The 424,581-nt window shown below is 40.0% G+C and overlaps 11 protein-coding genes and 1 pseudogene across 23 annotated transcripts; 7 read left to right on the forward strand and 5 right to left on the reverse strand.

Annotated features, from left to right (window-relative positions):
- Positions 1-10,129: 10,129 nt before the first annotated feature.
- On the forward strand, positions 10,130-51,756 carry SLC26A8 (solute carrier family 26 member 8). The gene is made up of 19 exons (XM_087720791.1): positions 10,130-10,305; positions 12,103-12,242; positions 14,457-14,573; positions 19,005-19,180; positions 21,501-21,665; positions 22,543-22,692; positions 23,510-23,592; positions 25,018-25,165; positions 27,825-27,938; positions 30,495-30,572; positions 31,243-31,338; positions 33,065-33,171; positions 36,628-36,697; positions 38,016-38,108; positions 38,192-38,326; positions 40,410-40,736; positions 42,911-42,965; positions 43,344-43,537; positions 51,496-51,756. The coding sequence occupies exons 1-19, from the start codon at positions 10,133-10,135 to the stop codon at positions 51,754-51,756; spliced, it is 2,682 nt and encodes an 893-aa protein (XP_087576917.1). The 5' UTR covers positions 10,130-10,132.
- A 2,472-nt stretch (positions 51,757-54,228) lies between these two features.
- Positions 54,229-63,881, reverse strand: GPX7 (glutathione peroxidase 7). The gene is made up of 3 exons (XM_087719651.1): positions 63,637-63,881; positions 57,256-57,517; positions 54,229-56,186 (listed from the first exon to the last, which is right to left on the reverse strand). The coding sequence occupies exons 1-3, from the start codon at positions 63,841-63,843 to the stop codon at positions 56,023-56,025; spliced, it is 633 nt and encodes a 210-aa protein (XP_087575777.1). The 5' UTR covers positions 63,844-63,881; the 3' UTR covers positions 54,229-56,022.
- Positions 63,882-69,155: 5,274 nt separating this feature from the next.
- On the forward strand, positions 69,156-115,585 carry TUT4 (terminal uridylyl transferase 4). 6 transcript variants are annotated; one of them, XM_087719652.1, is made up of 31 exons: positions 69,156-69,296; positions 70,222-70,297; positions 74,314-74,963; positions 76,785-76,948; positions 79,283-79,399; positions 81,929-82,106; positions 84,967-85,055; positions 85,827-85,878; positions 86,047-86,116; positions 86,547-86,673; positions 87,623-87,742; positions 87,943-88,158; positions 88,296-88,470; positions 89,291-90,009; positions 90,196-90,346; positions 91,005-91,091; positions 92,798-92,901; positions 92,995-93,052; positions 93,154-93,257; positions 95,236-95,325; positions 96,367-96,480; positions 97,187-97,264; positions 98,095-98,272; positions 98,456-98,503; positions 98,593-98,675; positions 99,630-99,745; positions 100,401-100,561; positions 108,305-108,405; positions 110,077-110,590; positions 114,224-114,400; positions 115,088-115,585. In XM_087719652.1, exons 3-31 carry the CDS (start codon positions 74,423-74,425, stop codon positions 115,174-115,176), a joined length of 4,821 nt encoding a protein of 1,606 aa, XP_087575778.1. In that variant the 5' UTR covers positions 69,156-69,296; positions 70,222-70,297; positions 74,314-74,422; the 3' UTR covers positions 115,177-115,585. The 6 variants fall into 6 exon arrangements, with proteins under 6 accessions (XP_087575778.1, XP_087575779.1, XP_087575781.1 ...); XM_087719653.1 differs by having other exon boundaries at positions 74,385-74,963; XM_087719655.1 differs by lacking the exon at positions 79,283-79,399.
- A 973-nt stretch (positions 115,586-116,558) lies between these two features.
- PRPF38A (pre-mRNA processing factor 38A) lies at positions 116,559-123,246 on the reverse strand. Its single transcript, XM_014059338.2, has 10 exons — positions 122,969-123,246; positions 121,000-121,159; positions 119,957-120,078; positions 119,513-119,598; positions 119,256-119,366; positions 118,424-118,536; positions 118,302-118,328; positions 118,129-118,226; positions 117,503-117,551; positions 116,559-117,257 (listed from the first exon to the last, which is right to left on the reverse strand). Exons 1-10 carry the CDS (start codon positions 123,096-123,098, stop codon positions 117,215-117,217), a joined length of 939 nt encoding a protein of 312 aa, XP_013914813.1. The 5' UTR covers positions 123,099-123,246; the 3' UTR covers positions 116,559-117,214.
- Positions 123,247-123,373: 127 nt separating this feature from the next.
- On the forward strand, positions 123,374-147,218 carry ORC1 (origin recognition complex subunit 1). Of its 2 annotated transcripts, none has more exons than XM_014059344.2 (17): positions 123,374-123,561; positions 123,827-123,920; positions 124,534-124,658; positions 124,998-125,164; positions 127,156-127,510; positions 128,531-128,828; positions 129,162-129,266; positions 134,332-134,524; positions 135,204-135,310; positions 139,031-139,132; positions 140,785-140,956; positions 141,849-141,956; positions 142,511-142,660; positions 143,576-143,695; positions 144,013-144,179; positions 145,254-145,341; positions 146,902-147,218. In XM_014059344.2, exons 1-17 carry the CDS (start codon positions 123,519-123,521, stop codon positions 147,118-147,120), a joined length of 2,613 nt encoding a protein of 870 aa, XP_013914819.2. In that variant the 5' UTR covers positions 123,374-123,518; the 3' UTR covers positions 147,121-147,218. The 2 variants fall into 2 exon arrangements, with proteins under 2 accessions (XP_013914819.2, XP_013914820.2); XM_014059345.2 differs by having other exon boundaries at positions 123,374-123,555.
- Positions 147,219-150,553: 3,335 nt separating this feature from the next.
- CC2D1B (coiled-coil and C2 domain containing 1B) lies at positions 150,554-181,996 on the forward strand. 5 transcript variants are annotated; one of them, XM_087719661.1, is made up of 25 exons: positions 150,554-150,685; positions 152,039-152,162; positions 155,254-155,386; positions 155,546-155,646; positions 157,936-158,052; positions 159,051-159,182; positions 159,924-160,230; positions 160,400-160,524; positions 161,911-161,986; positions 163,132-163,242; positions 163,497-163,627; positions 165,219-165,291; positions 166,115-166,248; positions 166,883-167,078; positions 169,425-169,597; positions 170,919-171,044; positions 172,980-173,038; positions 174,410-174,526; positions 174,944-175,017; positions 175,775-175,833; positions 177,717-177,768; positions 178,629-178,728; positions 179,276-179,366; positions 180,485-180,615; positions 181,022-181,996. In XM_087719661.1, the coding sequence occupies exons 2-24, from the start codon at positions 152,097-152,099 to the stop codon at positions 180,602-180,604; spliced, it is 2,673 nt and encodes an 890-aa protein (XP_087575787.1). In that variant the 5' UTR covers positions 150,554-150,685; positions 152,039-152,096; the 3' UTR covers positions 180,605-180,615; positions 181,022-181,996. The 5 variants fall into 5 exon arrangements, with proteins under 5 accessions (XP_087575787.1, XP_087575788.1, XP_087575786.1 ...); XM_087719662.1 differs by having other exon boundaries at positions 150,572-150,986; positions 166,148-166,248; XM_087719660.1 differs by having other exon boundaries at positions 150,573-150,986.
- ZFYVE9 (zinc finger FYVE-type containing 9) lies at positions 181,930-258,647 on the reverse strand. 3 transcript variants are annotated; one of them, XM_087719657.1, is made up of 19 exons: positions 258,423-258,647; positions 240,469-240,572; positions 229,561-229,664; positions 226,736-228,783; positions 225,469-225,568; positions 217,655-217,831; positions 217,069-217,238; positions 215,001-215,124; positions 207,744-207,866; positions 206,887-207,042; positions 203,295-203,519; positions 202,204-202,286; positions 201,286-201,390; positions 193,537-193,687; positions 192,777-192,857; positions 191,917-192,079; positions 190,840-190,945; positions 189,519-189,695; positions 181,930-184,176 (listed from the first exon to the last, which is right to left on the reverse strand). In XM_087719657.1, exons 3-19 carry the CDS (start codon positions 229,628-229,630, stop codon positions 184,015-184,017), a joined length of 4,221 nt encoding a protein of 1,406 aa, XP_087575783.1. In that variant the 5' UTR covers positions 229,631-229,664; positions 240,469-240,572; positions 258,423-258,647; the 3' UTR covers positions 181,930-184,014. The 3 variants fall into 3 exon arrangements, with proteins under 3 accessions (XP_087575783.1, XP_087575784.1, XP_087575785.1); XM_087719658.1 differs by having other exon boundaries at positions 240,459-240,572; XM_087719659.1 differs by lacking the exon at positions 240,469-240,572.
- Positions 258,648-263,450: 4,803 nt separating this feature from the next.
- BTF3L4 (basic transcription factor 3 like 4) lies at positions 263,451-272,445 on the reverse strand. Its single transcript, XM_014070238.2, has 6 exons — positions 272,288-272,445; positions 269,093-269,156; positions 268,285-268,398; positions 267,173-267,374; positions 266,635-266,694; positions 263,451-265,182 (listed from the first exon to the last, which is right to left on the reverse strand). The coding sequence occupies exons 2-6, from the start codon at positions 269,144-269,146 to the stop codon at positions 265,136-265,138; spliced, it is 477 nt and encodes a 158-aa protein (XP_013925713.1). The 5' UTR covers positions 269,147-269,156; positions 272,288-272,445; the 3' UTR covers positions 263,451-265,135.
- Positions 272,446-272,993: 548 nt separating this feature from the next.
- TXNDC12 (thioredoxin domain containing 12) lies at positions 272,994-281,457 on the forward strand. The gene is made up of 7 exons (XM_014070237.2): positions 272,994-273,317; positions 275,183-275,243; positions 276,232-276,284; positions 278,143-278,216; positions 279,075-279,144; positions 279,244-279,327; positions 280,380-281,457. Exons 1-7 carry the CDS (start codon positions 273,224-273,226, stop codon positions 280,457-280,459), a joined length of 516 nt encoding a protein of 171 aa, XP_013925712.1. The 5' UTR covers positions 272,994-273,223; the 3' UTR covers positions 280,460-281,457.
- A 5,869-nt stretch (positions 281,458-287,326) lies between these two features.
- LOC148044589 (uncharacterized) lies at positions 287,327-289,134 on the reverse strand (annotated as a pseudogene).
- Positions 289,135-302,659: 13,525 nt separating this feature from the next.
- RAB3B (RAB3B, member RAS oncogene family) lies at positions 302,660-390,175 on the forward strand. The gene is made up of 5 exons (XM_014056427.2): positions 302,660-302,747; positions 314,365-314,592; positions 377,893-378,011; positions 385,390-385,514; positions 389,067-390,175. The coding sequence occupies exons 2-5, from the start codon at positions 314,365-314,367 to the stop codon at positions 389,252-389,254; spliced, it is 660 nt and encodes a 219-aa protein (XP_013911902.1). The 5' UTR covers positions 302,660-302,747; the 3' UTR covers positions 389,255-390,175.
- Positions 390,176-392,771: 2,596 nt separating this feature from the next.
- Positions 392,772-423,821, forward strand: NRDC (nardilysin convertase). Its single transcript, XM_014056421.2, has 31 exons — positions 392,772-393,209; positions 394,623-394,902; positions 396,222-396,303; positions 397,361-397,514; positions 398,386-398,459; positions 399,221-399,316; positions 401,087-401,209; positions 401,957-402,014; positions 403,373-403,446; positions 403,618-403,687; positions 404,724-404,801; positions 406,038-406,158; positions 406,264-406,322; positions 408,230-408,284; positions 408,805-408,909; positions 409,118-409,241; positions 410,149-410,235; positions 410,533-410,652; positions 412,125-412,176; positions 412,833-412,983; positions 413,077-413,204; positions 414,244-414,406; positions 415,319-415,350; positions 415,857-415,995; positions 417,096-417,143; positions 417,999-418,051; positions 418,591-418,674; positions 420,658-420,748; positions 421,384-421,500; positions 422,320-422,409; positions 423,088-423,821. The coding sequence occupies exons 1-31, from the start codon at positions 392,830-392,832 to the stop codon at positions 423,280-423,282; spliced, it is 3,483 nt and encodes a 1,160-aa protein (XP_013911896.2). The 5' UTR covers positions 392,772-392,829; the 3' UTR covers positions 423,283-423,821.
- The last annotated feature ends 760 nt before the right edge of the window (positions 423,822-424,581 follow it).

Below are 424,581 nucleotides of genomic sequence, written 5' to 3' on the forward strand. Positions count from 1 at the left end.
GGGGCACTGAGGGGCAACTCCACCATCACCCCGCCGTGCCTCATAGCTGCAGCACTGCGAGCAACCAGACAGAATGGGGCACCAGCTGGCTGTGCAGGCTCTTAAGTAGGGCTTATTTTGGAGGTAGGGCTTATATTAGGCACACTAGTTAAAACATGCTAGGGTTTATTTTTATGATAGGTCTTATTTTGGGGGAAACTGGTATTTATCTTCCAGGGGGGCTTATATAGTGCCTCACCCTAGTAAGTATAAGAGAGAAGTCCTGCAACATTCTTGCAAATAAAAAGATAATAGTGAAATATCTGTTATGGTGCCATTTTCTGGCATTATACTGTCAAAGCGTGTGACTAAAGGGATTAGCCCTTCCCCCTACACTATTTGGAATTATACCAATCTCACAAACAATAAAGAAAAATGAAACTTTATTTAAAGTAAAAATAAAAAAGAGAAATATATAAACTTGTAACTATGTACTGTTGTAGCAACAAGACTATACAACTGCTTAATTAACAATATAGACCAACAAATTGGTTAGCCTAAAAAATACAAAAATCAAAAGATGGCATCAATTTGTTATAATTATCCTAGGCTCTGAGTTTTATAGAGCTCAAAGAATTTCTCAGAGACAAATTATCATCTTAAGAGATTTGGAAGAAAGGAAGCATCTACATGCAGAATCTGATATATGCATAAAAGACCGAAGTAGATACAATATAGCTCAATTCATACCCTGTCAGCCTACCCATGTAGACCAAATCAAGAAATCTAATTCATACAAAGACTAACATTGCTTTTATTAATATTGGCTAATTTGACTGTGCTCCCCTCCCCCATCCTATAATATGTGAATTAGGGGGCGTGTGTGCCTGAATATTTTGTGCATACTTTCTCTTATTTTGGACTTAAGTGATGTTTTTCTTGTGTGTCTTTGGTAATGAATTTGGCCTATCTCTCTCAAGATCATATTTGTTACTTTCTATATAGAAAGGTATTCAGAGGTGGTATTCAGCTGGTTCGGACTGGTTCAGGTGAACTGGTAGCAGAAATTTTGAATAGTTTGAAGAACCGACAAATACCACCTGTGGTTGGCCCTGCCCTCTTGCCGCCATCATTCTCTGTCCTATATTCCCTTGTTTTTTAGCTCAGCTGATTCGCAGATTGCCACATCCCAGCTCAGCAGAGCAGATTGCCATGCCCCACCTGAGCTAAAAAAAAACAGCTCAGCTCACCAGTGCAGGCACCAAGGGTTGCCTTTGAGTGCTGTATGCGCGCTCAAAGCGCTGTCTCATAGAACCGGTAGGGAAAGATTTGGAATCCCACCACTGGAGGTACTGTATAAAGAATACATGATTTAAGAATACACACATACAATAAACTAAGCTATAAATCAGCTTCTGCCTAACTATTATCTGATTTCTTAGATGTAATCTAAATCCAGAAGCAAAGTTCTCTACTTCTTTTTTCCTGGACCACTGGGCTTAATTCCAGCCATTTATTAGAATGCCAGCTCAGAGCCAGCAATATTTTCCCTCCATTTCTCTGGAGTTCTGCCTCTCATTTTAAAAGAACAGAACTTTTCTCTATAAGAGGGAGGGCTGAGCATCTCCCTTTGGTTTTATATGATAAAAGTTATGTCTTCCCCAGTGCTGAATGCAGTGGTGGGTTGCAAGCAGTACGCCCCGGTACAGGTGTACCGGAGCCTGCCCTGAGCACCTGCCCGCCCGTGCTCCTTACCTGTCTCCGCTGAGCAGCTGGAGCGTCGTGGAGACTGGCGGAGGTGTCACTGAACGGTAAGATGCATGCATGTGCTGCGCGCGCATTACACACATTCATGTGAAGGACACTGGGCCCCATTGCAATGGAATCTGGAACCCACCACTGGCTGAATGTCATATGGTGTCCTACTTGAGCAGGGTTTGGACTAGACCTCCAATGTCCTTTCCAACAGTTTTTTTGTATCCTGATTATGAGACAGGGGAATGTGTACTCCCAGTTGGAGGAACAGGCTGGCATCCTTGTGAATTCAGGATGGCATCACAATAGAACCTTAAATAAAGTATTTATTTAATGAGAAGCCTAGCCACCACATTTTATTTTGCAGTAGCAAATTATCCAAGGAATTAAAGCTTTAGCATTTTCCAGAAAAGCAAATAACTTGTCTTGACAGTGGGAAAAAGACAGAAGGCCTATCATCAGCCACTGTTGAAATAAGATTCAGTTGATATTCAATAAGTAGAATTTTTAGTGAAAGGCATCTTGTGCTTTACTGCAAATACCAGTAACAAAATATCTTAGATTGGCTCTATTATATTACCGTATTTTATTTTTTATTGTTTCCTATGTTTAGTGGGTTTCTTTTTTCAATTACATAGATGTTAGTGCCATAAACATTTTTTTACATTGGATAGAAATTGTGAGTGGTTAGTGGAAGGCATTTAATCCATTTTCTGGGAACAAGAGCATCTGAAAATTAATGGATGACATTTTGGTTATTTTTAAATGGTTCTTATAAAAGTACAGTCATCGTGAATTACCAATAGATCAGCAGAGCCAAATGTTAACAGTTCATCAATCTAAGGTCATCCTGAAATTGCAATTGTGAATTTTAAAAATTATTTCCTTGCATTTCTATTTCATTGATCAACCATGCTTTCAAATATAATTTATATGCTCTCTACATCACATTTTCTTTTCTTTTTTGCAACCCAATTCTGGGAGAAGAAAACTGCAGAAATAGTTTTTAAGGATAAGTACTTGGAAGTGGAAGTATATTGCCGATAATTGCATTGGATCATATAAATGAATTAATTGCAATAATTCTTTATCATAGCCAATGGCTAATAATTTTTAAAAAATCTGTAAGAACTAAAAAAATGCAGAAAGGACAAGAAAATTGAAATCCCTAGTAAATAATACAATGCATACATATTAAAATAGGAAATTAAGAGGAATTCAGTATGAGATTATAAACTAAAACTGGAGCTGAATTACCATTTTGATGGTCTCACCTTGTTATCTGTTGCTATATTCCACATGTCATATTATAAAATTAGTTATATTATAAGTAGCAGCAACTACTTGTCAGAAAAAAAGTGTCAAGAACCAAGCAGTCATTCACAACCAAGAATCTTAGATTCTTACAGTGTTTCACTAGTCAGATTTATTGAAAGGAAAAGTAGTTAAGTTACATAATCTTGGAAAGCGAATATGTGTATTTTAGCAGCCTATACATCAGTATATACCAGGGATGGTGAATCTTTCTGGCACGGAGTGTCCAAACCGGAAGGTGTGTGCATGCACGTGCATGCGCGTGCGCGTGCATGTGCTGGAGTGCCGGAAATCCGAAGACCAGCTGGCTGGCATGCACCTGCCTGGTTTGGGGGCATTGGGGGGCTGTTTTCAGGTTGGTTTTGGCCCAAAAATGGCCTGGAAAACAGCCCGAAAAATGGCCTGAAAACAGCCCAAGAAACAGCCCAAAGACAGAAAAACAGCCTGAAAACAGCCTGAAAATGGGCTCAAAAATGGTCTTTTTTGCCATTTTCCGGGCCATTTTCCGGCACTCTGTTGCCCATGAAGACCAGCTGGCTGGCGCACATGTGCGCAGTGGAAACCAGAAGAGCAGCTGGTGATGGTGCAGATGCCCATAGAGAGGGCTCTGTGTGCCAGCACTGGCACACGTGCCATAGGTTCACCATCATGGGTATATATCTTTTTACACACGGGACACCTATTGCCAGATAAGGTAGAGGTATCCCATCTCTGCAATATTTTATTCTTTAAATCCTTATAGAATTCCCATTATAGCAAAACAAGAATAGGTAATCCTCTCCGGGAGTCCTAGTAAATATACTTTTCAGCAGTGCTGATTATGATGAGCAATCATTAGGCAGTTCAGACCAATAAAATATTTAGCTGGCTGCAGATTCATATTCTACTTCTAGGAGGTAACATTAGAAACTAGGGTTGGTTCATGTTGTTATTCCATACCTTGCATTTGCTGCTTGAGAAGGGTCTTAGTTTGATTGAAGCCTATGAACAGTCAAAGCCCTGAGAAGCCCTAAGTCAATACAGTTAGTATATCCATTAACATTGTCTTCTAGGCCAAATTGAATTTATAATAATTTTTAAAGGAACAGACCCACAGGACTGGTGAACCCTTTTTGGCTCACCTGCCATAAGCGGGGGGAGCGCACGGGTGTGTGCATGGGCATGCCACACCCATAATGCAATATGTGGGGAAAAAACCCAGCACGCATGCGTGCACGACAGGCACACCCTCCCATTTTTTGCATTCTTTTTTTCGCCCTCTCCAGGCTCCAGAGGCTTTATAGGAGCCTGGGGAGAGCGAAAACAGCCTCCTCCACTCACCCCGGAGGCCCTCCAGAGGCTTCAGGAGCTTCCTGAAGGGGGGGAGGGCCGGGGGGGAGACTGTTTTTGCCCTCCCCATGCTCCTATAAAGCCTGGGGAGCCTGGTGAGGGCAAAAAATGGCTTTAAAAAGGCTGAACTCAGCTGGCCAGTGTGCGCATGCACGCTAGCCAGCTGACGAGAATGCCTTGCATGCCCTGAGAAATAGCTCCGCATACCACCTGTGGCACGTGTGCCGTAGGTTCGCTATATATACCCGACCATATACCCTTCTGGGAGAATTAAGATGAAGGAGGAATAGAAAATATGAAAAAGCGAAACAATATAAGACAGTTGTTGTGGCCTGTTTGTTTGTTTGTTTGTTTATTGGATTTATATGCCGCCCTTCTCCCAAAGGACTCAGGGCAGCGTACAACATTTAAAAAAAACATATTACAAAAGTTTAAAAAAATTAGATAGAGTATCAAAAAAAACAAACCCAATTAAGATTAACAATAACATTTAAAAAATTAGATTAAAATTAACAATAATCAATTGTTTATTTTATTTTGTTCAGGCCAGGCTGGCTTGCTGGAAAAGCCAACTTTTTAGGGTGAATCGGAAGGACCGGAGGTCGGGGATTATATGAAGCTCCAGGGGCAGCTCATTCCAGAGGGAAGGTGCTCCCACGCAGAAGGCTCTCCCCCTGGGGGTCGGTAGCCAACACTGTCTGGCCGACGGCACCCTGAGGAGGCCAACTCTGTGGGATTGCACTGGACAGTGGGAGGCTACCGGTGGCAGTAGGTGGTCTCACAGGTATCCTGGGCCTAAGCCATGGAGCACTTTAAAGGTCATAATTAGTACCTTGAATCGCACCTGGAAGACAACCGGCAACCAGTATAGGCCGCCTAAAAGGGGCAGAACATGGGAGCACCTAGGTACCTCCATGATAACTCGTGCAGCTGCATTCTGGACCAATTGAAGCCTCTAGGTGCTCTTCAAGGGCAGCCCCATGTAGAGAGCATTACAGTAGTCCAGGCAAGAGCATCCCGATCCAGGAAGGGGCACAACTGATGTACCAGGCGAACCTGGTAAAAGGCCCCCCTGGTCACAGCCATCAGTTGTTCTTCTAAACTAAGCCGCATATCCAGGAGGACTCCCAGATTGCGGGCCCTCTTTGAGGGGGCTAAAATTTCTCCCCCTATCATCAAAGATGGAACAAGATGCACAAATCGGGATGATGGAAACCACAGCCACTCAGTCTTGGAGGGATTGAGCTTGAGCCTGTTCTCCACATCCAGATCCGCACAGCCTCCAGGCATCAGGACTTCACGTTGAGGGCATCGTTTGGGTGGTTTGGGATAGAGATGAAAAATTGGGTATCATCAGCATATTGATGATACCATACCCCCAAACCACGGATGATTTCACCCAGCGGTTTCATATATATGTTGAACAGGAGGGGTGAGAGAACCAACCCCTGGGGCACCCCACAAGTGACGCGCCTCAAGGTCGATCCCTGCCCTCCCGTCAACACAAACTGTGACCGATCTGACAGGTAGGAGGAGAACCACCGTAAAACGGTGCCCCCCACTCCCAACCCCCCGAGTCGTCGCAGTAGGATACCAGGGTCGATGGTATCGAAAGCCGTTGAGAGGTCTAATAGGACCAGGACAGAGGAGCAGCCCCTGTCCCAGGCCCGCCAGAGATCATCGACCAACGCGACCAATGCCATCTCCGTGCTGTATCCGGGCCTGAAACCTGACTGAAACGGATCCAGGTACTGGGGAAGCTGACGTGCTACCATACTTTCGACAACCTTTGCTACAAAGCGAAAGTTGGAGACCGGACAATAGTTGGCTAAAGAAGCTGGGTCCAGGGAAGGCTTCTTAAGGAGGGGCCTCACCACCGCCTCCTTCAAGACAGTGGGAAAGAACCCCTCTCTCAACGAAGCATTGGTAATCGCCTGGAGCCAGCCTCATGTCACCTCCCGGGAAGCTGAGACTAACCAGGAGGGACATGGGTCCAGCACACAAGTGGCAGCACTGAGTCTCCCCATAATCCTGTCCATGCCCTCGAGGGTCACAGGATCAAACTGATCCCAGATGGTCTCCACAAGATTCATCCCCATCGACTCGCCCAAATCTACCCAGTCAGAGTCCAAGCCTATCCGGATCTGAGCGATTTTATCCTGCAGATACTGAACAAATTCTTCAGCCCTACCCTGCAAGGGGTCTTTCCCAGTTCCTTGGTTAAGTAAGGAGCGGGTCACTCTAAACAGGGTGGCTGGGCAGTTATCTGTGGATGTGATAAGAGCGGAAAAATGTTGCCACTTTTATCACCACTAAGTAGGATTTAATATGAATTCTTACTAGTATTCGATCAGATTCGGACTGGCTGGCCCTCCAACCACTCTCTAGGCGTCTTTTCTGGCATTTCATCTCACGGAGCTCCTCGGTAAACCAGGGAGCTCCCTGGGATCGACACTGGGTCAGAGGCCGCAAAGGCACCACACGATCCAAGGCCCCAGTGGCCGCCCTATCCCAGGCTTCCACTAGGGCTTCGGTCGAGTTGTGAGCAAGGGATTCAGAAACAGTCCCAAGCTCCATCAGGAACCTTTCAGGGTCCATCAGGCACCTGGGGCGGAACCATCTAGTCGGTTCCGCCTCCCTGCAGCGAGGGGTAACAGTATGGAAGTCAAGCCTGATGAGGAAATGATCCGACCATGACAAGGGTTGGATAGGAATATTCCCTAAATCTAGATCATTCATCCACTGCCCAGAGACAAAAATCAGGTTGAGCGTGTGTCCCCCATTGTGGGTGGGGACTTGAATTAACTGAGTTAGGTCCATAGCTGTCATGGAAGCCATGAACTCCCGAGCTGACTCAGATGTCTCGCCAATGGAAGGCAGATTGAAATCCCCCAGGATCATAAGCCTGGGGAAATCAACCCCTCCAGCAGCCAAATCAAATGAGGAGGAGGCGTGCGAGTCAGGGTCAGCATCAGAGGTGGGTTGCTCCCAGTTTGGCCTGGTTCGGCGGAACTGATAGTGATGATTTGGCCTGGGTCACAGAACCGGCAATGACCCAGGCTGGCCATCCCCCCATACCAGTTGTCCAGTCTCTTCTGCCATTTCCAACATGTTTCTGTGCATGTGCAGAACAATTTATGGTCAACTGTGCATGCGCGAGCAATGTGCAGAGCATTCACGAGTGAAGCAAGCAGCACGCATGCAAAGCGAATCGGTACCAACCAGTACAGGAGCCCACCCCTAGTCAGCATCAAGGCAACTTGAGAGCTCTGAGGAAAGAGGGAATGGAGCTATCAGAGAGAGACAGACAGACAGACAGAAGTGGAGCCTGGGTCGTCCATCAGCCCTCACATGGAGAGTCAACAGCCCCCAGGTCTGAAGGTGGCTGATGAGGAAGAGGAGGAACAGCTGAGTCCAGTGCCTGCCGCATGGATGTGCAAAAGGCAGGGGAGAGGAGAGCAGTGGAAATCTGTGCCAATCCTTGGGACAGAAGAACCACCGCTGCTAGCGAAGCCCCACCCTAGCTCTGGGGATAAAAGGCAGGGGGCGGAGATGAATAGATGTGGCAGACAACTATTCATCTCCCTGCCGGACAGACTTATTAACCTGTATTGAGAGATAAAGTTTTTGCCAGGGCTGCTGGCACTCCTAATAAAGAAATCATTGATTTAAATACAGAGGGTTTATTGTGTTTGGGGAGCTAAGTTAGAACAAAAGTGTGTGGTTGTATAGTAATTTATGTGTTGGATTGGGACTGAGAAGATCCAAGTTCGAGTCCATCCTTGGCCAGGGAAGCTCACAGAGTAACTGTAGGCCAGTGGCTTTCTTTCAACAGGTTTGTTATTCCTGGAAAAACAGAATGCTAAGTATATCCCCTTGAGCTCTTCGTGGAAAGGTAGGAGATAGATCTCACAAATAAATCAACATTACAAAAATTACTTTTTCCAATATGTCCAGCATGTTCATGTTGATTTTGTATTTCTTATGCTGGAGATATCTACAATATACATATACATATACATATACATATACATATACATATACATATACATATACATATACATATACATATACATATACATATACATATACATATACATATACATATACATATACATATACATATACATATACATATACATATACATATACATATACATATACATATACATATACATATACATATACATATACATATACATATACATATACATATACAGTGTTTTTATTTATTTATTTTTATTTGTGCTGATAAATAAATAAAGGGAGACTAGTATAGATCTTGTGACGAGCCGATTGACAGATGATGGAAGCAGTTAGCTCCCTCCCATAATTGGGGCTTACCAGGGGTTGTGACACTATATATATATATGTGTGTGTGTGTGTGTGTGTGTGTGTGTGTGTGTGTGTGTGTGTGTGTGTGTATATATATATATATATATATGTATGTATGTATGTATGTATGTATGTATGTATGTATGTATATATATATATATATATATATATATATATATATATATATATATATATATATATATATATATCAGCAAATAAAAAAATCTTGCTCTAATAATAAAAATTCAGTAAGATCAAGTAGTAGCTTGATTCAAGCCTAACTTGATGCATGTAAAAAGGGGGGTGGGGCATGGCTTTGATTCCTTAGTTATGGTTGTCTCCTAATGAGTCACCTTGTTTTCTTATGTTGAGTAGGAAATTCGAATGTAATCTTTTAACATTACCTTTCAAATGTAATCACTTATTAGTGATTTTAATCACTAGTAAACTGGGAAGCAGATAAAATAATATCATGAGGATATGGCAGATAAGCATAAGTATAATCTTTATTGTCATTGTACTTAAATACAACGAAATTGGTTAAATTGTTGTTTTGATGAGTCAAAGTGGAGAAAGACTCAAAGTCAGTTAACCCTTTTTTTGTAATATCACATAACAGCTAGCAAGAGACATTTTTAGCAGTATTAAAACTATCCTTACATTGCACAGTTTTCACAGTGGTTCCTCGCCAGGACTGCTTCTCCCTCTCAAATTAGTCTCAAATTAACTAAGAATGATTATTAGTTCTGAGGAAAAGGGGATAAAGAGTGGGATGGAGCCCATTAAATGGCTCTTGTGATGTGTTGTTGCTGGGGCAGAGGGCAGGGAGTTATTATTTTGTTATATTAATTTATTATATGATTCTCTCTTTTATTAGTTTTATTGTTTTTTATATGAGGTTTTTATATTCTTGTAAGCTGCCTTGAGTCGCCATATGTGAATAGTTGGCAATATAAATTTCATAAACAAACAAACAATAGTTTTTGGGAGGTTCTTTCTCACATAACCTGCATATGTTGGCTCAGAGAGGACCCATTTCTGAATTTCCTTCAGATTAAGAAGTGTGTGTGTGTGTGTGTGAACATTGCATTAAAAGTTCACGCTGCATTAAATAAATAAGAAAAGTAAGAAAAAGCATGAGAGATAGGAGAGTTCCAGTGGTGAATCCTTTGTTTTAAATTGTGTCTGAGACTTCACAAGTGATTTTTTTTCTTTACTGAATGTTTTCCTATTCTGAGAACAGATATTACATAGTGACCATGAGGCTAATCGACAGAAACCAGCCTCATTCTGTTTGAACATGAGCGTGAATTTCCGAAGTATTGTGAACCATGAAACAATAGCACAAAAGAGACACAAAATAAAATGTTCTTTTGATTTAATAGATTTATTTTTTAAATGTCAGGATCAATATAATGAAATGGAGCCAGATATAAATACTATCAATGACAGAGTGCCACTAAGGGTGATATATAACATCAACAGAAAGGTGTACAACGAAGAAGAATTTGAACACGAGCATGACCAAAACATGTATTCCCAGTTCAACAAGGAAACTGAAAGCCCTAAACTTGGACGAAAGATCCAATGCAGGTAAGATTAGTCAGGAAGTTTGTTCCTCTCGATACCTGACTGCTTTGTTATGTTCCTAGATCGAACAATAAACCCCAATTTTCTTATGATATTATAAATGTTTATCATTGTTTACAGACTTTACTGTGCACAGTTTCTTCTCTTTCATGTAGAGCTAAATTAGCCCCAGTGGTCCAATCAATCAGGTGTAATAAAAATGCAATTATGAAGAAAAGAATGGCAACAGTGATAAATATGTAGAAGAACCAAGTTCCAATTTAAGATGGGTTAGATAGTGATACAGCTTCACATCAGGGTCCCATTGGTGACATATTACAATGTCACAGTTCTTCCCTTCCATTGGCAACATTGAGTAAGGCAGAATTTGCAGTTGCTTACTGCAAAATCTGTTGTTAATCCCTAAAGTGACAATTGCTGGCATGCTTCCAAAATGTACCTGGGTATGATGCTTGGGAACATGTGGTTTTCCAGCTCCAATTGTTCTGATTAATGTGGATTATTAGACCCCACCAAACTCAGGCCCAGTTTGGGAACATCAAGTGCCTTGAAGGAGCATCTACACCAGGGATCTAGAACTCGATCCTTATAAATGCCACATTAGTCCAGGTTCATTCACCTGGAGGCCACAGCATTGGTAGTCTTTCCATACACTGAAATAAAAATCTCTAGTCCCTACAATACAGGGGTGGGTTTCAACTGGTTCGCGGCAGTCCCTGCGAACCGGTTGGTCGGCAAACCCGGAAGTAAGTAACTTCCGGGAACGGTGAAGGGCCCATCCGCCCGCCCACGCTCCTTACACGGTTTTGACGAGTTCTGCGCTTCCACGCATGCGCAGGACGCATACAGCACCTGCGCGATCCTCCAGGAGCAGCTGGAGCATCGCACAGACGCTAGTACGCATGCGTGCACCGCGCACGTGCACGAGGACGCCGCCGGCCCCGTTCCAACCGAACCGTTTGGAACAGGGCGAGAAACCCACCCCTGCTACAATACTACTGGGGAGCTACCACTAGTAGCAAAGAGGAGGTGCAGCAGTGGCAGGGAGTATATGGGGAAGTGCAACCTCCAATCTTGCCCCAGCTACAGTGGCACCTGTAGGACAGGTATAGCTGTTCCTTGGGCTGTCCTGCCCAATTGCAAAGTTGCATTTTAATCTCTGAGTAATTGGATTAGTCTGAGTAATTGGCCTGTGTCTGCAATGATCTTGATCAATGTAAATACCCAATGTGTACAGGTAGTCCTTGAATTACAATCACAATTGAGCCCAAAATTACTGTTGTCAAGTGAAACGTTTGTTAAGTAAGTTTTGCCCCATTTTATGACTCTTCTTGCTACAGTTGATAAGTGAATCACTTCAGTGGTTAAGTTAGTAACACAGTGGTTAAGTGAACTTGGCTCCCACATTGAGTTTGCTTGTCAGAAGGTTGCAACTGTCATAAATAGGAACCAGGTACTAAGCATCTGAATTTTGATCACATAGCCATGGGGATGCTACAATAGTTGTAAGTGTGAAAAATGGTCATAAATCACTTTTTAGTGCTGTTGTAACTTTGAATGGTCACTAAATGAACTTGAAGACTACCTGTACTCAGCTCTGCCCGTGGAGAGGATTCAAAGTGCCAGGCTAAGATTTTAAACCAAATTTTACATTTGGTCTATTATTTAACAAAAACATACAGGGCTGATGATTGGCAGAGTATTTTGTTGGTTTCAAGATTACCTTAGTATGTATCATAGAAACAACTGAGCCTCTTTTATCAAGATAAAAGATTGGCTTTCTATACAATCTTATTTCAGATTCTCATGTGCGCGGTTCAGGAAATTCATACTCAAGATGTTTCCTATTTTAAACTGGCTTTATACTTATCGCATTACTGAATGGATTCTAGGAGACTTACATGCTGGCATAAATGTAGGGATGGTGCAGGTTTTCCAAGGTAAGTTAGTCCATTTCTCATTTTCTATTTAAAAGCTTTCAAGGCGGATAATTTTCCAGTCTTTTCCACATATGGCAGTATATCCTAGGCCAGCGTTGGCGAACCTTTTCAGCACTGAGTGCTGAAACCAAAATGTATGCGGGAGCACTAAAAACCGGAAGAGCAGCTGCCCGATATGTATGCATGCGCCCCCAGCTGGTCTTCTGGTTTCAGGAGCGCATGCACACGCAAAGACCAGCTGGTCGGCACACTGGGCAGCTCTGTCCAGTTTCTGGCACTCCTATGCGCCCAACGACCATCTGGCATGGCCGCACCGGACCCCAGAAGAGCAGCTGCTGATGGCGTGCATGCCCAGAGAGAGGGCTCTGTGTGCCACCTCTGGCACAGGTGCCATAAGTTTGCCATCACGATCCTAGGCTGAAGCTCTCTTTGCTACTCTATGGTGAATAGAAACATATGGGGTTTGGACTCAGATAACAAACACAGCCTCTGGTACAGATAATCCTCGACTTATGACCACCACCAAGCCCAACATTTCTGTTGCTAAGCGAGACAGTTGTTAAATGAATCTTGTCCCATTTTACGAACTTTCTAAAAACAGTTATTAAATGATTCGCTGCAGTTGTTAATTAGTAACATGGTTGTTAAAATGAAACTGGCTTCCCCATTGACTTTGCTTGTCAAAGGGTCGCAAAAGGAAAGCACATGACCCCCTATTGAAGTAGCAACATAAACAAACTCATTTCTGATTTGAAAATTAATGTTCTTTATAAATTGCCCATAAAAGTGGACTCTCTCTACATGCTTCAATATTTGTTCATGCATTATTAAAGAACATCTGTATGTAACCTGTGATGCACTAGAATCTGTACCACAGAGAAAATAATTCTTCTTTGTCTGCTCTATTCCAGATATAGCAGCCTGAAAGAATATAGTTTGGACCCAATAACTGTACTTTGCATCTTACAATCATCAATGTTTCTGGCAAAGTCACCAGAAATATGATTGGTTCTTAATTCTAGTTCTAATGGAAATAAAAATTGCTGCCTTCCAATTAACTTGAGTCAGAAGTAGGCATGGAACCACCATTGCCTTGTCCCTTTTATCTCCAACTGTTTACATATAAAATGTGATTTCAGGACCATACTTCATACATTTGTCTAGTAGTAGTAATAGTAGCAGTAGTAGTGATAGCACTAACATACTACATGTTACATTTAACATGTTTATATTCTACCTTTTTTCCAGTCAAGTGTTTGCCTATTTTATTCTCCTAGAGTCCTAGACATTGATATATCCAAGACCACTAATGGATTTTCATGATTAAGTGAATATCTGAATCTAAATCTTATCTGTGTCCAAAGTGCTCCTTCAACTAGCCAATCATTCTGAGCTATTCCAGGCTTGCAAATAATCAAGAAAAGGTTGATTAAAAACTGGCTCCAATCCAGCCCCACCTCTGCTATTCATCAATCATCTGCCACAGTTTTGCGCCTTGCCCACCGCTGGAAGAATTTAACTTTAAACTGTCAACCATGTACCTCACCCCATTCCTAAGAGGTCTGTAAGGGGGCGTGCATAAGCGCACCAGTGTGCCTACCGTCCCTGTTCTACTGTCCCCATTTATTCATACCCATTTCCTGTGTTCATGTCCATGTTTATAATTATACCTGTTATCTCGTACATGTTTGACAAACTAAATAAATAAATAAAATACAATACAATAATTGGGTTGCTTAGATTCCCCTTTATGTGTCATTCACAAGATAGTTAGAAGGAAAGATATAGGCAACACTCAGAGATATTGAGAAGAGGAAAAAAGTAGGCTTTTTACTTAGATACATCATAGCAGCGATAGATGCTTTTTGTTTTTCCCAGAAAATGGTGCCATATGAAGATTGATTGACTCATCATGAGCCATCAAGTTGGAGTGGATTCTTAATGACCATAATTTGTCCTCAGCCTGGTCTTTCAGGTGTTCCAGTAATGCAGTCATTGTCACAGGTTGTCCTCTTCTGTTTCCTCCCGTCCTTCTGTCTTTCTCAGAGTTATAGATTTTTACAGCAAGGTCAGATCAATAACAGATTATTTATTAGAATAAGAAGTTATAATAAGATAGGGCAGGTTGGCTTTTCCTTCACTACAAATGGGCAATGAACTGTTTGCTTTGTATCAGTTTTGAGAGTATATTTTAAAAATATGCATTCCTTATAGGATTATCAGGAATAGTATTAACCGGATTACCAATTCCAGTTATAAATAATTTTTATTCTGCATTTTGCTGCTCTTTAGTATATGTTATATTTGGAACCTCGCGACATGTCTCTATTGGTAAGTACTATGCTATCTGTTCATTCCATTTGTATGGGGTTATTTGTCATTAGAAGTGATATACTGACTCATTAAAAAACTTGTTTTTGTTCATTTATACTTTCAAACATATTGACTTTTATTTAGTATTTATCTCTAAATCTTCTGTTAATACCATAGTTTTATTATCTGTCATCAAATAATTCACAAAGCTAAAGACAACTCTGTAAATATTTTAAAAAGTGACTATATCAAGTTTGATTTATCTGTTCAATCAATTAGTTTTATGACAAAATCATGACCCTTCTAAGTTCTCCATAGTTCTTCTCTTAGCAGTATTTTATACTTGTTTCAATTTAGATAGATGAGTTTATTTGTAAAAATTTGGAAGTTAAATAAATTATTTTTCTCTTCGTAATTTCTCTTTGTAATCACTCTGTGCGAGGAGAATAAATTGCAAAGGTTCTTCTCTGAAATCCAGACATACTTGCTGGTAAAAGTGGGTCTCTTACCATTTTCATGCTCTAAAAACACCTCTATTTCAGGCTTGACAGCAGAGTGCAACAGCAAATCACAGCTCTTCAAATACTTAACTCTTTACTCATCTCTTGATTTGGCAAAAGATTCTCAGAGATGACTTGGCTAGATGAACAAACATGAATGAATGAATGAATGAATGAATTAATTAATTAATTAATTAATTAATTAATGAAACAAAAATGAAGTTTTAAACACAACAGTTGATTGATTATTGCAGTACAATTAAGTCAGAACCTTTGTCTATAATTTTGCTGCAAATTCTAGGCTTTTCCCTATGTTCTTTCTAAGGTAATGAATACTTGATTTATTGGCCCTGGGTAACTGAGAAATGTTTATATAATGATTCTCTAGCCTAGAAAATGACTGACTCTTGTTTTGCCAACGTCAACCCTTATACTTTGGAAGAGAAAATAAAGCTATATACACACTTCTACTCTCATTTCCACTCTGCTGCGCCTTAGTTAATAGGCCTGTCAGTCTTTTTGGCAGCTGTCTGAGAATCAAAAGTGATTGTTCATCAAGTACATTTCCAATAGAGTTTTTTAAGCAAGATTTATTGAGACTAATGGGATGAGCTTACAATATTTCTAGAAAATGAACTATTTTCAGTTTAGAACCAATTCAGCTCCATATTTATGCCCTCTACATTCCACAAGATGGGATGTAAAATAATAAATGTAAGTTATAGAAGGCTTCTTTATGCCCTTTCCTATTCTGGTATTTTATAATTCAAAATTTCTTGAGCCCTTGAAAGCTAAATACTGCTAATTTATTAAACATTGGTGACTGTTAATAATGAATCAAATGGTAAATGATTAGTTCTTTCTGATAGATGAATGGCAGTTCATGGGCCAGTAAATAAATATTGAAAACGATAGGGAATATCCTATTAAAGTACTCTCTATACCTGTGATGGCGAACCTATGACACACGTGTCTAAAGTGGCATGTGGAGCCATATCACCTGGCACGTATAGCGTTGCCCATTCCTCTTCCGGGTTTCTGGTGCGCATGCACATGCAATGATCAGTTGGTCTTTGTGCGTGTCGCAGTGCCAGAAACTGGAAGAGCTCATCTTCCATTTTCCGGTGTGAGCAGGTGCGCTTGCCAGGTGATCGTCAGGCATGCATGTATACCAGTAACTGGAAGACTAGCTGGATGGTGTGCATGCACATACCGGAAACTAGAAGTTCATTTTCTGGCATGCGCATGCCCCCTGGGCAGCTCCTCTTCCAGGTTTGTGGACCCGAAGAGCATGCATGCTCCCTTTTTGGCACTCAATGCCGAAAAGATTTGCCACCACTGCTCTATACATTTTCCCCGTCAAGATAATGGAAATTCAGGTTTTTCAGCAAATACAATGATTATTATAATTTCTTTGTGTGTATCTTCTCAATCTCTTCATGTTAAAAAAAAATATATTGAATTTTTTAGTCTAAAATGCAATTCCAAATTAAATATGATCATTTGAATTATTTTATGTACCTTATGTCATATAAATAACAGTTTTCAGTTTTAGGACATCATTTGACAAGTTACATGCCCTAAGGGGAAGTGCATATCCAGCCAATGAAATCCTATTTTTAAATATTCATCTGTTTATTTCCTATTTATAGTTTCCATATTGCTTATGTGATATCACAGTTCCACTTAGCATATCTTATCTAGATACACAGTCATTTTTAAAGTTCTGTTCTCTGTTACCAGTTTTCAAAATTTCAATGCTTATATTGCTAATTGTATTATCATTTTGGTGTTTCCATGAACCAGTTTTATGTCATTTTGGCAAAAAAAAGCAATAACCCAGAATGGTAACACCCACCCAAAGTACTCTCAAAAACATTATAAAAATTGTGAAAACAAATGTGGTTTAAACTACAACTATTTTAACAATTTATAGAAACCAGACAGGCTGGGATTGAGAATATATCACAGTCTCATCTCATCTCATTTGGAAACCAGGACCCAGAGTATGGAGGAAGAATGGAGAGGCCAATCAAGCACAGTAATCCCACGGTCATTGAACCAGTTTTTGGTGCTTTTGGCAAAAGTTGCTCTCATCAGAAAAGAGGACTTTGGACCACTGAGCAACAGGACTTTGGACCACTGTGCTTCATTGAGACCAGGGTCAACGCAGCCGTCTATCAGGAAATTTTGGAGCACTTCTTGCTTCCTTCTGCAGATGAGCTTCATTTTCCAGCTGCCCACACTGCCAAAAGCACCAAAAACTGGTTCAAGGACCATGGGATTACTGTGCTTGATTGGCAAGCAAACTCGCCTGACCTGAACCCCATAGAGAAAGATGAGAGACATGAGACTGAACAATGCAGAAGAGCTGAAGGCCACTATTGAAGCATCCTGGTCTTCCATAACACCTCAGCAGTGCCACAGGCTGATAGCTTCCATGCCACGCCACATTGAGGCAGTAATTGCTGCAAAAGGGGCCCAAACCAAGAACTGAGTATATATGCATGCTTATACTTTTCAGAGGTCCGATATTGTCCTATGTACATTCCTTGTTTTATTGATTGCATGTAATATTCTAATTTTCTGAGATGGTGGATTTGGGGTTTTCATGAGCTGTACGCCATAATCATCACAATTATGACAAATCATGGCTTGAACTATCTTGCTTTGCATGTAATGAGTCTTATCTCATATATTAGTTTCACCTTTTAAGTTGCATTACTGAAATAAATGAACTTTTGCACAATATTCTAATTTTTCGAGTTTCACCTGTAAGCCACCGGAACTATGGTTGCCCAGGATTGTCTCTTGAGTCTAGATAGTAAAAAATCAAATTACCTAATTGAGTGCCACTCATCTGTAAACCCCATAAATCTCTTGATTTAAATTTCCTGTTTGAAATAAAAGTTATATGATGCCAGTTTAGAGGAACTATATAGCATCAATGGTTGACTAATGGTGAACATGAGTTGGACTTGGGTATGTTTAGGTTAAGATCAGGCTCTATCCAGCTGACAAAGAGTTAATACAGAGTCCTGTAAATCTGGTGAATCTCTCCGGTGATGATTTATGGACAATGGATTGAGCATCACTGTTGTTGAGTGGCCAGTGATGTAACTTCTGACATCAGAATACTAGAAGAAATAATATGCAGAGAAATAATTTATCTGTAGGTTTGTTGATTTATTTATATCCTGTCTTTATTATTTTTTACTAAGTGATAACCCGGCGTTGCCCAGGGATTAATTTATAGGGGGGAAATGTCTGGACCAAACGTAATTTCTAATGTTGGATTTTCCCCCCTTACCAAAGGGAGCCCCCTTGTGGAATACTGTGAAGCTGTTACCATGGGAACTCTGCTGCACTATACAGTAGAAGCCATTTTACAGCAGTACAGTAAAGTCCATTTCAAGGTGCAACAGGCTGTATCATAATAGAACACACACCCCAAGAGGTGTTAGGGGTATCTTACCCCCACAGTATTTGTTTCCAGAGAGTAAGTTGTCTGTGTACCAAGTTTGGTTGAAATTGCTCAAGGTGTTCCAGAGTTATGCTGGAACACACACACACACACACACACACACACACACACACACACACAGCCATTTATATATACATAGATAAATTATTTAAGGCAATGAACATAATCAATAGTACTTTCCTCTTCTATTTTGCCCCAACAACCCTGTGAGATGAGTTGAGCTGAGAGAAAGTGACTGCATCAAAGTTACTCAGCCAGCTTTCATGCATAAGGTGGCTCTAGAAATCACAGTCTTCTGGTTTCTACCTTGGTGCCTTAACCACCAGACCAAACTGGTATTCTGAAAGCATTTTATACTTTAAGCTCTTTAGAGAAATGGTAAGAATTACCTTGTTACAATTAATATGGTACTGGAATTTATATTGGCTTTGGCTTTTATCTTGAATTTCTGCTTTTTGGCAACAGGTTCTTTCAGCATTCTGAATGCAATGGCAGCAAATTTTCAGAATAGTCTTAATTTTAGTATACAGTTACCAATTAATGGCACCTTGGCCAATGTTTCTGATGAAAATTTTATGCGGAATTATATGGAAGCAGTAACTCACACTGCATCTACTACATTTTTAGTTGGGATTATTCAGGTAGGAAACACATTTGAATTATCATTTCTTTTTCTTACCCATGTTTTTATTTATTTATTGTAAGTGCTTTAATGTCACTTCAGTTAAGTTAACACTACTGTGTGTGTATGTGTGTCAATAATAGCAATAAATAGCATTGCATCTTATTTCTGAGAGTAACTGATTCTATATGGATAGGAGCTCTGGTAGAGAATGCCGACTTTTTAAGTTCCCTCCGTCTCACCTCATAGAGAGTGGAAACTCTTGGTATTTTCAAAGACAGAATAAAAATTCAGTAACATGTAATATGACATATATTTAAACACAAAAGTTAAATGAAAGTTAAATCTTAGCTGAGTAGACTTTCCTTCTGAGTGTATGGCGTCCACAACTGACTTGCTAAAATCTCAATATTTTTAGACTCCATTATTCTTTTTCTGATGCATAAAAATTCTATATACTAATTCTACACCAATATTTTTAAGTTAATGTCAGGCATGCCTCATACAGTATCCAAGAAAGAAAAGCCCCAACTCTATTTGAGTAGAGATAAAGGTACTTTTACTAGACATGAAATGAAAGCAGCTAAAGAAAAACAAAATCTGAGGCAAAAAGGCGTGAACATGTACATATCAAAGGTTTACCCAGGACCCTCTGCCCAGGTACCCCAACCCAATGTTCAATCTGCAACTCCCAAAGGTGTCATGTGGGGTGCATCTTCAAGTGGCCTCATTCAGCTGGATATTCAGAGACGGTTAACCTTGACCAAGCCTAAACACGAGCCATCAGCATGCGCAGAAGATGGTGAGAACAAAACTCCCTTCATGATAACTCCTCCAGCACCAGCAATTCCCCCCCAAATACCACCAGCCCCCACCCTCCCTGTTTCTATGGCAGCCGATAGGAAGCAAGCAAAGTAGAGGCTGACAATTATATTTTTGGCTCTGATGTACTGAAAAAAATAAACAAATTATTTGCCTTTATACAATCTTTCTATTGCCTTTAAAATATAATTTATTTTTTATTCTTTGTCCACTGTATTTTATAGTAGGGTTAAGAATAACATGGAAAGAAAATTAGATCTTAAGGAATGTAAAGAGGAGAGAACAAACTTAGGAATTACTGTCTGATAACCAGAAACATTTCACCTTGCATAATAGCTGAAATTCAGAAGATTCCTAAAATCTGCTGATATTTGCCTGAGGACATTGAAAACATTCAAGAGTTCACCAGAATTATGCAAGGTTTCAATTATTTCAAATGAAAACTCATAAGATTTCACCCAAGATAATTGTTCTCTGATGAAATTTCACCAATTTTGTTTCTATGTTTTTGGTATTGAGGGCCAAGAAGAGCTACTGGCCCCTGACATCAGTTTATCTCAGAACATTGACTAATTTGGAGTTATAAAGTAGATGATGTAACAGATTAGCAGAGTTGGAAGGGACCTTGTAGGTCATCTAGTCCACCTCTGCCCCATCCATTTGTTGCTTGTCTAAAAGGCCCCTTCCAATCTGGAAACTCCAGGGGAAGGAAAGAAGGCTGAATTATTATTAGCCAAGGATATTTTTCTACATTTGTTTTAGAAAAAAAGATGATTTTCTAATGAAGGAAAATAGATTCAGAGTCAAGTAAGGTAAAGTAAAATGACTTAAACTTTGACTTAGACTAACTTTATTGTCACTTCGAATGTAAATGTAAATGTCCTAATCAGCATACATTAAACTGAGGTTTTGTTGCATACAGCTCTCAAAGGGTCACCACCTCCAGTATACACTACATAAACATGACAGAATGAATGAATGAATGAATGAATGAATGAATGAATGAATGAATGAATGAATAAAATTATGCATATATACCCACATATATTATATGACACAGAGAAAGAACATAGTCTAGTTTAGAAGTTCGTTCCCAAACTTCCGGTTGGCCCATTGGGGCCGTTGTTTGCACTCCCCAGACTTCAGGAAAGCCTCCGAGGCTGGGAAGGGTAAAAAATGGCCCGAAAGGGCCAACCAGAACTTTCCAATTTTGGCATGCTGTAAGATTCGCCATCACTGTCATAGGGAATGTCACAGATATCATCAGGAACAAAGCTGTTACAAAATCTGGTAGTCCTGCTAGAAATACCTTCAAGGACAGAGATATTTGACAATACTTCTGTCCTTGCAAAATATTCACTTGGGTTTTTAAAAAAATAGTATAGTTTTTTTAAAAATTTCAGGTGTATAATAGCAAACTGTGGAGAAATAAGCCAGCTATTGCAGCAAATTGAGGTTTATGTTTTCCTTAAAATCCCATTTTCTTCTATTTTAACCATCTCTTTTGTTCTTTCCAGATACTTTTGGCCATATTTGGCTTGGGATTTGTTACAACATATGTCTCAGAGAGTCTCATGAATGCTTACCTTACAGCAGCAGCATTACATGTGATTATATCGCAGTTCTCTTTCATCTTTGGAATTGTAATTGATTTTCATTCAGGCCCATTGTCATTTTTTTATGTGAGTAACTTTCCTATTTCTCGACAAGAATGGGGAAAGGAAAAGTCAATATTAATGTAGTTCCCACGAAGAGTAAAAGATACTAGTTAAAAGTTTTATCAAATTCCTTCATTTGTAAAGATATAACGAGTGGTTACAAGTTACTACGCACATACGAGGAATCGTAATTCTCACCAGGGGCTTAAGTCTTAAGTTCCCTGTTTTTAGGCATTATTATTTTCTTTATGATATGCCGTTGTCTTTCTTAAAACAGTGAGGATAAACCAACCCCCTTTAAACAAGGTGGGACTTAACTTCTGAATAATATCAAAGAAGTATAGCACAAAGGTCTTCATTACCAGGATCAGGTTATCTGAGGGACCACCCCTTCCGAGTGGCATTTACTTGCCCCATCAGGCTCAGCAGAAGAAAACAGTTGTGGATAGTGTGTATCCATAGGGTAGTGTCATCTGGTAGGACCCAGGATGAGGGCCTTCTCTGCTGCACTATGGAAAATACTATAATTATCCCCAAGACAGGCTGGCCTCTAGAGGAACCTTATAGAAGGGTTTGAATCCCTAGTTTTGCTATCTGGCCCAGAGTTTAAAGAGTGGCGTGGAAACCCATGAAAGGGTTTTTGGTTCTTAATTGTTTTTAATACATTTATCTTGTTTGTATTATCATCATTATTGTTGTTGTTATTTATTTATTTGTACTGTGTATGCTTTAGTTATAAGCCTCCTAGAGTCATGTGTGTGAGATAGGCAGCTATATTTATTTTTGAAGAAAAAAACGATGTCCTTTAAAAGACTGTTGATTTTTACAATGATATTATTAGCAGCAAATTAACGTGCAAGAATTAGTTCTGAACATTTTGCTGACATTTTCTTTTTTTCAGAATTTGGTATACTACTGCATGGGCCTCCCTAAAGCAAATTCTACTAGTATCCTGCTGTTTTTGCTTTCTTTACTATTGCTGAGGGTCAGCAAGTGCATTAAAATAACTTATAAACACTATCCTATTGAGTTTCCAATGGAGCTTGTTTTGGTAAATATCTGACATTTTTTCAACAAAATTACATTTATGTTCCCAAAGTCACAGTTATGCAAAGGACTTGAATTGGGTCATAGATTGATGCATGAAACAGTTTCCTTCAAACAATGTGTTTCTTTAGTACAGAACTGAATTTTAAGGATTTTGCTACTCTTTTATTTTGGTTATATTATATTGGCCTTAAGTTCTCCACCAAGAAAAATAAGGAAATATTGCATCTGAAAGAAGCATTGTCCCTTATTATAATTTATTTCAGGTCCTCTGATAAAACAGTTTTACTGCATACTTCAGATTCAGGGGATAGTACACCATCCCTTCTTTGCCTTCACTGCAGAGACAGTAAAAACATTTTGTCTATTATTCTGATAAAACCCAATTTTATCTAATAGTGTTATGGTCTATTATTGTCCTTGGGAATGCATTCTTGGGAAATGGAGATTTAAACATTAAACATTCTGCCTTAAGTTTCAGTATCAGTGAAACTTGCTGTTGGGGAAAATACTTTTCTGACTATGAAACTTCCCCCTCCCCTAATACTAATCTTTGCACTGGTGATTGTATCCTACTGTTTGTGGTAACTAATCAAAAGTCTGCCTTGTTTGGCATTATACCACTGAATATTATTACAGTCTATTTCAATGTCTGGCTAATATGGGACAGTTATTAGTCCATAATGCTAAGATAGATATTGACATTGTAACTGCCATTAATCAAGGCTGAATTTGAAGGTGTACAAATTTAATATTGAAATAAATTTAAATAAGTAATATTCATCTCAAATAATATAGAGTGCATTGTTTTTCTTTTACAGATTATTGTTTTTACAATGCTTTCTACCCAAACCCATCTACATTCCGAATCTAGTCAGGGAGTTTTTACAATGACTCCCCACAAGTATGTAATCTAAATCTAATACTATGTATTTTTCATACATGTATAAATATGTACTTTTCATGCTATTCTCTTTCAGGGTAAGATATGCATGGGGGAGAAAAGGAAGAACAAATAATAAATTTAAAAAAAATAAATAATGAAATAAGAAAAAGGAAATGAAATAATAATGAAATTGAAGAATTGGGTAAAGAACTTAGTAAATAATACCCCAGCTTGAAATTCCCGTGAAACATTTGCCAACGCATGAACTGAAAGCTTATTCTCATAAATATTTCAACATTGCTAACTTTGTCAGTCAAATATATGCTACCATCTCTATTTGTGTCCATGTGCATACCAACACCATTTAGTCAAGCCAACAGCGTTGAAATATTCTATATACTGGAATTTTGCTTTGGAGGTACTGTACCTGATAGGGCCAGGATTTAACATTTACTGAACAGTGTAAAGTGTCATCAGAACAGTGTTCTAGTCATCAGTATCATATGAGGACCATCAGTATTCTTAAAGAGCTATCATTACTGTAAACCTTAAAATGAGCTAAAAATAATAATGTGTTATTTTATTTTACTTATCAGATTTATTTGCCATTCATATCACAGTTCCAGCAACTCTAAATTGACTCTTTAGTACTGTGCAGAATGTCAAATTTTCTTTTTAATTATTATTTTATTTCATATGTAAAATACAAAGAAAAGTAGAAATAAGAAATCAGGGGAAGGAATGTCCAAAGTGATCTTTGAATGTTGCTTTGGAGGACATGGAGCAGAGGTGGGTTGCTACTAGTTCGCACTGGTTCGGGTGAACCGGTAGTGGAAATTGGCACTTGCTTGCCGAACTGGCAGGGACGGCAGGCTTGACACGCCCCCAAACCTGTTCCCCGGTTGTCACGGCTGTTGATGGCCTTGTTTTTAATCATTTTTTAATGTTCTGCGCATGCGCAGAATAATTTACCCTCAACCACGCACATGTGTGCTACGAACCGGCAGCAATGCTGACAGCAACCCACCCCTGACATGGGGATGTCTGTGTAACTCCTTAAAATGCCTCTCTCCTTCACATGGTAGCTGTGAATGGCAGTTGTGTGACCTCTGGAAAAGAGTCAACTGCTTTATTGAGAACAGAGTGTTGTCTTCAATATCTAAAGCACACTTTGGGGATCAAATTTAGTGTTGCCCAAGCCTTCTATAGTCTGCTGGGAAAACATTATTTGTCCTAATTTTAAGTTTTTAACAATAAGTACATGAAATTCAATGTTTGAAATCCAAGCAACAAGCACATATTTATTTAGCACCACTTGCTTGGTGTACAAAATTGTGGGTTGAAAGAGATGGTGGTAAATAAATAGAGCTATAGCTTATATATTCTAATCAAAGTATTCAAGGATGTTCTTTACACAGGACTGAAGCATCTCTTTTGTTTCAGGTTTCTGCATCCTACACTACCTGTCTTCTCAAAACTGGACAAAATTATATTACATGCTTTATCTCTGGCAATAGTAAGCTACTTCCTTCTCATTTTTGTGGGAAAGAAGTATGCAAGTATTCACAACTATCACATCCGACACACTCAGGTAATAGTTATATATCACAAAGCAGAAATTGATGGAGCTCTGGGAGAATAAAAAATATATAATTAAATATACTTTCCCATAGATTTCCAGGGTCTGTGGAAGGCATGCAACTCTCTGGTCACTATTTGTCTCCAAGGACATTAGAGATATATTGGGACATTTGAGATAAATATGAAACACAAGCAATTCTTCACCAATTTAACTGATCAGTCAAAAGCCTTTGCATAGCTTCCTCCGGTGCACCAGTTGCATACTTTTCTGGATCAGGAGATACTCCAGACCATCAGTCATACTCTAGTCACTTCATAACTTGTTTGTCGCAATGCGCTTTATGTAGAGCTATCCTCCGAAGTACAGAACATGGGCAGTGACCAGCCTACATCATTAGCTATGTTTCTGGTTGCAATTCAAGATGGTGGCTTTGATCTATAAAGCACTGTGTGGCACAGGACCTGTAATTTGAAGGGATGTCTATCATCTCCTGTGATGTGTATCCAGCAGGGATGTGCAGTCAGGGGAGGCAGGGGAGGCAGAGCCTCACCACTGTCGTCATGAAAAGAAAAAAAATGTAAAAGGAAAAAGGCAAGAGCTGAGCAGGCTGAGCTAGTTGCTGCCAGAGTCACCATGGATGATTCTGCTTAACTGTTTAAAAAAGCCTCTAAAAAAGTGCCCTCTACAGGAGGAGGCAGGAGAACGACGTGCCTCATCTAGTCTGACTTTCGGCGTTTTATGATCATTCGAGCAGAGTTAAGTAAGGGTTAAAAGCCTAAAAATTCCTGACGTAGGTGAGGCACATGTAGTTTGATTGCAGGCAGAGACACGTTGCCTTTTCAAACACACACACACACACACACACACACACAAACACACACACACACACACACAGCTGGATAAAACTATATAAGCCCAGCTTCACTGATTACAAGTTTGAAAATGCAATGTGGCTCCGCCTGCAATCAAAGGTTCGATCGGCTCCTCTCTGGCTTCTCTGCCTCTTCTCTCACCCCAGCCTACAAGCAGGAGGTGAGTTGGTGGGTGGGCTTTATTGCGTTTCAGGCATTTCCCACCCAGACCGCAGGCTGCATTTGCAATGGTGGAGGTGTTTGGGGAAGGCAGCAGGGGAATGGGGGCGGGGTATGGCAGAGAAGCTGCTTTCAAGCCATTGGAAAATATATCCAATCCAACTTCTGTGTTTGTGTTTGTTTGAGAGAGAGTGAGTGAGAGAGGGAAGGGGGTAAGAGAGATAGACCAATCCAACTTCTCTGTGTGTGTGTGTCTGTTTGAGAGAGGGGGGAGGGAGGGAGAGGGAGGAAGGAGGGGGAGAGAGAATAAAAAGAATGAAGGAAATTTTTTCACAAAAACAAATGCTGTAGCTTTAAATCGGAACTGAGCATGCCTGGCTGTGGAATTCTGGGAGTTGAAGTCTACAAGTCTAAAAAAATTTGAAACCCACCACTGTGTCAGTGCCTCACCAGCCATAAACCTCACCGCACTTCACTGCTATCCAGCCAATACAAACTCACAGGGTTGTCACACTTTGGATCCCTTCAATTAAAATGGGTCATCTTTTGGGACCCAGGAGGTATGCCTCCTCTATTGTGGGGCCTGTCCCCAGAATGAAGCTCCCCCTGATATCCATACTATTAGTTTCTCAGAGCATTTTGAAGACCTGGCTCTTTCCATATCAGGGCCAGATTTGCCATCTTGTGCTTTATCTGCTTTCCTATCTATTTTTTGTTGATTTGTTTTTGAATTGTATTGCATGTTAATCTATTTACTACATTACAAGCCACCTCGAGTTGTTTGGAGTCAGGCAGACCTAAATTAAATAAACTAAATTAAGTCCCTGTGGGTGCTCCTGATTAAAAGTGTGACAGCATCAGTAATGCAATTAAACTGTTCTGAAAGACTTTAAGCCTATCACAACACATAAAATCAAAGTTACAAGTCCAAAAAGAAACAACAACAGAAGTAATTGCCCATTGAAATTATAATTGAAATTATGGCTTTATCTATTAGGTATTTATAGAATGGTTTTCTATAAATACCTAATAGATAAAGCCATAATTTTAATGGGCAATTACTTTTGTTGTTGTTGGTCATGCTGGCTGGGGAAATCTGGGAGTTGAAATCCACACATCTTAAACTTGCCAAGGTTGAAAAACACTGGACTATACTTTACACCTTTTGAACATGATTAGGCAGAAGTCCCTCCAGGGGCACCCGCAGTGGTGTGTCAACAGCATCACAATTGCAGATAAAACTTGGCAATCAAAGCCCACCTCCTTCTGAACATGCATTACACGTATTACACGCATGTAAAAAGAAGTGGGACTTTGGGTGCTGAAATCATGGTCACCATTGTGATGCTGCTGATCCTTCCTGTGGATTCCTCTGAGTTCTGCAGGCATTGTGCAAACCTAAAAATATTCAAGAAAGCAGTAGGGTCCATTTTTCCAAAAAAGCACTGTTTATTTAAGAGATACATTAACTGTAATGACTAAATGTCTCCCTAAAACAGAAACATCTTTTGATATGGATATATTGATATTCTGAAGTTCCTCATCCTTATTTTTTCTAATGGAAAATATTTGTAGTCCTTATTTCTCAGCACAGTAATCTGAATACCAAGAGGTTTATCTTTATTTATCATGTACAGGATTTAATAGCAATTGGCCTATGCAATGTCTTCAGTTCATTTTTTAAGAGTTTTTCTGTCAGCTGTGCAATTTCTACAACTGTTATTCAGGAGAAGACTGGTGGAAAAACACAGGTGAGTTAGCTCCAGTGATGTTTCAAGTCTAGATTTGGGTGTATTTGTTAGAACATGGTTTTCTCTGCTCTTTGGACCATGCAAAATGGACCATGCTTTACAGAGTTTGTTAGCACGAGCAAAATGTTAAATAACTACAGCATTTGAAAAATTGTATTATCACTTCAATGGCTGCCCTTGGAGCATTATTATCAATCTCAATAGAGATGCTGTCTGCAAGAAGTCATGGGCAGAAATCTTGTTTACCCTATTAGGGTTTTTGGGTTAGACACATACATGTTTGCATAAATTTTGATTAGCATTATTATAAAATATAATTATATTTAAGTCAGAAGAACAGGGGAACTCTCCTTCAGATCAAGCTCAGTTCTTGGTGACTTTGTTGACATGGGATTTTTTTTTGGCAACTGTCAGAAATGTTTTATAGTTGTCATCTTTCAGGATATCTTTTTGACTCCTCAGTCTAACTCATTAGTGTAATGTACCTTAATCTCTCATCCAAGAAATAAACAAGTCTGGTAACATTTGTGTCCTTGAATTAAGAAATGTTGACCAAGTACACTATTGCCATCTAGATAAATGTTAAAAATGTAACAAGCATTACATGTTACAGTTTAAAAAGCAAATTAATAGATTAAGATAGTCAGTACAGAGCCATGATGGCGAACCTATGGCACGTGTGCCACAGGTGGCACACGGAGCCATTTGTGAGGGCACGCGAGGCGTTGTCCTGTCAGGTCCAGTGTTCATGCCTCCTGAAGCTTCCAGAGGGAGAAAAATGGCCCAACAGGCAACCCGGAAGTCTGTTCCCAAACTTCTGGTTTGTGCATTGGGCCGTTCCCCCCCACTCCAGACTCCAAGAAAGCCGTGCACGCATGCACGGGGCAGTGAGGGGGTCACATGAGCATGCACAGGAGCCACTTAATGGGGACCATTAAATTATGGAGGTTTGCACACGAGCATGTGCAATAGCGCATGCGTACTTTTGGCACCCGAGGTGAAAAAGATTCGCCATCACTGACATAGAGCAATGGTTCTCAACCTGTGGTCCGCAGATCCCTGGGGGGCCATGATGTCATCACAGAGAGTCTGTGAAGACTTGAAGAAATGTTATGATTTAAACTTGAGTTAAGTCTTGGGTGTTCATGGCCATGGTCATGCATTATCAAGAATTTGCTATTAAGTAGGGTAGTATGTAAGAGGCGAGGCAACTGGTCCAATGTTGAACCAAGAAATACAATATCTAGGCTGTAAACTCTGGAAAATCACTAGACTGTAGTAAAAAGCTATAGAAAATACCAACCAAAGGTAACACCATCAAATTGGCTGAACTGATGTGGCAAGAATGGTGTACTCCATGTTCCTTTAGTTTCACAATCGCATCTATTGGAACACATGCCTTCTTTGTAGCAGCACCTGCCCTCTAAAATGATGTTCCCTTCCACCCCAGATTCAAATGGCCTCTATTCAATTGACTGGTAATGATTTTGTCAATGCCAATGGTGTACAAGCGGTGCTCCAAATGTTTTGGAATTGCACCCAAGACACCCCATCTTTGCTTTCTTTTGCCAAATTATTTGAATGCTTTCACCAGGTCCTTGTATATTGTTGTTGTTGTTGTTGTTGTTGTGATGATGATGATGATGATGATGATGTTTGGTTGCCCAATAACCCAGATGTTTAGACTGGATTTTGCAGTTTTATCCCCCTATTGAGTCCTTCCTAAAGAGCTGGGATAGGCAGAGTTCATTGTTTCATGGTGTTAAAGATATCATTGCCATATTATCTGCCATCTAGTTGTCTCCTGGATTTTGCAGTCTGGATATTGTTTCCTGGTTCCATCAAATTCTCAAAGTAGTGGTACTGTTGCTTCTACAATGGTAAATGAATTTGTGTGACACCCTTCTCCAATGAATAAGCTTAAAAAATAAACCACTATGTATGTAATAACAAATTTTGATCTAACCACAATTGCCTTCTGTAGGCTTGGGCAGGAAAAATGAGAAGTTAAGGGAAGGTTGAGTTTTTGACAGTGCTTCTGCTTTGCCTGTACAGACAAATCATGGGTACTGCAAAAACTTTCTTTGGGAAAAACAGGGAGCAAAGCTTGGAATGGGTTTTGCCTGAATATGCCTCATCAGATTTTTAAAAATCTGCCAATCATCCCACTCTCCTCCAAATTGGTTGTATGATATCCTACCTCCAAGTTTGAGAATCCCTGGCATAGTGAAAAAGCTTGAGTCCAAATCAAGATCATCTAACTTAAAAACAGTAAACTTTATTGAAGGCAAGTCATGAATAGTTTTAGGAATCCAATGTCAAATTAAGAAATTGGCAGGCACTTTAGCAATAGTTAACCTTTTAATCAAATTAATAGAATCTTTTTTTTATGTGATGGTAGTTGAAATTTCATCATGTTAATTAACATGGTACATATCATTCTGATTATGTTCTGAAAATAGACTGAATTAGGTGGACACTTTTGACTTACAAAATATGGGAAAGAATTATCAGCATCAGGCTAACATTCTAATGCCATTTTTTTTTACAAATTAGCTTGCAGCTCTGATTGGAATTGCCTTAATGCTGGTGACAGGATTAAAATTGGGGTATTACTTCCAGTCCCTTCCAAATGTAAGTTAAAGTGAAAATCTGAATAATTTGGATATATAAATGTTGTGCTGGAATAGAAGATTGCTCTCTTTAAAAACCCAGGTCATCAGAATATTTATACTTGATCGTGTTATAAGTATCATTGCAGGATGTAAGCTGTTCCAAGTAAAACTGTATTTTGCAATTATTACCAATGATGACAGGCAACCTTGGAAGGATACCTAAAGGACTTCCTCAATATCTGAAAATATTGAATGTATCAAACCTGCGCACCTAATTTTACACACACACAACATCCTGCTTGGAACTGCTTATATTCTTAGACACTACCTGAATAAGTCTTAAGTTTTATTTAAGATTTGAATTATTAAGTTTCCACAAGTTTTAGACTGTGAATCTAACTGTACATATCATCATCATCATCATCATCATCATCATCATCATCATCATCAATGAAGGACGTTTTTAATAATTTGGTACCTGGAGCTCACCTAATTCTGGAAAATTAGAATATGTAAATATAATAATAAGATCTAAATCTTTGCAAAAGTATATAGCCCCATGATTTTGCTAATCAAACTGTTAAAGTCTATGGAAATATTTTTAGTTGCTACTACACAGTTTAGAATTTTGTGTATATTTTGTATAATATTTAGAATTGGCAGCAGTATCATTTTTTTAATTTACCTAGGCTGTTTTGGCTGCCATCGTACTCGTCAACATGTTCCCATTTCTTGAAAAATTTATGGATGTCCCTTACCTGTGGAAACAAGATAAATATGATTTTGTAAGTTTTGCATGATCTGTGCAATAATGCTAGAGAGTCAGATTAAACCAGGTAGCAGATTAATTAGCATACCATTGAACAGAGCCAGTATGCCAAATATCCTGTAACTTGGAGTCAGAAGAATGAATTTGTGGCAAAATTAGGTAAGATGATAGAGGCTAAATGTACATAAAGTAGCAAGAAGAAAAGAAAAATCTTTCAGGGTACCCCAGGTTAGATTGTGGCACCAAAGGAGAATAGGTTAGTTGGTTTTTCCAATGATAAATATTTTAACTATATTTCTAGAGGATACTACAATATGTGTATTAATACTTTAAAATGTCTGAAATCTATGTGAAGATTCCAGTTTAATGGGACAGGTCTAAGCTCAATAGCTATTGGAAGACAGATCCTTGATTTTTAGGTTAGTTGTTGACATTTCAGATTAGACCCATTGCATATTGCGACTTGAACACACTGTAGTTTAGTTACACTACTGCAATATTATTACAACAGTATTTTAACCAGATTTTTCAACTTTTTGGGTCTCCAGCCTTAATTGTGTTAGCCTTGCTTAACAAGATATCATCTCCAATGAGGAAATTGATGGATCTCATAACTTGCTTCATGAAATCTACTTCCTAGTCCTATTCATCATAGCCTTGACCAAAATATTTCAGTGATACCAAGGAGCACTTTCCGACTGTCTCCATATCAGTTCTTCCTGGTCTCCTAGAAAGTGGTATCTCCAAATAAATGAATTAGAACATTAGCTATGAGCCAAATGCTTGGTGCTTTTTACCACTAAGCTTTAACCTCAATGCAGAGGTGGTATTCAAAGTCCTCTCCAGTTCGGGCGAACCAGTAGTGGCAGCTGTGGGAGGCTCTGTCCACCCACCCCGATGTAATGCGTGATCTTCTATGCATGCGCAGAAGGTGCGTGTGAGTGCTCACATTTGTAAAACAGTAGGGAAGGTAAGTATATCCTACCACTGCTCAAAGGTGACCATTGCTTATACTGAAGCTGCTAGAAATAAAATCTCAGAACCTCTTTTAACCAACACAGAAATTTTGGCAGTATTTATTGTACAGATAACACTATTCATCTAGCAGGATGGGTTCTGACTAATTAGAAGGACCCTGTGCCTCTAGTTTCTGACATATACTTTAGTGGAGAAGAATTGCGGTGGAAAGAGCTCCTTAAGAAGATGTTCCCAATGGTATCCATGAAACATATTTCTTGAAAGTCACAAGGCTCCCTGCCGTATCTTAATTTTTTATATTGCTTTAACTATTAAGAATCAATTAATGAACATTTAGTGTGCTATATTTTCATTAATATTTCTACATCTCACACCGACCCCATAAAACATTTGGACAGTAGCACAATTCTCTGTTTAGAAATATGTTCACCTTCTGAGAAAAAAAATACAAACTTAAGTTCCAAAGCTATAATGCTTCCATGGAGTGGTAGAGAGGTCAGGGTGAATAACGAGAGTATTTTCCTTGGGCTATGTTTTGTAATATGTATATCAGTTGACTTTTCTTAATGTGATACATACTGTGTATTGTTTGGATATGTCTATGTGTATTGTGGTATCAGCTATTATTGTTCTTAGAACAACTGTTACAGTTAAACTGCAAGGGCTTTATCATACCAACAAAGTATTTTGCTTTAGGGTTATGGGTATTTAATTTATGATTATTAAATTATTAATCATAATGTTCCTGTTTTCATCTTTTAAAGGGAATTTGGATTGTGACCTTTCTAGTTGTCCTCTGCCTTGGTCTGGATATTGGCTTAGGAATTTCTTTGGGATTTGCCTTTTTTATAATAAGTGTCAGATCGCACAGGTATTGCTCCTACCATATTGTTGTCTTACTCCACATGACAAGTTCTAATGTTAATGTTTTCTGATCCTTCTACTGTAAGATGGCTTTAACTTTAAGAAAAATATTTGATAATAACAATAACTTTGTAATAAAACTAAATGCTCAATGAAATTTTTCTTCCATCATCAAGCAGATAATAATCTGCTATCTGTTGGAAATGTTCTGATTCTTGATCTCTTTCATCATATGGGAAAATATTAGTTGTCCAGTGCCATTCCTGTTCCATTTTTTTATCCAAATGATTTTAAGAGAAACCTCTTATATTGGTTTATATTTTAACATACACATCCTTGAAAATATTTTGTGTTCAAAAACATATTTGAAAAATTGATACTGATAATTCAATAATATGGCTTGAGAATAATTTATATTAATACATGATTTAGCTTTCTAACATTAGGAAGTTGAAGATAGTACCCTTGTTTTTTCCCCTGAATCCTTTCTCACATTCCATGCCCTACTTCTAAAACCTGCTTTTCTTTTCTCTCTCTGCTTTGAGGCTATATAAAAAATAGATGGAATTTATACTATATTTGCTCTAAGCTACTTTATTTTATGTTAAAAGATCCCCATACCTTCCAAAAAGTGTCTCATATATAATCCCATTTATATAAAACTAGAGCTGTAGATTTTATATAAAGGTACGCGGTGGCTCAGTGGCTAAGACACTGAACTTGTTGATCAGAATGGTCGGCAGTTTGGCGGTTTGAATCCCCAGTGCCGTGAATCGGGGTACGCTCCCGTTACTTGCCCCAGTTTCGGTCAACCTAGCAGTTCAAAAGCATGTAAAAATACAAGTAGAAAAATAGGGACCACCTTTGGTGGGAAGGTAACAGTGTTCCCTGTGTCTTCGGTGTTTAGTCATGCCGGCCACATTACCATGGAGACATCTTCGGACAGCGCTGGCTCTTCATCTTTGAAATAAAGATGAGCACTGCTCCCCAGAGTCGGGAACGACTAGCACATATGTGTGAGGGGTACCTTTACAAGTACCTTTTAGAGCTATAAAAGCTGAACTGTGCTTGTATCTTTCCACCAAAGTTGTTAGGAGGGTTGCTTTAACTGCTACCCTTTCTGATTTGCTCACTATCGTCAGGACATTACAAATGGAGCATTTTGTTTGATTAGATACTGCAAAAGACATCTGCCCCAAAACGCTGGCTTTCCCTTATCCTTTATATTCTATCAAATGGACAAATCAGAGAACAAAGAAAAAGGACAAAGAAAAAAAGGAACAAAGAAGACTTAGATGAAATGGGATGCTCAGAAGCTCTTTCTTCAGCTGCCCTCTCTATAATGAACTCTGAACATATAATTGTTGGAAGAAATGTCCATCTGGGTTCAGTTCCAAGAGGGGAAAAAGACACTGGATGCAATGATGTTTGGAAAGATGGTTTTAATGGTGGACAGGATCACAGGGCTTGAGGTCCTGGTGGAAAAAGGGGATCACATGCATTGAAGATCTTGAAGAATAAAAAAGGCAGAGATGCTAAGAGCCCCTGGGTTTTACACCCTCTCTTGGGCCCCACCTTAGAGTTTTCTATTCCTGTCTAAGAAATGTATCCCATTGGCTGTCAGACTCCCAAGGGGCAGGGGTCTTAGCTAACTTTGTAGGCTGACTGTGTCCCAGGCCTGGCTGAATCTTGCTGGGTAATGTAATCTCCCCAGGTGCCATGTGGTGAGTTCTGTTACTAGATGGGTAGAGGGCTAATCCTATCATGTCCTGAGGGTCATATCTTAATCCCATCATCCTGGAGCTGAAGTGGGGGGCAGGGAGTTGCTTTGTCTTTAAAACATGTTTCTGCATTTCTCATCCAGGGAAATATAATATTCTGCCTTTTTAATATTTCCTAGGATATTTCATTTTTCTAGTAGAGAGAGGTGGGTGCTAACTTCCTTCATAATGAAACCTATAACCTTATTTGAGATGGTAATAAGTGACTCCTTTAACTGATGATTGCTGCCTTCCTGTACTTTCCCTATATTTTCTTTTTCCAGTATGTTGCTTTTTACACCTAGGAATCTGGCTCTGTTGGGTAAATAAGTAGATTTCTCATTAAAATATAGTCCTAATGCACATCTGTGTGTTCCAAAACAGATGCAGGTAGTCCTTGACTTACAATCATATCCAGAAAGCTGGTCGTAAGTCGTAAATTAGGCACATGACCAAAAGTAATTTTCCAGCCTTTTTTGTGGTGGTTGTTAAGCAAACAGAGTGGTTGTTAAACACACCTGTTCATATGAATGGGCTTTTTTTTTTTTTGCTGGAAACCATCAGAAAGAATTGTGAATAGCAGTCACATCACTATGGAAGACCGCAGTCACATGATTGGGAGGGCAGCGCAACCATTTATGAGGGCTGGAGATTGTTTACAGGCTATAATGCAGCCATTCCATCACTGTCACAACTTCAAAGAGTTATAAATGACCAGTTGTAAATTGAGGACTACTTACACAATGTTTTGTTATGTTTTGTTTTTCTGGTCTTTGGACAAGGAGTCCCAATGAACTTTTAGTTCTGTTTTTCTAGAAGAAACTCTTGGTTGGAAGAACAAAAAGTTCCTGTTTGGAAAACTAGATGGTGTTGGGGCTGATTGATGGCAGCCTATAACAAGAACCATTTATTTTGGTTTTGGCTTTGGAAGGTGTTTTAGTAGACCATCACTTAAGTATGAGCCAGCATATCCTGCAGATGCCAAAAAAAACACTAATGCAATCTTAGCTTCCATCAACAGAGGGATAGTTTCAAGATCATGTGAAGTGATATTGCACCGGTGAGTCCACAGAACTTGCCAGGACAGTCCTACATGTACACAGTAACTAACCCAGTTCCCGATCTCTACTCCACTCTCATTTGTTAGAATAATTAGCTACCGGATTATTCTACTTTGTGGCAAATTACTATATTTGGAACAAGTATCAATACAGCATGCAGCACCAGAGGTACTAAGCAGTCCCATACATCATTGTTTATCTAGTTTTCTTGTATGATATGCAGATATTTAAAAGAAATAGTCAACACCAGCAAATGCGACTAACCTAATGCAGAAGAAATGATTAGCTTTCAGTTCAGACCAACAACATAATATATTTTTTTTCCGCAATAGCAAGGCTTCTCTATATTTCATCAAATCAGCTCTTTCTATTGGGTACAAAAAATAATAGCATATTTCCTGCACCTTCTCCATGTAGATATAAAAGTGGGAAATATGATACAAAGGAGTCTGCACTTCATCTAGACGAGTGTAACATTATGTATAAACACAATTTGTATTCACCATTATTTGTCCCTTTTCTCTAAGAAAAACAAATATTTCAGACATATTTCTAGGGTGAGATAGGTTGGAAAATTTTGATCCATTGGTTTTATTATGTTTCATAAAGAGAAAGTAGATCCAATGTATACCCTTGTTTCAGAATGAAGATGATGATATTGGGTCAGATTCCAAACACCAATATTTATCGCCGTTTCTCTGACTACAGTGAGGTAAGAGGGAGATAGAATATATACTTTATTTGCTATAATCATTTTCCATTACCAGCAAATCAACAGCTGACAGGTCCAGATAAATTAATTTCATAAATGATTGTGTCAGGCTCTTCCCGAGACAGTGATGAACATGATTAGAAACTATTTTAACTGCATTTCATGAAATGATACACATAACAGTTGACAGCCTCTGACTGAGCAGGAAAAATAGCTTAGAATTTACCCCCATACCCAGGTGCATTGTAAACCTTTTGCACGGTTTGAAGTCAAGACTTGGAATTTCTCTTAACTCCAAAGCTCTTAATGTTCACTTATGGCAAATGTTTGTAATATTCTCCAGCTCTACCATTCTAATAGATCCATCAAGTTCAGTTGGGGTTTTTAAGCCACTAACTGACTCCTGATTCCTATTCTGTTAGGAAATTATATATAATTATCAGGATTATGATTGGTAATGTCACCTTTCATCAAGCAAAATTCTTGCCATCCTGACTACCATACTGAAAAACATATCCTAACACACTATAATTAATAGTTGTCATGTGCACAATTTCCCCTCAATTTCTTAACCTATTATCAGCCATGAAAATATATTTTATTAATGGCAATTGTATTAATTACATTTGATTGATGCATTATTTTAATGCTATTTTATGTGCCTAAATGTACCGGGTATTAGTTTATGTTAAAAGTGAAAATTGATTTTCTATTCAAACTGCCATTTCAAGGCTGAAGATTGACACAGCCTTCCACCCTTTTGAGGTCGGTAAAATGAGGACCCAGATTGTTGGCTGCAGTAGGTTGACTCTGTAAGCCACTTAGAGAGTACTGTAAAGCACTGTGAAGTGACATATAAATCTAAGTACTATTGCTATTTCATTAGCAAATAATTTCAATAAAACTGCTAAAAACTTGCTTAAAACTTAAAATACCTGTTTTGACATTTGTTAAAACATTATCTTTCTATAATAAAATCCTACTAGAGGATTTCTAGAGTCAGTAGTTCATAGTTTGGTTGTTGTTTTTTCCCTAGGGACAAGAGAGTTCGTGTTTCTGTGCATTTCTGTGTGTTTGTGTATGGGTCTGTGTGTGTGTGTTGAGTTTCTAAGCACCGATCTTTAGTCACGTTGCCCTCTTGTACCTACAAGAAGGAGATAATAGCATGATACCTAGGGGCCATCCATTATGTTCAATGATCAAATATAACAGCTTGAGAACACACACTATTGATTGGAATTGCAAAAAATTCCTTGCCATGTGGTAACATTTTGAAAAGGCTCTGCATCTAAAGAGGTTTGTTTTGTTTGCTTTTTAGGCCATAGAAATTCAGGGTGTGAAAATATTCCAGTGCTGTGCTTCTATCTCATTTGCAAACATGAAACATTTCAAAAAGTACATTTTGAAAAAGGTAAATTATCCTCTCCCAATAAAGTAGTTCAAAAGCTATGCACATCTAAAAACAGAAGTCTAACTTCCCTCTTTCTATTTCAGATGGATATGAAGGCAGTGCCTCTGGATGAAAATGAGATGCGAGCCTTGATCTCAGTCAGCATGTCCAGTGTTAAAGGACAGAGCAAAGACTTAAACTGTGCCTGTGTTTGTGACCCACCTGAGCTGATACCCAGGGTCAGATGTATTTCTTATCTGTGCACACATGTTTACACAGTTGCACATGTTGACTCAAAACCTTTCTTAATTCTGAGACAAACAGCACTGAGGAAAATGCTTTCCACTTTCTTACACTTACAGCCTACAGCAATAAGCCCTAAAATATTTGTTTCCTTTATTTATTAATCAAAGCGAATGTAACTCAGATAGCCATGAAGGGCTTTAAAGTTTAAAACCAGTAACTTTATTTGAATCGGGAAGCAAACTGGCAACCAATGCAGCTCATGAGACAGAGGTATAAGATGTGCTATTTTAGGAGTGCAATAATTGTCCCTGGAGTTACATTCTCTACCAGTTGAAGCTTTTGAATACTCTTCAAAGGCAGCCCCATATAGAGTACAATGCAATAGGCCAGTGATGGCGAACCTTTTCGGCCCTGAGTGCCAAAAAGGGAGTGCACATGCACACTTGGGGCACTGAGTGCAGAAAAGGGAGCACTTCACAGGCATCTGAGCCACAACCAGGAAGAGGAGCTGCCCAGGGGGCGTGTGCATGCTGGAAAATGAACTTCTGGTCAGCAAGTCTTCTGGTTACTGCCACGCATGCGCACGCACCAATCAGCTGGCCAGCTGGCCAGCGTACATGCTCACAATGGAAAATGGAAGACCAGCTCTTCCAGTTTCTGACACTGTGGGATGCAAAAAGGCCAGCTGATTGGTGTGCATGCAAGCCAGAAACCTGGAAGAGGAACAGGAGATGCCATGCGTGCCAGGCAGCATGGTTCTGTGTGCCACTTTGGGCATGCGTGCCATAGGTTCGCCATCACGGCAATAGGCCAATCTGGAGGTGTCTAGGTCATGAATAACTAAGCACTTGAAGGAGCAGATTTAATCTGGAATCTGTAAGCAGGGCCTGCCAATCCAGGAACAAGCACAACTGTGCACAAGATGATATAATACATGCCAGGTTGGCTCTTTTATCAACAATCAAATTCTGGATGAGGGACGCCTTATTACAGTCTAACCTGGTACCAGTAGTCGGAGACCAGGACCACTGACAGTCCACTAATAGGGTATTAGGATTAAAATCAAAGACCTGAACTGCAGAATGTAGCCTACCATTTCCTCCATAGAATAATTCATAAATTGCCTAAAGTGTGATTTTGCTAATGATCTCCAAAGCAAACGTACCCATTTTTTCATGGTATGTGGAATGTGAAAGAAGATAATGGTCTGATGAATCCAGATACCTGGCAGGGAAGTACTAGCAGGCAGAATGCTTTCCCTGCCCCTTCTAAGAATTATTTCTCAGTAGAATGGAATTAGTATGGATCACTCAATGGCTCCTGTAAACTTTTTCCCCAATCAGGAACATGGCAGAGGACTGGAAAGACTTGATATAAATCCTTACCATTTTACCCCTTACCATTCCACATTTTTCTTGTTCATAAGGAAGCAGGAGGGAATTCTGATGTTAGACATCCTCTCAAAAATTAAGACCCTTCCTCCAATATCTAAGGGAGAACTTGGAGAAAACAAGTGAAATGATAAATATGACATTAAATTGAGAGTGGCCCAAAGTTTAAGCATATGAAAATGAAGAGTCTAAGAGAGATATAAACGAGACTGGAAAAAATGGATTGACTATATACAAAATAAATACGGGACTAAGAAATTCCAGTTAGCCTATGCTTAAGATCAGAAATGACTTAAACTGTTAAAAGTCAGTTCAGTAAGAAGAAGCTAAGGTCAATCTAGAATGTCATTAATTTCCTTATTTCTTTTTTCTCAATAGATTTTAGACTGTGTTAGTTAAAAATCCATACCGGGTACGGGTTCTGGGAAGTCGGGGGGGGGGGGGGGGGAAGGAGGAAGGGGGTGGGGGGGTGGAGGGAGGGACGGGTACACACACACACAAAAAATTGTACTTCAATGTCTTAATGATTGACAAATGATGACATATTTGTGTTTGTTTTTTTTAAAGAAAAATAAAAAAGTTCTGTTTGAAAATGAAGAGTCTGTAAAGAGCAATCGGAAATACAGTATAATTTTCAGTGTCACCCCATTCTCTTCTAGAATCTATTATCTCTCTTGAATTCTAGGTACCCTATAGAGAGAAACTTCAAAAGCGAGTTCCTATTGCTAATGAATCATTCTCTGCTTCTTCTTTGGCCTTGGTACGTTGGACAAGAAGCCCTTCTGATATACAATACGTCCAATCTCCAGCAAGAGAAAGTCCGTATAGCTATGCAAAGAGGAAAGAGGATCTGAATAACATGTGGTTTTCATCAGACCCTCGTTTAACAAGGTCTACAACACAGTTGTATACACTTGACTCAGAGTATGCAAGGCATAGGATTCACACTATTGTTTTAGACTTTAGCATGGTGCACTTTGTTGATTTACAAGCTTCTTGTTTATTACGGGAGGTAAGTCTCTTGTATTGTTTTAGAATTTTATTAATCTAAAACTTTGATTTAGTATATGTGTGTGTGATAGACTGTTTGGAATTTATAAATGGATATTTAATAAGCAAGATCAACTACAAGCAAGGACCTCAAGGCTTCATAAGGGACTCAAGACCTATCTCTGCCAGCTGGCTTGGGGCCTCAATGGGAGAACAGCACAGTGTAGGTGGTGATTGATCGAATAATAACAGATCCCACCTCCCTCCACTCCGTTTCCACCCATCCCATGTGTCATCTGATTTTAATATTTGGCTTTAATTTAATTTATATACTGTACAAATACTTTTTTATGACTGTAAGCCACCCAGAGTTACTCTGTGATAAGATAAGCGGCCAATAAATTTTATAATAAAATAAATAAATGCAAGCAAAACAATCAAATATAATCACTATATTTATTTTTACAGTTCCTTCATCTATATATTATTTTTCTTGCAGCAGTAAAAAAAATGTTCCACACACTTATGCTTAGCCTTCTAGTTTTGAAGGTTTCCTTTTAAAAGTATGTGGTCTAGTTAACTAAATATGGAATAGGTGTTTTGAAATAATGTATTATGAATCTCATTTAACACTGAAATTACAAAGGGATGAAGAAACTGGATGAATAATGTGGCTTGCCAGATATATACAAAATCGACACTTCCCCGAAACCTTATAACATCTAATTTATAGCATAACATTTTAAAGAACACAAATTTTGAAACACTACAGGTAGTCTGGTGATACAGATCATGTAATTTGATCAGAAAATAAATAACGAGAAACACGAAAGGATTGGTTTATTTTTCTCTACAAAACCGAAGTCCCACAGTGGAGTGAATTTTCATGTTTAGATATCACAGAATATAAAATTCTGGCTGTGATACCCATGTCAGCATAAAGCAAAAAATGTGATACATTTTATGCATGAAGCACACAGTACAGTTTGTCCAAATATGAGTAGAGATGTGTACCTAATGCATAATTTGAGTAGCTAATCCAGGATGGCCCTACATTGATTCCTTTTTTATTAGAAAAATATATGACCTTGATTCAGTCTTATCTACCTCAATGAACAAGACACTAGAATCGGGGCACTGGGCTTTGATTAATCCACCAGCAGTATCAGTAACCCAATGCACAGCAGAAACCAAACACGGGAACATCCAATTCCTCATCTTATCTAGACTGATCATGAAGCCAATCACCTAGAACAGCAGTCACCAACTGATGGTCCATGGGCCACTGGTGGTTCACGAGAAAATTTTTGTGGTTCACAGAAAAATTATTTGCATTTTTTTATATTGCACTAAATGCTATTTATCTTTTTTTTTAATTCATATTAATAGCCCGCAGGATTTAAACTTATGAATTTAGTAGTCCCTCAGATCCGAAAGGTTGGCGATTCCTGCCCTAGACTACATAGATCTGCCCCAAGTTTTCATGAAAAATAGATTTTGTTTTTAAAAATATACTGTTAAACAAACATATGCAGCACTTCACCCACACATGGCTTCAATTTGAACTGTCAGTAGATTTGCATCAGTGGTGGGTTGCTAACCAGTTTGCTCATGCTTGCGCGCATGCGCAGAAGTGTCTAGGCGGGGGGGGCGGAGTCTCCCACTGCCGCCACTACCAGTTTGGCCGAGCCAGGCCAAACCAGCAGCAACCCACCTCTGATTTGCATGATATTTAGTAATCAACTGTTTTATCTTACTATCAATAAAAATGATTTGATATGAGAAGTTGGGCTTTATTATGAGATAAGCTGTTCTGAGATGTATTTGCCAAGTAAACCAAATTATAGCAAAAACATATTTGCCTTAGACATGTAAGATAGATGCATTATTTCTGGACATCCCGTACATGACATTGTTTACCAAAGAGGTATAAGAATTTATATGACTCCCCCAAGTATAAAGGGCATTACTTAAACTCCACCAAATTTATGGGCTGATAATCTGCAAAAGAAAAATAGATTCACCACAATGGAAATATACTTAGCTATCCAAATCCCAGCCATAGGGCTATGCTGGTTGGGAATTGTAACAGACTTAGTCCCTATGTATCAGCTTAAAGAAGCTCTTTTATCAAATTGTCTCAATCTCTGAAAATGATATCATAACTAATTATCATATAATGGCTTCCTTTTATAGCTCTGTCATGTCTTTCAGAACATTGGAATCACAATCCTGATAGCTGCCTGTCATCGTGAGTATAGGCACAGTGGTGGGATTCAATTTTTTTTAGTATCGGTTCTGAGGGCGTGGCAGGGGAAGGATACTGTAAAATCTCCATTCCCTCCCGATCAGCTGGGACTCGTGAGGAAGAGAATAGATGGGGGTGGGTGCCAGTCAGAGGTGGTATTTACTGGTTCTCCAAACTACTCAAAATTTCCAGAACTGGTCAGAACCTGCTGAATACCACCTCTGGTAAAGGTATAGTAATTATCTATATGCAAGATAGACAATAGATAATGTAACCCAATTGTAGGCTATAGCATGAACTGATAAACAAACAAACAAATGTCTCTTTTAAAAAAAATAATTCTACAACCGCATGTAATATTTCTGCCTTTTTATCTCACAGCCACTGTGATAAAAACTTTTGAAAATAATGATTTCTTTGACCAATGTGTTACTAAAGCCCGGTTCTTTCCTACTCTGCATGATGCAATACTCTTCGCTGTGGAGCCAAACCTCTTGGAAGAGATGGTTCCAATGGAAACCCAAAATGAAGCTCCTGAGGATGTGATGGCAGGAATGAATTTAGATGATGAAAAGGTATGATACTTAAGTGAAGGTTCATGATAAATGTACCAACGTGATTAACACTGGAAAGCCTTCATTTCAGTCTATGCATTATAGTTACAAGGGACATCTCAGAATACTCCCTGTGAAGATGATTTGCAATTATTTTTAATTCATTCCTAGGATTTTGCTGAACACTTATATTGTTCTGCTACATGGTTCATGATTCAGATTTCTTCCTGTCATTGACATAATCTTTTTCAAGATTCTCTCTATCCCTAGATTAAATATGTCAACAATGATTATTACAGTGCTTATCCTCTTATAGTGCTTATCCTGCTGCCAGTCCAGTATGACACTCAGTTGTGTTTCTAGGAAAAACACACTGCACCTAGGAAAAGCCAATAAAAATCATCCAACCAGAATCTTCCATGGATTTCAACACAGCTGAGATGCTCCCTATTAAGCTAAATGTACAGAGCAGGATTATGTCTCATTTTGCCAATCTGCTGATTTTGCCAGCCTCTCTCTGAGGGTTGCACATTCAGGGAAACACCTAAACAATAAAGGGACACCCATGTATAGTATAAGGTAAAGGTTGCCCTTGCACATATATGCTAGATGTTCCTGACTCTAGGGGGTGGAGCTCATCTCTATTTCAAAGAGCCAGTGCTGCCCAAAGATGTCTCCATGGTCATGTGGCTGGCATGACTAAACACCGAAGGGGCACGGAACGCTGTTACCTTCCCACTAAAGGTGGTTCCTATTTTTCTACTTGAATTTTTATGTGCTTTCGAACTGCTAGGTTGGCAGAAGCTGGGACCAGTAATGGGAGCTCATTCTGTTACATGGCACTAGGGATTCGAACTGCTGACCATTCTGATCGACAAGCTCAATGTCTTAGCCACTGAGCCACCGTGTCCTGATTATTTAATACCTCTAGATCAGAGGTCTACAAGCTGTGGGCCATGTTGGTGGCCTGTTAGAATCTGGGCCACACAACTGGAGATGAGTGGTGGGCAAGCGAGAGAAACCGAAACCATTCCCCTCTCCCAGTCCATGGAAAAATTGTTTTCCATGAAACGGATTCCTGGTGCCATAAAGGTTGGAGACTATTGTTCTAGAGCATCTACATCAGGAATGTCAAATTCAATTTCATTGAGGACCACATCAGGGTTGTGTTTTATCTGTGGGGGCAGCCAGTGTATGTGTGTGTGTGGCCGGGGGTGTGGTCAGGGTGGGCATGCCTAGCTCTACATCACTCATCAAAGCTCCATTTTTGGCCATGATGGTCTCCTGCAGCCCTTTGCCAGCAAAAATAGAGCTCAGGGAGGTCTCATGCAGCCCACCTGGGCTCCATTTTCACTGCAGAGGGCTGCAAGAGACTCTCGTGGCTGAGAGCCTGGACCGGCCATTTATGGCCTTTCCAAGCTTCGTTTTCACTGGCAGATCTGTCTCCTGGGCCTTGAGTTTGACACCCCTAATCTACATGAATGCAGCTACAAATGTATCTTTTTATAGCTGCCATACTGATGTGAAGACATCAAGGGTGAGGGCAGGAAGGAACATTACTGTGTTGTGATACATACATTGCAAAATATTACCTTTCCCACTTTTCAGATTTAATCTATGTGCAGAACAAACATATGCAGGTGTCAGCCCTTCATTCAAAAATCAGGAAAGAAAACCACAGGACTCCATTGGTAGAAATCAAGTGTACTTTTACTAATTATAAATGAATAGAAGTGAAGCTAAGCGAAGACTGGTTATTTAGGCGCAAAAGTGAATAATATATTGTATAATTCATTCCCCTCCCCTTGGCATCCTGTGCACAGTCCAATCATAATTCTCCCAATTGTCAGGTGTGAGATAACTTCGAAAGGCATCACCAGGAGGGGATGCTAGTCCGTTGGCCTTGGCGGGAAACACTCCTCCTCCACATGCGCAGTAAGGTGGATAGTTCAAAATCTAGAATCTTCCTCCAGCACAACAAAGAGTCCCCTCCCAAATACCATGCCTCCACTCCCCGTTTCAATGGCAGCCGAAGCAGCAGCAAAGTGGAGGCTGACATCCGGCCCTCCTCCAGAAAAAGGCGGTCAGACCTGGAAAACAACAAAGCACAAACAAACAGACGAACAACAAGAAACGGAAAGTGAAAAAAAAGGGGAGGGAGAGAGAGAAAAAGTCAGGAAATATGAGAAACTAGGGCTTGTCAGGATAAGCAGAATAGAATCGGTGGAGCAATTTAGGGACCCGGACATGGGATTTGTCCACCCATTCGGCATGAGAAGGGGGAAAATGCTTCCAAGCCACCAGATACTGAACACGATTCCGCCATCTGCAGGAGTCCAAAATTTCGCAGACCTCGAAATGTTGTTCACTATCAATCAACAGCGGGGCAGGCAGTGGATCAACAGGCGGACGCAAAGACGAAAAGCGAACAGGCTTTATGAAGTTAACATGAAAAACAGGATAGACTCAGTTGAGGTGTTTAGGCAGCTGCAGCCGAACGGAAACAGGATTGATGACCTTGATAATAGGAAATGGGCCAACATACTTAGGCCCCAACTTCTTGGATTTCTGGGGAGTTTGAAGAAACTTGGTAGACAGATAAACCTGATCACCCACTTTGTAATCAGACGGCTGAGTCCATTTTTTATCCGCCTGTTTCTTATGTGCGCGATGCGCAGCGTCCAAAGTTTGGAGTGCTAAAGGCCAAACATGCCGAAGGCGATCACTCCACTCAGAGGGAGACAAGACTTGCGGCTGCTCATGAGGAACTTTAGGAATAGGCACAAAAACCTGTCCAGACACCACCCGGAAAGGGGTGAACCCAGTGCTACTATGCACAGAATTATTATAAGCCACCTCCGTATGCGGCAACAAGTCCACCCAATCATCTTGCTGGTAGTTGATGAAACAAAGTAAATACTGCTCCAGAACAGAATTAGTCCTCTCACAAGCCCCATTAGTCTGAGGGTGGTGGGCGGAGCTTAAGCCCTGGGCGGAGCCAATCCGTTTAAGAAATTCCCTCCAGAACACGGAGGTGAACTGCACACCCCTATCCGAAATGATGTAGTCAGGCACCCCATGTAAGTGGTAAACATGAGAGATGAACATTTTTGCGAGAGTCTTAGCAGATGGAATCTTGGGGCAAGGGATGAAGTGGACTTGTTTGGAGAACAAGTTGGTGACCACCCAGATGACGGTGTGCCCCTGGCTCTCAGGGAGCTCGACAATGAAGTCCATAGAAATCTCCTTCCATGGGGCGACAGGGCGAGCCACAATCTGGAGCAAACCCTGCGGTTTCCCTGGCGGGCGTTTAGCAGCAGCACAAATGGGACAACTGGCGACATAAAGTTCAAAGAAGGCCACCAAAACTGCCATTTCACGAGATGCAGCGTCTTCACGAAACCAAAATGCTCCGCCATCCAGGAATCATGAGCCCATTGGAGAACCACCAGACGAAGAGATGCAGGGACATAAAGTTTCACCCCAATCCATGGCAAGTCATCCCTGGGAAAATCCTGGGATATATCTACTTTAGAACATGCCTGATGTCTAGTAACCACAGGAGCAGCGAGACTTGTCGCGGGAATGACCGGCTGGACCACGCTGAGCTTTGAACAGTTGTACTGAGGAAGTCTGGACAAAGCATCAGCCATGAAGTTCTTACCACCCGGAATATATTTCAGGATGAAATTAAAACAATTGAAATGCTGAGTCCAGCGCATCTGCTTAGGAGAAAGTTTCCGGGGAGTTCTCAAAGCTTCTAAATTCTTATGGTCAGTCCACACCTCGAACGGGTGCTTAGCACCTTCCAGAAAATGGCGCCATGTGGCCAAAGCCCAACGAACAGCAAACACCTCCTTCTCCCAGATGGCCCAACTTCTTTCTATGTCAGTGAGTTTGCTAGAGGTGTATGCGCAGGGTTGCAAGTTACCTTGATCATTGGCCTGAAGCAACACGGCCCCCACCGCCACGTCGCCTGAACCACAAATGGTGCATCCATGTCCGGGTGCTTCAGGACTGGTTCCTCAGCAAAAAGTCATTTTAATTTCTCAAAGGCAGCTTGACATTCCATGGTCCAATCCAATGGCTTGCTAGGTCTGGGTTTCGGCCCACCTTTAGACTTCAATAGGTTAGTAATGGGAAGAGCTATCTTAGCAAAAGAAGGGATGAACTGGCGATAGAAATTGGCAAATCCCCAAAATTTCTGCAATTGCCTGCATGTACGAGGGGCCTCCCACTCAGTGACTGCTTTGACCTTAGCGGGGTCCATCTCCACACTCGCGTGGGAGATATGATAGCCTAGGTAGTCCACCTTCTCTTGATGGAATTCACATTTGGACAATTTGGCATAAAGCTCCGCGGCTCGAAGCTTCTTCAGCACCGCACGAACCAGCTTTATGTGTTCCGCACGTGTTTGCGTGTAAATAAGGATATCGTCTAAATATATGATAACGCCTTTGTAAAGATGGTCATGCAACACCTCATTAATCAATTGCATGAAAACCGCAGGCACCCCCTGCAGCCCAAATGGCATCACACGGAACTGGAAACAGCCAAGGGGACAGTTGAAAGCTGTTTTCCACTCGTCACCCTCCTTAATACGGACTCTATAGTATGCTTCCCGCAAGTCCAGTTTAGTAAAAATGCAGCCCTTGCCCAGTTGGGCCAGCATGTCCTTCATCAGTGGTAATGGATAGAGGTTCTGGGCAGAGATAGCGTTTAAATTTTTGAAATTAACACATAATCTGAGAGAGCCATCTTTCTTTTCTCTGAATAGCACAAGAGCTGCCACCTTGGGTCTAGCCAGTTCAGTGAAACCCCTCTCCAAGTTCTTGTCAATGAATCTCCTCATTTCCTCCATCTCCCTAGGAGACATAGAATATATCTGGGGCTTGGGAAGCATCATTCCAGGCAAAATATAGATGGTGCAATCAGTGGGTCTGTGGGGGTGGAGCTTATCAGAAGATTTCTCACTAAATACTCCTCTCAGATCCCAATATTCCTTCGGAATTTTCTCTTCCCCTTCGATCCTCTCCTGTCCCCTGGCTGCCAAAGTGGGGTTGGAATCAGCAGGGTCTGGGGTCTCAACCTCCCTTTCAGGGATCGCGCTAGTGTGAATGCGTAACCACCCCTTCCTCCAGTTAATGCGAGGGTTCCATTTACGAAGCCAGGGGAGTCCTAAAATAAGGGGCCGGTCCATGCCAGGTGCCACAATAAAAGTGATTAATTCCTGATGGGTTCCCATCTTCATCTCTAAAGGCTCAGTAGAAAAATGAGCAGGGCCCCCTCCCTCAATAGAACCATCAATTTGGCAAAAAACAATAGGGGTTTTTAAAGTCCTCAACTTCAAACCCAGTTTTTCCACCATTGCCGGACTAATCATACAGCGAGAACAGCCGGAATCCAGCAGAGCTAAAAGCTTTTCAGTCTCGCCAGCAGGTGGCACTCTTAGTTCAATAGGGATCAGCATGGGGCCTTTGTTTGAACTCACCCAACGATGCGAGCGGTCGTCATCTGATTCATCAGACGAGCTGGAGCTAACGTCACCCTCCTCCACCTCCGGCAGGAAATGCTGGGGGACACTTTCAGCAATGCACGCAGCCTCTCTCTTCTTGCCCGGGGCCTTACTTGCCCTCCCCTCTCTTCTGGGAGGGGGTGGAGCGGTCTGAGCCATTTTAACGCAGCAATTCACTGCACAATGGCCTTCCTTTCCGCAGCGGAAGCACGTGAAAGGCTTGGCCTTGCCGGCGAAGCTTCCCTTCACTTCTGGTGCGGGGGGGGGGGCTTTTTGGGCTGATGGGGGGGGCGACTTCTCCACTTCTCCCTCTTTCATGCATTGAAGCCTGGCCAAATCTAATTCAACATCTGCTGCGTGTTCATACCAAGTAGTCACTCGGCGGGGAAGGTGTCTGTTAATGCACTGTTGGTAAATTTTTTCATTCAATCCCCCAGCGAATTGATCTAACAAAGCGTCTTCTGACCATCCCCTCATATAGGCTGACAGCTGTTGAAACTCTTGAATGTACTCAGCCACCGGTCTATTTCCCTGCTTCAGGGCCATAAATTTCACCTTCCCGCGTTTCTCAATCACCGGGTCATCAAACCTCTTCATTGCAGCCATAAAGTCATTAAAATTCCTCAGGAGAGGGGAATTGCATTGGTGTAAGCCCACCATCCATTCGGCCGCTTTTTCCTCCAATGAGAGTAAAACCATCCTTGCTCTCATATCATCAGTTTTTAAATCCGGGCCATAAATCTCCATATAGTTCCAGACCTGTATGATAAACAACCCTAAATTTTTTGGATTGCCATTATATTTCACTGTTAAGGGAGGGACTTTTGCCATTCGGCGTCACCTGCCCCCCCCCTACTCTTTGAGCGGCCCTAGCTGGGGGGGGGAGGCTGGTTCTGGGTTTCCTTGCTCCCAACCCCTCTCGGCCTCTTCACCCTCCCTTAACCTGTGCATGGAGTACCTTTGCTCAAACTCTTCAGCTTGCTCCCTTTCCACTGCTCTTCCACGGGTCTTGCGTTCGGACATAGCTTCCTCGAGGAGTCGCATGGCGTGGGACAATTTGTAATCCTCTTCCCCAGCGTCACCCCATTCTGCTGATTTTTTTCCCGGTTTCCTTCTCGTGACTCCCGCATCCAACTCCTCTGACTCCTCTTTTTGTCCGACACCCAAAGTCCATCGGGGATGAACAGTAGGCTCTTCCACCCTTAGACTAGACCAGCCTTTCAGTTAAAGATGGTTCTGCTGCCACCCCTTCAGTTTCCTCTTGATCACTCACATGCAAAGACATTATTTTTCTTTTTGTGAGAACACCCCCCTCGGTAGGTTGTAGCTCCTGGTGGGGTAGAGGTGAGTCTTCGCTAAATTGTCAGCCCTTCTTCATTCAAAAATCAGGAAAGAAAACCACAGGACTCCATTGGTAGAAATCAAGTGTACTTTTACTAATTATAAATGAATAGAAGCGAAGCTAAGCTAAGTCTAAATATTTAGGCGCGAAAGCGAATAATATATTGTATAATTCATTCCCCTCCCCTTGGCATCCCGTGCACAGTCCAATCATAATTCTCCCAATTGTCAGGTGTGAGATAACTTCGAAAGGCATCACCAGGATGGAATGCTAGTCCGTTGGCCTTGGCAGGAAACACTCCTCCTCCACATGCGCAGTAAGGTGGACAGTTCAAAATCTAGAATCTTCTTCCAGCACAACAAAGAGTCCCCTCCCAAATACCATGCCCCCCCTCCCCGTTTCAATGGCAGCCGAAGCAGCAGCAAAGCGGAGGCTGACAGCAGGATTCATATTATATGGGAGTAGCATAGGAGAATCTTTTCATGTAAATGTCTATGGAGATTCTCAGTCATCCAAGTCATGGTTGTCCCAAAGGTGTTTTTTCAAGAGGCAACTGGACTTTCTGTTTTTTCTTTGAAGATGTTTTGCTTCTCATCCAAGAAGCTTCTTCAGCTCTGACTGGATTCTTCACTACCCATTCAGAGCTGAATAAGCTTCTTGGATGAGAAGCAAAACGTCTTCAAAGAAAAAACAGAAAGTCCAGTTGCCTCTTGAAAAAGCATCTTTGGAACTTTTCATGTAATCTTTCTCAAGCATAATCTAACCACTGACTTTATACTTTTTCTCATAGTAATGGGCTTCTAGCTCAGCTGAAGACTTTAATGTTATTTATTTTTAAGTAACTGAGAACAGGATTGCCACTTTGGGATAAAGCTAAACGAATAATGTTATTCCCTTTAAAGGTTGATTTCTCCCTAAACTAGATCCAGTGAACTAATTAGTTTAACTTTGCTAAATGATTCCTTTATTTTTCTGGAATCATGGCAAAGACTCTTCTGTATTTTGCATATGTAAGATCCTTGTAATATTCAGTTTGGTGGATAAGAAAGATGGATGTACAGTATGGATGCATAAATGTGAATTTCTGTATATGTAGGCATTATATATTTGTGTACATTTCAGGATATAAGAAGTTACCACTCTGTGAGAAGTAAGCAATCAGAGAGGACTCAACAGTCCAATGGGATCAGAGATGCCTCCACACCCAAAACTGTTCAAAGTGAAACCTACATAGAGGAGCCCATATCTGATCTTTTCCGCACATTTTCTCTCCAGAGTGACTTAGAAGGTACTTCTCATCACCCTATTGAAACAACTCCCCTTGAGGACAATGAAGATGATCAAGAATGGGAAGGAAAGTGGAATTATTCCAGAGAAATGTAAATTATGAGATCGATTCAAATTAACTAAATAAACAAAGCAAAAATACAATGCAATTAATCTGGACTACGTCTTCTTCCTCCCAGTCCCCTGGGAGTAATATCCTAGGTTAAATGGTTACCCCTTTTTTATTGACATTATTGAAAAATGATGCAACATTTATATAACCAATAATTCATTGAGAGAAAAAAAATATATTTTCTTTAAAAAGTACATTTTGAGTAGGCAATGAAATGTACTATAAAGCTATTAATATGCAAAGCATTTATTAATTAATTTATTCTTTTTACTGTGTAGGTTTTCTAGCTTCCCAAAAGAAATTTCTTACTTAACTGCAAATGGTTTGCTGTTTTAATACTTCAAATAATAAATTTTGGATGTATAAATGTTGCCATATTTTAGACTCCAAGTTTAGATACCTGATGTCTGATAAGCAAATGTTTATTCTCCAAAGCAGTACATTTAGGTTAGTTTAAAGGAATATTAAGTTTTACTTCAGATTCAGATAAGAAACATCATTCAAGTTGTCGTATATTTGTAGGTCACCGTGTTAAAACGTTAACATTCTTGACCATTTTAACAGTTTTATTGTTTATGTACATTCATGCTTTTACATATTGCATTTTTATACTGAACTACTGAAGCTTGCTTCAAATCCAGTAGGCAAAAGTTACCTGTAAATGTTTTTTAAAGTACCATTTCGCTTTTTCTCCCAACACAATTTTCACTATGGATATAATCTAGTGTACTTCATTAATGATGTGGTTGCTGCTGCAGTCAAGGACGGGAAGTGTCCAGCTCTGACTGACTGTTTTGGCTGCTGCAGACAGATCCCCTTCCCTTCTTCAGTGCTAGAAGCTGCACACTGTGTCATTTTGACTTGAGATGCAAAAGAGATTAGATATATATCTCCCAGTGCAATACCTATTTCACTTTCCAAAACTGTTGTCAAATTTTATGTGACCACCTTATGAGCACAAGTTTAGCATTCTTTAGAAGCTGACTAGTATTGTGTTATATAGAAGGTTGATTTAACCATGAAAGAGAACTGTGTTCTTCCATGTGTGTATTGCGCTTAAGAATATAAACACTACCCTGCTGGATTGGACCATTGATCCACTTACTGTTTTTACATTGGCCAATCAACTGTACAAGGAAGCCAACGGAGTCACTGAGTACATTATAGATTTTCTGCTGCTTCAGCAAACAAGGGGCTTCACACAGCTATAATTTTACTGTTTTTTATTACTTTGGTGAAAGAGGGCGGTGTAACTTGGCTACTCCAGTCCAACTCTACAGTTATACACAAAACATCCTTCCAGGTGCTGTCAGCTACAAAAACAAAAATGGGTTTACTGTTGGCACTTCCATTGCAGCTCTGGACAAGGCTGAAGTTCACATGTTATCAATCATTCCCTCCTGCTTCACTCCAGGTTTCTGTTGGACATGGTTTAGTGCTGTTCCAAAATAATGCTATATTCAGAAATAATGGAATCAACACAAGCACAAGCGCGAATAACAAATCAGATGGTAAGACAACTGGACTGATCATTGAATACATTCCATGCACCAACATACAATCACCCAATACCTACATATTTTAAGGCAATCAATTATTGTTTTCTACTAGTAGATGACACTTGAAGGGAGAGAAAGCAAAGCCAGGACAAGCCGCCAATCAATTTCCTTTGGTTTCACATTAAAATGGTCAACATCAATCACTGGCATTGTGACAGTGTTAGGACAAGGTGTGGCAACTGATACCAAATTTAATCCCAACATACTCTTCTGTTGGCTTATGGTTTGGGAAATAGCACTGCAATAAGAATCTTGAGATTTGTGAAAACCAATTATATAAAATATGACTTTTTATTTATGTGTGATTCTAGATAATTGCTTATTTGATCATCCAAGTAAGCTATGGTTTAGGGTAGTATATGAACTAGGTTCTGCTGGATATAAAGGTGACGATTCTTTTATTGCACATATCACATCCCATTTTCTGCACATCAATTAAAATGAAAAATATATGAAACAATATGAAAACTACCAGTATTTAAGAACAATTCCTGTAGGTCATTGTTTACCATTTAGTATTATACTTTTGGAGAACCATACAAGGATTATTGGGCTTCTAGTAATTCCTTGTTGAGAGTTTATTGAACATCACAGCTGTATTTCAAAGCTTTGTGAAAGTACATTGAACAAAATAAAGTAAATGATTTATCTGTCTCATGCACAAAATCCCTTTGTTTTATTATGTTGTGACTGTTGTATGCATTACTTGACAATTTTGTCTGTAGGGCTATTCCAGGAGTATATTCCTTCTTTCAGTTTAATATGAGAAACACTACCAAGATTTTTAAACACATTTCTTAAAAAGATTATTTAATGGACCATTGTCCCTTATTTACTTTTTAATGGTAGATTTTTTTTCTGTCCATGAAACATAAAGGAAGCTCACAAACACAGCTCTCAATTTTATAAGAACCCCTTTTTATTAGTGTTCAATCATTGAAAATTTCTAAGACTTTTCAGAGTTAGAAACAGAGTTGGTCCCTTTCCAAATAAAGTTACTTAATTTTAGTAACATTGCTATGGAAGAAAAGTGTGGATTATTTTATACAATTAAAGTTATATAAATCAATGCTTCTCTAAGGCATTTTTTCAGTGTTATTTGGGAGTAAAAACAACTATTAAATGGTATGGATTCAACATTCATTTCTTCATTCATAAAAAATAACATTTGATTCAGATAATGGGCATAGATTATTTTTATCAATTCATCCTTGTTAGAAACTTCCCTCCACATACACATAATGTATGATATTATGGATACCTCACAATGTGCCACAGCAAATAACAATTTCAAAAGGGACAGGAATTCGAAAACTACAATATTAATATATTTCTGGAGCACCTAAAGTTGAATGAAACTCGATACATAGATACTTGAGAAGTTCTTATTTTCCAGGATAGATGGGGTGACTGAAACTTTCCATAAGCTTATGTGGATGTGTACAGGTAGTTCCTGACTTATTTGAGCCTAAAATTTCTATTGCTAAGTGAGACAGTTAAGTGAGTTTTGCCCTATTTTATGACCTTTATTGCCACAGTTGTTAAGTGAATCACTGCAGTTAAGTTAGTAACTCAACTGTTAAGTAACTCTGGCTTACCTATTGATTGAGCTTGTCAGAAAGTCATAAAAGGTGATTTCTTGACCCCAGGATACTGCAACCATCATAAATAAGAGTCAGTTGCCAAACATCTGAATATTAATTACGTGACAATGGGGATGCTACAATGGTCATAAGGGTGCAAACTGGTCATAAATTGCTTTTTTCACTACCATTGTAACTTTGAACAGTCAGTAAGTGGACTCTTGTAAATCAAGGCCTAGCTATATTTTCATAGCATAATCATTGCTTCTTATGCCTATGTCAGGTAAGATAAAGTTTTTCTGTTCCAGTTTCTGTTTTATAAATAATTCTCAAGGTAATGTTGATTATCATTATGAACATTACCATTGTTCATGATCATGATATGTTCATGATAAATCTTACTATCAGTAAGGTTTACAGATAGTCCTTGACTCACAACCATTCATTTAGTGACTGTTCAAAATTACAATAGTACTAAAAAAATGACTTATGATCGGTTTTCACACGACTGTTTCAACATCCCCATGGTCAATGAGCACGACTACTGACATCTATTTATGACAGTTGCAATGTCCAAGTGTCATGTGATCACCATCTGTAATCTTTCCAGCTGGCTTCCCACAAGTACGTCAATGGAGGAAACCAGATTCACCTAATAAACCATGATTCATTTAATAACTGCAATGATTCATTTAACAATTATGGCAAAAAGTTCATAAAATGGAGTACAACTCACTTAACAACTGTCTTGCTTAGCAACAGATATTTTGGGTTTCATTACAGTCATAAGTCGAGAACTAACTATATTTAGGGAATTCTGTCTGAACTGAATGTTGCTGCCTAGAAATCCTACATAGCACTTCATCTCTCTAAGATCAATAAGTGACATGTAAGAAAAATAAATAAAACTTGGCCATTCACTTTTCTTCTTAGGTATTAGTTTTTGTATGATTTACTTAGAAAAGGTACTATGCGAGAAACAAATACTCATATTTATGGAATGGAAGCTAGCTCAGGTAATCCAAATGTATATATCTGTTGGCAATATGAAGACCTACAACAATGATCCGAAAACAAAAATATAAAAATGTGTGTTTTTAAAAAATAATCAGAGTTCCATTTTTTTCTTCAGAATGAGTTGCCTCACAAGTTCGATCACGTAAGATTTTATTTCCTCCACCGTGACTGTAGAGTCCCAAGCATTTACCACTTTCCCATCTGGATCTATCAGATATTTCCAGAAGTTCCAAGTTGGCTCTTTTCCAGTGGATTCTACATAAAAAAAGTATAAATGTCAGAGATATGAATCATCTATAATGCTCTAATTTGCATATTTGCAATCTTAAAAGACATATAAGATTAAATAAGAAATGTGATTATCCAAAGGAAAACCAATATATTAAATAATATAGAAATAAATATTAACCCAGTTCTTAGAAGAGTTCGTTTTGGTTTGGAAGAAAAAAGTACTTAATGCTCAAATGCTTCAAAAAATGGAACATTTCAGCAAAAAGAACCTTACAACTGCATTAATCTCTCATTTATGTATTTTTTAAAATTAAAATCATTCCCCCCCCCAAATTGGTAACCTTGAAATGTATTGGATTACAATTTCCATCACTAGCAAACGTGACCAATAGGCATGTTTTTTGCTGCCTTATCCCTTTCATCCCTTATCCCTTTTCCTTTTCTCTATTTCTCTGCCCTGCACCTCATTTTTTAATTTTCTTTTTCCCCTTCTCACACTCTCTCTCTCATATTAAAGCAATAACAAATGCTTTTAAAAATATTTGTGCCTGCTATATTTTTTTCAAGACACATTATGTTGAGTTACATGCGATTCAGGAATATGGTGCTCTAAGGTAAAGTATAAGGCGGTGGATCTCAACCTTCCTAATGCCGCAAGTCTTTAATACAGTTCCTCATGTTGTGGTGACCCCCAACCATAAAATTATTTTATGTTTTCCATATTTTTTGGAAAATATGTGTTTTCCAATGGTCTTAGGCGACCTCTGTAAAAGGGTTGTTCAACCCCCAAAGGGGTCCCGACCCACAGGTTGAGAACCACTGGTATAAGGCAACTAAATTTTGCTGAAACCCTATTGATTCTATTGATTTCTTGGGAAGTAGGAGAAAAAATAAAAATAGTAACCAAAACACCAATTTATTTTACTATATAAACTTAAAAGAAGCAAAGAAATTATTGTTGAATACATGATAATCTTCCGCGAATCTCTCAAAAGTAAGCTATCCCTGGTAGCGATCATAAGCCATCTACAGTTTATAGGGTATAACAATAAAGTTAGTATTTGCAGCTCATTCAATCTATTTTAATACTCACCAATTAAAAATTTAAATGCTGGATTTGCCCCGATGCCCTTCACTGCTATCTTGCTGAACATAGGAAATGTAACGCTGTATGTTTGCCGGACAAACCTCTCAATTTCATTATTACTGTTGGGTTCTTGCTGTCCAAACTGATTGCAGGGAAATGCTAGCACATTAAAATGGTAGGAACCAATCTCTCTCTGCAACTGTTGTAAGGCTTTGTAATGACTGTCTGTATACCCACACTCACTTGCAACATTGACAACTAATGATACCTGGAAGAAATAACAAAAATACAAGTTATAACACATCCTGCATTCTACTTTCAGAAGGTATAGCATGCTTTACTTCCTATATAGCGCATTTTCAGAAATGGAGCATTTTGACAAGAAGAATATTTTGCTTTTAGATTTCAGTTATTGCTTTCATAATTACTATAATACATACATGGATGGTCAGTTGGTGCAGTGGTCAAGACATCAGCTGGAAACCAGAGACCATGACTTTTAGTGGCACCTTAGACACAAAGCCATCTGGGGCTTAACCTTGGGCCAGTTACTTTCTCTCAGCCCTAAGGAGGAGGCAACTGCAAACCACTTCTGAAAAATCTTGCCAAGAAAACTGCAGGAATTTGTCCAGGCAGTCTCAGATACAACTGAACAGGATAAAAAATAATAATACATAATACACTGATGAAGTAAATAACTAAATCCTTTTAAGATCCATCTCAGTTTGAAATTAGGTGTGTTTGCAGCTATTGTTTCTCCTTTCTTCAGTAATAGAACATATTAGCCATTGCTCTGTGGACAAATGTCATATAATAAATGCAGTTGTCTAATAAATCTATTACTGTACAATCCAGTTTTATTCTTGAAGTTAAGCTGTGGATACCAGTATGGAAATCAGAGGAATTGGTGGAGGAGAGATAAAAAAATTACTGCCTTGCCTCCTTGAAGGTACATGTGATAGAAATAGATACACATGTGCATAAGAGGGGCAGGATTTTACATGTTTGTGATTGCCATCTTAATATTTTTGTCCTTTCATAGATGACCATGATTTGTATGTATTGTGATCATATTTTGATGAGTTGGTCATAAATCTTTAAATAATTTGATATTTTGAATAGGGCAACAATTAAAAATGGTTACTAATTGTTCAAAATTCCGTAATAAGTAGGTAATGAAGAATCATATCTTAGTAGATAATAAAAGAATAACAGTTAGAAGGAACTTTGGAAGACTTCTAGTCCAACCTTCCTTGCTCAAGCAGGAAACCCTATGATTTCAAACAAGTGGTTGCCAAACTGTTCTTAAAAAATCTCCAGTGTTACAGCACCCACAATCTAGTGTGGAAGCAACTCATACCATTAATTAATTGTTCTAACTGCCAGGAAATTTCTCCTTATCCTAGGTTGGTTCTCTCCTTGATTAGTTTCCATCTATTGCTTCTTGTCCTGCCTATTCTTTTGAGAATAGATTGGTCCCCGTCTTCCTTGTGTAAGCCCCTCAAATATTGGAACATTGAAAATGATAGAAAGACTGACTCCAGAAAATTTCTTTTGCACCAAAGGAGGTACTACAAGTACTATCAACTATAACTGCCATATGTACTATTTTTTCTCTGCTTTTAAATGTCAATTGTATTAACAACTGCACTTAAATTCAAATTATGTAATCAAATTTGCAGGTAGGTAAATATTTAACTTTATGTAATGTAAAGGTGGTGTCAATTTCTATTCACTTTAAGGTTCATTGAAACATATAATTTAATCAGAGGATGACTACATTTTACATACAACTGCATCATGCAATTAATTACCTGTGATGAATTACATATGCCCGTGATGGCAAACCTATGGCAAGTGTGCAGGAAGTGGCATGCAGAGCCATCTCTCCGGGCACGCCAGCAATCGCCCGTTGCTCTTCTGGGTTCCAGTGCACACATGCACGCCGGCCAGCTGGTCTCTGAGCGTGTGGGAATGCTGGAAACTGGAAGAGCAGCCCCCTGCCGCATATGCGCATGCCGGGAAGCTGAGCTTCCGGTTTCCAGTGTGCCAGTCCTAGGGCAGATAGACTGTGCTAATCCATGCTTGGACTCTCCCACAGCGCCCAGAGAACAACCGTTCAGGTAAGCCAGAAATCAGACATTTCGCTAAAAAACAACAACAACTGAATGTGAATCACGTTTGCCATCTAGTGGACCTGCATTTTACTTCCAGCTTCATAGAAGTGTGCATTAAATGTGTGCATCAAAACAAGTTGAAAATGAAACAAAATACTATAAGACTAGCTTTTGGAGAGATGGGGAACATGTAAGATAAATAGATAGAGAACATTTAATTAATATATAGACATAGCAACGAATTCGCTATATTTAGTGTGTGGTCAGAATTTATTTATTTTCCACCTTTATTAATTTATTTTCCACCTTTATTAATTTATTTTCCACCTTTATTAATTTTACAAATAACTCAAAGTGACAAAGATATCCAACACACATCTTCCTCCTCCTATTTTCCCCACAATCACCCTGTGAGTCGGGCTGAGAGAGACTGACTAGTCCAAGGTCACTAACCTGGCTTTCATGGCCAAGGCACGATTTGAATTCTCAGTTTCTTGCTTTCTAGCTTGATGTCTAAGGTGACCAGATTTTCAGATTGGTAAAGAGGGACACCATTGACCGGGGGGAGGGGGGCTTGATTAAAATTTTTATATTTTGTCAAAAGGTCACAAAAGGCCATTACATGACCCCAGGACACTGAAACCATCATAAATACGAATTGGTTGCCAAACATCAAAATTTTGATCACGTGACCATGAGGATGCTGCAATGGTCACTAAGTGTGAAAATGGTCGCTAAGTGTGAAAAATGGTCATCAGTCACTTTTTTCAATGCCATTGTAACTTTGGTCACTAAATGAACTGTTTGAAAGTTAAGGCTAGCTTGCATTATAATGCCTTATTCTAACTTACATTTTCAAGAGAGAGAAGCTAAACTCCTTGTTAGAATTGAAATAGAAATGAGTAGAGTAAAGTAGAATAGAATAGTTTATTAGCCAAGTGTGATTGGACACACAAGGAATTTGTCTTTGGTGAATATGCTCTCAATGTACATAAAGAAAAATAATATAGTAGGATAGTGGGATCCTTGCTGCACCAAGCTCAGAAAGCAGCGATCCCACCATCTCCCCCACCCCACACTTCCTCTTTCTGAAAGAGGAGGTGTGAGGTGGGGGATCCTAGCTGCACCAAGCTCTTTCTGAAAGAGGAGGTGTGAGGTGGGGGATCCAAACTGCAGCAGGCTCAGAAAGCAGCGATCCCACCATCTCCCACACACCTCCTCTTTCTCCCTCTCATTCTCTTTTTGGGGGGAAAGGAGGAGAAAGGACAAAAAGGAGAAAGAGGGAGAAACGGCGCCTGAGAGAAGCGGGCAAAAAAAAGAAAAAAACCTTCCAACGGCTGAGCTGCTTGGCCCGGGACCGAGCCTCCTCCTTGCCGCGCCAGAAAGCCGTCGCTCTCCCTGCAGAAAAACGGCGTGCGTTGGTGCACGCACGCACAGGAGGGGAGGGAGCTTCGCTCATCGGGCGCTGCGAGCGAGCCCAGCGGAGAGAGGGAAACCACTGCCCTCTAAAGGCCACATCGGGAACGACACTTCAGAGAAATAAAAACTTTTTTTTAATGGCGTCCTTTTTAAAATTGTTTTCTTTCTTTTGGAAAATCGGGACTTTTTGAACACGTTGTGGGACATGGAACAAATTATTAAAAATTGTGACTGTCCCGCTGAAAGCGGGATGTCTGGTCACCTTATTGATGTCTTAACCACTAGCCCAAACTGGCTATATTAACAAGCATTCGGATCACTGGAACTATCTGTGTAGATCAGTGGTGGGTTTCAAAAAATTTTAGAACTCTTCTGTAGGTGTGGCCTGCTTTGTGGGGGTGAGCGGATGGGAATGGCCTGCCAGCCATGTGACTGGGTGGGAGTGGCTTGCCGGCCATGTGACTGGGTGAGGGTGGCCAACTTGTAAAATGTGGTGAAACTCACTTAACAATGCTCTTGTTTAGTAACCAAAATGTTGGCTCAGAAACTGGCATTTGAAGCACACAAGTCTTAAAGCTGTCAAGTTACAAGACCCTTCCCACCCCTAACCCTTTAGAGAAAAAAACCCCAAGGGTGTTCAAACTTGATAGCTTTAAGACTTGTGGACTTCAACTCCCAGAATTCCTCCTCTTGCTCTTCATCTTGATGATATGTGGACGGGCGGATTGGAGGGAGCTGGAACCGGTTCTAAATGGTACTGTAGATTTGTGGAACCTCTTCTATAGAATTGGTTAGAACTGGCAGGAACCCACCCCTGGTGTAAATCTATGATAAAACTGGAAGGAATTATCAGAGCATATAATATTGGAAAAAATATTAGCCGATATCATAAAAAGGACAAGATATGGAATTCTATATGGGAAGTAGCTGTGAAATACAAACACTTTTAAGCATACTTTCAAATATTTATTTTTATTTTTCACATTTTTTGAACCACTGATTTTTAGAGATGGATGCTGGGTGTTGCTACTTTCATTATGCAATTGCTGATTTTACAAGTGACTTTATGAGAAGTTACAAGTGACTTTATGACAATTTTGGCAGAAGTTTTGTTTTCTTTCTTTCTTTCCTTCTTTCTTTCTACAAAATCTATTATGGAAGAAAAGCTGGAATAACTATATTAATGCTGGGAAGCCTCTTTCTGGGAGGGTTAGTCAAACACTTCGTAGTTCAGTGGGTAACTTGTGGTTCTTGTGAGGATAAAAGGATTGACTGTGTTAATGCTACATTGCACTCTTTAAAGGAAATATGTGATAAAACCAATTCATTAAAGGTGTTTATAAATGTTATCTTCCTGGATGGTGATAAATGTAAAGAATATACTGGTATAAACTAAGTATTCTAAAGAAATCTATTAAAGTACATGAAACCTTTGTTCACAATGAAAATACTGAAGTGGTAGGGAGCTTCTGCCTTTTAGGATCAACCATCAAGAGTAAACAAAGCAGCAGTCAAGAAATACATTACAGACTGATGCTAAGTAGAGGAGCTTCATACGAACTTCTTAATGTGTGCACACATGCAAGACATACACACACACATGTGTGTGTGTGAGTGAGAGAGAGAGGGGAGGAAGGAAGGAAGGGAATATCCTCATTTGATTTACTCTTACAGTAAATTTACTTTTAATGAGTTACAGTAAGATTTGCATTTGAAGGGTGTCCTAATTAATTAAGTTCTCAATTTAAAATTAAGGCATTGGAATACCTATTTACCTAATTAGTTTCAGATTTTAAATAAAGATCTTATCATCACCAATTTATATCAGTAATTAAGAGCCTCAGCAAGTAATAATGAATATATTTCAGTATAGATCAGTATACATTATGGTAAACTAACCTATACAGGATTATTTTACTTATCTGCCTGCATTTGGAACTATGCTTCTCTGTGCAATTCATTATAAGTGATGATGAGGCCACTTCAAATGAAATGTATTTGTGTTTTCCATGTTACTCCTAAATCTCTCACTAGAAGTTCGGTATGTTTCTTTGGAATATAGAAAGAAAAATAGTTTTCAGGCAGAAGGTTTTATCCCATGTACTTTTTAATAATAACATATGTTTCTTACCGGCTATAAAACCTCTGAACCTTTAGTTAAATTCACATCTGTAGAAAGAGAGCATTAAGTTCAATTTCTGAGTTCTAAAACATTAATTCTAAATGATTTACTTTTACCTGGATTTTCTTAAGACTAACTTTCTACACGACAAAATCATCCGGTGTTAAAACTCAAGTGAATTTCAATATTTAAAATTATCTCTCTTTTTTTTAAGCAATCCTACTCCGATGTTGGAGCTGTCTTTGTAGGATGATACCTATTCCGTCTTCCTCCAACCCGGTTAATAAATCATTTGTTTTGTATTAAAGAAAGCAGGGTCGTTCGGTAAACCATTAAAAAAAAACCCATTACGAGTAGATCCCAACCCCACGCCTTTATCTCGTCTATTTCGAAACATGCTCAGATTTAAGCAGGGAGTTCAGCCCGCCTGCCACGTAGACGCGGGATCGGCTGTTCACAAAAAGCAGAGGGAGACAACTCCGCGCGCACAGGCAGAAGGAAAGGGGAAAGATGAGACTGTAAACTTATTTGTTTTTAATAGAGCGTTACAGAACCGTAGGCGCAAAGTCGCGGATAACCGGGAGCCCCGTCAGGACATCTATCCCGCAACCCCCCCAGCCAGATCAGTGCGCCTTCTTCCTTTTCCCCGTCCGTCATGCAGGCATGCCGAGATGACTTGCTGGTTAGTTGGTGGCAGCAGATAGGTGGCTCTCTCCTCCGCAGACTTACCGAGCCTCTGTATTTGTCCAGAGAGACTAGTTTGCCCCTAATGTTGACCACTTTAAACGAGTAAAAATTGTCCTCTTTCTGTTCCGAGGCGGAAAAGGCCAAGAACAGCAGGGCTCCTACGACGATCAGCATGGCTAAAGGGAGAAGAAAAAATTTAGGGAAGGAAGAACCAATTTTGTGCTCCACGCTATCCTCGGGATCTAACATACTGCACAGCTTTCTACTGACGTCGTCCCGACCGCAAAGCATTGTGGGAAGGAAGCTACGTCTGGAATGATGGAATAAATAAAGCTGGATATTATAAAGGAGAAAAAATTCAAAATTCATAGCAAAGCATTTTTTTCACAATATCAACCGAAAATGTAAGAAGGGCTGTACAAGCAATTGAGTTTTTCCCCGCTCTTGATTGAGCAAGAGTATTGAACAAAGATGGGAGAGTTCCTTAGAAACTTCGCTTTATGATCTTCAGCTAAATTGATACAGGCCATGATCAGCAAAACCATGGTTTATCATCCTGTGACAGGAGTGGTCCTATACTTTCAAATACTAGGTGCCTGTCTTGAGGTGAACTGTTTAAACATTATATCCAGTTCACTTTAACCATTAAGAATTAATATTAATTAATAAGAAATAAAAGAAACCATATCTCTGCTACTTGATTGGTCATAAATTTGCATCATAAATTCACTATTCTGCAGGTTCAGAATAGGGTTAACAAAAGCAAAAACATTTAGCTATATTTAGAAAAGATCCATTGCAATGTATTGGACATTAATTAATACATGCCTATTGAGTGTATGTCTAACTTTAAATCCAGCCAAGCAAAACTATAGTATTGCAAAATGCAATATTACTATTTTTGTCATTTTTTGTTTCTTCCTGCGTTTCTATGGAAATTTATGTGTCTGGTTTTTGTTCTGCTTTTGCTATGTGCTTTTGTCAAAAGGATTAGAGAAATGCTACCAGACTTTCTGTCACTAATTTAAATGCAATATAAAGTTCCTAAAGTCATACCATATTATGCAATATATTCCTTTCATCAATATAAAGAATTAATTCAAATTTCAGTGAGGTTGTCAGCTCAGAGATTATCTAAACCAATTCTCGGCCAACATGATGAGTTGCATATTTACATGATGTTCAGAGTCAACTCGTTTCTTAATGGTTACCAGCAGTTCTCTAGATTCTGCCTGAGGTTTACATAGCAGATGCTTTTATATATATTTTTTCAGCAGAAGATATCCATAAAATATACTAAGCCTATATAAATATAATATTTTAGATACAAAATCATTTTCCAAATGTATTGCAAGTTTAGTTCTTTGGTCAATTAATAAAAATAATGAACTCAATACTTTCACACTTGACCATGGAATAAAAGCTAAAATGTATGTATGCCTTATAATGTTTACATGCAAATTTCTGTTTTCTAAAGGAAATGTTGCTCTTTATCTTTTGCAATAAACAGAATCCATCAGTTCTTCACAGTGGGAATGAGAAGAAGTCCTTAAAGTATACTCTTCAAATGTAGGCCCATAAATTGCCTGTGACACTAATCAATCTAGATAGAACTAAGACTGTGTAATGATAAGGAGGCAGAAATCTGCATTAAATGTCTTTTGGATATACCATTGATTGCATTATCATCATATCTATTCAATATGAGATTATCATACTAATTTTTAAAAAAATTATTTGAAAGACAAGCTATCATTTATCTTTAGGATGAATATCTAATAGGAGCCAGTGGGATGCATGTGTGCCGTGGAACTGCTCTTCCAGTTTCTAGTGCTTCCCCACCCGCGTCAGCATTCTCCCATGACAGTAATTAATACATGCCTATTGAGTGTATGTCTACCTTTAAATCCAGTCAAGCAAAATTGTACAGTATTGCAAAATGCAATATTACTATTTTTTGTCATTCTTTGTTTCTTCCTGCATTTCTATGGAAATTTACATTTCTGTTTTTTGTTCTGCTTTTGCTATGTGATTTTGTCAAAGGGATTAGATAAATCATCATATCATCTATTCAATATGATATTATCACGCTAACTTAAAAAAATCCTTCCAAAGACAAGCTAACATTTATCTTTAGGGTGAATATCTAATAATAGCCAGTGGGATGCAGCAGTTGTAAAGTTTTTCAGACTCAGTTACTGTGACAACCTTCCTTAAAGTAAATAGTGAATGGGCAGATACTTATCTGTTTTCCTTCCCTTTTTCTGCTGCATATTTTCTTCCTGTTTTTCTGTTTCTTCCACATCATATTTGTATTTTAAACAACAAAAAAGAAAGACAAGTTCTTAAAATCCAGCAACCTACTCTAAAGATCAGTAGTATTATGTTAAATGATCTCCAATTTATTTAATATGGTTTTAACTATATTTCTTTCAAGAAATGGATGGAAGTATAAATACTCCTCTTTCCATCCTTTTCTATATGACAATACTGCAGAGTAGATGAGGCTGGAAGTGTAATTGATTACAATACCCAGTGATGATTTCAATATGGATTTTTAATTATTTAATTTATATAGCTGCCCAATTAATGTGCAGCTCAGAACCCTGTATAGGATTAATGTGCAGCTCAGGACCCTGTATAGGATTAAAAATAGCAAACAGTCATAAAAAGACATTAAAATATAATAAAACAGATTGCACCAAGAGGCAAACCATCAAATAATTAAAACATAATCAAAATAAATGAAAAGACTGGCAAATCAAAGTTCAGACAAATCAGCCATCAACAGGCATATGGAGATAAACAAGATCTACATATTCAAAAGAGATAATAAAAAACCCCAAAAGGAAACAAAAAGTCCACAACACCTCCTCATCAGCAATCAATGCCTAGATGAGCAGAGACTAACACCATGATTAATACTGAACCAATAATCAAGAAGTAAATACATCCCACCCCCAAATCAAGGAAGTATCAACTTAGCCAAGCAAGCTAGCTAGCTAACAATAAACAGCCAACAAAGAACCACCACGAACATTTCATCAATATTGGCAGGGCAAGACAGTAGTGTATAAAAATAGAGCAAACCCCAATCCCTTATAACACTGGTGACATCACCTAATTTGCAGATGTTTCTTCTGCAAGAAAACAACCAAACTCAAGAGGCCCCAAGAACTCTGCAATCAAAATTGCCATAAAACCTCCTGATGGGCAGGGGGGCTGGGGGATCAGATCTTCAGAGCCATCCAAAAGGTAGGCAGAGTTGGAGCCATCCAAATCTTGGAAAAATACTTTTCCATGAGGACACCGGTTGCAAAACAAAACTGGCTGCAGGGTTCCAACAGATTACACTGCTTAAGTGATAGGACACAACATACTCTCCCTGTCAGTTCATATCAGTTTGTTAGAAATAATCGGATAGAAAATCTCAAATGTAATCAGACCCTATACCACGAAAGGCTTTCAAGGTGACAACCAATATCTTGAATTACACTTGGAAGCTTATTGGTAAGGAGTACAGTTTACGAAGCTGCAGGCTACATGGGCATCCATAACTATTCACATTGCTGCCCTTTGGACCAGTGGAACTTTCTAGTGGTCTTTAAGGGCAGCCCCATACAAAATACATTGCAGTACAGTAATCCAGATAAGAGGTAATATCTTTAGGATATTCTTTCTGTTCCTTTTCATATTTGGTATTTCCCTAGTTAAAATGTGGCATTTAAAGTGGGTGATCATGACTGTGCAATTAGCTAAAATTAAAATTACCTGCTGGTAAACTATCTCCCTTACTTCAGAGGAAAGTGGGATTATAATTGAAAATGGTAAATCCAAGGAATCTGGCAAATACAAACACTATTCCTCTTCTTTCATAAAGAGCCATGGTGGTTAGAATGCAATATTGCAAGCTAACTCTGCCCACAGACACGACTTCAATCCTTAGCAGCTCAAGGTTCACTCACCCTTCATTCTTCCAAGCTTGGTAAAATGGGGACCCAGATAATTGGTGGCAATAAACCGACATTTATAAATAAGTCCAAGTGTTATTACTAGGGCTGTAAATGAAAAGAGAAAGACAGCTGTCTTCTCATCTATCTTGTGGAAACCCAAAAAGATGGTAAAGAGAATATAATAAAAAGAACAGTGGAAGTAAAGTGCTAATGATGGTGGCAGATGCTAATGAATAGATTGAACAGATTTATTTTTTCCTCCTGGCGATCCTAAAGCACATTTCTGATCACAATGACCGCTTTAAGTCATTAGGAGACAGTAAAATTCTGCATGCAGCAGTGTTGGTGGATAATGAGTACAAATACAATATTAAGGCAATAATGTCACTCTAGACAGCCTCTAAAGTCAAGTAGTGCTGAATTTTAAGTAATAAATCGTATGTTGAAGGTTATACTGAAGGTCTCTACCTTAGCTTTAATGATCACATTGATTGCTGATGCATATAATCAAGTCAACATCAACACTTCTGTGTTGTTGCTTATCAGTTGAATTATCTGGAATGTAGTATAATCAAAATACATAGGGTCAATCCATTTCAAATACTTGAAACATACTGACATTTGGATATACTATAGCTACACTATCATCCACATTGATGGTTAAAGTATCTAATGGTTCTCACATTATGACCTGACAGAATCATCACATGTGGCCTCTTTCCATGGGTGGCATTCTAACATCACACTAAGACCAGCCTTCCACTGATCTTTCTTCTCCATTTCTAGTGCAGCTGGCAATGTCATTATTCTGACATGCACTCTACACAAATGATTGCGTATTTCACACCTGCCTATTTTAAAAAAGGTTTCTCTTCATCCAGCCTTACATGTATGAACGTTGGAAAAATAACTCTTTCCTTTAATGAATCTGTTTTTATGACTGTTTTGTACTGTTGTTTTGAATTATTTCAGGAATTTTATTATGTACTTTATGGGTGTATTTTTATTTTAAACTCCTTTAAGTAAGAGTGAGAGAGAGAGAGAGAGAGAGAGAGAGTGAGTGAGTGAGTGAGTGAGTGAGTGAGTGAGTGAGTGAGAGAGAGGGAGAGATTATGGGAAATGTACTCCTGAAGTTTCTTGGTTACATGTTTCTAAAACAGTAGATAACGGTGCTTTCCTTTTACAAAGAAAAAAACAACATATAAGGCGTTGAATCCAGCTTTTATTATATTGCCTATTTTCCTTCGCACTTTCCGTGTGGCTGGAAGTGGCCACGAAGGCAAATGAACCAGGAGAGGAAATTAAACTCTGAGCCGACGAGAGAGCCGCGGACACCCTTGCGCAGAGGGGCGAAATAGAAGCGGTCGCTCCGCTCCGGCAAGAGTAGGCGCTCCAGGCTCGGCGCGGGGTTGAGGGGTGGTTCTCGTTTTGGAGGTCTCCCGGGTTGGAAAGACAATTTCACTCCACGAGGGAGGAAGAGGCTCCCCTTTTGTAGTCAGGGGAGCCGCCTGACAGTCTCGGCCCCGAGGTAGCACGGCAAAAGGCAGCCGCCGCCGCTTCCTCTTCTCTCCCCCCCTCTCTCTCTCCCTCAGTCCGGTGTTCCCGTCCTTTCCCCTCCCCCACAATGCAGTGCGCGCCGCGGCTGACATGGCGGCCGGCCCAGATTGAGGCGCTCGCATCTGGGCCTCCAACTGCCGGAGCAAGACATGGAGTGGGAGGCGGCCGGGACATCCCTGGGGTGACAGCCAGGTATTTGCGTCCCAAGGGGGGGGGGAGAAAGGGAGTCCAGACGATCAGCCCGCTTTGGCCAAACGCTCCTGCATGGGTTGGCCCCGGCTGGGCTCCTTCCCTTCTTTCGGAGCTGAAGTAATTTTCGGAGGGGGGGGTGGAGAGAGGAAAGTACGCCAACGCTTTTTCGCTCCCCCCATCTCCTTCAAAGTTACCTCGGAGGGTCTCTGTTTAGGGGGCCATATCCAGAGCCCCGCTCCCCTATTTCCTCACAGGTCCTCCCAACTAAGGTCTTCGGGACCTGACTTTCGTTTCCTTGCTTTTGTTTCTAGGGGCGGGGAAAGGAAGGTTTCGAAGCAAAGGCCTGAGCGAAGCTGTCCGTGCGTGCCTAGCGGAGAGTTGTTTTGGGAAGCTTGGGGGAGGGGACGTTTGTTAATCGGAAGACTTGAAAATAGCGGCTGTTGTGTTTTGAGGGTTCACAGGGGGAACATTTATACCATGGAAGGCACCCTACAGATTGGAGGGGGGGGGGTTATCTGGTGTGGCGTCCTACGAAGAGTTGCGACGTTGCGACTGAAGACTAATTTGAGAATGGTACTTGTGGGTTTTGCTCGGAGAAGAGCTCTTGGGACACATTCAACGGCTTTTTCTTGTCAACTCTTAAGGTTTTTTTTACGTGTTGATTTCAAAATTTCAGACCTTTAGCAGAGCAGAATAGAAACTAATGGGGTCTATAAAGGCTTCCATGAACAAAAATCAGCCTCCCTCCCCCAAGGAGCCTATTGTGTGGAATATGAGGTGTACATTATATTTAGAGTTGTCGATATGTTAAGGTTTTGGCTTTCTGCCATAGCCTTATTTTGTTTTCTCTTTGAATAATCTGGTAATAAAAAGTTTTCCTGTCTTCAACCAGTTAAAAGGCTAATTATCTGCATTTTGCAAACAGGAAAACTGAGGCATCCCACTTCACCAAATGTTTCAAATTTACCTCCTGCCTGCTTTGTACACCACAAAAACACTAGGTAAGGAGTCATGACTCTGTATATAGTAGAGTTTGTGCATGTACTTGTTTTCACTGCATTAGGTGAAATGGCAATGGCCAATTTCACAGTCAAGCTGTTGTTTTTTTAAAAAAACAAAATGTTATGTGGACATGCTTTTACTTAGTGCTCCTGCTTAATGCTAATTCACTGTAATATTCTCTTAACCATATGAAGATGCGCAAAATATTTTTAAAATTGCAGTGTTTGTATCAACACTTTCTCAATGTTTTCATGAGTTAGGTTTTTTTTCTTTCTTAAGTGATAGCCCAACATAGAACTAGGGGAAAAAATACCTAGGCTGAATGGATCTGATATTTTTCTGGCAGTATCGCTCTAATGTATACAGTTTATAGGAGCATACATAAGCACTTCAGTGATAGAAAAAGAAACAGTCATAATTTAAGGGTTGGTCATTTGCTAAAATAAGGATATTACTGTAATGGAAGAAAGCTTTTTGAAATTTATAACTGCATTTTGACAGCAAATAAATTGGTATCTTGCAACAAGTGTATGGTAGATCTGATTTTAAAAACAAAATTAACCTAGTGCATCAACATCATTCATAACTTATCTTTCTGTGATAGGTCTGAACTGAGGATTGATTTATGGAATTCTTTTCCTATGTCTTTCTTTCTAAATAGTCTTCCCCAGTTCTTTCTTTATGAAGGAAAAATCTAGTATGATTATTTTCATTTCTAGTTTGGCCTCTCCTCTTTGTTATCTTTCACTCTTTGAATTTCTTTATGAAATCTGAATCATTTTGCATCTTGTTTTGAACAATTATCAATTGAACAATCATTTACAACTTATCCCAGTAGCAATGATAAATAACTCAATTCATTTAGCCTTAACCCAATTATATTTATGTATAGTATTCATAAACTATTTGTTATTCATGTATTGAGGTATTGTTAGGATTTTACACATTATTATTTATAGCAATAGCTTTGGGGGATGGTTCTTTGCATTGCTTGGTGTGGTTAGCCATTGGCGAACTGCTTTGTTAAGCAGAAATGACCCCAATTTGGGCAGACCATCTGTCTCCTGCTCAGGAATGCCTGACCATAAAGGTGATGAGCAAGACCTGATACCAAGTTACTTACTATGGAGGAATGTTATTGATAAGATAAAGGTCTTAGTCTATCTTGTAACCTTTTACTTGTAACATTTAGCTGATCTGTATTACTAAGACCTCTTGAAGATCTATCTATGCAGGATGTTTCTCTTAATGATTGGTTTACAATGTGTGCATCCATGATTGGTTCATGGCAATATATGCTTTTCAAAATTGTATAAAAGGGGTCCAATCTAAGCAGAGGTGTGCCCATTTGGAACTTGCTTTTGGATAATCTCTTTACTTGCAAATAAACCTTTTCCTTTCTACCTGTCTGGTGTGGTTCATTGGGCCTGTGTGCAGGTAAAATGATCCAAGCTTTCTGGGACCACAACAAGATCTTGGATTTTTTTGCTTGTTTGTTGTAATTTTGAGGATTTAAGAGTGATATGAAACCCCGGGGGTAGTAGATGGCTTGAGGGCATCTCCCACCTTTCTTAAGTTTTTAACTTCTTTATTTTAACTTTGCTTCAATTTAAGTACGTTTTATACTACTGTATTTTTTAATTGTAAACTGCCCAAACTCCTTTAGGTGAGATGGTTGATGTAGAAATTTGTTAAATAAATAAACTGTATTTAGGAATTTAGTATTTAGGTAATCAGATAATTGCTACTGATTTGTACAAAGATATATTCTTAATTTTAAAACCAAAGGAATATAGATTAGTATTTATGTTAAATCTAAAACTATATCGTTACTGTTTATTTATTTGTACTGGCTTATTTGTTTATCCAATTATATGGTTTCTTGCAAAATGTTGAATTAGAAAAATTTAAATTAAGGAGCTTCTGAGTTAAGAGTTTTCATTACCCAATTTAACAAATAAATTATAAAAGTTATGTTAATTTTACATACTTTAATTTTGGTATGTAAATACCAGATGTTTTTCTAACCAAATGATCCAAAGTAAAACAATTGATAGAAATAAATTAATAACTCATACTTACTATATTTGAACATGTGGTATAACACTTGAAAATTATTTATATTGAATGTCTTTATTTCAGATATTACAAATCAGTAGCATGCCCTTATTTAATTCATGTCTTAACAAAAACTGTATTTATTAATTTAACATCCTTGAAAAGTTGTGAACATAAGCCCATGCATATTGACGATAGTCACCTAAAAATTAATATTTAGTGTTTTCTCTAGATTGACAACATTATGCTTGTGCAATTTGATTATAATAGTATTTATTTATTATAATTATTTTGGGGGGAAATAGTGGTTTTGTAAACGGATCTGAATACAGTAATAGAAAGATTTATATTTCACTGTCCTCCTTTAGTCTTTTTATTGCCCAAGGAACATTATCCTGTGTTTGAAGTTAGTAGCATATCTAATTGTGAACGAAATAATTTTCTCTTTACATTAGAATTCATTTAAGAAGTTTAAAAGGGAATCACTAGTTTTTTGAAAAATATTATAATCCTTCTCCAGGCAAAGTGGGAGTTGTCACTTTTGTTACAATTACACTTTTCCTACACCAATACTTATTTGCTTTATCACAGATCTACCATAGATGGTAAAAAAATCCTCCTTTATATTTCCATTTTCATATACATTTGAAGTACCTTTATACATTTTTGACAATTTATCCAGTGTTAGATATCAACAGTACATAATTTCATAAAATGCTTTTTTTAAATTATAACTTAATGTAAAATTTAAACGATTCATCCATTTCCCCCCACACATGTTGTTCAAGCATTATAACCAATTTTTTCTGTCCATTGAATCATACAATATACTCATTCTCCAAATTCAATTTTAATATCAATTTATAAAACTTAGCAATAATGTGTTCATCATTACCACACAATAGTTTCTAGTTTATTTTTTCCAAAGTCAAATCCATAAGTTTTTGTATCTAATTTAAACCTTTTTTTCAATTGTAAATATGTAAACCAGTGACAGACATATTCCTTCAAATTACAATTCATCTTTGGATTTGCGTCTAGGTTCACCATAATTAAAAAATATTATTTGACCATAAGTTCACCAGTTTGGCCTCACCACCATTTCTTTCTTAAATAAAGCTTCCAGTGGTGACACCTAAAGCAAGAATCCTCAAGCTCCAGTTCGTGGACCGGAACTGGTCCGCAACATGCCAGCAACTGGGCCCCGCAAACAAGTGAAGCCCCATCTGCAGGATACAAACAGCATGCTAAACTACGCCCCCTCCAGTGTCACAGAAAAACCTCTTTCCAAGGAACCAGTCCCTGGTGCTCAAAAGGTTGGGGGGAGGGCACTGATCTAAGGAGTCATCTTTGTGGAGAACTTTAGATTTATTTCAAACCATTAGGATGACACATCTAATAAAGTAATTGTTGAAATCAACATTTATGTTAACCTTATCATAAGTAGTGTGTGCCGTTCAAATCTAATTCATGGTCCTCCAGATCACGTAGCTTCCTGTTTTGGAGAGTCACCTACCCTTTAAGCCAGATAAAACAATCATCAAGATGCCATTTTAAATGTGGCAAACCCAAACCTCTTTCTTTAGCATCTTGCACTAATTTAGATCTAATCTTGGTTATACATCTGATGTTTTATAGTAATAAAAACTAACCATCTTGCACTAATTTAGATCTAATCTTGGTTATACATCTGATGTTTTATAGTAATAAAAACTAATTTTGACTGAATGAAATATAACCTACACAAATCTTTCAATTACACATGCTTTGATGCCATAGGAGGGCTTATGAAGCATTTCATAAAATTGATAAAGCAACCTCATTTTTTCTAGGCTTGCATGGTTGCTTTAAAAGCTACTCCCATCTGTTTCATATGTCTGTACTAGTTCAGGACACCAGATTGAGGACTATTGCTTTATGTTTTGTAGTAATATTTTTACATGTTTGTTTTTTCCAGACAATCATCCAGATACTTTGCTTGAACAGAGGATTTTTCTCCATCCAAATTGTTGCAAAATTTCATTTCAGATCTTCTCAAGTGATAGAAAAAGCAAGTCGTCTTAATAATGGAAGAAGGCAAGATTCCAAAAAGTGGAAATCATGACATAAGAAAATCCACCCGTATTGTGTGTGAAGAAAGCAAGACTGCCAGAGCTGTAACCATTCAAAATTGTAAAACTAACAGAAATGACAAGTCTATAAAAGAAGTTGGGAAAAGTTCTACAAATGGTAACAGCTTCAAAAAGATTAAGCAAAATGATGTTTGTCCTGAAAAATCAGGAGAAAATAAATCACGTAAGACAAATAGTTGCATTCCTGGATATAAAGACATGGGATCAGGTCTTCAGGATCAGAATCATAGCAAAGGAAAAAGATTACTGAATGTATCAACAGCAGTAGAAAATCAGAAAGTGTTAAAAGTTCAGCATGCACATGAAAACTTTCCAACTTCTCATATTTTAGAAAATGGTGCCAGTACAGAAGGGACTCCTGAATTGGAAAATCTATTAAGAGAGGATACTTCCAAAATTAATGTTAATTGGTGTAATGACTCTGAGAAAAGTGATTTGGATTTAAGATCAGTAGAACAAACATCTGAAGATTACTGTAAGTGTGCATTCAAGTATTTTTTTAAAAAATCCTATCAGAAATTAAAGCTTTCCCTTGTGTTACTTATGTATATGTTATTAAGTGGAACAGGTTGATTTCTTTTTATGTAATTTAAAAAATATTATTTTCTGTGGAACTTAATAGAAATCTTTGTAATTCTAATTGAAATATTCTGGCATTTTGCTACATAAAACGTGCTATAATAATTTCTTAATTTAAGCATGACTAAGTTTTTGAGTTTTTTCTCCATGCTATGTTGCTTTTTTGCTTGAAAGGGATTTTCAAAAAGCTATAGAGTCATAACTTAAATGCAGTTATCTTCTATAAGCTAAATGAAGAATGATCCTTTTAGAATGGGATCAAATATTATATGACTGAAAGTTCATTCATATAATAAAATCTCCTTCTTCATGAAAGATCTGCATAGTGCTACATAAGTTTCCTGCATACTATCATGTAGAAATAGGTAGAACTTCCTCATTTTGCTGTCTTAATAAAATCTGTATAGCACTGCAGAAGCTTCTGAATGCTGCAAGATTGTGCAGATATCCTTAAGGCAGCAAAACGAAGCATTTGATTTCTGAGGCACATGGCAGTAGTTAGGACAAAATGGTGGTCGCTTCTGGAACTCTGCCATTTGGCCGCACAAAAAAGCAATCGATTCCAGTGCTCTGGAAAGTCTTACAACACTTTAAAGGGAGGGAGGAGGTTGTTTGGTGTGGTGGGATGGAAATCAGACCTATGATCTGGGGAGACCTGGTGGGAGTAGGTAAAGGCCTGTGGACATGAGACATGAAGTGGAGCACAGGGCATCTCGGGAGTGGAGGAAGGCCTTGGAAGGGCCCAAACAGGTGAGCCTCAGTCTGTGCTATGCTTCCAAGGGCCTCTCCCACCCCTGGGATACCCCGTTCTCCATTTAGTAACCTGGGCATTGCTTTAACAATTCACAGGGGAGAACAAGGATTGAGTCATTAAGTGAGACACTTCACCTAACCACCATTGTGACATGTGATTGTAGTTGGCAGGCTCCATTCCAGTTGTATCTCGAGGACTATCTGTGTCATATTATTCTAAATGAGAGAAAGATAACTGCCTCTGCACCATAGCAGCCATAGATTTGGTATATACCAAAGGAGCTCTAGTGATGCAGTGGTTAGAATGCATTATCACAGGTTAACTCTGCCCACAGCCAAGAGTTCAATTCTGATCGGCCTTCCATCCTTCTGGGATTTGTAAAATGAAGACCAGATTGTTGAGGACATTGTGCTGACATTTGTAAACCGCTCGGAGTGCTGTAAATCACTATGCAGTGGAATAAATAAGTATTGCTATTACTACCAATATATACAAATCCACTTGTTTAGTGATCCCAATTGGGACCAGCAACTTTGTCATTTTGAGAAGTGGTTGCTAAATAAAATTGCTACTGTGGTTATGATCTTATTTCAGTTTTCCTTTATAGAACATGCAAGGATTAGTTGTAGGGTTACTTTTCATAAGCATTGTAATAGCGAACCGTTGTTAAATAAAACAGTTTCTAAGAGGTGTGTGTGTGTGTGCTTCGCCTAATTTCTCAAGACATTCATAAAGAGATTCTCAATAATCTTTACAACTGTCATATTTGATCCATGTGAATAATACTGAGAATTATCCAATAAAGCTTGTTATCTAAATCTAATTTTTTATTATGAGCATTTCCAAACTTAGTTTCCACAATTTTCAAAAAAAGGATATATCTACATTCTATGGTTTCTTAATTTAGATTTATGGCAGTTATAAAAAATGTATTAAACATTCTCTTCATCCTATTCCTACAAGGTAAAATAAAAAATTCTGACTCGGCTAAAGAAAGTAAGTCAGAAACTGATGATTTAGAAAACGTTACTGTCATGGATGAATCAACACTGATGGAAGAAGAACAGTTGGGCTTGAAACAAGCTGAAGAGCGACTGGAAAGAGATTACATTATCCGCTTGGAAAAAGTAAGTACAAAATTTAATTTGTGTATATGTGTGCATGCTAGACTGTATATCTAACTTAAAAGAAGAGTTTAATTTAAGGATTTGTCTTTAAATTTTATAATATGAAGAAGTTTACCTAAATTAAAATAATCTTGTAATTTTGGATTAGAAGGATTCTGGATTCCTTTTTAGCATGGCAGGAAACTTCTTAATTGCCTTTCATATTACTATAATAGATGAGAACAGATAATTTTTCAGTTAATTAGAAGGAATTATATACATTTCTTGGTTTGTAGTAAACACTGAAGAAGCCTATTCATAGTTGATGATAAGCCATTAATGTATCTGCTTAATTACACTTTGTGTATAGTTTTGTTTTAGTATTATAGTATTTATTATAGTATTTATAGTATTTAGGATGATTTTTGCAACTAAGCTTGAAATGTGTTGAAAATCAACATGCACTTATTTTTTTTAGTGTTTTCCCATGACTATCATGTTCTCTAGGAACAAATCCCGATTAGCGATGCTTATTGTAGAAAAAAGGTTTATTTATTCAACAATGGTTCAGAATTATTGTGGCACTGAACCAATGAATATTTCAATCCATCCTCGGAGTTTCAGCTTTTCCAGCACTTCTGCAGTCAAATGATTGCAATCTGGGTGCTTGGCAACCAATTCACATTTATGTTCAGGTGCACTGCTCAGCTATTATGTGATAGCCATTTGCAGCCTTCTCTACCAGCTTTCCCAGAAAGTCAAGGGAGAAGCTAGCAGGAAGGTCCCAAATTGCTGAGGTAAGTGTCCCCTACCAACATAGCCTTCCCCAGTTCCTTGTGCTGCACTGGTCACATGCACTTGATACATGCTGTACCTCTTGCACAACCCTTTGTACCCACATGCATTCTCCTTAACTCATATCACATATCTCACATACCTACTCATGGCCTTGTACACCCAATCCACGCTGTGCTGCTTGCACATGCCCTTAATATACCCTCTCACTCTCTCCCTCACCAGTACTAGCCACTTGTCTGCCTACCAGCCTGCATTTTGCTTCCCCAACCAAAGTAAATGGGAAAACCAGGTTTCCTCCTTTTTTCCCCACTGACTTTGGTTGAGGAACCCGCAAGAAGTTGACTTTCATAACAACCATGAGATTCAGTTAACAGCAGCAAGGAATGCAGGAATTGCCATCACTAGGCAGTGCAGTTGTATTTTACAATTGCATCACTTAGCCATGGAAATTTCCATCTCTATTGCCATAGTAAACTGAGGACTATTTGTATTGTACAGTAGAATTAAACAATTCCTTATTGGAGTGCTCTTTATGAAAGCAATTAAAAGTAAAACTTAAGGTTTTTGAAATGCTTTTAGTCAGGTTAATTGTATGACCATATTTGGAATATTGCATACAATTCTAATCACAAAACCTTTCAAAAGTATTATAAATGTAGAAAAGGAACATTAAAGGGCAGTACTTATGAGATAGGGGTAAGGCAGTTTTCAAGAGGAAAATTTTCAGCTTTGGTGGTTTACTGCTATGAAGAAAAAATGTGTAGAAAGAAGCCGCTTTGGTAATTGTAGAAGCCAGGATAACCAATATATCTGATATTTGGTATTGTATAAAGAGAGAAAAAATACTTTTCATATATTAACTTAATTAAAAGTTGGAATCTTTTCTAGATACTGTTATATGCATTTTAAAATTATTTTAATATTGTATGCTAGAGTTGAGTAGACTTATATATTTAATAAATGAATAAAATAATACCAAAAAGGAAGTGAGAGTTAAAACTTGGATGACTTTAAAAAACAGATAAACATGGATAGGTTTATCAATTGTGAGTATATAGTTTAGTATATATTTCCATCCGCATTAGGGGCAGTATATTTCTCAAATGTAGTGGATGGAAATCATAAGTACTCATACTCTGGTGAAGGTTGGGGGGCAAATAAATCTTTGATTTAATTCAGCACAGTTCTTAATTTTGCAGTAACTATTTGGTTTATGTTTTAATGATGCTAAACTTTTCAATTTATTTTTCATAAACAGTTCTGGTATATTTATGAACAGGATAGATAGAGTCAATAGAAGTTTTTAATGTTTTATACTTTCTCAGTATTTTTGAAGCTAATCCTTTGAATAGTTTTACTGAAAATTGAAAGATGTATGTCTAAAATATTTTAAAGTTTATTTACATAAATGGGCATCCCTGTATGGTGAGTTGGGACAGTCTTTGTGTACTGTACTCTTCTATGGTAAATGTACTTAGAAGCATTTTATTGTTATGATGGGGAAAAAATAGCATAATTAAGTGGCTGCTGAATCTTAAATATGTGGTTTTTCCACAGCGCTCTCCAGAGTACTCTAATTGCCAGTACCTATGTAAGCTGTGTTTAGTTCATATTGAAAATATCCAGGGAGCTCATAAACATATTAAAGAAAAACGGCATAAAAAGAATATCATGGTAAGTGCTAGACTAAGTTTTGAAATTTCGCTCTGAAGTTCAGTCTTGGTTTCAAATGCATGGTACAGTTTTTAAACATTGGTTAATAGCAACCAAGATGAATAGACACGGGGTTATACTCAGGGGAGGGATTCTACCGGTTTGGGAGAACCTCTAGCTCTGAAGATGAGCTGGGAGCGAACTGTGCACTCAGCAAACAGTTGTTAAACCAGTAGGAACCCAGCCTTGGTTATACTCGTAAGAATTTTGTTGATGGTGAAAAAAAGATCCAACCATTACTGAGCTACTTTGCGTGGAACAAAAATGCCAGAGAAAGTCATGTGGGCTAGTATGGGCCCTGTTTTTCAGTCCATGCATTTTGTGCTTATAAGCCAAAGAATAGAGGTGCAGGTATGGTCCCTAAGGTTAACTTGGTACTTGTGAAAGAACTGGTTCATAGATATGTGAACAGGAATAAGTTAGGGATTTTGTTATTATACGTAATCTGCTGCCTAATGGAATCTCTGCTTAAGCTGTGCCAGTCTTAGAATTGATGTTGTAGATACCTAGAGTTATGGTATGGGAGGATTTCAATGTCTCCTTGGGTTGTTTTGTCTAGAGTGGTTTCATAGCAGCCCTGACAACCATGAGCCTATTCTTGTTGGTCACAGGGCACAAACTCAGTTTGGTATTTTATGGTGATTAGAAGTTTGTTCTGTGGGTGAGAATAAGTCAGATTTATTCAACCTTAATCATGCCGTTAAAGTTGAATATGTAGCTTTATCCCATTTATACAAGTAGTGTACCTATTATCATGGTGTATCCCAAAAAATATTTTTTATTCAAATAAATAAATTTAGTTGAATTCCAAAAGGCTTTGGAGCTTCATTTACCTGGGCTTCTATTAATGCCCCTGTTGGTTCTTGGGATAGGAACCTATTGGAGTAGTTGACACAGTTTTCCTAGTTTGTTACCTCCTTTGACCTTGTAGTAAACTCAGATGAACTGTGGGGTTTGAAACAACAAGGTAGATGAGCACAGGCTGAGGAGAGGACCTTACTTAAATCTCATAAGATATAGCATAAAGTCCATTTTAAAGTTTATTTTTAGGTGATTCATGCACAAAGAAATAATTTTTCTGTATATACTGCATTGAGAAGCTTACTACCTCCGAGTTGTTTTAGATTTTGAAGTGACTGACAGCCTTGCCTCCTCTCCTAGTTCTAATCAGAACTCTCTAAGCTTGTGGCAACACTTTTAGTTATTATTATTATTATTATTATACAATTGTATCACAGCGGCCAGTTGTTTTGCTGGATTTGGCATTGGTTACTAGTCGGGCCCCACCCAGGGGCCTAGGACATTGTAACATATTTTCGTAATATGCGTGCAGATCCAAGCAGTGCGGTTTTTTGCATTTGACTGATGGTGATTTTGTCAATTTTTAACTGTTTTAAATGTAATTCCAGTGCTTTGGGAATAGCACCCAGTGTGCCAATTACCACTGGAATTACCACTGCTGGTTTGTGCCATAGTTGTTGAATTTCAATTTTTAAGGCCTGGTATTTTGCGATTTTTTCATGTTCCTTCTCAGCGACCCTGCTATCACCTGGTATTGCGATGTCTATGATTGTGACCTTATTTTTCTCAACCAGTGTGATGTCTGGTGTATTATGCGCCAGTATTTTGTCTGTTTGTATGCGAAAATCCCACAAGATCTTGACCATCTGATTTTCGGTGACTTTTTCAGGCTGATGTTCCCACCAATTTGTTGCTGCTTTAATATTATAATTTTTGCACAAATTCCAATGGATCATTTGTGCTACTGAATTGTGCCGCAATTTATAATCAGTTGTTGTTGTTGTTGTTGTTGTTATCATTATTATTATTATTATTTTGCAGATAAAATCTCTTGTACAGTATGATCAGGGTGCAATGCTGAGATTACCTTTTACAGTTGTATCATAAGAGTGGATCATTCTGATAATACCTGAAGAAATGGACAGGCTGCTTTGAACAATATATGTCATCACATATTCTCTTGGATCCTTGCCCAATTTTATTTACAATTTCTGGTCCAGAGCTTTTGAGAGACACCTGAGTTATCTTCATAAATGTCCCTCAGAGGGAAGGGAAGCAAAAATGTTTCCTTGATTAAAGATAACAGTGGTTAGGTATTGTCTTAAGAACTGGGATCTTAAGAAGGGCAGCATAATGCAATCTTTTAACTTTCCATGATTATGAGGTAGCGATTGAGTAAGTGGTGTTTTCTCAACTGCAGGCTGCGTAGACCATTTCAAACTGGCTTCAGGACTGGCTACAGGCTTGAGACTTCTGTGGTTGGCTTATGTTTTTTCCCTGTCTCGCTCATGTTTCATTCAGTGGCCATAAGGACATGAATACCAACCTGTCCCCCTTGCTTTTCTTACTCTGTTTAATAAATTACTCTAACTCTTGCTCTAATAGGTTTTTGAATAATTAAACTGGTAGTTGGAGGATTTTCCTGTCAAAGTTCAAAACATTACTTTTTATCTTTATGTTTTTCATTAGGAAAAGCAAGAAGAAAATGAGCTCCGTGCGCTCCCTTCCCCGTCCCCTGTACAAGTTGCTGCTTTGAATTTTATGCTGATGGAGGCAGCAAAAGAAAAAGGAATATCTGATGATGATTTCAGAGTCCGCCAAGAAATTGTATATGATATGGAAAAGATTATTCAGCAATCCTTACCAGGTAACTCCTGGTATCTCTCATCTAAATGCAAACTAGGTCCAGTTGAGGTTGTATTTTTTGAGATTAACATGATCATCTGTGCTGCCACCTAGCAAAGTATTTTAAAATTAGAATAGCAAAATTAAGATAATTGCTTATACAGGTAGTCCTTGACTTATTACCACAATTGACCCAAAATTTCTGTTGCTAAGTGAGACTTCTTAATTGTAGTAAGAAAGGTCGTAAAAGGGGGCAAAGCTAGTTTTGCCCCTTTTATGACCTTCCTTGCCACAATTGTTCAGTGAATCACTTCAGTTATTAAGTTAGTAACATGGTTGTCAGTGAATCTGGCTTTCCCATTGACTTTGCGTCTCAGAAGGTTCAAAAGATGATCACAGAACACTTGGACATTGCAACTGTCATAAATATGAGTCAGTTGCCAAGCATCTGAATATTGATCACATGACCATGGAGATGCTGCAATGATCATAAAGGTGAAAACTGGTCATAAATAACTTCTTAAGTACCATTGCCAGCCACGGTGGCACAGTAGTTAGAGTGCAGTACTGCAGGCTACTTCTGCTGACTGCCAGCTGCCTGCAATGTGGCAGTTGAGCCGAGGTGGCGCAGTGGTTAAAATGCAGCACTGCAGTTCAGCAGTTTGGCTGTTCAAATCCCACCAGGCTCAAGGTTGACTCAGCCTTCCATCCTTCCGAGGTGGGTAAAATGAGGACCCAGATTGTTGTTGGGGGCAATATGCTGACTCTGTAAACTGCTTAGAGAGGGCTGAAAGCCCTATGAAGCGGTATATAAGCCTAACTATTGCTAACTATTGCAGTTCAAATCTCACCAGGCTCAAGGTTGACTCAGCCTTCCATCCTTCTGAGGTAGGTAAAATGAGGACCCAAATTGTTGGGGGCAATATGCTAACTCTGTAAACCCACTTAGAGAGGGCTATGAAGTGATATATAAGTCTATTGCAATTATAACTTTGAACAGTCACTAAATGAACTGTTGTAAGTTGAGGACTACTTGTAACAGAAAACAATATCAACAAGGCATTGATTATTACAAGGCCACTAAAAAAATAAAAAAGTTGGAAATTCTGCTGTTTGTGCTTAATAACAGTCATAAAATAACAGTTTCTTTATTATGTGCAGTGAGTTTCTGCTTCTTAATATTGAAGCACAGTCTCCTAAAGAAGCAAAAGACAAATCTTTTTCATTCTAATTTTACTCTATTTATATGAAAAGAAAACAGTACATGGGAGATATCTTTGTTCATTTGCTAAAAATATAGTAATAGAATATGTTGAAGTGGTGCAAATATGAAGGTAAGTGGGTGAAACACAAGGAGAAACTATTGTTGCTTCCAGATCAGAATCTCTGGTTACGAATGACAACTTTTGCATAATTTTGTGTTATGTGCCAAGTGTGCCCATTCTTGTACTGAGAAGTTCTGTTCATAGTCACTCATGCCTTAGTCACTTCCACTCAAGTGGAGTACAGCAGTGCTCTTGAATATAAACTGCATTGATTGCCAGTGTGTTTCTGGGTTCAATTCAAGATGTTGGCAGTTAGCTATAAAAGCCATTTATAGCATGGGACTAATATATCTTAGGAAATGCATTTCCCCAATTGTGTCTACCCATCACATCAGATTTGGGGGAAGAGACATGCTATGAGTCCTTTATAAAGAATGTTATGTGGCAGCACTGAGGAGGAGAGCCTTTTCAGTTGTGTTTGGAACATCATCCCTCAAAGATTAGATTAGCCCTGATCCCTTTAAATTTTCATAAAGCATTCAAGATTAATTCTGTCTTTGGGCCTAGGGGCTGAAGGTATGGTGGAACCCATGGAATGGTTGTACTAATGGTTGTGATTTAAAATAAAAATCTTGGCTACCAGTTACATGTTATATCTATAGTGAGATTATTGTTATACTGTAGCTGCACAAAATCAAAATGTTGACATGGCTGGCCATATAAATTTAAATAAATAATTTTACAAATGGGGTGTCTTATTTTTCATGCCATTAATTTTAGTCTATATTCATTTTTTTTTATGTTCTGACCCCATTCTTTTTATGTCTTGATGCTAGTACAGATTTATACATACATACATACATGGATACATATATACTGTATTTTTTGGAGTATCAGACAGATCTTTTTCCCTCAAAAAAGAGGCTGAAAATCTGGGTGCAACTTATACCCTGAATACAGCATTTTTTTGCCTCCCGAAACCCCCGCCCCCTTCACAATGGTTGTGCAGAGCCTTTAGGAGGCTTATAGAGTGCTCCTGGGGGCCGGGAAGGGCAAAAATGAGCGAAAAACAGGCCGTTTTTTGCTCAATTTTACCCCCCAGCCCTCAAGAGCACTCTATAAGCCTCCTAAAGGCTATGCATGATCTTTATTTGAAAAAAAAAACATTTTTACAAAAAACGGGCCATTTTTGGGAGGTCTGCAGAGTGCAAATTAAGATTAATTTGCTTCTTCAAAATCTTGGTGCAGCTTATACTCCGAAAAATACGGTAATACATATATAAGAGTAATACATATATAGAGTATAAGAATTACATTTTCTAGTGGAAAAATCTCCAGATTTTATGCCAAACCACAATTATCAGTTTGCATAGAAGAATAAAAAACTGGAATCTGATAAACCAAAATTGAATTATAATTCATTCATCAATCCTGTCTATTTAAAACAAACAATGGGAGTATCTGAGTCTTTGTCTTCCATAAGTACTGTGTTATTTGTGCATTTAACAGGGAATAGAAACTTAACATAATTAGGGGACAGCTGTAATAACATAAAAGTTTGGGGGAACAGTGATCACAACTACATGATCACTTACAAAACTGATTCTTTATTTCTAGAGTGTTCGTTGAGGATGTATGGATCCTGTCTAACTAGATTTGCTTTTAAAACCAGTGATGTTAATATTGATATAAAATTTCCTTCAACGGTAAGTTAAATATTTGTCACATTATTTAAAAAACTGAAGTTTAATATATTGAAATTGCAGTTCAAATGTTTTTCTATAACAAGATTAGACCTTTCAAAGAAACTGTTTTGTTTCAGCAAGGAGTTTTATGCCTCAGAGGCAGTTTTGATTCTTGAGCTAGTTTCATTCTTGTTGGACAAATTAAGTACTTTATGTCAATTTGAAGCTTATGACCAATGTTTCTAGTAGGTAGTGGGCGGGAAGAGATTCTATGTATGTGAGAAGCCTTGTTCATCTCCTCTACGTTTTGAATGAAGCCTGGAAGTAAGGCAAAACAAACCAATATGCTTATTTTGCTTAAATTGGAAAAAGTGGAAACAAGTTACAGTACTTCATGAAGTAACTTCAGAAGAATGTTTTATACATTCCAGTCTTGGATCTCTTTAAAACTTTACTGAGCCCAATAGGAAAATTATTTTGGATTTGGATTTGGATTTCAGTTCAAATTATTTACTTCCCAATAACATCTACTGCAAAAATTTAGATCAGCATTAGATACAGAAAACTCTAGGTGTTCACTGTTGTTTGTTTATCAGGAGTTTTGCAGCTTAGATGTAGTTTCATGTGTTTGTATATACAAAAATATACTATATTCTTTCTGTGCCAGGAAACAGAGGATTGGGGAACAAATGTCTGTATTATTATGATTACAATATTAATATTGTATTCAATAGAATCAATTCAAGAATAAATAGAATCACTGTGAATAAATAACTTCATTCATTATTTTAGATGACTCATCCAGATGTTCTGATACAAGTGCTTGATACTTTAAAAAATACTGGTAAGTTTGTGCCATCATTATTTCTTTCTTAATTTCTTCATAATCTGTTGTGGAGAAAATATGGATTTTACAGATATATATATGTATGTATTAACCAGTTGACTTTCAATCAGCATGGAGGTACTATGAAAATGATTTTTATTTGATATGCTCTATTTTCTCCTTCAGGATCTTACTCTGATGTGGAATCAGATTTCCATGCCAAAGTTCCTGTTGTTTTTTGTAAAGATGTTAAAAGGTTTGTGTGTTTTTTGTATATGTTCATCTTCAGAAGATAATGGATAAGATATCACCTTAAGTTTGAATGTTGTAGGACATTTTGTACTGCAAAGAGCTTAATTTAAAATTATTTTCTCAATTTGTTAAGGACAATATTTATAACTGCCTCAGAATCAATAATGATAGTTCAGACAAAATATTAAGCATATGACAAACTGACTTTAAAATATGAGATCTGAATACATTCATAACCTTTCCATTAAAGTTACCTTAAAATAATTAAATAAATTTCAATATCTTTTGAGGGAAACTATATTGTGAAAAGAACTTAATGCAAATTGCATATGTAAAACCAAAATATTGTATGTTTTGGGTGGTTTTTTTTCCAAATTTCATTCACAGGAAGTGGTAGCACTTACACTTTCTCTCAAAATTTGTTTCAATCTCAGTGGTTTAACTTGTAAAGTAAGTGCTGGAAATGATGTGGCCTGCCTTACAACTGACCTGCTTGCTGCACTTGGCAAACTAGAGCCAGTCCTTGTTCCTTTGGTGTTGGCTTTTCGCTACTGGGCTAGAGTAAGTTTTAAATATATATATATATATTTGTTCCTTGTGTGTACTTAATATATAATTACTGGTAGTAGTGATAATATTCTAATGTAAGTAATATAACAAAAAGTCATTTTATTTCTGTTAAAAGAAAATTATCTTTCTGAGTCCAAGTGTTGATAAAATAGGTTCTATGGTTCACACCCCACAATTCTGAAAATTTTACTTAGGCATTACTTTTATTAGGGCTAATCCAATGTGTACAAAACTGGTCGTGAAGGGTTTTACTGAGGCATGCCCATTCTTGTGTCTTTGCATTTTGGACCAATTGTAGCTTTCAAATGATTTCCAAGGACAGTTTCATGTAGAGTGTATTGCAGTAATCCAGCTGAAGGTGATGAGGACATGAAAATCCCCATCTGAAAGGCCTTGTAATCCATAATCAGTGCCAATGTTCTAAGTCCCTCATGGCCACAATTGCCACCTGCTCTTTGAACAGGAGATGTTGAGTCTAAGACAGCCCCCAGATTGCACACAAGCTGTGAATTTGGTAGTGTACCCTCAGCCACAACTATAGATAGACGGTCAATAGAGTTAACATTCCTGTAAAGCAGACAGGAAATATATAGGTAATCCTCAAGTTATGAATGTAATGGAGCCTGCCAATTACATTTGTAACCCAAAGATTCTTAGGAGTGAATCACATAACTTGAACGTGATCTTTCCCTGCCTCTTTGCTAGCCTCTCTTGCTGAGGCTTGCAGGGACGAGAGATTGCGTCCCTATAGGCTCCGGTCGTCTTTGCAAAAAGGGTTTGCAAAGCTGAAAAGGTTGGGGAATTCTGCTCTGTATTGCTATATTGGTTCTTAGTCTACTTTTGCTATATATAGTGTAAAAATGAAAAGTGCTTGAAAAATTCAAAGTGTGCAAATTAAAGAAAAAACTAACATAAGTACATAATTTTCTCTTTTTTATAGCTGTGTCATATTGACTGCCAGGCAGAAGGTGGAATCCCTTCATATTCCTTTGCCTTAATGGTAATATTTTTCCTTCAACAAAGAGAACCACGTATCCTACCATCATATTTAGGCAACTGGGTAAGCTTTTAACTCAACCATATGATTTATTCAACGGTACAGAGGAATTACTCAAAAATTGTTGGGAAAGTTCCTAAAGAAGCTTTTGAATTTATAATACTAGATATAGCCATCTCTTTATAGTATAATATAACTGTTTATAATATGTGTTCATCTTATAACATTTATAAGATTACATATAAAAACACTTTGTTTTTCAGATTGAAGGCTTTGATTCTAAGAAGGCTGATGATTACCAACTGAAGGGAATAAAAGATAAGTTTGTAGTGTGGGAATACAAACTATCAAATAATGGAGGGAAAAATGTGAATACTGTAGAAGGCAAATCTAAAGGAGAACAGCACAGAAATGGTAACAAGAATACAGCAACTTCAGAGCCAGACGCTCAGAATAATCCAAAGGAGAAAAAAGGCCATGTAAGTGATTACTTTTAATTGCAAAGTACTTTTTAAATTAGTACTCTTTTTATTTAATGACCTGAGAATAAAACATTTTAAGATATGAGAATAAAACAGGTTAAGCTTTTTATTTTTATTTTTCCTACTTCTTTCAGTCTCCATTATCATTGGAAATACCACACCAGATATCTCTGGGACAACTCTGGTTAGAATTGTTGAAGTTTTATACACTGGAATTTGCTTTGGAAGAATATGTTATCAGCATACGGGTACAAGAACTTTTAACCAGAGAAAATAAAAACTGGCCCAAAAGGCGAATAGCCATTGAAGGTATGGCATTTTGTAAACGTTCTTATAAATGATTTACCAGTTGCTTTACATGCTGATTTTGCATATATACTGATGTATGCTATAAAAACTACAGTTTTTAAATGTATCTACAGTATTTTCATTCTTGACACAACTGGCCTAAAAGGTTTAATTTAAAGGCTTGCAGTGAATTGTATTTAATTGTATTTCTAACTAAACAGATAGTATTTGTAGATAATTAATGATGTTAGGATGCTATAAGTAATTAATTGTTGGCAAGACCTATTCCATTCCCTTTTCCTCACACTTTGATGATGCCGCAGATAGAAATAACACAGAAAAAGAAAATTGCTGAGTATCCATGCTAAGGAGAATGGTAGCCTTTCTTTATTGTTTTGCTCTTTGTTTTTCATATATTAACATTGTAACAAAGGAGATTCAAGCAGAAAACTTTTTTGCATATTATCTATAGATACAATATGTTTTGTATTATGTTATCACTTAATTTTTAAAAATTGTGGGTATTTACAGAGTTTATTAGTTAAACTGATAAATAGATATGAAAACAATTCTGAAAATGATGAGAATATTTGCTTTATTTATAAATAATTTTTAAAAAGCATTTCTTTACTTTTTCCTATTTTTAGATCACAGTCGACATCTGATGATTTTATAAATGTTTATTTGAAAATAATTTTCTTTTTGTAAAAATAAATTGGATTACTTGAAGGCAATTTTACAATAAGTTAAATGTTTTCAGGATTCAAACAGTTAAAATGCACTATATTGACCTCATCTTTTGAAAAACAGTATCTAATTTATTTTGTTTCCTTTTTCTTAGATCCCTTTGCACTAAAAAGAAATGTTGCACGGAGTCTGAACAGCCAGATGGTGTTTGAATACATCCTGGAGAGGTTCAGGACAGCATATAAATACTTTGCATGTCCCCAGAGTAAAGATGAGGCTAAGCCCAAAACAGATACCAAGAAAAAGGAAAAGGGAAAAATAGGTAGCAAAAGAACTGGAGAACCTGTAATCAACTGTTGCCTTCCACAGCAGGCCAGTGTTATAGGAAAACATAAACCACGTCATGGATGTAATTTACAGGAGTGTAAATTTAATGAATGTAATGAAATGGAATCTATGAGGAGGTGTACTGAGAAACTTAAAAGCTTTTTAGTAAACTCAGAAATTATAAACACAGACTCTGGAGATAGAGAAGAAACTATGTCATTTATTACTAATGAATGCTGTGAATTAGAACACAAATCACTTAAAAGAAAAGATGATCAAGAGCTTTCAGCTGAAGAAGAACTAAGCCACTGTTGTGTTTTTAATGAACATAAATCCCTTGATACAGATTCTATTAGTGGATTATCTGACACTGAAAGACTGGATTCAGTAATGGAATATCCAACAGATAGCATGTGCTCAGGCACTAGCATATCAGCTACCTCACACAATTGCAAAGCAGTAGAGGAAACTCAAGATATTAGAGATGAAGTCACCACAGAAGACATGCATTATGTGTTCGATAAATTTATTTTGACTTCTGGAAAGGTAAAATCAAATCAAAAGTCCTTTTATATTTTTTTGAATTATTTCATTTTTTTTAATTTTAATTTTCTTACTGAACTATGCAACAATGTATTTCTACTATCAAATATACATAAGTTGACGCATACCATTTAGAGAAATAACCAAGTTTAAATAGTAAAATACTATTATTTTGTTTTTTTTTCATAGCCTCCAACTATAGTATGCAGTATCTGCAAAAGGGATGGCCATTCCAAAAATGATTGCCCAGAAGATTTTAAGAAAATTGATTTAAACCCACTACCACCAATGACAAATAGATTTAGAGAAATACTTGATCTTGTATGTAAAAGGTGTTTTGGTAAGTAACTTTTTTTTAATAGGTTCAAATTTTTGTAGAGGCTCACATTACTATAGCAGTTCGATTTATATACCGCTTCATAGGGCTTTCAGCCCTCTCTAAGTGGTTTACAGAGTCAGCATATTGCCCCCAACAACAATCCGGGTCCTCATTTTACCCACCTCGGAAGGATGGAAGGCTGAGTCAACCCTGAGCCGGTGAGATTTGAACAGCCGAACTGCAGAACTGTAGTCAGCTGAAGTAGCCTGCAGTGCTGCATTTAACCACTGTGCCACCTCGGCCCTATGAGATTTTAACTTAACTCAGTGGAAACATATTGATATACTGCCATCAATAATAGGCGCCTGTGTTTCAATTCACATTCAGATAAACATGACAGTTTGGACTTTGACAATACGGTTTATAAAAACATCAAGGATATGTTTGAAATAACCAGATTTTGTAATTCCAAAATGGATTTTTTTTTTCAAGAGAGAAAAAAGATTTAAGAAAACAATGAGAAAAATGAGATGTTGCAAATGGTTGTTGTATGAAACCCTTGTAAAATACTGTAAATAATGCAGAATTGTTGTACAAGTTTATAAAACAATTAATTAAAAATAACTTATGCTTGGCATTAGATATTGCCAAATGCCTCAATTGTTTTTTATTTGTTTAGATGAATTGTCACCTCCTTTCTCAGAACAACAAAACCGAGAACAGATTCTGGCAAGTTTGGAAAGATTCATTCGGAAAGAATATAATGGTATATAATAAGAAATCTTTATGTCAACCCAAGCATATATTATAGCCATCTAAGCAGCGCTTTGAAAATTGAAATATTTCATACAATATTTCCACCTTAGCAGAGATCGTACCACAAATATTAAATAAATAAAATTGTATTTAGATTGAGTCATATTAATAATGTACTACAATTTTTACTGATTTCAGTGGACTTTTGAAAAATTTAGTGAAGCCTGGGTCTAATAAATTAATATTAAACTAATTATATCCAATTTGTTCATCTTCTAGTGAAATGGACTTTCTTTTAAGGACTGGAAGATGTTTCAGTGTAGATTTAAAGTGGATTATGGAGGGCTTAAGTGGAAGAAAGGAAAGGATATTTCTTTGGCATGTGAAGAAAATATATTTGCACCACGTTGGATGCAGTCCAACATTACCTTAGAATTATATGTTGCCTTGACAACACAGTATCAAAATTACATAATTCTAAAGCATTAAGCTATCAATATCTACCTGTATAATAGCACCTTAATGTCCTATATTTTAACATTTCTCTTTAACATTAGTGAAGTAATATTTTAGATAAGCGGTATCAAGAACATGGTAAGGTCATTCCACATCCTTTAAAATTTTTCTAAAGGTTCTGTGCTTTCAAACTAAAGAAGTTGATAACAAGCAGCAGCAATTAATTAGATTTTAAAAATTGATATAACATTCTGATTAGCACTACAGCGGTTGATGCTGAACTTATCAGCTGGATAGCTGACAGCATCAGTTCGAGACCCGAATCCCTCACAACAGGGTGAGCTCCCATTATTTGCCCCACCAGGTGCCCACCTAACAGTTAGAAAGCATGCAAATATGAATAGATAAATGGCTACCACTTTGATGGGAAGGTAATAGCGTTCTGTGCACCTCAATATATAGTCACATGACTACAGAAATGTCTTTGGACAATGCTGTCTCCTTCAGCTAAGAAGCAGAGATGAGCACTACCCCCTAAACCTGACATAACTGGATAGGGGAAACCTTTGCCTTTAGATTGCTGCATGTGTGCATTAGTATAACTTGAAAAATAACTAGGTAAAAAGGTTAGGACCCAAATGTGTGTGTATGTTTCTCAATTGTGTATGTATTTTGCATTTTAAATACATTTATTTGATCCCTAAATATAGTAGACCAGGAGTGTCAAACCCGCAGCCCGTGGGCCAGATGCATTACCCCCGGTTTAGCAAAGGGGAAAAAGTCTCAATACATCACGTGACGACAACATGATGTCGCAAGTTTGACATCTGTGTTGTAGACTATAATTATTCTGAGATAGTTCCCAGTACTATTTTATAAGCATGATTAATTAAGGAAACATATTTCAGTTCATAATCAAATATTCATAGATGTTAGATCAGGGATCCCAAATCGCCTGGTGCCGGTCCAAGCCTTTGGGAAATGGGCCATAGAAGCAGTGGGCAAGCACATGTGCATATGCAAAGCTGCATTGTGCAAGCACCGTATGCTGCACAAAACCATCCCCTCTCTATCACTGCTGCCGTCAGTCCACAAAACCAGAAAGTTGGGGATTGCTGTGTTAGAGGATGCATTGGATCATAGGACTGCTTATAAACAACCATTGAAAGTTACATTGGAATTCATAAGAGTATGAATTCTTTTGACTATGGAAATGTTTTCTCCATTATGGGGATCTCTGTCTCTCTTTATTTTGCTCAGACAAAGCCAGGCTGTGCCTATTTGGCTCTTCAAAGAATGGATTTGGATTCCGTGATAGTGACCTGGATATCTGCATGACTCTGGAAGGCTATGAGAATGCAGAGGTAGTTTTTTTGAAATAGGTTTGCATATTTTTGTTCTTGGAAGTATTTGTAGCATTTTGTAAATAATACAGTGTTTTTATTCATTTTCTCCAGAAATTAAATTGTAAGGAAATTATTGAAAGCTTGGCAAAAGTTCTTAAGAAACATCCAGGTAAGATTAGGATATTGTATATTGAATATTTTTTACATTTTGTTTAGTTCTACCTAGTATTTAACATTCTTAATTTTAAGAAGTATTACTTACCTTTGCAGGTTTAAGAAACATTCTGCCTATAACAACAGCCAAAGTGCCTATAGTAAAATTTGAACACAGACAAAGTGGCTTAGAAGGTGATATCAGCTTATATAACACATTGGCAAGTATCTTTCAGTTAAGTTTTGGCTGACTATTCTAATTCTATTCTAATTCTAAGATAAAAATTACAAGTAGTATTTAATATCTTGATTGAAAATTGAAGTGAAAAAGAATATTACGGATTATTTGCAATAGTGGAGAATATCTGTAGCTCGGGTGGAGGATGAGAAACTCATTTGGGAATATTAGTATTGATAATTTTACTTAACATTTCAGAATGTTCTTGGAAGTTACTTTAAAAAAAATGGGGGGGGGGGAAGGATTATAGATAGGCTATTTTTCTGGATTTTCATATAGATGCAATTCAAATTTTGCATATAATATTCATTTGAATCTATACAATATAAGTATCATTGATTTCCCAAATGCTAAGTATAATAATACCTCTTCAAAACGTATGTACCACTGATGTTTAGCATATCAGTACTGTTCTTTATGCAAAAATGTGCAGCCTAGGAACAGGACAACTTATCAAATTCTTTTTTAGGATTCCAGAGCTCCACCACCTAACAAGTTTGATCAAAATTTTTGATCAAATGTTTTTGGCAGCCTTTTCACTCCTTAATCTAATATTCATGAATAATCATGAAGTCATAAATCAAACAATGCAGGTCAATGAGTCAACTCAGTACAAAAATCTAAAGCATCCCTGCTAGATATGTGTCTGTTTTCTGCTTAAACATATCTAACAAAGGAGAGTTGAGATCCATTCTATAATTTATTGTGCTGTTGAATTTTTCTTAGGATTTTTTTTCTGCAATTGAATTGGTATCTGCCTTCTTCTAATTTAAATCCTTTATTCCATAACCTTCACTCTGGAATGAAAAAAAACTAGTTTCATTGTGACATCTTAGGATACATTCCTAAGACTCCCTCCTTTTTAAAAAAAGGGGTTTGTTATGCCATTCAAAATGGCATGATCCCTAAGCTAGCAAAGTTGCCCCCTCTTCCATGCACCATGATGTATATTCCCAGGGCAAGTCTAAAAATTGCAATCATTATCTACAAAAAATAAGCAATACTTGAATTTTATTGAATTATAAAGTTAATTAAAACAGCAGTTTACTCAGTTGCAGAGTCCCAATTGCAGTTCTGTGCTCCTTTAGTTACATTTTACTCATAAGGTGCTATTTCTGTGTAAGCATATAAATGATTTCATTTATTACATAAAATTCATTGATTGCACTTTTAATTTGTTTAGGATTCCTGTGATAAATTTAAACTCTTGTAACAATCAGAGGCTCGGCATCTCATTCTTTGATGATTTGTTAAGTTTTACAGCAGATCTTAGCAATAAATCACAGCTTTCCAGACATTTGACCCCCATTCAGCATTTAGCTTCACTTAACATATAAGACTCCTCAGTCTTGAGTCAGCTAAGCTAGACTCATGGTATCTTCAGGAGAGAATTGGGAGCAAGCAAGGTAGTGTGTTACAATGTCATGCAAATTCTTCTGCTTATGAGACTAGGATTCAAGTTTGAAAGGGCAGAGCTTGTATATATTATGATTGCTGCTCAGAGTCACTGAAACAATAAGATGGGCATTTCATAAATTTGAAAAATAATGAAATTGTTTCATAATGCATATTCCATCATTTTGGTATCTGTATAGTCAAACATAGATGTCAATGATTAAAATCTTTCTTACAGACAAGAATGAAACCTTAAACATAAAACTGATTGTCTGCTATAGTGCAAAAAGTCAGAGTCACATCTTGCCCCTCTATTTCTCTATCTCTATCTTTGATCCTAAGTTCTGAAAATTTTCCTCCTCCCACTTCGAGTTCATAGATATTTGCCTAGCCTCTTGATGGCTCTGAGAGTCAGTAAAGATACATTTACATTACAGTACAGTTCTCTATCCTATATCCTAGAAACTACTAGTTCCTACCTCTCTGGTCTCGGCTCTTACATGATCCGTATGGATTACTCCTTAATCTTACTCTATTGAATATAGTCTGATATACTTGTTTTCTAGGCACAGCATAACACAAGAATGCTTGCAACATATGCAGCCATTGATCCAAGAGTGCAGTATTTGGGATACACAATGAAAGTTTTTGCAAAGGTACATGCAATATTGATGTGATTTTAAAACCCAAGCTGTGTTCAGTATTCCTCCACTAAATAACTTAGGCTAATTTAAACACTGGTTATTTTTTAATTGCACTCAAATATATGGTGACTGCTGTGCTGAATTGTTGAAAGTTAGTACAGTTGTGTCTCAACTGGATTTAAATTCACTAATGAGTGCTATATTACTAACTCCATTATCCCTAAGTAAAGAAAAAAAATCACATCATACACAAAGGTCACTATATAGTTTTGTCCAAAGAGTTCAGAAGACTCAGCAGAATTCTGTGATAAAAAAAGAAACATTTATGGTCCGACATCTGCACATTCATGGAAATGAACCTGGTAGCATGGTTGACATTATCTTGAAGAACAGAATAAAAGCATTTTTCTTTTGTTTTCAAAAAACAAAACAAGTTTCCAACTTGTTTGTAAACTGTAAACATGTTTTTTGACATTATCTGGGAAGATTATAAAATTATTATGCTTGGAAACAATATGGTATATACCAGGATCCAACATGGATTTATTAGGAACAAGCCCTGTAAAAGTTACTTTATTGTTTTTAGTAGATTGTGGGGAAGTGGTATGTATGTATCTCTCTATCTCTGTGTGTGTATGTATGTTTGACAAAATTTCAATTTGGAGGGTGTTTTTTAGGTACCTTGAATACATTATTTAGAATATACTTGTCAGCAGTTCCTGATCAAATTGAAGTGAGTGATCAAATGGAGTTCTGCTCATTTAAAGTGAATGACTGAACTTCTTATCAATGGATAAAATACATAAACAAAATAGCTGGTGCTCTGCTACACTCTCTTGAGACATTCAAATTGCCAGTTTAGCTGTTTCTAGAACAAAATTCCTAAATTGAAGTATCAAATTTCAGTAACAGTGCATTTGACGCTGATTATGTTTTACTGAAGACATATTTTGAGTTGGCATAAAATGTTTTTTCTTAGTTTCTATTGTGATGGAATATTTGTTACCCAAAATAACTTGCTATATGTTTATTGCATTGAAAATATTTGAACAGCGTTGTGACATTGGAGATGCATCCAGAGGAAGTCTCTCTTCATATGCTTATATTCTCATGGTATTATACTTCTTACAACAGAGAGAACCACCAGTAATCCCAGTACTGCAAGAGGTAAATTTTCAAGGAAAAAAGAACCATGATGGAAAACAGTTTTGAGATTTCTGTCTCTTGTTATAATTTTCTTATGAGGTTAGTGTTGGTTAGGGTTCTTTTAGAAGAATTACTGAATCAAATTTGGATCATTTCCTATTTCACATGGGTTGTATATACAGTAGTTTTCCTCATAAAATGTAGAGTTTGCTTCCCAACAAAAATCTGAACAATGTCTATAATAGAAGATATTTTGAACTAGTTTGCATAATCCCTAGTCAACATAGCTAACAATTAGATATTGTGGAATTATAATTTAAAATGCCTGTATGTGACTTGGTTATCTACAAGTAAAGGCAAATGAGTTATGTTTCTATTAATAAAGTGGTTAGCATTTGATTTTAACTTGATTTCTGAAATCAAATCAAGTCTGCTCGATAACCCTTTTTTACTCCAAGTCTCACTATTAGCAAAAGTTTGCTCTGTTACCCTTACCTCTGAATAACACAATCAAATCACCTTGCACCCACCATTCTGGTGCATATGTCTAATATTCTGGGTCTGAGGCTTATGATTTCCTTGAATGTTTGAGAAGTGGTTCTTTTATTATTCATGGTTTTAGAAAGAATTAGATAAGTTACACATAGTTTTTTTTAAAAAACATTTTTGTATTTGGAATGCTTTTAGTTTTTGTAATTTTCTGGTCTTACTTTTTATGGTGATATAGATATTTGATGGGCAGCAGGTCCCTCAAAGGATGGTTGATGGTTGGAATGCTTTCTTCTTTGAAGATACCGATGAACTGGTAAAGTCCTCATTTTGGAATAATCAAATAATTATTAGGTCTGCTTTAATTATACTATGTATAGCCAGCAATACGTTTGCCATTCAGGAAATGAAAAAAGGAACTTTCCCCCCAGGCTTTTATTGTTGGACAAAGTAGCTGAGATAATATGTTGAAGTATTAGAATTGGACCAATAAATAGTGCAGATGAGTATGATGTACACTGTACATGTTTTTGTGTTTCTGGGTTCCTTTTTTTTTTTTTTTGAAGGGAAAAAAAAGCTGTGTTTTGTTTTTTGAATCTAGATACAGCAACCTCGGGCTACCACCGAAGAGATATTCTAATCAGCATCTTTATCATATTTTAGGCAGAGATTTCCTTTTCAAAACAAATGCATATTTCATCTAATAAATATTTTGCCTCTACCATAATAAGATCATTAGGAAAGGAATTGGTTACTGTGAACTTGCATAAGTAGAGAATTTTGTAGAGAAAATACTTTTATTTATTTGTATCCCCTCTTTTTTATTTTACAAATAACTCAAAGTGTTGAACATATCCAAAACACTACCTCCTCTTATTTTCCCTACAACAACCCTGTGAAGTAGGTTGGGCTGAGAGAGACTGACAGGCCCAAGGTAACAGCTGGCTTTCACGGCTAAGGTGGGATTAGAACTCACAGGTTTCAGCTTTCTGTCCTGATGCCTTAACCACTTTTCTTCAGTTAATAATCATAAAAGACAGCAATAGATATTTTGCACTGTGCTACTTTAGAGGTTTTCTGGTTAAAATTGTTGTATTTTTGAAAAGGTTGTTCTCTTAACATGTTTATGTTATAACTTTTGTACAGAAAAAACGTTTTCCTTCTCTTGGGAAAAACACAGAGTCATTGGGAGAACTCTGGTTAGGGTTACTGAGATTTTACACTGAAGAATTTGACTTCAAAGAATATGTCATCAGCATTCGGCAGAAAAAGCTGTTAACCACATTTGAGAAACAGTGGACATCCAAATGCATTGCTATTGAAGGTAGTTATTGAATGTTTCTTGTTTAATAAATCAATGTGTTCTTTTGAAGAGTCTTCCTCATTTATGTTACATTATACTTATTTCAAAACAATTTATCCTGCATTTGTAGTTTTTGTAAAGAAATATGTGCATTACTGATTTTTTTAAAAAAATCCTCTTTTAATGTTTGTTCTTATTGCTCAGATCCCTTTGACCTGAATCATAACCTTGGTGCAGGAGTTTCTAGGAAAAGTAAGTACATAAAAAGTACTATTCAACTGAATAAACTTCAAAATTAATATAGCTTTTTTTAAAAAAAAATGTCTTTTTTTAATCCAAAGTGACCAATTTCATAATGAAAGCATTAATCAACGGGAGAAAGTTATTTGGTACCCCTTACTATCCAATCTCAGGAAGAGAAGCTGTAAGTTCTCCTTTCTTTTGCCTTATTAACAAATGAGCAAATATTTTTTATTGTAGTGCTGTAGGATATTTCAAATACATAAAATGTTATTTTGCATTATATTCCATGATTTGAAGATATATGTGTTATGCTGTGGTAGAGCAGGTTGAACTTACAGTAATAGAATCAAGCTTTTCTCAGCACTGTTTTCCTGTATTTTCTTTCCTCATTCATGAAATTGTTAAAATAATTGTTCTGCAAATCCTATGTTCTATCTATCTATCTATCTATCTATCTATCTATCTATCTATCTATCTATCTATCTATCCATCCATCCATCCATCCATCCATCCATCCATCCATCCATCCATCCATCCATCTAATTAACTAACTAACTAACTAACTACTATGTAGAAGTGTATGCTGTCTTAGAAATATAAGCCTATAAAAGTTTGATGTAGTTATATCAAACTATATAGAAGAACCGAGATGGCGCAGTGGTTAGGGTGCAGTACTGCAGGCCACTTTAGCTGACTGTGATCTGCAGTTCAGCGGTTCAAATCTCACCGGCTCAAGGTCGACTCAGCCTTCCATCCTTCCGAGGTGGGTGAAATGAGGACCCGGACTGTGGGGGCAAGTTGCTGACTCAATTTGCTAAAAAATTTGTAAACCGCTTAGAGAGGGCTGAAAGCCCCATGAAGCGGTATATAAGTCTAATAAATAAATAAATAAATAAATAAATAAATAAATAAATAAATAAATAAATAAATAAATAAATATAGATACACACAGACACACACATGTGGGGGGGGGAGAGACCAATAATATGTACACATTCACTGCTGAAGTTTTGCATATCTGGTTGAAACACCTTTCACCTTAATAAATAACTTCATTAGTAAGACATAAATGTGTTATTACCTATGCTCTCTTTCTGGAAATTGAATATACAATATATGTTTCCAACTTTTTCAGGAATATTTTTTCAACTCCAAAGTATTAACTGATGGAGAACTGGCCCCAAATGACAGGTGTTGTCGTGTCTGTGGCAAAATTGGTCACTATATGAAGGATTGCCCTAAAAGAAGAAGGTTTGTAAAAACATATGCCTCTCTCTCTCATAAACTGAGGCGGAAATAACAGAATAACAGAGTTGGAAGGGACTTGGATCTCTTCTAGTCCAACCCCCTGCTCAGGCAGCAAACTGTATACCATTTCAGACAAATGGTTGTCCAATCTCTTCTTAAAAATTTCCAGAGTTGGAATATCTACAACTTCTAGAGACAAGTCATTCCACTGATTAATTGTTCTTACTGTCAGAATATTTCTCCTTATCTCTAGGTTGCTTCTCCTTGATTAGTTTCCACCCATTGCTACTTGTCCTGCCTTCAAGTGCTTTGGAGAATAGGTTTACTCCCTCTTCTTTGTGGCAATCCCTGAGATATTGGAACACCGCTATCATATCACCCTTAGTCCTTCTTTTCATTAAATTCCAGTAGCCGTTCTTTAAGTATTTTAGCCTCCAGTTCCCGAATCATCTTTGTTGCTCTTCTCTGTTTTCTTTTTAGAGTTGTGATATTTTTTTTACATCGTGGCGACCAAAACTGGATGAAGTATTCCAAGTGTGGTCTTCAAAATCTTCTTTCCCTCTTTCGCTTTGCACCTACATCCTCTTGTCTTTTTTTACATTTTTAAAATATTTTTTAGGGATACTATAATGCATCTTTTATGTTTTTTCTTCTTAAGGGTAAAGAAAAAAGAGAATGAAAGAGATGATGAAAAGGAAGTAAAGGAGGAAGAAAGAGATACCAGAGAAAAGAGATGTTTTATGTGTGGTGACATGGGACATGTTAGAAGAGATTGTCCTGAATTCAAACAAACAAGACAAAGAAGCAATGGTGTAGCAGGTAAAATAGATTCTCCAATTTTCTGTCTGGTATCCTGTCTTTCCAGTTCTATTTTTACGGCTTTTGTCCTGATTGATTCCAATATATGATTTTTGCTAAGTTAGTTGTTCATCAAGGATTGTGCATAATTTTACTTGGCTTTAAGGAATTTCAAGGGAGTTTGCTATCCAAGAAATGATTGGTAAGATGGGTGCAATATTACCAAGTATGATGCCAGATTGTCCTGTAATGGTGGCAAAAGCAGTTGTGCATCTATAGTAACTAACTTCTTTGGAATAGATAATTATTTTTTAATTAATCTGTAGTTATTTAAATCTAAGATTGAGTTTCAGGAAGCATAATACCAAAGCAATGTATTTTATTCATTTTCAGTAAATAATTTTAATGCAATTAGTTAATACAATGTTAATTATGCAATTGTATTTGGAATAAATAGAAAAACTATTATCTCCCTTGTTTTAAATTATTTTTTCCACCATATTTGATGGTGACGTCACTGTGCCTAGAGCAGGGTAAGGGAGCTCCTCTAACCCCTAACTCTAATTTCTGCGTGTGGGCTCACTTTTGGAGCACTGCTGATCCCAAAGAGACCAGCAGATCAAAGGGGATATTCTGCAGATGCTGGGGTGGTAAGACAAATCCCCCGGCAGATAGGAGAAACCCCCCTAAACGGACGAAGAAATATCCTACCATCTGGTTAGGACTGAGCAATGGCGGCTGCATAGAAGGAAGAAACAGAAATAGAAGCAGACGAATTCGGGTGCTTGTTATTATTGTCGACAATCCAGAGAGGAAAGCAACGTGAAACTGGCAAAGTGGGTGAGCTGAGAGAAGAAGGAGCCGGGAGAGAGGCTATTTTTTACAGTTTAATTTTGCTGAAAAGAAGCAGTGCAAAGAGGCTGAGTTAGAACGGACAGGAACAGCCACAATAAGAACAAAATCCCGACATGGACTTCAGGGGATAAAATTTGCCGGAAGGATTTGGCAGGTTTAAAGAAGTGACTGCATAATAGTCGGGTTGGCAAACGGAGTTCCCTTTTTTTCTGCTTACCAGTTCTTCTGCCCCTGGGTTGAATTTTTTAAGTATTTGATATTGAGCTGACTAGGAGCTTGGAGCAGTGCCAGAGACAAGAAATAGAGGTCTGTCTTTTGCTTCGTGGACATTAACACTGACACCAAGGAGAGAGTGACTTAGAGAGACTAATTATTAGAACTGAATATTGAACAACCGACAAAACTGAGAGACATTTATTGATATAAGAATAGGGTGTGATATATAAATTTATGATATTTACTAATCAAATTAATCAAATAGAATATTACTAGTATTATTACATAGGACTGTTTAAGTATTGAAAGGTGATACCAAGGAAGGATAATTGTGGAATTGTTGTTGAATATTGGTTTATACAATTATAATAATTATAATATATTATTGATATTACTGACAATGTATAAATAAGATAAAAGTTATAAGCAATCGTGGGCAAGGTCAAAAAAGTGGGTTAAAAATGGCAACCTCATCAAAATTAGGGAAAAAGACCATACCCAATGTGAGTTCAGCAATGCCCCCCTCCTCAAATCAAAAAACAATGGAGAGTGCGTGGGGGTTGGAGAAAGGGGAAAAGATGGCAGAATCAGCGGGACCAGCACCTACGATGCAAAACATTCAATCGATGCTCCAGATCAGTGTTTTTCAACCTTTTTTGTGCAAAGGCACACTTTTTTCATGAAAAAAATCACGAGGCACACCACCATTAGAAAATGTTAAAAAAATTAACTCTGTGCCTATATTGACTATATATAAAGTGTTTTTCCCACGGCACACCTTACACTATGTCACGGCACACTAGTGTGCCGCGGCACAGTGGTTGAAAAACACTGCTCCAGATGATACAGGAGACCTTGGCTATAAGCCAAGCAGAGACAAGGAAAAATCACGAAGAATTAAAAAATGAAATGAGATTGAAAGGAATTGAAAGGAACAATCAAAAATGTAGACGATAAAGTTGAAAAGATACAGAATGCCTTAACAATCAACGAACAGAAAATCCAATGTATGGAAGAAAAAATACAACACTCAGATCAGAAGATGGGAAAAATGGAAATAGAATATAGGCAACTTAATAAAGAATTGGAATTGTCAATAATCCGACTCGAAAACAAAAAAGGCATTCTACCTAAGATTTCAAAACATACCGGAAGAGAAGGAGGAAGATCTGAAAGAAAAAATGATTAATATCCTTACTGAATTTCTGCAAAAAACAGAACAGGAAGTGAGAGGAATTATTGATGAGGCTTACAGGGTGAATACTAATTATGCAAGGAGACATAGGCTCCCGAGAGAAGTACATGTAAGATTCGCTAAGAAAACTGCCAGAGATGAAGTGTACAAAAAAACCAGAGAAGAGATGATTATACTACAGGAAAACACACGAGTTGAATAAAAACAGAATAATGTACAGGTGGCTGGTACCAGAAGGGGTTCTGGTATCTTGGCGAGGAAAAAGATAAAAGATAGAGAATTTAGAAGAAGCACACAAATTCTATGAAGAACACTGTAATAGGGAAGGAAAACAAGGAAGCAAAGAGGAACTAGAATACAGAAGTCAAGTGGAAGAAACATCAGAAGACAGCGAAAGAAGCAGGAGAGAAGAACAGAGGCAAGAAAGAGAGCAGAAAAGGAAGGCGCGAGAGAGAAAAGTCAGATACAAACTAGAAGTAAAAGAAACAATTTCAGCTAAAGATGGATCAAGAAATAACAATTGTGTCGATAAACCTGAATGGACTGAATGCACCAAAAAAGGAGCCCAGATGTTTAATAAACTTAAGAAATTGAAAGTAGATATAGTCTGTATACAGGAAGTGCATATTAAAAGAGAACATAGGAATCTACTGGAAAACAAAAAACTTGGGAAATTATATACAGCATTACCCAAATCCTTTTTTGAGATGGTAAAGGAATATAAATTACAGGATATTTGGAAAGAAAGACACAAAGCAAGAAAGCAATATATTTTTTATTCAAGCCCCCATCAATCTCTATCAAGAATCGACATGGTTTGGATCTCATTCGGGCTGTGTAATCAAGTAGATGAAATCGAAATAGAACCAAATGAGTGGGCAGATCATAACCCAATAAAAATAAGATGGAAAAGTCAAAAAAGAAGAAAAAGATGGATGATGAATTCAAGTACTGTAAAAGAGACAGAATACACTGAAATGCTAGAGAAAGAATTAAAAATGTTCTTTAAAATAAATAAAAAAGAAGACACCTCAATTCAAAATCTATGGGACACCATGAAAGCATACACAAGAGGCCTTACGATAGCCTATATGACGAGAAAAAGGAGAAAGCAAAAAGAGCAACAAGAAGGCATGCAAAAAGAACTTAGAGAAGCGGAAGAAGAACTACAGAAAGATCCAAAGAATAAAACTAAAAAAGAAAAAATAGAGGTGATAAAACATAAGATCAATTTAATAACTCAAAAGGAATTAGCACAGAAAATCTAAACAGTCAGACAGAACTACTTCGAACATGCCAACAAACCAGGACGATGGCTGGCATATAGACTGAAGAACGAAAGAGAAAAAAGGATGATATATCAATTAAAGGATGACGAGGGAAGAACTCGCTTCAAAGCGGAAGAAAAGAAGAATATTATTCACAAATATTTCACAAAACTATTCGCACAAGAATATATGGAGGAAGCTAAAGTAAAACAATATTTAAATCTAGAAAAGATAACCCCAATTTCAAAAGAACAAAGGGAGGCAATAAATAGACCCATAACGTTAACCGAAGTGGAATCAGTCCTGAAGAATCAAAAAAATAATAAAACACCAGGACCAGATGGAATACCGGTGGAACTGTACAAATATAACAAAATAATATTGGAGGAGCTAGGAGTGGAAATGTTTAATGAGGTTTTAGGAAAAGCCAAGATACCCGATTCATGGACTGAAGCAATAATATCCTTAATCCCAAAAGAGGAAACCGATCTACAAGAAATTCAAAATTACAGACCAATCTCATTATTAAACTCCGATTACAAAATATTTGCAGCAATTATGGCAGAAAGAATTAAACAGGTCTTAAATGAACGAATACATCCAGACCAAAATGGTTTTTTACCCCATAGACACATGAAAAATAACACGAGAGTTATTCTAGACATAATAGAGTACTATGAGGCCCAACCAGAAAAGCAAATGGTACTGGTTTTCCTTGATGCACAAAAAGCATTCGATAACGTAATTTGGAAATTTATAACAATACTATTGGATGAGATGAAATTCGGAGAAAAATTTACAAAAATGATAGAAAGATTTTATAGTACCCAGACAGCCAAAGTTCTGATGAACGGAGATCTAACAAAAAAGATTGAAATAAAAAAAGGAGTCAGACAGGGATGCCCCCTCTCTCCTCTGCTATTTATACTGACCTTGGAAACTTTATTAAATGAAATTCGGAATGACCAGGGAATAAAAGGCTTAAGACTTAAAAATGAAGAATATAAAGTCCAAGCCTCTGCCGATGACTTAGTATTTGCCTTAGAGGACCCATTAGAATCTAGTTTGGAACTAATTCAAAAATTAGTAGAATATGGTGAAGTGGCAGGACTAAAGATTAATAAGGACAAAACAAAAATTATAACTAAAAATATGACAAAAAAGCAAGAAGAGGAACTGGGAGCAGCAACCGGATTGCAGTTAACTAAGAAAGTAAAATATTTGGGGATCTGGTTGTCAGCAAAATGTTCCACAATCAAAGAGGATAATTACAATAAATTAGTGATACAAATAAAGAAAGATTTAGAAAATTGGAAGAATATTCAATTATCACTTATGGGACATATATCAACAATTAAAATGAATATCTTACCAAGAATACTTTTCCTGTTGCAAACCGCTCCTATTAGTCCAGGTAAAAAATTCCTTCAAGATTTAAAGAAATTAACTACCAGATTTATTTTGCAGGGACGCAACCAAGGATCAAATTAAAGTCAATGCAAGACAGCAAGGAGAGGGGAGGCTTAGCACTACCAAATTGGGATCTATATGCAACTGCAGTAACAATGACAATGATGAAGGATTGGATTGAGTTAAAGAAATAAAAGAATTCTGATCTTAGAAGGCCATGACCTCCAGGCAGGCTGGCATAATTTCTTATGGGATGACAAACATAAAATGCACAAATACTTTCAAAATCATTTAATTAGAAGAACTTTACTGCAACAATGGCTCAAAATCAAAAAATCCACTATGTGAAAACCCCAAATTGGCTATCACCAACAGAAAGAACGACACACCCAAATTCTACAGATTGGAACAAAATCCTAAAATACAGAGATCTAATTGACAGACAGGGAAATTTAAAAACAATTGAAGAATTGGCAGATCAGAATATGAAAGTTGATTGGCTAACTTACCTCCAAATTAAAACTAAATACAATAAAGAGACTAAAATATATGGTACTGAAACAGAACCACATGAATTGGATAAAATTATTCAAAGTCCGGACAGAAAGATGATAGGGAAAATATACAAATTCCTCTTGAAGTATCAAATAGAAGAGGAAATTGTAAAAGAACCAATGATAAAATGGGCACAGAACTTTGGCTATAACATTGAACTAGACAAATGGGAAAAATTGGGGGGAATAAATTTAAGAATGACACTATCAATTCCATACAAGGAAAACCAGTACAAAATGCTTTATAGATGGCATCTGGCACCATCAAGGTTGGCCAAAATTTCAACAAATACCTCTCCAAATTGCTGGAAATGTGATTCGGTACATGGCACATATTATCATTTATGGTGGACTTGTGAAAAGGCAAAAAAATTCTGGAAAAGGATCAAAAATTGGTTGGAAGAAATAATAAAGGTTAAGTTAGATTGGAAACCTGAACTCTTTCTATTAGGAATTATACCGATGAAATACAAAAAAGAAATACAATATCTAATATTACATATACTTACAGCAGCAAGGATCGCTTTCGCCCAGACGTGGAAAAATAAACTAACCCCAAATGAAGATGAAATAATAAGAAAAATTATGGACTGTGTGGAAATGGATAAATTAACGAAAGAAATACAGGGAAAAGAAGAATCAGAATTTTATTGGATATGGGATAATTGGTATAGTTGGATGGAGCAAAGGAATAAAATGAAAAAATAGAATAACACTCAAAAATAATTATGAGTAAAAACAAGGGGGCCAAGATTTGTGAATTCAAATCAGGATGATAGCTGGAAAATAGACTGTAGAATCCTAAAGAAAAAAGGAAAGGATATGAAACAAAGTTGGGTGTGTAGAAATACCATCCCCAAGAAAACATGAACTGGGATCTGAAAGAGACAACCTATAACAATAGAAAAAGAAAGGAAGGAAAGGAGGGGAAGAAGGAAGTAGAGAATGGAGGGATGAAGGAAAGGAAAGGCGTGGAGGGTAGAAGAGAGAGGAAGAGAAGGAGAGAATGTAGGAGAGGAAGAAGTGTGGAGGAGAGGTAAGGGAAGAAGAAAGAGGTAAGGGAAGGTGGGCAGAAGGGAGAGAAAAAGAAGAAGAGGAGGGAGGAAGAGAAAGAAAGAGAAGGAGAGAAGGTAGGAAGGAGAAGAAAAAGGGTAGGAGTAGGGAAGAGGTAAGGGAAGGAAGAAGGGGACGGAGACGAGGAAGGAGGGAAGTAGAGAAGGAAGGGAGGGAGAAAAGAAAAGAAAGAGAAAACGAGGTGGTGTCTTAGTAGGTGCGAAGGATGGTAAACAAAGCATTTTAAACTATACCTTATAACCTTCCAGATGGAATAATAATAATACAAGAATGGCAAAGAAAAAGAATAATTATGTGAATGTATATCTATAATCTGTATGTAAGAGAATATATGACAGTAAAAATATAAAGCATAATATAGGTAAATAATATTTGGTCATAAGTAGCTAAGTTTAAATAAATAAAGAAATGTACATAAAAATGGATAACGAATAAGGAGATTATGAATGAAAGATAGAAATGTATAGTAGGAAAAACACTAACGGCAAAGAAACCTATTCGGAACTGCGGTATGATATACGATGGAACTTATTGTTCCTATGTTGTTTTTAAGTTATGTGTTTGTTTTTGTTGATGTGCTTATGGTTTAAAATAAAAAATAAAAATTATCACTGATAAGAATTATTGTAGACAGGTTTTTCCCTCTAAACATCTTTTACAAACTAAATGCATGATTATTAGTCATTGCTGTATATTTAGCCTGTTTCTCATGCTGCATTTTTTCATGACCTGCAATAATAATTTCTAGCCCTACTCTGGTTTTAATCTTCACAATGTCTTGAAGTGTTTGTCATTCTTCAAAGCCCCTCATAATGCTGATTTAGCAGCTCTTCTTCCCTATATTTTTTCAAAAATAATTTCAAAAAGAAAATTTTGTTAACTTAAGCAAACATGAATTTAAAATCTTGCTGTAAACAAATTAATAAATGAATGTTTATAACTGGTAATTTAAGAATGAAGGGTCCAAACAAGTAGTAATTATGAATATTGTGAGTTTTGCAATAGTAATTTCCCCTAAAGGTAGGAAAAAAATATTCATTGTGATTTATCCCTAGCATAAAGCATTGCTGCTAAAGAGCCATGAATATAATTCTGGTTGTAAATGTGCCTTTCTTTGCACTTATATTGTTTATTTGAAGTTTGGTCACTTAATTTAAATTACACTATACATTCTTTGTATTTTATCATTTAGCTTCTCAATTAGTCAGAACTTTGGTAAATTCACCGCAAGTCACTGGATCAATTCAACCGCAGGTGGAAAGACCCTTGCGCACCAGACAACCATCAGAATGTGTAAGTTGTATTTTCAGTGTTTTTATGAATGTGTTTTCTATAAGTAGTAAGCATTGACAGTAAAAAAGAAACCTATAGCAACTGTAGTTATCAGTACTTATGATTCTTACAATGAAACACCTGATGGACAGGTCAGTAGTTTGTTTTCCAATTTATAGATCTCTTACTTAAGCTATTATACACACACATACAAACATATTCAAAAATCACAGATTAAGACTTTTTGGTAATTGAAAGAATTGAATTAATGAATATGCTACTGCAGTATGAAAATTTAAGGTAATATTTGTAGTTACATGTTTTACTTTAGTGGTAGCTGGCTGTTTATTTAAAAGAGAACTTAATCAGAAGAGTATGTAAGATAAATCTTCTATTAGTAGAAACCTTAAGTGCAAAACCTGAACCACTGAAACAATTTAGAGATAGTCCTTGACTTACAACCAGTTGATTAGCGACTATTTAGAAGTTATGATGGCCTAAGAAGAAGCATAACATTCTTCTGATCATCACAAATTGTCGCACTCCCTGCTACCTTCATGTTATTGCAATATGGGTAGTTGGCAATCTGTTCACATTTAGGACTGATTACCAGCCACCTGATACTCCTGTGATCTCCATCTGTAATCTTCCCTGTGTTTTTCTCAAAAACAATGCTTTCCACTTCGATTTTAACAAGAAAGATTTTCAGTGCCCGAGCACAGAGATACTTGAGTATGACCTGTGGTAGGCCTCCCAGAGCTTCCCTTAATCTGCTTGAGGCAGCCCATGCTCTTTATATTACTGCTGCATCTCCTTTCTGATACCTGCCAAAATCTAAGCACACTAAAGCTCCATGCACAGAACTGCTTAGGAGCTGTGGAAATTTGTTGAAATAAATTTGTTATCCTTCCGGAATAACGTATGTGCCTGTAGCCTGGATGGCAGGAAAGGCATGGCAGAACAGGAGGGAGATGGAGAGGAAAAGTTTGATAAAACACACTTCTTCTCCCTTTTCTTTCCTCTTCGCCTTGCAGGCAATCTCCTTCTTCCCCTCCTGCACACCATCAAGCAGATTCCTACAGAAGACGTTAGATCCTTGTAACGTTGTTTTGCTTGGAGATGCTCCTTTACAAACTTACTTCACTGAAGGCCTGTCTCTCCTAAGGAATTGCATGCTTGGATTTCATTCAGCAGGTGCCAAAGTGAAGAGGCAGTAGTAATATAAGGACTGCAGGCTACCTCAAGTAGTAAGGAGAGACCTTGTGAAGGCAATCTACAAATGTATCTCTGCTCTTGCACTGAAAATCCTGCTAATCCTAGTCAAATTATGGATTTTCAGAGCCATACAGAATCTCTTGGGGTTTTCCCCACCCTTGAGGCACCGTGAACTCCTTAGCTGGGACTTTGTCCATTAAAACACCATGAGATTGCTTAATGATCCCAATCTGGAGCACCAGGATTGTGGTTATTGAATGAAACAGTCACATGGCATCTTGCTTAATGATATGTTTGGTCAATCTAAATTCTGATCCCAATTGTAAGTAAAGGACTATCTTTTGTTCATTTTCTTGAGCTGAAACAGTAAAAATGGGGTTATAAAAGTTCCTTTTGGTAACTATCTGTTGGGAGCACAGTGAATCACTTCACTGGTAAACTAATCCAAATCCAATTCTTTTTTCCCCACTTCTCCAGTCTGATTCGCATCAGCCATCTTACTCTCCACAGCCTCAGCAATTTACCCAGAATTCTTCTCCACCAGCCTCCATTAACCAGCCTCAGCCTCAATCAATATCCCAGTCTAAGCATACACTGCCGCCCCAACAAGGGGCACAGTCACCTCACCAGGTCCAGCTGCCTTTATTTAATTTTGCCCAATCTCCCCCAGGTCAGTATTCCACCTTGCCTAATTTGGGGATATTTCAAATGCCCCACCATCACCAAATTCCATTTCCTAACACATCCTGGCCTGTTATTCACTCTGCACCGGGTAATCCTCCTCACGCAACAAATGTTCCATTTTCGGTGAGAGCTGGCAGCAGCAACCCACCCAATAATCCGAGCACCATAAGCTTGAATGATCCTAGTATCATCTTTGCACAACCTGCTGCCAGGCCTGTGGGAATCCCCAGCACTTCTCATGAGGGACCCTGGCACAACCCCGTGACTCTAAGCTCACTGGTGAACAATGGCACAGTGGGGAATTCAGGTAATTTTCCTCTATTGGCACTTGCTTTGTACAAATACTTATGTTTTGTTTGCTAACCATTTCTGAATTCATTCATTTGATTGTGCTCATCAGCTGCTTATAAGAAAATGCTTTAAGGAAAATTAATTTCTTTAATATTTAGGCCAAGACATTAACATAGCTGAAAAGTATATATAGACATGATGTTGAAAGAGAAGCCTGATGATCTAGTGAAAAACTGCTAGCAAAAGTGAACTGGATTAGAGAATCAACACCTCAGATCTAGGCATAAGCTGAATGCAACTTGTCCCATTTTGTTTTTCATTTGTATTTTCTCATGTTGCATTTAATGCTACTCTTAAAAATAGTATCAAAAGTAGCTTAAGATGGGACCGGAGTGATATATATGATAGATGAAGGGTGGCTTGGTATGAGCACATCTTTATGTCTAGCTCTTTTGACTCCACCCAATTTATTTAAAGATCCTACAGATTGGTGTACTTAGATCGAAACTTTGATAAATTAGTTTATGAACCAGCATGAATTTTATACCTTTTTATACAATGTGGCTGGTCAGAAATGTGTTCTGATACATTTTGGCTCACCATTGGCTCACCAGTGTTTACTGCTGGTGTGTTTTATAGTTCTGTTTTCATCTGACAATGACTCTGATCCATACTTCCTAGAACATACTTCCTTGAGAGACCGCCTGCTGCCAATTACCTCCCAAAGACCCATTAGATCGCACAGGGTCGGCCTCCTCCGGGTTCCGTCTACCAGCCAATGCCATCTGGCTACGACCCAGGGGAGGGCCTTCTCTGTTGCAGCTCCGGCCCTTTGGAACGAACTCCCCGCGGAGATTCGGACCCTCACCTCTCTCCTGGCCTTCCGAAAAGCCGTTAAAACCTGGCTGTGTCGGCAGGCCTGGGGTTGATGAGCTCCCTTCCCCTCTCGACAGGTGTGGTTGTTGGCTATCTTAAATGCTTGTCTTGTATTTGTGTGTTCCCTTTCTCGCTTGAGTTGTTCGCCGCCCTGAGTCCTTTTTGGGAATAGGGCAGCATATAAATAAAACAAACCTCAACCTCAACAAGTTTAGAAGGATTCATGTTTTGACCTCATAGAAGCCTTCGATACCATCGACTATGGTATCCTTCTGTGACAGTTACGGGAGGTGGGAGTGAGAGGCACCATCCTACGGTGGTTCTCCTCCTACCTCTCGGACAGGTCGCAGTCGGTGTTGGAGGGCAGAGATTGACCCCTAGGTCCCTCAAATATGGGGTGCCGCAGGGCTCGGTCCTGTCCCCCCTCCTATTTAATATCTACATGAAGCCGCTGGGTGAGATCATATGCCAGCACGGGATTAAATATCACCAATATACGGACGATATGCAACTGTATCTGTCTGCCCTGTGCCAACTCGGCGAAGCAGTGGAAGTGATGTGCCAGTGCCTGGAGGCTGTCAGGGTCTGGATGGGAGCGAACAAGCTTGCACTCAATCCCGACAAGACCGAGTGGCTATTGATGCACCCTCCCAAGGATGGTCCAGACATTCCACCTCTTAGCTGGGGTGTGTGTGAAATTATAAACCCCTCAGAGCGGGTCCGCAATGGATCCGCAGCTGATGTTAGAACATCACCTGTCGGCTGTGACCAGGGGGGCCTTTGCCCAGGTTCACCTGGTGCACCAGTTGCGGGCCTATCTGGACCGGGAGGCCCTTCGGATGGTCACTCACGCCCTCGTCACCTCAAGACTGGATTACTGTAACGCGCTCTACATGGGGCTGCCCCTGAAGAGTGTTCGAAGACTGCAGCTGGTCCAGAATGCAGCCACGCGAGCGATATTGGGTGTACCTAGATACACCCATGTTACACCTATCCTCCGCGAGCTGCACTGGCTCCCCATTGGTCTCCGGACGCGCTTCAAGGTGCTAGTCGTTATTTTTAAAGCCCTACATGGTTTAGGACCTGGCTACCTGAGAGACCGCCTCCTGCCATTTACCTCCCAGCGACCAATAAGATCACACAGATTGGGCCTTCTCCGGGTGCCGTCGGCCGGTCAATGTCGGTTGGCGGCTCCCTGGGGGAGGGCCTTCTCTGTAGCTGCTCCGGCCCTATGGAACGATCTTCCCGTAGAGATCCGGACCCTTACTACTCTTTCGGCCTTCTGTAAAGCTGCTAAGACCTGGCTATTCTGGCAGGCCTGGGGCTGTTGATTAGTATCCAGCCCCATCCTAACAGTATGCATGGTGTGAAATTTTAACCATTGTATTCTCATTTTTAATTTTTATATATGTTTTTGTCTTGCCTGTAAGCCGCCCAGAGTCCCAAGGGAGTGGGCGGCATACAAATGTCAATAAATTGAAATTGAAATTGGTTTACTTTAGGTTTGTTTTTCTTCTTAGAAGTAGAAGTTATCAAACCAAATCAATAAAATATTACAAAAAACTCTGATAGTTCAAAGATTCCCAAAATTATGTGTTCATACTCTCTTTACCGGTAGTCTTTGACTTAAGACTGCTTACAACATTCAAAATTTTGATGGATCCAGAATGGATGCTATACGGCACATATAAATCCAATAAACCTCCACTTCAGAAACATAAAGCACTTTTGGCCATTGTAAAATGTGCCAACCACACCACAGTCATGTGACTGCATGCTAGGCATTTGGCAACTGGATCACCTTTATAACTGGTTGCAGCATCCTATCATCACGATTTGCTGTATTTTCTGCTAGAATCTGGTTTAGACTTAAAATTGCAGCTTTTAATAAACACAGGTTCTAAATGATTTGCTTAGTGACCACTGCAAAAAACTGTGGATGTACAACCTACCATAAATCCCTTCCTGATTGTGGTCATAAATCAAGTACTATCTATCAAGTATTCTGTATTTTCAGAATATGTCTTTATTTCTATTTTTGAAAAAAAAAACGAGATTGCATCAAATTGTTTAATAATTGCTTCTGGTTTGATTTTTTTTCCATTCATTTTTGAATAAAACGGTTAGTTTGACTCCAGCATAATGCTGTTCGACATACAAAGGAATTTAAATTTGCAGGATTGCTCTGTAGTTTGCCTAGGGTGTTGTTAAAGAAAAGAAATGTGTAAAAATTGTTGTAGAACCTACTTCTTGTCTGCATATATGAAATATATGAGATACTTGTAAATCAGAAACAATTGTTTAATTTTTTTATTCAGAAATTTTGCATCAAGCCCATCATTCCTCAAAACAGATCCACAGTTAAATGTTATGTGCAATGTTCTTGATGTAAAATTTCTGATTTTTAAAACAGTAAAATGGTTTTTTATGTAAACAAATAGCTATTTTCAATATTCTTTTACTATAGCAATTATGCATAACTATATTAACTATAAGCTTTAACATTTGAAAACTGAAAATTCCCATTCCTTTTATCAGTCTTCCTCAATTTGGGATTTTGCAAATGTCTTAGCTGGGGTGATGGTTTTAATTTAAAACAATTAATTTAAAACCATTATTGATAGGTACAGAATATATCCAATCTTATTTACATCAATGCTTACACTAAATATTAGTTTTCAAAGAGTAAATGCTATTGTTTACTGGTGTATTGCAAAGCTATCAATTTCATCTACAGTGTTTCCTCTCTTTTCCTTTTGTAAATGAAAATTAGATCAGGGCTTCCAAGGGCAGTTTGGTAAAGGAAATGCACCTCCACCTATTCCTTGGGACCACGGAGCTACTACCCATTTTCCTCTCCTTCGAGGGACGTGGCCTTACAGTATATCTCCAAACTACATGCAGCAGGGAAATGCCAGTTACCCATTGAACAAACCTTTCTATCCTCAAGGTAGGATAAGGAGAGTTTAATTATACAGCTTTGATAACTTCAATTTCTTTGTGGCTGCAGTCCTTCTTAATAATACATTCTGAAATAGACTGAAATAAAAGCATGGTTTTTTGAGTCCATATTCAAACATATGAAATGTGTTATATACAGAACTTTTCATACAGTAAATTTTTGAATATTTATATGAATTAATATGGCACACCTCTTTATTAACTTGCTACATTAATTTTTACTGATACTTAAATAAAATCTGTGTTTTTATATGGAGTTAACATATTTTAGGTTAACAAGCAGCAAGTATTCCATACACCAGAAACACCTACACAGCTTCTGGTGTATGTATTTGCTTGGAGACATTTCATTACTGAACTAGGTGTTGACATTTGAAACAAACAATCAAGCTCAGAGGCACCAAGGACTTCACAGTTCAACCCAAAACTACATATATATTTTTATTAATTTACGTATATATTAAGGCATTTATCGTTCAAAGTAAACATTTAACAAATGAGATTGAAGCTAATTTTTATAAATCTAATCTACAAATATATTGGTGTTTTAGTCTTTTTCCCTTTGAACTATTGCCTTTCTGCAGCAGCACTTCTAAACATTTTTAGACTCAATTTTCAATGTACATGAAATATAAAATGAATTTATTTCATATATACTGCAATAATTTTCTTTTAGCTGGCTTATTGATGCAGAACCAGCGGTTTTCACTTCTGTCTCAAGGACATCCACACTTGAACATGAATTTTATTCAGCAGAAGAAATGAAGTTTAATTAAGGGGATGGGAAGAAATCAGGTTGGAATAAAATGTTATTGCAACATGTTTAGATAAAAAGATTATTTAAAACTTTTTAAGTGTATAATTTGTACATAGATATAAAATATAGTTTTTACTAGTATCACAAGAATTAGTGATACAAATGCCATCTATTTTATTACCCTATTTTTAAGGGAACTGTGTTTTATTTTATCTTGATAAACTGTAAAGAGAGTTTTTAAAATTAAGTTGTTTATTTTCTATTAGCTTTATTCATACTTTGGTTCAGACTTTATATCTATTCTAAAAAGTAATTAGAAGGAATTAATGTGTTAAAGCCTGTCATTTCTTTACTGAACAATGTAGTGCCAAAAAAAACTTTTTTAAAAAGAAAGAAATAAAATTGGAAAATCCTAAATCATAGCCATATTTTCTTTCATGTTAGGGATTGAATGCTAAATGGCAGTACTTTTTAAGAAACAATATGAAAAAGGTTGGGCACTATCAACTTTAGCATTTTGGATATGGAAATGTTTGGGATTTGGAGGTCTACCTAAGGCTATTTGCTGCAGAAGCATTAAAAAGAAGCTTCACATATTCCTTTAAAGTGTTGCCATTTAGCTCACTGAACTTTCTTTGTGACAGTATACACATTCAGACTTATCCTTCCTTCGTGTAACTTCTGGTACATAGTTCTACATGCCTGATGTGTCCGTTAAGGGAAGCAAGTGAAGAACAAAACAGGGCCGTTTTCATTAAGTGAAAGTGTTTCTGGAATGGTAATACCACCTTGAGTCTAGGATTGATACATAAAAAGTGCTTTCTGACTTGTGGAAGTATATCTAAATTTACCAATCTGAAAATCTTGGTGCTCCAATTAATTAAATATACATGGTGTCTAAAGCAAACTCGAGGCATTGAATTTATGTTTAAATCCTCCTAATAACTTAGTGAAAAATATAACACTAAATTTGCCCGTATTTTTAAGTCTGCAATCTTACTCCCATTCATTGCAAAATAATCCCAACTGAATGGTATTCCCATCTTAATAAATATGTGTAGCTGTGCCGTAAATATTACTATTCTAGGACTAGACATATTAAGCACAATTCAAATTGGATTGAATCAGATTTGCAATTCAGATTAGAAATAAATCCAAAATGAACTTGGAAAAAATTGTACATACACAAAAGTTGAAACTTTCACACATTTGTAATTTGATTTCAGTAACTCAATTCGATTGCTTTTGAACTGAATCAGATATTTGCACTCTCCTGTTTATTATGTATTAATAGTAAATTTGTTCAGAACAATTAGCTTTTACAAGTATTTGTAATTTAAATCGGTTCTGAATAAGTCCAAGAAAAAAGATTTTTTTAAAAGAGACATACTTCTGTACCAACTTTTTTTTAATAAAGAAATTACAAGACAAACTTTTTCCTGCTTCACATTTACAATAGTTGTTAAAAACAGAGATGATCAGAAAATATATTGAAAGGATGTCCATTTTTAGGGCAACAAATAAAAATGCAGCCTGGTTCAGTCATCTAAATGTACAAGGATTCAAAATGGGGAAAGATGGAGACCAGGGGTGTTCAAACTTGGCAACTTGGACATACTGGATGGGGAATTCTGGTGATTGAAGTCCATGAGTCTTAAAATTTGTCAAAGTTATACCTCTGGGGTAGATTACCCTCAGTGACTACATAACACAATCTTAATGTTGACTATAAAATTTGAGGAGAAGAGCTATAAATCTTGAGTGCGAGAAGAATTGTCTTTATTATGAGCCATAAATATAGATGAGTGTTTTTTTAAAATCTGTAATTAAACCAAATCAGTTCAGAAATATAAGGAAACTAAGGCTGGTGCACACAGAGCTATAGGGATAAATCCACTATGCATATCTTGTCCCCTCTTTGAACTTTAGCAGAGCTTACATTACCCAAGAAACAATGCAAAAAACATTGAGCTACCAGAGGAGCATCTATATCAAATGAACTCCTCTACAAAAAAAAAAGTTTCCAATTCATGAAACAGGTTAAAGTTATTCATTTCCTCGACGGCTTTTCTTATGGCTCTTTTTAGATCTGAAAGAAGAATAAAAACTTTTCAGTATTTAGTTAATTTCAGTTCAGTGAAAATCACACAAGAAGTTAAAATTCAAGTTTGCACAATAAGATCGTATCTAATCATTGGTCCAAATACATCTGTCTACCTGCATGAACATATAGCTCAATTATAAAGACTGTTATTCTTCTGGGACAAATCTAATACAAAACTTCTAGGAACTCCTGTGTTACCATTTTGAAATAGCAAAATATGAAATACATACCTTTCTGGAGACTTGGAATGACTACGATGTCTGTGGCTACGATGGTGACCTGTTGACATAAGATACAAAATTTTGACTTCGATTCTATTCATACAGGTAGTCTTTGACTTATAACAGTTCATTTAGTGACCATTTAAAATTACAGCAGCACAGAAAAAGTGACATGACTGTTTTTCACACTTAGGACTGTTGCAGCATTTCTATGTTCATGTGATTAAAACTCAAATACTTGGCTACTGACTCATGACGGTGTCTCAGGGTCTTGTGATCACCCTTTGCACAAGCAAAGTCAATGGAGAAGCCAAATTCACTTAACAACCGCGTTATTAATTTAACTGCAGTGACTTGCTTAACAACTGTGGCAAGAAAGGTAGTAAATTGGAACAAAACTCATTTAACCAATGTTTTCACTTAGCAAGTGAAAGTTGAGCTCAATTGTGGTCCTGTACTTAACATAGTCCTTTTGATGCTCCATACCATAATAATACAGCATGGTGAAGAGGAGATTAAGCTTTTAATTATTGATAGTCACATAAAAACATTTATGTATTATCAAAAATACAAAAAAAAAAGTTTTTAAAAGCCAAAGGAACCATCCACAATTGCCATTCTTAAAATGTAAGTACCTGGAGATTTAGATCTTGATCTGTGGCGTCTTTCTCTAGATCTACTTCGGTGCCTCCTTGGGCTCTTACTGCGATGTCTCTCCCGCCGTGGTGAAGGACTGTTAAGAAGTAATCTGTTAATGATAAACTTACAATGTTTTTTAAAAGATCAATTCAAATATCTTGCATGTTACCTTCTCCTCTTTGGAGATCGGCTTCGCCTAAACAGGAAGAAGTGGGGATAAACAGTTATTTACTACAATACTTTTAGCACATTATGCTGGTTAGCAATAGTTGAAAGATCCCAAAATGCTACCTTCTAGGAGATCTACTTCGACTTCTTCTATAGCGCAGTGTTGGAGATCTACGAGGTTTGTCTAAATCCCTATATCCTCTTCTTCTGTGATCAGGGGAAGGGGCTCTGTCCAGCTGAAAACATGTAAACAAAACCTATAGTAATGTGACATTTCAAAAGCTATCAAACATTTGTTCAAATTGTATGCGCACACAGGCTCAGTGGATCTAATGTTATTTATTTTATTAAACATGTTGCTAAAGGTGATTCTAGGTGATTTACAATCAAAAATGGCAATATAAAACATTAAAAGAATAAATAGTAACATTAAATTTGAATTAAAATTGACAAAGATCGAGAGGAAGGGGGAGCAAGATGCACACAAAGAGGAGGTGGGGTCTTAATCCCATTTCCAGAATGACACCTGGCCCCAGGCCGGTTGGTAGAATCATGTTTTTAGGCCCTTTCAAAAGGCCCAATGGATAGGTATGAATCTCATCTTGGAGGGGGGCGCATTAAATACATTTCCAATAACCCATGTATGAAAAGAGAAGGAAGACAGGCAGAAATACTGGGAATAATCCAATGACATATTTCCATAAGGAGAACTGGCTTTAGCGCTTTGAATAGGAAATGAGCCATTTCTTCAACCTAAATATCTGATGAGGATGCAACAGGAAGAAAAATGACATCCTCCTGTAACCTCATACTCTAGTTCTTAAGCTAGGTAGCTAATAAGCACCTATCACAATATTCCCTCAAAAATAAGGATGTGACATTTTTGTATTATAAAATCAGCATATGCCATATAAGAGGATTTCCATGCCAAAATAAAAACTTGACAGATTCAAACCTTTTCATCATCCTCTTCCTCATCTTCACTAGACTCCACATCATCCATATCCTCTTCCAAAGCACTGATCCGTGTTTCCAGTTGTTCTGCTTCTTCTAGAACATATCTTTTCTACAAAGAATGAACAAGTTTCTAAATTCAGACAATATTTCAAAAGTGAAAGATTCAATCATGCACTTTATATATTAACTGTACATAATCTTTTCACTACTGGAAGTTTGATTTATAATTTCTTTATAATATAATTGATTATATACCTGTAGTCTGGGTAAAATGATATCACAGACACGCTCATCATGAAGCAATTGATCAATAAACTCATCGACATGCATGAGCTCAAACTCTGGTGGGGGGAAAAGATTGTATTTAAAAAGAGTAACATTCTTCATAAACTAAGATAAAATTGCAGAAAAGAAAAGGTATGTTTTATAATTTTTTCTACATAGAAAGCAAGATGTACAGCATGTTTGCTTGTGTTTGGCAGTTTTGAGTTATTGGATGATACACATTTCTTGCCTCTTCCTGTCTAGTAAGATTAATACTATCCAAAGTGGTCCAGAGGAAAACATTTAATATGAAACAATAACAGCACCATTTAAGACAACCAGATAAATATATAATTTAGTCTGTATGTGCTACTTACACATTCATCTGTTAGGTAATGAGCTTTATAAATGATTAAATAAAGTTACACCACTTACCCCCATTTCTATTTTGGCTTTTTATTTTTCGATAATCATTGTATAAAGGTTCAAGGTATTTGTAGCAGTCTATGGCAGTCCCAGTCAGTCTCATATATAATGCACCTAGTAATCTCACATATCTAAAAGTTGGCAAAAGCAAAACATTAATTTAGAGTTTCTTTTTCCTATACAATTAGCTGAGGACACAAATATCCTACAATAGAATTTAAATTCACTACTGAGTTATTTCATTAAAGATGTTAATTCAAAAATGTCTATGTTGTACCAAATCGCTTGTTTTATGCTTGTAGGTAGTCCATGGCCTCTTCCTGTATTATTTCTTCCTTTCCACTTCTCTCTCTATTTCTCTCTCTGTGTAAAAATACTGTACAAGTATTTTAAGCTTACAGAAATACAATACTTTGCTTTTGTGGAAAATGACTGATTTTCAATTTCAGTGATAATTTTGAGAACTATTACAAAATGTGCAACAGAGCTGAAGATTGAGAGTTGTGATTGCAAAGATGTACACCCTCTTAATAATGTAACCAAGCATAAAAAATATATGTAGAAATAACAAGAGTCCTTAATGTGAATCAGTAGCCCTTGTTATTTATGGGGGTTCTGTTCTAGCCTTTAGCTGTGTGTAATGAAACCTTGAATTTATGAAATTTGTGGGTGGGGAAGGGTTAGATTTTGGAGCTTGAAAAATTAATCTGTGAAGTTTGGGGCCAAGTGAGCTGATGGAAAAGGAGAACTGCAAAACTGGAAAGCTACAGGAGGGGAAGATTTAAGGACATGCTATCTGATGGGATTAGCAATAGTCGCTAAACAAATAGTTGGGCAATGGCCTAATATGTACATTCACACTTGCAAAAAGTGATGGGTGGATAAGAAGTCGGAAATAAATATGACTGATACTCAAAACTTTATACCATGGAGAATAAATCTGATTTATATTTACCAAACAAAGCTAAGAGAAACCATGAACAAGACTAACCACGTGTACTAATAAGTCTAATTGTTTCAAATCACACTTCCATATCATTATTTTTTCTTACTTGAAGTCTTCATTCTTTATAAATTCAACAATGATGTCTTTTTCGGGCTGAATCTGCAGCATCTTCAGAGTCAAGCACAAGAATGGTGTAGGCTTTATGTTCCCACCATAAACTCCACCAGTGTATCTCAGTTCCATAGCTTTATCTACAACCAATTCAGCTGCAAAAAAAAAAAATCATGACAATTCCATCAGATTTTAATATTAAAATTGTGTGTCTGGTTGTTTCATTTTAATGAGATAGTGACAGTAACCATCTAGGTAATAATTATCAGAAGACAAGAATTATTGAACATATTACAGGTAGAATTAGTAAAAGCTTGAATAATGTGATATTCAATTTAGGATGAATTGTATATTAATACCAGGCTGCTTTAAATGCAGCCCAAAATTCAGTTAATGCAAGGCTAGTATGTGTGCAATTGAGGCTAGTGCATGGCCAGTTGTGGCTGGGGTTTAAAAATTTTAATGGCTTATTTCCATTGAGTTGGAACGAATTACCATATTTTCCATAGCAAAATCACTTTAAATAATGCAAATTCAAATACTGCAACCAGTTCATGGGATTTATTAACTGCACTATTCAAGACTGACCTGTATATAATCATACTGCAGCTTCCATGTAATTTTTAAAAAATCAGATGTTATTTTTCATTTGTAACCTTCCTGGGCCTTACAAAAAAAGATGTAAGGAGGAGGAAAAATAGGTGTATAGCTTCTTATAAGCCGAAAAGGACATTCCCCTATAAAACAGACCTTCCAGTTACAATTAATCGTAACTGTTTGTTACATCCCACTGTTTGTTGGGATGCTCCATTAATATAGTAACTTTTTTTCCTTCAAAAGATGAAGAAAGATAAAACAGGATCAGCTATCCTTGACTTAGTATTAGAGAACAGGAAACATCTCAGAGAAATAAAAGTCATAGGACCACGGGAGTAAAATGACTACGTAATATGATGTTCTTATTGTCAAAGAATCAGAAACAGAATATATTGCATATGTATCTTAGACTTCACCCAAAAGTAATTTTACTAAACTTTGTAAAAATTACAAATGGTATTAATGGTAAGAAAAACTAATAAGAAAATAAGCTGAATATGGCTAGTAATTCCTAAAAAATGATATTAAAAATACAATTGCAAACAATTAAAAATATAGGAAACACAATGACTCAAAATCAAAATGAGTTGAAGTTGTTAAGAATGAAGGAAAAACCTATTTTTCAGATTTTTTCAAAATCAGAAAATACACTAGCTAGTCAATAATTATTCAAATTCAGTTTCAGATAGCTCAGAAGTTATGTGTTCCATTAGGGAAATTTAAGATTAACACATGGATAAGGCCTTTGAGTTAAATTCTTCAGGACCCCAAGATGAATTACATCTTGGGGTCCTGAAGAAAGATACTAAGACAGGCTTAACAGAGTCTCCTTATATGAGAGATGGGTGGCATAAAAATTCAATAAACAAACACCATTTTGAGCATTCAAGATTTTCTCCCTGAAATGGTCATGCAGTCTTGTGCATCACTAGAGATGGATTTCCTTGCAACCAATGTGCTCAGTGAAATCAGATAACCTGTTAAAATAAGTTTTAATTTGGATTCCTGCACTAAGCAGGGAAGTTGGACTCAAGAAATCTATATAGCTCCTTCCAGCTCTATCTGTTCATTTCCCATCGCTTAGTGACCTTAGATCTGAATGTAGTTTAAATTCCTAGTCATTTGATGTTAGCACGTTAAAATAAGATTACACAATCCTGAAAAGAGGAGACCTCTGCCCTCGATTAAAACAGGGGCAGAGTATTACCGAGGTGCCCTTTCGTTTCACCAACCGTTCCGTTTGGTTTCCAACTCCCAAAATCTCCTCTCGCCACTCATCTCCCGAAAGCCCAACGGTTCCCGCGTCCGCTGATTCCCGACCCGCTCCCGTTGCTTCGGATCCAACTGCCCACATCGCTAAACCGCACCTGTGAGACCGAAGCATTCTTCCTTCCAGTACTTGGACTCGTAGATGCGAGTACGAATGATCTTCTCCACCAGATACTGTGGGTTAGTGCCGTGGATGCTGTGCGCGTCTTTCACCGTCCGGTTTGCCATGCCACTGTGCGTTAGTTACAAAGCCCTACAAAATGGGACCGTTTCCAGAAGGGAGAGAAAAGGAAAGGGGGAGTGAGGCCTACAGAAGTCTACCGCTTGCCCTATCCCTCCATTTTTCACTTCCGCTCCGGGTTCACTTCCAGACAGAGGAAAGGGCAGGCGGTCGACACTTCCGCCAGCCTCTCTCTCCCCCACTCCCCCAGCGGAAATTAGAATTGAGGTGTTTTTTTCCCCCTTCCCGACTGACAGAAACAAACATGGCGTCTCTAGGGTCGCGCGAATTTCACTTCCGGGGCGGAGCGACAGGACTTTGGCGCGAAGTTTCATCTCGCAGGAGGAAGAGGGAAGCCTCGCCGCGCCGAGTCTCAGATTGACGGATTCTTGTTTTTTTCCCTGCCGAGTTTCGTCGGGCTTGAAAGAATGAATTGCAGCCCCTCGTGGAGGAAATCTTATCCGCGTAAAGGTTTTTGTTGTTGTTGTTGTTGAAAGACAGGATTACTAGATTTCTAAGGACAGCGGGGTCGTGTTGAAGCTTGAATGGCAGATTCATCTTCACCCCAGGGGTCTCTTAAATACTTCTCTATTATGTTTAGGAAAGTGGGGGCTGTAAGAGAATAATACACAAGCTGAGGATTGCTCTAACAACGGATTGTTCCAGTACTTTTCCTCTTTTGCTCAGATGGCGTGTTTATTATACGATCTGATCTTTCATGTGTTTTTTTTAACAGATACCCTAAACACAAGAAGTCGGGGAAAACGCATCTATTCGTGGATTGGCAAGGCTATATCTACAGACAAAACATTGCAGATCTCTCATTATAGGTGTGTTTTAGTGACTTGTTAGAGAGCAAAATGTTAACCGTGGTTCTGGGGAAATACATAATAATGCAATAGTGCTGATAATTGAGCAGTACATGTAGTAATTGTCTTACGTTCGTTTAGTGACCATTCAAAGTTACGACAACACTGAAAAAAGTGACATGATCATTTTTCACACAACCGTTGCAGCATCCCTATGGTCACATGATCAAAATTAGGGTGTTTGGCAAGTGGTTCATATTTATGACAGTTGCAGTTTCCTGAGGACATGTGATCAGCTTTTGTGACCATCTGACAAGTCAATGGGAAGCCAGATTCATTGTGTTATTAACGGTTCAATGATTCACTTAACAACTCTGGCAAGAAATGTAGTAAAATGAGGGGGGGAAATTGCTTAACAATTGTCTCGGTAACAAAAATTTGTGGCTCAATCATGGTCACAACTCGAGGACCACCTATAGTAGATATAAAAACTACATGGTGCATTATGGAAGAAGAATGAAAACAAAAACAAGCCCAGTCAGTGTCTAAAATTTTGACAAAGTTGTGGTAATGAATAGAAAGAAAATGCGGAATGGTATCCAATGCCTCTAAAGAAATTATTTATCATTTTTAGGGGAATATCTATTAATAAAAAAGATATCAGTGACATCTGTATTTTCCCTGGAGAGTTTATTTTTATAGAAGAAGAAAAATATGATGATTTTTTTGTGGCAAGACTCTTACAACTATATGAAGATGGTAAGTTTTTCTGTCTCTTCCCTATATAGCAGTTTTACAATACTAAGATAATTTTTTGTTGAATATTTGTAAAAAAGATAGTTAAACGTAATATATGATACTAAGAAGCTAAAGCATTTTTGAAAAATGGCAGAAATTCTTGTCCCAATTGTGGCTGTAAATTGAGGACTACCTGTATCAGTCTACAACTATTGGCTTGAATTAAATATACCGTTTTGGCAGTAGTTGATAGCAAAAGGTTGACACTCTTACTTAAGCTGACATTTAATGAAGCCAAAGAAATTTATGTTTCAAAAATATTGAAGGGATCTTGGTAAGTAATATTTTTTTCTACCCTAGGTGCTCAGAAAAAGCATGCAATTATTGAGTGGTTTTCTCGTTTTGAAGAAATACCATTTGGTCTCCGAAATAGTTTGGGACAAAAAAATTCACAGGAGATATTCTTGAATGAGAAGACTAACTGGGATACTGATATATTTGTTTCATCTATTATTGGTAAAATTATGGTGAGTAGTAGTGTATTCAAATGTGTCAAGGCAAGAAAAGGAAAATGTCTTCAGAACTTCTTTGATGTAGTTTGCAGTAATTGTAATCCTGAGATAGCTCATTCCTGGCAGCACCAGGGCTGACATTTTCTCTTGGATATGTAAGACTAAATATGAAAGCACTTTAAAAACAATATAAAGTAGTTTTTTTATTATATTTTATTATACATTATATTCTGTGATAAATAGCCTATCATAAGGTTAGTCATGGTAGTACTACTTCATCCGTTTTGACACTTCACTTATTTATACATTAATTAATTAATGCAGTATTATTGCAGGCTAATTCTGCTTACAACCAGGAGTTTGATTTTGACTGGCTCGAGGTTCACTCAATCTTTCATCCTTCCGAGATTGGTAAAATGAGGACTCAGATTGTTGGGGGAATTATGCTAACTCTGTAAACCACTTAGAGAGGGCTGTAAAGTACTATGAAGCAGTATATAAGTCTAAGTGCTATTGCTGTTTCCGTTGATGGACAATTTGAGCACTGTATTGACAACATTGCTACATAAATATGCTTCAATAGCATCAGCCAATCTGATTTATTTTATTTAAAAGATGTGCATGGCCACGCATCTTGGAGCACACCTGGGCAGCTCATGACAATAATAAAATTAAGAACCATAAAAAAGAAAATCTTAAAAAAAAATATGGTGCCCCAGTTATCTCCTAAGATGCCCCAACAAACTATCCTTACGTTCCATTCAATCTGTTCCAGTTCATGAGTAAGGTCTTAATAGCCTTCTGGAAAGCTAAAAAGGTGGAGTCTGCTAGATCGCCTCACAAGATAGAGACACCTATGAAAAGGATACATTTCCTAAATCCCATTAAATGGCAATATTTCAGGGAAGGAACCCGGAGCATGCCTATCCTGTTAGGCAGAAACTCTCGGGAAGAGACAAATAACCTGATCCTATGCTGGGTAGGAATTTAAAGTTTAACAGCACTTTGAATGGCACCCAGAAGAAAACTGAGAACCAGTGCAGCTTTTGCAGCACGAATGTACGTTGGGTGAATCTAGGGGTGCCTATTGCAGCTTCTGCATTCTAGATCAGTTGTGGCTTCTGGGTGGTCTTCAAGGGCATGTATAGGTCATTGCATTTCCTAAACAATGTTTTATATTGTTGATTATTAGTGTAGAATTGATTACTTAGCTTAGCTTACCCTGTCTAATAAAATTATAGTCCTGGTAATCCACAATCACCATGTTACCATTGTAGTAACAAAACCTCTGAGAAACACTATATTAGATTAATTGGGTAGGGGCTTTTGGTAATTTGAATTATTAATGTTTACATAGGTTGTATGTTACAAATACTATCTTAAGCATCATATATTTTTGATTCTAATACCAATCAGTATACTTCTATCCACATACAATTTAGAGATAATGAAAAGTATTATTCATAAGCTAATATTATATATGGTTCACTAGTACCGTAACTTATGAATAGTAACAGCCCTAGATATATATGATGACTTCAATAGATAGCAGTAGTTGGCATTAAGGTGGCTTGCCTCTGGTTACTATTTAGATTAGGCACCATCAGTTATTCCAGTATTTTTAGCTAAGCCAGGCATTTATTTAAAACAATCACAAAGCAGCAAACCATTCCCATTCTGCGAAGGAAACTACACACATGCAGCCATTAGTAATTGAACTCAACTGTATCTTTGCAAGTCAGAAACTTAATTCTAAAAATATGAGTTATAGTTCATTGTTTTGTTAACTATTCTTCTCAAAGGAAAAAGCCAATTTTCATTACATTTTGACGAAATACATTCCTTAACAGACATTTTGTTATGCTTAGAACTAATTGACATTTAAACTCTGAATTATACTAATTATACGTATTTGAATTTGATACATTGATCACATTATTTCACTGTTCTTTGGACTTAAATCTGCTGTGTAAATGAACACCTTTGTGCGGTTTTGCGGTTTTTAGGTTATTCCCTTGTCACCATGTGAACCATTGCCTATTGAAGTAAAAGATAAGCAAGTTATGTTTGTAAGGAAATCGTGGGATGGAAAAAAGTTAAAGCCATTGAGACCCAATTTACTGGCAGAATTGAAAAATTCTGTTAAACTAAAGAATGATATACATTTTGCAACTGAGTGCACTCGGACTCCCTCTCGCTCACTGGAAGAAGCAACTGAAAATGTCACTTGGAGTAATAAAAGCAGTGCAGAAGTAAAATTGAGACATTCAGCTGCTAAGTCTTCCTTGTTTAAGCAGAGATATTCCCCCAAACTGGTCAATGGAGACATCGCTGGAGCAAAGAAAAGATTGCAGCTAAACAGTACGTTTACAAATAATTGGGTATTGCTCTCTTTACTCTTAGAAGATATAGCTCTGTAAACTGCCACATGGTTTATGTACTGAATAGCACATTAATTTTAGGGTATATAGCTAGTCCTTGATTTATGACCACAATTAAGCCCAAAATTTCCATTGCTAAGCAAAACAATTGTTAAATGAGTTGCCCCATTTTGCAACCTTTCTTGCCACAGTTGTTAAGTGAATCACTGCAGTTGTTAAATTAGTAGCATAGTTGTTATGTGAATCTTTCTTCCCCATTGACTTTGCATGTCAGAAGGTCTCAAAAAGTGACCTTGGGACACTAACCGTCATAAATACGAGCCCAGTTGCCAAGCATTGGGAGTTTGGTCACATGACTATGGGAATGCTGCAATGGTCATAAGTGAAAAATGATCATGTCATTTTTTTTCAGTGCCATTGTAACGTTGAACAATCACTAAAATGGTTGTAAGTCAAGGACTTCAGATTATTTTCAGATGAAAGGCACAATTAACAATGGATAGCTTCTAATCTGGCACTCGTACAACTGAGGGGTTTCTTGAGCTGGGTTTGTTCATTTCTGCTGCTGTATTTGATTCATAAATACCTGTAACAAAGAAAATTCTGCCCCTATTAGTATAACTCACATGATTACTCACATACAGTAATTGTGCAGGTTTATAGATACATCATGATCAGAACTTTTTATCATTTCCTTGAAAATTGGGGAAACCTGTGTAAAAAATGGGGGAACAAAAGATATTGTCCTTCCACGTTATTACTTGGATGTAAACCTAAAGGACTCAATCACTCTAGCTCAAGATCTTGGAGACCAACTATATTTTTGACAATTCATGGAAAATCAGTAAGGTCTAAATTGGTTTCTTGGAAGAAACTTTAGAAATTAGGTTGCAGGCCAGAAGAAATTTGACCTCAGAGATACAGAGGGGCTTATGTATTCAGAAATTATCATTCTTTAATGACTTCTGTTAAATATATGTTCTGATTTTTCTCTTTTTAGCACCTACAAAATCTACAAATATGCTTGCAGTGCAACAAGATGTGCTTGAACTTCTAGACACTGGTTTGACTGAAACTCCTCAACGATCACCCCTTAAAAGAAAAGTAACATTTACCGGCATTAAAGGTTCTCCTAAAAAAATATCTTGTGTTTCTGATGAGGAAGATTTGCTTTCAGATATAAAACCACTGGATGAGCATCCTGAAAGAACTACAACAAATTTACTAACTTTGTGCCAGAGGATTCAAGATTCCAGCCTGAAAATTAGCAGTTGTGCTGTGACACAAAGTGGCAAAGGGTAGGGACCAGCATTATGTCCTAAATTTGGAAGTATGGTCTTCGGAACAGCCTAATGTTCTTGTTTCTATATTAACATACTATTTTTCTTCAAGCAAGACACAGGTATCCTTTTCTGTGTGTTTAATATTAATTTTCATCTTCTCTGTAATATTTTGCTGACAGGCAGAAATTTTAGCTTTTTAATAGTGGGGTTTAACAGATTAATAACTACACTTGAATGCAATTCCATGGGTTAAATTTTGTCTGCCTAGATTGTATCTGTTTCTCAGAATAGTGAAGTTGATGAAGGTGTGTATTTTTCATAAAATATATTACTCACATTTCTCTATAGTTTAGATGAAGAGTGTGAGTTGGAAACAAGGAATCCAGTGATGACTCCACGTTCACGCAGAAAATGTGCACAAGTGACTGCTGCTCGAATTGCAAAGCAACTTCGGTGAGACTGTTATCCATTCAACATTTTAATTTTTAGGCTGTTTAGGGTTAGTAACACTTAACAAATTATTGGTGGAAATAATTGCTTTATATATATGCATGTATACAAATATATTGTTGGATATATAAATTCTGCTGTCAGGCCTGCTTTTATATTCCTTTTAGAATTTTGGCCTGCCACACTTTCTCTTATTTCATTATGCTGTTTCTTTAAGAATAGTCAATGGGAGGGGGGATTAGAAGGAGTAGGATTTTGGAATGTATTGTTTTTCATTCTTTGCTAGAAGTCAAGGTCATCCTTTGTCTCTGCACTGTCACACCTGACCAGAAGAAGCTGGGCATGGACGCCAGCATGGAAGGAGAAGATTGGACCATGTGATGGACTGTGGGTGTGGGGACAAGATCATGAACTTTTAACTGTGTGGGATTCTGATGTAACTTCCAGAGTTGGGATCCCACAGCTATGTGCCAACATGCCTGCTTTATTAAATTGGAACTTTAAGCATAGTTTTGCCTTCGATTCTGATTTGATTCTACATGGTATTTGGAATGCTGACATCATCCCAACTCTCTCTTCAAAATAAATCACCAGCACCCCTTCCTCGCAGGGGGGCTGGTGAGGTTTGCTGTTTTTCCAATGCTGAACCACACCGGTCAGCGTAAAACATCAGCCAACAATTAGGAGAAAGCCTTTTGAGATAAGAAGCTGAGATGAGACGTTCCTCTGCAAATCTGCAAAGGCAAAAGCAGTTTTGCTTTTAAAAATCATTGCCGCTGGCAAGCCCAGCCTGTGGGGGATGGAAAAAAGAGAAATGAATGCAGTCAGCTCCGATGGAGATCCCGGATCATTCCGGACAATTAAATGTGAGTGCATTCTACCCCTCCTTCCCCCCAGCCAAGGCTTGGGAAAAACCCTGAGTGGAGATTTTGACTCCTTCCAAATGAGCCAATGCCCTGCAACTGGGTTGAAGACAGAATCCCTAGCAAGATGGGATTTTCAACCCAGCCAGCAAGAAGGGATTTGGCAAACATCTTCCACTTACCAGCCACCACTAAATTGGATTTTCTTCCCAGAGTGTGGAAGGTTAAGATGCCAGTGGGCACCTCCAGGACCATCATCATGGGAAAGTGCCCCAAGCCAGCAGAGGGGCCCTTGGGCCAGAGATCCTCCAAGCCAGCAGAGGGGCCCTTGGGCCAGAAATCCTCCAAGCCAGCAGAGAGGCCCTTGGCAAATAAAACCCCCTAACCAGCCATCATTGGGTGAACTGCAACCTGTGAATCAGGCACCCTCGGGATAGGTCTTAATCCCAGGTCATGGATGGAAGGGATTCCAATTGGTACCTGCCCTTCCTCAGCAGATGGCACCATGGCAGACAATTGGGCAGTGGCCAACCAAGGGATTGACCTCCCCACCGGTTCCAGTCTCCCCTGCAACGCCCCAAAAGGTTCTTGCCCAACCTTCCTACAGAGAAAGGTTCTCAACAACGGAAGAAGGGATTACCAAGGGGTTAGCTACAGAATGGATGGTGGAGAAATGTGATGAGGCGGTTCCTAAGTTTAGAGATGTAACTAGGTCCCTTTCCTCGTGGGGCCCAACAAAATGCCACCTTTGCTGTCAACTTGGCCACAAAGCGTCAGAGTGCTTGGCTCCAGCCCCATTGCCACAAATGTGTGCACCAACTGCCACAGCGGAAAAGGGAAGGCCCCAGATGCCACCACAAAAGAGTCATCTGGCCCAACAACCTTTAGAAGAGGATCCCCAACTTAAGGTGATGAAGAGTCCTACCAAGGGGCAGGCCTCAGAGGAGGAAAAAGGGAACCAACCTCTGGAAGAGGATCCCCAACTTAAGGTGACGAAGAGTCCTACCAAGGGGGAGGCCTCGGAGGAGGAAAAGGGTCAACAACCTCTAGAAGAGGATCCCCAACTTAAGGTGATGAAGAGTCCTACCAAGGGGGAGGCCTTGGAGGAGGGAAAAAGCAAACACGCTCTGGAAGAGGATCCCCAACTTAAAGTGACAGAGTCCTTCCAAGGGGGAGGCCTCAGAGGAGGAAATTGCTGAAGATGACCCAATGGTGAATGCACCCATCCGCCCCTTTGCCTTCCAAGTCAACCTCCAAGTGCCTAAGACGGAGTTGGAGGGGGAAGTTGAAGCAGTTGTGAGCACCAGTTGCTCTTGATGCTTAATCAGCATGTCGATTGTCAAGCAACTAGGCATAAGCACAAGACCTCTAGCCTGTCCCATTCGGGGTGAACAGGCAGATGGAACGCTAATGGGAGGGGCCTAACCCATGCTAGTAACTGAACTGGTGAAGTTACAAGTGGGCCGCCACTGCGAGCTTCTCAGATTCATTGTTGCTCCAGAGATGCCGGGGAAAATAATCTTGGAGCTTGCATGGCTTGACAAGTGGAAACCTATGATAAGGTGGGAAGACGGTGGTAGGAAATTGATGATTCTGGATGAGCTAATACCACCGATGGAGGAAAAGGGCCAGCCAGGGATGATTGAATCCAAGAGCCCAGAACCTGCAGCAGAGACAAAAACCCCAGCTGTCCAACAAGTACCCAAAAACTTGTTGGGGGATGTTTTGTCGAGAAAACCGCAGCATGACAGTAATGGAAGCCAGGATAAGCTGATGACAGCTATGAAATTGGCGCTCCCAACAGACCAGTCTGGACTGCTATAACGAGTGGCCAGCCCTAACAGACCATGGGAAGAGGTCGCAATGGACTTCATCGTGCAACTCCCAGACAGCAGTGGAAACAGAGTAATCTGGACAGTTATGGACTTGGTTTCTAAGCAGGCACACTTCATTGCTTGCTCAGAGTTGCCATCCGCAAAGAAATTAGTGAAAATGTTGGTGAAACACATTTATCGCCTGCATGGATGGCCCAAGAGGATCATTTCAGACCGCGGAGTCCAGTTCACAGCCAAGTTCTGGAGCCAGGTCCTGAGATCCATGGGGTCCACACAAGAACTGAGTTCAGAGGTTCATCCCAGCATGAACTGTGCAGCAGAGAGAGCCAATGCTTTGGTGGAACAATACATCCAGTGTTTTGTGGACTATCAGCAAGACAACTGGTCAGACTTGCTACCCTTCGCCGAAGTGGCGTAGAACAATGCAAGTCACAGCAGCGCTGGATTTACTCCTTCCCAGATTACCAGTGGCATGGAATTTGCTCCCATGCCTGAGCTGCCTAAAGAACCTCCCTCCTCCATGTCCTTGAATGAATGGATGGACATACTAAAGAAAGGTTGGGAGAATATGAAGAAGGCTCTAGCAGATGCAGCAGAAGCCTACCAGAAGCAAGCTGAGAACCATCGCTCGCTCCAGTACCCCTTTCATGTGGGGGACAAAGTTTTTGTGTCTACCAAATACTTAAGATTAGGAATGCCTAGCAAGGAATTTGGTCCAAAATTTCTAGGTCCATTCCTGATAGTGAAGATAGTTAGCCCATTTACAGTTCAGCTCAGTCTACCCAGAAGTCTAGGGAAATTTGGCCCGGAATTTCATTGTAGCTTGTTGAAACCAGTAAATGGGTCTAGCATAAGAGCGGATGCTCCCAAACTTTCTCTCCTCCTTTAGAGATAGAAGGGAAAACACCATCTATAGTGATAGGAGGGGAACCACAATCTGAGGTGGAAAAGATTGTAGACTCTAGGTTGAATAGGGGTCACTTGCAGTATTTAGTGCAATGGAAGGGCTACACTTTGTCTGAAGCCACTTGGGTGAAAAGCTGGAACTTAAAAGTGGAAAAGTTATTAGAACAATTCCACGAGGTTTCCCAATAAGCCAAAGGGTCCCCTAGGGGTGGAAGTAGGTGGTTAAATTTTTATATGTTAACTTTTATGTTATTCTCTTTTCAGGAAACGTTTTTCTTCTGAGGAGAGGCCGCCTGTCAGGCCTGCATTTATATTTCTTTTAGAATTTTGGCCTGCCACACTTTCTCTTATTTCATTATGCTGTTTCTTTAAGTATAGTCAATGGGAGGGGGGATTAGAAGGAGTAGGATTTTGGAATGTATTGTTTTTCATTCTTTGCTAGAAGTCAAGGTCATCCTTTATCTCCGCACTGTCACACCTGACCAGAAGAAGCTGGGCATGGACGCCAGCGTGGAAGGAGAAGATTGGACCATGTGATGGACTGTGGGTGTGGGGACAAGATCATGAACTTTTAACTGGATGGGATTCTGATGTAACTTCCAGAGTTGGGATCCCACAGCTATGTGCCAACATGCCTGCTTTATTAAATTGGAACTTTAAGCATAGTTTTGCCTTCGATTCTGATTTGATTCTACATGGTATTTGGAACGCTGACATCTGCCATTGCAGAATTTATTGGAGATACGGCCAAATATCTGGTGGAGACATCAAGACTCTTAAGTTTTAGTTTGTTGTCCAACCTCCCTTACAAACCAAATGTTAGGTGCTTGACAGGTTTTCAAGATTGCCTTCCAGTATCTTATTAGCAAAAAAAAAAAAAAAAAGATAGTTACAGAATTCCATGTTGTTTTGTTTCCCAAATTTTTCAAGGTATCTAGCTTGAAAATACCTAATGTGAATAAGGCAAAATAATTGAAGGTGTTTCTCACGCTTTCTCTTTCCTTGATTGAAATGTCTTTTGCAACAGCCCTGTTTTCTTCTCTGCTTTCCCAGAATCTGTTAGACGTTCCTTCACAGAATGGTAGCTTGGAATGATAGTTCTCTGGATAGCCAGGCCTTGCATGCCTTTTTGAAGAGTAAGCACACCTTTCAAAATCTGTGGCATTATTTAATCCACTAAAATCCCAAAGGCCAGGGATCTAATTTAAAGGTGGCTGAACTCAATGTAATTTAATCTAATTTAAAGGTGACTGAGCTCAATTCAGAGGTCCCCTGTGATTCCTTACACATCACAGGCTCAAAAGATAAAGCAGAATTTTACGTCACTATGTCTTGCCTGAACCTGGGGCTCATCATATATAGCTGATCATAATATTGTCTTCAGCCAGTTTTGTTCCAGTGTTGTCTCTTTTTCTGCTTATTGTCCAAAATTCAAAAGTTGATGTGTCTAATTTCTTTCTTTAGTATTTTGAATCCAGCTAGAGATGAAGGCAAGGGTAAGAAGTGTCTTAGTCCCTTGGAAACTTCTGATTCAGATAGCAGTGATGAAGAAGACAACAAGAAGCTTCATACACCTAAAAGGCAAACAAAATTCACTCCTCCCAAGTTCTCAAAGAACCAATCCATGGGGACACCTGCCAAGGATCCAAGGAATAGTGTAAGAGCTATAGGCATTTCTAAAAACAAAAAAAGTATTTTCAACAATCATATAAACATAAAATAATCTCTTGATTTTACAATTTAAGGAATTTATGAAATTCAATTTGGAATTTATAAATGGAGAGGAACAGTGGTTATATTTGTAGACTAATAATATCATCTTCATTTTACCTGATCAAGCTAGCTGTGTCTTTGTGTGTTAGGGTAATTTAAATCAATTTCAACTTCTGGCAACGTGAGCAGATCAATACAGTTTTCTTGGCAATATTTTTGGAACTGGTTTACCAATCTTTTAGAATTTGTTTTTTTAATTTCCCGGGCTTGTTGTGGTGTTGATTGGCTCTAAGTCACTCAGCTGGCTTTTATTCCCAAGGGAGAATGAAAATACAGGTCTCCTTGCTCCTAGTCCAGTACCTTTAACTACAACACAAAACTGACTACAAGGTGAACTACAAAATTCCAAAAAGGAAATAATGTAAAACTGTTTTTGCCTTTCCTTCTTTCAGTCCAATTTTGTGTTGAATATTCATTTAAATTCTATGCCAAATAAATAATGTATTAAGCATTACAAATGTTTGTCTTAATTTTTTCAATTATTATTTTCAGCAGTTTCAAACAAAATGAAATGCAAACAATTACGTTTGTAAATGAGAAACTAACAATGATTTTTCTTGCAGTCTAAACCAAGTACTCCAAAAACTCCACGCAATGCTACCCCAAGAATACGCAGCCGAAATCAGACTGCACAGAAGCCAGTCAATGTGCTAGAAGAAGCAAGAATGAGGTAAACTAAAATATTCCTGGTATTTCCTAAGGAAGGAAATTAATAATAATGTAGTTAAAGGAAGAGAACCTAGAAGTTAGCCTCTGAGGGTGAGGTAAATTATATTCTTTACTACAATAGGATATAATATAATTATCTTATTTGTTTAAATAAACATCCATTCTGTTATGAATGTCTTATTCTTCCTGTTCTATGTTTGCATATAAAATATTTTTTATTATAAAAAAGTTTTTAGTTTTAGACAAACATAAAACATACAGACATAAACACACATAAAATAAAAATCCTACTCCAATTATTTACAGTGTTTTGATTGGCTACAAAACTTTTGCGCTTTCTCACAATAGTCTTCACTTGCAATTTACATAAAGACTCATATCATCATTCTAATATATATGTATACAATTGTTATGGTTATTAAACATTCTTTTGACTATAGCTATTATTACATCCTTTTTATGTAAAGTATTCTGAATTTAAGATAAATTTATATTATGACATTTATATCATCCTGAAATCATCCAATACTATTACATCTTTATATTCTATTCTATGTAGAATTATTTATCTTTTATAACAAAGCTTTTAAACATCCTCTCCATAGTCCTCACTTACAATTTATATAAAATTTCATATTATCAATTTAGTGTATATATATATGTATTATTATCATTATTAATTATTTATTTAGCTATAACTATTATTACTTTATTTTATACATAATACTCTAAATTTAACTAAGTTTAACTTAATTTTTATTCTAACATTTCATTTCTTTATCCTGTATCCTTCCAGTAATACTACAATCCTATATCTCTTGCCATTTGTGGTATTTGTATTCTAATTATTTTCTTGATAAGTCTTATGTGGACTTCTCTTGGCACCTTGTTGTTCCTTGCATATCTTGTAAAAACTCGAAACCCTCCATCTGTTCCTTCCATCCGCTTGCCTTTAGTTATCACTGGTGCTTCTGCCAAAATTTCTCCCTTTTCTTCTTCCATGTTTTGAGGTTTGAGATAGGGTTCCAGTACGTTAATCTCTCCTTTCAACATTCCACTCCTGTCGTTTCCAACCACACTCGATTTGCTGTCAATATCAACAATTTTCTTATCACTTTGTTCATATTTTTCTTCAATTTTTTGAACTATTCTCAAATTTCATCATCGTTTTATAAATATTCTCAACTCTTCTATTTTTTATGTTTTTTGTTCTATGTTCTCCATCCTCTTTTCAATGTTTTTTTGTACTTATTTGTACTTTTTGAATTTCAAACATAATCATTTGCAATGTTAATTCTTTTTCTTCTTCACGTTGCACCATTCTTCCAGGTTATAAACACTGCCACTAAAACATCCAAAGCTTTTTGTTAAGTTTCAAACAAGTTCACTATAATCTTTCAAGTCAAGGTTTTCTCTTCACTCCAGTCCAGCTATTGATAGTACTCCAGAAGAGCACCTACACAAACAATCCGTACTCTTCCCACTATCCCTTTCAATAAACAAAATCAGGAGCTTTGAAGTATTTGATATGTCAGGTGTTCAAAGAAATAAAAAAAGACAATGTTTCCAAGCCTCCAGCCTTTAGATAGCAGTGTTGCTTCTTTTTCCTCTGCCTGTACCCCTTTCTTTAAATTCCAGACTTAAGGGAAAAAAAGTGCTTAAAAGCAAACAATCCAGGCGAGCATTGTAAAAAGAAAAGAAAGAAAATCATAATCCACAAATATGAAAAAGGGGAAAAACAGAAGAAGAGGGAAAAAAGAAACCAGTCTAATTTAAAAAGTAAGAGGCATTTGTAAAAGTTCCATCCATTTAAAAAAAGCAAAATTAAAAAAAGATAATACACTAAGTTTAATTCAAGTTTAATTCGCTGCTTGCTCTCTTCTGTCTTCAATTTTAATCTTACTCTAAGTCTTTTTGGGTACCGTATTTTCACGACCATAAGCCGCACCGGATTATAAGCCGCAGTATCAGTTAATGTTAATTTTTCAAACTTTTTTCACATATAAAGCGCACCGGGTTATAAGCCGCGCTCAGAGACCCGGCTCCCCTTGGTTCCTCATCGAATCACGTGCGCAGGTTGCAACTGGAACTCCGTCTGCCCGAGTTGGGGCATTTTCTGGCTTGGGACGCTCCGGTGGCTTCTTCGGGAGGCAGCCCGCCGGCTTCGGCGAAGGCTGGGACGGAGAGCGCGGCGACTGTGGAGCATGTGCAAAGTACTTTCGCCCCCACGCTGGCCCCCCTCACCGCGCGCCGGCCTTCGGGGATGAAGGGGCAGGGCTTCCCGGGCGGAAGGCATGCCTGGCTCTGCGGCTCCAGCCCCGGCACCTTTCGGCCGAGCCTCTCCCGCCAGGCGGCCGCCTTCCTCCGCTGAGCGGCCCCACGCAGCCTCGCCACCCCGGGAGATCGCCAGCGCAGGGGCCTGGGGCGCCGCGGCCAGGGAAGCCGAACCAGGCGGCGGCGGCGCTCCGGTCGCTCTGTCCTCTCCGCCTCCCGCGCCTTGCCCGCCGCCCGCCCAGGATGCTGACCTACTGCCATGCCCCGCGCCCGCCGCTGGCCCTCTCCTGCGCCTCCGCTGCCGCCACCGCTGCCCTGCTCGGAGTCCTCTGGCTGCACGCCTGCTGCGGCATGCCCCATGTCATCCGCCCGGGTTGCGGTCCCCGAGGCGGGCGGGTGGGCGCACGTGGCAGGCGTCGGCTAGCGGGACGTTTCTGACGCGGGAGGCTTCGGGCTCCGCTGCTCTCCCAGCTCTTGCCCGGCTGGCGTGGTGTGCTGGGAAGACCGGCGCCGCACCGGCCACCCACGCGCCCTTGACCGGCAGCGCAGAGCCGGCTGGGGCGCGGAGCGGAGTTAGGCAGGGCGACTGCCGGGGCGGATTGGGTGCTCGGCGCCGGCAAATCCTGAAGGGCTGCGCCGGTCTGCCGTCCCTTCTTGCGGCGGCGGGGGTGACGAAACAGCCCAGTCTATAGGGGCTGGGAGCTGGGTGGCTCTCTGCTCGCCCCCCGGTCTCCGACTCAGAAAGTAGCGAGGTTGAAGGGAGAGACCCGAGGGACGTGTGCATGCTTGCGAGCTTCAAGTTTGAGCGTCGGGAGGGAGAGATTTTCGATCTTTTTTCACATATAAAGCGCACCGGGTTATAAGCTGCACTGCCGGGTTTTGATCAAATTTTAGGATTTTCAGTGCGGCTTATAGTCGTGAAAATACGGTATTCTCTTCTCTAATAGTAAAATTTATCTCACCATTTCGACACACTCTCACTCCTGCTTTTCTTCCATTCAGGGGCTGTCCCAACCTTCTGCAGCTTCTCTTTTGCTGGAAAAAAGAGCTTCTACCTGGATCAATCAGGGTCTTTGCGATGTCCCTGAGATCAGCCCTTCTCTATCACCGTCTCTATGGGACGGTTTAGGTCCAAAAGGACCTTCCAGCAGCAGAGATATCGACAGCAATCCTGGAGCTCCAAGATTGCATGTTGTGTCGTAGTGACAGTCCCGCCCTCTCCTGCATATAAAATATTTTTTACTTTGGATTAACGTTGAAGTTATAAAGTCACCTTTAAAAAACCCACTCCTTTTTCAACCCAGCATTATTTGAAATGAATTCTTAGAACATTTGCATAACAACTCTTAATGAATTCTATTCTGCGCCTAGCACCTTGCTTAGAAATCATATAACCGGGATCTTTAGAGTTAACATCTCTTTGCTCCTCTTTTGCTTTAATTGACAGACTGCATGTGTCTGCTGTCCCAGATGCTTTGCCCTGCCGTGAAAAGGAATTCCAGGATATCTGTAACTTTATAAAAAGCAAGCTCCTTGATGGTACAGGAGGGTGAGTGTTTCTTGGCATGCTATTCATCCATTTTCTGTTTCATTAAAGAGGAAGGAAAAAGAGAAATCAAGGTCATGTTGATGTGCCAAAACAATAATAGCAAGTTTTTGCTTTAAAGTTCTTTTTCTAAAAGATTACAACGCCTTTTACAATTTCTTGGAAGTCATGCATTCTTATTACACAGATTAAAAGAAGTACCTTGTTTATTAATAAATACTTATTAACATGTTTTGGCAGCAATTTGCTAAGTACATTCCATTCCTGAAATCTTCACTTCTATTACCCAGTCCATTGGGTGTGGAATTGTCCATGTAGAAGCTTCTCAGATCTATCTACCGTATTTTCACGACCAAAAGCCGCACCGGATTATAAGCCGCAGTATCAATTAACGTTAATTTTTCAAACTTTTTCCACATATAAAGCGCACCGGGTTATAAGCCGCACATTTCCCGACGCTTCTGGACATCTGTTGCAGTCGCGAGGAGCGGCACGAGGGTTCTTGGCGCTCCGGGGGGCGCCGAGGGCGGCTGGGAGGGGCGCGCGGCTTGGTTTCTCCTCCCTGGACGTCGCAGCGGCGGCCCCGGGCGCACCGATCTCTGTGTTTTTCGCATCGGGGCATGCTCTTGCAGCGCGCCCCGATGCGAAAGGCACTGGGATCGGTGAGTTTGGGGCTGCTGCTGCGGCGTCCAGGGAGGGGAGGCCGGGCCGCGCGCCTCTCCCAGCTGCTTTCGGTGTTTCCTGGAGCGCCGGGAGCCTTCGTGCCGCTCCTCGCGACTGCAACAGATGTCCAGAAGCGGCTTTTGGGGCTGGTGGGGATTGGATTTCCGGCTCGGTGGCCCCTGTCGCTTCTGGACGTCTGTTGCGGTTGTGGGGAGCCGAGGAGAGTGTGGAGGGGAGCGCGCGACGGTTCTTGGCGCTCCGGGAGGCGGGAGAGGCGCGCGGTTTGATTTCTCCTCCCTGGACGTCGCGGCGGCCCCGGGCGCACCGATCTCTGTGTTTTTCGCATCGGGGCGTGCTGCAAGAGCATGCCCCGATGCGAAGGGCGCGGGGATCGGTGCGCTTGGGGCTGCTGCTGCGGCGTCCAGGGAGGAGAGGCTGGGCCGCGCGCCTCTCCCGCTTCCCGGAGCGCCGGGGGCCGTCGCGCGCTCTTCTCCGCGCTCTCCTCGGCTCCTCACAGCTGCGGTGGACGTCCAGAGGCGACAGGGGCTGTCGAGCTGGGGGTCCGGTCCCCATTGGCCCCAGGGGCCGCTCCTGGACATCTATTGCAGTCGCGAGGAGCAAAGCAGCTGGGAGATCTTTTTCCACATATAAAGCGCACCGGGTTATAAGCCGCACTGCCGATTTGGGATCAAATTTTAGGATTTTCAGTGCGGCTTATGGTCGTGAAAATACGGTACTTGCCTGTGTTTATTTTTATTTTAAGAAGAATTAAGTAACTTTTGGGGGGCTTCAAGTACGAGTTAAAGAAATGACACATTTTCAGAATTTCCTTATAAAAGTTCCAGGAACAATCAACATAGCTCAAGCTGCAGCTGAATCATTAATCATATTTAACCTAACTAAAGGGACAATTGTTCTAAGGTAGTATAAGGCAGCTTTTTATTAGAAAAATAGAAATCTTCATGATTAGTATTGGCTCTCTTGTGTTTCAGATGTATGTACATTTCTGGAGTTCCTGGAACAGGCAAAACCGCAACAGTCCATGAAGCTATTCATTATCTTCAGCAGGCAGCAGAAAATGACGAGATACCAGTTTTCCAGTTTATAGAGATTAATGGAATGAAACTGACTGATCCCCACCAAGCCTATGTGCTCATTTTAAAGGTGAATATGCTTGAGAAAAATGGAATTGGGCAAGAAGCTTTTTTAGTAGCTTCTTAAATTCAGAGGGTGAGCTTGCCTGTCACTAGCCATAAGTTGTATGTGTGTGTGTGTGTGATTATTTTTCTTGATATGTGACAGTGTTTTCAGCTCCTATCTTCCAGATGAATAATTTGGTTATGGAATATAATCTAGCACATTGTTTCCATGGAAGTTGGTAGATAGATGTTCTTAGTCTTGGCTGAGAAAAATGAATGGCCCAGATGCATCCAGATGTCTTACATTCCTATGGAGGATTAAAACCTGTCTTCCTGCTCCTAGTTCAACATCTTAAACAATACACTACATTGGCTCTCCACTTCAGGTGTACACATCCAACATTTGTTTCTTTGTGTGTCTACACTACTGACACAACTTATGGCTTGTGGATAATGGCTGTCTTTTAAAATTTGGAAGATTGCAAACACTTTAGTAGTTTGATCTCAACTGCCTTTGCTTTTAAAAAACTTGTGTCCTTCCACCTCTCCTTTCACTCTTCCTGTTTTATATTCATAATAAGACAGACAAATTGTGTCTGTTTTGCTATGAATATTTCCAGCTCCAAGTGGGTTTATGACTTCACAGTTTGATGGTGTTCAACATAAATAATGAATGTAAGTCTGGCAGAAAGTTTATATTAGGTTCCATTATGACAAATTGGAGGTAATGTAATTCTGCAAAATTATAGTTTTTAGGTGAGTTCTTTCATCTGTCCTTCCAAAGCTGACAACATGCCACACTGAATGTAGTAGGATTTACCTCTAGATAAACATACATAGAATTATACTACCACTGTAGCAGAATTCATTACTGCTGCACAAGATCATAACACCAGTCTCCATTTAATTTGATCTAGCTGCTGACAGGCCAGAAGACAACTGCCAATCATGCAGCTGAACTTCTGAAAAAGATGTTTTGCACACCTGGATCTAAAAGGAAAACTTTAGTACTTATTGTGGATGAGGTAATGTGGGAGTGGTTATATTAGCATATTTTTTTTAGTTTGTTTGTATGTATGTATTTTGGAATCATGGGGCTGTTGTAAGATTGAAATGGTCTGAAGTGGTCATCCTTGTCAATAAAAACAATGTAAACTATTTCAAAACACTTTAATTCCCTTTACCTGAATAAGAGGAGCCTACAAATATTAATTAAAAATAAAAACCATCTCTGCTTAGTTTAAAGTCTTTAAAAAAGAATGCAAAGGGAAAAAGCTATTTTCTATGTTCATTCCTAAACTGATTTCTGTGGATTTCAGTTCCAGGTTTCAGTTCCAGCTACGTAACAAGTACTTGTTCTTCAAATAGAAATGTACTGATACAGAGAAAGAAATATAGAGTATTTTTCTTTAGATACTCATATATGCAGTGTTATCCATAGGTGAAGAAAACTGTATTTGAATAACCCAAAATCATATTTTTCTGCAGAACTAAAAAAAAAAAGAACCAGAACTTTTACATCTTTGTAGCATATATTTTCTTCATCTGTAACTTTGTATCAATTTCTTCCTTAATCTAGCTTGATCTTCTATGGACTCGAAAACAAAATGTAATGTACAATCTCTTTGACTGGCCCACCCAGAAAGATGCCAAGCTAATTGTCTTGGCCATTGCTAACACTATGGATTTGCCAGAAAGAATGATGATGAAAAGAGTAGCCAGCAGGCTGGTATGTCTATTCAACTCTTATTACTGTGGTTATGTTGCATTCATGATGTTTTCAGAAAATAATGAAAAAGAAGAGAATGAGATATTACTGTACTGTGCTTTGGAATCAGATCAGTGGTGGGTTGCAAGCGGAACGCCCAGTAGGGGCATACCAGAGCGTGCCCAGAGCACCGCTATGGTGCTCCGGAGGGCCCATCTGTGCTCCTTACCTATCTTTAAAGCCTTCAGCGCTTCCGCACATGAGCATGGCCCGTACAGCGCTTGTGCGATGCTCCGCCGAGCAGCTGGAGGTTGCGGGGGCTTGCAGAGGCGTAGCTGGAAGATAAGACACATGCGTGCGTTCATGTGGAGGACGCCGGGCCCTGTTGCAACCATACCAGTTGCAACAGGATCCGGAACCCACCACTGAATCAGATGTTACCGGTATGAGAAAAAATCCAGATAAATTCTCAACCTAATTGTTTGAGATGCCATTTTAGTATGGTCTGGATAAAGAAAAGTTTGGTAGATACCATTTACTAGGAGTTTAAATAATGATGTTATGCATTTGATTACTGAACTAGATATCAAACATAGGAGTCTTTGTAGTGCTAGAAGAAAGAAGGATTCTGATGTGGGAGTGTTCAGCCCATGATAATAGGCTGGAATGCATAGCATTCTGGAAAAATTACTTGCAATAATAATATCACAAGTTCTGAATAAAACAATTCAGTAGTTTACACCTAAAATCGCATGACTATTTGGTGCAAAAATTTTCAGTTTCCATATAAGATAATTAAAAAGCATTTGAATAGAAAAGCCATCATAATTGCATATCGTATAATTTATTTTATATCTACGTTTCATAGAGTTTGTCAGATTTATTGAATATCCATTTCAAGAACTTTCAAGAAGTTTGATGTTTTCCATTTTGCAGGGCCTTACCCGAATGTCTTTCCAGCCATACACCTACAAGCAGTTACAACAAATCGTTTCATCCAGGATCAATCAGTTAAAAGCATTTGAAGAGGATGCAATTCAGTTCATTTCTAGAAAGGTAAATTGTCCATAGCAGCAGCTGGGTGCATTTTTTTTAAAAAAATTAACACTGTTCTTAGTAGTTAATGATTGAGCGCTAACTGTAAAGTACAAACTATGTACCAACTGATGGATCTGGGTGTGTATCATAAATTAGAAAAAAATTAAAGAAGTGCTTCAAAGATTCTTCATTATTGTGTCTCAGTTTTTCAGGATTCTGAAGAAAAAGAAGATGACAGTAATCAAATCCACAAAACGTATCCCCTTTATTTATTTATTTGGGTATTGCAATGTTGAGAAAATGATCAACTTTCATTTTTAATTAATACATTTTAGGTTGCAGCTTTGTCTGGTGATGCAAGACGGTGCCTTGATATCTGCAGAAGGTCCACTGAAATCTGTGAACTTAATTGCAAAAGAGGCGTTTCTGGATTAGTCAACATGGCACATGTTATGCAAGCCATGGATGAAATGTTCTCATCTCCATATATAAATGCAATTAGGTAATAAAATAGTTTACCTGTGAGAATTCTCTTTTTCGGTGCCATCAAGGAAAATCTGGTCTGAGCAGTGTGGTGGCCTAGAGTTGGAGCTCTTGCCTCATAATCACATGACTGTGCATTTGATTCCAAGTAGCAGCAGATATTTCTTTCTGGGAGCAATGAGTAATTGTTTGCTGAGAACTCCACATAGGCGTCAGGAAGGGCATCTGGCCAGTAAACACTCAAGTTCCGCTCAATGGACTCCTCCCCGATACAAGGGTTTATAGGATTATTAAAAGAAAAAAATAAGAAAAATCTGGTCTATGCAGTCCAAAAGTTACAACCATTTGTTCAACAACCATTAAAAGGTAATGGTGCTGAACAAATGGTGGTAAGGACCGGTCCTTGGAATTCCAGGCATTCCCACAGTCACATGGTTGTGATCTGAGCATTCAGTGCCTAGCTCACAATTACGACAGCAAACTGCAGTCACATGATCTCAATTTCCAACATTCTTTGCCAGCTTCCCACAAGCAAAGGCAATGAGAAAGCTGCCAGGAACTTGGAAATCATGGTCACATGGAGTCCTTACTCAATAACAGTAACCAGGATGGAATTGCTGTTGCAAAGCAATACAGCTAATGTGACATCACACTTTAAGGCATCATTTAGAGACAAAAATTATGTTCCCAGTTGCCATCATAACAAAATCTTAATTGTATTTGAAATAGACCTTTTCTTATCAATAGTCACTATTCTCACTCATTCTGGGTTCCTTTTTTTGGACTTGTTTAGCTCGGTCCCACTCATTTATTCATGTTAAATATTGCACAGGGTTACACATTTATCCCCCAAACTCATCCTTGTTGCTTCCAATTATCACCATTTTATGGACCAACTTATGAAGTTTTACTTTTAGGAACACCCACAATTGAGATAACATCAATTGTACACTGAATGGAATACATGTCTGCCTTGTAAGTCAACATATTGTTTCTTGCAACCCACCAAGTAGAAGCTATATGTAGTGTACCAACCCACTGAGAGGTACTTTTTTATGTTGATTAATCTTGTTGGGGTTCCATTCTCTTTTAGGAATGCTTCACTGCAGGAACAAATATTCTTGAAAGCCACAATTGCAGAATTTCATAGGTTAGGACTGGAAGAAGCTACAATTCAGCAGGTAAAAATAAATGCTAATTTTTCAAGACTTCGATTATATTCTGTGGATGTATCTTTTCATTGGAAATGACTAATACATTTTATACAGTGTAGCTCTTTATTCCAATTTACAAATATGCACTAATTCCGTATGTTTATATTTTGAATATAGTTACAGTAGCTGTGTCAGACCATACTATACATTCTTCCAAATTGCATATATTCAATCTAGACAATCTATTTGACAATCATTTAATAATTTTCAGAATACAGTGGTACCCTATTAACTTATTGTTAATTGGTTCCAGGAAGCATGATGAGTACCAAAAACGACAAGTGCCAAATGAATTTTTCCCATAAGGAATAATGAAGTGAGTCACAAGGCAGTTGACACTGACAAGATGTAGCTTGTGCATTGAGTACCAAATAAATAATGAGGGCCAGGACAAAATGTTCATGTCAAAATGTGTTGAATACTAAATTAAAACTCAATTAAATGAGTTTCAAAGCAGTTGAGTACCAAGATACCACTGTCTATACCCATGATGGCGAACCTATAGCACGCGTGCCACAGGTGGCACACGGAGCCATTTGTCTGGGCACGCGAGGTGCTGGCCAGCTGACTTTGGCCTTCTTTTGAGGCCATTTTTCACCCTCCGGAGGCTTTAGGGGATTCCCTGAAGGCTCCGGATTGTGAAAAAACAGTCCTACGGGCAAACCAGAAGTTCAGGAACGTACTTCCGGTTTGCTCGTAGGGCTGATATTAGCCCTCTGGAGCCTACAGGAGGCTTCCCTGAAGGCTCTGGAGGGCAAAAAAAATGACCCTACGAGCAAACCGGAAGGCACTTCCGGGTTGCTCATAGGGTTGTTTTTTGCCCTCCAGAGCCTTCAGGGAAGCTGCCTGAAGGCTCCGGAGGGCTAAAACCAGCCCTACGAGCAAACTGGAAGTCCATTCTCGAACTTCTGATTTGCCCATAGGGACGGTTTTTCGCAAGCTCCTGAAGCCTCCGGGGGGGGGGGGGGCAGTAAAGGCTGTTTTCGCTTTCCCCAGGTTCCTAAAAAAACCCTGAAGCCTGGGGAAGGCGAAAAAAGCACACCAAAAATGGGGGGGGGAGCGCTGGTCAGGCACGCATGCGCACTGGGGTCATGCGCATAGCATGGATGTGGCACACCCGCGCACGACCCCCCTGCGCTCCCCCCGCTTTTTGCATGCGAGCCACAAAAGGTTCGCCATCACTGGTCTATACAGTTCTGAAAAATGGTGTATCTCAGTAGTTCTCAACCTTTTCTTTACCACAGACCCCCTTTAAATAACTTTTGTGGCCACAGACCATGGCCACAAACTCCCAGGACTTAACTCAGGACTTAACTCAGGATTTAAATCATAACATTTCTTCAAGCCTTCATGGACCCCCTTGTGATCACATCACAGCCCCATCCCCAGAGGTCTGTGAACCACAAGTTGAGAACCACAGATGTATCTTGTTAGTTATTTTCCCATAGAAAGAGGAGGAAAGTAATTAGAAATTACTCCCTTAACCTGCTTGTTTTTAACCTTCAGTTTTCTTTTTTCCTCTTCTAGATATTTCATCAGCACATTGGTCTATGTAGACTTGAAGGCCTGCCAACACCTACTGTATCAGATATAATGGCAATTTCCTCCCGACTTGGTGCTTGTAAACTTTTGCTGGCAGAATCTCATGCCAAGTACCTCAGCATGCGAATTCGACTCAATGTTAGCCAGAATGATGTCATGTATGCACTCAAGCAAGATCAGAATGCCAAAAATACTAAATTTTAATAAGTCTTATTTTAAATAATGATGCTGGTGAAATTTGTTTTTAAACTTGTTTTAGTTATTTTTATAGAGTTTATAATTATAACTTCTTTAAAAAATAATCCAGTTGTTCATACTCTCATTATAACTCTACACTATAATATACCTCTACTATAAATCTATTATCAGTTGTTGCAGCTTAGTTAAAAATTGGTTTTATCCCAATTCATGTTCATGCAAATTCACCTTATCCCATGTTTAGTTAGTTTCCAAAATACTGTATTCAAAATATTAGGCTTATACAAACCACTGGAAAGAGATTCATTGCAAAGCATATTAGTTGTCTTCTAAACTACTATTCTAATACTGCCCAGAGAGGTGGTGATCGTCTTTGAGCAACATTGCAAATAATCCATCAGTTTTAATATTTTGAAAAATGTTTTGTTCATGATAACTATACTTTGTAAAGTACTTCTTCCAATTGTTTTTCCAAAGTTTACTAACTATTCTTAACTAGTTTTGATTATTGCAAACCTATTTATACCTTTAGCTGGAAATGAAATGCTAGTGGTAATTTAAAGTTTAGTGCCAGTTTGGTGTAGTGGTTAACACTTCAGGCTAAAATTAGTAAACCACAAATTCTAGTCCCGCCTTAGCCACAAAGCCAATTGGGTGAACTTGGGCCAATCACTTTCACTCAGCCCTAGGAAAGAAGTATGGCAAACTACTTTTGAAAAATCTTGCCAAGAAAACTGGGACTTGTCCAGGCAGTCTTCAAGAATTGGACATAATTGAATATAAGTAAAAAAGAGTTTATCAACTGAAATATGGAAAACTTTAATAAATCAAAGGTAGAAAGTGTAGAAAAGCATATAATTCAAAAGTATTCATCCAATCATGATTTGCATTGTATTTTAATTAAACCTGAAATGTTTTTTCTATGTAATATGGTCAATAGAGGGCAGTGCAACCTGTAATTCATTGATTTTCTTTTGGCCAGAAACCAGAACATCCCAAATATTCAGGTTTTATTTAGGTCCAGTTGTGGCTGATCCAGAATTGTTTGGTAGAACTTCCAGCACATAATTATTTCTTTTTTTGGGGGGGGAGAGGATGCTTTTAATTTTATACACATTTCTATAGAAAAAAATATAAAAATCTAAATTAAAACTAATCATAATTTTTGTAATTGATTATTTAAAAAGGCTGATAGGGTGATGGAAAATTTTTAATGCATTTAAAAATCAGCTAGGAAAATAAAAGTTACCGAGCATGGAAAGATCCAATAACTCAAAAACATACAACAAAATGCTTCCTCGTCAGAACATTTTAAGTACGTGCAACTAACTACTCTGGAAATAATAACATCTTTGATAACCAGCTATTTACAATGTTTAAATGTAATATCAAGACTTTGATTAGTCTGATAGCTAGTGCAAATAACAAAACAATATTGTATCTAGTAATTTCAGGGAACAAACCTGCTGGTCTAGTTTGGAAGTGGCTTAAGCTCCAAGGCAATTCTGTTTATAAAGCACTGAAGTAATTCAAGAGACAATGAAATCACTTTTCATTCATTTAAAAAAATGAGGCAGCTTGTTCTTGGATCAAGAACAGATCTTTAGAGAAAAGTATAGTCTATTTCAACCTAGGTTTCACTCCATTCAAATGGAGTTTTAATAGCAGTTCTCAGGTTATTAGTCATCATCCAGTACATTATTGTCTCAATCACTGATTCACTATTGACTGGATTAACCAGTTACATTGGTTATTCATTAACTATGAATTGTCAAGAAACCTTAATTTCTTGGTTTACACCAAGTATTATGTGCAAACTAATCATGCCAACCTAAAATTACAGAAACCACATTAGGAACATGAATTTTGCACTCTTACCTATATTTAGGAGTGAGGGAGAGAGAGAGAGATTATGGGCCTATTAGTGATTCATATGCAGGGATGGGCTGCTAGGAGTTTGCAGGGGTTAGGGAGAACCTCTAAGATTCTGTGCAGTTGGGAGAACCCCCAAATCCCACTCCTGACTGGCCCCGTCTACCCCGCCCCTCTCAGGAGTCCCCACACCGCCCATTTTGGATGCAGGTAAGTGCAGGGCGTGCACCGGAACTTGAGGGCAAAAACCGGGCCTACCGGAAGTCCAGGGCCTGGGGAGACTGTTTTCTCCCAGAAGCTCGAGGAAAACCTTGAGCTCAGAGAAGGCAAAAACGCTCCACACACTCCCGCTGTGGTGCAAGAGGCTGACTAGATCATGGTCACACCCACCCAGCAACCGGGCAGAGAACCCCTTGCTAAAATTTTTGAAACCCACCCCTGCATCCATCCCATTGGATGGTTTCACACACATTGAATAAAATAATATGAAATAAAGGAGAATTTTATGGCCCTCCAGCAATTATCTCCATTTGTAGTGAGTCATTGCATTATCTGGAAACAATCATCTTAAATAAAATTATTAAAAATTGAATGCTTCATAAATCTTGCTCTGCCACCATTGCGGATGGCGTCATACTGTATATACTTAAGTTACATGATGACTTAGCACAACCCAATGAAGATCGCAATAAAACCAGTGTATCATGGAGAAAATACGAAGAGGATCAAAAGCATCAGTTGTCACTGTAAAGATAAACTCAAGTGAGCAAAGCCAGTTTCCATTACAAGATAGATCTAGGGCTGCTTTTATTTCAGACAGCCTGAAAGAACCAACCATCATCTTCTGGCCTTACCAATTCTGGGCCTACAGTACCTACTTTTGAGTAGTTACTTTTATTAGAGGTCTGAAGTCTCAGAAGTGGCTGTTCAGACTTGATTTCCCGCTCTGCGGCAGAAACATCATTAAAAAAAATCAACCGGAGTTGCTAAATAATTGTAGAATTTATAATTATAGAAACATAAAAAGCCCTTAGAACGATCTTCCCCAACCTGGCGTCCTCTGGGTCTAGGCTTTGCTGGCTGAGGAACTCTGGGAGTTGAAGTCCACAAGTCTTAAAGTTGCCAAGGTTGGAGTCCCCTGCTCTAGATGTTTTCGATCAACTCCCATAACTAGTTTCGGCTGAAGGATGATGGGAGTTGAAGTCCAAGCATCTGGTTATTTGGAAGAGTGAGCTACACGTTTACCTCACCGAAAGGCAAACAGTACTTCAGCCACGCCTCTTCCCCCCCCCTCTGTCTTCCCCTCTTGCTTCGGCCTCGGAGTCAATTATTACAGTCCCCTGTTTTGCCTCGCGCGCCCAGGCTCCGCCCACTTCGGCGCCTCCATCTCGCTCGCTCTCTAAAATGAATAAACCTCCGCGCCTGCGCGTTGCGGGGCCCCTTGGTGCAGCCCCAAGCTGAGTCCGAAGTAGGAGGGGAGGCGCTCGTCTCGCCGGGGCCTTTTTTTTTTTTTTGCCTGTTCCGCTGGGCAGCCCGTCGGCTGCGGCAGGAGGTGGAGCAGTGTCCCACCCCACCTCCCGCCCTCCCCGGGCCGCTTGCCTTGGTGGAAGGGAGATAATAGGACGCCTTCCCATCTCCCTGGAGCCCGAGAGAAAGCAGTTGCTATCTGCTCCTCCTCCTCCTGCTGCTCAGTGGGAAGGTTTGTTATGAATTGAAAGCAGCGGCTCGCTGTTCTTGGGTTTAAGCCCCCTAGCAGGCTGCTGAGTCCCTTTGTCGGCTGGGTGTGTGGATTCACACGTGTGCGCGCTTGCTTGGGCGTATCTGACCGTGGGGAAAAGGTCCTCCTGAAACGGGTTGGACTAGATGTCATCCAAGGTCCCTTCCAACTCTGTTACTGTTTACTGTTTAAATCGGCCTGTCTTTTGAGGTCAGCTGATAGGAACAGGGGCTCTGCCTCTTGAGAAGACACGGCTGGGTGTTGCAGAGGTGCAAGTCATCTGGTAGGTTGGTGATGCAGGTGGGAGTGGGCCAGGGCAGGTCAGGCTGCTTGAACTCAAGTTTTGTCTTCCCTGTAGAAGCGGCAGTGGCCCCCTTCTTTCTCCATGCAGAAGGTCTAGGGCAATGGTGGCCAACGTGGGGGCGATTTGATTTTTAAATGGGGGGTATTTAAACCTTGTTTAAACCAAGTTAATGGCCTTTTAGGCTTCCTCCGCGCATGTAGAGTTCACTTTTTGAGTAAAGTAAGAATTATATGTCACGGGCATCAGGATTTTTGAGATGCTTAAGTGGGGCATGGCCAAAAAAAGGTTGGGAACCACTGGTCTAGGGGTTAAGTGGGGCCCGAATGAATTTGGAATGGATTTTGGAGGCAATAAGCAGTTCCTTAGAACTTGGTGCCTTTGATGGCTGTAATCTCCAAGATGACATAGAATTATGCAAGTTGAAGGCCAACCTATCTGAAAAATAACTTGATGATGCTTTTGTGGAAGTAACTGAGGGTTTGCTTCCTGCTGCATAAACGGAAAACCAAGACCATGGTATATACATGATCATTGGGGTTCTAGCTTTTTTAAAAATAAGGTATTCTGACATTGACCTGAGTTCTTAACCTAAACAAATATGTTCTGCTGTAAGTATAGTCTTGCTTCTGATTGTCCACTCCCCAATCCTCAAAGGCTGAAAATATTCTATTCCATATTACTCATTAGATTTGTAAACAGTTTGGAGTATGGGAGTTTTTTGTTTTAGGGTTTGTTATGCAATCATGATCTTTAAAAAAATAATTCTGGCTTTCTATCCTTATTAGAAGAAGAAAATTCAAGCCATATGTATATTCTAGAAGCAATGATGCACATCTCTGTTTTTGTACTAAGAAAACAGAGTTAACCATATGTACATTTTAGAATTAAGATCTAAAAGTGGGAATGGCAGCACTCTAGTATCTTGATGACTTTTTTCAGTCAGGATGCTCTTGGTTTGGTTTTAAATTGAGAATGTCTATATGGTGTTCTTGCAAATATATATTGCTACATTTGAATCTCATTGTCTCCAGGTAATTTTTAACTTTCTGGATTCTGCAATCTGGCTTTGTTGACTGTTGATAAACCAGCATGCTTGGTAGAAGACCCAGGAAAAGCCCCCAGGCCAAGGGTCAGGCAGGAGCTGCCGCAAAACAGGTATATTTCTTCTATTAGTCCTTTTTGCTGTGTATCAGTTAAAGATGATTTCCTTTACATAGAGTGTGGTTTTGTAACTATAATTCGGAGATGCCTTGAAGGGCCTCATGTTTTAAGAAGTAAGAGATTTCTTCAATAACCCACCATTTAAATTTTTAGAAATTTATGTACTGGTAAGAGACACAAATTGACTGAGATTCATGCATCCAGCCTTTTGCAATTTCAGGTTTTTGTTAGATTTACATCAAATCTGACCCAAAGCCCAGCAAGTGGTTCATAACATTTTCTCTTGTTAAAGTTGTGGAGTGGTCTGAGTTATTTTCTTATAAGGTATCCTAGATTCTTAACAAAAAAAAGTTAAACCACAAATATTGGGTATGGTTGTTAATTCAGAGGACAGTTTGTTCTTTAAAATATGAAAAAAAAAACTGAAATTTTGATGATTACTGATTTGAATCTATTCTTTGTTTTCATAAATTTTGTGATTGACAATAGTTGCTACTAGTGCACTAAGGTGGTGGTTGCCTTTGTTATCTAAATAATGCCAGCTATTTTATAGAAATTTGACTATAACTTCCTGACTTAGCAAAGTAGTGGAATTAAATTGATCATTTCTTTATAAAAACAAAGTCCTTCAGTAATCAGAAGGGAAAGGATTTTTTAAAAAATGCCTGAAACAATGTATCTGTGAAATCAAATCCATCAGGCTTTTTTTTTTACATTTGTCATACAGTACAGTATACAATGTAGCTAGTCCTCCACTTATCACAGTTCATTTAGTGACTGTTCAAAGTTACAACGGCACTGAAAAAAAGTGACTTATCTTTTTTCACACTTACAATTATTGCAGCCCCCTTGTGGTCATGTGATCAAAATTCAGATACTTGGCAACTGATTCATATTTATGATTGTTGTAGTGTCCCAAGGTCACGTGATCTCCTTTTGTGATCTTCTGCCAAGCGAAGTCAATAGGGAAGCCAGATCTGATTTGATTTGATCCACTTAACAATCGACTTACTAACTTATCAGCTGCAGTGATTCACTTTATAACTGTGGCAAGAAGAGTCGTATGATGGGGGGAAAAGTCACTTAACGAATGTCTCACTTAACAACAAATGTTGGGTTCAATTGTGGTCGTAAATTGAGGACTACCTGTACAGTTGTTCATAATATGCAGCTAAAGGGGGAAAATACCTCTCTTTGACTCATTAAAGCAGCCACATTTTTTGCAAGAAACTTGTGGCTGCTTAGAAAACAATTCCACTATACATGTAGACAAAGTTCAGAGTAGCTTTCTAAACTGCCTTGTAAGAAATTGAATAGCCTGTTTTGAGTGGTACAAGCAGAACAAATAGCCATATTAATGGGTATTATTATAGGGAGGAGTAAAAATGCTCAAGTGTTATTGGATCTGATCTTATGAAAGAGGAAAAGAAGAGAATAGTTAAATTTCATCCTTTTAATAGGCATGATTTGCAAAAATACCGGGCACCCAAGTTGAGGGTAAAGTAGCACAGGGGAGATAGATCTTCTATTCTTCTAGAGGGTATTTAAATAAGGTAATAGGGAGACATAGTCTTATTGCAAACTTAAAACAAGGAAATAAACAATTTGTAAATCTTAAGAGAAAAATTAGGCACTCATTTAAGGACATTGAATTAATAAACATAAGTGTGTTTAACTCAGCATTTGGATTTCGATCAGCATTAGTAGTTCAGATTGAAGCTATAGTATTGGCTATTGCTAAGAATTTATTTCAGCTGTTTTTTAAATAAGGCCTCTATCATTTAGGAGTAGAGTTTCCTAAACTTGATATTTTTATTTTTACTTAAAATACAAATGTTAAAAATGAATGGAAGCTAGACTGTTTATATTATAAAGAATTTCATAGAATATGAATAACCAATTCCTACTAACTCTCTGGAAATTGTAGTCCCAGCATTTAGCTTATACCTGTCCTTTGCCATAATGAATGAAGTCTGCATCCAGCTGGAATATGTAGTTCAATTGCCTTATTTTTGAGTTCCAAAGGCAGATCTTTTTGTGTGTTTCTAGAACACATAGGAGTGTTGGGTTGATTTGTAAAATGTTAACCATATAATGTATTTCTTGAACTTCCTTTTCCTTTGTGGTCCTGAGATGGATAAAGATAATTATCTTACTCTCTTTGCTTTGTATAATATAGCAGACTCAAGTAAAAAAACATTTAATGGTACAATATGGACTGGGTGCCAGATCATAGCATGGGTGATAATCCAGGGTAAACCTCACGTTCACATTTCTTCCATTCTCTCTTTTTTGAGGGGTCCTTGGTGCTCTCTGTGTTGGTAATTATATTCATTATATAAGTGGGGAATGGAAGTGATGGAATTTTAAAATAAATATTAATATTTATTTAAGCTCTTTGCAAAAAGAAGGAAATTACACAGATTTTCCACTTGAACAGACATCTCTCACTCCAGAATTTGAGAACAAAAAGACCTTAGAAATAGTTGTTAAGTTTGAGACTCACAGACATAAGAGTACAAACTCTTACTGAAAGTCAAATTGTTTTTGCTTCTTGATTCTGAATAGTTGAAACTAGAAATAATTGAAGCAAAACATCTCACATATGTGTGTGTGTGAACACACACACGCACACACATACTGATGGGCAAGAATGAATTGGTAGTGGAGAGAAACCAAATTCCAGAACCTGTTCCATTTTAAGGAACATTAGATTAGAGAATCTAAGAATTTTAATCCCAAATTGCCACTTGCCGTAAATGGATAATTTGGGGTCAAATATCTCTTAGTTTAAGGTGTACTCACAGAATATAATGGGAGAAGAAAGTATATGTCACTTTTGGTTCCTAGAAGGAAGGTTGTTATTCAAATATTATATCTTTCAAATCTCAATTTAGAGTTCATGTTACTATAAAATGTCATTGAACTCTGTAAGTGGATAGTATTTGTTATAGAGTCCCTATTCGTGAAATGTATACCGGTATTGGATGAAACAGGTTAGAAGCAGTGCTACCAATTTAATGTATTCTGCATAGACATTTGTGCAATATGGATACTAACCCTGTTATTATTTTCCGATCAACAGCTGGGTCTTTTTATAGAGTTCAATCCTGAAGAGATGATACTAGATCTAGAAGATGATGGGGATCTAGAAGCTGAGCTAGCGGCTATTACTGGAGAGAATTTGCCTACTGGAAAAACCAAACCAAAAGGAAAATGTAAGGACAAACAGGAAAAGCTTAAGAATATTTGCTTGTGTACCACATTTTAACTGCTGTTTTGTCGATCTTTCCCTTCTTTTTTTATGGGAATTACCTTTTGTAACTATAAATGTTGAGTTCCTTTCCTTAAGATTTTTTTATTTTAATTTTCTGCAGCCCCTTTGCCCATGGGTCATATAGAAAAGATGGCTGCTGAGTGCATGAAGGACATGGATGATGATGATGATGAAGGTCTGGAGGAAGATACCGAACTTTTGGTATATATGGGAGTCTGCTGGAAGACTGCTTATCCCCCCTCTAGTTCTAAAGAGGAACCATCATTTCATACCATTTTTCTCAGGCAAAATTAAACTTCAAATCCTATAATCTGCAGCCAGAAGAGAAAGCAGTCATGTTGGTTGGAAAAATTATGAGAATTGAAGCGAAATTCATTGAGAATGTACCAAGATGCTTATAAGAAATATTGGATATGATAGCAATAGCAGTTAGACTTATATACCACTTCATAGGGCTTTCAGCCCTCTCTAAGCGGTTTACAGAGTCAGCATATTGCCCCCAACAATCCGGGTCCTCATTTTACCCACCTCCGAAGGATGGAAGGCTGAGTCAACCCTGAGCCGGTGAGATTTGAACAGCAGAACTGCAGAACTGCAGTCAGCTGAAGTAGCATGCAGTGCTGCATTTAACCACTGCGCCACTTCGGCTCTTTTTATGGGAATTACCTTTTGTAACTATAAATGTTGAGTTCCTTTCCTTAAGATTTTTTTATTTTAATTTTCTGCAGCCCCTTTGCCCCTTGATAATATGTACTGTATTGCCTCAAATATTGCATTTGAGGAGTATTAAGAGGGAAATGCAAGAAATTCTGGTTTGTTTTAAGCTATGGTATTAAAACATTCTACTGTATCACATCAAATTAGTCTTCTGAAATGGTATTTTTGGGAGTCAGAGGACAGAAATGATACACATGGATGTGTACAATAGAAATATATAATATCTTGTGTGCTTTAGGAATAGTAAATTGATTTCTTGGTTTTTTTAAGGAAAAATATTTCTGTTTGGTTTCATAACAAGCAAACCCATCTTATGATATGAAACAAACTTTGCTATCCTTTCATATCTCTGCAGAAGATAATAAGGATGCAAAAGTATAGGAAATTGAAAATATGAAAGTAGTGTTGTGCTTAAGCTTTTTTCCATACTTAATATGTCTACAACAAATTAAAATATTTGTCAAGATACAATTCTGAAGAAAAGATGTAGCCAAAGATGTTGACATAAATTTATCATGATTGAGAGCCTAGGCTAGAATTTGCAAGAAAAAAACTATTCTTAGCTGCAGCTTTAAGAAGTGGCACATCTACAGTTCAATTTTGCAGCCAGGTTTCTGTTTAAGATTATATACAATTAATGCAGGGGTAGTTCTCTTTGTGTGCTGAATTGTGGTACTTTGTTTTGTTGGTTGTGATTAGCATTCATAAAGGAATGTGCTGCACCGATTCATAATTTAGTGAAAAATCTATTAGATGCCTTTAAATAACACATTTCACTGAATTTAGAAAAAAAATCATTCCAGAATGCTTCCCCCTTGCCTCCCATGACAAATACCAGGTTTTAACTAACATAATTTTTAACTAGTTAAATTAACTAGTTGCATATTACAGGTAGTTCTCAACTTATAACCGGTACAAGAGTTTTCCATTGCTGAGCAAAGCAATTAATTGAGTCATGCCTGATTTTATGACCTTTCTGCCATAGCTGTTAAGCGAATGACTGCCATTGTTAAACAAGCTATTCAGTCATTAAGTGAATCTGGCTTTCCCCATTGACTTTGCGTGTCAGCTGAGAAGGTTGCAAATGGAGATCACGTGACCTCTGCCTTCTGCAACCATTGTACAGATACGCCACTTGTCAAGTACCCAAATTTTGATCACGTGACTCTGGGGTTCCTGTACCGATTGTAAGAGTGAAGACAGATTGCAAGTCAATTTTATCAGTGCCATTGTGGTTTTGAATGGTCACTAAATGGTTGGTCATAAGTCGATTGCCTGTATATGATACGTATATCATTTTATATCATAAAAGAGCTGAGATGGTGCAGTGGTTAGGGTGCAGTAATGCAGGCCACTTCAGCTGACTGCTAGCTGCAGTTCGGCGGTTCAAATCTCACCGGCTCAAGGTTGACTCAGCCTTCCATCCTTCCGAGGTGGGTGAAATGAGGACCCAGACTGTGGGGGCAATATGCTGACTCTGTAAACCGCTTAGAGAGGGCTGAAAACCCTATGAAGCGGTATATAAGTCTAACTGCTATTGCTATTGCTATTATTGGATTTTATAATTATGAAATAAAGTATTTTTTACTTCAGAAATTCATCCATTAGTGGCACTTAAGACAGTCTTTATTTCCGTGTATTCTTATTGCTCCTGCTATTTAGGAATTATAGGGCACTAGGTGTGGGAAGATACATTAAATTTTCTGTAGTTCATTTTAACATGGAACAGCAATAGCTATTTTGTAGCAATAACTGCCATGGTTCTTATTCTAGGCAGAGTTACAGGAAGTCCTGGGAGAGGAACATGGAGAAGAAACCAGAGAGAGAGAGACAGAAACAACGGGAACATCTCCTATAACCACAGAGCATCACACTGATATGCCAACACAGGTAACTCTGGCCGAAAGGAACAATATAATCACCTGCTTTACCCCAAATTGTTCAGTGTATTCATATCATAAATACATTCCCAATCCTTGGATACAGTTTTCATTGTTCTCAGTTACTGGCCATATTTGCTTTGGCTAATTGAGTTACAGTCCAAAACATCTGAAGGGCGTGAGATGTTCTGTTCCTTTTTAAAAGATTTCTGCCTCGTGTGCTGGAAGATAGCCTTGTTGTAGCCTTTGGCATTTGTTCTAAGGCAGTTTAAAAAATCATTAACATTTTCAAAGGAGAGAATAATAAAAAGCAATATTGTCTGAATAGTTTAGAGCACATCTTTTGGAGGGTTGCAAATAAGTATGACTAAGGGCCCCTTAGTCAGCCTACAAGCAGTCTGTAGGCAATATAAATGAAGATTATCATCTCAGGACAGTCTCTTCTGTTCATGTGTTTCCTCTGGTGTGATAGTGGTGGTTTTCCCTTTGAACTACCCTGTGAGATGTGTTTGCTATCAATTTTGATGATAAGCAGTGATGCTGACATTTACTTACACTATCAGTCTCTTGGCAGAATGTTTGTAATTGCTACTGGTTCTTCTTGGATGACTAGTGCTTGAGTAGAAGAAAATAATTTTATAAGTAGACATAATGTTAAGAACTGCTTTGCACCCTCATTTCTACAGGGAAGAATAGTCCTTTTATACTCTAAATAACTGTCTGTCCAGCCTTTCCCTGAAATGGCTGAGACTTCCAATTCCTTAAATTCTCCCTACAGTTATCCTGTGTCTGCATAATTTCCAGAGGTACCCGCCCACCATCTGCAGCTTCTCTGGGCAAAGGGCCCGGAGGTGCTGGGACACAAATGCTCTTCTGTTCAAGATCTTTGGTTTTAAGTCTGATGTCCAAGCTGTCCATGTTCAAAGTAACAGTTTCGTATGGATGCTTGAGTGGCCTGTTTGATTTTATTTTTGCCTCCTTTATTTTCTCTTTATTTTCTTCTTCGAGATGATTCCTGTTGTTTCCAGTGGATTGCAGAAGACGGTAGAAGACAGGATAGCTATTTACAAGACAGCAATACTGAACTCAAAGGAGGCTGGTGAAAATGCCAAAGTGCGACGATACGAGCGAGGTCTCAAGGTATGTCGGATTATATTGACCGACATGCTGAATTTTTCCTGGGAGGAATTGTTCAAACAAGCCAGGAGGACCACAGAATGTGCTGAGAAGAGAGCATCATGTAGATGCTAATCATATTCTGTTAAAATTTGGTACAGATTAAAGTTGGGGGAATAAATTACATATAGTTCTTAATGTTTGTTGCATAAAGTAAAAACTATCTTAGACAATGATTTCCTTTAGCAAGCTAAATTTAATAAATAAATTCTGGATATTTAGCTAACCTTTAAAAATCATTGTAAAAGGCACAATATAGTCATTTTTAAAAGAATCAGTGTGTCTATTTGGGGGAAAATATAATCTAAAATTAGCTGAGGGTAAATGTTAAACATTTGTCTTGAATTCAAATAGTTTATAGGTATTTTTAGCCAAGTGTCACAAACTAAAGAATAAAAGTATAAAAAGAACACTTCTGTTTTAATTGATTTGTTACAATTTATATTTTTTGATCATTTAGAAACTCCCAAATATGTTGATGGGGATATATTAAGAAAATTGATACACATGTAACTGAGAAGAGAAAGTTTCCTTAATTTTGTAACTACACATTTCTACAGTTATTTTGAGGTGCTTTAAAATATGTTTCTTTTATTAGCTCTGTGGAATATGTTGCCAGTATGTCTATAATGAATGAGCTTGATTAGGATATCTGTAAAAAAGAGTTGTTAAACTTATCATTTGGTGTTGCCTTGCAATTGCTAGACACTGGAATCCATGCTGACTGCGTTGAAGAATGGCAAAAAAGTGAATGAAGAAGAAATGCCACCTCCTGTGGCATCTGGGAAGAGCTCTTCATCTGTGCCACAGGCCACGCCTCAGAGTGACTTGCCTAAAAGCTCAACTGATCAAGATGAAGTGCCATTACCTGAGGAGGAAGGCGTGGAAGGCCTCTCAGCAGCCCAGAAATTGACAGATCCCAGTGATCAGCAGTTGTCTGTAAACAGAACTGCTGTCGAGGATCAGGATGTAAACACACATGACCTAGGAACAAAAGCTACTTTGGAAAATGGTAAGTAGTTTTATAGTTGATGCTTTTTCATCAGGAACCCATTCTGTGTACAGGATGTTCAAAAATAAGCGTGTTCCTGCTTTTCTGTTCCAGATGTGGGGGCGAGGGCCAAAAATGGTTATTCTTCTATAGGAGATGTTTTATTGGCTCACTTTATTATGTTGTTCAGATTCCAAACATCTTGACACACGGGCACTGCTTGTGACAAGAGAGAAGGAGTACAAATTAGCAGCATTGAAAGCTAAACAGAAAGGGGACCTTGAGAAGGCAAAAGAATACATGAGGACTGGGAAGGTGAGGCTTCATTAATCAACAAATCAAGGTGGCTTTATCAGACCAGAATTTGTGTTGGTCTTTTGAGTCTTGCATTCTTCCCTGACTTCCACAGTTAGATGCCCTCTGGATATTAAAATAATCTAGGCTACAGAACCCCTCACGCCCAGTTGAGAATGATTTGTTTGTTTGATTGATTGGCTGTGCTACCTGTTTTGGGTGGTAATTCAACAACTCTGGACAGCAGTGACTTGGAGACCACTGCAATAAAATACTTATTCTTCTCTGAGCAACTTTATGTTACCTGGATATTGAAATCCCAAGGATCTCCTTATACAGTAGAACCTCTGGCCATTAATGCTTCTGACCACGACCAAATCGGGTTCCAACCAAAAAATTCACAATTTTTGTTTCGCAGCCAATTTCCCCTTCCGCACTATTTTTTGTAAGTGCCAAATTTCCAAATTAGGTTGTGACCAAAGTTGTGGAACGAATTATAGTTGTGACCAGAGGTTCTACTGTTTACAGTACGTGAAATAGAGCTGGCTGAAGGATTTGAATCCATTGTATCTAAATATTCCATATTTTCTAAAAGCCACTATGGCTACGTATAATTGTGATCCAAGAACTGAGCTCAGAGATGCACTAAGCTATTATTTGCTTAACCTTTGCTTATCTATGATTAATTGAATAAGCCTAGTTTATTTCAAATGGATTTAATCAGAACTATATTAAATTAAAACCAGGCAAACTATATTACGGCTTAGCACAATGTATAAACCCAGCTTTAAAATGATTTCTTCTTTATGTATTAGTACCACTACCGCCCAGAATCACCTGTTGAGATGGGTGGCTATAGAAATCAAATAAAATAAACCCACAATGAAATAAAATGTTAGAATCATGAAAATGAAAGTTAGAAAATCTATATGGTGTTCAGATACAGTAATACGTTATGGAATCGGAATAATTTATCCAAATTAGAAGTATGTGTTTCACTTGGCTTTCAGCTTTTCAGCTGCCCACTTTATCTAGACTTGATATAATTAAGAATTTTTTGCAATTACAATGATAGTCTAGGAAATAAGATAGATGTACCTGTGGTAGGCATAAATTATAGGGTCTAACTTCAGTATCGCAGAGAGAGGAAAAATAAGACTTCAGGCTAATTGTGAAATTTATTGATTTTTAAAAGCCCATATTGTTTCTGTTCTGATTTTTTTAAGCATTATATCTTTGTCACTCAGAAGAGTAGAAGCTCAAGAATGTTTTACTTTAAATGGAAGTAGTTTTTTAGGATTCTGAAAATATTTTGGGGTCCTATATGAAATTACTGCCTTGTGAATTGTTTGGTAAAAGAGTATATTACATCTTTTAACTTTCCGAGACGTTATTTTTATATTTCAGAAATTTAGCCTGGTTATAGAAGCCTTGGATAATGGGCAGCCTGTAGTCCTCAGGGATATGCCTCCTGCCCTGGAAAGTAAGAAATAATTTCTTTCTTCTTGGATAAAGTATGAAGAATGGCAGTAGGCCTCTTTGCAGCCCAAAACCTTCTGATACCCTGGTATGCAAACCCCAAGAGTACGGAGGCTTTGACTTTTCAGGTTTAAAATTTTCCAATACCTTAAAGTTTGTTTTCCAATACCTAAAAATTGACTCTGGAAGCAAATATGGGTTTTTTCTCATCTATTTTATTAGGTTACTCTGTACACATTGCACATGTGTCCTTAAAAGACTTGCAAAAAGTTCTACATGATTCTCAATCCTCTTTCTTTTGGAACCCGATTAATGTTGCTTCCGTAACAGCTAGTCCTCGACTTACAATAATTCATTTAGTGAGCATTCCAAGTTACAATGGCACTGAAAAAAAGTGTCTTATTGCCATTTTTCACACCTACAACTGTTGCAGCAAGTGATCAAAATTCAGGCTCTAGGCAACGGGCCTGTGTTTATGACAGTTGCACTGTCCTGAATCTCAATTGATCACCTCTTGTGACCTTTGCAATTGGCTTCCAACAAGCAAAGTCAATGGGGGAAACCAAATTCATATAACAACTGCATGATTCACTTAGCAACTGTGGTGAAAAAAGTCATAAAATGGGGCCCAACTCAACTGCTTGGCTTAGCAACAGACATTTGGGGCTCTATTGTAGTCATAAACCGAGGACTACCTATATGCCGTTTTTCTTGTGGACCATTTGTATTATTATTATTTGTGGATCTGCTTAAGCCTAAATCTGGATGCCTTGAATTGCTCAAGCCGTGTAATCTCATAACTCAGGTGTGCTCGTTTCTTGCCTCTATTTTTGTTTTGTTTTGAATAAATATACCTTTTTGGTTTTCCTAGTAAACAGATATAATCCATTGCCTCTTTTTTGCATCCATCCAGTTGTCACTTTTTGGACAGCCAACAAATTATTAAAATTATTTTCAGTTAAAAGGATTTTTTGGATATTTGATAGATAGCTCTTAGGTTGGCTGTTTTAATCTGTGGCATTCTTAGTACTCATTTGTTTGCTTGGGGTCTAATTAAATTGTGCTCCAATTAAACTAAATTTATCATGCCCTGGCTTATTATGAAATGTAGCCAGATATTTTCTTGGTCTTTATAAATGCTCTTTTCAGAACTTGAAAGTACAGAAGACGTGCAGTCTCCCTCAATACAAACTCTATCTGTACCTGTGGAAAATTGTCAGCTTGTAACTAAACCGGATTTTCAAGGTTACGAAGAGCCAGGTGAGATGTGTCTTACAGATATAATTAGCTATAGTATTAAAATTGCAAACACAGTTGCTTTGCTGTTGTTGTTGTGGGTGTGGTTGTTGTGGCTGTCTTTAAGGGCAACCTTAAAATAAACGTATTGCAAAAAAGTAAAGCTTCTTTTAGCTTTTTTCTATCAATAAGTAATACTGGTTGGATTACAGAAAAATAAAGAGCTACACATTCCATGACTGTGCTCTTATGGTATGTTTTTTGCATGCATTTCATAGGTTCCCAACAGCAGCCAAAAACGGTGCTAGAAGCTCTGAATGAGAGGCTGGAAAAGTACAAGTCAGCAGCAACTCAAGCCAAAGCAAATGGTGATGGCCGGAAAAGTAGGATGCACGACAGAATAGCCAAGGTTAAAAATAAAAATAAGGGTGGGGTTCAATTGATGCTAGCAATAGTTCCCCGTTTCTAATGTCTTTCCTGTGAGGCATAGATTTAGCACCTTTTCACCAAAATATAATTGAGAGGTTGTTTTCTGATTTTATTTTATTTTTAACTTCAAATCGACCTTGAATTATCCAAAGTCTTAAACTGTAACTGGAGGCAGTTCTCAATTTATGGCAAATGATTGGGACCAGAATTTCTGTCGCTAAACAATATGGTTATAAAGCACAACCGTATCGCTCAGAAATCACAATTTCTGCAGTCCAGGTGGCTTTTGTTAACTGAATTTCATGGTTGTTAAGCAAAGCAACTTCCTGTCAGCCTTCCAAAACAAAGTCAGTGGGAAAACCCACAGGAAATTGAAAGTTCCAAGTGGCTAATAAGCAAAGCATGCAGGCAGTTAAATGGCTGCTGCCAGGTACGGGAGGGCAAGAGAGTGGGAGGGAGGCGTGGCAAGCCTCATGGACAATTTGTGGGGGTGTGTAAGGTTGCAGGAAAAGCACAATGAGTGTTGGGGAGGGCTCAGAAGGATGTGAAATAGCACAGCAAGGGTGTGTAAGAGGGGCACAGTGAGAGAGTGCAAGGGATTGAACAAGGCTCAATAAGGGTGTGAGGAGGGCACTGTGAGGCTCAGGGAGGGTGTATGGGGATATATAAGGGCCATTAAGGTTTAAGCAGCATCCAAAACAGTGCTAGAAAAGCCTCGCAGTAGCGGTTGGAAAAGTACAAATCAGCAACAGTTGAAACCAAAAAGGGCTGGACGAGGGTATGGTGGTGGGAGAGACTTACCCCAGGGACTTGCAAATTTTTCTGCTGGCTTCCCCTTTGACTTTCCAGGGAAACCATTTGTTCAGCATCATCATAACTTTGAAAGTTTACTGAGTGAATGAGCATAAATTGAGCACTGCCTGTGTACAGCAGGTCTGGCATCTTCCTAGGACTGAGCTGTTGACTTGTTTAAGATTGTTCAGCTGGCTTTCTTGCCTAGGGAAGTGGGATTCAGGTTTCCCATCTCCCTCCATTCTAGCATCTTAACCACTAGACAAACCTGGCTCCTTTGTTTTCTGTACAACACTACACAACATGGTATGAAAATGTGCTTTCATACTGAACTAGAATAGTTTGCCCCTTTATGGAAGAGTAAGCTCCATTGCACTTAGTGGGACTTAATTCTGAATAATAAGCAGGTATAAGGACACATCAAATTAAATCACAAAGACATGGGTTAATATTCTTTGCCAAAAAAGCCATTGACAATTGTGTACTGTGTAACATAAGTGTTTTTTTAAATAGAGTTCATGCAAAAGTTACATGGTCAAATTGTGTGTTTCAATGAATCCCTGAATGAACCAGAACTTCATGATACAAAGTTAAATACAGCATTTTTCTACCAATCTGAACACACAATTCATATTTATGTACCTAATATGTGCATGCATCTCTATAAGACATACTCTTCTCTTTTGTTCCAAGAGAATTTTCAAAGACATATTGATTTCTGGCAGCAAATGAGGAATAAATAAGTATTTTCTCTCTCTAAACAACATATCTGATTGCAGCAATATCAAGATGCCATAAAAGCACATAAATCAGGAAGAAAAGTGAACTTTGCTGAACTACCGGTCCCCCCTGGTAAGTGGGTAACTATCAGGGTTGTGCCTAGTGAGAAATATCCTAGCATAAACATTTTCTATGTGCCAAATATATTTCAGCAGATTGTTGTGAGACTGAGACAGCATTACGAAATGTGCAGAAAAATATGGCCTGTTGTCACCTCTAAATCATGCGAATGGTTTTAACAACAAACAAATGCTTGAAAGTTTTACTTCCCTAAGAATCTTTATCCTTACTGTATTGGCAGAAATTGTAAAAATTGCTATTATTCCAAATCCGCCCCTCTGTTCTACCATTGTGAACACTCTGGATTTTATGGAAATGAGAACTGTGAATAACCCTTCACACATGTGGCGTTCTGGAGAATGCACTTTTGCTGATATATTTCATTTATGTTGCAAAGTTTGAGGATGAAGTTGCAATATTTTTACCTGGGATGATCACAAGTATTATAGTATAAATGGATAAAATTATGCGACAGAACAACATTCTGTCCATATCTAAAACCATATAGTTAATATGGGAAAGTTGTCCTATGTATAAACATAATGGATGTGGAATGTCATTCTGATTTTTGATATTCATACATTTCCATTTAGAGTAAATTAAAATTCAGCTTCAACTTAATTGCTGGGATTTTTGTGTTAGAGTTTTTTCAGAGATACTATTAATTGTTGGTATTTGTTTTGTGGGCTATCATTGTAATCCACAAATTTTAAGATCTTGAAATGTTTGAATGTAAAGGGAACTCTTTCCCTTTTAAAATCATGACTTCCTTAAATGTTTGTGGTTTATATTTCTTCCCTCTGTTATTTTGAGACTTGTTGTTGAATTTTGTTAGGATTTCCTCCAATTCCTGGAATGTCTCCTATAGATGATCATAGCACAGTTTCTGGAATGCTGGAAAATGCTAACACGTTGATTAAGATGGAAGAGGAGAAAGAAACAACCTATGACAAAGATGATGATGATGAGGTATATTACTAAAATAAATATGAGCTTAACAGAACCAGTTTAGTCCAGAGCACGGATGTCAGACTCGCGGCATCAGGTTGCCGTCACGTGACTTCCTGTCACAACCACAAACACTTGGTTGGTTCAAAAAAAGCCGACCTTGAACTTGCAGGAAAAATGTTAGGAAGAAAAATAAATTAGTTTAATCCTACAGTTCTTTAAGCAATGTATTGATGCACATTTTGTTTTGATTTAGGACAGAGAGGATCATGAAAATGTGGTTGTTTAAGGCTGAATATTACTCTTGCCTTGTTAATGTCAGTTAAGATTTAAATTTTGAGTTCCTATTACTAGTTCATAATCTCATCGATCCCATGTTGAATAATGGAGTACTCCAAATCTGGCCTTCTCCACTCTGACACCTTCCAAAACATGCTGAGCTGAAATTTACGAAATTCCCTGCCAGTATACATTATGGGAATTTTGGAAAATTATAACTTAAAACTAAACTGGAGAAGGATGCGTTCAATCATTTTGTGACAAGGCCACATTTTAAGGATGAGGCTTCTCTATTTTGGACAATCTATGTGTTCACTATTGGTCATTTTCTTATATTTAGTGTTCATGCACATGGCTTTTAATTTCATTTCTGTAGGGTGAATCTTCCACACAGGCTCCAGCTGCCCCCAAACCCACCCCACTACCTACAAAACCTGTGCAAATTGTTCAGCCGCTAGTGGTGCAATCTACTGTAACCCAGGAAGACTCCACTTCAGAGAAAGATCATTCCCTGCCTATCTCTGCAATAGCATCAGAGAGATCACCATCTACTGAGCATCTCCCTTCAGCTGGTAAGGTTTGCAGAGACCTGACTCCAGCAGTCATATTATTTTTTGTTCTAGTTTACACCATATTGTGAGAATAAAAACAGCTCCGATGTATTAGAACAAATGGGCAGTTTGAATCCCGATGCCACATATGACTTCAGTCCGGCTTCAGACCTGGTTACAGCACAGAAACCGCTTTGGTCGCATTGACCGATGATCTCTGGAGGGCCAGAGATGGAGGCCATGCGTCCATCCTGGTTCTCCTTGACCTCTCAGCGGCTTTCGATACCATCGACCATGGTATCCTTCTGCGACGACTGCGGGAGGTGGGGGTGGGAGGCACTGTTTTGCAGTGGTTCTCCTCTTACCTCTTGGACAGGTCGCAGTCGGTGTTGGTCGGGGGGCAGAGATCATCCCTGAGGCCCCTAACATGTGGGGTGCCGCAGGGTTCGGTCTTATCCCCCCTACTTTTCAACATATACATGAAACCGCTGGGCGAGATCATTCGGAGGCACGGGATAAAATACCACCAATATGCGGACGATACACAATTGTATCTGTCCGCCCCGTGCCAACTCAATGAAGCGGTGGACGTGATGAGCCAGGGTCTTGAGGCCGTTAAGAACTGGATGAGCGCTAACAAACTGGTACTCAACCCGGACAAGACCGAGTGGCTGTTGTGCTTCCCTCCCAATAATTTGGCTGACATTCCAACACTCAGGCTGGGGGGTCAAATTTTATACCCCTCAGACAGGGTCCGTAACTTAGGAGTCCTCCTGGATTCACAGCTGACTTTCGACCATCAGCTGTCGGCTGTGACCAGGGGGGCATTTGCCCAGGTTCGCCTGGTCCGCCAGTTACGGCCCTACCTGAACCGGGAGGCTCTCGCAACAGTCACTCGAGCCCTTGTGATCTCTAGGCTGGAATACTGCAATGGGCTCTACATGGGGTTGCCCTTGAAGAGCATCCGGCGACTGCAGTTAGTCCAGAATGCAGCCGCGCGAGTGATAGTGGGCGCACCGCGATTCGCCCACATTACACCCATCCTCCGCGAGCTGCACTGGCTACCTGTCGGTCTCCGGGTGCGCTTCAGGGTATTGATGACCACCTTTAAAGCACTCCATGGTAGTGGATCTGGATATTTGAGAGACCGCCTTCTGCCGATCACCTCCCTCCGACCGATTAGATCGCACAGGCTGGGCCTCCTCCGAATTCCATCCGCCAGTCAGTGCCGACTGGTGACTACGCGGAGGAGAGCCTTTTCTGTTGCAGCTCCGACCCTGTGGAACGAGCTCCCCGTTGAGATTCGTACCCTCACCACCATCCAGACCTTCCGCACAGCCCTCAAGACCTGGCTCTCCCAGCAGGCCTGGGGATAGGTTTCCAATTTACCCGCCCGAGTGCTGACTGTTGAATGCATGTTGTGGTTTACCATTTTATTTTGTTCACTATTGTTTGTCTCTTGGTTGCACCCCCTCCCCTTGTGATTGTAAGCCGCCCTGAGTCCCCTCAGGGAGAAGGGCGGCCTATAAATCTCAATAAAATGTGAAATGTGAAATGTGACTCTCCCTGATCCCTTTTCTTTGTAGCCCTGGAGTGATTTTAATTACAACTGACATGTTTTCTCCCAATTTTTAAGTTGAGAAGTATGCAAAAATTGTAGTGGATGCCCTAAAACAGTATAAAACAGTAAAGTTCTGAAAAGGGAAAGGGTGGGGAACCAGAGGTGGTATTCAGCCAGTTCTTTCCGGTTCGAGTGAGCCGGTAGCAGTGGCTGCGGGAGCCTCTCCCCACCCGCCCCGACGTAATGCATGAGCACTGCACATGTGCAGAGGCCGATGCACAGATGCGGCACGTGCACTCATATTTGTGAACCAGTAGGGAAGGTAGGGAACCCCACTGCTGGGGGGAACCCACAAAAAATTGTACTACACCCTAATCTGCACTATGGTTAGACCTGCTGCAGATTCTCAGAAACAAAAGGTGGTTTATACCTCTGCTGTCTTCCAAGCGGATGCTTCAGGGAAGTTCAGAGATGAAGGCCAAACATAGCTACCCTATCTTCTGTCTTTGAAACTGGAGGTTCTTCCTATAAGAATTATTTTTTTTAAAAACCAGAATGAGTAAAAGACCCCTTAGTGAAAAATGTACTTGGTTGCTTTGACATATTTGTCATCTTTCATAAAGTTAAAATTATTCTCACCCTTGCGCAGTGTAACCTCAGCGTCCTTTTGTACAATGATATTTGATCAATGGTTTTCTGTGTATTTGCCTGTGTGATTAAATGAAAAGCACGAAAGTTTGTTGTTTGGGTCAGATCCGCATCTGAAACATTTTTTTAAACAGAGGACCGTTTTTGTTTCCTTTCAGCCAAGGAGCATCTTGAATTTTTAGAGAACAGAAAAAAACAATACCTCAAAGCTGCAATTCAGGCAAAGAAGAAAAATGATCTTGAACAAGCCAAGGCCTACCTGAGAACAGCCAAGAGCTTAGATCCAAAAATTGAGATGGCCAAAAATGGCAAATTGGTAGATATTTCAAAGGTTAGCAAGACTGGCCTATTTCGAATGTCTTTATGTGTTGTTGTTTAAAATAATGTATTGTTCCTATGTTTGGAACAGTTCAACTGGGTGGTGAAGAAAGAGGTAATTTAATGGTTGCATCCTCATATAATTCAGGATTTTTGAAGCCATGGTTTCTTGAAATAGCAGTTATTTGCAAGTTCTCACAAATGTACAGTGTTATAGATACAGAGTTAGTTCGAAACATTTTGGGCTGAGAAGGTAAAGAATAATAGAAACATCCCTTACCCTTTCCACACTCAGGTACTCAGGTACAGGTAAAGGTTCCCCTTGCACATATGTGCTAGTCATTCCCTACTCTAGGAGGCGGTATTCATCTCTGTTTCAAAGCTGAAGAGCCAGCATTGTCCGAAGACATCTCTGTGGTCATCTGGCCGTCATGACTAAACGTCAAGGGCGCACGGAACGCTGTTACCTTCCCACCAAAGGTGGTCCCTATTTTTCTACTTGCATTTTTACATGCTTTAAAACTGCTAGGTTGGCAGAAGCAGGGACAAGTAACGGGAGCTCACTCCATTATGCGGCGCTAGGGATTCAAGCCACTGAACTGCTGACCTTTCTGATCAACAATTCAGGAGTCAATCTAAATATTGTTTCACAATTGCTAATGGAAAATGCTATCCCCAAAACCTTAGGAAAGATGGGGCAGGCAAAGTTCCTCACTGCCTCAATTACTGGGAGTCACTCAGCATTCCCCTAGATGGATCATTGGCCTTTGAAAGCCATTCAGTGTCATGTAGCACTGCTTTTTAGTGTTGCCTGCTAGTCCATGAAAACAGATACAGGTCATCCTCAACTTATAATTAAATAGGGACAGGGACTTCCATCATTAAGTGAGGCTATTGTTAAGTGAGTGGCACCCAATTGTACAACCATCCGTTTCCCTCGTTAACTTTACATGTCAGAAGCCAGCTGTGAAACAGAGATCACATGATCCTGGGACACTGCATCCTTCCTAAATATATGCCAGTTGCTAAGAGCCCCAATTTTGATCCTGTGTCCATGGGAACACTGATAGTTGTTAAGGGCAAGGACCCTTTTTAAGTCACTCTCTTTGGTGCTATTGTAACTCTTGAACCATCGCTAAATGAAGGGTTGTAGTCAAAGACTACCTGTACATTGTATCACATGAGCCCTTGAGATCAAAGTTGATATTCTAAGAGAAGTGTTCGGTTGACCTTTTCTCCCCAGTCTTTTCCTTTCTCCTCTGAATGGCCTCTCTTTATCTCAGCAACACTTTTTCCAGGGAATCTCTTGACATGTTCTGTGTTCTTCTGTACAGCTGCCTTCACCTCCTACGGATGACGAGGGTGATTTTATTTTCATACATCATGAAGACTTTAGACTTTCTCAGAAAGTAGAAGAAGTTTACATTCAACTCATCAGTCTCCTGAAAGACCAGCATGAGGTGAGTGGAGGTGGTCTGAACTGTAGTTCCCTAGAAAGTCTCGGGTGTCAGAATCACATCCTTTCTCGCCTCAAACTTCTCCAGTCCAGTGAAGCAAAAAGGCGGCAGAGGAGAACCGGTCTTCGCCTTTGCATACAGCTTTGCTTTGGAATGCTAAAAGAGACTATTTTTAGCTGTAGTTGAAATGAGGGATCTTGGGTGCTGTTCTGACTTAAGCTTCCCCAAAAAGCATGAAGCAGATTCCTGGTCCCGACAAAACCTCTTTTATTAAACAAATGTGAATTCCTCTCATTCACATTCAGCAAGGCCTGGTAAACTGTCTTTCAAACGTGGATTTATGATCACAGACCTTATCTAGCTTGGAAAGCTGCCATGTAAATATTTTCCAAACGCAGTGCTGTGCAAGGAAAGATTTGGCACAGAGTCTCTGAGATTCACAGACAGATCTTCACACTCCTGAAACAAACAAATTGTTTTCTGCAGAAGCCCACCCCCCTTTCACTCCTCTTTTATTACTTATGGGAGAGGCCATTCATTGTCCACCTGTGGCTTTACTCTCAAGTCGACCATGATTTCTTGGCTGTTCCTCTGGCAGCTCTGCGCATGTGCACACTGTTCCAGCTCCAGCTTTTCCTCTTCCTCACTGTTGTCTAGCTCTGAAGGCAGCTGAGAACTGCCAGACGGCCTTGGCTCCATCTCTGCCTCTGATGCAAAGCCCTTGTCCAAGTTTTCCCCAGCCTCCAGGACTGGCCCATGTCCCTCCCCAACCTCCTCACTGTCTGACTCTGCTGCCAGCTGCGCTGACCGATGATGAGCCACAAGAATTGCTCTCTCTCAGCACTGATGATGTTACCTAGTTTGGGTAATGAAACGTCCACCAGAAAACAGCCAAGCTCAGAGAGCACCAAGGACCTCTCAATGCTTTTGGTTTAATTCAGGAATGCCCTAATTGTTTCAGCTGGAAGGATTCATCAGACTAACCAACTTCAGGGCTGCATTCCAAAAGTAGATTGGGTTAGGTTCCATTTCTGTGAGTCTGTTTACCCTTAATATTTTTTAAAGCTTCAAAAATGCAAATAAAAAAGGGTGACTCATTCATAATCCCCCTCCCCACAAAGGGCCTGAGTTCCTGATGCTGCAAAAGGATGCTTTGAGTCTACATTTTTGCATTCCTGATTTAAATTTTGGCTTGTTTGAACCAGGCAAAATTACCATGAACTTTGCGCCTGGCTTTTTAGAAACTATAGTTCCAAAGAGTCAAAATTCACTTGTGTGTTGGCAATTTTTTAAAGAAACATTTCTGTTTCCTTATCTATAGCCACGTCTGAAAATGAAAGAGTATAAACCACATGATTATGACGTTCTGCTACTTGTGCATGGTAGCAAACTAGGTTTTATCGTTATGTCTGAAATGAGCCATCCTGTTCTCTGTTTAGGATTGGAATTCTGTCATCCCATGAGAAACTACAGCCCATTTCAGTGATATTTTCCCATCACTTCCCTTCACTTTTTCTATAATCATTTCTTCTCATTTAATTGTAGAGAAAATGGAGCTAGGCCTGCTGTGGGGAAAGGCGGAGTTTACAAACTTTTAGAAAAAGAAGCCTAATCAGATGCTTCATTCTCCCTTATCAAGTTATAAGTAGATTAAATACTACCCAGCGATACAGTGTCATCCTTTCTCCATATTTCATTCATATACCCTTAATTGCCTCATAAATTCAGAGTAATTTGAGGGAGCAAAAAAGATTGGGGTTGGAGGGATATGTGTGTGTTTAGCTTTTCTTGCAAGCAGGTAGAAATCATTAAATGTGTAATCCTAAATTATGTAGCAGTATGATTGCTTGGTTGTAATAAACCAAAATTCTGCACATCGGACTGGATAAATTTCCTTTCAAATCAATTTCAAACATTTGTTCTACTTTCCATTAATAGAAATGTATGCAGTATTCCAAACAATTTATGCATTTGGGAAATGTAACTGAAACATCAAGGTAGGTTTGCAGTTCAAGATATTTTGTTATGTGGTAACATTAAAAATTGGGGGCAGAATATGCATGTAACTTGGGAGATTTTCTTTTCTTGTTTCAAGTTTTTGTTTCTGTTGTTTGGAAGAAAACTGTTTCTTCTGCCTTCTATATGAAGCTTAGGGAAATTTTCTTGATATGCTTTGTATGGTACTGGACATAGCATTTGGCATATTAACCTGGATTGTAGATACATTTATGCAGGCCTTCTTTGCTTCCCTATAGAAGCTGCTACATTTTTTAAAAAGAAGCATTTCTTTCTGTTGAGAAAAAGAGAAAATGCTGTAAGATGATGCTTTTTCTCAGTAGGGACTATTTTTTAGTATGTCTATTAAAATAGTATCTTTAAGATAAACTGTCCAATTGATTGCAACTCTGTTTAGTCAATCTACCAGGTAAATGTTACAGACTGTAAAATGTATTTAATTGCCATATGCTTTTCCATAAATCTATACATAATTTTAGTGTCTTATTAAACTAATGTCTAATAGGAAATTTGATTTGAAGCAAATTGCAGAATTTTGTAGAGAACTCTCATATCGTTTGCTTGTTGAAAAATGGCCCCATCAATAATGCCCGATTTTGCAGAATATTCCAAGTGAAATGTTGTAACCTATATAAAAATATTTAATGGCTGTATGTTATTCCAAAAATATTGAAGTAATTTTAATAGGTTTCATATGTATATAACTTTTCTACAAGATTGACAGAATGTACATTCTGTGTAAATCAGTATTTTTCAAACTTGGCAACTTTAAGATGTGTGGAGTTCAACTACCAGAATTCTCCAGCCAGCATGAATTCTGGGCATTGAAGTCCACTCATCTTAAAATTGCCAAGTTTGAAAAACAATTGGTATAAACTTCCTCTCTTAATCTGTAGCTGAGCACCAGTTCTAACCAATTTAGGACTGTCAGTGCCAACTCAAGGTAGCTACAATTTTCTTCAGGAGGTTTTTTTCAAGGATATCCAGTTCTTTGCTTTATATATTTTCCTTTATCAACCAAGCTTTTTACATACCCAGTACAGTATTAAATATATATCTATTGTGAAATGGTCTTAAATGTTTGGTTTCCAAATCCATCCATTTTTAAAACCTGAGTCACTTTGATTGTTATTCAACAGCATTAGTAACATTACTTTTAGTTTCTGTCAATAGCCAAGATATTATCTGAAGTGCTATCCAGGAATTTGAGAGTTGGGAACTCTATGCTTATCAGCATATAAATCCAATAAACAAACAAACAAGTACAGGATAAGAAATAAAAACTATTCCAAAATGTACTTTTCCATTGGTCACCTCCACTCTACATCCCATTTTCTTTCTCTGTGTTTCAGGTTTGAAAAGCTAACTCAGCATTGTAAAAAGGATCTAGAGATCCTACAGCTCGCCCAGAAGCAGGGGTTAGATCCTCCAAGCCATCACTTTGAAGAACGAACCTTTAAAATTGTAAGGTAGGGATAACCAAGGGCTGATCTTCTGTGAGCAGTAATAAGATTGCAAAACTCTTGTTCCTGTACCTTGATGACTTGTATGAATCCCTTCTGAAAAATGTGGGAGTAAACAATCTAGCATTCTATGGCCTTCTGTATTGATATTTCTAAACCTTAAAGCTGCAATTTTTTAAAAAATATGCATTTCAGAGCAGAATGAAGCATAACAAGAAATTATGTAGCTGTCAGCTAAATCCATGTTGTGTCCAGATCTCCTCCTTTTGACAGTCTCCCTGCAATTCTGTTTAATGTGCCCATAGCATGTTATGATTCCCCCCATAATTTGGATTTTGACACTTCTGTTAACTTTTGATTTGGAAAACTTAAGGTAAAGAAGAAAATTGAGTTATTTATATATTCTTTTAACTTGCTTTGTAGAATATTTTCAGAACTCAGTAGCACAGAAATGCATCTAATCATTGTTAGAGGAATCAATCTACCAGCTCCAGCAGGTAATTCACAGCCAACATGTAATTTGGGGGAACCTTTTTCCTTTTTAAGTTTGTCCCACTTGTTTTTAAATCTCTGAATTTCATGTTCAAGAATAGCTAACTCTGCAGAATGCTTCTTGCCAACTTTATATTCTTACATAAAAGCCAGCTTTAGGGAACTGAAGGGCTTTCAGATAATATGGTGGGTCAGGAAGAAAAAGCAATAAAAAAGTGGGATTTTCCTGTACTGACTTCATTTCATGATAACAAGCTTAAAGAAAGTTGAATATTAAGATGATGAATATTAAACTATTCCTGCTTGGGTGAGTTCTAAATTCTCTTGTGGGATTGAAGAACTATTGTAATACCTAAATTCTGAAATGCCTGTTCAAACTCCCCCCACCTTCAAAAATGATCTTCCAGGGGTTGGGTTTGATCTAATTATTGCAATAGGATTACTTTGACAAGAAAATATTAAAAGTACACAGATAAGTGCAATGTCTTAAATTGGGCTGCATTGGATACAACATCTGAAATTTATTAAAGTGGCTCAGAGCCAGCAAGTGCAAATGTAGCTCAGAGTTATTGCTTCTAGCAGTAACTTTATAGATGTTAATTCCATGTCATCTGTAAAGGTTGAGCGTCTTAAAATTTGCAAAGAAATTGGATCTAACAAGCAAACATCCTGATAATCCACTAATTATTATTTTCTGTGGGATGGCTGTTGCCATGAAGAAGCTTATACTTTATACTCAACTGGTTTATTCTTTTTACCCAGGAGTAGCGCCTAATGATTTGGATGCTGTTGTGAAATTTGAATTTCATTACCCTAATACAGTAAGTATACAATCAAGCTTATAATCAAGGCCTCTGTTAGCCTCTTGAGTATTTATTTCATACCAAATTTAGCAATTGTTTTTAAATTTTTTTTTTTTCCGGGTATTCAAATATCAGCACTTTGGATAGTGAATATAAATAGTAAGTACAAATTCATACTTTTCTCCTCCACAACCTGATTGACAGGTGGTAAGGCTGATGAGCATAGCAATAGCACTTAGACTTATATACAACTTCATAGTGTTTTGTAGTCCTCTCTAAGCAGTTTACAGAGTCAGCCTAATGCCCTCAACAATCTGGGTCCTCATTTTACTCACCTTGGAAGGATGGAAGCAGGGGTGAAATTCAGCTGGTTCTGATAGGTTCTGGAGAACCAGTAGTGGAAATTTTGAGTAGTTTGGAGAACTAGCAAATACCACCTCTGGCTGGCCCCCAAGTGGGGTGGGAATGGAGATTTTGCAGTATCATTCCCCTGCCACGCCCATCAAGTCACACCCACAGAACCGTTTGTAAAAAAACAATTGAATTTCACCACTGGATGGAAGGCTGAATTAACCTTGAGCCTGGTGAGATTTGAACTGCCAACTGCTAGCAGTTGACAGTTAGCAGAATCAGCCTGCAACTGGACTTTCTTGGTTTTTCTTTGAAAATGTTTTGCGTCTCATCAAAAAAGCTTCTTCTGAAGATGCTTCTTGTATGAGGAGAGAAACATTTTCAAGGGGAAAAAAACCAAGGAAGTCCAGTTGCCTTTTTAAAAACACCTTTGGGACATATCCAGATTACATAAGAAAATGGAGAGACTACTGAGTAAGATTTGGGAAAACAGAAGCAATTTTCTTCATCAGTGAGGAAATTGAGAAAAGAAACAAAGCTGGAAATAAGAGAGATTACTCGTGGTGAAAAGAAAGCAAGAAACAAGGTTATAGGATGCAGCCAGAAAAAGACAAAGAAAAAAAGACAATAGGGTAAGCTAATAAGCCAAGTGATGCTGTTAGGAAACTTTTTCAGTAGTCAGAGATTGTGAGGGCCTGGAGAGGGAAGGAAGAAAGTTTTCTAGGACCTCTCAGAAGGCAGAACTTGCATTTTTGCCCCTGAGTGAGAAGCACTTCTTCAGTCAGAGAAGGTGTACATTTGGCAGGAAATTCATTCATTCATTCATTCATTCATTCATTCATTCATTCATTCATTCATTCATCTGGTTTACTGCCCATCTATCCCTCAGTTGATGTGGGCTTTCATGTGCTGGGTTATTTAACAGAACGTCTGTCTGAAATTATTCCTATACATTCTAAAGGATCTAGAAGGGTGTGCATATTCCAGATTCTTTCTATCTACAAATACAACCGAACAACCATATATTTCATGGCACAATCCCTTCACCCAGCCAGAATATTTTCTTTCTTTTGATTTGAAATGTAAGAAAAAAAATAAGTTGCACTCTAGTCAATGTTCAGTAGCTTCCCTCCCTTTATTGGTTTTTGGAAGCACTTAGTCAGCCCTGGAGAGAGGTGAGTTTCTGACGGTTTGCCAGGGATCGGGTGAACCAGTAGTGGTGACGGGGGCGGGGGGGAGGAGACTCCACCCACCCAGATGCTTCTGCGCATGCGCAGAAGTGTGTCCAAGCGCGCGCACATGCATGCACGAGCAAACCAGTAGTAAAATAAATTGAAACCCACCACTGGCCCTGGATTATGAGAAACTCTTCTCATTTCACAGGTCACTATTTTTAGCCTCTCCAGTGAATTATAGACATTTTACTTATGCCGCTGTATTTCCAAAATAAAAACATACAAAATCTTACAAATCTATCATGCTGAGGTAAGGGTTAGTTTAGTTGCTTCTTAAATATTTTTACTTGTATTTCTTTTTTCCCCCCAAACTAGGAACAAGCTCAGAAAAGCAAAACATCAGTGGTTAAAAATACCAACTGCCCAGGTGTGTGCATTTGGGTTTTCTTTTACATTTGAGCCTTCTAATGAATGGTTATTTCAGAACCAGATGAAAGGGATAATTCTGTTTTACATTCAGCTCTGTTAATCGAATATTGTTGACCACATCCTTTCCTAACCTGGCACCCCCTTCGAGAGGTTTTCATTTTAAAAATTTAAGCCAAGACCTGTTGATGTCAGAAGCAAAGTTTAAATGAAATTCTTTTAACTGGAGATCATTCAGTTTTAGGCTTGAGATCTTGTACTGGTTATAGGACTCTAGCAGGTGTTCTATGATTCTTACAGCTATTTAGCATAGTTCTTGTAGCCTAGAATTGCCTTAATAAGATGGGTGGCATAGAAAGCTAATAATAAATAAATCCTATAGCATGTTTTTTAAAAATTGCTTAGATTTATAAAGATCAAAATGAAGTCACTCCGCTTGTATTCCAGATGTTTATATATTTATGGAATAACATTAAGCTAAAAAAATAAGGTAAAATTAAGGTACACTCCAGAAGCTCAGAGGATCCCAGGTTATACAATTCGTGATAACTTTGATCCCTTAAGCAATCATTATTCTGCATAGCCAACATGGCACTTTCATTGGGTCATACATGAAAATTCAAACATGAAAATACCAGCTTTTGCAAGGATTCCTGAAATGGATTCCTTGTTTAACCTGGGAAATGCCTGTGGAAATAGGATATTGTTTAAGTTACAGAACTAAAGTCATCGTCATGCCACGCAAAGGCAAGATATCTGTTTCTTTTGGACCACTGGCAACATGTTCTGCTAGATATCTGAATGACTCCAGAACCTTTTAACTGTTTCAGGTATTTTATGCAACTTTCTTTAAACTTGTAGAATATAATCAGCTATTCAAGTTGAACATTAATCGCAATCATAGAGGTTTTCGAAGAGCAATTCAAACCAAAGGAATCAAGTTTGAGATTTTTCACAAAGGGTAAGCGTTCAATGTCCAGGGGAGGGCAATTCAGTTACTTGTATGAAACAGAACCCAAATGTTCTCTTTGAAAAAGAGGGGGACACATACTGTGACTCTGTTGACTTTTGGAAGTTCTGCTGTGCTTCAAGGAAAACAGGCAGAGAATAATCTTTATGGTATATTAGTTAATCAAGAGTGGATAGTTAGATGGGTGGAATATACATTTAATTAAATAAAAAAAACTAAGGTGCTTGTTTCCACCAAGTCCCAGCCCCTAGCTGTATGTGTGTGAGAGAGGGGGGGGGGGGGACGATAGCTCATATCTATTTCTCCTAATCCATTTGGCAGAAAGCTGTGACCATTATTAGCATAAAACATGCATTTGGTCAGCTTTCTTCTAGTTATTTTTAACTAGAAGAAAGTTAAATCCATAATTGAGTCCAAAGAAATTAATTAACCAAAGGTTGTCAATTCATGTCCCGAATGAGTATAGAAAGTTGTTGCTGCTTCCCAACCCAGTTGTTAAGGGAGCTTAATTCTGGTTTTGATTATTTCTTTTCCTCAGGTCCTTTTTCAGGAGTGACAAGCAAGTGGGAGCAGCACATTTGAAACTTGACAAATTGGAATCTGAATGTGAAATTAGAGAGATCGTTGAGGTACAATGCCAAGCTTTTTGAAAAGCACTGTATTAAAATGGTATTTTCTTTATATCATTTTGTATTCTGAAGATATTTTATAAAATGGGATTTCTATCCTTGGCAGTTCATTGATAACATGTTTTCCTCATTCTCTTACATTATCCTTGCCTATATCCATGGTAGTGAACCTATGGCACGCGTGTCAGAGGTGGCACGTAGAGCCCTCTCTTTGGGCAAGCGCGCCCTTACCAGCTGCTCTTTGTGCGTGTCGGAGTGCTGGAAATCCAAAGACCAGCTAGCCAGTGTGCATGCGCACCTGCCAGCTGGTCTTCAGATTTCTGGTGCTCCAGTACGCGCTTGCACATTCCGGTTTGGGCACTCTGTGCCGAAAAGGCTCGCCATTGTTGGCCTATATGCTGGTTCCAAAATAGTTGGAGGATTTATCCATGTCTTCATGTGGATAAGAAAATCTATTGAAATTTTCAGACCATGTTTGTGTTGGTACAAGAATGAAAGAATTATGTGCTGAGCAACATTTCTTAATCACATCTGTGTCTGCATATTTCTGTGCAATCTAAATGCAGAAGTTGACTTGAAAATCAAATCACAAATCATACTGTGTATAGAATTGGACACCTTAATGTGATGCTTTAGTAGATATTTTGCTGTTTCCAAATAGGTTTTCTGATATATTTGTTCATAAATCTGCAAAGAAGGGAAAGCTTGAATACAAAATTTATTTTTGTTTTAATAACACCTTTTAAACTATGATGTAATTTGTCCATGTAACTTTGCACTATTGTTCCTTCTCTTTGTATTGTTTACCTTATGTATTGATAACTATACATAGCCAAAATTGTATCATATACATACAAATAAGTATTTTCGGCATACTTTAAAAAGGTCAAGAAGTTTGAACATATTTAGTGGCTAGAAACAACTTGACTGTTGAGATGGAAAAATAGAAAACGGTGGAGAGAGAAATTGAATGATTTATTTCAATAAAAGAAGGAAACAACTTACAGTATAGCACATTGTCATTGGTCATAACTAAAAATGCTTTAGTGTGTTCAAAGCCACTTCAATTATCTTGGAATTTTATTGTTTTGTTTCAATTATGTCTTTTCTGTCTTAAGGTTTTGGACAGTAGGAAACCTACTGGAGGCAAACTAGAAATAAAAGTAAGACTTAGGGAGCCACTTACTGGGCAAGATCTTCAGACAATTACAGAAAACTGGCTAGTTCTTGAATACTAATTCTGCTGAAGGTAGAAGTGTTTATCTTTTCTCTGTAACCCTATAAGTTGAAAAATGATTTCAGTCCAATCTTTAACTTGTAATAAGTGTTTTTCATATGCAGATCTGTAACTTCCCTTCTTTATTTAAAAATACTTTTAGCTTGTATGTTTTTATCATTTCATTACTACTAAACTCTAAAAAAAATACCCAAGTAAATTATACAAGTGGATCACTGCTATCCACCATTAAGCAGTGATAACACAGATACATTGTTAGAGATACACGTAAGGAAGTAATTTTTATGGAATTGCTTTTGAATTGTATGGTGGAAAGTCAGTGTATTTCAGTAATGGATACTATTTTTATTTAAGTCATAGGATCTTGCTTTATTATTCTCTGATTTATAAAAATATACTTTTTCTTCCCTGCACCTAGATCCAGGAATGCTAAAAGCTGCAGAATGGACTTTACATGGAGTTTCTGCAAGCACCAAAGATGTTCAGTGAATGCACTACTAAACATAACATCTTTATTTTCATAACTATCATATAGTATGAGTTGGTAAGCTTTGTAAGTCTACTACTAGGAATGAAGGTACTGATACACAAAGAGACTGACCTATTTTAACCTTTCTTGAGGCTAAAATTGTTGGTAATACATAAATGATACTTGTTAATGTGATTGCTGACTTGAGCAAAAAAAGGACATGTTGGTAAGTGTGGAGAAAAGAGTTTAATAAATAGCAGTATAATTAAGATATGGTGCAGCAGCTCATGTTATATAACCTGCAATTAAGATGTGTTTCTGACCCATGGAATAAATGGATAGTCTTGTTTACTGAAGTGTAGGTTAAGCAGCTGTGATTGTATCTCTCTTTAAATTGCCCGCAATGAAGATTTTAAGTTACTGTACATCTTTTCATATATGCATCCATGTTGCTCAAGTGTGACTAGAGCACAACTTCTCCAAGGGGGAGCCTGTATCAAATGTGAGATAGTTAATAGTTCTTTTTTAAATTCTCATTTGTATTCCTTCAGCTCTTCTGTCAACCAAGGCAGGAATAAAACTGTTTACTGTTAAATATCAAGATTTTTATCTTGCTTCAGCAAATACAGTAGATACACAACAATTGGACTGAAAGTACAAGACAGTTGTCGCCTGCCTCCTAAATAGAACAAGCAACTAGAGATCAAAATTATCTTTCTTTTTCTCCAAGTTTCATGGCTTCCAGCAAGGGAGTTGCAGAAGATTTCCACAATATGTGTGTGATTTCATACATACACTTAAGTCTGCCATGCAGCCAGCATTCATTTCTGTCTTAAGTCAGTGGAGACAATGCAGCATTGTTGTAATTTTAATAAATTTAATATACAAAACTACATGTTGAAAATAAAAATATAATATGCAGTCTTTGCAGTGTTAACTGAATTTTAAAAGTACATTTTTTTTCTTTAAACAAGTACTCGGTTCTTAACAATATGGTAATCTTAAAGTCATTTAAAGGCTGTGGTTGAAGCAAACCAGTCAATAGAATTTTGCACAAACATAGCCCAAACAAATGATTTTCTGCAGAGGGATGAAAAGTTCAGCCTTTCTCCATTTGTCAATAACTTTAATGCAAAGCTAAGTTACTGAAAAGCTTGCTTCTATGGTGAAACTTGAGATGCAGCTAATAAAGTAAGAATCTACAGCAGTTGTAAAGAGCAATTGTATTAACTTTGGCAATTCAGCCTGTAAAACAATGCTATTGCAGAAGGAGAGAAAGCTTATAAGGAACTTGAATTTGTGTGCAAGGAAAAGAAATAAGAAACTTAAAATTGCTTTGCAAGACCCTTGTTTTGCACATGGTTTCACAGGTGCTCATTAATATCTATCCATTCCCTCTTGCGTGGCTATATATTGAACATATATAAGTTTAGCATTACATGACCTATTTATGGGGCTAACATTTAATTGTCAGAAGATTTATTTTCTGTCCTTCAGTTCGTGGCTTTGATCTAATTCCCTTGTCATCTTTTCTTCTAGTTGCAGTTTAGCATCAGCTGTGGTTTTTTTTTTTACAAATTTAAGGATGCAGAGGCAATTCATTCAAAAATAAAATCTACACGTTCATGTATATGATTATCTACAGAGAAAAATTTGTTATAGCTGCCACTGTTGTCCATCCTTGAATTGCAATACAAATTTGCTAACCATTGTCTAATCTTCATTCAGTAAAGCTCAGTCTTTTATCTCCTTGCACATGGATGATAGCTACTCATTTGGATAGCACTGTCTGAATTTATTGTGTCAATCTTTTGACAACCTTCTGCTTGTTACTGTTTTCTCAGGAAATGTAGTGTTAACAGGAAAATGCTAACCTTCTCTTGCTGACTGTCACTGCCAGCCTGATATGTTTTTGCAAGAAGGCTCAACCTGCTTGTCTGCTCAGAGTTCAGTTCCACTGAGACAAGGTGCAAGCTTTCCAACCTGCAGTGAAAGTAAATCATGGAACAGTAGACAAACTTGCTAGAATTCTCAGAGGATAGCTTTATATAGTGGTGCTATTATAAAGTACAGGGTTAATGCTATGGACCGCTTAAGTAGAATACACACCTATCAAACAAAATTAAAAAGTGTGTTCCTTTCAAAGAAGGATCAGCTGAAAAGAACAGCAATTTCATGTAGTTGCTCATTTAAGACTGAAGAAATCTGCCAAAGGCATAAGACTAAAAGTGCAGAAAAGAAAAGAAAAATTTACAGCAGGTTTGCCAATTTCATTCTTAAATGAGACTTCAAAAAAAGAAAGAAAAAGATAAAGCACAGAAAATGCAAGCTTAATTTACATACAATTTTTGGAAAGATTTCTCCTTTGGGCAGATGTAAAAGGTATCTTCCTGATGTATGTCTTTCTTTCTGAACCTCTCTGAAGAATAGCCCAGCATGTCCTGGAGGTACTCTGACCAATAAAGTGGTCACAATAATGTAAACAATATATTTTAAATGTCTAGAGAAATTAACCATAAACAGCAGTAGAATGAGGTCAGAATGGAGGTCTTGATTGTTTCTTCATAATAAGTTTATCTACAAAAGTTAAATGTTGACACGTCTTTTCCTTATTCCACAAGTAGTCTCTGCATTCTTTTGAGCATCAAAATACATGACTGCAATTGCCTTAAAACATGACCCTTATTGGTTTCTATTTCTATTCATAACAGATGTGTGTTAGCTGCAAAGATAGCATAGCCATTTTTTGTAACATAGACGCTGCCCTGATCCTGTTTGTTGACAAATGCATAGACAATTCAGAATTATGGAACAACTGTTCTCACCCACCCATCCCCCCCTCACAATAGTGTTAACTAAAAGCTTAATTTTTCCAGTTTTAAAGTGCAAATGATTCAGATACAACTGCTGCTGGAACAGGTCTGAAAGAAAATGAAGTCCTTTTATGAGATGTTTTCCAGAATATAAAAAATAAGCTCCATTATGACTGGGCCCTCACTCAGCTGGCATGCCCCTCCATGAATAACTGGAACTAAGGCACTGTCCAGATCATTCATGTACTGAACAGGCAGCGGCTGGCCATTGCTCCCAGCCTGGTAGCCAACCTAAAAAAAAAAAAGAAAACATGCTTCAGAGTGGGTAGGACAAGAGCATCAAGAAACATCATTTATTTCACAATATTTAGAGATCAACCCAATCCTATAGGCTTTGGGCAGTTTATAGGTTAACAAGTAAGCAAAATAATAATAATAAAATTATAATAAAATAGTTGCATAGATATTTATTGGGGGAAATGGGCAGCTGATCTTGCTTGTCATCGTCGCTGCCCCTTCGGGCGCCCCCCCTCCACTCGGACTTTCTCTGTGGTGTGGCCTCTCCTCCGCCTTCTCTTGCGGTTGTGGGGCCTCCTTTCCTTACCATCCTTACCATCTGGCTCTCTCTGCTTATGGACTTTGGACTCTTGGACTTCCAGATTTATGACCTTGCTTCCTTGTTACGACCACTGCCACCCACCGCTGCCCCAGGGACATCATCTCAGCCACCCAGACTTTTGCCCCCCTTTGCCATGCTGTTTTGGGAGAGAAGACGAATTACTCCCTCTATATCACCGTCGACCTGCCACTGACTCGACTTTGTGTTTCCGCCTCAGGAACTGTACGAACTTACTTGCACAATATCAACTTTAATATCTGCGCAATCCTCCTTTTCCGTATGTGGAGCGTGTGTGTGTATGCTTGCGATTGAATGATCCCACTTTCTTTTAAACTAGTTTAATTTATTCTTTTTTATTGTATTGTTGTATTCTTTTTAACACTATAGTGGGTTATGTATGTGGAGAATGCCTGGCCGGTGCATATGAGGGGATTGAGAGTACAGCCTGGAGCCCCCTCCACTAAGTGCAGAAGCAGAAGTGGATGGGGGCCCGGATCCGCCTCTCATCCCAGAGTGTTTGGTATGAATGGCCTGCCGAGAAGAACGGGGGCCTTGGGAGGGAGGGAGGGGTCCACGGGGATGGGGGCGGGCCAGAGCATTACGGTCACGACTGGGTGGGGCAGGTATGATGGGAGCTACAGGGCTAGCCATTACCGGGGAAGGAGGGTTCGCTACGTCACAGCGATCCTTTGTTCCGGCCCTGAAAGCTCAACTCGGGAACCAGGTGACATGGGAAGCCAGGGCCCTGGTCTCAGGCTGCTGTTGCTAAATGCCAGGTCTGTAGTCCATAAAGCTCCCCTCATCCGGGACTTACTATTAGACGAGGGGGCAGACCTGGCATGTATTACTGAAACCTGGCTGGGCCACGAGGGAGGAGTCTCCCACTCAGAAATGTGCCCAGAAGGGTTTCAGGTGCTCCACCAGCGACGACACCAGGGAAGGGGTGGAGGAGTCGCAGTTATTATCCGGGAGCCATTAACCCCTCGCAGGATCCCTGCTCCAGAGAATGTCGGGTGTGAGTCCCTCCTTGTGAAGTTGGACCTAGGGGGTCAAGTGGGCCTGTTTCTGACGTACCTACCTTCCAGCTGTGTCATAACAGCCCTGCCTGCGCTCCTAGAGTCAGTAGCCGGACTGGCGGTTGAGTTCCCCAGACTTATAGTACTGGGGGATTTCAACCTGCCATCTCTTGGCGAACGCTCAGATGGGGCCCAGGAGTTCATGGCTTCCATGACAACCATGGACTTGACCCAGGTAATTCAGGGTCCGACTCATGTGGCGGGACACACACTCGACCTTGTGTTTCTCTCAGAGCAGTGGAGATGTGTTCTGGAACTAAAGGGGATTAAGATCTTGCCCTTGTCATGGTCAGATCACTTCCTGCTGAGGCTTGATTTTCGGAAGCTAGTCCCCCACTGCAGGGAGGTGGAGCTGATTAAATGGTTCTGCCCCAGGCTCCTGATGGACCCATTGGGATTTCAGACGGAACTTGGGGAGATACCTGACTCCCTTGCCCACAATCCGACTGAGTCCTTGGTCGCTGCCTGGAATACAGCGGCGGCTGGGGCACTAGATCTGATTGCGCCTTTGCGGCCTCTCCGCGGCAGTGGATCCAGGAGGGAACCTTGGTTTACCGAGGAACTCTGGGCGATGAAGCACCAAAAGAGACGCCTAGAGCGACGCTGGAGGACTAGTAACTCCGAATCCAAATGAACACTACTAAGAGCTTTATTAGGACTTATTTAGTGGCGATACAGGTGGAAAAATGTGCTCATTTTTCCGCTCTTATTGAGTCCGCAATCTCACCTGGCCGCCCTGTTTAGGATAACCCGCTCTCTCCTGAAAGGGAGGGATGCGAGTGAACCCTTACAGGGAAAAGCTAAGGAATTTGTTCAGTTTCTGTCGGACAAAGTCACTCAGATTCGGATGGACCTGGACTCTACTTGGACAGTGCCAGCAGAGATGCTGAGGGAGGGTCTGGAGCAAATTTTGTGGAGTGAGTTCCAGCTTGTCACTCCTGAGGAAGTGGACAAGGCCATGGGAGCGATGAGTACCGCCACCTGTCTACTGGACCCGTGTCCCTCCTGGTTGGTTTCGACCAGCAGGGAGGTGACACGCAGCTGGATCCAGAGGATTGTAAACACCTCTCTTCGGGAGGGGTCTTTCCTGCAACCTTTGAAGGAAGCGGTGGTGAGACCCCTCCTTAAGAAGCCTTCTCTGGACCCAGCTGCCCTTAAAAACTACCATCCAGTCTCCAACCTCCCATTCTTAGGGAACGTTGTTGAGAAGGTGGTGGCCTCCCAACTCCGGCGGACCTTGGATGAAGCGGATTATCTAGATCCCTTTCAGTCTGGTTTCAGGCCTGGTTACTGCACCGAAACTGCTTTGGCCGCACTGACTGATGATCTCTGGCAAGCCAGGGATAGAGGACATTCCTCTATCCTGGTGCTTCTTGACCTCTCAGCGGCCTTCGATACCATCGACCATGGTATCCTTCTGCGGCAGCTGGAAGAGGTGGGAGTGGGAGGCACCGTTCTCCTCTTACCTCTCTGGCAGGTTGCAGTCGGTGTTGGTCGGAAGACAGAGGTCGACCCCTAGGCCCCTTAAATACGGGGTGCCGCAGGGCTCGGTCCTGTCCCCCCTCCTATTTAACATCTACATGAAGCCGCTGGGTGAGATCATTCGCCGGTACGGGATTAAATACCACCAGTACGCGGACGATACCCAGCTGTATCTGTCCGCCCCGTGCCAACTCAGTGAAGCGGTGGAAGTAATATGCCAGTGCCTGGAAGCTGTCAGGGTCTGGATGGGAATGAACAAGCTTGCACTCAACCCTGACAAGATCGAGTGGCTATGGATGCTGCCCCCCAAAGATAGTCCAGATATCCCACCCTTAAACCTGCGGAGTGAAATCTTACACCCCTCAGAGAGGGCCCGCAACTTGGGTGTTCTCCTGGATCCGCAGCTGACACTAGAACATCATTTGTCAGCTGTGACCAGAGAAGCTTTTGCCCAGGTTCGCCTGGTGCACCAGTTGCGGCCCTACCTGGACCGGGAGGCACTCCAAATGGTCATTCACGTCCTCGTCACCTCAAGACTCGACTACTGTAACGCGCTCTACATGGGACTGCCCTTGAAAAGTGTTCGGAAACTACAATTGGTCCAGAATGCAGCCGCGCGAGCAATACTGGGTGTACCTAGATACACCCATGTTACACCTATCCTCCATGAGCTGCACTGGCTCCCTATTGGTCTCCGAACACGCTTCAAGGTGCTGGTTATCACCTTTAAAGCCCTACATGGCTTAGGACCTGGATATCTCCGTGACCGCCTCCTGCCATATACCTCCCAGCACCCAATAAGATCTCACAGGGTGGGCTTTCTCCAGGTGCCGTCGACTACACAATGTCGTCTGGCGGCTCCTCAGGGGAGAGCCTTCTCTGTAGCTGCTCTAGCCCTATGGAACGATCTACCCCCTGAGATCCGGATCCTCCCCACTCTCTCGGCCTTCCGAAAGTCTATTAAGACCTGGCTGTTCCGGCAGGCCTGGGGCTGTTGATCTTTGATTGAACTTCAGCCCCACTAAGATTGAGTACATGTTGTGTTCTTTTAATTTGCTTTATCCTGTATTTTAAATTTTTTAATACTTTTTAAATTGTTTTTATGTAAGCCGCCCGGAGTCCTTCGGGATTTGGCAGCATACAAATCCATTAAAACCTTAAACCTTAAATGGTTTTACTTATTGTCTGAAGCATCAGAATTTGGTCAGGAATAGTGAGCCTTTAGAAGAGATGTTCAAATTATAATACTGTATCAAAAATAAACTTTAGCCGAGTTTCCAGAAATGTAATATTGTAGGCAAATGAAATGAAATTATATCAATATTGAAAATGTGGGCTCTAAAGTGATAGCACTACCAAAAGAGATACACATCAAAATTAGGGAATAGAGAGTATAAAAAAGCTGATGACATGGTTTCCCTGTAGGCATCCTTGACTTATGACCACATTTGGGGCTGGAATTTCTGTCATTAAGCGGTGCAATTATGTGAGTCATTTAACAAGTGCAATCATTGCAAAAAAAATAAAATAGCTATCCTTTTTGCCATGATGGTTAACTCAACCACTGAGGTCATTAAATGAATCACACAGACATTAAGTGTATCCATCTTCCCTCATTGACTTTGCCGAAAGCCGTCTGGGAAGGTCACACATGACCCTGGGATACTGCAATTGTCACAAAATTATGCAGGTTGCCAAATGTCCTAATACAATCACACAATTGCAGGGACATTGTGACAATCATAAGTGTGAGGACCAATTGTAAGTCACTTTTTCCATCACTATTGAAACTTTGAATATTCTCTAAACAAATGGTAATGTCAGAAATTACCTGTAGGTATTATGAATAAAAATTATGTCAGAAAAAGGCCTCAAAATTATGCATATCATGAATACAACATAATTAGAGGTGGAGTTACTAATATGGATATATACTCTAATTACAGGTACTGGTCAACTTCAAAAGGAGCTGGAATTGACACTCCACTGTATGCATTACTGATTATGGTGTCAAGCATCACATTAATAGATCTTTTTCTGCTATTCATTATAGGAATCATACTTTTATCATACTTCTGTGAAAGTCTGAAAAATGGTTCCACTGTTTTAAAGAATCCACTCATTAAAGTTAATGTAGGCCTTAAAGCAAAACCAGACAGAAGCCTGAAAAATTCAAGCTACCTTAGTAAACATCAGATAATTTTGGCATTTGTCCAAAGTCCAAAACTCTTCTGAAGCATTCTTAAAATATATACAATTTTATTACTGATACTGTATCAATTCAGATTCTACATTATCTTTTGGTTCTGATCTTATAGTCTGCCTCATCCTTTTCCCCTAGCAAGGAGCCTCCAGCGGATCCTATTCATTAAACAAGTAGCAAAAATTCTTTTATTCATGTGCTTGCACCAAATAAGCAAGAAGTATTTCCCCCACAATTGTTACTTGTTACTTACTTGATCAGTATCAAGTGTAACTCGTAGACCCAGCTTGGTCATTCCATCTTCTTTCAGGAGCTTCAGGTGTGGGCATAAAGCCAGGCAGAAAGCCTTCGCCACATTCTCAGTCAGTCTGCTGTGATCTGCTGGGTCACTCAGACCATTATGCTGGTCATCATTTTCCAAAAAGAAAACCTTAGCATAAAGAGAAGTGTTGCATATGTCAGCCCCAATAAATATAAATGTTTATAATGCTGCATTACAACACTAGTTGTACATCAGAGTATATCACTGTATATCAGTGATTGCATGACCTCTGTTGATGCCTTATGCTAAATAAACAACAGTTTGGCAACTCAAAAACATTGACAATTTTTTAAAAATAATTCAGTTAATGGCAAGTGCAGTCTAAGAAATGAAATAAAGAACACAGAGTAAACATGAGGCATCATGCAGTAGAATAAGATGACCATCAAATGTCTTAATGTTAGAAATAAAATCATTCTACTTATTATTTGATAGACCTGGCACATCAAGATAGCTTTCACAATTATAAATGAAAGCTTGCCTTTAAAAATAATTACATTTCTGTTCAAGGCATCTGTTCATACCATTAGTATCATGAATGAAAATAATTTAGAAGATAAATCTGTCTTTAAAAGTGACCTTAATAAAGTTTTATATCTGTAGTTATGATATACAAGTGTGCTTGCAGCCATTCCAAAACACACACAAATAGTTTCTCATAAATAAATATTAAGAAAGAATATGTTCACATTCAACTGTAGAATAATTGGTGGAATATTAGGCAAAGTTTGCTCTATTTCTGATAACGAAGGGATTTTTCCATATAGGAATCTATGTAAAATTTATTAATTTATTGTCACAATTATTTATTTCTTTTCTCTTCAAAGCTCACAACAGCATACATGGGGATGTACCCTGATAATTATATGAAGCACATTAAACTTGTTAGAGTCTACCTCACAATCAACCAATGCGATGTGGTGGCGCAGTGATTAGAATGCAGTACTGCATGTGTTTGATCCCAACTGGCTCAAGGTTGACTCAGCCTTCCATCCTTCCAAGGTTGGTAAAATGAGAACCCAGATTATTGAGGGCAATATGCTGACTCTATAAATCGCTTAGAGGGCTGTAGAGCGGTAAATAAATCTAAGAGCTATTGCAACTGCTATCACGTAAGGACTTGAATATGCATTTTCCAGGTCAAGTCCGATATATTAACTATAATATTACACTGGCTCTCATATATATGAGTTACTATCACATAAGAGTAAAGATTATAGCTGATACATACAAAACTATGTGATTTCCTCACCTCTGTCCACCTAATGACCTTCCCATTTGCTTTATATTCTGATCCATGGAATATCTTCACACTTATTATAGACTCCATAGATTTCCCATCAATAGGACTTACAACACTGGAATATGGAAGGAAAAGATAACTCAATTAGCAGTAGGACTTAATACTGCTTTAAGTCCTGTCTTCATAGGCTTAAGTCAATCCTGGTCCAATTTTTAAAAAAATGTAAAATACTGGGTCTGTTTATCAAAATAAATTCATATAAAAGAATAAGGACTTACAACACTGGAATATGGAAGGAAAAGATAACTCAATTAGCAGTAGGACTTAATACTGCTTTAAGTCCTGTCTTCATAGGCTTAAGTCAATCCTGGTCCAATTTTTAAAAAAATGTAAAATACTGGGTCTGTTTATCAAAATAAATTCATATAAAAGAATAATGAAGCATATTGAAATAGGAGCAGTTAAAACATGCTACATATTTATAATAGCTTATCTGAAGTATCACCAGATAGTTTTTAGGTGAAACAACCTTTGTCCAAGCATCAATTTCTGGTCAAGTAAATATGGTCTTAAAGTGCTTAAACATATATTATAGAAGAGCCAAAACGCATCCACACAATTGTTAAAAGTATGGTTGCACCTCTGCTGTATGTAAGAAATTCTCTGAATCTTTAACAACTGTTCTAATTTAAGCTTGGTTATTCTAGTTTAACACCCCAAAAAATATATGTACTACAGATTAGTAAATGAAGCTATTGGCTTTGAATGTAGACTTTAAACATGGACAGTATATGAACTGTCATGTAAGAGACATTATCTAAGTTAATCTAAATATTTCAACGAGCATGCCCTATCAGGAAACAACTCCTCTGGCTGGGGGGCGGGGGTGCAGGTTAGTACACACTATTCAGACATTCCTACTGTCCAATTTATTCCTCTTTTTGGCTATGTAAGAAGTAGAATGGGAAAATTATCTAACAGAAATTATGTACAGACAGATTCCTGTTGGTTCACGTAACAATTATAACTCAGCATTACATGTGAAGCAATTCAATAAAACCAAATAAAATAAAAAGTTGTTGATACCCTTTGTTGAAGTTTTTATCATCATCCACCCACTGAATATGCACATGTTCTTGAAGTTCTTCAGCATCCATTTTTCCACAAGAAATTGTAAAGTCTTTCATCTCCCTCAGAGCTTGCCTCAGAGAGTCCATATTTTCAGCTGTTATCTGTACCATCACACCGTCTACATATGAAAAGATACAAGCACTTACAAAATTCCACACATAATATATTGTGGGAATGGCATGTAAAGTATGAAAAAGGAGAGCCTAGTATACTGAACATTGACTTTCACAATTGTTATGTATTATTATATAGATGCAGAACTAGTTTGGCGGGATGGTTAAGGTATCAGGCTAGAAACTGGGAACTCGTGTTGAATTTGCCTGTTGCATTGTAAAAAAACATTCAAGAACATAAAAAATGAATAAATAAGATATATTAATTTCCATTATTACCTGAATCTATTCTTAGCTTTATATTCATCTTTAAAGAAATGGCAGATTTGGTAAAGTAAGAATAATGCAGAATTAAAAAAAACATATTTAATCCTTCATTAAACAATTGTTTTTCTAAAATATATGTCTTACTCTATAAAAGAGTCATCAGTGACCATTTACATCTATTTTTGTGAACAAGAAATAGCATCCATGCCTATAATATAGTACTATACATTTTGACAAGAATTTGAAAGCTGAACTGGATTAGACTCTAGAAAAACATCATTCTACAGGGGTGGTTAAAAAAATAGTGTGTATTCTGTAAACCTTTATCATTGTGCAATTATTATCTGTTATTGGCTTGCTTTTTTATAAAACCTGTTTTGGAAAGTAGATTATTTATACTTTTATAAATAAACAAATAAAGGACTGAAATCTTACCTTCTACAATACTGGACTTTGCAATATATCCTGAAGATGATTTTAAAGCTCCACTAAATACAAAGAAGCTGGCTCCAGTCACTGCAATAATGAGACACATTAAAATGTAAATATAAAATGGCAATTTAATTCAATAACAAAACAATGAACAATCCAAACAAAAAATAAATTATGCAACTACTATGTTTAAACAAAAATATAAACTACATATATTAGGCAAACAAATGTTCTGGGAAATTTGAGAGATGAAATGATACTTGATTATGATTAACTCATTTTATATTCTGTTTTGCAAAATGTACATTTGTTATTGTATTCTCCACTCCATATCCAAATGTTTTAGTAGTGTTGAACAGCTTACTAGTTTGGGTCATGAACCCACATGCATCATTTTGCTCAGAGAAAGATAAGATTACAAAAAAATAATACACAAATTTAAAGATTCTATTAGAGAAAGATAGCACAAGTCTTATTCTGGCAAGTTTTAAAAAATGTTCCTTAATGATGCTTTAATTTTAAGACAACGGGAAACAAGCAGAATTAGTGCAGTATCAAAATTCAACAAACTTAAAGTCCAGTGCCAAAATTCCAACATCAAGAAATAATTGAAGTCTGATGAAGTCTAATTTAAAAACCTGCAAATTCTGCCTTTGTATTTCACATTCTTATGAAATTAAAGACTAAATAGCACCTTTAAAAACTAAAAGAAATCATTGAAGAAATCAGCATTTATACAGAAAACACTGTCAACAATTCTCACCCTTCCTTGGTTGATTATGAATACTGATGGCCTGAGTTTGATAGTTGCCATCATCATTCTGCACACAAACCAGATGGGAGTCTGCTCTCTCATTGAAGCATGCACCGCCTGCTAAAACATGCTCATTAGATTTGTTCATGGCTTTCATCATCTGCAACAAATACCCAAAATAGAGCATCTGCCATTAATGTGTAATATGGGCTGTGACTTAAAGACAAACATTTTGATACTTTGAAAAATATCACCCCAGGATTATTCCTTGAGGGCAATATATACAGTGTTGAATTATTATACATCCTTTGAAAGTTTTCATAATATTGATCTACAGAGTTCTATTACGTGATCAGAGCTTCATCTAAATACTTTTGGACGCTGGTTAAACAAACAACATCCAAAACCCTGACCCACCTCTTCCCCTCTGATGAATAACCTGAGCCACATTCATTTTCTTTGTTGGATAAAGTATAGGAATGGAAGATAATCAGTTCTCTTACAAAGGCTGAATTGGTTAAATGTTCCAATCAGATCGACTGTTGACTTACCTGAACGGTCCTTCTATGTGTGCTGCGAGGGGAATCCAAGCATGGGTTAACTTTGTCCATTAGCCTAGAGACTGAGTTATGTAAATTGGTGACCATGCCTCCTCTGACTGGATGGGTCAGTTTTGTACGAAGTCAGCCGGTTAATGATGTATAGCAATGTCAATGATGGCCGTAGCCCAAAAAGTCGGAAAGTCACTTCATAGCAAGTCAAGTCATAAGTCAGGTAAGAGTCAGTCATAGTCAATGTCACGACAGCCCTGGCCAGCCAGAGCTGCGGGCGGGTTTGGATTCCCCTCGCAGCACACATAGAAGGACCGTTCAGGTAAGTCAATGGTCGTTCTCCTGTGTGCTGCTTGGGGAATCCAAGCATGGGACATGCCAAAGCAATTAAGATTCAGGGCGGGCGCTAGGCTGGCCAGGGTCCCCTGAGGAGGGGAGCACCCGCTGCAAAACTTGCTGCCCAAAGGAAGTCTCGGCCGAGGCATACACGTCAACCCTGTAGTGTCGGATGAACGGCGATGGCGTCGACCAGGTAGCCGCTCTGCAAATTTCTTCCACCGAAGCTTGTGTGGCCCAGGCTGCCGTGGTGGCCGCACTTCTGGTAGAATGAGGAGTGATACGTCTGGGGACCGGACGAGATTGGCTGTCATATGCAAGAGCGATGCACGCCTTCAACCATCGGCCTATGGTATGGGAAGACACCTTCTGTCCCATGGATGACGGTTGAAAGGACACAAAAAGCGCTTCTGATCGCCTGAAGGACGCAGTGCGTTTCACGTAGCGACAAAGAGTCCTGCACACATCCAGGTGATGCCACTGGCATTCCTGCAGATGAGAAGGGTTGGGACAAAAGTCCGGAAGGACGAGCTCCTGAGCCCTGTGGAATAACGTGTTGACTTTTGGTAGAAAGGCCAGGTCCAAACGGAGGATGACTCTGTTGCGATGGAATATGCAGAGATCCGCTCGAACTGACAGCGCTGCCAATTCGGAGACCCGCCTGGCCGATGTAATAGCTACAATAGCTACACAGTCTTAAGAGTCAGTAGCCGAAGACTGATGGATGCAATAGGTTCGAATGGAGAGGCCATAAGAGCCCTGAGTACTAATGTCAAGTTCCACGTAGGGTTAACGGTGCACGGTCTGAGGTCGGATGTTAGCTGCTCCCTTCAGGAAGGCTTTGACCTGTGAATGTTGAGACAAGGAACGTCCTTGACCGCCCCCAATCACTGTGGCGAGGGCTGTGACCTGCCTGCGAAGTGTGTTGGGCGCCAAGCCTTTGTCAAGTCCAGATTGCAGAAAGTCTAAGACTCGGGGCACTGAGGCTTGAAGGGGATCCGCCCCGGCACGGCGGCACTACCTGCAGAAGGCCTGCCAGGTGGCTTCGTAAATATGAGTGGTGGAGGGACGACGGGCCGCTTGGATTGTGTCGATGACCGTGCTGGAATAGTGAAGGTCGGTTAGAATAGCCCGCTCACGTGCCACACGGCTAACTGCAGCAACTGGGGGTTCGGATGTATGAGGGCCCCCTGGTTGAGCTGGATCTGGTTGTCCGGAATCCTCCACGGGCGTGAGATCGACAGGTGCACAAGGTCGGCATACCAGGGGCGCCGGAACCACATCAGGGCCACTAAGAGGACCTCCGCTTGCTCCGTCAGTATTTTCTGAATGACCGTCGGGAGAATCGGCAGCGGCGGGAAGGCGTAAAGAAGGCCGGCCGGCCACGGACTGCGCAAGGCATCCACTCTCTCTGCCCCGGGAGTCACATACCTGGAGTAAAAACGAGGTAGTTGCGCATTGTGAGGCTGTGCGAACAAGTCCACTTCCGGACAGCCGAACCAGCGAGAGCTGCTGGAAGAGGTCGGGGTGGAGTTGCCACTCTGCATGATCCACTGTGGCCCTGCTCAGCCAATCCACCTGGACGGTGGAGTCGTCCGATATGTGTTCCGCCCGAAGGGACAGCAGTCTGGACTCCGCCCAATGATGCAATTTCTCCGCCTCCAACATGAGAGCCCTGGAATACATGCCCCCTTGGCGATTGACATGCGCCTTGGAGGCCACATTGTCGGTCAGGATCAGCACATGGTTGTGACTCACAATGTCCTGGAACTCTCGCAGGGCCAGCCGGATGGCCCGGAACTCTAGCCAATTGATGCTGTTGGTGAGCTCCTGAGCCGACCAACGACCCTGCGCCACCCAATTCAGAGCGTGGCCTCCCCATCCGAAGAGGCTGGCATCCGTCGTAACTTGAATGCGGTCTGGCTCCTTGAACGGGCACCCTTTGAGGAGCTTGGAAGATGCCCACCACCGAAGGGATCTCAGAGGTTTGGGCGGTAGCTGAACTTTGATTTGTGAGTGGCTGGTGTGAGACCTCTGATAGGGGAGCAGGAACCATTGCAGCAGACGTGCGTGGAACCTGGCCCAGGGAACGATGTTGATGCAGGAAATCATCTTCCCTAACAGTTGAGAGAGTAGGGCCAAGGACACAAGTCAGAGAGCTGACACCTGAGCTGCCAGTCGCTGGATGCTCTGTCGTGTTTCCAGGGACAGGAAGACCTCGCACGTGGCGGAATTGATGATGGTCCCTAAGTGGAGAAGCGATGTAGTTGGCTGCAGATGACTCTTGGGGAGGTTCAGTACGAAGCCGTGCCTCCGCAGGGAGTCCATTGTTACTTGCAGATTCCATAGGGCCTGTTCCCGAGACGGCGACAGGACCAAGATGTCGTCTAAGTAACAATTCACTCTCACCGGGACCGAGTGAAGCGAAGCCGCCACAACCGCTAGGAGCTTGGTAAAGGTGCGAGGGGCTGAGGAAAGACCGAAGGGCAAGACCCGGTATTGGAAATGATGGTCCGCAAAATGAAAGTGAAGAAACCTCCGATGTGCCGGATGGATGGGCACATGGAGGTACGCCTCTTTGATGTCGACTGATGTCATCATGTCGCCCTGGCGGATGGATGCCAGGATGCTCTTTAAGGACTGCATTTTGAACTTTTGATACTTGATGTACCAATTGAGTCTTTTCACATCTAGAATGGCCCGCCAACCCCCTGAGTTCTTGGGTACCAGGAATAAGATTGAGTAAAACCCTAGGCCTTCCTGCCCTTTTGGAACCGGTTCTATGGCGCTGATGGAGATGAGATGATGTATTTCGGCCTCCATGAGACGCCGCTTCACTGAGCATCTGGGGACGGGGCACCTGATGAAACGTCTCGGGGGGATGGAGAGAAACTCTAGGGTGAGGTCCAGCCTCACCACCTGAAGGGCCCAGGCGTCGGACATGGTCTCCGCCCACTGATGAGCGAAGGCCAGGAGACGCCCGCCCACTGGCTCCTCCCCGTGGGAGTCACTGGTACCTCCAAAAGGACCGGTTCCCAGATCCACGAAATGACCTCCTGTTGTGGGATTGCGCCTGATGTTGCTGGTGCCCCCTATCCCTGGCCCCCGCATGGTCCTGGCCATGGTCCTGTGGCTGGTGAAAGGCCCTGTTGTAGTGGGGAAGAAAGGGAGCCGCTGTGTATCCAGAGTAACCGCCCCGAAAGGAGTGCCATCTGTTATATGGCTGCTGTCTCCTGTTATTGCACCCCCCAGTGGAGGGGAGAACCTTGCATTTGTCCCTGGTCTCTATGAGTATGGGGTCAAGGACGGATCCAAATAATGCACCGCCCTTGAAGGGTGTGGACGCCAGGCGCCATTTAGACTTAACATCCGCCTGCCAATGGCGGAGCCACAACAGGCGTCTAGACGCCACATTGGACACCACAGCTCGAGAAGCGAACTTGGCCACATTAAGAGTGGCATCCGCCGAGAATTCCAGGGCAGCCATAATCTTGATGACGTCTTGGTGAAGACGCACCTCATCAGGGGCCAGTCTCTCCTGCAACTGTTTGAGCCAAAGTACGGAAGTTCTATTAAAGAACGATGCCGCAGTAGCAGCATGTAAGGCCCAAGCCGCAGCCTGGGGGGTCTTACGAATGACAGTCTCAGCTTTACGATCCTCTACCTTCAAGCATTCAGAAATTTCTGATGGAATTAGAGCAGGGGAGGCTAGGGCAGCTACTGGCTGATCCACAGTTGGGAATTGCAAAATACCTTCCAAGTCAGGAGTGGAAATGTATAGTTTCCTGTCCCCATTGCTGGGTGGGGCAACCGCAGTCGGTTGGTCCCATTGCTTTTGAATAAGATCCAGAAAGAGCTTTGGAGAAGGAATAACCTCCTGCAGTGAGACTGGTTCAGCAAAGAGGCGCTCGGTAGTATCAAGGCCTACTACAGAACTGTCCTTAGGGGCCACCTCCCCCATATGGGTAGTGGCCTTAGCCTTATATAAGAGGGACTTGAATAGCGTGGGACGAAACAGGCCAGAGGAATTAGGCTGATCAAATATCAGGCCTTCATCATCAGAGAAATCCCTATCTATCACTTCCCCTTCCTCCACCAAGGCTGAATCCTCGCTGTAAGTAGAGGGAAGAGGTGAAGAAGGCCCAGCTGGAAGATCAGGGAGATCTACTTGTGGAGCCTGGAGAGTAGGCCCACCTTGGGCGCTGGCAACAACAGGGGCCTGATTCCTATGGAGCAATTCAGCATCCACCTCCCTGGATATAGCTGCAGAAATCATCTGGTAAAGGTCTGGAGGCCCTGATCATGGCCTTCCATAGGCCTGATCATGGCCTTCCATAGGCCTCAGGCCTGCAGCAGTAGGGGTTAAGGTGGCAGAAGGCCCAGCACGTGGCAGCGAGTAGGCCGAGACCGCATGGGTCTCAGTAATGACTGGGAGAAGTTGGATCCCCACCCCCCACCCCCCCAGCCTCAGAAATAGGAGGCAGGGGGCGATCAGGAGACCAGGCCTGGTGTCCTACTGGCTGCGGAATAGGAGCTGGTGAAACACGCTGAGGCAATAGCGTGGGGGGAGAATTCCTACCCTCCCCAGAGACCTTAGGTGCTGATTTGGATTTGTCCTTTTTCTTATGGGCCTTATCCTGAGCCCCGGAGGTCTCCCTGGTCCTCTGACTGGTGGCTCTAGAGGCGGCCCTGCCAGGCCTCGAGCTAACCCCCGCTTGGGCAGAATGCTGGGCATCGGTAGAGGGCTCTACTGTACCTCCTGAGGTGGATTGGTTGGCCATTGTAACTTTAGAAGTGAAAAGACTCAAAGAGCACAAAAAGCACAGGTTTTACTATGCAAGAAAGGCGGGCCGCGTGGTCAGCAAAGGTAGCACGATCCTCTCACCAGGGCGACCAGGACCGAAGTGAGGGAAGTGGGAGAGGCAATGACTCAGCAGCCTTTTGGGCGCGAAGAAATACAACGCCCCGATCTTGGCTGCTTAGGGCGCATGCGCTACAAACGGCCCCAAAATGGCGACCGCAACTCGGGCACCAAATTTAAACCTGCCCTTCAGCCAGCAAACCGCCCTTAGACTCCACAACGTGGAGCGATTCAGCGGCATTGGCAGCGCACTCCCGGCACGAACAGTGACCAAGGAGCTGGATAAACCACGCCGCGAACGGCGGGTGGTACGCAGCTGCTTCCAGATAAACCGCGCCGTGAACGGCGGGTGGTACGCAGCTGCTTCCGGATAAACCGCGCCGCGAACTGCAGGTGTCTCCCGGACATCCGACATGACTGGGAGGCTTTAGGCGTGGGCCGCGGAGCTAACGGCAATAACCTCGTCGCGGCAGCCCATTCATCAAGCCCCAAACAACGGCCTCGATAGCCTGCCGACAAGCCTCAAGCCAATGGCTCCAAGAGCCTGCTTTCAAGCCCCAAAAGTAACGGCTGCAAAAGCCAGGAAATTACCTGCCACAAAAGAATAAGGGACAGAAGGACTGGGCAGGCAGCGAACTGCCTCCTTTCCCTTGCCTCACAATAACAAGTTAAATACACAGTCACAATCATCCACTTGCAGAATCCAAGCTGAAGCATAAATTTGTCTCAGTAGTCTGGAGAAAATTGGTATACGTCTCTTCTGGCTGGACTGAGTTAAAAAACTGACCCATCCAGTCAGAGGAGGCGTGGTCACCAATTTACATAACTCAGTCTCTAGGCTAATGGACAAAGTTAACCCATGCTTGGATTCCCCAAGCAGCACACAGGAGAAGGCTATGAGACACTGAGTGAGAGATCTCACAATTAGAGTTTACTCTTCATGAAGTGGAAGTGAATCATTGATTAAGAGAGATTTCTGCAAACTTCAAAAAAATATCATCAGTGCTCACATGGTTGAAATGGCAGTAGTATCACTGCCAGAGGCTTTGCCCTTTCTTGATCCATATTCAAGGAACAAAACACTGCTTTCTAACAATAGAACATCATACCAACCATAATGTATGATGACGAAAATAAAATTGCTAGTAATCAAGGGAATCAATGGTGTCTAGATTGTATCTGCAATTTCTACAGGGCAATATGACTTTTATCTTATCCATTGATAAGATAACATTTAAATACATGTGAGTCATACAGAAAGACTACAATCTTAAATGCATGAATAAATTTACACTAAAATGTAATGTCCAGGCACAAGAAATTCCACACTTTGGAATGACTGACCTTAAACCAATTTGAAATACTATAGCATGAACTGAAGTGAATAATTCATGCAATATAACCCACAAACACCAATGACTTGAAGCAGCAAAGAACAATACTGTAGGTCTAACTATCTCCAAGATGAGCTAATATGTAAGATTGATCAACAGGCATGGAAAATGTTTGACTGAAATTGTTCTGACAAAAAAGGTGCCACTATTCACTAATTCTAAGCATCACATACTCCCCCCCCCAAAAAAAAATAGTGACTGGTGGCTCAATGTGTGACATGGCAAGTTTGGGTGTTGTTTATTTAAACAGATCTTAAATATTCAGATTATATTAAGGGATACAGTACTATAGGATTATAGATAAACAATAAACAGTTCACAAATTTAATTCATCATTGGAAGCCCTTAACAAAATCATGCCAAAGGTAATGCTAAATTATTTTTATATATTTTTCTCCGACAGTCTTTAAAACACAAATATTATTCATCATTTGGTAGTATATTTACCAGGTATATTAATTCAAAAAGGATTTACTTGTAAAGTATAGTAAAACAAGTCATTTTTTAAAATAAGCACTTAGACAACAGTAATATGAATAAGAATTTAATTTAATAAAACTATCTTTGTAGTGGATTTCAAAACTAAGTATATTCTATATCTATTTATGCCACATACCTCATTGTATCTATTACTGGGAATTTTTATGCTTGTTTTTCTGACTTCCATATCAACCACTAAGCCTTGGACAACTGGTAATGTATATTGGTAATTCCTGAAGTCCTGCCACACAGAGAATAACCAAAATCATGATAGCTGCTGATCATAATTAAACTTTTAACATTTCATATATTATGAATTTACAGAAATATTTTAAAGCATGCTGCATTACATTCTATTATAATAACTGCCATCTTATTATTCTGTAAATAATAACAAAACATACAGCTGATTTCAGAGGCAATATGAAAAATCAAAGATATATAAATGATAACAAATCATTTCCAGTGAGATACTTAAATGACAACTGTACAACAGAATTAAATTAAGATATTGAACTGATGAGTGAAACGAGATGCCTCTTGCTTAGCTGATAATAGAAAGGTAGTACCTATATGTGACTAGCTATTTCCTCCCACCCAACCTTTCTTCCGAAACTCTGCTTTGGAATACTGAGACTACACTGTTTGTTTAGCATGAATGAATTTAAATTTAGCACCAATCTTTTAAATGTAGAAAAAGATATACCCAAAGTATTATTTTGGTTCCAGAAAGCAACAGTTTTACTTAGGCAACATACCTATGTCTTCTGAATTTAGAAATACCATTAAAACATCTTCCTTTATTTACACCTTAACATGAGTGTAGCTAATATGAGTGGTATATCTTTAGCTATAGGAAGATACAATTCAAATCTTAAGATACGTTTAAGGTCATACATTTAATAATATATACACAAATAAAAGAAAAAGCCTGTAATCCAATTCTGGAATTTTTAACATAAGTGTACATGTAAATGAGAATACCAAAACATACAGTTTCTTTATTAAATATGGCAGAGCAAAGGAAAAATAAATATTTATAATTATCACTTACTGCAAGAAGATTCATAATAGTGTGACCAGTCTCACCAAACAATGGCTTACGAAATCTGACACTGAAAAGTGGACATGGATATACTAAAAAGAACCCCCCAAAAATTCATATTTAGTTTCTGAAATGTTTACTTAAACAGCTTTATATATGTTGCTAGAAAAGTAGACATAGAAGATTAACAAGCTTAGTAAAAGAATAGCTATTATTATATTATCACACATAAATAGGCAACTGGAATCATATTGTTTTAGTGCTCGGTTAAGCAAGAACTTTTATTAAAATAAATGTGCCTTGTGCTGAGTTAAAACGCCAGAGGTATATTGGGTTAAAATATCAGCTTTTTGCCGCAGCACTTGCTATGTATTACACACAACAACTGCAAATACGAACCAGTCTTTTTATCTATATTTAATCATTAAATTGGTTTAAGTTTCATTTGCCTCTTCAATAATTACACATACAAAAGAAACACTGAATGGAGGCCAGAAAACAAACTGTCTCAATCCCTATATTCATTAATAAATATGCTACTAATATAGTTGGCTAAATTTGCCTTGTTGTAATTCTTATGTGTAATAAATAAAAAATAAATGTGTAATAAGCACACATACATAAAGAAAAAACATGAAATATTATTTATTTAAAACTTAAAAAGATTTTTAATGAAAGAAAAATTAAAGTTATTAGATTCAAGTCAAGAAAAAACAAAACCTATGTCCACATAATATGTTGATCTAATGATTAACTTGCAATTTGCCCTAGTCAGTTTTGCTGAATAAGGTATCATTTGCTGGATTCACACATCAAGCTAAGATAAAATCACACTGTACAAACAATGTGGCTTAGTTCACAGAACATATTATGCAAGCACGTTGTATTATAGCTTAATTTAATGTTGGAACTATACCCGGTTCCCTTTATGTGAACAAAAGAAACTAATTTCATAGAATAGAGCCAAAATAAAAAATCAAAATGTTATTACCCAAAAGTGTTACCACACAAACAAGATTCAAATTCTTCTGTGTGTCATTCCATAGGTTTTTCCAAAGTAGTATAAGAAATATTTCTAATTTTTTGAAAATAGGACTTACATCTATATTCAGCTCCGAGTCTTAGCATGAGTCGAATTGGAAAGACTTTAGCCCAGGGAGTCTCCCATTTCTGGATAAGAATCCCAAATAAATATGGTGGGATGGGAAGCACCAAGTCCTGCAGTGACTGATACGCAGGTGTAACATATAAGAAACCACCATGCTCCTTGCTACTAAGGAAATTCTGACTGAAAAATGAGTGTCCTAGGTTGCTCACAACATTTCCTACAAAATGAAAAGTATGGTTACTTTAGTGGTACATATACCACCAAAACAGAAAATTGCATATAATCCTTATTTTACTAATAATCAAAGAACAAAATAAATGATTTAATGTTAAAACAGACTAATATTAAATTTTAATTAACATACTAAAGCAAAAGCAAATTGGTCTTTTATTCACTTAACATTGCAACAATTAACATATCATTTGTATTTCAAAACAATATTACTCCAAAAAGGTTATTCGTGTATCTAGAAGACTGACAGCTGATACTGGAATCTAAGTATCTTAATATTTAGGAAAAGTATAAAAATAAAATATATGAATTACATATGCTTAGTTATGAATAAATTCATTAAACTTCTCACACTCTCTTGCTTTAGTTATCACCCTTAATTATTATTTCTAACAACCCATTAACATACAAGTCTAGCCTGACACTTAATAAGCTGGAAAACAAGAATAGCAATAGCAATAGCAGTTAGACTTATATGCCGCTTCATAGGGCTTTCAGCCCTCTCTAAGCGGTTTACAGAGTCAGCATATCGCCCCCCACAGTCTGGGTCCTCATTTCACCCATCTCGGAAGGATGGAAGGCTGAGTCAACCCTGAGCGGTGAGATTTGAACCGCTGAACTGCAGATAACAGTCAGCTGAAGTGGCCTGCAGTACTGCACCCTAGCGCCACCTCGGCTCTACACATACTGAAGTATACTTTGACTGAAGTAATATATCCCTTACGTCAAAACAAAGAATAAAGGCCACTGGCTTCTTTTGGGATTCCCAGACTTGCTTACAACCCTGATAGCCTACCAGGAATAACGTAGATTTTGATTCCAAATTAGACTGGTTAGGGTAAACCAACCCAGCTTGGTTTTAAAATAGTAATGACAATCAACTCATTACAGTAGACATTAAGAGTTTATTTTATTTTATTTTATTTTATTATTTGTATGCCACCCTTCTCCGGGAGGACTCAGGGCGGCGAACAATTCAAGGGGGAAAAAGGGGAACATAAAAAGACAAAATACAAATAATAAAAGTAGACAACAGTCGCACAACCATACATGTCGAGAGGGGAGGGAACTCATCACCCCCAGGCCTGCCGGCAAAGCCAGGTTTTGACGGCTTTTCGGAAGGCCTGGAGAGAGGTGAGGGTCCGAATCCCTGCGGGGAGTTCATTCCAGAGGGCCGGAGCTGCCACAGAGAAGGCCCTCCCCCGGGTAATAGCCAGGTGGCATTGGCTGGTAGATGGCACCCGGAGGAGGCCAACCCTGTGAGATCTAATGGGTCTGTGGGAGGTAAGAGTCTACATAATACTCTTAAAGAAGTTTACATAAAGAAGATATACAACTCTGGTTACAACTTACTGCGATTTGATAGAACAGAGAGAAAAAGAAAGCTTGTTATACCACAAGTATGCTGGTCACAAATCTAAAGTGATTCCTCCAGACTATTTAGGAAGTGCTAGTGTGTTGTATCTATTTCTACTCACTCTATAGCCAAAGCCTTGTAAAATATTGTCAGAATAAAATCCCTGCATTATAGTGCCTAGTAATAGACAAGAAGCAAGATGGACTTCCTCATCTCCACTCTTAAATAATGCCCCCTCCTCTCAAAAAACAACTAGAGTTCACTGATTTCGAGGCAGGAACTAAACTTTAATGTAGCCAAATGACAATCAAAACAGAATGCAAGCTGGCACTATTCTATAATACATCATAAATTTTATCAGGTTCAAACAATCCGATCACCCAGGATAATTTTTTTTGAATATGTTTTTTTAATTGATTACATTTTGGAATCCTGACTATTAAAAAAAATAAAATGATTTCTTACTTCCCATCTTAATTCCAGTAAGGTGCTGCTTGCATTCCTTTTGGAATGACATTTTGGAAAGCGATAAGCTTAAACCCAACTGGCAAGTCATTCAACAAAATACACATATCTGCATACCATATCTGAGTTGCTATACTGACAGTTTTACATATTTGTCTCAAGGTATATATGCTCAAAAAAGCAAATAATGCAAATCATTTCTATTAAGAAAGCATTTGTTTAATGTTTTTTCTTATTTCCAAACTAGAGCCTCAAACAGAAACTTAAGAAATTCCAATAAGGAACCTGGAATTGTTTCAATATGACAGAGGAACCTTAACTCAATATTCACATTTGGACAAGTCCTTCACCACAGAAGAGTCTGTGGGCTAGCTTAGTCGTAGCCTAGTCCTATTCTGAGAATAGTCCATGTGATATAATTGGGTATGAGTATCTGGGTCTAACAGATACTTTTATCACAAAGTAACCTAATTACTGCTGAAAAAAAATCCCTTTGTTATAATGAAAATCCTTTACCAATCCTGCCTTCTTTTAAACCATTGAAAAGTATATATAATTATGGATAATACTTCTATTCTAAGCAAATTTTCTATATATGAAAAACTATGAGGAAATAATTAGATTTATTGCATTTGTGCCAGATAATAAGCTGATTGTGATAAACTTTGGGTTAATCTAATGCTTTCTTTTCTCTTGCATATTATAATGTCAAAATAGATATTAAGTATGCTTTGTGCATTACTAAATGAATGTATATAGGAGGTTATGAATCATGAAGTTCATCCACTCACAAAGCAATACTTTTTACAATCCAACACATAATTCATGAATTAATTTACTTGGGTGAACTAAAGAAATGTAAAATACTGAATCCTATCCAGGTAAAATTTGGCTATTACAAATTATTCCATCCCCAAATCCTGTTTCTCAAATTTGTCTGTAAGGCTCCCTTCACAGGTGGAATTACTTTTTTCAGCAAGAAAAACAACAACTTGCATGTATGACTCTTGAGTTTTCTGCAAGCATACAAGATGCAAATGCTAATCCACAGGAGGTCTGTCTGTCTTTCTTTCTTTCCTTCTCTTTCTTTCCTTCCTTCTCTTCCTTTTCTTTTTTCTTTTCCTTCCTTTCTTTTTCCTTCCTTCTTTCTTTCTTTCTTTTTTTCTTTCCATGAGCAGTACTTTGTGCTACCAATTTTAGAGGGGAGCTAATATTATTTAGAAATTTGTGCTATTAACTGAATACCTTGTAAAGTAGCTATATAAGTAGCTATGTTGTCCCAATTCTTCATTACTTTCTTGCATGTAATAAACAATTAAATAATAGTAGTAAAGAATGGGAGAAACTGTTCATGATATAATAAAATGGTTCCATTAGTTTGTAAATGGACATACCCTATGGCAATTATTTCAAGATGGATGCTCCCAATCTCCTCAAATATTCCAAATGGGTTCAAAATCTCGAAAGGACTATTTAACCATTTTTAAAAGGTGCCACCAATCATCATATTTTTTAAAATGGCTAGTTTTACCTGCCAAGGCATCTTGATAAAGTTGCACAAAGTGGTTAAAAATATCCTTGGGTAAGCATTTTTCATCAGGTAAACATTGGAGAAGAATTACTATTTCTGATTGGCCTACTGCATGCATTCCCTTTGTAGTAAAGCACCAGCATTTCCTGTTCACATCTGCAAAAAATAAGTATTAAGTGCATTCACACACTATAGAATGCTATTTGTTTATCAAAATAAATATTTTATAGCATAAGAGGTATGTATAAGGATCAGGAACACTGGTCAGGAGTTTATTTACTTACAATATTTATGTATTGCCCTAGTAAAGACTTTAAGTGATAAAAGTACAGAATAAAAACTACCAACACAATAATTAATAACACCTAAATATATTTAATTCTTTTTTCTTCTGTTATTTTTCTAATTAAAATATTTTTAAAAGAAAACTTACAAAGAGCCACATAATATTGCATTCTAACCTAATGTCATTTCTTCTACGGCAACTGTTAAAAATTAAATGAAATTTTATCAGATGTAAACAGATTTACACATTTGATAATAGAAATAGATTTTAACAATTTCATTATTATTCAGAACATTAAATGGAGATTCTTCTCTATTACATTATTGCCATTTTCCTGAGTCAAGAAATCAATATTACCAATATAAGCAGACCCTTAAAATTTCTAAATGTGTCCCTAATTTCTTCCTCCCCCAAAAATCCTACAAACTTTTTCTGAACTCGGCTAACAGTATCTACTAAGAACCTGCCCACCATTAATGAAGAATAACTGTTCGCTAGTAGAAATATAACAGAGCATAAGTGTACTTAATAGATAGATATACTGTATCTACTCAAAATAATTGGGACTTACAATTTACAATTTTAACCATAGACAATAAATTTGCATTTAAAACAAATACAAGAGGATCAGGGCCACCATCTTCCAGCTGTTGCATCACTGATATGTGAGATGGTTTTTCTTCTACAGTATAATCTAAAACAAAAAAAGATAATGTATCATTTGCTGAAAAATGTACAAGGTTTTGTGTACAAGAAAATCTATTATGTTAGAATAGTAATATTAGAAATAGAAATTTAGGCTATCAAATTCAACTCCATCCTCTGGGTAGGGAGTGAGGAATCCAAATTAAAGCATCTGTACCAAATGTTTAGCCAGGTGAACAAGGTCATTTGGAATTTCTTCCCAACACCTGATTGAAATCTTCCTTTTTGTAAGCTTTTTTTTTTCTCCTGTTCTTTACATGACCCTTTTGGGTGTGCACTAGTGGAGATTTGGAGTATGCCTCTTCAATAAATACTTCCCTTTTTATAAAAATGCCTAGTTTCTACTATGAATTAGCATTGTATTTATATTATTGCAATAAGCTTTGTCTTGGATGATCCTTGTATTAGGATAGAATTTAGATAGAAGTAGCATAACATGAGACTGGTCATTTGGGCCTCAAGTGAGAATTATGAGTTGATGTGTTGAATGATCCATCACTTTGTTTTCTTGGCTATTCTATAATCTTCCTATTCTGCTTTTTAAAATTCCAACTTTTGCTGTTTGCTGAATGGCGGATTAAGACCAATAGCAATAGCAATAGCAGTTAGACTGATATATCGCTTCATAGGGCTTTTAGCCCTCTCTAAGCTGTTTACAGAGTCAGCATATTGCCCCCAACAACAATCCGGGTCCTCATTTTACCCACCTCGGAAGGATGGAAGGCTGAGTCAACCCTGAACCGGTGAGATTTGAACAGCCGAACTGCAGAACTGCAGTCAGCTGAAGTAGCCTGCAGTGCTGCATTTAACCACTGTAAGGTAAGCAACGGTCTTTCTCCAGTGCGCTGCTTGGAGAGTCCAAGCGTGGGACATGCCCAAGCTATTGAGTCCCAGGGGGGACTGGAGCCTCCGGAGTCTCAGCGACTCTTTGCAAAATTCTTCTTCCGAAGGAGGCTTCGGCTGAGGCAAAGGTGTCTATTTTATAGTTTTTTATGAAGGCGGTGGGTGAAGCCCACGTGGCCGCCCTGCAAATGTCCAGAATAGAAGCCTGGGTCGACCATGCTGCAGAGGTGGCCGCACTCCTGGTAGAATGCATGGTGATCTTGCCCGGAACAGGCTTGCCCTGATGCTCATACACCAGTTTGATGCAAGCACGCAGCCAACGACCCACAGTGTGAGATGACACCTTGTGGCCAAGCGACCCAGGAAGGAACGAGACGAAAAATGCTTCGGAACGACGAAGGTCTCTGGTTCTCTTCACATAAATGCAGATGGCACGCCTCACGTCCAACTTATGCCATTCACGCTCCCTAGGATTAGAAGGTCTAGGACAAAAGTTAGACAATATAACTTCTTGAGACCTATGGAAGATAGAATTGATTTTAGGAATAAATGAAGGGTCAAGTCTTAATATAACCGTCGGGATGGACCACACACAGATCCTCCCTGACAGAGAGAGCCGCCAGCTCGTAGACTCTGCGGCCGGATGTAATAGCCACCAGAAACGCCATCTTGATAGTCAGATGGCGCAAGCTCGTCGTACAAAGTGGCTCGAATGGGGGGGCCGTCAGAGCCTTCAAGACAAAGGGAAGGTTCCAGGACGAGTAACGATGAATCGTAGCTGGACTGATGTTCGCTGCACTCTTCAGAAAACTTTTGATTTGCGTGTGTTGACTCAGAGAACAAGAAGAACTCCTGGCCAGGATGGTGGATAAAGCAGCCACCTGACACCTGAGAGTGCTAGGTGCCAGTCCCTTGTCCAGCCCCTCCTGCAAGAAATCCAAAGTCTAAGGGGCGGAGGCGGAGAAATCTACAATGCCTCTATCTTTGCACCAAGAGGAGAAAGCGGCCCAGGTCGCATCGTATATTCTGGTCGTGAAGGGTCTCCTGGACGCCTGGATAGTTCGAATGACCTTGTCAGAGATGTTTGGTTTCCTCAGGAGGTCCTCCTCAAGTGCCAGATGGCTAGTTGCAGCCACTGAGGGTCTGGATGATTGATGGCCCCCTGGCTGAGGGAGATTTGATCCTGAGGAATTCTCCACGGTCTCTGAATGGAGAGACTGACAACGTCTGCGTACCAGGACCTCCTGGGCCAGAATGGTGCCACCAGAATAACTTCTGCCCGCTATCTCAGGATCTTTGTTACTACCTGAGGGATGAGGGGAAGAGGAGGGAATGAGTATAAGAGTCCCCGGGGCCACCCGCACCTCAGTGCATTCGTCCCCTCCACCAACGGTGAATGGTAGCGGGTGAAGAATCGTGGCAGTTGTGTGTTGGAATGTGTGGCAAAGAGGTCTACCTGCGGTTTGCCGAATCTCCTCACGATCTGCTGGAACAGATCCGTGTGTAGACACCACTCTGAATGATCGATGCGCTGACAGCTCAGCCAGTCTGCCTCTCAATTGCTGGTCCCGGAGATGTGATCTGCTCTGAGAGAAGCCAGATGTCGCTCCGCCCACTTGCCCAGGGCCTCTGTCTCCCTCATTAGTCCTTTGGAATGTGTGCCGCCCTGCCTGTTTATGTGGGCCTTTGTGGCCACATTGTCTGTCAGTAACAGTACATGTCTTCCCTCGATTAGGTGAGAGAAGTGTCGCAGAGCGAGTTGCGCTGCCCTCAGCTCTAGCCAGTTGATGCTGTGAGCGGCCTCCCTCTCAGACCATTGACCCTGGGCAAGTTGACTCTGGCAGTGGGCGCCCCACCCCAGAAGACTGACGTCTGTGGTGACCACAACTCTTTCTGGTTCCCTGAACAGGCAGCCCTTCACAATCGCCTTGGACCTCCACCAAGCCAGCGATCGGGTCACCTTCAGTGATGCACTTGTCTGTGGGAGTTGCTGGTTTTCGCTCTCTGAATGGGCAGGAGAAACCATTGCATGGAGACGGGCCCAGGGATGATTTTCAGACAAGAAATCATCAGCCCCAGGAACTGGGAAAGTTCGACGATTGGCACCGACCTGGACTGATGACAACATTTCACCTTGTTCCTCAGATTGGTCAGGCGATCTGGAGACAGGAACACAAGGCAGGCGATTGAGTCGATGATGGCGCACAGATGTTGAATGCATGTGGATGGTCGAAACTGGCTCTTCTCCAGATTGACCGAGAAGCCCTGTTGCTGCAGCGTCTGGACCATCAATTGGACATCCCTTCGAGCCTGCTCTGGTGTAACAGAATGAATAATTATGTCGTCCAAATAGGATTCCAGACACATGGGCAAGGTCTGGAGGTGGGCCGCCACCACCGCCAGGATCTTGGTAAAGGTTCTGGGCGCTGATGAGAGACCGAAGGGGAGAGCCTTGTATTGGTAGTGCTTCCCCTCAGAACAGAACCTCAGGAACCTCCTGTGGGCAACATGGAGATTGGCTTCCTTTAAATATATGGAAGTCAACAGATCCCCCTCCCTCACGCAATCCAGAATGGAGTGGAGGGATTGCATCTTGAACCTCTTGTAAGCCAGATGCTGATTGAGGCTTTTGAGATCCAAGATGGCCCTCAACCCCCCTGAACTCTTCGGAACTAGGAAGAGGATGGAGTAGAAGCCCTGCCTTTCCTGTTCTCTTGGGACGGGCTCTATGGCTTCTATCTGGAGAAGATGGAGAATCTCCGCCTGCATGAGCTCCTGCTTCATCGGATTTCTGGGGGTAGGACAACGGATGAACTTTCTCTCGGGAAAGGACAGAAATTCTAGATCTAGGCCCCTCCTGATCGTGGTGAGGACCCAGTTGTCTGAGGTGATCTCCTCCCACCTGTTGGCGTATAATTGTAGCCGACCTCCTATGGGAGGAAGCCCCTGGTAGTCACTCCCCCCTGCGGAACTGGTGAGAGTTATTGCTGTTGCTGTTGTGGCCCCCACAAAATGGCTTTTGAAAAGAAGATTGATGCTGCCTCCCGCGGGATCCGAAGGACCCCCTGTCCTAATTCCTGTCGCCCCCCTGGTGGAAGGTTCTCTGATAAGAGGAAGATGCTTGGGCAGAGTCCTGATTTCGAAAGGTTTGCCTACGAAAGGAACCGGACTGCTTGCATTCATTCCTCTTAAGGGTGGCCGGGAGAATTTTCCACTTGTCTTTTGTCTCTATGACGAATTTATCCAGGGCTTCCCCGAACAAATGTCCTCCCTTGAAGGGGGCAGAAGCTAGCTTCCACTTTGCCTTCATATCAGCCTGCCAGTGGCGGAGTCACAGGAGGCGTCCAGATGACACATTGGAAGCTAGGGCCCTGGAAGCAAACTTCACTGCATTGAGCGAAGCATCCGCTGAATACTCAATCGCCATGATGATTTTGGTGAGATCATGGCACCACCTAGACTTTCTGGTAGGTGGATTGGATCGTAACTTTCTCAGCCAGAGGAGAGAGGCTCTGGTGAAAAAGGATGCCGAGGTGGATGCCTTAATGGCCCAGGCAGCTGCCATGTGTTTTGTGGCAAGCCTTCTCCGATCTTTTATCCTCGGCCTTAAGACCTTCAAGAAGATCCGCAGGCAAGTTAGAATTTGAGGTCAAAGACATTACAGGAGCCTCCACCTCAGGCAACTTCAGAACCTCCTCCATTTTGTCCTCCACTGAATAAAGAGATTTATCCCCCCTTGCTGGGATTGGTCAGGGTACCAGGTTGGACCCATTGTCGTTGGACTACGTCCAGAAAAAGGTCAGGGACTGGAATGAACTCCTGGGTGGAAGGAGGTTCCTTAAACAGACCCTGTTTATCATCCTTAGAAGAGGAGGCCTGAGCGGAGTCTGGTTTGGGATTAGAGCCCAATTCAGTGGCCACTTTGGCCTTGTGAAGAATAGATAAACAATGTTGGCTTGAAAAGGCCAGTGAAGGCCGGCTTGTCGGGTGGGGGGAGGTCCTCATCCTCCGAGAGGACAAAACCCTCGGCCTCCTCCTCCTCTGAGGTGGACTCCTCCGAGGAAGCAGAGGTAGCCGGGGAGGCTGGGTCCTTAGAGGTGGAGGTTGAGCTAGACTGCTTAGATTTGGAAGGCTTTGACTTACTAGAGCCCTTAATCTTTATGCCCTCAGCAATACCCTGGAAGATGGAGATGACCTCCCTCATCTCTGCTGACAGAGCTGAGCCCGTCCTCCCTGGAGCGGTGCCTACTGGGAAGGCTAGGCCACTTACGTTTGCCAGTAATACTCCCCCATCTGCAGGCAGCATGCCCTGAAAGGGCCCCAGTTCTTCCCTAAGAGACGAACTGGGGGAATCTGGGTATCCCCAGGATGCATCAGGGGATGCTTCCCTGGAAGACACCTCGCCCAGAGATTGGAATCCACTGTCCCTGATCGAAGGGGAGTCTCCACCCCACCCGACAGATGGGGTTTCTGGGGAGTCCCTGCCTTGTTCTGAGGGCGGACGGGCTTCTTGGGGCTGAGGGCCTGGACCCTCCGCCTGTTTGTGGTGGCGGGGGCCCTGCCTGGCCTTGTCACTGGGTTCAGAGGGCCCCGGGGAGGGTTTTCTGCGGGCACACTTACCCCCTTTCCCCCCAATAGAAATAGGGTCAGCCCTACTGCGCTTGCTGGAGGGCACTGCCTGCTCCTCCCATGGTCCCACACAGTCGTCAGCCATGCTGCCCTCAAACACAGGAGAAAGAGGAAGAGATGTTACAGTCTCCACTGGTTTCACACTGAGGAAATAGCGATGCTGTTGTGCACAGTATTAGGGCACCTGATGCTGGCCTGATGGCTCAAGTGCATCCGCAGAACTTCAAGGCAGAAAAGGGCCACCGAGAGGTCGGAATCCTCCTCCCCACTGCAATCCGAGTCCACAGGCCTTGAGGAGAGGAAAAGGCAGGCCTAGCCGGCACCATGGACTAAGACCACCCTTCCCCGCGGTCGTCTGCGGCTGAGAGGCAACGTTGGACAATCTGCTCTTCTCCTGGCTCCGTTTACGCTGATCGCCGACTGCTGCTACCCACGACACCTCGCAAGTCGAAATGAGCCCACACGGCGAGAAGGACCTCACAAAATGGTGCCTGCTGTGCGCACAGCTGCCACACACCAATTTGCTAGCCAATGAGGAGAAAGCACGTGAAAACACCCAAGATGGCCGCCGCTGTTGCCGGGCAGAAGAAACAAGATCTCCACAGGCAGCCAGGAACGTTTCATAAACTGAGAATTTGGTGATATGAAGCGGTACGCGGCAGGAAATCTGCTCGCTCCTTTCCCTCTGCCTGCCAGCTGATGCTGGACGGGTGACTCACATGCTCCGTTCCACTTGCAGTCAGCGGGAGTGGGAAAAGCGGCCCGGTACCTCTCAGCAGAAAATAAGCCTCCAGTTGCAGTCCTTTATTCTTGGAAGGTATAGATGAATGGAAAACTAATTTTAAGTGGTCAAATTTACATTAGGAAACACCAGTCTATCTACCCTTGGACTGGAGCACTCCCAAAACAGTCCCTACGGGCGGACTGAGTTTTTAAACTGAACATGGAGAGGCAAAGGGAGGCGTGGTCAAGAAAATCATTACTCAGTCCAAGGGCAGATAGGCTGTGTTAACCCACACTTGGACTCTCCAAGCAGTGCACTGGAGAAGGGAGCCTTCTCTATGAGAATATACTCCCATCTGGGAGTTATGAAGTATCAACTATGATGACTTTAAATATGCATGCATATATCCTTTGGGTTTTAAATATTTACTTTTAACTGTTTAATTAATGCATTCTTAGTTTTTATTTAAAATTATCCTACAACATTGACGTGGGAAACATAAATAGATGACATTTCTAAAATGTCTGGATGTGAAAAACTAAGATGAGCAAAACCTCAAGAGCTATGAAAACAGTACGTGTGAGTACTAGAATAATTTAAACAATTGTAAGTTATCACAGAAATTGGTGCTATGCTGATTAAAAAAGATATCTTTTCTTGTAATTAATTTTTTATACTTAATATACTTAATTTTTATACTCAATGATTAACATTCCATATTCTCTATTGATTTCTAGTACACTAACCAATATAGTGCTACCACATAACTCCCACTTGTGTAAAACAAATATCAACACCACATTAGGCATACCCTTATCCACCACTAATTAAAAGACAATCTGTGCTTGAAGAAAGTTCTGTATTATAGAAAGTTGCATCCTATCTAATATTGCATTTTTCATTTATACGCTAGCATTCATCACTCACCTCCTTTTACCCCAGTAGAGATGAGAATTGGAGGAAGCCCGTCTTTTGGAATAAGATTCATTGCACTGCCAACTGGACTTCCAACCTGAGTTATATTTCTTGAAAATGCAAGTGTGTTTTCAGTCTACAAGATTTAACAAAAAACATTGTTTGATGTATATTTAGTCAAGCCCTAATCACCTCACATTATGACTGGACCTTCCCTTGAAGACCACTCAGAACTGGTCCAGAATGCAAAGTGCAGGCAGAGATGAGCATGCCTTAATATGCCCATGTGATAGCTCCAACAAGTTAGGCTGGTTACCTGCATACTTCCAGGTGAAATCAAGGTTTTGGTCATAACCTATAAAATCTTGCATGTCAGAGGCCTGGTTACTTGAGGGATCATCTATCTTCCATGGTATCAGCCTGGTCTGTTCAAGCCAAGAAAGTTGGAACCCTTCAAGTCCCTTTAATTAAACAATGTCATCTATCGAGGGCCCAGATACATACCTTCTTTGTCATCTTGCTTGCCCTCTGGAGCAAGATTCAACCTGATATCTATGTAACTCCCACCTTGCTAGCATTCTGAAATGCTTTTTTCCCCAGAACTTGGATAAGGATTCTTTGGGCCTCTGTGTGTGGGTACAGCATAGCTAATCAGATCCACCATAATTTTTGTTGTATATTTTTATAATTACAGTATTCTGTTTTTATTCTGTTGGTTTTATTGCATGTTTCCCAGAGTCAATTGGAATTTGGTGATGTCTATATCAAATAATTTAAATTAAGTAAAACGTAACCTAATCTTCACTTTACAAACAAAAGGTACAGAAACTGCAGTAAGATCTTATGTAAGAGAATCAAAACAACTAGTGTTCATATATATCTATGATAGAATCATCTTCCTTATAATTGGAGACAAAAACAATTTATTTCTACAATATATACAAAACATGAGTTAGAGTTCCCATGAATGTTAAACTGAAAGAATGGAAGTCATTTTCTTTAATTTCTCATTCCCATCTGTTTCAATTCTACCAAGATTGAATGACTGTATCTGAATTGGCCAGCCAGATCTGGGGATATTCCATCCTTCACATGGATGAAGTAGCACTTCTCCCTTCAAGGATAATATGCAATCTGGGGGACTTCTGGGACTCACAACTCCTGCTTCACAAGTAGGTGTCAGCAGTAGCAAAGAAAACCTTTGTACAACTCCATCTGGTGAACCAGCTGTCCTGTTTCCTAGATCAAGGATCACTCATGCTCTAGTCAGCTCAGGGTTTGACAACTCAATGCGCTTTACATGGGGCTACCTTGAAGACCACCCCAAAATGTCAACAGTTCTAGAATACAGTGGCACAAAACAATAATGGACATGCCTCTGTATGTCCATGTAACACCTCTGTTTTGCAAGCTGCACCAATTGTTCGTTTGCTTCTGGTTGCAATTTAAGGTGCCAGTTATTACTCCCACATGGCATAAGGCCTGGCTATTTGAGGAATTACCTGTCTCCCATAACATCTACCCAGCAGATTTGATCATGCAGAGTTGGCAGACTCTAGGTTCCTTCAATTAAACAATGTCATTTATGAAGATAATGGAAGTGCAACTTCTCTGCAATAGGGTCTGCTCTTACCCAAAGATCCAGATAGCCTTTACCTTCTATTGTTTAAAATAGCCACGAAGACATAGCTGTTCACTCAGGCTTTTGGTGAGGCACTCCATCACGCTTGCCATCTTCTCTTAGTATTATCATTTATTGATTTGTTATAAGCCACCCAGAGTCACCGAGAGTCATGCAGCCTTTTTTATTATTACTATTTTTATTGTTGTTGTCATCTCCCCCACTGCTCAGGTGTGCTCAAACTACATACTATTAACCATGTTTTTGGGGATGGGGATTTTAGGGGGAGAGGGGTGCTTTCCAGTTTAGAAGACACAGCCTGTTTCTAGTCTAGTGCTTTAACCACTACATCAAGTTGGCTCTACGCTGTATATAAGGAAATCTAATGCATTCTCTTTCCCATGCCATTTGACTAGCACAATATAATATAATATATAATAAAGAAGGGCAGTCATTCACCTCTTCCGGCAAAGTGTTGTTGCTTATGGGCTTGCTTGGATCATGTGATACTGCAAGCGCTCCAGTGGAACTTGTTCCAGACACTGTTAATTTGGCTGCATCAGCAACTTCACCATTAGGTAAGATCCCATCAGCAAACCAAACACGTCTTTGTTCTCTAGGCTGACTCACTATAGAGAAAGATGAGATTATCTTTATGAAAGAAATACATGCACAAGGAAAAATGAAGCTAAGTGCAAAACAGTGATACAGAAATATATTTTCTAATACAATCTGAACAATACTTGTAAGGGTTCCAAGACCACAATTAATCAAACATCACAAGTTTGAATTGCATCCCAGGCAGGTTTTGCAGATATATTTTCATTATCACTCATACATATGTAAGATGACTTATACAACTCCATGAGATCATTTGTCACTTAGATTTCATGGTTTAAAGAAGAGGCATAATTATTTGCTGAGAAAACTCATAATCCAAGGTTAGCTTGAAATCAGATATTTTTGGCCTAAGCTAAATTTTATGAGGTGATTAAAATTAATAACAGGACTGACCAGGGAGGCTTACATTGTCAAGGATCCGTACCTTCAGTACCTGGATGCTTTAAGACTCCCACTGGGACCATAACAGTAGGTGGTGGAGAATTCAGCACTCCAGAAGCCTGGACTTGCTGCAAGGGAGGAATGGTAGAACAGTATTCAGCAGGATTGTTAGGATTGGGGCTTGGACTAGGGGCACTCAGCAAATTCTCCAGGCTTTGAGCTAAGAAAAGATAAAAATACAAAAAAGGTAACTGTTATCATGTAATAATAATTATTGATGAAATTTAACAGGTAATTGTTTTCCTTTTATTAAAAATACAGAGGTATGTTAGCCTAACAAACAATGAACTCATTAGCCATAGGAACTAAAGTTAAGGCAAACAAAGCAAGGAAGTGTTTAAGGTGTTTTTTTTGAAAAAAAATTTAAAATTTTATTTCCATTTTCATAACATACAATCACATGTATACTATACATAGCCAGTATCATATGGTATTAAAAGATAATTACATCAGTTCTTCTTTTCAACAATGCCCAGAAAAATAAAAACCCATTATAGCTCTTCTGCTCTCCATACACCTCTTTCTACTACCTCTCTCCAACTTCCTATCTTCCTTCCATCATCCTTTCCTACCCTACTTCCCCTTCCTTTCTCCTTCTCATCTCTCTACATTCCCTCCTCCTTATCCTCATCCTCCTCATCTTCCCCCCTTACCCTCTCTCCTATCCCTCTCTTTCCATCTTTCTTCTCCCTTCTGTTTCCCACTCCTCCTCTCATTGGTGTATTTCCGCTTCATATCAATATGCTTAACATATCCTAGTTTTAAAGAAAAAATAATGATACTAATAGTAATGAAAATATAAGAGAAGACAGTATACATGTGGAGTCAAATTACATTAAAATCTAACACGTCTCGTCAAACCTGATATGTGTCCCTCCCCCCCACCCTCCCCCCAACTCCCCCCAGCTTTCCCTCCCCTGACTTCCCAGAACCCGTACACAGTATAGATTTTTAACAAAAAACAGTCTAAAATATATTGAAAAAAGAATAAAAAATTTGATTTGATTTGATTTGATTTGTCTTGTATGCCGCCCACTCCCAGAGGACTCCGGGCGGCTCACAAAACACAAGGGAAAGGGGAAAACAAGACAAAGACAACATATTAAAAACAAGCCAACATTCACAATTTCCGTGGAGGTAGATGTTTCTCGGACCCCCCGGCCTGCTGGAACAGCCAGAGCTTAGTGGCTTTGCAGAAGGCCGGGAGGGTAGCAAGGATCCGGATCTCGACAGGGAGCTCGTTCCAGAGGGCTGGAGCTGCAACAGAGAAGGCTCTCCCCCAGGGAGTCACCAGCCGACATTGGCTGGCAGATGGAATCCGGAGGAGACCTAACCTGTGCGATCTAATTGGTCTGAGAGAGGTAATCGGCAGGAGGCGGTCTCTCAGGTACCCAGGTCCGATGCCATGAAGGGCTTTATAGGTAGCGACCAGCACCTTGAAGCGGATTCGGAGACTAATGGGTAGCCAGTGCAGCTCGCGGAGGATAGGTGAAATTGATAACATCTTTACATTGAACTTAGCTCCTCCTTGCTAAGCTAACTTTAAACAATTTAAATCATTCCTGATCTTAATCATAAGCTATCTGGAATTTCTTAGTCCCGTATTTATTTTGTATATTTTGTATATTTTTTGTATATTTTTTCCAGTCATGTTTATATCTCTCGTTTGAGTGGTCCCTAAGATATGCAGATATTTTAGCCATCTTGGCTAAATTTGTGACTTTCAATGTCCATTCGTGAACTGTAGGCAAGTCTTCCTTCTTCCAGTGTTGCGCCACCAACAATCTTGCTGCAGTTATTAAGTGCAAAATCAAATTAATCTCTACAGCTGTACAGTGAGTAATTATCCATAACAAAAATAACTGAGGAGTAAACTTTATCCTTTTTTTAAGAACATTTTGCATAATCCACCATATTTTTATCCAAAATGCCTTAACCTTTTGGCAAGTCCACCATATATGAAAATATGTAGCATCGAGAAAACCACATCTCCAGCATTTGGGTTGTAGATTTGGATACATAGAAGCCAGCTTTTTAGGATCCAAATGCCATCTATAAAACATCTTATAAAAATTTTCTCTCAGGTTTTGGGCTTGTATAAATTTTACATTTCTTACCCAAATTCTTTCCCATGTATCCAACATTATTGGTTCTTCAATATTTTGAGCCCACTTTATCATACAGTCTTTAACTAGTTCTGTTTCGGAATCCATCTGTACTAATACATTGTATATTCTCTTTATATGCATTAAGCTTTGATCTCTTATTTGTTTAAATAAATTATCCTCGACGTGCATGAAACCAATTTTTTGATCTGTTTTCCACCAGCCTGTAGCTGTCCATACTGGAACCATGTTTGAATTACCTTTTCCTCTTTTAATACATCTAAGGATTTTAGTTGTAATACACCCCTTTCTAGGGTAAAAAGCTGTCTGTAAGTAATTATATCCTGTTTTTGTGCTATGTTCATATTTTCTATTGCATGTCTAGGAATTGCCCACATGGGTATCTTATCATTTAATTTATATTGATATTTTTTCCAAACCCGCAGTAAAGCATTCCTTAAAATATGACTTTTAAAATTTTTGTCCATTTTTTTGTTGTATAACAGGTAAGCATGCCAACCGTATACCAGATCATACCCCTCGATATTAAGTATCCTAACATTAGTTAAATCAATCCAGTCACTAATTACAGATAATGCTACTGCATCATAATATAATTTTAGGTTGGGTAATTTCAAACCTCCCCTCTCACGCACATCTTGCATTATTTTTAGCTTTACTCTCGGCTTCTTTCCTGCTCATACAAATTTATTAATCCTCTTCTGCCATTCTAGCAGGTTCACATCTTTTTTAAGTATAGGTAGCATTTGGAAAAGAAATAAAAATTTAGGTAAGATATTCATTTTCACTGCTGCTATTCTTCCCAGCAGAGATAACTGTAACTTGTCCCATTTTCATCTCTGTCTGTATACTATGCCAAAGTGGTTCATAATTATACTTATATAATTTCCCATTTGAGGTTGAAATATTAACTCCTAAATATTTGACCTTCTTAACTGTTTCACATCCTATCATTCCTCCTAGTTCTTCCTTTTGTTTAGTATTCATATTTATAGCTAGTATTTTTGTTTTCCCTAAATTTATTTTAAAACCTGACACTTGGCTGTATTGGTTAATCGTATTCATTAAGATCATACTAGATTCCTGCGGTTGATTTAATATTATAACCAAGTCATCCGCAAAAGCACGCACTCTATATTCTTGCTGCCTAATCTTAATTCCCTTTAGAACCTCCAAGCCCCGTATTTTGTTCAACAGTATTTCCAAAGTTATAATAAACAGTAATGGAGACAAGGGACAACCCTGTCTTGTACCTTTTTCAATTTGAAAAGAGTCTGTTAAACTTCCATTAACTATAATTTGATCCGTTTGCTGTTGATATATTGCTTTAACGATGTCCAGCCTTCAAAATATTATGGTAAAAATCTCGAGCTTTCCATACAGAATTAAGACAATATTTTTGCCCCTCGAAAATGAGTGCTAGGCCAAATGGTGCATCCCATCTGAACTGTAACTGACGATTTTTAAGTTCTTCAACTAAAAAGGCATAGTCTTTCCTGGATCTTAATATTTGAGATGGTATCTCTTTCAGAACAGCCAGTTCCTGACCCCCAATTTGAAGCTTGGTTTTATAGGACTCTTGCAATATCATATTCCTCATGTCTCTTGTAGTAAAGTAGATCACAATGTCCCAAGGAAGCTGCTTCTGCTTCGCCAGTCAAGGATTAGCGTGGTAAACCTTATCAATTTGCCAATCAAAGTTACCCCCTGGCCTTCCCATCAGGCTATCAAAAGCTTCTGAGAGAATCTGTTTCAAGTTTTCCTGATTGTTTTCACGCAAACCCCTTACTCTTAGTGCAAGTTCCATTTGTCTATACTGTATCATAATAATTTCTTTTTCAGCATTTTTGACTTTTTGTTGCACCACATCTATTTTCGATACCAAATTAATATTGGCATCATTAAGATCTTCTAGTCTGTCTTCAATTCCAGAAACATGTTCTGTCAATAAACTAACACCCCCCAGCATATCATCTCTGATGTTCTGAACCCGGGTCTCAAGTTTATCAGACAGCTCCTTATGCGCAACAAATATCTCTTCTTTGAATTTTGTTTCCATCGTAACTGCCTGATTTTTAAAAGGCCAATTCCTTCAGAAAAAATTCTTTAATGTCTCTCCCTTAGGGGGGGGGGGGAGCAGTGACTGCAGTTTTGTGCCAGGAGCGGGCGAGCTGCCAGGACCTTTGGGGGCCAGGGGGGGGGGAATCTTTTGAGTAGGGTTTTGCTTAGAAGGCATTCCAAGTTTCTTCTTCAACCAATTAATAAATCTCTGCTGGCCAATTATACAGCTGTTAATGTAGTATTAAATCACTCATTTCCTTTGAAGTTTTAAACTCCATAGCAATTCAAAACATGAGCAGTGTTACGAAGCAGCTCGGCGCCATTTTAAGTGTCTCTTTAGTAGGTAAGTTATCGGAAGGAGTTCTTGTAAAAATGAAGCTAAGATTTAATACAAACAATTAAAAGTTCCCGTATACCGGTTCCGCTCGCCTTGGACTCAATAAATCAAATTTTGTTCTGAGGAAGAGAGAGTTTGCTTCACACTGCAAATCGCAGCTGGAATTCCTGGCACGGAGACAATTCTGCCACTCGGCTGGCCTCCCCCCCCCTCCCAGAAACAAACTGTGAGGAACGGTTGGCACTTTGCCCGGCAGAAAAAGGTAAACAGTCAGATGGCTGATGGATCGGCCATCCAACAGATAAGGCGACCAGGGATTCAGGAGCTATAAGGATCAGCTCCCATCAGCAAACCCCTCCCAGCGGAAGTCTCAAAGTGTTTAAGTTAAAGGAGTTAAGTATTTCAGATTACCATTATGGAATCATTAGCACCATGAAACTAGGATCACAGAGCCAAGACTACTAATAACAGATTTTTAACATCAATTTTGCTAGATTTTTCAAACAATGTTTGCTGAATTATGATTAAAATTGTCCTTATGTAGTAAAGATTGTTACAAGATTACTTTTCAATATTTATACAAAGAAGCCAGAAATCCAGAAACTGATAGAGCAGAGGAGCAGAACCTGAGGTGGGACAACACTAAAAATTGCATTAAGTACACACAGAGTTATTAAGTATATAAAGAGAATAATAGACTGGAGGCTACTACAGAGAGGGTATGCTATTTCATCTCTATTTCAGGTCCCTCAAATTTCAGAAGGCATTCTATAGATGAGCATAGATACCATGCTAATACTGATAGGAAACAACTAACCTTTTGAACAGAATTTACAACCTATTGGCAATAAACATAACAATATTATGGGTGTAATATATAGATGTAATTCAACAGTGTTTGTAGGAGCTTGGCTGCCTCATTTAATGTCAGCTGTAGCTAACTTTCAGATGATCTCCTAAGGTAGCCCCACATACAGCACATTGCAGTAATCCAATCAGTAATTCCAGTTAACGGTTCTTCAGTTTCCTCTTTCTGTTCCACTCCCCAAGTCCACCTGGGTCGAACAGTCGGTTCTTACACTTGCAGGTCAGCCAATAATTCCGTTAATGTAGGAGCTGCAGCTGCTCCCATATCCTCCTCTTGATCACTGTCATGGAGGGACATTTTTTTTCTTTCGTTGGTTGCACCCCCCTCGGAAGGTTTTCACTCCGGGATGGATGCGAGGTGAGATTCAGCTTAATGTCACTGCCCCTTCATTTAATAACCAAGAAAGAAACCACTCAACTCCATATTTCAGAATTAAGTGTACTTTTACTGGCTACAAACAAAAAGAAGCAAAGCAAAGCTGAATCTGAATAAAAAGGCGCGAAAGCAATAGATATCTATTCTATCCCCCCTTCTTCGCTCATTAACAGACGACAGGCAGACAAACTTAAAAGGAAAGAACTTTATCAGTCCTCAGCTCTGACTGGCTGCGAGCCCCAAAATAAACATAAATAAAGTCTCTGACAAGATAACAATGCAAAACAAAACTCTTACAAAGCAATGCACTTCTCCAAGTGTCTCCTTGAATCAGGGTTACAGAAAGCAAATCACTTCTCCAAGTGTCTCTCACAAACAAACCACGACCAATGATCAATGAACGTTGAACGAACGTTGACTCCTGCAACCAGGGCGTGGCACCATCCGTCCTTTTATCCCCAGAAGACGCCACTAACAGCTGCATTGTTAATCTTGCATCCCGAAAAGACTCACAGGAGACTTCTGCTGAGTCACAACAGATATCAATACAAGATTCAATCCCCTCCCCTTGGTACCCCAGTCCATAGTCCAATCATATTTCACCCAACTGTCAGGTGGGAGACATCTTCGAAAATCATCATCAGGATGGAATGCTGGACAGTTGGCCTTGGCGGGAAACTCCCTTCCGCATGCACAGAGAGATGGTGAGAATAACTCCCTAATTAAACAGTCCTCCAGTACAGAATGATTCCCTTCCCAAATACCATGCCCCCCCTCCCCATTTCAATGGCAGCCGAAAAGCAGCAGCGAAGCAGAGGCTGACATCGTGTCATTTTATTTTAATTTATTAAGTTAATGTCAAATGTAGTTAACACAGTTATTTATTATTAAATCTATTTATTGTTCCATCCACTTTGGGTATGTGAAATGAATTAATATGCTTATGCTATGCACATTTAAATGTTTATCTTTTTAAACTTATAAAACTATATTTGAGGAGATCTAGAAACTTCAGCTATGTTCAGAGTGTCAAAATAGTGGTACCTGGCCTTCAGAATGTGTACTTTGTGATTTCATTCTTGACAAATGTGGAAGTTCTTTCATTTAGCAAGTCAAAGTCAGTTTCTACAACTGACAACTGGATTTGTAAATATGTGGATCCAATCCATTTTACTGTAGGCCAACATATAAGACAAGTGCTATAGAAAATACATACCCATTGCACTATTCCTTTTCTAGGTAAGCACCATTATGGAAAGTGCAGAAAATAAATGAGAAGCAATGAGCAAAAGAAGTTAAAGGTGGGAGAAAAAAGCAAACCAAATAAAGCTATATCTAGCTTACACCACAACCATTTAATATATCTCTCCATTCCTTTCCATCTATGCAAAATATTTTGGCGTCTACTATGTCTATATATTTTCTGTACTGCATTTTGTTCTTTAAACTTCCCATCTCTTTATTTCTGACTAACTTCAAGCAACTACACCTTTCTCAGTCTTTTCTCTTCTCAATTCATTCATGTTTGCTTTTTCTTGTGTGGTTGTGTGATGTGATCTTCATTCATCACTGTGTGATCATTCAATCCAAACTTATCGAATACCCATTCAGTTTTGATCACGTTTTCTTGTTTTACCATACATACTTCTTAACTATGCCATTCACAAGCTTTCAATTTACCTTTGTTTCTCCTGACATATCCAACTTCTACAAAGCAGAAGAAATATGTCCTTATACACCACTATTTTCATCTATTTTGACAAAAATCTTTTCATGGCAACAAACTACACACTAGCCACTATCTTTATTTTCATCCTTTATGCTACATATCAGTTTCAGACATTGTTAAGTACTTGTGGTAATTCCATAGTGCATACCAGACACTAGAATTATTACTGGTATCATTCTGAAAATAGCTTTCTCATTAAAATTATGTTCAATATGAAAATAAATTACACTGGACTGCGTGGTGTAACAGCCCTCACCACAGACTAATGAAATTTGAGTATTGTTTCAAGTATATTACTTACCATTCATAAGTACCGAATGGCAAATTACACATACTCTGGCTTCCTTTCTATCCATATATAGCAATTTGCATTTCAGACTACAGCACGCTGCACAGAAAACCTTAAGTAAAATAAGAAAAAAAAAGTTCATTACATATAACTAAAATCATTTGGACAGAATGCTTTATGTGTAGTTCCAACACAAGCATATTCTAGTTTTTTCTTCTATAGAATAAAACAAAATTGCTTGATGTAAAAGTCATTATATATTACATTATACGTTATATATATTATACATTATACATGTTTTAGACTGAACAATTTTCTAACAAAATTTTCCCCCACAGCAACAACTCAAATCAGATTAAAAAATAGTGATTGGCCAAAACTACTCCAAAAGCTTTTATAACAGAGAATGGACTTGCTCTTGAAACGGCTGTCTTAAACAAAGCTTTTCATTCAATTGTATTCTTTGAGAAAATATTTTTAAAACTGATGATTATCATATATTGTTGGCCTGAAATAAATTTGAAAAAATAATTTTGTCATAATTCAGTCTCGGTTGCTGCCATTATACCAGGATCATACAAATTGTTAGGTGAGGGCCTCACTTTATCACAATGTGGAAAGAAATGGAAGTCCCAGGCAAGCAGGCCAACAGGCAATAGTAATGGAACAGGTGGTTAAGTACCATCAGTAAGCACCATGGGCAGGTGCTACAGAGGCATGCTTAGCTGCTTAGGAGCACAGACAGGTGGGTGGATGCACGGGTGAGTGAAAAGGCGGTGGGACCAGCAGGCATGACTTGTGACCCCCTGTCAGCTTTCCTATTAACTTTGCTTGTGGAAAATCAGCAGAGAAAGTAACAAATGGCAAACAAATGATTGCAGCATAGGGTGCTGCAACTATCATAACTGTGAACTGGTTGCCAAGTGCCCTTACTGTAATCACATGACCGCAGGAAAAATGCAATGGCTGCAACTTTGGGGAACGGTCATACATCCTGTTCATTCAGTGCTTTTGCAACTTTGAATAGTCACTGAATGGTCATAACCAGAGGACTACCTATAGTATACTAAAGCAAATAAATATCATATTAAAACAATTGTGCATTTTTTTAAAAAAGTAATTACCTGTATTAGTCACTAGTTTTCTTTCAGCAATTTGAATACAATGTATTGTTGAAAATAACATCAAAAACATTCAGAAAACATGAATCCTAGAATTGGCTATTATAACTCTAGGCATCCCATTATGTATAAAAATTTCCAATTAAACATAAGCCTACCTTTCCACAAGCTCTACAATGGTGCCTTCTTTTAGTGAATGTAAATCTGGCCTCACATTTCATACAGTTTGGTGCTTGAGAATCTGGGACCCAAACTGGAGCGACTTCACCCAAAGTAGTAAATGGCTTTCTTGTATGAACACCTGACTGGCCGGCTCCAAGATCATTGTCAGGGCTATCTGAGGCTGTTGCAAGGCACAAACTATTGGAAATCACAGAATCATAGTCATCTGCATGCTCGCCACTGGCATCTGTGACCAGAGTATTCTGTACTGTTTCATCGGCATATATATTTGTTGCTACATTTTCACTTGTTTTTATTTTTTCACTTATATCGTTTTTATTTTTACTATTCCCACCACAGTTTGGAGGGACTAAGTCATTTTGTAAATGATCCAATAATGGCTTTGGAATCTGTAGTGTAAGATTTGTAGGCTGTTTTGGTCGGGCACCACCAAAAGGAACACTGAGAGATTGTAAATGAGCTGATTTTACTGATGCTTCAGTTGATTCAGAGGGAATCTGACTGCAGAGATTATGCAAACATTTTTTCCTCATTTGGTCACCAGAGCAGTTCGAAGTGAGTCTTCTTCTTTCTGTGGCTTCATTTCCTCTTTGTTCATAAACATTACTATAGCATTCTGATTTGCTCTCTTCTATTTCTTTTTCCTCCGTTACAGAGTCTTCCTTGGAGGGCAAAATCTTTGGAATATGAGCAATAACTGAGTTCTGTATTCCATAGGAATCACAATAATTGGGCAGCCCACTTGACAATGATGTCCCCGTGACATCAGTTGGACTTGAATTTTCAAGCTCATTTATAGAGGACTCTTTTAAATCAGTATCTATTTCTAACATGCCATCACTGTTACCTGCACTGATACTACATATTTGCTGCTGTGCTTCATTTTCTGTGTTTATTTTTTCTCCCATTTCATTTTGTGGAGTCAGTTCTTCATTTGTCACCTCTTGACAGTCTGATGAATGAGCGGCCGTGCTGGATAGTTTTTTATCATATTTGCCAGCTTCATTTTCAATAGCAGAAACATCTTGAGAGATCAAATATCCACCAGAAGGTTCACAATCATTGCCACTTCCTAGTACATTCAACTTACATGTTGTAGACAACTCAGCAATCCCTGACTGAACTTTTGAGGCTATCTGCTCTGTTACGGAAGTCTTAAAGGAAAAACTATCATCGTGTGTATAAAGTGAAGAACTTTTGGTTTCCAGTTCTGTTTTCTGAGCAACTATTAAATCTTCAACTGATGCATTTTGTTCTTGTACTTTAATGCTTGGGTCAGATGGCCTCTGAAAGGGAATTATAATCCCCGATGCAGTAGTTTGTGAGAAGTGATTATCTTTATTTGCATTATCATTATTCTCCTTTAACAAAGAAGTGTCACTGGATGAGCAATTTGAAGCAGCGGCAATATCATGGTTAATAGAATCTTCACTTGCATTCAGGCTCGTTGCTAGTACTGGTTCTTTTTCAGTATCTGTATCTTTTTCAACAGACCCATTTACAGTAATATGAAGATGATTGGTTTGTTGGACTTCATTATCCAGTGTAAAGCTAACGGTTTCCATTGAAGGGGGGCTGCTATAACTTTTACAACCCAGCAAATCATTTTGTAATGCTTTTTTGTCACAGTTATGCATGACTGCTACAACTAGAACATTTTTTTCTTCAGGTAAACAGTCTATGCTGCCACATTTTTTTCCTTCATCATCAGCAGAGTGACACTGAATATTTTGATTGCTATTTCTCATAACCAATTGATCATCTGTTGTTGCCTGGTCATCAATCCACATGGTTGTGTTTTCTTGGCTCATATTAGGATTTTGGCCATTAAAACAGTAATCCCCTCCTCCTATAGATGTGGTGGCAATATGTGACAGGGAAAAGGATTTCAATTTCTCTGGACACTTAGAAAGGGTTGATTCATTTACATTGGCTAGAGCTGGGTTTAAAGTCAGCCGATGAGGAGGAGGATCTAGGATCTGACTCCACTTTGCTTCCAACAATGTAGGTGAAATAGCTTCAGCTAACAAAGAAATAAAACATTGATTGAAATCAATTTGCGTTAAATTGAATGCAGACACTAAAATTTACAAAATAGAACAGAAATAAATAGAACTAGAAAATTGAAATAAAAATACTGTTACCACAATAACAAGAGTTGGAAGGGACCATGGAGGTTTCCAAACCCTTGACATCATAGCTTCCCCATACAAAATAATTTCTACAATATTATCTACAGTTATATAATTCAAAGGGATTGCCACAAGGAGGAAAAAGAAGGACGGTCACAGATACGAGACCTAATATGCAAACTTACAAAAGATTCAACCCGTCTTAATTTATCATGAGGTAGTGGAATTACCAATCTATGATCATAAATGCTAGTAGTAGGACATCTTTCTGTATTAGGTACACTTAAATGTATACTTAATACTTAAGTATAATTGTGAACTTGAATAACAAGAGGTAATGATTAGAAAGATAGTTCTTTAAAGCAGGAAGTATATCCATTATCTTTGAGCTATAACCAATTAATATTTTATCTGTCCTAGTTATCAGCAAGATACAGATTTATATAATTTTCAACTTTTCTTGTTCAGTGAATATGGGAATACAATTCATATGAGATAATTTTTTTAAAACCATTAAATGTTTCTTCGTAATAAAATGTTGTTACCCAATGCTGTTTTCTTTTTTATTCTCTCCAGCAAATGGTCAGAGGACTACAATAGATAGTAAATACAGGCAAACATTAGACCTAAATTCAGTTTATGTCTCCAGTCCTACAAAAGTTGTTCACCTTCATTTTGTTCAAATTCATCTAAAACCTTATCAAGGTTATAAGCCTCTGTCTGAAAATAGTTCTCCATTTGGCAGGAACGTCATCCAGAATCTTGTTTGAACCTGTGAAGTAGACAGTTTAGACAGTTATGAAAATTTAGGACGGTATTTGCAGATTACCAAGATCCAAATACATTTCCTTAAAATATCAAGGCATTTTTCCAACAGTTCAAAAACATCTCATGATGAAATTCTACTATTGTTCATAATAACCACAGGAATAATAAAAAAAATAGTGGGAAGGAAAAGATGGGAGTATGTACATTTATGGGAAAGAAAAGGTATGACAGAGAATATGAAAGGTTATTTGAGGATATATTGCTTTCTGACATAATAGATAAACGTATATATAAAGGAATGTGAGTGGAAGATAGAGAAAATAGCCATGGATAAATAAATTAATCAGATGACCAACAAAAAAAAAAAAGACACAATGGTACCACTTGGAAATTTGGTCCCCAACTATCCTAAATATCCAATGTCTCCTGAAATTTTCAGGATTTCTCTATTTTCTAATACTAGTTGAATATATGATATAAATTTGTTTCCTAAAATTCAATTAATTTCATTTAGAGCAGTGTTTCCTAAAATTCAATTAGTTTAGTTTAGTTTAGAGCTGGTGCAGTGGTTAGAACGCAGTACTGCAGGCTACTTCTGCTGACTGCCAGCTGCCAGCAGTTTGGCGGTTTGATTCTCACTGGCTCAAGGTTGACTCAGCCTTCCATGGTCCGCAAAATGAGGACCCAGATTGTTGGGGACAATATGCTGATTCTGTAAACCACTTAGAGAAGGCTGTAAAGTACTGTGAAGTGATATATGTCTAAGTGCTATTGCTATCTTCACTGCAAACCTTAATGAAAAATGCTTTCAGAGAAAATAACATTGAAGTGGTCAATTTTGAAAAATGCATCTAACTATGCTTTTATTTCACTTTACTGACTATAAAATGACTGGCAGCACACCACCAACTATGAATAATATACAAGATCAAATATTTCCCAGCATTTTTTCAGACCTGCTAAGTAAAGCAAGAATAAATACATTTTCAGTTTGTTATCTTTCCAATTCATTTCTAATGGGAATGTTAATGTTTCAGCAGTTTGTACAACAGTTTACATCACAATGATACACATATACATATACATATACATATACATATACATATACATATACATATACATATACATATACATATACATACATACATACATACATACATACATTTGTGCTGATAAATAAAGGGAGACTAACACAGCACAGGTTCGAATCCCAATAAGGGTATGGCTAGCTGATGAGAGCTAAATAGCTTGAAATAGATCTATACTAGTCTCCCTTTATTTATTTATCAGCACAAATATAACACAAATGTAACAAAGGCAACAGTAAAAATATTGGGTTTCTGTCGTGATGGTCTCTTGTGACGAGCCGATAGGCAGAGAATGGAAGCAGTTAGCTTCCTCCCACATCTGGGCATACCAGGGGTTGTGACACTAAAATACATACATACATACATACATACATACATACACACACATACACACACACACACACACACACACACACACATATACATTGTCAGCCTCTGCCTTACTGCTGCTTTCGGCTGCCATTGAAACAGGGTGGGAGGACATGGTATTTGGGAGGGGAATTAGTCTGTACTGGAGGATTGTTATTAAGAGTTATTCTGACCATCTCTCTGCGCATGTGGAAGAAGGGAGTTTCCCGCCGAGGCCAACTGTCCAGCATTCCAACCTGATGATGATTTTTGAAGACATTCCCCACCTGACAGTTGGGTGAATTATGATTGGACTATGAACTGGGGTACCAATGGGAGGGGATTGAATCATACATGATATCTATTGCTTTCGTGCCTTTTTACTCAGACTCAGCTTTGCTTTGCTTCTCATTGTTTGTAATCAGTAAAAGTACACTTAATTCTGAAACATGGAGTTGAGTGGTTTCTTTCTTGATTATTAAATGAAGAGGCACCTGACATTAAGCTGAGTCTCACCTCGCACCCAGCTCGGAGCGAATACCTTCCGAGGGGGGTGCACTCAACAGAAAAAAAATGTCCTTCCATGGCAGTGACCAAGAGGAGGATATGGCAGCAGCTGCAACACCATCATTAACGGAAATGTTGGCTGACCTGCAAGTGGAGGAACCTACTGTTCGACCCAGGTGGACTTGGGGAGTGGGACAGAAAGAGGAACCTGAAGAACCGGTAACTGGAGTCACAATGAGGAGGCCCAGAAAACCAGCAGCTGATTGGCGTGGACCTGAAGAGGAAGACTTCATGATGTCCCAAGCCAGGAAACTTTTCGAAGGAGCGTGGGAAAAACGCCGGGCTCGAGAGAGTAGTGTAGAAAGAGGACCTGAGGAGGAACTAGAGAAAAGGTACCCGTTGCATAGTTTGAGAGGGGCTGGGGGGGCCGAAGGGGAATGTGCACAAGAAGATCCAGCACCGACCTCACTCTCTGCAGCTAGAGACATTCCAAGAGCGGGGGGGGGAGGCGACGCCGAATGGCTAAGGTTCCACCCTTAAGTGTAAAGTATGCTGGAGAGCCCAGAGAACTGGGGTTGTTTTTAATTCAGGTTTGGAATTATATGCAAATATATGGACCTGACTGAATTCAGATGAAGCTAAAGTAAGAATAGTATTAATGGCTCTGGAGAAGAAGGCAGCTGAATGGATGGTTGGATTACATAATAGTGATTCCCCTCTCCTAAGAAACTTTAACGGGTTTATGGCAGCCCCGAGAAAACGCTTTGATGACCCTCTCACCGAGCCCCGGGCTAGAATTAAATTTACGACCCTTAGACAGGGCAAAAGGACTGTGCCTGAGTATGTACAGGAATTCCAGGAATTGTCAGCTTATATGAGAGGATGGTCTGAAGAGGCCTTATTAAATCGTTTCGCGGATGGCTTGAACAAAGTTTACCAGCACTGTGTAAAAAGGAGACTCCCCCGCCGTTTAGAACCTTGGTACGAGGCAGCAGCAGATGTTGAAATTGATTTGGACAGGCTTCATTACAAGGGAGAAGGAGAAACTGAGGATTCTTCACCTCCCACCAACCCCCCCCAAAGATGCAACAAGGGGGGAAGGGGAGGATTCACAGGAAAATCTAAACCTCCCGTGTGCTTCCGCTGTGGAAAGGAGGGGCATCGTGCTGTAAACTGCAGAGTCAAGCTCAGCCACACCACACCACCCCTTCCCAAGGAGAAAAAGATGGAGAAACCTCCTAGCAGAAGGAAGGAACCAGCTTTGGCAGGGGAGGAGCCTTCCCGCCGCTTCCACCCGGCAGAGGGAGAAAACGAAAGTCCCAGCTCATTTGACGACAGTGATTCTGACGAGACTGAACGCTGGGTAAGTTCCCGCTTGGGTCCCATGACTGTCCCAGTTGAACTTAGAGTGCCCTCTTCTGGCACACAAGAGAAAATTCTTGCTCTGTTAGACTTCGGATGCTCGCATTGCATCATAAACCCTGAGATAGTTGAAAAAATGGGATTAAGGCTAAAAACTCTGAAAATCCCAATTGCATTTTGCCAATTAGATGGATCTATTGTGGGGGGAAGCCCTGCCCATTTTATTACTGAGCCTGTTGAAATGTGGATGGGAAGCCACCAGGAAATGATAAGTTTCATTGTTGCCCCAGGGATGGATCGGCCCCTTATTTTGGGACTACCCTGGCTCCGTAAATGGAATCCACACATAAATTGGAGGAATGGTTGGTTGCGCATTCGTTCTGCCACACCCCCGGAAGGGCAGGAGAGGGTTCCAGAAACCCAACCTAGCAGCCAGGGGGCAGGAGACAATTGAAGGGGAAAAGATCCCAAAAGAATACTGGGACCTAAGAGATGTATTCAGTGAGAAATATTCTGATAAGTTGCCCTCTCACAGACCCACCGATTGCTCCATTGATATTCTGCCTGGGGTAAAACTCCCTAAACCCCAAATTTACTCGATGACCCCTAGAGAAATGGACGAATTGAGAAAATTCATTGACAAAAATTTAAAAAGGGGTTTCATTGAGCCAGCTAGGCCTCGAGTGGCAGCTCCAGTCTTATTCAGGGAAAAGAAAGATGGCTCCTTCCGTCTCTGTGTTAATTTTAAAAATCTTAACAGCATTTGCGCCCAAAATCTCTACCCTTTGCCACTAATGAAGGACATGTTGGCCCAGCTGGGGAAGGGAAAAATCTTCACGAAGTTGGATCTGCGGGAGACTTACTATCGGGTCAGAATTAAGGAAGGAGATGAATGGAAAACTGCATTAAATTGCCCTCTTGGCTGTTTCCAGTTTCGTGTTATGCCGTTTGGCCTACAGGGGGCGCCAGCTGTTTTCATGCAATTAATTAACGAGGTCCTACATGACCATCTTTACAAATGGTCTATCTAGATGATATCCTTATTTACACGGAAACATGTGATGAGAACGTGAAACTGGTTCGCACAGTACTCAAAAAACTTTGTGCAGCGGAACTTTATGATAAGTTGTCCAAGTGCGAATTTCATCAAGAGAAAGTAGATTACCTAGGTTATCGCATCTTCCACAAGGGAATAGAAATGGACCTTGCTAAAGTCAAAGCGGTCACTGAATGGGAAGCTCCACGCACATGTAAACAGCTACAAAGCTTCCTGGGTTTTGCTAATTTTTATCGTCAATTTATTCCCTCTTTTGCTAAGATCGCTCTGCCAATCACGAATCTCCTGAAGTCGAAAGGGGGGAGGGCGAAACCCAGGTCTAGTAAGCCCTTGAACTGGCTATGGAATGTCAAGCTGCTTTCGAGAAATTAAAACGTCTATTTGCAGCTGAACCAGTCCTCAAACATCCAGACATGGACAAACCTTTTGTGGTCCAAGCAGATGCTAGTGATGTGGCTGTGGGAGCAGTACTTCTTCAAGCCAATACGCAAGGAAAATTACAACCCTGTGCTAACACCTCCCGTAAGTCAACAGAGACTGAAAGATGTTGGGCTATTTGGGAAAAAGAGGCTTTTGCTGTTCGATGGGCTCTGATGACCTGGCATCAATTTCAATTTCAATTTGTATGCCGCCCAATCCCAAAGGACTCCGGGCGGCTTACATAAAAACAGTTTAAAAAATATTAAAGAATTTAAAATACAAAGCGAATTAAAAAAGACACAACATGCATAGGATCTTAATGGGGCTGAAGCTCAATCAAAGATCAGCAGCCCCAGGCCTGCCGGAACAGCCAGGTCTTAATAGACTTTCGGAAGGCCGAGAGAGTGGGGAGGATCCGGATCTCAGGGGGTAGATCGTTCCATAGGGCCAGAGCAGCTACAGAGAAGGCTCTCCCCTGAGGAGCCACCAGACGACATTGTGTAGTCGACGGCACCCGGAGAAGGCCCACCCTGTGAGATCTTATTGGGTGCTGGGAGGTATGTTGCAGGAGGCGGTCACAGAGATATCCAGGTCCTAGGCCATGTAGGGTTTTAAAGGCGATAACCAGCACCTTGAAGCGTGTTCGGAGACCAATAGCGAGCCAGTGCAGCTCACGGAGGATAGGTGTAACATGGGTGTATCTAGGTACACCCAGTATCGCTTGCGCGGCTGCATTCTGGACCAATTGTAGTCTCCGAACACGTTTCAAGGGCAGCCCCATGTAGAGCTCGTTATAGTAGTCGAGTCTTGAGGTGACGAGGGCGTGAGTGACCATTTGGAGTGCCTCCCGGTCCAGATAGGGCCGCAACTGGTGCACCAGGCAACAACCTTCCCTAGGAATGGGAGGTTGGAGACTGGACGGTAGTTTTTAAGGGCAGCTGGGTCCAGAGCAGGCTTCTTAAGGAGGGGCTCACCACTGCCTCCTTGAAAGGTTGCGGGAAAGACCCCTCCCGAAGAGAGGTGTTTACAATCCTCTGGATCCAGCCGCGTGTCACCTCCCTGCTGGTCGGGGGACTCCTCCCTCGTGGCCCAGCCAGGTTTCAGTAATACATGCCAGGTCTGCCCCCTCGTCAAATAGTAAGTCCCGGACGAGGGGAGCTTTATGGACCACAGACCTGGCATTTAGCAGCAGCAGCAGCCTGAGACCAGGGCCCTGGTTTCCCATGTCACCTGGTTCCTGAGTTGAGCTATCAGGGCCGGAACAAGGGATCGCTGTGACGTAGCGAACCCTCCTTCCCCGGTAATGGCTAGCCCTGAAGCTCCCGTCGTACCTGCCCCTCCCAGTCGTGACCGTAATGCTCCGGCCCGCCCCCATGTCCGTAGACCCCCCTCTGTCTCCCAAGGCCCCCGTTCTTCTCGGCAGGCCATTCAAACCAGACACTCTGGGATGAGAGGCGGATCCGGGCCCCCATCCACTTCTGCTTCTGCACTCAGTGGAGGGGGCTCCAGGCCGCGCTCTCAATCCCCTTATACGCACCAACCAGGCATTCTCCACATACATACCCCACTATAGTTAAAAGAATACACAATACAGTAAAAATAAAATTACGCTAGTTTAAAAGAAGGTGGGATCGTTCACACACAGGCATACACATACACTCCACATACGGAAAAGAGGGGATTGCGCAGATATTAAAATTGATATTGATGTTGTGCAAGTAAGTTCGTAAATTCATAGGGCTGAAACACAAAAGTCAAGTCGATGGCAGAGGGATGCAGAGGGAGTAGTTCGTCTTCTCTCCCAGATAGCGTGGCAAGGGGGGGCAAAAGTCTGGGTGGCTGAGATGGTGTCCCTGGGGTAGCGGTAGGAGGCAGTGGTCGTGACAAGGAAGCAAGGTCGTAAATCTGGGAGTCCAAGTGTCCAAAGTCCATAAGCAGGGAAGAGCCAGGTGATAAGAATGGTAAGGAGGGGAGGCCCCGCAGCCGCAGAGAAGGGCGAAGGAGAGGCCACACCGCAGAGAAAGTCCAATCGGATGGAAGGGGGCGCTCGAAGGGGCCGCGACGATGACAAGCAAAAATCAGCTGCCCACTTCCGTCCAGCACTGCACAAATCAGCCACCCCACTCCTTGGAAATGAACGACAAGCTGGTACAACTCCGAAGGCTCCAAGGGCTCTCCCGATCATAAGAAACAGAGACAAAGGCCACCAGGACCACCGCAGGCCGAAACACGATGAGGGGGGGGCCTGGGAGGGCCGTGGTGGCGGCAGCAAGGCCAGCCGCCCAATCTCATTCGGCGCCATCCGGACCAGCCACCCCCTCGCTGGCACGATAGTATCAATGTGGTACAAAGGTTCTCCCGAGTCTCCCAAGTCCAAAAAGTAAAGCCAAAAGATGCCGCCGTTATTAGAAACCGCCGGGAGCGGTGCTGTCAACGCGACGCCGCCATCTTCGCTGCCATCTTCGCCGCAACACTTCACACTGCCTTCCCCCATCCGCCATTCCAACCAAGCTCTTAGCATATCTTAGCGTCATTTTCTAGAGGGCGCAAAACACTCTTTTGAAGTATGGACTGACCACAAAAACGTAGAGGCATTAAAAAACCCCAGGAAGTTGTCTCCTAAGCAAATGCGATGGGCACATTTCAATAGATTCAATTTCACCCTGAGTTATATACCGGGTGGAAAGAACTTTATGGCTGATGCTTTATCCAGGCTTCCACAGTATAACAGTTCAAAACTGAGTGTTGTCCAACCTGTCATACCTGCGAGAAGTCTGGCTGTTCCTGTCGTTACCAGAAGTCAGGCTGCTTCCAAAGTGGTGGTTACGCAAGACCTCGTTACTAAGCTCAAAGGAGCTCTTGCAGATGATGACTGATTCAGCCACCATGAGAATGAGTGCACCATGAAGGATGGACTTGCTTGGATTGGTGCTAAATTATATGTCCCCATGTCCATTAGATCCTTGGTCCTTCAACATGCTCATGACTCTCGCATGGCTGGACACTTCGGGTTTGTAAAAACTCTACATTGTCAAGAGACAGTTTTCGTGGCCATCTTTGAAAAAGGACATTGAAACTTATGTGGCTAGTTGCCCCACTTGTGCTGCAGCGAAGCGGCCACCAGGTAAGCCTCAGGGATTACTCCAATCAGTTGCCCACCCTGAGGCTCTGTGGAAAGAGATCTCTATGGACTTCATTGTTGAATTACCGGAAAGTCACGGCAATACTGTGATTTGGGTTGTCACTGATTTGTTTTCCAAACAAGTTCACTTTATCCCTTATTCTAAGATCCCATCCGCGAAGTCCTTGGCTAAGCTGTTCATCACGCATATCTATCGTCTACATGGGGTTCCGGACCGCATCATTTCGGATAGGGGGGTCCAATTCACCTCGTTTTGGAAAGAGTTTTTGAAGTTAATTGGCTCCGCCCAGGGGTTGAGTTCCGCCCACCACCCTCAGACTAACGGTGCTTGTGAGAGGACTAATTCCGTACTGGAACAGTATCTTCGTTGTTTCAACTACCAGCAAGGTAACTGGGTGGAATTATTACCTCATGCTGAGGTAGTGTACAACAATTCTGTGCATAGCAGCACCGGTTTTACACCCTTCAGGGTGGTGTACAGACAGGATTTTGTGCCTATCCCCGAGATCCCTCACGAGAAACCGCAGGTACTGTCCCTTGCCGAGTGGAGTGACCGCCTTCGGGAGATGTGGCCTCTGACTTACCGAGCGTTGGAAGCTGATCACAAAGCACACAAGAAACAGGCAGATAAAAAGAGGGTGATGCCAAGGGAATATAAGGTTGGAGATCGTGTGTATTTATCCACCACTTTTCTTCAGACCTCTCAAAAATCTAAGAAATTGGGTCCCAAATATGTTAGGCCGTTTCCCATTGTCAAAGTTATCAACACTGTTTCCGTCTGCCTCCAACTGCCTAAATATCTCAACCGGGTCTATCCTGTATTTCATGTTAATCTACTGAAGCCGGAGCGCCTTTCTCCGTTGAGGGCCCCTTCTCCGATCCCTCCTGCCCCGCTTCTGGTTGAGGGTGAGCAACATTTTGAAATTAAGGAAATTTTGGATTCACGAAAAAGCCGGAATCGTATTCAGTATCTTGTGCTTTGGAAGCATTTCCCTCCCTCTCCTGCTGAGTGGGTTGACAAGTCTCATGTGCGGGCTCCTCAGCTTCTCCGCAACTTCTACTCCGCTTACCCTGACAAGCCCTGACCTGTTTTTTTTTATTTTTCCCTCCCTTATTTCTCTTCTTTGTCATGTTGTTCGTTTGTGTGTCTCTGTTCTTTTGTTTCTGCAGGTGTGAGCCTACTTTTCTGGACGGAGGTCGGATGTCAGCCTCTGCCTTACTGCTGCTTTTGGCTGCCATTGAAACAGGGTGGGAGGGCATGGTATTTGGGAGGGGAATTAGTCTGTACTGGAGGATTGTTATTAAGAGTTATTCTGACCATCTCTCTGTGCATGTGGAAGAAGGGAGTTTCCCGCCGAGGCCAACTGTCCAACATTCCAACCTGATGATGATTTTTGAAGACATTCCCCACCTGACAGTTGGGTGAATTATGATTGGACTATGAACTGGGGTACCAAGGGAAGGGGATTGAATCATACATGATATCTATTGCTTTCGTGCCTTTTTACTCAGACTCAGCTTTGCTTTGCTTCTCATTGTTTGTAATCAGTAAAAGTACACTTAATTCTGAAACATGGAGTTGAGTGGTTTCTTTCTTGATTATTAAATGAAGAGGCACCTGACACACATACACATACACATACACACACACACACACACACACACACACACACACACACACACTTTTAAGTGCTCAAGGTTGTATCAGAGTTCCACAAGTATGATTCTGGACAGTTCATAACAATAAAACAATAGAAACAGTAGGAAAAAACCAAGAGAGTATATAACTAATCTAAAAACATAATTAAAAATTCAATAAGACATATTCAGAGTCATATTCATTTAATATAGCCAAAGGTTCACGACTAATGCTGGACCACCAGGCATAATGGCACAGCCAAGTCTTTAAACCCTTCCTAAAGGCCAGAAGGAAAAGTGCCAATCTAAGTACTGATGTTCCAAAGGGCAGCCGCCATGGCAAAAAAATATCCTTTCCTGGGCCCCATCAGGGACATTCCTTAGTTGATGGGACCTGTAACATGCCTCTCCTGCTGGATCTGATGAGATATTACAGTAGATATAACCATGGAGACACAGTACATCAAATATCCTGGTCCCATGCCATGTAGTTTTAGTCAATATTAGCACCTTAAATTGCTCCTGGAAGCATATTGGTAGCCAATGCAGCTCACAGAGCAGAAGTGTAAAGTGCACTGCTTGAGGAGTGCATATAACTGTCTGCTCCACTGCATTTTGCACCAGCTTCAGCTTCCAAGTGCTCTTCAAGAGCAACTGCATGTAGAGCATGTTACAATAATTCATCTGGGGGGTATCCAGTGCATTTTAAAATTGCTGTACAAGTTGTCCTCAACTTACAACCACATTTGGAACTGTAACTTCAGTCACTAAGTGATATGGTTGTTAAATGAGTCATTACATGACTGCACATGAGTTTACCTTTTTGCCATGGTCGTTAAATGAATGTCAGAGTTATTAAGCAATTCAAACTTCCCCCGTTGATTTGGATTGTTGGACGCTGGCTAGGAAGTTTGCAAATTATGATCATGTAATCCAAGGATGCTGGAACCGTTGTAAATATATGCAAACTGCAAAGTGTCACAGTCATGATCATGGGGACCCAGTGACAGTCGTAAGTGCAAAGACCAGTTGTAAGTTACTTTCACCACCACTATTTTAATTAAAATAATGAAAAAATAGTCATAAATCAAGGATTACCTACAAATCCTATCAAATTTAGTGAAGCTTATTTTTGAAAAGAACGCTAATGTTACCGTATCAGAAAAATATCAATGATATAAATACACAAATTATGAAAAAAATAGATCTAAAATTTCAAGGTACAGTATTACTTACCATGCCTTACCTTTAATCTTATATAAACTTTAAGAAACAACTCAGGCAATGTCTATCCATCATGTATACCGCAAAGTCAGGTAGTTCAGTTGACTCTCTATGCTGTGCTTGATCCTAAAAATGAAACAGCCAGCACATATAAGGTTTCATGCAGAAAACAGAAATATAGCTAATATGTCTACCATTTTAATAACTATTAAAAGGCAGATGCCACTGCAAGGATCTATCAGTATATTTGCTACAATAGTGGACAAAAATCTTACAGATCTTCTCTATAAAACTATGCAAGGAATATATGTGTTAATGAATGTACTTTACCTGCTTCACATTAGAAGATACATTCATTGTTATGTATACTTCTAAAACAGACTTTCATAACTGTGGATAATATATTCCATATGGCTCTTGTAAACTGATTCCTATATCCAAGAATAATTAAAATTTTCAAATATTAGTATATTGTTCATTTAACATAAATGACAGGACTAAAGAAACTACAGAACAATACTGCAATGGCAAGAGTTTGCAGCAGTAGTTTGCAATGGCAAACATCCCCCACCCCCAATTGTATAGGATAAAAAAAAAACTGAACCAAAACTTCCAAACTAACAAGACCTCCTTAACAGATTGCTTAGGCTTTTGTAGATGCTAGCTCATGAGTTATCTTAAATCAGCACCTGTATTTTTATGGGGGCTAGGAAATAACTAATCATAAAAACAGACCAACGCCAACATCCACTTCATTATATTGCTTATATCACTATAAGCAGAAAATCTAGCCCGTGTTATGATTGACATTTGTCATCAGCATTTATTATACAGCTATGTAAAGGTTGTTTGTAACATCCTTCAGTAGGCAGAACCTTGCAGTTTGAACCCCTGCTGTTCAAATAGACTTGGTTGAAGTAGATTGTGTGCTCTCCACTTGTAAACTGAGTCAGGGAAAAAATAATTTTGTCAGATGCGACTTCATTTAATAATCAGGAAAGAAACCACTCAACTCCATTTGTTTGAAATCAAGTGTACTTTTACTAATTATAAACGAACAGTAGCAAAGCTAAGCTGAATCTGGTTAGTTAGGCACGAAAGCAAAGAATATCATGTATAATTCAATCCCCTCCCCTTGGCACCCCAGTCCATAGTCCAATTATAATGCACCCAACTGTCAGGTGGGAGATAACTTCAAAAGACATCACCAGGATGGAATGCCTGATAGTTAACCTTGGCGGGAAACTCCCTTCCTTCACATGCGCAGTAAGATGGTCAGGTCAGCGTCTAGAATCTTCCTCCAGCACATCATGATTCCCCTCCCAAATACCATGCCCCTGTTCCCCATTACAATGGCAGCCGAAGCAGCAGCAAAGCAGAGGCTGACATCCGGCCCTCCTCCAGAAAAGGATGGTCAGACCTGCAGAAACGAAAAGAACACAAACAAACGGACACACAACAATACCTAAAAGAAAGAAAGGGTAAGGGAGAGAAAAAAAACAAAAGAAAGGAAAAATTAGGAGATTGTCCGACAATCAGGGCTTGTCTGGATAAGCAGAGTAGAACTTGCAGAGCAGACGAGGCGCCTGAACATGGGACCCGTCAACCCATTCAGTGTGAGACGGGGGGAAATGCTTCCAAGCCACCAGGTACAGAACACGGTTTTGCCGTTTACGAGAATCCAGAATCTCACGGATTTCGAAATGTTGCTCACCCTCAATCAAAAGCGGAGCGGGTGGAGGAAGGAGAGGTGGTCTCAAAGAAGAAGTGCAGAGAGGCTTCAGGAGATTAACATGAAAAACAGGGTAAACCCGGTGGAGATGCTTAGGCAACTGGAGCCGGACAGAAACAGGGTTGATGATCTTGACAATGGGAAACGGGCCAACATATTTGGGCCCCAATTTCTTCAATCTCTGGGGTGTCTGAAGAAATCTCGTGGATAAGTAAACTTGATCACCAACTTTGTACTCATATGACTCAGTCCGTTTCTTATCAGTCTGTTTTTTATGAGCACAGTGCACAGCATCCAGAGTCTGGAGAGCCAAAGGCCAAATGTCCTGAAGGTGATCACTCCACTCGTACAGCGACGACACTTGCGGTTGCTCGCGAGGAATCTCAGGAATGGGTACAAAATCCTGGCCGAACACCACACGAAAAGGGGTAAAACCAGTGCTGCTGTGGACGGAATTATTGTAAGCCACCTCAGCATGCGGCAACAAATCCACCCAATCATCCTGCTGGTAGTTGATGAAACAACGTAAATATTGTTCCAGTACAGAATTAGTCCTCTCACAAGCCCCATTAGTCTGAGGGTGGTGGGAGGAGCTTAGCCCCTAAGCGGAGCCAATCCGCTTCAGAAACTCCTTCCAGAATAGGGAGGTGAACTGAACACCCCTGTCCGAAATGATGCGGTCGGACACCCCATGCAAGCGATAAATATGAGAGATGAACATCTTAGCAAGAGATTTAGCAGAGGAGATCTTGGAGCAAGGGATGAAATGGACCTGTTTGGAGAATAAGTCCGTAACAACCCAAATAACAGTGTGTCCCAGACTTTCAGGAAGTTCGACAATGAAATCCATGGAGATCTCCTTCCACGGGGCCACTGGGCAAGCCACCGCTTGGAGTAACCCTTGGGGCTTACCTGGAGGGCGTTTAGCGGCAGCATAAATGGGACAACTGGCAGCATATTTCTCAATGTCCTTTTTCAACGAGGGCCACCAAAATTGCCTCTTGACGAGGTGTAGAGTCTTGACAAACCCAAAGTGCCCAGCCATCCGGGAGTCATGAGCCCGTTGAAGAACAATGGGTCTAATGGACACAGGAATATATAACTTCGCCCCAATCCAAGGCAATTCATCCTTCATAGTGCATTCATCCATGTGCTGTTGGAACCAGTCATCTCCAGTAAGGGCCTTTTTTAGGTTAGAAAGAAAGTCCTGAGTGACCTCCACCTTAGAAGTTGCCTGACGTCTAGTAACAACAGGAGCAGCGAGGCTCTTCGCGGGAATGACAGGCTGGACCACACTGAGCTTAGAACAGTTGTACTGAGAGAGTCTGGACAAAGCATCAGCCATAAAATTCTTCCCCCCTGGAATGTATTTCAAGGTAAAATTGAATCTATTGAAATGCTGAGCCCAGTGCATCTGCTTAGGAGAAAGTTTTCTAGGCGTTCTCAAAGCTTCCAAGTTTTTATGGTCAGTCCACACCTCGAAAGGGTGTTTGGCACCCTCTAGAAAATGGTGCCACGTGGACAAAGCCCAACGAACAGCAAAAGCTTCTTTCTCCCAAATGGCCCAAAGTCTCTCCGTCTCGGTCAGTTTGTGAGAGGTGTAAGCGCAGGGTTGTAATTTACCTTGGCTATTAGCTTGAAGTAGTACAGCACCCACAGCCACGTCACTGGCGTCAGCTTGGACTACAAAAAGTTCATCCATATCCGGGTGTTTGAGAACTGGTTCCTCTGCAAAAAGGCGCTTTAACTTCTCGAAAGTAGCTTGACAGTCCATAGTCCAATCCAGCGGCTTGCAAGGTTTGGGTTTGGCCCCTCCCTTAGACTTAAGGAGGTTAGTTATTGGAGAGCTATCTTAGCAAAGGAAGGAATAAATTGATGGTAGAAATTAGCAAACCCCAAAAACTTTTGCAATTGCTTACGTGTACGAGGGGCCTCCCACTCAGTGACCGCTTTGACCTTAGCGGGGTCCATGTCAATACCCCTGTGTGAGATGCGATAGCCCAGGTAATCAACCTTCTCCTGATGGAATTCGCACTTGGATAACTTGGCGTAGAGTTCAGCCGCCCGGAGTTTTTTTAGCACTGTGCGAAGAAGTCTCACGTGTTCTTCATATGTTTCCGTGTAAATAAGGATATAATCTAAATAGACGATAACTCCTTTGTAAAGATGGTCATGTAAAACCTCATTAATCAGCTGCATGAAAACTGCTGGCACCCCCTGTAGGCCAAACGGCATTACTCGAAACTGGAAACAACCAAGGGGGCAGTTGAAAGCAGTTTTCCATTGGGCCCCCCTCTTTAATTCTGACTCTATAGTACGCTTCTCTTAAGTCCAACTTAGTGAAAATACGGCCCTTCCCCAGTTGGGCCAGCATGTCCTTCATCAGTGGCAATGGGTACAGGTTCTGAGCTGAGATGCAGTTCAGGTTTTTGAAGTTCACACACAATCTCAGGGAGCCATCTTTCTTTTCCCTGAACAATACTGGCGCTGCTACCTTTGGTCTTGCCGGTTCAATGAAACCCCTTTCCAAGTTTTTATCAATGAATTTCCTCATTTCTTCCATCTCTTTAGGGGACATTGAATATATTTGGGGCTTTGGAAGCTTTACTCCAGGTAAAATATCAATGGTGCAATCTGTGGGTCTGTGAGGAGGCAATTTATCAGAAGATTTCTCACTAAAAACATCATTGAGGTCCCAATATTCCTTTGGAATTCTTTCCTCCCCCTCAATTCTCTCCTGCCCCCTGGCTGCCAGTGTGGGGGTAGTAGTATTAGAGGCTGGCGTTTCAACTTTCCCCTCAGGGGGTGTGGTTGTTTGAATCCGTAACCAACCCTCTCTCCAGTTAATGCGTGGGTTCCATCTACGGAGCCAGGGGAGTCCCAAGATAAGGGGTCAGTTCATCCCAGGGGCCACAATAAAAGTTATTAATTCCTGGTGGGTACCCATCCGCATCTCGATGGGTTCAGTGGAAAAATGAGCAGGGCCGCCTCCCACAATAGAACCATCAATTTGGCAAAAAGCAATAGGGACTTTTAGTCTTTAATTTGAAGCCCAATTTCTCCACCATCTCAGGGCTTACCATGCAACGGGAACACCCAGAGTCTAATAGAGCTAAAGGTTTCTCTGTTGCGCCAGAAGAGGGCACTCTAAGCTCAATTGGGATAAGCATAGGACCAGATCGGGAACTTACCGGGCTTCCATCTCCCTCCTCCTCTGGCTCGAAGCATCGAGAAACATTCTCAGCAGCGAAAGCAGCCTCCCTCTTGTCTTCTCCGGTTTACCCTCCCTCCGGGGGGTGGGTGGAGCGGGTTGAGTCAGTTTGACGCGGCAATTTGTAGCACGATGCCCCTCCTTTCCACAGCAGAAACAAGAGAAAGGCTTGGCTTTGCCCGCAAAACTTCCGCTGCCTTCACTCCTTGGGCAGGAGGGTTTAGGAGGTGCTGGGGGGGAATTCTCAACTTCTCCCTCTCTCATGCAACACAATCTGGCTAAATCCAATTCCATGTCTGCTGCATTTTCATACCAAGTTTCTAAACGATGGGGAAGGCGTCTGTTTATGCATTGCTGGTAAACATCTTTATCCAAGCCATCAGCTAATTGATCCAGCAAGGCCTCTTCCGACCACCCCCTCATATAGGCTGACAATTCCTGAAATTCTTGCACAGTCAGGCAGTTTTCTTTCCCTGTTTAAGGGCCATAAATTTCAGCCTAGCGCGACACTCAGTCAAAGGGTCGTCAAACCTTCTTCTCATGGCTGCCATAAATTCATCAAAATTCCTCAGGAGGGGGGAATTGCATTTATGTAGCCCGACTATCCAGTCGGCCACTTTCTTCTCCAAAGCCATTAACTCCATTCTCACTTTAGTTTCATCTGTCTCTAAATCAGGTCCATATATTTCCATATAATTCCATACCTGAATAATAAACAACCCGAGGCCTCTGGGGTCTCCATCATATTTTACGCTTAAGGGTGAGACCTTAGCCATCCGGCGTCGCTTGGCGCCCGCCCCCGCCCCCCCGCTCTTGGAATGTCTCTAGCCGCAGGGGGGGAGGCTGGTTCTGGGTTTTTTTGTGCACTTCCCCCTTCGGCCCTTCCAGTTTCCCGTAAGCCATGCATTGAGTACCCTTTCTCCAGCTCCTCTGTCGACTCCCTCTCCACAGCTCTCCCTCGATTTCGACGTTTACTCCATGCCTCTTCGAGGAGCCTCATGGCGTGGGAGATTTTGTAGTCTTCCTCTCCAGTGCCACTCCAGTCGACCGCTGGTTTTTTCTTTGGCCTCATTCTCGTGACTCCAGCTTGTAATTCCTCAGGTTCCTCTTTCTGTCCCACATCCCAAGTCCATCTGGGACGGACGGCAGGTTCTTCCACTCTCAATTCGGCCAGTCTTTCTGTTAGAGATGGTCCCGCCACTGCCCCCACTTCTTCCTCCTGGTCGCTTTCATGCAAAGACATTTTCTTTTCTTCTTGTGAGGGCACCCCCCTCGGAAGTTGTTCGCTGCGGGATGGGTGCGATTGAGATTTAGCTTATTGTCAGATGCAACTTCATTTAATAATCAGGAAAGAAACCACTCAACTCCATTTGTTTGAAATCAAGTGTACTTTTACTAATTATAAACGAACAGTAGCAAAGCTAAGCTGAATCTGGTTAATTAGGCGCGAAAGCAAAGAATATCATATATAATTCAATCCGCTCCCCTTGGCACCCCAGTCCATAGTCCAATTATAATGCACCCAACTGTCAGGTGGGAGATAACTTCAAAAGACATCACCAGGATGGAATGCCGGACAGTTAACCTTGGCGGGAAACTCCCTTCCTCCACATGCGCAGTAAGATAGTCAGGTCAGCATCTAGAATCTTCCTCCAGCACATCATGATTCCCCTCCCAAATACCATGCCCCCCTCCCCATTACAATGGCAGCCAAAGCAGCAGCAAAGCAGAGGCTGACAAATTTACTAAAACTGGAGGTTTGTCCAGGATCCAGTGGAACAATATGTTGAGATTCTACCTCAAAGTAAGTACTTTTACTATCTCCTTGAAGCCAAGAGGGATTAAGTAGGAAGGGGGATGTTTGTCTCTTCTCTTGTGTCTCAAGTTCAGAGGTATGTCTCTACCCGTTTCTACCATTTCTGGACTGTCCATTCAGTAGGCCTAGATGGGAGGGGGTGTTTAAAAGTACAATGACTATATATGTATACTTTTTTGTTCTATTTTTTTTCAGGAAAGGATGTTAAAATGAAATGGAGAGAGGAAGGGAAAGTAGAGTAGGGAAGGATGACAGAGGGAAGGAAGGAGGTAGGGAAGGGGAGGAAAGAGAGGGAGAAATGATGGATAAGGATAAATATAGTGTATGGAGAGCAGAAGAGCTAAATAATTGTGTTTTGGGAGTTGATGGTAAGATGAATTGATGTAAACACTTAATAATACAAAATGATGTTGGCTATGTAATAGTATACATGTGACTATATGTTGTGAAAATAGAAAAATAAAAAATAATTACATGGACAAAAAAAAAAGATGACATTGTGATGCATCTGTTAAATGCAATTCTAGGCCAGTTATGGCTAAACTTTTTGTTGAGGCGTGCCAAAAGTGGGGAGGAGCGCGCGTGTGAGTGCCCACCCCAATAATGCACATGCACGGACAACCCCCCCCCCCACGCATGTGTGCAGACCTCACTGAAGCCTCTGGACTTCTGGGAGACGCGTTGGGCATTTTTTGCCCTCTGCAGACTTTAGGAAAGCCTCCTGAAGCCTGGGAAGCGCGAAAAATGCCCAACACGTAAACCAGAAGTTCGGGAACACACTTCTAGGTTGCCTGTTGGGCCACTTTTCTCCCTCAGGAGGCTTTCCTGAAAATCAAAGCCAAAAATCAGCTGCACCTGACAGGACAATGCCTCACGAGTCCTCAGAAATGGCACGCGTGCCATAGGTTTGCCATCATGGTTCTAGGCTGCATAAACAGAAACATAATAGCAACTTCAAGAAAAACCATTGATCGATCCTCTTTATTCAATTTTGGTCAGACCACATCTAAAATACTACATCTAACGTAGGGCCATCCCTTTTAGGGAAGATACTAACTAACTGAAGAGGATCCAGAAGAAAACAAAAAATGGAAAATGGAATCAAAGGAAAGTCCTTTTGGAAAGCATCGGAAATGTCTAACATGTTTTGCCTGAAGAAGCCTGGGAAGACATGACAACTTTTTTGAAGTCTGGCAAAGAAGGGGCAGAGCAATTCATAGTTGCTTCAGAAGAGACAATATGAAACAGTGCATTTAAATCACAAAGAAGTACATTAGCGGAACATTAGGAGACATTTCCTAATAGTAAGATATATTAAACAAGTGATAGTGTTTAAACAGAAACTATTCCTGTTTGGATTCTTACACAGTAGGTTGGGTTAAATTACAATGGTCTTCCTACACTTACATTCTATGATTTTAATAACTAAATAAAGCTGATATTTATTCATTTACATTCCATCATTTTAATAACAAAAGCTGATATTTATTTTCCCCAAGTATCGATGCAGGTAGCATTATCAGCAAATATTAGATGGTTGTTTATGTAATGCTTTTGTTGCCTAGATGACTTTCCTGCTGTTAGTGCTACTTTTGCCAGGATGAGTTTGTGGAACCAGAACATATTCCTGGTTTTGGATAGTGTATATAGCACTGAAGACTCTTCCCTACAAAATAGGAATCTCATAATCATACTTTCATTCAGCTTGCCTAAATTGATGTGAATTTTAAATTTTCACAAAATATTGGGGTAAAATTGTATATTGTGTGTGTGTGTGTGTGTGTGTGTGTGTGTATGTATGTATGTATGTATGTATGTATGTATGTATGTATGTATGTATATGTACATGTACATGTACATGTATGTGTCTTTGGTTATTCGGGTTTTCTCCCGCATAAAATTGGAAGTGTCTTGGCAACGTTTCGACGAAGTCTCATTCGTCATCTTCAGGCTGCGTGCTTCCAGGAGCAATGTGAGATCTCGGCTGTTTCTTCCTTTTAACTGCCAGTGGGGTTTTGAGCTGATTTGGTGGGAGCTTGGCTGTGTTCTGATTGGGTGGAGGTGTGTTCTGATTGGTTGGGGGTTTGTGTTTCATTTAAAGATAGTCATTCCTCATGTTAGGGACTCATTTATCAATAAGGGCAGGCTTCAAAATGGCTGGCAGGCGGGAGGTATCATCCTGCCTGTTCATGCTGTGTGGGCGTTTTTCTATTTCGATGGCTTCTCTGATTATTCTGTTGTTAAAATGTTCAGCCTTGGTAATAGTTCTGGTCTTTTTAAAGTCAATTTTATGTCCTGTGGCTTTAAGGTGTTGGACCAGGGAAGAAGTTGGTTCCTCTTTTCTGATTGCGTTTTTGTGTTCTTCAATGCGTGCACTTATTACGAGTCCCTAACATGAGGAATGACTACCCTTACATGAAACACAAACCCCCAACCAATCAGAACACACCTTCACCCAATCAGAACACAGCCAAGCTCCCACCCAATCAGCTCAAACCCCCACTGGCAGTTAAAAGGAAGAAACAGCCAAGATCTCACATTGCTTCTGGAAGCACGAAACCTGAAGATGACGAATGAGACTTCATCGAAACGTCGTCAAGACACTTCCAATTTTACGCGGGAGAAAACCCGAATAACCAAAGACCTACATACTAACACCCACGAAAACCTCATATATACTTGTATATCACACCAGCAGAGAAATAAAAATAATATCAAATTCAGCCAGAATTTGTTGAAAGTAAAAATATTTCAATGTTCAGGACATAGAAAATAAACAACTTAAAAGTATGTATAAAGTCAAGATGAATTTGCAAAACAATTATATTTTTTTAAAATAGAACATCTTCTCTTAAGTATGGTTATAACCATATCGCTGCTCCACAAAATGATCTTAGAAGAATACCATCAAATTGGAAGGTGATAAAATGCTGTACAAAATGCCAATATTATTCTTGAAGTTATACATATATGTGAAATATAAACAAACATTTCATTCAGAGGCAACTAAATCAATAACAAAACTGCACAATTTCAAAGCAATTTATTATTCTTTGCAAACTGTATCACAGTAATGACTCTTGAATATACTGCACTGTATGTGACAATGCGTTTTTTATTTTGATTGACAACTGAAAGGAAAATAATAATAGGGTATAAACCAATAACACAAAATGAGAATTCAACATGATTGGAGGTTATATTGAAGTTCTTAGGAAGGTGTCTGTAGTGTGTTAAAAGATTACACTTTTCACAATACGTGATTCAGTTTTGAGAACTTGGAAACTAATTTCAAATGAAAAGTTTGATGATGACATGATGGAGTTGAGTGTAGACTTTGCCACTAGAAAAATAGTTGAGTGTTTCCAAGCCCAATGTAATTTTCATCTGCAGTAGGGATGCTATAGCCATTAATAAAGAAGCAAGTGAGTGATTTGAAACATTTACTCAGATTTCCTTCTACTTGAGCTAAATTGCTGTTGATGAGTTGTCTCTTGATACTTTATGTCTGTTTTTTCTTTCCCTTCTTTCCAGGGCCCCCTGCAGTCTCTCACATCCATAGTAAGACTTTGGATCTCTCTTTCTTCAGATCCAAACCAAAGCCTTTCTATTTTATCTCTGCCGTGGAAGATACTGAGCAGGAAGGTATCTGAGAATTATTAATTCAGCCAGATGTTCAGACTGGATTTGGGATGTTGTATTGTTGCTATTATCCTCATTATTATAATTTCATTATTATGTTGCTTTTGGAGCAGAACAAAGTGATTTTGTATTGGAGACAAATTCCTTGTGTGTTTAATCAACTTGGCCAAATAAAGTATTCAAGAAATATAACTATATGAAAGCCAATATTCCCTGCCATTGCAAAGAACGCTCTGTAATTTCTAGATTCATCTTGCAAATTGAAAATGTGTTGCATTTATATTTAAGTACTCAAAAAACTATTTTCTGACATATGCTGAAAAGTATAATTCCTTTATGCTTTAAAAATTATTATGAGCAAAAATTTGCAAAATATTCTGTTTATTAATCTAATTTATTAATCTGGATGTTGGATGGTCAACCTGCATGGCATAATAGCACCGTTTTTTTTCCAGATATAACCAAAATATGATTGTTCCAAACAAAGGTTTTGGTAGTTCAGAGAAAAGGTGTAATAAGAATAGGAAAAACCCAAGGGTGAAAAGTTTTCTGCATGCAGAAGTCAGAGGAGGAAACAGAGGGAAGAATTCTTCCCAACAGAGTGCTGGGAAGAATTGGGTGCATGGACCAGCAGGACATATTATGCTGAGACTGTGACAGACTGAGCAATAGGTGAATAGGCGAACAGATCACAAGTGGCAACTGAGAAGAAGGAAGGCAGGCAAGCAGGCAGGCAGGAAGAGAGTAAGCCATGTGGAAAAGGGGAAAAAAAGAAACTTACACTATTCTTGCCCTATAAAAACCACTCTGGGTCCATTCCCAATGTTTTAATTGAACCAGCACAACTCAAATGTTCTGGGTTTTATTTCTACCAAACTGTAACCGAAATAACTAAAATGTTTCAACAGAATTTCCATAATGCAATTCTGCTTTAAGTTCAAAACAAAATATGTTTCCTGTTTTATGTAAACTCCTAATTAGGAGACAAAAGAACTCTGATAGGCCAATAACCCAGGAAATTTTTACTAGGAGTTAAAAGGCACATTACAAGTACAAATAGTCAAAGATTCTGACAACGTTTTTAAAGTAAACAAAATATCATTTTAGCAGTTGGAGAATGTCCCTGATAAACAGAGGAGTTGATTGTTTCACTTTGTGGTTAAAAGAAGCAGAATTCACAAGTGAAAAAGAGCAAACTGAGAGAAAACTGAGACAATAGGGAGCACAATTGTGAAGTAACATACAACCTGAAGCAGTCAGCAGCACACAGAATCAGATTACAGAAATTATGCGGGATGAATTTCAGCAAAGATCTGAAAATGTAATCATTTTCAGACACATTCTGAAGTCATGGGTTTTATTATAGTCAAATTTTGGAAAGCATGGTGTGAATGAAAAGCAATGAGTTTCTTAATAGGCAAAAAGGAACAATAATTAAATGCACATTGATAAGATGCATATAAGTAGTAGATTTCACTATAAAATTTCCCAATTTTAAATTTTTATTTAAATATAAACTCAATGATATAAATATTTCAGAAAGTTAAACATTCAAGTATGGAAACAAGAACTCTAGATAAAACACAACCCTCCCATTGTTAATCTTGCTTTTCTGTAACTTCTGCATCTGAAGATGTTTTCCCAAATAACTGTGAATAAGATAACAAAGAAGGAAAAAACACCATGGCAGATTCATGATGTATTCACAGGAAAGCAAAAACTCTCTATGCCCTCTGTCTACATTAAAACACTATGCCAAGGCCAAAGAATCAGTCAGAAGATTATGTAAATTGATTACATGATCCATTATTAACTGGGTTCAATCAGCAAGCTGAACCACTCCCCCACAAAAAAAAATCACATTTCTTAAGGTCATATATTAAAATGGAGTTTTTTAAACTGGATTGTGAAAACTTGAATGAATTTTGTTTCATCTTCATTCAACTCTTTCCTCCCTTGGGGCCACACACAAAGCAAAACTTCCTTCTTGCTCCCAAACTCCAACACACATTTCTCCAAGTATTAAGCAATTCAAATTTCTAAAAGGCAGCTAAGGGAATTAAAAACAGAGAGCTAGAAATCCAGCAAACGTTTTTAACTTATTTAGCAGCACAAAATTGAACGATGTGAATCTCTCCTTCCTTATTTACTTTCCATAATGCAGACCATAATTTTTAGTATGCATATAGGCGTCCCTAAAAAAGCCTGCTTCAAGGTGGCATTCTGTGCACACCTACTTAAGGTAAGTTCTAAGAACAGGGTGGTAATTAATAAAGAAAATTAGAATTGCATTGCTTGGCTGCAGTATACATATACCTCAAACCTGTTTGGAGTGAAACCTCCTCTGGAGTAAGATATATGAAAATTATGTTTGCAAAAGGAGGCAGGCAAGAGGAAGATGGGTGCTTAAGTGTCTTCAGCCAGGCATTCACAATGGAAAAAAATCCATGACATCAGCATACCTAAGTAAGGGATTCATTCTAAGTGACATCACAAATGATGATTTTTCTTGCATAATTTTTCAATGTCACAATATTAAACACAACCTATATATTCCTCAATATATGCATATCATTTTATTAGGCATCATACACATTTATGTACTCTGAATATTTTACAGATAGTTACAAACTAAAGTAATTGCAGATAAGAACAAAACAAATTTTCAGTTCTGATTTTGCTGCTGCTTGTAGTTTAAGCTTTAAGAAATAAAAAAATTAAATGCAACTGATTTCACATTACAAGCAACATTTCTTCACGTAGAGCTTATATATTTTTGGATAGTTTTTAATTGATTATGCTAAAATTGCCAGTCAAAGATTGGAAATACACATACATAAAAATACATTTCTGAAAGAACCTCCTTCTTACTTGCAGCAATAAGAACATATAGAAACACCTGTAGACTAAACAGACAAGATGCTCTTCTCTTACAATAATATAAATTTGCCTAAATACTAAGTTTAAAACAATCGCATCCCAGTCATGTATATTTATTTTCTTTGGTTAAAACATTAACTTCCCAAATAATTGTGAAATTCAAGTTTTATTTTTTTATATACTGGAAATATTGGTCCTGAAATTTACAATAAACAGTTTATCTTGCAAATATTTTGTTATCAATGCTTTGGTTCTTGATAAGAGTTTCTGATATTTTTAAAATATTTATTACATTTGTGTGCTGCCTATCACGTCTAGAAACAATTCTGTGTGGCTTTAACAGGTTCCACAGCCTAAAAGTGCGAAAACTACTCTATTTCATCATCCAATAAGTATATCAGCTGAAAACAATACTCTTTAGAGGTAGACCAACTGATGGATCACAGTCCTATTACTCCGGCTCTATTTTCCTACTTCCACTGTAGCTTTTGCAGTACTTCTTTATTTTTGTTGGTATTCTGGATAAAAATTTTCTTATACTATATCTCTATTTTTCCACTTATCAATAATTACGGTATATAGACCAACTGTGGGCAACATATCCTAAAGTTAAATGAGACTTTACTAAAACAGTGTGATGTTTAGGGGGGGAAAGTCTTCAGGGATTGTGATAAACTGGCACTTCTATGTAACTTTAAGAGGGGGGGGGAACTCATGAGCAAACTTTCCATGAATTAATGCCAATGCAATATGTGTTATATCCAACAAAGGGCCTGCACCCAATTAAAGCCTAAAATAAAGCAGTAAATATGTGGTTTTACTTCCAATGCCATGACAAAACAGAAAAAGAAACACATGATAACAGCAAAATGTAGAATGATAAAATTTAATTTTCTAAATTTTAGAGAAAGTTCATGTGAATATCTAATTTAGTCATTCTCTGACTAATTCCATTTTATATCAGTGCAAAAAGCTAAAGGAAAATAGATGAGATAAACTCAAAGGAAAATGTACATACAAAAATATTTTCATACTTTCATCATAGAAGTTCATCAAACAAATATAGCTGCTCAAAGAACTAGATTATTCTCTATTCTCATTTTTACTTTACATGTGATTAATTTCAGTTTGAAAATTCACACCCAAGCATCCCCAATTATATTTCAGAATATATTACCCAGTACAAAATTCCCAGTACCATTGGAATAAAAATGTAATTATTCTATTTGTCTTTGTTCTGAATTTCTCAGAAAAATACTTTCAACAATATTTATTTTTCTTGGTATTCTAGAATTCTCTTAACTCCATTTATATTTGATACTATCTTGAAATGTTCCAGTTACTGGTATCATCTGTGTAGTTTTTTAAAAGTAGGCTAATGAAAAAGGCACTTAATTTGGGGCTAATATTCATGAAATGTAAAGTGTTAGAGGAAAATGCATTACAATCACTATGTTTTCTTTCTATTGTATGCTCTAGTGTCCCTAGCAATCATCAGAACACATAATCAATACATTATTCTTCTAAATAAAGAAAAATGTGGCAAGATTGGATAATGGAGAAATTAATAAAGCACAATCAGGATCTAACATACTAAAAAACTGCAAGCACATTCTTATCCATTAACCACACTGAAAAGAATAAAGTACAATGTGTCCAGTTAAACTTATAAACTGTGCACACAGACCCTGATAAATATAAGTAGTATGTATGCTGAAAAAAGGAAAGCAGATCACTCAAATCAGAGCTGAACAAATATAAAGAAATAGAAAAATAATCCTATACATTTTTACTCAAAATTAAATACTATAGTATTCAATAAAGCTCACATCCTATTGGCTTCAGTACCATTACCCTCCTCGATTGAAAATTCTCTTCAGAAACTATGCAGAAGTATTGTTCTTACTTTCAGAAATGTGTGAAAAACTATGTGATCCTTATTTACTTTTATTCTACTCTCTTTTTAAATATTTATCTAGGTTGGCATTTTTCATTTTTCAATTATAATCATGGCTACCCAATCTCAGGTTTTGAATGTATCTATTAAAAGAAATACAATCAAACCCAGGATTGGGAATTTATGGTTATCCAGGACCATAAATTCAAATCTCTACATTTCAATTGCCATAAATTCCCATTATGTTACAGATTTACACGAGAAAGCCTTCTGACAGAGCTGAACGGTTTTTAAAAAATAATTAACAGTCTTATCCATACATTTCTAGACTAGAATATACTAGAAAGTTTACTGGAAAAGGGGAAGAACATTGAGCAGTAAATAAATACTATGTTTTCATGCATGCTGAACTAATAGAATAAAAGATAAAAATAGCCTACTTTAATAGTTAATTTTTTACTTTTGCAAATAGTTTAAATATTCAAAAAATAATAGGCATTGACTTAGAAAACAACAGCATAGGTTTGTCAAGTCATATCAGACTAATATTTTTTCTTTTTATGGCGATGAAAGTTTGTTAAGAAAAGAAGTGTTGTAAATGGATTATACCATATTATTAGTAAAGCATTTAACAAGATTTTTAATTATATCCTTAAGAACAAGATGTTGGTTGGATAATAATCTGGACCAACCAGTTGTACAACCCATCCACCAAAAGAGAATTTCTAAATTATCCTGATGGGAAGTACTGAGTGAGATCCCTCAGGGTCTTGGCCCTGCGCTGTTCAATGTCTTCCTAAATGACCTAAAAGTTGGTACAGAAGGAATGTTTATTACATTTGCTAATGATACCAACACAGGGGATGGCTAATCATGGTTCAGAATAATCTTAGTATGCTTAAACATTGTGTCATATCTAGTAGGGGAATATTAAGAAAAGTTTGAGGTCCTGATCCTGGTGGGAAACATTAAATAAAAAGGTACAAGGTTGGGAAGACCTGATTTGATGCAGAGCACCTTGGAGCACTACAATTAAACTTCAGCACATAACAGCTAACACAGATGATTTGATACTCAGAAGCATTTCATCTATTAGGAAGTAATAATTCCATTGCACTCTGATAGTAATGTTTTGGTCATTTCTGGCCACTACACTAGGCACTGCATTTTAGTGGGATTTAAACAACCTGCACCAGGTTCAGGGAAGAAGCAACATGATGATAAGCGTTCTGAAACTAAGCCCAAGAAGGAAGGGTTAAAGGAACTGGACAGGTTTACCTTGCAAACAAAAGATGACAAATGGAAATGTGATAATGGACTACAATTATTTATAACAGTATTGTTCAACCCTGGCCATTTTAAGATGTGTGGACTTCAGTTCCCAGAATACTGCAGCTAGCATGCTAGGACTGATCTATAAGGCTGCCACATTGAAAACTAGACTACTTTTCTATTAAAAGTGACAACAGGATAAGGACCAACAGGTTGAAATTAAAAGAAAGAAGATGCATGTTAAATATTACAAGAAAAAAGTTTAGGTAGTAAGAGATATTAAGCAATAGAAATATTTCAGCCACCTGTCAGAAACTATTTAAAGAACTGAGGAGGAATTGAAGAAAATTACTTTTAAGGTTTGAACTTACATATTATATATTTCTATCAGTTAATTATTAAAACTATGTAATTTCTATAAAAAAAACCTGACATGAGCTCACAAATAATAAATATTGTATTTGTTTACACTTAAAGATCTAAGGATTATAGAAAAAATGATTCTTAACCACTTTATTTCTTGCAAAACAAAAAGTGTGGATATTCCCCATAATTACAAGGGGAGTAGATGGATGTTACAAGCCCAAATCAAAACAGAATACATATCATTTCCATACATTGCATTACATTATGTAAAGTCTTTAACTGATCCAAATCCATTCTAGCTGAGAGTGCTGTATGGGAATGCTGTAATGCTCCACGCACCTGAAGTGCAAACTGGGCAAAATAAGCCATTTTATCAGCAAATACAATATTTGCCAAATTTACCATTACAAAAGTTGGGTCAGGCAGGCATAATGAGCTATAATCAGCAGCAAAAAAAAAAAAAAAATGGAAAAAAAACGGGAATGCAAAGGCGAAAATGCAAACAAACAATATGAAAACGATGCCCTAAGAGTCCTGCAAAGAGGCACCTTGGCTGTATTAGAGGAGCAAAATAAGTAGATTAAGTAGGACGGCAAGTGTTGTTTGGGGGTGCCTGCCACGTCTTCTGGCTGGCATTAGATGTGGGGAATCCCCCCACCCAAAGGAAGATACTATAAAGAGAAGCCCCAAACTTTCAGGCGGTTAAGTAAGCGCCCTGTAAAGGGGAGAGAGAGCCATCTGCCCCGAGTAAAGGGTAAGCGGGGACGAGCTTCCCCGTTTTCCCTTCGAGGTCTCGGCTCGACCTCCCTCAGACTTACGAGAGACGCGCAAGTCGCTAGGAAAGGAGTTCCTATCTGAGGCAAAAAAATATTATTTCATTTTTGATTACTCCGTTTAAATCCCGCCTTTACCTTAATCCCAACCCTCAGGGGCTCCCAACCTTTGTCTGAGGGGGATTCCCTTCTCCTCTTCCTCCTCTCCTCTTCCACCACCATCCCTCCTGGCTTCTCGAGGGAGCCCGGCAGAGATACGCATCTCCGAACTGCTCCTTCCTCAAAGGAGGGTACCTCATAATGCCCGCCCATGGGCCCAGGGAGAAGGTAGCCTGGCCTTTAGCGGCCCGACGATGGGTAAAAGACGCAACCCGGCGCCTCGCTCACCTCCGAATGCGGCGGCAACAACAGCAGCAGGCGCCGCCGGGCCTGCATGGCAAAGAGATTCCTCCCGGGGCTATGAGCCCTCTTTCTCTTCCGAGCGGGGCCTTGCGCTAAAAGCGAGCGTCAGAAAGGCCGACCCGGAGTCTACCAGGCTCCCCGCCCGCCCGTCCCTCAATTCCCAACCGCGACGGCCGCTGGCGGCCAGCGGGCTTGGCTGACTTTAAGCTTATTCGGAAGCTACCTCAGCAAACCGATAACCAGCGCCCCCTGTCAGGTTCCAGAGGCGGTGCACGGCACTGCGGCACGAGCCCAGCGCCTGACCGACCTCCTCAGGCCACCGGCGCACGGCTGCGTGGTAGAGCGACGCCGCGGATGAGATGGCGAAATTGCACGTCCTCCGCTCGCTCGGCTCCCCTCGTATTCCCCGATGGACTTCCACCGCGGAGACCCGCATGAGGCTGCCGTTTTTATCTGTGAGGGTTTCTGAGCCGGAGTATTGCAACAAAACTCACACACGTCTGAGGAAGGGTCGTGAGAGGGCAGTTTTGTCTACAAAAAAAAAAAAAAAAAAAAGACAACTTGCTCTGTTCTGGGGGCAGGTGGGGTCTACCAGACCTGGGGCAACATATATTTCGGTGACCTTTAGAAGGCAGAAATAATTGGTTTTGAAATGTATTTGGATGTTAGTAAGCTCGGGTTGGTAGTAGGGCTGTTGGTCTGAGCTCCGAGTTTATTAATTTGGTTGCAACCAAATTGCCAAGCTCTGAGCTCAGACCAACAGCCCAGAATTGGTTTTCTGTGTCCTTTTGCTGCCCTCTAATGTTCGTCGGGTTTGTTTGTTTGTTTTTTGCAGGGACTCCAGATTTTGTGGTCTTCATAGTTGTTATCAACATCTATGCATTCTGCATATTGTTTTCATCTGAATTTAGCGTTTAAATTAGCTGTCCCTGTGCCACACACACACACACACACACCAAGCATGTGTCTACATTGTATAGATAGTGCTTACAGCCACAATTATGACTTCCATTGTTAAGCACTATATTGAGTCACGCTTGGTTTTACAACTTTTTTTGCCACAGTTAAGCAAAACACATCATTGTTAAATGAATCTGGCTTCCGAGTTGACCCTGCTTGCAAAAACCAGCTGGGATGGTTGCAATATAGTGAACCCTGGGATGCTACAACCATTGTAAATACATGCCAGTTACCAGGCACCCAAATTGTGATCATGTGACCGTGGGGATGCTGCAATAGTCACTTTTTTCAGCATGACATAACTTCAAACTCATTAAAAATGGTTAAGGACTTACCTGTAACTTTTGCCCTGACAAATATGTTGTCTTCCAAGAATCTGACTTTTGAAAAGTTGGTAACTGATTTATCCTTTTACAGTATTTTCTATTCAAATTTCACATATTTCAAGTCAGTACCCAACAGTTTTCTGCTGCCTGAAGAATAGGAAGGTAGCTACTCTTTAACTTAGTGAGTAGGGAAAGGCACTATGTAAAAACAACTTCTGGAATAGTGATCAAAAGCCAAACTATTGAGGTGCCTTGCAAACTAATACATTACAAAGTGTTTTCTTAGATTTCAGCCACCAGATACATAAAGTTATAAGAAAGGAGTATATCCTGTATATTGTATCCTGTATATTGCATTTGTTAGGAGAGAGAGCAGTAGTGAGACAGAATTACCTACAGGGAGTGATAACTAAGAAAACAATGATTAAGACAATTACAAAAGTCTTGGGGAAGTCATAGGATGGCTGATTAATCATTAGTGTAATGAGCAGTTTGCCTCAATCTGTGAGAAAAGGCATTAAATCTGACAAAACATGGCTCGGGTTCACAATGAAATGCGCCTTTGTGATTTCCTTTGCCAAAGAAAGCCATTCTAAGGTCAAAGAAGATTCTAGTGAGTTAAAATGTTCCCTGCTGACTTTATGCTACTATTTCTGATGTCAGATTATGGCAATTTCTGTTATTATGTAGAGACTGGCTTGTTTCTGCTGATGGAGGATGGCCACATTGGAGGAGTGTTTCCTGATGATGTGATACAAGTGCTACAAAAGTATTGACAAAGCAAGTATGAGTTCCCATCCATGTTTGTGCAGGACCTGGTTTCTGTTATCTGCATCATTGAGGTTGGTTTGTTGCTACTAGTTACTAGCTGTTTTAGAATAATTATGGAATATATTCTAAAGTTCTAGTGGAATAGTGGTCCCACTGTTTAAAATAGTTTGGTGCCAATATAGGTATATATACACACACACATACATACATACACACACACACACACACATACACACACACACATACATACATACATACTCACTGCAATTCTGGGCAACTTATAATAACCAAACACAGAGATCAGCAATTCCATTCAAATAAAAGCAAACCCCTTCATAGGTGATCCTGAAATTGTAATTGCCCATGTGCAATTATAAATGCACATTAACTTGAAAGTAAATCCTCTGCATTTAATGTAATTTAAACCTAATTAAAGGTGCAAAGGAATGCACATTCAGTAATGCTAAGGAGCTGGGATCTTGTTTGCTCTTACAAAAAGGATTTTATAGAACATTTAAAGATTTAATATTTTTATTATTTTGGATTTTATTATTTTGATGTGCTACTGGAAACTGTAGACCTGCTTTAAGTGGTGATGTACAAATAATTGTAATATAATCAATAGTTTAATAGCACATTCCTAAACCTTTTTACTCAAATACTGTGAACATTGTTCCCTTGATAGGTGGCAGAACTAATATTCCCAATAAATATCCTCTCATACTAATTGCAGATACATGGCTGCTGCACACTTCCTGCTTTTTCTTGCACAAGGACAAGGAACCTAGCATTTTAGATTGCAGGAACAGATGACTGTTACACAGATAGCAAATAGTTTATTTTCAAATTGAGAGATTTCAATAAAGCAGTTTTCTGGCTTTTAGGAGCCGAGGTGGCGCAGTGGTTAAATGCAGCACTGCAGGTTACTTCAGCTGACTGCAGTTCTGCAGTTCGGCTGTTCAAATCTCACCGGCTCAGGGTTGACTCAGCCTTCCATCCTTCCGAGGTGGGTAAAATGAGGACCCGGATTGTTGCTGACTCTGTAAACCGCTTAGAGAGGGCTGAAAGCCCTATGAAGCGGTATATAAGTCTAACTGCTACTGCTACTGCTACTGCTATTGCTATTGCTATTTTAGCTGATCCTAGTAAATGGGACCAATTAATAGTTGAATTAATTGTTTTCAAATAAACGTTTTAAAACAATATTAATAAGAGAATGCACATCTTTCAGTAAGTGAAATTGTGATTATCAGGGAAATCTAAAATCAGAAGATAAAAGCTTGGGTCAGATGTTTTTCTATGTTTGTTATGATACCAACATGTAAGTTAATACTTTTCTTATAGACGTGGGCAGTAGTGGAAAGCTGCATTAATAGTTCTGGAAAAAACAAGCTGCCAATTAAGTACCACCCAGTTAAAAGTAATAAGCAACCTAGTAAACATTATCTTCCTTCACATTTCCATCTAGTTGCCCATATTAGTATTTGTAGTGCCATCAAGCATCCCTATACCATGAGAAATATAGTCAGCAAATGAGACATTATCTATTTTTCAAAGAAGTCTTATTCACACATATTAAGTGATAATGAATGTTGACTGGTTTTAGCCTAATGCAAGAACAAACCTATGTGTTATCTTTAGTGTTTCTAAACCAGGTGTCTAACACTTCTTCAACAAACTGTGGTTTAATAACCCTGGTTTACCATTCTATATCAACAAAGATGTTGTGGTCGGTCTTTTTACATTAATGAAACTGCACTGTGGGAAAATATTTAAACATAAATCTTTTTGTCCCAAATAGAGTATATATGGATACAAGCAGCCCTTTTTAATATTTAAACTATCTAGTTTTTTTCTCCTTCAACATTAAATCAATTGAAAATAGCTAGAAATACGTTAAATAAGTTTTGTTTTATTTCAAGCTATTGCTAAAGAAAATACTGAAATTTTGTAGGACCAATAAAAGGCAAAATCAAAGTGATTACTCATGTTAGATTTTCCACAATTTACCTACTCCCTGTATGATTGCTGAGATAATCTGAAATATATATAATCAACCATTCAGATTATGTGAATTTGGTCACTATATTTATATCAGTTCTTGACACTGATATACTAAATGTATATGAATGTAATTGACAAGTTTGCTGACAAGCTAAAACCTGAGCACTATAATTTAATACCATAATTCACATTTAACTAGGATTAGAAGAATGTTTCTTAAAAAATTTGGAAGTGATCTGTCTTTACAATAAATTTAAAGTATTTATGTAAATTCTAACAAATCACTAGATCAGTTTAATATATTAAGCTATGAACCTATAGAAATACTTCAATGAATTGTTTTAATCTTTCTGTAACCTGCTGCCTCATAGATGCATTGCTGCATTGCTCTTAATAAAAACTTGATGAACTAATTTACTTGTTATGGACAAATGAGCAAATGAAAAATTAGCATCACTGCATTTGTTCTCATGGTATCACAACTAAAATGCTTAATTTATTTCAGGATGCTGATAGCCCCAGATAAATAGCAAATGAAATTTGGGAAATATAATCAAAATCTTAAAATGGACTATATCTTCAGTTATTATCAGTTTAATTATGTTTCTATATTTTATAATACCTCAGGAAAAGAAAGCATTAAGAAATCAACAGGTCTTTCAATTTACAATACTTTACATTAAATTATCTTTTTCAAACATGGTAACTCCATTGTTATGAACTTTTAAATGACCATTACATTAATTAGTAAAAGTTCCCTGCAAAGAGATTTCTAGATGTTCTCCTATGGCAAAAGCAGTATAAAAAGTATATCAACTGCATATGTACATTCTGCAGTAAGAGAATACATTTTCAAAAACGAGGCACAGTAAAAGTATTACTAATTAAACAGGTTGCGCATCCATATTTTGTTCTGCTGTTTGAAGAGTTCACACACAAGGGAACATCACCACCTTCGAATTATTTTATTAAGATCCATGTATTATATAAAATAGAACAAGAAAATCTATAAAATCAAGTGAGCAGATCAGATGCCATTACAAAATATATCTTGGGAAGTCAGCCTGATACTATTAGAATGCTGTATTGCCTCAAAATATAGTTGCTGGGTGCATTTATCAGCAGAAAAAACAGATATATCTAAGTAGTACCAAAATAAGCTGTGGAAAAGAAGGCTTTTTCAAACCCTGATTGGCCTCAACAAGATTTACAATGATGCTTCATTGCAAATACATCAAGTTTATTTAAAGAACCAAGAGCTTCAACTGCAAAGATTATATCAAGCACCTTTGTTTAAAGAGTTTCACAGAGCATTTACTATTACTATGTTCTAACAATTAGGGCTCATGTTTACAGAAGTGACTGCAATACATTATCAACCCACAATATAATGCGGGAGAAATGTAAGGAAGGTTACCTTCAAAACTGATGGATTATACATTTGTGAAATTAATTTTAGCTCTTTCCTTATGAATTCTATGTATTCCAAGTTACATTTCCTGATTTTAGTGTCCAAAAGTAAGAGTTTACCAGCTCTTAGGAGCAAAATTATTATTATAATAGACTATTATATTTCTTAACAAAATAACCTACCTGTACATTACAATGCACTATTTTCTAGTTGAAAATATGAACAGACATGATAACCCCTTATTAAAACCAGATACTCCTACTGGAAAAGACACCCAGGCTAAGAAATGTATTGCCTAGCTGAGATAGAAATCAAATCAGGCACAGTATCTTGAAGAGGGGCTAGCTGATAGTGTACCAAGAAAAAAACCCAAGGCAGTGGATGCTGTAGAATATATCCTCCAATCTTTATCTCAGTAAATGTAAGTATGTATATCACCAAGTTTCTTAGAGGACAAGAAAAATTGTATCAGGGATGCAGCATTGATATTTGGCTCAACCTAGAATCAGGGTGCCTCACTGAAGACCGAGTATAGTATCTGATAGCATGAAAATGCAACCCAAGTTTATTATTAAGATGAACATGAAGAGAGCTTTTAACAGTAAAAGAGAAGCTCTTATGTATAATATTTTTAAAAGTTGCAATAAACATGCATACCGATAGCCTTTGGTAGAAATTAAAACCAAAAGGAAGCTGATGAGAAACTACACAAATACACCATCAGTATGGTCAAGTACATATGTAAATATAATAATTAATACAGAAATTAAAACCAAATGGTAATGTGGCATCCCCAATTTATTACTTTTTTCATTTTACGAGAAATATCTGATTTCAATAAAGTTTACTTTAGCCAAATTTAAAGTTTTCTTTTATTTCTATTTTAAGGATGAAGGGAAAATCAAGATCTGCTCTCAAATTTCCTCAACTGTACGTTAAGCGACATACATACATTCACACACTTTGGAACCACACATACACGCGCACACCTTAATCTGCACTGAAAATGTCTTTTCTTTTTAACTGAAAAGGTAGATCCTGAAGTAAGTGCAAAATGCAAAAATCAACTGACAGGAAATGCTGAACAAACAGCATAATTAAAATACAAAATATTTTATGTTATTGAACTATTAAACGGGTAATGTTCGCTGTTTTTGTAAAACTTTGGAACCACACAGCTGATTTCTTAAATCTAGTCCATGTCAACTTCCAGAACTATTAATGAATTAATTAGCTTCATTTTTTGATGCTTCATCAAAGTTTTCTACAAGATCTGGAAAAGATGGAAATATATAATAGGCTCAAAAACATTGTTATTAAAAATGCATTATATAGAGGATTAAAGTATTTATATACTAGTAAAACTCTCCTGTCTATCTGAAACCTTCAATGAATCAATATAACTGAAATCTGCTAACTTAAAAATGTGAATGAAATGCAAGCCCCATTTCACTTTGGAAATAATATTTCAAGGATGTTCAGACCAGTTGTATTCACAAGGTTGTGGCTGCTGCAGTACCACTATAGTCAGCCACAGTCCTGTAACTGTGACTTCCGATGCTCCCTGCCAGCTTCCCACAAGGAGGTCACTCTCACTCCCATTGCTTTTTTGGCTGCCCAAGGTCATTCTGTTTATCTGTTTTACGTAAATAAGTATCTCTGAAAGAATAAGCCAATGGGTCATGGATTGTCTAGTAATTGAAGAATTAAACTTGATTTAACCTCAAAACTTACAAATGCTTACAAAACATATTTTGCTTTTAAGGAATTATTATAATATAGCATATTTTGGTTCATTAAACAAATTCTAATTCCTCCAACATCCAGAAATTAAATAATACAACAGCTCCTAGATTCAATTCTTATGGAGCCAATAACATATAGTGGTACCTCAGTACTCATAGTTAATTGGTTCTAGGAAACACATTGTGTAGCAAAAATGATAAGTACCAAACACATTTTTCCCATAAGGAATAATGTGAGTCAAAAAACAACCAACATTGATAAATTCTAGATTGTGCATCAAATACCAAATAAACAATGACTACTGGGACAAAATTTTCATGTCAAAATGTGTTGAGTACCAAATTTGATGAGTTTCAAAGCAGTTGAGTACCAAGGTACCACTGTACATTCATACAGGCAGTCTCTAGATTAAGAATGTCAAACTTATACTTAAGAACAAGCTGCCTATTATAAAAAATGGCAAATGGAATAGTCCTATGAATCAACAATCTGAAGTTACCCAATGTTTTTAATGTACTGTATTTAATATACAGCCAGTTTTCCACAATTCATAAAAAACATTTCATGGCTTCAGTGGTTTGTCGCCTCAAGGAAGGAAAACACCATCTACCATTTTTACTAATAGACCATTCATGAGCTCGAGTTTTGACTTACAAATTTGATTTAAATCGAATTTGTTTATTAAAGAACTTGTTTTTAACCTAGGGATTTCCTGTACTTCATAATTAATATGTAGCAAAATTCTGTGCTTGTTTCTAAAAAGTACCTTTTATTCATAGATCAAACCTATTGACCCTCAGTTTTACTCATTATTCTAGATATATACCTTATCTTACATTGTGCGTCATGCTGATGAAATGATTTCTTTTAAAATTTCCATTCTTGGAACAGTCTTCAAATTAAAGGCTAGAATTATCATATGCCTATTCAAAGGTCATGCAGTAAAAAGTAAATTATTTTCAAATTAATCCAAACCTACCAGGCACATCATCATCTTCCTCATCAATATCTTCTGATTTTGGTACTTTGCTATCCAACACTAGAAAATAAAATGTTAATTTATTTCAAGAAGTCACATTCATATAGTTAATTATCTGGATTATAAAGTTGCTGCAAATTCACTGCTTGCTAACTGTGTCTATATAAACATTTTCAAAGCATAGACTTGTAGTTTTTCACTTCACTGAATGGAACTCTTTAAGGATCCTCTCCACCAACCTTTGATGTAACTTTTGATTGGGCTACAGAAGAAATTAAGTCTATTCTTGCTTCCCTCTTTCATTTATTTTGTTTTCAGAACAAAATTCCCAACTTTGCAATTCAAATTAAGTTTTTAAAAATTATTCCTTTGCAGACTTTTATGAAGTTGTTACTAGATTTCATGAATATTTAATTCTGTTTTAAAATAAATCTTATAAGTACTATAACTCTATGTTCTGCAACCTAATTCCAATTCAAGGCAACTCTTATTGTCTCTTTTTATCAGTCATAACCAATACATGTAATGTAATAATTACCTTGTCTTGGGAACTGCTCCGCTAACTTTCGAAGACTTGTTAAACTATCGGCACCCAGTTGACTTAAAATGCCAGGTAACATTTCCGTGATTGGTTTGGCTTCAGCATGACCAGTAATTGCAAAAGTATTTGCAGAGAGTGAAGCCTGGACTTTTGGATTGTTGAAATGAATAACTGTTCCATCATCTTTTATCATATTCACCTGTTTTAAACATAGATTTATTAGAACTTATGCATATGGAGTAATATACCAAAAATATAACCAATCATTATACAAATAATTTTATTCTATAAAAATAAACATCCATAAGGTAATAAGATATAGGTATTTAAGCTTGAAACACATTTATATACCGTTGGTATATATAATATAAAATCCAAACCACTTTTACTATAAAATTTTGTAAAGCAAACAACCTTCACATTAATACCTAATAGGTATGTTTCAGGTGACAGAAACTTATTTCTTAGCATGGTGATTCCTTTATTTTGAGCAATGCAAAATAAAATATGATAATTCACCTCAAAGGCTTAAAAATTAATACAAATCCATTTTGTCAAAGCTTTGTTTTATTGCATTTTGATTCTACTGAAAAAATTAAAGAGATTTAAAGAATTACTTTTCAATCTATTTCAAATTAATATATGTATTATAATCTGGATGTACCCGTTTACTTACATGTTCAGTGCCTACTTCTAATAAAAATATTGAACCTATGAAAAGTGTATCATCCATACGGTTCCTCCAACACAATTTAACATTCAGCATGAATGTAAAGCATGCTAATATTACACACCTGAATCAATACTACTCGCTATTCTTTATCTAAAATAAATTATAAGCAACTGGTTACTTTGTATTGTTGACAGGTTGACTAACTAAAACACCAATCATTTTAAATGTATTCACTTCAAATAATAAAGCTAGAACCAAGGGGCCTGTTTTCAGACATTGAGACTTAACATACAATCAAACTTTAGAATAGGTTTTTTCTATGTTTCCCTTTCTCACACAGATTTAAAACAATGTTGCATTTCAGAAATGAATTACAATTGCAAAGATTATGAAAAGAAGCATTCAAATATAACATAAAATATTAATATTGATGTACCTCTTCAATGCCAGCAATATTGTTTACTGCCAATTTTTTAAGTGAACTCTGAAGTTTTTTATCATCAGCTGTTGCTGTTCTGTGGACTACCTTCTTCTTTCTACGAGCTGTACCCTGAGACACAAAAATACATAAATATTTCCAAATCAAATATTTCATATCTACTTACTTTAAAAAGTTATTTATACACTTTTTTAATCAAAAAGGACTTACAACTATAATAAAATGCCTTCCAGCATGAGATTTTCTATACAGGAAACCATTTCAAAAGATTTTTTATCCAACTCAGTTGAAATTTCTAATTTATTCCTGTTTTTGCCAAAGCATCTCAATCATTACAGCACGTGGTCATATGTTAAATGCATGTGTATGTGGTCTGTGTGCAGTCCTTGTATCCCTGGGCAATTCTACTTATAGGGGCAGGCTCTGTTGTTTTGCTATTAAACTAGAGGTCATACAATCTCTTTTCTATCTCATGTGAGCAAAAATTGCTACTAATGGGTGTTTAGGAAATATAGCGTCTATTGGTTGTAATATATAGCACTAGATCTTTCCATGAGAAAATCAGTTCTGCTTTTAGATACTAACATTGAACAGCAACTTGCATGTTTCTTTTCCAAAAAAAGAAAACGGAAGCCCTGATTACTGTATAACTATTGAACACATCAGAATGGACAACAGCCTGTGGAAAATAGATATGTGGAACAAATCCCTATTATAAATATTTTCCACCTAGATGTGTATCTACCTACACAAATATATGCAGTAATTATAATTTATATAATATTCCTATGTTCATTATTCATACCTTTCCACCTATTCGGACCTGAGCCTGAAGTTTAGCCAGTTTTTCTTGATTCATCTTGCTTTATCTGAAAAATAAATATACTAGCTAGGTTTATGACAAATCCAGAATTCATTTTTAAAAAATTTATTGTCTTTCAAAACATCAAGTTTATCTGTTTTAATATCATAAAACATGAGCAATTTACGAAAAACACATCCATATTTATTCCTGGACCCAGTTTGTTTGGAGAAAAAAAGCATAATGGAAACATGACTGTCCTTTATCAGAAAGGGAAAAGGGCGTTGCACGCTCTACCTTCACTCCTAATTCTAATTGGCTTTGCCCTGACACACTGACCTTAATATCAACGTTTGTTTTGTCTGTGAAGTATATAGCACATATTCACTGATACAGAATAAAATATACACTAGGAATAATATGTACCCTATATGATTTATTATTTTAAGCAAAAGAAAAGTTCTTCCTCTTAATGCAGTAGAACTGGGGTCCCCAACCCCTGGGCTGCAACCCACAACCTGGCTTTGAACCGTTTGGAACCAGACCATGGAAATGGCAAGTGTGTGTGTCTACACAATCCCCTTGCATGAGCAGCAGGCGAGTGTGTGCGCTCCATTTGCACGAATGGTTGGCATGTGTGCCCGCTGCTTGTACAAATGGAGCGTCAAGTGCTAGCCTGCCGCTTGCAGGGAGTCATCCCCTCCCCACCGCTGGTCTGCAAAGCCAGAAAGGTTGGGAAACACTTTCGTATAATTCTATCACATAAAAATGAAAGCTAATGAGAATTAAGTCCATATTTATCCACATATGTCCAGGTAATTATAAATCATTTATTGCTCTTGCTACAATATTAAAGAAATAAAAAATGCTTTGATCAGAATATGGAAAAGTTAATGTAAATACAGGTTAGTTACATTGGTATTTTATCTTTTTATTATGAATTTTAAAACAGCATTTTAAGGGTCATCACCCCTTATGGTACAAAACTCATAAATGGTCATTTATCTACAGCTATATGAGGCTACCTTTAATAGATGGGAAATATGATTATACAATTCATATGTTGACTCACTGTGCAGTAGAATTCTAACACAATTTAGATGGGTTTGAGGAAGTATATGTATAGCTACAAAAATACAGAAAACCCATAAAACACAGCCAGTTAGTATCCTTTCTATAAAACTATGCTTACATATAAGTGAATCACAAGAGTGCCAATGTCAGCATTTTACTTTTGATATGTGGAGAGGTATTTATTTGAAATAAACATGAACAAATATAAACATCAAGGGAAGTCTTTTTAAATATACCCTCCTGAGTGTCATCTATAGGTCGAAATACTTCTGCACATATAGTTCCCCAGCCATGGAATGCATGCCTTAAAGGAATAGCATGGAGCTCTTTTTTCTACTTTTATAAAAGGAATCAAGACCCTGCTTTACAATTTAACCTTTTCAAAAAGACTGACTTGACTGTTGTTATAAACTGTTAACTCTTTATATTTTTAATGATTATGGGAAGGAATACATTATAAAAAAATACACCGATTGATAAAATATATACCTATTAAATTTCCCCATGTTATATACATGTGTTGTCATTTGTTTTCTTGCAATATCTGTGGAATTTCTTAGAATCTCCTGTAGTTATATCATTATGTTTACCTGCACTTGCACTATTTCCCAACATTCTCCCAACGAGCCAAGTTAAAAATAACCAACTTCAGCACATAATCATCAATCAAATCATCCTAACATTACTTATAGTTTAGAGATTTTTCCACTAGATTAGCAATGACATGCCCTTTAATGCTAACCATGCTGTTCTGTGCTTAGCAGAGCATGTGAAGCTCCAGCAAGTTGAAAGGTAGGATGCATTTTTTCCTTATAGTACAAAATGTCATATTCCACCAGACCTATATAGAGCTCTAAGATAATAATTGACTTAAATCTTTGCAGAACTGAAATATCTGTAAATTGAAAATTAGAGTGTATTACACAGTGAAACAGAAAAGGGCCCTACATAGTTAAACCCCCACTCAAGGCAGTGAGTAAGATGTTCTCAGAAACAGGTAAAATAAATTCCTTTGTCAGTGAACTTGAAAATACAAATTTGCTCACATTATGGAAAAGGAAGATGTACTGTAGTGGAACGATTTTTATTTTGATCTATTATAAAATCAGGAGTACATCTGTAACCCAAAGTAGGTGAAAGAAGTACAGAAAGTACTTGGGGGGGGGGGAGGTATAATATATTATTCCTGCAAAATAGACATCTATTAAGAAGGCCAAAATCTTCTCTACTTTGGTACCTGGCATGTCAAAGAAATCTAACTGCTGATAGTCATTATGATCCTAGTCATAAAGATTGATATTACTCATAATTATAATTAGCAATAACATGCTTTATTTCATACACCTAACGACCTATTTTTCTATTACTACCAGCAGGATGTCGATTTATAAAAATCACAATAACAGATACAAAACACGAAGGGGAAAATACACTCTGGAGAAAAGACAGTGAAAACCAAGTCGTACAAAATTTAAAAAAAAACGAGTGTAGCCATTAGGAGAGAACTAGAGATACGTGAAGGAATCTATAGCGGCATACTAACAACTCCAGAGCCCAAAGCTGGTGAAAGAGGCCTGACGAAAGCCCCACTCCCAACCCAAAGAGGGAAGCTTTCTGTCCTGAGGGAAGAGTTGGAGGGAATCCAGGGGATGTTTCTCCTCCGAGGAAAGAGGATGAGGTGCGACTTTGCAGGAAGGTGAGAGATCCTGGGACCGAAAAATATAATATACATTTCTTCACTTAGGGAAGTAGAAGAAGCGCCACTGTTGTGCCTTAGAAAAGGAGAAGAGGAGGTAGAGCTAGCGAAAGGTCCACGAGACGCCTCGCTAGTCTCGGGTTGGCGGCAGAAAAGGTGCATTCACACGACCGGAAGCACATAAAACAATTCTGACAAAGGGAGAACGCGAGCGGTCAATGGCAAAGGGTCCCGGGAATGCGAAATAAGCCAACCCAGGCTTCCCCGGAGGCGAACTCCTTGCCAGGCCCACTCTCCTCCCCCTCACTCATCGGCCCACCAGCAGGCCCTCCCACCGTGCACCGCGCGCCTGCCAAGCAGCCCCCGGTTCGGCTTGCGAGCTCGCGGTGGGCGCAAAAGCATCAGAGGATGAAGCGGGAAATTTTCACCTCAATCCGACGAACCTTCCAAAAGCAACACGCGGCAACAACAAGATGGCGGTGAGGGGCTGAGAGAGTGAGAGGGGTCTGGACCAAGGAGGCCTGGAATCACGGGACCATGGTCCCGCCCCTCGCATCCAATTGGCGGACAAAATGAGTCCGGTGTATAAAATGGGCGCCGGCAGCCGCATTTTTCCGTGGCTCCCGCTACGGGCAACTGCAAAGTCTCTGTGTCTGCTGTGCACGCCCAGGGGGGGGTAAGAAGGGTGGGGTAGGAGTAAATATTTTTACAGCGATGGATGCTGGGAGTTGTGGTTTTCCTTAGATATACCAAACCGGAATCCATTGCTTTGTTCTTTTTAAGGCGCAGGAGCTGTTCGCACCCGAGGGAACTGAGCGGGAACTGCTTCCGTGGAAGCGGGAATCGCCGTTCTTTGAGGTCAGACTAAAATTTCAGCTTCTGCCAGTTTCAGAAAGCTTAACAGTTCCTCCTTCCCATTCACATGTGCGAGAGTAAACAAAGCCTACTCAGTAGGCAAGGAGGGACGTAAATCCCACCGAACATAATACATTAGTGCTCCAAATTAGCGCAGAATGGGCTCCGTCGTATTTTTCAACAAGTTTGACATAACAATCTCGTTGCTGCCGTTGATTCGACTTTGGACTCCATTCAAAGCAACGAACAGCTCAGATGATACCCGATCCTCCCCCCCCCCCCCAAAAAATAGATCTTGAGAAACAGCTATAGATTGCATCTGAAGGTTGAACCTTTCACTAAAAAGCAGGAGAAGGCTCTTTTTGTTTCCTTCAAATTTACCCCGGACCCACATTGAACAAATCCCTCCCAGCTCCGCCCCAATAGCATCACTTCCTTTTCCACGGACTTGGATTGATCGGGCTCCGCGGCGAAGCTGACCGGCTACTCAACCCGGGAGAGCTGCCACTATGAGAGTTCATCTCGCATCGCTGTCCCCTCTCCTTTTTTCTTCCTTTTGCCACTGGTTCGTTGAGGCTGCAGCTGAAAAAGCGTTTGGAAAAGGTTAGAAACCATTTGTTCTTGTTTTCTTTTTAATCCCTCTGCTTTGGGGGGGGGGGGGGAGGGCTGAACAAGCAAAAGTTTCCGCGCTGGAGGGTTTGAACAACTGCGAAATGTTGGGGTTTGTCGTGTAATTCTTACCATTTAAGTTGCGATCCCGCGAAGTATCGAGAACAGATTTGCTACTCAGACCACGAGATGGTCGGTAAACGATTTGTGAGAATACATGACTGTAAATAGTTCAGAGATTTACCCCAAATGTTTCTCTTTTCCAACGTTCAAGTCAATAATTTTGATCTTATTCTGAAATTTAAAAAAAAACAATCTAAAATTGTCTAATGTGCACGTTTTGCATTTAGCTACTAAATCTGTACTAAAATATTAAAGTCGATTAGGTGTTTGTTACTAAAGGTAATAAAGTAGGTAATGGGGCATGTCTTCTAATTTATCAATTGAAATTCAACTGGATTTCCTTGATCATATCCTGTTTTTTCTGCCATTGGATCAATTCTATTTAGCGGATGATTAGGTGAAGTGAGAAGACATGGTTTTTATTTAAGATACAGTGAACAATAAGCAACCTCTAATAGCCACCTACACATCTTAAAGTGCCACATATGCAAATTAACTTCTTTAAATTTTAAGCAAGAAGAGGAAATGACTGGGGCTACCCACTACTGCTCCACCAAGTATTATTATTCGCTGACAAGTTACTCCTGGGGATTGTGGGCTATCTGCCAAATATAGATTGAAGTATCTGAACTATTTTTAAATTTTAGTTCTTTGCTTTTCTTGTTGCTTGATTATAGTTTCTCAGAATGCTTTTTTCTATCTGACCTTCATTTCAGAATAGGCTTACTTGCTTTGTAGAATAGAAACCAATGTTGCACAATCCTCATAGAAACTATTGCAGCACAATCCTTTGTGTCAATGACAACTTCACACAGCTTCTGTATTCAAAGACAAATGTGATACTTTCTTTGGGAAAGAAAATATAAAAATAACATAATATTGAATATTCTAAGAAAGAAAGTTCTGTTCTTTGTGAAGCTTGAGTTATTCTGCAATTACTTAGCAAAAAATAAATGTTTTTACTCTGTAAGTAAGGTTTGAAAAGTAACTATTCTAATTATGCTTTGGGGTAATATGGATTTTTTAGTATAAGCAGCCAATAATGCTGCTTATAGCTGTTATTTTAAAAACAGAAGTTTTCAATAAAAGCTTTGTTGGAAGCCCTCGTATTCATAAATATTGTACAAATGTGTATAAAGTACACAGTTTCCAATATGTGAAAACATTAAGATGCATTTAAACTGTAATGCATCAAAAACAGGGTTGTTTTTTTAATTGTGCAACTTTTTGTTATAAGTCTCTTAAAAACAAGCTTTATTTTAATGTCACAAGTTCTGTAAAAAAATTAATATAATATACTTAGAACTATGCTGAGGCAGTATGATTGTCTGTGGAGTTTCACTAACCCAGTTCTGAAGAAATGGACATAATGCAGTTTACAATGAAAATACAAAAATGCTTACTCCATAATAAGTTCGTAAGATTTCATGGCGTTAGTGAGGACTTTCTGAAAAATGTCATTTGTGTTTACCAACCTAAATAATTGCACATTGTGGATATTTCTACATACTGTTATGAATGTTTTAAATCAGGGATCCCCAAACCCTGGCCACAAACCAATAGTGGTCCATGGCCTGTTAGAAACTTTGGAGGTGAGTGGCAGGTGATTGAGTGAAACCAAAACCACCACCACTCCAGTGGAAAAATTGTGTTCCACGAAACCGGCCCCTGTTGCAAAAAAGATTGGGGGCAATTGTTTTAAACCAGACAATATATATTTGTTCTTTCCTTCCAAGGTTTTGGAGATCACATTCACTGGAGAACACTGGAAGATGGGAAAAAGGAGGCTGCAGCCAGGTATATTGTAATCTTAAATTGTCTGCACAGACATGTTCTAAGTTGTATGAGTTCAGCGCTAGGCATTCAGAGAACTTCAACTTCAGCACTCAGACCTGAAGGGATTTGGAGAAAAGATGTCTGTTGCTAAAGCTTTGGTACTAGCGCTAAGCCTTGGAATGGAATGCAGCTGATGTGGCACAGTTCAGAAGTCTCTGTTACTGCTGAATTGATCATGCTCTCTAAGAGTCACGAAGTCTGAGCAATTAGAAATTAAACCTTTGTCAAGGGAAAATAATTATGCATTCATTTTTTAGACAGGCATGGATAGAAGAAGCACGAAAGATTGACAAAGGAAAAAGACTTTTCTAAGAAAAGAATGTGCCAGCGTTCCAAGTAATACCCCCAATGGGCTAATATGGAAGTAAGCTCCAGTCCAGTCAATGGGATCTGACAGAACTTATCATTTGTTTTAGAATGAAATGCTTTTTATGCAAGAACAAAAAGCATATTATCTGGAAATAAAGCTACAATGGGATGTCCAACATTATTTAAAATAGATTCTGTAACTAATATCTGTGCTTGAAAGTAGTGTAAATATTACATCAGAATATTTCACCTTGCTGCAGAATAAAAGTGAAGTTATTCATGGTTTTCAATGAACTATACAATATATGGCCCCAGATTTGTGTAGCGCTCTAGTGTTTTCTAACCATAACTTCACCAACAAATATTTCTGCCATGCAGAAAGAATCTGGCTTCCCAAAGATAGACTGTTGAGTACCTCTAATACTTCTCGGCTTCACAAACTCTACCAACTCCATCACTGCTGCTGTTAAACAACTGATTACATCCCAATATTACTTTTAATCAATCAATGTGGTCCTTTCCTATGAGTTGTGCAGATTTGTTCGGGCAGGTGATTTGGTATTACAGCTTTAATAGATTATGAGCTTGGAATTGAACTGTCTTGATAATTACTTGAATTGTATATTTCAATTATTTTTAGTGGATTGCCTCTCATGATAATAATTCATAAATCCTGGTGTGGTGCTTGCAAAGGTAAGATATCACAGGCAACATTAGTGATGTTTCACAGAATACTGGATGGGAAATTTGCAATATTTGTGAAAGCAGCATGCAGCTAGTTCTAACTAAGGACCGGTCACTTAGCAACTGTTTGAAGTTATGATGCCCCCCCCCCCAAAAGTGTAATCCAATTTTGAAGTTCAAATAGCCACAGACCCCCTCCAACAGTCACATGACTGCATTTTGTGCACTTCACAATAGCCCACTTTTATTCTGTTTACAGCAGCCTGCAGTCATGTAACTGTGATTCTTGATGTTCTTGATGCCAGTTTCCAGCATTTACTTCTGGTTTCTAGCAAAAAATACTCACTGGATAAATCAGATTTACTTAACAATCACTACAAAAAAGTTTGTAAAATTGGTCATGGTCATGTGGTGAGACACGTAATGACCACAACAACCTACAGTCATAATTCTGGGCTTAATTATGGTCATTAGTCAAGGACTACCTGCATTTTTATCATCAATATAGTGTGTATACAGATAGTCCTCAACTTATGACCACAATTGAGCCCAAAATTTCTGTTAAGTGAGATTTTTTAAAATCAGCTTTATCCCATTTTATGACCTATCTTGCCACAGTTGATAAGTGAATCATTGCAGTTGAAGTTAGTAACCCGGTTGTTAAGTAAATCTGACTTCCCTGTTGACTACTGTAACGCGCTCTACATGGGGCTGCCCTTGAAAAGTGTTCGGAGACTACAATTGGTCCAGAATGCAGCTGTGCGAGCGATACTGGGTGTACTAGATACACCCATGTTACACCTATCCTCCGTGAGCTGCACTGGCTCCCTATTGGTCTACGAACAAGCTTCAAGGTGCTGGTTATCACCTTTAAAGCCCTACATGGCCTAGGACCTGGATATCTCCGTGACCGCCTCCTGCAACATACCTCCCAGCGCCCAATAAGATCTCACAGAGTGGGCCTTCTCTGGGTGCCGTCGACTACACAATGTCGCCTGGCGGCTCCTCGGGGGAAAGCCTTCTCTGTAGCTGTCCCAGCCCTATGGAACGATCTACTCCCTGAGATCCGGACCCTCCCCACTCTCTCGGCCTTCCAAAAGTCTGTTGAGACCTGGCTGTTCCGGCATGCCTGGGGCTGCTGATCTTTGATTGTGCTTCAGCCCCATTAAGATCGAATGCATGTTGTGTCTTTTTTAATTTGCTTTGTCTGTATCTTAAATTCTTTTAATATTTTTTAAAACTGTTTTTATGTAAGCCGCACGGAGTCCTTCGGGATTGGGCGGCATACAAATCCATTAAAATTGAAAATTGAATTGAAAATTTGCTTATAAGAAAGTCGCAAAAGTTGATCCCATGACCTCAGGAAACTGCAACCATCATAATTATGAACCAGTTGCCAAGTATCTCAATTTTGATCACATGATCATGGGGATGCTGCAAAGATCATAACTGAAAAACGGCCATAAGTCACACTTTTCAGTGCCATTGTTACTTTGAACAGTCACTAAGTGAATTGTTGTAAGTCAAAGCGTATCTGTATTGCTTTCATATAGAAACTCCTAGAACTGTTTAGTACACTAATTAACTAACCTCACCTCAAGCATTAATAGAAAAATAATGCAGTATTAATTTCATTTATGCTTCCATTTTCAGTTTAAAGATGTCCATTTGTTCTATCTCTGAATTAGTATTAAGGGAAAAAATATTGGTATTTATGTAAATTATGGCCGTATCCCTTAGTTACTCACTACTAACTATAAGTACTGGATTCAAAGGGATCTATATACCTCCCACTTAGTCTGAATCCAGCCCTGCTACATTTGCATCTTTAATGATTAGTTTCCCCATTTATATTTTATTTTATTAGCTTTAAAACCAAAGTTTGCTGAATCAAAGGAAATCTCTGAGCTTGCCCATAATTTTGTGATGGTTAACCTCGAGGTAAGTTTCTAGAATACTGAAATGAATCGTTTGAATGCTATCTATATACTGCTAAACCTCTTGTGTCTGTAACCTTCAACTCTGAAAAGGTGCATCATAAAGCAAAAACTTTACAATGTAGATACCTCAAACAGGCTAACTGAAAGAATGCATTGAAAATGTAGGACCCGTCATTTCTCTGGAATTAAAATTTTGCCCATTTTATAAAACATTTTACAACATAAAAATTATAAAGCATTTTATTACATAATACAAAATGTTATAAATCATTTTCTGTAATCCATTGTTGATGTTTGACTATGCTTACTATTCAGCATAGGTTACTTTCAGAGCAAATACATCTCTGAATAATTCCCTTAAATTTTAAGTGCTTTTCAAGCATATCAGAAGCTCTGCTGTTGTTGAAGGCATGAGGGAGGGACGGATTCAAAACTTCAAAAGTATTTAATGCATTATTCAGTAAATAATGCATGATTCATGTCCTAAATTTTATATACAATATTTTCTATTTTCATAAACATAAGAAGGATGTAATATGTTCCTCAATTCAAGATGTTTCAAGTTTCAAAATGAAGATTAACTAAGGAATTATTTTAAGAATAGAAGTAATTGACTTAATGAAGAAAAACTTTATTTCTTTTTAGCAAGTATTGTCTATTGATAGCACCAAGTCTCTTAGGTTTAAAAAAAGTGATTTTTCTTATCTCATATCTGTCTGAAGATGTTGTATATGAAACATAGGAGTAATGAAATATTGCTATGCTATTGTAATGGCCCTTCTGATTTTGATATACAGTAGGCTATTAAGAAGAATTCATGCAGAAATGGTAATTTTTTTAACCTTTATTTTATTTACAGGATGAAGAAGAACCTAAGGATGAAGCTTTTAGCCCTGATGGAGGTTACATTCCTAGAATTATTTTCATGGGTATGATATAAATGTGGTTGTTCATCAATTTGTGCTGAAGGATAAAAAAATGCATTTCAGATTGCAATCATCATTTTTCATTGATCTTCTTTTACACAGATCCCAGTGGAAAGATCCATCCAGAGATCATAAATGAGAAAGGAAACCCCAACTACAAGTATTTTTATACTAGTGCTGATCAAGGTATGTATGAATTGCATCTAAATTGAGTTTTGGTAAAGGAGACTTGAATTGTATAGCAGTGCCAAATTAGATTGGCTTCTGATTGTTGGGGGGGGGGGGTGTCAGAGCTTGTATTCTGAGTAACTTACACTAAGGGTTTAAAATGCTTAGAACAAATATTGACAGTTGACATTCAAAATGCCACCTAGCACCTGGAGGGATGTTCAGTACATTCCAGGACTCCTTACCTTGACATCCTTAAAATGATGTTTATGAATATTAATTATGGCATATAATATATGTGTTTTTTGCGGGAAAACCTGAGAGCTGACTTAATGTCAACCATTCCATTTGGCCCATCCCAAAAAAAGTAATTCCTGGTCGTATGAACTACCCAGAGTAAAACTGTCTACCAATTACATTCAGTCCTTTTGTTTTGGGAAAACATTCTGCCCCTCCAAGAATTTGGCCTTGGTGGTTATCTCCTTTTCAGTGCAGAAGGCTTTCATGCATTCCTTAGACTCCCCCCACCCTAGGAATTTACCAGCCCCCCTCCCATTTCTGTTTGGCAAACTGATCAGGAAGTTGATTCAGGCAACAAAGAAAGCGAGTCAGCTGACAGATGCCCCATGGAAGGCCAGAACTGGACATCAGAAAACGGTGTTGGGTACATAGGAACTCTTAGACAGTTTAGCAAAACAGTAAATTGATTTTTTAAAATAGAGAACTATATATAGTGCTTGAGGTGTATAAAACAAAAGACTGGGTATATATTTCATAAATGAATGCAGCTATAATTTCTTAAAGTTGCCTTTTAACGGACATCACATTTAGGAATAAATTGAGGACTTTCAGTCTGGGAAAATGTTGACAGAAAGAAAAACAAGTCATCAAGAAAAAGAGTTGTTTATGAGCCATGATAGGAATGCATTATGAAGATAATGTTGCTACTTTAAATATTGCTTATATTTATGTGTAGATTTTCTGCAGTAACTTATAAAAATATAATTTTGCTCAGTCATTTTAATTGAATTGAATCAAGTACTAAGAATATCTTGTGTTTAATATTACAGTCATCCAAGGGATGAAGGTAGCCCAAGAGAAGCTAACAGGGGATGCTTTCAAGAAAAAACATTTTGGAGATGAATTATAATACCTTGAAGATCTATTTTGTATAGGCTCACCATCTAAATTTAAATGTGACCCTAACTTTTTTCATATAAAAATGTTGGTGCTCTGAAAAAAATACTGTAGATAGTAAACCAAATGCTGTCTAATTTTCACACAGTAAATTCAAAAAAAGTATTGTGTCCTCCCTTCTTTACATTGAAATGGATATTTATAGAAGAAAAAAATGGCAAAATACCTTAACAAATAAATGCTTCAATTTTAACTGCATGAGTAATCAGGTTTCAATGGAATTTAAAGCCAAATTATAGGAACATATATATGATTATGTTAAGGGCATTAATCAGAAAGATCTTTTTAAAATATCTTACAACTAAAACTTGTTCATTTTAGTAGATTTTGAGAAAAGAATATGTGAATTTTTTTCCTTTAACATGAACTTAATTCAGTATTTTTCGTCCTCGTAGTGCTAAACATATTTAGGATACAATTCCCACAATGCATGTTGGTTGAAATTAGGGGAGTTATGCTCATATTGTAAATTGCCAAATTGAGTAAGATTAAATTAGATTAAATATCTATAAATCTCAAATTAAACTGATACAAATCTGCTATAGAGACAATGCAGTCGTAACAATGCAATCCTATGCATGTCTGCTCAAAAGTAAGAGTATTAAGTATTCCTAAGTACTAATTAGTATTAGTACAAGGGTTATTCCATAGGATTTATTCCCAAATACATTAGGATTATGGTAGGTATAGCCTCATTTTCCTGCTTGCTCCAGGAATAGAATGAAACAAATACTAATTATATGATTATGTGTACTTTTTCTTCATATAATTGCCTGTTACTCCATTTGGTTGATTTATATAAACTTTGCTTTTATGTATTGGTGCATTCATCTTCCAAGTTTTTCATTAGAACAAAAAAAACCCTCACTGGTTATGGTGGTTGCCTTATTTCAGCATGCTATACTGTATTTTTGTACCGGTGGAAAAATGAACAATAAATTTTATATTAAATTTTTGTTTATTTCCTCTTTCATTTTGAGAAGAAGAAATTCTTTTCAGCATATGTTATATTACTGGGGAGTGCCTATTTTTTTATTTCCTTAAAGGTTATGCCTAGTTATATCTGTAGTTTTAAAATAGCTTTCTGTTCAATAGTGAAAATGGTAATGCAAAATTCTCAACATTAAAGGTCTAAAACTTTTGTTCTTCTCATGAAAATCAGCCCCACTCGTAGTAAGAGTGGAATGGTATTGAAAGAGTAATGCATGATCAATTGGTTTTTTTTAATGATGTTTTATTGCAGCAAAAAGATATGTATATTTTTTCTGCTTCAAGGTGTTCAAATTACCTGGCTAATTATGGAAATATATGGTGAGATATTTCTTACACTATGTTCTGACCAAGGCTTCCCAAGGGCATAAAGCAAACTCCTTGTCCCAACAAAAACTCCTTTTATTAATTTACTGTGAATTCTGCTCATTCAGCAAAGTCTTTCAAGGGAGGATTTACAGTCACAGACATATCAGGCTTGGAGAGCTGCCAATCTGCAAAACTTGGCAAGGAGTCTCGGAGAGTCATGAACCAATTAAGCAAACTGATTGTCTCCTGCAAACTCTGCTACCCTTTCCGGTCCTCTTTTATTTCCTCTAGGAGGGGGACATTCATCATCCACCTGTGGCCTTACTCCCAAGTCGACCCCTGTTCTTTAGCTGTTCCCTTCATCTGGCAACTCTGCGCATGCGCACACTGGGATCAGGCTCCAGCTATTCATCTGCCTCATTGATGTCTGACTCTGAAGGCAGCTGATAACTGGCCCACTCTCTGTCTCCGACACAGAGCCCTCATCAGAGCCTTTCCCAGACTCCAGGACTGCCCATGTTCCTCCCCAATCTCCTCACTGTCCAAATCTGCCAGCTCTGCTGGCTGCTGGTGGGCCACAACATTCTACTTCAAGCAACTATGAAGTGTTGACTCCCATTTTGTCATGAACGAAAATAGTTTTTAAAGGTTCAAAACAGTAATGTCGGCCATGGGAGCTGTAAGTGCCTCCACATGTGTACTGGACCCGTGCCCCTTCTGGCTGGTCGCTAACAGCAGGGAGGTGACACGGGGCTGGATCCAGGGGGTTGTTGCCGCCTCCCTTCGGGAGGGGTTCTTTCCCCCCGCTCTAAAGGCGGCGGTGGTGAGACCCCTTCTGAAGAAGCCATCTTTGGATCCAGCCATCTTAAACAACTATCGTCCAGTCTCCAACCTCCCCTTTGTGGGGAAGGTTGTTGAGAAGGTGGTAGCCTTTCAGCTCCGGCGGTCCTTGGAGGAACCCGATTATCTAGATCCCTTCCAGTCGGGATTTAGGCCTGGCTACAGCACGGAAACCGCTTTGGTCGCATTGATCGATGATCTCTGGAGAGCCAGGGATGGAGGTTATGCCTCCGTCCTAGTGCTCCTTGACCTCTCAGCGGCTTTCGATACCATCGACCATGGTATCCTTCTGCGACGACTGCGGGAGGTGGGGGTGGGAGGCACTGTCTTACGGTGGTTCTCCTCTTACCTCTCGGACAGGTCGCAGTTGGTGTTGGTCGGAGGGCGGAGATCGACCCCTAGGCCCCTGAATTATGGGATGCCGCAGGGTTCGGTCCTGTCCCCCCTCCTGTTTAATATCTACATGAAGCCGCTGGGTGAGATCATTCGACGGCACGGGATAAAATACCATCAGTATGCGGACGATACGCAGCTGTATCTGTCCGCCCCGTGCAAACTCAATGAAGTGGTTGACGTGATGTGCCAGGGCCTCGAGGCTGTTAGGGACTGGATGGGGGTTAACAAGCTTGTACTCAATCCGGATAAGACCGAGTGGCTGGTGTGTTTCCCTCCTACTAATTGGCCAAGTGTTCCATCTCTCAGGCTGGGGGGTCAAACAGTATGCCCCTCAGACAGGGTTCACAATTTGGGAGTCCTCCTGGACCCACAGCTGACTTTTGAACACCACTTGTCGGCTGTGACCAGGGGGGCATTTGCCCAGGTTCGCCTGGTGCACCAGTTGCGTCCCTGCCTGAACCGGGAGGCCCTCACAACAGTCACTCGCGCCCTTGTGACCTCTAGACTGGACTACTGCAACGTGCTGTACATGGGGCAGCCCTTGAAGAGCATTCGGCGACTCGAGCTTGTCCAGAATGCAGCCGCTCGAGCGATCGTGGGTGCACCTCAGTTCACCCACGTAACACCTATCCTCCGCGAGCTGCACTGGCTGCCTATTGGTCTCCGGATACGCTTCAAGGCACTAGTCGTCACTTATAAAGCCCTTCATGGTATTGGACCTGGGTACTTGAGAGACCGCCTGCTGCCAATTACCTCCAATAGACCGATTAGATCCCACAGATTAGGCCTCCTCCGAATTCCATCCACCGGCCAGTGTCGACTGGCGACTACCCGGAGGAGAGCCTTCTCTGTGGCTGCTCCGACCCTCTGGAACGAACTCCCCGTGGAGATTCGAACCCTCACCACCCTCCAGGCCTTCCACAAAGCCCTTAAAACCTGGCTGTTCCGACAGGCCTGGGGCTAAAGAATTGTTGCCCCCGTCTCAAATGGTATGACTGTCGTGTGTTTTAAATTATGTATTGTTCTGTGTCGTTTTAATTTTTTGTTTGTATCCCCCTTCCCTGGTTTGAGTTGTGAGCCGCCCTGAGTCCCCTTCGGGGGAAAAGGGCAGCACATTCAACATTTCTCGGAACTTGTCTTTTTCAAAGGTTCTTTAATACAACTTTTTTACATTTTTTTTTTTTACATTTTATTGAGATTTATAGGCCGCCCTTCTCCCTGAGGGGACTCAGGGCGGCTTACAATCACAAGGGGAGGGGGTGCAGTACCAAGAGACAAACAATAGTGAACAAAATAAAATGGTAAACCACAACATGCATTCAACAGTCAACACTCGGGCGGGCAAATTGGAAACCTATCCCCAGGCCTGCTGGGAGAGCCAGGTCTTGAGGGCTGTGCGGAAGGTCTGGATGGTGGTGAGGGTACGAATCTCAACGGGGAGCTCGTTCCACAGGGTCGGAGCTGCAACAGAAAAGGCTCTCCTCCGTGTAGTCGCCAGTCGACATTGACTGGCGGATGGAATTCGGAGGAGGCCCAGCCTGTGCGATCTAATCGGTCGGAGGGAGGTGATCGGCAGAAGGCGGTCTCTCAAATATCCAGATCCACTACCATGGAGTGCTTTAAAGGTGGTCATCAATACCCTGAAGCGCACCCAGAGACCGACAGGTAGCCAGTGCAGCTCGCGGAACTGAGGAATACACTATTTGTTGGCTAGAATTTAGTGCCATCACTCAGCTTTTTCCAACTAGTCTGAGTACCTGCTTATTTTCTTGTAAGTAACAAGGACTGTAGACATTCAAAAGGAGAATATTTTGACTGATTATGTGTCATCAGTTTCCTGTTTAGGGACTACATAGGTCACATCCAAAAGACCATGCTATTTGGATCTTGCATAAAATGTGAAAGAGGCAAGGTGTGTGAGCAGTAAATTAATTTACATGTGCATTTCTTCATTTAAGATTGTAGGGAAAAGAGGAGGAGGAAATATTGTGTGTGATCGCTACATTCAGTTATTTCTGAAAATAATGAAGGATATAAATAAATTTTGCCATAATTAATTTTGGTATCTAGAGCTTCTCTCAAATTAGCTTAACAGTGTTATTTTAAAATAGTTTAAAAGTTCATTGACATTGCTTTGTGAGTGCTAACTGACTAAATTGGAAAACAATTCAATTTGTAGACATTGTAATTTTTAATTCGTGATTTAATAAACTTATATGCTGCCCAATCCCTTAGGACTCCAGGCGGCTTACAAATACAGAGATAAAACAAAAATAAAAAAATAGGGGAAAAACGAGAACAATTTAAAAGGAACACACCATACACTCGACTTAGCTGGGGGCTGGACCTCATACATGGGTCAGCAGCCCCAGGCCTGCCGGAACAGCCAGGTTTTGGTGGCTTTTTGGAAGGCCGTGAGAGTGGGAAGGGTCCAGATCTCTGCGGGAAGATTGTTCCACAGGGCCGGAGCAACTACAGAAAAGGCTCTGCCCCGAGGGGCCACCAGCTGGCATTGTCTGGTCGACAGCACCTGCAGGAGGCCCAGTCTGTGAGTTCTTATCGGCCGTTGGGAGGTATGTAGCAGGAGGCGGTCTCACAGATATCCAGGTCCAAGGCCATGTAGGGCTTTAAAGGTAATAACCAGCACCTTGAAGCGCATACGGCGACCAATAGGGAGCGAGTGCAGCTCGCGGAGGATAGGTGTAACATGGGTGTATCAAGGTACACCCAATATCGCTCGCGCGGCTGCATTCTGGACCAACTGTAGTCTCCGAACACTCTTCAAGGGCAGCCCCATGTAGAGCGCATTGCGGTAATTGAGCCTTGAGGTGACTAGCGCATGAGTGACCATTCGAAGTGCCTCCCGGTCCAGATAGGGCCGCAACTGGTGCACCAGGCGAACCTGGGCAAAGGCCCCCCTGGTCACAGCCAACAAATGATGTTCTAATGTCAGCTGCGGATCCAGGAGAACACCCAAGTTGCGGGCCCTCTCTGCGGGGTGTAGACTTTCACCCCCCCAGGCAAATAGATAGAAAGTCTGGACTATCCTTGGGAGGGAACATCAATAGGCCCTCAGTCTTGTCTGGATTGAGTGCCAGCTTGTTTACTCCCATCCAGATCCTAACAGCCTCCAGGCACTGGCACATCACTTCCATTGCTTCGCTGAGTTGGCATGGGACGGACAGATACAGCTGGGTATTGTCCGCATATTGGTGGTATTTAATCTTGTGCCGGCGAATGATCTCGCCCAGTGGCTTCATGTAGATGTTAAATAGGAGGGGGGACAGGACCGAGCCCTGTGGCACCCCATATGTAAGGGGCCTAGGGGTCTACCTCTGTCCTCCAACCAACACCGACTGCGACCTGTCTGAGAGGTAAGAGGAGAACCACCACAAAACGGTGCCTCCCACTCCCACCTCTCCCAGTTATCGCAGAAGGATACCATGGTCGATGGTATGGAAGGCTGCTGAGAGGTCAAGAAGCACCAGGATAGATGAATGTACTCTATCCCTGGCCCACCAGAGATCATCGGTCAGCGCGACCAAAGCAGTTTCGGTGGAGTAACCAGGCCTGAAACCCGACTGAAAGGGACCTAGATAGTCTGCTTCATCCAAGGACCATCGAAGTTGAAAGGCCACCACCTTCTCAACAACCTTCTCGACAAAGGGGAGGTTGGAGACTGGACAATAGTTTTTAAGGATAGCTGGATCCAGAGAAGGTTTCTTAAGGAGGGGTCTCACCACCGCATCCTTTAAAGGCTGCGGGAAAGATCCCTCCTGTAGAGAGGTGGCGCAGTGGTTAAATGCAGCACTGCAGGCTACTGCTAGATCAGCAGTTCAGCGGTTCAAATCTCACCGGCTCAGGGTTGACTCAGCCTTCCATCCTTCCGAGGTGGGTAAAATGAAGACCCAGATTGTTGGGGGCAATATGCTGACTCTCTGTAAACCGCTTAGAGAGGGCTGAAAGCCCTATGAAGCGGTATATAAGTCTACTGCTATTGCTATTGGAGCCAGCCTCGTGTAACCTCCCTGCTGGCCGAAACCAGCCAGGAGGGACACGGGTCCAGTAAGCAGATGGAGGCACTCACCGCTCCCATGGCCTTGTCCACTTCCTCAGGAGTGACAAGCTGGAACTTGCTCCAAGAAATCTGATCAAGGCCCACCCTCGGCATCTCGGCAGGTAATGTCCAAGTGGAGTCCAGGTCTGTCCGAATCTGAGCGACTTTGTCCGACAGAAACTGAACAAATTCCTCAGCTCTTCCCTGTAAGGGTTCCCCCGCATCCCTTCATTTCAGGAGGGAGGGAGTTATCCTAAACAGAGCAGCCGGGCGAGCTTCTGCGGACACAATAAGAGCAGAAAAATGAGCACATTTTGCCATCCGTATCGCCACTAAGTAAGTCCTAATAAAGGCTCTTAGCTGTGTTCGGTCAGATTCGGAGTTACTGGCCCTCCAACGTCGCTCTAGGCGTCTCTTCTTGCCTTTCATCTCCCGGAATTCCTCGGTAAACCAAGGGGCCCTCCTGGATCCACTGCTGCGGAGAGGCCGCAAAGGCGCAATCCAGTCAAGAGCCCCAGCTGCCGCTATATTCCAAGCAGCGACCAAGGACTCTGTCAGATTGTGGGCAAGGGAGTCAGGTATCTCCCCAAGCTCCGTCTGAAATCCCAATGGGTCCATCAGGCACCTGGGGTGGAACCACTTAATCGGCTCCACCTCCCTGCAGTGGGGGAGCAGTTTCTGAAAATCCAGCCTCAGTAGGAAGTGATCTGACCATGACAAGGGCAAGGTCTCTATGCCCTTCAATTCCAGATCACGTCTCCACTGCCCCGAGAGAAACACGAGGTCGAGTGTGTGTCCCGCTGTATGAGTCGGACCCTGAATTACCTGGGTCAAGTCCATGGTTGTCATGGAAGCCATGAACTCCTGCGCCCCATCAGAGCGTTCGCCGAGAGATGGCAGGTTGAAATCCCCCAATACTATCAGTTTGGGGAATTCAACCGCCAGTCCGGCTACTGACTCTAGGAGCACAGGCAGGGCTGTTGTAACACAGCTGGGAGGTAGGTACGTTAGGAGCAAGCCCACTTGACCCCCTAGGTCCAGCTTCACCAGAAGGGACTCTCACCCGACAGTCTCCGGAGCAGGGATCCCACGAGGAACTAATGATTTTCGGATGATAGCAGCCACTCCCCCACCCCTTTTCTGGTGTCGTGGTTGGTGGAGTACCTGAAACCCTTCTGGGCACATTTCTGAGAGGGGGACTCCTCCCTCATGGTCCAGCCAGGTTTCAGTAATACATGCCAGATCTGCCCCCTCGTCTAATATTAAGTCCTGGACAAGGGGAGCTTTATGAACCACAGACCTGGCATTTAGCAACAGCAATCTGAGACCAGGGCCCTGACATCTCTTGCCACTTGATCCTTGAGATGAGGCCAGAACGAAGGATCGCTGTGACGTAGTGAACCCTCCTTCTCCGGTAATGGCCAGCCCTGAAGCTCCCATCATACCTGCCTCTCCCAAATGGAGCTGGGACGCTCCGGCCTGTCCCACCCTCCGTAGACCCCTCCTCCCCTCCCATGGCCCCCCGCTCTCTTTGGCAGGCCATTCACCCCATGCACTCTGGGACGAGAGGCGGTTCCGGGCCCCCATCCACTTCTGTTTCTGCACTCAGTGGAGGGGGCTCCAGGCTGCACTCCCGATCCCCTCATATATACCAAGCAACCATACTCAACATACACACCCCACTATAACAATAAAAACAAGTAGGTACAATAAAAACAGGGTATAAAAGTTAAAATTAATAAAAAGTGGGATCATTCACTAGCATACATACTCAAGCACTCCGCATACCAAGACAGTTTGCGCAGATCTTAAAAATTGTGCAGATACTCTAAGAGTCCAGAATGGTTGAGAACCAGCAGAGGCAATAGATGGTAAACAGGAGAATATCTGTCTTCCCTTCTGTAGGCTGCAGAGGGTCCAAAAAGTCCGGGGTGGCAGAAACGAGTCGGAGAAGAGGGGGGAGTGTATCAGGTATCCCCAACATGTCTAAAGGCCTCCCCACACGTTGTACATGCCCCCATCCAACCACACTCCATGGCGCCGTAACAAGATGGATTAGATGGATGTTTTCTGACATCTTTTGCTCCCGCTTCTGTGATCTCTGTGATCCTCGGACTGCACTGGACTGTCCCAGAGAGGGGATGGTCGGCTTGGCAGGGCGCTGGATGAGATCTGGCAGCTGGTTTTGTTGCCGCCACGACCCTTCTGGGTGCCCCCCCCTCCCATCTAATTCGGCCTTCTCTGCGACGTGGCCTTTCCTCTGTTTACACTTACGGCCACGGGGCCTTGTTTACCATCTGGCTCGCTCTGCCCACGGCTGTTGGACTTTTGGATTTACGACCGGGTCTCACTTGGTGTGACCATTACCACCCGCTGGTGCTCAGGGATGCCACCTCAGCCCCTCCAAAGGAGCGATTTTTGGCCTTGGATACGTCTTTGGAACTGGAGGAAGGGAGAGGGACGGAACACCCCTCTTTGGACTATATATTCTTTACTGGACTCTTCACTGGACTTTGTAGAGGAGAAGGCCAAGATTTTTTAAGACCTCCTATATAAGCCTTGTACGAACTCGCACGATAGCGCAATTTTTAACTGGTATGGTGAGTGTATGGGACTTGCATGTGACTGAATGAATGATCCCACTTTTTATTATCCCATTATTATTGTATTTTATGTGTTTTAATTATTACGTGGGGACTGCCTGGGTGAACAAATGAGTGTGTTTGATTCGGAGGGCCTGTCGGGGAACGCGGGAGCATAGGGGTGGTTGAGGGAACCACGGACACGGGAGTGGGCCGGAGCATCACGGTCGTAACAGGGAGGGGCAGATATGGCGGGGACTTTAGGGCTGGCCATTACCGGGGAAGGAGGGTTCGCTACGTCACAGAGATCCCTCCTTCCGGCCCTATGAGTCCCACTCCAAGGCCAGATGGCGCGAGTAATCAGGACCCTGGTCTCAGGCTGTTGTCGCTAAATGCCAGGTCTGTAGTTCATAAGGCTCCCCTCGTCCGGGACTTAATTTTAGACGAGAGGGCAGACCTGACATGTATTACTGAAACCTGGCTGGGGCCGGAGGGAGGAGTCCCCCTCGTAGAGATGTGCCCAGAAGGTTTTCAGGTGCTCCATCAGCCGAGAGCCCAGGGAAGGGGTGGAGGTGTGGCTATTGTTATCCGAGAGTCTCTAGCACCTCGTAGGATCCCTGCTCCGGAGCTTGTCGGGTGTGAGTCCCTGCTGGTGAAGTTGGACCTCAAGGGTCAAGTGGGTTTGCTGTTAACGTACCTGCCTCCCAACAGCGTTGCAGCAGCCCTCCCCTCGCTCCTCGAGTCGGTAGCCGAGCTGGCAATTGAGTTCCCCAGGCTTATGGTTCTGCGGGATTTCAATTTGCCTTTGCTCGGTGAACACTCTGATGGGGCGCAGGAGTTCATGGCTTCCATGACGGCCATGGACTTGACCCAAGTAATTCGGGGCCCAACCCACTCAGCGGGTCACATGCTCGACCTCGTATTTCTCTCGGAGCAGTGGACTTGTGATCTTGGTCTGAGGGGCAGTGAGATCATACCCCTGTCATGGTCAGACCACTGCCTACTGAGGCTTGACTTTCGGAGACCAAACCACCGACCAGGTGGTTCTGCCCCAGGCGACTTATGGACCCCTTGAGGTTCCAGACGGAGCTTGGGGTTATTCCTGATACTCTCGCCCACAGTCCGGTGGAGACTCTGGTTGCTGCCTGGAACTCGGCAGCGACGGAGTCTCTTAACCGGATTGCGCCACTGCGGCCGCTCCAAGGCAGTGGATCCAGGAGGCCCCCTTGGTTCACCGAGGAACTCCGGGAGAGGAAGCTCCGGAAGAGACGCCTAGAGCACTTATGGAGATCCAACAAATCCAAATCGAGCTGAGCACTTTTAACATCTTGCATCAAGGAATACATCAGGGCAATTAGGACGGCAAAAAGAACTTATATTGCCACCTTGATTGCGTCCGCTGAGTCGCGCCCAGCCGCCCTGTTTAGGATAACCCGTTCCGTCCTAAATAGGAGGGACATGGGGAATCCCCTGCAGGGTAGGGCTGAGGATTACATCCAGTTCCTAGCGGACAAAGTTGCTCGGTTTTGGTCGGACTTGGACTCCGATTCCGCAGGTCCAGCCGAGGCACAAGGGGATAATCTGGCAGACCATCCCTGGGTTGAGTTTCAGGATGTTGCCCCTGAGGACGTGGACAAGGCCATGAGAGCTGTAAGTGCCTCCAAATGTATACTGGACCCGTGCCCCTCCTGGCTGGTTGCTAACAGCAGGGAGGTGACACGGGGCTGGATCCAGGCGGTTGTTACCGCCTCTCTTCGGGAGGGGGTCTTTCCCCCCGCACTTAAGGCGGCGGTGGTGAGACCCCTCCTGGAGAAACCATCCTTGGATCCAGCCGTTCTTAACAATTACCGTCCAGTCTCCAACCTCCCCTTTGTGGGGAAGGTTGTTGAGAAGGTGGTGGCCTTTCAGCTCCAGCGGTCCTTGGAGGAAGCTAGTTATCTCGACCCATTCCAGTCCGGCTTCAGGCCTGGCTACAGCACAGAAACCGCTTTGGTCGCATTGACCGATGACCTCTGGAGAGCCAGGGATGGAGGCCACGCCTCCATCCTGGTTCTCCTTGACCTCTCAGCAGCTTTCGATACCATCGACCATGGTATCCTTCTGCGACGACTGCGGGAGGTGGGGGTGGGAGGCACTGTTTTGCGGTGGTTCTCCTCTTACCTCTCGGACAGGTCGCAGTCGGTGTTAGTTGGAGGGCAGAGATCGACCCCTAGGCCCCTAACATATGGGGTGCCGCAGGGTTCGGTCTTGTCCCCCCTACTTTTTAACATCTACATGAAACCGCTGGGTGAGATCATTCGGCGGCACGGGATAAAATATCATCAGTACGCGGACAATACTCAGTTGTATCTGTCCGCCCCGTGCCAACTCAATGAAGCGGTGGACGTGATGAACCAGGGACTTGAAGCTGTTAGGGACTGGATGGCTAACAAACTTGTGCTCAACCCAGATAAGACCGAGTGGCTGTTGTGTTTCCCTCCCACTAATTCGGCAAGTATTCCATCTCTCAGGCTGGGGGGTCAAACACCATCTGTCAGCTGTGACCAGGGGGGCATTTGCCCAGGTTCGCCTGGTGCACCAGTTGCGCCCCTACATGAACCGGGTGGCTCTCACAACAGTCACTCGTGCCCTTGTGACCTCTAGGCTGGAGTACTGCAATGTGCTCTACATGGGGCTGCCCTTGAAGAGTATCCGGCGACTTCAGCTAGTCCAGAATGCGGCCGCACGAGCGATTGTGGGTGCACCTCGCTTCACCCACATAACACCTATCCTCCGCGAGCTGCACTGGCTACCTGTCGATCTCCGGGTGCGCTTCAAGGTGCTACTTGTCACCCACAAAGCCCTTCATGGTAGTGGATCTGGGTACTTGAGAGACCGCCTACTGCCAATCACCTCCACTCGACCAATTAGATCCCACCGATTAGGCCTCCTCCGAGTCCCATCTGCCGGTCAATGTCGACTGGCAACCATGCGGAGGAGAGCCTTCTCGGTGGCAGCTCCGACCCTATGGAACGATCTCCCCGTGGAGATTCGTACCCTCACCACCCTCCAGACCTTCCGCACAGCCCTCAAAATCTGGCTATCCCGTCAGGCCTGGGGCTAAAGACTGTAACCCGCCCGAATGGTATGAATGTTGTGTTTTAATGATGTATTGTTTTATATGTTAAAAAGTCTGTCTCCCCCCTCCCTCTTGAGTTGTAAGCCGCCCTGAGTCCTCCCAGGGAAAAGGGCGGCATATAAATAAACTTCAAATACCAAAATATCAAATAAATGGGCGCTGTCCAAGTTGGTAGTCCAGGGGCTGTGGTAGGTGGCAATAATGATGGCAATGATGGTAGTCCAGGGGCCGTGGTGGGTGGCAATGATGAAAACAAATGGGGCTAAGAAGGCAAGTCCAGGGACCCCGAGATTGCAGTTGAGGGAAGTCAGGTATTCAAAGACCAAAATAGCAGGAGACCAGATGTTAAACAGGGGAAACAAGAGGGGACTCTGCAGCAGCCAGGGCAGGCAGGGGGAGAAGGCTCACCCAAAAGGAAAACCCCATAGTGTAGAAAGCGACGGAGGGAGGAGGCAGTGTTGGTGAAGAGGCCGAGCCAGGTGTGGAGGGGGGGGGCATCCAGGGAGGGCCACGGCGGCAGCATACACAGCCAGCCGCCCGATTCGCCCAATCCCGGCAAAAGCCCAGATTGATCACCCCCCTCCAGGCGATGGCAATAGCAATAATCGATAAATAAAGTCACTAAAGGCTCACCAGATTGAACAAATAAAGTTGAGAGGCCTCGTAATTGCTGCAAGTCAATGAGAAATGCTGGCATCGTCACCGCGGTGCCACCATCTTCACCGCCGTGCCGCGCCGAGGATTGTGAAGTTCGGGGCTGTCCGAGGGTGGCGGCTCCCCCCAATGTTTGATCTTCTCGTGTCCCCTGGATTTCAGTCATCCCAGGGACCTCTTTTGAATAGGTTATGTGGCAGGTTCCAAGAGTTCTCAGCACTTTTTCGCCGAATTGAGTCAGGGCGAAAAAGCCTGACCGCCATTCCGTTCCGCACATGCGCACAAAAAAAAATGTGAATACAACGGATAATTTTCCACTTGGTATTAAGCTAACACCTTAATCTAATACATTTAATAAAATTTCTCCTATCTGAGAAAGGAATTTATTTCATGTTTTCAATCTTCTGTAGCTTAGCAGACTTCTATTTATTTGGAGATAAGATTTTTTTTTTGTGGTCAAATATGATATTGCTGAAAAAGTACCTATATTTCAGAGCTTTAAGCATAATTAAAACTACTATCCTTCTGAAGGAACTTTTGCTTTGTCTGAGCTGATGTCATGACATGTTTTTCTTTTAAGTAGCAGTTCTGTCAATTACTGTATTTTTCAGACTATAAGACGCACCGGAGTATAAGACACATTATGATTTTTAAGAGGTAATTTTTTTAAAAAAAGTTTTTGAACTCTGCAGGCCTCCCAAACCCTCTGCACGCCTCATTTTTTTGTAAATGCAGAGCTTTGAGAAGCTCTTAGTGCTCCTGGGGGCTGGGGAGGCAAAAACGGTCCATTTTTTGCTTGTTTTTGCCCTCCCCAGTCCTCGGGAGCACTTTACAAGCCTCCCAAAGCCTCTGTATGTCCATTTTTGCAAAGGGGGCAGAGTTTCGGTAGGCCAAAAATGCTGTATTCAGCATATAAGATGCATCCAGATTTTCACCCTCTTTTTTGAGGGAAAAGGGTGCGTCTTTATACTCCGAAAAATACGGTAGGTTCATTAAATACACTAAGCAGAAAATTAGTTTTATAATGGTTTAAGACATACGTCTAGAAACCAGAACACTGAGTTTCACTTCTGTCTTAGGCATTAAATCAGTTAAGTGACTTTAAGCCAGTCACTCTCTGAGCCCTACGTTGAAGCAATGGCAAGCCTCTTGCAAAAACATTGCCAAGAAAAGTGCAAGGAACAGTCCAGGCAGTTATTAAGAATCAATGCAGACTTGAAGGAAGAAAAAAGCTACCAATTACCAAAACTAAAGTAAGTGTATTGAGGTCAAGAGTGGTATTATTTTGAGAATCTGAGCTTATGGAAATGAATGGAATCTTGAACTCTTGGTTTTGGTGGGAGTACCAAATTTAATATTTCTAGAACAGATTTACTCAAGATAGGTTACAATTTTTAAAAAAACAGCCACTTTAAAACAGTATATTAGTCATGCCTTGGGCTTGATATGCAGCTTATCTCTACATCAATGACTAATTAGTGTAAAAAAATATTTGGGAGCGTCTGCTTAAAAATTGAAAGAGAAGGGGCTGGTGGAGCCTTGGAAAAGAAAACTCATATGTGGACCAGCACTGAAAAACAACCTGGTTAGCCACCTTTAGTGAAAGGACCGAAAAGTATGGCATACTGAACCATAAATCAGCCAGCCATATTTTAACCTAGAGTGTTGATTGATGTATGGTACCCAGAAAATTAAGTTAATGTAACAAACAATAGATTTGTTTAACCATGGTTTATACCATAAACTAACCATGGTTAAGCATGCCATGCAAGCACATTCTACAATAAAGCTGAGATTACCACCAGGGATGCTTATAAAGATAGAAATAGGCTTTGAACCAAAATTGTTTCAAAGCCATTCAGGACAAGAAAATTCTTTACTTGCCACCAGATGGCACAATCAACCTTAAACATTACAATTGCTGTATACATTTTAAACAGCAAATCTATTTTCTGGGTCTCACAAGGCTGTAAGCATTTCAGATAAGCTCATTTATTAATTCAGTACAACACAGATAATTTCCTGATTTGTTTCATCTAAAATCAGGGGAAACTGTGGGAAAGCAGAATTAAGATCAAAGGACAGGGTGCTTCCCAGCACACTTTGAATACAAGAAACAGCTGAGAACTTCTTTCACACAAAAAATGACAGTCTTCAATTTATGGCCACAATTGAGCCAGAAATTGCCATAGCTAAGCAAGGCAGTTGTTAAGTGAGTTTTGCCCCACTTCATAATCTTTTTGTCATGGTTAAGAGAACCATTGTAAATGTTAAGCGTAGCGTACCGTTGTTAAGAGAATCCAGCTTCCCCCATCAACCTTTCTTGTCAGAAGTTTTCTGGGGAGGTTACAAATGGTGGTCACATGACCCAAGAAGCGTGCAACTATCATGAAGCACCTGAATTTCAATCATATGACCATGGGAATGAATGGTGGGAAAAACAGTCATAAGTCAAATTTTTCAGTGCTGTTGTAACTTTGAACAGTTACTAAATGAATAGTTGTAAGTAGAGGACTACATATACTACTTTGGGGTCAAGCATTCTCCCTCTGCCACCAAATTTGGATGGGAAAAACTTTAAATTGTATTTGTTCTTAGATGGTATATTGGAAACTCAAATACTATGGCCATCTGATGAGAAGGAGGGACTCACTGGAGAAGTAAGTAAGTAAAATCTTTATTATGGTCAAAGCCCAGCAATACACATTAGTTTTTATACTATATTAAAAAATACTAACATTAAAACATAATTAAAAAGTATTGCCTTGTTCCTTCTACGCCCCCTTGGGACTGTGCCCCTTTGGACTAACGGTGAGACACCAGGGGGGGGGGCTGAGGCTTTGGACTGCCTCTTGTTCCAACTGGGCATTTATGCCCCCCGCTCCATCTACATCCACATTTACAATTATTCCTTCCACTTTTGACTCTGGACTCTCACCCCCCATACCTTCACAAATTCCTTGATCAGGTTTGCCTTGCACAATTTTTATGAATGCGGTGTGCATGGTGTGACTGTGGATGCTTGTGCCCCTTAATTTTTTAATTATCTATTGTATCTTTGTGTTTTTAACTGCCTATAGTGGGGCATGTTTGAATGGGTGACTGTGTATGCATGAGAGGGCTGGGAGTACAGCCCGGTGCCTCCTCCACTGAGTGCTTTTGCAGAAGTGGTCTTCTGCCCAGGCCTACCATCCGCCCTAGAATGACTGGTATAGATGGCCTGCCGGAGAGAGTGGAGGCTATGGGAGGGGAAATGGGGTCTACGGGTGTGGGGGTGGGTCAGAGCATTATGGTCATGACGGGGAAGGGCAGGTACGGCGGGAACTTCAGAGCTAGCCATTATCGGGGAAGGAGGATTCGCTACGTCACAGCGATCCCTCCTTCTGGCCCTGTTAGTTCCACTCCGGGACCAGATGGCGAGAGTTTTTAGAGTTTTTAGAGTTTTATTAGTATTTGTAGGCCGCCCTTTTCCCTGAGGGGACTCAGGGCGGCTCACATAAAACCGGGGGAGGGGGGGTACAAACATCAAGATAGAAACATATAATAAAATGGTAGACAACATACATTCATCATTCGGGAGGGGTAACTATTCCTATCCCCAGGCCTGACGGGCGAGCCAGTTCTTCAAGGCTATGCGGAAGGCTTGGACGGTGGAGAGGGTACGAATCTCCACGGGGAGCTCGTTCCAAAGGGTCGGGGCTACTGCTGAGAAGGCCCTCCTCCTTGTGGTTGCCAGCCGACACTGGCTGGCCGATGGGATACGGAGGAGGCCTAGTCTATGGGATCTTATTGGTCGCAGGGATGTAATTGGCAGAAGGCGGTCTCTCAAGTATCCAGATCCACTGCCATGTTGTCAGAGAGTTGTCAGGGCCCTGGTCTCAGGCTGTTGTTGCTAAATGCCAGGTCTGTGGTTCACAAAGCTCCCCTCGTCCGGGACCTAATATTAGACGAGGGGGCAGACCTGGCATGTATTACTGAAACCTGGCTGGGCCTGGAGGGAGGAGTCCCCCTCACTGAAATGTGCCCAGAAGAGTTTCAGGTGCTCCATCAGCCACGACCCCAGTCAAGGGGTGGGGGAGTGGCCGTCATCATCCGAAGGTCATTAGTTCCTCGTAGGATCCCTGCTCCGGAGCTTGTCGGGTGTGAGTCCCTGTTGGTGAAGTTGGACCTTGAGGGTCAAGTGGGCTTGTTGTTAATGTACCTACCTCCCAACAGCGTTGCAACAGCCCTCCCCTCGTTCCTCAAGTCAGTAGCCGAGCTGGCGGTAGAGTTCCCCAGGCTTATGGTGCTGGGGGATTTCAACTTGCCTTCGCTTGGTGAACACTCTGACGGGGTGCAGGAGTTCATGGTTTCCATGACAGCCATGGACTTGACCCAAGTAATTCGGGGTCCGACTCACTCAGCGGGTCACACGCTTGACCTCGTATTCCTCTCGGAGCAGTGGAGACGTGATCTAGATTTGAAGGGCATTAAGATCTTGCCCTAGTCATGGTCTGATCACTTCCTATTGAGGCTTGACTTTCGGAAGCCAATCCCCCGCTGTAGGGAGGGGGACCCGATTAGGTGGTTCCGCCCCAGACGCCTGATGGACCCTACGGGATTTCAGACAGCGCTTGGAGAAATACTTGTCACTCTCGCCCACAGTCCGGTAGAGTCCTTAGTCACTGCTTAGAACACAGCGGCGGCGAGGGCTCTAGACCGGATTGCGCCTTTACGGCCTCTCTGAGGCAGTGGATCCAAGAGGGCTCCTTGGTTTACCGAGGAACTCCGGGAGATGAAGTGCCAAAAGCGATGCCTAGAGCGCCGCTGGAGGGCTAGTAACTCTGAATCTGACCGAGCACTGATGAGAGCCTATATCAGGACCTATCTCGTGGCAATACGGGCGGTGAAATGTGCACATTTTTCCGCTCTTATTGCATCCGCTGAATCATGCCCAGCCGCCTTGTTTAGAATAGCCCACTCCTTCTTGAAAGGGAGGGATGCGGACAACCCTCTACAGGGTAGAGCTGAGGAATTTGTTCAGTTACTAACGGATAAAGTCGCTCGGATTCGGACGGATCTGGACTCCAATTGCACGATACCAGCTGAGGTACCGGGGGAAGGTCTTGAGCAGATTTTATGGAGTGAGTTTCAACTTGTCGCTCCTGAGGAAGTGGAGAAGGCCATGGGAGCGGTGAGTGTCTCCACTTGTATACTGGACCCGTGCCCCTCCTGGCTGGTTTCGACCAGCAGGGAGGTGAAACACGTCTGGCTGGCTCCAAACGATAGTTAACACCTCTCTTTGGGAGGGATCCTTCCCGCACCTCCTAAAGGATGCGGTGGTGAGACCCCTCCTGAAGAAACCTTCTCTGGACCCAGCCATTTTGAATAACTATCATCCAGTCTCCAACCTCCCCTTCGTAGGGAAGGTTGTTGAGAAAGTGGTGGCCTTTCAACTCCGACGGACCTTGGATGAAACCGATTATCTGGATTCCTTTCAGTCGGGTGTCAGGCCTGGCTACAGCACGGAAACTGCTTTGGTCACGCTGATCGATGATCTCTGGCGAGCCAGGGATAGGGGTCACTCCTCTATCCTTGTGCTTCTTGACGTCTCAAGAGGCCTTCGATACCATCGACCATGGTATTCTTCTGCGACGGTTGCGAGAGGTGGGAGTGGGAGGCACCGTTCATCAGTGGTTCTCCTCCTACCTCTTGGACAGGTCGCAGTCAGTGTTGGTCGGAGGGCAGAGATCGACCCCCAGGCCCCTCAATTATGGGGTGCCGCAGGGTTCGGTCCTATCCCCCCTCCTATTTAACATCTACATGAAGCTGCTGGGTGAGATCATACGATGGCACAGGATTAAATACCACCAATACATGGACAATACGCAACTGTATCTGTCCGCCCCGTGCCAACTCAGTGAAGCAGTAGAAGTGATATGCCAGTGCTTGGAGGCTGTTAGAGTCTGGATGGGAACGAACAAGCTCGCACTCAATCCCGACAAGACCGAGTGGCTATTGATGCTCCCTCCCAAAGATGGTCCAGCTATTCCATCTCTTAGCCTGGGGGGTGAAATTATACGCCCCTCAGAGAGGGTTCGCAATTTGGGAGTCCTCCTGGATCCGCAGCTGACGTTAGAACATCACTTGTCAGCTGTGACCAGGGGGGCCTTCGCCCAGGTTTGCTTGGTGCACCAATTGCGACCCTATCTGGACCGGGAGGCCCTTCGGATGGTCACTCACGCCCTCGTCACCTCAAGACTGGATTACTGTAATGCGCTCTACATGGGGCTGCCCTTGAAGAGTGTTCGAAGACTCCAGTTAGTCCAGAACGTAGCCGCGCGAGCGATAGTGGGTGTTCCTAGGTACACCCATGTCACACCTATCCTCCGTGAGCTGCACTGGCTTCCCATTGGTCTCCAGACACGCTTCAAAGTGCTGTTCGTTACTTTTAAAGCTCTACATGGTATCGGACCTGGCTACTTGAGAGACCGCCTCCTGCCAATTACCTCCCTGAGGCTTATAAGATCGCACAGATTAGGCCTCCTCCGGATTCCATCTGCCAGTCAATGTCGGCTGGCGACTCCTCGGGAGAGAGCCTTCTCTGTTTCTGCTCCGGCCCTATGGAACGATCTCCCCATGGAGATCTGGACCCTTACTACCCTTCTGGCCTTCCGCAAAGCAACCAAGACCTGGCTGTTCCGGCAGGCCTGGAGCTGTTGATTTTGTCCAGCCCCATCCTAAGTTGTGAATGTTGTGGATGTTTTAATGTTGTCTTGTTTTTGTACGTTCTTCCCTTTCCCTTTTTTACTTGTAAGCCACCCTGAGTCTCTTTGAGAGTGGGTGGCATACAAATTAAATAAATAAACAAATAAATAAATACATAAATAAATACATACATACATAAATAAATAAATAAATAAATAAATAAATAAATAAATAAATAAATAAATAAAAGTGGATAATAACATAATGGTCCAAAGATTGTTAGAGGTATGTCCAGATAATTGGTACCAGATGGTATTATACTTCTGTAGCCAATTTTTTTCTTATGGACATTTCAGCAGCACAGAACTTTGCCACTGCATACGTGGCAACTGGGTTAGTGTCCTGGAGGGGAAAGCCTAGATAAAAATTGTCTGCCCTCCCTGGCAATCTCTCTAATAAGGGGAGAATATGTGCAGACCTACAAGCTCTGTATAGCTCGCAATGTGTGGCTGTGAAAGTTGGACCATAAGGAAGGCTGAACGCCAAAGAATGGAGGCCTTTGAAATCTGGCACTGGAGAAGACTCCTGCGAGTCCCTTGGACTGCAAGGCCATCCAACCAATCGGTCTTAGAGGAGATCAACCCTGACTGCTCTTTAGAAGGCCAGATCATGAAGAGGAAACTCAAAGACTTTGGCCACCTTATGAGAAGGAAGGACTCACTGGAGAAGAGCCTAATGCTGGGAAGGACTGAGGGCAAAAGAAGAAGGGGACGACAGAGAATGAGGTGGCTAGATGGAGTCACCGAAGCAGTTGGCGTGAGCTTGAATGGTCTCTGGAGGATGGTAGAGGACAGGAAGGCTTGGAGGAATGTTGCCCATGGGGTTGTGATGGGTCACACATGACTTCTCAGCTAAGAACAAGAAGACAAAATCCTTGCTGAAAATACTGTATTTTAACCGATCTCTGAGTGGTCTCAACTCACTCAGATTAATATATTTCTTTAACAATATTTGCAATAAGGAAAAACTATCATACTGAATATGATACATGATGATGAATATATTATATTTGTGTGTGTATTGTGTGCATATTATATTTATGTGTGTTTTATATATGTATGTGTATTTATTTACACACACTGTACATTCCCCCTTGAGAAAAATCTCAAGCTCTGGTTTTTAGAAGCATTTATCTTAAGTTTTACATCTCAGGGATTTGATGGGAATATCTATTCTCTTTGAATCTGCTCGGAACAACTGAGTTTCTTTCACTATGTAAAAGCTGTGCGTCTAGTTTGAGAAAGAACATTAAACCCATCTGAAATAATTGGGGATGTGGAAAAGTGGTAGAACCTTATTCAATAATTATGTGTAAGATATGTGTAAGATATGTGTAAAACTAAAATCAGAATGTGGCCCATCCAGGGGTAGACAAGGGCACAGCATCTGTTTGCATGGCTATCAGTTGTGAGACAGCTGATTGTGAGGGGAAGGACTAAGGGCTGTGTTTTATGTAAGACATTATTTTTCTGATCTGTGGTTATGTGGAAGAACCCTAATCACTCCTATTAAGTATGGATTGTGACTTGAATGGGCAGGGGTGGAACAGCACATCAGATTCACTGCCCTGTGCAGTGCAAAATATCTTTGAAGCAGTTGTCCCTGACTAGCCACAGGACACTTAGCAACCCTTAGAAACAAAAATCTCTCTGCTGCTGCTTAGTTGTATGCAACGCTCCCCAAATTCTTGTTGCTAGAATCCAATATGTTCCCTCCTCCTTGAATTCCATACTCCCTCACATTTGGCAGTCCAGCAAACCTAAGGACCCGGGCCTCAAATTCTCTCAGGTGGTACTAAACAGAGGTAAGGGAAATTGTGGGGGAATTGCCTGTGTAATGTATTTATATTAACTTAATTGCTATTTGACAGCTAGGCTGTTTGTTTCCTGCATACTGGAGCTGCATTGAATGGAGAACACAAGATTACTAGTTTGACAGTTACCTGGTAGACCAGATGGACAGTACACAAATTAATCAAATAATAAATGGATAGATGGATGAATGGATCGAGAGATGGATGGATGGATGGACATACAGATGATAGCTACATGACAGAGAAAGGAAGGAAGAAAAAAAAGGAAGAAGAAAGAAAGAAAAAGAAAGAAAGAAAAGGATTACATCTGAGAAGGGGTTACTCAGCCTGCTTTTTGGACTCCGCAGATCACATCAAATCAAAAAGGAAGCGCACGGGCTGGGTTCGCATCACAGGCTCAGATGAAATAGGCTCGCCTGCGGTTCATTATGTGGTTTGACCTACAATCCCTGTGAGAAAAAGGACAACCTGGCCGCAGAAAAGGCCCCTGTTTATTTCTCCCGCTGAGGGAAGAGAGCGGGGGCGGCCTGCGGTAGCTCCGCCCCGACGGCCGTCTCCTTCGCGGGCGCGGAGGAGCTGCTGTCGATGTGTTGCTAAGCTGGACACGCGCTCGCCTCGGCCAGACGCCTCTTCGGCTCGACCCCGGCTGAACGTCCAACCTGCGCCGCCGCGCCTCGTTGCTCTCGGTTCTTCTTCGCGGCAGCCGAGGAGCGGCTCCATCTCCTGCGCGCAAAGGTAAGAGCGCTTCGCGTTCCGCTCCCACCAAACTTTCTCAGTTCCCGGACGAGGTTGTGAGGCTGCCTTCCCAGCGCGATCGGCCGGCAACAGTAGGAACTGTCCGTGGTATCGCAGTGTGGAAAGGACAGCTTGGAAATAGCTGAGGAGGTAGCAGCTGATAACTCTCTATGAGGGGGAAAAACAAGGGACGGGACGGCCTTTCTTGTGGCTAAGTGGAAGTTCTCTCGAATTAGCTCAGGGAGCTGGGCTCAGGAGTGCCTCTGAGAACATGCAGAGTGCCTCAAAGCTACTTATTTCCTCTTTCTGAAATGGCAGGGAGACAGGGATCTTTCCAATTTAAATATTTGATTTCCTAGAACTGGCTTGTAATTTTTTTAGGCTTATTCTTTAGTGAGATCAAATACACTATTGGTCTCCCTCAAGATGTGATGTCAAAGTTAAAAGAAGCCTTGAAATCCTCATCCTTACTTACTAGCCTGCTAAATGGGCATATTAAGTGAATCCAATTAAATACAATTAAGAAATTAGTACATTTTAAAGAGTATCCAGTGGATTATTGTACATTAATGCTTCATTTTTCTATTTTGGAAAATGAATCAGGTATAAACTAACACGCCACAGCTGCAACAATAGTGGCTGATCCAATTCCATTTATCTGTTGGTCGTTGTCCAACCTCTCTGTGGGGTAGCAGATTGTGTGAAGGGATTGTGCTTTGCTGTTTCCACTATCATTTTAGAATCATTTTTTATAGTCTGATGTCATCTAAACATATTGGGTAACGTAGACTGTGTCCATTGAAAAAGGAGATGATAAGATTGGAAAGCACCAAGTTGAAGGCTGTTTTATTTTTCAAATAGCCTGTTTTGGTTGTTAACAGTCTGCATTATCAGTATTTGTACTATTACACTTATTCAGATCTTTGTCAGTACTTGATTTCTCAAGATGAAAGTGAATCACCCCTGGATTTCATTTTCTTAAAAAAGAACAGTCTAGCACTATATTTGAAATGATTGAGTGCTGTAATTCCTGATAATCACTTGTCCTTGTTGTGCATGGGGCCTTATTTGTTTTTCAAAATACGTTATGTATTCAGTGCAGAAACTTTAAATCCCATTCTTAAATATGTATTGTGCATTCTAATGCTTTGTGTAAATATGCACGGTTCAATGAAAAAACAAGGCAACGTACTATGGAAATGCTGAACAGCATTTGTAAAAATTGATCCCAAGAGTAAAAATAATGCATAGGAGGTTTACCATATTAAAACTGAAATGACAATAGAATTTCTGAAGCAGGGAGGGCCTCTTCGCAGAGGTCTGAAACAAAGGGTATGTGTATTAACATGACTATAGCATTCTATGTACAATTTAGTGTGTCTGTTTAGCGTCTCTGACTGTAGCAGAATTTGAAATTTCATAACTAAGACTGAATTCCTTATGAGAAAAGAGCAAACAAGTGAAAAATGGAAGCTTTCCAGCATCTCAAAGGAAAAGGAATATGAAGAATATAGTACAGTAGTTTTTTTCCTAAGTAAAGACCTAGCTAGCCAACCAGGAGGTTTAAAAAGTATTCCTGGTAACCAACATGATTTATGCTTATGAATAGTACTATTCATAGAAAGTCTCCCTAACTGACCGAAATCTCATATTTCAAATCAGAGCAGTGAATTTCAACATTCACCATAATTCTGTTTTATCTGGTTTAAGCCTCGCCTTGTTGACTTTTACTCATCCCATAATTATATATATTCATGCCTGATCTAATTCTCTGTTTTATTCCTGAGACTAGTGAATAGACAGAGAGAGATTGATAAATGTCACTTTTTGTATAGACACATTGATGACTCTTCAACAAAAAACCTCTGCATGATATTTTCCAATGGAGTTATGCAGATGAAAAGGAAAGGAGGCAAAATAAGACCCAGAGCTCAATGGCCAGGCACTACAACAGACTCTGCCATACCATTAAGGTTCTCAATCATTTCCTAAGTTACTCAGAAGAATAAGATGGCCAATGATATCAATATCATATATCAATATAGCAATATCATATACCTCTTAGTTGCTTCACTATACAAACACATTCCAGTTACATTAGTAATAATTTAGAACTGGAATATTTCATAATACTAAATGTTTTGTATATGTTGGCATTTTATGAAAATATTGGATTGGATCTTGGATGATGTTGAGAAAAACACCATTAACTGGACTGTTCTCTCCCAAACCAGAAAAAGGGAAAGAATGAGGTCTTCCATATGCTCTCCTTCAACCTGCTGTGTTGCCTAGAAATCTGTTCAATGTATTTGGTAATACTTCTGCAGAAAGGTGATAATAACGCAGAGGGGAAAAATAGGTTAAAAACTAGAAGCTTCTGCCTTTTATACAGAAGGAAGAAATAGCCCAACCTATCAAAAGCAACACCGATGGAGATAGAACAGGTATACAAATCAAAATAGGCAAGGGACTAGTAAGAAAATCCTATCCAACCTGGATGAATACAGATCACCTGGACCGGATAGTTTACATCCCAGGATTTTGAAGGACTGGCAGATGTAATATCGGAGCCATTGAATGTAATTTTTCAAGGTCCATGTTGCACACGGGAAACACCAAAGGACTGGGGGAGGGGACCCCAGTATGGTTCCAATCTACAAAAAGGGGGAATAATGAATCCAGAATCCAAAATTATACGCCAATCAGCTTAATATCAATACCTAGGAAAACCCTGAAAAAAATAATCAAGCAAGGGATTTGTGAGCATCTAGGTGATGCCTAGGAGCCAACATGTGTTTGTTAAAAATAAATCATGCCAGACAAACCTTATATGATATTGATATTGATAATGTAACCAAATTAGTGGACCAGTGAAATGCTGTGGACATAATATACTTAGAATTCATCAACACATTTGATAAAGTAGACCACAACCTACTTCTTGGTAAGAGAGGACAATATGGGATAGACCGTACCAACACTAGAAGGATTCACAATTGGCTGACCAACCACACTCAGCAGGTAGTCCTCAATGGAACTACAACTACATGGAGCGAAGCATGCAGTGGGGTACTACAAGGTTCAGTCTTGGGCCCAGGACTCTTCAACATCTTCATAAATGATCAAGATGAGAGAATGGAAGGGGAACTCATCAAATGTGCAGATGACACCAAGGTGGGTGGAGAATTGCTAATACTTTAATTGAATTGAATTGAATTGAATTTATTATATTTCTATGCCGCCCTTTTCCCAGAAGGGACTCAGGGCGGCTCACAACCCAAGTCAGGGGGGGGGGATAGGGGATACAAATAGGGGGAAAAAGACATAGACAAACAATACCACAATTTTAAAAACAACTCAACAGACACACCATTCGAGTGGGGACAGGAACTCATCAGCCCCAGGCCTGTCGGAACAGCCAGTTTTTAAGGGCTTTGCGGAAAGCCTGGAGGGTGGTGAGGGTCCGAATCTCCACGGGGAGCTCGTTCCAGAGGGCCGGAGCAGCCACAGAGAAGGCCCTCCTTCGGGTGGTCGCCAGTCGGCATTGGCCAGTGGATGGAATTCGGAGGAGGCCTAATCTGTGGGACCTAATCGGTCTATTGGAGGTAATTGGCAGCAGGCGGTCTCTCAAGTACCCAGGTCCAATACCATGAAGGGCTTTATAAGTGACGACTAGCGCCTTGAAGCATATCCGAAGACCAATAGGCAGCCAGTGCAGCTCGCGGAGGATAGGTATAACGTGGGTGTACCGAGGTGCACCCACAATCGCTCGTGCGGCTGCATTCTGGACAAGCTGAAGTCTCCGAATGCTCTTCAAGGGCTGCCCCATGTAGAGCACATTGCAGTAGTCCAGTCTTGAGGTCACAAGGGCACGAGTGACTGTTGTGAGGGCCTCCCGGTTCAGGTAGGGACGCAACTGGTGCACCAGGCGAACCTGGGCAAATGCCCCCCTGGTCACAGCCGACAAGTGGTGTTCAAAAGTCAACTGTGGGTCCAGGAGGACACCCAAATTGCGAACCCTGTCTGAGGGGCGTACTGTTTGACCCCCCAGCCTGAAAGATGGAAAACTTGGCCAATTAGTGGGAGGGAAACACACCAGCCACTCGGTCTTATCCGGATTGAGTGCAGGCTTGTTAACCCCCATCCAGACCCTAACAGCCTCGAGGCACTGACACATCACGTCAACCGCTTCACTGAGTTGGCACGGGGCGGACAGATACAGCTGTGTATTGTCCGCATACTGATGGTATTTTATCCCGTGCCGTCGAATGATCTCACCAAGCGGCTTCATGTAGATATTTAACAGGAGGGGGGACAGGACCGAACCCTGTGGCACCCCATAATTCAGGGGCCTAGGGGTCGATCTCTGTCCTCCGACCAACACCGACTGCGACCTGTCCGAGAGGTAGGAGGAGAACCACCATAGAACAGTGCCTCCCACCCCCACCTCCCGCAGTCATCGCAGAAGGATACCATGGTCGATGGTATCGAAGGCCACTGAGAGGTCAAGGAGCACTAGGACAGAGGCATGACCCCCATCCCTGGCTCTTTAGAAGATAGGGTCAATATACAAAGGGATCTTGACAGACTTGGACACTGGGCTCTATCCAACAAAATGCAATCCTGTGGAGAGAAAAGTAAGGTCATTCACCTAGGCAGGAAAACCCAAATGCATAGATATAGAATAGGTAGCACCTGGCTCAACAGTAGTAATTGTGTGAGAAATCTAGGTGTCTTAGTGGATCATCACTTAAGTATGAGCCAAAAGTTGCTGCAGCTATGCAGTCCTAGCATGCACCAATATAAAGAGATAGTGTCAAGATAAAGATAAGTGATAGTATCGCTTTACACTGCACTGCTGAGATCACACTTCGAATACTGCATCCATTTCTGGTCACCTTGATGCAAAAATGGTATTGAGACCCTGGAGAATGTGCCAAGAAGAGCAACAGATAAAGGATCTGGAGGCTAAATTGTATGATGAACAGTTGAAGGACATAGTTATGTCCAGCCTATCAAAGAGAAAGATCAGTGGGGAACATGAAAACTGTACTTGAGGGGCTGGCACAAAGAAAAGGTGATTGCCTTGTTCTCTGGGAACAGGGAAGTAATAGGTGGAAACTTATTAAAGAGAGAGTAAGTCCCTGCTTACTTTCTTGTAAGTAACAAGAACTGTGGATATTCAGGAGGGAGAATATTTCAACTGATTATATATCATCAGTTTGCTATTAACTCTGAGGGATTACATAGACCATATCATTTGTCTTCAAGAACTGTTAGTCTAGAGTACAGGAACTCATAATAAAGAGTTAAATTGGATTTTAACTTTTGAATAAAATATGTTTATATAAAAAGGAGTTAAATTGGATTGCCATTAATGATAGTAAGTAATCCAGTTTACTAATCTAGTTTGTCAGGCAATTATAAAAAAGCTATAATTGATGTCCATAAACTTGGTTATAAAGAAGCATGGGGGTCACCACAAAGTAAGTTATTTCTATATGAATGAATGTGATGCAGTCATTTTTGCTGTGTAAGCAATTCATGCAAGATGAGAATATTTTAAAGTATCTGTTCAATGAGCAAAAATGTTTATGGCTTCCATACATATATTAAGAAGGTTTTTCCCTCTGTTAGTATCCACCCCTGTGTTAAAGATGGAACATGGTAGTTTTGTTGATAAGAATCAAGGGTACCTAAAATGCAGTGCTAATCTAGATTAGTAGATTCTTTTTTTCCTAAGAAACAGTGAGGCTTAAAGATATTGAAATAACCAAAGTATCTATTCTTTCTAAGAAATTAATATATATATATAAGTATTTCCTGTTTCCAGCACTTCCTTATCTTGTTCCTCAGACAAAGAAGGGCTCTCTGATTAATTTACAATCCTAATTGCAAGATAGTCTTGTAGTCTGAAGCCATGAAGTAAAAGGAAAAAAAGAGATGCTAAGGGATGGGGGAAAATGAGCTTAAAGGTAAAGGTTCCCCTCGCACATACGTGCTAGTTGTTCCCGACTCTAGGGGGCGATGCTTGTCTCTGTTTCAAAGCCAAAGAGCCAGCGCTGTCCGAAGATGACTTCATGATCATGTGGCCGTAATGACTAAATGCCAAAGGCACACAGAATGTTGTTACCTTCCCACCAAAGGTGGTTCCTATTTTTCTACTTGCATTTTTACATGCTTTCGAACTGCTAGGTTGGCAGAAGCTGGGACAAGTAGCAGGAGCTCACTCCGTTATGTGGCGCTAGAGATTTGAACCATTGAATTGCTGACCTTCTGATCCACAAGCTCAGCGTCTTAGCCACTGAGCCATCGTGTCATAGATAAATAATAAATAAACGAGTTTAGATATTTATAATAAGAAAAGAGTGATTACAACCTTTCCTTAGGAGAAGAAGACTCTGGTACCGCTAGTTTTTCAGCAGAGATGATAGAATAACCCTGGTTCCTATCTAATCTCCTTCTGCCACAGCTGGATGAAACATTTCCTATCTCATCAACAATATCTTCTACAGAAATCCCAATAACTCCTAAAATCTCCTAAAACACAGAATCCTAGAATAATGTATTACTATCCAAGGGTAGGAAATTAAAATTATAGATTGACATTTTCTTAACTGTATGCTGTTCTAGGGTCAACCTGTCAGTTTTTCTTCAGAATGCTTTTTATTTACAGTCCATTCCATCTAGTCGTGAGCTCTGTAAGAGACAATGCACAAGGATCACAGTACACCCATCCACTCGCATACCTTCAAAGTGACTGTGTTCATCTTCCCCTTGTAGGTGCAATATTGCTTCAATAAATGCATTTAGCCAAAGCCAAAATAGGATTTATGGGCTTCATTTGATTCCCAGCTCTGGTTTGGCTGTGATCTCTTCACAATTGCTTCCCCCCCCACCTTTTTGGGGCTTTTATTTAGGTAGATGTGAAGAGCAAAAGTGCTTTATTTGCTTAGAACAAGAGAAATGTGTTGTCACATTGGAAATGGTACCCTCAGTGTAATTTGTTTTTGCTGGCCGCCCCAAATGTATTGTGCTTTTTATGACTCATAGTTGTAGAACAAATGGTCTGATCGGTAGTTTATTTCTCTGATAACATTTTAAAAGCTGAAATGTATATCTAATGAAATGGCTCTTACAAGCCGGAAATTAGGAGGTTGTTCTGCGTGCTGAATTTGAACAGGAAAACCAAAGGGCAGATCTACACTTTCTGCTTGCTCCACAGTCAGTGCTGGCCATTCATTTTTTGTGTGTGTGCAGGAACAGATGATGTCATCTTCCACCCACTTCTAGCCTAGCACAAATGCAACCATCACCTGTGTTTTAAAATGCTGGTTCAGAACTGCTGCTTTCCATCCTAAACCTTCTTCATCCCTTCCAAAGGCACTTCTTTCTGATCCACCCCAGGTCCAGTTGGCTAGAAGGCCTGGCACATTCCCACCATTTTAAAAATTATGTTGTGGTTGACCCAATAATGGTCCATTAAGTAATTTTTCCTCACCCTCCATTTTCCCTCCCCCCCCGGAAGCTCATCAATCCAATGACTCCAAAAGTGAGACACTTTTGGTTGCTACCTAACTAAGCATGCCCTTCTTGCTTTCCTACCTCTTTATACTCTGTTTCCCAAAAAATAAGATCCAACTGGAAAATAAGCCCTAGCTTCAGGATGCTTGAAATTTAAGCCCTGCCCCCAAAATAAGCCCCAGTTAAGATCATCAATCAGATGGATGCATTTAATACCATATTTTCCCAAAAATAAGACCTAACGGGAAAATAAGCCCTAATGCATCTTTTGGAGCAAAAGTTAATGTAAGAAGACCCAGTGTTATTTTCAGGGGAAAATGAGTAGTACTGCAAAGGGGTCATGGTTGCTCACTTGTTAAAGACACTGAGCTTGTCAACTGGAAAGCTGGCAGGCCGGGTTCACGACTCAGTCACTGCACAACAAAATGAGCTCCTTTTACTTGACCCAGCTCCTGCCACCCTAGCAGTTCAAAACCATGCAAATGCAAGTAGATAAACAGGTATAACTTCAGTGGGAAGGTAACAGCATTCCCTGCCTCTCGACGTATAGTCATGCTGGACACATGACCATGGAAGCGTCTTTGGTCAAGGCTGACTCCCTCAGCTAAGAAACAGAGATGAGCACCACCCCTAGTTGGAGATGACTGGGCAGAGGAGACCTTTACTTTTATAGTACTGTAAAGCTTCACTTCCCACCCACCTGCATTCCTTTTTAAAAAAACGTGAAGATGCAATATAGAATCATTGGAACTAAACTACAAATTTCAGCAAAATGTGCAATACTGGCCCTATAAAACTGTATCTACCTGTAAATCCAGGTAGTGGATTGTCTTGCATCAAACTGTAAGCTGAGGGGACACCAGTCTACTATCTGATTTTTTAAAAAATATGAACAATGCTGTGCTTCAGTGGTTAGATGGCCTGGACATTGGTATTTGAACACAAATCTTTTTAACATTTATATTTTATTGTGTTATATTAACCTAGGTGAAATGTTGATATATATTGTTAGTCTATGTATCATATTGCCATACTCTAAATAAATAAATCCAAATGGCCCAGACTCTGTTAGTCTCTTGTAAAGAGCAGGCTGATCTCCTGCCCAGACCTTTGGGCTAAGTCAACTCTATTGGTTGATTTGTTTGGTTCCAGTCCTAGAATGTTCTTAAATCTTACACATACTGTAGGTTTATGTTTATTTGTTGCTTCTGGTTATTATTTATGTTTTTTATATAAGGTGTTTTTGTTTTAAGTTTTAATCATTTAATATACTTAGAGGCACAGTATTGTGAGATGAGCATCTATATACATTGTTAAAAGGAGACACAATAAAACAAATATTCTTAACTCCATGCAGACTATATTATGCATGGCTCCAAGCACAATAGTTTCTATGTATTTGATTAGCTGTTATTTGAGGTAATTGTTTCCAGCCAGGAAACAATACTACCTATATTAAAAGCAGATCCTCTAGTTATATCCATGTCATAAATAATTTGCAATAATGTGTAAGCATTGGATGATTTCCCCCCTGTATTTGTTTGCAAAATGTTTGCCAAAATGATCTTTAGAAGAACTCAATGAACAGCACTATTGTATTATACTGACATTTACCTATGTAAACTATTTTTATCACATGTTTCCATGAAAAATTCAGGGAGGATAAATGCCTAAGAGATTCTCTGTCACTTTCATGTCCTTTTTACTTTTATGATTACATTGCTAAGAAAAACATTCACATTATACACCTTGCAGAGTCCTCTTGCAGTAAAATTGACATTTATTTTTATTTATTTAATCCATTGGTAAAGCTGCACATCTCAACAAGTGTCATAGTAAAGGAGAAGCCACTGTTATCCGATCTAGTGAATTTCTCAGTGGGGAAATATACAAGGAGCAATTAAGGACACAAATGCCAGGATTAAATTGAGTAGATAATAGAAAGTGCCACTTTACATGTGGACTGTTTCTTTCACTCATTAGAAAAATTCTCAAATGGGTCTTGAATAAGTTAGTTTTATGGGATTTCCACTCTCAAATTTTGAAGGTACAATTAAAAAAAATTAAATGAGAAAATATCTGTTTTGTCAAGTGTCAGGCAGTGGAAGAGACAATCAACACACAACTAGGTAAGGAGATTTCAAGCTTTATAATAACTTTAGCAGGCTGCTATAAACATAAAAGCATAACATACCAAGCAAGATGCTCTCACCAGTTGTTGGGAGCCCCAGTGAAGAGACCACAAAGGCCAGGATCTGCGGTATGATGAACACTCAAGCCTGTTCCAAAGTTCAAATGACCTTATTAAGGTCTGGCACCAAACGTCATAACTCATAAGCCTACTTCCACGGTAATAAAACTGCAGGATCTGACCTGGTCTGGATAATGCATAACTCCCAAACAAGGGTTCTGATAAGCCAGTGGTAATCTAAACAATCTACAGCTGTGTGAAGATGCCCTCCCCCCCCCCTTATTTATCAAGCAAGAATGAAAAACAAGCAGGTTGGCTCAGAATTAACTCTAAACTTCTAGAATGTTCCTATTATGAAGGAGAAATCAAAATATCATTGAAATACAATGGTCTTCCACATTGCCACTACACCGTTTTATATCTTTCTGTCTTAGAGAAAAGAGTATCCAAATATTTAAAAAACTAATAGGATAACAGGGTCACTATGGCAGTGATATCTATTCACACTTATGGTTGATACACATGTAGGCATCTATTCACTTTCAGTGTTGTTCAGTAAACACTACAGCAATTAACACAATCTGGAAGCCAGGTGGCCGCTTTTAATCTTGGCAACAACTCGGCTGGGGTTTTTTTCTTTTTCCTTGTAACATGTTTGACAATTACTTAATTTTAATAATAAACTTAGTTCAGTTCATATACACACCTAATGAAAGCAGGATTAATCATCTTTGAAATATGTTAGCAATTCATAATTCATCCTAGTGACAGGGGGAATATAGCATAGACGGAAGAGTAAACTTCATTTCTAAGGCATTCACAACTTATCTGGTTAACTTTTTATAAATATGTGGCATCAGCATTTGCATATAAGGAGGGTTAGATCCAAACACTGGCATTTTTAGAATGAGACTTGCTGAAATCAATGGGGCCTCTGTCTATGTCACATATCTGCGTGTCCCGCCCTCTCTTGTCAATCAGGCAGGGTGTTGTTTGATTGGTCCGTTCGCATGTTGTTTACGCGGGAGATTTGGTTCCTATTGGTTAGTGCGCTGACAGCTCGGGGTATAAAAGGGCTGTCAGAGTGTTTGTTCATGTTCCTGTCTAGTTACTGTTCTAATAAAGCTGTTGTGTTAGCACTGAGCCTCGTCATTACCTCCGGAGCCCGAGTTCAAAATAGTCTAAATTAAGGTTCTGCTGATGTACAGGAATCTCCTCTAAGAATCTGTCACTTTACAAAACAGATCAGATTGGAAAGCAACTCAACAGACTAATATGCTATTCCAGAATTCCCCAACTTTCCACCTTTGCGGACTGTTGGAAAAGGGGGAGAACAGGGATGATTCCATATGAGTGGTCAGCAAGTGCGCATGCGCAGCTCCATTTGAATGACTAGCATGCACATGCACCTGCCACTCACACAAATGGGACTGCCCGCTGCCTGAACAAGTGGGGATGCACTTGCATGCTTACCCATTTGCCCACAGTTTCCATAGTCTGGTTGCAAACAGCTCACAGTCCAATAGTGGGCTGCAGCCCAGGGGTTGGAGACCCATGCTCTATTCTATTGAGATAGACAAGACTAATACAATTTTGTAACTCTGATTGTGCTTTTGTTTCCCTCCCTTTTTATACTATAGTGAGTTAGGATGAGCCATTCTGAATCTTAATGGTTATCTGTTTTCACAGAACTTAAGGTATGCATCTGTATTTTTTCTTTACATAACAGTTTCCGAATATTTCTTTCCAGGCTATCTCCCTAACTATCTATAGTATTCTAGAAAAAAAAGACAAATCATGTTCATATTGCAATCTGCATTACATATGTACTTGATCCAAAAGTCTAATCTGAAATAAATAACTGTTCCTTTATTTAGTCTATGATGCTTTTGTTTTCTTTAGATGGCTTCAGTAACAGATGCCAGATATAGACCCAAGGATGTTTCAGACCAGAACTTTGATTATATGTTCAAGCTCCTGATCATTGGCAACAGTAGTGTGGGCAAGACCTCCTTTCTCTTCAGATATGCTGATGACACTTTCACACCTGCCTTTGTCAGTACAGTGGGAATTGACTTCAAAGTGAAGACTGTTTACAGGAATGACAAGAGGGTAAAACTGCAGATTTGGGTGAGTACCCATCATTCTCGAATCATTTACTCTGGGCACAGATTTAGAGGCATCAGTATAATTTCCTTATTATTCCTTGATTGTGGAAAATAAGGTTTATTTGCTTGTCTGTATTTTATTTCGACAGAAGGCTGAAGCTATGTTTCTTGCTTGTTATTGCAGAGGATGGGCAACCTTTAAATATCAAGAATTTGCACTTAACATTTTTTGAGCATCTGGGTTCTACAGTGAGCAATAGATGTGCCTAGGGTTTTCTTGGTTAGTTTTCCTTTCAGATGCATTTTGGTATTTCTTTCTGGATATTTCCTCATTCTTTACCTGGAAGCAGTGTGCTTTATTTACTTGCTTGTACATTGCATTTAGAGAATGATGTCATTACATTGTAAAATAGTAAAGGCATATTCCAAAGGTACGTTTTTCAAAAGGCAATTGGACTTTGTTTTTTCTTGAAGATATTTCGCTTCTCATTCTTGGATGAGAAGCGAAACCTTTTTAAGGAAAACAAAGTCCAGTTGCCTTTGGATAAAAGCACCTTTGGAACAATCATGGCCTGGATGACTGAGAACATCGACAAGTAAACACAACTAGTTACCTTTCCCTGTGATTCTTCTTGTCTACCTATTGACTGTAGCATTGTGGCTGATCCCACACAATGAAAGGTTGGGGATCTCCAAGGTCCTCTCCTTGAAACCTTCTGGGTCTCTTCACCATAGCTATGTCTTCTGCCAGGTTGTGATGTTTTGAAAGTTCTCCATCTGTTTTTCAGGGAGATGCCATTATCTGCCATTACCTTAACTTTGCATGTGAAAGACATAGGAATCACTCAACCTGTCTTACTGGAAAATAAAAGGAGGGGGATGATAGAAAATACGTTCAATATGTTTTGACCTAGGCTTCCTAAGACAATAAATAAAAATCACATGCTTAGTCCCAAAAACCATCTTTTTATTTCAATGGCTGTGAATTATGTTCACAGCCTTTAATGAGTCACAAATAGTTTGTAAAGAATCTGACAGAAGTCTGCCACAGTCTTTTGGAATAAGGTTGATAAGCACCCACATTTATCTCCCTTGAAATGTTGCCAAAGACCTAATTGCCAATTAGCTTTGCAAGACCAAACAAAGCACAGAGTCAAAATGGAGCTTCAGAGTTTAAACCGACCAGAACGAAGAAAGTTGCTTCCAGCAAAGAATCACGTGCCTTTACTCCTCCTTTAGGTCTTATGTGAGGGGCCAATCATCTCCAAGCCTTACTCCTGAGTCGCTCCTTTTGTCTTAACTGTTCTTGCCTTCTGGCAGCTCTGTGCATGCGCGTACTGGGAACAGGTTCACCCTGTTCCTCTGCCTCGCTGATGTCAAACTCTGGAGGCTCCAGAGGCAAGACATAACTCCCACATAGCCCTGCCCCCCCCTCTGCCTCAGATGCAGACCCCACATCCGAGCCTTCCCCATATTCAGGACTGGCCTATGTTCCTCCCAACCTCCTCATTGCCAGACACTGCTGCCAGCTCTGCAGGCCACCAGCAGACCACAACACTCTTACAAAACAATCAGTGTAGACAAAATAACACAGGGCTCTAGAATCACAGACTTCTTAGAAGAAAGTTAAATAAGAAAATGGACAAGAAAATGTGAAGTCCTGAGCAGACCCCAAGGTGATGGTGATTTTATCCTGTTTACAAATAACCCCGAGGTACCAATATGCAATATGCATGAGGTGCCAATATAGAGTAGAGGGCATGCAAATATTACTAAATGAATGAATAAAATATAATACATACAGTATACAAGATCTAGATTGATAAAAACAATGGTCATCAGAGGCACAAACTTGGAGGAAAAGTAATTAAACTTAATGACACTCTTAGCGAACATTATCCAGTTCTTCTAAATAAAAGTTGAAGACTCTTAGAACAGATATTATATGTGTGCATTTTTAATATGGTTTAATTCTTTCCCTACAAGTTCCAATTTTAATCTGAGAAAGAAGGAGAATTTTAGCTCTGTCTCACTCCCCACTTCAGCACAAAGCTTCTTTCTCCTTTTCTCCAAAAGGTTTGCAGAAGGCCTTGGATAACCTATTTTTGCATGTGTGACTCAGGACATACATTGTTCTATGTAAAGATGTCTGTGGAGATTCTCAGTCATCCAGGTCATAGTTGTCTCAAAAGTACTTTTTCAAAGGGCAACCGGACTGTTTTTCCTTGAGGAAGAGGAAGAAAACTGCCAGTACCTATCAATCAGTGGTGGGTTTCAAAAATTTTTAGAACCTCTTCTTTAGGTGTGGCCTGCTTTGTGGGAGTGGCTTGCCAGCCATGTGACCAAGAGGGAGTGGCTTGGCAGTCATGTGACTGGGTGGACGTGGCCAACTTGTAAAATGTGGTGAAACTCACTTAACAACACTCTTGCTTAGCAACTAAAATGTTGGCTCAGAAACTCTGGCATTGAAGTGTGTAAGTCTTAAAGCTGTCAAGTTACAAGACCCTTGCACCCCTAACCCTTTAGAAAAAAACCCCAGGGGTGTTCAAACTTGACAGCTTTAAGACTTTAAGGTTTAGATAGGACTCTTAGAAGCAGGTGGGGCGATTGGTGAGCCAGCCAATCAGTGAGTGGTGGGCGGGGCAAGTGTGGTGCAGATGGGCAAGGGGAGGCAGCTGGAACCGGTTCTAAATGGCACAGTAGATTTGTGGAACCTATTCTATAGAAGAGGTTAGAACTGGCAGGAACCTAACCCTGCTATCGATCCCTCACATGAAGCTTATTGGCTGAGAACAAAAAGTTTTCTTCTTCTTCCTCAAGGAAAAAAACAGTCCAGTTACTTTTGAAAAGGCACCTTTGAGTTTCCATGTGCAGATTTAGATCTCCAGTGTGAGATGAATGAATACAGACTGGGAATATCTAAGCCTATCTGGCAAGAAAAAATGGCAAACAGGCTTCAGGTTTGTGAAAGCGGGCTTAGTATTCACAACAACCTCCACACACTGGCTGTATTGCAAAATACAGTGAAATGTCATTATGTTATATAACATATAATTATGTTATAATTCCCCATCAAGGACCCAGGCTGGCACAGTGGTTACAATGCAGTATTACAGGCTAAATCTGTCCACAGGCAGGAGTTCAATTCTGACTGGCTCAAGGTTGACTCAGCCTTCCATCCTTCCGAGGTCAGTAAAATGAGGACTCAGATTGATGGGGGAAATTTGGTCACTTGTAAACTGCTTAGAGGGGGCTGTAAAGCACTGTGAAGCAGTGTATAAGGGCTATTGCTATCATCACTCTGTACAGCTCTTTAACTGAATCTTGTATTATAATTTTGAAATACCGATCCTACTGCCAATCTACAAACCACCCCCAGTTTTGTAAGCATTTACACATTGCAACACAATAATACGTCTGTGAAAGGATTTCTCATTGTGTTATATTGCAAAATACCTGTGAATTTGTATATGTATAGGAAAGGAGATTTGAAAACCACAGGCTGTATTTGAGTGTTTAGAAAACAATTTTTATTCATATTATGGAACAATTAATTTCTCTGTCTTACCAGTTGGCTTTCCTAGGACGTGGTGTTTGGGAACTGGTCCAGAAGTAGTATTCAGCAGGTTCTGACCAGTTCTGGAGAACCAGTAATGGAAATTTTGAGTAGTTCGGAGAACTGGTAAATACAACCCCTGACTGGCACACCCCCATGTATTATCTGCCTCCTGAGTCCCAACTGATTAGGAGGAAATGAGGATTTTGCAGTAACCTTCCCCTGGAGTGAGGTGGGAATGTAGATTTTATAGTATTCTTCCTTCCCCTGCCATGCCCACCAAGCCACGCCCACAGAACCAGTAGTAAAAAAAATGAATCCCACCACTGGACTGGCCATGTCCATTATGGTATACATTTTGTTACAACACCTAGGACACAAGCTAAAATAATATTAAGCAGCTATTTAAACAGTAGTGTTTTGATGGATTTCTTCTTTCCCAGGGAAGGAATTGACAGTATTTGTTTTAAAATCAAATTCTCTCCTGGGAACTGCACACTTCCCCATCTGGAAGTGTTGCTTTTTCTACCCCATTTTGCTTGTCTTAGTGGGAAAATAAAGCCTAACTAGATATTTGGAGAAATGGTGTAAAATCTGTAGTGTTACACTCATTACAAAAATATTCAATAAACGACAGTAGGCTTCTGAAGGATATTAATAGTTTTGATGAATGGCAGGAGTACACTTTTACAGAAAGGGTGCCCAGCTGCAAGTAGAAATCATAACATTCTACTATTTTTGTGAATATAATTTAAGCAAATTGAAACTTGACAACCACTAATTATGCTCAATGACTCTTTCATTTTTCCCTTTTTTATCATTTTGGCTGCAGTTGCCTAGATGTAAAATCTGTTCACCATTTTTCAAAAAACATTTTCTATTACTGGCATGAGGCACATCAAATTATGCAATGCACGGCAGCTAAATGCTATACTTTTACATCTTTGAATGAACTAAAACAGTCTACAGTTTTAGTTGTAGTGCTATAATTCTACACACATTATTTGTAGTAAAGAGTTTAGCAATACATAATTTCCCCCCAAAAAGCAATAATTATGTTTTTCAGAAAATACTCATCACTTCTCAGACAATTACATTGTAAGTGTGAATTATTCTTTATGGGAAGCTACTCTAGAAATGATTTTTTTTCTTTTGCCGATTCATTTTCAATAGGAGTGTACAACTATTGAATTTAGTATATGAAAATTCATCAATACGTACTGGTTGCTTTTTTTTAAGAACTTGCATACACAACTTGACCCCAGATTGATTTTTCTTTTCTTTTCTGCATAATTATCCTACTGAAGGTTAGCTCCTGCAGTATCTATTTGCCCTTTAAAGTTTTTTTGCTGCAAATAATTGTAGAAATGGTGCTACCAAGTGCTTTTTAAATCAAAGGTAGATATAGTGAAGCATTCTACCATGATTCAAAACAAAACAGTAGCACTCATCTTGATCCTATGTTGCCTGGTTGCTAGGTAATCAGCGCCTTTCTGAAGAGCTAATGTAGAATCAGAAAAGTTGCAGGGAACACATATTTATCTTAGCTTCTTTTTATTAATTTCTCCAACATTTGGTAAAACGAACAAATAGTGCTGATTGAAGTTCCCTCTATATATTTTCCAACAATGTCAAGGATTTTTTTAGCAGTCATCTGAACGGCGTTTGCCCATAAATGGTTGACTCGACACATATTGTGAGTTTTGATATCACTTTGTCTTTAAGTAAGGAGATGATCTTAAAGCATCTTCTCCAAGGACAAAGCAAGTGCATTGTTTCAAACCTGATGAATTCGAAGAGGAAGACACATTAATATATAAAACTATCATAGAAGGCTATGACAAAGGAACAATATACCTATACTACACATCCTGACTGCAACAAGAAGGCTGTATGTGCAGCAATGGAAGAGTGAAAACACCCCTTCAAAGGAGGAGATGAAGATACTAATCTGTGCAGAAATGGATAGACTAATGTTAAAAATAAAAGACAAAGGAGAGACAGAATGTTATAACACATGGAACAGATTCTATCAATGGTTAGAAGCACAGGGTGGAAGTCAGAATATGAAAAAATTAGAGTAGGGAGACATGGAACGAGATACTATATGTGTATCATGGTATTAGAATAAATATGTTGGTCAAAAATAATTGTACAATACTAGCATGGTTTAAGCAGTAAATAGGTTAGTTGTTTTCACTTTGGTTTTGATGGCAAGTGAAATGCCAGGACTATCACACTATGTTCAATATACTTTTATGTAAATAATAAAAATATATTAAAAAAACATAAAAAACTTTTTATTCCAGACTTTCCTTCCAAATGCTATGTTAATTACAGGTACAGTTAGCAGCAGTCACAACTAATCACTCCTCACTCCCCAGTGTGATACCAAGGGCTAAACATGTCAAGCTCTCTTTCTTTCTTCCCCCATACAGAGAGCTGCTCTGAAATTTGCCTGTTTTTGTCTCAGTTTTTTTAAAGTATGTTGCTTTCCTATCAGATGAATGGTCTCTAGGTGACAGGCATTCAGAATCACAAAAATAAATTTGGTCTGTGGGAAACTGTTACGCTTATGTTTTTTCACTATAAATAAACATCAAAGACAAAGCCTAGTGAAAAACATGTTATCTTTTCTTGGATCATTTAAAGAAAAGAAAAAAAGTGAGCCTTAAGCCCAAGAAAAGGTCAGCAGTTTTAACAAAGGAGAAATAAAATATTGAATAATAAAGGTCAGGATTATTACTGTCAAAGAGATGAATTGATTAATTAATGGCCAAAGGAAAGATCACATGTACAGGGCGGGGCATAACCTTTTCCTAGGGGGTCACAGCAACACTTGTAATAACAACACAAATAATTCATACACCATTCGAAAGCCCATCAAAAACTGAGTTTATTGACACGATTTAATAGTCAGTATGACCACCATTAGCCCTTCGAACAGCATTCAAACGAGGTGGATAAGAACACAACAAATCTTCAAACAGTTCCGTTCGATTTTCCAGATTTTTCAACACAGTTTCCAAATTCATTCTCAAAGTTTCAACCGAATATCGATTTTGACCTTGCTCCTGAATCATCAGAGCTTCCACTTCATCCTTAATTATGGCCCCAATGTTCTCTGCCGGATTGAGATCTGGCGAATTTCCCGGCCAGACGTCATTGCCCCAAAATTCGACATTGTTTTCCTTTAACAATTGCTGAGTCGCATTTGCACGCATGCAAGGAGCTTTGTCATGAAGAAAGACAGCCTCACCAACCACCAAGACATTGTCTGGATCACTGAGAAATGGAATGACATTCTCCAATAAAATTTTCTCACGGAAGAGCCAAGGTGGCGCAGTGGTTAAATGCAGCACTGCAGGCTACTGCTAGATCAGCAGTTCAGCGGTTCAAATCTCACCGGCTCAGGGTTGACTCAGCCTTCCATCCTTCCGAGGTGGGTAAAATGAGGACCCAGATTGTTGGGGGCAATATGCTGACTCTCTGTAAACCGCTTAGAGAGGGCTGAAAGCCCTATGAAGCGGTATATAAGTCTACTGCTATTGCTATATTGCTATTGCTAAATAACTGCCATCCCAGGATTCCCCTTTATCCTTCAAAACCCAATGCAGTTTCTTGGCTGTGAAAATGACGAAAATCCCGATGCAAGTCGGATTGCGAACGATTTGTCGATATCGTTCATGTTTGGCGATGTCGTCGACGTCTTTAGCCCAAATTCGATCGTTCTGGAAATTCGGTTTTCGAATGGCATAAACGAAGAATTCGTCAGATGGCGCCAAATGAAGAAAATCTTCCTCGGTCCATTCAGACAACCAATCGCACAACCAAAGCCGATCTTGAACGTGTGTTTGAGTTTTCAATGGTTTGCAAATGACGTGGAATGGCTTCAAACCTTCTCGTTCTCGATATCGGCCGATTGTCCTTTGATCAACTCGTTTTCCACGAATTTGAAGGATTTCTTGGGCCACTTTTCGGTTTCCTTTTCGTTGTTTGCGACTGCCAGTTGCAATGATGGCTTTGCTTTCTTGGGACAGTTGCAGAGGACGCCCTTCTCCAAATTTTGTGAAACATTCTTGGGCTGTTTTGTTCCAATTATCAGTAACCCAATCCGGATGACGTTTCAATTTGTTTGCAATCCATTTTCGATTGATAAACGTCGCTCCAGCATCGCGAGCCTCTCGAAAGGCAATGCATTTTATTCTGTCAATGATCCTTTGTTCTTCCGAATCGAATTTTCCAGCCATTCTTAAAGCAAATTTAACATTTAATAGCTCATTCAATTCAGTTTTTTATGGGCTTTAAAATGAGGTGTCGCGGAAGTTGTAAACTTCTGTCGATCTTGCTGTGACCCCCTAGGAAAAGGTTATGCCCCGCCCTGTAAAGTGTTGCAATAGTCAAATGCTCACTGTTCCATTTAAATGAAAGTAGTCCATCTGTGATGATTATATTTATATTTTTTTAAGTCGGTAAACTTAAGAAACAGTAGGCACTTCCATTTTTCCTTTCAACTAAGCAGATTTCTAAACCACATGAGTGCACAGATGCTTGGTAGCGGCATCTGGAAATGAGTAAAACAGGCATTAACATTACATATACAAAGGGTAGAGCTTCAAATCTGGTGCTATAGACAGGATCTTGCCTGTTTTAATCCTCGCTACCCATAGATACCACTAACATACTCTATGAAGTAATGTGGAATATATACAAAGGGCAGCAGATTAGAAAAGGCAGGAGCTGTGGGTGGTACATTACTTCTCATACATAATTATGAGGGACTGCTGTCCATATTCCCAAGAGGGAAGGAGTGCATTCCAGCGAAGCAAAAGACAACACAGTTTAGACAGCTTGTGTGAGAAAAAGTGGGTGAGGATGGCTCCTCCCTACTAGTTCCCAGAACATATGTTTTATAGTGCAAGTATGTTATGGTCCAAAAACAAAGGAAAGAAATAAAAAGACATATGGAGATTCTCATAAGCAGATTTCTTTATTGTTCTTCACCCAGAGGCAGAAAACATTTCTCCCATAAGTTGAAAGGATATGATAGCATGTAAAAAAAAAAGATTAGTTCACTTTCTCTTATCATTAAATGGTAGCAGAAAAATGCAACCTGAGTGATTTCATTCCATTCATTTAGGTTTTCCAGTATAAAACAATGAAGGAATCAAATCTCTCTTATTTTTCAATAAAATAGGGAACTGAATAAAATGTGAAGAACCAATGAAAGAGCAACAAGGATTTAACAGTGATGGTGACTTTTTTGGCACCAAGTGCCCAACTGGAACATGTGTGCATACATGCCAAAGCACCAGAAACCCAAAGACCAGCTGGCTGGCATGCGCATGCCTGTTTTTGGCTGTTTTTGTCTATTTTGGGGGGCGTTTTCAGGCCATTTTGGGGGGTGTTTTTGGCCTGAAAAATGGCTTGAAAAAGACCTGAGAAATTGCCTGAAAACTGAAGGCCATTTTCAGGTGCTCCAGCACCTGTGAAGACCATGCACACCGGAAATCAGAAGAACAGTTGGCGACGGCACATGCGCCCACAGAGAGGGCTGTGTTCCACCTCTGGCACGCGTGCTATAGGTTTGTCATCACTAAGGTGACCAGATTTTCAGATTGGTAAAGAGGGACACCATTGACCGGGGGCGGGGGAGGCGGCGGCTTGATTAAAAATTTTATATTTTGTCAAAAGGTCACACAAGGCGATTATATGACCCCAGGACATTGAAAGCATCATAAATATGAATCTGTTACCAAACATCAAAATTTTGATCACGTGACCATGAGGATGCTTCAATGGTCGCTAAGTGTGAAAAATGGTCGCTAAGTGTGAAAAATGGTAATCAGTCACTTTTTTCAATGCCATTGTAACTTTGGTCACTAAATATGAACTGTTTGAAAGCTAAAGCTAGCTTGCATTATGCTAGCTTACATTTTCAAGAGAGAGAAGCTAAACTCCTTATTAGAATTAAAATAGAAATGAGTAGAGTAGAGTAGAGTAGAGTAGAGTAGAGTAGAGTAGAGTAGAGTAGAGTAGAGTAGAGTAGAGTAGAGTAGAGTAGTTTATTAGCCAAGTGTGATTGGACACACAAGGAATTTGTCTTCGGTGTACATAAAAAAAATAAAATAGAATACATTCATCAAGAATCATAAGCTACAACACTTAGTGATAGTCTCTCTCTCTCTCTCTCACACACACACACACACACAAACACACAAAAACACACAGACACACACTCCTCCTCTGGATTCAATGGGACTTTTAGAAAATCCCCCCTCCTGTGCACACACACACTCCCTCTCTCTCTCTCTCTCTCTCTCTCTCTCTCTCTCCCCTTCTCTGGATTCAATGGGGTTTAGGAAATCCCCCCTCCTCACACACACACTCTCTCTCTCTCTCTCTCTCTCTCTCTCTCTCTCTCTCTCTCTCTCTCTCTCTCTCTCTCTCTCTCTCTCTCTCTCCTCCTCTGGATTCAATGGGGTTTAGGAAATCCCCCCTCCTCACACACTCCCTCTCTCTCTCTCTCTCTCTCTCTCTCTCTTCCCTCCTCTAGATTCAATGGGGTTTAGGAAATCCCCCTCCTCACACACTCCCTCTTTCTTTCTCTCTCTCTCTCTCCTCCTCTGGATTCAATGGGGTTTAGGAAATCCCCCCTCCTCCATCTCTCTCTCTCTCTCTCTCTCTCTCTCTCTCTCTCTCTCTCTCTCTCTCTCTCTCCCCCCCCTCTGGATTCAATGGGGTTTAGGAAATCCCGCCTCCTCACACACTCCCTCTTTCTCTTTCTCTCTCTCTCTCTCTTCCCACCTCTGGATTCAATGGGGTTAGGAAATCCCCCCTCCTCACACACTCCCTCTTTCTCTCTCTCTCTCTCTCTTCCATCCTCTGGATTCAATGGGGTTTAGGAAATCCCCCCTCCTCACACACTCCCTCTCTCTCCCTCTCTCTCTCTCTCTCTCTCTTCCCTCCTCTGGATTCAGTGGGGTTTAGGAAATCCCCCCTCCTCACACACTCCCCCCCTCTCTCTCTCCCCTCCTCTGGATTCAATGGGGTTTAGAAAATCCCCCCTCCTCACACACTCCTTCAGCCTCTTTCTCCCCGCTTTCTGGATTCGCTCCAAAGTTTTTAAAATTACCTCTTCTGTAGAGACCAGGTTATCAGCCACGTGAGACACACTCTGTGTTTCTATGGCACAGTAGTTCCCTCCTCAAACAACAACACGCAATGCCAATTTAGAAGCCCCGAGCAGCCGAGGAGAAGCAGCAGTCCGGGGCGGGGGAGGGGAAGGGGCTGAGCTTGGACAGCCTCGGAGGCAGCTGCTAGCTCCGAGAGAGAGAGAGGAAGAGACAGGGGGGAGGGAGTGGCTGCTCAAAGCAACAGAAAAAGAAAAAATCCATGAGGGAAGTCCGCAGTTTCCACATGGAGTAAGTCTTCTCCTCCCTCAGCCATTGGCAACAGCTCCCAGGGATGCGTGGGCGGGAATGTGCTCATCTCAAAGAATATACGCTCCCAGTTGCTAGGAGAGCCTTGGCGGCTGGAGGCTTTTTCGTAACTTTAAAAAAAATCGGGACTTTTTAAAAAGCCCCCGGGATGCGGGAAAAATTGTGAAAAAGCATGACTATCCCGCCAAAAGCGGGACATCTGGTCACCTTAATCATCACGGGATTATATTGTGTAAGGGTGGTATCACTGAAGCCAAATGGTTGCTCTTAGAGCATGGTTCCCCAGACCCATGCCATGGACTGGTGCTGGCACAACTGAAGGTGAGCAGTAGGTGAGCAAGCAAAACCAAAACCATCCCTTCCCTGGTCTGTGGAAAAATTGTTTTCCACAAAGCCAGTGCCAAAAATATTGGAGACCACTGTCTTAGAGCAAGGATTCACAACCCCCAGTCTGTAGGCTGCCACCGGGCCACACCATGCTAAAAACTGGGCAGCACAAACAAGCAAAGCCCCATCCACAGGATGCAGGCAGCATGAGAAACCACTCCCCCTCCAGTCCACAGAAAACCTCTCCTCATGAAACTGACCTCTGGTGCCCAGAAGGTTGTCTTAAAGGATTATAGATAATGCTCTGAATCCTCATGCACTGTTGCAAACACCCATAATCTGTCAGATTGCTATCATGTTTCTCTAAAAATAAGACAGGGTCTTATTTTCTTTTGACCCCTGAAATAAGCGATTGGCCTTCTTTTCAGGGAGGTCTTATTATTTTTGAGGAACAGAGGCGGTGAGTGTGGTCACCTCATGGCTGCTGCTGTGTTGCAATATTTTTGAAGAGGGCTTATTTTAGCGCATAAGTTCAAAAGCCCAATTGGGCTTATTATCCAGGGAGGTCTTATTTTCAGGGAAACAGGGTACCTACATAGAAAAGTCCTTTGCCTGATTTTCTTTTCTGCTGCAGAATCCAAACAAAGGGAACAAAGAATGAGAATGGTCAAAACATGGGGACAACGGTAGCATTGTCATTCCCAGAAATAAATGATATGGTCTACACACTTCATTACATAGTAGTAAAATGGATTAGATTTGCACTTATACAGTATATTATATAAATGGTGCCAAACAATGTGGTTTGTAAAAAATGGTACACAGTTTATGATGTATTCCACAAAACATCATTTTGAATGAATATTTAGTATTCTAATTTTAGGTAAAGTGTCTAAACATGGCAATGATTAACATTTTTATGTGTTGCCATTGGAGTTTCAGTTGGGAATTTTTGTATAATTGAAAAAGGAAACGAGAATTTGTTTTTTCAAAGGTATTTCGTATAATATGAAATGCAGAGTTAAATTTTGGGAGTAAGTAGAATACTTATCTGTGTTTGATTGTTACATAACTGCCAAAGAGATTTCTTTGAAAAGCGGAACACTAAGATGCACCTTAAATCTAGTGGTAGGATTCAGAGCCAGGTAACACCAGGGATTGCAACCAGTTCCTGAAAAAATATTTCTAAATTTCATTTTCCAAAATGAAAATATGTCCTACTAAGTCTAGTTTCAAAGTAAAACATTTCTGTTTCTTAATAATGCTCGGTAGGAGCATTATTTTCATGTCTGAAGCCCTGTTACAACTTTTTTTTAAAGCACTCTTGTGCTTTGACTGAATTGCTAACTTGCTGCTATGGAAATGTTATTTATGAACATCTATGTTTATATCTTTTTTTCAATTTTATGTCAACTTATCTCTGCTACCCTCCCATTCTTTTTGAACAAAAGATTCAGAATACTTCCAATGTTTTTGTTTAATCATGTGTGGATGTTAATGGATTTATAATAGCTATAGCAGGCAGTAATGAAAGACATTACTATATGTAGAACATTATTTTAGGTAAACAAATTATATTATATGTGGAACATAGCAGGTGGTATTGGATGTAATTAAAATATAGGAAGTTTGGCCAGCTAGGTCTGTTTTAGAAGAATCTGGTATACATATTCAGGAAGAAGACTGTAAAATAAAATAAAAAATTAAATATAGGTTGCTGACTGAGAGAGATTGCTGAAAGGCACCAGGTGATTAGAATGGACAGAACCATTTTTGAGTATGTAAGAGCCGTGGTGGTGCAGTGGTTAAAGTATAGTACTGCAGGCTACTTCTGCTGACTGCCGGCTGCTTGCAATTTGGCAGATCAAATCTCACCAGGCTCAAGGTTGACTCAGCCTTTCAGCCTTCCAAGGTCAGTAAAATGAGGACCCAGATTGTTGGGGGCAATCTGCTGACTCTAAACTGCTTAGAGAGGGCTGTAAAGCACTGTGAAGCAGAATATAAATCTAAGTGCTATTGCTATTGCTATGTATGTATGTGTATGTGTGTTGTCTATGTATACATACACATATAAGTTTTTAAGAAGACTTAAAAGTTTTAAGTGACTGGACAGCCACTTGTCTGAAATGGTGTACACACCCACCTACACACACACATAAACACACCATATATGCATGGAAGGAGAAGACAAGGCAACCTGGAATTGATGGAATACCACAGTAGACCTAATGAAATGGGATATATGAAACATGAGGGACTCTGGATGGACAGAAAATCCACATCCATAGAAACTGAGAAACAGTTAACTACCTTTCAACAGGTTGCTCTCCCAACTTGAAATAGACCAACTACACATTACATCCTGAACTCAAGAACAACTACCTGCTTCTCTACAAAAAACCCAGTTGCTCATAAGATAGAGCAGATGCTCAAAGACAAGAAAGATAAGAAGACACCCAGGGAAAAAACCAAAAGTGAATAAAGAGCTGTCTGTCTGAAGCAAAGAATACCAATGTAGGAATTGTAATGTATGTAAATTCTTCATGTTCCATTTCCTCAGAAAAATCAAATTCTTTTTTTTTAAGAACTGTGTTCAGTGCCGTTGATTACATTTTTAAAGAAAAGCTGTAAAAGAAATTCCTGAATTTTGACTAATTATGTGCCACATTGTTTTTGACTCCTAGTGACCATATAGACAGAATGGAGTGGGGAGAAGAGCTGATGAACCAAGCTTTATTTACATAATGCTAAACCAGTTTTGTATTCCATTCAAATGACTGAACTGAATCTATTCTTAGCATATCAGAAAAAATCAAAGGTTGCAGGATCTAAATGACAAGTACGACAGTTTACACCTTGTTAGATACCAGAAACATTGGTAATGGTTTACACCAGTGTTACCCAAACTTTTGACATATGTGTACCCCTTCTATAATTTTCGTAACGCTGAGTACCCCTCATTAAAAACATATGCTTTAATAAAAATCAAAATATTTTTATTTTTTTGGTACATACGCAAAATAAACGAAAGTTATATTATAAAGAACATTTATTTGATTCAATGAGAAGGATGAAATTGTTTTGTTGAGATGACAGATTATCATAATTTGGTTCCCTGGTTGTTAATTTTAATCTGAGATGAGGTTCCACGTCCAATAGTCTGTTCCTTTTTTTCGACTTAATGTCTACAAATGCAGAAAAAGCAACTTCACATAAATATGAAGTTGGAAAAGGCAAGATGTATTTCAGGACTTTTTCTGTTAAAACCGGATACACATGTTGCATTTGTAACCAGAATGATGTTAAAGTACACTCCTTATGTTTATTTCTCAAGAATCCATCTGAAGCTAACTCCAACAATTGTTCTTCTTCCGCATGCGACAAACCTGGCATGGATGTTGTGTTAATGTTGAACGGATATCTTATCCATTCAATATTTTTGTTTAAATCAGGGAAATAGTTTTTCAAGCCAACTTGCAAACTCTCCAAATGCTGTATTATGCATTTCAGAGTATCAGCCTCAATTTTAGTAGCCGAACTTGTTATAAACTCATGAAGAGAGGGAAACGAGTCTACTTCTCCATTCCCAACTGTCTTTTGCCATAAATTTAGTTTTGCGATGGTAGCATTCACTTTATCTTGAACGTGAAACAATGAAATTTCTTTGCCTTGTGACTTCCTGGGCGGGATCTTGCTGATGGTGGCAGCTTAATAGAGCTGCTCCCGGGTTCCTGGTCGCGTTATCTGCCTAGGCATCTGGCTGATTCCTCACTCTTCAGGCAAAGAAGAGGGGGAGAGAAGATCCAGCTGGTAAGAGCTTTTCCTTTGAAGTTTGCAGCTTTTTTGGCTGCGAAGAGAAGGGGGGCCAGCCGAGGCTGAATCATTATCTCCGTGCCGGAAATCTCTAGCTGTTGTTTCCACAGCGCAAAGCAAGATACCTCCACTTAGGACAATATTTGAACTATTTATCTGAATTTAATACAAGCAGAGTCCGTATCTGAGAACCTTATCTGGTTTTTTTTTTAAATCCTAGCTTCATTTTTTACAAGAGTTTCCTTCGTGTACTTGGTTTTTTTTTTCTTAAAAAAAAAAATTGGCTCCTAAAATGGCAATTGTGCATTCTCCGTAACAATGCCACATTCCTAATTCTTCTGCAAAAAACAGTGATAAAAGTTCAAAGGGAGGAACAGCTGGCCAGTAGTTTCTTATTAATTAGTTTCACTTCTCTGAAGAGTTTACAAGACTTTCTTCTTATCAACTTTGTTAATATATATTTCTGATATAGAGAAGTCAAAAATGGCGCTGAATATGCCAAGCTGCTTCGTTACAATGCTTTTTTTTTCTTTTTCTCTTTTTTTGAAACCCTTTGAAAAATCCTAAAGAGCTAACAAAGGGGTGAATTAATACCCTTTTTTCTTTCTCATAAGCTGCACAGTGAGCCAGTAGAGCTTGATTAATTGCTCGTAGATAAGACTTATAAGACTTATAATGGCATCAAAATTAATTCCTGGGAAACCTCCTCCTAGAAGCACATCTCCAATACCTGGCACAAAGTTGCCCCCTACTGGAGATGTGCTAACGAAAGAATTTTTTTTGGAAACCTTCAGAGAACTCAGAGAGGAGATAAAGGAGATAAAGGACGAATTAAAAGAGTTTAAGATCGACTTATATGATAAACTTGATACTAAGATTGCCAAAATAAATGATGATATGCTGGGACTTATAACTGTACTGACAGAACATGTTTCTGGAATTGAAGATAACCTAGAGGTTCTTAATGAAGCTAATACCAATTTGACATCCAAAACTGAGGTGGTGCAACAAAAAGTTGAAAACACTGAAAAACAGATTATTATGATACAGTACAGGCAGATGGAGTTCGCATTAAGAGTCGGGGTTGCGTGAGGATAAACAGGAGAACTTGAAACAGATTTTTTTCAGAGGCTTTTGACCATCTGATGGGAAGACCGGGGTCCAACTTTGACTGGCAGATCGATAAAATTTATCACATTAATTCTTGGGCGGCAAAACAGAAGCAACTCCCTCAAGATGTAGTTATATACTTTGCCACAAGAGAGTTCAGAAACATGATACTACAAGAGTCCTATAACACCAGGCTTCAAATTGGCAGCCAGGATTTGATTGTCTTGAAAGAAATACCACCTCAAATGCTAAGAGCCAGGAGAGATTATGCTTTTCTAGTGGAAGAACTCAGAAACTGTTAGATACAGTATAGATGGGATGTGCCATTTGGTATTATAGTTACATTTGACAAGCAAAGATATCTTCTCAACTCTGTATGGAAAGCTCGAGATTTCTATCACAATATTCTGAAGATGGGACACCCTGCACCATCTGGATCTGGAGAAAGACCACAAGAAGGACAAGATAGACGGCAAACTACACAACTACCAGACAAGGTGCACCATCTCCCCTTCCCGGAAGGGCAAGGTGCCATGGAACAAAAACCTAGCCGTATGACTACCAGACGAATGGAAAAACAAGCTACAATGCAACAACCTCAACAATCATTGACCATTGATCAAGGAGTCACAGCGACAAGCTCAGAAGCCATGGGAGGAGCTAGGCCAAAGGTTAAACAGGCCATGAAGGAGGCTCTAAAAAAGCTTCAGCCAACCAAAGATGACAACTAAGATCTTGGCATGGAATGTCAATGGACTGAACTCTCCACAGAAGAGAAAGAAAATATTTCACTATCTTAAACAGTTCAAGAATGATATAATTTGTCTGCAAGAAACTCATATCAAATCAACCGATCAAAAATATTTGTTTAACCCCAAACTTGGTCAACATTTTGTGACCTCTGCTACAGAAAAGAAAAATGGTATAGTTGTATACTTAAGAAAAGACATTAAGGCTGAACTAATTGAAGCAGATCCATTTGGAAGATATATCACGCTAGACCTAATCTTAGAAGGGAAAAAGACATTACTTTTGGGTATTTATGCTCCTAATCAACAGCAAGACAGATTCTATAGAAATCTTCACGCTAAATTAGTACAGTGGGACTATAAGTCTTGTATACTATTGGGTGACTGGAATGGCGTGATTGACACTAAAAGAGATAAGAAGACCTCTCGCCCTAATACTAAAATGCGAGCTAAGCTACCCAAACCTTTCTTTGACATGATGGACGACTTTGAATTGAGAGATATCTGGCAAGAAAGAAACGCAGAGGAATATGATTTCACCTTCTTTTCTGATAGACATCAATCCTTTTCAAGGATTGATTTTATACTAACCACTAATGATTTACTTTCTAGGGTGAAGAAGACAAAGATTGCGGCAAGGGTCCTTTTGGATCATAACCCAGTTTGGATGGAATTGGGAAGGATAGTGCAGGCAAGAAGGTCTTGGAGGCTGAATGAAAACCTATTCAGATATGAGAAGTACATTAATGATTGTAAAAAATTGTTATCTGAATACTTTGTTCTGAATATGAATAAGGGTACACCTATGGAATTTGTATGGGATGCAAGCAAAGCGTATATGAGAGGAGTACTGATGAATATAAACAAAATACATAGACATAAACAAGGGCTAAAACAAAAAGAATTGGAAGAGGAAATTAAAGGGAAAGAGTTGGAGTTAATATTGAATCCAGGCGATACAAAGGTTAAGGAAGCAATTACTATATTAAAATCCCAATTTGATATGTTGATCTCTGATCAGGTAGCCACTAGTTTACTATATGCAAAACACAATACTTTTTGTAATGCAAATAAACCGGGCAGATGGTTAGCTTATCAGATTAGGAAAAAAACAAAAATTCGAAATGTAACCAAATTGATTTATAGAGGGAAGGAGGTGTTTCAACAGGAGGAGATTCAAAAGGCATTTCGGGAATTTTTTACAGAATTGTATAAAGGGGACAAAATTAAGGGTTTAGATATAGACAAATACTTAGATAAAGAGAAAATACCCCTAGTTAGAGAAGAGTACAGACAAAAGTTGAACCAACCAATAACCTCAGGGGAAATCTTGCAGGTAATTAAGCAACTTAAGTTAGGGAAAGCACCAGGCACAGATGGCTTGACAGTGGTTTACTATAAAAAATTACAGTTAGAAATGGTAGAACCTCTTAGAGAACTATTTAATAAAATTCAAACGGCAGGTAAAGTGTCCCCATCTTGGAAGACAGCATTTATATCTTTAATACCCAAAGAAGATCAAGATACTACCCAACCAAAAAATTACAGACCTATCTCATTACTTAATGTAGATTATAAAATTTTTACTAAAATACTAGCAAATAGGTTAATGGTGGTTATGCAACAATTGATACATACCGACCAAACAGGTTTTATACAGGGGAGACAGATGAAGAGTAATGTTAGACTAATTATTAATGCATTAGAATATTTGGGAAAGAACAACCAAATTCCTGCTGCGTTCATATTTCTGGATGCTGAGAAGGCCTTTGATCGAGTTAACTGGCAATTTCTGTTGAAGATATTGCAAAAAATGCAGATCAATTAAAGCAATATACCAACAGCAAACAGCTCAAATCATAGTCAACAGAAGTTTAACAGACCCTTTTCAAATCAGAAAAGGTACAAGACAGGGCTGTCCTTTGTCCCCACTATTGTTCATTATAACTTTGGAAGTATTGTTGAATAAAATACGGGGCTTGGATGGTCTAAAAGGGATCAAGATTAGGCAGCAAGAATACAGAGTCCGCGCTTTTGTGGATGATTTAGTCATAATATTGGAACAACCGCAGGAATCTAATATGGTTTTAATGAATATGATTAATCAATATGGTCAAGTGTCTGGTTTTAAAATAAATTTAGGAAAAACAAAAATATTAGTTATAAATATGAATACTAAACAAAAGGAAGAACTAGGAGGGATGCTAGGATGTGAGGTAGTCAAAAAAGTCAAATATCTTGGGGTTAGTATTCTAGCCTCAAACTGGAAATTATATAAGCACAATTATGAACCACTTTGGCGGAGTATACAGATAGAGATGAAAAAATGGGAGAAATTGCACTTATCCTTGCTGGGTAGAATAACGGCAGTGAAAATGAACATCTTACCAAAATTCTTATTTCTTTTTCAAATGTTACCTATACTTAAAAAAGATGCGAATCTTTTAGAATGGCAGAAGGGTATCAACAAATTTGTATGGGCCGGAAAGAAGCTGAGGGTAAAGATGAAAATAATGCAAGATGTACGCGAGAGAGGAGGCTTGAAATTACCTAACCTAAAATTATATTATGATGCAGTGGCGCTATCCGCACTTAGTGATTGGACCCATTTAACCAATGATAGAATACTGAATATCGAGGGACACGATCTAGTATATGGCTGGCATGCTTACCTGTTATTCAACAAAAAATTGGATAAGAATTTTAAAAGTCATATCTTAAGAAATGCTTTACTGCGGGTTTGGAAAAAATATCAATATAAACTAAATGACAAGTTACCCATGTGGGCAATTCCTAGACATGCAATTGAAAATATGAATATAGCACAAAAACAGGATAGAACCACCTACAGACAACTTCTCACTTCCGAAAGGGGGGTTCTACAACTAAAATCTTTAGAGGTATTGAAAGAGGAGAAGGTAGTTCAAACATGGTTCCAGTATGGCCAATTACAGGCCAGGTGGAAAATAGACCAAAAAACTGGTTTTATCCAAGTTGAGGATAATTTGTTTAAACAAATAAGAGATCAAAGTTTAATGCATATAAAGAGGATATATAATGTACTAATACAGATGGATTCGGAAACAGAATTAGTTAAAGATTGTATGATAAAGTGGGCTCAAAATATTGAAGAAGCAATAATGTTGGACATATGGGAAAGAATATGGGTAAGAAATGTAAAATTCACACAAGCACAAAACCTGAGAGAAAATTTTTATAAGATGTTTTATAGATGGCACTTAGATCCTAGAAAGCTGGCTTCTATGTACCCGAATGTACAGCCTAAATGTTGGAGATGTGGTTCTCTCGATGCTACATATTTTCATATATAGTGGACTTGTCAAAAGGTTAAGGCATTTTGGATAAAAATGTGGTGGATTATGCAAAATATCTTTAAAAGAAGGATAAAGTTTACTCCCCAGTTATTTTTACTAAGTATATGTACGACTTTACAGCGGTAGAGACTAATTTGGTTCTGCACCTAATAACGGCAGCAAGACTGTTGGTGGCGCAATACTGGAAGAAGGAAGACTTGCCTACAACTCAAGAATGGACATTGAAAGTCACAAACCTAGCCGAGATGGCGAAAATATCGGCATATCTTAAAGACCATTCAAATGAGAGATATAAACGAGACTGGAAAAAATGGATTGACTATATACAAAACAAATATGGGACTAAGAAATTACAGATAACCTATGCTTAAGATTAGGAATAATCTAAACTGTTCATAGCTAGTGCAACAGGAAGAAGCTGAGTTCAATGCAGAGATGTTATTAACTTCTTTTTTTTAATTTCCTTTGTCTTAATATATTCTAGACTGTGTTTGTTAAAAATCTATACCATTTACAGGCTCTGGGAAGTCGGGGGGGAAGGGAGGTGGGGTGTTAGGGGGGAGGGGGGAGGGGTGGATACATAGCATGTGTTAGATTTTAAGGTAACGTGTCTGCACCTGTATACTGTTGCTCGTTAATTCCACTGTAAAAATAGGACAAGCTGAATATATTAATAGATTGTAGAGATACACCAAAGGGAGGAGTAGAAGGATAGAAGAAAGAGGGGTAGAGAGGGTGGGAGAGAGGACTGGAGGGAGGGGGATAAGGAAGGGAGGGAGTGTAGAGGGGAATGATGGAGGGAAGATGGAAAGTTGGAGGGGGGCGAAAGAAAGGGTATATGGAGGGTCGAAGAGGTACACTGGGTTTTTATTTTTGGGGGTACTGCTGATAAGAGGAATGGCTGTGTTTATTGTTTAATGTTATATGGCCCCGGTTATGCACAGTATATATGTGACTGTACGAAAATGAAAATGGAAAATAAAAACACATTTACACGGGGGAAAAAATTTTCTTTGCCTTGTAACGATAAGTTGAGGCAATTTAAAACAGAGAATATATCTGCTAAGTATGCTAGTTTACAAAGCCATTTCCGTCATGTAAACAATTTCTCAACTCAAATCTATCATTAAGAAAGCATTGAAGTTCATGTCTAAGTTCGAACAATCGGTTTAGAATTTTTCCCCTAGATAGCCAACGAACATCGGTATGAAAAAGCAGCTGGATATGACTACTTCCCATTTCTTCACATATTTGCGAAAAAAGTCATGCATTCAAAGGACGGCTTTTAATGTAGTTAATGATTTTCACGCTTTCATCCAGAACTTTCTGTAGATCAGCGGGCATCTTATGTGTTGGCAAAGCCTCTCTGTGTATGCAACAATGTGTGGATATGACATTTGGAGCAACATTTTGAATCCTTGCAACGAGTCCTTTATTAATTCCGACCATACTTTTTGCTCCATCTGTGCTTATTCCAACACATCTATTCCAATCAATTTTGTTCTCTTGCATAAATGTATTCATAACATTAAAGATATCTTCTCCTGTTGTGTGACCTAATAAAGGCTGGCAAAATAAAAATTTGTCATGAATTTCTTGATTTTTTTCGTATCTAACAAACGCCATAAGATTTGCAAAATTCGCAATGTCGGTGGACATCGACTTGCAATGCATAATAACGACTTTGAGAAATATCAGATAATAACATCTGTTTTACATTATTACACATATCAATGATTCATCGATGAACTGTATTATTTGAGAGAGGAACGCGGTCAAAAGTTTGTTTCGCTCTATCTCCTATCATTACTTCTGCCATTTTCTTGGCTGCAGGCTTGATTAAAATTTCGCCAATGGTTTCCACTGCACTACATTTGGCAATTAAAAGCGACACGCGATACGAAGCTTCTAGTATTTTTTGATTGTCACCTCCCGTCAAACCCCGCATTACTTTTTGAGACTGATTTAAATCCTTAAGTTTATTTTCAAAAAAATCTATGGGTTTATCTTTGTACTGATTATGGTTTGTCTCAAAATGGCGCTTTAAGTTGGATGGTTTCATGCTTTCATTTGTTAAATTCTCAAAACTAATGACGCAAAGTGGAATAGGCTCATTTTCATCTCCAGTCCATGAGAATCCAAATTTAAGATATTCTTTGTCGTACTTGCGAGTTTTCCTTACTTTTTTCTTAACAGGTTCTTTCAGAATTGAAATTGGTTCGTCGTTAATTGCATTATTTCCTGTTTGTTGACTGCTACTACAATCATTACTTTCTTTCGGTTTAGTAGTTCCAGATTTCAACCAGCGATCCATTATCTCTGTTAGGGATAAAAATTGTATTTTATAAAAATAATCAAAATCAGTGGAACTTACTAAAGCACGATAACAGGCACCCGGAACTAACTATTAAAGAAGTAAGTTGTCTCTGTAACGAAGTGCAGTATATTCACGCCGTGTCATGCCTCACAAGACTGTCTAACCGTTAGATAACACTGCAATTCTCCGGCATTTAAACAGCTCTGCAGCTCAACGTCAACTGTTAATGTTCCCGCAGTTTAAAAATGGCCGAACCCGAGCTGCGCAAAGGATGCGCAGAAGTTCCCGCCATAATGAGTTGCGATACGATGTACGATGGCCCCAGTTCCCATGTAAAAACTGCGATTTGCGCCTATTTCTTTTCTTGTTCTGTGGGCGCAGCTAAGCATGGTGCAGTGGATATTCCCACGTGATCCCCACCAAACTCCGGTGCAACGCGTACCCCCAAACTCTTCCTGTACCCCTGGGGGTACGCGTACCACACTTTGGGAAACACTGGTTTACACCAAGGTCCTCTGTTCCGGCGGGATCTGATTGGTTGAAGGGTCTGACAGCTCCCTATAAAATGGCTGCTGTCAGACTGAACCTTCGCTGGATTGTACATAGTTGGCTGTGCTAATAAAGAGCTGTTTGTTACTGTGAAGCCTTCATTCACCCAATTTAACACTGATGGCAAGGATGGGATTGGAAGGCAACTAGGCAGACAAAAAGAGCACAACAATCCAGCAAGGCAATCCAGCCTGGAGTACGGCGCGGCATCGAGCAGCCATCTTTGAGTGACAAATTCAAACGCACTCAGGAACACAAGATGACAATGCACACCCCACCGACTCTGTACAACTCAGCCACCGAGCACTGGGAATCCCTCACAACAGTCACTCGTGCCCTTGTGACCTCAAGACTGGACTACTGCAATGTGCTCTACATGGGGCAGCCCTTGAAGAGCATTCGGAGACTTCAGCTTGTCCAGAATGCAGCCGCGCGAGCGATCGTGGGTGCACCTCGGTACACCCACGTTACACCTATCCTCTGCAAGCTGCACTGGCTGCCTATTGGTCTTCGGATACGCTTCAAGGTGTTAGTCGTCACTTATAAAGCCCTTCATGGTATTGGACCTGGGTACTTGAGAGACCGCCTGCTGCCAATTACCTCCAATAGACTGATTAGATCCCACAGATTAGGCCTCCTCCGAATTCCATCCACTGGCCAATGCCGACTGGCGACCACCCGGAGGAGGGCCTTCTCTGTGGCTGCTCCGGCCCTCTGGAATGAGCTCCCAGTGGAGATTCGAACCCTCACCACCCTCCAGGCCTTCCGCAAAGCCCTTAAAACCTGGCTGTTCCGACAGGCCTGGGGCTAATGAGCTTTTGTCCCCCCTCGAATGGTATGGTTGTTGTGTGTTTTTAAATTGTGGTATTGTTTTGTTCGTGTTTTTTTTTCCTTATTTGTACACCCCCCCCCCTTGCCTTGGGTTGTGAGCCACCCTGAGTCCCCTTCGGGGAAAAGGACGGCATAGAAATATAATAAATTCATTCAATTCAAATTCAATTCATACATGATGAGGTTCGATTGCTTCCTCGAAGCCAACAACCTCATGGGCCTTTCTGAAGGCCGGAAAAAGAATATGTTCCTGAGCTACTGCAGACCAGAGGTGTTCAAGACGGCGAAGGATTTGTCCAAGCCAACGCCACTCCAATCGGTCTTTTGGTCGGTTCTACAATAGACACTGAGGACACACTATGCTCCCAGACAGTCTAAATACATCCGGAGGCATGAATTCAACATCCGTAACCAAAAAGAAGGGGAATCCATCAACAAATACGTTGCGGTGCTCAGAAAGGCCGCAGCATACTGCGAGTTTAGAGATCTTGATGAACTACTACTTGACCGCATCATATGCAGTGTTAAGGATTTGGCCTGCAGAGGAGGTTATTAACAAAAACTAATCTTACTCTCCAAATTGCACTAGACGAAGCCAGGGCTACTGAGTCTTCAATTAAATGAACGGAAACTCTGCAGTGCCAAAATAGTCCAAAGAGCACGCAAAAAAGCGCAGGTGTGCATCGCAAGGCCACAGATCCTGAAGACTCGGAGAGTGAAGATGACAGCTACCACATGTGCAGTGATCACACCAAGCTGGCACGAAAATTTGAACCATGTTTCCTGCCTTGCGCTGGCTGCGGAGAAAACCACTTCAGAACACATTGCCATTTCTGCGATGCCATCTGTCAATGCTGCGAATGCAAGGGGCACATTGCCAAGGTCTGCAGAAGCGATCGCCCCGCTATAACCTGGAAGCCCAGAAGCATACCTAACCGCCATCAGAGGCCCAACCAAGGGGCATGGCAGCCGCCACCATGGCGAACAGAAGGTGACACCAGAGTCCACCTATCACACCTCCATAGGCCAATTCCACACGAAGTGGCCAAAAAAGCTGAAAGTCACAGTCCTCATTGAGGACTCTCCATGCAATATTGAGATTGACACGGGGTCATCCTTGATCATAATGTATTGGGCAGTGCTCAAACAGGCTATCCCTAGCCTTAAAAAGCATCAGCTGCGGATTCCAGACATCCGCCTTTGCAACTACCAGGGGAACCGAGTCCCCATCATGGGCCAGGGAACCTTCCAGGTGAGGTTCAAGACCTTATTCAGCCAGCTACCAGTGACGGTAGTCAACAGAGACCTGCAGAACCTCCTGGGGCTTGACTGGTTTGAAGCCCTGGGCCTAGAAGTGACCGGAATCAATGCCATACAAGATGAAAGCACTGAGGAATTCCTTAAGGAGTTCGAGGGCGTCTTCGGCACTGGTCTAGGTAAGTATGAGGGGACTCCAATATTTTTTAACTTGGACCTCAATGTAGCCCCCATCAGGCTAAAACCCAGGAGAGTACCTTTCGCTCTTCGCCCTAAAATTGATTTGGAACTAGACAAATTGATTGGCCAGGGAATCCTAGAGCTGGTAGATCACACACGCTGGGAGACCCCTATAGTGACACCTGTCAAGCAATGTTCCCTCTAATTTTTTTTCAGTGTGAGCAGAAAAGTATAGTGTTTGAGCGGCATATTTTCATGCCTGAGCACCTGAATTTTTTTCACAGATGTCACCTAAGACAACAACAAAATCAGTATTATTTGAAACTCAAAGTTATGTTTATTCAAGGTACCCGCTTAATTAAAAGTGTTATATAATATCAGTATCACTTAACAACGCTCCTGCTTAGCAACCAAAATGTTGGCTCAGAAAGTCTGGCATTTGAAGCACGCAAGTCTTAAAGCTGTTGTTACAAGACCCTTGCACCCCTAACCCTTTAGGGAAAAAAAACCCCAGGGGTCTTCAAACGTGATAGCTTTAAGACTTGTGGACTTCAACTCCCAGAATTCCTCCCTGAGGGGAATTGTATATTTGGACTGTTTCATAGTTACATTAGAGAACTACATTGTTAGAACTTAGCACAAAAGATACCTTTTATCTGAAAATCCAAATAGAGTAAACCTGCTATTATCCCAGAGCACTAATGTCATTTGTCCCAATATGTTTTACGAGTCTGTATTAAAATAGATTTTCACTAAATTTTATAGATCTATATTTCAGGAACCTATCAGAAATTAGGGCAAAATAAGAGTAGAAGAATGAATTTTGGTGCAGGTCATGGGGATTTTTTCAGCATCTTAAAAGTGGAGCGCATGTGCATTGAACTAGCAATACCCATTTAATAACAAAAGGAAATGGCTGAATTAAATTTGGTAAAGTTGCAAGCGAGCTGTAAAGAGCTTGTGGTTTTTAAAATCATAGAATCAGAAGGGATACTGGAGGTCTTCTAGTCCAGCCCCTTGTCCAAGGCAGGAGTCTTTATATCATCTGAGACAAATGGCTGTCCAGTCTTTTGAAAACCTGTAGCAAATGAATTAAGATTCCATTGATTTTCATTGTTCTTACTGTCAGATTTCTCCTTATTTCCAGCTTGAGTCTCCTTCTGACAAGTTTCCATTGCTTCTTGTCCTGTCCTCAGGTGCTATTGCTGCCTCCTCCTCCTCCTCCTCCAACAGCACCAACACATTTGCTGCCCAGCGCTGCGGCTGAGGTGAAGCCGCCAAAGCTCCCGCTGGCACCCCCGCAGCATTGGGCGGAAATCTGGCAGTGCTGTTGGAGGAGGAGGAGGTGAACCAGCCTGCCACCGCCGGCCACCGCCAGCCCCGCAGCTCTTCCCGCCCCCTTCCCAGCCCCACAGTCCAGCGGACGCAGCAGAAGCAGCCCCGGGTCTCCGCTGCCGCTCCCCGCATTTTCTGGACGGGGTCTCTCAGGAAGGAATCCCCCTTTGAAGAGCTGTGCTCTTCAAAACAAGTCTGGGGAAGTCCTTTGCAGGCGGCCAGTTGTAGCCGCCTGCAAAGGACTTCCCCACGTTTGCTTTTCAGAAATCTCTGCGCGGCAGTTAGAAACTGCTGCGCGGGGGGTTCTTTCTACGTGCGCGGCCGCGCAGCCGCGCACCTTAGAGGGAACAGTGCTGTCAAGCCTGACGGATCTGTCCACATCTGCGCAGATTACAAGTGCACAATAAACAAAGCTTTGCAGCAAAGCTCTTATCCCGTACCCATTGTACAGCATTTACTGCACTCATTAGGCCCCAGAAAAGTTTTAGCAAAATTAGATATGGTGCAGGCATATCAGCAGTTGCCTATTGATGGCACCACAGCAGAGGCCCAAACCATCGTGAAGCACAGGGGTGCATTCAAATGCACCCGCCTTCAATTCAGAGTTAGTATCGTCCCTGGACTGTTCCAAAGCGTCATGGAACGGCTTTTGCAGGGGATTCCAGGAGTCATCCCCTATTTTGATGACATATTGGTATCGGCTGCAAATAAGGCACAATTATTTAAAAGATTGGGAACTGTTCTAGCCAGAATCAGAGACAAAGGCCTCTGCTCAAAAAAGAAAAATGCCAAATTAGCGTGCCAAAGATTAAATTCCTAGGGTACCTCATCGACGGCTCTGGGATTCATCTGACCAACAAAAAAATTAAGGGAATCCAGGACGCTCCTACACCTCGCAATCAGACCGAAGTGCAGGTGTTCCTCAGGCTCCTTAACTTCTACAGTGCTTTTCTCAAGCAGAAAGCCACGGTTGCTGAGCCTTTGCATTGGCTTCTCAGCAAACACACCAAGTGGTCCTGGGGCAGAGCTGAAGCAGCCGCATTTGCCATGGTGAAGAAACTGCTGTCAGCGGACACGTTTTTGGTCCAATATAGCCAGACCCTGCCACTTGTCCTAACATGTGATGCTTCCCCATTTGGTGTCCAAGCCATCTTCAGCCACCACATGCTTAATGGAATCGAGGCGCCCATCACCTGCTACTCACAAACATTGTCTGCTGCCATGTGGAATTACAGCCAACTGGACCATGAGGCTCTGGCTGCAGTCGCCGGCATGAAATGGTTCCATAAGTACATCTACGGCCGTGACTTTGAACTCATCACGGACCACAAACCATTGCTGGGATTGCTGGCTGGGGACCAGCCTACCCCTGTTTCTTTGTCGCCGTGAATGACCACATGGACAATCTTCCTTGCAGCCTACAGTTATCGCCTCGTCCATCGACCTGGCTCTACCTTGGGGCATGCCAACGCCTTGAGTCAATGCCCACTGCCTGAACTGCTTTCAGACCCTACCCCTGAGATGCCAGTCCTCCTCATTGACTGTCTTAAGGCTGGTTCTGTCTCGTCCTGTGATGTCGCCCGCCCACTCAGCAAAAGACTCTACATTCCGACAGGTTTTGAACTGGGTGTGGAGGGGGTGGCCCAAGGGACCTGTGGGGTCTGAATTTAAAATATTTTACTGCAAACGTGATGAACTGTCAGTAATAAATGGCTGTTTACTGTGGGGGGACCGAGTCATTGTTCCACCCAAACTGCACATTGCAGTATTAGAGGCCTTGCACATAGGACATCCTGGTATCGTCAGGATGAAATCTTTGGCCAGGAGTTACCTGTGGTGGCCTAACATGGACATGGAGATAGAAGAATGGGTGGCTACCTGCACACCGTACCAGGAGTCCAGACCACTCTTCCAGAGGTGCCTGCTAAGGAGTAGGAGCGACCTCAAGCACCATGGTCTAAGGTGCATATAGATTTTGCTGGCCCTGTTCATGGCCAGACCTTTATGGTAGTTGTGGATGCCTACTCGAAATGACTAGAAGTAGTCCTCATGATCTCTACCATGGCAGAAGCAGTCATCAAGGCACTACGGAGACTTTTATCCACTTACGGGCTGCCCGATGTTTTGGTCTCTGACAACGGGCCCCAATTTACTGCCATGCAATTTGAGACCTATTTAGCAGCACAGGGAATCAGACATGCCCTGGTCGCTCCATTCCATCCGACTTCCAATGGTCAGGCGAGAGAATGGTGAGATCTGCAAAAGAAACCCTATCCAGGATGCGTCCTGGAGATTGGCAAACACGGGTTGATCAATTCCTCCTCATACAGCACATCACGCCAAGTGCTACCACTGGTAGAAGCCCTTCCGAGCTTCTAATGGGTCGCTGGCTAAGGTCCCACTTAGACTGGCTACACCCAAACTACTCTGCTGCGTAGCCCCCAGATTCAACCAGCAAAATAAGAAACTTTAGTGTAGGGGATCAAGTTTATGCCCACAACTATGCTGGGGGAACTCTTTGGATTCCTGCCACAGTACTAGGCATCACTTTGCCTTGCTCTTACCTATTAGAGCTCGAGGACGGTTGAAATTGGAGACAGCACATTGACCAACTCTGTGGCCACATCTCCAACTCCAGTCTTAGGCAACCAGAGGTAATTCCTGCACGAGTTAGCCAAAGGCCTACAAAAAAAGGAACACGAATTCACTCTTTCCACAGATAACTCAATCCCGAAGGTACCGGGGCACTTATCTGTAATTGTTGCAGGCCCACAGCGAGTTCCGAGCGAACCGGCTCCAGAAACTCCAGCCGCAGCCTGTGAGAAGTTCCAGGAGCTTCCACCAGGCGAAGTCATGGAGACAACAGGTCCATCCGACCTGCTGAAGAACACCCACCAACTGAACTGCACAGGTCTGGGCGAGCCACCAGAAAGCTTGCCTACCTGGGTGACCAAGTCACAAGTCAGTTGAGCCCATCTAAGAGGGGAGGGGTGTTAGATACCAGAAACATTGGTAATGGTTTATATCAAGGTCCTCTGTTCCGGTGGGAACAGAGATTCAATTTGATTGGTTGAAAGGTCTGACAGCTCCCTATAAAAGGGCTGCTGTCAGACTGAACCTTCGCTGGATTGTACATAGTTGACTGTGCTAATAAAGAGCTGTTTGTTACTCTGAAGCCTGAGTGTGCCTTCATTCACCTGATTTAACACACTTCTCTTACACTTGTACAATTTGTACAAACATGAGGAGACTTATATCAAACGTTTGGTTCCACTGTTTAAGCAAGTACCAAGTTTCTATGGCAATCTGTTTTTTAGTCAAGTGAGACTAAGAATAACTGAAGTAGCATCCTACACAAATTGAGGATTACCCTCTAACCTATGTACATAGATGCCTGGAGGTCTACATATGAAAAAATATACACATAGTCCTTGACTTAAAACAGTTCGCTTAGTGACCATTCAAAATTAAAACAGAACTGGAAAAAATGACTTGCGACCATTTATCACATTTAGGACCATTGCAGCATCCCTGGGGTCAAGCGATCAAAATTTGGATGCTTGGGAACTGACTCATACTTATAAAGGCGGCACTGTCATGAGGTCATGTGATCACCTTTTGTGATCTCCTGACAAGTAAAGTCAATGGGAAAACCAGATCACTTAACAAGCATGTTACTGATTTAACAACTTTAGTGATTTGCTTAACAACTGTGGCAAGAAAAGTCATAAAATGGGGTGAAACTCACTTAACAAATGTCTCACTTATCAACATAAATGTTGGGCTCAATTGTGGTTGTAAGTCGAGGACTACCTGTACAATTAACTTCCATGTATCAACTGTAAAGAACTGCTTCAACAAAACTAAGCAATTCAAAACCAATAATGTATGCCTATCCTGTGCCTACAGACTCTATTTGAAATGTATCAGGGCCCAAGATTGATGGACCATTAGGGATCAGCCTTCTCTTTTCTAACTGCCTAAAGCACAGATGAAATAATAGGACTTGAAGTGAATCAAGATTTATCTCAGCCATAAATCTGAACCATACTTATACGTGGAATTTGTTGGTACTTTTTCAGACAGCCTATATTTTACACATTATCACTGCTTGCTTTTCTTTGGCCAAATTCACATATCACACTGAGCTCTTTTAAAGCAACAAACTACAATTTTGTTTGGATTCACACAATGCAACAAGACAGAAAAACAAATAAATATTGGACCTCAAAGGAATGAATAAAGTGAATCTTGGGCTTTTTGGCTAGCTACCCAGAGCAGACAGGAGCCATGATCACTGACTATATGCTACCACTGACTGTTTGCCATCTGAGGTTAGAGGCAATTACAAATGATTTATCAGCTCCAACTTTAAAATACCATGCCACTGTGATTTGCCACATAGTCCATTGCTTATCATGTCTGAATCTGATCAATCATTGCTTAAATCATAAGTAAATAAGCCAAAGCTTAATATGTGTGAACCACACCATTCAGAATGACTGATTTTCATAACTTGCTAGGCCAAACTTCATTTTGAGTTAGCACGGTAGATGAACTCATTATATTCTAAAACTTAGCTTAGTGTGATTTGCACACTCATATATTGTGGTTTATAAATTGAGATTTCTTTCTTGGGATGATTCATATATATATATATATATATATATATATATATATATATATATATATATATATATATATATATATATATATATATATATATATATATATATATATATATATATATATATATATATATATATATATAATCCAGAAATAAGTAACATAAACAAACCACACAATTCCTCAGAAGACACAACAAAACTCCTTAATTTCACAATACACGGAACTGAGAAACTGTTAATTGTTAATGCTCAGAGTTGTTGGGAGTCAGGTGGCATCCAAGTTTAAAACATTAAATTTAATTTTATATCAAACCAAATCCCAAAATGCTAGGCTATTCCTGGAAGCTTGGCATTCGGACAAATCAGTCATCAATAGACCCAGAGACAAACTCCATTTACATGCCATTTAAAAGATAGAACAAAAAGACTGGGAAGAACTAAAAAAATATCACTTCCAGCAGCCCACATCCACATAAGGAGGAAACTGCATGGATGAAGGAAGAAGAAATCACACCTCCACCAAGACTGTATCTAGGCAAACTACTACAGGTAATCCTCAAGTTACGACCACAATTCGGCCCAAAGTTTCTGTTGTTAAGTGAGACATTTGTTAAGTGAGTTTTGCCCCATTTTACGACCTTTCTTGCCACAGTTGTTAAGCGAATCACAGCAGTTGGCAAGTTATTAACACGATTGTTACGTGGATCTGGCTCCCCCATTGATTTTGCTTGTCCAAAGGTTGCAAAAGGTGATCACATGATCTTGGGACACTGCAATGGCCATAAATATGAACCAGTTGCCATTTTGATCACATGATCATAGGGATGCTACAAAGATTGTAACTGTGAAAAATGGTCACCAGTCCCTTTTTTCAGTGCCATTTGTAACTTTGAACAGTCACTAAATGAACTGTTGTAAGTCGAGGACTACCTGCATTTATAAACATTGAGCAAACCCCACTGCCTCGTCTTCACACTGATAATGTTATCTAGCTTGATAATTAAACATCTGCAAGGAACCAACCAAGCTCAAAGATGATCAAGGACCTAAGAAATCGTGTAATTGTTCAACATTGTATGGGAACCATATACATCTTGGAGATAGCAAAAAGAAAGATGAGTGTGTGAGAAATGAAGGCTAAGGGGTATGTTAGGGATAGAAAGGTGATATAAAGCAAGCAATTTTGTAGTCGAGAACCAAATTGATGTGTGATAGCACATTTCGTCTCCTATGTTATTTCTGTGCTCTTTCCAATTTGCTTCAGATATATTAACCCAATTCTTTCTTTGCATGACCTACATTGTTAATTATGATTATTGTACAGGAAATGCATTTTGTCTGGTGAATCTGATCTGGTCACGTACATGGCAATGCTTTTGTCAAATACAGGTGTCTTTGGTATGGAATGGAGAATAAAAATTTGAGGTAAGATTTCAGGTGCTCCCTAGCAAGAAAAAGTCAAATGCATTATGAGGCATACATAATTAAACTTTTTGTTTGTGTAGCTCTTTTGTACAAAGTGCTATTGCATATAGCCAATTGAAAACAGAGTGTCACTGCAAGATGCAAGGAATACTTTTTGTGTAAAAAGGAGTTTTTATGTGGAAAAAAAACAACAAAGACAAACAGAAAGGCAGGTTTTGTTCCATTTCCCTACTTAGCAAGCTAAATATATCTTCAGATCTGAAATTTGGTGGTGTGGTGCAGGCCAGAGAGAAGAAATAGCTGAGACGATAAGAGTGAGTTGCCTTGCAAGATATATTTTATGCTGTACATTTCCTATTCATTAATTAGCAAGAGTTGCAATAACTAGCAAAAATCCTGAATTTTTTTCTCTGTCTATGTAATTCTCTACTGAAAAAGTTCCAAGGAGATAAGACAAAAAACCACAATGGTAAAGCTATATTTTCAAATGTGACCTCTTTGTGATCTGAAGACTTTGATGAAATTAACTTTAAATGATAAAACCCAGAGGTTGAAAGTGGATTTGGCCTGGAACCCCTTTTCTTATAGGATTCTGGGGAAATTAAAAGGCAATTGCTGAACCCAGTTTCTGAATAGCCCTTGATTCCTTCTTGGATCCCATGATTTTTTTCTATTTTCTTTCAAAGCCAGCTAGACAGCAATCACAGGCTATTATTGCAGCATATTTCATAGCTGGAATACTCAATGTGGTGGTAGTGGGGCTTCAAACTTTCTTATATTGTTCCTTTAGCTTTATGGCTGGTGAGGCAAAGCCCTGGCGGAGCTTTCCAAAAGCCCCACTGAAGCCCCGCCGCTGTGTCCGCCCTACGGGCAGGATGCGTCCCGCTCTATAGCGGACACAGTGCTGGGGCTTTGGTGGGGCTTTTGGAAAGGGCAGCACTCCGAACGTGGCATAAGCCGCGGCCAGGGCAGAAGGGAAAGCAATGGCAGCGGAAGAAGCAGCAGCGGCGGCCAATGAAGTTCCTGCGTTGCAAAGTGCCCGGTGGGGCACTTTGCATCACGGGAGCCGCCAAGACCCGGGTCTGCAGCAAAGGCGCTTGGCGGCTCCTGCGATGCAAAGTGCCCCGCCAGACAATTATTTGGAATACATTCTAACATCTTATCATTTTCCATAGCCATAGCTGTATGAATACTTTGAGAATCATTCTCTGCAAATATTAATTTAAACTAAAATAGATATTGATATATAAAAAAAACTTGTAAAACAAATATTTCAGTACAAATTTAAATGTATATTAAATGTTAGCTAGTTAAAGATATTGCAAGTTAATGGGGAAATAAGAGACCTCTAAGTCTTCTGATGGTTCTCCTCTTGGCGGCTCCCGCGATGCAAAGTGGAGAGTTGAACTTTCTCACACAGGCGCGTTTTACAAGCAAGGCTCCTGCTGCTAGATTGCGCAGTCACTCAAGTGCAAGGCATGATTCGCTGCTCCCAGATCAGGAGGCGGGAGAATCAGTGCCTCCTTTGCATATGAAATTTTTTGCTTTTTAACCCTTGCTTAACTTTTAAAAGGCGAAAAATTCCTTATGCAAAGGAGGCCCCTAGTTCTCTCGCCTCCTCCTATAGTTAACACTAAGCAGACTCCAAGCCACTGTGACTTGGAGTCTGGTAGCAACTACCTTGGCTTTAATTATTTTTTAAAAAATCTTTAAAATTCTTTCCTTTTCCTGAGGAGACTGGTGAGGCCCTGCCTCCCCTGCCTCTAGTGACTGCACGTCCCTGTCCTTCACTTACAACTGCAACAGAGCTTGGAATTTTCAGCATAAGATTTTTCATCATTGTAGTCAAAGACAAAGCACCCTGTGACCATTATTATGACAGTAATAAAGCAAGCCACTGCAGTTAATAAGTGAATCATGAGGTCATTATGTGAATCCCACATATGCAATTGGCATTTCTTATTGTTATCTATGGGGAAATGGCTAAAAATATATATTTAGTAACGTGCGGTCACATAACTGTGGGATACGGCAACCAGTAATAAATGTGAGCTGTTTGCCAAGCACCCTAAATGCAGGATTGGCTCTGTGTGGCAGTCATTTGAGGATGGCTTGTAAACAGCTTTTTAAATGTTCTTTGTAACTTCGAATGGGTGGTAAGCGACCAGTCCTTAAGTCAAGGACTGCCTGGACCACTCTTCCTTTTAGGTGATGTCAGCTTCTGCTTTGCTATCGCTTCAGCTGCCATGAAACGGGGAGGGAGGGCATGGTATTTGGGAGGGGTTACTCATTGTGCTGGTGGAAGGTTCTGGAGTTCACCGACTGATCAGACTGCGCATGCGTGGGTGTTTCCCGCCAGGTCTAACGGCACTGACATTCCATCTTCATGATGCCTTTTGAAGTTATCTTGCACCTGACATTTGGAAGACTTATGATTGGGCTGGGACTGTGATGCCAAGGGGTGGGGAATGGGCTATTCTATATATCAACTGCTTTCGCGCCTAATTAATCAGACTTCGCTATGCATTGCCTTTAACCATTTTTAATTAGTAAAAGTACATTTGATTTCTACGCATGGAGTCTCATGGTCTTTCTTTCCTGATTAACTAATGGAGAGGAGTTGACAGTTAGCGAAGTCTCAACAACACCTTTCCAGGAGACTACAATCTACCGTGGAAGGTGCAAAATTACAAGAAGACAGAACAGAAAAAAAATGTCTTCGCCAGCCAGCGATGGAGAAAAGGACAAAGATATCTTGTTTCCTGAAGAATTGGCTCAGCTGGAGATATTGAGCCCTGCTAGCCCCCCCGTTGGTCTTTGTCGGTGGGACAAAGAGAGGAGGGTGCAAACTGGGATGCGGCCATTACCAGAAGAAGACACCAGGAAAAGCCGTTTGAGGCGGGAGCCGAACGAAGACCCCAGGAAAGAGATCAACCTGATTACTTGGAACAGAGGTACTCTGGGCAAAGATTTGGGGAGGGTGAAGAGGCCGAGAGGGGGTGGGAGCAAGAAAACCCACGAGCAGCTTCACCCCCCCCTGCCAGGGGTGCTGCCAGACCAGGAGCCCCACCCCCCAGAAGACGCAGAATGGCTAAAGTCCCCCCATTACCTGTAAAATATGATGGAAACCCTAAGAAGCTGGGGTCTTTCATCATGCAAGTTTATAATTACATGGAAATCTATGGGCCCGATTTTGAATCAGATACCATGAGAATACGCATGGTTTTGCTTGCATTAGATGAAGAGGCCTCTGAATGGGGAACAAGCTTGCATCAATCAAATTCCCCCCTCCTGAGGAATTTCAATGCATTTATGGGAGCTTTCAAGAGACGGTTTGATGACCCCCTGACTGAGAAACGGGGCAAACTGAAATTTATGACCCTCGCGCAGGAGGACAGGCCAGTGTCCCAGTACATTCAGGAGTTTCAACACCTATGTAATTACATGAGGGGATGGGGTGAAGAAGCCCTTTTGGACAAATTTGCTTTGGGCTTGGATGAAGATATTTATCAACAATGTGTTAATCGCCACCTTCCCAAACGCTTAACTGTTTGGTTTGAAAACGCGGTGGACATTGAACTGGATTTAATGAGACTCAAATGTGCTAAGGAGGAGAGGCAGAAGAAAAAGGAGAAAGCTGCGAAATCTTCCCCCCCAAGCCGCAAAACCCCTTTCGGAGGCAGAGGCGAAGGGAGGGGAGGCCCCTCTGGAAAATCCAGACCGTTTGCTTGCTTTCGTTGTGGACAGGAGCGGATTGAAGGAGAGGAAAAAATTCCGAAAGTATATTGGGACCTGAGGGGAGTTTTTAGTGAGAAATCTTCCGACAAACTTCCGCCCCACAGGCCTACTGATTGTTCAATCGACATTTTACCCGGGGTGAAGTTGCCAAAACCCCAGATTTATTCCATGTCACCTAGGGAAATGGAAGAGATGAGAAAATTCATTGATAAAAATTTGGAGCGGGGTTTCATTGAACCGGCCCACCCTAAAGTCGCTGCTCCTGTGCTGTTCCGTGAGAAGAAAGATGGTTCTCTGAGATTATGTGTGAATTTTAAAAACCTTAACGCCATCTCGGCCCAAAATTTATACCCATTGCCATTGATGAAGGACATGTTGGCCCAATTGGGGAAGGGCCGCATTTTCACTAAACTGGACCTCCGGGAAGCATACTATAGGGTCCGTATAAAGGAAGGAGACAAATGGAAAACTGCTTTCAACTGTCCTCTTGGTTGCTTCCAGTTCCGGGTTATGCCTTTTGGCCTACAGGGGGCGCCTGCAGTTTTCATGCAATTAATTAATGAGATCTTGCATGACCACCTTTACAAAGGCGTTATCGTATATTTGAACGATATCCTTATCTATTCTCACACTTATGACCAACATGTCGCTCTAGTGCGCACTGTTTTGAAAAAACTCAAGGCTGCTGAACTTTATGCCAAGTTGTCCAAGTGTGAGTTTCACCAGGCTAAAATTGACTACCTCGGTTATCGCATCTCTCTCGCCGGCATTGAGATGGACCCTGGGAAAGTGAAGGCGGTCACTGAGTGGGAAGCGCCCCGAACGCGCAGACAGTTGCAAAGATTTTTGGGTTTTGCTAACTTCTATCGTCAATTCATCCCTTCTTTTGCCGAAATTGCGCTTACTATCACCAATCTGCTGAAGTCAAAGGGTGGGCCTAAACCTAAGCCTAGCAAACCTTTGGATTGGACCATGGAATGCCAAGCGGCTTTCGAAAAACTTAAACGCCTTTTTGCTGCGGAACCAGTTCTGAAGCATCCCGACATAGATAAGCCTTTCGTCATCCAAGCTGATGCCAGTGATGTCGCCGTTGGTGCCGTCTTGCTACAAGCCAACGACCAAGGTAACTTGCAACCATGCGCTTACACCTCACGCAAACTCACGGACACTGAAAGGCATTGGGCCGTTTGGGAGAAGGAGGCGTTTGCGGTGCGGTGGGCCCTGACCACATGGCGCCATTTCCTGGAAGGTGCTAAACACCCTTTTGAGGTGTGGACTGATCATAAGAATTTAGAAGCGTTGAGAACCCCGCGCCGTCTGTCCCCTAAACAAATGCGGTGGGCCCAACATTTCAACCGTTTCAATTTCATGCTCAAATACATCCCTGGGGGGAAAAATTTCATGGCGGATGCTTTGTCCAGACTCCCTCAATACAACTGCTCGAAACTGAGCATTGTTCAACCAGTTGTTCCCACTTCCAGCCTGGCGGCTCCGGTGGTCACTCGCCAGCAAGCGCATTCGAAGATGGACATGCCTCAAGATTTTCTCTCTGACCTCAAACGCGCCCTTCCCCAGGACGACTGGTTCCAGGGGCATCAGGATGAGTGTACGATGAGGGATGATCTACCATGGATCGGAGCCAAGCTTTATGTCCCTGCCTCTCTTCGTCTTGTCATCCTCCAACGCGCTCACGATTCCAAATTGGCGGGTCACTTTGGCTTCATAAAAACTTTACATCTCGTAAAGAGACAATTCTGGTGGCCCTCTTTGAAGAAGGACATTGAACAGTATGTTGCTAGTTGTCCGGTTTGTGCGGCTGCCAAAAGGCCACCTGGGAAACCGCAAGGGCTACTCCAATCTGTGGCACGGCCTGTTGCCCCATGGAAAGAAATTTCGATGGACTTCATTGTCGAGCTTCCTGAGAGCCAGGGGCACACCGTCATTTGGGTCGTTACGGACTTATTTTCCAAACAGGTTCATTTTATCCCTTGCCACAAAATTCCTTCCACTAAGACTCTCGCTAAGCTCTTCATTTCCCATGTTTACCGGTTGCATGGAGTGCCTGATTGTATCATTTCTGATAGAGGTGTCCAATTCACCTCGACCTTCTGGAAGGAATTTCTTAAACGCATTGGCTCCGCCCAGGGCCTTAGCTCCGCCCACCATCCTCAGACTAACGGGGCCCGTGAGAGGACTAATTCTGTTCTGGAACAGTATTTACGTTGTTTCATTAATTATCAGCAAGATGATTGGGTGGACTTGTTGCCGCACGCTGAAGTCGCCTACAACAATTCTGTTCATTCCAGCACTGGTTTTACCCCTTTCCGGGTTGTTTTTGGTCAGGACTTTGTTCCTATTCCAGAGTTGCCTCGTGACCAACCGCAAGTTTCCTCCGTCGCTGACTGGAGTGAGCGTCTCAGTCGTATTTGGCCTTTGACTCTTGCTACGTTGGATGCCGCTCATCGCGCTCGTAAAAAGCAAGCTGATAAGAAGCGTACGCAACCTTATCAGTACAAGGAGGGTGACTTGGTCTACTTGTCCACAAAGTTTCTTCAGTCCACACAAAAGTCCAAGAAATTGGGGCCTAAGTATGTCGGTCCTTTCCCCATCCTCAAAATCATCAATCCTGTTTCCGTTCGTTTGCAGCTGCCTAAGCATCTCGACCGTGTTAATCCCGTGTTCCACGTTAACCTCATTAAGCCTGTTCGTGTTTCAACTTTACGTCCGCCTGCAACTCCTCCACCTGCTCCTTTGTTGATTGATGGCGAACAACACTTTGAAGTCCGTGAAATTCTGGACTCCCGCAAGCGGCGTAACCGCATCCAGTACTTAGTGGCTTGGAAACATTTTCCCCCCTCCCATACGGAATGGGTTGACAAGTCCCATGTTCATGCTCCGCGGCTGCTTCGGAAGTTTTATGCTGCTTATCCTGACAAGCCTTAATTTTCTCTTTCCCCCCTCCCCTTTTCTCTTCTGTGTTTTGTTGTTCGTCTGTTTGTTTGTGATTTTTTTCGTTTTACAGGCCTGATCGCCTTTTTTCCAGGGGACGGCCGGATGTCAGCTTCTGCTTTGCTATCGCTTCAGCTGCCATGAAACGGGGAGGGAGGGCATGGTATTTGGGAGGGGTTACTCATTGTGCTGGTGGAAGGTTCTGGAGTTCACCGACTGATCGGACTGCGCATGCGTGGGTGTTTCCCGCCAGGTCTAACGGCACTGACATTCCATCTTCATGATGCCTTTTGAAGTTATCTTGCACCTGACATTTGGAAGACTTATGATTGGGCTGGGACTATGATGCCAAGGGGTGGGGAATGGGCTATTCTATATATCAACTGCTTTCGCGCCTAATTAATCAGACTTCGCTATGCATCGCCTTTAACCATTTTTAATTAGTAAAAGTACATTTGATTTCTACGCATGGAGTCTCATAGTCTTTCTTCCCTGATTAACTAATGGAGAGGAGTTGACAGGTATCCTCAAACATCTCAGAACAATTTAACAAGTGAGCTGACTTTTAGAATGTCATGTCACACTTCTCTGGTGTTTTAAAACTGGATTCCCCATTGTAGAGTCTATTAGCACCAATGTATCTGTACCCTTCTTTAACTTATGGCAGCTTTTAAAATTAAAGTGATAAAGAGGGAGTCGTGTCATTCGGGAGTCAAAGCAAACTCCCAACTTCTTCTCCCCCCCCCCCAAGTATGCCTGTGAAGTCCTAAAATAATCCTTACAAAATAAATTGGGGTCATCCAGTGTTTTGTTTTGAAATGTGTTTGCCTGCTCAGAAAAACAGACAAAGCAGAGCTGTAAAGGAAATGGAGTACCTGGACAGAGGATTTGGATTATTCTAGGGAATTAAATGTAGTAGTATTTTGCCCTTGCATAATGTCAACTTAAGTCAACCTAAACAGGGATCCCGTTGTATAAAGTGGGTTGGGGAAAAATAATAATAAGTGCATTCTCTCTCTCACAAAATCGGTGCAAAATAGATCCTATTTCAATTCAGCAATAGCCACGAGTCATAAATATAAAGCAGCTCAGATACCTTGGTGTTGTACAAAATCTCTGAATAACAATAAGATTTACCACACAGTATAACATTGCAATTTTTTGTGTTGCTTTGAGGAATTAATGATTCCTTGCTTGCTCAGTTGATCAAAGGATAAACAGGAAACAAACCCAGCTGTTTTGTCCTGAAACATTTCCTGTAGCACTGGGATTTATGAATCATGGCTGTGAAAACACTGTTTCATCCAAATTCCTAGTGAAATGAAAGATTAGGCATAACCTTTAAGATACATTTAATATATCCTCAGACATGTGAAATTGCTGAAATACAAATGTGATTGGCTTCTATATAATTCATGTAAAATTAGACATGAAAAGTACTAACGTTTTATTTCTGCATTTAAGATGACTGAAAAGGAGCTATTATTTTAGAGATTAAAACCCCAGGATTTTAAAATCTATTTTTTCTCTTCACTCATATAACCTCCAACTTGAAGAATTCTGTGTCTGGAGATACAGAGGTATATTTCATCCTATTTAGGAAACCTGGTTTGATTTCCTGAATGTTAAATCACAATGAAAATAGATAGTTATGACAATTACGAGCAGTACACGATAAATCAATTACCAGGAGTGGTTAAATTGCCTTGAGTTGCCAGGTTTATTTAATTAATAATTTCAACCTCTGAAATCAATGCAATTATACACTCAATACTGTATATAATGATTTTATTTGAATGATGCACCAATCAACACACAGGTAAGGGATACAAAAATGTTCACATTAAGTACTAATGACATCTGCAGATGGAGATAGTTTTGGTTCAGTTTGAATTAATATTGTATAATGTTTGAGAAGTGATCATTTAAAGTTAATAGCTGCTCTTAATCAGGGTTGAACAGCCCTGTTGTATGATATGTCATTCATTCATTCATTCATTCATTCATTCATTCATTCATTCATTCATTCATTCATTCATTCTAGAGTTTCTAAACATATCCTATAGAGCAGTGGTTCCCAACATGGGGCCCACACCCCACAGGGGGGCAATATTATTTTTAATGGGGCAATTTGAACCTTGTTTAAACCAAGTTAATGGCCTTTTAGGCTTCCTCCGCATGAGTAGAGTTCACTTTTTGAGTAAAGTAAGAATTATATGTCACGGGGAGGAGGGGGGGCATCAGAGATGCTTATGTGGGCATGGCCAAAAAAAGGTTGGCAACCACTGCTATAGAGGCTCAGATGGTGGACCTATGGTAATAATAAGATGCTTCTGATTTATTTAGATGAGGAATTCAGAATTAATAAGTGAACTTGAGGTTTCAAAATCAACAAAATTACTGGAAATTGTTTTCCTGAATTTTCACCAGGAAACTATCATTCAATGTACAGTGGGATGTCATTAAGAACAACTCTGATTTGAATTTAATTACTTTAATGTATTTATATCCCAACTTTCCAATTTCCCTATCCTGTTATTCATATGATAACTTTTGTACAAGTCAAAAATGGCTTTATAATTGCATGGATATTTGAATCTTTGTGTAATCTTAACCATGCTCCACAAAGACTCTCAAAAAAGATAGTTTTCATGATGTAGAAATGAACATTTCTTTGAGGGGTTTGCTGTACATTTGGAACAAAGATAGTCCATAATCCTGATCTTAAAATCTGAATTCTATCTTCCCCAACCACCAGTGATGTGCAGTCAGGGGAGGCAGGGGAGGCAAAGCATCACCATTGTCATCATGAAAAAAAAAAAAATTAAAAGGAAAAAGGCTGAGGTAGTTGCTGCCAGAGTCACAGTGGATGACTCTGCTTAGTGCTTAACTGTTTAAAAAAGCCTCTAAAAAGTGTCCTCTACAGGAGGAGGCAGGAGAACCACGTGCCTCATTTAGTCTGACTTTATGATCACTCGAGCAGAGTTAAGCAAGGGTTAAAAGCCGAAAAATTCCTTATGTAGATGAGGCACGGGATTTTCTTGCCTCCTCCTGTAGAGGGCATTTTTAGAGGCTTTTTTAAACAGTTAAGCAGAGTCATCCATTGGGGATTCTGGCAGCAGCTAGCCCAGTCTGACCTCAACAACTCTTGCCTTTTCCTTTTACATTTTTACATTTTCATGATGGCAGACAAGAGCAGAGTTATAATCCTCTGTGATTGTGAAACAGCTGGAAAAGGTATGTGGGTTGGAGGGGGGGAGGGATTCAAAATTAATGTAATTTGTAAGTAATTGTAAGTAATTTGTGTGTGTGTGTGTGTTTGTTTCTTCACTCAAACAAACTCTCTCTCAATTTGAGAGAGAGTTTGTTTGAGAAGAGAGGGAAGGGGGTAGGAGAGGCAGGGAGGGCAGCCCGCCAGCTTTCTTTCTCTGTGTCTGGGACAGCTTTTTACCCGCCTCTGTTGGTGGCCTGGAGCTTTCTTTCTTTTGCCCAGAAGTGGGCAGCTCAGATGGGCTGCAGCCTCTGGGCAAAATAAAGAAAGCATCAGGCTGCCGCTGGCTTTCTTTTGCCCGCTGCTACATAGCAGCGGGCAAAAGAAAGCCAGCAGCAGCCTGGTGCTTTCTTTATTTTGCCCAGAGGCGGGCAGCTCAGGTGGGCTGCAGCCTCTGGGCAAAAGAAAGAAAGCGGCAGCCTGCCGCTGGCTTTCTTTTGCTCGCCTCTATGTCGGACATAGCGGTGGGCAAAAGAAAGCCAGCGGCAGGCTGCCGCTTTCTTTCACCCGCCTGTCAGAACTCAGGCGGGCGAAAGAAAGTGCTTTAGACAGTGGGATTTTGGGGGAGAAGACTGCCTCACCAACCATAAAGCTCACCGCATGTCACTGGTCAAGGACTATCTGTGCGTGATGACCCAGGGCGTGGCACAAAGATAACACAGCCAAACAACCGGTATGAGTCCCTTTATTAACACCAACTGTGTCCCCAACATCCCTTTCACTCTTTGGCCTAGAGAAAAGCTCTTCCACAAACCTGCAAATACTCCAGTCCAAATGCAGTAAGCAGAATGACTGTAATCAATCACTCCAGCAGGGCAAGATAGTGAGTCCCAGGAGAAAAGGATTATTCCAGCAGGAGGAGATAAGCACACTGAAGGTCATAAATACTTCAAGCAGTCAGGAGGAATACCAGGAAAGCAGACCACAACTCTACACCAGGTGAACTCAGTGTTTGTTCCCAACAAACCTTTCCTTTAAGCTCCATTCCCAGGTGTGCCTTGTGAAGGGAATTGGGGCCCTTTCCTTCCTTGTAAGCCATGCAACCCCAGTTGCTCTCTTCTGCGTTCTTCCCTGCGCTCCCTAGGATGAGGAGGAGGTGGGCCTTGGTCTTCATCTGAACCCCCTCTCCCTTGTTCTACCTCTCCCCTGCTCTGCCCAGCCTGACTTTGCCCTTCCCCAGTTTCCTCCATAGCCAATAGAGCCACTCTCCTGCTCTCTGTCAGCTGTTTGTCTTCCATCTCAGCTGCTTATTGAAAATATTATGGATAGACAAGAAAATAATCACAAGGATCATTGAACAAATTAACCAGAGTTTTCACTTGTGGTATAAATGACCAGGCCCAAATTATCATACTTTGGACAATGAAAACCTACTTCTCTCTACAATTCATCATACTGGAAAAGATGGGAAAAAAGAGAAGGAGGAGATGAGCAGCAGCAAGATGGATGGACTGAGTTGCCACATCGATAGTTGGAAAACTTGAAAGATCAGATTGGGGGCAGATTCCCCTGGAGAATTTTTACATGGTCACTAAGACCAAGACCAAGTTGATGGCAAATAATTTATCATCGGTCAAAAGAATGTGCATTAAATTATCCAGTTGGATAATATGTTAATCTTACCAGTTGTTCAAATTTAGTTTCTTTTGTCCATCAACATTAACCATTTCCAGACATAATCTCCTTGAGCCAAACCTTTCTTCTAAGACCCATAATCAGGATCTTAGAAGAAAAAGAGAAAAGTTTTTTTTTAGTCAAGACAGTTCCTGTCAGACACAGTTAGAGGCTTAGAGGCTGTCAGTGTAATGAGAGTTCATGACTGGAAGAGACATGGCAACAAGGTCAGCCAATGAAGAGACATGGCAAGTGGGTCAGCCAATGAGGACTGTTTGGAAACTGAAACAATATTTGCTGTGTGAGCAACAAAGAGACAGCAAGGAGCCTGGGCGTAGCTTAGTTTTGTAGTTTTAGGAGTCTATGCTGAGCTCAAAAACTAGTCTGCTGCTCTGAACTGAAACTGTTCTCTCCTCTGCTTGTGTTTTGCTTGTAATTTCAACCACATTGGAAAACCTGCTTTTGGTATTGTATATTTACTTCATGTTATATTATAAAGAGAAGTTAATGAATTCTACTGAACCAGTTACCTGTGTGTGCTTTCTGGATGTGATTGCTGCAACAAACTTTGACAAAGACTGTGTACCTGCAACACAGTTAGGTTTATTCATTTGGACTAAAAAAAATTACCCCCGTATGTCAGCAGTACATAATTCTAATGTCTTGATCAAAAGGAAAAGAACCATTTTCAAAGTCTATCCAAACACCACAAATGAATCTGTGGCTTGAACTTCCTTGCTTTTCCTCTCCAGTTCAGAAAAAATGAAAAGTTGGGCCATCTGACCTTATCATCATTGTAAATTGAAGTCCATTTACCTACCTGTTCCTCCTCATCTTCTATTAGCCTATGTAGCTAGAGAAAGAGGATGTGTAATATAAAAGGAGCACAGAGATAGAATTCATACAGAAGCAATTTATTCTCGCAAAGAAGCTTAATGGCTTTGTTTCAGTAGAAGAGTGAAAAGCATTAACCATCTTAATGCTTCTGTTTGGAAGACACAGCTATCTAAGGCAAATTAGTTTCATCTGAAATACGTCTGTTTGGGACTAAAACCATCCATATTTCCACTGACTGGATTAGGCCAACCAAAGAAAGGGACCAAAAGAAGGGACGTGGTGGCTCAGTGGCTAAGATGCTGAGCTTGTCGATCAGAAAGGTCGGCGGTTCGGCGGTTTGAATCCCTAGAGCCGCGTAACAGAGTGAGCTCCCATTATTTGTCCCAACTTCTGTCAACCTAGCAATTCGAAAGCATGTAAAAATACAAGTAGAAAAAATAGGAACCACCTTTGGTGGGAAGGTAACAGTATTCTGTGTACCTTCAGCATTTAGTAATGCTGGCCACATAACCACCGAGACGTCTTCGGACAGTGCTGGCTCTTCGGCTTAGAAACGGAGATGAGCACCAACCCCTACAGTCGGGAATGACTAGCACATATGTACGAGGGAAACTTTACTTTTACCTTATTCAACCAAAAGAGACTAATTTTATTAAAAGTTGCCTCAATATCTCATTCTGCTTGGTTGCTATACTTTTAAAAGATTTTTCCTTACTGAAAGTGGCAGAATGTCTCTATTCGGAGCTACACCAAAAGCTGTATGGGATAATGAAAGCCAGCCAGATACACATTTGTCCTGAGTGATAGCTTGTTTAACTCTAGTTTATTGAAGAAATTATGATTGGTGAAGTTATGTAATATGTTAAATAAAAATATAACTACAATTGGGGTAAATCAGTTATAACTGGAAATATTGATTGACAACAAGATGAGGTGGTTAGTGAATCAAGGTAGGATTAGCTAATCCATGTTAACCAACTGCCACTTGGTTCTGATGCTAATTGGTGGTGGGCTACCATCCTTCAGCCTTTTGGATTTAATGGGGTTGGTGTGGCAATACAACTAAGAATAGAGAATCTATATGTGCCACCTGGCAATTTTGAATGAAAGATAGGATATAAATGTACAAAATGAACACTATTCCTGCATACATCTTTTAATAGGTTAAAGAGTGTATTATATCTAATCACTTAATGATGTGGGAGGATTCTGCGTAGCTACCTGCCTCATTTATGAATTAGGTGAACGTATAAGAAACACCTGAAAGCTTGCAATTTGCCTGTGACTCATTTCTCCTTACTATTTCAGATTTCAGACAGGCAATAAATGCACTGCATGTGTTAACACAACCTATATCCATAATTTGTTTCAAATGATGAGCAGTAAACCACAGCCTGGTAGATGGAACATTAGAATTAGATCTAGGTTTTCTCTGCAGTCTTTCCATGGACTTCTGGCTCGCTGAACAGAATATATTGCTATCTTTCAGACCACCCTGCATTCTGCAACACAGAAATGATTCACGACCCATCTCAGGGAGAGACCTGAGTGTATAATAAAACCACTTTAGTCTTCAAAGGAACACATTGCCTGAACCTAAATTGGAAATGTATCACATTGGGGGGAAAATAATTGCAATACACTTGAATCGTTCCACATTCTTGATAATATGTTTACTTCAGGGAACTCTCTAAAGCAGAATGGAGCAGAGTTATTTGTGGCTTAGTGCATTATGTAAATGCAGTTTGGTGCATTATGTGAGCCTACCAATTGTGATTTATTCAGTAAATCTGACTTTACAAAAGTGGCTTGTTCTTGTGTGAAAAGTTTATTGTTGCTTAAACTATCACAGGCCAGATTCAGGCAGTTCTAGATAATCAATGTTACAAGAATGATGTAACACTTGGCTTGTATTCATATTTTCTTTCCATTTATTTTTCCTTTCAATACTTAAAAATGATTTGAAAGGTTCTCCGTTTAGTTTTAACCAGACAAAATACCAAATGGTTGTTTAAAGGCAAAAGTGAAAGCTTCTAATGCGCTTTCCATTCCTTCTTTGTATTCATAAAATATACATAAACCCCAGAGATTTTTATTATCTTCTGTTTCTACACTTGCACATGAATGGATTTTTAGAGCTTGAAGATAAAATAAACCTGTATTTATATCACTATCCTGCACCTGCTGTTTACTAGTGGAAAGATATAATGTGTGAAATGATACACATCTTCTGCTACTTCCTATTTTCCACACCATTATTTATGTAATAAGACCATGTGCAGATCAATAAAAAAATTCCATAAAACAATAAAGACTAGTTTGATTTAGATTAGTTATTGTATCATAATCTTTCGGACTTGATTGTCCTTCTCCCCACTCTTGTATAACCATGTGGTATCTTTCTGAGATGTTTGAGCACATTTTCCACATGTCAGGGACAATCTATGTTTTCCTTCAGGTCTCTTTGGTAATCGCTTCTCCTGTCCTCTCCTCTCAAGATCATTCTATTTACTCTCTTCATTGATTATAACAGAAAAGAATAACTGAGTTGGAAGGGATCTTGGAGGTCTTCTAGTCCAACCCACCCTGCCCAGCCAGGAAACCCTAAATTATTTCAGACAAATGGTTGTCCAATCTCTTCTTTAAAACTTCCAGTGTTGGAGCATTCACAACTTCTGGAGGCAAGTTGTTCTACTGATTAATTGTTCTAACTGGCAGGAAATTTCTTCTTATTTCCAGGTTGCTTCTCTCCTTGACTAGTTTCCATCCATTGCTTCTTGTCCTGCCTTCAAGTCAATAGCTTGACTCTCACTTCTTTGTGGCAACCCCTGAGATATGGAGACACTGCTATCATTTCACCCCTAGTTCTTCTTTTCATTAAACTAGACATACAAAATTCCAGCAACCATTTTTTATTGTGTGCCACCAATTTGGTCTCAGCTGTTAGTAACCAGTTTTTCCAGATTGAACTTCTCCAACTATTCCTTTAGGTTATACAACAATACATCCATTGCTGCTGTAACTGAATCCATCCACCCTGCAGTTAGCACCCTCTCTTTCCTTCTAGTTTTCCTAGGATTATACACTCCTCCAAAGAGCTAAGTCATACTTGGGCTGCATTATGCAAAGTATGATAATTTGAGCCTTGTCATTTCTACCTTGACTGAGAATTGGGTTGATTTGTTCAATGATCCATTTGTTTGTTTTCTTGGCTATCCGTATATTCTTGGAAGTCTTCCAACACCAAAGTTCAAAAGTGTCAATACTCTTTCTATCCAGCTTCTTCAAACTACAACTTTCACTTCCATAGATTGTTATAGGAAAAGCTTGACAGCTTGATTATAATCTTTGTAAGTAATATTATGAGCCTTGATAGCGCAGTGGTTAGAATGCAGTACTGCAGGCTACTTCTGCTGACTGCCAGCTGACTGCAATTTGGCAGTTCAAATCTCACCAGTCTCAAGGTTGACTCAGCCTTCCATCTTTCCGAGGTCAGTAAAATGAGGACCCAAATTATTGGGGGCAATATACTGACTCTGTAAACCGCTTAGAGAAAGCAGTATATAAGTCTATTGCTATTGCTAATATTGCTGACATATCACAACTTCTCTCTGCATTTCATTCCTATTTTACTAGGTGTTATTTGTGGCGTATTTCTTGATTGCTGATTATTTTACTTTTGACAGTAAATCTTAAAATGTAGATTGACCCCATGCATTATGTTATTGTTGTCACTGTCAATTCTAAGACTGGTTGCTGGGCCTGGTAACAGTAGTCTGATCTTTTGTAATTATCTCTTTGCAATTTCTAATTTTCTTTTCCTGTATGCAATATTAGCAACTAGATCGTTATACTTAAAGGTCCTCAGCTCTTCCTGAGTAGCATGTTAAGTGGCATACAACATAAGGAGTCCATCATTTGGCACTAGAACATCTCTTTCAAGTGGTCTTTCCATTATGCTTGGGTTTCCTCACTGCACTGAGTCATGGGCTATTGAACAAGCCACAGTTATTGAGCATAATTACATCATAAAATGTGATATAGCCTTTTTTCTCCTATGTTATTGAGGAACAAGAATTAAATTTGTGGAAATTTATCTTAAAATGAAGTGTTATCTGGAAAGCTGAGCTCTGCAGCTCTTCCACCAAAGAATTGGTTGAGGTGAGGGTTAATTTACTGCTTCCAGCAGATTAAATCAAAATGTGGCTTTGGAAGTGATTCATATTCTTTTTCTTCCAATCATGTCACTGACTCATCTTGTTCCTTTTTTTTACAGCAAAAACAAAAACAAAAAAAAACACCAGTCAGTTGACTATGGACCATCATCATAATTTTTTGTTGCTTACTTTTGTACATTTTATCTGAATATAATCAAAGACTTCCTTTAATTTTAATAACTCAAAGATTTCAACGGTGTTCTTTTTTTTGTTTCTGTAGGCACCTTTCCTATCAGGGAAACCAGAACACTTTGCAAGAGAATAAATAAATTAGGGTTCAATAAAACCATCACAATAGAGACAATAATGAGTACCTGCCTTATTTTTTAAAAAAGTTCAAAGCAAAGTAAAATTCTAAGTGAACAAATAGGTGGATGAATAAGACTTTCGAAGATGTGGCTGGCTCCATAGGATTGTTAACACCTCTCTTCGCGAGGGATCCTTCCCGCACCCCTAAAGGATGCAGTGGTGAGACCCCTCCTTAAGAAACCTTCCCTGGATCCAGCCATCTTGAACAACTATCTCCCAGTTTCCAACCTCCCATTCGTTGGGAAGGTTGTTGAGAAGGTGGTGGCCTTTCAACTCCGGTGGACCTTGAATGAAACAGATTATCTGGATCCCTTTCAGTCGGCTTTCAGGCCTGATTATGGCTTTGGTCGTGCTGATCGATGATCTCTGGCGGGCCAGAGATAGAGGACATTCCTCTATCCTTGTGCTTCTTGACCTCTCAGCGGCCTTCGATACCATCGACCATGGTATCCTTCTGCGACGGTTACGGGAGGTGAGAGGGGGAGGCACCATCTTACGGTGGTTCTCCTCCTACCTCTCGGACAGGTCGCAGTCGGTGTTGGTTGGGGGACAGAGATCGACCCTAGGCCCCTCAAATATGGGGTGCTGTAGGGTTCGGTCCTGTCCCCCCTCCTATTTAATATCTACATGAAGCCTCTGGGTGAGGTCATACGCCGGCACGGGATCAAATATCATCAATATGCGGACGATACTCAGTTGTATCTGTCCGCCCCGTGCCAACTCAGTGAAGCAGTGGAAGTGATGTGCCAGTGCCTGGAGGCTGTCACGGTCTGGATGGGAGCGAACAAGCTTGCACTCAATCCAGACAAGACCGAGTGGCTATTGATGCTGCCTCCCAAGGATAGTCCAGACATTCCACCTCTTAGCCTGGGGGGTGAAATTATACACCCCTCAGAGAGGGCCAGAAATTTGGGTGTCCTCCTGGACCCGCAGCTGATGTTAGAACACCATTTGTCAGCTGTGACCAGGGTTTTTTTTGCCCAGGTTCACCTGGTGCACCAGTTGCGGCCCTACCTGGACCGGGAGGCACTTCGAATGGTCACTCATGCCCTCGTCACCTCAAGACTGGATTACTGTAACACGCTCTACATGGGGCTACCCCTGAAGAGTGTTCGAAGACTACAGTTGGTCCAGAATGCAGCCGCGCGAGCGATATTGGGTGTACCTAGATACACCCATGTTACACCTATCCTCCGCGAGCTGCACTAGCTCCCCATTGGTCTCCGGACACGCTTCAAGGTGCTAGTCGTTACTTTTAAAGCCCTACATGGTTTAGGACCTGGCTACCTGAAAGACCGCCTCCTGCCATTTACCTCCCAACGACCAATAAGATCGCACAGGTTGGGCCTCCTTCGGGTACCGTCGACCGGACAATGCCGGCTGGCGGCCCCTCAGGGGAGGGCCTTCTCTGTAGCTGCGCCGGCCCTGTGGAACGAACTACCCGTAGAGATCCAGACCCTCACCACTCTCCCGGCCTTCCGTAAAGCCACCAAGACCTGGCTGTTCCAGCAGGCCTGGCGCTGTTGATTAATATCCAGCCCCTTTGGGACAGAATGGATGTTGTGTTAATTTTTATATTGTATTTCTTATTTTAAAATTTTAAAAAATGCTTTTATCTTGCCTGTGAGCCGCCCAGAATCCCAATAGGAGTGGGTGGCATACAAATTTCATTAAACTAAACTTAAACTAATTCCCCCCCCAGCCCCCAGGAGCACTTTGCAGGCCTCTCAAACTCTCTGCACGCCCCATTTTTCACAAAAGAGGGTTGTGCAGAGGGTTTGGGAGGTCTGCAGAGTGCAAAAACTTTTTTTAAAATTTACCTCTTCAAAATCTTGGTGCGTCTTATACTCTGCTGTGTCTTATACACTGAAAAATAACGGTACTTGCCAGGACTCAGGCAAAGCATTATGAAAGAAATAGACTCAAAAGATATGATACTTTCAAAGTACTTTTAAAATATAAACTTTTGCTTGAGGATAAACCAGTTGCATGAGGACAACATCCCAGTGACTCATGCCCTTGTCACAATGTTCTTTTCAAGGGGCTGCTTTAAAGGTTAACTAGAAGCTTCTAGTGCTTCAAAATGCAGTAACCTCAATGCTTATTGATGCTTGCTTGAGGGAACCTATTCAGTGGTGGTATTCACTTACCTTCCCTACCGGTTCGCAAATATGAGCGCGTGCACCACCTCCACACATGCACACAGCCTTCAGTGAGTGCGCTTTTGGCAAAAAAGAGCCTAAATGGGATGCCATAGAGCCGGGGTGGGTGGGCAGGGCCAACCACGATTTCCACTACCAGTTTGGGTGAATCGGTCTGAACCGGTAGAATGCCTGCGCAGGGAAGATGGCTGCCTGAGCTTTTCGCTCCGGCTGGGAGGGAGCTGGAATTGCTCAGAATTGAACCCCCAATGAACGCTAGATCTCTAGCAGAATGGAATTGCGGGGAGGAGAACTGAGACGATCTTGGAGAGGTGACTATTTTGGAGGACACTGCCCTGGAGGCCTGGGGACGGGCTTCGGCATTCTCAGACAGTCCCGAGCGGCCTTCGGCGTTGTCGGGTGGCGCCCCCCCTCCCCTCACACGGACAGCGGCTTCCCAGCGTGTTGCGAGCTGGGGACGGCGCTGGCTGAGTTTGGGACGGCTGAGTTTGGGGCGGCGCTGCCACTGCCGCTTTGAACAATTTTGCGGCTGAACGATCTTACGGCGTGAGCGAGTGGCATCGAGTGGCCTGTGGGATCCCCCCCCTCCCCAGGAACATCGATTGAGAGCGCCGCGGCTTGAGAGAGCCACGGCCGTTGGGAACTGCGTGGCCCTTGCTGCGGTTATTGGGAGCGTTGGGGCTAAATTAGGAACACTGCGGTTTGAACGCTGAGGACGCTGAGGACGCGCTTCCATACTGGCCTCGGCGGCGCTAGCGGGTGGCGCTAGCAGGCGGCGAGCGGTTTTTTTTCCGACTGTGAGAGACTAAGATCTGGGCTTGTGTTAGACCTGCACCTCGTCCTGAGGAAGGGGTGGCTGAGTTTTTCCATCTACGTTGCCGAGACTGGGTGGCTGGCTTCTGGCCACCTCAGCTCTCTTGGCCTCCCCCCCCTTCTCTCTGGTGCAGCCTCCTCTCTGCTCGCTGCTGCAGGCGGCATATGGATGATGGCAGCATTTTTTACAATCTCTTGGTACCTGCAACATCTTCTGACTGCACCCACCCGGCTTGTCCGGCTTGCTGAACCCTTGGGGACCTTTTTGGATTGCCATCACCCCGGAGGGGGAGAGAACGGCCTGGGCGCCCGTTGAGGTTGGGCGAATCGGACAACTTGGGGTATCATCTTGGATAGCGCCCGCGCAAGTCATCTCACTGAGGCATGCTGGACTCTGGATGGGTGGGGGCACTTACAACGAGTGCGGAGGCCCTCGGACTTGTCGGTAACATCTACAGTCTGCTCCTTGGTTTGCCCCCTGGTACATCTGTCCAATGGAGGGAGTGACGGAAGATGGCAAAACTATAAGAGGGGACTTAATGTTTCTAATGTACCCCCCCCCCTCTTTCACGATCCACCTCGGCCACCCCGGACTTTAGACTCTGGACCCTTTATTATATCTTTCCAAAAACGAGGTATACCATCTGCTACCACCTGTATACCACCTGTATACCACTGTTGGTGCTCAGCTACCTCAAATTTTTAAGAACTATCTGCACAGTTATTAATCTATACTTGCGCAGTGCGCCAAAATTTTTTGTAGGAATGCGGTGTGAATGGTATGCCTGATTGATGACTGTACCCACTTTTTAACTTTATTACTGTTGTATTTTTTGTGTGTTTTAATTGACCTATGTGGGGAATGCATGGATGAGTGGCTGTATTTGTGTGAGAGGATGATTGATTCGAAGGGCCTGTCGGGAAACGCGGGGGCTATGGGGGTGGGTGGAGGGACTACGGACACGGGAGTGGGCCAGAGCATTACGGTCTTAACAGGGAGGGGCAGATATGGCGGGGACTTTAGGGCTGGCCATTACCGGGGAAGGAGGGCTCGCTACTTTACAGAGATCCCTCCTTCCGGCCCTATGAGTCCCACTCCAAGACCAGATGGCGTGAGTAATCAGGACCCTGGTCTCAGGCTGCTGTTGCTAAATGCCAGGTCTGTAGTTCACAAGGCTCCCCTCGTCCGGGACCTAATTTTAGACGAGAGGGCAGACCTGGCATGTATTACTGAAACCTGGCTGGGCCCGGAGGGAGGAGTCCCCCTCATAGAGATGTGCCCAGAGGGTTTTCAGGTGCTTCATCAGCCGCGACCCCAGTCAAGGGGTGGGGGTGTGGCTATTGTTATCCGAGAGTCTCTAGTACCTCGTAGGATCCCTGCTCCGGAGCTTGTCGGGTGTGAGTCCTTGCTGGTGAAGTTGGACCTCAAGGGTCAAGTGGGCTTGCTGTTAACGTACCTGCCTCCCAACAGCGTTGCAGCAGCCCTCCCCTCGCTCCTCGAGTCAGTAGCTGAGCTGGCAATTGAGTTTCCTAGGCTTATGGTTCTGGGGGATTTCAATTTGCCTTCGCTCGGTGAACACTCTGATGGAGTGCAGGAGTTCATGGCTTCCATGACAGCCATGGGTTTGACCCAAGTAATTCGGGGCCCGACTCACTTGGCGGGTCACATGCTCGACCTCATATTCCTCTCGGAGCAGTGGAGTTGTGATCTTGGTTTGAGGGGTAGCGAGATCTTACCCCTGTCATGGTCGGACCACTACCTACTGAGGCTTGACTTTCGGAGACCAAACCCCCACTGTAGGGAGGAGGAACCGATTAGGTGGTTCCACCCCAGGCGACTTATGGACCCTTTGGGCTTTCAGACGGAGCTTGGCGTTGTTCCTGATACCCTCGCCCGCAGTCCGGCGGAGACTCTGGTTGCTGCTTGGAATTCAGCAGCGGCAGGAGCTCTTAACCGGATTGCGCCTTTACGGCCGATCCGAGGCAGTGGATCCAGGAGGGCTCCTTGGTTTACTGAAGAACTCCGGGAGATGAAGCGCCGAAAGAGACGCCTAGAGCAACGATGGAGATCCAGTAAGTCTGAGTCAGACCGAGCGCTTTTAACATCCAGCATCAGAGCTTACCTTCGGGCAATTAGGACGACAAAAAGAACACACATTGCCTCTCTGATTGCTTCCGCTGAGTCGCGCCCAGCCGCCTTGTTCAGGAGGGATACAAGTGATCCTTTGCAAGGCAGAGCTGAAGATTACGTCCAATTCCTTGCGGATAAAGTTGCTCGGCTTCGGACGGACCTGGACTCCAATTGCGCAGAGCCAGCCGAGGCACCAGGGGAGAATCTGGAAGGACATCACTGGATTGATTTTCAAGCTGTTACCCCTGAGGACGTGGACAAGGCCATGGGAGCTGTAAGTGCCTCCACATGTGTACTGGACCCATGCCCCTACTGGCTGGTCGCTAACAGCAGGGAGGTGACACGGGGCTGGATCCAGGCGGTTATTACCGCCTCCCTTCAGGAGGGGTTCTTTCCCCCCACTCTAAAGGCGGCGGTGGTGAGACCCCTTCTGAAGAAGCCATCTTTGGATCCAGCCGTCTTAAACAACTATCGTCCAGTCTCCAACCTCCCCTTTGTGGGGAAGGTTGTTGAGAAAGTGGTGGCCTTTCAGCTCCGGCGGTCCTTGGAGGAAACCGATTATCTAGATCCCTTCCAGTCGGGATTTAGGCCTGGCTACAGCACGGAAACCGCTTTGGTCGCATTGATCAATGATCTCTGGAGAGCCAGGGATGGAGGTTATGCCTCCGTCCTAGTGCTCCTTGACCTCTCAGCGGCCTTCGATACCATCGACCATGGTATCCTTCTGCGACGACTGCGGGAGGTGGGGGTGGGAGGCACTGTCCTACGGTGGTTCTCCTCTTACCTCTCGGACAGGTCGCAGTTGGTGTTGGTCGGAGGGCAGAGATCGACCCCTAGGCCCCTGAATTATGGGGTGCCACAGGGTTCGGTCCTGTCCCCCCTCCTGCTTAATATCTACATGAAGCTGCTGGGTGAGATCATTCGACGGCACGGGATAAAATACCATCAGTATTGCGCCCTTGTGACCTCTAGACTGGACTACTGCAACATGCTCTACATGGGGCAGCCCTTGAAGAGCATTCGGAGACTTCAGCTTGTCCAGAATGCAGCCGCACGAGCGATCGTGGGTGCACCTCGGTTCACCCACGTAACACCTATCCTCCGCGAGCTGCACTGGCTGCCTATTGGTCTCCGGATACGCTTCAAGGCGCTAGTTGTCACTTATAAAGCCCTTCATGGTATTGGACCTGGGTACTTGAGAGACCGCCTGCTGCCAATCACCTCCACTAGACCGATTAGATCCCACAGATTAGGCCTCCTCCGAATTCCATCTGCCGGCCAGTGTCGACTGGCGACTACCCAGAGGAGAGCCTTCTCTGTGGCTGCTCCGACCCTCTGGAACGAACTCCCTGTGGAGATTCGAACCCTCACCACCCTCCAGGCCTTCCGCAAAGCCTTTAAAACCTGGCTGTTCCGACAGGCCTGGGGCTAAAGAGCTGTTGCCCCCGTCTCGAATGGTATGACTGTTGTGTGTTTTTAAATTATGCATTGTTATGTTTTGTTTTTTATTTTTTGTCTGTACCCCCCTTCCCTGATTTGAATTGTGAGCCGCCCTGAGTCCCCTTCAGGGGAAAAGGGCGGCATATAAATATAATAAAATAAAATCAAAATCAAATCAATCAATCAATCACCTCTGAACCTATTATACCTGTCTTGTAGGCCCTGCACTGGATTCCTGTTAGATTCTGGGTAAAATTTCAAGTGCTAGCCTTAACCTATAAAGACATGTATGGCTTGGTACATGATCATTTCTGTTATGCTGGAGGAAGCATTTGATTATTTTCTCCATTTTCAGAAGGTCAGGGAGATGAATCCAGAAGATCAGTTTTTCCATTACGGGACCAGCTCTCTGGAATGGCCTCCTGTTCAGATGTCCCTGAAATTGTCTGCCATTTGGGGAAAAGTTGAAAACAGAATTTTTCCAAAGGGTTTGGGGGATTTAACACCAGTATTACATGGTTGAGTTTTTAATGTATTTTTAATATATTTTTGATATTTTTGTGCTTTGTTATTTGAGCCATCAAGAATCTATTTATGTTTGCTATAAATTATAAGTCTTATAAATAAATAAAAATAAATACATACAATTGATTGACTTGCTTGAAACGACCATGTTTTCCCGAAAATAAGACAGGGTCTTATTTTCTTTTGACCCCCGAAATAAGCACTTGGCCTTATTTTCAGGAAGGTCTTATTAGTTTTGAGGTGCAGGAGGCAGCGAGTGTGGTAACTTCATGGCTGCTGCTGTGTTGCAATATTTTCAGGAAGGGCTTGTTTTCAGGTGAGGGCTTACTGTAGTGTATGCGCTCAAAAGCCCGATTGGGCTTATTATCCGGGGAAGTCTTCTTTTCAGGGAAACAGGGTGTTGTGAATATGTGTCTTTTAACAACTGAAGGATTGTCAAGATGTGTGGGAGAAAACCTATATGTCAGCTTAGTCTTGCTTTGTTATCTTGTTTGGTTTAGGTGTCTGGCTATCACATCAAATTGATATCTGAGAAATTACTAGATTTTAGAATTCCCTTATATTTATTATTAAAATGAGATTTATTCATTTTAATTCACCACTCATTACAGTTTGGTGTTATAGTTAAGCAGTGGTGAAATTCATTTTTTTTTACTATAGGTTCTGTGGGCGTGGCTTGGTGGGTGTGGCAGGGGAAGGATACTGCAAAATCTCCATTCCCTCCCCACTCCTGGGGGAAAGGATATTCCCTCCCCTGGAGCCAGTCAGAGGTAGTATTTGCCGGTTGTTGGAACTACTCAAAATTTCTGCTACCGGTTCTCTAGAACCTGTCAGAACCTGTTGAATTTCACCCCTGTAGTTAAGGTGTTGACATGGAAACCAAGAGACTGTCAGTTCTAGTCCTGCCTTAGGTATGAAAGCTGGCTGGCTGGCCTTTGACCAGTCACTCTGTCTCAGCCCAACCCACCTCACAGGGGTGGTTGTGGTGGGTAAAACAGGAGGAGAAAGGATTGTTATGTATGTTCACTGCTTTAAGTTGTTTATAAAAATAATAAAGGCAAGATAAAAATCTAATTCATAAATAAACTAAATCCTCTTTTCAGAAAATAAGATAATCCTCACTTACTGCCTTGTTTAGCAATTGTTAGAAGTTATGACTATGTAAAAAAAAACCAACTTTGTGACCAATCCTTGCATTTACAACCATTGTACCCTCCCACAGTCAGGTGATCACCATTTGTGTGCTTTTCAACCAACTTGTGAGAAGCAGAGTTAATGGAGAACTGGTAAACTAAATTGTAAAATTGCTGTCTTGTGATGCTTCCCTTAACAACTGAATCAGAAATGACATCATAAATCCACTGCATTCAAAAGATTTTCTGCTTAGTGGTTGCGGCACTTAGCAACCAAGTTCTGGCCCCAGTTTTGGCTACTAATCAAGGAATACTTATATGGGAAAAAGTCAGATTTCTTTTTCTTTTTCCTTTTTCTAATTACAGAGGTATCAATTATATACTATAACTAATGCATACTAGAGGAATTACTGTACAGTTTTATAACAAATTCAGTCCGCACTTCATGATTTTTGCTGAGGCAAGCACAAGGGATTAGCATAGACTAATTTTAACCAACATGGGCAAATTTGAATTGGTGAAATTATTTTGGTGCCAGAGTGTTAATGTAATACCAAATTAAAATGAAACACCAGAAGTAGGTAACATGTCTAGCAAACAATGGAATCTTTTGTACCACTGTAAGTTAAGAGTTGAATAATTAATTGCTGTGATATGACAGAACAGATTCAGCATAAATGGGCATGTCATTCATATAATTATAAAGATCTATCACAAAGTATTTGTGACGTAGTTTGGGGGTTATGTAAAAATAAGTATGTTTAAAAAGGTTGCATACCAAAACTATATTAAAAATAATAAAAGTAGTATTGGATATAATTGCATATATTGCATGCATTGGAAATACTGTACATGTCATCAGAATGTGATAATCACGGTTAACATAAAGTTACCCTGAAAAGATTTTTTACTCAAAGGGCAACCTTTCTTTTTCTGACAGCAATCATCATGGTTGCTCCTGTAAATGCCAACTTTATCATGGGTTTTTCTTCTTCTCAGAAGAGAGGGATAAGAATTTATATAATAGAAAAGGTTCTGAGCGTGAGAGGCTTTAGCAAACACCTGTTTAACATTCCCATATAAAATGCTTTAAAAAAAATCAGTTTACAGGAATTGAATGAAAGAGCAGCTTTTATTTCTACACAATGCACCACATGGCTGCTTGCTAATCTTCTTGACATAGAATGCAATAGCACAAGGCAAAAGCTGCAGGTAAATTTAGATGTAGTGTTGGGCTTTTAACTTGGGAAAATAAAAGAAAAATGCCTTCATTCCCAAACAGACAGATTAATACATTCTGTATGAAAAGTGGACTTGTCTTTTAAAAGCCACAAAAATTTCTTACTGCAAAACACTAAGATGGATATCAGTCTGAAACATGATGTAAAGAGCCGAGGTGGCGCAGTGGTTAAATGCAGCACTGCAGGCTACTTCAGCTGACTGCAGTTCTGCAGTTCGGCTGTTCAAATCTCACCGGCTCAGGGTTGACTCAGCCTTCCATCCTTCCGAGGTGGGTAAAATGAGGACCCGGATTGTTGTTGGGGGCAATATGCTGACTCTGTAAACCGCTTAGAGAGGGCTGAAAGCCCTATGAAGCGGTATATAAGTCTAACTGCTATTGCTATTGCTATTGCTAAAGAGATGCTTTGTTTATCATGCTACTTGTTTTGCATGGTGTTCAGACTGCATTTGTTGTTACAGAGTGTCATTTGTGGATCATCAGAAACACCACATATCTAGAGAGTCTGTTCCACACCTAGATTGTCCAGGGGTCTGGCAAGAATAAAATTGAACACAGTTTCTATTTGAACCTGTGTAAGAGTAGTGAAAGTTTCAGCTGCTTAATAGGCTAAACATTGCACACATTTCCCCAGAGTTAAAAGAATGTTCTCTTCGCCAACTCCTCAAGGCCTTCTGCATCTAGCTTTTTGCTTGCCACAGCAAAGGAATGAGAAACATTTTTAAATGTCCCTTCTAGTTTCTATTGCACTTCGTCCTCATTAGCTTTGTCTGGTAAAGCAAGTAGTAGACCCTACCTGAAAAAAAAGGAATAAGAGTCTACATCAGGGGTGTCAAACTCAAGGTCCGGGGGCTGGATCTGGCTCGGAGGGTACTTAGATCTGGCCTGTGGAGCCACTCGGGAAACAGCGAAGGACCAGCCTGTCGTGCTTATGCAAGGTCCTGAACTCTGTTTTCGGCCGCCACAGCCTCCTGCAACCCTCTGCCAGTGAAAATGGAGCTCAGGATCCTCTTTTTGTTGGCAGAGTGCTCAGGCCATCACAGGTGCCCCCGACTGGAGTGACGTCGAGCTAGCCATGCCCATCCCGGCCACGCCCACCCCAGCCCTCCAAGGTAAAACAAAGCTCTAATGCGGCCCTCAATGAAATCAGGTTTGACACCCCTGGTCTTCACTGATAACTTTAAGATTAGACTACTGCAGTACATTTTCAGAACTTGCAATTGACTGAAAATATAGCTGCACAGGTGGGTAGATGTTAGTGATAGAAGAGAAGATTTGTAGCTCAGGGTTGAAATGTGGGTCCTTGGTGCTCTGTGAGCTTGCTTATTTTCTTGTAGACATTTTATTACCAAATTAGGTAATATCATCAATGCAATAGGTAGAGACTTCCCTGAAGTCTCTTTCATTACTTTCCCATTGAAATAGCTTCTTCCGAGTCCAATTTAAGCGCTTAAACAAAGCAAGTATCTTGAATTTGGTAAGTTATAATCTGATTTCTTTGCAAGGTGAATTCAGTCGTGATTTGTAAACCATCAATTGTACCAAACATGTGTGAATGTAGCCAATAGTGTATTTCATCAAATCAGGATTTTAAAAAAAGACATGACTTAGCACAATGTGTGAATCCAGTTAATGGGACTTACAGCCAAATGCATATGCAAGGATTTTACTCAGGGGTGAAATTCAGCAGGTTCTAGAGAACCGATAGTGGAAATTTTCAGTAATCGGAGAACTAGCAAATACCACCTCTGGCTGGCCCCAGAGTGAGGTGGGAATGGGGATTTTACACTAACCTTCCCTTGGAGTGGGGAGGGAATGGAGATTTTGCAGAATCCTTCCCCTGCCACGCTCACCAAGCCACACCCACAGAACCGGTAGTAAAAAAAATTGAATTTAACCACTGATTTTACTATAATTAAAGTTAAGGTCATTTCCTGCATAGTTGAATTATAGCTTGTACCAGTAGATTTTTTTCCTTTGAAGCCCTTTTGCAAGTTAGTGAATTTCATGGTATACGGTGTTTGATCAATAAGAACCTTTCAGAATGTTACATCTTCCCGGAGTAGATAGGCGAAAGAGGAGGCTTTCCCATTCATCATGTCTGAGGCAGAGACATTTTTTAAAAATTTAAGATTGAGAAGCAGCAGACTGAAGATAGGTCACATCAGGGGGGGGGGAGCTGCTGTAATACCAAGTGTGTGCTTAAAGATAAGGCTGTTGCTTCCCCTGCTGCTGTTTAATACTTTCACTGTCTGCTGAAAGCTTTGCAAATGGAATATTTTTTTAAAAAGCAATTGTGTTTTTATAAACACTTTGAATGTCTGTAGTGGGAACAAATCAGAGTAGCTGTAAGCTGCTATGGGTGGAGACCCATGTTAGCCTATGCTGTGGTAGCACCTTTTCTGCCTCACTCATTTTATTAAAAGGAATTCACTTTATGAGCTACAGTTCATTTCATCAGATGCCCAGCAAGGCACAGTAGACAAATGGGGCAAACTTTGCCCATAAGGATTAATGGACGCAAGCATGATAACAGGATTTAAAGCAAGGACAAGGTACTTATTGGACCATTTCAAAACCCAGGACACACGGTGGCAAATCTCAAAGTGGTCATTGGGGGCGGGGGGGATGTAAACTTTAACAGCACCAATAAATAAGAGATGGCTGAACTCAACTACAGGTAGTCCTCAACTTACAACAGTTCGTTCAGTGAGTATTCGAAGTTACAATGGCACTGAAAATAGTGACTTATGATTCTTTCACCCTTATGACCGTTGTAGCATCCCTGTGATCAAAATTTAGGCACCTGGCAATTGACTTATATTTATGATGGTTCCAGTGTCCCAGAGTCATGTGATCAGCTTTTATGACCTTCTGACAAGTAAAGTCAATGGGGAAGCCAGTTTCACTTAACAACCAAGTTGCTAACTTAACAACTGCAGTAATTCACTTAACAACTGTGGCAGGAAAGGTCATAAAATGGGGCAAAACTCACTTAAATGTCTCGCTTAGCGACATACATTTTGGGTTTAATTGTGGTTGAAAGTCAAGGAGTACCTTATGTCAGACTATTTCAAAACATTTTAGCAAATACAATGGGGTTTTAACTTGTTATAATTTTTTTTAGACAAGCCTCTCTTTGCATCTGATGAAGTAAGTGGCATCTGGCAAAAGTTTTGCCTTTTAATAACATTTGTTAGAGGGAAAAGTGTGTCTAGACTCCTTGTGATTATAAGGCGCATGGAAAGCTTGAGAACAGAGCAGTGGACTAGAGTGTGAAGCAACCTGGACTACAGCTTTCTAATAATCCCCTTTTACAATACCTTATAGTCAGAGATCATGGGTTCATGAGAATTATAATCCTAAACACCTGGAGGGCACCAACTGTGCTGAACTACAATTTTAAGAAAGCACAATTTGGGAATTAATGGAAAATATGATCCCGCAAGAGCAGTAAACTGGGGAAAACTGATATCTTCCCCAGGGCTATATGTCATAGGATGATGTTCGTCCATTGTGTTCAAAGAGGACCTTGACATCTAACAGGTTGTCAGCTGTCCACCATGTGTCCGCAGGTGGCTGGTAAGGCCTATACGAGCATGAAATGTTCTACCACATGTTGGACAGACAGGTGTGGGCACCATTGTTGCAGCAGCATTTGCAGCTCTGGCTTTGCGGAGTGCTCACTTCTCTTGTGCTATGCATATCATAGGAAAGTATTCATAGAAGGCCCATTTAATGGCTGGATTTATTTATAAGCTTTTCATTGCATTGATACTTGCATGTTGGAAAAAGTGGTGTGATAAATCTGACTGTACTTCAAAGTGAGACCAGAATTATTTCTCTAAATAGAAATTAATGGAATGTTACAAAGGTAACATGCAATGCAATATTATTTGCCTACTTCATGATTTCCCAGTGGGAATTAAATTTTGCTCACGGAAAATAGTTTCCTTACTGGATAACATGAATCTAGTGTTCTGGCAGAAGAAAAACCAAACACACAAAATGTTTATTGTATTATCAATAGGATTAGGCCCAGGAAAAACTCATAAAGCTCATACTATTTCTACTTATTACTTTACTTAGGATACAGCTGGACAAGAAAGGTACAGGACCATCACGACCGCTTATTACAGAGGAGCAATGGGATTCATCCTGATGTATGATGTTACTTGTGAGGAGTCCTTCAATGCTATACAAGACTGGTAGGGACAGTTCAAAGTTATATCTTTTAAAAAAAACAGTTTCAGCAAAGGTGATCATGTATGAGATCAGCTTACACCAAATTTTGTAAGACAGGAAAGGAAATCCAGCTGTTTAACAAATGTTTTGACCTAATTTTATGTTCCTTCATTTAATTATTTTCTTTGATTCTGTCAAATGTGTACAATAATTTCAGATTTCTAGTCCAATTCCATCCTCAGAAAGAGCTACCACAGAATACAATGGGACTTGATTGCAGCAGATAAAATATGCATAGGATGTTGAATGTCCTCAAAGATGCTCCATTAATGCACATCAGTTTTTCTCCCCCTTTTCCTGGACTATTTTGTAGTCCAAATATTCTTCTAATGGCATTCACTGTCAACTCAAGTTCATTTCACAATGTCAATGAATAACATCAGTCCTGCCTAATGTTTATTTATGAGATTTCAGAGCAACTCTAATTATACAGAGTGTGTCTGTATTACCAGAAGCTATACATCATTTTACCATCTGTGTGACAGTATGTTGTCCAACATTCAAACACTGACACAACATTTCTTTGAATATAATTCTGATTCAAAACATTTGGCAGTGATCCAATATACTTGAATACATTTTAGATTTAGATGGGAAAAGGGTGTCTTCCACTAGTCAAAAATCCTGGAACGAATGAAGTCCACTTTTCAGAACCTCTAAAATGTATCGAGATGTCACATCTTGGTGGCAAAGCATGCTTTTTGGTCTAGACATCTTAAGCTAGCAAGTAAGGCCACCATAAAGTCCCTAAATAAGTAAAATCAGCACTCAAATACAGAGCAGACAGTTATTCTGCACAGATTGACCTTAATTCAATGGCTGTCAGAATAGACATGGATAGCATCAAAATATCTTCAAGGAAGTGATCCTTCCCCTCTAGCCTGTCTCTTCAGGATGATCCTGGTAGCTCTAAGCTTATACCTGCCGTTTTTCTTTGCAGAAAAAGCCACTGGGCCATAATAACAGCTGGTCATTTTCACTTGTGGAGAATATTGATGGTACCATGAAGGATCCAAAGCATTTCTGGACATAAAGATAATACTAGAGACTGGAGTTTACCACTTTCCCATTTTATAATTGAAAACAAATGTTTTAAAAATTAGAACCATGCAGGGGTATGAAGGATATGTTTGGTCCTATTGGCGTCAGCAGGGCGAAGATACCAACCGCAATAAAATGAGTAGAATAAAGTATTGTTCTTCTCAACCACAGCCATATTTTGAAATGTATCATGAATACTGTGAAATATTGTTTATAATAGATAACAGCATACGGGTGTTTCAGATTTACGTAAATCTAGGTTTTATTCATTTTGATCTCAACTTATTTACAAATTAATCACATTTATATGGCTGCCCATCTCACAGAAGTGAGTGAAAAAGTTACAGCTATTTGAAATGCAAAAATGACCTCTATTTACACACACAGACACTTCATTTCATGGACCAGAAAGGCTTGGGTAGAAGTTGAGTGCAATATTGCATCGTTCATTAGAGACAAAATCCTCTTAAAATCAATGGGGCTGACTAATGTTAAGTGAAACAATTACCTAATAATGTCCTCCAGGCAGGAGACAGTCATTTCTTAGGGGTGTTTTGGTTTGCATTTCTTCATGAGTAACTTGTTTGATTTAATGGCTTAAAGCAGTGATGGCTAACCATTGTCTTGTGGCATGCTGAAAGTGTGTGCACACTCACCCATAATGCAATGTGTATGCGACCCCTCCCTCCATGCACCCCGCACCCCATGCTTGCATGCCTGATGTCCCCTGCACTCCACCAGCTGAGCTCGGGTGATGGCCCGTGTGCCCACATAGAGGGCTCTGCGTGCCACCTGTGGCACACATACCATAGGTTCACCTTCACAGGCTTAGAAGTTCCATAGAATTACCATAATATAATTATCAGTAGTCCTATATAAAATTATACAAAAATAATCTCAAGTCCATGGCATTCTGTGGGGAGGACATGAAAATCTGTCAGCCTTCTAGGTCACTTCTAGCACCCAAAAATGATAATTTGGTTAGGTTTGTTTGCCTTCAGTTCACATATATAATTTCCATGATAAGGTTCCTGCATAATTATTTTTAAACAAGAAGTCCTCCTCTCTCCTTGACAGCAGAGGATGTAAAAGGCAACAGAGGAATCCTTGGGAAATGGTAATAGGGAATGTTCATCCATTGTCTTTCTGGTCTTCAGACAGCTCTCACTGTGGTAGGAAGGCAATGGCAACCCTAACTCTGTGACAATGCAACACTTCCCAGGCAGCTGATAGCCTTGTTGCTCTTTAAATCGCACCTCCCTGCAATAATTATTTCACATATCAAGGAGTGGTTTTAATTTATGCTTTTTTTCATAAAAAGAGAAATATATTACTTCTTGTAGCAAATTTGTACTGTGCCAGTTCGGATCATGTGCCTGCTGCTGCCCTCAGTAATGTGGTCAGATTGAGTCAAACATTCCCCATCAGTGAGTTTAACAGCATGGTTCTAGGTCAGCAAAACAGCATGCAATATTATTGGAAGGATCTGTCAGCTTAAACTGCACAATTAAATTCACACGTTTCAGAGCAACTTGGGTGATTGCATTTTCATTATGCAAGAATTGGGGAAATCACTGTGTATTAAGAGAGTGATTCTCTAAGAGCTCTTTGTTATGACCATGTTACTGTGCTTTTCTCACTCTTGTGACAGAAGAAACGTATATTGGTATAAGGTACACTGTCTTTACTGTACTGTAGCTGCCACACTACATTTCTTCCTCCCACCTCCACCAATACGTCCCAAAGGAAAAAGCAATCACAAGTTGTTGGCCTGAATGTGCACTGAATATTGTTGAGAGCTCAATCTTTAATTTGGATTACCAGTATTTATTTTCTTAGCCATATTTTTAATACCATATTTCCTAGATGCTTCCCAGAGGCATTTCCTAGAGGCATTTTGCTCCTTGCAAGAGAGTGATAATCCTATGAAATGATTTCATAGATGGTGCCATTTGGAGATTGTCTGAATTCCAACCTCCCTATTCTGAGATGATCTCCACCACCCACTACCAAAAGTCTGGCTTAATGATTGGAAGAACTGATTTTAATTAAATGGCAGAATAAATGAAACTAGAGGGGCCTTGGTGCTTTTGTGCATTTGGATTTTTCATTCCTTTCTTCTTCTCTATGAATTGCTTATGACCATGCAAAGAAACCTTCTCTACCTCAACCCTCCATTCCACATTTGTATCTCCGTGTTACATATTTTTCACACTTTATAATATGCACAGCACATACACATGTCAAATAGCAGCATTGCTAGTAGACAGCTCTATCAATCCTCTGAGAGTTTGCTATTCCAGTGCAAAGAAAAACAGGCCAGGTGTTTACCATCTCTTGTTGACCAAAGACAAAACGGCCATGAAGGCACTGTGATGAATGACTAAATGACAGTGGAATTTCCACAGCAGGCTGTTCAGACCAACAGGAGTGGGTTATCTCTGGGTCATCCCCAGGCTCATTTCAGAGGCACCCTAAATCAGTGATGATGAACCTTTTTGGCACCGAGTGCCCAAAATGGAACGCATGTGCTGGATCGCCGGCAGCCCAAAGACCAGCTGGCTGGCGCACACATGTATGCGTGGTCTTCGCATGCACCAGAGCATCAGAAACCCAAAGTCCAACTGACGATGGCACGCATGCCCACAGAGAGGGCTCTGCATGCCACCTCTGGCATGCATGCCATACGTGTCCTAGATTGTCTCCAAGAGAACTCTTGGATAGGGAGCATAAAAGAAACACCCAAACTAGAACTATTAAAGAAAGTTTCAAAAGTTCCTCAGGGCTGTGGGTGAGGTTGTGGTAATCTGAGTCCCAAAGTCTCACCAACACCAACTTTTTACAGTTTTGGCTGCCAACAAGATTGATGGGTCACTTTCCTCTCGCATTAATGGAAGAAACACTGAAACTGTAATGAGAGTTTCAAAATGGGCTAAAGGTGGTTAAACACATACAGACAGAAACAAATCACGCTTAATCAAATGAATGAAACATACTGGTAACATTCTAGGTTGGTGGTCCCCAACAGTGGTGGGATCCTCCCAATTTAACAACCAGTTTCACAGTTTGAAGAAATCTTCACTTCCCGGTTTCTTCGGAGGAGTAACACAGCTGATTCATGTGGCAATCTGCTCTGCTGCACAAATCAGCTGAGAACATAAAGGTAGGAAAATAGGACGGGCAGGCAGGTGTGGCCATCTGATCGTCGGGGAGAACCGGTTCGCTCCCAGCTGATCATCAGAGCTACCAGTTCGTCCAAATCAGTCTGAACCGGTAGAATCCCACCCGTTGTCCCCAACCTTTTGAGCACCAAGGATCAGTTTAGGGAAAACAATTTTTCCATGGAGCAGGGGTTTGTGTGTGGTTTTGTGCTCTACCTAGATCCCGCGCACGGACAGATGAAGCTTTGCTCACTTGTGAGACCAGTTCCTAACTGGCCACGGACTGGTATCAGTCCATAGCCCAGGGGTTGGTGACCCCTGTTCTAGGTTATGTTCCAGCTCCTTGTGCATTTTTGCTAAAATTATGGCTTTGTCCTGTCCTGTATATTAAGCAGAAGGTGGCCCTGTCCTGAGTGTTAAGCAGAATTAGACCCAATGGAATCAGTGGCATTTAAATAAATCATGACTAACTTAAATCCTACTGATTTCATTACATCTTCCCTAACCATTATTAAATCTTCCTTGAACTCATTGGCCTATTTACACTAACATCAGTGGGAATGTAATATTCAGGAGATGAATGCAAGATGAAAAAAATAACCTAATTAAAAAACCTGTAAAGCAAAAAAGTGTCAAGGACTAAAACGTATTCAATGTTAATAGAACAGGCACTTCACAAGTTGTATCACTCTGTGAAAAGTTCAAGATGTACAGTCAGCTCTGAAGAAGTGCTGAACACCTCATTTCATACCAAAACTAGAAAAATGGGAAGGAATGAGAGAAAAGGCCACGTTCGTTGCTCAATTTAATCATCTCATTATTCAGTGAGGGGGAAAAACTTGGAGATGCAAAGGAGGTAACTATGGCTTACAGGTTATATTGCTCTAATTTCCTTTGCTTTACTGATTAATGCTATAAACCTGTGTACACATAATGGACTAATACAAATATCATATGGCAAACAGACAGAATGCCACACTGAAAAGAAGATAATTGTGCAGAGTAAGGAAGATGACATTGGTAGAAATATGCAGGAACCATTACCTAAACTGAAGCATTTTAAATCACAACAATAAGATAATATTCAAAGCTAGCTCAGGGAGATTCCTCCCTAATTCAATGAAGTACAAGGAAGTAGATAAGGAGGAGAAACTACTGCTTTTAGAGTGACTATTGTATTGAGCATAGCCATTGAAAAAGGAAAGTGTCTTGTGACAAAAATGTACACTTTTAAATTTTGAAAATGTACACTGTGTTTCTATGTCACTGCCGTTTTTGCCACCTCAACTATATAAAATGGGTTGATACAAATTAATCTGGAGATATACCCAGTTACCTGAAAGACTTCCTCTCCTTTTAGAAAAGGCCCTGACTATTTTAATTGTGATAAGAGAAGCAACATTGTCCCCCATTTTGGAGAGATTAGTGAAGCCAAAGCCCAGAAATGTTTTCCCATGATATGACTGGCCCTGTGGAATGTGGGGCAGTATGATATAGCTAAGTACCGGTAACCATTGCACCTGAGTGGGATATAATGTGCCAGTGAGTTGATCAAATTGGAGAAAGCTTCTGTGATTTTTTTTTCAGAAACCTGCATAGATTAGACTTTTGTATTGCTACAATTTCCCAGAGCCAACAAGAAGAAATGTATTATATTCTGCAAACATATAAAATTTAGGCATTTGCAGCATCATGTTCTAAGATCTTTTATTTCCCCATAATTTTTGCACTGAAATAAAATCTGAGACCATAACTAGGAATGTTGAATCATGATATGGCTGCCAAAATACATCTTCGTATATATTACCATGCATAATATTTCTCTTAGTATGGAAAGAATCTTAGTTAATATTTAGCCTTAACATTATTTTAACTATATCTCTGCAACTCATGCAACTGCAAACAGCTGTGAAAAAATCCAAACCTAAATATGTTATGAAATTGTCTGCAATTTTCAATGACTTCTTCAGAAGTAAGCATCACTGAATTCCATATTTATTCTCAGATAAATTTGTATAGGCTTGCCGGTGGGAGAATTCACCATCAACATTAACTATGGTACTAATTACACTTAGAGCTGTTAAAGTGTGAAGCTTAAGAGTATCATTTCATTACCAATGGGTGCTGAAATGCCAAAAAATTGCCATTGGCTCTTCCTAGATTAGTTATTACTATTCCAACATTGATTTAAACTAGGCCCTATCAGCAAGGCTAGTGATAAATATTCAACAGGTGTGCTGAAAAAAATGCATACATTTTGACTGGCTGACACTGTTTTTAGATGAGAGGCTCAGTGTGGATTGACCACTGATAATCAAAAAGATTGTAGAAATGAATTCTATCTTTATCGTGTATGTGATAATGAATAAATGAATTATCATATGTGATAATTTTAAATCAGAAAGCAAACTCCGTCAGCAATCTCAAAGACTCAGATTTTGACAATATAAATAGGAGGAGATATATGGAAATATTCCATTAACTTGGGTCTGTTTAATTCGGTAGAAATTGTTCATGGTAAGTATGCTGGCTAGCTGAAGTATATTAAAATTACAGGGCAATGTGGTTTACTTGAATTAATTCATGTTTTTAACCTTGTGGCTCCCCCTGCAGGATATAAAAGAGTATTTTTGCCTTCGTGATGCCTTCTAAAAGCATTTTCATTAGCTTTTCAAATTCTAAATATAGAAAAGAGAAGGGGTAATGAAGTAAAACATCTTTTAAACCTACTTTTTCCCTTTATTTTTAATATATGCATTATGAATTTAAATGGGATAAATGAACATGATAGCCTATTTCATCAATATTTGAGCCAGGCTTGTTAAAGGAAAGCTTGCAGGTCTGCTAGTTGGAGCTGCACAAGACTTGCCGAATAGCTTGGAAAATAGAGCTCTTCCAATGAACGTATCTTAAGAAACAGTATTCTAAGCTAATTTTATAGGCAAATACTAAGGTGTTGGCTCACATGTAAAGCAATGGGAATTTCTAGAACGAAATGCTTTGTAATAATAGTAACAACAATATCTTTGTAACAACAACACTGGATGTTTTCAAGCTGTTGCTGTTGTTTTGAGGTTGATGGATTTCTGTAGCTACAATTCACAGCAAATCAGATTGTTGTCTTTTTTTTTTTTTACAGGGCCACTCAAATAAAGACATATTCCTGGGATAATGCGCAAGTTATTCTGGTGGGGAATAAGTGTGATATGGAGGATGAAAGAATTATTCCTATTGAAAAAGGAAAACATTTGGCTGAACAGTTGGGTACATGATCAACCTTATCTTATTTTTTTCCTCCTCCTCTCCCTTTCTTCCCCGACCTATAGCCACATTTCATCTTTACCAGCTTTTCCAGATATTATTTATTATCAGCAGACAAATCAGTGTTGAGATAATTTCAAAGCCATATGTCTGTCATTGTGTCTAAGGTTTTTATCCCTCTAAACATGAAAATTGAGTTAGCAATGTTTTCCAGTTCCAATATTTGACTCAAGTAAGGCCTGTAGGAATCCTTTCCCCATTACTTTATTTCACAACAGGCCTTCTTACTGCTTTGTGTTTTCCCTTTCAGATTAAACTTTGTGCCTACCCTTTCCTGTTCCTCTCCTTGTCCAGTATACCTATTAATGAATTGATCCATTTCATATGCCATTATAACTATACCAGCCTTCTGCTTATGCTTCTATTCTGACATCTCAGTTTGTATCAGGGTTCAAGCAGGGGTGGGCTTCAAAAATTTCAGCAACGGGTTCTCTGCTCAGTTGCTGGGTAGGCGTGGCTATGGTGAATGTGGCCTAGTCCTGCACCACGGCAGGGGGGGGGGGTTCACCTTTCCCAGGCTATGGAGACTTTCCTCAAGCCTCTGGGAGGGCGAAAACTGCCTCCCCTGGGCTCCAGAGGCCTTCTGGAATATCCGTAATTCCCCCTCCTCAAGCCTCCACTGTGACCCTTGCACTTATCTCGCATCCAAAACGGGCCGTGTGGAGACTCCTGGGAGGGGCGTTGGCAGGGGTGGGGCATGGAGGGCATAGCCAGCCAGAGATGGGATTTGGAGGTGCTCCGAACCAGCCATAACTTTAGCAATGGGTTCTCCCAAACCTGGACGAACCTGTAGCAGCCCACCTCTGGGTTCAAGTCTTAAACTTCTCTAAAAACTTCTCCTTTCTCTCTCATTACCTAACCCTTCATTCAACCCCACTGTGTACTCTGATGTTTAAATTGTATGTAACTAGATTTCTGTATCTGCAGGGTTTTCTTGTTTTTGTTTATTCTAGTCATGGCTCCAGGATCTTAGTCTGATACTTATCACTGTCTTTCCACTACTTTGCAGCAGATAAGATTACAGTGTCACGCAAATAGGTAATCACTGAAAGCTGACTTGGAAGTACATTGACTCACATAAAAATAAATGCTGGGCTTATGCACCCCACTAAACATGAGATTGCTTAAATACACTTTAATTTCTCATTAAATTTATATGACGCCCATCTCCCCAATAAGGTGATTTTATTCAATAAGCACAGTTGGATTTGCACAATATCGTACCATTGATTTAACAAGGATAATTTCTAAAACTAAGAAGTGAATTAATACATGAAATATAAGTACAGTTGCATCAGAGAAACTGAATGTGCCGTAGAATGCAAAACCAAGGAAGATTAAAGGAAGATCAGGCTTAAAAACATACACATCAGCTTTGGCTGAACATCTCTGGCAAGATTCAAATCACAAAACAGGCCTGAGGAATGTCAGCATCCTGGCAATTATAACAGCTATTTTTCCAGAATTCTTAGGGAAGTAATAGAAGTGATAAACATTGAAACAAGGAGGGAAATTATCAGCAGTATATTTATATGACAATCAATGACTGGTTGTGGGAATTCCACTCCACATATAGGATCTATAGGCCTGAGATATTGCCAAACTGTTTCAGATCTTTGAAGAGTATAGCAGCACAGCTAGAAAAAAAAAGTCACATATTCATTGTCTCACCAAACATTTCCTAGAAATCATGTCACTGATAAAGGTGGCTGTGAAATCCTACAATACATGATTAAATGTTATAGTTTAACAAAATGTGTACATTCAAAGACAGCTACCAGGTCACATTTCAAACATCACAAATTATGTAGGTTTTCGACAAAAACAATTGTCATTGTTTAATATTTTAGTGAAGAACCAGGAGCCTGCAATTAAGTCATGGATGTAAACTTATTAGTAACAATCCCTTTATCAGGAAAGAAAGATACAGTATGTACTATGCTTTGGTCCCATTACCATAGCTGCTACTAAATATTATTACACCTCTCACACGAATTATTGGTACTTATGAACATTTATAGAAAGGCAAAGTGGGAAATAACCACAAGAGAATTGAGATGCAAAGGTATATCTGACAAATCAATGGTGCTCTATGAGAAAAAGACCCCAAACCCATAAATTTCCCACATCATCACAATGGACATACCCAATGGTTAATATATGCATTCCCTAGAAGTATGAAGAAGTAGAAGATTGTTAATTATTCAGCTTCTTAAAAAAAATATGGATTAAATACATCTTGATGTGATCGGAAAGACTCAAAGGTATTTTTTCAAAAGGCAACTAGACTTTGTTTTTCCTTGAAGACATTTTGCTTGTCATCCAAGAAGCTTCTTCCTAAAAGTGAAGAAGCTTCTTGGATGACAAGCAAAATGTCTTCAAGGAAAAACAAAGAAAGTCTAGTTGCCTTTTGAAAAAAGCACCTTTTGGTTAGTGGTTGGATCCGGACCCCGGCGCAGCCAGTATGCTGCGCACAGGGCCGGGCATCCTAGACGGGCACGTGCGCTGCGTGCACATGCGCACACCACTGCCCTGCAACACCCAGCTGCCTGGGGGAGGTCGCGCAAGCGCTGCACACTGTGCACATGCCCGTCTAGGATGCTCAGCCCTGTGCGCAGTATACTGGCTGTGCCAGGGTCCGGAACCAACTACTAATCGAAAGGTGCTTTTTTTCAAAAGGCAACTAGACTTTGTTTTTCCTTGAAGACATTTTGCTTGTCATCCAAGAAGCTTCTTCACTTCTAGGAAGAAGTGCCCATAGATGCCCATAGAACACAGGGGGGTGGATGGGCCAAACGAGCCACTGTACCGGTATGGTGGCCGCGTCTCCCCGCTACTCCCGGTATGGCTGTACTGGGCTGTATCGCCCGGAACCTACCACTGCTTTAGGTCGTCTTCAAGATGTATTTAATTTTGCTTGTCATCCAAGAAGCTTCTTTAGTTTTGAAAAAGTTTCTTAGATGAGAAGTGAAAAAGCTTCTTGGATGAAAAGCAAAATGACTTCAAGGAAAAACAAGTTCAGGTTAAATTGTCCTTTGAAAAAGCATATTTGGGACAACCATGAGCTGAATGATTAAGAATTTCCATAGATTTGGAAAAGCTTTTCTTATGTTATTAGCAAAACTTCAAATTCAAAATCACTTATTAGTTACATTTTACTAGTGAGGATGTTCAGAATACACCCTTATGTTGCACAGATACATTAATGGACTACTGAGCTTCTTATGGAAATCTTGCAGAACCCAAGTAGGCAGAATCTGGAATACATACCCCCAGTTGGACCAGTCACAGATTAAATGCTTTCAGAAACTTTCTTTTATATGGTGTGAGACAATGACAAACCATCTTACATCCTCTGAACCTGAGGTGTTGTTCTTGTAAGAAACCAGCTGCTTATGAACTGAGCAGAAGATTTAACTCTAAAGTAGTATGAAGTGCAACCTTGGGATAAGCTGATCACTGATTTCTCTTACTTTGCTCCAAAATAAAAACTAGGGTTTGATTACTTTGAAGCCAGTGCGAAGGAGAATATCAACGTGAAACAGGTCTTTGAGCGTCTTGTGGACATCATTTGTGAGAAGATGTCAGAGAGCATGGAATCAGAAGCTTCAAAGGCTACTGCTGGGAAGAATGTGCGGCTCACATATCAGCCACCACCACTGCAGCAGAAGTGCTCCTGTTAGTGCCTCAAAATTCAGTAGGAATTTTTTCTCTGATGAAGGAATGTTTTCTCATCATTTACTGTCTTTAGAAAGGGATGTGTCTGTTCTGGTGGAACTACTGTAAGTACATTTGTTCAGTGTCCACAAAAATCCTGTAACATATTCTGCACTATGAATAAAATAAAAAGTGGCTGTAAGTGCTAGCATTTCATTGAGAATTTATCTTAAGATTTAATATTTTATAGTGTTAACCCATTCTGAATTATGCTTGGTGTTTCTAATAATTTTATTAAAAATTGAGCCAGATAACATGAATTCAAAACACTTCTGGATCTGTTCATTAGAAGTCACTGCTAAGATTGAAGTATGGTTTAAAATAAATAGCATTTAGCTGTAATGAAGATATACTTTGGCTGCATGTTGATAAAAGACAGACACAAGTAACAGAATTATTAGCAAGTGCAGTAATGATTTTAAGATGCTGAATTGCTCCATTTCTTTCATTTTATTTTTTGGCAGTCTTTCCAACCCTATTCCACCACTCAGTCTCCAAATACTTCTGCTTATTTGATAATCAGTATCTCTGAACTCAGTGGTAATTATTAAGAAATGTAAGGAATCTTGATATAAATAAGGTTACAATGTTCTCTTCACCATTATTAGAAGAAATTCAACTGTGTTTAATGAGGCTTATTCTGTTAACCTAAATAAAATTATACATAACATTTACATAAACATATACAATGTTCATTTCATTTCAGCCATTGTATGGAGTGTAAGTAAAACAAAAATCAGTAATTGTGATTTTTTTCTCAATTTGGAATTATTACAAAAAGTTTTATTTTCTTGTATATTTATGATATATTACAAGATACTAAAAGTGCTTGTAGTGTATTTGTTGTTCTTGATAAGTTTTTGGCAAAATAAAATGTTATTTGGTAACTACAGGTTATTTTATTCATTTAAGTTGCTGATGAGTACAAATAATTATCCAAATATAGTAAGTAGGAAATTCTTTCAAATGTATGGCTATGCTCCAGAGTAAAATTCTTTTCTAAAACTGCTAGGTAGAATAAACAAGGAAATTCAGGCAATGTTAAGTATATTATAATTTATATACCATGTTAGGGCTGTAAATCATGTTGAATTCTACAGATGGCTGCCATGCTAACACCAAAGGAGAACTTATTTTTCAAGTATCACCTATGAAAGAGAAACTTGCTAGATCAATCTCAATCCCTGATGTAAAGAATTTGATTTGTTATAAATACTGATGATGCTGAAAATTGGGAAAAGTGACAAGGTTTGAGTTTCTGATATGAAAACTCCTGTTGGTGTAGATTAGAACAAGGCAGGGAAAGCATGCATAGCATAATTTCTAGCATTTGTTGCAACTTCTTCACCAGTAGCGACAATGTTCCTGTGTAACAAACATCACGTTGCTTATGTCTCTTTGCACTGTTTTGCAGTTTTTTTGAGGTTCTTTCTACTCATCAAATCAGGTCCCATTATCTTTTGAGTTACACTGGTGACACAGACAGATAAAACCTCAAGCTCCTTTGTGGAATTTTCGCCAAAGACATGTATTTCTTAATTGGGTATTAACAAAAATCTGGGATTTTCAGATACAGAAGAAAAATACACTGCTTGAATTGACTTAACTATACTATGGTTAAGAAAAACCTTACTATGAAGCCTAATATAAATAAAAATATAAATATGAAATAGTATATTTAATACATTTTACGTTTACCTTTTGCCTTCCCATCCAGCACTCCAGGTTCAAAACACAATAAAGATAACATGAAATACAATAAATTTCAGCACGAAGGTGTTCTAACACAACTGGGTCAATTGAAATTAAATTTCCATGAAATTAAAGCAACAATTCTATTAACAGTAACCCAGAAGTCAAGTCTCAGGTAGACCCAACTTCTGATAACTTCATCGCAAAAGGTGATCCCATGACCCCAGGACACTGCAGCCATATAAATGTGAGTCACATGCCAAGCATTTGAATTTTAATCACCTGATCATGGAGACGCTGCAACGGTCATATGAAAAACGGTCATAAGTCACCTTTTTCAGTGCTGTTTTAATTTCAGCCACTCAACAAACTGTTGTAAGTCAAGGACTATCTGTGCTACAATTAATTATGTACAGTTAATGGAATTTATGTACACCAATCTTGTATGAAAATAGAGGGCTTTTATCCACTCTCCACTTCTTTTTCTTTGCTACTTTACATTATATGAGAGGCAACATCAGGTGCTAAGTTGCAGGTGGGATCAGAGAGGTACTTCTTGGCTATCCCAAGCTAACCCCCCTTCCGTCTCTTCCCCATCCATTACATCTGCCAACATGCCACTTTTGTCTACAAATACATTAACTTCTACAAGTAGTCTTTGACTTATGACAATTGAGCCCAACATGACTGTTGCTAAGTGAAACATTGGTGAAGTGAATTTTTTCCCCTTTTACAACCTTTCTTAAGGGATGTGGTGGCTCAGTGGCTAAGACCCTGAGCTTGTCGATCAGAAAGGTTGGCAGTTCGGCGGTTCAAATCCCTAGCGCTGCGTAAGAGTGAGCTCCCATTACTTGTCCCAGCTTCTGCCAACCTAGCAGTTCAAAATGTAAAAATGCAAGTAGAAAAAATAGAAACTACATGACCACTGAAACGTCTTCGGATAGTGCTGGCTCTTCAGCTTTGAAACAGAAATGAGCACTGCCCCCTAGAATCATGAACGACTAGCACATATGTGCGAGGGGAACCTTTACCTTTACAACCTTTCTTGCCACAATTGAGTGAATCACCAGAGTTTTTAAATTCGTAATGCTGTTAAGGGAATCTGGCTTCCCCATTGACTTTGCTTGTCAGACGGTGGCAAAAGGGGATCACAGGATGCTGGGACACTGCAACCGTCATAAGTATGCATCAGTTGCCAAGCGTCTGAATTTTTATCATGTGACCATGGTCGCAAATGTGAACAATGGTCATAAGTCACTTTTTTCAGTGCCACTGTAACTTTGAACGGTCACTAAATGAACTGTTGTAAGTCAAGGCCTACTTGTACTACATCCAGTGCAAGAACCCAATATAAGAAATGTAGGAAAAAATTTCCTTTCCTAGAGAGTTAAGAGATCTCCCACCAGCTCCAACCAATGAGTGCGGAACGCCGAGAGTCGTTGTCCGACAAACTCAAAATACACCGAAGTTGTTGATCCATGTCGCAGAGTAACCCAAACCGTTTTTCCTTACACCCTATTCTACCGCCACGAACAAGAATTCCCGTGTCTTGGTCGAACGTCAGGACGGACGTCACACACTTGCACAGAAAAGCAACATTCCATTCCGAACGGCTCGGCCGCTGCTGGCAGAGAGCTAGCAATGCTTGGCTCTGCTCCCGCCTCCTCCGCCCCTGTACGTATCTATCAGAGAAGCGATTTTCCGAGAAACCTCGGGATTTGTTGGCGGGGATCACGTGGGCAAGAAGCCTGGTTTCTGATTGGACAACAGCCGGTATGTTCAGCCCCTTAGCACTGGCCTGTGATCTTGGAGGCTGAAACGGCCCGGCCGGGTTTTGGGCCCGCGGCGGATGCGGAAAGTGTTAGCCGCTGTATCGCGGAGTTGCTCGGGAGTAAGTCCGCTGCGAATAGATCGAGACTTCCACGGTCGAGATCGTGCCGGCCTGAGAGACCATCTAGCCGGGCCCCGGAAGACCTTCGCCTTCAGGCCCATCGTGCTTCGCTCCTCCGCAGTCATCTTCGTAACCATGCCGGGTAGAACCAAGGCCTCGCCTGCCTGCGGTCCTGAGCAGCCCGAGGACTCGGAGGGCAGCCGTGGGGCCAAGGCCGGCGCTGTCCAGGAAGAAGCCGATGCGGAGAGCGGAGGCGCCGCCGCCGCCTCCTGCGAGCCCAGCCCCAACTTGGGCGATCCCGAGATCGTCAAGTCCCCCAGTGATCCCAAACAGTACAGGTACTCCCGAGATGCCCCCGCTGGCTGCCAAACACGGGCGGGTGGGTCGGATTGACAAGCTTTTTTTTAACCAAAAGGTCGCCCGGAAGAATTGAACCATACTTTCTCTCACCCACAGCCACAACATGGCTTGACGTAGCGATGGTAGTCTGATTTTATTTGGAGAGATCTAGAAGGTGAGAGGCTGATGCTCTATGCTGAAGGCCACCCTCACCAATTCATTGCCTTAAAAGAAAAGTGTGTGTGTGTGTTTGTGTGTGTATTCAGTACAGTAGTTTCAACACTAGACAAGGGAGGGGGACAACAAATCATTCAGGGTTGGTCTTTCAGTTATTTGCAGATTGTAGTAATTTAGATCCTTTGTTGGGAGGCAGGTTGCAGAGGATGCTCATGTTTTGCTTGTGAGCAATCTCTGAGGACAGGTAGTCCTTGACTTACGACCACAATTGAGCCCAAAATTTCTGTTCTGCCTAAGTGAGACATTTATTAAGAGAGTTTGCCCCATTTTACGACCTTTCTTGCCACAGTTGTTAAGTGAATCGCTGGCTGTTAAGTTAGTAACATGGGATGTTAAGTGAATCTGGCTTCCCCATCAACTTTGCAGAATGTTGCAAAAGCAGATCGTGTGACCTTTCAAATGTCATAAATATGAGTAAGTTGCCAAGCATCTGAATTTTGATCACTTGACTATGGAGATGCTGCAACGGTCATAAATCTGAAAGATAGCCGTAAGTCTCTTTTTTCAGTGCTGTTGTAACTTCAAACAGTCACTAAACGAACTATCTGATCAGCCTTGTGTTTGAAACAAGATATTAGGTAGGACTAATGTTCCGATCCAATCTAATATGTGGATTATTGAATTATTACCACTCAAGATAATTTACCAACCATGGATTTGGATTTGTCCCCAGAAGTTCAGAGCCATGTTTGGGCATAAACCATCCAGCTTAGTATTTAGTTAAGTTATAGAAAAATTCTGCTTCTGAGATGAAAATGGCATATAACTCAAAAGGATACTTTGCTATGAAAGAAAGTTTGGAAATATAAATGATTCCTGAATATGTGCATTTGACATGAAAGTGGGACTCACTGTCAGAATTGGAGCTTATTTTAGGTAAGTATGTATTTTTCATTCTTGTGTGACACCCATAATAGAAGACCAGTAATCTGAACTGTTCTGTGGAGTAAGTGTATGCTAATATTCGGTGGGGTGAGCCACATTGTTCATTCTGGAATTAATCCATTATTACATAAGATGTATTTTAAAAACAAATGAATAGTTTAGGCCTTGTTTGATCTAATAGTTCATTAAAGAGACCCTGCAAAGACATGCTATACTAGGAATAATACAATTAGTTTTAATTCCAAGACATTGAAAAGAATATTTAGTTGGATGTCTGTTTAACTTTCTAGATACATCAGACTGAAAAATGGATTATGTGCCTTGCTGATTTCGGACTTGCATAACCCAGATGGTAGCCCTTGTGCGGTATCTTTAGAGGGGGAAGATGAGGGTGACTCTGAAGAAGAAACTGATGATGATGATGATGATTCTGGAGCAGAAATAGAAGATGACCAAGAAGGCTATGATGATGAATGTGGTGATTATGATGAAGATTTAGATCCTGATAGTGAATTAGAAGAGCTAGCAGATAAAGATGAAGCTCGGAAAAGAAATTGTACAGAAAAGCAGGTATGTATAATTAATTTGGATTGAGTAATGGTTATAGCAATAAACTGCTGTAGGCATTGGTGTAATTCACAGGTAGATTGCAATTAGTGTGAGTTTTAATAACGTGGTCTGTGATTTAGTGTAAATTGTAAATTGATGGTAGGTTGCATTTAACGCAATCCAAAATTTAGTAAGGCTAGTTTGTGCACAGTTGAGGCTGGTGCATTTGCAAGTGTAGTTGTGGTTTCAGATGCTGCTAATCTTCATGTTTGCAAAATGAAGAGAGAAAAATTCTCAGGAAAACAGCACAATTTGATATAATTGTATAACATGAAAATAATCGTAGCAAAGTTACAATGGAATGGGGGTGTTGGAATGCTATGGAAGAATTTTTTTGCTTTCATTTTGCTTTCTGAAACTACTCTGACTTGTAAAACTATATTTAAGTTGTAAGTATATTCTTTTTATCCTTTACTGTAATACAGGTAGTCCTCGATTTACAACATTTTATGCACTTTAGTTTTCCCCCTCCCCTCTGTTTTAAGGTATGCATAAAAATGAACTAAGGTAAGGGACATGCATAGTCATGCAAACTTTGTCTTTCTGATTAAGAAATGTTAGGTAGGTGCAACAGTAATTCTTCTGTTTTACTGGAAAATCTAATATATTCAATGCTTTTGTGGTCTCCTTTTATGATTTTTCTGATAAATGTATCAATAACTTGTATTTGAAGATGCTGGAGACAGGTCTTGCTTGTAAAGTCATAAATCCTCACTTTGACATACAGTATATCACAGCCATTAATGTCTAAACTGGTGGCAACAAAATTGAGTACACCCCTAAATGATAATGTCCAAATGGGGCCCAAGTAGCTTGTTTCCCTTCCTGGTGTCATGTGACTCGTTAGTGTTATAAGGTCTCAGGTGTGAAGGGGGAGCAGGTGTTTTAAATTTGGACATTATCACTTAGGGGTGTACTCACTTTTGTTGCCAGCAGTTTAAACATTAATGGCTTTGTGTTGCATTATTTTGAGGGGACAGCACATTTGCACTGTTATGCAAGCTGTATACTTACTACTTTACATTGTAGCCAAGTGTCATTCCTTCAGTGTTGTCACATGAAAAGATATACTTAAATATTTACAAAATGTGATGGGGTGTACTCACTTCTGTGATATACTGTGGCTCTCATGTGCAGCTAAAGGACCAGCATTCTTTATGTTGAATAGAACGGAGAAAAAAAGATCCTTAAAGATTTTGTTTTAATGGAAGAGTTTCACAGTTTTATATGGCAGCCTATGATGTTTTTCTAAACATTTCTCTGCATTTCTCTTTCTTCAGTCTGCAGCTGCACTTTGTATTGGTGTCGGCAGTTTCTCTGACCCTAATGAGCTGCCTGGGCTGGCACATTTTCTGGAACATAGTACGTTTTGCTTTAAATGTCATCTTTAATTGTTTTTAGCCAAGTCAATTTTAATTATATAATTTCCCATTTTTGTAATGTTTTTGTCAAATCAGTGCATTACTTATTTGTTTCCATATTTGCAAAACGATATAGAATCTTACTGAAAGCAAAATAGTCATTAAAGTCATTTTGGGTAACTTTGGGTTAAACAAGCAGTTACGTAACGGCTGGTCTCAGAATTCTGCTGTATCAACCATAATACAATTAATGACTAACTTTAATTTAATTTAATTTAATTGTGTGTTTAATCCTCATAAGTAGAGATGAGAATTGCTTTTTCTATAGATTATTCCTAAGTAATACACGGAAAGGCTATAGAAGAGTTGTGTTGTTGCGCATATGAATGCACAGAACAAGAAAGGATCTATTGCATGACTGATTACTTATAAGCAGTCCTTGACTTATGGCCATTTGTTCAGTGACTGTTCGAAATTGCAACAATACTCAACACGGCGGAATTAACAACTGGTCCATGAAGTTGCAGGATCATGTGAACTGGGTTCTTGGGTTTCCAACTTGCAGTTATGACTACACAATGAGCTGCAGTCACTTGATCGCCGCTTGAGACCTTCCCTGCCAGCTTCCCATAAGCAAAGTCAATGTGGAAGCTAACAAGAAAGGTCACAACTTTTTATCCAGAGGAATCCAGCTATGGAATTTGAGATCCCAGGGATCTGTACTCTGTAACACTCCACTGCCTGCCCACACTCTAGTGTGATGTATCCCATTCACAGAGCTTGGCTGTGGCCTATGGTGCTCCACAGTGCCATCCCGAGTCAACTCCCTGGGACTGCTGCCTCTTCCCATTTAACAACCCATGCAGTCCTGAGGTTATGATAGCAACAGGGACTTCTAGAATTGCCATTGCTGGGCAATGCAGTTGTGAGGCATCACACTTTACAACTATATATTGCTTAGTGATGGCAATGAGAGAAAAGAAGACTAATGTCTGTGTTATTTATATGTTTCTCTATTAGAATTGATAACTTTCTTCCTATTTTGGATTCTGTCCTAGTGGTTTTTATGGGTAGTTCAAAGTATCCAGATGAGAATGGATTTGATGCCTTTCTGAAGAAACACGGTGGGAGTGACAATGCATCAACAGACTGCGAACGAACGATCTTCCAGTTTGATGTACAGAGAAAGTATTTCAAGGAAGCTCTTGATAGGTAACTGAGCTGCAAAATGTAGTGAAACGACACTACATTTCAGTTAAAGTATTTAATATTAACTATTTTAAGCTTAGTCCACTATGCTGGTTTACTTTTACTTAAAGTTTTTAAGTAAACTCGGGGGAGGGGGGAGTAAATTTTAAAAATATTTTAACGATGAGATATTTTGAGAATATACGGATCTGTAAATAAATATAGAAGTTATTGCTTCAGAAGCTTACAAAAATTATCTTAGCAAGACAGATTTTTAAAATGAGTAAGCAGTTCTGTGGTGGAGCAGAGATGGGCAACTTAAAAGAAAAGGGAATGTCAGGGCAGTGACACAAAAGTACTTACATTAACTAGAAAGAGTGCTTGGGGAGGGTGAGTTTTTTTAATTAAGTCAAGCAAATTTAGGGTTACACTACATCTTTCGTGCACATTTAATTTCAAAATGGTAAGATCTGTGCCACTGATCTTTAGCAGTGAGGTTGAGAGGAATCTTAGGAGAAAAGGGGTTTTGAGGCCGTGACTTGACTGCCTATAAGATAGGAAGACAGTTGTTCTGCAGAGAGGAATCTTGTGGGTCATTCAATGTCAAATTCTATAGGGAAGATAATTAATTGTAAACATTAAAATGAGAATTTTAAATAGAACTTCCAATGCCTGGGGCTTTTGTTAGAAAAAAGCTGGGATGGTTACACAGTTAGGACAATTCATACTGAAGAATAAAAGAATTGAGATTTCTTAAGATTTGCATAGAATTCGAGGGGAGGGGAATTAACCATGTCGAGACAGGTCATATGACCTTTTGAAAACACTTTCTTATTATTCATCTTAATTTTACACCAGACTCAGAATTTCTATTTACAATGATTTTCTGCTTCAGGTGGGCACAGTTTTTCATCCACCCTTTAATGATCCGGGATGCAATTGATCGGGAAGTTGAAGCTGTGGATAGTGGTAAGAATTCCCAGTTATCTTTCAATTTCATATATTGTACTTTAAAATCTACCTTGCTTGGCCTGCAAATGGTGGTAGCATTCCTCCATCAACACAGGGGTGCTCTTACTAACTGAAGAGCAGGTAGTTTCAGGTTATAATGGCAGTGGGATTCCATTGCTAAATAGTGAGGTTGTTAAAATGCAACATTACATGACTGCATAACTTAGCAATGGCAGTCCTGGTAGTCCCAGTTACTCTTGTAACTTATTGAGGGTCATTAAGTGGGAAGTGGCAGATGTCTCAGGCAAGCAGAAGGGTAGGTGCCATTGGCAGCAGTGGTAGGTTGCCAATTTTGTTACTACTGGTTTGGGCACGTGCTTGCGCTTCTGCGCAATCCTTCTGTGCATGCTCAGAAGCGGGTGGGCGGAGCCTCCTGCCACCGCTATTACCGGTTCGGCCAATCCGGGCCGAACCGGCAGCAACCCATCTCTGATTGGCAGGTATGGAGCGTGGGTGGTGGCAAGGAGTATCGAGGGCAGGTGCTCTGGAGCCTGTGTAAGTGCTGAAGAGGGGTGAGTGGGGAGCTGTTAACACACACTTCAAAGTGCAGGTGGACAAAAAAGTGGCCCGAGCGATTTCCAGATTCCTACTGGCTTCCCCATTCACTTAGTTTGTGGGAAACTGTCTGGGAACATCAGGCATATTCTTATAGCCAGGGTTGCTATTGTAGGCTAGGATTATCTTGAATCTGAAAGCCTTTTTTTTTTTTTTTTAAACAGAATATCAACTTGCAAGGCCCTCTGATGCAAACAGAAGAGAGATGTTATTCGGCAGTCTCGCCAAATCTGATCATCCTATGAAAAAGTTTTTCTGGGGTAAGTATACCTGTTTTGACTGTCAGTATTGAGTTGATTTCAGATCTAAGAGTCTTTGCTATTAAATCCAGTAGCATCTACCAGTGAAATAGACCCATCCTTCTCCATTTGTTTCTAATTAAATTTGGAATCTGCAGAGGTCAAGAGGGCAATTCAGAGCAGATTTGGGAGTGCATGGGCAACTGTGAACAAAAAGAAAGAAATATGTGATGGGTTGAAGCCAGCCAGATTTAATGTATACATTTATGGATAGTACAGAAGTTAATCTGTATGGTAATTAAATAATATTTTGACTTCTGTTTTTAATTATGCCTTGATCATTGTAGCCGGGAATGGTTTAGCATAGCTAATGTTACAATGCTGAGTTTGTAAAACAAATGAAATTAAATTCTTGCTGTTACATGTTGGAGGAAAAAATCAAATGTATATTTGTAGCAAATATAGTTTACTTTAGTGGAATCAAACATTTTTACTGATTTGATTGATTCATTTATTTCAATATGATTTGATTTTGGCAATACCCAACTACAAACTGACTATGGGAAGCTTTAAGTATCCATTGTAATTAGTAAATTATTTTACAGAATTAAACAGGGATATCTGGAAAAGGGAAGAAGAAGCTGTTGGGAAAATACACATAACATAACAGGTGTATGTTGGTTGCTAGAGCCCTTTCAGCTGGGAGTGAGGTTAAGTTGCACTTTAGAACCTTCTCCAGAGCAATTACATTACTGGACAAAAGCAACAAGCTGTGTTTGCAAGGGAAATTTTTAGTATGCAAAGGATTAATCAACTAAATCTGGAGGTTCATTAGCATTACATTCATTAGCAAAGAAATCAATATAAGGAGTACAAAAATGAAAAACAAAATACTGAATTAGTTTAATACAGTGACACGGCACACACAACATGACTAGTATAATGTGGTACTGTGAGGTAATAATGCACACATGACTTTAAACCCTATATACTAGTGAGACTTTCTTGTCTTCTCTCATATTGATCCTCTTACAATGCTCTCTTATAAGTGCTTATATATTTGCATTCTTCATCATTTGTTTCAGCTAGTTAAGATAAGGATTTAGGAAGACATCAAGAAGGGCTACAGATGCAGAGAAAGGAAAATAAAACATATTGGAAGAAAAAAAGATAGGACTCTTCTTGTTATTTGCCATTTCTTTCTGGCAGATGGTGCAGAACGGTGTGATCTGGATAAATGAGGCTCAGATAACACCTCAAACTATACAAAATAAAAGTAATTCTGTGATAACAGAGACTTTACTCAGAACTTTTTACTATGACAGCTTTGCTTTTTGTGATAATCGTGAATACATTGCCACTTTCATTTGAAAATTAATCTGTAAAATCCTTACAAGAGCTGGTGACAGCCACTATGTTTGGTGGCATGAAAATGTGATTAAATAAATTCATAATGGGCAAGTCTATTGAGGGCTATTTGTCTTTAACAGTTCAATACTATTTTGAGGAGACCATGCCTCTGGATACCTGTTACAGTGAAATATGAGTCTCTGGCTCATATTTGTGAGCCTCAAAGAAATATCTCTGGCTGGCCACAGTAAAAAACAAAACATTAAACTAATATAGTTGGTATGATCCAGCAGGATTTATACTCCCATGAGTTTAAATCCAAGTTGTTATGTATTTTGTCCCTGCAGAGGAAAAGAGCGTTCATCCTTTTGATGAGTATAAAAGTTTCAAGCAGAGATTCCATAACTAACCAGTTCTTCATTCTGTAAACTTCATTTACAGGTAATGCAGATACCCTGAAACATGAGCCAAAAGAAAATGGGATTGATACCTATACCAGGCTGAGGGAATTCTGGCAGCGATATTATTCAGCGCACTATATGACTTTAGTTGTGCAGTCAAAAGGTAAGAGCTCTTCATTTGAAATTGCAGAACATTTCCTTTGCTACTTTAAAGCTCTACATGGTATCGGACCTGGCTACCTGAGAGACCGCCTCCTGCCAATTACCTCCCTGAGACCCATTAGATCGTACAGATTAGGCGTCCTCCGGATTCCATCTGCCGGCCAATGTCGGCTGGCGACCCCCCGGGGGAGGGCCTTCTCTGTAGCTGCTCCGGCCCTACGGAACGATCTCCCCGTTGAGATCCGGACCCTTACTACCCTTCCGGCCTTCCGCAAAGCGACCAAGACATGGCTGCTCCGGCAGGCCTGGGGCTGTTGAATTATCCAGCCCCATCCTATGTTATGAATGTTGTTGTATTTTTAATTGTTGTTTTTTATTTTTATATTCCCCCTTCCCTTTTATTTGTAAGCCGCCCGGAGTCTTCCGAGAGTGGGCAGCATACAAGCTAAATAAACTAAACTAAACTAAACTAACTACTAAGTAGTGATTCACTGGATGATTACAGATTAGGTCTGGTATCCCCACAGGAGGAGGTAGTTTTAAAAATCCTATATATGTTGTTGCTTCAGTTAGGTGGAGCAGTTCCACAGGAAATTCCAAGAAAATTCAGCCTGTGGGCTTTGTAATATTGGCACCTCTGCATTGGCTGCTTGAACAACAGATCCTCACCTTTCTCTTCTTTTCCTGATGATGTGCTGCTTGTTTTCCCTGTTATGTGCCATCACTTTTTTTTCCCCTTCCTCAATAGAAATCTTGGATACTCTGGAAAAATGGGTGACTGAAATCTTCTCAGAGATCCCAAATAAGTAAGATACATTTTCCTATTGTGTGTAATAAGCAGGGTATTAAATTGAGTGCACCCTTCTCCAACTTATATAACATTAGAGATTTGATTTACTGAGCCCTGGTCTTTAGTTTCTCATCCTTTCCTCTCACTTGCCAGCTGCTGGTTTATATTCTGTTTCTTTTGCCAAACTACTTAAAGTTAATAGTAAGGAGAAAATAAGAATCCGATTTAGTCAGTTTTCAGATTTCTACATATAACTCAAATGAGTTGGAGAGAACACTTTATACAATATATAGGAAAATTCTGTTCACATATTTATCAATTTATTTAGAAAAAATATATATGATTGTCTGATTCATAGTGGTTCTGGATAGCTTACAAAAATAAAATCCCAAATACAAAGCTCAGTAACCCCTCCCTCCAAGTGTCAGCAACCAAACCAACCAATTTAAGGGCTCCATATGATCCTGGGGTCCCAAAAAACCTATATTTAAGTCCTTTTGAAAGGGTGTCAAGGTGGGGGCCAGTCTTATTTCCCCAAGTATGATGTTCCATAGGGAGGGAGCCACAATGGAGAAGGTAGACCTCCTTAAGAGAGGGGACCCATTACTCTGCCTGCCTGCTCTGGAGAATCAGGTAAATGTAGCTGGAAGAATACAGTCCTTCGAATAACCTGTCCCCAGGTATGCAAGCAGGGCTTTAAAAGTGAGAACCAACACCTTGAATTTGACCCAGAAGCAGATCTGCAATCAATGCAGCTCCCACAATACATTGTAAAGATTAGATCCTGTTTTTTTACTCAAGGATAAAGATTGGATGGGCATCTTGACCAAGCATGCATACATTTCTTGTTGCAATAAATATCTGAGGGAGATGGGCGGTTAGCAAATAAGAAATATAAGAGATAGACAGATAGATAGATGGATGGATGGACGGACAGACAGACAGACAGACCTGTTGCTCTGCATAGTGATTTTGTTTTTTACCTGTTTGTATGCTATCTAGACCCTCTTGTCTTTTCCACATGTACAAGCTAAATTCCAAGTGCAAAACAGAATGGGACATCCCTAAAGAAATCACATGCTATTTTTATAAATAGGAACAGGACTCTGAATCCAGAAGCCCTTGGTCATAGCTATAGGCTTTGTGTGTGTATTGCCATAGATAGAAATATTTTCTGATGAACAAGCGGCAACATTGATAATTCGTTACGACTAAGGATTTGATCCCTGGAATTGAATAATCCCTTAACAACCGGTGTTGAGAAATATATACGGCCTGATCTCATAGAGTGATTTGATTTGTGATGGTCCTTGCTGAATTAGGAAGATGTGTGTGCACGCATATATGTAAATATATGTGTTCTTTCTTTTCAAGTGATTTAACCAGACCAACATTTGGCCATCTGACAGATCCTTTTGACACTCCAGATTTTCCTAAACTTTACAGAGGTGAGTGATGTAGCTGGGTAACTACCACTGCTATTTACTGTGAATCCCCATCTGTTTTAAAATTCCTAGCTTTAAAATGCATGCTGTTTTTTGTTTCGCATGTGGAAATGTTGAGAAATCTGGAATTATCCTGACTTTAGTTATTCATAACGAAAATTTCTTTATTTTTAGTGGTTCCAATTCGAAAAACTCATTCTTTAAACATCACTTGGGCTCTTCCTCCACAAGAACAGTATTACAGGTAACTATAAATTGTTGTTCCCTCCTGCCTTGCCCCCTCCCTCCCTACTTCCAAGGATATTCAGTGAAAATGGATTAGGTCAATTTATTAAAAGTCTAGTGTGGAATATCTGACCATTTAATTTTGATAATCGTGTTATATAAGTTTAAATGATAGCAAGTACAGGTAATATTTGACTGTGACCCGACAAATGCGCGAACGACAAAAGCACGCTGACAAAACCGCGGGGCTAAAACCGCAATGTCAAAAGCGTGCCGACAACAGCGCGTCAACAAAAGCCCGCCAACAGAAGCGCGATTTAAGTTAAGGTAAGGTTTAGGGTTAGGTTTAGGGTTAGGTTTAGGGTTAGTTTAGGGTTAGGGTTAGGGTTACAGCGCGCTTCTGTCGGCGCGCTGTTGTCGGCGCGCTTCAGTGCTCATTCGTCGGCATGCTTTTGTCACCGCAGTTTAGTCAGGCGCACTTTTGTCGTTCGCGCATTTGTGGTGGAACCATATTTGACATATGACCACAATTGAGTCCCAAGCCTATGTTATTAAGTGGAAAATTTATTAAGTGACTTTTGCCCCATTTTACAACTTTTCTTGTCACATTTGTTAACGGAATGACTGCAGTTGTTAAATTAGTCACATGGTTGTTAAGTTAATGTGGTTCCCCATTGACTTAGTTAGTCAGAAGTTTGCGAAAGGGGATCACATGATCCCAGGACACTGCAACCATCATAAATGTGAATCAGTTATCAAGCACCAGAATAATAAATCACATGACTATGGGGATGCTGCAATGGTCATAAGTGTGAAAAAATGGTCTTGAGTCACTTTTTTCAGTGCCGTTGTAACTTCAAACAGTCACTAAATGAACTGTTGTAAGTTGAAGACTACCTGTATGTTGTTCTACTTATGGCAACCCAGGAAGGTGACCTTTATAAAGTATTATTCCCCCAATTCCCATCATTTTAGGGCTGCCTGTTTTACAGACTTATTTTTTTATGTTTTAACCTGAATTTTCAAATTACGGTTAATGTTTTTTCACTTTGCAGGGTGAAGCCACTTCACTATATTTCTTGGCTTGTTGGACATGAAGGGAAAGGAAGCATTCTTTCATATCTTAGGAAAAAGTATGTATACAAATGAAAATTGCTGGTATTTGCCATGATAAATTTGCTGAGGTTGAAGCAGACCCTTGCTTGAAAACCTTAAGCAGAACACTTTACAAGGGTCATGTGAAGTAGTGCCACTTCATTACATGAATCACCAGGATTCTATCCCCTAGCATGATGCTTTCAGTATAACATCTCAGCACAGGAAAAAAAACATGAGACATTCCACTTTAACTCCTCCAACAAGAAGGTGTTGAAGTAGCTTCACCAAACTTTTACAAAAGACCACTAGAAAGCAACAAAACAAACCAATTAGAGTGAAGCTTCTGATGCAGTGCCAAGAGATCAGATGCTGTTCTGTGGAATTAAATAAAGGAAGGCCTCTCCATCCCATTTTCAAGGCTTCCCTTAGGCTTGTCTTTACTTGTCAAACAGGCAAAGAATTGCAGACAGTAAAACTGGTATTAGCCTAAATGACAACACCCAGATAAGGGATCTAAAGGCATTTGGGAAGTCCGCCACATCTAGAATATTGAGTGTTGGGAATGCTTGTGTGAAAAAGCTCTACAGTAGGACTGGGAGAAATTTTGATTCGCAAAATAGCAGTAACCAACCAAAAGACAAGCCAGTGATGTTAAAAAAAAACACTGCCTGAGAAAATAAAATAAAAATAAACACAGAATTGAGTCTCCAATTGTAGATAATATAGTTGCCTCTTAAATCAGGAAAAAATTTTTTTGAAAAGTACATGGCACAAAAAAATCTCCAAACTAAGCACAATACACTGGGTCTAGCCCAAATTATACTCTCATTTGCTTGAACCTGGAGTGGGAAACTATGGTAACTTTACAACCGGTGGACTTTAACTCCCAGAATTCCTGAGCCAGCCATACTGACTCAGGAATTCTGGGAGTTGAAGTCACCAGTCATAAAGATGCCATAGTTGCCCACTTCTGGCTTAAACCAAGCCAGATAGGCAAATAGGATCAAAATAGCTAAACTAAAACAGACTAAAACAGAAATACCCACTCACCCAGGGCACAGGCAATACCACTTCCTTACATATATTACATTTTTCAAGGCTGAGCCAAGATCATTGCCTCTGAGGGAAGTTCATTTGTTGAATATTTTTAGATTTTCCTCCAGCAGCACAGATAATCAGAGTTACAAATCATTGGTGGTACATTGGAAACATATTAAAAATTTTAATAATTTGCACTTCTTAATTTTTGTAAGAGTAAATGTTTTTTCCAGATTCTGGGCACTTGCATTGTATGGAGGAAATGGTGAGACCGGGTTTGAGCAAAACTCAACCTACTCTGTCTTCAGTATTTGTGTGACCCTGACTGATGAAGGTTACAAGCATTTCTATGAGGTAAATTTGAATTGCAGTTTAGAATGGTTATTCAGCTTATTCATAAGCTTATTCAGTTTATTCAGATGTCCTTGACTTGAACATTTTGAACCTTTCCTCCTTCAGGTTGCTCACGTTGTATTCCAGTACTTGAAAATGTTGCAGCAAGCAGGACCTGAGCAAAGGTAATGAAATCTCTGTTTGATTTTAGTCAAGAAAAGTTGGTGTTGTTTGTGTTTTTCCTTCTTTTTTCTGTGTTTTGTATATTTGAGCTGACATAGTACATAGCTGTTAAAACTATATGGAGAAACGGGAAATTCAGAGGAGTGAAAATACTTCTTTTCAAAGGTACTATTCCTTTCTCTAACCCACTGTTCTCTAGTTCACTCACTGACTGTGTTGGTTAAAGATGAATATAATTCAAAAACCTGAACAGCAGAAGATTAGAAAAAAATGGCTGATTCTCCTGTGTGCTGCTTGGGGAATCCAATCATGGGTTAACTTTGTCCATTAGCCTAGAGACTGAGTATGTAAATTTTGACCACGCCTCCTCTGACTGGACCGGGCCAGTTTTTTTACTCAGTCCAGCCTAACGAGACATATCTCAATTTTCTCTCTAGACTAATCGACAAATTTCATCTTCTAATTGGATTCAGCAGTCACTTATTGTGGTTTTTAAACTGGTCTATTTCCTTCAGAGGTGGAGGCGGCAGTTCGCTGCCAGCCCAGACCCTCCCCGCCGTCGGATCTCTTGCCTGGGATCGGGGGCTGCAAGGTCCATAGGCTCATCACGCCGGGACACAGCAGCGGCGCTCCAAGAGTGGAGTTTGGTGTTTCCTCCCCTCGCTTACTGTTTGTGCGCGTCCTGGGCTGGTGCGCCGCCATGCCCCGGGAGTGACCCACCTACGTGGCGCGGTTCACCCAGGCATCGTCCCTTGCCACGCGGTGTTTATTTGGATGGAACTGTGGCCGGTTTCGCCACGGGGCTTGCGGCTTGCAGGATTCCCAGGCGTCCATTCAGGACCTTTGGCAGTTTGAATATTCGCGCCCTCTGGGGCAGTTGCCATTTTGAATCGGGCTTTGCGCACGCGCCGGAATCGGCCAGAAAAAGCAGGGCGTGTAATTTCGCGCCCAGGCATCGGCGCCGCCCCGACGACCCTCCTCTTTCCCTCACTTGCGGTTTGCTGAGTCAGTGAGGAGGTCGTTTCAGCACAGCTACTGTTTTCACATGGCGCTTTGTGTGGTGGAGCAATTTCGTGGCGTTTATTCATTAAATGAGGTTGGGCCTTTCGAAATCTCTCTTTCGCTCGCTACAATGGCAGACCAGTCTGTGTCCAAAGGTACCCATTGTGAGCCCTGTTCCCCTGGTGAGGGAGGGGCTAGCCCAAGGCCCGGGAGGGCCGCTACTAGGGCCTCCAGCCATAGGCCTCAGGCCTCATCCGCCATTAGGGACAAGTCCCAGAAGCGCAAGGATAAGACCAAGGCACCATCTAAGGCCTCTGGGGCGCCTAGCAGCTCATCCCCAGTGCTGATCCCGCAACGTGCTTCCCCAGCGCGCCCTACAGAGCAGGGTTGGTCTCCTGATATCCAACTGCCTCGGGCTCCCATTTCCGCGGAAGGGATTTTTGGGCCCCAATTCCCTCCTCCCATTTCGGAGTTTAGTGTGGCTTCGACCCGCTCGCCCCCGCATGCAGGGCCTTCACTCCTAAGGTAAGTTATCCATTACCTGTCTAAAATCAATTGAAAGTAGTTTCATAATAGATGCATAGTAAAAGTGTATTTTCTAAATTTGGAAGTGGGAAGGCAGTCACATTCTGACCTAGGAGGTTCTGAGACAGGGGTATCAAATACGTCGTACGGTAATGTCACGTGACATCCCTGCTGTAAAGGTATGAGGCATATTTAGGTCCTTGAATTGGTCAGAATAGAGTCAGACATGTTCTACCCTTATTGATAAATGAGAAAAACTCCCCTTTTTGGCTTGGCTGCTGAGTATTTGAAAGTTTGTGTATGCTTTTACTCTGAAACCTTTATTTCTGCAAATATATATTCTTAACAAAATATATTGAAGATACACTGCTTTCATCCACAGAATATGGGAAGAGATCCAGAAGATTGAAGCGAATGAATTCCATTATCAAGAACAGGTATTGAGATGATCAGATTTATGTCATGCAAAATATTAACACTCTTCTTCTGAGTATTTGGTTTCGTGATATCGACTCCTGTCTCATTACATATTTTAATTTTTTAAATTTTCCTTTTTGGTTTTCAACTCAAATTAACACTTAACCTTCCATTACCCCTAAACATACACTCTTTCATTCAGATGTTTGTTATCATTTCTAAGAATTTTTGGGTTTAAAAAAAAAATATTACTATGCTTCCACAAATTTTGGGTTCTTCTATTGATGCTGTCTGACATATAGCAGGTAAACATAGAAATGACATAACTGATCAGAATGTTAGTGATTTGAATTACATTTTGCTGATATATCTTAAGAATTTGGAGTTCATCTCCTTGGTAACTAAATCTGGTTCTTCATTCAAAGCAACAGTGTCCAAACTGTAGGGAAAATGATGGTCTGCATTCATCTCCAAGTTAGCTTACATGGAAAAAAATATTCAAAGGACCATATCATGAAGCAAAATGATTTGTTTTTTCAGACTGATCCAGTTGAATATGTAGAAAGTCTTTGTGAAAATATGCAGCTTTTTCCAAAGGAGGATATTTTGACAGGAGACCAACTTCTCTTTGAATATAATCCAGAGGTAGGTGAAAAATGTTAAAGCTCTTGCTTAATATGTAAGATAACTCTGACCTTGGATGATAGGAAAATATTTTTACCATGAGTTCCTGTTTTAGAAGATAAACGTTATTACTTCAAGATTTATCATTCATTTCAAAGGGAAGTCAAATAAAGATCTGGAATTTTGTGTCACAGAAGGAAGTTCTAATTGAATCTTTTTTTTTTTACAGATAATTGCTAAAGCACTTAACCAACTGATTCCCAGTCAAGCCAATCTTATTTTATTATCTGCCTCCCATGAAGGCCAGTGTCACCTAAAGGAGAAATGGTTTGGGACACAATACAGTGTTGAAGGTATAAGAATAGTCCATCTGTCTAAATTTCAGGAACTAAAATTGACAGTATAAAAAGCTTTGATTCGGTTTGATTTCATATAAACTGTGATGTAATTGAACGATTTTTTTATTTATGGATTTCTGGCCTTTTCCTCTAGTTTATTTTGTTGTCTTTCTCTTGTCTTTGATCATAGCAATACAAACTAGAGGCAATTCAAAAAGAAAAATTACTGGAAACTAGCTCAACAAGCCTTACACTAATTCACTTTCACCATCCACAAATGATTTTTAACATTGAAAATTATAGTTAAACCATAGTTTAATGCAACAGGAAACAGAATGCATTTACCTAATTCCTATCTCACAGTGAGTCATAATAAGATTGTTGATAGTTGGAATTTTTCTAACATTTTGTTGATGAGACAATCATTCATACAAAATATTTATTGGACTAAGCAAAATTTTATAGACTGTTAAATTATGAGCTTGCAATCAGAATGGCTATGTTAATTCATTGCAGTAATCCTCAGAGAAGAAACTCTATGGCTCATCATGATTTGACTGTTAAAACAAATTCATATTAACAAATTTTAGACAGGGTAGAAATAGATTGGATACAAATTTATACAGTGCATGGTTAGATTGGACCCATTTAATCAAAATGACTTAAGTTAGCTGTAACTGCTTAATTCCTGATCTATCCGGTGGAATTTATGCCGTAGTTAATTAAAGAATTAATCAAAGAATGTTCAGGTTTATGAGCTGTGTATAAATTCAGCTCGATGCATGTTTCAATGTCCTCCATTATCTCTGGAAATTTGATATGTGTTATGAGAGAAGAAGCATGTATCTTAGCTATGAATATCACTGAAACTAGGTTTATTATTGTGGTTTTACCAAGTTATTTGTAATATTAATATTTACAGATGTTGATCAACACTGGAGTGACACATGGGCCAGTGACTTCAAATTAAATCCTGACTTACACCTGCCAGAAGAAAACAGATACATTGGTGAGTAACGTATGAATTCCTCCTAAATAGTTTAAACTATAATCATTCTGTGTATGCTATTATTATTTTGCCATTTTAAAAGAAAGGTGTCTGTAAGTAACAGAGTTATTCTGTTAGATTTCTGCCATTTTGGCCCCATACGAATTAGGGGAAATTAGGGGAATCTGTATTGTTTGTTGTCACAGAAACATTTGTGCCATTTGGTTGCTTAATTATAAACAGGTTTAAGCATTTCATTTTGTTACATAGTACTTGTTTGTTGATGTGAAATAATAACCCCATCTTTCATCATTGTAGCAACTGATTTTGCTTTGAAAGATCCTGATTGCCCTCAGACAGAATATCCAGTCAACATAATGAGTTCTCAGCAAGGTTGTTTGTGGTACAAGAAGGATGACAAATTCAAAATCCCTAAAGGTAACTATTTTGTGGCGTCTTTGAGTAAAACGCCTAATGAACCTCTACCTATGGCTTAGACAGCACTTATTCCTTTTGATTTCTCATATGGCAACTTTTGTTTTACTCCAGATATATCTCTGGGCAATGTTGTCTGGCATTAAACCCATATCAGTGTTTCACTTTACATATGTGTCACTTCTATTGAGTTGCACTATCAACTTGGCATTGAGCAGGCTTTAGAATTTAAATGTATGAAAGGGCATTTAAAAATAATATTACAAATACATTTCCTAACATAAAATAGGTTTTCTATTTTTAACAAATCCTCACTTTTTAGCCTTTACGTTTCATTCATGAAACCACCTATAATCGAGCACCATCTGATGAAAATTTTACCTCAAGCAATACATTGATATATAACTTATTACTTAAGACAAAACCAGTGGTTTCTATTCCATTTCTGTGTTACAGTTTCTAAAATGAAGACAACACAACCTGAACTGTCATTTCAACATTGACTTTTGGTTTGAGATACTTCTAGACTCTAACAACCTTACTCTTTATGTTGATACTAGAATGTCAAGCTCAGTATTTGATCACTGATTTGTGGACCACCGTACAGATAGTCCTCTACTTAGAACCACAATTGATCCCCAAATTTCCATTGTTAAGCAAGGCAGTTGTTAAATGAATTTTGCTCCACTTTGCAGCCTTTTTTTGCCACATGAATCATGCAATTATTAAGTGAATTGTCTGGTTGTTGAGTAATTTGGCTCCCCCCCCCCCAATTGACTTTGCTTGTCAGACGCCAGCTGGGCAGGTTACATGACCCTGGGACAGTGCAGTTGTCACAAATACATGCCATTTGCCAAGCATCCAAATTTATGACCATAAAGATCCTCCATTGGTTGTGAAAACCAGTCATAAGTCGCTTATTTTAGTGCCATTGTAACTTCCAACAGTCACTAAAAAAATGGTTGTAAGTTGAGAACTACCTATATACATGTCCTTCTGTTTACTAGATGTGCTGTCTCAATCTTCCTATTGGATAGAGCACTCCCCCCCCCCCAAACTTTAAAAAAAAAGACTCCAAGGATCTTTCTAAATATCCACCTAGGATTTTTAATACAGCTTTGTCAGAGTCCCCTATCTATTTTTTTTAGCTCCTATTTCCTGGAAAGGCTTTCATTTTTAAGATCCAGTGACCAGAGAGCCCTCACATTAGGGAGGTCAGAGTGTTAAATGGTCTGTTTTATGTGCAACAATTTTCCATGATGAATGATATGGCTGTGAGCATGAACATGTAGCCTGTAGGACTGGAAAGTCTGCTGCTTTAGAAAGGACAGTGAATCTACCGTAATCAACATAGATATCAACCTGCTTTTTTTATAGAGGAATCCTAATCTAAGGTCTAGAAGAGATACATAGACTTGATAAAAATTCTGTGTTGTGTGCCACTGCTCATTATAGCTTTTTTTCCCCCTCCCCAGCTTATATCCGTTTCCATCTGATTTCACCGCTGATCCAGCAATCTGCTGAGAAGTAAGAGTTATAGGTTTTGGTCTAATCCTTGATTTGTTTTATTGTTTTGCTGTAAAAATATTTTAAATGAGCTTTAAGTTAGGGAGTGAGTGTTAGGACAGCAAGTACTGATAGTTGATAGTAGGAGCTCTCATGCTGTTATGCATTTTTATAGCTAAATGCAATATGTAGTAAAGCAGCAATTGATGCAACATTGCAGTTAGCTATAACTTATTAAATTAGGAGACTCTTAATTAAAGGGCCCATGACATAAAATATTAACCTCTTTGCATTCAAAAGAACAGAATTTATTATATTGAAAGCAACTTCAGATCACAAAAAGCAAGCATTTTAGTGATTTTTATAGTTCAAATGATCCAAATCCAAGTATGACAGGAGTGTCATGTCCACAACGTAACATTTCAAATGATGCATAAAACAAATGTTGACCATACTTGGTTGATGCATTCTATAATTCTGCTTCTGTAAATATGTTGATTTTTGTCATAAGTCCCCTTCGGGGGGAAAGGGCGGCATATAAGTATAATAAAATCAATCAATCAATCAATCAAAACCTTGGCTGTTTTTGAAGGAATGTGTAATTCCAAAAAGTTTCCCAAAGAAACATTCTCAAATTCTTACCTTTGTCTCCCCTTGTCTCAACTTAATGTGGTCAGTGTGGTGCTCTTTGATACTTTTGTGAACATCCTTGCACACAACCTTGCTGAACCTGCATATGAAGCTGATGTTGCTCAGTTGGAATATAAGCTGGTAGCCGGAGAACATGGATTGATCATTCGTGTGAAAGGCTTCAATCATAAGCTACCTGTAAGTTTTGATCTATTCGGGCCTTGAATTCTTTCTGAAAAGTCCTTTTTAAGAAGGGTCAAATAATGAATTAGTTTATTATTGTTGTTGTAGTTGCTGTTTCAGCTCATCATTGACCACTTAGCTGATTTCAGTTTTACTCCAGAAGTTTTTGAGATGATAACTGAGCAGTTGAAGAAGACTTACTTCAACATCCTTATCAAGCCAGAAACTCTGGCCAAGTAAGTGTCTGGAGTATATGAACCAGGATGATTTCAGTCATTGCGCTATGCAAGAAGATTTATTTGTTTTTGGTTCATTGTCTAATCCATCTTTAGTTTAGTAACTGGAATTTCTAATTCATGGCTTCTGGCTTAACAGAACCAACACTGCTGATATTGGGCAGCAAAAAATGACATTTATCATTGAAAACTGGTCCCTGATTCCATCTCCTTAGAAACCCAAAACACTCCAGAAATGTTGGCCACATCCATTCCGGTGAAATATTTTGGTACATGGATAACAATTGATAATAAGAACAAGATAGGGATGAAATATTGCATGTTCATAAGACGAGGATTGAGACTCGTAATACTTAGGAGAATAATTGGGAGGTGGACTCCATATTGATTACTGCAATAAACTTTTTGAGTGCTCAATTATCTTGAGTGACTGCTGTGTTAGTCTAGAAAACATCAGATAAGAAAATACACTTTCTTGTGCAAGATTTATTAAACTTTTCACTATATAAAAATTGTACCCAGAACTAAAGGACTAAATTGCAGTTCAAGAAACAGGAAACAAGACTGGGTCTTGTTTGGGTGTATTTTATGAGCAGATGGTCTTTTATGAGCAGATTACTTTGAAGTTTCCTTATATTTCGTACCCTTCATTTCTAGAAACAGATTTGAACTCCCACCCCTTTATGCCCTGCATGTTGGAAAATGATTTTCTTCCTTTAATTATTCCTATCTCCAAATTGTTTAAAAATCACATATTTAGTTATACTCAGTTGTGTGGGGTGGGAGGTGTCCGTAAAAGACAAATGCATGTGAAATTCAAATATATGTAATGTACAGAATGTTTATGTAAAAAGTATGTAAATTATACACATGTTCACACATTTTCCCCTGATTATGGAGTTGATTTGTACTTGGAATGATGTAGTTTGGGTAAATGCAAATGCATTTACTTTTGGATCCGAATGTAGCTTATAGGCGATGCTGTTAAAACCAACATACCAGTAAACATGTAATGATCAGTTTTTCTCCTGTGGCACAGAGATATACGTCTCTTAATCCTGGAACATTGTCGGTGGTCTATGACAGACAAATATGAGGCCCTTATGAAGGGGCTCTCAGTAGATTCTCTGCTGTTGTTTGTGAAGGCTTTCAAATCTCAGCTCTTTGCAGAGGGCCTTGTCCAGGGAAACTTCACAAGCTCTGTGAGTATTTCAACAGCTTAACTTGCATCTACAGTATAAACTATCTTGTCATCTGTGATTTTCCTTGCTTAACCTTTAACTGTGACACCATGTGATAGAAATATCTGGCTGTTCTGACTTTCATGCCAATTTTAACTCATTTTCTGCTTTAGTAACAAATCTTGTCAAACAGAGCTTATTAACAAACTATTTTCAATATAAATCAAATAAGTAAATATTAACTCAGAATATGATGAGAAAAGCACTTTTCTGTGCAAGCCTAGGCACTAATATTACTTGTTTCTGCACTGTTTTACAATTGGGTCATATTCCAAAGGCATTTATGTAAGGGTTTTTTCCCCCAACCACAAAGAGAATGTGATTTGGGCAGTGGGCAGTTAGCCTGCAATACTGTATTCTAACCACTGTGCCACCGCATGGCTCCTATGTAGATAATATAGTAATGCCCACTGTTACTATTGTTTTATTTCTCCGTGATTGGTGGAGACAGCAGTCACGTAGGGTTCACTCTGTCCAGTAACCAATAGGGCTGAGTCTACAGATTATAAAGCCTTCCTCCTTGCTGCTCTTCCCATTTTTAGACTCAGCCAGTTCTGGGCTGGATGTGTAGTTGTATTTCTCTGATTATATTGTTCTTTCTTATTAATTGGCTATTTCTAAAACTTTCATATTTTAACCCCTGCCATTCTTAAGTTCTCGAAGGCAGGGGGAGTGCTTATATTAAGCAAGGAGCCTTGTCCCTCGCTGCGAAGCTAGCCGTGCAGTTAGAACAGCCGTTTTAAAGTGATGGAGGCTTTTTTCCTGTCAGCGATCTTTGGGTGCTTGTATTAGGCAGCGGAGCGGCTCCTGACGCTTCACTGTTACTGTTGTTTTATTTCTAGTCAAAATGTTAACATCTCTCTTTTCTTCCAGGAATCAAAAGAATTTTTGAATTATGTTATCGAGTAGGTATATTTATCTTTATATTGAGAATTATAAAGTTTATAATAGCTGCCAACATTTGAGTATGTGTTAGAAATTGGGGCTATTATTCAATTTAAATTAATTGGATTAAGAAATATTTGAATTATAGTCAATTGATCAGTAACCTATGCATTCTAATTTGCACATACATATAAAAGAGTAATTATACTGTTGGATGAAACACTGTTTAACAAGCATTATTCTTAAAATGGCCTTATCTAACTTCTGGGATTCCTAGCTGTGCAAATCTTTAACAATTTTAGTTCAACACTTTTCTCTAACATAGATTGCTTTTCTTTAAAAGAAGTGAAAGGTGTTTTGTAAAACAAGGTTATCTTGCAACATTTTGAAAAAGGTGACCAATTCATTTAACTTCCTCTGCAGTTTTCATTGCTAGAATGTGCTTTTACTCCTTTGTTTAACTGAGTTAATAAATAAGATAAAGAGCAAGTTGCAACTGACATTTTAATTTTTCAACTCTTTCTAGGAAATTGCACTTCCTGCCTCTAGTGCATCCATGTCCAGTTCAGTTCCAAGTGATGGATTTACCATGTGCCCATCTATTGTGCAAAGTGAAGACACTTAATAAAGGGGATGCCAATTCCGAAGTGACAGTCTACTATCAGGTATTATGATATAAAAATGGGAGCATTAACTGTTTTGTGATTTATTTGTTGTTTAGTGCATTTCATGCATAGGTTGAACTTCATAATACAGGGACTATTAGCCATATGGCTGTCTATAAATAGATGGGTATTTTCTTTTCAGATGAATGTTGTAATTTTTATAGGAGGAGCTGTATTTGTGTTGTTTTTTTCTCTTTCTGCATTGAGATCCTTCTCCATCCCCCTTCAAATTTTCCCTACATTTTAGCTGAGTTCCTCTGGTGTGCTATGTCATGTCATTTATTTAATTTTGGCTTATCATTTTAAATAAAACCCAAATTATAATTTATTCAGACAATGTTAGCTTGTAGCAATACATTTTCCTGTCTTGCTTCTAACTGAAATAACCTATCCTGGACATCTTTAAATTTGTTTATTTTTAACCAATCATAAAAATAGAGAAAAGTAGCTATAGAGAAAACTAGGCTGATTTTTTTTCTGCAAAACTCTCTTTCCCTGATGGGAATGTTCATAAATGAGATTTTCCCATCATCATCTGATGTGATATAGAGAGCAGAAAATACTCTCGTTTGGTGGCTTGATGAACCCACATGTACACACATATACACATCTTTTTTCATACAAAAGTTATGTATTTCTTACAAAGAAAGAGTAATTCAAGAGCCATTTCAAAAACTTTACAGTTGGAAGAAATAATCACACAGAGAGATATCTGAAGCTTGGTATGGTACATTACTATTATTTCATAATTGCTAGAATATTTAGGGAAGTTGTGGTTTCAATGATACTAAATTTTTAACACACATTTTCAGTATTGCTAGTTTTGGAATGTTTCAAGCAGTCTTCAATTTACAACGCAACTAAAAGCTTTGGGTTCCCCCCCCCCCCAAATCCTTCCTTTCTGCTATGTTGGACTATGGTGCCCATCCCCCCCAACTTACTACTTCCACACTACATGCTCTTTAATTAGGTTCAAATGATGGCTGGAAGGCCAGAGTAGCATTTTATTAATGATTTGTTGAATACTGCACCATTTGAAAGGTTATTGTAATTGCAGAACAAAATTTGACTTTCTTCATTATTGTCTTTTTGTTTATCAGTCTGGAGCCAGGAATTTAAGAGAATATTCTCTCATGGAATTGCTTGTGGTAAGCTTGGATTACTTTGTAAAAACAGAACTACATAAATCTTTTTACACGGGGAATTAACTTTCTTTCTTGTATCTTGGACATACACAGAGTTCTCTGCCCACAATATTCTATGTAGATTTAGCCTTTATTTACCATATTTTTCAGAGTATAAGATGCAGCAAGGTTTTGAAGAGGATTAAAAAAAAAAAAAGGTTTTGCACTCTGCAAACCTCCAGAAAATGGTCCGTTTTTTGCAAAAATGGGCCCATTTTTTTTAAAAAAGGGCATGGATAGCCCTTAGGAGGCTTGTAGAGTGCTCGGTGGGGGGGGGGACAAGCAAGAAACGGCCCATTTTTGCAAAAATGGGCCCATTTGTTTCCAAAAAAAGGGCATGGATAGTCCTTAGGAGGCTTGTAGAGTGCTACTGGGGGCGGGGGGCAAAAACGAGCAAGAAACGGCCCACTTTGCAAAAACGGGCTCATTTTTTGTCAAAAAAAAGGGCATGGATAGCCTTTAGGAAGCTTATAGAGTGCTGCTGGGGGCCGGGGGATGCAAAAAAACCAGGCCGTTTTTCGTTCATTTCTGCCCTCCCCAGCTCCCAGCAGCTCTCTGAAAGCCTTCTAAAAGCTATACATGTTTCGGGAGTTAAAAAATGCTGTATTCAGTGTATAAAATACACCCAGATTTTCAGCCTCTTTGTGGGAAAAAGATGTGTCTTATATCCGAAAAATATAGTATATCAGTTATGGTTTAATCTCAATAAGCCAGTTAAAGTGATATTTAATTAATTAAAGCATGTTTTAAATTGCTTCCTTATTAAAAAATGTCTGAGATATACCAGGTATAGTGAATTGAAATACTATTGAATTTCAGATGTATATGGAAGAGCCTTGTTTTGATTTTCTTCGAACCAAGCAAACCTTAGGGTAAGGTTCTATTTACTGCGATATTGGAAAAGAGAAAATCTGTATATTGAATTAATGTTGATTGAATTAGTCTATTTTGATTTATGCAAGATGACAGCTGGTGTTTTGCTTTTCTTCAGTTAATCCAGTACTAGTTTTCTTCTATTCCAGAAGTTTCCACTAAGCCCTCAAAAGTTGCAACCCCCTTCCAAAGTATATAGCATTTTTAATCATGAGTCTGCTCCCTGTAATCTTTTAATTGAAAACATATTTGACCAATACTTGAGCATTAATTAATCTAGCAAAATTGCTAAAAAATATTGAGTTGTGTTCTTTAGAAAAAATTGCTCCCTCAAAAAAACCAAAAACACCTTCTCCACTAATTGTTGAAACAACTTGCAGTTCCTATGCAAAATAATTTTCAGTTGACAGATGTTCAGGTACAATACCAAGAGCTATTCTCAGCATATATCATACCACTATTTAAATGGAAGTAGCTGAGTTGTCAGCTTTCTTGCAGTTTAAGAGCAAATTTGTGCAATTTCTCTTTTCATTTTTAGATATCATGTCTATGCAACTTGCAGGAATACATCTGGGATCCTTGGATTCTCTGTTACTGTAGCCACACAGGCAACCAAATACAAGTGGGTAGGATATTTGAAAATTTCACTTAGCCTGTAAACTCAAAAGTTTTTCAAACTACATATTTTATGATAAATATCCTCAGAGTAAGAAGTTTTTTTTTTTTAAAAAAAACTTTTTTCATGGGTGTGTGGAGTCGCTTGAATTGTGAGATGGGCAGCAGATAAATTTGTGCATCTACATCACTGTCCAACCAACTACACACACACAAACATTTTCACCACTATCACTTGCTATATATGAGGGTGTTAAACAAATTTAATCCTTGAAAAAGCAAAGTTAATGACTGAGCAACAAAAACAGCATGATTTAAACTAATGTAATTCTTGGGTGTTTGGGTGGTATAAATTACTGAAAAGTGTCATGAGACAGAGCCAATCACTTAAGCTTAAATTTTTAAAAAATCCTTTGAAATATTGCAATAAGATATTGCATGTGACCAGGTGGTAGTGGCTTGCTGGCCATGTGCTGGGTGGGAGTGGCTTGCCGGCCATGTGACCGGATGAGAGTGGCTTGGCAGTCATGTGACCGGATGGGAGTGGCCAAGACAATGTCACTGAATTCTTTGCCCCAATGGATGATCTAAAAAAAGACTATGTAAAAAAGGAAATTTATTATTTTGTGCACTTACTACTTAAATAAGATTAAAATAAGTACACAAAACAATAAAAGAGCTACTTACAGAAGGTAAGTAGCTTACTACTTACTACTTGTATTTCAAAGGGAATAAATACATATTTAATTTTACACATGTGAACAGCTGTTGGAATTGTGTTTGCACAACGGTGGAAAAAACAAAGATATGAAAATGAATAAATATTAGAATGTGCAGGAATGAATAAATTGACAATTAAAATCAAGAAGGCTTCGAATACTTTTTCACGTGGGATTTGTTTTATCAATTGCTAAGTAACAGAAACAGCAATTAGAAATCTAAAAGTATGAAAGTATGCTTTCTGAGCTTGGTGCAGCAAGGATCCCGCCATCCCCCACCTCCTCTTTCTCCCTCTTTTTCCCCTTTGGGGGGGAAGGAGGAGAAAGGACAAAAAGGAGAAAGAGAGGGAGAAAGAGGAGGTGGGGGATAGTGGGATCCTTGCTGCTTTCTGAGCTTGGTGCATCAAGGATCCCACTATCCCCCACCTCCTCTTTCTCCTTTGGGGGGAAGGAGGAGAAAGGACAAAAAGGAGAGAGGGAGAAAGAGGAGGTGGGGGATAGTGGGATCCTTGCTGCTTTCTGAGCTTACGCGCCCCCGTTCTTTTTGGAGGCCTGGCATCTTGGGCAAGTCCGGGGACCTTGCAAGGTCGCCAAACTTGTCAATGATGCCGGCCGTGCCGTGTAAGTTCCCGCCCCTGCCCCCGCCCTTTCTGGCGGCCATGCAGCCCTGCGCTATAAGCGAGCCCGGGATCCTTGCAAGGCTGCAAAAGGTCACTGGACTCACTTATAGTTCAGGGCCGTGGCAGGCCACTCCAGATGGCCTGCCGCTGCCCCCCCCCCCTGCCCCTTGCTTAGATGCAGCTTACTTACCTCCTCGGAATCGGCAGGCAGCAATAGAGAGCCAAGCAGGAACAAAGGTAAGTGGGTTTAGATAGGGTTCTTAGAGGCGGGTGGGGTGATTGGTGAGCCAGCCAATCAGTGAACGGTGGGTGGGGCTAGGATAGTGCGGACGGTCAGGGGGAGCGAGCAATGGAGTGGCTTCCAGACGGGCGTGGGCGAGCGAGCGAGCGACAGGGCCAGGGGCGGGGCTGGCATTCCGGAACTTACTTCCGGGTCTGGTGACCCACCGGTTCGCGAGAACCGGGGAGGACCGGCAGAAACCCACCCCTGCTCCTGTTGTTCCCATTTGGCTTTCACTTGATTTGCCCTTCATGCAGATGTAGTCAGTTTCACCTTGCTGTTTCTCAATACTTAATAGTAGAAATTTCAAGAACATGGAATTGAACTAAATGCATATTAGACAGAATAAATATTTGTGATTTATTTCTCAGTTCTGAAGTAGTGGATAAGAAGATAGAAGAATTTTTTTTGTGCTTTGAAGAAAAACTCAAAAATATGACTGAAGAGTCCTTCAAGACTCAGGTAATTGCCATTACCACCTCTTTTATTACTTTTCTTGAAACCTTTTCCAATAAATGCTTGATCAACAGTTTTGGTTGTTCACCAAAACAATACAATAGTTTTTTCTGGTGCTTGTTCAAAGTTTATGAAGTCCAGAATAGCATAAGGGCAGTACTGGAGTTACGCTATCACAATCCTATGGGACCCGAAGAAATGAAAATTTATTATTCATCATTTAAATATGCAGGACCACTTTTATTTGATTCATTCAAAAAATCTATTACCAACTATTTATAGATCTAAAAGTAGAATCTGAACTCAGTTAGTTATACTTAAACTGCAAATAGGCCTATCGCTTATTTCGGGGGTCAAAAGAAACCTTGTCTTATTTTTGGGAAACACGGTAGTAGAAACAGAAGAGCTAGATTGTACAACTGGTCTCATTGGATCACGTACACTATATTGCCAAAAGTATTCGCTCACAACTGCTTCTGATTATGTGGATGGGTGAGCGAATACTTTTGGCAATATAGTGTATACTTCATTGGTAAAAGCTCAGAGGATTAAAACACTACCTTTCAAAATACTAGTCGAACCTGTAATAGGGATGCTTTAATACTACTCTGAAAAAATTGATGTCTTCTTCTCTACATTAGGTGACAGCTCTAATTAAATTAAAAGAATGTGAAGATTCTCATCTTGGTGAAGAAGTGGATAGGAACTGGACAGAAGTAGTGACTCAGCAATATCTATTTGACAGACTAGTTCGGGAGGTAATTCTTAAAAATATTCCCATATGGGTCAGATTTAAAAATCTTTGTATGCTCTTTCCATATTTAGTTCTAACACTAGCATAAGGAGGCAGTTAAGGAACCATTTGGTCTAATAGTTAGGGCACCAGGCTAGAAATGGGGAGATCATTATTTCAAGTCCTGCCTTAACTATGAAAGCTGGCTGGGCGACTTTGAGCCAGTCACTCTTTTTCAGCTCATCTTACCTCACAGAGTTGTTGTGAGAAAAACAGAAGGAAAGTGTGTTGGATACGTTCGCTGCCTTGAGTTATTCATAAAAATAATAAAAGGCAGAATACAAATAAATACGTTCAATTAAGTCTTTCTTTTCTATGTACAGAGCGTCCTCAACTTACAATCACAATTGAGACCAGAACTTACATTGCTAAGTGGCACAGTTGTTAAGTGAGCTGCGTCAAAATGTTATCATCTTTTTTGCCACAGTCTTTAAGCAAGTCATGCGGTTGTTAAGCAAAACCAGCTTCCCACACTGACCTTTGCTTATTGGAAGCTGGTTGGGAAGGCTGCAGATGATGATCACATGACCCTGGGGTGCTGTAACCATTGCAAATATGTCAGTTGCCAAGCACCCTAAATTTGATCATATGACCACAGGGATGTAGCAACACTCTGAGCACCAGTTTTAAATCACTTTTTTCAGCACCATTGTACCTTTGGACAGTAACTAAACAGTTATAAGTTGAAGACTACCTGTACCAATGGCTTAAGTATAGGTCACTTTCTACATTATTTAAAGATACGCTATTTTTTTTTAAAAAAAACCTATTTATTCTGTTTTAGATTGATGCTCTAAAATCTCTTTCGCAGTCAGAATTAGTTGACTGGTTTCAAATACATAGACACAAAGAAAGGAAAGTGCTCAGCGTACATGTGAGTATTTATGATAAATGTGTAAATAACTTAAATTGGGTGAATATTGAGGCTTAAAGTCTTAAGATATGATGGCTGTCTTGAGATAGATGTAAAAATAATTCAAGGCAGCCAACATATCTAATTACTACTGTTATATCTTGTCCATATATATAGGCAAGATATAAAATAATAATAGAAATAATGTAAAATATGCTATGCTAATATGCTAATGAATATATGCTAATGCAGTGTTTTTTAACCTTTTTTGTGCAAAGGCACACTTTTTTCATGAAAAAAATCACGAGGCACACCACCATTAGAAAATGTTTAAAAAAATTAACTCTGTGCCTATATTGACTATATATAAAGTAATTTTCCCACGGCACACCTTACACTATGTCACGGCACACTAGTGTGCCGCGGCACAGTGGTTGAAAAACACTGTGCTAATGAATGTAAAATGATTTGTTTGTGCAGCATATCCTAGCTTTGAACATGGGGGGCTGGGAGATTGGTCCTGAAACATGATTTTCATGTAGCTCGTTAATTGAATTCAAAATAAAACTATAATTTTAAAATTTAAGCATTAATCTGTTGCTTACTCAGGCATAAAATAATGTTTTAACCCTTTCTGCGGTAATAGAAACTATTGTGCATATTGTAGAATTTATCTCCTATTTTGTTTTGAAATTACAGGTGGTTGGATTTGGTGTGCATGAAGGTGATGCAGACGTTCCATCTCTTTCAAATGTGCATAGCCCTTCAAGCAATGAAATACCTCAACTCATGTTCTTAGACCCTTCTTCTTTGACTGACATCACTTGCATTAAGAACATCAAAGTGTATACATCAGCTCTCAATGTTCTCCCATACCATAAGATATTAAAATAACTCATCTTGGGCTGCCATAATGTGTAGTACAAGTTAAATACTCTGGAGGTATGCTTTCCTTCTAAGACTCCAATTTACCAGGCTTTATGGAAAATAGTTGACTCCTCACAAACTAATGTACATATTTCAAGCGTGTCTTTTAACCAGCAAAGCATACATAAGAGAGAGCATTTTTTTGGTGAAAATATATATAACAATGGATGTATAGAAAGATAGACCTGTTCATAAAAGTAAATGGGTCCCCCATTGGCAATTATAATTCTGGGTTCTTTCTGCCTGGAATGCTGCTGCTTCTTCCATAACAGCTGTGGGTAAAAAAGACTAAAGACTCTCTCAGAAGTAAAATATTACCTGCTATCCAGAAAATGCTATTAGATTACTTAAAACTGAATGTGCCTATATTGCATCAATTTGGAGAAAAAATATTTCTGGCTTCAAATGAAAAAAATATTAAGAATATACCTAGGAATCATCTTCATCAGATAGTTCAGGATGAGTGCTCTTAAAATAATGTGTGCAATAAATTATTGAAATCTTAATTTCTTGATTTTTGTGACATTGTTAAGGTAAAAACATTTGAGGAGTATGCCAAATTAGTTCTTTTTAATAAGGTGCCTTTGCTCCTTAAAGAAAAAGAAGAGAGAGATTGGGATTAGGGTTTTTGTAATCCTACAAAAGCAAAATCGGGAAAAATAGTTGAATGTACCATCGCACCTCAAATGCATTCTTTAAATGCATATTTTAAGGCAGAAATCATTTATCTACATCAGTTGCATGGAATATGGCATATAAGTGATACTGCTGCTACTCATATAATTTTAAGTTTCAAGAACTTAAAAAATGGAAATAGGGCAAATACAAGCTGTTCCTCTTGTACTGCAGTCTTAGTGCTTTGCTTTTAGAACAAGGGGGGGAAGAGGGAGAAAAAATGGTAAATCGGGACATTATCAATTCTGTACAACCAAATTATACAGTGGTAATAGAATAATATTAAATATTCTGGAATGTTACATATAAATTAAAGGCATACTTCTTCCCTCGATAGGCTTATGGCCCATGCTCTTAATCTACAGGAGAAGCGAAGCAATATGTGGTTCTCCAACCGTTTGTAATGCAATGCCAGATATCACTGGCACTAATGGTTAAGGCTTGGGTATGCAGGAAGTTTGGAAGCTGGAGTTCAGTAACATTTAGAAGGCCAAATTACAAACTGGAATTTTCTGGGTTTTTTTAAGGAAGTAATACTGATCACCTATGCCTGGTTCTAATCAAAATAATGCTGTATTAAGGCAGCCTTAA

This window comes from Thamnophis sirtalis, unplaced genomic scaffold (genome assembly GCF_051295495.1).
Source record: "Thamnophis sirtalis isolate CommonGarterSnake01/CBP01778 unplaced genomic scaffold, rThaSir2_p1.2 scaffold_7, whole genome shotgun sequence".
Taxonomy (NCBI): Eukaryota; Metazoa; Chordata; class Lepidosauria; order Squamata; family Natricidae; genus Thamnophis; species Thamnophis sirtalis.

Bases quoted from the DNA above. Each gene is read 5' to 3' on its own strand.
- SLC26A8 (XM_087720791.1), top strand. From the start codon at position 10,133: ATGGAGCCAGATATAAATACTATCAATGACAGAGTGCCACTAAGGGTG. The intron at 10,306-12,102 runs GTAAGATTAGTC...ATCTTATTTCAG, and splicing joins GGACGAAAGATCCAATGCAG to ATTCTCATGTGCGCGGTTCA. The intron at 30,573-31,242 runs GTAAGTTAAAGT...TAATTTACCTAG, and splicing joins ACTTCCAGTCCCTTCCAAAT to GCTGTTTTGGCTGCCATCGT.
- GPX7 (XM_087719651.1), bottom strand. From the start codon at position 63,843: ATGTTAGATCCCGAGGATAGCGTGGAGCACAAAATTGGTTCTTCCTTC. The intron at 57,518-63,636 runs GTAAGTCTGCGG...TATTTCTTCCAG, and splicing joins TGGACAAATACAGAGGCTCG to GTATCATTAGTTGTCAATGT. The intron at 56,187-57,255 runs GTGAGTATTAAA...TTTTTTATGTAG, and splicing joins AGCATTTAAATTTTTAATTG to AATCCACTGGAAAAGAGCCA.
- TUT4 (XM_087719652.1), top strand. From the start codon at position 74,423: ATGGAAGAAGGCAAGATTCCAAAAAGTGGAAATCATGACATAAGAAAA. The intron at 85,056-85,826 runs GTAAGTTAAATA...TCATTATTTTAG, and splicing joins ATATAAAATTTCCTTCAACG to ATGACTCATCCAGATGTTCT. The intron at 108,406-110,076 runs GTAAGTTGTATT...CCACTTCTCCAG, and splicing joins CCAGACAACCATCAGAATGT to TCTGATTCGCATCAGCCATC.
- PRPF38A (XM_014059338.2), bottom strand. From the start codon at position 123,098: ATGGCAAACCGGACGGTGAAAGACGCGCACAGCATCCACGGCACTAAC. The intron at 118,537-119,255 runs GTTTGAATCTGT...ACATGTTTTCAG, and splicing joins AGGAAGAGGATGATGAAAAG to CTGGACAGAGCCCCTTCCCC. The intron at 117,258-117,502 runs GTATGTATTTCA...TTCTTCTTTCAG, and splicing joins CATTCCAAGTCTCCAGAAAG to ATCTAAAAAGAGCCATAAGA.
- ORC1 (XM_014059344.2), top strand. From the start codon at position 123,519: ATGAATTGCAGCCCCTCGTGGAGGAAATCTTATCCGCGTAAAG. The intron at 123,921-124,533 runs GTGTGTTTTAGT...TATCATTTTTAG, and splicing joins TTGCAGATCTCTCATTATAG to GGGAATATCTATTAATAAAA. The intron at 135,311-139,030 runs GTAAACTAAAAT...TTTAATTGACAG, and splicing joins CTAGAAGAAGCAAGAATGAG to ACTGCATGTGTCTGCTGTCC.
- CC2D1B (XM_087719661.1), top strand. From the start codon at position 152,097: ATGCTTGGTAGAAGACCCAGGAAAAGCCCCCAGGCCAAGGGTCAGGCA. The intron at 158,053-159,050 runs GTAACTCTGGCC...TTCTTCTTCGAG, and splicing joins ACACTGATATGCCAACACAG to ATGATTCCTGTTGTTTCCAG. The intron at 160,525-161,910 runs GTGAGGCTTCAT...TTTATATTTCAG, and splicing joins AATACATGAGGACTGGGAAG to AAATTTAGCCTGGTTATAGA.
- ZFYVE9 (XM_087719659.1), bottom strand. From the start codon at position 229,630: ATGGAGAACTATTTTCAGACAGAGGCTTATAACCTTGATAAGGTTTTA. The intron at 228,784-229,560 runs GTGAACAACTTT...TTTCTTTGTTAG, and splicing joins TGAATTTGAACAAAATGAAG to CTGAAGCTATTTCACCTACA. The intron at 225,569-226,735 runs GTAGGCTTATGT...ATTTTACTTAAG, and splicing joins ATTGTAGAGCTTGTGGAAAG to GTTTTCTGTGCAGCGTGCTG.
- BTF3L4 (XM_014070238.2), bottom strand. From the start codon at position 269,146: ATGAATCAAGAAAAACTGGCTAAACTTCAGGCTCAGGTCCGAATAGGT. The intron at 268,399-269,092 runs GTATGAATAATG...TTTGTGTCTCAG, and splicing joins AGGTCCGAATAGGTGGAAAG to GGTACAGCTCGTAGAAAGAA. The intron at 267,375-268,284 runs GTACATCAATAT...TGTTTAAAACAG, and splicing joins ATATTGCTGGCATTGAAGAG to GTGAATATGATAAAAGATGA.
- TXNDC12 (XM_014070237.2), top strand. From the start codon at position 273,224: ATGAGAGTTCATCTCGCATCGCTGTCCCCTCTCCTTTTTTCTTCCTTT. The intron at 273,318-275,182 runs GTTAGAAACCAT...TTTCCTTCCAAG, and splicing joins TGAAAAAGCGTTTGGAAAAG to GTTTTGGAGATCACATTCAC. The intron at 276,285-278,142 runs GTAAGATATCAC...TTATTTTATTAG, and splicing joins CTGGTGTGGTGCTTGCAAAG to CTTTAAAACCAAAGTTTGCT.
- RAB3B (XM_014056427.2), top strand. From the start codon at position 314,365: ATGGCTTCAGTAACAGATGCCAGATATAGACCCAAGGATGTTTCAGAC. The intron at 314,593-377,892 runs GTGAGTACCCAT...TACTTTACTTAG, and splicing joins GGGTAAAACTGCAGATTTGG to GATACAGCTGGACAAGAAAG. The intron at 378,012-385,389 runs GTAGGGACAGTT...TTTTTTTTACAG, and splicing joins TTCAATGCTATACAAGACTG to GGCCACTCAAATAAAGACAT.
- NRDC (XM_014056421.2), top strand. From the start codon at position 392,830: ATGCGGAAAGTGTTAGCCGCTGTATCGCGGAGTTGCTCGGGAGTAAGT. The intron at 402,015-403,372 runs GTAAGATACATT...TTTCTTTTCAAG, and splicing joins TTCTCAGAGATCCCAAATAA to TGATTTAACCAGACCAACAT. The intron at 421,501-422,319 runs GTAATTCTTAAA...ATTCTGTTTTAG, and splicing joins TTGACAGACTAGTTCGGGAG to ATTGATGCTCTAAAATCTCT.